At 53.4% G+C, this 427,789-nt stretch overlaps 28 protein-coding genes, 2 long non-coding RNA genes, 2 other non-coding genes and 1 pseudogene across 74 annotated transcripts; 17 read left to right on the top strand and 16 right to left on the bottom strand.

The window, feature by feature from the left end:
- Positions 1 to 5,077: 5,077 nt before the first annotated feature.
- Positions 5,078 to 36,497, top strand: PSKH1 (protein serine kinase H1). Of its 3 annotated transcripts, none has more exons than XM_064670816.1 (4): positions 5,078 to 5,145; positions 6,908 to 7,070; positions 8,148 to 9,173; positions 29,778 to 36,497. In XM_064670816.1, exons 3-4 carry the CDS (start codon positions 8,235 to 8,237, stop codon positions 30,093 to 30,095), a joined length of 1,257 nt encoding a protein of 418 aa, XP_064526886.1. In that variant the 5' UTR covers positions 5,078 to 5,145; positions 6,908 to 7,070; positions 8,148 to 8,234; the 3' UTR covers positions 30,096 to 36,497. The 3 variants fall into 3 exon arrangements, with proteins under 3 accessions (XP_064526886.1, XP_064526888.1, XP_064526887.1); XM_064670818.1 differs by lacking the exon at positions 5,078 to 5,145 and adding an exon at positions 5,206 to 5,415; XM_064670817.1 differs by lacking the exon at positions 5,078 to 5,145 and having other exon boundaries at positions 5,735 to 7,070.
- Positions 36,498 to 38,249: 1,752 nt separating this feature from the next.
- Positions 38,250 to 41,069, bottom strand: CTRL (chymotrypsin like). The gene is made up of 7 exons (XM_064670820.1): positions 40,358 to 41,069; positions 40,123 to 40,226; positions 39,861 to 39,940; positions 39,562 to 39,643; positions 39,289 to 39,469; positions 38,713 to 38,846; positions 38,250 to 38,469 (listed from the first exon to the last, which is right to left on the bottom strand). Exons 1-7 carry the CDS (start codon positions 40,407 to 40,409, stop codon positions 38,314 to 38,316), a joined length of 789 nt encoding a protein of 262 aa, XP_064526890.1. The 5' UTR covers positions 40,410 to 41,069; the 3' UTR covers positions 38,250 to 38,313.
- Positions 41,070 to 41,338: 269 nt separating this feature from the next.
- On the bottom strand, positions 41,339 to 51,390 carry EXOC3L1 (exocyst complex component 3 like 1). Its single transcript, XM_064670808.1, has 13 exons — positions 50,333 to 51,390; positions 49,204 to 49,364; positions 47,765 to 47,984; positions 46,788 to 47,448; positions 46,484 to 46,601; positions 46,183 to 46,308; positions 45,965 to 46,065; positions 45,430 to 45,540; positions 45,165 to 45,294; positions 44,019 to 44,141; positions 43,544 to 43,699; positions 43,019 to 43,143; positions 41,339 to 42,574 (listed from the first exon to the last, which is right to left on the bottom strand). The coding sequence occupies exons 1-13, from the start codon at positions 50,373 to 50,375 to the stop codon at positions 42,388 to 42,390; spliced, it is 2,262 nt and encodes a 753-aa protein (XP_064526878.1). The 5' UTR covers positions 50,376 to 51,390; the 3' UTR covers positions 41,339 to 42,387.
- A 23-nt stretch (positions 51,391 to 51,413) lies between these two features.
- On the top strand, positions 51,414 to 64,171 carry E2F4 (E2F transcription factor 4). Of its 3 annotated transcripts, none has more exons than XM_064670814.1 (10): positions 51,414 to 51,605; positions 53,464 to 53,573; positions 54,064 to 54,227; positions 54,708 to 54,749; positions 57,447 to 57,508; positions 57,645 to 57,930; positions 58,937 to 59,101; positions 60,027 to 60,074; positions 61,604 to 61,648; positions 61,958 to 64,171. In XM_064670814.1, the coding sequence occupies exons 1-10, from the start codon at positions 51,429 to 51,431 to the stop codon at positions 62,071 to 62,073; spliced, it is 1,215 nt and encodes a 404-aa protein (XP_064526884.1). In that variant the 5' UTR covers positions 51,414 to 51,428; the 3' UTR covers positions 62,074 to 64,171. The 3 variants fall into 3 exon arrangements, with proteins under 3 accessions (XP_064526884.1, XP_064526883.1, XP_064526885.1); XM_064670813.1 differs by having other exon boundaries at positions 51,414 to 51,650; XM_064670815.1 differs by lacking the exon at positions 60,027 to 60,074 and having other exon boundaries at positions 51,414 to 51,650.
- Positions 64,172 to 64,482: 311 nt separating this feature from the next.
- ELMO3 (engulfment and cell motility 3) lies at positions 64,483 to 72,573 on the top strand. Of its 3 annotated transcripts, XM_064670810.1 has the most exons (20): positions 64,487 to 64,665; positions 64,755 to 64,795; positions 64,897 to 64,969; positions 65,046 to 65,096; positions 65,583 to 65,752; positions 66,409 to 66,508; positions 66,613 to 66,764; positions 66,849 to 66,927; positions 67,526 to 67,576; positions 67,940 to 68,062; positions 68,228 to 68,359; positions 68,616 to 68,720; positions 69,244 to 69,352; positions 69,568 to 69,704; positions 69,798 to 69,961; positions 70,057 to 70,169; positions 70,428 to 70,532; positions 70,874 to 70,956; positions 71,192 to 71,272; positions 71,421 to 72,573. In XM_064670810.1, exons 1-20 carry the CDS (start codon positions 64,588 to 64,590, stop codon positions 71,631 to 71,633), a joined length of 2,160 nt encoding a protein of 719 aa, XP_064526880.1. In that variant the 5' UTR covers positions 64,487 to 64,587; the 3' UTR covers positions 71,634 to 72,573. The 3 variants fall into 3 exon arrangements, with proteins under 3 accessions (XP_064526879.1, XP_064526880.1, XP_064526881.1); XM_064670809.1 differs by lacking the exon at positions 65,046 to 65,096 and having other exon boundaries at positions 64,483 to 64,665; XM_064670811.1 differs by lacking the exons at positions 64,487 to 64,665; positions 64,755 to 64,795; positions 64,897 to 64,969; ... (6 more) ...; positions 67,940 to 68,062; positions 68,228 to 68,359 and having other exon boundaries at positions 69,612 to 69,704.
- Positions 72,574 to 73,563: 990 nt separating this feature from the next.
- On the top strand, positions 73,564 to 78,748 carry TMEM208 (transmembrane protein 208). Its single transcript, XM_064670819.1, has 6 exons — positions 73,564 to 73,665; positions 73,739 to 73,834; positions 73,923 to 73,982; positions 74,098 to 74,234; positions 77,174 to 77,258; positions 78,299 to 78,748. Exons 1-6 carry the CDS (start codon positions 73,660 to 73,662, stop codon positions 78,434 to 78,436), a joined length of 522 nt encoding a protein of 173 aa, XP_064526889.1. The 5' UTR covers positions 73,564 to 73,659; the 3' UTR covers positions 78,437 to 78,748.
- Positions 78,749 to 79,371: 623 nt separating this feature from the next.
- On the bottom strand, positions 79,372 to 91,060 carry MATCAP1 (microtubule associated tyrosine carboxypeptidase 1). Its single transcript, XM_064670812.1, has 6 exons — positions 90,575 to 91,060; positions 86,330 to 86,473; positions 82,189 to 82,321; positions 81,509 to 81,814; positions 80,694 to 80,791; positions 79,372 to 80,177 (listed from the first exon to the last, which is right to left on the bottom strand). The coding sequence occupies exons 1-6, from the start codon at positions 91,007 to 91,009 to the stop codon at positions 80,013 to 80,015; spliced, it is 1,281 nt and encodes a 426-aa protein (XP_064526882.1). The 5' UTR covers positions 91,010 to 91,060; the 3' UTR covers positions 79,372 to 80,012.
- A 686-nt stretch (positions 91,061 to 91,746) lies between these two features.
- Positions 91,747 to 97,889, bottom strand: LCAT (lecithin-cholesterol acyltransferase). The gene is made up of 6 exons (XM_064670798.1): positions 97,650 to 97,889; positions 94,973 to 95,129; positions 94,392 to 94,507; positions 93,957 to 94,052; positions 93,645 to 93,869; positions 91,747 to 92,882 (listed from the first exon to the last, which is right to left on the bottom strand). The coding sequence occupies exons 1-6, from the start codon at positions 97,795 to 97,797 to the stop codon at positions 92,260 to 92,262; spliced, it is 1,365 nt and encodes a 454-aa protein (XP_064526868.1). The 5' UTR covers positions 97,798 to 97,889; the 3' UTR covers positions 91,747 to 92,259.
- Positions 97,890 to 99,700: 1,811 nt separating this feature from the next.
- Positions 99,701 to 99,773, top strand: TRNAK-UUU (transfer RNA lysine (anticodon UUU)). The gene has a single exon. It is a non-coding gene; the product is annotated as a tRNA-Lys (tRNA).
- A 1,870-nt stretch (positions 99,774 to 101,643) lies between these two features.
- On the bottom strand, positions 101,644 to 101,715 carry TRNAH-GUG (transfer RNA histidin (anticodon GUG)). Its single transcript has one exon. It is a non-coding gene; the product is annotated as a tRNA-His (tRNA).
- Positions 101,716 to 103,103: 1,388 nt separating this feature from the next.
- Positions 103,104 to 105,452, bottom strand: LOC135421930 (C-signal-like). Its single transcript, XM_064670804.1, has 6 exons — positions 105,306 to 105,452; positions 104,896 to 104,947; positions 104,497 to 104,684; positions 104,017 to 104,175; positions 103,592 to 103,714; positions 103,104 to 103,307 (listed from the first exon to the last, which is right to left on the bottom strand). The coding sequence occupies exons 1-6, from the start codon at positions 105,450 to 105,452 to the stop codon at positions 103,194 to 103,196; spliced, it is 783 nt and encodes a 260-aa protein (XP_064526874.1). The 3' UTR covers positions 103,104 to 103,193.
- A 36-nt stretch (positions 105,453 to 105,488) lies between these two features.
- LOC135421929 (C-signal-like) lies at positions 105,489 to 109,229 on the bottom strand. Of its 3 annotated transcripts, none has more exons than XM_064670801.1 (6): positions 108,870 to 109,229; positions 108,460 to 108,511; positions 108,061 to 108,248; positions 107,581 to 107,739; positions 107,347 to 107,466; positions 105,489 to 105,710 (listed from the first exon to the last, which is right to left on the bottom strand). In XM_064670801.1, the coding sequence occupies exons 1-6, from the start codon at positions 109,014 to 109,016 to the stop codon at positions 105,489 to 105,491; spliced, it is 888 nt and encodes a 295-aa protein (XP_064526871.1). In that variant the 5' UTR covers positions 109,017 to 109,229. The 3 variants fall into 3 exon arrangements, with proteins under 3 accessions (XP_064526871.1, XP_064526872.1, XP_064526873.1); XM_064670802.1 differs by lacking the exon at positions 105,489 to 105,710 and adding an exon at positions 106,866 to 107,066 and having other exon boundaries at positions 108,870 to 109,183; XM_064670803.1 differs by lacking the exons at positions 105,489 to 105,710; positions 107,347 to 107,466 and adding an exon at positions 106,866 to 107,066 and having other exon boundaries at positions 108,870 to 109,187.
- Positions 109,230 to 110,487: 1,258 nt separating this feature from the next.
- LOC135421934 (C-signal-like) lies at positions 110,488 to 112,724 on the bottom strand. Its single transcript, XM_064670807.1, has 6 exons — positions 112,504 to 112,724; positions 112,094 to 112,145; positions 111,695 to 111,882; positions 111,202 to 111,360; positions 110,969 to 111,088; positions 110,488 to 110,688 (listed from the first exon to the last, which is right to left on the bottom strand). Exons 1-6 carry the CDS (start codon positions 112,648 to 112,650, stop codon positions 110,575 to 110,577), a joined length of 780 nt encoding a protein of 259 aa, XP_064526877.1. The 5' UTR covers positions 112,651 to 112,724; the 3' UTR covers positions 110,488 to 110,574.
- Positions 112,725 to 114,351: 1,627 nt separating this feature from the next.
- LOC135421932 (C-signal-like) lies at positions 114,352 to 116,574 on the bottom strand. Its single transcript, XM_064670805.1, has 6 exons — positions 116,355 to 116,574; positions 115,946 to 115,997; positions 115,547 to 115,734; positions 115,067 to 115,225; positions 114,833 to 114,952; positions 114,352 to 114,552 (listed from the first exon to the last, which is right to left on the bottom strand). Exons 1-6 carry the CDS (start codon positions 116,499 to 116,501, stop codon positions 114,439 to 114,441), a joined length of 780 nt encoding a protein of 259 aa, XP_064526875.1. The 5' UTR covers positions 116,502 to 116,574; the 3' UTR covers positions 114,352 to 114,438.
- Positions 116,575 to 118,204: 1,630 nt separating this feature from the next.
- LOC135421933 (C-signal-like) lies at positions 118,205 to 120,355 on the bottom strand. Its single transcript, XM_064670806.1, has 6 exons — positions 120,209 to 120,355; positions 119,799 to 119,850; positions 119,399 to 119,586; positions 118,919 to 119,077; positions 118,686 to 118,805; positions 118,205 to 118,405 (listed from the first exon to the last, which is right to left on the bottom strand). Exons 1-6 carry the CDS (start codon positions 120,353 to 120,355, stop codon positions 118,292 to 118,294), a joined length of 780 nt encoding a protein of 259 aa, XP_064526876.1. The 3' UTR covers positions 118,205 to 118,291.
- Positions 120,356 to 120,391: 36 nt separating this feature from the next.
- LOC135421928 (C-signal-like) lies at positions 120,392 to 123,917 on the bottom strand. 2 transcript variants are annotated; one of them, XM_064670799.1, is made up of 6 exons: positions 123,730 to 123,917; positions 123,335 to 123,386; positions 122,984 to 123,171; positions 122,548 to 122,706; positions 122,314 to 122,433; positions 120,392 to 120,613 (listed from the first exon to the last, which is right to left on the bottom strand). In XM_064670799.1, exons 1-6 carry the CDS (start codon positions 123,874 to 123,876, stop codon positions 120,392 to 120,394), a joined length of 888 nt encoding a protein of 295 aa, XP_064526869.1. In that variant the 5' UTR covers positions 123,877 to 123,917. The 2 variants fall into 2 exon arrangements, with proteins under 2 accessions (XP_064526869.1, XP_064526870.1); XM_064670800.1 differs by lacking the exon at positions 120,392 to 120,613 and adding an exon at positions 121,820 to 122,026.
- A 7,167-nt stretch (positions 123,918 to 131,084) lies between these two features.
- Positions 131,085 to 136,753, top strand: LOC135421926 (C-signal-like). The gene is made up of 6 exons (XM_064670797.1): positions 131,085 to 131,324; positions 133,828 to 133,879; positions 134,691 to 134,881; positions 135,220 to 135,378; positions 135,652 to 135,762; positions 136,460 to 136,753. Exons 1-6 carry the CDS (start codon positions 131,184 to 131,186, stop codon positions 136,571 to 136,573), a joined length of 768 nt encoding a protein of 255 aa, XP_064526867.1. The 5' UTR covers positions 131,085 to 131,183; the 3' UTR covers positions 136,574 to 136,753.
- A 2,591-nt stretch (positions 136,754 to 139,344) lies between these two features.
- Positions 139,345 to 171,507, top strand: RIPOR1 (RHO family interacting cell polarization regulator 1). Of its 5 annotated transcripts, XM_064670787.1 has the most exons (24): positions 139,345 to 139,516; positions 140,252 to 140,694; positions 147,094 to 147,204; positions 159,042 to 159,168; positions 161,383 to 161,532; positions 161,872 to 161,950; positions 162,268 to 162,291; positions 162,779 to 162,832; positions 162,941 to 163,093; positions 163,180 to 163,243; positions 163,326 to 163,369; positions 163,572 to 163,697; positions 163,944 to 164,092; positions 164,303 to 164,432; positions 165,522 to 166,331; positions 166,825 to 166,964; positions 167,315 to 167,489; positions 167,641 to 167,776; positions 167,947 to 168,108; positions 168,245 to 168,403; positions 168,757 to 168,953; positions 169,059 to 169,142; positions 169,450 to 169,540; positions 170,563 to 171,507. In XM_064670787.1, exons 4-24 carry the CDS (start codon positions 159,068 to 159,070, stop codon positions 170,658 to 170,660), a joined length of 3,126 nt encoding a protein of 1,041 aa, XP_064526857.1. In that variant the 5' UTR covers positions 139,345 to 139,516; positions 140,252 to 140,694; positions 147,094 to 147,204; positions 159,042 to 159,067; the 3' UTR covers positions 170,661 to 171,507. The 5 variants fall into 5 exon arrangements, with proteins under 5 accessions (XP_064526857.1, XP_064526855.1, XP_064526854.1 ...); XM_064670785.1 differs by lacking the exons at positions 139,345 to 139,516; positions 140,252 to 140,694; positions 147,094 to 147,204 and adding exons at positions 147,920 to 148,274; positions 169,770 to 169,833; XM_064670784.1 differs by lacking the exons at positions 139,345 to 139,516; positions 140,252 to 140,694; positions 147,094 to 147,204 and adding an exon at positions 147,920 to 148,274.
- A 7,430-nt stretch (positions 171,508 to 178,937) lies between these two features.
- CTCF (CCCTC-binding factor) lies at positions 178,938 to 210,809 on the top strand. 8 transcript variants are annotated; one of them, XM_064670789.1, is made up of 12 exons: positions 187,240 to 187,369; positions 190,224 to 190,318; positions 198,554 to 199,346; positions 200,041 to 200,211; positions 201,051 to 201,184; positions 202,479 to 202,599; positions 203,206 to 203,355; positions 204,718 to 204,878; positions 205,302 to 205,484; positions 205,886 to 206,021; positions 207,024 to 207,191; positions 208,178 to 210,809. In XM_064670789.1, the coding sequence occupies exons 2-12, from the start codon at positions 190,265 to 190,267 to the stop codon at positions 208,357 to 208,359; spliced, it is 2,253 nt and encodes a 750-aa protein (XP_064526859.1). In that variant the 5' UTR covers positions 187,240 to 187,369; positions 190,224 to 190,264; the 3' UTR covers positions 208,360 to 210,809. The 8 variants fall into 8 exon arrangements, with proteins under 8 accessions (XP_064526863.1, XP_064526866.1, XP_064526865.1 ...); XM_064670790.1 differs by having other exon boundaries at positions 187,257 to 187,369; positions 198,557 to 199,346; XM_064670793.1 differs by lacking the exons at positions 187,240 to 187,369; positions 190,224 to 190,318 and adding an exon at positions 178,938 to 179,118.
- A 3,324-nt stretch (positions 210,810 to 214,133) lies between these two features.
- On the top strand, positions 214,134 to 237,294 carry CARMIL2 (capping protein regulator and myosin 1 linker 2). 3 transcript variants are annotated; one of them, XM_064670748.1, is made up of 40 exons: positions 214,135 to 214,251; positions 215,446 to 215,537; positions 215,653 to 215,703; positions 215,977 to 216,036; positions 217,321 to 217,442; positions 217,756 to 217,853; positions 218,466 to 218,536; positions 219,255 to 219,328; positions 220,342 to 220,417; positions 220,494 to 220,582; positions 220,925 to 221,019; positions 221,183 to 221,269; positions 221,493 to 221,602; positions 221,979 to 222,056; positions 222,185 to 222,261; positions 222,356 to 222,460; positions 222,692 to 222,761; positions 222,905 to 222,986; positions 223,491 to 223,587; positions 223,875 to 223,932; positions 224,467 to 224,639; positions 225,297 to 225,365; positions 225,974 to 226,067; positions 226,140 to 226,235; positions 226,861 to 226,989; positions 227,967 to 228,080; positions 228,211 to 228,386; positions 228,855 to 228,942; positions 229,388 to 229,504; positions 229,997 to 230,063; positions 231,154 to 231,425; positions 233,140 to 233,243; positions 233,659 to 234,064; positions 234,336 to 234,455; positions 234,775 to 234,811; positions 234,990 to 235,058; positions 235,348 to 235,653; positions 235,835 to 235,942; positions 236,197 to 236,307; positions 236,380 to 237,294. In XM_064670748.1, exons 1-40 carry the CDS (start codon positions 214,212 to 214,214, stop codon positions 236,553 to 236,555), a joined length of 4,464 nt encoding a protein of 1,487 aa, XP_064526818.1. In that variant the 5' UTR covers positions 214,135 to 214,211; the 3' UTR covers positions 236,556 to 237,294. The 3 variants fall into 3 exon arrangements, with proteins under 3 accessions (XP_064526819.1, XP_064526818.1, XP_064526817.1); XM_064670747.1 differs by having other exon boundaries at positions 225,974 to 226,235; XM_064670749.1 differs by lacking the exon at positions 235,348 to 235,653 and having other exon boundaries at positions 214,134 to 214,251; positions 225,974 to 226,235.
- LOC135421908 (splicing factor, arginine/serine-rich 19-like) lies at positions 237,163 to 246,402 on the bottom strand. 5 transcript variants are annotated; one of them, XM_064670760.1, is made up of 14 exons: positions 246,300 to 246,402; positions 245,366 to 245,495; positions 243,748 to 243,872; positions 243,101 to 243,191; positions 242,474 to 242,553; positions 242,231 to 242,275; positions 241,672 to 241,706; positions 241,132 to 241,295; positions 240,850 to 240,937; positions 240,615 to 240,695; positions 239,461 to 239,559; positions 238,456 to 239,171; positions 237,883 to 237,956; positions 237,163 to 237,701 (listed from the first exon to the last, which is right to left on the bottom strand). In XM_064670760.1, the coding sequence occupies exons 1-14, from the start codon at positions 246,383 to 246,385 to the stop codon at positions 237,632 to 237,634; spliced, it is 1,884 nt and encodes a 627-aa protein (XP_064526830.1). In that variant the 5' UTR covers positions 246,386 to 246,402; the 3' UTR covers positions 237,163 to 237,631. The 5 variants fall into 5 exon arrangements, with proteins under 5 accessions (XP_064526830.1, XP_064526831.1, XP_064526832.1 ...); XM_064670761.1 differs by having other exon boundaries at positions 240,850 to 240,934; XM_064670762.1 differs by lacking the exon at positions 240,615 to 240,695.
- A 2,844-nt stretch (positions 246,403 to 249,246) lies between these two features.
- Positions 249,247 to 251,556, top strand: LOC135421917 (C-signal-like). 2 transcript variants are annotated; one of them, XM_064670780.1, is made up of 6 exons: positions 249,247 to 249,537; positions 249,905 to 249,956; positions 250,195 to 250,382; positions 250,660 to 250,818; positions 250,933 to 251,052; positions 251,354 to 251,556. In XM_064670780.1, exons 1-6 carry the CDS (start codon positions 249,391 to 249,393, stop codon positions 251,465 to 251,467), a joined length of 780 nt encoding a protein of 259 aa, XP_064526850.1. In that variant the 5' UTR covers positions 249,247 to 249,390; the 3' UTR covers positions 251,468 to 251,556. The 2 variants fall into 2 exon arrangements, with proteins under 2 accessions (XP_064526850.1, XP_064526851.1); XM_064670781.1 differs by lacking the exon at positions 249,905 to 249,956 and having other exon boundaries at positions 249,326 to 249,537.
- A 455-nt stretch (positions 251,557 to 252,011) lies between these two features.
- LOC135421919 (uncharacterized) lies at positions 252,012 to 258,700 on the bottom strand (annotated as a pseudogene).
- Positions 256,325 to 259,246, top strand: LOC135421922 (uncharacterized). The gene is made up of 2 exons (XR_010434248.1): positions 256,325 to 256,443; positions 258,696 to 259,246. It is a non-coding gene; the product is annotated as an uncharacterized LOC135421922 (long non-coding RNA).
- A 542-nt stretch (positions 259,247 to 259,788) lies between these two features.
- On the top strand, positions 259,789 to 275,540 carry AARS1 (alanyl-tRNA synthetase 1). The gene is made up of 21 exons (XM_064670754.1): positions 259,789 to 259,861; positions 261,220 to 261,428; positions 262,045 to 262,233; positions 262,868 to 263,013; positions 264,183 to 264,374; positions 264,808 to 264,952; positions 265,889 to 266,034; positions 266,568 to 266,676; positions 266,774 to 266,924; positions 267,290 to 267,414; positions 268,019 to 268,163; positions 268,783 to 268,961; positions 269,454 to 269,567; positions 270,287 to 270,493; positions 271,123 to 271,307; positions 271,735 to 271,843; positions 272,550 to 272,663; positions 272,944 to 273,063; positions 273,573 to 273,659; positions 274,867 to 274,980; positions 275,274 to 275,540. Exons 2-21 carry the CDS (start codon positions 261,285 to 261,287, stop codon positions 275,457 to 275,459), a joined length of 2,907 nt encoding a protein of 968 aa, XP_064526824.1. The 5' UTR covers positions 259,789 to 259,861; positions 261,220 to 261,284; the 3' UTR covers positions 275,460 to 275,540.
- A 32-nt stretch (positions 275,541 to 275,572) lies between these two features.
- Positions 275,573 to 277,291, top strand: EXOSC6 (exosome component 6). The gene has a single exon (XM_064670779.1). The coding sequence runs from the start codon at positions 275,692 to 275,694 to the stop codon at positions 276,520 to 276,522; it is 831 nt and encodes a 276-aa protein (XP_064526849.1). The 5' UTR covers positions 275,573 to 275,691; the 3' UTR covers positions 276,523 to 277,291.
- Positions 277,292 to 277,636: 345 nt separating this feature from the next.
- LOC135421918 (RNA-binding Raly-like protein) lies at positions 277,637 to 284,279 on the bottom strand. Its single transcript, XM_064670782.1, has 7 exons — positions 284,177 to 284,279; positions 282,161 to 282,239; positions 280,320 to 280,370; positions 279,840 to 279,988; positions 279,412 to 279,525; positions 278,981 to 279,147; positions 277,637 to 278,598 (listed from the first exon to the last, which is right to left on the bottom strand). The coding sequence occupies exons 1-7, from the start codon at positions 284,211 to 284,213 to the stop codon at positions 278,560 to 278,562; spliced, it is 636 nt and encodes a 211-aa protein (XP_064526852.1). The 5' UTR covers positions 284,214 to 284,279; the 3' UTR covers positions 277,637 to 278,559.
- Positions 284,280 to 285,003: 724 nt separating this feature from the next.
- Positions 285,004 to 289,890, bottom strand: LOC135421910 (C-type lectin domain family 18 member A-like). 4 transcript variants are annotated; one of them, XM_064670770.1, is made up of 12 exons: positions 289,731 to 289,890; positions 288,902 to 288,993; positions 288,086 to 288,310; positions 287,914 to 288,011; positions 287,242 to 287,363; positions 287,051 to 287,158; positions 286,627 to 286,719; positions 286,381 to 286,487; positions 286,112 to 286,241; positions 285,945 to 286,041; positions 285,762 to 285,853; positions 285,004 to 285,599 (listed from the first exon to the last, which is right to left on the bottom strand). In XM_064670770.1, exons 1-12 carry the CDS (start codon positions 289,888 to 289,890, stop codon positions 285,562 to 285,564), a joined length of 1,362 nt encoding a protein of 453 aa, XP_064526840.1. In that variant the 3' UTR covers positions 285,004 to 285,561. The 4 variants fall into 4 exon arrangements, with proteins under 4 accessions (XP_064526840.1, XP_064526841.1, XP_064526842.1 ...); XM_064670771.1 differs by having other exon boundaries at positions 289,791 to 289,890; XM_064670772.1 differs by lacking the exon at positions 286,627 to 286,719.
- A 145-nt stretch (positions 289,891 to 290,035) lies between these two features.
- LOC135421912 (fibulin-7-like) lies at positions 290,036 to 295,267 on the top strand. Its single transcript, XM_064670774.1, has 9 exons — positions 290,036 to 290,124; positions 291,657 to 291,858; positions 292,308 to 292,464; positions 292,628 to 292,798; positions 292,968 to 293,093; positions 293,257 to 293,379; positions 293,475 to 293,612; positions 293,695 to 293,833; positions 294,565 to 295,267. The coding sequence occupies exons 2-9, from the start codon at positions 291,790 to 291,792 to the stop codon at positions 294,923 to 294,925; spliced, it is 1,284 nt and encodes a 427-aa protein (XP_064526844.1). The 5' UTR covers positions 290,036 to 290,124; positions 291,657 to 291,789; the 3' UTR covers positions 294,926 to 295,267.
- A 2,304-nt stretch (positions 295,268 to 297,571) lies between these two features.
- Positions 297,572 to 317,553, top strand: ZDHHC1 (zinc finger DHHC-type containing 1). Of its 4 annotated transcripts, XM_064670767.1 has the most exons (13): positions 297,596 to 297,715; positions 298,597 to 298,691; positions 299,983 to 300,201; positions 301,507 to 301,558; positions 301,877 to 302,003; positions 302,609 to 302,710; positions 303,551 to 303,675; positions 304,014 to 304,172; positions 307,604 to 307,716; positions 313,312 to 313,397; positions 314,007 to 314,100; positions 314,769 to 314,877; positions 315,302 to 317,553. In XM_064670767.1, exons 3-13 carry the CDS (start codon positions 299,983 to 299,985, stop codon positions 315,577 to 315,579), a joined length of 1,464 nt encoding a protein of 487 aa, XP_064526837.1. In that variant the 5' UTR covers positions 297,596 to 297,715; positions 298,597 to 298,691; the 3' UTR covers positions 315,580 to 317,553. The 4 variants fall into 4 exon arrangements, with proteins under 4 accessions (XP_064526836.1, XP_064526839.1, XP_064526838.1 ...); XM_064670766.1 differs by lacking the exon at positions 298,597 to 298,691 and having other exon boundaries at positions 297,572 to 297,715; XM_064670769.1 differs by lacking the exons at positions 298,597 to 298,691; positions 302,609 to 302,710 and having other exon boundaries at positions 297,572 to 297,715.
- A 4,562-nt stretch (positions 317,554 to 322,115) lies between these two features.
- TPPP3 (tubulin polymerization promoting protein family member 3) lies at positions 322,116 to 325,935 on the top strand. Its single transcript, XM_064670778.1, has 4 exons — positions 322,116 to 322,212; positions 323,366 to 323,557; positions 324,627 to 324,780; positions 324,994 to 325,935. Exons 2-4 carry the CDS (start codon positions 323,370 to 323,372, stop codon positions 325,180 to 325,182), a joined length of 531 nt encoding a protein of 176 aa, XP_064526848.1. The 5' UTR covers positions 322,116 to 322,212; positions 323,366 to 323,369; the 3' UTR covers positions 325,183 to 325,935.
- Positions 325,936 to 336,080: 10,145 nt separating this feature from the next.
- PLEKHG4 (pleckstrin homology and RhoGEF domain containing G4) lies at positions 336,081 to 426,142 on the bottom strand. Of its 10 annotated transcripts, XM_064670741.1 has the most exons (24): positions 426,064 to 426,141; positions 405,378 to 405,575; positions 397,735 to 399,808; positions 392,343 to 392,558; positions 389,071 to 389,194; positions 387,734 to 387,827; positions 382,651 to 382,737; positions 380,767 to 380,883; positions 378,467 to 378,565; positions 377,358 to 377,506; positions 364,992 to 365,130; positions 362,563 to 362,685; positions 361,855 to 362,046; positions 346,674 to 347,617; positions 344,744 to 344,993; positions 343,915 to 344,004; positions 343,283 to 343,591; positions 342,298 to 342,468; positions 341,607 to 341,820; positions 340,892 to 341,008; positions 340,539 to 340,805; positions 339,788 to 339,984; positions 339,155 to 339,230; positions 336,081 to 337,940 (listed from the first exon to the last, which is right to left on the bottom strand). In XM_064670741.1, exons 1-23 carry the CDS (start codon positions 426,124 to 426,126, stop codon positions 339,189 to 339,191), a joined length of 6,276 nt encoding a protein of 2,091 aa, XP_064526811.1. In that variant the 5' UTR covers positions 426,127 to 426,141; the 3' UTR covers positions 336,081 to 337,940; positions 339,155 to 339,188. The 10 variants fall into 10 exon arrangements, with proteins under 10 accessions (XP_064526811.1, XP_064526813.1, XP_064526807.1 ...); XM_064670743.1 differs by lacking the exon at positions 339,155 to 339,230; XM_064670737.1 differs by lacking the exon at positions 336,081 to 337,940 and having other exon boundaries at positions 339,155 to 339,984; positions 426,064 to 426,142.
- LOC135421920 (uncharacterized) lies at positions 405,570 to 416,998 on the top strand. Its single transcript, XR_010434246.1, has 2 exons — positions 405,570 to 416,008; positions 416,536 to 416,998. It is a non-coding gene; the product is annotated as an uncharacterized LOC135421920 (long non-coding RNA).
- Positions 426,143 to 427,789: the final 1,647 nt, after the last annotated feature.

The following is a 427,789-nucleotide window of genomic DNA, read 5'->3' as shown; positions in this document are numbered from 1 at the left end:
TGGGACACGGGGCAAGACACCACCCCATCTCTCCTCACCCAGCAGCTGCCACTCCCCGTGTTTAACGCCAGCGCTGGGGGGATAATCCGCCGATTCTTCCCTTCCCTTCCCGACAATCCTGTGTTTAAGGGTGAATTAGTGCCGGATCCCGGCAGGGCGGCTAAGAGGATAAACGCCAGCCGGGAGCCTGCCACGCACCGCGCAGCGCCCGCCGGCACCTCCCTGGGGACGGGAGCGGTGGGATCACTGCTGGGGGGGCTCCCCAGCATCCTGCACTGGGAGGCAGCCGAGGAGATGGAGCACCACCAGTGCGGTGCTGTGACGTGCTGTCACCACAGCGGTGACACTCACGGTCAATAAACTGTGCTGCTTCCATCCCGCTGGGATCAAAGCCCGGGATCAAAGCCGCTGTCACCCACTGAATGCTCCAGGCGCCTCACTCTGCCTGTGGAAAGACACGCCATGCATGTCCCGTGTCCTGGAAGATGTCACACACGGTGTCACACACCCTTAACCATGTCACCGTGTGTCCTGAGCACCAGCGTGTGTCACGTGGCTCACACCCTTGGCACTGCTTCCACACGTGTCCTGCGGCTGGAAGGTGACACCAGAATATGTCACCACACAGTGCCTGCAGGCACTGATGGGTCTGGGGAATTGGAATTAGGATTTGAGGGTGCTGGGCTGGGGTGGGCCTGTTGGTCACCACTGCTTGGTGACACCCCACAGTGCAAGAGTCCTTAGCAAAGCACTGTCCAAACCCCACTGCCACCTGTGACACCTGATCCTCCTTCGAGAAGGTGCCTGCAGGGCTGAGGGTGGCAGTGTGACAGCAAGGATGGGCATGCCAACCATCCGAAAGCTCTTTGGGTGCTCCAGAACTGGGACGATGAGCTGGTGCCTGTCTTTCCATTGGGTCCAAGGGTTTGGGACAGCCCTGCAGCTGTGTCCTGTTGTGGGAAGGGACAACGTCCTCGTTCCTGCCCCCAGAACAAACAACTGGCTCCCTGCACACCGGCAGCATCTTAAGGCAACTGTCCAGGCTGAAACCTGCGGGTCTGGGGGACAGAGACTGGTGGACCCCAGCACTGGGAGCCTCTGGAGCACCTAGTGTGCTGTGAAAACCCCTAGTTCCGGTTATGAAACTCCGGTGACCTACTTTACACTCCCTGCTTTTGTTCCTAATTCCCAGATATGGCCGCTCTCCAGATTTTGCCCATCAAGGCAAATTAATTGGAGTAGATCCTAATTTGCTCTCTGCTATTCTTTGGGCAGAAGATTAAATGCTCTGCAGACATTATCTGCCTCTCTCTTCTCTGAGAGACAAACCTGAATTATTAAAAAAAAGAAAAAAAAAAAAAGGGATAAAGGCTGCCCGACTCCGGCTGAGTTGATGTTCGAATTCACTTTTTGTAATCGCAGAAGGGGCCGGGGAGGTTCCCACGTCCTGGGCAGCTGGAACCAGATGGTGACACTATTCTGGGCGGCTGTGTGAGTGAGATGGCACACGTGGCACAGCGACACGAGGGCCAACCTCCCAGCCACTCCGCCCGACGCCTCCACCACACCATGGCTGAATCCTCAACTCCTTTGCCCAGGGAAACTCCTCCCGGAGAAGGTGCCGGCCAGGGAATGACTCCTTGTCTGTGGGGATGCACTTGGGTTTTCCCAGCTGGAGGGGTCGGTGTGGGGGCCACCAGCAGAAGGGGGTGGCTCCTTGCCCTCCCACAGCCCCCAGTGCCACCGTTCCAGCCTGGTGTCCCCATGGAAGAGCCCACCCAGGCACCAGCAGAGCTGCCTCCTGCATCACCGGCACCCCGGGGGGAGAGGGAGCGTTGGAAGCCGTGAGTAGCTTGGAGGACGCTGTGTCACAGGCCTGGCCACTGCCTGAGCTTGCGTGGGGATTTCTGCTGAGCCAAATGTCCAACTCTCCGTAAGGAAACACCAAAAGTCAACCTCAATCCCTGCGGATCGCAGGCAGTGGGAACAGCTGAGCCGGAGTCACCTCTGCCGTGGGGGCTGTGCTCAGTCCCCCGCCTGGCACCCCATCTGCGCTCAGCTCTGGGGCTTTTTTATTCCCCAGAGAGGCATATGGAAAGTTGGATTTCTTTTTTAAGCAGCTTTAATTGAACATCCTCCCTCTCCGACCTCTGCTCAGCCTTCCCAGGACAACCTTGAGCTCTGGCCTGGCGTGGCCACTGAGGGATGGGATGAAGCAGTGCTGGAGGGAGCCCAGGCACCCAGAGCCCAGAGGGACAAGAGGCTGCAGGGCCTCCTCGGCGCTTGGGGCTTCGCAGCCCACAGCCAGTGTCCCCAAGGAGCAAGGTGCTTATCCTGGCGAGAAAACTCCCTGATGTAGCTTCAGGAATGGCTCTAGATGGATTCACAGGTTTCAGGGGCCAGTAGATGGTGATCTCAAAGCCAAACTGAGTGCCTGACCTGGCAGGCAGTGGATCATGTGGATGAGCAGACAGTTCCCAGCCTCATCCCTGGGTGCTTTGCCAGGCGGATGTCGGCTTTGTGCGGATGTCTGGTGTGATGTTGTCTTGGCTCCAGTGGGTCTCAGAGCACCACCGTGGCATAAATAATACAAGAGTGAGCTGCTCTGATTAAAGTTCTCAGAAGTCCGTGGTTCTGGCCCAAGAGTTGGATACGTGTTGGCTCTTTAACATTTTCCAGTGGTGATGGGCCTGGAAGTGCCTCATTTTGTGTTCTCATGGGGCTGGTCAGGAAACAAAGCTGTGAGGAAGCAGCTAATGGAAGATGCATCCCCTGAGGGAAACGCATCCTTGCAGAGCACTTATCCCTGTGGCCAAGGTGAGGCAGCCCACTGCTCTGCACCCAGCTGTAGCAGCTGGGATGAAGAGGAGAGGCACACGCTGGTGGCACCAAGCTGGGATGACCTTGAGAAACAGCCTAAAATAACAGGATCAACTTAAATAGGGACACATGCAAGGTTTTACAGGACAGACACAGGCTAAGCCACCTCCCGGGGACAGTGCAGAGGACGTGTGGCTGTGGAAACATCTCCAGAATGAAAAGGGGGGGAGTAAGAGGGCTGAAAACACACCAGCAGCACCATTACTGTGTGGGACAACAAGAACTGGGGAATTTTTCTTGCAGGGAATTTTTCTTGCAGGGAACTGTACAACTCACCAGATCTGTCAGGTCCCAAGCAGCCCCTTCTCAACCCTCACACATTTCCACGCCTTATTGGGAATTACGTGGAGAAGAAGCTGATGACAATAGCGTGCATCAGCAGGTACAACTTTTATTACATTATGACTTACTAATCATTTTAAACAGCCGAAGATCCCAGGAGCATTGAAATAAAACCAGCTATTTTTAAAAGCATGGTAGGAGTGTGAAAATAGCCCCACTCCACCCGAACCGCCTCGGGAATGACGTGACAGCCAGGCTGGAAAACAAGCCCGGCAGTGTCGTGTTTGTATCTTCCCCAGAGAAAGGAGAGCCGTCAGCATCCCTGCAAGGTGTCATCCCTCATCCCCCTGCTTTCAGGTCATCCAGGGCCAGGACGTGGAGTGTTTTGTTGGGTATGGGCAAAGGATATGAGGAAGAAAGCCCACAGGCAGTTGCCAAGCAAACTTTGAGGGTTTTGTGGCACTTCGTAGCTGAGGAAAAGAAAGGGGAAAGGAATGTGCCTCGTTATTCTGTTGTGCACAACAGCTAGCCCGCAGGGACCGGGTTTTCCCTGCCAAGGAAAAGGACCTTCCGGGCAATTCTCTTGCAAAGGGAGTGTTTTCTCAGAGCCCCGAAGCCCAGCGGGGAGCCCTCGGAGCTGCTCGGTGGGAGCAGCTCTCCCAGGCGCCCCTGGGCAGCTCTCAGAGCTGGGTTTGGCTCCGGAAAAGGAGGTGAGGAGCCATCCATCCTTGGGTAGTGCATCCCCATGGCCATCTCTCCAAGGCAGGAGCATGGGGAGGGGGAACACCATCCCTGGGGGTCCGTGGGGCTGAGTGGGTCCCAGGCCCTGTGGGGCTGAAGAGAGTCACAGTGTTGCAAAATGCAGAATATACCAAGATTGTCTTAAGTCAGGATGGTTTTTCATGTTTGATTTCCGTATACTTTGAAGCCTAATAAGCATGAAAGGAGACCTAATTGGTGGAAGTAGCAGAAGCCAGCATCCCTTACTCAAGGACATCCTGGATGTAGTAAATCAAGACGTTGACATATGTCTACATAGACATCACTAACTTGGCTAAAGTACTCCAGGTCCATGTATCTTAGGCCTGAACTATCTTCATTGTAATACTAAAAATCACGCCTGCAGCTCAAAAAGACCCTGCCAAGGTGAAGACCTTTCCCCTGAGCATGAGTAGAATTTACCTGGTTTATGTGATTTGTATGGAAATTACCAATCAACCCAACAGAGCGGCTGTGCTTGGGAATTTACTGCCTCTGAACTTTTGTGTGTGAATAATAACACGGCAAGTCCAGTGGGACATGCTGGATTTGTGGAATAGCCTCGAGCACCCGGGCTCAGCAGCTCTGAAATCAATAACCAGCGTCTCTCTCTCCAGTGTGTCAGGACCGGCTCGTTGCACACCGGGGAACACAGTTTTGTGGGTGACAGCAGGGCCAGGGGGGTGAGGGGGCCCCGGGGTCCATGAGGCTGAGGGGTTCCAAGGGCCCCGTGGGGCTGAGCGGTCCTGGGTCCCTGAGGGAGCTGAGGGGTCCCGGAGCCCTGATGGGCCCCAGATGGCACTGAGAGGGGGTCCCAGATCAGACTGGGGGTCCCAGAGCCCTGAGGAGCCCCAGATGGGGCTGAGGGGCCCCAGATGGCACTGAGGGGTCCCGTGTGCAGCTGGGTGTCCCAGACAGGGCTGGCGGGTCCCAGAGCCCTGAGGGTTCCCAGATGGCACTGAGGGGGCCCCAGGTCCTGGATGGGGCTGAGGGGGTCCCAAAGCCCGTGGGGTTGGGGGGTCCCGGAGCCCTGAGAGACCCCCGGGTCCTGTCCCTGCGGCCCCGCCAGGGGGCGGTAGAGCGGCCCCTCCCCGCGCGCCTCGGCCCCACCCCCCTGCGCCTCAGCCAATCGCCGCGCGCGGCGTCCCCGCCCCCTCGGGCGTCCCCGGCGCGCGGTGATGACGTTAAGAGGCGGTGCCGCGGCGCGGGCCGGAGCGGGCCCAGGTGAGTCCGGGCCCGGTGGCACCAGCGCTGGCACCGGCACCGCTCCTCCCTTCTCATCCCCCCTCTCTCCCTCCGCGCCGGCGGCCGTGCGTCCCGGGACGCGCGGTGGGCCCCGGCGCCTCAGCGCTGCCGCTGCCCGGAGCGCTGGGCCGCGGGAACGGGCGGGCCGGGGGGCGAGCCCTGCCTGCCCCTGGAGCGTCCCCGCAGCGCTTCCTGGGCCTGGAGCCGAGCCTGCCGCGGGACGAGCTCCCGCCACCGGCCCGGCCCTGGGTCCGTTTTCCAGGATGTGCGAGAAACGGCCTGGGTCAGGATGAGTGATGGAAAGTGGGAGTTGTGGAAATCTCGGGAAAAGCTGTGAAAACAGTCAAGAGTTCTGGGAATCGCGGTTGGTTTGGCCGAGCCTGGTCCGCCCCTGGCTCTGGCACAGCTGCCTGCGGTGCTGCAGCAGCCTCAGCCCCAGGTTTCCCCTGCAAAACCCACTGGAGGCTCCCGCTGGGAATGCCGCGTCTATGACGGGTTTATGCCAGTTTTGTGCCAAGTTTATGCCAGTTTTGTGTCAGCTTTATGCCAGGTTTGTGTCAGGCAGTAAGAGGCACATTTGTCCTGTGTTACTAAGACGTGGTGCTCTCAGGTGAGGTGGTCTCAGTGCTGCTGTGTTGGCACAGGTGTGGTTTGCAGGTTGCTGTGTTTGAGCTTTGATTAACACAGTTAAGAGCTGCTGTCTTCAGATTTCCAAACTGGCATCTCACAGAACAGCAACGTTAAAGAGCTTCAAGTTGTGATGTATTTACTTGAGGGTGGAAGGTGTGCTTGGCCTTGGGGGATCTAGGCAGGTGACTGACACCCCTTATCCACAGGGACCTCAGCCATTCCTTCCCTGATATTTTCAGTGGGAGGACACTTCTGAGCTGCCAAGAGCTGAGGTGTTTCCCTGCTGAGCTGTGAGGAGTGAGGTGCTGTGTGTCCAAGGGAAGAAGCATAAACCCCTCATTCCTTCCCCCCACTTCCAGCTGCAGCTGGATACAGCTGCACACACTCAAATGTGCTCTCTCCTCTCAGACAGTTTGGCACCTGACAAGTCTGTGATTTCCTGCCTGGAGTGGGCTTGTTATGCCCCATTTCTTTAATTCCTTTCCCCAGACTCGTGGTGATTGTTATACAGAGCGTTTCCACCTGCACCGATGTGGAGTTGGGCATTTTGGTGCTGACTCTGGTGTGCAGCTCTGGGGTTCTGTGGGCTTCCCTGGGACTCTTGGGTGTACACTGGTGTACACTGGAGTTGCTGCCAGATCTCAGTTAATGCCATTAGAGGATTTATATATGATGTTTTCATGTGTTTGGTCCTTCTCTTCAGTTTTATTTAGAGGCCCGACATTTCCCACAACTGCTTCTCTACAGGTTGAATTACTCTGTAATAACCTTGTTTGTGAATGCTCTCCCTCCATTTCTCTGTTAATATGCTTTAAGGCTTAATAATTCTGAGATAAACTGTCCGTGGGAGGAATGATTCAGGACCAGCCACAGCTCTTTATGTTTTGTCATGGTACTTTAATCTGAACAAACCCCCACTTCCAGGGCAGCACTTGGTGAAAGTCAGTTAAGCTTCCTGTGAAGTTGGTTCTTTATTCCTATTGCTTGTACCCTACCACAGGCATGTCTGTGATGACCTCAGGGTGCTGCCAGGAGAGCTTCCCTGAGAAGTTCTTTTGGTGATGTTTGATTTTAAAACTGAATCTTAACTGAAGCCTGGTTTTCTTTCCAGGTTGGATGCAGAGTCTAAGCTTCTTCCGGACGTCCCTTTAAAACATTTCTTGTTTCTCCACCTGATTCTCCTGATGGAAAACCAGCCAGGGTTCCTTTTCTGCTGTTCATGCTGAGGAGTTGGTTGGAGAGGTGGTGCCTGAGAGGAGATTCACCCGGTGATGGTAAGACCTCAGATCACATTTTGAGACTGATGGTTTTCTGTAGCCTCCTGCAAAGGCTCAGGCACCCATTGATGGGCTCTGAGCCAAAAGGTGCGAGTGTAAAACTGCCAGAGCCACAGGCAGCTTCCCCATCTCCTGGCCAGTGATACTGCTTTAATCAGCACATAAAGACTTGCCTACATGCACCTGATTTGGTTTTGTTTGAAATACAGTGTGATGAGCAAGAGCTCCTAGTCTGGAAGAGCTGGTGGAAATTCCACTTACTACACACAGCTCCATATGGAAAGCCAGAAGTGCCACTTGGTGCCTGAAGATATCAAATAAAGCAAAACTGAGTCAGGTTGTTGAAAGATGTCAAAGCCCACCTCGATTTCTCAGGGTTTGGAGAGTGAGGGACTTGCTGACTGAAGGCTGCTCTGGTTAAGTGAACATTTCCCCTTTAGCAGGGGCTGCAACAAGTTCAGTGGTAAAATTCACCTTAAAGCCAGCGTGCCTCTGGCTCCATATTCCCTTCCTGTGCCATTCCATTGATCCCCAGGAGCAAAGCAGTGAGAGGTTTAAGACACTGTACAAGATCAATATAAAGAAAGTCTTAAGCAGATTTGTTAAGTGAACAAGTTGCTGAGGTACTTTGTGGAGCTGCTAGTGAGGCATTTCAAAGCTCTTAAGGTTTGCAGTGGCTGCTGTTTTATGAAGTTGAGCAGTTGAAACAAAACAAAGGAAAGTGCTTGGCTCTTTCCTTAATTTGATTTTTTTATTAAGCAATTGTGGCCAGAAAAAAGACCTCCAGAAGTCTCGACCACTCTGTGAGTACGATTCAGTGCTCAGCTGGGAGCAGAACATGAACTGTGCTTAATAAAAAAAGATACTGTGTGATTTCCATGGACACATCCATGGTTCTGACCATGGCTGTGTTTGTAGGCACTGGCTTGTGATGAAAGCAGCAAAGCACTGTGTTTGGTCAATCCCAAATTCTTAGTTTGTGGTAGCATGGCCTACTTTTTTTTTTTTTTTCCCCATTTGAACCTTTACTACCTCGATTCCAATTTATTTGTTTCTCCTCGTTCTTTTCCTAAGGTTCAAATGTGGGAATTGTCCTGGATGTGGTTGCTGCTGATGCTCCCCTGGGAACATGCCTTGACAGGGAATTAACACCAGTCAGTGATGGGCTGTGGGACAAGCAAAGTGCTTCCCGAGCCCCCCAAAGATGTGCAGCTGGACCTGGTTAAAAAAGTTGAACCCTACACAGGCCACAGTGACATATACAAGCACTTCATCAGGGATGACTGTGGGGCTGTCATCAAGGCTGGCTCCCCCTCGCCTCCTCACCACGCCAACCCGTATCCCGGGAATGCCCTGCCCGCCCACCAGCCCGAGCCCCGCAAGAACAAAGTGGCCAAATACCGCGCCAAGTTCGACCCCAGAGTGACGGCCAAGTACGACATCAAGGCCCTGATCGGGAGGGGCAGCTTCAGCCGCGTGGTGCGGGTGGAGCACAAGGCCACCAAGCAGCCCTACGCCATCAAGATGATTGAGACCAAGTACCGGGAGGGCAGGGAGGTGTGCGAGTCGGAGCTCAGCGTCCTGCGCAGGGTCCGGCACACCAACATCATCCAGCTCATCGAGGTGTTCGAGACCCAGGACCGCGTGTACATGGTCATGGAGCTGGCGACGGGCGGGGAGCTCTTCGACAGGATCATCGCCAAGGGCTCCTTCACCGAGAGGGACGCCACACGTGTGCTGCAGATGGTGCTGGACGGCGTCAGGTACCTGCACACGCTGGGCATCACCCACCGGGACCTCAAGCCGGAGAACCTGCTGTACTACCACCCGGGCACGGACTCCAAAATCATGATCACGGACTTCGGGCTGGCGAGCGCTCGGAAGAAGGGGGACGACTGCCTGATGAAAACCACGTGCGGGACCCCGGAGTACATCGCCCCCGAGATCCTGGTCAGGAAGCCCTACACGAACTCCGTGGACATGTGGGCGCTGGGTGTGATCTCGTACATCCTGCTCAGCGGGACGATGCCCTTCGAGGACGACAACCGCACCCGCCTGTACCGGCAGATCCTGAAGGGGAAGTACAGCTACTCAGGCGAGGTGAGTGCGCTGAGGGGAAGTCAAGAAGTTCTCCCTAGGCTGGGTCTTCGTGATGTCAAGAAGCTGCTTGTCATGTGCAGGCTGGTGACGTTACCCAGGTTAACAAAATCTGTGATTCTGGCTTTTAAAATCCTTCCCCTTTTTCTGTCTGCTTTCCCAAACCGCTCACAGTGCAGCACAGTGAACTCCTTTAAAAAACTGAGTGTTAAGAAAGAGGAGACTCTTCATGCAGAACAGAACTGGGATGCTTGTGGGTGTCTGGCTGGGGGAACGTTGGCTGTGGTAAGCTGCTGTTTGAGGCTTTGCTGTAGAAACTTGTGCCAGGGTGTTTGAAATGTGGCATGTACATACCCAGTCTGATTCCTGATACAAATCCAAGAGGAGTATGAAAAATAGCTTTGCTGAAAGGCAGGGTTCTGGCAGGCAAGGGGCTCCTGGTTCCTCAGTCTGGAGACATGAGCATTTCAGAAATGGATCTGCATTGTCTTCTTGACAATGAGCTTGGTGTGTGATAAATTGAAGGGTCGAAGCATAGTTTTTGTAGATAACCATGCAAAGAGGACCCTTAGGAGATAATTCTTAGGCAGAAGATGGGTGCCCCTGCCCTCCCAGAGTCCCATCACTCCGGAGAACTTCCTTCTGATCATGGTGGGAGAGCTCAGTGACCAGCCAGCTCCTTCACCAGCACTATTATCAAGTGTAGCACAACCTCACTAGGAATCACACCTATAGAAAGTGGGGATCCAAATTTGCAAGTTGTCTTTCTGTTTATATCCATCACTGTATTAAAAATACTAAAAAATTAAGCTTTTATAACTTCTTTCTTTAATAAGTAGGAGAGTGTTGTTTAGATTCCTGAACACCATGACTTTGAGGTGAATCCCACTGGGAGAGTGTTAATGAGAGGCTAAATTTATGATTCTGAAACGACAGTAAAGTAACTGTCAAAAACCCAGAATAAATTAATGATGTTGTATTTTTAAGTGTGACAGGTATGTTGGCATTTTAATGACGGATGGAAGGAATCCAGCATGTTAAGTTTTTAACATATTAAGCTGCTTTAGGATTGTGGTATTAAAAAAAAAAAAATCAGTCACTCTCCAAAGGGTTATCAAAGGTGTCAGTAAGTCTTTTGTACTTTAAAGCTGTCAGGCCAGCTTGTGTTAATAGCTGGAATATCCAAATTAAATGAAGCAGAGGAATACTGGCATTTGCTTAGGAGGCCACCAAGGAGAGCCCAGATTTGACACCTTTGTGGCTCTTGTTAATTCTTTCCATGAGTGCTCCTTGAAGTCCCTGGTACACAGTGGAGACACAAGTGTGATGGATCATAAACTCCCAAATTTGGCAGGTTTTGGACTAATTATTGTATTACTTCCTTCAGAAACTATTCTATCAGCTGCTTCCTTGAACTCCCAATTTCAGCTGACTTTGGCAGCCTTTGCTTGTTTTGTTAATTTGCTGTGTTAATAGGCTTTGTTAACCAGCTGTGGAGTTTAAGCATGCAGTGGGGTTATCCTGATGCAGAAAGAGATGAATTACCAGCTGCACCATGTAACATCTGTGGGTCACACTGAACAGCAAAGTCCTGGTCACCTTGTAACCAGTAGATCTGCCAGATCTCTGTAGAGAGTGGCCCTCTGTGACCCCAAGAGGTTTCCTGAGCTGGTTTGGGCATGTCATGGTGTCTGCATAATTTGGTGTATTCCCTGTAATGTCTCTGCTCCTCAGCGCATGAGCTTGTGTGTAGTGACACTGAATGTTATGACTCACTCAACTTTGTCACTCGCTATTTTTACTTTTTTGCAGGTTTTTAAATTAAGTTTAGCATGTTACCTAACACAGGTTCTGCCTGTTCTTGTGAAATGGGGTAATCCTGGAGTCTTAGAATCTTAGAAGCAAGAGGTGGGATACTCATGTGACACCCAGTAAAATGGTGCTGATAATACTGAGTTGTTGAGGTTAAAAACAAATCTGAGGAAGCAGTGAGGGATCACAAAATAAATTGTCTGATGTTCAGTGTGGACAAACTTGAGCTGGTCCCATGGGAAGACGGGCAGTTTGAATTTTCTGTAAGTGATGGTGGGCCCTGAAGGTGCTTCTTGCTCTTCAGAAAAAACAATTTGAGGTTAAATACTGCTAAATATCATCTTGATACGTATGATCAAAAGCTAGTTGATACTAGGAGTGAGTGTTGCTGTTGCAGGTGTCCTTGCTGTGCCATGCCCTTGAATATGAAGTGCAGTTCTGCATCCTCTGGATAAAAACACAGAACTGAAAAGCATGTGTAGAAGGGCAGTGTGAATAACCAAAGGTATGGGCTGGCTTACATTTGAAGAACGAGTGAACAGACAGGGGCCCTTCCTCCAAAAAAAATCAACGTTTGAGGGGGGTCTCTGACCAAACTCAGTGCAGCCATAGGCAGTCTGGAGAGAGGGAATTGAGAGCAACGGTTTTGAAGGTTCCCTGGTGTCATTTACTTTGATGTCCACTGATCCTTGTACCAGGAGGGACTTATTTTGAGAAATTTTGTGGATTCATTGCAGCTGGGGCCACTGGATGCTCGTAGGTTGGATGTGCAGAGGTAGCACATGTGCCACAGAGAAAGCATTAGACTGTGTGTTGTGTGCCAGTGCACAAGCCTGAGGCATTTTGCTTGTTATCCCACTACAAATTAGACACTTTAGGGGGGTATTACGGATACTATGTGTGACATGAGTGGTTGTTTTGGAAAGCTGTCAGTGTTTTACTGCTTGGAAAGCAAATATGTGTCAGCCAGCAGCCCGTGTCTGCTGCTGGGATGCTTTCTGTTCCTCCTGAGCCAGGGAAAATGGATGCTTTAATTTACCAGTGTAATTAAGCCCATGCCCCTAAATTGCAGACGTAGCCAGGTATTGGCAGGAGATGCAGTAAAAAGGCTGCTCGTTTTGTGAATAAATTCTAGGAGAAAACAAAGTGAGCCAGAGATTTAGAGGTGTCTGGTGTGCTTCCCACAACCTTGCCAGCATTCTTAAAAGCCACCTCCTGGGCTTTTAAATGCTTCCGAATTTCTGGTGTTCACAGAAAATTGCCCTTTTTTTTTGTGTGTGTGTGTTACACAGGAAGATGTCAGAAATGAGGCTGTTGATAAGTTTGTCAGACTAATGGTAATGACAGGAGCCATAAGTCCTGGTTTCTTTGGAGCAGGAGTGGGCAGAATACTTGAGTGCATTGCAGAAAGTGTCTGCCTTGGATAGATGCAGAAGCAGAGGTTTCATGGGAGCCACTGCTTTTGTTGTCTGTAGTCTGAAGTTTGATGATGTGAAATGGAAGAGGAAATGTTAAAAGAAGCCTGTGAACTGCGGTGCCCAGAGCTGACAGCTTGAGTTCCAGGGGGGAAGGAGGAAGGTGTCTTCAAGCTGCACCAGGTCAGGCAGCAGCAGTGCCCTGGGTTTGCAGAGTCTCAGTGCTCAGTCCTGCTTTTTGAAAGGTCTGGCCTCAAAACCTGGTCAGGGAGGACAAAGCTGTATTGAGAGAGGAATAAAAGCCAAGATGCACGCTGACCTGAGAAGTAGCTCCATGTTCTTGGAAAAACAAGTCATCTCACATCCAGCTAATGTAATTGCTTTCTGCCTGGGACCCTCTTACCCCGGGCTCCTGTTCCTGGAGTGTGAGGTCTGTTTGAAGAGGCCATTAGCAGATCAATAGGAGAGGTCTCCCACAATAGGTTATTCAGGTACTGCTGACGTCACTGCACTGATTATCTCTCCTACCTTCTTCTGTACTTTTTGAACTCCTTGGAGTAATGGCTAGGGTGAGGAATGAAGGAAAGCTGGCTTTGTAACTTAGTATGCTTTCTTTTTTCTGAGCATCCCTGAGTAAAGGTTGGGTGGGCTATTGACACTGCATTGGATGTAGCCTGCTGCAAAGTTATTATCTTTCACCTGTTTTGTTAGAACTTACTGAAAAGAAGGCTTGGCAATATTTTAATTGAAATCTTGGGGATAAAACTGATTTCTGGGGGTCTCTTTGTAACTTAAAAAAGTTGATTGAGGAATAAAGCTGGAATAACATTCACAGTTTCCTTTGAAAGTGCAGAAATGAACATCAGACTATCATTATCCTGCTAGGACAGGATTGCTCTACTTCTGTTTCAAAGCTTCTCCTTCTGTTGAATACCAGTACTTTTATGCTGCTTTTTACACACCTGGGAAAATTGCCTGAAGAAGTGGAAGGTAATACATGTTATGGTTAAATTGGGAAGCTGAGCTAGGGTGTATGAATTGTTCTGGTTTTGCTATCTGATCTGGGCAAATCATTTCCCCTCGTGGTCTGTTTTCCTATTTATAGAACAGAATCAGCTTTTTTGTGGTGTGTTCACAGTGGGTGAGGTTGGTGTGGGCTGCTGTGGGAACATCTCTTAATCAAACACCCTAAAAAGCTTGTTCTAAATAATGGTGCTAGTGGATGCATTGGTAAATGGGGTGTAAGGAGAGACATGTTTGATACACGAAGTTGGGCAGTGCAAGTCTGGAGGAGCTCTGCAAGGGACTGAGCAGCCATGCAGAGACAACAGCTGGCCTGGCTTCCTGCAGTAGTGTTCCAGTGCCTACCACTGAACTTAAAACTACAGGAAGATTTAGGCACAAAGGGACCTCAGGAAGTCTCTGGACCAAACCCCTGTTCTGAGAAGGGCTGAATTTTAAGCTAGGTGAGGTTGCTTAGCACCTTATTCACTCCAGCTGCTGTGAGGGTGGAGATGTCACCACCTCTCTGGGCTCTGTCCTGGGGCAGCCCAGTTCTTGTGGGAACTGTGATTTCTCTTTACATCCAGATAGAATTACCCAGTTGCAGCTGGACAGTCACCACTTGCCTTTTCACTGGGCACCTCTGAGACATCTGGTGGGGTGTCCTCCTCCCTAAGTGCCCTGACAGTGCTGGCAGATGCAGTTAGATCCATTTCTCCAGCTAGCTGAGGTCCTTCTGGATGGTGTTCCTGCCCTCCTGCGTATCAGCAGCTCCTCCAAAGCTTTATCAAAAGCAGCCAAGAAACACATACTAAAAAACTTTAATGGTAAAGAGAGATTTGCAGCTCAAATGCCTCGAGAGCAGAGCCAAAGGAGGGGCCTAACGTGCAGATTGTATGTGCATTGCATTTCTTTTCTCTCCTTGAACATTCAGAACCTTAATGATTTTCCACCTTAGCTTGGAGCTGAAAGCACCAGGTTAAATGCAGGTGTTGAGTAAACTCTGCAGGTCCTCCATGGATAGGTTCAGGCTGGAAGAACACCCTTGAATACAGGAAAACCAAGTTGCTCTAGATGGGTAGCTGAGTGGAGTGGTGTGAATGGTGTTCCCACAATAACTGACTCAACCAATGTAGGTAAAGAAGCAAAACACTTTCTCCCCAAGCAGTTTCTCTGCCTGCAGGTGATAGGAGAAGCAGGAAACATGGAGTGCATTAACAAACAAACTGTGCATGTGCTACCTGACAGACAGCAAGATAAAAATAAAGCCATTTCGAGGCAGCTGATGCATGTTTACAGGATGAGTCCTTACCCAAGTACGTGGGCACGTCTGCAGAGCGTTTTCAAAGTATTCTTGTAATTGTCCTCGTTGTGGAGGACTTTTAATCCCTCAAATCCCTTGTGACACATGATGAAGGAGACAGGTGACAGGCTTGTCAAATTTTAATATTAATTTCCTGCTTTTATTCAACTTTTTGAGAGCGAATGGGGTGGAACTTGAGCCCAGACTGCTTCTGACTCAGTTGGGAGCTGGTTGCTGAATCCCCCGTCCAGCTCCAAAGGGACTGATCAGTCATTGTATTATAATAACTGTGGTTGGATTTCCTATCAAATGACAAACTTATTCTAAAAAAGGCACAAGCAATAAAAAGAAACTGCAATTATTCTTGGTAACCTCCCTCCCCTAAAAGTTGCAGATGGAAATGTGAAGTGGCAACTCAACTTTCTATTTTGCATACTTGTATTTTAGTGGAGAAGCTGATTTCCTGTAGGAGAGGGAAAAAATTATACTTGCATATCACAGAAAATCTCTCCATAATCCTTATTGCCTTGCAGGAGAGTTCAGTCAGTGTAGGACAAGTATTCTGAAAGTTTGGATGTGGCTTTTTAAAGAGCAGTAGGTTTTGCATTGATGCTATGACAGGTCTGGCTGGCTGCCAGTCCTGGAATGACTCCTGTGTGCTTGCACTTTGGGTCACTTAAAATTAATTACATATGACTATGTAATTAAAAAAAAAACACAGTCTTTTGTTGTTTTGATGACAAAAGTATAACCACTTTGTAAAAAATACCAGTTTGGAAAAAAATCAAGTGTTCCATAGCATATGAGCTTTATTTTCTATTTTATACTCTGTTTACCCCAGAAATGTGTCCAGGTTTTTTCCTGCAGTACATACTTATATATTACCAAGTTTTGTGTAACGTGTTATCTGCTAATTAAAGTGGTTATAGGGTAGAAACTGCCCTGAATGAGGGAAAACTCTGCTCTGGTTATCTTCTCCTAGTATATCTCCTGTTTAAGATGGGCTGTAAGGCAGCCTGGCTTCTTCAAGTTTGGGCTGGAGTATGTCTTTGGGAAAACACTCAAAGCAGATTTAAAATATAGCCAGTAACAGAGAATCACCAGTGACCTCTAATGCTCCCTTGGTCTTGTATATTTTTTTTTAATACAGGAGAAAAAGTCATGTGTGTGCAAGAGGCCAGGAGAGCTGGTAGGTGCCTCCCATTTATGGAAGATTTGCCTTTGCACGGTGTCCTCTGCTGCCCTTTGCTCTAAGAGGAGCTCATTGCAAAGCCACCTTATTCTTCTGGAAGTTCTCCATGGGGTCAGTGCCTGGGAGGGTCTGGATGCAGCAGAATCCCTCACTCAAGAAGACCCTGACTGGCCACACTGGCTCATGGTGTTGCCCTCCCTGGCTGTGCCAGATGGTCTTCAGACCCATTAGATGTTTTTGCCAGACACAGTCATCACCTTGGCCTCTGATCTCTGTGCCAGAAGAGAGAAGAGACTCCAAACCATCAGGGTGGCCAATTTTCCAGTCTTCCCCCTGAAGTTTTGAGTGTCCCAAGCTGTTGACTACAGTATAACGAGGAAAACAGGGACAGGGCAGCTGAAGGCAAGGTTTTAAACCACATTTGCAGTACTCGTTTGCATGAGCATACAAGTCTCTGGGACCATATTTTAGCCTTCTTGGGGAAAGAAAGAGCTTTTTACATGCAGCAGCTGCTGTTTTTTCCCTGTGAGCCACATTAGGTGGTAGAAGCATTTTACAGTAGTCCTGTTGTTAGACCAATGCAGGCATTTTTATTTTATTTTTTTCTAAAAATTAGAGTTGGGTTTGATTTTTTTTTTTTTTTTTCCCCCCCGTGTAGGGAAGAATTTTATTATTTTTTTTTAATATAAATTGCTGAGGCCTTTGCCTGGGAAAAAAAAAAAAAGTAAGAAAACATCCATTTACAGAGGAATGTGCTTTTGCGTTTCCTACGGCTGTGAGAAAGCGGCGATTTTTAAGTAGCACAACAAGAGTGTTGGCGGAGCTGCAGCCGGGGCTCTGCTGAAAAGGGCACTGTGCTCTGCTTTGAAGAGCTCAGGCACTCCAACAGGATGAAAGCGCCTCTCGGAGCCGGGCAGGGAACACGGAGGCCAGCCCAGTAAATGCACTTCTCTTGGCTTCTGCTCTTCCTTTGCTTTTAACGCGGCGGCTCGGCGGGTGTGAGGGCACAGGTGGGGTTGTGTTGCTCCGTCGCCGGGAGCTGAAGTGTTTGTCCAGCTCTCTCCCGCTGCAGGAGTGTCTTTGGAAACCCAGTGACCGCAGTTAGAAACCTGGAAAACCGTCCGGCTGCCCGCGGGTGTCAGTGACCGTGCTCCTGCAGAACTTCGGCGTGTTGTGTTGGTAAACACTTCGTGTGCACCTAAAGAAACACCTTTTCCCGGTGAAAGGGCTTTGAAACCAGCGAGCGCGTTTAAAAATCAATTCCCCCTCGCTTTGGCTGCTTCTTGAGGTACTTTTTGAAGGTTGTTTCCTCCGATGGAATTGGTGTGTCAGGAGGACCTTTTTCAGTTACTCCATTTTGCCTTTTTACTGTTTACTTCAGCTTATGTTGCAGTGAGGATAACCCCAAATCCTAGGGCAGGATAAGCAAGGGGAAGCAAGGAGAGGGGGGGCATCTTTCTCTTCATGCATCTGTCAGTTCTATACCACTGCAGTCTGCAACACTCAACCTTAGCAGTTTATATTTCACCCTTTCATAAGGGCAGGATGGAAACTGCTGAACTTCAAAGCCCCTAGAAACAAAGCAAGCAAGAAAGGAATCTCCATGGAGAAGAGGAATGTGGGTTTTTTCCCAGTAATTTCCTTCACAGCCCTTTTTCCTTAGGACTGCTGTCCATACCAGTAGCACCTGCAGGGTGAGGGGCAGCAGCTGAGCATTTTGGTTAAGGTTTTTGGGTGAATGACTGGGTTTGGGGAAGTGGTGCACAGTGTATGGCACATAATATAAGGATGGAAGGCAGGAGCCACATCTGAGGGAAAGGGACGTGTAATAGTGCTGGGATTTGACATATATTTTCATTTCTTCATCTGTGGGCCCTATAAAATCCTGTTAATGGTGGAATAGTATTTCTGCAGAATTATGGATGTAGGGATAAAGGGACATTGGGAGGGTAGAAAAAGAATATTAAGCTCCCTCTATACAGAATACACATTATTAACAGAAAGGATTTGAGCTATCAGCTACCATTGGTGCCTTTGACTCCTTTACATTTCCCTAAAAATAACCTAGGCCATTTCCTCTTTTCCCTGTGGCTGGTTTAATCCTAGAGGCACAAGGAGCACTGACAGGCACCTTTAGAACATTTTTAAAGTGAGGTTTCAAGCCGGTGCTGTCAAAGTGTTGCACTCTGGAAAAAAAATACAGTGTCTTCCTAACTCCCCCCAGAGCCCCCAGGCTGAGGCTTTGAGGTTTTGCAGAGCTGGCACCTGGCTGTGGTTCCAGCTGCTGTCCCTGCTGCAGGTTGAAAGCCATTTTATTTAATCAAAGCTGAGCTCTGCAGAGAAGGGCTGTGAACATGCACCTTGCTGCAAATCACTCTGTGGCCTGCAGTTGACCCTGCCTTAGAGTGAAGCTGCTGGACCTGATGTGTTTGGAACAATGTGGTGTTGAAAGATGTCTCAGATTTCCTCTGACTGGAATTTGGGACCTCCCTAGCAGTTGCAGTGTGCCCCTGCCCTGGGATGCGATGAAGGAGGAGTTAAACAGCCCATGTGGCATAGGTAGGAAGTCAAGGTTTTGATTTCAGATAGTCCAAATCTCATTTCAGCTGCAAAAGCTGTTTTGGGGGAATTCTGTTGGTGCTGAGCTGGAGAGCGCAAAAGGTGCTCCCTAAACCTGGAATTTTTCTTGGCAGTCTCTTTACCTAATCCCTGAAATCCCTAAATCTTATGAGATTGCAATTGAGGCATTGAGGCTGCAGGCACAGGGAACTGGGTTTGCTGTTTGGAGCTGGAAGGGGTGGCTCAAACCAGCACTGGTGCATCCAAGTTCTCTGGTTTGGAGCACGAGCTGCTGCTTCTGTCTCCGCTCTCACCACCCTCCTGCTTCGCCCTCCTGCTGCCCCGAGTGAGTGACAAGGTAGAAATCCCAGGCATGCTTTCCAATACCTCTGTTATTTTAAATGGATGTTGTTATGGATTTTCCTGAAAGCTGAGCTTTCACTAATACACTGGATTAGTGCTGATTGGTGGCATGGGAGCCATGTGCACAAGTGGAGGAGAGGCAGAACGTTCTGGTGGTGACTGTTAAGAGATAACCTGCTGTTTGTGCAGGGGACACCTGAGGGCTGGTGTGGACCTGTGCCTGGCTGTGTGTCTGTAGCTTGTGAACTTCCATCAGCACAATACACCCTACACATCCAGTGCACCAGCACTTCAGGCACTTCGAGCGATTAACCAAAGAGTTTCATTTTGTGCCTCACAAAAGGTAGAACTGAGCTTTCTGGTTAAAGTATTTGTGTGCTTCCTACCTTTGCCTGTGTCTGAGGAGTAATTTCTAAGGGATTTTTTCACAGTCTGATCACTTTGAGAATAATTATGTAGCTTAAATGTGAGAAAGGTTTCTTGTTACAGCTGGGATGACTCAAAAGACTTTATCTACTGTTATATCAGCTGCTGATAGGAGTACCTGGGTTACAGTTTCTTACCTCTTTACACTTAATCCTTTATTTTTTTTTTTCACTTGCTTTTAGCTTTACAGGTTTCAGGGATTCTTGGTGACGTTCTAAGCTACTATTTTGCTCCAGAGACTGATATTGCAAAATTAAGGAAAACTAGCTTGAGCCTTGGATGAGAATGTAAAATAATTTAGTGGCAAACTCCTCTTCCAAAGTTCAAAGGAGTTCCCGTACCTCGAACGTTTGGCACAGGGGCTTGGCAAGGATGGATCTGGTATTGGAGGGACCTTTAGTTGTTTCATGAACATGTTCCCTGGTCTCTGAAAACTCCCTGTTTGCAAATGTGCTGTAGCCTGGCTTTGGGAACCTTCTGTGTGCACTGAGGATGTGCCAGGCACATGGAGCTCCTGAGCAGTCAGTATGGGTAAATCTAACGAGCAAGTGGGATCTTAAGATTTGTTCTTAACAAACAGAATCACCCAAGTGAATTACCCAAGTCTGCTGGCAAAGGAGAGGCAGGGTTTGAAGCCTTCCTCATCTTCTGGAAGCAGGGGGCCTTCTCCTCTGCCTGGCTTTGGGCAAGCAGTGTTGCCTCACACGTCCTCTGCATGAGCTGGTGTCTTCTGTGTCAAGAGGTGAGAAGTTCTGTGGGAGAAGGGTTGGCACCAGGAAAGCTGTGCTGCTCCACTTACTGTTACAGATAATTTTGTCCTCATTTGCCCTTCATACCAAGCAAAAATTCTGTTGCCTAGAAGTGAGGAAAATAATGTTCCCAGTCATCCTGGGGACAGAAGCCAGCAGGCAGGTTCTGCTGTGTGGAGCTTTCAAAATCTGCCACAAGGAGAGCGTGGGGACCAAATTTTGTGTTTCCCCAACCCCACTGTGTTAAAATTGTCATTTACTTGCTGGTGGCTCATCAGTAAAGTAGAACACATAGTGATGGTGGTTCTCTAGAAATTGCCAAAGGTCCAGAGGTATTTCAGGGTTTATTGACCAACCCAGGTGAGGGGAGCAGAGGTTTTTTCATTATATTTGCAGATGACATGGAATTGGAAGGGTTGCAAAGTGCATTGAGTTCAAGATAGCCCTAACAAATTTGAGCAGTTCAATAGCAGGTGTATTTAAAAAAAAAAAAAAAAAAGAGCAAGTTAGTACACACAAATAGGTGAAGAGCAGAAGATTAGGAGGTGTTGGATTCTCAGGAAAGGATCTATCTATGAATCACAAACTGTTATGTGAGGGCAGTATCGTACTTGTGGGAAAAGATGAACATACTGAGGTGTATGAGCAGGAAAACAGACAGCGTGTGGTGTGATCCTGCTGCGTTCAGGGGCTGGTTCTGCATGCCAAGCTGAAGCTCTTGACACTTCTGGGCAGCAGACTCCAAAAACACCACGGGCCAAGTGGAGAGACTTGACAGAAGATCAACAAAAACAATCGTGAGTCGAAAAAACCACAGTCTCCGGAAGCCTGAAACATTTTTGGCTGTTTGGCCTGGAGAATGTGTTGTCATAGCAGTTTGCAAATATGCAAAAGGCTGCTTCAAAGGGGAAAAGGAATAATCTCTTTCCCAGATTATGTCAAACCAGAGCCTTAAATGGCACTTAGAAAGATTCACTCTGGACCTTTTACAACACTAGTGTCTCCTGCTCCTAAAAAATGTGTACCCAGGGGGTTGCTGAAGCTGTCTTGCAGAACAAGTGAGGCAGTCATCTGTCAGGAGTGATGCATCTGCAGTGGATCCTTTGGGGACCCTGGGATGGATTGCATGATCCCTGGATGTCTGTTACAGCCCCGTTTTCACCCTGATTTCCCAAGGAAGCAGAGTTTGTGGAACTGTGCTGTCTGTCTTTCAGTTTTCCAGAATTAACTGTTTAAATTCTAAGGTCAGTGTCAGCCCAGTCTGAGCAATGTGGAGGACTCAAAGGCCTGATGTTTCTATGAATTTTATGGAAGTTGGTGGCTCAGTGGGAGAGAGAACTAAAGCACATCCTTTGCTGCAGGAAAGATAATTGAATATCGGTCAAAATTTACCCAGAACTGATCAGCACATGCTTGTTCCTGAACCACTGATGGAACACTTAACCCTGTTAAACATGTGGGATGGAGCCTGGACTGGGATACATGTCAGAAGGAGGGATGTGCTGCTGCCATGAAGGGGAGATGACAGTGCTGGCTGGGGACAGGGTGGAGAAGCACTCGAGTCAAAGAAACCTTGGTTACAAGAGACCTTTGGAGGGCTCTAATCCCATTCAGCTTGAACAGGACTGTTGCCAGTACTGATCATGTTGGCTGTGACTTTGTCTTCCTGAATCTTAAAAGTCTTCAAGGATGGACATCCCCCACCTCTTCAGTGACCTTTTCCAGGGCTGCACTACCCTTCCCTGGTATTTCCTGATACAGACCTTCCAAGGCACAGTTTCTCCATGTTGCCCCTTTTTTGGACCTGCTATATGGTGGCTCTGTAATCCTTGTAACTATTTCTAAGTAAATGTAATATGCTATTAGATTGTCCTTAGACTTCTCTTTGCCAGACTGGGCAAGTCCAGCTCCTTCCAGCCCTTCTTGGAGGCTGTGTGTCAGGGATCCCTGGCTATCTTGGCAGCCCTCACCTGGATTTTCTCTGCAGCCTTTTTTAACCTGGGGGTGGCCAAGCTTGACAATAGTTAGTATGATTTCACATAGCAAACTGAAATATTTTTATGTTGTTTTGGAAAGAAAATTACCCCAACAATGTAGGAAAGAACAGGGGAAAAAAAATCACACTGGTATAAGACTGTAGTTGTAGAATCAGGAATGTGTAAATTAGGGATGTTTGATTTGTTCTTGCTACTTTAGGTTTTCCTTCTTGTGTATATGCAGGTTGGTGCAGTGTCAATGACATACTTTGTTATTCAGCAGGATCTCTGTCTCCATCACTTAATAGTTGGGATGATGAAAGAAATTTGAGAAGAGAATAAGGAGAAATGTGTTGGAATGGGATCCAGAACAGTTGTCCTGCTCTGGATTCTGACAGAAACATCCCAAATAGTGCCGGGAAAGACAACTGTAAACCAGTCACCCAGGACTGAACTGTGGTAAACCAAGCACTGCTTATAGTGTCTCCTGATGTGTGCTTCAAAATGGGTTATATCCACCTTGCCTACCCAAAGCAGTGCTTTCTGGGAGAGAAACAGGAATGGCATTAGACTGGGCCATGCTGGCCTAACTTGGGAAGAACTTAGATACCCTAAACCTGGGCTTTCAGGAAGTGCTCAGATGAAAGAAGGGGCATTTCACCTCTTCTGACCCATACCGGGGTTGGATTATGATTAAAACTGAAAGAGAGACTAAGGAAGAAAGTAGTCTAGCCAGGCAGTGGGGCAACTGGAGCCTGGACACTGCTGATGTTTGAGGCACAGCTTCTCATCTCGATCCTTGTGGGTCCCTTCCAACTCAGGATATTCTGTGATTAACTTGTGTGCTGTGTTTGGGCTCGAGGAGGTTAAAGGAGCTGTCTGGAGCAGCAGAGGAGAGCTGGTGCCTGCCAGAGCACAGTTGAACTGGCAGCTAAGACTGTCTTAGGATTTACTCCCCCTTGTTCATTCCCTTGTAAGCACCCAGGGCTTGTGCACCGACAGCTTGGAGCTTGCAGGACGGGGGGGTGTGTACGTGGGGGGTTGTAAGCTTATCTGTTCATCCTCCCACCACTGCACTGATCAGCGTGATGAAAGATACTCTTCCTCCCTGGGGAAGACTTTTTCCTCCTGTCAGGAGCTACTATTTCTTAATTAAACTGTTACTCTGAATTTGTGCGTGGAAACACGTATTGACTGCAGCTGCAGTTCACAGCCAATACTCGCTTAAGGCAGTGGCTCAGAGTGAGAGAACATCATTCAGCTCAAGTTTGAGTTTTCTGAGAATAAAAGCTCCGAAGATGTCAGGATACCCAGATGTCAGGAACAGTTTGGGAAAGGTATTTCCCAGTTTGGTTACTGAAAATACTGCTGTGAACTGGTGCTACAGCAATACCTTTGGAAATTTCTGACTCCTTCCCTGTTTTGATGGCAATCTCCAGCAGTGTATACTTGGTGATCTCATCTTTTCACCTGCATTCTTCCAAGTCCAGGTCTCTTGACCCTGAGCTTCCTCAATATGCAATTTCTCAGTCAGGGTAGTGGTTAAAGTCCCCTATGTGTGACTGTAACTTGCTGACACATTTTTAAGAGACGTGAAGTGAGCCAAGCTAGAATATGGTATTACCCCATTTTAACAGCTATTCCCTAGGCATTGCACTTAGAAGAGCCACCTTCTAAGTGGAGGTGGGAGAGAAAAGCTTTGTGCTTATTGTTTTTGTAGCTGCTGTAATTTTAGTGCATGGTTCCAGCTGAATACTCAGTGCCTGTACAGGGAGAATGGGCTGGCTATTTCCATTCGAAAAGCTGGGTTATAGAAGTTCACAGCACCAGATGGCTGCGCATACTTATAATGCTCTGGATTATTAAAGGGCTGTTGTATTTTCCTCTTTCATCCTTCCTTTATTCCTCCTCCCCACATCAACAAATTAATGCTGAATGCTCGTGAGTCTGTCCTGCGTGGACTTTGGCACATTACATCTTTTCATTGGAAACTTTTTGTTCCAGCTCTTTTGAACTGCTTGGTTTTGATCACCTCTTTGCAACTGCTCCGGGGCTGAGTGATGCCCGGGAGAGTGCAAGCCTGGTGTTACCAGAGCCCCAGCACAGTCCTAGGCTGGTTTGCCACATCACGTCTCAGTTGCTGTCCCCAAGGCGCTCCTTTGGAGTTGACCCTTCCCGTTTTCTGAAGTCATGTGGGAATCCCCTAGACAAAACTGCTGTGTTAGCATGAATGGGTGAAGGATGCAATGCAAAGAATTTTTGGGGACCTTCACAGAATCATTAGGGTTGAAAAAGACCTCTAAGATCATCCAGTTAGTTTCTTTTTCCTCTTCATGTCATTTGTCTACCACCATGAACGTCAGAATTTTAAAGTGCAGCTACTCTGAAAAGTTATAGAAGCTGGAGAGGTGTGCTCTGCCCCCAGCACCATACCTGTGTGTTAGATTGAGTCATTTTTGGGAGAAGAAAATAAATTGAAAGAAAAAAGCCTTTGCTGTTTGTATTTATGATACAGGCTGAAAGAGCTGGGGCTGTTCAGCCTGAAAGAGGAAAAACTGGGGAAACCTTGGAGCTCCTTCCAGTACCTAAGCAGGCTCCAGGAGAGCTGGACAAGGACTTCTGACAAGGGCCTGGAGTGACAGGGCAAGGGGGAATGGCTTCACACTGACAGAGGACCAAGTTAGATTGGATATGAGCGTATCTGGGGGTATGAGTGGGTATTTGGGGGAAGCTGCATTGCTGAGATATAGAGACTTCCAAATCTGATGTAAAGGAAATACTTAGGGGGGGTGGAACAAAGTAACTTAGAAACCTGAATGTAATAGAAATATTTTGAAGAACTAGTATCTGACAAGACAATGCATCATAAACCTCTGCATCGTGTATTTTCAGGTAAAAACAAGTGAAAGAAAGCCGGCATAAAACACCTGTTGAGTTGTTTGCAGTGCAGGTTTTGGTGACCGCTCAACAGCAGCTCCCGTCGCAGGCAGAGTAAAATTCAGGGGCTCTGCTCTGGTGTCCAAACTCGGCCCTGAGAGCTGCTCTGCCTCCAGAGTGTTGGCTCCCACCCCAGTGTGGTGCAGTTGGCTGAGAAGATCCACGCTGGGTAACTAACGGGGGGCAGCCTTTGGTTTGCGACACGTGTCGGGAGCTCCCTGCGGCGCCGCCGGGCCCGCGCTCGCGTCAGCCACGAGGGGAGAGAGGTGGGTTGGTTGTTCAGACCCGAGAACAACGTGTTGTTTGTTCCCCACACGCCGGCGTGGACGGCACCTCGCCTCAGTAGCTTTTATGCTGATGTGAATAACAAGCAGGGGTGGTGATGGGATTTAATCACAGAGAGCCGAGCGCCGCACGCAATCACACAGCCTAAGTGACACTCATAGGAGGATCTCTTTCTTTTCCTCCTCCTCCAGGCTCCGAGCCCGAGTCTGAATAAAACATAGCACACTTGAGAGCTCTTTAAAGCATTGTAAGGGAGGCTGCTTTCCCCTGAGTTTGTTGTCTAGCAGGGCCGAAGTTGCAGATGGGCGATGCGCCCTGTGTTTTATGGAGCTCAGAAGTTCAGGAGATGCTTTTGTAGGGAATGCTGGTGCACCTCAGAAGCATTAGCTGGCATTCCTGAGGGACCAGAGCTACAGATCACCACTGTGGGAGTTTCTCCCATTGTCATTACGGCTGTAAGACAGGCTTTGGTGGGGGTTTCATGCCTGGTTGAAGTGTTGCTAATCCTGGACTCGGTGCCAGTCGCTCGCTTGGGCTGATGTAGCTGCTTCTGCAGCCGTTTGGTGAGTCATGCCAAGGTATGGCTGGGCTGAAAACCCCAGCTGAAAAATTAACCAGAACGCCCTGATTTGGCTCACTTTGTTTGCACAAACCAAACTGTCCATGCTGGCACAACTGGGAGTGCAGCCTCAAAGTGGGAATGACAACAGAAATGGCACGTTTGTGTTCTGTGGCGTGGAGTGTTGCTGCTGACAGTGATAAGGGCACCATGTGAAGGGAGTTCCCTCTGACCACGTGGGTGTGTTGAGCCCAGTCTATTTGTTAGGCAGGCTCACTCCCACTAAATCTATTTTGTCTTGTAAAGCTTCCAGGTAGCTGTCTGATGGTTTTCTGTTAGGGGAGCCTGGCAGGAACCTGTGTGCTGCTGGAAGGCTTCTCAGCCTCTCAGGTGCTTTGAGGCTTCTCCAACACTCCATCAGACTCATCCCAAGAATCAGTGGGACTGGGATACTGTGTTTTTGGCCTAAGAGCGATTATTTGCAGCTGCGATAACATACTTTGTGCTTCATGTTTTTGTAAAGGCTGACTGGCAAGGGAGATCCAGGCCTTTGCACTTCTGGGTGTCCCTCACCTTCCCCATCTTTAGTGCTCATGTCAGTTCTCCTGAAAACAACACGTAACTTGGGTAGGAAGCAGTAAATCAATATGTATTTTTCCTTCAGTGGGTACTGTCAAGACTAAAAACAAAGCTTGGAAGTCAGATGATTGTTTCTTCCTTTATTTGCACACAACTTGGCTTAGGTCTTGCTAAGTTAAACCTGCTGTTTTGCCAACTGATGCAAGGTTTCTAGAGAGTGGATACATTTCTCCAGGGACTGGGGTTGAAAATTGCTTCTTTAGAATGTAGCCTTACCTATTTTTAAGGAAAAAGCTTCAGTGAAATAAAAAAGATGCATGTGGTGCAGCAAATCAAACCTCTGGCTGCATAAACAGATCAATAAACTGATTTGTGTTTGCTGACCAGAAGAAAAATCTAATTGCAGGTACTCCATATTCAACATTTGTGGTAAACTAGAGTAATTGGAATAATGAGAAATCCAATGTGCTTTTGTTTGGAGTTTATTCTTCTTTAGGATTCATTAAACTGGATGGGCCTCTCAGGGCTCGGGCTGGTTATGTATCACCATTCCTAGCTCTTCAGACTTTATGGGTTTCTTCAGATTCATCATATTCAAATTCATCATATTTGCTGTCTTTTAATAAGACTTGAAAAGATTGAAGCAATGTTGTTCCTGGTGTTTAGAGGCTCGTTTCACTGGCAGGAATGTCAGTTGACTGAAGTTTGAATGCATCTGAATGGCAGAATAGCTCTTGGGTTGCCTCAAATTCCAGGTCTGTGCAATTACTAACACTTGCAAGAGGAAATAATGCTTTCCTACATGTCCTGAAGATGTATTTCCAAGTACTGTTGTGTCAGTCCTCAAGTATTTTTCATGTGAGTGCATCTCTTGCATCTCTTTGCTTTCAGATTAGAAAAGGATGGAGATCCTGGCATTTCTGTGAGGGATGGTATTCAGAAAGGTAAAACCTTTAAGAGAAAGAGGGGAAGAAATACTCCAGGAAGAACAATGAGGTTGGAGTTGTGTGAATGTGTTTTCTCCATCTGAGTGGGACAAAAGCTCTGTCAGGGTATCCTAAGTAGTTTCAATTGCCAGTAACAGAAATGAAGATGGTAGTAAAGAGTTCTTAAGAAGTTACTGCACAGAGAGTAGAATTGTCACCTGTGTCTGCTGTCACTTTGAGTTCAAGTCAGTAAATTGGACAGAGTATCATTAGCTTGGAAGTCTCATTAGGATTGTTTGGAGAGTGGAAAATGAGTCCTCTGTGAAGGAAACAGAACGGGGTGGGCTCTGGCTGCTGGGAGGAGGAGAAGGAAAGAAAGGATTGGAGGTTGATGGGGTGTAACCAGGTAATGATGACTTTGTGATTTTAACTGAATGAATAGCTGAAAATGATCCATTAAAAAAAAAGCTACAGAAATATAGGAGTTTTTGAAGGCAAGCTTGGAAAAGTGGAGGCAAAACCTCTTGCTGCTGGGTTTCATTTGCATCTGTCCATCAAGAACAGAGAGCCCAAAGGTCTGTAACTGGAGATCCCGAGTGTGAAGGGAAGGTGATGTGTTGCCAGTTGACATATGGTACCACCTGGGATTAGCTGAGATTATGCCAATGAAGACTAAACTCTGCGAGTTGATTCCCTTCACTGTTATTTAACAAAATGAAGTACCTTATCCTAAATTTTTTTGTTAACTGATTTAGTTCTTGAAATGTGGAGGGGAGTGGATTTTGGATGTGGTTTCAAAGTGCAGAAGTGGTGTCTGATCTACAGAACAAGGCTGTGCTTCCTTCCTGAACTCTCTGGAGCATTTCCATTTCTATCTTGAATACATTCAGGAACATTTTTAGTTTTTTTTTATTCATGTAGCGGTATTTTCTTTATATCAAGTAGTTCCTATCATTTTCACTCTCTTCTCTTGCATAGTTACTGCCAGTGATCATATATCCCACTTCAGCTGAGTAAGCCAGACTGTTTTAGTCATTGTAAAATAAGACTGTGTGTACCCTGATCCCCCTGGCAGCCGGTTCCTCAGTTAGAGCCCAAGTTCACCTTTCCTGGCCATGGGCTGGGAGCAGTGCTGTAACTCTCAGACCATCCTCCTTTTCATTATAAAATCCTCCCAGGGACCTGCTCTCTTGCTGGTGTCTTTGAGTCTTTTGAAAGCAAAACCTGCTTTCGGTAGCAATGAATTGCAAACCTCAAAAAAATCAGGCTGTACCTTTTTTAGACCAATTGCACAAGAAAAAGGCTTTATATCTGGCTGTGCAGTTGGTGGAACCTGAATTTTAAAATAGCTGGGTGCTTTTCTTACCTCACCCAAGGAAGAGAAGAATGAGAGACACGGTGTTTTCACTCAGTTACATGTATGTGTTTGTACAGGATCACCATCACTGTATCAAAATCTTCATTGCAGGAATCTGCTCAGGCTTTTTCTTAATGCTGCTTGAGATGTCAGCTCCGTGGACTTTAAAAATTCAGGATTGGTGGTTTCGGGAGGGGTGAGACCCACACAACACCCTGTGGTTGCAGAAACCTGCCCTTGCCCAGCTCATTTCACCACTTGGGGGTTTCTGGTGGCCATGCTGCCTCCTCCTCTCCACCCTTACAGTTCATTTTGCCACGTTTTTCTGCCTACCTTTGTCCACAGCCCAGCCTTAACCTCATGCTGAAGGAAATGTTCTCACTTCCCGCCTTAGTGTGAATATAGTATTTTTTTTAGAAATTAAACAATTCCAGCATGTGTGGCTGTAGGTGTTTGACTCATAAGTTGTTGTGGCCATTCTTGGGTGTGCTGGGAGGATATTTATTATATCTAATTAATTATTTTGGGCTTGTTCCTTTAAAACTAGCATTTTGTAAAAAAAAAAAATTCCTTCCTCTTTCTTTGGTAAAAATTCCTGAAAATGTCTTATATCAAACATTTCTATATATTTAGAACATTTTATGGGATTAGTTCCAGCTGGGCTGAAATGCCATTCTAGGGTTGACCAGTAGCAACATCTAAATTTCCATGTGGGAGTGAGACCAAGTTCCACAGCAGAAAATTCTCCCTAGGTTTGGTTCCAGGGATTGGTGCAGAGGTCAGTGCTTGCTCCCTGGATGTGTGCCTTAAGATGGAGACTGAGAAGAGCCCCAGGGGGTTGGTGTCAGGATCCATCCTCTGAGTGATAGGGCTCGTGTTCATGCAGTAATGGCTTTGTCAGGTACAGAGCCCTTGGACTGGGGAGGGTCTTCAATGGGATACAGTTACTGTGCATTTCCCACTAATTCAGCCTCTCCCCCTGACCTGAAGTAATTGTGTCTCATTCTCCTTGGGCAGATACCGTCAGTCACAGATCTGAAGGTCTGAGGAAAAAAGAGAAGAGGAGCAGCAGAATGGCCCAAAGTGCCTTTTGGGCATGGGTGGAATTGATTAATCAGCAAAGCTGTGCCAGGATGTTTCATTCTAATCAGCTCTCTTGTGTTTCAGCCCTGGCCCAGCGTGTCCAACCTGGCCAAGGATTTCATCGACCGCCTGCTTACGGTGGACCCCAGTGACAGGATGACGGCCCTCCAGGCCCTGAAGCACCCGTGGGTGGTCAGCATGGCAGCCTCTTCCTCCATGAAGAACCTCCACCGTTCCATCTCCCAAAACCTGCTCAAGAGGGCGTCTTCCCGCTGCCAGAGCACCAAGTCTGCGCAGTCCACCCGCTCCAGCCGCTCCACCAAATCCAACAAGTCGCGGCGGGTGCGGGAGCGGGAGCTGCGGGAGCTCAACCTGCGCTACCAGCAGCAGTACACGGGCTGAGCCCCGGCTGGCACCCGCCGGGCGCCTTTCCAGATGTCTGCTCTGCCGTGGAGGTGTGCGCACACGCCCTGTGAGGAACGTCCGGGTTCCTCCCTCCCTTCCTCCGAGGTGTTCCCCCCCACCCACGAGGAAGCAGAGGAAAGGGAGCCCTGCGAGCTGTGCCGCGCCAGAAACGGGGCGGGGGGGGAGCCCCTGCGGGCTCAGAGCACCGAGCAATACAAAAATTAAGGAGCCACGTGGGGAGAAGAGCTCTTTCCGTGTCCCGGGAGCTTGGTTTGTTCGTAGTTATTTATTAATTCCAGAACGTTGAGTTTCTCTCGCTTGCGCGCGGGGGGGAAAAAAGCCCCAACCAAATCACTTGTCCTGTACATGCGCATCCGTGTGTGCACATACACGTGTGGGTGTGTGTATGTATCGAAAAATTATATATACACACAGATTTGGAGCTGGTTTAGTCAGACTCCGTGGTGCCTTTGCAGCAAAGCCGGTGTGAGTCATATGCAGTTGGAAGTAGGATAGCTCTGACTCACGGGCTGCCCACCAGCTCCTCGCCAAAGAGATGCCAGACAGCAGTTTTCCATGATGGAAAGCTGGGAAGCTGCGAGGTTTCCCCCAAGGGCTGCCATCCACCTGATGACGTCAAGGGTTTGCTCGTCAAGGGTTTTGCTCGCCCTGGTGACGTCAAGGGTTTACCCCTGGAATCATCCTTCCCCTGTTTGCAGCGAGACCAGTGCCTGCCATGCAGGGTTTGTTGTTCTTGCTGGGCCATGCCTCTGCTATGTCTGTGACCTGTTACACGCTTCAAAAGAAGAAACTGAGAAAGTCGAGTTGTCTGTGCTAAGTGGGGGGGGGGAGCTGGGATGGGCTATAACCACTGTGTTACCAACCATGTCAGTGCACCAGAACTCCAGTGGTTCCAGGCTGCTCCCTGTCTGCAGATTTGACAGGGCTCCCCTGCTCTGTGTGCCTGTGCTGCCCCAGCACTGCCATTCCTGCTTTGGAACAGTGAGGTGGTGGTGGGAGCTGTTGGGACGGCCACAAATCACTCCATGGCATCAGGGTAAGGGCTTGAGAAGTGGAAGACCAGTCTGGGAGTGTCAGCAGTGACAGTTACCCTGGAGACGTTGCACAAATGCCTTAGAGCTATTAGGGGTGACTTAAATTCAGCAGGAAAAAATTGCCTTTCAGGTGTCCTTGTGCTGTGTGGGTGACATGGGGCTCTCCCGTGGAGGTCTCTCAGAGGAGGTGGGGACTGCAGAGCTGAGCTTTGTGCAAGCCTGCTGAGTTATCTTCCCAACTAGTTACAGCAGCAAAGTGAGGCTGATGGCACAGTCCCAGGATGGATTTGGCTTCTTGTGGTAGCAGAGACAAGATCTGCAGTGAAAGAGAATGCTGGGTTTTGAAACTTTTCATATGAAGCCGGTTTGCTTCGTGCTGTGCACTTGGGAAGTGCTTGCTTGGCTCTTGGTGGGAGGTGCAAGCTCAAGGGACTGGTGAGCATGGCCTTTTCCCAGGATTGATGCCTGTGCCACGGTGTTTCAGTGTCAGCAAGGGCTGGAGTGGACTCCAGGGAGCTCCAGGGAGCTCTCACTGTACTGGCCTCTTGGTCAGCAAACAGCAAAGCAGCTTCAGTGGGAGAAGATTGAGTTTTCTGTGCTAAGGGAAGAAAAGGGGAATTTCCTAGGGATGTGCTTCCCACCCCATAGCTGGGATGGGGTGTAACCACAGCAAGCTCAGCCTGGTGTGCCCAAGCATGCAGTGGGTAGTACAGCAGAGGAAACCTGAGGACAGCCACTGTGTGTAGCAGGGGTGAATTCTAAATCCCTTGCATGGTTTTTCATGTTGTTTTGAAAGCTTTGCATCCTTTGCAGGCTCCCCTTTCTCTGAACAACCATCCTACCATGTCACATGCAGTCTTTTTGCCATCAGCATTAACGGATACCGCAGAATTCCCAAAACCTGTTTTTTTCAACTCTGTCTGTGGACTGCAAACAAAAATGTCTTCAGTGTCTTTTACCTCCTCACGTGGTTTTGTTACCGTGAGCTATAAACTAGATGTGATTTCTGACAGAGCAGCCAGCTTGCCACATTTTGCTTCATAAAGGATTCAGTGTCCCTCGTGTTACTGCAAAGCAGCTCTCTGAAAGCAGGAGCCCCTCTGAGACCAGCATCAGCTGCACCAAGGGTGCCCTGCACGTGAGGTGATGGCAGGATGCTGCTCCCTGGGAGCACTTCTGGTTCTGAGCCGTTACTCAAAGAGTCTTTGGTGTGTTTGGAGCATCACACCCAGGCACTGTGATCTCCTTTACCTCCCCAGTGCACTCATGGCCCTCCCTAGATTGTTTTGCCTGTTTATCCCTAAAACAGGTATTTTGCCAGTGTGAGAGGGTCACACTGATGAACTGAGCCAAGATCTCTAGACCCTGAGACGCTTCCTGCTGACCACTAGACCATCAAAATGCACAGGCATCGTGCAGATGTCTGCCCTTACTGTTCCTTCATCCTTCTCTTGTGGGATGAGGGATAAATAGAGATGGGGAGGAAGTCAGGACATTGAGCTCTGGGCTGACCAGGCTTGTTTCTCCACCTTCACAAAGCAGAAAACAGTCTTCTCATCTGAGACACTTTTTGCTCCGTTGCTCTTTTCCGCAACTGGTTTTTCACCAGGAAAAGTTCAGAGCGATGTGATTCGTGGTGACTTTGGGGTGGAATGTGTTGTGGGAAGCGAGATGTTGCTTTGTAGGTTCCTGGCAGTGTCAGGTTTTGGTGGTGATGCTCTGTGACTGGGGGTGAATTGGCACAAGGGAGGATCCATCACATACATGAGCCATGCTGAATCTCTGCCTCTCCATGGTACGGAGGTGTCTGTGGAGCTCGGACACTCTGCTTCTTGGGAATTACAGCAAGAGGACCAAGGCCATCCCATAAGGGGCTTTGGCTTTTCTAGAAAAAGAACTCTTAATTCTCTTCACAATGTTTTCTTGTTTGCATGGAAAAATCAGTGTAAACTTGGGGAAAATTTTATGGGCTTTCCTTCCATTGTTTGATTAGAACACTGTTGGCTCATTCCCTCTTCTTTTTCTAAATTCAGTATTTACAGGAACTCTTGCACCCAGACAAAAACATGTGTGGGCAGAGGAGAGACAAGCAGAGCTCCCTCCAAGTGTCCCTGGAGTCCTCAGTGATCTTTCCTTCAGTCTGTCTGGAAAACTGTGAAGATCCAAGTGCCATGTCAGAAAGTCCAGCTTAAAACCAATTCCTCGGGTGCTTTTATCCTTCCAACTGGGGCATGTTTTCATCTGGGTCAGGTGCAGGGAGGGACAGGCAAAGTGCTGTAATTCTGAGCCATAGTCCAAGTGCCTTCAATCTGTCCTCTAAGAAGCTCTTCACTGTGAATTACCTTGATCATCTGTCTTCATTCCACAGGAGCATCTCCGTGCTCAGTAGGTCTTAAGTCTCAGGAGTTTACACTTTTCAGGAGTGCCTTGTTTGGGGATTTTAGAAGCTAAAGTCTCTCTGAAATGTTTTTTTTCTGCTCTTCAGTTAAATTTTTTAAATCTCCTCCTTTGGCTCTTGATGGTGGTTCTTAATTTGGCTCGCAGGGTTTTTTTGGAAGCCTTCCTTTGGTCCTGTATGCGCTGGGAGAAAATAGGTAACAACTGCACGTTCCAGACCGTCGCTGGGAGCAGTCTTTGTGTTAGCTGGGGTGCAAATCTCTGAGTACGTTTTGTTTTCCTTACTTTGGTTCATGCAGTGAAAATGAAGTTGGAATGACACCTAGTGGCAAACTGTGGTGTTGTCCTTGTCCAAACACTTCTAGCTACATTCCCACTGTTTCTGGGTGAGATGCTCTTACAAAGAGGAATAGGGGGTTGGTTTGCTGGATGATGGTCTTGGGTCTAGTCCTAGATGTTCATTAGCTGCCCTCTGTGGCACCTGATCCTGAGGAACAGCATTTCAGCCTCCACAGGGATGAGCATGAGTCCACAAGCACCCGCTGGAAGGGATGCAAGGCTTCTGCAGTCAACTCCCCCACTGTAGCCAGGAGATGCTCACCAGCACCTTGGGGAGCATCCTCCTTGGGGAGGCATCTTGGGGGACACTGCAGGAAAGCAAAGCCTAAAGATGCCGAGGCTGGAATCAGTACAGAATCCTGGAATGATTTAGGTTGAAAAGAACCTTAAAGCTCATCTCATTCCAACCCCCTGCCATGGGCAGGGACACTGGACCAGGTTGCTCCAAGCCCCATCCAACCTGACCTTGAATGCTTCCAGGGATGGGGCACCCAAAGCTTCTCTGGGCAGTAAGTTTGGGACTTTCTCCCATCTTGAGACACGGTGGAGCAGCTCAGGGTGTTGCTTCCCAGAGTATTCTGTTTCAGGGAAATGCAGTTTTAAGAAGTAAAGGGAATTAGGGTTGTTTGTCTTTTGGAACTTAGCAGTACTGTGTAAAACAATCCCATCCTTTTGTCCTGGGAGTTTGGCTGCTCTCTTTGGGGAGAGAATTACAGCTTCAAAGAATGTTGATTCCTTGATTATTTTTTTTTTTTGAGGGTTATTGGAAAAGAATGTGAAAAGGTCTTCCAGAAATAGTGTTAGGAGCTCTACAGATTCACATCCAGATTTTTGAGTGCACAGTGGATTTTTCTATGCTTTTTGCTAAAACAGCAATTACTGGTCCATGTTTGATTTACTTCTCACCCTTCTCAGGCTTCTAAAAAACTTCACATGTCAACCCAGTGGTTGAAACCCCCCCTTCCTTCAATGCAGAAGAAGTCTGTGCTATTTAACACTGAGATTGTGATAGCATCCAGATGCTTCTGCCTGTTCCTGATCTGCATTGTTCTTGGAAGAGTACAGCCCTGCATGAGGGAAAGCTTTAGAGCCTTGTGAGGAGCTTAAGCCCAGACAACAGGGCTCAGACCTGCTGGCTTCAGTAGCAATGTGGAAACCAGCTGCAGTGCAGGGCCTGTGTTACGTGTTTGTTTTGGATGTGATAAACCCTCAGACTCTTCACTCCTCTGGAATCTGGATATTTTCTTCTTTTAGGTCAGATTTTTCTGTCCTGATAATTTACATTCTTTCTTAGACCCTGCTCTATTTCTCAATCCTGTTTTCTACCCAAGTGTTTGGCTAATAGAGCCAGCTTTTATCCAATGCACAAACTGGAATAGGGATGATGGTTCACTCTGCTACTGGGCAGCAGCTCTGGCTTTGGCTCTGCAGGAGCTGTGGTGAGTCTGGGGCAAGGTAGAAGCATCCATGGGAGAAGGCTCCCTTTGAGGACTTGCAGTGCAGGCTCAACTCAATATGATCTTGTACCACATAGGGCAACTAGTGTGTGGCTGTTACAGGCCTCTTGTGGTGCTGTGTGGGGCCATGTTCTTAGTTTAAGTGATGATACTAAAGATTTGGAAGGTTCGAGGTGGCATAAATTAAAAATCCCAATTGTTTGACTTAATTTATTTTTCTAAATGATGCAGAGCAGCACAGAGATCAGCTTTTTGGGAGGAGGAGTTGCAAACTCTTCTCTGGCAGCAGTGTGAGCCCTGGGACTTTCAGGGAGGGTGGTTTGTCCTGGCCTCTCACCCACTCGGCTTCCTCCTGGAAAATACCACACAGTGCCTGCACCACTCAGTGCCACACACCCAGCTCTGAGTTGCCTTCACCACTCCTGGGAGGGTTATGGTGCTTTCTTTGACCACTCAGTCTCCTCTTTCATCCTGGATTAAGAACGCAGCTCTTGGGTGCCCGCTGTGCCTTACTGTGCAGGAACCTTCCCAAAGGAATAAATGTGAAGCAGCAGGGATGCAATGGCACCCTCGGTGTCCTGAGAGCAGAGGGAGCTCTGCCTGGTGACAGTTGTTCCTTCTCCCCTGTCCTCCCCTGCCTGGTTATGCTGTAGGTCCCTCCTGTGTGACGGGCGAGCGTCTGGCTGCTGTTACAGGTGTCGTTGCACTGTTTGTCTGCTGAATGTGGAAGAGATCCTGGAACAGCTCCACGGCCCCAGCGAGGTGTGTTACAAACCAGCAGCTCCTGCGTGGACGCTCAGATGCCTCAAGTTTTCCTGTTGCCCTTCACTACGGAAAGACACCTCCCGGGAAGCTCTCGGGATCGGAGATCTTCCGGCACTTGATGTTATTTTTGGTTGCCCAGTTTCCGGTGCTGGGTTGGAATTGTTTGGAAGTAACTCCGGTCGTATCCAGTCAGTCTCCTCATGGGACTGTTTTGAGAAGTGTCCCGTTCTGTGCCTTGCCTTTTGAGTCCTGGCTTTACTCTAGGGACTGTCATGTTGGATGAGGTTGGAATCATTGTAATTAGTCCATAATGTTGCAATTAGAGTGTACAGAATTATTTATTTGGTGTACTCAGTCTGCTAAAACATGTCCATGTATTCTGTGTACCCCGTGGCTCTGCTGTCGTTACTTCTGCCTCCTGGATCACCCATGGGCTCACTGCTGGGAATGATGGTCAGTAAACACATGGAAAGCCAGGACCTGCTCACCTCTCCAACATGTTCTTGGGTCACAGCAAGAAGGTAAATAGTTTGCTGATTTGTCACAGCTGCTGCCCAAGGGAGACCTTGTGCAGGGCTGGGATGTCCATGGGATGCTCTGGGTGACAGCCTGCTGCTGGAAGGCAGGGTTGGGAGGCTTAGCAGGCACTTTGGGATATTGTCTTCACTTTTCTTTGGCTGCAGGGTGGTAAACTGGGCCAGAGAAATGCTCTGGTTTGCACACAGCCACTTGTCACTTCTGCAGTTTCACTCTGAGCAAAACCTGTAATATCAAATGATCAGTGCACAACCCTCTTGAGCCACCTCCTCCTGGAAAGGAGGGGATTTTTCAGGGGCAGGGGGCCCTGTCCCCATGGTGGGAGGGCTGACAGTGACCTGAGCACTTGGAGCAGATGACCCATAGTGCTGCAATTGTTCAATTCCTCTTTGAAGCTCCTTGTAGCCACCAGTTTCCTCTGCCCACATGGCCCATTCCCACATCTCTGACATTCACCTGACTTTAAGGTCAGTTGGGAATTCCCTGCAGAGCAGACTACTAAATGAAGCTAAATTTTGTCCTACCAAACTAAAATTTGTCAGCCCTGGGCTTTATTTGAGCAGATCTTTTTTAAATTCAATCATATAGGCCGGGCTATTTGTTTTTGCCCTCCATTGATGCTCCATATCCCTTCCCATGGGTGTGTCCCATGTGATGTGTAGCATCACATTTTCTCTACAACTGCTTGATAGAGTGATTACAACATTTTGGGGGCTGTGATTCACACAGGAAAGGTTTTGTATTGCAGTCACATCACTGCTAAGGAAAAACAAACCCCATGCCTCATGTTGGGACAGTTTGATCCTGCTCCTCTCCGTAGTGTCCCATCACCAGCTCTATTTTGAGCAGCTAGGAACTCGGTTTTAATTCACTGAACATGTGTCTTGTTACTCCCATGTCACACAAGACTTTATTTATTTTTTTTTTGCACCAGCCATTGTCTCAACATCTGGGTGAGAACTTGTTGCCTGACCTTGAATTTTGTTTTCAGCTTCAAATTTTCCATTGGGATGGCCTTCAGTTTCCCACTCTGTTACCTGGCAGATCTGCAGGTGTGAAGCAGCAGGTTCTCCAGCCTCCCCCTTCCACCTTCCCCAAGACCTGGAGCTGCTCTCGGCACTTCTCCCTTTCAGCTCTGTGTTCCCAGGCTGCTGCACAAGTCACGGCTTTAAACTGCATGCAGGGATCTTTTAGGATCCTGTGAACCCACCAGCATCCACCCTCCACTGCAAGCTGAGCTTTCTGGTGCTGAGCCTGCTGAGCTGCAGCTCCACAGTCCCTTCCCTGGTAGCACCTCACATGTGGGTCAGTGGAAGGACCCTTCTCCCCCCTCAGTGCCGTGGTGGTCTCTGGGCTGGTGCCAGGGTGTAGGTACTTGTGCTTGAAGACCCTCTGAGCAGCCCTTGAGGCACAGCCAGCCCTGCTCCCCCTCTGCCCAAGCGTCATGTCCTGGCTTCACACCTCCCCCTGGGTCCCAGGGAAGTTCCAGCTCTGGGAAGTTCGTGGGTTCAGGAGAGGAGCGTGGGGTGGCCCAGGCTCCCCCGTGTGCCTTCCACCCTGGTCTGCACCATGAGGAGAAAGGAGGCAGAGGCAGCGCTTGGCACAAGCCAACTGTGATACTTTATTAATCCCAGTGAAGGGATCACAGTGCCAGCAGCTTCACCCCTAAGCGATGATGGAGTCGATCCAGTTGCGGAACTGGCTGACGCGGGTGTACATGGCCGGAGTGTAGACGTTGCAGTTGGAGGTTCCCCAGGAGACGATGCCGATCAGAATCCAGCCATTGGCACTCTGGTACACCAGAGGTCCACCGGAGTCACCCTGCAGAGAAGACTCGTGCTCAGTGCTCCTGGCACGTGCTCCAGACCGGTCCCTGCCACCCCAGCCACTGCTCCCCTGCGCACAGCCAGGTGCCGGAGCTTAAGTCTCTGGCTCCACAGATGCAAGATGCCACGTATCCCCCTCCTCCCCCTCCCTGTGATGGCAGTGGGAGCTCAGCAAGACTCCACATTTCTTTCTCTTCCTCCACCCACCCTGTGGTGCAGCAGGAGCTCATCTCCTTACCTGGCAGGAGGAGGCACCGGCCCCGCCGGCGCAGATCATGGCACTGGTGATGCGGCTGCCCCAGTACTGCGTGCACTGGGTCTGGGAGATCAGGGGCACGACTACCTGCTGCAGGGACGTTGCCAAGGCTTGATCTAGGGGAAGAAGCACCATTAAATCACCTCAGTGTTGGTGGGTCTCCTGGAAAGCACATGGGTGCCCTGGGCAAGCTCCCGCTGGTGCTCCCGAATACACGGGTGCTGCCATGGAAAAGCGCTTTTCCCCTCTGTGCCAATGTACCCCTTCTTCCTTGAGCAGGAGAGAGTAATCAGACATTGGAATGGGCTGCCCAGGAAGGTGGTGGAGTCACCGTCCCTGGAGGTTTTTTAAGATGAGACTGGATGTGGCATCAGTGCCATGGTCTGGTAACCACGGCAGGGATGGATCAAGGGTTGGACTTGATGACCTCGGAGGTCTTTTCCAATCTGGTCGATTCTGTGATTCTATGTGTCTTCCCCCAGGCAGCCCTGGACCCTCAGAGCCCCCAGGAAGAACAGCAGCCACACACAGCCCTCCCTGGAGCCACAGCACACGTACAGTTGGGGTTGGTGCGTCCCCAGCCGGTGGTGACAGCCTGGGCGTTGTAGGGCAGAACCAGGTTGGCGGGGGCCAGGCAGATGGGGGCCACAGTGGATCCCAGCTGGGCGGGCGTGGAGAGCCTCAGCAGGGTGATGTCGTTGTTCATGGTGTTGGCGTTCCAGCCGGGGTTGGTGATGGCCTGCAGAGAAACACGGTAGCACTTCATCCCTGCCCCGCGGGAGCAGCCGCAGTGCGGAGGTGCAGCCCCGTCCCGGGACCATCCCCGCTCACCCTGGACACAGTCTTCACTTGAACAGCCTCGGCGCTGGAGCTCAGGTCATATTCCCCAAGGACGACGACATGGGCGCTCGGGCTGCGAGAGGTAAGAGAGAGTCAGGGGGACGTGGGGCATCCAGCACCCCAGGGTGGGAACAGGAACCCAAGGGAAGCCACCATGGGGACAACTGGGGGAGGAAGCCCAGGGCTGCTCAGGCGTTTGGGGCTGACCCAAGTGGCACTCAGCAATGCCCAGCATGCTCCAAACCCCTGACAGTGGCACCAGTGTGGGCTGGCCAGGCACAGTTCTTTACTTGAAGTTGCAGTGGGCAGCTGTGACGACCCAGTACTGGTTGATCAAGGAGCCGCCGCAGAAGTGGGATCCTGTGTAGGTCTGGGGAGCAAAGAGGGAGGAGGAGCTGGGGCTGGGCAGGCTGAGCACCCCCAGGCTGGGGACAGTCAGGGCTCCCTTTGTGCCCACCCACCTCCCAGCCACAGCGCCCGGCTTGCTCTGCCGTGCTGTGCCACCGCAGTGCTCAGGGCACTGCCCCTGCCCGGGGGGGGACGGTGCTGTACCTGCAGGGACACCTGCCAGGGCCATGAGCCGGGCACGGCGTTCTGCCCATTGACGATCCTCTCGCTGTAGGCCACTGAGGGACTGACGTCGGGCACCCCACACCCTGCAGGACAGACAGACGGGCACAAGGGTGACCCCAAAAGCTCAGTGCTCGTATCTGGGGGCTGCCTGCGCTGGTATAGGTGGCTCTGTGCACCCCGAGGACCTCCCTGCACCCAGCAGGGCAGCACTTACCAGAGACGGTGCTGGCAAGGGCCAGGCAAGCAACTACCCACAGGAATGCCATCCTGGACAGATTCAGGCTGAGGCCCTGGGGACCACGAGCTTTATAGAAGCCAGGAGGCCACGTGGCTTGTAGCTAGGCTGGTCAAGGTCCCCCTGTGGCCTTGTGTCAGCTGTGGGCAGCAGTGACAGACCAACCCCAGCACACGTCGTGCCCCTTACAAACAGGGATGTGGGAAGGGACTGTCGAAAGGCACCTGGGGTGCTTGGGCTGCTGCTGTAACGAGCTGTGTCAGTTCTCACTGCAGCCTGTGGAGCTGGAGAGGGGAGAGCACCATGGGGCTGTGATGGGGGGCTGCTTACGGGCACACAGCTGGGGTAGCAGTGGGGCTGGACATGCTGGGATGGGCACCAGTGCCTGGGGTGTGGGAGGTCATCCTGTGCCAGATCTGTTTCAGATCTGTTGGCACTAGAGCTTTTTTTCCATGTGGCCATGAAATCCTGGCCTAGGCAAGCGCTGGTCCCAGCTGGATGTTCCCAGGGCTCAGGGCCACCCTTTGAACCACATCCCTGGAACAGGTGAGTGAGTCCCAGAGCCAGTGGGGGCCGGTGAGGAGGGCAGATACCTTCCCAGGCAGGTGGGAGCTGTGGCCAGCTGGGCAAGCACATTGTGAGCCCCAAAGAGGGCAGTGGGCACCTCCCCAAGGTGAGGTTGAGCCCACCACTGAGCATCCCCCCAGCACTACAGCTGCCTGACCCTGACCCCAGGGCTGGGGAGCAGTACAGCCCCCTCCATCCAGGACCTGGGTTATGCAGTGATTCCATCATCCCCTGTGTCACTGAGTGACCTCCCAGGATGGCACTGGGTGCAGGGAGCCAGCCCTGGGGTGATGCTGAACACAAGGATGCTTCTCCCTCCCATGCCACCCACATGCCCTGATCCCTGTCCTGACCCTCTGGGGAGCAGAGCCTGAGGACACTGAAGAGCAAGTGCACAGTTCAGGCCTTTATTTCCAGCAGTGGTGCCACACAAGGACAGCAGGATGCAGCCCACCCCAGGGCAGGAAGCATGGCAGAGTGTGGAGGTCTCCCAGAGTGCTGCAGGGGCTGGGCACAAGGATGTAGGTGGAGACACAGGCTGCTCCTGATCTCCTCATGGCACCTGGGGAGGAGACAGCCAAGGGCCGGGCAGCAGCAGAGGATGGAGGGAGAGCCAGTGCTCAGGGCATTGCTGCACATCACAGAGGAACCTTGGAGCAGGAGGATGCTCGACACAGCAGACACAGCAGGTGGAGAGCCTTGGACTCCAGTCCTGTTTTGGACACTGGCAAACGAGCCAGAGCCAGGAAGTCTGGCAGGTGAGCAGGAACTCGGAGCTGATGGCACTGCCCAGGGCAGGGAGACCACTTTGTGCCCTTCTCCATGCCCGTGAGCCACGATGAGCTGGCTGAGCTGCTCTCCACCAGACATGCAGGGCCCAGGCTGGAGTAGCAACACCTGACCTCAGGGCTGAGCCCAGAGGACCTCCTGTGCCTAAAACCCTCCTGCCAGCCTGCTCCTGGTAAGACTCCAGTCTGCCTGGAAGCTGGGATGGTAGCAGGCTCAATGGCCTGGACCTGCTGCCTCAGGGAGCTGTCTGGAGACTTGGAGAAACCCAAATATCCCTACAGCCCCATGGAGACGTGGATTTGCCACACCTGCAAACTCTTGTCTGCTCTGCAACATCTCTTCCTCCTGCAGGCAAACAGCCAGGCCTGAGCAGCCCTCAGTCACTGTCCCAGCAGGCCAGCAAAACAGCTACAGGCTGGATTTCCCCTGATCCAGGTATCCCAGCACTGGTGCTTGCAGGGGACAGTCTGCTCAGTGAGGCAAGACCAGAGGAGGATGGCACATACCCAGACTGTCCCCAACACAGGACAAGGTGCTGCGTGCAGGGGATGCCACGTGTCACCTCCATTCCCCTCCATGCAGCTGCAGAGATGCCCCCGTGGTCCGTCCCTGTGCCGGGGCAGTGGGCAGGGGGAGCTGGCTGAGGGGCAGTGTCAGGCACACTTGCCCTTGCGAAGGCAGAAGGGCAGCTCTGGCACAGGCACCAGGATGGTGCTGAAGATGGGCCGGTAGCCCTCGGGCAGGACCTGGGGGTGCTGAGCCATCATTTCCAGCACCACGTGCCGCACTTCCTTGGAGACGTCACCCCGGAGGTCCAGCAAGGTGGAGATGTGCTCGTCGCTGGGCAGAGAGCGAGAGGTGAGTCAGGGCGAGCTGCTGGCCCACCCCACCATCCACAGTGCTTGTGTCCCACAAACCTCCCGTGATCCAGAGAAGCCAAGCTGAGGCCAGGGGAGAGCCTGTACTTTGCACCAGGCAAACTTTAAAATTTGCCTGAAAATAACACCCCAAACAACATGAATTTGGTTTTGACATTTCCAATTTGGTGTTTTGTCATTTCTCGCACTTTATTTGGGCACCAGACATGTGACTGCCACAGCAGAACTCCTTTTTCCTTTACCTCTTTGCCCTCAGGGCTTTGCAAGAACACCTCAAATCTGGAGCATGGGAAAAGGCTCAGGTTTCTGCCTGCTCTGCACTGTCATGTCACCTCACAGGGTCCAGCCCCAGACTGGCTTTCCTGGATGGACTCCCACCTTCCCCCTCTCGCAGGAGGTACCTTACCTGGCATCGGGGTACTTGGTGATGAAGCCCAGCACCTCCAGGCTGAGTAGTGCTGGGTCTTTGAGGCAGATCAGCTCCCGCAGAGCAAAGACGGCCTCCAGGCTCTGCTGGCTCTGATCCAGGCCCTGGGAGGGAAAGCAGCCAGGTGTGAGACCCAGGGGAAGTCACCACAGTGGCTGGTGAGACACAGCTGGGTCCCCAGTGCCCACGTGGGGACCTGGTTCTCTGCAGCTCTTTTCTTCCCACTGAGCATGTCCCACCCACCAGGGGCTGCTGTGCAGCCTCACAAATCCCTGCTGGGCAAGGTGATGGTCCCCCAAGTCCCTAATCCAGCCAGTTCCTCCCATCTTGGCCTCACAACCACCCCAGTGTAACAGCCACGTCTTGTTTGTGGGCTGATGTACCCACCCCACTTGCAGGAGGGTGACGGGGGTGAGCTGTGAGCTCCTTTAACCGACCTCGCTGGGTGATTGTGCCCTGCTGTGGCACAGCCCCGGCTCCCCAGCACACCCAGGCCCCTCTCACCAGGCCACAGAAGAGCTCCCGGAGCTGTGTGGTGTCCTGCAGCAGGCGGTCGCAGAGCTGGCCCCGCTCCTCCTCACTCTTGCACACCATCTTCCTCTGCATGAGTGCCCGCAGGTACTGGCTGGCCACCAGCAGCTCGCTCTCCATCAGCAGGAGCTGGGCAGGGGAGAGCTGTCAGTGCTGGCACTGCCTGCGTGTCAGACCCCAGTTCCCCAGGGAAAGGCAAAGAGGAAAAGGGCTGGATACAACACCAAGCCATGGACGACCTGCTGAGAAGACCCTTGGCTGAAGGCACAGAGAAAACAGCCAGACTGGGGGGAAACCCTGAACACCTCTGTGTGGTGGTGCTCTCTGGACTGCTCTGGAGGACACAGGCTCTCTGGCAAACCCAACACACCCTGCACCCCAGCGTGGCACCCAACTGCCCAGCCTCCCTGCCCTACAGACGAGCAGCCGTTCCAAGGACAGGCAGTACCGTGAAGACGGGTTTCCTGACGCGGGAGAAGTGCTTTGCATACTTGTCAATCACTTCACACATGCTGCCGACGAGCTGGGACCCGGAGAGCCACTTGCGGGAGGGCAGCTGCAGGCAGAGGGGCTGAAAGAAGCGGAGGAGCAGTGTCTGTGCCCTGCATTGTCACATCACTCCCGCAGCAGCTGCCAGCTCAGGGCGGCACAACACCCTCAGCTGGTGCCCACCTGCTGCCTGGCAGCACCGCCACTTTGCCTTGCAAAACCCCCAAGCCCCTGCTGCCAGACAAAACTCAGTATAAAAACAGAAGAGTGGTCTAGGTTAAGAAATTATGGAAACCCCCTGGGGCTGTCCCTCCCTGACACCCTAAGAACCGCATTTTGGGGCTTTATCTGGGTCACAGTGCAGCACCTGTGTAGGCAGCAAGCTGCTCCTCACACACTCGCTTTTGGCCTGTCTTGCTGTGATTTTATTTTTAATTTCCACTCTTCCCCACTTCCCTTGTGTAGACATAGCATGTTTTTGGCTGAGGGCTTTGATTTCCAACTCCTGCCCTGCTGTCCTTGCCTGTCTTCCTGCCTGCAGGCACACATTCCCTCTGTCTCTGCTGAGGCCCCGGCCACTGCCGGCAAGCTCTTCACCCTTTGGCTCTTCCTTTGTTTTCATGGCATTCAAGCCCTAAATAGCAATGTTGTTAATTATTCCAGATTTTTGGTCCAGACTCCAGGAAAGCTAAATTTGACTACACTGGCAGGAAACGACTTGGGCAGTTGCACATGGATTTGTATCCTCCACACGGACATCTCCGCTCTCCAGCTGGTTTTCTGCCATGAAACAGCCATAAGAAGAAGCATGAGGCAGCCTGGGGGGGCCCTGGCTCCTGGTCTCTGTCTATTGGTGATTTGGGGGCCACAAACCATCTGCCCCAGTGATATGGGGCAGTGCTGGCTGGTGACAGACATGGGGTGGTTTATCAAGGCCTGGGAGCCAGGCTGGCAGAGATGTCTGCAGGATGATAGCAGGGTATGGAGCACATGGCAGGGATCCCTGGCAGGAATAACTCATGTCTGGGGTGTTGCTGTAGGGCTGTTCTTGCTGGGGACAGGTTTGTTGCAGCCCTGTCAGGCTCAGAGCTGTGGACAAACATACCTGCAGGTCCAGGAGCAGCTCCTCCAGCAGCAGCTGGCAGGCTTTCTTCTGCATCCTGTCTAGAGCAGCCCGGAGGGATGCAGGGACTTCTCTGTGGGCAGTGTTGGGGTGCAGGGAGGAGACAGAGTTGCTACAAGAGAAAGGAGAGGTACAGGTAACCTGGGAACACAGTGGGGACAGTGGTCCTGCAGGAGGACAGGGAGTATGTGGCTTCCCTAGGGGTGGTGGGTTACTACAAAAGCTACACGGTGCTGGTGCAGGTTACCTGAGAGCCAGGTTGTTGTTGAGCATGGCCAGGAGGTAGGAGACATAGTACTTGGGCATGGCCCGGTCCTGCTGGTGCTCCTTCCCGCACTGCACCAGGGCTTCCCGCAGGCTGTGACACAGAGAGGAGACTGTGATGGGCAGAGCAGTCCCGCCACAAAGACATGGAGCTGGGAGGCTCCTGGGGGCACGTGGACCTCCCACAACCCCCCCCCCCAGCTCAGTTGGCTCTTTCCAGATCCTGCCATCAGGCTGGAGAGCGACAGGTTGTTGGGCAGGGTGGGACAGCGGGATCCATTCTGGGCCCCCTTGGGACAGTAGGGCTCAGCAGAGAAGTGTGTGGGGCAGCGAGCCCTGAGAGCTGATGCCCTCAAGGGCTGAGACAGCAGCTCCATGGGCAGACAGGCTGTTGAGCCTTCTGTGACCTGGGTGAGAGTTGGGTGCCCCACGGCAGATCTCCACCACCAGCCCGTGATGCTTGGCCACGGGGCCCGGGGTCTGTGAGGACGGGCAGGGTTGTGAGGGGCTCCACTAACCGGCCCAGAAATGCCTCGAGCTCCTCCAAGGCCATGTTGTAAACCTTCTGCTGCAGAGAGTCATTGATCAAGGAAGCTACCTGGATGTTCTCATTCAGCATCTGCAGCGGGAGAGGAGAGTGGGGGTGAGTCAGGGAGAGCCTGCAGGCCATGGCCCTCTTTTTGGGAGCTCTTAGCATGGCCATGCTCCAGCTGCACCCGTGGTGCTGGGGACCCACCTGCATGACAATGACAGGCAGGGCTGACTGGAAGAATCCCTGGTGGTCTGTCTCGGGTTCCTCTTCCCTGAACCATTCCTTGAACTCCACCTCCAGGGTCCTCTGCATCCACTCTAGCACGCTGGCCTGCGGGATGGACACCCACCACAGGAGGCCCAAGAAGTCAAGAACCAACTCCCTTGAGACCCAACACAGCACAGCAGTGAGTCCTGGGCCTCGTCCCACAGGCTCATGGTCTGGGGCTGCTGTCAGAGCAGATGCTTGGCTCAGTGGTGGTCACTGGGGTCCCTGCTCCACTCACCTTGACTTTCACCACATATCTCCTCTCTGTCTGATCCACAAGCTCAGGGGACATCAAGGGACCCAGAGCAGAAACATCCACTTCTGGGAGAAGGTCAGGGTGACCCATCATCTCTGGGCTGGAAGGCAGAGGTGGATCAGGGCTGGGAAGACCTGTGTTTTCCAGATTTCCTACCTGTCCCTCTGTCCTCCTATTGGTCATCCCCTGGTAGCCAGAGCCACTCTCCCAACCCACCCATGTGCCGGTGAACAACCCAGCTCTCCACAACAACCCCTGCTTTGTTGGTGCCAGGCTTGGTGCTGACCTGTGGTACACATGGAGCGCCCATTCGAGGAGGAGGAAGAGCCCCTGTTTGTCCAGGTCCTCCCGGAGGATCTCCTGGAGGTGGCTGGTGAGGGCCTGGTGGTAGGTGGTAGTGCAGACACTGAGGATGTTGTAGTGAGCTGGGACGCACTGGACCATCAGGTCCTTCACCACACACAGCTCAGACACGATGTCCTTCTGCAGCGCTGCCAGGTGCCTGGCCAGCCCCGGCCCCTCAGCGTCCACGTGAGCAGCACGGAAGCGGGGCCCCGTGATGGTGTCCTGGAGGACATGGTAGAACTTCTGCCTCCAGCCCTTTGGGCGGCCAGGGGGCAGGAAGGTGGCCTCCAGGAGCAGAGTATCATCTATTTTCTCCTCCCGCTCGATGATCCTTACAGCGGTGACAAACAGGACGGGGTCCTCCCGCACCAGCCGCAGGCTGCTGCCCACGATGTCCCACAGCTGCTTGGCCAGGGTCTCGTTGAGCTGCTGCAGGCCGCTGAAGTAGGACAGCACGGTTGTCTGGGCGCTGGAGAGCCCGCGGAGGTGCAGCTGGGAGAGGATGTCATCCCGGAGGTGCTCCACCATCATGAGCTCCGCGTGGGCCTCCAGCAGGCGCTGCCCATGGAGCAGCTGCAGGGTATGGGAAAAAACCTCCTGCACTGTGGGAGAGGGAGGAGAGATGCCAGGACTCAGCGCGGGGGCCGAAGGGGGTTTGCACCAGGGACGTGGGTGCAGCTTATCAGGGAGACAGTGAGGGGAAGGGTCTGAGGTCTGGGGCTCTGGGAACACCGTGCTGGATCAGGCCCTGGGGAGGCAATGAAATCTCCATCTATGGAGACTTTCCAAACCCAACAGGCAAAGCAAGAGCGACCTGCTCAAGCTTTGCTGCCAGCCCTGCACAGAGCCCATGGTTGGACTGAAATTCTCCCCTCTGCCTTCCAGCCCAAATCCAACAGGACTGGGCCAGTGCCTTACCCGAGAAGATCTGTGGCAGCACCTGGACCACGGAGGCCAGCTGGACGTGCTTCTCCACCAGCGCCCTCATCTGCTGCAGGCCCTGGAAGTGGTCAGCGCTGTCCAGCAGGGCCCAGCGTGCAGCCTCCAGGTCCTGGCACACGCTCTGCACCTCCTGCGCCGCCGACCGCAGCTGCTCCAGCCCTGTGCTCACCCCCTCCAGGTAGGACTGGACGGTTGACTGGGGAGCAGAAGAGGATGGAGGGGCAGTGGAGCAGCCCCAGAAGGCAGGAGGACTCCCACACTGTCCTGGCCCTGCACAGTCTGTGTTGCAGGCACCCTCCCAGCCCCACAAGGTCGCACCTGCCCCTGTCATCACAACCTCAGACCATCACATCTCTTGGACCTTCTGTGACAGCCCCACTCCACTGCACACCCAGCTTCTAGGAACCCCCTCCAGCAGCAGGAATGGCTCATAGGGGGTGGGGTGAGGGGCAATGACTGCTGTGCATGAGGTGGGAGAAGGGCATCACTTTGGGGTGACCAAGACCACAGGATAAGCAGTAACTAGATGTCTCCTTTAAAAATACTACTTTGCTGCTGCAAAACAGCAGAAGGCCACAGGGCCCTTGTGTACCCCCCAGGCATATAGATGGCTTGAAGTACCTCAGTGGCTGTAAAAACCCTCCTCCAAAAGGGATTTCCATCATTTCCAGCCCTGCAGGGGCACTGGTACATCTTCACACCCTGTTATCCACCCATTTAATGCCCATCTCCTGGTGCCACTGTCCTTCTACCCAGTATCACCAGAAACAAGTTGCTTTCTCTGAGGCCACATCACTTAAAACAAGTTGCCTCCTGGATAATTCAACCACACTTAAGAGTAGGAGAAACCATCTCCAAAGTAATCAGGAGAAGGCTGCAGTGCTCAGACAGATTGGGTCCCAGGGTCAGTCATTCCTTGGGTCATGTAAAAAGGTCACTCTGAGGAAGGAAGTTGGGCAGGGGGACTGGAACAGCCCTTGCAGATGTGTAGAAATGGAATTTCCCGTGCGGGGACCAGAAGGCAGGGGCAGGTTGGAGCTCTGTGCCTCCTCCCAGCTGTGAGGAAGGGCAGCCTTTGGTGCTGGGATGGGGCAGTGATGGGGAGTGCTGACTCCTGCACGTGGGATGTGCTGAACCCCCTCGGTGTTTTATTTTGAAGGATGGTCAGAAACATGGGAGACTCATTTTAACACTTCAGACACGGCCTGAGAATAGGGCAGCAGGTGGGGGTTACCAGATCTTTTCTCCAAAACAATTGCCATTTCCCCCACAAAGCACCAGCCAAAGGAAAAGATTTTGCCAAAAGTGGACAGAAAGATGATTCAACGCACAAGAGGGCACCCTGGCTGGAATCCCTGCCTGGAGAGGCGGTGAGGCTGCGGGTGTCCACATGCTGGGCTGTGGCAAACACCCACCTTCAGCCGGGACTGGATGGAGCTGTTCCTCTGTGTCTCTCGGCTCCGGTAATGCCCGAGCCCCTCCAGTTTCTCGGGGCGGTAAAACACCCCTGAAGCCCATTTCAGAGCGGCTCCTCTCGCCAGCTTCTCAGCCTTCTCTGCTTCCGGCCACTCCTCATCTGGGGATGAAGCCAGGGGTCAGTGAGCACAACGAAGTGGGGCAGGAAGAGCCCCTGAGGCCGGAGGAGGGAAGCTGCTGCCAGCAGACTTCCAAGCACACCCCGATGTGGGACAGGATGGCATCAAGCGGGTACTTCCAGAAGGGCCCCGCAAGGTGCCACAGCTACAGACCGGTATTGTCACAGTGGCTGTGGCAATGAGAAGGCTGCCCTGGGAAACTGTGACTCAGCCTGCCAGTTGAGTCCTCAGGCTGTCCCCAGGCCGAGCACACATCCCCATTGCTCCCCCAAACACAATGGTGGGTTGTCTGAGTGGGTCTGGTGCCACCTTGGGAAGTCCCCAGCAGGGCTGAGACTCTGGCAATGAGTCAGCAGGAGGGATGGAGAGGTGGCAGCTCTCCCACAAAGGAGAACCAGGCAAAGGTGAGGATGGGAGGCTCCTGAGCTTCCAAAAGCACCCACACTATGGGGGGCCCAGTGTTCCCCTTGGTGCAGGGTCCTAAGCCATGTCAAAGGCCTCCTGGCCAAAGCGGAGGGCTGAGAACCAGCACAGTTATCACACACCAGTCCCTGTCCCCAGCGAGGAGGGGACAGTTTAATCGCTGCCCCCACCCCATCCCCAGCCACTCCCTGCGGCCCCGCAGGGATGTCACCCAGTGCCAAGCCAGGCTCCTGCTCTGCTGGGAAGCCACCGGCAGCCTCAGGTCCGGGGGGCTTCGGAGGAGGACAGCAGCTTTGAGGATAAGATGTGCAGGGAGCAGCGCTGCCCCCGGCGCAGATATCACCATCGGGAAGCACAGCCAGGCTTCCACCCCACCCAAGAACACAAGGCACCAGCTCCCGGCACAGTAAACAGGTCCAGGAGCTGGTGAGGCAGAGGGCAGGAGAGCCCCCAGAATGTGCTGCAAGCAGTAGCATCCCTCCCCTGCCCAGTTCGCCGGCTCCCCGGGGCGCATCACCCCCGTTACCTCTGGGGCTGGCGGCGCGCTCGTCCTCCGCAGACATGCCCATGGTGTCCGGGCTGTGTGGAGCTGCGGGGGCCAGGGCAGGGCTGCGGAGGAAGCCGGCAGCCGTTTCCTCAGCCGGAGCAGCCGCGCTCCTCAGGGCCCCATTGTGTTCCCGCAGCCGCGCTCAGGACGTCAGGAACGGGGGGCGGAGGGGAGGGGGGGACACGGGAAAGCACCGCGACAGCCGCAGGGCTCGGGAGTGGAGACCATAGGATCGTTTAGGTTGGAAAAGCACTCCAAGATCATCGAGTCCAACCGTTAACCCGGCACCGACAAACCCACCACTAAACCAGGTTCCCAAGTGACACATCCACACGCCTTTCGAACACCTCCAGGCACGGTGACTCCACCACTGCCCCGGCCAGCCTGTTCCAGTGCCTGACCACGCTTTCCGTGAAGATATTTTTCCCAATATCCAATCTAACCCACTCCTGAGGGGAGCCTCAACTTGAGGCTATTTGCTCTCGTCCTGGAAGTCACACCCTGCGTGCCCTCCCCTGCAGCCCCGTTCCCCCGGACACACAGCCCCTCTCCGTGCTCCCAGCGCTGGCTCGGGGAGGAAAGCGGGATGCCGGGGTGCCCCTGTCAGACCTCAGCCCATCCGTAGTGGGAAACCCCTAAGGCTGGACCAGCCGGGAAAGGATTCACTGTGCCAGCCTGACCCGAAGGCGAGAGGGCGTGGAGGCGGGGATGGACCCTCCACGGCCGGGGATGGACCTGGAGATATCCCCCTGCCACAAACTGCCTTCCACGAGGCACAGGCTGGAGGATTCCTTCCCAGCGTGGAGGACTCCCGGGTGTGTCGGAGCAGCAAATCGCCCCTGTCACCGGGCGGTGCGAGCCGGGCACAGGGCGGGGGTTTGGCTTTGGTACCGCAGGACGGCGAGGGGATGGGCGCACCCCGCGGCTTCACCCCGGGGGGACCCCCCGCGCCGGGGGGATGCCCGGACCGCCAGGCACCCACCCCTCGCCCCCGGGAGGCGGCGGTGGGGAGTCCCCCGTCCCCGCCCCGTCCCCGCCCCGGAGGTTCCCGGGGAGCCCCGCGGCCCGGAAGCGGATGCGCGGCCCCGGAGCCGGCGGCGGGCAGATGGCGGAGTGCGGGGCGCAGCCCCCCGGGGGTGGCAGCGGGGCTGCGGGCGCGCCCAGCCGGCACGAGAAGAGCCTGGGGCTGCTCACCACCAAGTTCGTGTCGCTGCTGCAGGAGGCCAAGGACGGCGTGCTCGACCTCAAGCTGGTGCGGGGGCTGCCGGCGGGGGGCGAGGGCTCCGCCGCCCCGGGGGTGGGTCCGGGGGGAGCTGCTGCTGGGGGAGCGGGGCTCCGGCGGCACCGGGGCGGGTTTGGAACGGGGAGCCCGGGGCACGGCAGCGCCCCGGTGCAGCAGGTGGTTTAGATTGGGTACTAGGAAAAAACTCTTCGCGGGAAAGGTGGCCGGGCACTGGAACCGGCTGGCCGGGGCAGCGGTGGGGTCACCGCGCCGGGAAGCGTTCAGAAAACGTGTGGATGTGGTGCTTGGGGACAGGTTTAGCGGTGGGGTTGGCGGTGCCGGGCTAATGGTTGGGCTCGATGATCTTGAAGGGCTTTTCCAACCGTAACGGTCCTGTGGTTCCAGGGGCAGGGAAAGCGGGGTCCCCGGGGGTGCGGCAGAGCTGCCAACCGTGCTTACACCTCTCCTGCTCTTCCATACGAGCCCTTCTCCCCACCCCATCGGGCTGTCCCAGCCGCTCTGCCCTCCCCGGAATCTTGCCTGGCGTTGCAGGTGTTTGTGTGCTTCGTTTGGAACCCAGTTTGACTGCCTCGTTCTCTTCTGCGCTCTTGCCCCTCACCAAGGTGCTGCTTGATCAGCGACACCATAATGATCCAGCCCTGTAAAGCCTCCGAGACCTATAGAAACTGTTCCTCCCTGCAGCGCTTAGACCTCCCAGCACACACCAGGAGGGGGAGCGTGGTCACATTCACCTCCCAAAGTTGTCCCCGATGCCTTTAGCCTGTGGAGAAGTGCTCTGTGAATGCGTCTTGCTTCTTTATTTTTTAAGATCTTCACCTAGAGGAAGTAACCAATCCCAGGTTTTTTTCTATAAGTGAAGTTCCTTTGCTGTGGTTTCTACAAGTGCCTCTTACATGGGCATGTGTGCAAGTGCTCTGACCCTTCACAGGCAGCAGACAAGTGCCAGAAAGCCCTGACAGTGCAGGGGCTAGAGGAGTCTCCTGGCTCCTTGCCTGTGCCAAATTGTTGTCTCTTTGGATTTGACAATATTTTCCTGCTTCAGATGTCCATTAAGTGGGCTCATGTTGGTTACTGTGATTTGCTCAGCTGTGCAGTGCAGGGTCTCCAAAGTCCCAGCTCGTTACTGGTGAGTGAGGAGGGATGTGGTTCCTGTGCTGACCCGCTCTGGCTGCTGCCACTGACTTTGCTGGTCCTGGCTGTGCACACGTTAACTCTTGCTGGTGCCAGGTTGCCACGTGGTAGTGAAAACGATGCAGTTCTTTATGTCCCAAAACCTGAGGGGAGGAGAGTTGTGTGAGCAAGGCAGGGAAGCCCCAGGGCAGCTCATGCTTGCTCTCCACCTGGTATCCTATCTTTTAAACAGAGGAAAAATTGTATCTTTTCAAGTGCCTCTTCAAAAAAGTGTTCTCTATCAAGCAACATCAGATCTGATTTAGAAAAGGCCTTTTGAATATTGACTTCACAGAACTGTTGCCAGTCACGCAGACAGCCCTCAGCATTCTCCTTCCCATCCCCATCTCTTTTGCCCTGAAGGAGCACTGAATTTTCAGGCTGCTGAACTAGTGTTTTCTAGCACTGCTTTGCTGCTGGGGAATGGTGATTTTTTGGATCCACTCTGAGCAGGATGGCTGGAACTTGGTTTGTGTTTAGTGGGGAGGTTGCAGGGTAAGAAAAGGGGTGAAGGATGAGTGACTTCTTCCCGTGGTCCCATGACATTGTGACAAGTTACGTCTCTGTAACCTGAAGCGCTGGAACAGCAGAAGTATGAGATGGGGAGTGAAGTACTTGGCCAGGAATTGGTCTGACGGGCAGGAAGGAGCTCAGCATGACTGAGAGTGTGGAGTTAAGTGTCTAACCTTTTTTGCAGGCTGCAGATACCTTGGCTGTGCGACAGAAGCGACGGATCTACGATATCACAAATGTCCTGGAGGGCATCGGGTTGATCGAGAAGAAATCCAAGAACAGTATCCAGTGGAAGTGAGTGGCAGAGATGGTCTAAATCGTTCACAGGTCCCTTCCAGTCCAGGTCTGAGTGACAGCAGGGTCAAAATGCCCTGTGCAGAGGGAGGTTCCTCAGTGGTCCGTGCCTGTGCTTCCCCCAGCTGGGCTGTGCTGACGGCAGCAGTGAGGAAAGCTGAAATATGTACGGCATGTCTCCTGCAGCAGAGCTGTTATTTTGGTACAAACTAAATATTTACAGTGCCTTGGGCTGGAAAAAGACACCTGTCATGGCACTGGAGATGGGGAAGAGCCCTGCTGGTCTGTGGGAAGTAGAAAAATGTATTGTAGAAACACTGATGTTCTGGAAGGTGAGGATCTAGAGCAGGTACAGACGAGGCTTTCCAGGCAACCTGTCCTTGATGTTGTGAGGGGTGGCAGTAAGGGGCTGCAAACATCTCTGAGAGGTTGGGGCTGTTGTGGTTGCCTCCAGAGGCTGATGCATCTCACTCCTTTTTCCTTTGCCCAGAGGGGTGGGTCCTGGCTGCAACACACGGGAAATAGCTCACAAACTGATCGAGCTGAAGGCAGACATAGAGGACCTGGAGCAGCGGGAGCAGGAGCTGGAGCAGCAGAAGATGTGGGTTCAGCAGAGCATCAAAAACGTTACAGAAGACATGCAGAACAGTCGATATCCTTTGTGTGAACTCATGTTCACTTGCTGGGCTGGAAAGCAAGGGCCTGAGGGCTGGGTTGGTGGGGAGCTGTTGCGGCTGGAGAAGCTGCACTGCAAGAGTCAGAAGGCAGTACCTGGCTTTGGAATTAGAGTAACTGTTCAGCCTGGGAAGCTGCTTTCTCTGCAGTGCACAGCTTCTCCCCTGTCTTGTGGAAGCAAAACACACTGTAATGTTTACCATGGTGAGAAAAGTGCTTCTTTTTGAGTCACAGGTGGCACTTTCTTGCGTGCAGAGCTGCTCTTGTGGCTTAACTATCTCAGGATGTCAGCTCTGACGAGCACGTAGCTTGCAGACCTCACCTGCAGACCACTTCAGTGTGGCATGGGGATACCTCTGGGAGTGGCATTCCCTGTGCTCATGAAGGAAAAGTCAGGTGTCCTTTGAGCTCTCTGTCTGTGCAGGAAGCTGCAGCCTTTCTCCTTAACCTTGGAAACATTAGCATATGTGACACACGAAGACATCTGCAAGTGCTTCACAGGTGAGGAATTGGTGCTCCATGATAAAGATGTGACTCTGCACTTCTGTCAGGCTCTCCCAGTTGCTGTCCTTTCCCCAGGGAAGAGGGGGCAGCAGACCACAGGCTGCCCAGCATCAAGTTAAATGTAGTGTGAGCTCTGATGCCATCCTGGTTTGTGTACCACTGAACTGTAGCTTTCTTGTCACCGTCAGAGGGGGCAGGCAGTATTTTAACTTGTGTTTAAAGGAATATAGCTGTTGCTCCTAAGGAAGTCTTTTTGCTGGGGAGTCACTGCGTGGGTGTATGAGTGTTATGTTAGAAATCCTTTATTTTAAGGGCTTGGGTGGGCAATGTTCTTATAATAGAAAACATTTTATTGCATGGTAGAAATTGGGCTGTAAGCAGGGAAGTAGTATAAAAGGTGGTCCCTCAGCTGTGTCATCTTCCCTGCCAACAAGACTGCAAGAAAGAGATAGAGAAGAGCAGGACAGAAGGGAACACAGCACTTGCCCTGCCCTCACTCCCCTGTGTGCTGCTTTCCTAAAGTTGGGGTGGGGACCCGTATCAAAAGTCTCACATTCAGTCTCTTTGGGGCAAGAGTGAAGAAAACCCACCGGAGTCTTTGTTTCTCCTGTTGCCGATTTCAGTGATAGATGTAAGGCCAAAATAACCCTGGTGGTGGCCATTGTGCAGTGGGGCAGCCTGCACTACCCAAACTGTTCTTCTCAGCTGTAGTGGTGCAGAGTCACAGCTCCTTTCTGCTTCGGTGGACACCCGACCTCTCCTGACCTGGCGACCTGCATCTGCTTGCTTGCTGCAGAGATTGAAGCTGTTCATCCTGACCGCCCCCAGCCACGCGTAATCTCACCCATGTCTGACTCTCCTGTCTCCTCCAAGCCCTCTTCTCACCCTGCTCTTCATCAGCCCTTCTGTTTGTCATCGCTTGCCTTTGTGCTTTCCTTGTTCACCAGCTTTTACACTGCTCAGGTCCCCGCTGGTGTAACAACTGCATCACCCCCTCCCTCAGCTGTACTGCTGCTTCTGGTTGAAGCAGCACCTTTGGGGGCAGGGATTGTGTTTTCAGTTTGACAGTGCTTGGGGCCACATCACTCGTAGCAGCCTGGAAGAGTTTACTGGAGGCCAGCAGACAGCTCATTGCTTGGCTGGTTGACTGTTTTGCATTTTATTGCACCTGGTTTTTGTAAACCGGTTTGTGTCTGAGGTCAGACCTCACCAAAATATGCAGAGATTAGATCTTACTGAGGGCAGGTCTGAATTCCCTCTAAAACAGAGGGCTAGTCTGTGTTTTTCCATTGTCTGTCCAGTTCTCCTCTATGAATATGCCTTACATGATGCTTTTTCCTCTCCTGAACATCTGAGTCTTACAGAGATTCTTTGTTGGACCTCTCGTGTTCTTGAACTGTGGTGCAGGCTGAATTTCAGATCCTGGTTTTTCTAATCAATTGCTGTTGATCTTGCTTTCTCCAGGATTTCCATGCTTGGACTCTTGTCAAATACAAATTCATTACTTGGATCAATAAAAAAAAATAAAAAGAGAAGTAAGAATATGTTAGATTTTAGTGACTGGGAAATATAATTTTCCCATCTGTTGCTGTGATGCATTTTGCGCTTGCAGATTCAAAAAGGAAGTGGAAATGCACTGTGAGCTGTTTTGTAAAATTATTTGGGATGTAGCTGTCAAGGCAGATAGAAGCCCAGCACCTGTCTTTGAGACTAACAGGTCTTAAAGCTCGAGCTGGTGTCTCTGAGCTTTACTATCCATTTTTTATGCCTCTTACATTTTTCTTAAGAGTAGATTTGTTAAACAAGTCCCATCTAATTGACAAATCCTATGTTATTTTTAATCCCTTTACCTTTTGCTGATCTGACCTTTGGTTGCCTGCCTGAAATTAAGGGATGTGCTTTTCTGCTCTCCACGCTCTCTCTTGCTCTGGGGATCTTCTGTGTTAATTATCAAGTGAAGCTTAATGCAGAACACTGGTGAACTGTGAATATTAACCACCCTAAAGCTTAAACATTCAAAGTGAAAGCTGCAGGCTGCTTGATCTAAATATGTCAGATGTTCACAGAGCTGGTATTTCTCTGTTCACATTTCTCTAAACCCAGATATGGGCTGGGAGCTGCTCACCTGTGACTTGGGTTATCAGGGCACAGGTCTTAAGGAGCTGCAGGACTTGGAAAGGAAGGATGCTGTCAGCCTGGCTTCCAGCCCCACACATTCTGGGCTCTGTGGTGGGTCCAGCACAACTAACACCAGGCAGCTCTTGCCAGTAGGGACTGGGGAGTGTTGGTTTCAGGTGTTGGTACACCAGCCTGAGGTTGGAAGCCTGGCTCCTGAGCGTGCTTTGACCCCGTCTCTCCACTGGCAGTCCAGCTGTTTTGTTTATAATTCACATACAAAAGCTTGTGACAGCAGAATGAAGGATACTTCCCTTAGGATTCAGATATTCTTAGGAGTGAAGTGAAACCAGCCCTTCCAAGGAAAAGGAATAGTCTTGATAAGGACACTGCTGAAAAACTTTGGGGTTGCATTGGGAGAAACTTTGCAGGTACTTTGTGCCCTGGGCCGTTGGCACACTGGGAGCTGTATGATGTGCTTGGGGTGTAGATGTAATCCTGGAGGACTGCCAGGAGATGAGTGGTTTGGGGAGGGTCTCAGCTTGTGCCCACCGAGCACTGACTGGTCTGTTTTCACAGGAGACACCCTCCTTGTGATTAGAGCCCCATCTGGCACACGTTTGGAGGTGCCCATCCCTGAGGTGAGTGACAAACACATGGGCAGGGGGCAGGTGTGTGTGTGTGTGCACATGTACATCTTGTCTGTGGGAAACTGATGTTCTGTTCGAAAAGGACTTTTAATGTATGTCCGTGTTTTTCGCTTTTGACTTTTCCCAGGGCCTAAACGGGCAGAAGAAATACCAGATCCATCTGAAGAGCACGAGTGGTCCCATTGATGTTCTCTTAGTCAACAAAGATACTTGGAGCTCTCCTCCTGTCGTACTCCCCGTCCCTCCCCCTGAAGACCTCATTCAGTGCCAGGCAGCTGCACCCTCGAAAACACCAATCCCACCGCTCACCCACTTCCAGGAGGCCTCTGTTCCCAGCAGCACCCAGCCCTCCACACCAACACCCACCAGCACTCAGGACCATGGCCCTCCCACACAGAAAAATGCAGGCACAGGTGAGAGGGAGGTAGAGGAGGCAGGAACAGGCTGGTGGCTGGCAAAGGAGGGTTCCTTGTCCCACTTGGGGCTGGCACTGCTGGATGTGCAGCGTTGAGAGCTCCTGGCAGAGGGGCACCTCTGCCTTTGCTGCAGCCCATCCTTTTGCCCTGGTTAGTGGGACTGGTTGTGTTCGGGGAAATGAGGCACTTGGCTTGAGGGGGTAGTGCCAGCCTGTAGGGGAGATCATGCAGGTTCATTGATGAGCAAGAGCTTGCAAAAGGGTCATTTTGAGTCTCAAGTTCAGCTTTCAGTTTGAATAAAGGCTGTCAAAAATGCTAGATTAGGTTGGTTGTGGCTTTGTCCACTAAATTTTGAAAGCCCCCAGTGGTGGAGATCCCCACCTTCCCTGGTGAGCCCTTTCGGGGCTGCAGCACCTTCTCAGTGAATTCCTTTATCCTGAAGTTTGGATCCTTTGAGCTCATATTGTGCCTGTTGTGCATGTTACATTGTTTGACACTACTGAGTTCTTAAATTTGGTAACTGCCATTCAGGTAGCTTCAAGCTGCTGTTAGGTCACCCTTAGACTTCTCTTTGCCTGGCTGATCAAGCCCAGCTCCCTCCACTCTTCCTCGCAGGCCATGTGCCCTAGACCCATGGCTAACTTGGTAGCCCTCAGCTGAATCTTCCACAGCTTTCATGAACTGGACAGTGGCCAGAGCTGGACACAGTATTCCGAGTGCAGCCTCAGCCCCAAGCAGGAGGATAGTAACTTCCCTGGCTGCACTGGCCATGCTTCTCCTGGTGGAGCTGTTCATTGCTGCCAGGCTGTAGAGAGCTCGTGCTTGGCTCGTGTGCAGCCTGGCACCGCCAGGACTGCTCTCCAGCAGAAGTGCAGCAGGGCCTGGAGGGAAGCAGGAAGCTTTCTCCCTGTGCTTGGGCAGCACTGCCAGCGTGGGCTGAGCCTGTGCCACAGCTGCTTTGGGGCTGGTGGGAGATGACATTCCCGTGTGTGGCTCTTTCCAGAGTGTGATGTCCCTGCGGCAGAGTCCAAGGGCAGCGGCGACTCCGACAGCCAGCCAGCTGGGCTGGATGCACAGCTGCTCCAGTCCTCTGCCTCCCTGGACAGCAGCTCCGTCCTGCCCAGCACCTCTACCTCCTTTGAGCCGATCAAGCCAGACCCCACGGGAAGTGAGTATGCCCCCTCGTTTCATGTCTTCCTCCAAAATCGTGCAGTGAGGGAAATCATGGAGTGAGGGAAAGGCTGCTGGGCCTGGAGGAAGGAGCTGAGCTCCGTTCTGCTGTTGCTGTCAGCCAGGCTCTGCCAAGGATGAGTAGGCATTTCCCTGTGAGGGTGCCAGGGAACCTGGTGAGATGTCTTGTCTAGTGTCCTGCTGCTTTCTTTGACATCAATACTAGAAAATCTGTGAGGGACATCCGCATGACACATCTCTACTGGTACATGTAGGGTTATTCCCTCTCAGTCCTTTCTGTAGTGTAAGGTTCTGTTTTGGAGACCACATGAAGCTATAGAATTTCCAGCCATCACTGAGAGCACTTTGTAAGTCATGGAGAGTTTTCCTGTATTAGGATAGCTCTTGTCTCTGTTTTCCTCCTTTACTCAGGAATGCTTCATCTGTCCTTAGATCTTTTGTTCTTAGTGATCTTGCAGTGTATATTTGGGGAGCTCCCTGATGTGCTTGGTGAGGTGAAATGGGCTTTAAAAAAGGACCATTGGAGCTTTATGCCAGGAAATGGCAGGCTGGCCCAGGGAGATAAAAGCATCCTCTTACACGAGGTGAATCGAGGCAGCGTGTGGAAGCTGACACCGTGTGAGGTTTACAGACAGGCAGTTACTGCAGAGCTTCTGGCTGTGATAACATGTTCGTGTCCCTGGGCTCCTACAAATTTATCTTAAAGTAGTAGAGCTTAAGTGTTTTATTGCTTATCATTGCAGCAGAAATTATCTGACAGGGAGTGTGGGAGCAGAATTTCTGGATGGCGTAGGATGATTTGGGTGTGTAAGGAGTGCAGGAGGTTTGTGGATGATTCTGCTGTAAAGCATTTCAGACTCTTCATGTAATGATCCAAACCATCTGGTTTGTTGTGTTTGCAGTACTGGAACTTCCCAAAGAGCTGTCAGAGATGTTTGATCCAATGAGAGGTATGTTCATTCCCTGACCACGGCTTTGCTGTGTGCCCATCTACCCACAGAAGTGGGACAGTTTGTTTGACTCACTCCCTTTTGGATTATTTTGTGGATGTGGTTTTGTAAGGTGCTTGTGGTCCTTGCTGGCTGCTGGCCCTCTACTTGTAGTTAGGCACTTCTGAAATTACTGGTTTCTGGATGTATTTTTCTGTCTCCATGTTTCCAGCAACCTCTGTTAGAGCTTGTCTTGCCATGTGCTGACAGGGCTCTCCTGTCCCCATGCTGACACTACTCTGTCTGTGCTCAGCCTTCCCCTCCTCCTTCAGCTTGTCAGTACTATGGAAAACAAAAATCCCTGTTAAGTCTCATTTCAGCTGTAGCCTGCCTGAGGCTAATCCAAGCAAATATTCTAGGGAGATAGTGTTCTTTCTTTGAAACACCCCTCAGTGGTGTTGGTGGGGCTGGTAATTTTGGAGCAGTAGGAGAGGATGCTCTTACATGTGTTTGGAGTTCTCACTCTGCCCAAGGAATGTCTAGGGGTTGTTGCCTAATGCTGGGAGAGATGCTGGGCTACGGGCAGGAAAGGTTAAGGAATTTGGTCTAACATAAAGCTAAACCAGGAAACTCTTTTTATCAGCACATTTATTTCCCTTCAGTGCTGGTGGAATACTTTGTAGCCCCCGCAGCTCAGCAGAGCTGAGTACACACAGGCACTTTTGTGGTGGTCACAGGAGATGTACAGCTGTCCCTAGTTTTGTGCTCTGTCAGATGCTTTGTGAAGGTGCTGCCTTTGTGTAAAAACCCCACAAGCCCAAACACACACACGTGTGAGCCTCCAATCTGTGTGCTGCGAGCCCTGGGCTCCGCAGTCAGCCTGGAGAAATCCTTCCTCCTTGCCCAGCACCTGCTACTGCAGGTAGTGGATGAAGCCTTGATGATGTCTAAGTACATCTGAAGAGTAAGTTTGAATTCACAGTGTGAGACATAAACTGCTGCAAAGCTCCAGCCATGTAGAAGACCTAGCTTACCCAAAGTAACTGTGCTGTGTGACTATGTGGACTCCATTAAAAAGGAGATGTTTGCTGTCTATGGTAATGTATGTGGCTTTATGGAGTATTCTTCCCAGTTTGGAGTGGGAAGATAAAGATCCAGGAGAGAAGGACAAAATGGAGTCGACAGCTACAGAGGCAAAACTCAGGACTGGAAAAAAACCAGCACTACAGAGCTCAGAGAGACAGTCCTTGCAGCATGCTCCATGCAGCCTCTCATCCCTGTGTGATCCCAGTGATGCTGCCCTGGCACTGGCAGCTGCTTTAAGGCTGTGCAGTTTAAGCTGCAAGAGCTGGAGCTCTCCCATAGTGTTTTGTGTTGGAATTACTTTTATCTCTATTTTAAGCCCAAGCTTCCTTTCACCACTGCCTTTCACTGTGCCTTAGCCAGAGAAGGGATAAGAAGGGTGGGGAGAACCCTGGGAAGGTGGGGAACTACCCAGGAGCAGATCAGGAGAGCAGAGTGTTTTGCTACCATGTTTGTCTCTTCCCCAGAATGTATGAACTCTGAGCTGCTGGAAGAGCTGATGTCATCTGAAGGTGAGTCTTAGAGTCTCCTGCCATGGTGTGGCCTTCCCAGGAGGAAGACCATGCTGTGTGACTTTACCCAGCTGGCAGCCCTGGGACTGCAGACTTGCCCTCATCTTTTCTGGGCTCTGGACACAGACTGTGTTCTCGCTGTCCTGACAGCCCCTGAGAGAGGACTATGAGAGCCAGGAGTCTCTTTAGTACTGCAAGGCTGATTGAAGCAATCTCACAGACTGTTACTGTGACGTGCCCTTTGGCAGCTCTTGGCTCGGGGTGGCAGTGCTGAGTTTTGTAACCAACCCTGGGCTTCTCTTTCCCCAGTGTTTGCTCCCTTGCTCCGCCTCTCCCCTCCACCTGGAGATCACGACTACATCTACAACCTGGATGAGAGCGAAGGCGTCTGCGACCTCTTTGACGTGCCTGTCCTCAACCTCTGACTTCTCAGTGCAGCTGTGAGCCCTGCAAACACAGACTGTTTTGTAACTCTTTGGAAAGTGTCTATTTTTGGATTCCTTTTGTGCTAGAGCTCGATGGCTGAGTAATTCAGAGATGCTCTCATATGGACTCAGAACCAAGAGATGTGGACTTGCAGGCTGGGAGCCTCCCCATAACTTGCTTCTTCCTCTGGTGCTCGTGCAAGGTGCACGTGCAGCTTGGCCCCTGCAGCTCTCCACTGGATCCTGGGCCTCACCTCAAAGGCTCCGTGTTTTGAGTGTTCCCAGTTCACCTGTAGAGTTTGCCCACGTGCCTCTCTGAGCTTCCTCCAATCTGCATGCCTTGGTTTTTCCTGCACTCCCAGAGGCACTTTGTACCTCCTAGGTACCAGCTGCTACAAGGAGCCCTAATACCGTGGTCAGTTCACAAGCCCAGAGGTTGTTAGTTAGATTTCTCCATGTTAGTGGTTCGGATTGAGGTTGTGTTTCTGAAAGGCATCAGGGGGCAGGGGGAATGGCACCAAAGTGTCTATTTCTGCCAGTGATTTCAGACCAAGCTAGTACGTTTTACAAGAAAAAGCACTTTTTTTAGCCAGCTGTGCCTCCTAGTGGGACTCAGGAGCTGAGTGCTCCTAGTAGCACCCAGGAGCTGAGCCTTTCCCTGCTTGTGCTTCAGCAGGAATGCTGATTTTGCTTTCACCAGTCTGCTGATGCACAACCCCGGGGGCTCCAGCTCCTTGTCCAGCAGCTGTGCTGTTTCTACAGGGCTAAAGAAGAGGTGCCAGTATGGTTTGTTTTTTAATTTTTGTTTTTGCCTGAGTGAAGAGATGTCTGAAAGGATAAGACTGCTCTAGCTGGTGCCTGTAAGGTACTCCAGGGACATCAGAGCCTGCTCATATTTGCAAATAGCTGTATTCTCCAACATTGCACTTGAGCCTGCAACTGTCTGAAAGGCGACCAAGCAGTAACAATTCAGTAGTACTTTGCTGTGACAGGTTACGTAGGTGTTGTCCAAATAGTGAGCTTTTCTCCTCTCTGCTTCTCTCAGGATCAGGTTTTCTGTATATTTGAATTTGCTCCTCTAGTGTCCATACCCACGCTCCCAATCCCTGATCCTGTGGCAGGTCTTTACCCAGTGCGATGCTTTCTCTGCACCGTTTTTCCACGAAATTTTCTTCCTTGCTTTGTAATGGAAGGCCTGCTGTTGGGTTCTTTAGGATCATCAGCTGGTACCAGGCTTGGACCCCGTGCAGTTTAGTTGGAGGTAAAAATGCGCTGATGGATTTGTGTCGCATTTTGCAAGTCCCAGCTTTGGGTGTCGGTCAGATCCTGTATTTGAGTGTCTTTAGTTTTGCACATCTTCCTGCCACCACGGTAGTAGCAGCTGTCCTGCCTTCCCTGCTCCGCAAACTGCCGAAGAGAGAGCCAGGCCAGGCCATGGTGGGCTCTTGCAGAGAGGTAGCTTCCAGCCATCCACTTAAACAGCTGATGTTTAATTTCTCCACGTAGCTGCTCACTGCCTGTGACCCACACAACCAGCTGCAGCACCAGCACTAAGGGAGGTAAAGTCAGAAGAGCCTGCAGAGGTGAGAGGAGTATGTGCTTGGGACCTGCGTCCCTGAGGTGGCTCCTCGGGCCATCCTTTTGTACATGGGACTCCTCTGGAAGGACTGTTCCTTGCTGCAGCCCCAAAGCACCAGCAGCCTCTTCGGGAAGAGCACGAAGAACGAGGGAGGAACAATGGGACACTCCACTTGGCAGCAGGGAGCTGCTGCTGGTGAGACAGCCGAGGTGTGGGACCCCTCAGGGGGGTGAACTTCCAGCCTGCATGCAGCCAGTCCCTGAACCTTCCCCTCTCCACATGGAAGCTGACCAGAATCCCTCAGTCCTGCACGTGTATTAGCAAGGCTCCCTGGCTCTGGTGTAGCTCCAGCTCTTTGCATACTGCCTGGCCCTCACCCTCCCTTCCCAGCGTTCACGTTCGCCGCCAAGTTAGCAAGTTAGACGACCTCCAGAAAAGGATAACACCTAGAGGAAAAAAAAAAAAAATTTACAGTTGCAAATGAACTTTTTTGATTCATATATAAAGATTATTTTTATACTTCTCTCTCTTTTTTTCTTTTTTCTTTTTTTTTTTTTTTTTTTTTTTTTTTTTTGGCGAGGAAAGGAAAAAAACCGCCCGCGGTATTTGTACAGAGCGTTCCTCTGACGGGAATAAACGGCAAAAAAAAAATTAAAAAAGAAAACAACAACAAAACAACACAGATTTTCCAGAGTTTGTCGCCCTCGCCCCAAGCATGTGCCTCCTGTGTGGGATGGGGTGCCCTGGGGGAGCGGCGGGAGCGGAGGTGGGTCCCGGCGAACCCGCGTCAGCTCAGGTGAGGGGGCCGGGCCTGCTCGGGGCTGGGTGCTGGTGGCGGAGAGGCCTCGGTGCGGCGGCCGGGCCGGGCCCTGCGGGAGGGGCGGCGGCGGCACCAACCCGGAACTGTGGGGCGGCGCGGAGCCCCGGCGGGAGCCATGCCGCCGCCCAAGGACGTGGTGAAGATCGCCATCCAGATGGTGGGAGCCATCCCGCAGCTCATCGAGCTCCAGCAGGTACCGCCCGGCGCCCCCGCACCCCCTCCCGGGGGTGCCCCCCTCCTCACCTCCCGGCCCCGGCTCACGGCCGCTCTCTCGCCCCGCAGACCAAGCCCCTCGCCGCGGTGCTCAAGGACGTCTGCGACGCGTGAGTACCGCGCCCGGGCCGGGCAGGGACAGGTCGTGGCAGCCCCGACGGCCGCCGGCCGTGGCCGTGCCGGGGCCGTGACCGGCCGCCCGTGCCCGCAGGTGGAGCCTGCCCAACGCCGAGCAGTACGCGCTGCAGTACGCGGACGGGCGGCAGACCTACATCACCGAGTCGGTGAGACAGCCCCCCCCGCCCCTCCCGGCCCCGCCGGCGCGGAGCTCCCGGCTCACCCGTGCCTCTCTCCTTACAGAACCGCAGGGAGATTAAGAACGGGAGCATTTTGCGGCTGACCACCTCCCCGGTACATTCCTCTGCCCCCCCCTCCGTCTCCTCCTGCGCTGTGTGCTCTGGTGGGATGTGTCCCTGCGGTGGGGCAGTGCGGGGCTCCGAGCCCTCTGCCGCTGGCTCCCTCGGTGACTTGAGCTCGTGGTGGCTCCTTCCAGTGCCTCAGACCCAGCAGAAATAACATGGGCAGGAGACATGGCTCAGCCTTCATTTTCCCTCGGTAGAGCTTGGGGGAGTTTGAAGAGAAACTAAATCATCTTGAGATGCTTTGGATGCGTGGGCCAACTCATCAAGGTTTCTTGGTGTCATGCCAACTTGACCTCTGTCCTCAGCTCCTCCTGGTCTCTGCTCTGGTGGCTCTGTCTCTCAGTCCAGGTCCTCACTGGGGCTGCTCTAGCCTGAAACTCTTTCCAAAACTTGCACTTCAGCTCTTCCAGCCTTCTTCAAGCTTCTCACTGTCTTTTGATGAGCCCCTTTGGCTTGATTCTTTCCTTCCTGGTAGGACCAAGAAGCAGAGCGGTTGTACAGCGGGATCCAGAGCAAGAACGTGGATGTGAAGACTGACTCACTGAAGAAGCTTGCAAGCCTCTCCCAGGATGTTACCTTTGCTCAAGAGTTCATCAGCAGGAATGGCTTGAAACAGATTTACTCTATTGTGGAAGAAGGGAACGAGTGAGTATCAGGACACGACCTTCTTTGACTTTTCTTCTGCCTTGTTAATGCTGCGTGTTGGAGTGGACTCTCTTCGTGTTCCTGACTTGTTGGTGCCTGCACTGTGGCTGTGTCCCTGCATGCTGGCAGCCAGGGGAAGGTCCCCAGGGATATGTGGTCCTGACTCCTTGTGAATGTGCCCAGACTTGAACCTCCCATCCCTTTGCTGGCTGGGTCATCTGTAGCCTCAAGGGTTTTGCTACCAGGAAACCTCCTGTGATCATCTTGGCCTCCGCTGCTGCTCATTCCTGCCACCCCGAACAAACCCTCTGTCCTGAGGTTTTAGCTGCCAGAAATTTTCAGGCAGTTCAAGAAAACCCCAGTTGCCAAATACGAGTGTGACTTGTTCAGGATGTGCTGGTGCATCTCCTCTGAGCTCCTGTCACACAGAGAATGCAGAGCCTAAAACCAGGCAGCACAGCATATGTTTCTTAGAACCACAGGGAGGGATATGAGGTAGTTTGTCTGCAGTGATCTTTGTACCGTGGTAATGCAGCTTTCCAACTATTGAACTTCCCCTGCCCTGACTTCCTGGGATGACTAAGTGAGAGTCATTTCTAACCCAACAGTCTCTTTCCTTTCTTCTCCTCACTGCCTTCGTTCATCTGTCCCTCCAGTACAGGGGAGATGCTGGCTCACACTCTGAAAGCCTTCACAGAGCTGATGGAGCATGATTTTGTTTCCTGGGAAAATCTTAGTACAGTCTTCATCAAGAAGGTAAGCACCTTCTGCAGCCTCCACAGCCTGTACTCTTGGTATTCCTCGTTGTCCTTGTCCCCCAGGCTCAGCCTGCCCTCGATGGATGGTTTTGTCTCTCGTAGATAATGAGTTTTGTCAATATGAATGCGGTGGATGCATCCATCCAGCAGCTCTCCTTGTCTATCCTGGAGAACATGGTGCCTACCAGTCGCCTCCTCTTTGAGCTGGTCAAAAAAGAAGTGACGTTGGATCGTCTTCTCACCCACCTGCAGGTGTAAGTGGAGAGAGGCCAGAGCACCGTTCGCCCCCACCTTCGGAGCTGGTGGTTCTCACAGTGTTCCTCCTCTTCCTCCTACAGGACAAATGCCGAGCTGCAGCTGAAGGCCATGGCCCTGCTCATCGCGCTGCTGCTGACGGCGACCGACGCCGAGCGGCGGGTGAGGGGCACCAGGCAGGGTGGTGGCCTTGCAGAGCCAGGCACCCACAGCTCCCCTGTCACTGGGGTGCTCTGCTGAGAGCCCTCAGCTGTCACTAGTTCTGCCTCAAATGGCAGAAGTGTCACAGCTGGTGGTGGCACAGTGGCTGTGATGGCCCAGCCCCAGTGCCTGGCACGTCTGAGCTGTCGTAGTGGGGGCCTCCCCTGGGATGGGACCTTGGGCGTCTGGGTTCTCTGCTGTGGGGTTTGTGTTCTTTGGGATGGCAGGGCTGCAAGAGATGCCCAGACACGTTTAAAGTCAGTGTCCTCATTCTGCCTCTTCTTGACTGACACAACCTGTCCTGGCAGCCTGGTAGGAGGATCTGTTTGAGCCCCATTGGGGTGGGCATGTCCTGGTTCCAGGGCAGTGGAAGCTGGAAGCAGGTCTCCTGCTCGCTGGTGTCACTCTTGAGACTGCCAGGTCCTTTCTATCCCCACCTTGCCTGTGGCCCAATGCTAAACTAAGCAGGGAATCGGGTTGACAGTGGGAACGCCAGCTTTTTTTGGGAGGAGGAAATGGTGGTGTGCTGAGCACATCTCACAGCCTTTTCCCTTCCTAGGACATGATGGACTACCTAAGAGAGAAGAACATCAGGCAGTTTATCCACAAGGTGAGGAGCTGGGACTGTGCAAGGGTCTGCTGAGTGCTTCATTCTCTGTCCTTCCTCCCCAGGCCCTGTCCCCTAAGCCCCAGCCTTTGGTGACTGTGCCTGGCTGGGTTTCCTGTGTGCCCACACCCCTTTCTTGATATCTCCTATGGCTGCTGCTCTGCTGGCACCCTTGTGCCCAGGGTTGCACCCCCATCAGCCTGCAGTTCAGTGCACGCAGCTTTTGCCCAACCCCGAGGGGAGCTTCCCACTTGCCAACGCCCCTTTGAGCAGCAGGACCTACTGAGCTTAGGCTTTTGGGCTCTGGGCTTGGAGGAACTGGGAGCAGCAGCCTTGGGGAACCTTCTTACTTGTGATCTCCTGTAGAACATCATCCACAGCTCTGAGCCACTGGGGGACGAGATGGCCCATTACCTGTATGTGCTGCAGTCTGTCAGCCTCAACCTGTGCGAGCATCGCATGAGGACCTCCATGGATCCCTACTCACAGGTCTGGGAGTGCTCTCCTTACAAGTCTGGTCCTGGTCTCTTCCACCTGTGGAAGCAGCTCGCATTTGGGTGAACCCAGCACATTTGATCTCATTGTGGGTTTGCCCTGGGAGAACCTGCTCGTGTGGGGCTCACAGGCATCCCCTCCTCTCCGCTCTCCCTCCAGGAACAGCGGGAGCTCCTCCAGTCCCTGCGCCAAACTGCCTTTGAGTCGGAGAGCGAGGCACCTGCCGGCAACTTCAGCACCGAGCGCCGGCGATCCCTGTGTGCCAAGGAATTCCGCAAGCTGGGCTTCATGGTGCGTCCCCCCCACATCCCCTCCCCAGCCCCAAGCTGGCTCCTCCACCTTCTGATGGCTCCCCTAAGCCTGGTGTCCCTGTTGATGCTGATGGACCACCATGCAGTACCTCCCTTCTGCTCCCTCGGGAATCTGGAACAGCAAGTGTGTGGGTGTGCCGGGACTCCAAGGAAAACCCTGTGGCTGCATCAGGAGGACGCTGCTGCTCGGAGAAGAAAGTTGCAGCTGCTAAACTGCATCCTTTGTGTCCTCCTAGAACAACAGCAACCCAGCAGAGGACCTCCGCCGTGCCCCACCAGGACTCCTTGCCCTGGACAACATGGTGTATTTCTCCAGGAACACCCCCAATGCCTACAGCAGGGTGCGTGTGCTCTCCCAGGGAGCTCCCTGGTGGAGAGTTACTGGATCTCCACCTGTTTTTCCTTTCCCTGTGACCTGTCCTTGGCCAAACCCAGGCAAGGATGTCCCTTTTGGGCAAATGTCCTACTGTTGCCCTGTTTCAGATGGAGCTGAGTCCTCCCTCTGGGTAGGAGAATCCATTTGAGGCTGGTGGCACTGAAGGGTTCCCATAGTTTTTGGGGTTTTGCCCACAGCTTGGTTTTCAGGCCTTGAGCAAACTGAGGCAGTTTGGGCAAAACCAGCAGGGCATCGGCCATGCTCCTACTTGCAGTGCCTGTGACCAGCTCATGCACTGCCACAGGGGAAGGAGGAGGGTGGGGCTGGATTTTGGGGAGAGTGAATCACTCCTTTTAGGGGTGGCTTTACCTGGGTGGGGACAGCTTGACTAGGAATTCAGGAGGAGTGTGGGACATCTGAGCCCCACTGTTGGGGCAGCCTTCCAAGGTCATGGCCCATGTAATGTGAGGTATGGCCCTCTCCTCCAGTTTGTCCTCGAGAACAGCAGCCGGGAAGACAAACACGAATGTCCCTTCGCTCGAAGCAGCATCCAGCTCACCCTGATCCTCTGTGAGATCCTGCATGTCGGAGAGCCGTGTACGTGTGTGCCCCAGCTTGTCCTTCTCTCTGCCCTGCTGCCTGGGGGGACGAGCTGCCAGGGCAGGGGGCTGCATCCATGGGGCCACCAGGCTCTGGCATGGCCAACAGCAGGGGAGGGGGAGGTAGGGCTGGGAAATGTCCAGGTTCTCCTGGACACTGAAATCCCCTGGAAAAACTGGGAAGTCTGGCATCACCTGTCCTTCTCACCGCAGGCTCGGAGACGGCTCAGGCCTTTTACCCTATGTTCTTCGGGCAGGATCATTTCTTCGAAGAGCTTTTCTGCATCTGCATCCAGCTGGTGAACAAGACCTGGAAGGAGATGCGTGCGACCCAGGAGGACTTTGACAAGGTGCGAGGGGATGCTGCGGCCCTGGACGGGATCACAAATTCAGGGGCTCTGGGGAGCGTTGCCAGACTGGGGTTGACAACCTGGGCCCTGCAGGTGATGCAGGTGGTGCGGGACCAGATCACCAGGACCCTGGCCCTCAAGCCCACCTCCCTGGAGCTGTTCAAGACCAGAGTGAACGCGCTGAACTACAGCGAGATCCTGAAGCTGCGGCAGACGGAGCGGCTGCACCAGGAGGAGACGCTGGCTGTGCCCGTGCTGTGAGTGGGCTGCGGGGGTGACGCCGTGGGGCTGGGGAGGTCAGTGAGCACCTGTTGAGATGGCTGTGCTCCTCTTCTGCTGGTTTTCGTCCCAGGGAACTGCGGGAGAGGCTGAAGCCGGAGCTCCTGGAGCTGATCCGACAGCAGCGCCTGCTGCACCTCTGCGAGGGCACCCTCTTCCGCAAGATCAGCAGCCGCCGCAGGCAGGGTGGGTGCCAGCCCCCTGCTCCTGGGTGGGGGTCCTGGGAGGGGGGCAGAGGCTTGTCCCCATATCCCCTGCCACTGGGGAAATTGCAATTAATCTATGGGAGTAGTGTGCCCAGCTCCCTGGACAGCTGGTGTGGGCTAATCCACGGGGCGAGAGAGAGAAATGGGGAGCGCGGATGGTGGGGGCAGCTCTGTCCCCCCTGGGAAGGGGACCTCAGCGAGGGGAGGCTGAGCATTTCTCATGTCTCTTCTGCTGCAGACAAGCTGTGGTACTGCCGCCTGTCACCCAACCACAAGGTACTGCACTATGGGGACGTGGAGGAGGGGGTGGAGTCTCCCCCCATCGAGAGCTTGACAGAGAAAAGTAGGTGATGAAGAGAAAGGGAGGTTGGGAAGGAGGGAGGGGAGTCCCAGCTGAGACTGCCTTAAGATGGGAATTCCCCCTCTGCCTGGCTGCTGTGCAGCTGGCCCAGTGTCCACTGGTATTGTGGGACTGGGAGCTGTGGGAGTTCAGGCTGGGGCAGGCTGGCTCCCCAAAGGTCACTGCAGAGTGGCTTGAGCCCCCCACCCTGAGTTGTGGATGGCTGTGAGCCCCCTTATTTCATCTGTGTCGGGCTCTGAGTACCAGGGACCTGGAGGAAAAGGAGAGGGAGGGGAAGGGAAGAAGGGGAGAGGAGATGCTCACAGCTCCTCCACTTGCCCCAGTTCCTGTGGCAGACATGAAGATGCTGCTGGTGGGGAAGGAGTGTCCACACACAAAGGAGAAGAGCTCCGGGAAGCAGAACAAGGTCAGCCCCTCACACTCCTCCCTGTCCAGGGGGCCCAGCACACTCCCCTCCCCGGCTGGGGATGGGTTTTGGGGGTGGATGAATGGTGACAGGTTGTGTTGTTTCATGGACGGAGACCTCTTGGGTCTCCTGGGGTGCAGAGGAGGAGGCTGGGAGGCAGCTCCCGCTCTGAACTCCACCGGAGTTGGAAAGAGTCCAGCTGAGAGGCTGACTACACCCTGTGCTGTCCCTGCAGGATGTCCTGGAGCTGGCCTTCTCCATCGTGCATGACGTGGAAGAATACTGCCTCAACTTCGTTGCCCCCACCCGGTACGAGGTGAGTCCAAGGGCCCTCTGAGGAGGCACACAGTGGCCTTTGCAGGCGGGGCAGTGAGTTCTGGGGAGTGGGAACCACAGAGGGGGAGAGGTGGGCTCTCTGGCTGCCCAGGGCTGGTGCCAGAGATGCCCGTGCTCTGCTTCCCCAGTTCTGCCTCTGGACGGATGGGCTGAACGTGCTCCTGGGCAAGGAGATGACGAGTGAGCGAACACAGACAGACCTCGATGTCCTGCTGTCCATGGAGCTCAAGCTGCGGCTCCTGGACCTGGAGAACATCAGCATTCCCGACACCCCCCCTCCCATCCCAAAGCCCCCCAGCAACTTAAACTTCTGCTACGACTTCAGCCATGCAGAGCAGTGAGTTCCTCCCTGTGCCCCGTACCGCCCCCCCATGCCCCTCAAAATCAAACCCCTTCCTCCAGGCCCTGTCCCTCATCTCTGGCCCAAAGGGACAAGCCCAGGTGCTCGCTGGGGGCTTGGGTGGCCCACTCTTTCCTGCCTTCATCCTGCCCTCCTGTGAGAACATGGGAATGAGCTGCCGAGTATCAGGCTCTTGTTCAAGGGGGGGTGAATCAGCTGCTTTGCCCCCTGCCGTGGGCAGGCAAAAGAAAATTCTTCCCAGACAGCCAAACCCCTCTGTGGTGGCACTGACCCTACACGCACTACAGGCAGGTTTTGGGCAGAGAGGGCAAGGATGTGGGCAGGAATAAAGGTACAGGCAGCCCTGGGATAGCTGGAGCTGGGGTAACACTACAAAGGTACAAATCTGCACTTCCTGACTTTTGCCATCAGTGTAGGGGATCCTTTCTGGACAAGAAGGTGGTTGGGAAAAGGATAAAACACACCTTTCCACTAAGTTTGCCAAGGAGACAGCATCTCCCGAGCACGGTGTGCCTCCCAGGTCCCTTCCGCACTGAAATGTGTTTTTGCTGAGCCCTGTCCTGGAAGGGGGGTGTTTAGGGAAATAGCCTCCTTTTCCCAGCACCAGTCAGCTGGGCCTGGTGAGGAGGAGACCCCAGTCTGCCCTTGCTGCCCAGCACTGTGATGTTTTGCCAATCCTGGTGCCTTCCCCCCGCCCTGGGCGGGCACTTGCACACTTCAGCCATGCTGCTGCACTACTGCACCACGACAAGCTACCTCCTCCCGGCCCCCACGGCCCCCACCCCGGTGCCCTGCACCTCCTCGTGCCTGCAGCTTCTCCCAGGGGTGTTGTGGTAACAACCACAGCCGCAGGTCACGGGGATCCAGCTGTGCCTCTGCCTCCTGTGTACAGGACAATAAACACCTGTGGAGAACTCGGAGATGTGTCCTTGCCAAAGATTTGGGGAAGGGCTCAGACTAGCAGGTCAGAAGGGGCCAGAGTGAGTCAGACTGGGACAGAGCTGCACCTGCCAGAAGCTGGGAGGATGATGGGCACAGGTGGGTCAAGGGGCTGTAAGGGGGGGGCTGAAATGGGGAAGGCTGTCACCAGCACCCCAAACCCTGTGGCTGCACAGTGGGGCTGGAGGAAAGCCCTCAGGGTCCTCTGGTGCTGGGAAGTGGAGAAACTCTCTGAGGATCTGTGCGTGTGTGTGGGGCTGTGTATGTGCCCGTGTCCCCAGGCCTGGGGAGGGGATTGGGAGTCTCAGCTCTTCAGTACAAGAGAGACTGGGAGCTCCTGGAGCAGGTTCAGCAGATGGCAAAAAATATGATTAAGAGACTGGAGCATCACTCTTACGAGGAAAGGCTGAGGGAGCTGGGCCTGTTCAGCCTCAAGAAGAGACGACTGACAGGGGAACCTCTATCAGTATCTGAAAGGGAGAGTGTCAGAAGATGGAGCCAGGCTCTGCTTGGTGGTGCCCAGTAATAGGACAAGAGGCAGCGGGCAGAAACTGATGCCCAGGAAGTTCCACCCGAACATGAGGAAGAACTTTACTGTGTGAGTGACTGCACACTGGAACACATCACCCAGAAAAGGTGTGGAGCCTCCCTCACTGGGGCTACTCCAGAACCATGTGGACACAGTCTTGTGCCACTTGCTCTGGGGTGACCCTGCTGGAGCAGGGAGGTTGGACCAGATGACCCACTGGGGTCGCTTCCAAACTGACCCGTCCTGTCATTTTGTGGGATGTCCCCGGCACAGAAGTGTCCCCTCCCGGGACAGGGATGTCCCCGGCACAGGGCTGTCCCCTCCCGGGACAGGGATGTCCCCGGCACAGCGGTGTCTCCTCCCGGCACAGGGCTGTCCCCTCCCGGCACAGGGCTGTCCCCGGCACAGGGCTGTCCCCTCCCGGCACAGGGCTGTCCCCGGCACAGGGCTGTCCCCTCCCTTCCCCTCCCCGGCTCCGCCGCTTCCGGCTCGTCACGTCCGCGGGAAGCGGAGCGCGGAGCGCGGAGCCGGCGCGGCCATGGCGGTGAGTGGGGGCCGGGAGAGCGGGGCCGGGCGGGCTCCGGGGACGCGCCTGACCGCCTCTCTTGGCTCCGCAGCCCAAGGGGAAGGCGGGCACCAAGGGCAAGAAGCAGATCTTCGAGGAGAACCGGGAGACGCTGCGCTTCTACCTCCGCATCATCCTGGGGGCCTCCGTGAGTGCGGCCGGGGGGGCCCCGGCGGGGCGCGGGGCCGGGCCGGGGTGGGCGGCGGGCAGACAGCCGAGCCGTGCTCTCTCCGCAGGCCATCTACGCCCTGGTGAACCTGGTCATCTTCTACCCCGCCGCCTCCGCCTGGACGTGGGTGAGCGCCGGGCACCGTCCCCTGCCCCGGCGGGGGCTCCTGGGCCCGGGCTCCTCCGAGGCCCGCGGGCCCCCGGCCGTGCCCTTTGCCGCTGACCGCCGTGTCCTCCTTGCAGCTCGCGTTCGCCTTCAGCTCGGTGGTCTACGGCACCAGCTACCGGTCCATGAACTCCATGGCAAAGCCGTCTTTCACAGACGATGGCAGCCTTGCCGACGGGGGAATTGACCTGAATATGGAGCAGGGGATGGCAGAGTGAGTGTCCACACCCGCACGAGTCCAGGTGAGCAGGACCTGCTGCCTGAGCGTGCGCGCAGAGCCAGGAGAGGCCCCCGAGGAGAAGGCCAGGCCTCAGCTCCCGCCCCAGATTGCCCATGGTGTGGGCATGAGGGGAGCTGGAAGCCCGTAGCCGTATTTTCTGAGAGTGTACCCTAACTGCCCTGGTTATCTGAACACTTGGCTTGGCGTGCCCCAGTTCAGGAGCTGCCACGTGGGTGTGTCAGCCTGGCACAGTCACTGTTCTTAGGGCTGAGGGGCAGAGGTAAGAGATCACAAACGGTTCAGTGGGAGCAGTTTACGACCATCTTTCAGTGAAGAAACAGCCCTGACACTGTGCATGCTGCCGCAGCACAAAGTGATATATATTTTCTTTTTAAACCAGCACTGCAGGTGGTGCTTGGCAGAGCAGAAGGGCACGTGCTGGCTGCAAACTGGCCATGCCTTGAACTGTCCTACACACTGAAAATTCTCCCCTCTGTCTCAGCCAGCTCCTGTGACTTCCTCAGCCATTTCTATCCCCCGTGCTTGTGCATTCCTCATGTCTGTCTGCAGACAGTGTTTGCCTGTCCAGTGTTCTTGGCGCTGCTGTAACTGGCCTTTCCTTGGTCAAGGGACACGTAACAGTAATTCCTGAGAAGTGCTGTTAGATAAAATAAGGAGACAGCAGTACTGGAACAGCAGAAATACCTCCTAGATTTACTTTTTTTCCACCAGTGAGCCTCAAACTAGTTACAGAAAACTGCCAGGTAGTTGTGGACACATCAGGCTTTGCTCTCTGTCCTCCCTGCCCTCAGCCTCTGTCTGTTGGTCCAGCCTCTGCTGGAGATCTTCAGCACGTGCTTAGCGAGGTACTGGGGTCCTCGGCCCCTTCCCTCCCATATCCTTGGCCTACCATTCCATGTTTACCTCCATCCTTCCCCTGCTGCCAGGCTTTTGAAGCAGCACAGTGGGGCCTTGTTTCCAGCTGAGCCCTCTGTGTCACATGAGGTGTTCTCAGTGCTGGCAGGGCCACATATTGATGTGTGTAGTTTTAACTTTTCCTAGCGTAAGTTTGATTTTTGGCTGGGGATGTTATCAGCAGGCAGACCAACTTGGGGGGCACGGAACCTGCTGTCTGTGCACAGGGTGAGCTCTCATCTTGTGTGTTAGTGGAGTGGCACCTTTTTGTACCTGCAGCAGGAGTGACTCATGTCTGGTGTAAGAGACTCAGCTGAGGGATGAGGTGGCCAGGAGGAGAGGGGGTTATTTCTAGTGTGACCTGTGAGCTGGGTGCTTTACCCTCTCTTCATCCTATAGAGATTTCATTTTCCTGCTGGTCAGCCAGGTGTTTTTCTCCCATTTTCCACTGGTTTGGCTTTCTAGAGTGGAATTGCAAAATATTTTTAATACCTTTGTAGTGAAACAAAACGTGGGACAGTTGAGGAGGGAAAATACAGAAGTTTGATGTTTGTGGTTGTGAGACATGCTCCTGGGAGTTGTGCAAGGCAGAGGGGGTGCCCTAATAACTGTCCCGTGTGTGTGTGATGGTGCTGCCAGGGGAAACGACTGACAGGACCCCATTACCTGCTCTGAAAAGGTGACGAGTGCACTGCTGCAGTCCTGGTTGCAGATGTACTTCCCTTGGTATTGAGGCACTGAGGTTTTTCTGCCTGAGCAATTGGGCTGAGGTTTATGACACATTAAAATGAATTGATGCTTATCTGAGGCAGGGGTTGTGCAAAACACAGAGGAGGCAGAGCTGTAAGAACAAAACCTGCAGAGCTGAAGTTCCCATCCCTACCCTGTATCTCTAAATTACTTCTTTTGGGACCAGGGAACCACTCTAAGCTAGTGGTTACTTCAGAAAGAAGTGGATGTTTCCTGCCTCTCAGCTGAGCATGCTCCTTTGGAGGTGCTCCTGGAATGCTGTGGCTTTGATGGTGTTTCTCTAGTGCTGTCTCTAACTGAAATGGATGCTTTGTATTGCTCTGGGGTTGAGGAAGGCCCACCTTGCTGGTCTCTGGGAGAGCTGGGTTTGGTGGGAGCTCACCCCTCTGTGGCCTCTGGTGATGCCTGAGGTTACTGAACCTCCATGTCTTGTTGTAGAGCTGTTGGTGGTGGATTCTGCAGTGTCTTGAGTCGATGTTGTTTGTGGTCAGTTTGCTTTGCACTTTGCCATTGCCTTTGTTTTGTTGTCTCCAGTCTTGGATGTGACTGGAGAAATTCTTTCTCCAGCAGCTGATTATTTAACCAGAGTGAGAGTTGGTGTTTTTCTAGCCCTTCATGGCACTCCCCGAGGCTTGTGTTGAAAAACTAATACCTGTTTACCTCTCCTGGGTGTCAGATCCCCTGAGGGTGGTGGTTGAGGCGTGGGTAGCTTGTTCCCCTCCACAGCTGCTCCCAGCTCTGCCTCAGGCTGGCATGGAAGATGCTGGAGTCAGATAAACAAGAGGGGAGGAGGAGCCAGTCTGTTGCTGTAGCTCAGCTTGCTGATGTGCTTGTCCTTTGGTGACCCTGAGTGTGTCTGTCAGCCTGTGAAATGGCATGGAGAAGATTCCTGGCTCCCTTCAGCACAGCCAGTCATGAGCAGCTATACTTTATGTCAAGATAGGTGTCAAATCAGCAGGAGCTGGCTGCTGTTTCAGCTGTAGGGCTGGGTGGTGGTTTTGTTGCTGGTTTCCATCCCCTGTCAATTCCTCAGCTTTCTCAATGGCCTTTTTTTCCAGAGGGAGCTCAGCTCTTTAACCCATCAGATTATTTTTTGTTGCTTGTTTACCGCTCAGATTCTTCTAGATAAGTGTGTGTGGCAAAGCAGGGCAGTCCTTGGGTTGGGTGGGGCAGGGTCACTCCCTAGAGGTGGTGCAGACAGGCTGGGTTGGCAGAGGAGCTGGTGTGGGCTGGAATGGAAGCTCAGTGCTTTGCTTTTCTTCCCTCAGGCACCTCAAGGATGTGATCCTGCTGACAGCTATAGTCCAAGTGCTGAGCTGCTTCTCACCCTACGTCTGGTACTTCTGGCTCTTGGTAAGCCCCAGCCACTGCTGTTTTCCTTCTTGCTCTGCACTGTCCGTGTCTTTCCCTGTCTTCAGGACTGAGGACATTATTTATCCATTTCAGTTCAGTGTCCTGTTTCAGGCCCAAGCTATTTTCTGATATGTTTTTTAATCTCCTTGTCAAATCTTGTTAAAAATGAGGCCGTACATGGCAAAGAAGTCCTGATCCCTCTGGGTCAACCCCACAACCCCTTTGCCTTTCCCTCTGGTCCTGTGAAAGGGCAACAAGAAACACGAGGCAGATCAAAGCTGTCTTTGAGCACAGAGCCTTTCTGTGACTGTAACAAACAGTGTTTCCTTTTGTTTGGCTTTCTCAGTCATTCAGCATGGACCAAGGCTGGACACTGTGCCTATTGGTAGATAAAATGCTGTAGGCATTGATTTCCCCTTAACAGACCAAACTCTTTCTACTACTGAAACATTTGTCATGTGCCTCCAGCTAAAGCTGCTTGTGCAGAAGGACAAAAAATCTCCAGTTGGTTAAAAAATCCCACAGTTGCTTTGAGGATATCACACAAAGGTACAGAAGGCAATTGTGGGAGAATGAAAAGTTACCCCATTTCAGTCCTTGATCTCATTTCAGTCCTCACCCACAAATTCCTCTCTAGCTGGCCTGGCAGAGGGCAGCCTAGACTTGGTTGTGCCCTGGAGACCATCTGGATCGCTTTTTTTTTTTCTTTTTTTAAATTCAGAGCAATGTGGGTGTGTTTTCTGGAGGAAGGAGAGACGGAATGTCTGGGCAGTTGGATCCCTCTGGGTAATTCAGACCCGATGCTGGGATTTCCATATATGAAGCCTAAGAGCTGTATACGTATGCGAGTTCCTAAAGGAAATGAAATGAAATCAGGCCGTTTATTTTGGCTGCCCACCACCGCCTCTGATTTCCCTGCATCCTGAGGTGCCTCTGATCCAGCCTGTGGGGATACTCCAGCTCCTTTGTCTCCCTCCCTCAGTAGGACCAGCCGGCGCTGTCCCCAGAGTGACCGAGTTTGTGCCACGTGTGTTTTGCAGGCCCCGGGGCGCGCGCTCTACCTCCTCTGGGTAAACATCCTGGGGCCCTGGCTCACAGCAGAGGCTTCACCCACCGCCCAGGAGCCCAACGAGAAGAAGCAGCGCCGACAAGAACGCCGGCAGATGAAGCGTTTCTAGCCCTGGCCTGGGGATAGATAACGTGATCTCTCATCTCCACGCTGTTGTTTCATCAGGGATGCGACCGAAACCAATCCGAAACCACCGCAGTAGCTCTCGCCCCTCTGCCACTGCTGCCATTCCGCTCGAAAGGCCGCAAGAGACTTCCCTTGGTTGGGTCTTGGTGCCAGCTGAGGCCTTGCTCCTTGGGATGACAAGGGGGGGGGTGATGCTGGGATGTGTGTAAATACCTTTTTAAAGCAGTGCTGTATCGCGTTCGAGGTTGGGGAGTGCAATGTTGGAGGAAATAGTACATTAAAGAGCAGAGTCTAATTGACCGTGCTGGCAGTGCGTTCATGCAGGGGAGCTGTGAAAAATGTCAGCGTATTCCTGGAGATCTGGACCAGAGGGAAGCAGAATCCCCAGGGACAAGTGCTTTCCTCCTTTTCCCAGGCTTGGTCTGTGCTGCCCTGCCTGCCTCAGCCTCTGCACCCTGTGGAGGAACTGCGGTGCCCTGTGGGATCAGGAGTGTGGGGCAGCTGGGGGTGCTGGGCACTGGGCTTGCAGCCAAACTTTATGCTTTTGGGATTGAGCCTGAGCTCTCTGGAGCCATAGACTGGCCTGTGCTACCTCTGCGGGAGCTCAGTGTGATGGAAGACAAGAAGCTGTGGGTTTGGTTTTTTTGTATTTTTTGGGGAGGGTTCTCCCAGGGGAGCCATGACTGCTGCAGAGTTCATGTGTTAGAGACCAGGGCAGTTTTTATGTTTGCCTGCTTTGATTTATTGATGTTGTCCCTGCCCAGTATGTTGTTTTACAGACCCCAGTGACCCCTTCCTGCTCCTGACGCACCAGCTCAGACCAAGCAGCTTTGCCTGTGCCAGTGAGATGCACAGTGGGGGCTCACAGCGGTGCCAGCCTGGTTTTTGATGCTATCCACAACCTTTTGCCCACACGTCTTTTCCATTACATCATCTTTATTACACGCTTTTGACTAACATCAAGCCCAGTCCCCACCCTGAGTCCTCAAAGCCAGGGTGGCTATAGTTGGGGTGCAGAGCTGGGCAGAGATTGGTATTTGGGGGATTAAAGTCCCTCCTGCTGGTGGGGGGCGTGAGGGAAAGGGTAGGGAGCGGCAAAGGCATTCATGGGGAGATCTGTGTGTGCAGGCCAGCCCTTACTCCCTGCCAGGCACAGCCCAGAGCCCCCAGCCCTGGCTGCTGACCCCATGTCGGTGCCCCTGCAGTGCTGGGAGCACTCCCGGGACCCTACGGAACCCCCCCCATTGCAACTCCCCCAGCACAGCCTTCTGCACTCGGGGACCAGCACATCACCCCAGCTCTGCCCTCCCTCCCCCTGAACGCTCTTCTCCAGCTCCCCAAAGCCACGTGGAGCTGCACAGCCGTCCCCAAAATACACAGGGGGGGGGACACATCAACACTAACCACACCGGCCCTCGGCCGCGCTACCCTACACAGCGGTACATGCACAGCGGCCGCCCGGGCGCCCGGCTCGGGCTCTGCCCTCTCCTCCAGCCCCAGTAAATACCCAGTAAATGGCACCAGTTACACCCTTGGGGTGCTGGTTTGGGGGATGCCCCTCAGTCAGGCAGCAGCTGCTCCAGTTCCTCCTCATTCAGGCCATTGGTGGTGACAATGTGATCCAGCTGCTTCATGTACCGCTCCAGGTCCTGCATGAAATGGGGGATACGGGCCTTCTCCAGGACCCCGAATTTCTTCAGCCGATTCACATCTTCATAGGAGACCTGATGGGAACCAGGGAGACAGGGTCAGTCCCCTCCATTCCAAACCCCGGCAGGTGCCAAGGGGGCATCTGGCCCCCTTGCAGACCACCTGGTTCACCCTCTACCCCCCCCCACTGCCCAAATATCCCTCCTGCCTGTGGTGAGGCAGCAGGAAAGCTGCTGGGGATGTGGGATTTGCAGGGATTTGCGGTTTTGGTAATTTTCTGTCACTGCAGGGCCAGGTGACAGCAGGACTGCTGTGGCTGAGGGCCAGCAAAGCTTAACCTGCTGGGTTAAGCCTCTTCCCTGAAAGTCTCCCACAGAGGATTATGGATTGTCCTGTCCTTCCTTGCATCCTACCCGGCACTTGCCTTTCCCTGCTCCACAGAGACCCGTAAGGGCAGGGAAAGGCAAAGAGTGGAAGGGCTGCCAGGCAAGGGCTGGGTTTTGGGAAGCCAGGGGATCAAGAGAGAGCCTGTGTGATCTTAGGAATGGGACTCTGGGATGAGCTGCTCCACCCTCACTCCCAGCCATTACCTTTCCAAGTGCAGCCAGCAGTGGGAAGTCGATGGTCTGCCGATGGCGCAGGATGCGGAGAATCCCATCCAGGTAGACCTGGTCCTTACTGAAACAGCCTGGAAGAGCAGAAGGGGCCTGGGAGAGAGAGGCTGGCTTCCCACCACCCACCACTTCCCTGAAAGTTTACTGACTGCAATAGAAAGAATGAGAGCACTGGACCACAAGTGTGCCAGGGCTCAGGACTGCAGGGTGCCAAGGGATGAGCACTGGGGAGGCAGCTGGGTGCAGCAAGAGCTCCCCAAACCTCACTGGGATGGTCTCACCCTTCTTCCAAAGTAATTTTTTTAATGGTAAAGCAGTGCAAGAATCCAAATGTATCCACAGGAATTCTCATTTTTCCTCTCCTTTGCTGCTTCCCCAGAAGCTTATGCAAGTCACTGCTATAGGACAAGTATAATCCCAGAGGAGAGCAGTGCTGGGGATGGGGAGGGATGTGAGGGAGGGCTGCCATGGCTACGTGTTGGGAGGAAGGGGTTAAAAGCAGAATTGCTCAAGTGACCTTGCACCTGGGAGTAACTCTTGATAAGCCTGTGAACAGCAGGCCAGTGATCCTCTGATCTTGTGTACCCTCTGCTTTGGGGATCCCCTGGTTAGTGAGGTAATGGAAATAAATTTACTCTTTGTGTTCCAGCCGCTGCCTGTGCCACCACTACAGGATCGGTGATGCTCAACCCACCCAGCAGCAGAACACAGCCGCCCGCTGCTTTTCCTTTAACAAAAAATACACAGAACCCCTCCCAAAACCCAGAGGCTCTGCACCCCCCTCGTGGTACCTGGCTGTGAGGTGTCAGTCTGGCCCCGCTTCGCCCGCACGCAGTACTCCCACCGGACACCGGCGTCCTGGACGTACTGCTCCAGGTCCTGGAAGAGGGCGGAGAAGGAGAGGCGGCTGGCCCGCTCGATGGTGTAGTAGAGCAGGGCTGCCCGCCACAGGAAGGGCTGCTTGCGGAAGAGGACGCTGTGCAGGCTGGCCAAGCCTTCCTCCGTGGGGTTGGCGGGTTTCAGGCTGTACTGCTTGCGGCCCTCGGAGCTGTGCCAGGGCTGGCGGGTGTTGTTCACCCCCCGGATGTAGTGGGTGCCTGGGGAGGGGGGGACAGGAGTGAGTGTGGTCACCCACAGCCTCCAAAAAGGCTCAGCTCCCACCCCCCCTGCCCCGAGTCGCTGGGGTTGGGTGTCAGCTCCAGTCTTGGTCGATGATGATGATGCCATGGGGCATCTGCTTGCTCTGGTACCCAGGAGGAGGCCAGGACATGGGTAAACAGGTGGGTGCCCAGCATGCCCTCCCTGCACACAGAGAGGGATGCAGGTGGCCTCAGCCCCTTCCAAAACCTGCCCAGGATGCCTCCTTGCAGGACCTGTAGGTACCACCTTGCCCCAGGCCGTTCCCCCAAAAATGTTCACAGCATCCCCCCTGCTGTGCCCCCCACCCAAAGCCACCTTCCCCCCCACTGACCTATCTCGTGGCGCAGCATCCCCTCCAGCCAGTGCTGCCGGGCTCCAGCCAGGTTGATGGCCAGTGTGGGCCTGCTGTCCTCCACCATCATCACCGCCTGGGACAGGAGGTCATCCGTGAGCTGCACCACCACCTGCAGAAGGAGGAGGAGGCAACTGCCATCAGCAGGGTCTTGGCTCTCAGCAGAGCCTGACATGGTGGCAGATGGTCAGAAAAAAGCCACTGACACCACGGGTGGCACCGTTTGGCTCTGCTGCACCATCACCAGAATGTGCTGCAGCTCCCCAAAGGAACCACAGACAGCAGGAGCCACTGGGGGGGATAATGAGAGGAAAGAGATGATCCCATGCAGGGGATGAAATAGCTCCTTTAATCTCTTTACAGCCAATAAAGCTGAGCAGGCACTGTGGGGGCAGTGGGCAGCTGCTGAGCAGCCTCCTCCAGCATCCCTCTGGCTCCAGCATTACCTCCACAGGCTTGTTCCCATGGGCTCCCCACAATTTTGTGGCCACACATGATAGGCATGCTCTGGAGACTTGCCTGGTCCCCCTTCTGCATCCCCACTGGCAGTGGGGATGGAGCACTAACTTTGGCCACCAAAACAACCCTGCTCTGAACACCCAACAGCACCAACATTGTTATGTGTCCAACCTCTGCACCCCCCAAACAAACATCTCCTCAGGGGCTCAAGGCTCTGGCTCCATTTTCATGGACTCCCCTGCAGATTCTCCCCATTCAAGGCTCCAAAACATGAGCAGTGAGGATGGCTCCATGCCAGCCCACCCTCACAGAAGGAACCGTGTGTGCTGGCCATAATTCACAGCAGGAATGGGCATCACATGTGCAGGACTAGTCAGTATCTTTACACAAAAAAACCAGCTATTTTGGGAAAACTGGCTACTGCAAGCACTGGAGCCAAGAGAGCTGCTCTCCATGAACAGGAGTTAATGTGCAAACCAAGCAGCATTTTTTGACCACCCAACTTCAGACCTGCAGTGACTCAAAGCTGCAGCATGGCTGGAGATGGTCCCTGGGAGCTCTTGCATCCAAGGTTTGGCAGTGGCAATCCTAAGGACAGCAATCAAAACTGTTCCCCTACATACATATTAACTCTACAAACCATCTGTTATTTCACAGCTGACACTTTTCAGGATGAAAACATGTGCATGCATTACTAAGTGACAGTTCTTTCAATTAAAAAAAAAAAAAAAAGAGAGGAGACTGAATTGGTTTGCTTTAAATCAGATTTATTATTAATATTATTATTTATTACGAAAGCCAAAAGAGCAGCTTAACAGACTCCACTGCTGGGCAAACGAACAGCACAAAATACTTACAGCGCAACTGCTTACCTGGATTAAAATACCCCAGTGTGAAAAGGGATCCCTCCAATGCAGAGAAGAGATTTGCCAGTTCACCTCTGACTCCTCACACAGAGCCAGGCACCCAGGAGCACTGGAAAGGGACTTCTGGCATTGCTGGAGAATGCAGCTTCACAAACACTGCCGTTCTGCTGCCTGCTGCAGCCCAGCCCATCCCACTGAGCAGCACCACTTGCCTTACTTTGGGACCCTCCAGCTTTGCTGATGTTGTTATAACCAAAATCCTGCTCCTGCAGCAGCAGCACCAGCCCTCCAGGTCTGTGACCTCTCTTGCTCTGAGCAGCCTCCCCAGTGCATTCTCGTGGCCCAATGAAGCTTCTGCTCAGCTTTCGTGGATTAAATGATGGAGAAAAAGCTCATCCCAAGGAACTGAGGGAAGGCTCCTGGTGGCCCCCACGGCACCGGAGCACAGGGTTCTGCCTCTCCCCAGGACACCAGCACTGCTCAGGACCTCCGACACTGAGAAGGCAGCTCAGAGGTAGGGGGACACCACCGATGGGATTCCAGGAGACACCAGCTAGCGCTGTTTAGGCTGACAACATTCCACAACCCCAGGGATTACCATGCAGAACTTACCAACGGAGCCAGGTGTTTCTCTGCTGCAAGCTGTGAGCTCGCCAAAATCCATACGGAGACCTCCGAGCTCCGGCAGCGTCACCTCCGTCCTGAGGCAGAAGAAAAGCAGAAGAGCTTCAGGATCTGCAGCTTGGACCCCGAAAAAAGCAGCTTTTGAGGGCACAGAGTTTAATTACGGCAGGAATACTTACCCAGGAGCGCGCTGCCTGCGGTGCCAGAAAGCGGGATCCTTCCTGCCTTTGCCGATCGGTGACGGGGACACAGGGCAGCTGCCTGCAGTGGCTGCCACCAGCCTGGCCATGCTGCCTGCCAGGACTGACTGTGGGCAGGGACACACCAGCTGCTCGGTCTCTGGGCCTCATGCTACCACCACATGAGTTTCTCCTTTTTTTTTTTTTAAGCAAGCCATCGTGATTAGTATGCACCAGGGAAGCAAAGGGCACGGCAGAACAGACAGGGCACAGATGGTGAAAGTCAGGAATCAAGAGATACAGGTGCAGGGAGAGAGATACACGCCTGGAACCACCCAGTTCCCCGACAGGGTGTGAAATTATCAGCGACGCAGAAGTTTCAGCAGGTTTTGTTCCTGTGCAGGGAGTGAGCTCTGCCAACATCACTGCGTTGAGAGCAGGTGAAACCCTTCCCTCTTCCCTACCCCAGAGACATTCTAATGGATAGAAAGGAACAAACTAGTGCTTTAATTGTTTTAAAAGCACTTAGCAGAAGTCCCAGATAAAACAGCCACATATCTTGCACACCGATGTGCAAACACAGTGACTGAACCCTGCATTGCCCTGAGTTGGAAGGGACCCACAAGGTTCATCGAGTCCAAGCCCTCATAGCTCTGAGCAAAGGGAGAATTACACAGGGTTGGAAGGAAGCCACTTTACACCAGTATGTAAGAAAAAAAGATGGCTTTCTGCCCAGCCGGAGCCCAGTTAATGGAGAAGAGAATAGTTAAAACTGATCAATTAATAAAGCCAAGACGTAGAGCTCAACTAGCATGTTGTAAGTGCAGGTCTGTAAGACTGGCCAGCTTTCTGTCTGGGTATCGAGACTGGTTCTGGGCACTCAAAGGCAGCTGAATTACAGGAAAAGATCTGCAGAAATCCTTTCTGTCCACAGCAAAGGCTTAGGAGGCCAAGGTGCCAAATTCACATCACAGAGACACCCTCAGGAGGGATCAGGGCAAACCAAGGGTGCTGGAGGAGAAACATCCCCTGAGCAGGTGGGGCCTCAGGGGACCACTCATTCCCACTTTTGCAGGCATGGAATGCTCTGGGAACCACTGGGCAAGGTGATGCTTTGGAGAAATGCTCATCAACAACCCTGTTTGGAGATGGAGGTGAAAAATCAGAGGTAGGAAACACAGTCTGGCCAAGAGGCAGTGGTGAGGAAGCTGCCACGTCAGCCAGCACTGCATGAGCTCTGCCCTGCAGCCAACAGCCCAAGGTAGCCCTGCAAGCCAAACCACACAAAGCCAGGTTCAGAAATCCTTCTTAGCCCTTGAATCCAGGACACTGGAAGTATTTTGCCCACACCTTGCTGGCAGAAGGGGAAAAAAGAATGCCCCTTAACTGCAGCTGTGGGACATCCTGTCCTGGATGCTGCTGGGGGTGCAGAGAAACCAGGTTAAGAGATGCTGAACTCCCTGAGCTCCATCCCTCATGGCTACTGTTGCATCTTAACCACCTATTTCCCAGCCTTAAAACCGGAGCTTGGGGTTTCAAAGCACCATGACCCGGCATGTCTTGCAGGACAGCAGGAAATCTCTGCCCCTGGCTCTGCTTTTGGACACGTGGGCGAAGGCAGCTGTCGGAGACATCTGCCATCCCACCGCCAACAGCAGATGACTTCCCCACAGTAACTGATGCCTCATGCACACAGCAAAAGGCTCCTGGCATGGCCACACAGACAAGTAGCAGCTCCCTCTTCTCTCTCAAGCATAAAAGGGAGATACGTGTGGAAAAAATCACAGGAAATTGGTGGGAAACCAGCACCCATGTCCCAGTGCCAGGGTACAGCGAACACAGCCAAGCCGAAGAGGAAAGGACAGACACCACAGCTCAGAGTGGAAAAATCTCCTCTTCGTAGCCAAAACATTTCTTAATCTGAGTGCTTTTTATCAGAAAATAAATATTTTGCTGTATTTTACGAGCGATAAAGGAGGGATGTGGATTTACCTCTCCCACACAGCCTTCCTTCTGCATGTACTTTCGGATCACGGACCAGATCTGGCACTTGCTCAGCAGCCTCCCGCCCGTGGCGACCTCGAAGCTCTCGTAGGTCCCATACTTCTCCAGGACTGTACGGATGATCCTGATAGCCTGTTGTACACAGAAACAAAACATCAGTGCAAACATCCTCCCTGCTTAAAAACACACCTTGAAATCCCACGTGCGATGAACCCAGAGGAGATAATCCCTGATTAACGCCTCTAAAATGAGAGGTGGTTCTGCGATACCTAAAAAAACAAGGAGACTGACCCGGCTGGAGGTGGCCACCAGGACAGGCAGACACTTCACACAATCAGCACGACCCACAGCATGTTCTTTCTGCTTTTTGTCACCCTTGCAAGCATCTCCTGTGGGAACGGGGCCAAGCAGAAGTGAAACTGCGTCGTCCCAGCGTGGTTAAAGCCGTGATTATTTTCAACCTTTTCTGCTTTCAGTTCTCCTTTCAAACTCCGGTGCTTGCACAAAAGAGCTCCAGTTTCCCTGCTTGCTTTTTCACTCCAAGAGTTTCTCACTACAGCACTGAATTCCAAGCCTGGCACTGAATTCCAAGCCTGGCAGTAAGGTTGTGCATCACCCTCTGCAGCGGTGCTGCTCCAAACAAGGTCTCAGCACCACCAGCCTGCTGCACACCCAACAGCCTTCTAATAACAGCAGCACGTGCTCTGTTATTTGCATTAACATTTATGGAGCACCTATAAAACACGAACATTTATGAGCACGTTTCCTCCCCCAAAAGTGTGTTCTCATTGTAGACATTTTCAAGCAATGACTTTCTCCGGCCATTGGAATATATATTAATATGTATTAATATTAGTATTATAGTAATATATACCCCAAAGCAGATGACAATGGCTTTCAACCAATTCTGGAAGCTTTCCAGCAGTTTTATTGCATCTGCAAACCTGGCTGAGCTGCTGCCAGGCTTCCCAGCCCAGGACCAAGTGCTGCTCTTGAACAGTGGGTGTTTTACCTCCTCCTGCTGAGCAAACCCACTTTGCTCTCATATGGGCTTCAGGCAGCAGCTGGAGCCCCGTGGAGGACATCCCATCCCTTCTCTCCTTCCTAAGGTCACCCAGGATCAGGAGATGGGTGGTCACCACCAGTATTCATCCAACACTCCATAAGACAAGAGGAAATGGCCTCAAGTTTTGCCAGGGGAGGCTTAGGTAGGATATCAGGGAAAATTTCTTCATGGAAACAGTTGTCAAACATTGAGACAGGCTGCCCAGGGAAGTGGTGGAGTCACCATCCCTGGTGGGATTTAAAAGACCTGCAGATGTGGCACTTGGGGACATGGCTTAGTGGTGGGATTGGCAATGTTGGGGTAATGGCTGAACTCGATCTTAAGGGTCTTGTCCCACCAAAACAACTCTATGATCCTAAAAGGAGCTTTGTGATCTGCATCTGGTGAGCAACCTCCTCTGCCCCTGCAGAAGGTACTGATTTTCCTTCCCTGGGCAGTTTTCACAGCTGTTTTTTATTCTCAAGTCACTTACAGTGTTTTCCCAGGAGAAGTTGTGCTCAGGTTTTGTGTTCTGAGTTTTGTTTTGCTTTTTGGGTTAGGGGGTTTTTTTGTATTTTTTTGCTTTGTTTGCTGAATGATCACGCTCATTTTTGCAGCGCCACGAGATAACCTCCCATCGACCCAGGCAGAAAAAGGACCTTTTGTCCTCCCACCTCTGCTCAGCCACTTGCTCTCTCTCCTCCCAGGGGACCCAAAGCACCAAGCCAAGAGAAACCCAGCACAGCTGGTGCCCAGGAGTAAGACAACAAAGAGCACGCTCCTCCCCGAACTTCAGTGCACATCCTGGAGAGCAAAATTCCTGGCATATCAGGTTCAGTGTTCTGAGCATCTCCAAATCAATGCACCCACCATATGCAGTGGGATAACAAATCCTCCAGCCCCAGCTCCGTGCTGGTGCTGCTCACATTCACATGACAAACCAGGGATGTGATCTCCAGGGTGATGAGCCTCCACAGGCTGGAAGAATCCTCCTGGTTCATTTAATTTTTCTACTGAATAACTCCCCCCCAGCACATGCAGAGCAGCTGGTGGAGCAGCTGGAGGCAGGGAGCTGGTGTTGGTTTGTCTGCTCGTGTCCAAGGATGCTGACTTAGCAAAATGTCTCACTTATTTAAGCTCCATGATTAATGAAGGTCTTTGCAAATAAAAACAGTTTATAGCTAATAGTGAGCTGACAAGGAAGAAGGCTTCCCAAAATAAAAGAGACTGGAAGGAGGTCACTGCAGGGAAGAGCAAAGGAACAGTGACATGAATACTGTCCCATCACACAGACACAGGAGAACTCAGAGAAACATTGGCAGAGACACTCAACACTTAATGTCCCTTGCAAAATGTTTTAGGATCCACGATGAGACCACTTACAGTGGTTACAAACTCTTAATTCCATTCATTCAAAGTACTGCCCAGAGAAAAAATGATCTCAATTATTCGTCTTTTACTATGCTGCAAGTCCACTGCACCAAAAGAGAAAGCATGGGGGGAAACAGCTCCGAGCAACTCATTTTACTGCATGACTCAGGGAAAGAAACAGCACTGAAACACAGGAGGGAAATGCAAAAAAGCCAGCGAGGTCTTTGCAGAGTTGGAGCATCTTCCCTGCAACAGCCTTGCTGGCACCAGTTTATCTGGGGCAGAGGTATGGTAGGCACTGGGAATGATGAACTGCTTAGAAAGCTGTTTACAGAAAGGGCCTGAATCATCTGGATAATAATCCAGGCAGAGACACGGGCAGTGATGCAGGAATAAGTAAACATTCAAAAAGCAATAAATAAATCAGCAAAGAAGTTGTTATTTGAACAAATCTCTCCCGACTGAGAGGTGCAAAGAAACAGCTCTGGTGTGCCAGTCAGAATTCAGGATCAGAGGTTTTTATCTGTTCCCTTGTTTGTGTGGCAGAAAGGATGCTCTTCCCAGAGGCAGGATGCTCACCCCTGGGAGCAAACTGGTTTTGGGGTGCCAAGCATAGAGCAGCTCACTCCCTGCATCCTGGAAAGGCTCATTGGTGGGCAGAGCACTCTGAAAGCATGCTCCTGACTCTTTCCTCCTGTTGAATGACCAGGAGCTGTTTCCTCAGTGCTATGCCCACGGCAGAGAGTGAGTTGGGAATATATCAGTAGTGGAAACACGGACACAGTTACACAAAATCATACAGACTCCTTAAGCAGAGTCTACACCAACTAATATCATTAATGACCGTATTTGCTGATGCTTTAAGGATGCTGCCATAACCTTTAGGCCTTCCACAAAACAAGCCAGACTTAACCACCGGGACATTCAGGCTAAGGTCAGCTTCCCACACTGTCACACACGTGCTCCAGATCCTTGGCTGCTATTTCTACAGCAAAAAGTGCAAAAACACACCAGGAAGGTGCCCCTGATGGAGCACAGCTCTTAACGTAAGCAGGAGACAGTTTGATCATAGAATCACAGACTGGTTTGGGTGGAAAGTGACCTTAAAGATTGTCTAGTTCCAACTCCCTATCCATGGGCAGGGACAGCTTCCACTAGACCAGGCTGCTCAAAGCCTCATCCAACTTGGCCAACACTGGCAGCATCACCCAGCACCAGTATGACCAGCACCCACATCACCCACAGAGCAGGTACTGTTCCTGCAGGTAGGTGAGGTAACTAAAAACAGGTTTAAGAAATCACAGGGTGAGTGTGCTGAAGGCAGGATACAAAAGCAGTTGAGGGGAGCAGGATCAGGCAGCAGCTGGGAAGGAAAGCAGGCTGTGAGGTTTCACATGGGCAAGGGGGAATGGCTTTGAATTGACAGAAGAGTGGGTTTAGGCTGGACATTAGGAAGAAATTCTTCGCTGTGAGGGTGGTGAGGCACTGGCACAGGTTTCCCAGAGAAGCTGTGGATGCACCATCCCTGGAAGAGTCCAAGGCCAGGTTGGATGGGACTTGGAGCAACCCGGTCTAGTGCAAGATGTCACTGCCCATGGCTGGAGGTGGGGTCTTTAAGATCCCTTCTGTCCTAAACCATTCCAAGATTCTGTGAGCATGGACCAGCGCCTGGCCGGCCCCACCACGGAGCGGTCCCACCATGATACATCCCGGCGGCACGTGGGTGCCCACACCCTCTCGCGGAAAATGTGGCGAGCCAGAGTCCCCCCGTTCCTTCTCCTCCTCCCCCCCCGGCCGAGCATCCCTCCCCGCCTCACCTGAGTCACGAAGCGGTCGGAGGCGGCCCCGTACTTGTCCAGGACGGCGGCGGGCACCGGCTCCGCGTACTCGAACTGCGGGTCGTACGCGAAGCTGGCGCGGAAGAACCGCTCCCGCTCCGCCTCCACGTTGCGCGGCCGCAGCGCCACGAGCAGGCAGGGGCTGCTGCGGCGCCCGCCGCCCTCCTCGCCGCGGCCCCGCGCGATGTGCGGCAGCGAGGCGGCGGCCCGCAGCCCCCCGCGCCCCGCCGCGCCCTCCCCGCGCCGCGTCCCGGCCCCGGTCTCCGAGAGCCGGCGGGTCCCCCGCGGGCAGCGCGGAGCGGGGCGCGGCGCGGGGGGCGGCGGCGACGGGCAAGGGCAGAGCGGGGCGCCGTGTCCCGGCCCGCCCGCCGCCCCGGAGCCCATCGCCCCGGAGCCCATCGCCCCCGCGCCCATGGCCGCGGCCTCCAGCGCGGCCGCTGCGGGGGCTGAGCCGGCCCCGCGCCCCGCCCCGCCCCGCCCCGGGCACGCACCGCCCGCCGCCAATCGCGGACGGGGACGGAGCGGGGACAAGGCGGACACACGGCGGGGACAGAGCGGGCACATAGCGGGCACGGCGGGTCACCAACCCCGGCAGTATCGCCAAACCCGGCGGCATCGCCAGCCCCGGCAGTATCGCCAACCCCAATGGTATCACCAACCCCGGCGGCGTCGCCAGCCCCGGCTGCACGGCCGATCCCGGTTGCGTTGCCGCCTCGGCAGCGTCGCCAGCCCCAACTGTGTCACGACATTTGTATTGCCAGCCCCGGCTGCATCGCCGCGCTGCTTCAGTCACCAGCCTAAGGGTGCTGCATCGCTAACCCTGGTTGTGTCACCAGCCCTGGCTGCATCGCCAGCCCCGGGTGCATCACCGGTCCCAGTTGCTTTTCCAAGGCCAGTCATGTTTCCATCCCAGTTGCTTTCCTAGCACCAGTTGCATCATCAAGCCCCAGTAACATCACCAACCCCGGTTCTGTCACCAACTCCAGCCACATTGTCACCGGGACCATGTTGCCAGCCCCAGTTGCATCACTGACCATGTGTTTTCTCCCAAACCCCTGGCTCCTGAGGTGCCTGTGGGCAGTGAGAACCTCACTTTTTGCTTATGGCTGGCTTCACTACCCTGCTGTGAAGGACAAGGCAGGCTCAGCATGCAGAAGCAAAGTGTGTTTATTATGTTGTAAATCTGCTGATTTTGAGTTGGTCTTGCCCGAGGAGCCTAGCTCACTGCTCTTGTAAGCCGTACCTGCTGTGCCACCCCTGTGCCACCTCCGTGATCACCCCAGTAAGTCAGAGCCTGCTCTCATTGTCCCAGGTGAGCAGAGGCTCCAGGTGAGCACCGTGGGCTCCACAGCCTCTAAAGTGCCTAAACATGGCTTGCTAGCGAGAAGGGCTTGTGCGTACGCTGGAATTCACGAGTGTGATGTTAATGAGCTGGCAGCATGGTTAATTATCCACCCACTAGTGGGAGGTGACAAGCCTCTGAAATATAATTAGTCACCGTTCCCTAAAGAAAAACCAATCAGTGTGGAAGTGGGTGCCAGCCCATCCACCTGAGCTGTTGGTCTTGCTCACTTTCCTTCCAAACTCAGCTCCGAGTCCTTTGCTCCCCTGCATGGCAGTTTGTGGTGGCCACCATCATGGAGGGAAGCTGGCCCTCACTCCTTTCAGTTCTTTTTAGGCTCCTTAAGGACCTTGTACCCAGGTAAGTTCTTCCCCCCCTTCCCAGCCTCTGGGTTGGATCTCACTTCCCCTGTCTGGCCCTGCTCCTGTTGGCTCCCCAGCAGGATTTCGTTGATGTAACTGAGCGTCAGGTTGCTGAAGACCATGTTAAAGTGGTGGGCACCTCGCAGCTCCTGGACATGCACCTTCTGTTTCTGCTGGTTGCGCCACCGCTTGCACAGCTCCAAGCTGCGTGTGTTGATGCTGTCGTCCCCGTCACCATAAATTATGTCCACGGGGTCCTCGTAAGGGAAACGCTCATCATACACGTAAGTCTCCGCTGTGGGGAAGCCTGTGCCATAGAGGCAGTACGTGTCCACCCCAGGAGGGGGTAAGTCCTTCAGCAAATCCTTCATGTCCTCCCACATGTACCAGCCATCCTCCAGGTTGACGTCGGTGAAGAAGCGTTGGTAGTCCCGGTAGGTGTAGTTGTAGGAGGGTGTGGAGATGAAAACGTGGTTCTCGGGCCAGGCCAGGGTGGTTGGGAACATCCAGGGGTTGGTGGTGGTCATGCGCTGCTCCTCACGCAGCTTGATGTTGGACATGAGTGGGATGCCCTGATTGTCACCTGTGGGACACACAAGGGCTCATCAGAAACAGCAACACAATCCACCCTCGCAGATGGAGCCTTTGGGATCAGCCCCTCCCAACAGTGATACATGACTGTCCCCTGGTCAGATCCAGCTCAGCTCTTCCTCTCCTTACCCCTACTCTGCTCGTGATCATATGTCCTCTCCTCACCCCTCTGGCTACAGCTATCCAGAGCAGCCTTCCAAACTCTTCTCTCCACATCTCAAGCTGTTTGGAGGGGCTGAGCATAGACAAACCTGGACGTGTGATGGCCCAGAACAACCCAGCCCTGAACTTTCCCTGTAACCCCAGCACCTCCCCTCCTACCTGCAGGGACAGGAGTGAGCTGAGCCCGACAGTGGGTGACCAACCTGCATGTCTCCTGCAAGCCTTGGCATTGTGTCTGGAGCCCTAAGACCATGGAATGAACCCAGATGACCTTAAAAATACCTCTGGCTCTTGTGGAAACAGAGAAAAATACAAGCAGGTGACTTAAGGGTGATGCAAGGGGCCAGATGTTCAAACCTCCAAGCACATGATTTTTATTCCCATGCATTTTTGGAGGCTCAGCTTGTGACTTGTGGATATTCTGGGCTGTCGGCATTAGGCAAGTGACTGTGGCTTTCTGGGCTGCAAAGAGGCTAAAGAGGAACTAGGTCCCCCACCTCTTCCACCACTGTGTCTTTTCCCTGCCCATCCTTTCCATTTCTGCAGGAGGGAAAGAAAACAGAGAGGTGGCTGCACGCGAGGAGTCACCCACCGGATGCCAGGATACGGAGGGGCTTCACAGACCCTCCCCAGGGGGCACCGAGGGAGATGAATCCCCCAATGTACTGATCTTTCCAGGCCTGTGTCTGCTGCAGCAGGAAGTAGAGGACATGCAGGTTGCCCATGCTGTGCCCAATGAGGAAGACGCCTCTCTGGTACTCGTCGTGCATCTCCTCGATCAGTGCCTTCAGGTTCTGGAAGTACTCGGGCTGGTCCTCTATGGACAAGAGGGGAGCATGATGGCATGAGGCTTATCCTGCTTCCCTCCCTACACAGAGGGCCTGGCCACAACCCCCAGACTTACGGGGTCCAACCCTCCAGTCGTAGGGGGCTGCCCGAACCGTCTGGTCCCTCACGTAGCCGTTGTTCACCAGGTTCTGAACCAGCGTGTGCAGGTAACCTGCAGACAGAGAGAACAGGTGGGAATTAGGTCTGTGGTCTTCTCTTGTCAACCTTTTTCCATCCTGGTCCTGGTCACAACCAAAATGTTTTCTGGTAAGCCCTGTAGCTTGGTGGCTCCAGCCAGATGTAGTGGCTCTGTGCATCCCATTGTGTACTGGGGTCAAGAACGGGGTGGTCCCTGCTGGGATTCACAGGGAGCGTGTCCCCAAGGCTAATGTCCCTCATTCCCAGAGACCTGGGCTCTCTGCAGAACCAGTCCCTGCTGGAGACATGGGGACACCTCCCCATTTGCAGGGAGCACCTGGGATCCCCAGACACCCCTCGCTTCTCCTCTCACCTGCCAGCTTGCTCTGATCCAGGTATTCCACAGAATAGGTCTTGCCAAACCCAGGCACGCGGATGTGCACCCCCGGGGCGTTGGACATTTTCCGAGAGGTTCGGTTGTACACCACCCTGCAGGGACAGGACAGGAGGCAGCAGAAGAGCCATGTCCCCACGGGGACATGGGGCTGGGGTGGAGATCACTGGCTGGCAGCTGGGACCTCAGGGGCTGTTTCCGAGCCTTGTGTGGATGGGGAGGTGGACTGGTGCCCAGCCAGTGTCCATGTCTCTCGCCTGGCATCCCGGGACAGGAGGCTCTGATGGAGCAGGCTGCAGCAACCCCCTCACCCTGTGGCCCTGGGCGGGGTGGCAGCATCTCCAGTGGGTGCTCAGGACAGTCTGGCTGGGCATGAGCACATGGCAGGAATGTGGCAAAGGGACAGGAGGTTGGAGCCAGATAGTTGTGCTCCCAAACAATCCCATGGTCCTCCCGTGTTATTCCGTGTGTGCTTGATCATGGCCAGGGGGAGGAGAGGGGAGGGAGATCCTTGGTATGTCATTTCCCCAGGGAGCTCCCGGGGTAGGGTTGAATGGTACCTGGTGTTATCAATCCAGCAGTCAACCCCCACTGGCAGGAAGGTGTTGAGGTTGAGCCAGATGGTGAAATAATCCTCTGTTTTGCGGTAGCACATCCAGTTCACCACATCCGGCTTGTCCAGCTTGGCTTCCAGCTGGTTCCCAAGGCACCCGGGCACTGGAGGCACCACAGAGGGAGAGCAGAGCAAGCTACAGGCCCCATCCCACTGGCCCCGTGGTGCTGCCCACGCAGCTCTTGCCCTGGTTCCCCAGGAAAGGTTTCCCTGGGGCTGCCTGGCCTGCAGGAGCTGCATCCCTGGAGAACAGCCCACTCTGCACAGGATCGAGGGTGCTCAGAGCAGAGAGGCAGGGCGAGCACGAAAGCAGTGCTAAAAGTGCATCCTCAGGGACCCTTCAAGCTGCCTGTCCCATGAGGTGACCCCCAGAGCTGCCACCCTTGGCCCAAATGTGCCAGTCCCCACCAGCACAAAGCATTTTGGATTATTCCCCCTGCCTGGCTGGGTTTCCACCCTCCTCTCCTCCCTGCAGCCCAGAGGAAGGAGTCAGTGCTGCTTGGCACTGCCCATCCCTACTGCATTCCTGGAACCTCGTCCTGGGATAGTGGGACAGCTCAGGGATGCAGAGTTCCCAGGGAGATGAAAGTCCCAGCGCTGGCTCCAGAGACCCATGCACTGTTTTCCTGAACTTTAAACCCTCCAAACAGACTGAACAAGGTCTCTGAAATGGTTTGGTGCTGAGCAGGACTGTACTCTGCAGGAATTCAGTGGGAACAGTGTGTGAGGGAAACACGGTGCAGCTTTAAGCAAGTTCACTTGTGTGACCTGGGCTCCCTCAATGGAGGATGACAGTCACCGGGGTGTTTGGTCTGCTCTGGGAGCTTCAGTGTGGCTCCCAGCAGGCATGGGATACCCATCCCAGTGCCACCCTGATTGATATGCCTGAGCTGGGATCAGACACCATGGAGAGCTTTCCCAGCCGGTGTGCAGGAGCCAAGAGCCAGCTCCTGGTGCCAGCACTGACCGTGAGGGTGAGGACAAAAGGTGAAGGGACTGCAGGGGACAGTGAACTTGGTCAGATGGGAACACCAGGTGATTCCATGGACCCAGCAGGTCCAAGGACTTGCCCACAATACACAGCTGGGGTTGGTGTCGATCTTCAATGCCAAGGGCACGGCTGCAGGCTCTGAAAGCCTCGTGCCATGCAAGAGGGGAAGGAGATGTAGCAGTTACCTCCCTCAACCTGCTTCACAGCTCCCATCCTGTGGCATGTCCCCAGGGATATAGGGAGGGTCTAAATACTGTTTTCAAAGCACCTGATTTGAGATCAGGCCATCCAGTGGTCCCTGGTGTAGAGAGAGACCAGGCAGAGGGGATCTTCCTGGTCAGCAAGAGGAGGGGGACCACGAGCTGCTCTGATGGCTCCTAAGGTGCACAGCCAGCACCCCCTCACCCCTGGCACACAGCCCTGAGCTCTGCCTCCCCTTCCAGAGGACATTAGGTAATTATTAAGGGAGTTCCTGTGGGGGCGGAGGGGTTATCGGCGTCCCAAGGGCACTGGGGGCTTCCGGGACGCCCGGCCCCGGGGGATGGGTTACTTGAGGAAGCTGAGCAGCACATGGGGCAGCCAGATCCAGATGGGCATGGGGCAGGCCCTGGGGCTGGCACTGGGGGACAAGAGAAGATGCTCCGACCACCACAGGTAATCCTGAAAAATGGCACCTGGTGACAGCAACCTGGGTCTACTGGGCACCCCAGGAGGAGCAGTCCCAGGACATGGGGGATCCAGACACTGTTCCCTTGCTGCCTGAGGCCTCTGGGAGGGGAGTTTGCAGGGCCAGCCCTTGGCATTGCGGCAGGGAGGGATCTTCTGCTTTTTCTCTTCTCTTTTTTAAGGGGAAACTTGGCATGATTCAAGAAAAAGGAGGAAAAAAAACAACTCTGTGCAGCAGAGGTTTCATGGCAAAACCTGAGTTCAGGTCCCTGGCAATGGCACAGGGGCAAAGGAAGGCAGAACGGTGTAGGAGAGAGGTACCAGCAGGTGGTAGCTGCTCACACCTCCCTGAGGCAATACCCCCACCGCTCCCTTCACCTTCCTGTGCCCCTTTTCCTGCTGGCTTGTCCCCAGGCAGGGTTGGCAATGGGTGGGATGTGAGATGGATGCCCTTTTGCAGCAACAGAGGAGGACTTAGCCATCACCAGGGAACGGGAGAAGAACACAGGATGGGGTGGGCTGCAGGGGAGTGGGAGGTGGTGGATGCACCCACTGCACCAGCAGCAGCCGCTTTGGGAAGCGGCAGAGAAGGGTGTGCTGCAGCCCCTGTCCCCATGCCAGCAAAGTTCCCCCAGACCCAAGCAAACTCTCTGGGACAGATGTGAGATAACAGAGCCCCATTTGCTTTCTGAGGTGCCCAGCCTGTCCCCTCAGCTCCAGAAAGCTCTGTCTGGGTACGGCCAGCCCTGTGTCCCTATCCCGGTGAATGGGAGGGGACTGAGGAGCCGTGTGTCACCCCCCCCTTCCTTGGTGGCTCCAACTCCAGATAGCCAAGAGCCATCACAGCCAAAATCCACCGGGTTACCAGCAGCACAGCACCCCAACCTCACTGTCTGCTCGGGGGGCTGCACAGCACCCACGGTGCCCACCCACACCCCACATGCCACCCGCGCCGGTGTGACCTTACCGAGCACCACGGGAGGTGTGCTGTTGGTCGGGGGAGCTTCTGGGGTGGTGGTGGGTGGAAAGAGGACATTGAAGAGCCAGAACTGGGACGTGGGCTGCAGGAGCAGCAACAGCGTCAGCAGCGCGAGCCCGGCGCCGCTGCTCCCCATGGCAGGCTCGGCCGGGATCCTCCGGACGGCTCCGGGCAAAACAGCCTTTTATAATTTTTACGCAGGTCCAGCCAAGAGGCACCCGGGCTGCAGGGGAGGGGAGAGCTGCAAGGGGCTGGCCGTGAGGAGGAGGAGGGACGGGGAGGGACGAAGGATTGGCCTTATGGACAACCCATGCCCTGCCAAAGCCAGTCCAGTGGTGCCCAGAGGCTCTTCGTGCCCCAGGAGCCCTGCTCGGGGGTACCACGCATTGAGAAACTTCCCAGTGCCTCAGTGTCCCTCTGCCCTGTGCTGGGGTAGTGGCTGCCACATTCCATCCCCTGAATGGTGCTCTGGGGGCAACCCCACAGGGCTGCCCAGGGCTGCTCCCTCCCTGCCTGGGGGAATACAGCCCCTCTCTGCTCCCTCTGCCCTCGGCAGGGAATGCTGGTGGTGCCAACATGGCCAGGTGGACCCCCAGGGAAAAGATAGTGGGGTTGGAACAAGTGAAGACACATCTGAGCAGCCCCTTGTGTCAAATGGCAGCACCACATTCCCCAGTGTCATTCCATGCACCGCCCCTGCCCCGTGACCCCCTGCCCAGGCTGGCCCATCCAGCATCCTCCCAGCATCCCCCCGTAAGCACTTGGTCCTGGAACCCCACAGCTCCTGGCTGCTGCAGGCTCCAGATCCCCACAGGTGCCCACTCAGTGCCAGCCCCAGATGGGGGAGCCCCTGCAGCCCCAACCTCCATGGGCAGGGCTCCAGGTGGCCCTGCCTGCACTGGGGACTGAGGACCCTCAGGAGCCAGTGATGCTCAGGCTGGAAGGGACCTTAAAGTTCATCTCATTCCAAACCTCTGCCACCAGCAGGGCCACCTCTCACTAGACCAGGTTGCTCCAAGCCCCACCCAACCTGGCCTTGAACAGGGATGGGGCAAAATCATACTCTCCTGCTGAGGGGAAATTGTCTTCTTCCTCCCAGGGAAGAGCGAGGTGGGACAGGTCTGCGTAGGGCTGGAGGGCACTCGTGGGTGGGCTGGACTGGCAGGGTGGGTTCCCTGAGGGGCAGAGGGGTCCCATCCTGCATTACAGGCAAGAAGGGCAAGAGAATATGTGGGGCGGCCTTTGGGTGTCCACCCTAGCTCACGCTTCCTCCGAGGGCTCCGTGTCTCCGTAACCCAACTCCTCGCAGCCGCCTCCCTCCCGCCTTCCCCCGCTCCTGCAAAAGCGCTGCTGGCGCTCGGACCCGAACCGAGGTTGCTGCAGCCCCAGAGCACGGACCCCAAACCCCTGTGCGATCCCAGCCCCAGAGCACGGACCCCAAACCCCTGTGCGATCCCAGCCCCAGAGCACGGACCCCAAACCCCTGTGCGATCCCAGCCCCAGAGCACGGACCCCAAACCCCTGTGCGATCCCAGCCCCAGAGCACGGACCCCAAACCCCTGTGCGATCCCAGCCCCAGAGCACGGACCCCAAACCCCTGTGCGATCCCAGCCCCAGAGCACAGCCCCCAAACCCCTGTGCGATCCCAGCCCCGAGCGGGGACCCCCCGGCGCAGAGCACGGCCCCTGTACGGTCACATCCCCTCCCCGCTCCCCTCCCACGGCAGGACCCTCCCGCCTCCCTCTGGGAGCTCCGGGGAGCGGCGGAGGTTTTACAGCCGCTCCCGCATCATCCCGCTCCCCTCCCTGCCAGCGCATCCCTACGGCACCGCATCTTCCCAGGGCGCATCCCCGTGCCGGATCAGTGCCCGCGGGATTCCCAGGAGCCGAGTGTTCAGCCCGGTGTGCGCTGGCAGCCTCGCTGGGGTGCTGTGGGGGTGGGAGAGGTCAAAGCAGGTCCCCACACCGTCCTTCCAAATGCTGCAGCAAAGTGGGGTCCCCCCTGCCTGTCCTGGACATCCCCCCAAAGCCCAGACAGGAGCCTGGATAGCTCAGTTGGGAGAGCATCAGACTTTTAATCTGAGGGTCCAGGGTTCAAGCCCCTGTTCAGGCGGTGGCTTTATCCTTTAGGAGCCCGTGGGCAGGGGCGGCATCTCCTCCTGCTGGGACAGTCCCTCCTAGGGGGCATGAAGTGGGAGACTGTTTCCCCTGCTCCCACTCTCACTGAAGGGTGCTCAGGAGCCCAAACCGACATCTTGAGGCGGTTTCCTCAGTTTGGGCTCCTGTTGGCACCTGCTTTTTCTGCATGACAAGCAGGGACTGGAGCATCTCTCCTGGGAGGGAAGCCAAGCTCTGCTCAGTGGTGCCCAGCGCCAGCACCAGAGGCCATGGACACACACTGGAACACAGGAAGCTCCATCTGAACATCAGGGGACACTTTTAACTATGAGGGTGACTATTTTCCCAGTAGATTCCTACGTTGTTTTAAGGGGAGATGGTTCATATGAGACCAGAGGCTGCACCAACCCATGGGGCCACCACACTGTCTCAGTTGAGCCCTGGACTGCACCGTAGGTGTACAGACACTTCAGGTTATTTTTGCAAAATAGAAAATCCTTTAACAGAAAACCAAAGCAATTTTGAATGAAAAATATCCCCCTTAGGATTTTTGACATTTTTCAACCTGAATATACATCAGTAACTCAGGCACAGTACATTGTTCTTCAGGTAAGTTTAGTGGCCTTACACCCCACATTGACTTTCTGGGGGAAAAAAAAATAAAAGAAAAGAGGAATGGAGAAGTTATGTATTTCCTTGTGTTTCTGCTTCTCAGCTCGGTAAAAGCAGGGCAGGCACTGCTGCTGCTAAAGGAAAACTTCTCTAGATATTTGTCTCTTCCTTACGTATAATCTTGAGAAGGGAAACTGCTTTTTGAGCTTTCCCTGAGTAAGGAAAATATGTTTCCACTAAATGAAGGTTGGAAGAGTGTGAAGTTGTGCAAGTAGTGCCCTACAAACAGTAAATCCTAACGGTAAATGCGCAATGATTTTTTTGTGCAATTAAAAAAATCCTCCCTCTCCCTTTCCCAAGCGCAAGCCCTGCCGACACCTGAGCCCATCTGACTGAATGCTGCAGCCTTCTGCTGCTTTCAGATACCCCCACAGTGGTGAATAAGCCAAGACCCACTGCTTGGGTGGGTGTCTTCTTCACCACCAGCCTGTGCCATACCTTTTGTGATTTCTCTTCTGAAAGCTGCCGTCCAGAATGAGTTCTGCACGGCTGTCAGGAGAGGGCACCAAGTCCAAGCAAACAGGGCGACTCCACGGTCTGAAGGCTCCAGGAGGGTAAAAGCAAAAGTTTAAGAGGCTTCCTCAGGCTGAAGCATCTCCCGGTGCACCCACAGATCTCCTCCTACCTCTTGGCACCCACGAGACCTCCGGTTCCCAGATCTGCAGTGTGCCAGGGGCATCCCTCAGCTCTGGGTGGGTTTTGCCTCTGCTGCGAAAGCATCTCTGGAGCTGCTGCAGCCAAAATCCCCTGGGGCGGGGAGTGCCGGCAGCTGGGCTTTCATCAGGTTAATTTTCCTTCTGCTGTGTCAGGTCGTTCATACCCTGGAGGGCAGGAGGGGCGAGCTGAGCAAGCTGCTGCCTCCCACCTCCTGTCACTCTGCAGGGCAGCCACAGCATTTTCTGGTCCTCTGCCTGCAAAACCGTGAGGAAGGGGAACGTGGGAGGCTGGGTGAATTCTAAATTCTCAAGTTTGCCCGGAAAATGGAGAAGCTGGAGTGCTTTCCCAGAAGTCCCACTGAAGTCTCACTGGAGAGCCCCCGGCCAGTGACTACAGGTCGGGAAATCCTTGTTGGTGTGAGTCTGGTCACTCTTAGCAGAGAGACCACCCAAGCTCGTGGCGCCTTCCCAGGGCGTGGCTTCTTTCCAAACCCAGCTCCTCGCAGCCGCCTCCCTCCCGGCTCTCGGCAAAAGTGTTGCTGTGACTCGGATTCGAACCGAGGTTGCTGCGGCCACAACGCAGAGTACTGACCACTATACGATCACAGCAGAAGGTGTCAGAAGGTGTCCTGCCACACGCCGGGACCGTGGGGAGGGGAGCGCCTGCTCCGACCCCTCCCCTGGCACGGGGAACAAATCCACGGTGTTTTATCAAGGAGACCACAAATGGGCTTGGATGATGCTGTTCAGAGCTCCAGCAGCATGGAATGGGGCCCTGAATTGTGCAGAACACTGGCAATGCTGGAATGGCACCTGGAGAGCGAGGCTGCTGCGAAGGATGGCACTGTTGAGGGGTATCATGCTGTAGGGTCATCACACTACAATGCAGCAAATTCAGGGTCATAATAGCTTCAGCTAAATCTAAGTTGTACAAAAGGTGAAAAATTAACTAATTTTTTAGTATCATATGTGATACAACAAATTTGGGGGAATTCAGTTAAAAATACAATGAACAGCATGAGGATCTCCACGGGGAGCTGAGTGATGCTGTGGGAAGGATCCAGACAGGGAGGTCCAGGTAACCTGGAATGTCCCCAGGACCCCACTACCACCTTGCTGCCTGATCATGATCCCTCTCCATGTTTTCCCACAATTTTATGCCTTGAAAATTGTGCTTTGATGACTCCAGAGCTCCTTTTGCTGTTGCTGGCCCCAGATGTAGGTTGGGCTCAGTGCTGGTGGAGAAGAAAGGACTCAGTGGGGGTGAGAGCTCCCTGCTCCACATGCTGGGTACCATCCCACTGCCACCTCCTCCCCAGCCCTCCATGCACCACAGGATATGCAGCAGGGGATCCCCGGTGCCCCCACGGACCCCAGGGCCCCAGTGTGCCCACTGGCTCCCTCACCCATCTCCATGGTGAGTCCCAGAGAGACTGTGGGCACCTCTGCTCATCATGGAGCCTCCAGTGCCACATATGACCCATGGAAGCCACCCAGAAGACAGGCAGAAACAGGATTTAACAGGAAGACAGAATAGGGTTTCCATCCCTGAGAGGGCTCAGGACTGCACTTACAGACTTCCTGCTTGCTGGTCTTCATGCATGTTTTAAACTACCTTGATCTCTGCTGGAGGAACAACACAGCAGGGCATGAGCAAGCCAGGAGGATCCTGGTGGGTTTGGGTGACAGCTTCCTGACCTGTGTGGCAGAGGAGCTAAGGAGGAGCAGTGCTCTGCTCCAACTTTGAAGAAGTGCTCACTGGGAGGAGTAGCTGAGTCATCGGAATGTGGAGTCATTCCAAGGGAGAGCTGTGGGACGAGCCCAAAGACAAAGCCCTACCAGGATGGTAGCCAGATCCCCAGTTAAAGGAGAACAAATATTCAGGCCAACCCAGCTCAATGACATGCAGAATAACTCTGAGAAGTTCTCTCAAAGCATTACTGAGGACTCTCACAGTGATAGTTATTAGAAGACCAAGAAGGCTCACACAGTTCTACTTATTGTTTACAGACACTAATTTATTAAGGCACAGGCACAACACTGTGCAGCACCAAAGGTCCCCACAGTGAGAATCCTGAACCAGCATCTCACCATGGCAAGATCTTCCCTTCCCAGTCCAGGAAGGTCCCAGTCTCCTTCTCAGAGAGGGAGGAAAGCACCTTCAACATCCCTTGCACGCTGGCATCAACTGTCAGGGGGGGCTGTGGGGAAGAGGGAGAAACATTTGTGTGCCCCAGGTCAGGACAGGGTCTGCCCTGGAGCAGATCAATGCTCAGGGATTGGGGTTCTCTGGCATGAGAGAGGAGAGGCCTGCACCCAGCAAGAAGAGGTCCCAGTCCCTCATCTCCTCCTCTTGCGTGCCTCCAGGGTATCTGCCAAGGAGCTACCACAGAGCTCAGCATGCCTGGCACTGTTCAGTCCCCAGGAAGCTCTGCATTCCTAAATGAAGAGGTTCTTCCAGACCATGGCCAGAAATATCTCTTACCTTAAATGATTCTGAGCTCCCCCCCATTTCAGTTTGCACCCAGCCAGGGTGGAGAGTGACACAGAGGATGCCGTGCTCCCGGTATGCCAGGGACTGGCACTTGGTCAGCATGTTCAGAGCAGCCTGTGGGGAGACAGGGCAGGGATGGTGGTGGGAGGGGAAGGGGGGTGCAAGGGAATGTGTGCAGAACTCACAGCTGGGGCAGGGATACGGCAGTTGGAGCCAGCTCCTGGGGTACATGATGCTGCCTAGTCGAGGTCCTATCCCATCATGTCCCTCTGGGGCAGGACCCGAGGCCAGGCACATGACTGGGCTGTCAGAGTACCCAAAGACTGGGCACGTGGACTGAGGAGGAAGTTGGAAGGAATGCACCATAATTTGGAGGGGAAAAGGTCTGGGGTCCCCCCAGCACATTCTGGCAGTACCTTGCTGCAGCGGTACGAGACAACTTGTCCAAATTCCCATACATAGACATCCTCAATGGAGCCTGCATAGCTGGACATGTTGATGATGGCTGCCTTGCTGCAGCTCAGCCCTGAGCCCGGGCTCCCCTGGGCAGCCTTCTTCAGCAAGGGCAGGAACGCCTGCGAGGAGGAAGAGGAGAAAGGGGAGACATGGATGTGGCCCAGGGGAGAGGACCAGCTCCTTCCCCAGTGGGCAGCACTGGCACCAGCATCAGAACATTCTCCCTTCTCTCCCCACTGCCCCAGCCTGACAGGCTCCAGCTCCTGAGCTCCAGCCCATGGCTCCACAAAATTCTCATCAGTGGACAACCCACTGGGCACCAGAGGGAAGGCAGGATACCCTCCCACCAGCCCTTCACACCCTCTGGGATGTCCAGCTTGGAGAGCCAGGGGTACAGGAAGGGATGCTCCCTGGAGCTGTGCTGCACTGCTGGGACTCACCTGTCCCAACAACAGCGGTCCAATCGTGTTGATGGTGTAAGTCTGGGTCATAGTTTCCAGTGTCTCCTTATCAAGTGAACTTGGCTTTGCAATTCCAGCATTGTTGATGAGGATGTTCAGCCCCGAGCCCCCCAGGAGCTCCTCCACTCTGGCTGCAGCCACCTTGATGCTGGCGGGGTCGGAGACTTCTGCAGAGCCAAGGAAGGGGAGGTTACTGCCCGTGTCCTTATGCTGGCTTGGAGCCCAGTCTGTTCCCCAGAGATGGCTTTGCCCACTGGCCCCACAGGTACCAGCCCATTGGCACAGCTCTCTTCCAGCACGGAACTCTCCAGGTGTGCCCAGTGCCTGGACACTCGCCAGAGGACCTGGGGCAAAGGTTCCGCACCTCGGGGCACCTACCGAGTGGGATGATGACCAGGTTGGGGTGCTTGGAGGCCAAATTCTGTAACTCCTGCAAGAGAGGGCACTGTGTGGGCACAGAGAGGCAGGAGGGGCTGCACAGAGGCTCAGCCCTTCCCAAGCAAAGCCTGTGTCACTCCACGTCTGACTCTCAACCACAGCACGCCCAGCACCCTGACCCGGCTGCCCTGAACCCAACAGATGGGGAGTGCTCCAGGACCAAGTGCCACTGTTCCCTCCACATACGCCATGCACAGCTGCTCCCACAGTGTCCCAGCCCGGCTGCCCTGTGCTGTGGGTGCCCAGCTGCAGCCCCAACCCTTTGCAAACCCCCTCTCACATCCAATTTCCCCCCAGCACCGAGTGCTCCCGTCCCCCAGCACAGCCACTGCCTCCCAGCCCGGCCTCACCTGTGCTCGCTGTCCCTTGGGGTCCCGACAGCCTGCAAACACCCACTGGGGTGGGTTTGGCATCTTCAGGAAGTGCTGGACGAACCCCAGGCCGATGCCCCTGTTGGCCCCAGTCACCAGCACAGAGCGGACACAAAGCTCTCCCATGTTGCTTCTCCCTCTGCTCCAGCTCACACTGTTTGCTCAGCTCCCTAATGGTTCCTTATAATGTTTTCCACGGACACTCCACCCACTCAGGGTTTGGACCAACCCTTGGATCCAGGTACAGCTTCTCCAGACCTTCAAACTCCAGGACACAGATTCTGGCTGGGAGCCCATCCTTGTTACCAAAGGGCAAAAATCACTTGGCGATTTCAGGCAAATTCTGATGGCCTTGGGAAAGCTGGTGCCATATCCCAGGGGAAGCTGCTGGGAGTGAGGAGGGAGGGAGTGGTATAAGGAAGGGATGTGGAAAGCTCCATGACTCAGGTAGGTTTGACATTTCACAAGATAGGCTTTCCAAATCAGGCACACAGTGCACAGGGAAGAGGCTGATCTCACCCCTTTCCCAGGTCCCCTAAGCCAAGTTGTGCCTCAGGTGGCCATGAGCAGACATTCTCTGCCTTGCCCTTGCCTCTTCCAAGCCAATGCCCATTCCCTGATTGTCAAGTCAAAGATCTATGGAGTGGAGGAAAGCCGGTGGATCCAGTCCCTGGGGGAAGGATGGGGACCTGCATGGCCGGCACAGCACCAAGGGCTGGCCCTGCACTCCAGCTGTGCACAAGCTGGGGGCTTGTCAGGCCTGAAGAGAGCATCAGTGTCTTTGCCTCAGGAATTCCTGCTGCTCCTGGAGCAGGCGGCGAAGGGCACAGGGAAGGAGGGGCTGAGCTGTGACAGAGCCGTGGCCAGGAGTGAGACTTCCAGGCAGGTCGTGCTGATGCCTTGCCCAGGGGCCAAGTCCCATTTCCCACCTCCACAGCCATTTTCTGCCTGGGAAATGGGCCCCCTCCTGCCCACCCGCACCCTGGGTCGTGCTGGCAGGGCTGTGCCTCTTCCAGGCTGCCCAGAACATGGTGACAAGGTGCTTGGCTGCGGAGCTCCAAGAAGAGAAGGGCTTGGCAAGCAGCTTCTCTCCCCTTCCCCACCCCACAAATGTCACTGCAGTTCCCCACCTCTGTAAACTTTGGGAGCTGATGTCTCCCAGCTCCGTCTCCACATCCTCAGTCTCAACCCTCCCGTCCCACCTGCAACGTGGCATCCCCCAGCTGAGGGGAGAGGGCAGCTGGTCCCTGTGAGCCCCAGCCCCTCAGGCACCCCAACCTGCAGCTGGGCAGGAGGAAAGCCAGCCCTCCAGGGGCTTGCAAGATCTCTCTCCTCTCAGGAGAGGGGCTCTGCTCTGGATTTTCCGGTGCCTCCCAGAGGGGAGGTCTCCAGAGTGTGGTTATGGTGCCATGGGACCTGTAGGCTGCAACCCATGGGGGTGTCAAGGGCAGCTGTGGGTCGGGTGGCAGCTGTGGGATGAGGAGTGGGACATCTGGGAAGGGGCTGCCCAGCGAGTTGGCAGCACATGGCAGAGCCAGGTGGTCTCACAGAGCTTTATTGAGGATGAGGGGCAGGTGGGAGCAGCAACAAAGGTCCCCACGGCTGCCAGGATCCTGAACTGGCATTTCACCAGGGCACGACCTTCCCTTCCCAGTCCAGGAAGGTGCCAGTGTCCTTCTCGGAGAGGGAGGAGAGCACCTTCAGCATCCCTGTCACGCTGGCATCCACCGTCACGGGGGGCTGTGGGGCAAAGGGGGAGAGGCAGCCTGTGCCCGAGGCCAGGGAGCAGCCAAGGCTGGGGGAAGGAGCTGCTCCAGTGCAAGGGCAAAGCTGAAAACCTGGGACACCCTGGACAGGGGGTCTGAGCAGGGAACCCAGAACCCGGGACCAGGACAGGGGGCCCTGCCTTGGCAGGGATTGGGCAGGGAGGGAAGTCAAGGGCAGGGGATCAGGGCAGTAGTTTCCACCAGTGGAAAATGAACACAGGGCTCTGATGGAGCCACCATGGTGGAATTCCTACCGTGTGTCCACCACCGCTGCCCATGTCAGTTTGCACCCAGCCAGGGTGGAGAGCAGCACAGAAGATGCCGTGCTCCTTGTATGCCAGGGACTGGCACTTGGTCAGCATGTTCAGAGCAGCCTGTGGGGAGAAAGGGCAGGGATGGTGGTGGAAGGGGAGGGGGGGCTGCAAGGGGACCTGTGGCTGTGGCAGAGCAGGGGAAGCAAATCTGTCCCCAGCACGGTGTGACAGTACCTTGCTGCAGCGGTAAGAGCTAGCTTGGATCATCTCCCAAGCAGAAAAAGAAGCAATGGAGCCGCCAATGCTGGATATGTTGACAATGGCTGCCTTGCTGCAGCTCATCCCTGAGCCCGGGCTCCCCTGGGCAGCCTTCTTCAGCAAGGGCAGGAACGCCTGCGAGGAGGAAGAGGAGACAGGAGAAACATGGATGTGGCCCAGGGGAGAGGACCAGCTCCTTCCCCAGTGGGCAGCACTGGCACCAGCATCAGAACATTCTCCCTTCTCTCCCCACTGCCCCAGCCTGACAGGCTCCAGCTCCTGAGCTCCAGCCCATGGCTCCACAAAATTCTCATCAGTGGACAACCCACTGGGCACCAGAGGGAAGGCAGGACACCCTCTCAACAGCCCTTCACACCCTCTGGGATGTCCAGCTTGGAGAGCCAGGGGCACAGGAAGGGAGGCTCCCTGGAGCTATGCTGCACTGCTGGGACTCACCTGTCCCAACAACAGGGGTCCAACTGTGTTGGTGGTGTAAATCTGGGTCATAGTCTCCAGCGTCTCCTTATCAAGTGAAATTGGATTTAGAATTCCAGCATTATTGATGAGGATGTTCAGCCCTGAGCCCCCCAGGAGCTCCTCCACTCTGGCTGCAGCCGCCTTGATGCTGGCGGGGTCGGAGACTTCTGCAGAGCCAAGGAAGGGGAGGTTACTGCCCATGTCCTTATGCTGGCTTGGAGCCCACTCTGTTCCCCAGAGATGGCTTTGCCCACTGGCCCCACAGGTACCAGTCCATTGGCACAGCTCTCTTCCAGCACAGAACTCTCCGGGTGTGCCCAGTGCCTGGACACTCGCCAGAAGACCTGGGGCAAAGGTTCCGCACCTCGGGGCACCTACCGAGAGGGATGATGACCAGGTTGGGGTGCTTGGAGGCCAAATTCTGTAACTCCTGCAAGAGAGGGCACTGTGTGGGCACAGAGAGGCAGGAGGGGCTGCACAGAGGCTCAGCCCTTCCCAAGCAAAGCCTGTGTCACTCCACGTCTGACTCTCAACCACAGCACGCCCAGCACCCTGACCCGGCTGCCCTGAACCCAACAGATGGGGAGTGCTCCAGGACCAAGTGCCACTGTTCCCTCCACATACACCATGCACAGCTGCTCCCACAGTGTCCCAGCCCGGCTGCCCTGTGCTGTGGGTGCCCAGCTGCAGCCCCAACCCTTTGCAAACCCCCTCTCACATCCAATTTCCCCCCAGCACCGAGTGCTCCCATCCCCCAGCACAGCCACTGCCTCCCAGCCTGGCCTCACCTGTGCTCGCTGTCCCTTGGGGTCCCGACAGCCTGCAAAGACCCACTGGGGTGGGTTTGGCATCTTCAGGAAGTGCTGGACGAACCCCAGGCCGATGCCCCTGTTGGCCCCAGTCACCAGCACAGAGCGGACACAAAGCTCTCCCATGTTGCTTCTCCCTCTGCTCCAGCTCACACTGTTTGCTCAGCTCCCTAATGGTTCCTTATAATGTTTTCCATGGACACTCCACCCACTCAGGGCTTGGACCAACCCTTGGATCCAGGTACAGCTTCTCCAGACCTTCAAACTCCAGGATATAGATCCTGGCTGGGAGCCCATCCTTGTTGCCAAAGGGCAAAAGTCACTTGGCGTTTTCAGGCAAATTCTGATGGCCTTGGGAAAGCTGGTGCCATATCCCAGGGGAAGCTTCTGGGAGTGAGGAGGGAGGGAGTGGTATAAGGAAGGGATGTGGAAAGCTCCATGACTCAGGTAGGTTTGACATTTCACAGGATGGGCTTTCCAAATCAGACGCACAGTGCACAGGGAAGAGGCTGATCTCACCCCCTTCCCAGGACCCCTGAGCCAGGTCGTGCCTCAGGTGGCCATGAGCAGACATTCTCTGCCTTGCCCTTGCCTCTTCCAAGGCAATGCCCATTCCCTGATTGTCAAGACAAAGATCTGTGGAGTGGAGGAAAGCCGGTGGATCCAGTCCCCTTGGGGAAGGATGGGGACCTGCATGGCCGGCACAGCACCAAGGGCTGGCCCTGCACTCCAGCTGTGCACAAGCTGGGGGCTTGTCAGGCCTGAAGAGAGCATCGGTGACTTTGCCTCAGGAATTCCTGCCGCTCCTGGAGCAGGCAGTGAAGGGCGCAGGGAAGGAGGGGATGAGCTGTGGCAGGGCCGTGGCCAGGAGTGAGACTTCCAGGCAGGTCGTGCTGATGCTTTGCCCAGGGGCCAAGTCCCATTTCCCACCTCCACAGCCATTTTCTGCCTGGGAAATGGGCCCCCTCCTGCCCACCCGCACCCCGGGTCGTGCTGGCAGGGCTGTGCCTCTTCCAGGCTGCCCAGAACATGGTGACAAGGTGTTTGGCTGTGGAGCTCCAAGAAGAGAAGGGCTTGGCAAGCAGCTTCTCTCCCCTTCCCCACCCCACAAATGTCACTGCAGTTCCCCACCTCTGTAAACTTTGGGAGCTGATGTCTCCCAGCTCCGTCTCCACATCCTCAGTCTCAACCCTCCCGTTCAACCCAGCACACACTCCCTGTGTGCTGCCTGAGCACAGCGTGTCCGTCCGTCTGTCCCACCTGCAACGTGGCATCCCCCAGCTGAGGGGAGAGGGCAGCTGGTCCCTGTGACCCCCTGCCCCTCAGGCACCCCAGCCTGCAGCTGGGCAGGAGGAAAGCCAGCCCTCCAGGGGCTTGCAAGATCTCTCTCCTCTCAGGAGGGGGGCTCTGCTCTGGATTCTCTGGTGCCTCCCAGAGGGGAGGTCTCCAGAGTGTGGTTACTGTGCCATGGGACCTGTAGGCTGCAACCCATGGGGGTGCCAAGGGCAGCTGTGGGTCGGGTGACAGCTGTGGGATGAGGAGTGGGACATCTGGGAAGGGGCTGCCCAGCGAGTTGGCAGCACATGGCAGAGCCAGGTGGTCTCACAGAGCTTTATTGAGGATGAGGGGCAGGTGGGAGCAGGGACAAAGGTCCCCACGGCTGCCAGGATCCTGAACTGGCATTTCACCAGGGCACGACCTTCCCTTCCCAGTCCAGGAAGGTGCCGGTGTCCTTCTCGGAGAGGGAGGAGAGCACCTTCAGCATCCCTTTCACGCTGGTATCCACCGTCAGAGGGGGCTGTGGGGCACAAGGGGAGAGGCAGCCTGTGCCCGAGGCCAGGGAGCAGCCAAGGCTGGGGGAAGGAGCTGCTCCAGTGCAAGGGCAAAGCTGAAAACCTGGGACACCCTGGACAGGGGATCTGAGCAGCAAACCCAGCACCGGGGACCAGGACAGGGGGACCTGCCTTGGCAGGGATTGGGCAGGGAGGGAAGTCAAGGGCAGGGGATCAGGGCAGTAATTTCCACCTGTGGAAAATCAGCACAGGGCTCTGATGGAGCCTCCATGGTGGAATTCCTACCGTGTGTCCATCAAAGCTGCCCATGTCAGTTTGCACCCAGCCAGGGTGGAGAGCGACACAGAGGATCCCGTGCTCCTTGTATGCCAGGGACTGGCACTTGCTCAGCATGTTCAGAGCAGCCTGTGGGGAGACAGGGCACGGATGGTGGTAGGAGGGGAGGGGGGCTGCAAGGGGACCTGCAGCTGTGGCAGAGCAGGGGAAGCAAATCTGTCCCCAGCACAATGTGACAGTACCTTGCTGCAGCGGTACGAGGTAAAATGCATCAATTGCCAACCAGCGGGATTAGTGATGGAGCCACCGTTGCTGGATATATTGACAATGGCTGCCTTGCTGCAGCTCATCCCTGAGCCCGGGCTCCCCTGGGCAGCCTTCTTCAGCAAGGGCAGGAACGCCTGCGAGGAGGAAGAGGAGAAAGGGGAGACGTGGATGTGGCCCAGGGGAGAGGACCAGCTCCTTCCCCAGTGGGCAGCACTGGCACCAGCATCAGAACATTCTCCCTTCTCTCCCCACTGCCCCAGCCTGACAGGCTCCAGCTCCTGAGCTCCAGCCCATGGCTCCACAAGCTTCTCATCAGTGGACAACCCACTGGGCACCAGAGGGAAGGCAGGACACCCTCTCAACAACCCTTCCTACCAACCCTTCACACCCTCTGGGATGTCCAGCTTGGAGAGCCAGGGGCACAGGAAGGGAGGCTCCCTGGAGCTATGCTGCACTGCTGGGACTCACCTGTCCCAACATCAGGGGTCCAATTGTGTTGGTGGTGTAAACCTGGGTCATAGTTTCCAGTGTCTCCTTATCAAGGAAAACTGGCTCTCCAATCGCAGCATTGTTGATGAGAATGTTCAGCCCTGAGCCCCCCAGGAGCTCCTCCACTTTGGCTGCAGCCGCCTTGATGCTGGCGGGGTCAGAGACTTCTGCAGAGGCAAGGAAGGGGAGGTTACTGCCCATGTCCTTATGCTGGCTTGGAGCCCACTCTGTTCCCCAGAGATGGCTTTGCCCACTGGCCCCACAGGTACCAGTCCATTGGCACAGCTCTCTTCCAGCACGGAACTCTCCGGGTGTGCCCAGTGCCTGGACACTCGCCAGAGGACCTGGGACAAAGGTTCCGCACCTCGGGGCACCTACCGAGTGGGATGATGACCAGGTTGGGGTGCTTGGAGGCCAAATTCTGTAACTCCTGCAAGAGAGGGCACTGCGTGGGCACAGAGAGGCAGGAGGGGCTGCACAGAGGCTCAGCCCTTCCCAAGCAAAGCCTGTGTCACTCCACGTCTGACTCTCAACCACAGCACGCCCAGCACCCTGACCCGGCTGCCCTGAACCCAACAGATGGGGAGTGCTCCAGGACCAAGTGCCACTGTTCCCTCCACATTCGCCATGCACAGCTGCTCCCACAGTGTCCCAGCCTGGCTGCCCTGTGCTGTGGGTGCCCAGCTGCAGCCCCAACCCTTTGCAAACCCCATCTCACATCCAATTTTCCCCCAGCACCGAGTGCTCCCGTCCCCCAGCACAGCCACTGCCTCCCAGCCCGGCCTCACCTGTGCTCGCTGTCCCTTGGGGTCCCGACAGCCTGCAAAGACCCACTGGGGTGGGTTTGGCATCTTCAGGAAGTGCTGGACGAACCCCAGGCCGATGCCCCTGTTGGCCCCAGTCACCAGCACAGAGCGGACACAAAGCTCTCCCATGTTGCTTCTCCCTCTGCTCCAGCTCACACTGTTTGCTCAGTTCCCTAATGCTTCCTTATAATGTTTTTCATGGACACTCCACCCACTCAGGGCTTGCACCAACCCTTGGATCCAGGTACAGCTTCTCCAGACCTTCAAACTCCAAGACAGATTCTGGCTGGGAGCCCATCTTCATTGCCAAAGGGCAAAAGTGACTTGGCGTTTTCAGGCAAATTCTGATGGCCTTGGGAAAGCTGGTGCCATATCCCAGGGGAAGCTGTTGGGGGTGAGGAGGGAGGGAGTGGTATAAGGAAGGGATGTGGAAAGCTCCATGACTCAGGTAGGTTTGACATTTCACAGGATGGGCTTTCCAAATCAGACACACAGTGCACAGGGAAGAGGCTGATCTCACCCCTTTCCCAGGTCCCCTGAGCCAGGTCATGCCTTAGATGGCCATGAGCAGACATTCTCTGCCTTGCCCTTGCCTCTTCCAAGGCAATGCCCATTCCCTGATTGTCAAGTCAAAGACCTGAAAAGTGGAGGAAAGCTGGTGGATCCAGTCCCCTTGGGGAAGGATGGGGACCTGCATGGCCGGCACAGCACCAAGGGCTGGCCCTGCACTCCAGCTGTGCACAAGCTGGGGGCTTGTCAGGCCTGAAGAGAGCATCGGTGTCTTTGCCTCAGGAATTCCTGCCGCTCCTGGAGCAGGCGGTGAAGGGCAGAGGGAAGGAGGGGCTGAGCTGTGGCAGGGCCGAAGCCATCAACATCTCCACCAAACTGGCATCCCTCGGGCTGTGCCTCGGGGTGCCGGAGGCCCCCATGTACCCGTACCGTGCCAGCAAGGTGAGGGGCCAGGGGAGGTGCTGGGGACGCTCTGCCGTGCACGGTGCCCGTGGAGGGGGAAAGGCCATGGGGGCACCCCCTGCCCCGCTCACCCACCCCCTGCCTGGTTCTGCCAGGCAGCAGCACAGAGACCGGGACAGCAGCACCCGGCACTGAGCCTTCCAGGCAGGTCGTGCTGATGCTTTGCCCAGGGGCCAAGTCCCATTTCCCACCTCCACAGCCATTTTCTGCCTGGGAAATGGGCCCCCTCCTGCCCACCCGCACCCCGGGTCGTGCTGGCAGGGCTGTGCCTCTTCCAGGCTGCCCAGAACATGGTGACAAGGTGCTTGGCTGCGGAGCTCCAAGAAGAGAAGGGCTTGGCAAGCAGCTTCTCTTCCCTTCCCCACCCCACAAATGTCACTGCAGTTCCCCACCTCTGTAAACTTTGGGAGCTGATGTCTCCCTGCTCTGTCTCCACATCCTCAGTCTCAACCCTCCCGTTCAATCCAGCACACACTCCCTGTGTGCTGCCTGAGCACAGCGTGTCCGTCCATCTGTCCCACCTGCAACGTGGCATCCCCCAGCTGAGGGGAGAGGGCAGCTGGTCCCTGTGACTCCCAGCCCCTCAGGCACCCCAGCCTGCAGCTGGGCAGGAGGAAAGCCAGCCCTCCAGGGGCTTGGAAGATCTCTCTCCTCTCAGGAAAGTGGCTCTGCTCTGGATTCTCTGGTGCCTCCCAGAGGGGAGGTCTCCAGAGGGTGGTTACTGTGCCATGGGACCTGTAGGCTGCAACCCACGGGGGTGCCAAGGGCAGCTGTGGGTCGGGTGACAGCTGTGGGATGAGGAGTGGAACATCTGGGAAGGGGCTGCTCGGCGAGTTGGCAGCACATGGCAGAGCCAGGTGGTCTCACAGAGCTTTATTGAGGATGAGGGGCAGGTGGGAGCAGCGACAAAGGTCCCCACAGTTGCCAGGATCCTGAACTGGCATTTCACCAGGGCACGACCTTCCCTTCCCAGTCCAGGAAGGTGCCGGTGTCCTTCTCAGAGATGGAGGAGAGCACCTTCAGCATCCCTGTCACGCTGGTATCCACCGTCAGAGGGGGCTGTGGGGCAAAGGGGGAGAGGCAGCCTGTGCCCGAGGCCATGGAGCAGCCAAGGCTGGGGGAAGGAGCCGCTCCAGTGCAAGGGCAAAGCTGAAAACCTGGGACACCCTGGACAGGGAGTCTGAGCAGCAAACCCAGCACCGGGGACCAGGACAGGGGGCCCTGCCTTGGCAGGGATTGGGTAGGGAGGGAAGTCAAGGGCAATGGATCAGGGCAGTAATTTCCACCTGTGGAAAATGAAGACAGGGCTCTGATGGAGCCACCATGGCGGAATTCCTACCGTGTGTCCAGCAGAGCTGCCCAGGTCAGTTTGCACCCAGCCAGGATGGAGAGCCAGACAGAGGATCCCGTGCTCCTTGTATGCCAGGGACTGGCACTTGTTCAGCATGTTCAGAGCAGCCTGTGGGGAGACAGTGCAGGGATGGTGGTGGGAGGGGAGGTGGGGCTGCAAGGGGACCTGCAGCTGTGGCAGAGCAGGGGAAGCAAATCTGTCCCCAGCACGGTGTGACAGTACCTTGCTACATTGGTACGACGTAAAAAGCACCTCCTCCCAAGTATAAGGAAAACTGATGGAGCCAGCAATGCTGGACATGTTGATGATGGCTGCCTTGCTGCAGCTCATCCCTGAGCCCGGGCTCCCCTGGGCAGCCTTCTTCAGCAAGGGCAGGAACGCCTGCAAGGAGGAAGAGGAGACAGGGGAGACGTGGATGTGGCCCAGGGGAGTGGACCAGCTCCTTCCCCAGTGGGCAGCACTGGCACCAGCATCAGAACATTCTCCCTTCTCTCCCCACTGCCCCAGCCTGACAGGCTCCAGCTCCTGAGCTCCAGCCCATGGCTCCACAAGCTTCTCATCAGTGGACAACCCACTGGGCACCAGAGGGGAGGCAGGACACCCTCCCACCAGCCCTTCGCACCCTCTGGGATGTCCAGCTTGGAGAGCCAGGGGCACAGGAAGGGAGGCTCCCTGGAGCTCTGCTGCACTGCTGGGACTCACCTGTCCCAACAACAGGGGTCCAACTGTGTTGGTGGTGTAAATCTGGGTCATAGTCTCCAGTGTCTCCTTTTCAAGTGAAATTGGCTTTGCAATTCCAGCATTGTTGATGAGGATGTTCAGCCCTGAGCCCCCCAGGAGCTCCTCCACTCTGGCTGCAGCCGCCTTGATGCTGGCGGGGTCGGAGACTTCTGCAGAGCCAAGGAAGGGGAGGTTACTGCCCATGTCCTTATGCTGGCTTGGAGCCCACTCTGTTCCCCAGAGATGGCTTTGCCCACTGGCCCCACAGGTACCAGTCCATTGGCACAGCTCTCTTCCAGCACAGAACTCTCCAGGTGTGCCCAGTGCCTGGACACTCGCCAGAGGACCTGGGGCAAAGGTTCCGCACCTCGGGGCACCTACCGAGAGGGATGATGACCAGGTTGGGGTGCTTGGAGGCCAAATTCTGTAACTCCTGCAAGAGAGGGCACTGTGTGGGCACAGAGAGGCAGGAGGGGCTGCACAGAGGCTCAGCCCTTCCCAAGCAAAGCCTGTGTCACTCCACGTCTGACTCTCAACCACAGCACGCCCAGCACCCTGACCCGGCTGCCCTGAACCCAACAGATGGGGAGTGCTCCAGGACCAAGTGCCACTGTTCCCTCCACATACGCCATGCACAGCTGCTCCCACAGTGTCCCAGCCCGGCTGCCCTGTGCTGTGGGTGCCCAGCTGCAGCCCCAACCCTTTGCAAACCCCCTCTCACATCCAATTTCCCCCCAGCACCGAGTGCTCCCGTCCCCAGCACAGCCACTGCCTCCCAGCCCGGCCTCACCTGTGCTCGCTGTCCCTTGGGGTCCCGACAGGTTGCAAACACCCACTGCGGAGGTTTTGGCAACCCCAGCAGATGCTGGACGAGCCCCAGGCCGAGGCCCCTGTTGGCCCCAGTCACCAGCACAGAGCGGACACAAAGCTCTCCCATGTTGCTTCTCCCTCTGCTCCAGCTCACACTGTTTGCTCAGCTCCCTAATGGTTCCTTATAATGTTTTCCACGGACACTCCACCCACTCAGGGCTTGCACCAACCCTTGGATCCAGGTGCAGCTTCTCCAGACCTTCAAACTCCAGGATATAGATTCTGGCTGGGAGCCCATCTTTGTTGCCAAAGGGCAACGGTGACTTGGCGTTTTCAGGCAAATTCTGATGGCCTTGGGAAAGCTGGTGCCATATCCCAGGGGAAGCTGTTGGGGGTGAGGAGTGAGGGAGTGGTATAAGGAAGGGATGTGGAAAGCTCCATGACTCAGGTAGGTTTGACATTTCACAGGATGGGCTTTCCAAATCAGACGCACAGTGCACAGGGAAGAGGCTGATCTCACCCCCTTCCCAGGTCCCCTGAGCCAGGTCATGCCTTAGATGGCCATGAGCAGACATTCTCTGCCTTGCCCTTGCCTCTTCCAAGCCAATGCCCATTCCCTGATTGTCAAGTCAAAGATCTGTGGAGTGGAGGAAAGCCAGTGGATCCAGTCCCCTGGGGGAAGGATGGGGACCTGCATGGCCGGCACAGCACCAAGGGCTGGCCCTGCACTCCAGCTGTGCACAAGCTGGGGGCTTGTCAGGCCTGAACAGAGCATCGGTGTCTTTGCCTCAGGAATTCCTGCCACTCCTGGAGCAGGCGGTGAAGGGCAGAGGGAAGGAGGGGCTGAGCTGTGGCAGGGCCGAAGCCATCAACATCTCCACCAAACTGGCATCCCTCGGGCTGTGCCTCGGGGTGCCGGAGGCCCCCATGTACCCGTACCGTGCCAGCAAGGTGAGGGGCCAGGGGAGGTGCTGGGGACGCTCTGCCGTGCACGGTGCCTGTGGAGGGGGAAAGGCCATGGGGGCACCCCCTGCCCCGCTCACCCACCCCCTGCCTGGTTCTGCCAGGCAGCAGCACAGAGACCGGGACAGCAGCACCCGGCACTGAGCCTTCCAGGCAGGTCGTGCTGATGCTTTGCCCAGGGGCCAAGTCCCATTTCCCACCTCCACAGCCATTTTCTGCCTGGGAAATGGGCCCCCTCCTGCCCACCCGCACCCCGGGTCGTGCTGGCAGGGCTGTGCCTCTTCCAGGCTGCCCAGAACATGGTGACAAGGTGCTTGGCTGCGGAGCTCCAAGAAGAGAAGGGCTTGGCAAGCAGCTTCTCTCCCCTTCCCCACCCCACAAATGTCACTGCAGTTCCCCACCTCTGTAAACTTTGGGAGCTGATGTCTCCCTGCTCTGTCTCCCCATCCTCAGTCTCAACCCTCCCGTTCAACCCAGCACACACTCCCTGTGTGCTGCCTGAGCACAGTGTGTCCGTCCGTCTGTCCCACCTGCAACGTGGCATCCCCCAGCTGAGGGGAGAGGGCAGCTGGTCCCTGTGACCCCCTGCCCCTCAGGCACCCCAGCCTGCAGCTGGGCAGGAGGAAAGCCAGCCCTCCAGGGGCTTGCAAGATCTCTCTCCTCTCAGGAGGGGGGCTCTGCTCTGGATTCTCCGGTGCCTCCCAGAGGGGAGGTCTCCAGAGTGTGGTTACTGTGCCATGGGACCTGTAGGCTGCAACCCATGGGGGTGCCAAGGGCAGCTGTGGGTCGGGTGACAGCTGTGGGATGAGGAGTGGGACATCTGGGAAGGGGCTGCCCAGCGAGTTGGCAGCACATGGCAGAGCCAGGTGGTCTCACAGAGCTTTATTGAGGATGTGGGACAGGTGGGAGCAGGGACAAAGGTCCCCACGGCTGCCAGGATCCTGAACTGGCATTTCACCAGGGCACGACCTTCCCTTCCCAGTCCAGGAAGGTGCCGGTGTCCTTCTCGGAGAGGGAGGAGAGCACCTTCAGCATCCCTTTCACGCTGGTATCCACCGTCAGAGGGGGCTGTGGGGCACAAGGGGAGAGGCAGCCTGTGCCCGAGGCCATGGAGCAGCCAAGGCTGGGGGAAGGAGCTGCTCCAGTGCAAGGGCAAAGCTGAAAACCTGGGACACCCTGGACAGGGGGTCTGAGCAGGGAACCCAGAACCGGGGACCAGGACAGGGGGACCTGCCTTGGCAGGGATTGGGCAGGGAGGGAAGTCAAGGGCAATGGATCAGGGCAGTAATTTCCACCTGTGGAAAATGAACACAGGGCTCTGATGGAGCCTCCATGGCGGAATTCCTACCGTGTGTCCATCAAAGCTGCCCATGTCAGTTTGCACCCAGCCAGGATGGAGAGCCAGACAGAGGATCCCGTGCTCCTTGTATGCCAGGGACTGGCACTTGTTCAGCATGTTCAGAGCAGCCTGTGGGGAGACAGTGCAGGGATGGTGGTGGGAGGAGAGGACGGCTGCAAGGGGACCTGCAGCTGTGGCAGAGCAGGGGAAGCAAATCTGTCCCCAGCACGGTGTGACAGTACCTTGCTGCAGCGGTATGAGGTGAATACCACCTCCTTCCAAGGATAAGGAGAACCGATGGAGCCAGCAGTACTGGATATGTTGATTATGGCTGCCTTGCTGCAGCTCATCCCTGAGCCCGGGCTCCCCTGGGCAGCCTTCTTCAGCAAGGGCAGGAACGCCTGCGAGGAGGAAGAGGAGACAGGGGAGACATGGATGTGGCCCAGGGGAGAGGACCAGCTCCTTCCCCAGTGGGCAGCACTGGCACCAGCATCAGAACATTCTCCCTTCTCTCCCCACTGCCCCAGCCTGACAGGCTCCAGCTCCTGAGCTCCAGCCCATGGCTCCACAAGCTTCTCATCAGTGGACAACCCACTGGGCACCAGAGGGGAGGCAGGACACCCTCCCACCAGCCCTTCGCACCCTCTGGGATGTCCAGCTTGGAGAGCCAGGGGCACAGGAAGGGAGGCTCCCTGGAGCTGTGCTGCACTGCTGGGACTCACCTGTCCCAACAACAGGGGTCCAGCCGTGTTGGTGGTGTAAATCTGGGTCATAGTTTCCAGTGTCTCCTTATCAAGTGAAATTGGATTTGCAATTCCAGCATTGTTGATGAGGATGTTCAGCCCTGAGCCCCCCAGGAGCTCCTCCACTTTGGCTGCAGCCGCCTTGATGCTGGCGGGGTCGGAGACTTCTGCAGAGCCAAGGAAGGGGAGGTTACTGCCCATGTCCTTATGCTTGCTTGGAGCCCCCCGTGCTCCCCCAGAGATGGCTTTGCTCACTGGCCCCACAGGTACCAGTCCATTGGCACAGCTCTCTTCCAGCACAGAACTCTCCGCGTGTGCCCAGTGCCTGGACACTCGCCAGAGGACCTGGGGCAAAGGTTCCGCACCTCGGGGCACCTACCGAGAGGGATGATGACCAGGTTGGGGTGCTTGGAGGCCAAATTCTGTAACTCCTGCAAGAGAGGGCACTGTGTGGGCACAGAGAGGCAGGAGGGGCTGCACAGAGGCTCAGCCCTTCCCAAGCAAAGCCTGTGTCACTCCACGTCTGACTCTCAACCACAGCACGCCCAGCACCCTGACCCGGCTGCCCTGAACCCAACAGATGGGGAGTGCTCCAGGACCAAGTGCCACTGTTCCCTCCACATACGCCATGCACAGCTGCTCCCACAGTGTCCCAGCCCGGCTGCCCTGTGCTGTGGGTGCCCAGCTGCAGCCCCAACCCTTTGCAAACCCCCTCTCACATCCAATTTCCCCCCAGCACCGAGTGCTCCCATCCCCCAGCACAGCCACTGCCTCCCAGCCTGGCCTCACCTGTGCTCGCTGTCCCTTGGGGTCCCGACAGGTTGCAAACAACCACTGGGGTGGGTTTGGCAACCCCAGCAGATGCTGGACGAGCCCCAGGCCGATGCCCCTGTTGGCCCCAGTCACCAGCACAGAGCGGACACGAAGCTCTCCCATGTTGCTTCTCCCTCTGCTCCAGCTCACACTGTTTGCTCAGTTCCCTAATGCTTCCTTATAATGTTTTCCATGGACACTCCACCCACTCAGGGCTTGCACCAACCCTTGGATCCAGGTACAGCTTCTCCAGACCTTCAAACTCCAAGACATAGATTCTGGCTGGGAGCCCATCTTTGTTGCCAAAGGGCAAAAGTCACTTGGCGTTTTCAGGCAAATTCTGATGGCCTTGGGAAAGCTGGTGCCATATCCCAGGGGAAGCTTCTGGGAGTGAGGAGGGAGGGAGTGGTATAAGGAAGAGATGTGGAAAGCTCCATGGCTCAGGTAGGTTTGACATTTCACAGGATGGGCTTTCCAAATCAGACGCACAGTGCACAGGGAAGAGGCTGATCTCACCCCTTTCCCAGGTCCCCTAAGCCAGGTTGTGCCTCAGATGGCCATGAGCAGACATTCTCTGCCTTGCCCTTGCCTCTTCCAAGCCAATGCCCATTCCCTGATTGTCAAGTCAAAGATCTGTGGAGTGGAGGAAAGCCGGTGGATCCAGTCCCCTTGGGGAAGGATGGGGACCTGCATGGCCGGCACAGCACCAAGGGCTGGCCCTGCACTCCAGCTGTGCACAAGCTGGGGGCTTGTCAGGCCTGAACAGAGCATCGGTGTCTTTGCCTCAGGAATTCCTGCCGCTCCTGGAGCAGGTGGGAAGGGCGCAGGGAAGGAGGGGATGAGCTGTGGCAGGGCCGTGGCCAGGAGTGAGACTTCCAGGCAGGTCATGCTGATGCTTTGCCCAGGGGCCAAGTCCCATTTCCCACCTCCACAGCCATTTTCTGCCTGGGAAATGGGCCCCCTCCTGCCCACCCGCACCCCGGGTCGTGCTGGCAGGGCTGTGCCTCTTCCAGGCTGCCCAGAACATGGTGACAAGGTGCTTGGCTGTGGAGCTCCAAGAAGAGAAGGGCTTGGCAAGCAGCTTCTCTCCCCTTCCCCACCCCACAAATGTCACTGCAGTTCCCCACCTCTGTAAACTTTGGGAGCTGATGTCTCCCTGCTCTGTCTCCCCATCCTCAGTCTCAACCCTCCCGTTCAACCCAGCACACACTCCCTGTGTGCTGCCTGAGCACAGTGTGTCCGTCCGTCTGTCCCACCTGCAACGTGGCATCCCCCAGCTGAGGGGAGAGGGCAGCTGGTCCCTGTGACCCCCTGCCCCTCAGGCACCCCAGCCTGCAGCTGGGCAGGAGGAAAGCCAGCCCTCCAGGGGCTTGCAAGATCTCTCTCCTCTCAGGAAAGGGGCTCTGCTCTGGATTCTCCGGTGCCTCCCAGAGGGGAGGTCTCCAGAGGATGGTTACAGTGCCATGGGACCTGTAGGCTGCAACCCATGGGGGTGTCAAGGGCAGCTGTGGGTCAGGTGGCAGCTGTGGGATGAGGAGTGGGACATCTGGGAAGGGGCTGCCCGGCGAGTTGGCAGCACATGGCAGAGCCAGGTGGTCTCACAGAGCTTTATTGAGGATGAGGGGCAGGTGGGAGCAGGGACAAAGGTCCCCACGGCTGCCAGGATCCTGAACTGGCACTTCACCAGGGCACAACCTTCCCTTCCCAGTCCAGGAAGGTGCCAGTGTCCTTCTCAGAGATGGAGGTGAGCACCTTCAGCATCCCTTTCACGCTGGCATCCACCGTCACGGGGGGCTGTGGGGCAAAGGGGGAGAGGCAGCCTGTGCCCGAGGCCATGGAGCAGCCAAGGCTGGGGGAAGGAGCTGCTCCAGTGCAAGGGCAAAGCTGAAAACCTGGGACACCCTGAACCAGGGGTCTGAGAAGGAAACTGAGCAGCTGGGGAATCCAGCACCTGAGACCAGGACAGGGGGCCCTGCCTTGGCAGGGATTAGGCAGGGAGGGAAGTCAAGGGCAGGGGATCAGGGCAGTAGTTTCCACCTGTGGAAAATCAACATGGGGCTCTCATGGAATTGAATTCCTACCGTGTGTCCAGCAGAGCTGCCCAGGTCAGTTTGCACCCAGCCAGGGTGGAGAGCCAGACAGAGGATCCCGTGCTCCTTGTATGCCAGGGACTGGCACTTGCTCAGCATGTTCAGAGCAGCCTGTGGGGAGACAGTGCAGGGATGGTGGTGGGAGGGGAGGGGGGGCTTCAAGGGGACTTGCAGCTGTGGCAGGGCAGGGGAAGGAAATCTGTCCCCAGCACGGTGTGACAGTACCTTGCTGCAGCGGTACGAGGTAACTTGCATCTCCTCCCAAGCATAAAGAGAACTGATGGAGCCGCCAATGCTGGATATGTTGACAATGGCTGCCTTGCTGCAGCTCAGCCCTGAGCCCGGGCTCCCCTGGGCAGCCTTCTTCAGCAAGGGCAGGAACGCCTGCGAGGAGGAAGAGGAGACAGGGGAGACATGGATGTGGCCCAGGGGAGAGGACCAGCTCCTTCCCCAGTGGGCAGCACTGGCACCAGCATCAGAACATTCTCCCTTCTCTCTCTATTGCCCCAGCCTGCCAGGCTCCAGCTCCTGAGCTCCAGCCCATGGCTCCACAAGCTTCTCATCAACTGAGAGCCCATCAGGCTCCAGAGTGGAAGCAGGACCCCCTCCCACCAGCCCTTCACGCTCCCCCAGGACAGCCCAGCTTGGGTGAGGGTCTCACCTGGCCCATCAGCAGAGGCCCAACTGCGTTGGTGGTGTAAATCTCAGTCATGTCTTCCAGTGTCTCATTTTCAAGCAAGGTTATCTTGACAATTCCAGCATTGTTGATGAGAAGGTTCAGCCCGGAGCCCCCCAGGTGCTCCCCAACTTTGGCTGCAGCTGCCTTGATGCTGGCAGGGTTGGCAACTTCTGCAGAGCCGACATAGGGAAGGTCAGTGTCCCTGTGGTGACTTGGAGCCCCCTGTGACCCCCCAGGAATGTGCCCCCCACAGCTCCCTCCCATGTGGGGTTCCCAGGGCTGTGATGAGTGCCCAGGCATTTGCCAGAGGAACTGGGGCAAGAGGGAACCTACCAAGAGGGATGATGACCAGGTTGCGATGTTTGGAGGCCAAATTCTGTAATTCCTGCAAGAGAGGTCACAACATTGGCACTGACAGGCTGGAACAGCTCTGCAAAGGCTCTCCCAGCAAAGCCAGTCGAAGCCTGTGCCCAGCACCCTGCTCCAGCTGCCCCAGTCCCAATGGATGGGGAGTGCTCCGTGTCTCCATCACACACCACGTACCTCCGTGCCCTCCACACATCCCATGCACAGCTGCTCCCATGGACACCCCTGCCCAGCTGCCCTGGGCTGCAGCTACCCCGACGTGGCTCTAACCCGTTTCAAACCCCCTCCCAGCTCCAACCTCCACCCTGGCACTGAGCACTCCTGTCCCCCAGCACAGCCACTGCCTCCCAGCCCGGCCTCACCTGTGCTCGCTGTCCCTTGGGGTCCCGACAGGTTGCAAACACCCACTGGGGAGGTTTTGGCAACCCCAGCAGATGCTGGACGAGCCCCAGGCCGAGGCCCCTGTTGGCCCCAGTCACCAGCACAGAGCGGACACAAAGCTCTCCCATGTTGCTTCTCCCTCTGCTCCAGTGTTGTTTCCTCAGCTCTCTAACGTTTCCTGACAGCATATTTCACAGACACACCCCAGTCCCTCAGGGCTTGCACCAATCCTCGGCTCCTCTCCAGGAGGAGCATCATCTCCAGGTCTTTTTGCTCCAGGACACAGATCCTGGCTAGGAGCCTGTCCTAGTTACCTAAAGGCAAAAATCACTTGATGCAAGGGCTGGAGCAGCTCTGCTATGGAGACATGCTGGAAGAGTTGGGGCTGTTGAGCCTGCAGAAGAGGAGCCTCTAGGAAGACTGTAGAGGATCTTCCTGTACCTAAGGGGGCTCCAAGAGAGCTGGAGAGGGACTTTGGACAAGGGCATGGAGTGACAGGACAAGAGGGAACAGCTTCGAAGTAACAGAGGGAAGGGTTAGATTGGGTATGAGGAAGAAATTCTTCCCTGTGGGGGTGGTGAGGCCCTGGCACAGGTTGCCCAGTGAGATTGTAGCTTCCCCATCCCTGGAAGTGTTCAAGGCCAGATTGGACAGGGCTTGGAGCAACCTGGGATAGTGGAAGGTGTCCCCGCCCATGGCAGGGGGGGTGGAATGAGATGAGCTGTAAGGTCCCTTCTAACACAAACCATTCTACAACTGTTTCTATGATTTGCCAAATACCAGTGTGTTAAGGACTTTTTTTGCAAGTAGATACATGCCACAAATCACAACAAATCTCTGATTTGTTTTTGCTGGGCTGTTACCACATAAATTGGCAGTTTCTGCTGTGGTGGTGCTAAGACAACATCACCATTGACCTGTTTGAGAGAAAACTGCATTTTGCGCATCCCATCACAGCATCTCAGCATGGGATAGCAAACCCCTTTGATATTCCTGCATTGCCAGTCGGATCTGGCATGGACATCTCTCTCCAGCTCTACAGGGCTTTGTAAATTCCCTCTGTACCCTGGAACAGGCAGGTTGCTGGCAGCCCCAGCCTTCTCCTCCCATAGCAAGCTTTGCCAGCAGATGTTCATTTCCCCTCACACAGGGAGCAAAACTTACCATTTTGTTTGCTTGGTCCTGGTGATAAAGCCCAGTGCACGTGACAGAAATGCACACCAACACACCGTGCTTTTTGGCATGGCAAATGAGAAATAATCTCTGCTGGCAGGTGGTAACCAATGTTTCCCCTCCAGGAACTTGTGGAAAATGTTCCCTGCTAATGTATTGGCTTATTTGCTCCCCTGTTATTCATAAGACTTTGCATACAGGTACAATATCAGCACATTAAGCACTCACACACCTTTCAGTCACTTGGACAACCTCACGGCCACCAAGGCTGGGGTTTGACCCTTCTCTGTTGTACTGCTTTTCTTTCATGGCAATGTCCCTTTCTGGGGTCCCACAGTCCTGTCTGCACCAGCAGATGCTTTGGCATCGATGGCCATCCAGTGCTGTGCTATCCAGCTTCTGGGTAAAACATTCCTCTGAGGGAACACGACAGCAGCAACCAGCTCCTTCCCTCCTGTGCCTCAACAGCTTGTATGGTGAGCTGGTCACACATCTCCTCTCTGCTCCCTTCCTCAGCCTCTCCTTCAGTTCCATACAACTCACTTTTTTCCCCTGTTTTCTTTCCTGAGGTTAATGAGACCTCAAATTTTCTGCACTGGGTTGAGAGAATCCTTTTGCCTTGTGAATTCCTACCACTTACCAGCAGTACAAAGCTCTGGGATTTTCAGCTTCTGTCTCAGACTGATCTCTCACTGAGGAACCCCCAGATGGCTGGACTGGCATTCAGGCTCCTGTAGATCATTTCAGTCTTTCCTTTTAATGACCACAGACCTCAACTATACTCGACAACAGATGCCATTTGCACCAGAGCTCAACTCCTCCAGATTTCTATGGTTTTCTTCTTCTAGGCAGAGGATGAGGCCATTACCCACAGCCTGTTTGAAAGCTCCACAGTGCCTCAGAACCAGATGGCACCAGAAACCAAACAATTAACCTTTGAAGTCTCCTGGTTTTGCTGTGTCACTACATTTGTGTAGCCATCTAATTGTTTTGGAGTTGTAACTTTATAATGTTGACTTTGCTGTGGGGCCCAACCCTGCATTATAGATTATTAGAGTTTAAACAAGTGCTGCAGGAATCAGAGTCCAACCTGGCAAAAAGAGGCAGAGGGGAAAGCAACCAGCCTCACTGCCTTACAGCCCAGCCTTGTCACAAAGGCTGCTGCTGTCCCCAGGCCTCTGGAAGGGACCTCAGACCAGCCCCTAAGAGGGGATTCCAATTGTTCCTTTGCTCTGAAATGTTCTTGCATGGTCCAAACCTTAAGCTGAGCATTAAAGTCCTTAAAATCATGGGTTGGAAAAGACCTCCAAGCTCAACCAAGAGCCTAACCATTCTGCTAACACTGCCAATTCCACCTCTAAACCAGGTCCCCACGTGCCACACCCACACACTTTTTGAACACTTCCAGGGATGGTGACACCACCACTTTCCTGAGCACCTGCACCAATACTTGAAAACCCTTTTTGTGAAGAATTTTTCCCTAATATCCAATCCGAACATTCCCTGGCACAACCTCAGTCCGTTTCCTCTTGTCACTTGGAAGAGACCAACCCCCACCTGGCTACACCCTTTTTTCAGGGAGTTCTAGAGAGCAATGAGGGGCCCCCTGAGCCTCCTTTCCTCCAGGCTGAGCCCTCACAGCTCCCTCAGCTGCTCCCTAGCAGACTTGTGCTCTAGACCCTTCCCCAGCTCCACTGCCCTTTTCTGGACATGCTCCAGCCCCTCCATGTCCTTCTTGTTGTGAGTGGCCCCAAACTGGACACAGGATTCAAGGTGCAGCCTCTCCAGTGCCAAGCACAGGGGCACTGTGCACTCCTCTCCCATGACCCCCCAGGCAGCTGAAAATTTCTCCTCGGGGTGTTTTCCACATCTCCACACCGAGGAGACCCGGGAGCCAGTTTTCCAGTCACGCCTTGTCCTGCCTCATTTGCTGCAAGCCCAGGTGTGCTCACACTCAGGGAGGTGATTGCACAACGACAGCGCTGCTCACAGAAACACGGGGGAACACGCTTTTCTCTGCCTGCAAGGGGAGGGGGGGTGTGGCACAATTAGCTTTAGCACATTTAATCTACCGCAAATAAGAACAAAATGGCTTCTATTTATCAAGCAGATTTGCTCCAAAAGGCATTCAGATCTGTTTGGGACACGTATTAGTCACTTGCTTAAGAATCAATAGGTGGTGATGAACGAGCCACTGATCAAAGGGTGGGGTGAGACCCAGCACTGAAAGTGAAGCTGGGCAGGCTCCCACCCGCCCTGACTCATTTTCTTTTGGGCTAAAGAGGATTAGTGATCTAGTGGGGGTTGGAACTATGAGATCTGTAAGGGCTCTTCCAGGCAAAGCCATTCTGTGATTTTATGATGTGATTTCCTGACTAGTGACATCCCATTGCAAAAGAATGCAGGGACTAGGGGTGAGAGCCTGAGCCTGACTGCAGCTCCCAGGCAGGGTTTCCCATGGCCCCTTTGTCACAGCTTTGCTGTTTTCCAAGAAGACTGATCCAGGTTACACCTGCATTATACCAGAGCTGGAGAGGGACCTTGGACAAGGGCATGGAGTGACAGAACAAGAGGGAACGGCTTCAAGCTGACAGAAGGCAGTGTAAGATTGGGTAATAGGAAGAAATCCTTCCCTGTGAGGGTGGTGAGGCCCTGGCACAGGTTGCCCAGGGAAGCTGTGGCTGCCCCATCCCTGGAAGTGCTCAAAGCCAGGTTGGACGGGGCTTGGAGTAACCTGGGATAGTGGAAGGTGTCCCTGCCCATGGCAGGGTGGTTGGAACAGGATGGTCTTTAAGCTTCCTTCCAACCCAAACCATTCTGTAATTCTATGACTCTCAGATTTAAAATGACCAGATCTCCACTCAAACTCCCTTGGGCCACAGCACTGGGACCCACTGCCAGCCCAGGGCCTCACACTGAGTTCAGAACCTCTTTTCTGGGGATGTTCAAGCAGTCAAGGTGCCTCAGCTACCTGGGTGCAGCCGTGCTGGCAGCACTGGCAGTTGACCACAGGGACAGAACCGTATTGCCAGGACCCATGGGGACACCAGAGATCCCCACTGACCTTCTTTTCTGCTACCCTCTAAGGATAGAGGGATGGGTTATCCTTCCTGCTTCAGCAGGATTCCACAAAGAAGGACCTCAGAACTACCATGCAAGACAAATTTGCTTTCCCACCATCACATTTGCTAGCAGGGATGGCTGAGCACAGGCTGTTGTGTGTGACAGTTATGCTCCATCTCAGGAACACTAAGGCTTAAATGACCAGCTTGTGACTGGCTTGGTTTGACATCCACGTGTTAAAGTGAGAAAAGGAGGCATGTGTTAGATTAAGAATAAATACAGTAATAATGCAGAAGTTAATTTAGGAATCGAGTTGAAAAAAAATCATTGTCTTATTAAGGAAAAACATTTCATTGTGAAACACTGGATCTTTAACAGTACAATCTTTAAATTAAAAAGCATATAAGGAATTATTGAAAATTCACTTCCTGCAGAGAAGTTAAAAGCTGAGCCCCCTGCTACTCCAAAAATGTCATGACAAGGTCGATGATGTGACCTACTGCCCACAGAGCTGAGCAGAAAAATGCAGTCAGTGAACAGCAAAAATTCATACTGTTCTGTAAGTAGCTGTGGGGACTCCACACTGCTCAGGTAAACCAGGCTGCATTGATGTTTTATCAGCAGAAATTAAAACTTTCCATAGTTGTTCCTTCTGGTTTCAAACTGTATTTGTTAAGAGGGAGGGAAAAAAACTTACTTGCCTTTTTTTTTTTCTAAGATGTTTCCCCCCCTCCCTCTCACTACATTTTTTTTCTAATTCCAGTGACTAAAGCAGCACTTACCATGGATCCATCAGCTCAGTGCAAAGGACATGTGCCCACATGTATTTTGGTTTTTACAGCACAGAAACTTTAATCGAATTACAAGATCAACGAGCTGATAACAGGAATGACTAGTTTACATTTTTAGCTAAGTGAACTCAAATATTTCTTTGTATTCTTACAGAGGTTTAGTGGTACGTGTCATGGCAGAGAGGTGGGAACTAGCTGATCTTTAAGGTGCCTTCCAACCCAAAGCATTCTAGGATTCTATGATTTATACTCTCAAGCACTTAAAATGCATGAATATCTGACTCAGGCTTTATCAGGCAGCAGGAGTTTCCCAATGCACTTGGGTAAGCTTTGGGGTTTTTTTTGTTTTGGTTTGGTTTTTTGTTTGTTTGGCTGGGTGGGTTGTTTTTTTTTTCTTTTTGGTTGCATTTCTTATTATGACCTTCTGGAAGCCTCTCAACTCTTCACTAACAAGGTTTTTCAAAGAATCGATAATCCCCTATTTTATACGGGAACAGAAGCACAAAAGCTGGTCAAGCAATGCCCTCAGCGGGAAGTATTCGGTTACAGGATGCTCAGAGCTGCCTTCCTTTCACGGGTCACATTTGCATTCAGAACAGGCCCCTCCTGCCTTCAGCTGTGGCTGCCCATTAACTGTTTCTGCACAGCAGATCACGGGGGATCCCTGTATCCAAGGCATTTTGAAACAAGCACCTAGGAAGAGCCTGTTAATGCGATTTGCCTGCAGTGTGCAGGATCTGTGTGGAAGAGGTGGCCAGAACCCCATCCCACAGTGTGGTGCACCATGACTGTTTGTACCTCAGTCCTTATTTGCAGAGAATGAGGCAGCAAAAGGAGAATGGGACCTTTAATCCAAATATCTGCCATAAGGAGGGTTTCTTCTTTTTAGTTTATTTATTAGTATAATTGAAGATTTTTATTAAATCCCAACTTCTGTACATATCTACAAAAAAAGGTTCTCAAAGCATTTTAATATCCCAAACTAAACTGGGGAGCAGAGGCTCCACCATGGAGAAGGATAAAGTTAACACAAATCACCTGATGCTACCACTACATTGATATAAGTATTTAGTTTCATTTAGAGATGATTTGTCTAGTGTTTGTCAAGCAAGGATGAAAATAAGCGAAAGAAATAATGATCCTTAGGTGCACCAGGGTTGCTCAGTCATTACTTTGCTGCTGAGCTCCTGATTATGTGCTCACCCTAATGGGATTTTAATGTTGTTTGTGCATCTGGTTGTCCATATAACAGCTGAAAATAAAACACTAACACCCACCCCCAGGCTGGCAGCAGGGCTGGTATATGCAGGCCCCTTCCAGACACTGTCCTCCAGGTGATGTTCATTGTCTCTTTTCTGTATTCCCTTTTCCTCTCAAGCCCTGTTTTCCCACCCCTAGATGCCAGCAAAACTTTTCCTTGCTTTCCTCCTTAACTACACCTTTGGTACAACTGTTGAACCAGGTACCTGACACCAAGCAGCAAAAACAAGAAGAAAACATCTCCCAAAACAGCTGCACCCCCAACTGCAGTCTAAGTCACAGAATAGTTTGGATTGGAAGGGACCTTAAAGAACATATCACTCCAATCCCCTGCCATAGGCAGGGACACCTTCCACTAGCCCAGGTTGCTCCAAGCCCTGTCCAACCTGGCCTTGAACACTTCCAAGGCAGGCACAGCTTCCCTGGGCAACCTGTGCCAGAGCCTCACCACCCTTACAGGGAAGGATTTCTTCCTATTATCCAATCTAACCCTGTCCTCTGTCAGTTGGAAGCCATTCTCTTGTCCTGTCAATTCATGCCCTTATCCAAAGTCCCTCTCCAGCTCACCTGTAGACCCTTTAGGCACTGGAAGGGGCTCCAAGATCTTCCTGGAGCTTTGTCTTACCCAGGTTGAATAACACCATCTCCCTTAGCCCTTCTTGGAGATCCTCCAATCTCTGAAGATCTTTATGGCCCTATTTAGTTACCAAATTTATTGCATCTGATGCTCAGGAAAAGAGCCAAATCAGGTGCATATCTGGGCAGGCAATAAAAACAGCTGTGAAAGGACTGGTATCTTCCGGTGCTAAATAGGTTTATGGTCGTTTTTATTTTTTTACCCTTATCTACGATAAAGGTTACCGTGCTTAAGGTGTTGAAGACACCACCCAAGAACCCCTGCAAGCTCTCTGCCTCGCACAGCACCCTTGGGAAGAGATGGGGGTCCCCTCGGCACCCCCCCACCCGGTGCATCGCTCCTCCCCGCGGGGACGCCAGGGCTGGGATGCGCTTGGTGTGTTTGTACTGAGTATTAGTTGGAAAGGCAAAAACGCAGCCCAGGCGTTGCCCTCCCGCCCCCGGTGGCCGGGGCACCCCGGTCCCGGTCAGCGGGGCCGGGAGGCGGTGCGGGGCGGGCCGGGGAGGCGGCGATGGCGGCGGCGCGGACGGTGCTGCTGACGGGCTCCAACCGCGGCATCGGGCTGGAGCTGGTCAAGCAGCTGCTGGGGTCGCCCAGACCCCCCGCCTGGATCTTCGCGACCTGCCGGGACCCCGAGGGGCCGCGGGCCCAGGTCAGTGCGGGCAGGGGGGGCCGCGGGTGCCGCGAACGGGTCACACGCTCGGGCAGCCAACAGCGAACAGCGAACATTGCTCGCTGCTGCCGCGGGCACCGGGTGTTCGCAGCGCGCCCTGCCCCGGGTGGAAGTCGTTTGAAGTGCTCCGGGTGAAGAATCGGCCGCTGGGCTATTTTAGTCCGTGTCGGAGGTGTCCCGACCCGCCCTCCCGTGCCGAGGGTTCGCCCCGATCCGCCCTCCCGTGCCGAGGGTTCGCCCCGATCCGCCCTCCCGTGCCGAGGGTTCGCCCGTGCGCCGCGGGCGCGGCCGGAGCTGGGCTGAGTCAGTGCCTGCGGCTGGGGGAGGATGTGGGAGCGGCAGCGGTGCTGCTCCGGCTGAACCGTCACACTGCGCTCTGCAAACCCTGGGGATTCAACACCTGGGGATTCAACACCTGGGGATTCAACACCTGGGGATTCAAAACCTGGCATCTGCAAAACTGGTGGCCCGTGGAGCTGTGGGATTCCCCTCCTCCTGCTTCCCGCTTCCCTAAAGTGGGAGAGTGTCGTTGTTGCGACGGTCAGTAATAATACACAGTCTAGTTCCAAGAAACAAGACAGGAGAGGGATAGAACAGGACAGGGTCTTTATTGCAACCGATCTCTGACATTTATACTCCTCGGTGTAACATACATGTTGCCTTATAATTGGTGTTCCTTTATAAACATACCTTAGGATTGGCTGCCCTGTAACAAACTCACCATGACTCAGCATTTGTAGTTGCTCAACCCTGACAGGAGAGACTCACACGTGTTGCTTCTGCAGGGAATCACAAAGCCTTCCCCGTGCTTCCAGCTTCCCTTAGGTCCAGCTTTTCAGTCTTCTGCTTTCTGTGTCCCACTGAAATACAAGCAGGGAGAAGTTTGCTCTCTGATAGATCCTGGCTCCAGCTGATTTGTTTGTTGCATCTTCTTGCATGTGTGGATTACTCCATCTCAGGAGTAATCCTGGCACAGTGAGAATCCACCCTGCCAAGCCAGGGCTGCCCAACTCCGGCTGCTGCTGGTGCCCAAGTTGGCTGGGTCAAAGCTAGGTCAGGTCTCTTATTTTTGCCTTGTTCTTCTCTCCGCCCACAACCTGCAGGACTCAAGCAATGATGAGATCAGGGACTTGCCACAGCGCATCGAGGGTAGAGTGTGACTCCACCAGGCTGGGGCCACATTGTTCCTCCTGCCCCTTTGTGCCTGGATCTGGTGGTGGGGTGGCTGAAGCTCATCCTGAGATGGTGTGAGACTCTTGAGGCCAGCAGCTGGATAAAAAACGAGAGGAGAAACATCTGTTGGCCGCCACAAAGCATTTAGATGGATTTTCCATCATTTCCTGTGCCCAGGGCTAATGTGGGAACATGGGGTCTGGTGGGGAAACCCAGAGATAAGTGAAGGTGGACCACAGCCCGTGCCAGCAGCTCTCCCTCTCCATGTTGGTTGGACAGGTCCTCTCACAAGAAACCACCAGTTTGTGTTTCTCCTGCAGCATTCTCTGTGTGTGTGTCTGGCAGAATTTTTCAGTTCTAAAAGTAATCCATGGTGTTTTGGGTTCTGTTGCCTGGAAGTTGCTGTAGTTGAAGGAGGCTCAGAGCAAAGAGCTTCTAGAGACTGTAAAGTTTCCTTTTTTGTAAGGAGCTTCTGAATCCTCCACTGTGTGAGTAGGCACAGGCAGGCAGCCAGGACGATCCGTGGCTGAAACATAAAGAGTTAATTTATTTCTGTTATCTCACTAACCAGGGGATCCCTGACAACCCTGGGTAGAGTACAGAGGTACAGGAGGTGCAGGCACTGTTAAGATCCATGCTTGCAGATCACTGGCTGCTGTTCACATGGTTTATCAAGGGTTATTCCCAGCTGTAAGGTCACTTGAATGATTTACAATCCTCCTCCACAGTCTTCCGCTTTTAACCCATTCCTCCCAATATCCACATTTGGTGAAAACCATCAATAAAAATGTGCAGAGTGGTTCATTTCACTTGAGTGGGTGGGGTGCAGTGTCCAGAGCAGAGTGGGCCTGGGACTGGACTATTTGGATCCAGATGTAACTTCCCCCAAGGTCAAATCTGATACTGGCACTCTCAGCTGTTCCTCCTCCACCTCACTTCCAGCAGCCTCTGGGAGACACCTCTGGCTGTATCCCCAGACAGTTTGCATAATTTCCTGGGTGAGCTGGTCCTTCAGGGTTTGCTGTCATCCTCTGCTGTGGCTCTGGCTGGGCTGTGCACATACACCCTTTGGGAGAGTGACTGCAGGATCTTGCACTTGAGGCCCCGTTGTGCTCTGTGCACGTGCACGTTGCTTTATGAGGCCCAGGAGAAGCCTGGGGACCAAGGCAGGTCCCCAGCCCAGCTGTTCAGAAGTGCTGAGAAACATCTGGAAGATGTTTCCCTCAGGGTGGGCCATCACTGGTGCCCCAGGATGATGCTTGGCATCGTCTCTGCCTTGTGCTGATTGTTTCCGTGTCTCTTTTTGTAGGAGCTGAGAGACCTGGCAAACAAACACCCAAACCTGGTTCTTGTGAAGCTGGGTAGGTGCGCTCTGTCTCTGAGCTGGTAAATTCATGACTGCTGGCCATGCTTGGCCCATTTCTCCTTCCCTCCCTCCCTCCTTCCCTCCCTCCCTTCTGGTTGTACGTGGAGATCCAGAGCTTCTTCAAGTCCTGCTGCCAAAAGTCCAGACCTATCTCTGCCTCAGTACTCCATTCCCTCAAGCCTTCTTGCTCCATGGCCACAGGACCAGGATGTTCTTGAGACCCATCCCGTGCAGCCTCTGGCTCACCCAGCCAAGTGGCCACATCCTTGCTCTGCCATGCAGCTGAACTGCCTTGATCCCAAGTCCCAGCCAAGACTAAGAGGGCTCTGGGAGAAAAGCAGCTCCTGTGGAAACGCTGCGTGATCAGCCCAGAGCCTGGGCAGCAGCTGTAGGACCTTACAGACCTATCCCACAGCAGGTCCCAGCACAGCTCCCTTGGGGACCTGTCCCCGCCAGGACTGTCCTGGGTTCTCCAGAAGTTGCTCAGGCGTGGACTTCGGAGGTGGTGTCTGCTGGGAACTGAGCCAGCACGGGAGTCACAGCAGCGCTTTGCCCCCATGGTGGGCTTTGCCCAGTGGGCTGCCCCGGGGCAGGACCTTCCGCTGCTGGCGGTGGGGCCGAGGAGGCAGTTTTGGGATGAGCTGGGCTGTGCCGGGGTGCTCAGAGCTGGTTTCACAGCACCATCTGGTGCTCACGGGTGGAAGAGCCGCGCGGGTCGGGATGTGCGGCTGTTTCGGCAGCACCTTCACCTCCCTCTTCCCCCCAGCCCTCCCACGGCTCTCAGACGCCACTCTCTCCCACTACAGATGTCTCAAATCCCTCTGCTATCACCGAGGCGGCGAAGATCGTGGAGGTGAAGCTGAACGGCCTGGGCCTGAACCTGCTGATAAACAACGCCGGCATCTACACCCCCACGGCGTCGCTGGACGTGGTCGATGCTGAGGACATGGTCAGGACCTACAAGACCAATGCAGTGGGGCCAATGCTGATGGCCCAGGTACGGGTGAAGCTCTGGGGATGAAGTTCACCACGGAATTTGGCCCAGCTTGAGGGTATCCCGGGCTGTCCGTGGTCACAACAGATATCTTGGAGGGCTTTGCCAAGTTTCCTGGGCTGCAGGAGGGAGGGGGCAGTGCCAGGGCTGCCCTCCCAGCCCAAGCCCTCTGTAGCCCCCCTGCATTGTGCTGGGCTAACTGGGAGCAGGCAGGGCCACTGCAGCAAAACACCCAGGCTCTCCTGGCTTCCCATCAATCTTCCTCTTCCTCTCTGGGTCGTGGTTGCCATAAATGGGGCTGGCTTGAGGCACAGGTGTCCCACAAGTTTGCTTCTCCCCAGGCATTCCTGCCTCTGCTGAAGAAGGCTGCCCAGGAGAGCAAAGCAAAGGGCCTGAGTTGCAGCAAGGCAGCCATCATCAACATCTCCACTGTCATGGGCTCCATCAAGAGAACGACCGATTCCTTCTCTCCGCCTGTCATCTCCTACCGCTGCAGCAAGGTATGGAGGCTGGCAACCTCCCCTGCTCCTGAGCTTGCTGGGAGGCAGAGCTGCCCCTTGCTAGGCCTGATCTCAGGGAAGCACCTGAGATTGCGAGATGGAGGGACTGATCCACGCTTAGAATTGCCCAAGCTCCTGTGGCATCTCCGTGCCCACCCAGGGGAGACACACAATGTCTCTCGAAGACCTGGCATTGCTTTTTCTCCCTCAGCAACAGGGGAGGGAACCTGGAGCTTTTTGCTGCCTGTGGCTGATGCTTCCTTCCTCCCCCAGGCTGCCCTCAACATGCTCACCATGTGCCAGGCTCTGACCTACGGGGAGGCCGGGATCCTCTGCGTGGCACTGCACCCTGGATGGGTGAAAACGGACATGGGCACCCAGGAGGTGGGTTCTGGCTGAGCAGGTCGAGAGGGGAAACCATGGGTGGGATCCAAGCCTACAAGACTTCACAGGAGGTAGCTCAGGTGGCTCTTGGGAGAAGGCATCCATGTGAAAATGAGCTGCCTCTTGGTTCTCCAAGTTGCCCACACGTGTGGTGGGCCGCTGCAGAACATGTGATGCTGCCTGGGAAATAGCATATTTCCACAGCACGTATCCAGGGTGAGCAGTAAACCTCTTCAGGGGGGAAAGGGGCTTTGGGCAGCCTAGACGTGTGCAGAGAAACTGAATCTGACAGAGCAAGGAGGAGAAGAGCAGCACCATTCCATCCTGTGCCCCCTTCCTCAAGGAGCTGCAGGTGGCCTCCGTGCATCCTGCAGGATCCCTGTTTTGCAGTGGGGGTGGTCCCTGCAGCACTGGAGTTTTGAGAAGCCTGCACATAGCATCCCATTTGCAGTGGGGATCTCCTCTGTGTCTGTTTTGGTTAAACCTGTGGCTGGCTTTCCAGCCTAAGCCACCTCCATCCAAGCTGGCAGTGAGCACACAGATACCCAACCATCCTCCCACATAGCAGGCTTGTCCCAGCTCCTGTGGCTCTCTGCTCACTCTGGGTGGAAGGAGCCTTGCTGCCCATGTTCATAAGCCCCGTGGGTGCTGGTGGATGGCCTGGAATGACAGTGGTGTCTCGTTGTGCCCGTTGCAGGCTGACCTGACAGTGGACACAAGCGTGCGGGGGCTGCTGTCTGTGCTGCCAGTCCTTTCCGAGAAGCACAGCGGGACTCTGCTCAACTGGGAAGGTAAAGCCATCCCCTGGTGACCACTCTCTGTCCCTGTGAGGGACCCCACGGTGCCAGGGCACTCCCTGGGTGCACTGGAGCACCGGGATGCTCAGTCCTCTGTGGTCTGCAAGGAACCTACTTGGGACTTGGTGGGTGTACAGAGTGTGATCCCTGCCTTCACCTTGCTAATAAATAAAGTCAATTAGTACCTTCTCCCAGCTGCAGTGTCCCCACTGAGACTGTCTCTGCTCTGGAGCCGGCCCCTGTGAAAAACAGCCTGGGATTAATGGTTGGACTTGATGATCTTGGAGGTCTTTTTCCAGCCTATGATCCTAGCAGTCTGTCTGCCTTGTCATCAGCTGCTCTGAGCTGAAGGGAGGTCCCAGGGGCCCACAGAGGTGAGTTGTGCCCCAACAAGCTCCAAGAGCAGCCCCTGCAGCCTGGTCAGTCACAGGCACCGGTGAGTTTTCCTTCCTCATCAGCTCTAGTTCCTCCCGAGCCGGTGGCATTTTGGTGGTCGAGACTTTCAGGGCTGGGAAAGGGAAAGCATGGAGTGTTGCCAGGCTGGGCTGGGGGGCAGGGTGCCTGTGCTGGAGGTGGCAGCACTGCCAGAGCTGGGAGCTCAGCCCCCTGGCTCCTTGTACCCCATCCTTGGGGGTCCTGAGCATTCCAGGTGCCCAGCCATGGATAGGAGGAGAGGCAAGATACCCCTGTAAAGTTCATGATGGAGAGGGGAGTTCCTTACTCCACAGGCACTTTCCGTAGTGGATTTGCAAGTCCTTTTGGAGCAGTTGAAGGAGCTGGGACAGCTGGATCCAACCTGGGTCCCACTTCTCTTCTGGAGCTGGTACTCCACTGCCCCATCCCTGGTGTGGGGCTAATGCCAGCCCTGCCTGGCAGTGTGTTCCTTGGGCCCAGGCTGACTTGGAACACAGTGTGTTCCAAGCCCATGCTGTGCTTTCCAAGGCCCTCAGGAGACAGCACTGCCAGCAGCACTGTGGGGAGCTGCTGTATGGATGCTCCCTGGCAGGGAGACACTGGCCTCAGCTTCATCCTCAGGGGAGCTCTGAACCACCTGGGCTCTTCCACCTGATCCAGCCACCTGATTTCCCATGCAAATGCTCACTTGCTCTTTTCCAGCTCACATCTGTGGCCAGAGGAGTCAGTGCCCACCTGGGCACCTCGCTATCAGTGCTGTGATGGCAGCAGGAGGAGGGAAATCCCTTGGGAGGAATGGCTGAGGGACCAGAGCGTGGGTGAAGGGCCTGATCCTGCCTCTGTATGGCTGTGCTCAGCCCGGTGCTGGCTCAGAGACATGGCCAAGCCTCCCCCGAGTGCCCTCCCTGCCCCTTGGCAGAGATTCTCCTGCCCCAGTTACTCCACACAAGCCGGCTGGAGCCCAGCCAGTCACCACGGGCTGGCTCCATGCCCGTCTCTCTCCATGTTTCCCCTTTCTGTCCCATGCCACGTGCTGGATCCTGGGAGATGAGCTATGCCAGGGACCCCACCATGGTTTGCTGACAGCTTGTAGTTGTCCCCCCCCTCCATGAGCATTGCCAGCCCCACGAGACGGATGTAACTGCTCCCTTGGGAACATGGGGAGAAACAGGACTGCTGAAGGCTGGGACAAGCTCCATCAGCTTGGCTGAGGGTCTGCAGAGCAGGTGACACAGGATGGTTGCCCACCTGCTGTGGCAGTGGGGTTTTGGCTGAGCTTGGGAGGCTGGTAGATCCGTGAGGGTGTCTCTCCAGTGAGAGGCCAGATGGGCAGGTCTCCCTGCTCCAGTGCTTGCCAAGTGGTGTCGGCTTTTCCTCTGCACGAGCTCTGCGTGTTTGTGCTCATGGTTATCTCCCCGTTTCCTCCCCTGTCGGATGTTTCCTGCCCCTCTCCCTCCCTTTTGCTGGCTTTGCCCTTTGTGTCAGGCTTATTTCCTGGCTCTGGGCAGTGTCAGACTTCAGTGTTCCCCCTGCCCACTGCGATGGCAACACGCAGTCCTCTCACTGGGTGCAGCACAGTGCCCCAGGGGACACTTGAAATGCTGGCTCTGCCAGCTAGCCATTCCTTGGGAGCACAGGCAAGCTTGGACAGAGTAAGGGTCATTTAGGATCCATCTGCTTTTAGCAGCTGGTCCATCTCTATTCTGCAGCTGCAGGACAGGTGCCAACTGGACCAGTGTGTTGCCACAGGGCACTGTTGGGTCCAGCAGTAGGGGAAGCTGAACAACCACTGGGGACCCTTCCCGGGGCTGCACAAGGGCATGGGAACACGTCTGGGGACTTCCAGGGAACATGAGTGAGGAAGTTGTCACCCAGAGCAGCTCAGATGGCCTCCACCAGCCCCTCTGGAGCCATAGTAGCATCTGGGGGCAAACATCTCTCTGCTCTGGGGAGCCCAGCAGCTCTCCAGGCTCCAGGGATTGACCTCAGTGGTGGGAAAGACCTGTAATTCCCAGGGTCTTCCACCAGCTGCCTTCTTCCAGACCACTGGCAAAGACTTACTGCACCAGGAATTGGAGTCAGGCAGGTACATGGTTTGGGACAGGAGCAGTGAGGACGTGGAGAGTCCTGACCTGACTTGCCAAGGTCAGGGCAAGACCCATTTTGTGAGGGACCCTCCCATGCCCAAGTGGGGCAAATGGCAGCGGGCAGAGCCCCTGTGAAAGGCGAAGCCTGCTACAGGAGGAGAGGGTCGAAAAACGGAAACGGGGAACGGAAAAGGGCTGCTCCTGTGACAGCAGTGCAGCTGTGGAGGTGGAGCAGCAGGCAGAAGGCAGGTCACAAACAGCCAGCACACGAGGAAGTGCTGGGACACCACCCAGTGTGGCCAGGGCGGGCGGCCACAGCAGCTCCAGGTGCAGCAGATCTTCACTGGCCAGGGAAGGACCTGGAGCAGAGGCAACCAGAACTGCAGGGACCTCCACCAGGACCTGGAGATCCCATTGGCAGGAGTCATCTTCCGGCCAAAACTTCCTTCTGCCAAGGTGTGGGCACCGTCTGTGGCGTGGGGGGATGGGGCAGCAGGATGGGGACGTTCCTGTGCTGGGTGGTACAGCGGTCCTGGGGCTCAGAGCCGTGGGTGACCATTCCCAGAGCCATCAGCAGTGGAGAATACTAATGCTGGGAAGGCTGGATTGTCTGGGAGTGCAAGTGCTGGGAGGGTGCTGAGGTCCAGGGCTGCCATCAAAGTACAGGGTCCATAAGAAATGGGGCTCTGGAGGAAGAACGTCCCAGTCCCTGCAGCACCAGAGCTGCTGAGGAAGCCGAGTGGGACCAGCAGATAATGTGCTGAGGCTTCCTCTGGCATGGCTGCAGCTGCAGGGCTGGGGTTGCTCCATCGCTATCGGTCCCTGCAGAGCCCTGTGCATCCCTTCTCCCTCCCTGTGTTATTGTTAGCTGGGAGGAAGCAGCTTCCCAAGTCCCACCTCAAGCTTTTAACCCACTGCTGCCTGGCCTGATGCTCTGCACTCCCATCAGCCAGAGCCAGGAAAGCTCCACATGTGCCTTGGGAGGATGGTTTGAAACTGGGAACTTGCTCCAGGCTTTACTTTCTTGGGGACCAGCAGCACTCCCTGGCTCGTCTTCCCCAAGCCACGTTGTCTCCCACGGGTCTCCCACAACCCCTCTTGCAAAGGATGGACACTGGCATTGTCACCTCTGAGGCCCTGAAAGATTTAGATGCCGATGCTTCCCTCCTTCCTCTCTCTTCCCCCTTTTAGTTGGTCGGATCCTGCCTTGTGCTTCCTCTGGAAGTCCCCCCTGCTCTGCTGGGGGAAGGCACCATGGAGGCAGCAGCTTTACCAGCTTTGCACAGACTTAACCCAAGCACCTGATAAAGGGTTTGGAGGAAATCCCTCTTGAGGAAGAAAACGGCATCACTTCACCCGCTTCGTTTGACGAGCTGTGGTTTAATTGAACCCCGGGATCTCCAGAGGTGCTACCTGCCACTCCTTGAGGAAGTGGATATCAGACAGACATCTCAGCAGCCTCTTCCAGACTGTCATCTTCTCACACAGCTGAACTCTGCCAAATTGCCCCCCACTTCTCTCTGGGCAGGGAGGGGCCCTTAGCGTGCCATCAGCACAGGCTGGACTGTGCCCTCCCTGGTGACAACCACCAAGGGACACCTTTCCTGAGCATCAGTGCCCATGCAGGAGCAGAGGTAGGTCACAGAATCACAGAATCTGTCGGGTTAGAAGGGACCACAGTGGGTCATCTGGCTGGTCACCCAGCTGCTGAGCCTGATGGGGTGATGCAGGGATGCTCCACCTCCCCTGCAAATATATCACAGATGTTGATGTGACCACCACGTGCCCCATGTGCACCCCCAGAATAAACCAGAGGTTTGCCTGCTCCGTGTCTTGGAGCTCTGGCACAGCCATGCACATGGATCTTCAAAAAACCCTGTTTGGGAGCATAGGAGGGTGCACCCTTGGGTCACGGTGAGGTGTTTGTCCTTCCTCCCACAGCTGGGCTCTGCCCACGCCTTTGCCCCCAGCAGTGCCCGGAGTGATCCCTTGGTCCTGCTCTGCAGGGTCCTGCTGGGGGTTTGGAGCAGGTCAGCCTCTCCCTGCCCGTCCCACGGCACCAGCTGGGCCTGAATTTCCAGCTCTTCTAGAACAAGTTCCCGGGTGGCTGCACCTGAAGCTGGCACTGTGCCGAGGTGCCAGTGTGCCTGTCTGTGACCATGCAGGAGGGGGCTGTGGAAATGGCAATGCGGTTCAGCTGCCCAGGGCATGCCATGGGCTGGGGCAGGCTTCCTGCTGCTGCCTGCAGGACAGGAATCACTAGAGGGGTCATCCCCTCGGTCCCCAGCATGTCAGCACGCAAATGCGTCTGTTCAAATGCAGTGAGTGGCACGGGGAATTTGGGATGTCCCTGGAGACCAGCAGGTACCTATCCCATCCCCTCTAGCCACATGGTTTGTGTCCCTGCCTTTGTCAGGGGTGCAGGGTGACATGGCTGCAATGCACAGTTCAGAACCAGACTTGCTCCCCTGGAGCATCTTTCCCCCCTTGTTGTCTCGAGGGAATGGAATTAGACCCTGTGATGGCACAAACAAAGATCCAAGCTCATTCCGATGAGCTCTCTCCTGCATGTCCCTCTCCTCGGAGCCAGGGAAGTGACGCTGGGGAGGAACTTGGCTGCTCTTGTTTGTTATTACAGGATAAAGTTACCCTTTAAAGCAGAGCCAGTGCTGTCAGGGCTGCATACCATCCGGGAACATCGCTCCTTCCCAGCGGCTCCGGGACACTTCTGGTTATTGTGCTCGCAGGGAGCCAGCCCAGCCTCAGGCACAGCGAGGGGGATGCAGGTGGGGGGATCCAAAGAGGAGCCTCGAGGCTTTTTTCACACCCTGGGAAAGTTGGAAGCAAAGGGGAAAGGCCTCTCTCTGGAGAGTGACAGCTCTTCTGACTCTGGGATACGTGGGAAAGAGGAGCAGAAAGCAAGGGCTGGGAGCAGTGGAAAGGCAGGGGGAGCTGGATGTGGTTGGGGGTGTCTGTTGCCTCCTGGGATGTTGATCTCACCCCAGCTCAGCTGGGGACCCTCTGGTGAGGACAGACTGCTGGTTCCCATCGGGGGAAACCGCTGTGCACAGGCTGGGCAGTGGCGTGCAGCTGGCACCCATCTCACCCCCCTGCAAGTCCAGTGCCAGCTCAGCATCTCCAGGCCATGCAGACAGGAAGAGGGCTGGCTTCTCCTTCGAGCTCCAGCCTCTGTCCCTGGGGGTCCCAAATCCAGGGGAGCCCACCCTCCCCGTGGCACCCCAGGAGACACCCCAGCACCCCAAGGCTTTGCAGACATGGGGGTTTCTCAGCAGCACCCTGGCCATCCCACCCAAGCTAGACCCTCAGGAGGGGGCTGGGGGCTTGCTCAGGGCTTGACCCCCCACACACACTGAGCCATGACGTGCCTGTGGGGTGGAGGGGAAGGAAGCTGACCCGGTGGAGCCGAGCCAGGGAGAGCTTCCTGGCAGTGAGCTGCAGCCTCCAGCGCCTTCCCTGCCGCTGCAGATGGCTCTGAGCGGGATGCAAAGCAGGCAGAGAGCTGTGCGAGCCCTTTCCAGCCATTCCCCAGCCTGGCATCCACCCGCTTGTGCCGTGTGGGAGGCGAACGCCAGCTGGGGCCCTGACACCGCCACCTCAGCGGGGTGTCGAGGGAAGCCTGACTCATCCCCAGCAGGAGAATGTGAGACTTGCACATGTAAACAGAGCTGGCCCCAGCGCGCCAGGACACGTGACAGATACAGGAGAGACAGGCTGGAGCCACAGCCTGGGGCTGGTGGCATCCACACGTGTGCTAGAGGCACGACAAAGAGCCAGGATGGGTCCTGCTCGGGGGGCATCACTCGGGTGGGGAGGATGTGGCAGGATCCCTGTTATCAGCGTGTCCCCCCTGCTCTCCTGCCCCTGCCCCACTGGGGGCTTTTAGCAGCTGGTTTTATCCCTGGTCTACCTGTTTGGCTGCATCTGCTTTCCTCCAGGGACACCCTTCACACTGGGGACTAGTTTGGACCAGCAGCTCAAGACAGGCAGAAGAGGTACAGGATGACCAAGGAAGTGGTGGAAAAAACACATGGATGTGGCATGTGGGGACATGGGGGCCTGTTTAGTGGCAGGCTTGGCAGTGTTGGGTTAATGGTTGGACTTGATGATCTTGATGATCTTAGAGGTCTTGTCCAACCCTAATGTTTCCATGATTCTATGAGAGCAAAGCTCCTGAGATGCCATCCCATGGTGCCAGCCTCAGGAGCAGAGTGTGGCTTGTGGTGTCAGGAGGTCTCCCTGCATCTTCTCTTCCACAGGGATGGAGAGAGTATGGTGGCAGTCTGGGAGCTCGGGTGTCTGTTCCCATCCTGGGAGCAGGGATCACTCAGAAACCTCCCGGTTATTCAAGGCACTCTCCAGCACGTGATTTCCCCTTGGGTTGATCTGTGCTGTGCTGTGGGCTTGGGGCTGGGAGAGCTGCAGGCCAGCGGGGAGAGGAGATATTACAGCACTTCCTATCCTTGAAGCTGGTTTCATTTCCTTAATCCCCATCCCAGCGTTTTCTCTGTTGTTTTCTTTGGAAGGGAGGGAGCTTTGCTGAAGGCTGGTGCTCACTGCAGGGAGAACTTTCACGCTCTGGGAGATCAAGGTGGTTGCCCACTGGCTGTTCCCAGATGGATTCACTCTCTGCTCTTGGGTGCAGTGGAGCAGATCTGGGTGTGTGTGGGTTCTGCTGTTCTGCTCAGGCAGGACCATATTCACATGCACCAGCTTTGGGGCAACATATTTGTAGCACAGCCGACTGGATGGGCTGAGCTTTGCTTCACCTGCTGCGACGATGAATCCTCAGGCTGCTGATGCCTGAGCTGTGCTGTGGTCCAGCCATGCCACCCTCCCTGCCACTGGCTACATGTGCTCAGCTGGGCTGGTTTCTGGGCTTGCCCATGACCTCAGCCTTTCTGCTCAGTGTTGGACAGTCCCAGGAGACAGTAGGAATATTGTGAATCATGAATACTTTTTGAGTGATCCCTGGGGCGTGTGCCTGAGATGGTTCCTGCTGTGCTGAGGTGGGCATGGCTGCCTGGTTGCAGGAGGTGGAGTGGCCCCAAGGGATGTTCAGGCCCCCAGGCTGAGCAGGGACAGGGGTTGGAGATGCTGCCTGCCACCTCCCCAGGGTGGAAGAGAGAGTTAAGAGAGGAGACAGCTGGCTGATGGCCAGAGAATCTGGACTAGCACCGTTCTGCAGCTCCCTGCCCTCCTCAGCCTATGCTGGGGCTGAACCTGATGCAGTCCCAGTCTGGATGTCCTGGCTTTGCTGCAAAGCCCTGACTCCTGTTCCTGCTTGCTGGCCAGAGTCTGGGAGAGCTGACCAGCACCCAGTGCTGGCCAACACCGAGCAGGTTTGTGGCCGCTCCGAGGGTGTCCTGTCCTCCCTTCTCCAGGCCCTGCGGGCAGGCACAGTGCTGGGACAGCCAACTCTGCCCCATGGAAAGGGACAGGCTGGGTCAGGGTTGTGCCTCAGCCTGCTGCTGCCGTCAGCTGGCCCCGGGTGCGTCGGGGAAGGTTTTCCAGCAGAGCTCAGAGGACCTGCTGGCACAGCCCTTCCGTGCTGCCGGCCAGTTCCCGAGCATGGCCAGGGCTCCGGTGAGTCAGCTGGAGCGGCAGCTCACATTGCTCATGCTGCATCAGCACCGCCCTGGCTCCATTAGCTTTGTCCCAGGTTGTGTTGCCCAAAAACGCACATCCTTGCAGGATGAGAAGCCCCTTGCTGGGATGCCCTGCTCCAAGGTGGCAGCAGGGATGGTGGCAGGCTCTGTGGAGCAGAGGCACCTTGGCTGCTCGTGGGGACGATGGCCAGGTTCCCACTGTGCTCAGCACACGGGGCTGTCCCGGTGCAAGGCTCTGAGCCCTGGGCTGTGTGTACTGCCTTGCTCCAGCGCTGAGCAGGAATGCTGAGCACGCAGCAGCTCCAGCCTGGAGCCAAGGGCTGGCCTCCAGCCCTCCAGAGAGAGGGGAGAGGAAGACGTGGCTCCAGGCCCAGCCTGCAGTGAGAAGAGCAATTTGGGCAGAGACCTGCGGTGCGGGGCTCCGCCGACGGCTCAGACCTTCCTCTGCACCGCGGCAGGCGGATGCAGGCAGCTGGCATGGCTGGTTGCTGAAGCTGCCAGGGAGAGGGGAATGTGCTTAGAGTGGTCCTGGGTCACCAGGCTCTGGAAAGGTGTAATCCTGTGGTGGGAGGAGCAGGGCAATGCCAGATGGTTCTCAGACAGGGTGCCCTTGTGCTCAGGAACTCCTGCCTGCACCAATATCCAGTTTCCCAGTGCTGGCAGGGACTGCAGGGAAACCTCCTTCAGAGACAAGAGTCCAGGAGTAACCATCTCCATGCTGTGAGGGTTAACACAGGAGTATCCTTATCCATACTGGAAGGGTTAACCCGGGAGTATCCATCCATATCCATGCTGGCAAGATTAACCCAGGAGTATCCATATCCACAATGAAAGGGTTAAACCAAGATTAACTTCATCCATGCTGGGAAGGTTAACTCAGGAGTATCCATCCATATCCATGCTGGCAAGATTAACCCAGGAGTATCCATATCCACAACAAAAGGGTTAAACCAAGATTAACTGCATTCATGCTGGGAAAGTTAACCCAGGAGTATGCAAATCCATGCTGGCAGGGTTAACCTCTGTCAGCTAGCAGGCATCGTGCCTCCATGAAGCCAGGAGGGAGTTTTGGGGGGCAGGCAGGCCAGAGGTGCTGCAGGAACTCGGGCAGGAGCCTGTCCTTGCTTTTGTTTGCCAAGCTGGTCTGTGCTGAGCAAGCTCCCAGAACAGCGGGTGTGTTGCGCCAGCCCCGGCCTTGGCACGGGCAGTGCTTGGCTCCACGACCCAGCCTGGCAGGCATGGGCTGACAGGAGGGTGCTGCAGGCAGCTCTGCTGGCCCCAGCCTGGCCAGGTCCCCTCTCCTGATGTCTGCAGGGATACAGCTGCTCCCCATCCCAGCAGCAGCCAGGAATGGGGCTTTGCCTTGGGATGGTGGTGCATAGGTAAGCGAAATGTGGTGGTGTGGGTCAGTCCACCTCCAGGCACCCCAAGTCTTTACTGAGAAGGTGGTCAAACCCTGGAACAGGCTTCCTGGAGAGGTGGTTGATGGCCCAAGCCTGTCAGTGCTTGTCAGAGGCATTTGGACAATGCCCTTAACAGCATGCTTTGATTTTGGGTCAGACCTGAAGTGCTCAGGAAGTTGGCCCAGATGATCCTTGCAGGTCACTTTCAACTGAAAATTTTCTTTTTCTTTTTCTTTTCTTTTTCTTTTTCTTTTTCTTTTTCTTTTTCTTTTTCTTTTTCTTTTTCTTTTTCTTTTTCTTTTTCTTTTTCTTTTTCTTTTTCTTTTTCTTTTTCTTTTTTTTTCTTTTTCTTCTTTTTTTTTCTTTTCTTTCTTTCTTTTTCTTTTCTTTCCTGTTTTTCCTTTTTCTCCTTCCTTCCTTCCTTCCTTCCTTCCTTCCTTCCTTCCTTCCTTCCTTCTGGTTAGATTGGATACTTGGAAGAAATTATTCCCTGTGAGGCTGGTGAGGGAGGCACTGGCACAGATTGCCCAAAGAAGCTGTGGCTGTCCCATCCCTGGAAGTGTTCAAGGCCAGGTTGGATGGGGCTTGGGGCAACCTGGCCTAGTGGAAGGTGTCCCTGCCCATGGCAGGGGGGTTGGAACAGGATGGTCTTTAAAGTCCCTTTCAACCCAAACCATTCTGTGACTAATCAACCATCTGCCTGGGTGGATCCACCCTTGCTGCCTTTCTTCCTTGGCCCTTTGGTTTGGCTTTTCCCCATTGGCCTCAGGACCTGCTGTCCTCTCTCCCATCTTTGCATCACTTCTCCTTCCCTGTAACCAGGCCAGCCCAGAGGACTGGGACGCCCTGGTTCTCACTGAGCAACCTTTACAGCAGTGCTCTGCTCCTCGGTGTGGCCCCAGGAGAGTGACAGTGGTGCAATGATTTCCTTGTCACTGATATTGCCCTACTCTGCTGAGCTCTGAGACCTGGCAATGGTCTAATTAGTGTTTCTGCCTCACAGGGCTGGCGGGAGCACCGTGCTGTCTCGTCCTTGCGTGGAGGATGTCTCACCGGGGCTGCAGAGGCATCAGTCCCATTTAAAACTGGGTCGACTCAACAGGATCTAGGACAGGTAGGAAAAAGATGGGCTTGGGAGAAAGGAGAGGAGCAGGGAGCATTCCCCCAACAGGTATGGTGGTGGGGAAGTGTGGCTTACTCTTCTCTCCGCCTTCAGGGATGCTCAGAGGTGTCGAGGTTTAGGACCTGCACTGGCAGTTGTGGAAGCAGCACCGTGTAACTGTGGCATCCCTGGGGTGACAGTCTGCATTTGCACTGGGGCCACCTGTCCCTTAGCTGGGGACACTGGGAGCACTCCTCTGCTCCTTCCCAGTGGAGGCTGGAGGCTGGTGGGATGGGGAACGTGGCTCAGCGCCAATACTCTGCTCTCCCAGGGTGGACTTGCTTTGAGCACAGCTCGGCTCAGTCAGGCTCAGAAGGTGCAGGGGGGTGCTGGGTACCGGAGAGCTGGGACCAAGGGTGTTTGGGGGTTCCCTCTGCCACGGACTAACTGTACAGCCTTGGTCACATCACTTCGCTGCCGCGCTGTGCAACATGCTCGGGGGCTGTCAGGGAGCGCTGAAGCTTGGGAGGCTGTGGTGGCCCTCGTGGAGGGAGAGAGGGGCTGAGGGAGGAGAGGGGGGCTCCAGCCATTGCTGCTCTGGCAGGGAGGGCTGTGGGCACTGTGTGCGCGCAGGACGGCAAAGAGCCCAGGGCCAAGCAAGCCGGGCTGATCCCGCACCCCTCGCGCCGGGGGAGGTGGGATCCTGCTCCGACTCTTGGTGGGGCTGGCGGACCCTCGGGGGATGCTGGTGGTCCGGGAGGGCCGGGACCCCCGCAGGGCCGCGGCGGCCGTGGCAGGGGCGGTGTTGGTGGTGTCAGTGGCGATGGTGGCGGTGGTGGCTGCGGTCTCCTCGGGGAGGGAGGCGCTCCCGGCCATGCAGCCGCCAATGGCGCTGGCTGGGCCGTGGTTTCCTGCCGAAATCACATGGCTCCCGCGTTTCCATGGAGAGAGCCGGGGTGGGCGCTGCCAAGAGCCTGCACGAACTCCCCGCTTGCTCCCGTCCATGGGAGTGGAACAAAGGGGATGCACCGAGCCAGGCCCGCTCTCGCCCCGCGCCTCGCCCCCCGCCTCTCCTGGGACATGTGAGTGCCACCCGCAGCTCCGCACCCCGCGGTCGCGGGGGGGTCGGGGGGAGCGGGGTTGGTGGCTTTAGCAGGGCTACACCCTTGGGGGGGCCACGTCGCCGCAAGCCACCGCCCGCCCGCCCGAGCCGCCGCTGCCCCCGCCCCGGTGGGCGCCCCGGGGCAGGGGGTGTCCGGGCACGGCGGGAGGGGGCACGGGCACACGGACACGGGGACACGGACACGGGGACACGGGCATGGGGACACGGACACGGGGATCCGCTCCGCCGCCCCACTGCGGGCTTGGGGCAGCTCCGCACCCCGCGGCAGGGCCGGCACCGTGGCCGGAGAAGGAGCCGACTGACAGTGGGATATCGGGTCCAGCACCCCCCAGTGTCACCCAGTGCCCCCCAGACCCGGTCCGGGGTGTATCAGCTCCTCCAGCCGCTCTTTCCCTCCCGGTTTGGGATGACGCTGGTGGTATGAGCCGTGTCCTGCCCCGAATCCCCTGGGACTCCAGGCAGGAGTATGGGCAGGGGTACGGCGGGCGGAGGGGAAGCTGCCCGTGCCCATATAGGGCCGTGCCCGAGCGCCTGCGGGACGCCAGAGCCATGGATCCCGTGGGAGAGGCTGCACCCATCTCCCCCCATGCCACCCCTGCGCCCAGGCGGGACCCGGGGGGGCTCCGGAGGGACCTGGGTGCACCATGTCAGCTGGGTGCTGCCTCCTCCTCCAGGGTGACGGAGGGAGGAATGCTCGGAGGAATTAATGAGACAGATCTCGCTTTGTTGCTGGCCCGATCCTCCTGTCTCCCAGCCCTTCCCAGCCTGCCAAGAAGTGCTTGGGAAGGCCTCGCACCATTAACCCTTTCCCTGCTGCGCCTCCGGCCATCCCAGGGCGCGCAAACAGCGTCAGAGGGTTTTACCCTTGCCACATTCCCAGAGGAGACTCCCAAGGGCACTGGGAAGTCCCGGCCATCTTATAAACCCCATATTGGCCAAGGACCTGTCTCCTGGCTGGTGGCCTCGCTGCGTCCCCTGGGCAGGGCTGGGACATGAGTCTGTGACGCTGTGCAAAATCCGGCAGTGCAGGGCTTGTCACCAGTCTGTCACCAGCGGCGTTGCCTGCTCTCGGCTTGTGGGGGTCTCTGATGCATCGCTGTGGTCCCCTGGGTGGAGAGCAGCCGTGGTGGCATGGTGGTATCCCTGGCGTGGTGGTGGCTGAGCCCCCATGGAGGACATGGCATGATGGGTTTGAGCGTGGGAACAGGGCCAGTGGTGAGAGGTGTCAGGGTGGGCAGCTGAGAGGTGCTGGGGTGCAACTGTTGATCTGCAGTGAGCACAGTGGTGGGGACAGGAGTATCTCTTCCCAAGCCTTGCCTGAGGCTCCTGGCCTCCTGCTTTGCCCAGGAATCCACAGCCTGGGTTGCAGCAGGGTGCCTGAGGTGGACATTGTCCACTGGGCGTGAGGAGCTGGATAAGCATAGGGATGCCCCGCAGAGATGTCATCAGGCTGGGCTCCAGCTTGTGCCCGTAGCTGAGGCTCAGCGGGTGCATTGGAGCTCCTGCCATGGCACAGACCTAAAGGACAGGACCCTGGCAGACCCACGGCATGCAGGGAGCTGGCATTTGGGATCCCCAGGGCACAGCGAAGGCGGCCCAAGCCTTGGCTTTGCGTGGGCTGAGGCCAGTGCTGGGCTGGGACGAGCTCCCCGCCGCGTGCTTTGGGGTTATTTATAGGGCTGCCATTTATATCGCTTCTATTTCTGCTGCCGTGTGGGGACCGAGTGAGGAAGCGAGGGGGGAGGGCTCGAGTCTGCTGCCGCCCCAATGCCCGGATGTGGGGTGCCCGGCCCCTCCGGCAAGGGGTGCTGCCGGCGGCACTGGTGCCAGCCTGGCTGTGGGTAGAGCCTGGAGCGGCGCGAGGGCTGGTTCCTCTCCAGCCCTCGGGGCATCTACCCTGTGGAAAAAACCTCTGCATTGGGCTCCCAAGATTTTTTGGAGCTGACTTCTCCAGTTTTAGCAAGAAGTAAAGTCCAAGGGGTTGGCTGTAGCACTGTGGTGGGGGTGACCACCTGCAGCTGTAGGACCAGCTGTCCCAGCCCAGGACAAGCCACTTGGTCACTTGCCATGGTTCTCCTTCAAGCCATGATGGTGGGTCTTCTTGCCAGAATTGTCACCTCCTGCCCGCTCCTAGGTCTCCCTCATGGCCAGGAGCTCTTTGTCCCCTCACCAGGCTGGTGCCGACACACGCTAGCACTCATCTCCCTGAACGTTTTTGGCCAGCCATGACTTGTGCCACCTGCTGAAGCTGGCCTGTGCCCTCTCCTGTCATGTTCCCAGGCACTCAAGGGTGTCTGTGGCAGGGGAGTACTTGTCCAGAACAGCCTGAAACAGTTTCTTCATCACTTGGCCTATGGTGCTGGTGCCATCTGTGCAGTGTGATCCTGGGGCTGGTGGCTTCTCCAGGGCTGGGCAGGCTCAGCCTCAGTGCTGCTGGTCCCAGGGCCAGCACGGAAAAGCTGAGTCCCCTAGGACTCAGTGCTAGCAGGACATGGGGTCTCTGGGAAGCTGGTCCTGTATCCCAAGGCAGGCAGGGAAGTGGGAATGTCCTCCTGGAGTGTCTGAATTTTTCCTTTGCCTGCACACAGACTGGCTGTGGCTGTACATGTGTCCAAGCACAGCTGCTCACGGAGCGTTTTGTTTGCATGCTCAGCTGTTGTGGTTGGGGTGGGGATGCCCAGGGCAGCTCCCCAGGCCTGGCAAGAGGAGGGCATAGAGAGACACCCCCAAAAAGGGTGCACCTGGAGCATTACACCCACATCCCTGCTGCTGCAGAGGGATGGAGGAAGCTGCCCTGGCTGGCTGAGCTGAGCCAGGGTGGTGAGTATCGAGGGAAGTCCCCTGAGCTGGGGGGTCACCAGCACCCTGTGTGGCCATGGGGATGTCCCCTTCTTTGCATCCCCACCCTATCCACTGCCAGGCCAGGGCCAGGGATTCATTTAACTCAATTACCACCCAGGCCCTGGTGCTGCTGGCGCCACTTGTGCCCTTCCTCTGCCCTCCCTTGGCAAGGTGTCCCTGGACTGTCAAGCCCTGCTGAATGCCTTGCAGGGTGCTGTGAGGTGCCCAGAGGGAATGGCTGATGTCACATGTCCTCCTCTGGCATCCTCTTGCCACCTTTGGAATGCCTGACGCCACCTCCTGCCTGCTCCTGCTGGTCTCGCCAGGGGTGATGCCCGGGATGGTGCCATGCCAGGCAGCTCACCCGCGTGTCAGCTACCACAGGGATCCCCCGGCAGTGTGGGCAGGGCTGCGGAGAGGCCGAGCAGCAAGCGGCACAGCCCGGCTGTCACCCCTCTGTGAGGGAAGCCTGGATGTCCCCTCTCTCTGCGTGGCACCCGGGAACGCCTCTCCCGCGGCTCGGGCGGCTTTAGCGTGGCTTTCTCATTAACCTTTAATGAGAACAAACAAGCTGGCATGGGCCGTGGCCGCGGGCGCGCTGCCTGGCCGTGTGCCGGGCACTGGCTCCGCGTGGCTGCCAGCGCGGCGCGGGCTTTGCGGAGGGATGGCCGGGGACGGGGCGGTGCCGGCAGTGATGCCATTCCCTGGGGAGAAGCAGCACGGGGTGAAAAGCCGCGTGGTAGCCCCCTGCCCACGTCAGCCGCCGGGATGGGACCGTGCCCCTCCCTCAGTGGGGAGAGCCGGGGGGATGCGTCCTGTCCGTGCGAGGCACGAGACGTGGCCTTCACGCAAGTTCTCGAAGGCTGGGGTGGCGATGGGCTTTGCGGCGTGCTGGGCTGCTGGCTCCCTCCGTGCCCATGGCACTGGCACAGAGGCTGCAGGCAGGTGGGCAATCTGGGATGGTTTTTCCTCGGATGCTGCTCAGAGCCAGCCCAGCCTCACCAGCTCTTCTCCCAGCTGCTCTCCCAGTGGGGCTGGTGCTGTGTACCCACCTGGGCACCAGGACCTGAGGGTGCCCTGGGTCACAGCGCTCTTTGGTGACACTGCTGCACGTCCCAGCTCTCCAAGCCTGGCTGTGGCTGGCTCCAGAGCCATGTGTGGGTGACCACGGTGGGGCAGCCAAGCCACCCTACGAGAAAGCCCCAGATGTTTCTTGTTGCCTGCAGGACCTGAAGGGAGGGGACCAGCTCTGGGCTGGGGAAGCAGCCCCACAACAGGCTGACCCTCTAGGGAAGGGGTTAACTGTCTGGGAGGACCCCATCTCTTCAAGCACCCCCCAAGACTCCAGTGCTTTTCCTCCTGAACCTGGCCTGACCTCGCTCTAAAATCAGCAGCAAACAGGAAAGGAGCCTGGGAGGAGGTGTTTCTTCCTGCCCCAGTGACGTGGTGATGGCAGCTGGTCCCAGCCTGGCTGGAGCTGGCTGCTCCAGCCTCTGTCAGAGCTGGAAGGGGGTGCCAGGCCTGGGTGTCCCAGGACCAGGACCTGTATAGAGACCTACAGCACTGGAGTGGGGTGACAACTGTGCCACAGAGTCCCCTGGTTGTTTAGGGCATCCCTGTGCCCTAAACAGGGAGCTGTGAGGCTGGGAGGTGCTTCTGGCATTGGCATGGAGGGCAGGTGGGCCTGCCACACTGCCCTGTGGGACCTGGAACCCCATGGGGAGCAGGAGATCCTTCTTTCCCACATGAGAATGGCACCCAGCATCTTTGGAGAGCCCTGCGAGGAAGCCCTGGCTGAAGCCAGCCTCTCCAAAGCTTTGGAGAGTCAGAGGATAAAAAGTGGGGACTTATGAGCAAGGAAACCCTTTTCCCAGTGGCTCTTGGGTGTTGCATGGTGCCCACAGGCATGCCACGGGAATGGTGGGAATGTGGGAAGCCTGCAGCAAAGCCACGGCGATTTTATATACCTATATATAAATATATTTGCATATATTTATATATATATTTAAAACCAAGCAATGCAGGAGCAGGCAGCAGTGGTGAGCGTCGGCTGCCCACGGCTTTGTGCCTGCCCACAGCAGAGCCGGCAGGGATGGGGGTGAGGGGCTGTGCATCCCCCCCGCCCCATCCTGGGGGCGGGAGCAGCTCAGGGGCAGTGATGTGCTGGGCAGGGCGGTGTGTGCTCCCTGTCTCATTGCCAGCCCTGGGTGCCAGAGGGAAGGGGGTCTCGAAGGGAAGAGACCCGGAGAGGGGCTGTGAGGGGAGTTTGCACTGCAGTGCCCTGCAGTGTGTTCCCCTCCCTTCCACCCGTGCCTCAGTTTCCCGAGGGTGGGAAGGATGAGGACTGAGCTGTGCTGTGCTCCGGGAGTAGCCGGTGCTGGTGGGGCCCTTTCCCTCCAAGGTGGTCAGGAATCCTCCCGTGTCCTCCCATCCTCCGTCCTCCGTCCCCCTTGAGTCACGCCGGGGCTGCTGCGGCGCTGGGCAGTGATGTCAGCCCTCGGGCAGGGGAAGCGTGGGAGGAGACTGCTGCCCGGGGGGAGCCCTCCGGCCACGGCCCCCACACTCTGACAGACAGACAGACGGACGGACGGCATGAGAGAGCAACAGCCACCGTGGACGGTGACCCCAGCCCGAGGGGGATGTGCTGCGGCGGCGCGCCATGAATGGCAAACAGAAAGGTACTGAGCACCGGCAGCACCGGGGCTCCCCAGCAAACGGCGTTAATTTGGGGACGCCCCGCTCTTTGAGGCTCCCGGGTGACGTGGCTGGGCTCCTGCGGGGTTTTTTGGGGTGAGGGGTTTCCTCGGGAGGAGAGCTCTCCCTGACCGGGGCACCAAAGACACACAGGCACCCGCCACCTGCAAGGGACACGGTTGTCACTGCGGTTTGCAGCGATGGGGTGTCAGATCAGCGTGTCCATGCAGGATAGGACCCACTGGCTGCCCAGCATTGCTGGTGCCCCCACTGAGATCCAGACTCTGTGTCTCAAGGCAGGAGGGGGGGCCACAGCTGCCTGCTGCTCCCAGGTGATGCACCCCTGATGCCACAGCAGCCCCTGATGCCACGGTGGTGCAGCTTTCCTTGGCAAACTGGTTTTCTCCCCCTCATGCCCTCGCATCTAATGAGGGCAAACAGAGCCTGACTCTATGTCGAACATCCCTGGCACGGTGGTCCCAGGGGAACTGGGCAGAACAGAGGGTCCTGGGACTACTCTTGTGCACTCAGACCAAGTTGCCCGGGCAGGATTTGTGGGGGAAGCTACTGATACCCAACAGAGCACCCTGGAGATGTGCAGGTCAGGGGTAAGGTCATGGGACCTCTGCAAGGCTATGCCAATCCCAGAAGGATCCTTCTGGAGGATCCCAGCACCCCTGAGAGGGATCACAGCCCACTCAGGAGCGGGGTCTGGTGCCTCTGGCCAGGCTGCAGTCCCATCTCACAGGGCATGGGAGTGAGCAGTGTCCTGGATCCTGGATCCTGGACTGGGTGCTCGATCTGTGCCTTTGGTGGTGGGGGATCATGGTGGTCCTGGGCTGGTTTTCAGGAGCCACTTTGGGCTCGAGCTCTGACAGGCCCTGAGGAAACCCCTGTCCCAATGGTGGCCACTTCCCTGGGTCACAGTTTGGGGCTTGCATCCCCCTCTGGCTGGAAACAGGGAGGCCGTGGGATGGGTGCTGGGGTGGGAGGCTGTGAGCCCCCCGAGGGACTGGCTGTGAGTGTCTGCCTGTGCTGTGCCCTGCCCTTCCGCAGGGATACTCCACGGGGTAAATAAGCACTTCCTCCAATTCTTCCCATTCGCAGCTCCTTCCCTTTCCTGCTGCCCTCCCACTTGGCCCAAGGAGCCAGCGGCCTCCCACGGCCGCAGGAGCGGATATCACCACCGTGCCCCTACTGCCACAAGGCCAAGAGCACCCAGCACCCATCCAACCCAAACAGCTGAGAGCACCCAGCACCCCTCCAACCAAACCAGCACCCCCTGCTCCAGTGGGGGCTGTAGGGCTGTGACCTTATGACTGGGAATTTCTCTCCCGGCTGAGTCACAGGGAGCCGGGATCCATTCACTGACTCATCTGACTCCCAAAACCCCCCAGTCCCCCTCCTCGCCCAGCAGGAGGGGGAGCTGGGGGGGTGTCCTGCCTTCCTGGAGGAGAGGCAGAGCATGGAGGAGGTCAGGGAAGAGGCGGCTCCCAGGCTCCCTGTGACCAAGGCGGGATGGTGTCAGTCCCCGGATGCTCCCATCCTCTGTGGCAGGGAGGGATGAGGAGTGATGGGAGGGAAGAGCTGCTCCAGCCCACGCTGGGAGCCGGCCAAGGGCTGTCCCGGGGCCGGAAGGGGCCGGCGGGGGCCGGGGTACGTGCCGGGGTTAGGGCAGCGGGGCCACAGCTGTGCAAACACGGATGCAGCGGCTGCTCCGAAGGGAGCTGTGCCAGCGGGCGGAGTTCACAAGCTCCCGAGGTCACCCCCCCCCCGTGTGCCCGAGTTTCACCCAAGGGTGCTGGGGCAGGGGCTGGCAGGACCCCCTGCTTGCCTCAGACACCACGGGCAGGATGGATGGTCCTGTGGCCACCATGGCCTCCCCACTGCAGGGGGACACTGGTGTCCCGCTGTGCCCCTCAGTGCCATCAGTTTGGGGACCACAGCCCAGCCCCTCCTGGGGAAGCCCCTTGGCCCCCAGGGGCACGTTTATCGGTGCTCTGTGGGTGCTGCTGGCTGGTTGTGGGTGCCCCCCCCCGAGGTCAGGGGTGCTGCAGGGTGCTGGTTTGGCCACCCTGGGCATTGGTGACCATCAGTGAGTAACATCCCTGGAGATGCTGATCAGAGCACCCCCAGCTCCCAGGGCTGCAGGCTGGGGATTCAGGGGGGAGCCAGTTTGGGGCGTCTCCGACCAGGGCAGTGTTGATAAACCCGCTGGAGCGACCTGAGGCTGGTGTCTGAGTGTCGGAAACAGAAACCAGCTGGGACCAACCCAGCCGGTCGGACTGCCCCCTCCACTGCTCAGACCAGCATTCTTGGGATCCCAATCATCTCCAGAGCACCGGGCGTCGAGAGAGGAGCTGGCGGCCGGGCTGGAGAGCCCTGGGGTGGGCTCCAGCACCCCACGCTGTGCCGCCTGTCCAGCTGCTCGCTGCTCTTTTGGCCTCTGCCTATGGGCAGTGCTGGCTGAAGACGGACAGACGGACAGACTCCCAGGATTGTGTTTCCTACGCCGGGGGAGCTGGAGGCAGTCTGTGGCACAGAAAAGGTGAAAACCTTGGTTGGGAGGCAGGTTTGTTAGCACCGAAGCCCTAATTAAGGGCAGGGGGCAGTGGGGCTTGCTGGGACTGAACCTTTGGGGCAGGACCTCTGCGTCTGCTTCTCAGGAAAAGGAGGGATGTGCTTGGGGCAGGGACATGGCAGGGACACGTGTGTCAGTGCTCTGTTGGTGACAGCCTCCTGGTAAGGCTGGTGCGGGGCTCACCAGCCTGGGTGAAAATGCGGTGGCCCTTCCAAGGGTGCCCTGGGTTCTGCTCCCTGCAGGGGCTGCCTGTGCTGCTGGTACCAGGTACCTCTTATCTCGGTAATGTCAGGAATGCACTATGCTGGGTTTTTTCCTCCTCTGTGAGCCAAGCCCAGTTGTACCAGGAGCAGAGACCCCACACCCTGCCTGCCCTGCTGCACACAGGCAGTGCTGCCCTTTGGCACCCGGCTGGCTGCCCGCTGGTGCCGGGCTCAGCAGGGGCATGGTGTCCCCATCCTCAGAGAGGATTTGGGGTCCTGTCCCAGGATCTGTGTTGCAGGGTGCCAGGGGTGGGGATGCAGGGTGCCATGGTGTGTTGTGGTGGTTGTCTGGGGGAGAGCTGGGTCCCAGGGCTGGAGCAGAGGGATATGGTCCCGTCAGCATCCACCGCTCATGGCACTGCTTCCTGTGCCAGTGCAGGAGCCTTCGGTGCTTTGAAGCATGACCCAACACGGCACAAGAGGCTGCTGGAGTCTCTGAGGTGCTGGGGCAAGTGGCTGGGGATTGCTCTGACTCTGCTGGGGAGTTGTGCTGTGGCATCAGTCCCCTGCAGCACCCCCGGCATCCTTCCCTCCCACAACACCCCCAGTGTCCTTCTTTCCCTGCGACATCCTCAGCATCCTTGTGCTGTGATACCTCCAGGGTTCTTCTTCTCCTCTTGCGATGCCCCCAGCATCCTCCTCCCCTGTGATGCTCTCAGGGTGGGCTCCTGCCTGAGAAAACCTCTTTAGAGCTCCCCCTGAGCCCCTAGATGGCAGCATGGGCTGGAGAAGAATTGGCTGGCAGGACCATGCGCGCCCAAAGGAGCTGTGACCCACCCCACACATGGAGAGCCTCGTCCTAGGGGTGGTGGGTGCTGTCCCTATGATGAGCTGCTGTAGTGCCCAGCTGAGGAGCAAGCATGGGAGCCACAGGCCTGGCTCGCTCAGTGGGGAGCAGATTAAAGAGCCCTGCAGAGGGTAATCTGCCCAGGCCTGCAGGTCAGCCGGGCTGCCAGGGATTACAGCTCCTTCTAATGAGCTTAATTGGGACAGTGTTGTCCTGGAAAATGGAGGGACTGGCACCCAGATAGCACCGAGGCCGTGGGACCCGCCGAGCAGCTCCAAGGTCCTGGGCTGGGACCCGAGTGCCGAGGGGGAACCAGATGGACCTGCTGCCTCCCAGCTCCACTGGGATAGAGGTGAGCGGCGGTAGCTGTCTTTGACTCCGAACGGCTCTGGCTCATCCCAAGCACTGTAAATCCCTGGCTTCAGCCTGGCGTGTGGGGTGGTGAGGGGCACAGTGCTGGGGGAATGCCCACTGGTGGTTGAGTGGGTGTGAGCCACATAGGGCCAGGTTGGGCCAGTGTCCTGGGTTTGTTGTGCTGGGGAAGGAGTGGGAATGGTGGTGGCAGCCCCAGCAGAGCCTGTGTCCCTGTGGTGTCCACTGGCTGTCAGCCATGCTGGAGGCAGGAGTGAGCCCCTTGGGATATGGGGAGGTGGCTCTGGCCTAGTTTGCCAGCCAGGGAAGCTGTGCATCCCTAGGGCCCTGCCTGGCCTTTCCTGGCAGGGTGTGTGACTGCTGGATGCCGTGTGGGCTGCTCTTCGTGAGCTCCAGCCAGGGCTGCAGGGATGCTTCTGCTCCAAGACTCAGAAATCTGCATCGTCCTGATTGGCATCCACTGCACCGGACGTGGTGGGGACAGGCAGGTACCGGCACCAGTTTCGGGTCTCCTGGCACTGTCACTGCAGGGGTGCAGCAGCTGTGAGGCTGGACATGTGCTGCCCGCATGGACTTTCCAGGGTCTGGCAGGGAATGGCTCAGCCTTTTCTTCCCCAACACAGAGCTCCTGGCAAAGCCAGGAACTTTCCAAAGTGCTTTGTTGTCCTTGGGTTTCCCCCCTGGTTGCTGGAGCGAGCGGAAGTGAATGAGGAGACAGTAAAGGGCTGGGCGTCTGGGTCCAGCCCCACACCCTTCCTGCCCCTGCAGCAGGGTGGCACGGGTGATGGCAGGATGTGGGACAAAGTGGGGTTCAGGAGGAGGTGTCCAGCCTGGGACACAGCTTAGGGTTTGTCGTGGTCATGTCTGGGAAGGGCCATGGCAGGCACTGGACATCAGCCCCCTCCTGTGGCTCCCATGGGGCCAAGCTCGGACACATCTGTCTGTCTGTCCCCACTGAGTGCTCACAGTGTCCAGGGCCCTGCTTCACCCAGGGCAGGCCACTGGCAGCATCCCTGGGGGCAGAATGGGCCCTGTGTCCCGGTGCCACCAGGAGTGTTCTTGGACTGAGAGGCTGGGAAGGCTCGCAGTTCATGGTCCATGGGTGCCACTCTCAGTCCCAGCGGCACCTCTGTCTGCGTGTGTGTCCCCACCCGGCTGCTGGTGACCCTGCTGTGTCATTGTCCCCAGGGAGGCCCTCCAGGTCACACTCAACGATGTCACTGTCTGTGCGCCCGCAGCGCCGAGTCCTCGTCACCAAGATCAATAGGAGCCAGTCCTTTGCCGGAGTGAACTCATCGGCCGACCGGCCCTTCAGGTAGGAGATGGCTGCTCGTCCTGGGGACAGGGACAGGCTTGGGCGTTGTGGTGGGACCTGCTGCACATCCTGAGGCTCCTTCCTATTCAGCCGTCCCATCATCTCCCTCAGGGACCTTTGTCCCCCTAGCCAGGGGACACTGCACAGGGGTCTGCAGGGAGCACTGAGGCCATGTGGGAGACAGAACCCATCACCCCAACCCTCTGCTGTGCTGTACCCCAGGCAGGGTGAGGACCCTGCAGCCACCAGAGCATGGAGGGGACAGGTGTAGCTCACCTCATTCTTCAGCCCGCTCTTAAGAGCTTCCCTGTGACCATCTCATCGTGTTTATTGGGTGCGGTGGAGCTGGGGTGGCTTCGAAGTGTCTTGATGGCCTTGACATCCTGCAGCGGCCAGTTTTGGGGTTGTGAGTGCTGGTGTGAATCAGGGTTTCCTCGAGGTCACCTCAAACCTGTGACTGAAGGTTTTACTGGCCTCCTGTCAACTGTGGTGCGAGGAGCAGCCATTCCCTACTCATCCTCTCCATCCACTGGTGATGTTATGGTCCCATCATCCCCTTCATCCTCCTCCTCTCTGCTGAGCCTCCTGTCAGTGACAACCACCCCACGCACTGCTTGTCCCCACCACCCCCCTCCCCACCATTCCTAGCTCCCAGATACCCTCTCACAGGTGGTTCTCGGGAATGCCACAGGTTGGGCTGTGGGACTAAAGCAATTTAGTGCTTTTAATCCCCTTTCCTAGTGCTCACCCAAGCTTCTAACTTTCCAGTGCCCCTACCTGTGCTAGGGGAAGATGTCTCTCAGCCAAATGGCCAAGGAAAGTAGTGCTAAGCTGCCTGGCCATGCTGGGGGCATCTTCTTTGGGTGGGCACAAGCCCAGGAAAAGCCTCCCTGTGCCCAGAAATCCTCCAGACCTGCTCAGCTCTTGTCCCCAAGTCCTGTCCTCTGGACCAAGTAACACTTTGTAGATCACCAGCTCATTTGATCTGGGGGTGTAAAGGGGGTTGCTTAGGGACAGGGAATAGGGAGGATTTTTAGATGCCTGCAGCCAAGTGGCTGGTGGGGAGATGCTTGTGGGAGATGCCTCCAGGGACTCTGGAGGACGGGAATGAGGAGGAATGGTGGAAATTAGGCGCTTACCCATCGCTCCAGTTTGGTTGGAGGCCAAGACATTCATTTCCCCCACGGATGATTCGGGGAAGTGTTTTGGTCACTTCTGCGAAGAGCGGGACAGGATGGGAGGTACAGCCTAAGGCTGGGAACTGAGGAGCCCCTGGTGTCTCCTGGGCACTGGTGGCATGATGATGCTTTGAAAGGAGGAAGGGAAGAGCCGGTCTGAGCGAGGCGTTGCTGGCGGGGCTGGGGAGTGACTCCATTGCACAAGGCAGGAAGGGAGGTGTTCAGGTCCCGGGCGCTGGGTCGGCACGCTGTGGGTCGGCTGGGGGAGGCAGCTCCATCCAGCAGGTTTGGTGACATCTGGAGAGGCACAGCATCAGTGAGGATGTCCTTGTCCCATGTGGCTGCACTGGGTGATGGGGTGACAGGGCTGCTGGTCCCCAGGGTTCTCCCATGCTGCCATGTGTTGGGATCTCTGCCTGATCCTGGGAGCAGGTGACAGGCTGTCAAGCCAAAGGTGGCATATGTCACCCTGCCACAGTGCCCAGAGAGCATTTCTAAGCCCCTGGCAGCCTGGGGTGCTGGGGATGGAGCAGAGCATGGCCCCTTCAGAGGGGCACCAGCGCTGGAGATGTCCCCACAGGCACTCCAGGAACACAGCTTGGCTCCAGCTGGTGCCATCTCCATTTACCTTTGCTCCCCCTGACCAGCACCTGGGACCTCCCCACCTTCACAGAGGCTGTACCACAGCCAAACTCTTGGACCCCGCTAGGATGGGGTTACCTCCCTGATCCTCTCCAGCTCTACCTTTGTGGGTTTCTCTTTGTCTTTCCCATGGTTTTGGAGCAGCCAAATGCATTGCAGGGGGCTGCAGGCATGTGGTGCAGGCAGTGCTGCCCAGCTTTATGGCTCTGTGTCTTCCAGCTGGTTGGTTAGACTGACTGCTGGGGAGTCCAGAGAGAAGCAGGGGGACCTGGCCTCCATCCCAGAGCTCCTCCTTGTCTTGAGACAGGGTGCCCAGCAGGCTGAGGCATCCAGGAGGACCTTGGTGCTGTGTGCTGACCGCGGCCATCCTGGCTTTGCCTGCCTCTCTCCCCAGGAACCTCTCGCCCTTCACCCCCACCGTTTCCCGCAAGACTGGCTCCAGGGTCAGTAGGATGTTCTCAATGTCCCACAAATCCCCACCACCCAAGGTGCCTCAGCCCAACCGCCTGGACGAGGTGTATGAAGCTCTCAAGAAAGGCCTGACGTAAGTGCTGGGGCTCCCTGTGGCCGAGTGGGGGGAGGCAGGGAGCCCCTGAGGGGCACAGGGACAGCTTGTGACGTGGGTTGGGGTTGGCAGCTCTCTGCTCTCACCAGGCAGGGACATGCCAGGTCTCCTGGGCACGGTGCCCTGGGGTCCCGGAGCTGTGTGGGGTCCTGCATCCCACCACAGCCCATGTAGAGGCATGAATGGGTTCCCACGCCTGGGTGCTGGAACAGGGAGTGGGGATGCAGTGCCAGGTGTGCAGGGTTGGCGTGGGCTGTGGGTGGCAGGAGCCTGGAATACAGCATCCCAGCCTGACCCCCATGGTGTGTTTTCCCTCAGAGCCTACCTTGAGGTGCACCAGCTGGAACTGGAGAAGCTCAGCACCCAGATCCGTGAGTCCAAGAGGAATTCACGCCTGGTGAGTGCTGCCTGGGAAGAGCCTTACAGGGAGTGGTGCCTTGGGCAGACAGCCAGGGTTGTGGCACAGCTGGGGCAGCTCGTGGTCCATCTGTGTCCTGGGGCAGAGCCTGTTTCTGTGGGGATGTGGGGGGCCAGCCCAGGCTCTGGTGTTGGGCTTCACAGGGCTCCTGTCCCTTTGTCATGCACTCTCCAGCCCCGGCTGGGTGCTGCATGTCCCACTGCCGTGCTATGGGTGGTGGGTGCAATGTGCTGGGTCTCCTTGGGTGGACAGAGCGGGCTTTGTGCTGCATCTTATCCCTCTCCTCTCTCCTCCAGGGCTTTCTCTACGATCTGGATAAGGTAAGCGGGATCAGTGCCCCATTCCCCTTGTATCTCCCTTCCAAGTGCCTGGGATGTTCTACTGCCAGCCCTGCTCTGCTAGCACTGCCCTGCTGCCTGTCCCCTGGGATCAGGGTGGGGGAGGGATTGGGGCTCTGCAGGCAGGGTGGCTCTGGGCAGGGGATGAAGCAGAGATGTGCTTGTAACCTGCTTCTTGAAAACAAAAGCTGTTTTTAGCAAGTGCTGGGCCCAGGTTGTCTCTAAGGCTGGGCAAAAAAGCACCCTGGAGCCTGGCTTGGGTCTTGGAGGACCCTCAAGAGCAGGAAAGCCTGGAGGAGGCTGCAGCACGAGGGTGCTCCCTGGTGGCTGCCACCCTGCAGCTCCCAGGCAGGGCTGGTGTCCAGGACGTGTCCCAGCCATGGCATGGGGGACGCAGAGGGCACATCCTGACCTGCATCTCTGCAGAGCGGCTGCGCTGCCGCTCACACCATCTCCTCTGCTTTTCCAGCAAGTCAAGTCCATCGAGCGCTTCCTGCGTCGCCTGGAGTTTCATGCCAGCAAGGTGAGAGCTGGGGACTGGGGTCACCTTGGGGTAACCTTGGTGCCACACCAGGGTGCCTGTGCTGTCCCCAGCCCTGCCCCTCACCACAGCTCGGGCCTGTCCTTGCAGATAGATGAGCTGTATGAGGCTTATTGCATCCAGCGACGGCTCCGGGATGGAGCCCACAACATGGTCAAGGCTTACAGCACGGGCTCGCCGGGCAGCCGGGAGGCACGGGAGAGCCTGGCCGAGGCCAGCAAGGGCTACAAGGAGTACACGGAGGTCAGGCAGCTGGCAGGGGTGGGATGGCAGGGTGCTGGGTCCCATGAGCGTCTGCTGATGGATCTTGTCCATCCATGTGTTCCCAGAACATGTGTCTATTGGAAAATGATCTGGAGAGCCAGCTGGGCGAGTTCCATGTCCGGATGAAAGGTACCATGTCCTGCTCCATCCCTATCCCTCTGCCTGCCTGGCTGCCTGCTGCCTGCTGACGCCCCTCTGCCTTCTCTTGCAGGACTGGCAGGCTTTGCCCGGCTTTGTGCTGGTGACCAGTATGAGGTTGGTGGGACCAAATGGGATGGGTTCTGCTCTTCTCCTCCCCTGTGGTCCTTGGGCTGTCTCGGGGGTGTAGGTGGGCGCTGGCGCGGAGGGCATGTTGCAGGGTGGTGGTGGGTGGCATGGGTCCGTGGCCATGCCTGGGGACACACAGAGAGCACCCTGGTGCCCTGTCTCCCCCATACCCACACCTCTGCATCCCCAGATCTTCATGAAGTATGGACGGCAGCGGTGGAAGCTGCGGGGGCGCATCGAGGTGAACAGCAAGCAGGTGTGGGACAGCGAGGAAATGGTTTTCTTGCCCCTCATCACCGAGTTCCTCTCCATCAAGGTACAGTGCAGAAGAGGGCAGGGATGGTGTGGGCCAGCTACCCCCCTGTATCAGAGTCATTTAGGTTGGAAAAGACCACTATGATCACTGAGTCCAGCCCCACCCTTAAACCACATCCCAAGTGCCACATCCACACATTTTTTGAACATTTTCAGGGATGGTGATTCCACCACTTTCCTGAGCCTCTCTTCAGCACCTCACTCTCACTGGCCCATGGCTTCATCTCCTCCTCTCCTCCTTCTCCAGGTGACAGAGCTAAAGAGCCTGGCCAACCATGTGGTGGTGGGCAACGTGTCCTGCGAGACCAAGGACCTCTTTGCAGCTCTGCCCCAGGTAGTGGCTGTGGATATCAATGACCTGGGCACCCTCAAACTCAGCCTGGAGGTGACCTGGAAGTGAGTACCTCAGCAGGCATTGCTGGTGGCACATGGTAGTGCTGGGGATACCCAGTATGGCATGGCAAGAGGTGACCTGCCCAGGCTCTCCCATCCCAAAACTGGGCTGTAATTATGGAAAACCAGAGCTGGAATGGAGGGGGTCCTGGTGTCCTGAGACTTCCCCCCCAAGCTGGCACACATCCCTCACCTCCCTGCTGTCCTCCCCAGCCCCTTCGACAAGGATGACCAGCCCTCAGCAGCCAGCACCGTCAACAAGGCGCCCACAGTGAACAAGAGGTTCTCTACCTACAACCAGAGTCCACCTGACACGCCGTCCCTTCGGGAACAGGCGTTCTATGTAAGTGTGCACCAGGCAGGGCTGCTCAGGAGAGGTGGGCGCTGGTGGGGTCCACACGGGGATGTGCCCATGCTGCATCTCAGAGGGTGGCACAGCTCAGGGACAGGGGTGGGCAGCTCCTCTCCAGCCATCCAGCCACGACTCCCCGGTACCGGTGCCTGCTCCTCCCTCCCGCGTTCACAGCTCCTCTTCTCTCTGCCCAAGAGCCCGGAGCGGGCGGCCGACAAGCGCGGTTGGTCCTTGCTGGACATCTTTCGGGAGACACTCTTCGAGAAGCTCTCTCAGAGCTGCTCCTGCGGCGATGTCTCCTCGGCCGAGCTCGGGAGATGGCCGCAGCAGGGCTGCGTAAGTGCGGGGCTGGAGCAGGCCGGTAGCTTAGCCCAGCAGTGTGGCCATCCCGCAGTAGCCGTAGCCGCTCCTTGTCTCCTACTCACCATCCCTCACTGATGCCCAAAGGCCTGATCCTGCCAGGCTGGGGTCTGGCTGGTCCTGCAGAGCTAGTCCCCAACCTAGGGGAGCCTGGGTTCACCCCTGTGCAAGAACCGGGCACTAGTGAGTAGAAAGCTTCTCTGTGTCCCCGTGCTGGTGGCATTGGTGTGCTGTGCCGTGGCATTGGCATGGTGCTGGTGACGGTGCTGGTGTGATGGTGTCATGGTGCTGGTTTGACTCTTAACATGATGTTGACGTGGCACCAGTTCAGTGACATTGAACCACGACGTTGGTGTAATGGCTGGTGCCGTCCACATGAGCTGATGCTGGACCTGTTTCAGTCCTTGCAGCCATGGCGGGTGGTGTCCTTGGCTCTAGGTGTTGCATCCCACTGTGCTGGGGAGCAGCTGGCACCCCAGGGCTCCAAGGGCTGGGCACGGGGAGGTGGACTGCCTGCTGGCATGGGGTGAGATCCAGGGCTGGAATAGGCAGCCGTGGTCTGCTGAGACCTCGCTGCCCATCCTGCTGTGCCAGCAGAGCTTTGGCAGCCTCAGTGCCCTCCAGCTCAGCTGGACCCTGCCCCTGGTTGACAGGAAGAAAGCCAGAGGAGCGGGGGCAGCAGGAGGAGGGTCTTGGCTGACACCGCTCTCCACTCTGCAGAACATGCTGCGGCGCCAGGAGGAGCTGGAGAACGGCACAGCCTGGTCCATCTCATCCGAGTCCTCAGATGACTCCTCCAGCCCCCAGCTGTCCGGCAGCGCCCGCCACACCACCCACAAGCCCATCGTGCAGCCCGAGGTGCAGGCCTCCGCCCCAGCCATTGAGATTTCCTTCTCCCAGCAACCAGACGAGGCCGAGACTGGCCTTGGGACTAGTGGCAGCAGCATTTCCCCTTCCGGGAGCCAGCCAGAGGAGTCGGGCAGCCGTAAGAAGGATACAGTGGCCAACGGGCATGTGCCCTACTCCCGGACTCTGAGCCACATCAGCGAGGCCAGCGTGGACGCCACGATGGAGGCCAAGGCTGTGGAGAGCCCCTGGGAGCCCATGCCCAGCCCAGAGGACACAGGGACGGGCGAGCAAGATGCAGACTCTCTCCCCGGTGCCGCAGTGGCAGCGGCTGTGGCAGGGCAGGACAGGGACACTGAGGCCAAGCCCCGAGCCTCTGCAGCATGGGCCACCTCCTGCGAGGATGCTGGCAGGGCCGAGCCAGTGCAGAACCAGGCACCAGCACAGGGTGGCTGTGACACCGAGGTCCCTGCAGCACTGGCACAAGCCTCTGTGGAGGAGAGGCCCGTCCCCACCCCACCACTGCCTGCCAGTGCCCCCGAGGTGCCACGGGGGAAGGTGGTGGATTCAGGGCTGGAGGAGGCAATCAGCCTTCTGGGCTCAGCCCTGGAGGACTATCGGGGGCAGTTCCCAGAGCTGCAGCCCCTTGAACGGGAGCTCAAGCGTCTGGAGGAGATGCTGCTGGTGAGGAGCTCTCAGTGGTGTTCAGGGGCGATGGGGACAGGGCATTTGTAGCTGGCAATGTGTCTGGGGACAATGGGGACAGGGCCAGCCCTGCTGACAGTGCTCAAGGACAACGGGGACAGGACCATCCCTGCTGGCAGTGCCCAGGGATTATGGGGACAGGGCTATCCCTTCCGGCAGTGTCCAGAGACAAGGGGGATGGGTCCATCCAAGCTGACAGTGCCAGTGGACAAGGATAGAGCCATCCGTGCTGGCAGTGCCCACGGATGATGGGAATGGTGATCATCTCTGGTGGCAGTGCTTAGAGATGATGGGGGTAGAGTCACCCCGGTTGGAAGTCTCCAGGGATGATGGGGACAGGGTTCACCCCTGATGGCAGTGCCCAGGGATGATGGAGATGGGGCCACCCCTGATAGCATAGCTGGGAATATGTGTGGCAGGGCTGTCTTGGCTAGTGAACCAGGATTCAACCCCACCATGTCTTCCTCCACAGCAGAAACAGGGCGTCTTCCTCAGCCGGGCTTCCAGCATCAGCCTGACAGTGGAGCACGCGCTGGAGAGCTTCAGCTTCCTCAACACCTCTGACATGGAGGATTCAGAGGGCTCTGAGGAGGAGCCTCTCCAAGATGAGAGGTGCACAGCAGGGCTCATGGGATGGGGCACAGGGCAGGAGGCACCCCTACAGTAAGGGATGGGGGATGGCCACCTCTGCCAGGGTGCCCAAACAAGTTTAGACTGGCCCATCACAGCTCAGAGAAGGGCCAGGCCAAGAAACAGCAGTATCTGGTCCTTCTGGTGGCACAGTGTCACCCTGCATCCCTCCATGGGGCTGGGCTGGAGGCATCCCCTGTGCCTCTGGGACCTGCTCCTTTGCCCAGCTGTGATGCTATAGGTCCTACAGAAACTCTGCCCTGTGGGTGGGGAAGGGCCAGATCCAGGTTTCCTGCGCTGATCCAGTGCCTTGATCTCTCCCTGTCTTGCAGGAAGGCTGGCAGACCCCTGCGCAGCACCCGGGCCCCCAGCGCCGGCGAGATGGGGGCAGATGACACTGGAATGTGCAGCGGCTCTGAGGCCAGCACTGACCCCATGAGCACCGGCAACGAGTTCCTGGATAAAGCTCTGGTGCTTCACCTCAACAACTGCAACTGCCTGCTGCTGGTGAGGACCAGGGATGGGGTACAGCAGCCCGAGACACCCTGGGGTGGGCTGTAGGTCCCCCCTCAGGGGGTGCCTTGCCGTGGCACGGAGGCACTGTGGCGTGGGCGGTGAGCTCTGTCCCTGAGGTGTCTGGTTTGGCTGTGCCTTGCAGAAGCTGGGCACCTTCGGTCCCCTGCGGTGCCAGGAGATGTACGCCCTGGACAGGCTGCTGCGGGAGTCGCAGGTGCTGGAGATCGTGTGCCAGCTGACGGAAGAGCGCGCGGGAGCGGCCAGCTCGGCCGCCGACGGTAAGGACACGCGGCCGAGGGGACCCTCTGTGCCACCCTGGAGGCTGTGTGAAGCCTAGTGTCCCCTCACGGGCACGGCTGGGCAGCAAAGGGGCCATGCCAGGTGGAGGGCAGGAGTCACCTGCCTGCTGCCATGGCTTCAGGAGGTTTGACAACCCCTGTCCCTGCAGTGGTGCAGTTCTCCACGCGGAAGGAGGGCGTGCTGCCTCTCTGGGACCTTTGTGTGGAGGTGCCCAACGTCTACACCTGCTCCGTGGAGCGGTTCCTGCAGGTGCTCAGTGCCCAGTATGCAGCGCCCATCAGTGAGCAGCACCCTGGTTTGGCTGATGCTGGTGAGTGGGTGCCAAGGGTATGCTGGGAGTTGGCAGCCTCACTCGGTGACCATGAGTGGGAGTATGTGGGGGCCAAGAGCCCCTCAGAGGGGTGACCACAGCTGCTGCACACTGTGATTCTGGCTCTTTCCCACAGTATGTGTGAAACTGGTGGAGGACGTGCTGAACCGGCGGCTGCCCCGGCGGCCTGGCAGTGCCCAGAGCGAGCAGGTCACCATCTTCCAGTACTGGAGCCACTTTGAGTCGCTCGGCGCCCTGGTGCTTGACACCTACGTGATGGAGCTGGCAGAGGAAGGTGGGTGCCCTACCATCCTCCTTAGGCCCTGGGATGAGGTGTCAGAGCATGACCATAGTCATTGATCACCCTGCAGCACTGCCATGACTGGGCATCACCCAGAGGCTCAGCCATGCTCAGGCTGGGCAAGTCAGTCTGATCCAGAGCGCAGTCCACTCCCATGCTGCCTTCCCATGTCCTTGATGTAGGTCCCCACATCTTGGGGGACATCTCTATGTATGAGCACCCTGTGTGGGGCCACCTCTGCCCAGCATGGATGCAGGGTGCCCAGGGATGGGTTCCCTGTGGTGATGGGTGCAGGGGCAGTGCCACATGGCTCCCCGCACCTTGGCTGAGCCTTTGGCTTCCTGCAGCACTGCTGGCACAGAACCTCAACTCGGACGACCAGGATGTGGTGCTGCGTGCCCTGAAGCGTGTGCCCGAGGCCCGCCTGAAGAAGGAGGGACTAAAGGCGCTGAGCCTGCTCCTCGTGGAGGGCAACAGCAAGGTGGTGAGCGCCGTGTCAGCCCAGCTCCGCAGCCTGGCAGAAAACCCTCGCTTCCGCCAACGGGTACATACTGGGCAAACCAGGGATGAGATGGGCTGGGGCCACAGCCCCTGAGCGGCTGCCCCCAGCTCTGCTGCAGGTGGTGGCACTGACTCCCATCTCCCCCAGGCCCTCGTGTGCTTCCTGGAGCAGCTGGAGGATGAGGAGGTGCAGACACGCGTGGCGGGGTGTGCGGCACTGGGCTGCCTGAAGGTGAGAGGGGTGGGGGAAGGAGGCAGCAGAGCTGCATGTTCCAAAGGAAGAGGAAATGCCTGTGGCCGGTGACTCCGGACACACCTGCACAGCCCCCTGCTGCCGGGGGAGAGGAGCTGGGGGTGCCCCAAATGTGCTGGAGCAGCAGGCAGGGGCAGGGCAGGAAAGGAAATGGGGAGAAAAGGGACAGGATGTGCAGCTTCCTTGCACCGTGGGGCTGCAATGCCCTGTGCTGCCTTCCCCTGTGGGCTGTGTCCCTGCTCCCACCGTGCTAGCCACACTCAGTCCCTTGTCCCTTCTTCTGCAGGCCAAGGAGAGTATTGAGCAGCTGGTTTACCTGTGCCAAACCGACAAAGAGCCCGTGCGGGAGGCAGCCAAGCAGAGCCTGATGCTGTGTGGTGAGTGTTCCGCTATTTCTCTGCTCCCTCTCCACCCACAGCATCCCAAGAGGCATCTCCTGGTGCCAGCAGTGCCCACAGACGACAGGGCTGGTCCCTGCCTACCCCACACACTCTGGCTCATCGTGCCCCAAGCTCTGCTGGGCAAGAGCAAGCTGGCAGCGGGCAGCGAGGGCCAGGCATCCTGTGGCCACAGCACTAAGCCTGGTTGTTATTTATTATTTGCTAGATGGCCCTGAGAGAACCATCTGAGTGGGTTTCTAGGCCTCCAGATCGCGGCAGCTGCTGCACAGGTTGGGACACGTGAGCCGTCCTCGTCCCCCTTGTCCCCGCTCCTGCCGCTTTGCTCACGAATGTCTCCGTCCTAGAGCCTGTCAGCCATGTCACGTTTCGGAGTCTGTGTGTCTTGGTTGTTGATAGTGCCCATCCCTGTGGCACCCCAGCACATGTAGACGCCTTGTGTCCTATGTCCCAGCAGATTGTCCATGTCACCACCTCTTGCTGGGGATGGCCGCTGTGGGCAGATTTGCATGTGAGGGTGCCGGGCAAAGAGCTCAGAGTGAGCCTGTAGCATGGGTGTGTGCATCCCTGTGTGTGCTCGGGGGTCCTGGGGGAGCCCTCGGGACCCCCGTGCCAGTGCATGCAGATGTGCACAGCTGTTGGAGCTGCCAGAGCTGGCACAGCCCTGAGCACTGGTCCCTTGGCCTAGAGTGAGGCTCTCCACAAGCCAACACTCCTGCAGCCAAAACACGGGTGATCCCTGCCCCGCGTGGGCAGCTGAGGAACAGGATTTGCAACCTCTGAATCAGGAGCTCTGGGGAGTTTTTGAGCCGGATCCCAGCTGGGACCTGCCCAAGGGTGTGCTAAGGAGGACAAGAGAGGTCTCCATGCTGTGGCCGTAGCACGCAGGCTCTGCCAGGCATTAGGCATGTTTCCCTGTAAGGGCCGGGAAAGGTGGCCAGGGATGAGCAGGGGGCAGAACTCCTGCAGTTCGGATCACTGACCACGGTGTGTACTTGCAGGGGAAGATGGTAAATCAGCTCACCGGCGGCTGGAGGAGACCCTGGACAGCCTCCCACGGATCTTTGCACCAGCCAGCATGGCCAGTACAGCTTTCTGAGACCCACGCACGCCCACCTGCCATCCCTGAGGGCACAGGCACCGCCGGGCCGCCCGGGCTTGCACGGACTGGGGACCCGGCAGCTCCCGCTCTCGGCACCACACCGCAGTATTACCCCCGCCGGCAGCTCGCCACGGCCGCACACTGCCTTACGGAGCACCGCTTCCCCGCCCCGGCCCCGCGGGGGCCACCTCCGCACCGCTGGGCAGGGGGGCTCGCTGCACATCCCACCCTCTGATCGCTATTTAAAATACCCGCGGAGCCCACCCTTCCTGCCCCCCGGGGCGGCGGGGAGAGGTACCGGATTTCTCTGCTCCTCTTGCCTTCCTCTTGCTCGAGGGCGCGCGCCCTGTCCCGGAAGGACCTGCACTTTGGAAACTTTGCTGTTTCTTTCCAGGAGTTGCCTGGGCCATGGGGACTGCTGCCCTCTGCCACCTGGAGTCCCCAGGACTTAAATAAAATGAAATATAAGATATTAATATATTCTGCTGGCGTTTCTTCTTTCCAGCTCCACATGCTCCTGTCGCTCCCCGGCTGTGGCTGTAGGGAGAGTAGTGAGGTGTGGCCCCAGCCCAGAGCCTTTCCTGGTCTGTTGGGAAGTGCCGTGGAGGGCAGGGGCAGGAGGAGCAATAGAGGGACGGACAGACGGACAGACAGAAGCTGCCACCTTTTTTTTTTGTTGTTTGTTCTGTTTTATTTTATTTTTTATTTACAGATTTTTGCAGAAAAACAAAAGCAAAAAATTCTTTTCTATAATGTCTCTATAAATCTATATATAATGTAATTACAGAGAATGACTAATTTTGATTTTAAACCAGAAATAAAACCAAACGTTTAATGACTGTCAGTGTCGCTGTGAGGGTGTTTCTTTGGCCCCAGTGCCCTGGGACAGGGCAGGCTGAGGGTCAGCTTAGACAGCTGGAGGGTGATGGGGTGTTGTGGGAAATTATTGTGATTTCTGGCACTGCCTGCACCTCAGCTAAATGTTGCCAAAATTTGGCTGCTGGGCATGGGAAGCATCACCCAAGGTGGTATGAGGTGGCCACACAGGATGGGAGCCACTGGAACCAGGGCTGGCTCTGGAACAGTGACAGCCCTGTGCGTGTGCATGCAAATCCACACATTCCCCATCTCCAGCTGCTGCCATGTGGAAATGGTTATCCAGGCCCTGACCTCCAGTTTGGACCAGTAAGGACCCATGTCCAGCACTGGGAGCAAATAGCAGCAGCTGCGGTGGCCATAGCTGCGTCCCCAGACGCCCTCGCACCGGATGGGTGTGACAGGGAATGCTAAACCACCCTAAGCTGCTGTGCCTCATCCCAGGATATCCGCTGTCCCCACCTCGCTGTGTGGTACTGGGCTGGGAGAAGGGACTGCTCCCTGTGTCCCCTCTTGCTGCTTTTCCCTCACCACCTTCCCCTGGGGCTGGAGGTTTTGTGCCCCTCCTGTGCAGCTTGCCTGGCACCTATGAGCTGCTGGATTGCTGGGAAGCTTGCTGGGAAGGAAGTTTATTGGAAGCTTACTGGGAAGGAAGTGCTGTTTCCTCTGGCTCTCCCAGGAAGGAACTTTGACCTCTTGGTGGCTCTGATGGGGGCAACGTGATGGGGGCCACCTCCCTGACACTCACAACACAAACACTTCTCACTGCTTTGATTTTTTTTCCCGAGTTCAGTAGCTTTGGCAGCGTGTGGCTGGTTGACACGGAGCCTTCCTCCCCATCAAGGAGGAGGTGGCATTGGGCCACAAAGTGCATGGCAGAGCACTGGGTCTTGTGCCACCTCCCCATGGGCTGGGCAGAAAGAGGGGGAACACTGGAGATTTGTGCCTGCACCACGGAGTGGGGCTGCCTGCTTGCTCCTGCGTGGTGTCACCGTGGGGCTGGGGGACCCCAGAACTGCTCCCCCTGTCCCTGTGATGTGCCTCTGCGGTTTCAATGGAGGGGGGTTTTTTTAAGCTTTATCTCTTTTGCCTTCCTCTTCTCCAAACCCTGTCCATCACCTCCTGCTGGTCCTTGCAGGTCCCTGAGCAACCCCAGTACAGGCTGGGGGCTGACCTGCTGGAGAGCAGCTCTGCAGAGAAGGACCAGGGGGTCCTGGTGGACAACAAGCTGTCCATGAGCCAGCAGTGTGCCCTTGTGGCCAAGAAGGCAAATGGTATCCTGGGATGCATTAGGAAGAGCACTGCCAGCAGGTCGAGGGAGGTGATCCTGTCCCTCTATGCAGCCCAAGTGAGGCCACATCTGGAGTGCTGTGTCCAGTTCTGGACTCCTCAGGACAAGAGAGATATGGAGCTCCTGGACCAGCTTCCAGCAGAGGCCAGAGATGATTAAGGGACTGCAGCATCTCTCTTACAAGGACAGGCTGAGGGAGCTGGGCCTGTTCAGCTTCCAGAAGAGATGACTGAGAGCGGACCTTTATCAGTATCTGAAAGGGAGAGTGTCAGAGGATGGAGCCAGGCTCTGCTTGGTGGTGCCCAGCAATAGGACAAGAGGCAACGGGCAGAAACTGATGCCCAGGAAGTTCCGCCCGAACATGAGGAAGAATTTCTTTACTGTGCAGTGAGTGCAGACTGAACAGATTGCCCAGGGAGGGTGTGGAGTCTCCCTCACTGGAGATATTCAGAAACCATCTGGACACAATCCTGTGCCATGTGCTCAGGGATGACCCTGCTTGAGCAGGGAGGTTGGACCAGATGACCCACTGTGGTCCCTTCCAACCTTACTATTCTGTGATTCCGTGATTCTCTAACCCCCACCAGGTATTAATAAGACATGGACAAGAATCCCCTTCTCAAGCCTTTGTTTTTCCAAGCTAAAGAGTCCCAGCTCTCATGACAGCTGCTCCAATCCCTTAATCATCTTAGTGGCCTTTACGGTCCTGGGAGGGGAGTAGGTTAGAGCAGCAAAGATGTCCCCAAAAAGCAGCAGAGGCAGGGACCTCCCCTCCAGTACTGCCCCACAGCGCTGCCAGTCACCCATGCCAGAGCAGAGGCACTGCCAGCACCAGTGGAGCTGGGGATTTATGGCCCCCAGGCCAAGCAGTGTCCTTCCATCCATGCTTTCTGGTGTTTCTAAGCAAGCTCCAGGAGGTTACAGCCTCCACTTCCCTCTTCCTCACTGTAGCAGAGCTTTTTGGGGCTGGCTCAGGCACAGTGTAGCACGTCATGGTGTATGGGATCCCATCTGGGATACTGCCTCAGTGTAACTTTTGGGTATAGTTTTATCTGCAGATGGGATTGTGGGCAGGGGGAAACCAGGGGGGACACTGTTGCATCACTGCTGCCTCAGCCTTCTTCTACCTGTTTTGGAGACTGCACAAGCCCCAGGAGGAAAGCACAGTGCTTCTCCCAAAGCACTGCATCCCACTGTCAGCTGTAGGCAGCAAGAGGTGAGGGATGTGGGTCCCAGTTGACAAATGCAACTGTGGACAAGAGCACCAGAGAGGTGGAAACTGGCCCAGCCCTCTTACACGTTTGGTTTCATTTCTTTACCCCCCTGAATAACTGCTGGAAATAAAACCAGCCCAGTGTCCCAGTAGCCAAAGCCACAGATTCGATTCATTCACCAACCTGGGTGTTCTCCTTGCCCTGCCAAGACCTAGTCCCCTCCCTGCAGCACAATTCCACCTTCCAAGATAAGCTACACCTTGACTGTAGAGATCAGAGCAGGAAAGAAGACTTCTGTCAGGGGAGGCAGGGAGCTGCAGGCCAGGACAAAATGACTCTGCTCCCAGAATTGCAAGATAATTATTTATGCGGCTTTAAGAACATTGGGGGAAAACAACCCAAATAGATTAATTCAGGAATCTATTGCCCAGCCCCTTGCTCCGAATGGGTGTATGCCAGGATTGCCAAAGACCTATGCCCCATGGACATGACCAGGTCGCCTGGAATTGCAGGATTGACATTTTAACGGGAATAAACTTCAAAAAAAATGGTCTTGCTTTTCGGACCACCCCACCCCACTGGGTGAACTCCCTGGGAGCCACTCTCGCAGCACCCGGGGACAGACACAGCACCACAGAGCACGTTCTGCGGCAGCATTTGTTATTTCAAAGGAGACAGTGTGCCAGCACCGTGTTTGTCAGCCAAATCTGTGTCAGCACTTAAAACATCCCCCTCCTGTATGGACGTGCTTGTGCTCAGCAGCTACTTGCTTTTCTTGTAGGAGCTGCAGCCCGTGGGAGGGTGTCTGTGTCACAGTTACATTATCCATGTGCTCTGGCTTTGGAAAGATGTTCCTTTTCCCCATTTACTGCTGGTTTTTCTTTTAATTAAAGGGGTGCATATGGATTCTGGAGCACTTAGTGGTATTGGTTTTTACCTGCTGGTCTCAGGGAAGTGTCCTGAGGAGACCCTGCAGACCATTAGCACAACGTTCCCTCCTCTTTGACAGCTGCCCAGGGTTGACACCAAGAACACCCAACAGTCAGAATGACCCCAAGCAGACTCTGCCACTTTGGAGGACCACAAGCTCCAGTCAGCTCTTCTGTAAGAAATTACTTAAATCTTGAGGCCAAGTCATTTTTAGGGGGTTGTGGTTTGGGAATCTCCGGTTTGAGCAACCTCAGAGTTGGACCTCTCACCTTATCCCAGGCCTGTGGGAAATTATGTTTCCAAAGCACTCCCTAGGGCACTCAGAGATGATTTGAACATCTGAGCTGAACCACAGCAAAGGAACAACCTCCTCGGGAGCACTGACATGTTCCTTGCAGGGCTGACGGGCACATACACACGGGCTTGTTCTCCAAGCGCCACTCCTGGGGTGACAGCAGGGGCCTCATTTCATACAGAGACCAAAGGGTGCTCCAGGCACCCTCCAAAACTTAATTTAGTGCTCTCAAGCTCAACTGCTGTCTTCCTCAGAGCTGAGAGAGGAGTGGTGACTCCTGAGGGCTTGTGAGTGTGATGGAAGCATGGAGCTGGAAGGAGGAGGGTGAGCTCACCCAGTGCCTCGGCAAGGTGGTCAGGAGCTCCTCACCTTCAGTTCTTGCCATTCTGCTCATGGGCGTGTTCGGGGAAAGCCTCGCTCAGGCAGCTTTCCTAGAAGGAGCTTCTGCCTCTGGGTGTCTAATTTGGACAGGCTCGGAGGCCGATTTTCAGGAGCACTCACAATTCGAACTGAAGCTGGGGATTTGGTTTCCCTGCAAGTCAGCTCAAAAGCGCCTCCAAGTGAGGAAACCCAGGATCAGTAGGGCAGACCCCCAGCACTCGCTGGTTGATGGTCAGGGACACTTCCAGCGGAATTCCAAGTATAGGTGTTTGCCAAAACAACTTTTGCTTCCCAAGCAGCGACATTCCTACTACGAAAGATGCAAACGTTTGCCATAGCATGGCTACAAACAAAAGGCACAGGGATCATTAGCATCCATCTACTCCCTGCCCTGGGTGAGTATTTAAAGCAGCTGCAAGAAGCAGTTTAACACACACCCAGTGCTCCTCTCCATTTTGATTCGTGCCTGAACTAAATTTTAAGCTTAAAGCAGGATTCAAGGCTACAGATGAGAGATACGCCATCCTCCTAAAAATTACAGCACGAGAATTGATGGGTTGACAGCTTAGCATGTAAATGACTTTTAAAAAATTCACACTACAGAAACGTTCTGAGCAGATTCTTCGTGCTGTGCTGACTTAATTTCCTTCTATACCAACTCATCTAGTGGCCAAAGGGAAGACCATCGATGTGGGTTTTCTGGATTTTGAAAAAGTGTTTGATTGCCCATCACTGGACTCAAAGATCCTTCTGAGTTCCTTCAAACACAGGATTTTCTGTTTCGATGATTCAAATTTCTCATGTAAGGAAGACCCCGGAGCTCATGGTTGTGGGCTACACCCTTGTCATAATTAATGGCCACTTTTTGCCATTGCTTTATGATTTTTTTCTCCTTCAGCCAGAGCTGCATCGTTGTGACTCCACACAGCTTGCGCTCTCTGGCCTCTGGGTAAGCTGCCCTGGCCCCACTGGAAGGAGCTAATGGACTCATCCAGGTGTCATGATCCTCAAAAGGAAACTTGTTCTGGGTTGTCAACAGCCCCGAAAGGAGTATCGGTGCTCAAAACCAGCCCAGGGTGCTCTGCTGCTTTGCAAGGACTGGGAGAGCTTAGATTTAGGCAGGAGAAACCTGTAAAGCCGGGTCAGGGCCTGATCTCACTCTCAGCTCAGCTCCCCACTCACAGGCCTGGCAGACCCTCTCAGTGCAGCTCAACAAGTCATCACAGCATTATTCAGACCAGGATTTAAGGGCAGCTTACACATGCTAATGTATGCTAATGTTTTTCTGACGGGTTTGTCACTTGCTAAGCAGGTTGTGGTAAAGCTGAGGCTGTTGAACAGCTTTTACCCCAACCTGCAGTGACATCTCAAGAGGCACAAATTTGATGCAAGGTTTTTAATGTCCATTTCAACTGTAACAGCCTAACAATTCTTTGGTCCTACCAGCACGGGCTTGTGTTGAGGTTTCTTTACATTTTAGATTTCTCTCTGCATTCCAGGCCTTCTTGTCCTCCAGGGATTGACAGAGGAGTAAAAGGAGAGAAAAGCAGCTTCCTTCCAATGCATTTGATTTTTGAACTATTAATATTTTAATCCATTACTCTTGCTCCATTTCACATGGGTTTATGGTAGGAAAATACCAAGAGGATGCAGCATGAGCTCATAGAATTCTCCCCTCCTTAGCTTGCCTGTCAATCAGCTCTGGGTCTGCTACAGCACTGCTGGAGATGAGAAAGTATGTTAAACCCAAAAGATTCAGCAACCCAGGGAACTGCAGGAAATGAAAGACAGGCAGGCCCTGGTGCATTCTCACATAAATTCATGCATCTCACCGTGGATGCCGCGGCTCTTTCCACCTTTTGGGGAAAATTTGTGGACAGAAAACACCGTGGTGTCTAACTTCTGATGGAAGTCAACCTTGCTGACTTCCCCAGAAGCTCACTACTAAACACTGGCAGCATATCCACCATTCCTGCAGTGCTGAAGCTAACTGGAGCGGTTTCTCCCACCCAGTTACGAGCTTGGCAAGCCCAAGGTCTTCTGAAACCACCAGGCAAACACCATCTTAAATCACAGAATTGTAGAATGACAGAACCTCCTGAGATGGAAGGGACCCACAAGGATCATCAAATCTAACTCCAGGCCCTGCACAGGACAACCCCAAGAATCCCACCACATGCCTGAGAGCGTTGTCCAAACGCTTCTTGAGCTCTGTCAGGGTTGGTGCTGTGACTTCCCTGGGGAGCCTGTTCAGTGCCCGACCACCCTTTGGGTGGAGAACCTTTTCCCAATATTCAAAAACCTAACCCTCTCCTGGAATAGCTCCAGATGTTCCCTCGGGTCCTGTCAGTGGTCACAGAGAGCAGAGGTCGGTGCTGCCCCTCCAGTGCCACTCATGAGAAGCTGCAGCCCACAATGAGCTGTGCCCTCAGTCTCCTCTCCAGGCTGAACAAGTGCCCTCAGACACTCCTCGTACGACTTCCCCTCTTAGACCCTAATTCCAGTCACTTGTTGGTATTCACAAAACTGCCCTATGACTTTCCTGGTGATTAATTCATGACCGTATTGACTCCTCTTCCAGCTTAAGGAAAGCTTCGGTCTTTCAGCAGAAGGGTAAATCCCCTCTTCAGCATGGAAGATGAGACTTTCACTGTGGCCTTATCGTCCTCAGGAGCTCCTTCTCGTGGAGCTGAGGCACAGCCTCCTGCCCTGGAATTTTCGCTTAGACGAAGGGGGCAGTTTTAGATTAGGAGGCAGTTTTGGGTTGGGGGGGCAGTTTTAGGTTGGGGGACAATTTTGACTCTGAAGGGGACAGCTTTAGCTGAGGTGAAGGGTGCGGTTGTGGCTGAGGACCCCGCGTGCAAAGCAGGGGCAGGGGTGCCTGGGGCTCGGGGCAGTACTAACACATCCCGCGGGCGGCCGAAACCTCCCCTCACGCAACCCCTCCGGACGCGCTCCCCTGAGGGGCTGTGAGGGGAGGGGGGGGCGGTGCCTCGCCCCCGCCCCGCCCGCCCCGGGCGGCACGTGACGCGCTGACGCAGGCACGCACAGGCGTTTGAAGTTGGCGCGCGATCCGCGCGCTCGCTTCCCCCCCGCCCCCGCCCCGCTCCCCTCCTCTCCTTCCCCGCCCCTCGCCCCGCCCGCCGCTCCCAGCGTGCCCCGCGCGGCCGCTTCCCCGCGCGCGCCGGCCCCCCCCGCCTACCCCCCCCCCGCCCGCTCGGGCCCGGCGGCCGCGGCAGAGCCGCGCTGGGTGGCGCGTGCGCACTGCGCCCCGCCCGCCGCCATTTTGTGTCCGAAAGCGACTGTGGAGCGATTAAACCGCGGGGCTGGTGCCGGGGCGCTTAAAGCGGCGGCGGCCGCGGCGGGGCGTGCGGGGCGCGGCGGCTCCTCCGCGGGGGGCCCGCGGGCGGCGCGGGGCGGCGGCGGGGCCCGGCGGCCGGAGGGAGCTCGGCGGGGCGCGGGGCGCAGGTAAGCGGCGGCGGCGGGGGGTTTGCAGTCGCGTTCTCCGGCCTCTAGGTGTCACGATGGGGCTCCGGCGCGGCTGGGGCCCCGCAGCGGCCGCCGCCGGGGCAGCAAGGGGGGCTTTGTCTCCCTCTACCGTCCCCGCGCCGCCGCCGCCACCGCCGCCATTCCCCCACAGCGCGGCGCTGGGCTGCGGCACCGCCCGGGCCGCCCGCCCGCCCTCCCTCCTTCCCTGCGCGGCCGCCGCCACCCGCCGGCCCCGACTCCATTTTCTTTTCCTTTGTCTCCTCCGCCGCGCCACCGGCGCTGATTAACCGCCCCATTACCGCCCCCTCCCCGCCGCGCCTGCCGCCCCCCTCCTTCCCTTCCCGTCCCGCACGTCCCTTCCTTCCCCCGCCCCGCCGCGCCGGGCCCGCTCCCCTCCCGCCCCGCCGCCTCTGCTTCCCCCCCCACCCTCGCACCTCCGCGGGGCTCGGCCCGGCGCCCCGCGCCCTCCGCCCGCGTCCTGGCGCGGTGTCCGGCCGGGCGCTGCCCGCGGGGCCGCCTGCGTGCCCCGCTCCCGCCGGCCGCCGCCTCGCTGCGCTGGCGTGTGCGGCGGAGTGAGAGGCGCTGCGAGGCGCAGAGCGGGACTCGAGCTCCCTCTGCAAGGCAGGCTGAGCAGCGCCATGCAGCAGCACCGGGGCGGGCACGGCTGGGGGGCGCCCGCTCTCGCCGCGGTGACCGGCCGGCGGCCCCCCCGCGCCCCCCGCGCCGCTCCCGAGGAGCGGCGGCACCGCCGTTCTGTGCCTTCTCCCCCCCCGCCCCGACTCGGCCGGTCGCCACCACCCCACCCCGGGGACCCCACGGGGCTTCAGGCTGCGATCGGGAGCACTCGGGCTGCCACCGAGCAGCTGTGTCACTTGCTGGGACCTGGCCCGGCTGCCCGACTCCCCGGGCACCTCCCCGGGAACCTCCCGGGCCTCCGCAGCCGGGCGCTTGCCCAGGGATGGAGCCCGAAATCCCATGGCCAGAGCATGGCGTTATTCCCTCCCTTCCATGGGTCTGTGCTGCTTGGGGGGGGCGGTGGGGGGGAAGCACAAAACCCGATTCTTTTTGTGATGCAGAGGAGAAAACCGCACATGCTCTGTGTCCAAACACTCGGCTTTTTGTTCTCTACATCAACTTTAGATTTCTTCAGAATATGTATTTATATGGTATCGGGTTTGGCCTTGCCATAGCTTTGTGAAATGACTTCGATGGAAGGGTTTTGTCGTGTTATGTAGATCCTTCTCCGTTCAGTGTAATCCTTAGCACTTGCCTGTTGGTAAGAATGAGCTCGCTTTCCTGTTTGTGACTTCCTATTTTTTTACTCAGCCTTCCCCCACTTAAATACATGCATGGCTGTTCCTCATCTCCTGCCAGTTACTGAATTCTGGTAATAAACTCCAGAGGTGTCATTAGAAGCATCTAAAATACTGTTTACCACTTCCAGTGTATCTGGTCTTTGTTTCAGTGCAGGAAGTGTGTAAATATTGTCTTAAGTTCACCAGTTTATTCACCTTCTGCAGAGCCTGTTGAATTTGCAGGAGTCCATTGGGTATAAGAAATAACTCCCATGCTGTTTTCAAGCTGTTCTTACTTAAATAGTCCGTAACATGTTACCTGAGTACAGAAAACATCAGTAGAACCGAAGGAAGAAGCAATTTTAGCATAAGGGCAAAGCAGTGCTTGCTTGATTTTTTTTTTTTTTTTTTTTAGGTTGATGGGGTTTTACTTCCATTTTGTTTTTCTTCTGGATGTATAGAGCTAGCTCAGTTTTAATGTCATCTGCTATACATGAGAGGTTATTAGGATGCAGAGAATGGCTTCATAAAAATTCACAAAACTTTGTGGGATATTTTTGAGGACTAATATCCGAGCAAAAGGTGTAAAACTCGAGTTCCTGTAGCCTCCAGTGGCCTTACAGGTGAAAATAATACAGCGAGTCTTTCCCAGTTCGGGCAGAGCTTGGGGAACTGTCACTACAGCATTAAATTTGCTGGTGCCTCGTGCCTGCAGCGTTACTGAGGGAAAGAGCTATTTCAAGAGCTGCTTTTCGTGTGAGCAGGCTGGATCTTGACTATGATCTGTAGCTAATTTGTGTGCATCCTCACCAGCTCTTGTGGCTGCAGGTTGATACCCGCCTGCTGCGCTCCCAGTGCTGTGTCTTGAGAATGCCAGAAGCCGACCTGTGTTATTCTTGTCTTTATTCAGCATTTATATGAAAAATCTAATTATATGTCATTACTGACTTGCTTAGGAATTTTTGTATAGAGCCTACTCCAGAATTTAATTTCTTCTCCTCCCCTTAGGACTTCATGTCCAGGAACTTCTGCTTTTCTAATGAAGGTTTTTGGAAGTTGGATATTGAGCTTTATTAGGCTTATCTGCTCTTGGAGCAGAGCCAGCCTATTCCTTGATATCCCTTGTGCTTCAACAGGTTCTGCATCACTTGTAACACAAAGCTGTGCAGAGCTCTGACCTCTGGATAGCTCTTCCTGCTCTGTCTGAACAGTTTGTTGTACGTTAGCTGTTTCAGATATATTACACGTAGTGATTATATTTGCATAAAAACTCCCTATTTTTCCTGTCCTGGCAACTCTCCCTTCTCTTACCTGTTCTTTACCAGAGAGGGAAAGCTCAAGGGAGTAGCAGAGCATTAGGATCGCCAGTGCTGCTCCCTCCTGCTCATACGTGCCCTAGAAATACATGTAGTAAGAGCAGCCACCACTTTTCCTGCACACACGAGGACACTGACTGGAGCTGAAAGAAACCAAAGCTTTGACTGGTGGTTGTTTTGTTTGTGTTCACTTACTGAACTGTACTGATTTGTTTGCTTAACTGTAAACCCCTGTTCATCCATTTGGCTCTAGTTCAGATGCCCAGTTCAGTCTTTGTTGTACTAAACCTTGAAATGTCAATACAGTATCAGGCTCTGCTGCTCTGTAACACTGCGTGGTCTTAGAGACACACACAGATCCAGGAAATTCCATTTTTATTTGTTATATTTAGAGTTCATAAAAATGGTTCAGAACATACATGGCTCTTGTTCTTTTAGGGTTTTTTTACCGAAACTTAGAAAGTATCTCTGTCCTTTCCTGACTGTAACTGAAGATGTTGCTTTTTTTGTGCTGAAGGATATTTGAATTTCCTTTAAAACACTGTCCTGAAGCTCCTCCCACTTCTCTTCAGTAATCCATCATTCTTTAGGAATTGAGATGTACTTATCCTAGACATATTTAATATGAAAACTAAATAGTTGCCGCTGAGCTGAGTGATCTGTTTTTTCTGATTAACAAGAACAACCTTGAAAAGAAGAGTAGAATAAACATAAGGTATGTAGGGAGTTTTGTGTTTCAGGTCGTGGTAACATTCAGGTAACTGTAGACTGAACAGCTCAGTTTGGGTGTCTAATGTAAATTAAAGCCAAAGTGAAGTTTTCCTCAGTATTATAAAAACTTGGAAACTGTAAAATCTAATTGCTTTTCAATGTGGTTCTTAACAGGTGAAAACAGAAGTAGTGCAGAGGCAGCTCATGAGAATGGTGCAGATAACGTGCGTTGGCTTAGGGGACATCTGTGATAGAATGGACTCACGAAGAATTATTCTCTGACTATCCCCACAGGTGAAGTTTTGAGTCATTAGATACTTAGAGTTGCATTTCTTATGTAAAGGTTTGGTTTTAGAGACACCCCCCTCCTCAGTTGGAGCCCTCGCATGGTTTGCTGTCAGCTGCCTGGGTTTCAGTGTGCTGTGTGGGGTTCATACTAAGAGGTGAGGCCAGGGATGTCTGAAAGCATTTACAAGCCCAAGTGCAGTGGCCAGTTAGGACGTGCTGACCAGTGACACCAGCCAGGGCTGCTGCTGGGATGGTGCAAGCTGTGCTCTAGGGTGCTTTTTTACACCCTGCAGTACAAGTAGTATGCCCAAATACATATTGTTGTGTCAGTCAGCTATCAGCACCATCTTATTTTTCTCCCATAGCTGCAAACTTACGAAATTTCTAAAGCTTTATAGGTTTTACTGAAAAACTTCACTCAAATGTAAAGACACTGTTAAATAAGTTCAGCTTATACTGAAAATTTTGTTTTACCTTTTTTCTCCCTGTAATGTAAAAAAAAAATTGTTGACATCATTGAATTTGTCAAATTCCAGCAAAACAGAAGGCAAATCACAGATTGTTTGGAGTGTGACATACACATCTGTCTGTATTAATATGCATCATCATTAGAAACCTGTATGTCTCTCAAACATCATCAGGTAAAGTAGCTGTCTTTAAAGTAGAGGAGAGAATAGCTTGGTCCTATTATATAAAGAAATTTATTTGCCTTAATTGGGATGTCAGAGTAACCCTTGTGCTCTCCTTCAGGTATTTAGAATTAAATTGCTCTTCTGAAATTTCTCTGTGGTGTTTGTTTGTTTTTAAAAAGCAAACAAAAAACCAAGCACGAACCAAAACTTAACACAAAAGCCATCTAAACACCCTCCCCACCAGAATACACTGGGAGGTGAGAGAGACTTTTGCCTTGGCCAGTATATTTTTTGACCACTGGAATATCCCTAGCTGTAATATTGAAAGGAATATATTTTAGTCAATGCACTTTGGAACATTAGGGAAACTCCAGGAGGTTAGAGAAGCACTGATATGTCAGATCTGAAAGGAGATGGAGTGGATGAACATGGCAGGTAGTGACATGGTGCTGTGCAGAGGGCTGGCAGGTGCCCACCTTACCTTGGGTATTTGGGTAGCTCTCTGTGTGTTAATACATATGTAGTTCACATTATTACCAGCTCTCCCATTTATTTTTTAGTACAGAGTTCAGTTAACAAGGAGAGAAAAGTATTAATCCTAGTAAATAAAGCTTTAAGAAAACAAGAGCTTGTTAAATTTATTACTTGACTTTGTTGAAGGACTTGATGTTGAGGACCTTACTGAATTTTAATATTAGTACTGAATACCAATAAATGCCATTTAGTTCAGGATTAGTCTGAATTCAGGGGTTTACAAGAGTGAACAGTTTCCATGGATATTCAGCAAAACCAAGTAATTGCTTGTCACAATTTGTTTAGTGATTTTTGTGGGTGCAAAATGTCTCTAAAAACTTTTGCACGATAAACTTGTGGTACTGTGACTGTCAGGTGAAGTAGGTCCAGTCAGGTATGCGTGTCCTAAGGCTGCTGCATGTGAAGCTCTGCACCTGGGAATAAGGCATTCCAGCTGCATTTAAATCAAGACACTGGATAAACAGCACAAACATGAGTTTCCAAGGTGATGCTGTGACAGTGAACCTAATGTAGTTCTAAAATGCATTAGTGGAGGGATATGTTCTTGCCTGTGTGGGGTGGGATGAAGTCATTCCCAAAATACTGTGTATCATTCTGGCCTCAGCACACACACACACAAGAAAACCCCCAACCAACTAACCAAAAAAAAAAATTAGTCTGCAAGGGGGATTCATCCCCAGTTTGACAGAAAACTGAGCTGTAGTGCCATGCAGTGAAATGTTAAGAATTTACTGTGCAGGGTCTCAGCAAAACTAAGAGGTGACTTGAGAAGAGTCCTCAGATACGTCCCTGACAAGATAATACTGGATATTAGTCAGCTTGTTTTAATCTTGCTGACAAACACAACAAGAATTTGTAGCCTGATAAGTTCAAATTAAAAGATTTATGTTTTTCGCAGGGAAGGTGATTAACTGTTGGATTATGATATGAAGAGCAGTCCTGTGTTTCTTAATCTCTTAACATCTTTGAATCAAGATCGTGGAAAAAAAAATCTGAAAATTGCTTCAGCCTGCTGCAAGGTGCTGAATCTTTTTTGTTTCATAGAATTGTCACTCAGAAGTGGTCGGGCTTGGTGATCAAATGACAGCTGCTAAAGAAAAAGGATGAGTAGCACCTCATCTTCGTGAACCAGCTTCTCTCTTTGAACAGAAATAGGTTTAGGACTTTTCCTTATCAATCCAGAACATGATCAAGCCAGTAAAATCTTCTGAGCAGGAGAAAGTAAGCAGATACTGATGTATGCTGGAGATGTGTCTAATAATGTCTGGGGAGCTGTTGGAAGGATAAATGTTACTTCCCTGCTGCCCGGGCCTGCTGCTGGCTCACATCCAGCTACTGGAAAGAACCTTGGCACGAGCACTGCTGCCCAGCCAGCCAGTCCCAAACCTGCATCTCCCAAGGAGTTCTTCCTTCCCAGTTCAAAGCATGGAAAATGCTCAGAAGGTGAAGCAAGGTGATTTTTATGGAATGCACTAAAGAAAATATAGCTCCATAAAATTGTATTCCATAAAGTTATTTATTGACTCATGCTTTATATATCGCATTTATATGTATTGTGTGGAGTTGTTTTATCTGCAGTGATCCTCGTTTTAAATTGGATGCTGAGTAAAATACTGACTTAATCAGGAATGAAATTAGGGAGCATAAAGCTGTGGAAGAAGGAGTAAACAACACAATAATTTTGAGTTATGGTAATGTATCATGTGTGGAGGCTTGACACAAGCGTTTGACACTTTCTAAGCTCTCTAGAATGTTACAGTGAATAAATAGGCTGATGGTGGACTAAGCATGTCTAGGTGGAGATTGCTGGAAGCTAAAGTATTTTTCATGTGTTACCCATGTTAAAAAGGTGGAAAGGGGATAAGTAAGCTTGAGAATTCTGAGCAACAGAATTTGCATATAATCCATGTGCTCCTCTGGGTGGTAGTTTCAATTTAAGCACCCAATGCTTGAGTTTGGCAGTTCTGGTTTCTCCTGGCTGTTTGTAAAAAGGTGAGTGGTGTGGCTCTGCTGCTGCCACTTGAGCTCTTGGCAGAACTCTGTCTGTGCCCAGTCTGGGGTTGCTGTTCTGTGGTTCCCAGTGCTCACACAAGGCCAATTGCTTGGGTAGATGCTGTGAGTTTTGTGGTGAGCCTGTAGCTTGTAGGAGGAAGAAATGGGGTAAATACACCACAACTGATGGAAAACCTATTGTGGTAAGAGACTGTGGAGACACTGTCAGTTCAGCAAGGGATCAGCAGGTCCAGAGGCAAAGATCCCTAATCCCATGGCTGGGTGTTGGAATAAGGGTGGTAAACCACAGACATTACTGATTGCTCTCCCTACACAGCACTGCCTGCTTGAGCTTTTGGAGTCAGACTGCTGGACTAAAGGGACACTGATCTGTCCTTGTAGAGCTTTTTTATGTTCATGTTGGACAAAGGGAATTTTCTTCCTTTTTTCTCAGCCTACCAATAAAATCTGTGCAAGTGAATTTACAGGTTATGCCATGTTGTGAATAACACCAAAGCATTTAGGGAGGTGAAAGTCATGGCTTCCCTGGAAAATTAAGTTGGCTTGCATCAGGATTATTGTGACCCCATCTCCTTCCAAGTGTGTGCTGGCAGTTGAGTCGCCAGGCGATGAACTGGTCAGCTGAATTTGCTTCGTGGGGGCAACCAGATGTAAGTGGATGTGGAAAAAATGCAGCTCTAAGTTCGATTTGAGCCTTTGTGGAACCATGCCCCAAAATATTTTGGGGGTAAGTAAAGGCTTTCTGCAAAGGAGGCTGAGACCACAAGTAGTGATGGCGGGATATTTGCAAACATTTTTTACTCTTTTGAAATGGAGCAGTAAACTTTGCTGTATGTTTAAAATCGCTGTCCAGGGAATTGAATTCTCCCATTGTTTAACGTTGAAAGAGACATCGTGGCTCTGGACTGGCTCCTGGAAGAGCCTTTCACTGCAGTAGAAACAGTGGTGATTTTTGGCCAATTGCTTCAGCTTCTTGTATAGTTTTTCTGTCTCCTCGTGTTCGATTTGCAAAACTCTTCCATTGAAAACGCTTCTACCATCCAAAGATTTAAAATGAAAGCAGGAAATGCTACTGAATTGAAAATGCCCTCTTGTTTGTGGCTGTATGATTCTATGACATAAGTTAACACTATTACATTTTCAACAGTAGCCTTCTCCTGTGTACTAAACTGTTTGCACTGGAGGTGCAATCTAAACTGCAGTTTTGCTTTCCCCTTAGAGGCGCTTCAGGAGTTCCCAGATTACAGGTTGGAAAAAAGAAGGCTAGTAGTTTCAGTCAAAGCTTATCAGATTATTAAAACCTTTCTTCTTTTCTTTTCTTTTTGGAGGATGGAAGAAGTTAGTGTTATCCAGCATTCCTGCTGAGTATATCACTTACTGCCACTTCTGATCTTTGAAGAGAGATTTATCGCTTCCTGTGGCAATACTGAATACTCAAAAGGTACTCATTGATTACTTGATCCTTGCCTACCTTCCATATTAATGCTCTCCTCTCCTTCCTGCTGAGGATGGCTGCTGTTCACTCCTGCCTACTCTGAGCTACTTGGAGCATTATATAAGCCCAGAGTATTTTATGCTTTGCTCCTGTAGTGTTCTGTCCTGTTGAAGCAGCTGCATCCTCTCCCTGTTCTACCAGTGTTTTGACCTACATGAAGAAGAATTTGTCAGCTTCCATGACGGTATGATGGAACAGACTATCAAATATTTAGATGTCTTACTTGCCTGACATGACATCTGTAATGTTTTTGGAGACATTTGCTTTGAGTGGCTTGTGCAAAAAAATCCTTAGGGATGTTTTCTCCAGCTCCATCAGATTCAAAAAAGGGAGATAGCACTTAATGTTTGTCCTGCTATGTTATCAGTCTGGCTCTTCTTGGTTAGAAGAGCTTGATCCAGTGCACTTGTTGGTCAGTATGAAGTGTTATGTCCCAGAGCTTCCTCTTCAAATAGGCTGTTCTGTGCTGGCATTCAGGGAGACTTTTCAGCCACCTTCTGGCACTCAAGATACAACTTCTTGTTAAGATTCTGGAGAAATAAAGTACATAGTAGCCCTTACTTCTTCAAGGACAGATTTTTCTTTTTTTCTCAGTTTAGATATACTCATTGTGGTCCTGGGTTTCCTACTGCAAATTAAAAACAAGTAGGGAGGTCCCTTGTCACTGCTGCTTCCCCCTTTTCTATCTGAAGTTCCTGTAGGAGCCTTGTCTGATGTGAGTCTCTGTACTTCATAGCACATGTGGTTCTGTCTCCTAAACACTCTGCCTGTGCTCTTCTAATGCTGTACTCTTAAATACTGGGTGGCTTTGGGTATCCACCACTCTGAAAGTGCAGGTCAGTGGTAGATTGCTAGGAGTTACTGTACTTCTGCACATTTGCCAAAAACTGACTGGTGTTTGAGAGCTTGCAGAGGTGTTCAGGGCCTCTAGAACTTGTGTGGAAGTGAATGCTGAGACCAGTAAATCTCAGTCCTAAGAGCATCATAGTTAGAAGTACATAGATAGAAAAAAGCCTCACTGTGTTGTTTGAAGTTTAAGTGTATCCTTCATTTTATATAGTGCCAGAGAATGGTAAAATAATTTGGGTTGGAAGGGAGTTCTTGTGGTACCCTTGTTCAACCCCTGGCTCAGTGCAGGGGCAGCATTGATGTTAGATGAGGTTGTTTAGGGTTATATTTAGTAAATATTTTCATTCCCACAGCATCTCTGTGAACTGTTCTGAATTTGTGTTTAGTGTAGGAAAGAAAGATCTGCAATTATTGGTTTATTTCTCTTTCCCCCTACTAAGAGTTTGGGTACAATCTTATTCAAAACAGATCTCTCCACTGTTAAGTCAAGCAGAACACTAGGCTTGAAAAATAGAAGAAACTGTTTCTTGATTCAAAATTTCAGAAAAAAACCAAAGTTAGGGTAAAAGAATAGCAGTAGATTAAAAGATGCTTCCATTCAATTCACTGTGCTCTGTTATGCTGGTGTGTGACAAAACTTCTGAGATGATAGAATTCCACACGGGAGGTGTTCATTTTGTATCAAATGTCTTCTGAATTAAGAGGTCCTTCACCCTTAAGGTTTTTCTGTGTTAATTGACAGGTTTGTAAATTTGAGGAAATGGTAGTCTTCTCCAGGGTTGCACAGCACAGAACCTGGCAAGGATGCAGCTTGCATCAGCAGTCTTAATATGCCCTTGGCAGTGGAGCACACCCTGTGTATTCCTGGTCAGGGGTTGTGTGTAGCATTTGTGATTTTTACAGTGTAAGTGTTAAATAAAAATAGATCTATTTCAAATGTTTTTTAAAAGCTTGCTATCACTGAGCACCCACAGGTCCAACAAACCTCTTATCAGTCGTGCTCTTTGAAGCTGATAAACAATTAAAAATAGACTTGCCAAGTAAAAAATTCAGCCAGGACCCAGACTTGAGTGCCCTGTACTAAATAAATGACAGAAGAACCTGGGGAGGGAAGTACTTAAATTCAAAGGGTATAGGAGTGGTATGAAATCCAGCACTGCTTCGATCACGTCACTGAGTGCAGCAAGAAGATGTGCCCCACTTAACAATTACTCTTGTGGACTCTCTTATCATTCCAGGGATTTTAGCATGTGTGCATACTGAGGATTACAGGATGAGAAATAATGTGCTGTCTTATAAATATTGTAGTTCTGTGAATGTGAAAATTTGAAGCTCTTAATTGGTAACGAAGTTCGCTTCAGTGAGCAGAGGCTGCTCTTCCTCAGGGTAGCAAGGTTAGAATTGTTAAAGCTGATTTTGTCTATTGATAGGGTTTCTTGCTGCATTGACAGTATGTAAGGAGTTATATTTGCTCTAATTTACACCTCTTTAACAATAAAAGCTCCTTTGGTGTGTGATTTGCTATTCCACAGCACAGGAGAAAAAGGCCATCTGAAGTAGGCACAGTCAGCTCTAAAATGTCATATTACCCTCTTAATCTGATGTGAGGCATCCAGAGCTTTAGGTTGTAAGAACTGTAAATGCTGAATTCAGAGTTTGAGAACAGGTATAGAGAGGAGCTTGTAAAATGAGTTCAATCATGCTGGTGAAAAGTAATAAAGCTGACTAAGATGCTCTTTTGGTTTTATTTATGGCTTTTTTTTTTTTTTTTTTGGTAAGTGAAGGGGTCCTCAAGCAGTTATCAATGCTGCTGCTATTAGAGGTGTGGGGCTACACATTTGCTGTTAAACAAGCATTAAACATTCAAACAGTCCTTTTACTACCCCCCCTTCCCTTCTTCCCTTTCTCTTTTATGTAGTTTCACTGGTACGACTCATCTGTTCTGTTCCAGAGGGTGTTCTGACCTCAAGAGCTGCATGAAGAATAGCCAGCATGAAGAGAACAAATCAGTCCAGGCAGAAGTGCAGAAGCAACAAGAACATAAATGTAAATTAAGGGGTTTTTAAGTGTGGTATGTGTTCCATGCTGAGGCAGTAGTTTCCTGAACGTAAAGCTTAACAGTGTGCTGGAAGAAACCCTCTTGTCATGCTTCTCTTTTGGCTGGCCTGAGTGTTTGGGCGCAGCAGAGACCTGGTCTGGATGGAAATAAGTATCTTTTTGGCTGGGTGAGTTCTGGCCTGGATTAGTTTCCTGACCAGTGGCTGCAGTCTTAAAAGTGCTTGTGCTGACATGAGGAATAGTTGGGTGATGGGAGGGAATGAATGGGCAGTTTAAAGGCAGGGATGGCTTCTCTGACAGTGTATCTGAAAATGAGGCCTTGCTCCTTCCTACTACAAAGGTTCCTCCAAGGTTGAGAGCCTTTGTGGGGTATTGTTTGTTTTTTTTTTCCTTCATCTGCTTTGAAAGTTGATTGTAATGGCACTTTTAGGGCTGAGTGTATGAGAATATTTGGAATATGAGTATATATGAATATACCTGTGTGTATAAGATAAATGAAACTACTTAGAATTTCAGCATGAGGATCACTTTAAAGGGTTCACCTGGGTTTGATTCTATTTGTCTCATCCAGCGCTTATGAATTCAGATTAACTCTTCTGTGATCTGTGACTCAAAAGCAAGGATGTTTTAATTTAGTCTCTGGGAGTTTGTCTTGTCCACCACCCTTCTGCCACAGGTGCTTTCAAAACTCCTGGAATTTCCTGTCCCTGCTGCAACAGCAGTAAACTGCACCCCTCTGTGTTTGACAGCCTGACATTAAATTAACTAGCACTGACTTCAGGTTTCCTTGTGTGCATCAGGGTGTGATTTGTGAGGTGACTAATAGTCACTCTGTTGTTCATAGCATAGGACCCACGTTACCATTCCAGGGATAAGCACTTCCTGCTCCTCCAATTTGAAGCCTGAATTCACTTGTCCAGGCAGAGTATCACTACTTAATGGATACTTGTGCAAAGATAAAAGAAATAGCTGTCCCCCAAAAGTTTAGTCTTGGATACTTGTTAATCCAGACGAAGCCTTAGAGGAAAACAAAATCCAAATACTTATTATGAAGTCTCCAGAATGCCATGAAACTTGTTGCACTGGTCTTTTTTCAGGTGTGGGAGTGGCTGGTGTTGCCACTTTGATATCATGCAAGGCTGTATCAGATGGCCAAAGAATCCTGCTCTGCTCTCACTGATTTTGAAGAAGCAACTGTTTTGCTGTGAGCAGTTTGCTAATAGCCTAAATGAAAGCCTAACTTAGTGTGTGATGGCAGAAGTGGCCACAAATACTTGTTGACAAAACTAATAATATTTTCCAGTATCTACCTACAGTATTAGACTTTTTGTGGCAAGGGATTTTACAGGCTCTTCTAACCTGAAGTAATTTTCTGTTCTCAATTTAATACCTTCAAGTATTCTGGTGGTCTTTCATGAGCTCCTTTATCACTTTTATGTTATGAAGAGCTGTAGAAGGGAAGGAGTGATTACTTTTATGATCTAACATCAGCTAAAAGGGAATTCCTCTGTGACTGCTACTTTTAAAGTGTAAATCTTTCTGTATTTTACACCTGATTAAATTGCATGTTTGTCCTTCTGAAAAGAGCTGTCACGGTGTTAGCAAAACGTGATACCTTCCTTAATATATTAAAAAGGGAAACTTTTTTTTTTTAAAGATTGATATAAAAATATTTCATTCACATTTCCCAGCTTTCAGTAAAGGATTCTCAGAATGACTGAAGGCCTAGCAGTTATTGCAAGAAAGAGTGAAAAATGAAAGCTAAAATTTAAAAGAATATTACATAGGAACGGAAAGAGAAATTAAGGAAGAATGAACAAGGCCTAAGAACAAGACTATTTACTGTTTTTTGTAGGGATCCACTTAAAAGCTTTGAATCTCTCTGTGGAAGAATGTGCTGTTCTCATTGCCCTATTTAGAGAGACCAACCTGCCAGCACAGACACTTTGGTTAGGTAATCTCCACCTGCACTTCCAAAGCTGGCTGTCTTCTCCCTTTGCAGGGTCAGTACTTAAGGAAACCTTTCCTCTGCAACTCTGCATTTGCAATTGCAGCTGTCATTTGTGTAGCTGTTTTATGTATTTCTTGGGGCTTCTTTCCCTTGACAGGCCCCTTTTCTTACACAGAAAAAGCACAGGCATTTATTAACTGGTGGTGAAGTTCACTCTTCTCCTGGGTTTCTTGCTTGTCCTTTTCCTTACTCCCTCCGAGATGCTGAAATATTTTTCAGAGTAATTGCTTAATAGTAGATTAATGAGACTGCCCTTTTTAATTTAAAACTGTAATAAATGTTTGAAGCAGTACATTTGACTTTTTTTGTTTGTTTTCAGTGCCAGTGTTGTAAGTGGCAAGGAGGAAATGAGAAAACAGCTGGAGCTGGGCGTGGCAGTCATAACTAGTGGATATGAAATCAAATGCAGTAGGCAAATGAAAGCTTTAAGTTTTTAGTGTGAGCAAGTTACTTAGAAGAAACTCATCCCAGCTTTTTGGTTTCCCCTGTTGGTAGTAAATCTTTGATGCTTTGTGTGTGATATGCACAGTTGGTCTGTTTGGATCCAACTGCCTCTTGTCTTGAGTGTAGAACTGCTGAACTACTCCTAGAAACACCTCGAGTTCAAAAGCTTTACAGCTGTTTGTGGGGTGCTGAGACCAAGCTACCAAACTCTGCCTGGGGTGCCTGGCCCTGCACAGAGCTCTTCAAGCATCTTCCTGCCTCTTTCCAAACTGTGTCAGGATTTTTTGCTTCTAGTGCCACACTGTGTGGAGAACAAGAATTGGTGTCCTTTTAAACCCAGAGGGGAGCTGTGAGAAGCAGTTGCACATACACCTACTCTGTATTCTGGATTTGTTGCCTGTCTAGGGGTACCACTGATATGCTGAGGAGATCAGGAGCAGTTGTGGTGAATAGTAAGAAAGAGCATCTCTAGGAAAGGCAATACTTAATCCTTTGTGTTTTATGTATATCATGTCTGCTTTAGAATAAGTTACATTTGTGCCGTGTTCATGTGTTATCAGGGAAGCTCTGCTGGAGGAAATGGCCTACTTGTTAAACTGCCTTATCTTTGGCTGTGCTTGGCTGGGAGCCTTTTCAGGGAAAAGATACGGCTGTTTCATGATGGGAAGGAGAATGGCCAAGCACTCCTGTGGTTATGCTGCATCTGCTAATGCCCTTAAATACTTACACAGACACGTGTGAACTGCAAGCAGGGGAAAAAAAAAGGAAAAAAATGTCCATTGTCTGTAAACCCTGTTGAATATATTTTATTTTTTTTGAATCTTGCTTTAAATGGCAGACACGCTGCACAACCGCAGACTCAGAGTTGAAGTTTTTGCTTATTCCTCTATTCAGCTTTCAAAGGTTCACAGGGTATGCAGGAGCAAAATAAATCTCCCATGTTTTAACTTAAGGCTTTATTTCCACTCCCATAACATTTGTAATAAGTACCTAATCCATAAGTGTCAAAGCCATGTCAGTTTTTAAGTGGTACTGTGTGTGGATTGACTAGAATTCAAGGTCTGAATACGTTGAAAGGTAGTAGGGTTTTTTGTTTGCAATAATGCAAAGATATTTTTTCAATGTTTTATGAATGCCAAAAAATTATTGACAGCATTTGACTTCATTGTTTCTGTTGACATTTGTTGGTTTTTTTCCCTCAAGTGAAGAATATATTACAGCACTAAATCTACTTTTCAATTGCTGTAGTGTCCCAACAGTTTTTATTGACACTGTGCCTTGTTTGGCAAAAATATTTATGTTTCTGTTATTTGGTACATGAAACTTGATGCAGTTCAGGATTTGTTAATTCTAACATTGGGTGAGAGGCAGAGCCTCTTTGGTAGTAGCTTTATTATAAACAACACAGCTAGATAAACAGGCAGTGGCACTAACCATCCCTGTCTCTGGGTTTGTACTCTCTGCATTGACACCTACAGAAGTTGTTTTTAATGCTCTTACAGTACCTTCCAGTACCTAAAGGAGCTCCAAGAGAGCTGGAGAGGGACTTTGGACAAGGGCATGGAGTGGCAGGACAAGGGAGAACGACTTCCTGCTGGCACAGGGCAGGGTTAGATTGTATATTAAGAAGAAATTCTTTGCTGTGAGTGTAGCTGGGCTGGGACTCCTGTGCTGCAGTTATAGGACAGTTGGCACTAAATTATTTTACCTCAAGCAACCTTTTGATTCCCTTTCGTTGGAACGAAGTGTCGGTTGTGTCAAATGCACAGCCCTTCTGCTTTCTGCTTGTTTCAGATCAGCTGCCCATGGGTTCTCTGAAGAAGCTTAGGTCTGTTGTTGGGACGTCACAGCTTTTTACCTGGTTAATTGGATTGTGACAGTGCCCTGAGCTGTTCAGTGGTGTGGTGTCTCTCGATAGAGCCCGTTGAGTGAGTGTGTTTGTAAAGACTGGCTTGAGCTGTTACGTGGGAATTGTGTTCATTTCAGATGTTCTTTGGTTGCTCTCCTTATTGTGGAAGCTCTTCTTTTTCACTTTTTTTTTTCAGTCTTGATTTACTGCATCACCTGTTAACCTGGTGCTTTGTTTTCCTTTTTCGATTCAGTCATTCTGGAACTGAGCTGTTGATGTAAGGTAGCAGTAACTGGTAGGAAGAGAGCTGGTGACAAAAGCCAGAAATAAAAAGTTGGGTTAAGTGTATACAAAACTCAGCAGTTTTTATTCCTAGTCTTCTGCTGTAGTGGTCTTAGCTCTAGCAAATGACACATCCTCCAATAAATATAAAACTTGCCTGTAAAACTTACTTTGTGAAAAAGGCAGATTAGGTTTAAAAAAAAAAAAAGGTAAGTAAAAGTAGCAAATAGTTCAAGACAGAGTAATTGAGAAGTGACATGGACAGGCAGTGCAAAGCTGAGATGGAGTCTTTCCAGAAAGCTTATTTAATAGGAAAGAGTCAGTACATTTTCCCCTCTTAAGTTAGGGTCCACCCTGGGTGCCCCCTGGTTGGAGAAACTGGAAATTTGTAAATCCATGCTTTCTTCAGAAGAAATCTTGGCAGTGTGGCAAGATTTTTGAGCTGGCCAAGACATCAAATGAGACTCCTCCTGTATATTTGTGTATTTTTGTATGTTGTTATGTTGTTACAATATTCTAAAGGTTATAGTAACATTTTCCCTGTGGCAAGAGTTTGATTTCAAACTAGGCATTTTCAGATGCCTTTACTTTTCACTGAGAGGAACCTGCTCATATGTGTGCTGAGTGTTGGAGTCCAGGGGATCTGGGTCAGGAGGCAGTGATAGACTGGAACAGTGGAGGTGAGGAGGTCAGGATGCAGTGGAGGGCAGGCACAGGGAGGTGGCAGGGTCAGAATACAGTGGAGGGCAGGCATGGGGAGGTGACAGCAGAGCTGGCAGGGTCAGGATGCAGTGGAGGGCAGGCACAGGGAGGTGGCAGGGTCGGGATGCAGTGGAGGGCAGGCACAGGGAGGTGCCAGGGTCGGGATGCAGTAGAAGGCAGGGGCAGGGAGGTGCCAGGGTCGGGATGCAGTGGAGGGCAGGCACAGGGAGGTGGCAGGGTCAGGATGCAGTGGAGGGCAGGCACAGGGAGGTGGCAGGGTCGGGATGCAGTGGAGGGCAGGGGCAGGGAGGTGGCAGGGTCAGGATGCAGTGGAGGGCAGGGGCAGGGAGGTGGCAGGGTCGGGATGCAGTGACGGAGGGACAGGGAGGTGGCAGCGGAGGTGGCAGGCCCGGTGCCGGTGCAGTGCCGTGTCTCGCCACGGCGGGGCAGCCGTGCCCCACTGTGCAACCCCCGCCCCGATGAGTGCAGGGAACGGGGGTGAGAGATGGGAGAGGGAGGGATAGCGGGGTCTGAGTTTCTTTACTGGACGGTTATGAGAATCCATCCGTTCATTTCACACCCGTACACACCTCACTGTGAGCATCTTTAACACGAGTTGTGCCTGCCCGCTTTTCCTTGTCCTCCCTGTACCTCTGCATTCCTAGGCTGGCAGACTTTTCCTGACAGCATGAGCCATGTGTCGAAGTGTTCAGGTGTGCGAGTGAGTGACCTGTTTCTCGGTGGACTTAGGATTTTCTGCTGTACAAGTCTGAAATGATGCCTTCCTACAACTCCACGGGAAATCATGCTTCTGTAGGATCATAGAGGACACTGGCCAATTCTGGCTTGCTTTTGGGTGACTTAGCAGCCTTGTTACCAACTCTGATATTAGCAGTGAATGTGAAGGTCCTTATGAGAGCCTCACCTCTTCTCAGAGCTGCCTGTGCTTGTGTCAAGGTTGCAGATCTCTCCTCTATTCCTCTGCAAGGCACCAAAATTGCATTAGCTTTGCAGATGGGCATTTGCCATTTTGTCCCTTCATCTTAAATATTTCGTTGTTACCCACCGTGACCATTTATTTTGTTTAACTATGTCCTTCCTTTTCTTGTTCAGAGATTTTTGGTCACCTCAAAAGGCTTCTCTTCTGTCTCTCTCTGCAAATGCTTAAGGTAATTGTAAAACAGTTTCACAGTTGCTGTAGGCCAAAGACCAGCTCTGTTCTGATTGCCTGCTGTCTAGTGTTAAGTACTTACATCATCTCATGTACTTCAGCTGTTTCTCCATATGGATTTGCTCCAACTTGAGAAGCTGATGGGTGGTAAAGGAAAGGCGAGGCCGGATCCCTGCAGGGAGTGCTCACGAAGCCATATGTCGGTATTCCTGGGTATCTGGTGCCCTCTGGAGACTGTGGCTGCCCACGACATAACGAATATCAAGACAGCACATTAATAGATGTCCCCAGTCCGAGCAGGCTGAGGAACAATATGAGCTTTATTGTTCTCGCAGCGGAGGTGGAGGATGCTAGGAAAGACAGTAGACTAAAAGCAAGAACTCTCTAAAAATAATAGCAATTACATGTCTTGTAATTCTTAAAGCAGACTGACAGCTGTGTTTCGTATTTATGTCTGTAAGCTTTTGTATTTCAAAATTCAGTATGCAAGATTAAATGTAGATATTTGAAAATAGTTTGGTGATTTTTAAAGTGTTGGGGTAACAAGGGAGATTTAATATTTATGGTAATTAAATTCAGTTAGCTGGTCTGAGAGGCCAGTCAATCTAATGGGAAAATACAGAAGTCTCATCAAATCTGGAACTGGCATCAGGACTTAATCACAGGCTTATTAAGGAAACTGGCTCTTTTATTACTTACTTCAGCAGTACAGTTGATCTTGGTACCTTTTTAACACTTATGCAAGGGATATAAGAAATGATATCCTGATGCAGGGAATATGTTTGGCATGGTTGGGGAACCTGCTTTCATTTCTACAAAATAAATCACCTGAAACAGAGGTAGACTTGGGAAATACTTCTTTACTGTGATCTTACTCTTTTCATTTGGGGAAGAAGACAGCTGCAAAATGATAATTTTTTCTGGCTCTTACTACTCTTGAAGGAACCTTCCTGCAGAATGAAAATACAGGAATTTCATATTGTTCCCTGACTGCAGAGAAGAACACTGGATGGTCTGAGGAGGAAGAAAATCTCAGTGTTATGCTTGTGTGCAGCTATTTTCAGAGTTAAAGTTAAGGCCCACCAAAATGCTGAGCTTCAGTATTGTTGTTTGTTTATGACTGTATAGGTGGATTTAACCCAGGCATCATCAGAATCCACCAGTTCTGACTCCACATCATTTATGTTGAAATAAGGTTTTACCTGAGCCTGTCTCCTGCTGTGGCTCATTCAGCTGAAGAGGGAGGGCACAGTGCATCGTCCTCTGCTCTGCTCAGGGCCTGGCAGTGCCAGAGGTGGGAGTAGGAAATACTTTCTTTAAGGTTGGCTTTTTGCTTTTGAACAGTACAGTATTTTTGTACCTTTAAAATTTATAGCCAAAGACTGCCTCTGGTCCTGCTGAGCTGTGTGAAGTGATTAAACAAGTGATTATTATTCCTCAATGAGGAATAATAATGCTGTTCATCTTGCTGGTGGGATTTGTGGTCTTTGAGAAATGGGAACGTGCTTATCGCTTTATCTCTCTTCCTTTCTTTCCTTTCCAAGAAGCTGGTACAGTTGTCTCCCTGCAGGCAGCATTCTGTGATTGCCTTGGTTTGCAGTGATGATGGGCTCATGGAGACCTACAGCTCTCAGCTCCTGTTTTCTGATTCGTGGCTGCTGTTAAATTGGGTGTTTCCAGTTGGGCGACTTATTCTTCTGTGGGGTTTGTGCAGTTGTTAAGTACATCAGATGGTGTGTGGCATTCATTCTCTTGTTTTTACAGCAGGAAGGTGAAATGGAAGGTGAGGCAGTCGAAGCTATTGTGGAGGAATCAGAAACTTTCATTAAGGGAAAAGAGAGGAAAACCTATCAAAGACGCCGTGAAGGCGGGCAAGAGGATGATGCTTGTCATCTACCGCCAAACCAAGCAGATGGAGGTGAAGTAGTGCAGGACGTCAGCAGTGGGGTGCAGATGGTGATGATGGATCAGCTGGATCCAACTCTTCTTCAAATGAAGACTGAAGTAATGGAAGGTGCAGTGCCTCAAGAAACTGAGGCTACAGTGGATGACACACAGATCATAACACTTCAGGTTGTTAATATGGAAGAGCAGCCTATAAACCTTGGTGAGCTTCAGCTGGTCCAAGTACCTGTACCAGTGACTGTACCTGTTGCCACCACGTCTGTGGAAGAACTGCAGGGAGCTTATGAAAATGAGGTTTCCAAAGCAGGCCTGCAAGAGGGGGAGCCCATGATCTGTCACACCCTCCCTTTACCAGAAGGCTTCCAAGTAGTGAAAGTGGGTGCAAATGGTGAGGTGGAGACACTGGAACAAGGTGATCTTCAGCCACAGGAAGATCCCAATTGGCAAAAAGATCCAGACTATCAGCCACCAGCCAAAAAAACAAAGAAAAACAAAAAGAGTAAGCTTCGCTACACTGAGGAAGGCAAAGATGTGGATGTGTCTGTGTATGACTTTGAAGAGGAGCAGCAGGAGGGTTTGTTGTCCGAGGTTAATGCAGAAAAGGTGGTGGGCAATATGAAGCCACCTAAACCAACAAAAATTAAAAAGAAAGGTAAGCCCCCCGTCTGCAAGTGGATTTTGAAAATGCATTTGTTCTGGTGGGACCTTGCAATGTGATATGACTGAATAGAGGCAAGTTGGGAGGAAAGCAGACATGCCCAGTGGTTCTTGCTCTTTATATAATAGAGCTCGACTCCAGTGTTTCTTGGGAAACCTCCCGTCTCTTCCATTTAGGCTGAGGGAACTCATTTTCCTCAAGTATAATGCTGTGGCATTAATATTCCCATATAGCTATGATTGAAAAGATTGTTCTCTTTGCTGTAATACACATGTAACAGTTTGTGTTCATGTGGTTTACACCAGGAACCAATGCTATAATTAGTTCTGTGGGGCTTTTTCTAACCAATTGCTGGGTAAGGTAGATGATGCAAAATACAGTAATAGATATGTTTGATTTTTTTTGTTGTTGTTGTTTTTTGGGGGTTTTTTTGTTTGGTTGGGTTTTTTTTGTTAAAACTGTAAGTTGAGGAACCCTTTTTAGAGTGGAGAAGGAACACTGAGTGCTGGCATACTAATGAAAATCGAAGCCAAATCAGCCCCAGGCAATGCAGTTGGATTTAGTGCTGCATGGTGCTCCTTGCAGTAGTTAAACCTCCAAGAATCTTTTCTTTTCCCTGCTGATCTCTGATGTTACACGGTAGACCACAGTGCTGTCAAAGGCTAAAGGTGGTTTCTTTCCTGACTAGGTGTAAAGAAGACATTCCAGTGTGAACTGTGCAGTTACACTTGTCCGCGTCGTTCCAACCTGGACCGCCACATGAAAAGCCACACCGATGAAAGACCACACAAGTGCCATCTCTGTGGCAGGGCTTTCCGGACAGTCACGTTGCTGAGGAACCACCTCAACACTCACACAGGTACTCTGGGTTTTGCACACATTGTTTTTGTAGGACCTGCTCTGTCATTAGAACAAATAGGTTTAAGAAGGTCTCTGCTGTTTTTCTAATTCCTATTACGGAACAGGCTAAAAGGAGGAAACGATGCAGTTGTTTTCTGCCTGGCCAGGTCAGCTGCAGAGCTTGTCCTGTTCACAGGTATAAAACTGGTCCTGGGCTTGATCTCAAATTACCTGAAGTTACAGAAATGTTCTCTTTGCCTTGAGCAGTAGTACTTGTGTTCTCAGATATGTATTGTCTCTGCTGCGTGGAGAAAAGTACAATGAAAATGAGGCTGGAGTTAAACATGAGGGAATTAAAAATAACCAAAAATACCTAACCCCAAAGAATAAATTATAAACTGGGTGAATGAAATTTATAGCTAGAAATTGTAACACATTTGTCTTGTTCTTTACCAGAGTTTCTGGTATGAAACTACAGGTAATTAAACTGTGAATATACTTAAGCTTGTGCCTTTCTGCCAAAAAAAACTCCACATATCCCTCATTTTCTCTGTGTACTTACACTATGTCTGATTTTGTGGTTTCAAATTTGTAAATAACCAAGTGATACAAAAAAGAGTCTGTTTCCTCACTGAAAGCATGTTAGTTCTCCAAGATCTTCAATCCATTTGTTATTTATACAAACCCTCTGACTTTTGTGTAAATTATTTGCTACTCCAATCTAATCTTTCAGAACACGAAAGCAGTGTTGCTAATTCACTAGAAAAACAGAAACAAACCCAACCAAAACTGTCCCATATTTTCTTTTGTCACTAAATCTGCATGTCATTGCCTCCCTGTTTTGCTGCACACCATTAGGTACTCGCCCTCACAAGTGCCCAGACTGCGACATGGCCTTTGTGACCAGTGGAGAGTTGGTTCGGCATCGCCGCTACAAACATACCCACGAGAAACCCTTCAAGTGTTCCATGTGTGACTATGCCAGTGTGGAGGTATGTTAGTTACTTGTTACAGTGCTGAGTGCTTCCTTGTGCACTTCAAAGATTGTTCACCATCTGTTATAAACTCTGTTCTCAGGCATTTCCTTCCTCTTTGGCCATTTGGTTAAAAGGCTCTGAGCAAAAGATGTTATAAATCAGAGCTGCTCTTCGAAGCAAATGGTGGGGTTTCCTCAGTGAATCAGAAAGCAGTTTGAGATCACTTATGCACAGAAATCCTAGGTGATACCCATTTCCTCTTTATAGACAATAGTTGTCATTGTTTCTTAAATTATTTGGCCTTTAATATGATTGCAGGAATTGTAGCATGCTCCATGTAGAAGGAGACAGACGTTTCCTCCTGCAGTGGGGTGTCATTTCCGATCAGAGTTGCCCTCCCAGTTTAGAAACATGCATTCTCCAAATTATCTGTTTATGCCATGAAGGTGTCTGTAGCTAAAATTAATGAGCCTTTGCCTCAATATTGGTGAAGAGCAGCTTTGCTAATATTGAGTGATTGTCTAATTTGCTCAGGCACATTAAGCTTCCTTGAATGCTTCCCTTCCATGCAGTATTACCTATTTTACAGAACAGCTTTTATATTGTGATAGGAAATTGGAGCTAGATGATGAGCAGCTGGAATTTCTGCAGTGGAAGAAGGTTACAGTTGGGAGAGCTTGAGCAGGGGCTTCGATTTTTTTTTTTTTTTTATTTTATTTTATTTTATTTTTTCCTACCCACACGGTGCCTGCCGTGCTGTAATTCCAGTCCCTGTGGGTTTGAGTGCTGAATAAATTGTGTTGCAGGGGTTTTCATAGTATGAATTAGGAAAGAACAACCAAGTTGGTCCTTACATGAGGTCATGCTGCTTTTTGTAGGCAAAGGTGGGTGATTAAGCAGCGTGGTCAGGCTGGAGTAGAACATGCAGTACCATTGGTGTTCTTGCTGACCTTTGAGCTGGGTTTGTACCTTCTCAATAAAAGCAGGAAAGGATCTCCAGGATACTTTGAAATTTTAGGGTGTCTTCAGCTGCTGAGATGGTCGATAACAGTAAGTTGAGCACAGGAGTCTAAATCAGGCTGCAGTGAGTGTGGGAACAAGCATCAGGCAAGGCTGGGAGTGAGGTTGGGAGGTGAAGTGAACAGGAGTTAGTGGCTGTGCACAGTGTGAGAATGGCATTGAAACACGCTTGTTTGGTTTTGTAACAAAATAAAAATAGACGACCTTAAACTCTTCACTGATTCCTTGTACCTTTGGCAGTCTGAGCTGCTCATCTGTGCTGACTTTCAGTCTTGCTCTTGACTTCCAGGTTAGCAAATTGAAACGCCACATTCGTTCTCACACTGGAGAGCGCCCGTTCCAGTGCAGCTTGTGCAGCTATGCCAGCAGGGACACCTACAAACTGAAGAGGCACATGAGGACCCACTCCGGTACTGATGCCATGTTTCCTTAGTGTCAGAGTGCTGAGGCTGTGTACAGTGTGTGCTGACACTTAAACAGCAAAAGAAATAGGGTTTTGTAGTTTTGTCTTAAACCTTTATGAAGTCTCTAGCTGAAGAGAATGCACCGTGATTGATAAGCACTGGTAAATCCATAACCTAATAGAATTACTGCACTGAGAAATGAGCTTGGAGGATTCTGATTTCCAGTTTGACTGTGAGGTGATAAAATACAGGCACTTGTAGTATGAACAGAAGAAACTTCTTCTGTTTTCAGTGTTCCACTTCCAGTTAAAGATTAGAGCCATTTACAGTTTTATGCTTTAGTGTAATTTTAAAAGCTTCTCATGCATGTTAGTCTTGCCTGAATTTCTCAGAGTAAGAATAATGTAACTTGCTAAAAGATTGAACTCGAGTTTCCTTGTAGAAAGATGCTTATTGGAGCTAAAACTTGTAGAGAAAGAGAAATTGAGCTCTTTGTAGAGTTCCTGTTGTCTAGATGCCTGGTGCAAGTTTCTGGGAGGTCATTTGGGGCTTCTTGGTAAGATTTCTTTTTAACAAAAGTACTTGTGCTATTTTTTCCTCTTGCTCCTGAAGGAGAGAAGCCATATGAATGCTACATCTGCCACGCTCGCTTCACTCAGAGCGGTACCATGAAGATGCACATTTTGCAGAAGCACACGGAGAATGTGGCCAAATTCCACTGTCCTCACTGTGATACTGTCATAGCGAGAAAGAGTGACTTGGGTACGTATCCCCCAAACGTGGCTGTTTGCTGAAGGTGGTGCAAAACTCTTCCCCAGCATTAGAGTGCTCTTAACCCAATGCATCTGGTGACTGCACAGCATGAAGCACAGCTTCACATGTGGGGCTGGTAATGCACACTTTTAGCTTACCATAGCTGCTGCAAATTAGAACAGTTTTTAGTTTCTTCCCGTTATTTGAAGAAGTAATTTTTTTCCCCAAGCATACAATACTGTTTTCAGGCTCATAGATGCAAGGCATTTATTGAACTTGGACTGAGATTCCAACAGCATAAGGACTGGGGTCTGAAAAGCCAGAAGATCACTTGGCTTGACCTCCTGCACATTAAGTGTCACGCAGAGATATTTTCATCAAGTTAAAAGGTTTGAATTAGACCAAATGTTTTAATTTTCCAGGCTGTGGAGCTGTGTGCCACAGACAGGGTAGGGGGGGAGTGTGTACTCACAAAAGCCCTGAGTCCTTGCAGTAGGACAGTCTGGATCTAGTGAGCAGTACCCAGTGTGATTCCAGCAGGCAAGCTCTTATGTTCTAGAAGAAGGTGACAAACAATATCGTGCCCAGAGCAGCTGAGGAGAAGGAAAGAGCCACGATTTGGCAGAACTTTCTGTCTATAAACAGAATTATCACCCAAGTAATGGGAAGGCAGGCTCCCTTCCAGTGAAGACAAGTGTAAAGTGCTACAGTGAGAAGCAGTTTGAGAGGATGGCAGTCAGATGATGTCAGGAGCAAACAAGCTGATTTAACAAGAGAGGAAAACTGATGTTAGCTATGAAGAATTTTTCTTCTAATAATGCTTTAATCTACCCTAAGCTACCTCGTGCAGCTGTGGTATGCTCTTAGTTGGAGGATTTTAAAGAAGTGACTAAAACCTCTGTCAGGATTATCTGCTGGTATCCCTGTTGCCTTCTAGCTCCGTCACACTCACTTCTAATCCTGCAGAAAATCCTGTTTTCCCCCCAGTGAATTACCTGGCTTCTGTCTCTGTCCAGGCAATTTGGGTTAATCTTAAACATAACAGTCCACAAGACACTTCATTTTGCCAATCATATGTTATCAAACGTGAGTGTCCTGAATCGGCACAGATCGCAACTAATAACCAAATCTGGAGTCCTGTGGAAAAACTCAGTGGGGTTTTTCTGCAAGCTGTTTCCATCTAGAAATTGTTCTAGTTGGTTTAACTTACGAGTCTTTTAGGTTTTCAGTTGAATCATAAATTAACCATTTCACTGATTTTTTTTTTGGCTGAGCTCAGGAGTGAAGATCACCAAAGGGCTGTTAGGCTTGGCTTTTCCTGCTTGGGGAGAGCCGTGGTGCTGAAAGCCTCTCCGATCTTTTCGTTCCTAGGTGTCCACTTGCGGAAGCAGCATTCCTACATCGAGCAGGGCAAGAAGTGTCGCTACTGCGACGCCGTGTTCCACGAGCGGTATGCCCTCATCCAGCACCAGAAGTCCCACAAGAACGAGAAGCGCTTCAAGTGTGACCAGTGTGATTATGCGTGCAGACAGGTGAGCTGGTGGGACTGGCACCCCCCGTGAGCCAGTTAGGACAGGAGCTAAAAATACGAGGTGGAAATCATAGCTGTTAAGTTTTTGACCAGCTGTCAAGATCAAGTTAGTTGTCTTAAGTCTTTTGAAGGGTGCGAAGGAAAGTACGAGTGGCCTTTTCTTGGTGTGATGCTGCCCTGTAGAAAACCTTCTGTTTCACAACCTTGATGTACCTGTTGACCAAGGGATAAGAGTCCATATAGGATGGAAGTAGCTAGGACTGAATATGCCATCAGTCCAGATGTTCTCACGTCCCTGCAGAATCATCCTTTTCTTGATGTTAAGCGTAAAGTTTTGGCTTCCTTGTAGCTGAAAATTCGCTCTTCTGATTCCATTTGCCTGAGTTCTCAAGTTATTTTTCCCTGTCTTGCCTGTCGGTGCCAGGAGCGACACATGGTCATGCACAAACGGACCCACACTGGAGAAAAGCCTTATGCCTGTAGCCATTGTGACAAAACCTTCCGCCAGAAGCAGCTCCTCGACATGCACTTCAAACGATACCACGATCCCACCTTCGTCCCTGCTGCCTTTGTCTGTTCCAAGTGCGGCAAAACGTTCACTCGCAGGGTGAGGGAATTGCACTGCTTTGAGCTGGGGGGATGTTGGGGTGGAATGAGGTTTTTAGCCAAGGGGAGGGGGGTGTTTACCCAGCAGAAAGGCTGGGTGAGGTACAAGGTGCAATCCTGGTCTTTTAAATAGAGCCCTTCTGTCTGAGAGGAAAAGAGAGGGGAGAGACCTGGTGTAATTCAGGATTAATACCAACACATTAGCATTGACATCATGAACAGTGTGGAAATGCAACTTCATTAATAAAGTTAATGTACTCATTTCCCCTAAACAATCTTGCTTAAGAAAAAAAAAGACTTAAGTTACCAGAAATGCATTTAAAAATACAGACCCAGAACGTCTGATGTTGAATTCTACATGTGTTTTAATTTTTGTTCTGTTTTTAATCTTCCACTGAGTAGAACACAATGGCCAGACATGCTGATAACTGCTCTGGCCTAGATGGTGGGGAAGGAGAGAATGGAGGAGAGACAAAGAAGGGCAAACGTGGCCGAAAGAGAAAGATGCGATCTAAGAAAGAAGATTCCTCTGATAGTGGTAAGAACAGCTCAGTGCCTTCTGAGAATTACAGGCCTATGATTCACTGCATGTGTTAGCTGTTGGTTTGCCAGTTCTGCAGGTTTGTTCTGGCACTTGAAAGAGTCTTGTCTGGTTGGCAAACAAAAAATGATAGTACGTGGCCAAGTACAGGGGGATATATACTGCCTGTGAGGGATAATATGGATCCTGCTGTCCCAGGCCTGCTCCAGAGCACTATGGTTTAAAAAGCAGTTTGACACCCCTTGTGTCAGCTGTGCCATTCCTGTCCTGCCTGTGTGGCAAATTGGTAATTTTTTAAGAGTCCTGAAAGAAACTGTGTGGTTCTGTGGCACAGTGCTGTGAAATGGTACTTGATCTTGCTTGTGATATATCCAGACAACTGCACCACTGATTAGCTTGGCAACTTCTGTGGGGGAAGGCTGGCAGCATCCAAGGGAGATGCTGGTGGAGATATGCTGTTTGTGAAGGAAAAACTCATAGTCCTCTCTCCTGGTAGAGACTCATCGGGGTGGGTTTCACACCTGGACACTGGGACTGGTGGCTCTCCTGGCAGTGGCCTGGACAAGATGTTTGTTCATCAGAAGTCGTGGATTTGGGTTCCCACCTTCCATTTTGCAACCCTGTGCCCCTGTGGGTGGTGCAGGTGGGACTTGGAGGGACTGGTGGCTCCTCTGATGGGCCTGGGAGTAGCCCAGCAGTGTACTTAGTTCCTCTCCTACTGTTGTCTCTGAGCTCCTTTGTGGATGTGCAGAGTAGCTTTTATCACATAATCTAACATAATTATGTTTCCTTTTGCTTTCTGAAGGACAACTTGTTCCCTCTAAGGTGGGAGTAACAGGTTAACAGTCTGTGCCACCAGCCTCTCAACAAAGGCCTTGTTTCCCTTCTTTCTTATCAGAGTTGTCTCCTTTTGGATGAGGATTTGATGGTGCTTTGCTGTAGATGGATGTGTTTCATTCTTGTTTAAACCGAAGACTTACCTGAGATCATTTCTTACAGAGGAAAATGCTGAACCAGATTTGGATGATAATGAAGATGAGGAGGAGACCGCAGTAGAAATTGAGGCTGAACCAGAAGTTGAGCAAGAGGCTCCTGCACCACCTCCCAGTAAGAAACGAAGAGGAAGACCACCAGGCAAAGCTGCCACCCAACCAAAACAATCCCAGCGTAAGTCACTAATTGCAGCCTACCTTACACTGCTGGCTTGAGCACCTTTTCCTTTGGATTTGGCAGTTCTTGTAGGAGATCTAATCCCTTCAGTTGAGCTCATTTAAAAAGTTGATAACTGTGCTTGTCTCTGTATTGCCAAAAACCTTGAAATTTGTTGCAAGGGTTTCCCGGTCATGAGGGAACCTGGCCACTTGAGACCATGCCAAAAAGAAAGAACATTATTTTTTCTTCAGTATTATTTCATTTCATAGACCTACAAACTGTTCACTGCTTCTGGAACCAGTTGTGGTGTCTCTGCTGATGTGCAGTTCCTGATTAAGCAGCTGTCAGTACAGTCACTTTGGTGTTCCTATCTGTGTAGGCTTTTGCAGGTATTGCCAGAAATGAAGTTGCTCCAGGCCTTTAGTTCTGAGCACGGGGCCAGTGCAGGTGTTGTTTCAACTCTGTAGAGTTTTCTCTGTGATAATAGACATCGTAACTGTGCAAAGTCTAAGTAAATAAATTAAAGGAACAAAGCAGGAAGGGTAAATTTATTCCTTTAAGGAGGTGGTGGCTTCCTCAGTGGCTTGGCTGTCTGCTCAGTGCTGTGAGGGTGTCCTTTCTAGAATTAGTCTGTGGAAGTATTTCATGCTGAATTTGTCACTAGTATCACTAGAATTGAAAGATTTGCCTTAGGCCCATACATTGATACGGAGGGGGGTTTGTTGATTACTCTGCAAAATCTATTGGTTTAATAATGTCTTAATATCCAAATGCACACTGGAACTGTGGTACTGGGAGCACATCTTCATACAGGGGCAGAGAAATAGATGCTTGATGCTTGGGTGAGTGAGGTGGGTTGAATTGCTCCCCACTAATGTGGGAATGTGTGTTCCCTTTCCATGGAAGTGACTAAGTCTACCAAAAAGCTGTTTGAGGCCAGCTCTGGAACTAGTAAAATAATCTGGTTTACCCCCTTCCCCCCCCCTTTTCTGCCCTTATAGCTGCAGCAATCATTCAGGTTGAAGACCAGCACACTGGTGAAATTGAAAATATTATAGTTGAAGTGAAGAAAGAACCTGATGCAGAAACAGCAGAGGAAGAGGAGGAAGCTCAGCCTCCTGTAGTGGAAGCTCCCAATGGAGACCTCACCCCTGAGATGATTCTCAGCATGATGGACCGGTGATGGAGGAAGACCACGCTGGCTGACTGAACTGGCCTGGGCTGTGTTTAAGCGGCTCAAATCTATTTTTCCTTTTATCTTTTTTCTTGGCTTTGGGAAATGCATCATTTTAGACCATTTTACCAAACATACTGGGAAAAAAAAAAAAACGATGTTAGAATGTGATTTAACTAGAACTTGCTGTTTTATGTTAGCATTACAGGATCATGGAACATTAGGAAATATTTTGGAGTCCTTGAGGGTTTCCTGTGAGATGCTTGATTTTAGTTTTGCTCTGAACTTGCATTGTAAAGCTGGTCCAAGGGCCGTGTTTACATGCACCAAGTTTTAATATACAAAAGCGGAAGCCTTGACTAGAGTATGTGGAAAACCACTCCGGACTTGCCCTTCCAGTTCCCAGAGTCCTTGAGCCTCTTCTCTCAGTAGTGTTTTTAACTGTAAATGCAGACTTGGGAGGGTTCTAGACTTTTGAAATGTTTTTTGGGTTATTTTTTTTTGGTTTTTTTTTGTTTTTTGCTTTTTCCCACTGACTAGCTCTGGTTCTCCAAGTCAGCTGCACACGGTAGTTTTGGCATGCTCCAACTGGTTTCTGTCCTTAATATGCTTTGCTTTCTGCAAAGCATTTCTGTAATGGTCAAGCTTGTAAATAACTTTTTTTTTTTTTTTTTACATTTTAATCTTTTTCCATTAATTAAGAGGTATGCAAAAATGCAGTTTAAAGAGACCCCAGTATTTTAATTCCTTTCAAACTAAGCAAGAAGAGAATTGATAGAGTGTAAATGTTGGAAAAACTGTTGATAACGTAGAGAAGAGATGTATCCAGATTATTGCTTGCAGAACAAGAGAGACCCACACATGAAATCTGGTTTTGAAGCACAAAAACTTGGTATTTCCTAGAATCATAGACTGGCTTGGGTTGGAAGGGATGTTAAAGTCCATCTAGTTCTACCCCCCATGCCCTGGGCAGGGACACCTTCCACTATCCCCAGTTCCTCCAAGCCCTGTCCAACCTGGCTTTGAATGCTTCCAGGGATGGGGCAGCCACAGCTTCTTTGGGCAGCCTGTGGCAGTGCCTCACCACCTCACAGGGAGGAATTCTTTCCTAATATCAAGTCTAATCCTTCCCTCTGGCAGTTTGAAGCCATTGCCCCTTGTCCTGTCACCCATGCTCTCCAGCTCTCTTGTGGGCTCCCTGCAGGTACTGGAAGACCACAAATTAGGTCAGCCCAGAGCCTTCCCTTCTCCAGGCTGAACAACCCCAACTCTCTCAGCCTTCCCTCATAGGAAAGGTGCTCCAGCCCTCTAATCATGTTTGTGGCCTCCCCTGGACTCGCTCCAACAGGTCCATGTCCCTCCTGTGCTGGGGTCCCAGAGCTGCACACAGCGCTGCAGATGGGGTCTCAGAGCAGAGGGGCAGAATCCTCTCCCTTTCCCTGCTGCCCACGCTGCCTTTGGTCCAGCCCAGGACATGGTTGGCTTTTTGGGCTGTGAGTGCACGTGGCTGGGCTGTGTCCAGCCTCTCACCCAGCAGCACCCCCAGGTCCTTCCCAGCAGGGCTGCTCTTGATCTGTCACCCCCAGCCTGCATTGATATGGGGGGTTGACCTGACCCAGATGCAGCACCTGGCACTTGGTCTTGTTAAGCCTCATGAGATTCCCGTGTGCCCACTTCTCAGGCTTGTCCAGGTCCCTCTGGATGGCATCCCATCCTTCAGGAGTGTCAACAGCACCACTCAGCTTGGTGTCACCTGCAGACTTGCTGAGGGTGCACTCGATCCCTTCATCTATGTAATTAATGGAGATACTAAATAACACTGGTCCCAGTATGGACCCCTGAGGGGACACCACTTGTCACTGATGTCCATCAGGACTCTGAGCCGTTGACCACTGCCCTCTGGATGTGACCATCCAACCAATTTGAAACATTTATAATTAACCTTCTTTTTGAGTTATAATTTCACGACTACATTTTCTTTGCTCTATCTTGTAGTTGTATTTTGTGTTTATGAATCCTATGTTAAGACAGAAGTGGTGATTTATAAGTGGGTCACTGCAGCCCTCAAAACCTGGGCCAGGAAATTTTATTAATAGGTCAGTAATTCTACAATTTTTGAATCTCTGATAAAGACAAAAAAAGGAATAATGTGAAATACAAATGATGCCTGTATATGAAAATGTCACATGTTAAAATATGTAAGCTTTTTATAGAGCCTCAGTCTTGCTGATTTCAAACAAATTTTTCTTCTATGTATCGCTTTTAAGAGAGCTATCAGTTTAGCTATCAGACTCTAGGTTGATGCATTTTTGTACTTAGCTGTACTGTGTGATATTTTTCATTATTTTAGGAAGCCAACATGGGGAAAAAAAAATACTGTTATAAAATATGTAATGGGGTTTGAAAGCTGGGAAGGAGAATATACTGCTGTACAGCTAATAAATAATAATGGATTAACACGTGTGCTCCCTGGCTGCTTTCTTTGTGTGCATCAACGGTGTGACCTGGCAGCCAGCTCCAGATGGAAAAGCCGCTCTTCCCAGAAGGATGCTGCAGGGACTGGCTCCTCTCTGGCTGCAGGTGTTCCCTCTGCTCCGTGCTGAACACAAGGTACCTGTCCATGCCCTTGAATTGGGGGGGTGATTCCCTGTGTGTAGTGGAGGGAGGATGTGAAGTGTGAACATCAGTGTTTACAACTGAGCTCGGAGTAACTCGGGAGTAGATGTTGCTTCTGTTTGTTTTGACTGTGAGTTTAAATGCTGATGGTTTAGTTGAGAGGAATGTCATTTCCATTGCATTCTGGAAAACTGGACTGGCACTTGGGTGGAGTGTCTGTGGTGTATTTTTTTTAGTTGTCTGTGACAGCAGCTTAGGGAGCCAGCTGTAGGCAGTCAGGAAGCTGCACGCTGCAGGTTTAGGATAATACCTGGTACTGTTGGTACAGGAGTCGCTGCAAATGACATTACTTAGAAAATTGTAACCAGCACGAGAGCTGCTAGATTAGTTTTCACGAGGTGCTCGGTGACCAGTTATCTCTGGTCCTGAAAGGTAGTCCTTTAGTTTGCTGGGAAAAGCTGCTTGGAGGTGGAACTCTGGAGTTCTGGGCAGGTTGGAGGCTTCTTGTGCTCTAGCAGAGACCTCCCTTGGTCTGTGTGAGTGCTCCATGTGCAGCAGGTCGTGCTGTCGTACCCAGGTCTGGGTGACCCCAAGGCAGGGGGGCTGCAGCTCTCCTGGAGTTGAGAGGAGATGGCTGTGTGTGAACAGCGTGATGGTGGGCTGAGAGGAAGAGAGCCAAGAGGTGTATTTGTCCAGAGACTACAGGTGGTTGGTCCCAAGTAGTCTTTGATCTGCTGGTGGTGTGTTGAATTCCCTGGCACAGCCCATGGCTGCAGCAGGCCTGGGGAGGTGAGACCAGCGGCTTCTCCTGTGCTTATCTGAGGAAATAACATCTGAGGAATGATCCCTAAGTAACTTTTTGATTGTGGACTGCTTTTTGAACTTTCCTCAGAGACCTCAGCAAGGGTTTATTGAGGATGGGAGCTGTCACCCTGTGGTCATTCTCCTTTCTTCCCCAGCCTGGCATGTTACCTTGTGATCTGCTCAGTTGACCTGGTTTCTCTGTGCTTGCTCAGTCAATAGCCCTGTTACACAGACTGGGTTTTATTTGATTTGAGCTGTGGCTCCTGCCTTGGGCAGGGATCTCTGCTTGTGTGCCTCTTGCAAGGCTTCTGGAGCTGTTCTGGAGAGATGTAGAGCAACATCCCAGCCTGCTCCTGAGGAAACATCCAGGGCAGCACCCAAAGCCCAAATGTGGACAGAACACTTCTGGCTCAACCCCAGAGCTCTTATCAGTGCTGGAAAAGCTGTGTCCTGGGCTGTGAGTGAAAAGCCAGAACTGGTATGGAGCCAAGGAACATCACTGCCTCTGCCAGTTGCTTGGCCTGGCTGCCATCCCTGGCGCCTGGGCTGCTGTCCTGGGAGCACGCTGGAGAACAGCGTCAGGATGGAGAGGGCTGAGACCAGCTCTGTGACTGCTGCAGCCTGCCAAAGGCTTGGTTGGCTTCCAGAGGTTGAGAGCTCTGCCAGGTTAGAGGGACTAAATCCTCTTACGTTACAAAGCAGAGTCCACAGCCGGACACAGGGGATGGGTTTCTCTGTGGGTTGCTCTGGACATCCTGATGTGCCTGGGCTTTCACAGAGGCAGGGAACACTTGTGCACATGGATGTCTTCCTCTGCCCCACTCCTGAGGTAGATATTCTGATGCTCAGAATGTCCCAGCTTGTGGGATCCAGTATTTTGGGGAATTAGCTTGGAATGCAGCTTGCCAGGAGCTCCTTTGTGCTTCTAAGCTTTGATAGGGGCCATTCTGGTGGGTGCAATGGGACAGCTCTCTCTGTGTCCTTAATATCCTGGCACGGCAAAACTGGGATGTGGTGCCCTTTCTGAGAAGTTCAGATACCAGTAGCTTGGCCTCTTCCCATCCTGGAAAAAACATGGAACCAGACAGGACTGTTCCTGGTGGCTGCTGTCTCCACTGGGTGGTGAACACCATTTGCCCTTCCTGATGTTCATCCATCTGCTGACATAGCTCGGGAGGCTTGAGGAGGTGCCCCAGCTGGCAGAGGTTGGTCCTTGCCCTGAGCCACGTTCTCCCCAGCCACGTCCTTGAGAAGAGCTGCCTTGTGTTGTGGTTGGGCTCTGTGAAGACGCCATCCCTGCAGGGAGATGACTTCCTGCCTTCTCACAGAAGGTGGTTTCAGAAGTGCTGTGGCCCCAGGTGCACGTGGCAGGAGGGCAACGTCACCCAGCCCTTCCAGGGACCACCTTCTCCTGAGTTATTCCACCCCTGGGAAAACTCAGTGAGTCCCTGGTTGGCAGATTGCAGCCTGGAGCTTGGACATTTGTCAAAAGGGGCAATTTAGGGGGAGAAGGCAGCTGGCACCCTCCATCCCTGTGGATGCTGGTCACAGGGCTGCCGGCTGAGAGCAGCTCAGCCTGCTCCCTCAGAACCTTGTCCTGAGTCTCTGGTGGGGCCAAGCTGCACCAACAGCAGGAAATACTGAGTCTGGAGAAGTCCTGCAGCACAGCACGGGACAGCTTTCTGCTCTGTCCTGGAGTGCTTTTGGCTTTTTGCTGGTCCAGAGCCTTCCTGGGAGAGTGGAGTGGTTGATGCACTGAGTCCTGTTGCTCCAAGGCAGTCACCTGGCTTCTGCTTCTTGTCCTTGCTCTGGGACAGCAATTTAGTCACTTTGGCAGGGTGCCTGGGGTGTTTCTGCTCTGGAAAAGCCCTGCCTTCAGCCATGGGCACTGACACCCATCTCTATTAACTCCCCTTGCAGATTCCCAATGCAAGGTGATGGGGCTGGGCTGACCACCCAGTGCTGTGAAGGGTAGAGCTGCCCTCTCCCCACTCACCAGCGATCTTCAGGCAGAAATATATCCCCATGAAGCACCTCAGGGGGCTGCGGGATTGGGACAGGCCGTGGATCCTCAACCCTGGAAGGCTGGAACTATGGGAGGAGATGCTACTGCTTCAGGCTGGGAGGCTCTGGCCGGGTGTCCTGCTCAGCCAGGGGATGCCATGCAGGGGGAGAAGGGCGCTGGGTAGTGACGCCCCCTCCTCCCGGCGGGGCCGGTGGGCCGTGGGCACCGTCGCTTTCATTTCGCTTCTCTTGCTCAGGCGGTAAATCTCGCCTGACGGGGCAGGAAGAGGCACCGGGAGGGGGAGGAGGCACCGAGGCTGCGGCGCTGCCGGTTGGTAACCTCAGCGCTTCCTCCCAGCGGGGCGCCTTTCCCGCGGCGCCCAAGGATGCTGCCCTGACACCGGCATCCCCCGGCAGGTGACCCCGCGGTCCCGACCATGGCTGCGTCCCCCGGAGGGATCCCTGCCGAGCTGCAAGGTAAGCATCGCCCGCCGCCGCGCTGCCGGGGCATCGCTGCCACATGGAAGGCGCCCGTACGGGGCCTGCTCAGCCCCAGTTTGCCGTGCTGGGGTTGGCAGAGCCACTTTCAGGTTCCTCAGCAGCAGCAGCTGAGATTCAGGGGGGTCCAAGAGGTGTCTGGGGGCTGCTCTTGTCCCCAAAACTCATATGCCTGAGGATTCAGTTTGGACCAAAAGCATCCCCAGATAACCCGTCTCCTCAAGGATGGGGTTCTGCATGGCTCAGGCTGCCTAGTTTGTGGGTACAGCTTGGTGCTCCTCACTCCCATGGGCTTGGATTCTCCCAGCCAGTTGGGGGTCCCTGGCAGCTCCCCAGGGAGGCACAGCCTGCAGCCCACCACAGGGGGTGTGTGAAGTGCCACTGCTCCCACACTTCTCTCATCTGATTGAAAAGCAAAAGACAACAGAGATCTTGGGGTCCTTCAGCCTCATCAGCCCCACTGAGGCTTGAAGTGGGGTGGGAAGGAGCTGGGTCACAGCGTCCCTGCAGCCTCAGGTCCCGGCTCTACCAGGGTGGGGCTGTGGGGGCTCAAGCCACTGCACCACAGGGCTTGGTGGTGTTGTGGAAGCTTGGTTTGCTTCACATGGCAATGGGCAACTGTGGTTCTGGTCCTGTTTCTCCCCATGGGAGGCAGGAATCAGGACAGGTGGGGAGGTGACACTCAAGGCAGGAGCAACGCCCACACTGGTCCAGTGACCGTGGGAGAGACTGATCTGTGGACATGGGGAGGTTGGTACATGTGACCACCCTGCCTGCTCCATGGGGAGGAAGGAATTGGGTGCCCATTTGCTCCCCAGTGGTAAATCTGGGAAGGAAATGAGAGAAATCAGGGCCCTCTTGTCACTCAGTGCCAGCTCCCAGTGAGCGAGGCAGCACGGGCAGGGTGAACCAACAACCCCAAAGCCTCATGCTCAGCCAAGGCTGTGGCAGGTGATGGGGAAGTGGGTGCATCATTCGAGTAGCAAATGAGACCCACAGCTGGTGAAGTGTGTGGTTTAGATGAGAGCAACCAGTGTGACTTTCTGGCGTGGATGGAGAGGAGTATATTCGGGTGGGTATGCAGGGACAGTGTCCCCAGGGGCAGCAGGGCGTGTAGAAGAGAACCAAGGTGACTTCAGCCACCTCATTTCACGTGGATGTTGGTCTTTTCAGAGGGCATCACCACCTTCCTGGGGACAAAGAAGGTGCTCCTGGTGCTGAGTGTCCAGCTGCAGGTGAAGTCCAAGTATGACGACTTCATCTTGGTATGTGCGGAGTCTGGACTGGTTCCTACTTTCCTGGTTTCATGGCTGCAGTGAGGGACAGGGGTGGCTCCCGGGTCACCACTGTCCCTTGTCACACCAGTGTCCCCCTGCCTAGGTGCTGACGCCCTGGCGAGCGTATGTGCTGCCGGTGATGCTGCCGGTGAGGGTGAGTGTGGGGACCCTGTGCCTGGTACAGCCCTGAGGTGCCTGGGGGGGCTTGGGGCACTGGGGTGGGTCACCTCTGGGTCACCTAGGCTGCTGGGCCTGGGAAACCCTCAGGAGCAGGATGAGGAGAGGGTGAAGGGGAGGGGTCTGGTTCAGGGACTGGGGACATGGCCAGGCACTATTTGAGGCGTGGGGAAGGGTGGGAGCTGGGGGGCACCCTTGGGTCCCCCTTCTCCATCAGCGCTGGGGCTGATCCTGCTCTTCTCACCCACAGGTTCACAGCAGCTTCAGCTTCCTGGAGGTGAGGGAGATGACAGTCCAAGAGCCCAGTGTGGTGAGTGGCCCCAACACCCAGGGCAAAACCAGCCCAGGCACTCCCCCAAGCTTGTGCCCTCCTTCCCCCATGGGAAACTCTGATCTCAAGCCCACCACAGGGTCTGGGGGCCTTCTGGTTCCTTGTTGTGTGTTGAGGGTAACCAGTGATGATCCCTGAGAGCTCCACAGGTTATTTATCTCTTTTCCACCTGAAAATAAATCCTCTTATGGCCTCACCGGGGGACTCGCCCTTGGGGTTGGAGGTGCAGGGAGGCACCCAGGGGTACTGGGTAGGTGCCTGCACCTCTTCTCCTCCAGCAGCTGCAGACAGCACCTGGCCATGCTCAGCAGGGACAAGGTGACAAATGGCTGCTGGCTTACCAAGGTGAAGACAAATTTAGCAGGACGGTGTTTTAAACCCAGTTAATCCTCTTAGAGAGAGGCAGGCACAGAGGGCAGATGCGGCAGTGGGAACCATGGAAGAGAGGAATGGGATGCCTTGGCTTGGATGTTTTGGCTGAGACAGGGCTGTGGTCCTTGTTAACCTCCTGTCTGGTCCTTGTTAACCTCCTGCCTGGCTTCTGCTTGTTAAAGCATCACCAGTGACAGTGGGCTCAGCCTCTAAACAGGGTTTCTGCAGCTCGGGAGGCTGTGAGGCTGAGCCCCAGGAGAGAACTAAAGGACCTGGGCAGAGACTGAGGGGTGCTGGGGGTTGAAACCTCAGGGTGGAGGGGGGTGAGACATCTGACTGTGTTATGGAGAGCCCAGAGGTTGTTAATGTGCAGGCAGACCCACGCTCTCCTGCCTCCACAGCCCCGGGCACCGGCGGAAGCGCCGTCCTCGCCCGATGCCGGTGGATAATTGTCATCTCGCTCCCACGCCTCAATCAGCGTGTAATTAAATCAGGGAGAGTGTTGCCATGGGATTTTTTCTTTTTCCTGGTAGGAACCAAAAGCTAAAAAAGCCTCAAAACCCGATTAGATAAATTCAGGGAGGAAACCTCCATCCTTCAGCTGCGGCTGCTGCAGGCAGAGGCAAGGCTGTTCTCACCCCACTGCCTTGGGCTGCCTCTGCATCAGCTTAGCGTGAATTCTGGCGAGGTTTATGCCTTATTCTTGCACGTTACAGTCTGTTGAATGTATTTTATCCTGAATTCCTGGTGCTCGCAGCCTTCCCTGTGCTCATGGTGCTCTGGCTGGGTTGGCACCGAGGAGCTGATGGCTGTCACCGTGGTGTCTGGGGGCTTGGGGACGCTCTGTGCTGCCAGCTTGCTCAGGCATCTCTCATCCTTTGGACCCCGCAGGTTGTCATAGAAACAGATGCAGCATCTTACGCCTTCCGGTTCATGTCCTTGGATGATTTGGAGCAAGTTGTTATCCATGTCACCATGTCACTTAAGAAGGTCTTTCCAGACTCATCCCTTGGGTAAGGGTCTTCTGCTCCTCAGGGGTGGCTCAGAAAAGTCCCAGATCATAGAATTCTGGTATGGTCGGGGTTGGAAGATCATCTCGTTCCAACCCTGCTGCCATGGGCAGGGACACCTTCAACTAGAAGGTCCCAAACGTAGGATGGGTGCACAATAGTGTGTTTTAGCAGGAGCAACATGGAAAAAGGCCAGACCCTGCTTCCTGGCTGAATATTTCTGGCTACCCTATGCACAAGGTTACAGCTAAGCATAAAGTGGTGGAGACCCTCTTCTCCTGGCCCACCACCACACATCCCTCTGATCCTTCCCCAGGACACTGCTCAAGAATTCCCCCCCCAGCCTGTATGAGAGGATCCAGCAGATCCTGGACTCTCTGGAGGAAATGCTGCAGAGCAGCCCTGGGCCCTGTGGTAAGTCCTGCTGTAACCTCCTCCAGGCAGGACCAGGAGGGTTGGAGCAGCCTGGGGACCATTCCAGCCCTGCATCCATCAACAGCAGCTCTGCTGACAGCCCCCACCTCTGCTGGCAGGGCACCATGGTGCCTTCAGACAGATGGAGCCCTGCTAGTGGGGTCTGCTCTCCACCAGCCCACCCCATCCCCTGGGGCAGGAGCAGGTTTGACAGGATGTAGTTCCCCCAGAAGCAGCAGGACAGCTGTGAGGAAAGGATGTTCAGTATCCACCTGTGAGGACCTGCAGCTGTGGATGCTTCCTCTCACTTTACACAGCATCACTGCAGAGTTTTTCCTGTAGCCTGGTTTGGAGCAGGATACCTCTGTTATCACCATAGCAATGTGCCTTGCCTGGTATCCTCATGGATCAAGCAAAGCAAGCCACAGCCCCCCGAGCTGGGCGATCGCTTTTGGGCTGACAGGAGATCTCTGGCCCCTTTGAGGAGGGAGGGGGGAGCCCTCACCATCCTTCTGAGTCCCTGCCATCCCTCTCTTGTTTCCTGCCCTCCCCAAAGGTCTCCTCCGTGTTCCCATGGGAAGGCCTGCCCCCAAGACTGCCTTCTCTTTGCAGGGGGGTTTTCGGAGACCTACGCTGCTCTGTGTGACTACAACGGCTTTGCCTTCCGTGAGGAGATCCAGTGGGTGAGCTGGTCCATCCCGGGGCTGGAGGCAGTGGCAGTGTCACCTGGTGGGCAGGGAAGCAGGATGTTTGTGGGTGCCTCCACTCCAGACAGCGGCCTCGTGGGGCTGCTGGGGCTGGGACGTGCCGGAGCTGGGAACCACAGCTTTGCCTGGCTTGGATGTGGGGCTGGGACATCCCAGGGACCAGAGACATCCCAGGGGTATCCGAGATGGGAACTGCAGCTTTGCCTGGCTTGAGTGCCCCCTGCTCCTTGGTGGGCTGGAATCAAAGTGCAGGTGGGGGTCAGATGCCTTGGACCAGGTTGTTTCCCAGACTAAAGAGATCTAAAGAGAATCCCCGAAAATCTGGGACCTTGCTGAATGTCTGTAGTAGAGGAGCTCCCTGCTGGGAGCCAGCTATAACAGGACCCCTCTCTCTCTGGAACACTGATCCCCTCCCACCTCTTCCCACACCCTCACTCCCACCAGCCCAGGGTGCATTCCTTCTTCTGGACAATCCCTGCAAAATTGCTCCAGGGCCCACCAATCTGTCCCACCAAGGTGGGACATGTTCCCTGCCACCCAGAGCACCAGGAGAGGTTCTGGGCTTGGAGTTTAGGCAAGGGGCTCCCCAGAAGAGGGTTCCCAAGGGCTCAGCTCCCTCCAGCAGCGCTGGGCACCTGAGCCATCCCCAGGATCAGGTGCTGAGCCTCATCCATGTGTCCGTCTTTCTGGGAAGGACGTGGACAACATTTACCACAGCCAGGACTGCCGGGAGTTCAACCTGCTGGACTTCAGCCACCTGGAGAGCCGGTGAGTCCCCCAGCCGTGCTGCCTGTGGTGCCCTGTGCCACACCAGCCCTCATCCTCATCCTCCCTGTCACTGTCAGGGGTGCCCCAACATGCTCCTCTGCCCGTGTTAGATGCATTTGTCGCTTTACACCCTCCAGGGACGCCACATCTGCAGCCTGATGCGCCCCCACACCAAACACCACGAGCTCTGTCCCACAGGGCAACAACCCAGAGCCCAGGCAGCCTCTCTGTTCATTTTTAACTCTTAAATCAGCCTGTGTGAGCTGCTTACAGGGGTGGAAACCCAACGTCACAGTGGCTTCTGGCAGCTCGTGGCTGTCAGGTGTTTCCCTATGCAAAGCAGCTGGTGCCACTTGCCTCCCCGAAACTTGGCACTGCTCCCTACCAGCCACCCCAAACTTCTGTTATAACCTTATTGTCACCTTATTGTCACCTTATAATAACCTGATATGGGCCATGAGCTCAGGCTGTGCCTGGAGTTGTTCCTGTAGGGCTCAGCCCTGTCTCCATCCCAAGAAAGATGGAACAAGGGCTCTGCTCTGGGGTGAGGCTGCAGCAAATCAGAGTTCTGGGCTGAGTGTTTTGGGGAACAGAGGATCTGTGTTCAGCTGGCCAAAAAGGAGACATTTTTAGAGATTTCTCTGGATGGGGAAGTAAAAAAGAAACTTGTTTCCACTTGAGCAAAACCTGTGGTGTCTTCACATGAGAGCCCAGAACTAAAAAGAATTTGAAACCCAGGGGTTTAGATAGAAGCATGCAAATAGTTTGAGTAATTTTATTTTGCCCAGGGGAATAATCTGGGAAAGATAAACTGTGTTTGTGGGTTGCTTTAAACTCATGGACCAATCCTGCTCTGTTGAACGCTGTGTTGGGGCACCTTGAGTTTGGGTGTCTTGGGGCATCCCAGGGTTGGGTGTCCTGGGGAACCTCATGGTTGGGTGCTTTGGGGCACCCATTTGGGACCACCCTTGTCTCATCCCGGCCCTGACTCCCTCATCCCTGTCACCCTGCAGAGATGTGGCGCTGAGCGTCGCTGCCTTGTCCTTCAACCTGTGGTTCACCAAGCTCTCCTGCAAGGACTTCAAGCTGGTGAGTGCTGGTGCTGCAGTGCTGGGAGCAGCAGAGGTGGCCAGGTTTCCAGAGAGGCTTTCTTCTCCCCTGCCAGAATCAGGAGATTTCAGAGCAGCTGCTCTACATGCTCAGCAAATCGGTGACGCTGGAGGAGCTGGTGCTGGAGAACAGCGGGTTGAAAGCGTAAGTGAAGGGGTTGCAAGGCAGTGATGAGCAGGGTCTTGGCAGCCTGGTGGTGCTTCCCTCAGGGCATGGAGCAGGGGGGTCTGTGGGGCCATGTGCCAGGGGGGTGTTGGTGGCTCCCTGCCCTCCACAGTGTGAAGCACACTGGGAGCAGAGGCCCCCACAGCCTGGAAGGCCAGTGAACTCCACCCGCCCTCGGAGATGTTCTTGGCTTCTCAGATGGAGCCAGCCCTGCCACACAGGCAGGACCTGGTGGCTTGTCCCCATAAGGCTATGGGGTTGGTGGCTGTGTCTCCTGAAGTGTCCAAACCTTGCTCAGATGGGTGACCCTTCTCCCCACAGTGACTTTGTGCAGAGGATGGCCCAGGCACTCAGCAGCCATCCTGACTCTGTCCTGCACACCATCAACCTCTCTGGCAACCAGCTGGAAGACAGAGGTACCCAAATTCTGGGCTGGGATGAGTTTTCACCCATGAAAACTGATGTTCAGCTCCAGATCCCACCAGCAGCTGCCCCTTGTCCTGGGGACTGTGGCTCAGGGTGAGATGGACACCCTTCTGTGCTGGCACAGCGATTCAGGGCTCTCTGCTCTTTCATCAGGAATTGCTGCCTTCAGCCGGCACCTGGAGAAGAGTTCCAAGGGTCTGCAGAGTCTCAGCTTGGCCAGGACAATGCTCACAGCCAAAGGTACAGCCCAGGTGCCCTTGGGAGGCTGAGCACGGCAGCTCTCAGGCCAACCCAGCAAAAAAGGGGTGGCTGGAGGGGCCACATGGACACCCTGGAAAGGGCATCTTCATGGATGTGATGTCCTGCTGCCCCAGCTGGAGGGTAATGCCCCTTCCTCTGCTCCACGGCTCTCCCCAGTGCAGGGAACCTGTGGCCATCCATCTCTCCCCCTCTATTCGAGCAGGGATGAGCACACTGTGCAAGGCCCTTGCAGATAACAAAGCCATTGGATTCTCCCTCCGGCACCTGGACCTTTCTGGAAACCCCAGCACCCTGGCTGGGGATGACATCAGTGTGAGTACCCACTATGTGATGGGGTGACACTGCCTGGGATCCGTCCTCAGCATGGTTTGGATGGCTTTGGTATCCTGGGGTCTGTGCCCAGCCTTCCAGCACCCCAGAGATGGGAATGTCATGGCTGAGACAGCCCCCTGACTGCCCAGGAGCAGCTGGGGAAGCCCTGGGGACATCCCTCTGCATCTCCCTGTGGGAAGGTGGGAGATGCCACCTGGAGCAAGGATGTATCCCATGAGCGAGTGGGTCCCTCTGTGCAGGACTCACCCTTGGGCTCAGCAGGAGGGAGGAGACAGGCTGGAGCTGGGATTTCAGGGCTGCTGAGTGGGGGGGTTCAGGGTCCTGGGCAGAGCTGCTGAGCCCCCTCTTCCCACAGAACCTGCAGAGCCTCCTCCGCCAGTGCCACTCTCTGTCCCACCTCAGCCTGGCTGGCACGGACTGCCCTTTGGATGCTGTGAGTACCCACCGAGGGGTTCCTGGCAGTGAGACCCTACCCTCAGTCCCCCTCCATCCCTGGGCCGTGTGAGGGGCTGCAGCACCTCTGGGTCCTCCTCCACACAACCTGCCTCCCCACCCTGGCAGCTCTTTGGAGCCCTGGTCCACGGGTGCCACAACAGCCTCATCCACCTGGATCTCTCCAAAAACGTGTACTCCCACAGGTAAGGCCCCGGGATGGTGTGAGGGGAGAGTGGTGCCCGGGCAGGTGGCTGGTGCTGGGTGACAGATGATGCCCATGATACCCATCCTTTTCAGGAGGGTGAAAACCATCTCCCCTGACGTCAAGGAGTTTTTCAACCAGGCCTGTGCCCTCAGGCACGTCTCCCTGGCAGGTACCAAGCTGCCTGCAGATGTCGTGAGGTGAGGTTGGGCTGTGAATCCACCCAGGGATTTGGGATGAGCATAATCCAGGGGGGACCTCACTGAGGGCTGGTGGGGAGGATGGGTGGATGAGGCTGTGGGAGGCAGAGCTCTGGGAAGGATGTTTTCTCCAGCATCCCACTCCCACTGCCTGGACCCTTGGGGGTGCCCCACAGCATGTGCTGCTGCCCCCATTTCTTGCACCCATGGGGGCTTGGGTGACTTTTCCAGGGCGTTGCTGCAAGGGCTGGCAGACAACAGCCACATCAGTGATCTGCACCTGGATCTTAGCAGCTGTGAGGTGAGGGGCCAGCAGCCCAGCCAGAGGGTCCCATTGCAACAGTCAGGGGAGGTCTGTGCCCTGTCTGACCTTCCCCATGGGAGGATCCCATTTGGGGGGCTTAGTGCCTCCCCTTGTACTGATGTCTTGCTGTTTCTTCCAAGCTGAGATCAGCAGGGGCCCAGGTTATCCAGGATCTCATCCCTGATGCCAGCTCCATCAGCAGCCTGGACTTGTCTGACAATGGTAGGTTGCTTTTTCCCAGCCTGGGAGAAGATCTCCTCCATCTCCTGGATCTCACCAGATTTCCCTGGGGATGGTGCATCTATGAGGATGGGAGTGCAGGCAGCTGCCTGCAAGGTGTGAGAACTCCCACCATGCTGCCCAGGGTGGTGGGTGGGTGATGGAGGGCACATCTCTGGGCAATGGCAGAAAGTAAGTGCCACCTACAGCTCCATGAGTGCTCCCATGGCTTAGAACAGCGCTGGCACCCCAAATAGCAGGAGTGCCCAGAGAGGGTGCTCCTTCCCTGGGGATCCTCACTCCTCAGGGACTCTGGCTGTGCACAGGTCTTCAGTCTCCTTGAGGGAGCCAGGAAGGGAGAAAGGTGCTCAGGAGCTCCCTGAGCATCTCTCCACCATCCCATGGTGGAAGCCTGGTGGCTCAGCAGGTCTCCTGTGAGGGACCACCTTGATGGCACCTCTGTGGACTGCTTGGAGCATCCTGGTGGGCGTCTCCCATCTCTTGCAGGCTTTGACCCTGACATGGTGACACTGGTGCTCTCCATTGGCAGAAGCAAGTCCGTTAGGCACGTCTCTCTGGGGAAGAACTTCAACATCAAATCCAAGTAGGTGAAAAGCTGCAGCACTCAGGCTGGGAGCCATCCTGGCACCATGCACCCCCTCCAATCTGTCTCCCCATCGAAAGCCCAGGGGCTGGTAGGAATTGCCTGCCCATCCTGGCTGCTCCAGCCCAACATGGAGCCAGGGGCTGTGGGGGGACAATTGCCAGCAACTGGTGCAGTCCCAGGGATGGACTGTAGTGTCAGGCAAGAGTGGGAGGGAGGACGGAGCTCTGCCAGCTGCCTCTGTGGCCCTGGGGATGCACATGTAACCCCCCCTGCCTCTGCTACAGGGAAGGACTGTTGGATGTCCTGCACCGCATCGTCCAGCTCACCCAGGAGGAGGACTGTGTAAGTCCAGCTTGCCTTCAGCCACCCCAACCATCCCATCTGTGCTCCTGGTCACCCTCTGCCACCACTGTGCAGCCTCCATGCCAGGGTGCCATCCAGATCCCTCCTGGCACAGGCTGGGAGCAAACCTTCCTCCCTCCCACTGCCATTCAAACCTTTCTGCTTTTATTTTCCTCGGTCTGAAGCAGATGCTCAGACAGAGAAGTGGGAGCTGTTCCTGTTCATCTGGGAAAGCTGGAGCCTGAGTCTGGCTAAAGGCATGGAGGAGACACTTGGTGTAACCTGGATGCAGCCCAGCATTCCAAAAAAAATCCCTCTTTTCTCCCCACTGCCTGGCAGGCATCTGAGCTAAATCCAGACTGTTGCCTAAGCACCCATTGCCCTCCTGTTTCTTGGGGTGCAGCATCACTTGGTGTCTCCAAAACCAGCCCCAGCCCCGAGGCTTCTGGACAGGGATGGAGGCTGTGTCTGTGAGGGTGACGTGTGCCCTGACACGTGCCCTGGCCACCTCTCCCCTCCTTGTCCCCTTTCTAGCCTCTCCAGTCTCTGTCCGTGGCTGAATCGCGCCTCAAACTGGGAACCAACGTGCTGCTGAGCGCCCTGGGCAGCAACACCAGCCTCACCGCTCTGGACATCAGCGGCAACGCCATGGGGGACACGGGGGCCAAGATGCTCGCCAAGGCCCTGCAGATCAACACCAAGCTCAGGTAGCAGCAGGTCTATGTCACCCTGTGGCTGCCCTGTGCCAGGCAGTCCTGGGCAGGATGCTGGTGCCATCAGAGGAGGCTTGTTGTGGTTCCTGGTGACCATGGATGTGGTCCTGGACAATTCCTGGCGCACTGTCAGATGCTGTGGCCATATGTTTTGCTTGTGGCAGCCACTAGAACTGCTGGCAGGGAACATGTGAGGGCCAAGAGAGCAGCTCAGTCCCTGCCCCAGCGCTTGCCAGCTCTTTGCCAGGCTCCTGCACAGCCCAGTGTGCTGCAGACAGACCTTTGCAGTCACTGCCCTCCCACATACTCTGCTATTGGTTCCTAAAACGCCATTTTTTGACCACATTGTGCCCACAAAACCAAGGCAGGGGTGTCTGCAGGGGACAGGGAAGGGTGTCATGGCCAGAGCTGTTCCTCTGGGAGATATCTGCCCCTGCCAGCAGGATGGCACCTGACTGTGTCCTCCCAGCCTTTCACTCCCTCCTGCCTAATTTACAGCTCCTTGCAAGGTCCCACTTTGGATTTTGAAAGTTTAAGTTCAGATTTTTAACCCCGCTTTCAGGTTTTCTGAGCCTTGGGCTCACTGTTGCTGGCACCCACCTCAGGGCTGTGTGGGTACAGCAGGGCTCACCCATGTCCTTCTCTGTGCAGGACTGTGGTTTGGGACAGGAACAACACAACTGCCCATGGGCTCCTGGAGGTGGCTCAAGCTTTGGAGAGGTAAGGAAGGAGCTTCTTGGTCCTCCTGGCTTGCTACTGCCATGCAAAAGAGCCCCTGTCACCAGGATATCACTGTCCCCAGGGCCTCTTGTCCCCTTGGAGCTGTAATCACACAGTTGCATACATGTCCCAAGGGAGTTGGTCCACAGCTCTGGCCTTACAGCCAGCAAACCAACCTGCCACTGTTTCGTGATGGCACCTTCAACCTCAGGGTCTCCCTGAGCAACCAGCACAGCCTCGTGTCACCCACGGAGCCCCCAGCGAGGGCAGGGGGATCTGCTGGTGGTGCTGATGTGATGCCCCTCTCCTCCTGCTGAGGACACCTGCTGAGCACACCCACCTTCGGGTCTGGTGCTTGGCTGTGCAGGTTCCCTGGAGGTCTGAAGAAAGAGGGGTGCATGGAGAGCCTGGGCAGGCGGTCGCTGCCTCCCCGTCAGGGTTTGCTGACGGCCAGAGTTTGGCCATCCCTATCTCCAGGGCTGGACCTTGGGACAATGTCCAGGCTGCCATTGGGTGGGCTCTGGACCTGTGTCATGTCTGTGGGGACATGAAGGGTGGGGATGAGTGCTGGGTCCAGCAGCACCTGCTCTCTCCACGCTGCCTCACAGGAACTACACCCTCAAGTCGATGCCGCTGCCGATGAGCGACGTGGCTCAGGCGTATCGCAGCAACCCTGAGAGGACGGAGCAGGCCGTGCACAAGGTGAGGGGATGTGGGCTGAGGGGTGCAGGGCTGGGTGCCACCCACACTGCTCATGGCCCCTTGCCTCTGCAGCTCCAGTCCTGCCTGACCAGGAACCAGCTGCGGCAGACGCTGCCGGCCCAGACCTTCCGGCTGCAGCAGGGCATCCTCACCACCTCTTCTGAACAGGTTTGATGGCCCAGTTGCTGCATGGGGCTGCTCTCCCCTGCCCCAAATGGCCCTGGCTTGCTAGTGAGCTCTTGCAAGCAGCATGACCCCCTTTTCACCTTTCCTGAGTGGAGGGCAGAGCAGATTGGAGGGATGGAACAGGTTGCCCAGAGGGGTGGGAGATGCCCCATCCCTGGAAGTGTTTAAGGCCAGGCTGGATGGGGCTTGGAGCAACCTGGCCTAGTGGAAGGTGTCCCTGTCCACGGCAGGGGGGTTGGAACTAAATGGCCTTTAAGATCCCTTCCAACCCAAATCATTCCACAGTTCTATGATGGGAATGGGGCTGGGCAGAAAGCAGATCTCCAAGGAACCCTCCTGGTTGCATCCATGCATTTCATGCATATGCAATGCTGAGATAACTTGCTGCCACACTACCCCATACAGCGTGTTCCCAGCAATCTGTGCACTCTTGCAAGCAAGTCCCTGCCATGTGGCATCCCTGATTATTAGGCAGGGTTGCTCTGGGGGGCTGTAGCCTGCCTGTGCCCCCACTGAGCAGCCTTTTCTCCGGGAGCACCACGGCAGGGAAGGGAACTGGCAGTGCTGCTCTGGCGCCGGCACATGACGCAGCCTCTCTGTGTTCCAGATGGTGAATGAGATCTGCCTGAGTGTGCAGAAGCACGTCGACATCCTCAGCACCTGCCCGGGCAGGGAGGTGCAGGCGGACGTCCTCTGTGCGGAGGAGGCCATCAGGAATGCCAACCTCTCCGTCAGCGTGAGTGCCCCGCGCGGGAAACCCCCTCGGCTCCCCCGGCACCAGCTCGGGATCGAAGCGGGGCATTGATCAGTTAATGACACCATTAACCAGCAGTCAGGGAACGCCAGAATGTCGATGCAACAGATGCACGTCACCGAGCATCTGCAGACGTTAGAAAACAGCTGAGGATTTCTGAATTCCCTTCTACAGCAAGGGTCAAAATGCTCTCAGTCCCCTCGCCCCAAAGGCACACAGTTGTGTGCACCCCCCAGGGGAAGCAGAGGTTACAAGTGCACCCTCTCTTTTGCATGCCATGCTCGCACACCCCTCCTTTGGAGAGGTGACTGCTCCAGCTTTGGGCATGCCCTGCAACCCAGAGATGCCCACACTGGTGAGAAACCTCCCTGCATCCCTGAGGGGTTGTCTTTCCTGGGACACCCTCATCCCACCCTAGTGATGAGAGTGCTCCATCAGCCCACGATGAAATCCACCACGCTGGCTGGGCAGCTCCTGGCACTGTCAGATCTGGTTTGATTCTCTTGGTCCTGTTTCTCTCTCCCCATTGCACTTTTTCCTCCTCCTCTACTTCTCTTCAAACCATCTCTTTTCCCTTTTTCCCAACTCTCTCAGCACCCCCTTAGGTACTTAATCTGGTGGACATAGAACTTAAGAGGACAGTGCTGTTGTTGGAAAGGTGGTGAAAGGGATGAGACACCATCTCTGCTGATGCAGGCAGCAGTGCAGTGGTGTGCAGGAGGGGAGGGAGGATCAGTGGGGGGTGGGAAGCAGTTGAGGGTCCATCTGGGGGGGACAGGGGCTCTGAGGGACTAGGATGGCCCACCCTGGCCCAGCAAAGCCAAGTCTCTAGGTCTGCCCAGCTGATGCAGGTCATGCTCTTCCATGGCACAGTCACAGCTGCTGGCTGAGCATGGAAGGATGGGAAGCAAAGATGAAGAGGCGTGGGATGATCCATACCATCTCTCTTCCCATGGCAGATCCTACCCCTCCTGTATGAGGCAGGAAACACCCCATACCAGAATGGCAAGCTGCAGCACAAGCTGGAGTGTCTCACGGAGGAAGCATCGCAGACTTGCAGCTGGGAAATCCAGGTGGGCATCCATGGGCAGCATGGGATATTCATCAGCCTTGGCCCAAGGATAAGGGAGATGGTGCCTCCTGGAAACCACGTGAATGGAGACAGAAAGGCACCAAAACTCACCTTTGTCCCCCAAACTGCAGGCGATCATGCAGGCGGTGCTGGACACGGCGCACAGCCTGTGCCCAGACGTGGTGCAGAAGAGCGGGGTCAGGGATCAGCTGGTCAATGCCATGTCAGAGCGGATCTGCCTCCAGGACCACCTCAGCCTCAGTGCCGTCCTGGACCAGATGGTCACCGATGTCTTCAGCAAGCTGAAGTGGGTGATGTGCCGTTCTTCCTCCTGGCTCAACAGCTGTCACTCACTCACGGGGCCAGAGGAGGATTTTGGGGGTTGCCTACCAAATTCCCCTCTCCCTACCTTGTGGTGGTGATGTGCTGGGTCCTGTTGCTGTGTTTTCCCAGCTGTGGCTTTGCTTCCTGCTTGGGTCTAGTTTGGATGTGTCCCTGGGAAGCTGGGGGGCTCCATGGGATGATGTGCCTGCAGGCACACCCCTGTGGCTGGCAGAGGGGAGCCCAAACCATCAATGTGGGAGCGTGGGAACCCAAACCAACCAGCCCCTGTTGCCATTCCTGCTCTGGCAGCACAAACCCAGTGAGCCTCAGCGCATATCCTGGGTGCCACAGCCAAGCATCCATCTCCTCAGCAGGCTTTCCCTGGGGGGGGCTGGCTCCATGGCCTGCAGGGGGTGGGTGCTGGCCCTGACACCACTCTTTCTGCTCCCAGTGAAATCAAGCTGTCCATCACAGCTGCTGCGGCCGACTGCATCGTGGATGCTGTGCTGGGAGACCTGACCATCGCCCAGTGCAAACTGGTGAGTGCCAGGGGCACCAGCACCTGGGGGATAGGGATGTGGTGCTGGGATGTGGGATAGGGGTACCCCAGCATTGCCCGGGCACCAGCCAACGCTATCACCACAGATTTGCAGTCTGAGAAGCAGGACAATTTCCAGCCAGGCTGGTTTTCCTGCCAGGTAATCCTCTCCTGGTGTGGTCACAGCAACATTAACACCCTGAGCAAAGTCCTGGAGCTGCTGCCGTGTGGTGTGGTGGGGGGTGCTGGGGTGAAGCCGGGCGCTGGCCACTCGTGCACTGGGGCAGGCGCGGGGCAGCTGTGCTGGGGCTGGCAGCCGGCTAATCAGGCCTAAATCCGCTCACAAATCCCAGCCGTGGGTAGGGAGCGGAGCAGCACGGAGCACACAGGGCAGCCGGGCGCGCTTCAGCCCCCGGGATAATTTAAGCGCTTCCTAATGGTTTTAGGCAGAGAGCCTCTCCAAGCAGGGGCTCGACCTCCTGGTGCTGCTGCCGGAGTCGGCTGAGGACGATGCCACCGCGCTGGCGAGGGGCAAGAATCCTCTGGACCTCGCCGCAGAGGAGGTAGGGTCCAAACCCAGTGCTGCCGCGTGATGCCCGCGCTATAACCACCTTTTATCCGCCTTACCGGATGATGCTGGGCTTAGCACCGGAGCCTCTCCGGGTTCAGGCACCCCCCGGCACCCCCCCAGGCCAGTGCTAAGGCAATTAGTGCTGGGAAATGGGACCATTAGCCTGCCAGGCCATGCTGCTGGCACTGGGAGTTTGTTCTTGTGGTGGCCCAGCTGATCCTGGCTGTTTTCACCCTCTCCCACTGTTGTTGCTCTGGGATCCAGTGTGCTGCAGGGTCCTGGATGGGGAAGTATTCAATCCAGCATCATGGGGGGTTTTGGAGCTGGGACAGGATCAGGGGGTGCAGTGCTGCGGGTCTGGGGGTGATGGGGGGATTTCACCCGTCACCTGGCAAAGCCTGGCTGGCTCCAGCTGCCAGAGGATGCCACTCAGCACAGCCAGCTTGTCCACGCCGAAGCCGCCACCATCCCTGTCTCCCTGCAGTACAAGATGGCCCTGCGGAGGAAAAACAAACACTTCAGGAGCATTCGGCCCACGTCAAGTGTGAGAAGTAAGGTCACTGTGGAGCTGTCCCCCTGCTGCGGCTCAGCTGGGGCACGGCAGGGGCGGGGGGCTCGCAGCAGCTGTTTGGGGGGCTGGTGGGCAGAGCCCTCCATGGTGATGCCACAGGCTGTGGGCAGCAGGAGCTGGACCCTTTGGAGAGCCTCTCCCAGTGCTGTGGTAGGGGTCTGTGGGGAAAGCTCACCCTGACCTTGCTCTTATGCTGGTTTGGGGAGGTCAGCTGGCTCAGTGCCCTTGGGCAGTGGGGTAAATGCCCTGAGCTCTCTCCTCACGTAGCCAGGCAGGGGTGGGAGGTTTGTCTGTGACTGTGGAAGCCATGGCATCTCCCACAGCCATCCCAGGGACCACCCTGGGCATGGGCATCACCCACCCATCCACTCACCCAACAAACCTGGGGAGAAGACATTGTCCACGGGTTCTCCTTGCTGCTGGTGTTGCCCCTAGAGCCCTGCGTGCCTAGGAAAGGGAGGAGGGCACAGGAGGGGCACAGGCACAGGCAATGAGCAGCTGATGGGCAACTTCTGCTTTTCAGTGCCTTGGCTAAAGCAGAGCTTGTGCCAGACTCCAGTGCCCAGCACCTTGGTGTCCCCAGGTGACTCCTGGTGTCCCTGAGCCCCACAGCATCCTGACCCCCAACCTAGGGAACACATGGGGGGGTGGTGAGGAGCTGCCTGCAGGGCAAAACGGGTGTGTCTGTGGGTGCTGCTCCTCGGGCCAGGGCTGGCAGAGCTCGTTCCGCATCACTGCTGCCTGCCGCAGGTTTCGGCTGCGGGGCTCCGCTCCGTCCCTGCCCGAGCATCTCCCCACATCCCCCCCAGCATTCCCTGCACGCCAACCTCCAGCGACGGTGGCAGGATCCATCCCGGGCTGCGCCTCAAAGCCGCCACGCGCGCTCCCGGCGGGCACGGCCACGCTCCCCTCCCCGCGGCGGAGCCAGCGCCCCGCTGACCCTCCGCGCGTGGGCGAAGGTGACGGCGTCGGTGATGATGATGATGATGATGATGATGATGATGATGGTGATGATGATGGGGAGGCCTGCCGAGGCCGGGCGTCAACAAGGACCCTCTCGCTTCTCGTAGGTGTGTCGGAGCTGGAGCCGGCGGCGGGTCGAGACGCCAGCGGGCTCCGAGCTCACCGGGCGCCGCCGTCACTCAGCCCCGCCGCGCCGCCGGCACGCCCTGCCTCCACAAAGGATGCTGAGCCTGCGAGCGGCTCGCTCCCCGCCACGCAGCCCGCCACCGCCACCGGATTCCTTATGGACCTGCCGACCGTCGGCGAGAAGCTGGAGCATTGCACCAAAGCCAGGCCCCGGCCCAACCGCCGGCACAAGCAGCCGCCCAGCAAGCCCAATGTAAGGGGGGGGCGCGGCTGGCAAGGGGGGTGGTGGTGTGTGTTTGGTGTGTTTTTCCCGGTTTTTTTCCCGCTTGGGTGAATTATTGCGGTCAGTATTTGTTGCAAGGCAGGAAAATGAGATGCGAGGAGGCGCGGTGGGTTTATTATTCTGCATTTCAGCTGCTGCCGGAGCCTCCTCCTCGGAGGGGGGCTGCCCCAAAGGATGGGCAAGGGGGCTGGGGGGGGGGCGAGGGGGATCATCCATCCCCTTTCCTGCTGAGCGGTGGGAGCCGGCAAGGAGGCAGGGAGGAATGAAAAAACCCGCAGAGTTTGGGTGCAGAGGGCCGGCGATGCTTTCGGCAATGGCTCCGGCTGCCTCCCTCCTCCTGCGCTCAGTTTGCTCCCTCTCATCCAAAACCCATCGTCCCTGAAGCACCGGTGGCCGCCACGGCTCCCAGTGATGCTGGTGGGGCTCTGCCAGCTGTGGCGGGGTGGGTTTTGCTTTGCCCCCCATCCAACAGGCGAGTGGATGGGGATCCTGCCTTTGCACCCCCTTTCCCAAAGGAAAAGTAACTTTTGGGTGCAGTCGGTGGTAAGTCCAGCCCCGTCACTGTCCCTGGGGCTGGACCCTGCTGGCATCACCTTGTCCCCACGCCACCGTGATGCAGCTGGATCCTTTCACCTGCCAGAAAGCCCCAGCTTGCATGGCCACAGTGATGCTTGCCCTTGGATCGCAGTGGGATCAGCGCTGGCGCGGGGCCGGAGGAGAGGCAGGAGCTGTGTCCCACAGGCAGGGTGGGTGCTGGAGGCTGGCAGGGCCGGGCATGGCTGGGGGACCATCACCCTGCAGTGGGACAGGCACGCCTGGCACCCAGGGTGGGCCAAGGCTTGAGCAAGGACAGGCTTTGATGGATGTGATGTGACAGGGAGAGCAGATCTCAGATGGCTGGAACGGCTCCTGAACGGCATCAATCCAGCCGTAATGAAAAGTCGTTATGGATTGAAATGTCACCGGTGGGGAAGCGCCTCCCTCTCATCAATAGGAAGCCACTGATGCGGTGCCACATGCCAGGGAGAGGAAGGTGCCATGGAGGAAGGCTTGGCCATGGCGTGGACCATTTGGCCATGGGGATGGACTGAGTGGCCTTCATGCGGGCTGTGGTGACACTCCAAGGCTGTAGTTGAAGCATCTGAAGGATACAGATGTGGGGCCCCTGCAGGTCACCTGCTCCATCACCCACCGGCCATGTGGGGTCCCCTCCTTGGAGCTCAAACGGAGGAAGCATCTCTGCTAAAGGCTTCTCCCACAGAGCCAGCAGGGTCAGAGGCCTGGCCCAGCTCTAGGAGGGCTTTGGCAGGATTTGCCATTGTGTGTTAACCAGGAGGGTCAGAACCACCTGACCTGGGTGTAACACAAGTGTGCCTGAGCAAGTCTGGGTGCCATACCCAGCCACTGTGCTGAGGAGCCCCACATGTGGCACCCAGGGGGGTGAGGGGCTGGCAGGAGCCCGGGACTGGCTGGAGCCTCCCGATGCTCAAGGGATGCAGCAGGATTAGAGCTGGGATGCAGCTGATAACACTGTGGTCTGGCTTTCATGCTGAGTACGAGATGGAGGGTGCCAGTACCTGTCCTGTGTGGGCACCCACTTGTTTGTGCACAGGCATGGGTGACACCTCTTTGTGCCTGGGGAACCTTTGCCCCACGCTGGGCTCACAGCCGTGGTTGCTCACAGGTGCAGCCCGTGGCCTGTGAGAACAGCGAGGACAGGAGCATCACCCGCGTGGACGAGGGGCTGGAGGACTTCTTTGCCAAGAGGCTCATCACAGAAGCACTGCCGTAAGCCTAGGGGGATCCCAGGGCCCCTCACCTGCCCAGCACCCTGGCATGCACCCATCCCTGGGATTTCAGCAGCTGCCCCTGCAAACGCTGCTGGTCCCAGTGCCAAGGGATGCTGGGGAAAGCAGCACACCCAGGGGCATTGCCCAGGGCAAGGCTGGGGGAGGAGGACTGGGATAGCAGCCACAGGGTGCAGGATGTGGCCATGGGGTCTGTCCTGCACTGGGGAGGCAATGAGGCAGCACCCATGGGAGCCCTCACTGGGAATGGGTGCCCTTGGCAGGATACTGTCATCTCAGGTGGGATGTCCAGGGTCTCTGGATCTGTCCTGTTGAGGTGTGGGGGGGTAAAAAGCTGATCCCTTGTCCCTCAGCAGCCTGGAGCTCACCTTTTCCAATGCTTCATCTCTCCCTAGCCCTGCAGCTCCAGAGACCTGCCCAGGATCAGCCCCTCTGGCTCCCTCCGGCTCCCGCACCCTCAAGAAGAAAATCGGGAATTTTTTTGCCTTCAAGAAACCCAAATCCAGGCAGGGCTCGAGGTGTGAGAAGGAGCCCGAGGGTGGTCCCGCTGCCCCCAGGAGCAGGCGCTCAATGCTCAGTGACATTTTACGAGCCCCCAGCAAGGCGGGCGAGGCGGGGAAGCCACTGAGTAAATCGGAGGAGGGGGGACTCGCTGCTGAGCCCCAGGGAGAGCCTGAGCACTGCCAGACCCCCGACTCTGCCCGAAGGATCCGGCCCAAGTACTCTCGGGAGGGCAAATCCCAGTCACTCATCTTGCTGTCCGGGGAGGACGAGGATGCGCTGGGGGTCAGGCATGACAAGGTAAGCGCTGTCACGGTCACTGAGCCACCACTGCTGTTTGGCTCTCCCAGTGTGTGCTGCTCCCAGCCATGGATGCTGGTGATGGGGTCACCAGGGAATGGAGGGACACCGGAGCAATGGCTGGGGATGTCCCCACTAGATCATGTCCGTGTCACCATCTCCCGGTGGCACACTTGGGGTTGGGGACCTGGGTGCTCCCCAGGCAGGCAGGTGGGTGCTGTAGGTGCTGTGGCGAGTCCATGTCCCTAGCAGGGCTGTGTCTCTCCTGCAGAAGAGGCACCTGGAGAAGAGCGAGGGGGAGCTGTCCAGCTCCTTCGAGCAGCGTGTGCAGGTCATGCTCCACCGCATCGGCGTCACCAAGGGCCCGGCTGCTGAGAGCAAGAAGCTGCAGGTGGGGAGTGGCTCCATTTTCAGGATGGATCCTGCACCCCCAGGGTGGGTGGAGATGGTGGTCCATGGGATGAGGGGGGTGGCAGCTCTGTGCTGCCGCTGCTCATGGCCTCTGCCCTGTCACCTAACCCTCTGCAAGGGGACTGTTACGTGGGTTCCTATGCACTGTGTGGTATCTGTCTGTCTGTCTCCTTCTCTGGCATGCACTCACCCCTTGCAGCCACCCCAGAGCCTGGCAGCACCCTGCCCTCTGCCAACCATCAGCCCTGTGGGTGCTGCCACCCTGACATCCCCCTTACAAGGTTTCTTTCCCCTTGCAGAACAAAGACAGCGAGATCAAGAAAGCCGGCTCAGATGGTGAGGGGCTGCACCCTCCCCACCCTGACCCCCACCCAGCTGGGCACCCACGGGTGGGCATGGGCTGGCCCTCTTGGGCTCCCAGCTGCGGGTCCCACTACATCCTGCCCTTGCTGGGTGCTGGTGGCATAGGGCAGGCCCCAGCTCACTGATACTCACTGGTGGCTTGTGCTTGCAGGGGATATTGTGGACAGCTCTGCGGACTCCCCCCCATCTCTGAAGGCCCGCACACACTCTGTGTCCACAGGTGGGTTACCAGTGGGTGCCAGGGGGGTCTCACCATCCCCCAGGGCAGAAGGCTTTTTTATCTCTCCTAGCACCAAGCATGGAGATTGGAGCCAAGAGGGACTGGTGGGCACAGGCACCTGGGCAGGGTGCTACCCTCCAGAGGGTGCCCTGCACCCATGGGTGTCCATCCCTGGTGATGGTGGATGGACACCCAGCCCATTGCCCAGCCCCTGGACTGGCTGCAGGCTGGTTCCCAGCACCAGCCTACACTTCTGGACACTCACAGCTCCCTCCTGCCTGCCCCACAGACGCACCCTTCCGCAGCCCGGCCGCTGTGATGGAGCCCAGTGCCGAGCCCCGGCCAGCCTGGAAAGCCCTGGGGAGGCAGCTGCCTGCTGAGCCACTGGGCACCAGCTCCGACCAGCCCCGGCGCTCCTTCATCCTGTCTGAGCCCAGTGGGCTGCTGGAGCCCGGGGGCCGGGAGGGCTGGAGCAGCAGCCTCCCACGGCTGGGCAGGAACGTGCCGGCGGCGCTGCCGCGGAGGGTCAGCCATGGTGGGGAGGTGGGTGCTGGCAGCCCCCTGCCCACCCCGCCCGCACCGCCCGACACCGAAGGTAGGGATGGATGCATGAGCTGCCCACGGGGGTTCCCCATCCCACTGCTGGCCTGTTCTTGGAGCCCTTGGGAAGCGAGGGCAGCGGGGAGCCAAGCAACCAGTACTGGGTGCTGATGGGGGCTGTGAGGAAGCCGGGGTGCTGCAGGCTCCCCCACAATGGCATCTCTCCCCTTTTCCAGACAACCGGCTGATGGCACGGCTGGCAGCGCCACGGGGGACCGGCCGCCGAGCTCTGTCCGTCCATGAGGAGCAGCTCAGGGAGCCCGAGTGCCCAGCAGAGCTGGGAAGTAAGTTGGGGCTGTAGTGGGACCTCAAAACCCCCCTTGCATCCAACGCCAACAGAGGTGGGTGGTGGCATTCCACAGGGGGGGTGGTGCTCCCTGTCCCGGCTGATGGGTGGCAGCTTGTGGTGCCAGGGTGATAGACAATGGCACGGCCACACTGGGAAGTGCCCAAGGGGAACTTGGCAATGAGATCAGTTCTGGCAGGAGCCAGGCTGCTGCACCCCACTGCAACATGGGGCTGGGTTGTGTTTCCCCAGTGGGCACCGTTCCCCTGCGCCTGCGGCGGTCGCCTGTGCTCAGGCACAGGACCAAGCACGAGTCCCTCTCAGAGATGGAGGGTGAGCCCGGACCGTCCTTGGATGCTGAAGGTGAGACACGATGCTAAAGCAGGCGCTGGGGTACGGAGGGTCCCGCCACGCTCACAGCTGTGACCTCTCCAGGTGCCACGCCGCAGGACTGGCCCCGTGCCGGGCTGGAGGAGCCGCAGACTGGCACAGGCACTGATGGCGAGCGGCCGCAAGCCCTGGCACAAACTGTTGGGAATGCACAAGACTCAGCTGCCGTAGACCAAAGACGCCCGGTGCCGGGCCGGGAGGAGCCGGCCCTGGGACAGTGAAGCCCCTGCATGTCACCACACTGTTCCCAATAAAACCCTGCAAGCAAGTGCACGGTGCCAGGGTGCTTGGCAGCTGGGGTGCGGAGAGACGGGGCACCAGGCTGGCGTGGATGTGCCAACGATGGCATCGCCCAACTTGTGCCACGGGGACAAGCCAGGCCACCAGCATCGCCCAGGATGCCCAGGGACCGTGCCAGAGCCTGCAGGACGCATCGAGCGGTGTCGCGGTGCCCGCTGTGGGCTGCAGGGGGGAGAGCCGGTGATTTTTCGGCAGCCAGCTATTTTTAGGAAGTGTTCCCAAGGCGCTTTCACCACTCCAGCTCCTCGCCCCATGGGGTGCCGCTCTCTCCAGCCCCCGCAAGACGCAGGCTTCCATCGGCAGGACCACGACCCCCAGCATTCCAGCACGCAGCTCCAGCCCCGCAGATCCCTGACGGCACCAGCGCGATCCCAACACCCCAGTGGCTTTCTCCTGTGTTGCCCTTCGCTCCGGACCAAACGCGTTCCTTACACAGATGTTTACGACAAAGCAAGATGCTTGTTTTGGTTTGGTTTTATTTCTTCTTCTTCTTTTTTTTTTTTTTTTTTTTTTAATACAAGAGCTGTGTATTTAAAAAATATACAATTTTTATTTTTAATTTCTACAGCATAACCCTGCGGGATATTTTTTGTAACAAACGGTGCAGGACCCTACCCAAACTAATCAATAAAACATCCAAACTCCTGGGGCACCTTCGGAGAGGGGATCAGGTTGTCAGGCCTCTGCCATTGCTGCTACAGTGGCACTGGGTCACCCCTTGTCCCCAGATGCCAAGGCATTTGGAAAGGATGGCAAGGTGGGAGAGGGATGCCAGCTCACACCCAGGCATTCCTGCATGGATGCTTTTTTTCCCCTCTTGGCACCGAGGGTGCTGGCTTTCAACAGGTCATATCCCAGCATCCCTGGGCCAGGGTCTTTGCAGCCAGTGGTCCTCTTGGGCACAGGGGTCCTGGTGTCCCTACATCCCCCCCGACTGCTCTTCCCAGTGTTTTGGAGGATACGGTGAAAGAAGGACAGAATGAAGAACGGGCTAGGCTCAGGAATCCTCCTCCTCCTCCTCCTCTGTCAGTATCCAGCACGCCCACTTCAGCATTGCCTTGGAGATCCTGTGAAAACAGACAGGAGGAGCTGAGGTGAGAGGGAACCCGGCTGCAGACATGGCACAGGGGCAGCTGGAGACAAGGGGTAAGGCAGAGGTTGGGAACTTGCTGTAGGGATGCAAGCAGTGATGCTCACATCCCACAGCAGGGACAAGGGACAGCCACACAAGTCCATGGCTGCACTGACCTGATAGACTGTATCTGCTGGCAGAGCTCGGGGCTTGGTGCCTCATACTTGTACTGGGCTGGTTTCCTCACGTACTGCAAAAGCAAAGGGGAGGGTGAGATGGGTCTGCCCCAGACGCACAGCCCTGAAAGCCCAGTACCCCTAGGAAAACTCTGGAGTGTCTCTCTCAATTGTTTCCTGCTCTTTTGATCTTATTTTACCCAGATATCTTGGAAGATGCCCCAGAAATTGATAGTTCCCACACAGCTCGGGCTCAACCACATCTTCACCATCCCTGGAAGGATTTAAAGGCATGTGGATGTAGCACTTGAGGCCACGGTTCAGTGGTGGGCGTGGCAGTGCTGAGGGAACAGTTAGACTCAGTCTCACAAGGTCTTTTCCAGCCTAAATGATTACAATTCCCACGGTGTTCCCAGATCCTTCACCATCTACACTGACACCTACTTTCAACTTCCCATCCCCACAGGACAATGAGGAAAGATGCTGGGAATGGACGTGAGGGGTGTGGGCACAGAGAACCTCCCCAGAGACCCCCCCAGGCCCCAAGGACCCCCCCAGCTGCTTCATATCTACCGGCTCCAGAGTTCTGCGCTGCTCCGGCCTGGAGCTGGGGCCGCTCGCAGAGGATGACGCTTGCTCTTCTTCCTCCTCCTCCTCCTCCTCTTCCTCCTCAAGCTCCTTTCCATCTCGCAGCCCCGTCTCCTTTCTGCTCTTCTTTGCACCCCGTGGGCTCCTGAGCTCTGATCTCCTGCCCGTGCCTATCCCCCTGCCCCTTGGGGTGCCCTGGGGATGCTGCTGCCCGCCGGGGGCCAGCAGTGCCTGGTCATCTCCCACCATCAGCTTCCTCTTGGCACCCGCAGCAGCTCGGTTCCGTGTCCTGGCAGGAGCTGGACAAGGCTTCAACGCATCTGGAGGAAAAGCTGTGCCACTGGAGCATGCCTGCTCCCCGTGAGGCATCCTGTTGGGCATGGATTGCAAGCTGGTGCTGGGCAAGACAGGGAAATCTGGAGAAAGAGTTGGCAGGGTGGTCTGAGAGCCCCTTGATCCCTGCGGGCCTTGAGCAGCGCAGGGGGCACCACAGGCTGATGCTGCCTGGCTGGTGCTGGTCTTCAGTGGACTGGTATTGCTGTAGGAGCAGAGCAGGGAGGGAGAGAAAGTCTCTACTGGCTCTCCCTGTGGCAATCTCTTGGGAGAGTCCTGGCTACACAGGTCTAGCAGGTCGGGGGTGTTGCTGTCAGCAGACACATCTTTCTGGGTCTTCAGGGAAGCATCAGGTTGAAAGGTTTTCTCTGGTAAGAGGAAACACATCATCAGTTTGGGCAGGGGGCTGGTGGTGGGACCTGCCCCAGCATGTCAGTGTGGGCTGGAATGTCAGAGCTGGAATGATGCAGGCACAGGGCAATGGGAACAAAGCCAGGCTAGAGTTGGGGCACATGCAGCTCTTGGTTGCAGATCAAGCACTAATTTTTGGCCAGGGAAAATCAAGCCAGCATCCAGGATGAGCTACACCCAATGAGAAGAGAGGAGTTGTCTCCTGCCAGCAAGGCAGGCTGGATGCCCTGGGACATGGGGACTCACCATCTGAAGAGCTCGGGGTCAAAGACAATGGGGGGATCCTGTTCCAGGGGTTGTCCAGGGATCCCTCCAAGCTATCTGACAAGGCCAGTGACTCAGCATCTGCAAGGAAGAGGCTGGAGGGTTGACTCTGGCAAAGAAAGCAGCTGCCCACTTCCAACCCTGTGCACAAGGTCTCAGACAGAGACAGCTCTCAAGAGGAGTTCTGAAACCCTTCCCAGCCCAAAATGGGGTGTATTCCAAGCCAGCAGGCAGTGGAGAGGCAGACACTGCCCAAAGAGCAGGCAGTGAGAGGAAGACCTTCTCCTACATCCTGCACTATCCAGGACAGCATCTCCCTTCACCTCCTTCTCTACACGGAGCTTCTGCAGGTACTTGTGCAGCAAAGCTTTGTGACACCAAGCTCAGTGAGGTGACACAAACCCATCCTGGTGCTGAACCAGAGTCAGTAAGGAGCCTACACTTGGGCAGGAGACTCGGGCTCTGTGCTGGCATCAAAGGGACAAAATGACTTGTGTTCCCAGCATAATGAACTAAAGCTGCTCAGCTTCAGGAGGCTGCAGGAACAGAACCACTCCCTGCCTGCTCAAGGTCTCCCAAAGACCTGGCCATGCTGGTACCTCCTCTGCTCAGTCCAAGGAGGTGGGTTGAGCCAACTGCACAGGAAACTAATAAGAGGCTGGATGGGATCTGGAGCAAGTCCAGAGGAGGCCACGAGGATGATCCAAGGGTTGGAGCACCTCTGCTATGAAGACAGGCTAAGAAAGTTGGAGTTATTCAGCCTAGAGCATAGAAGGCTACAGGCAGAATTCAGAGCACCTTCCAGTACCTAAAGATGCTCCAAGAGGGATGGAGAAGAACTTCTGACAAAGGCATGGATTTACAGGACAAGAGGGAATGGCTTCAAACTGACAGAGGACAGGGTTAGATTAGATTTAAGGAAGAAATTCTTCCCTGTGAGGGTGGGGAAGCCTTGGCATAGGCTGCCCAGAGAAGCTGTGGCTGCCCCATTCCTGGAAGTGTTCAAGATCAGGTTGGACAGGGTTTGGAGCAATCTGGTCTAGTGTCCCTACCCATGGCAGGGGACTGGAACTAGACAGTCTTTAACATCCCTTCCAACAAAAACCATTCTGGGATCTGGAGGACCCACTACTCACGGCTGGCTTGGGATACAACACTTGGGTCCCCTGGCACTGTCCTGTCACCACTACTCTTCCCAGGAGTTGTTTTGTTTGTATCTGCAATGAAAGGGGCACTGTTGGTCGCATCCCAGCACGTGGCACAGCCAGAGCAAAGGAACTGTCCTCCCCACTCCAGGGAGCCCCTCATTTCGTATGGCTGGGCGCTGCACTGCCCATCTGGGTACCCTGCAGATGCAGACACTGCACTGACCTGTCTTGGAAGAATCACAAGCAACTTCCTCCTCCTCAGGAGGGATCACCAGGGTGTTGACTGGGACCATGAAAACATCCTGACCCTGCTGAAATGAGACATGTTATGTGGTTTTCCCTCTCCGGGTGCAGGAGCCCACCTGTACCTGCCAGCCGAGCACCATCTCCCTCCCCAGCCAATCTCCAGCTCTGCCCACTGCCCTTCCCCTTCCTTCTCCCACCCCACCAGAGCACCGTGAGCTGTCGCAGCCCCGCCTCAGCTGCTCCCAGAAGCCAGACTGACCTCTTTCTTGCGCTCTGCCTCCCACTCGGTGACAGGAACCTCGTCCGTCACCGTCACCGTCTCCTCCTTGGGCATCCGTAAATCCAAGCATTCCTCAGCATTTTCCTTCAAAATCTCCAGCTGGTTCTGTCCTATGGCATCGATCAGCTGAGAGATGGAGGGGTCTGAAGCAAGAACACAGAGACACGTGTGGAGCAGACAGCTGAACTCTGGCAAGCCCCACTTGCAAATGCTTTTACTTGGCTGCATGACTGTTGTGTGCACTGAAATCTGTGGAAATATCCAAAATTCTGCACTTCCTTTGCTTCTAGAAACTCTCTTTCCTTTGTCCACACTTCCTGGGCCAGCAGCATGAACACAGCATGCCATGTCCCATACTGCTTCAGCTATCAGCACTGCCTCTTCCTGCTTTGGGTTTAGCAGCATACCCTTGAGATCTGGCCATACTTGTGCTACCTCTGCCTAACACACACCAAGCTGAGGAAACCCAGCAACTCTACGAGGCAGCCAGAGCATCGTGTGTCCCCCACAACTCTTTACCTGAGCTGGAAGCATTCTTCACAGCAGGATTCCTCCTGTAATGACCAAAGAGAAGACAAAGCCAGGTTAGGGATGGGTCACATGTAGCTCTCGGTCATAGATCAAGCACCCTGGCTTGGCAGAAGAGGCTTGTGAAAGTTGTGGATCCCCCACTGGGTGCTGGGATCCCAGGGATAGACATTAGGGAGCCTCACTCCTGGAGATGGGCTGATGGAGGGCCCCAAGTATCTCCAGAGTTGGGTCTCCAAGGGTGGAGGGAGGAATGAGCTGTGCAGGGCTCACCCACCCAGCTGTGCTGCCCACCACTGGCAGGAACCAGCTCCCCATGGGTGTTTCCTCCCAGCTCAGAGGAAGGGGCTGGGGATGAAGAGCCCTCTGTGTCACCAGGATCTCATTTTTCATGGTCTACTCAGCTCTGTCACAATTTGGGGCAGGGAGTCACAGGTGAATCAGGAGCTGCCACCACACTACCGGCCCTTGCCAGCCTGCCCTAACCCCAAGCCCAAGCCTGTATGCTCTCATCAGGGTGTCTGGATACACCTCTCAGCCCCACACTTACAGCCACAGCTCCTTTATCTTCTTCACCACAGAAGGCTCCTGGTTCCTGCAGCAAGAGAGAAGCCAGTTACTGATTCTCTCCAAATCCCCATCTTCCATTTCCCTTGCCATGGAGACAATCCCTCTTTCAAAAGGTCCCCACCACAACCAGGTCACACCATGACCCTGGAGTCAGTGCTGCTCTGGGAAGATGAGGCAGCTCCCCTGAGCAGAGCCCCCTACCCACCCACCCCACAGGCCTTACCCATCGGATGATTCTATCCTCTGCCTCTGGATGGGCAGCACGATGAACTGCTGGGCTGTGAGGTAGAACTCGCAGTCCTCCTGTGGGGAGAAGAGACCCTGCAAGGCACCTCTGCAGTCCCACCTCTGCCCTCGCCTCCCTCAGGGCCAGCCAGCACCCACATACCCACCCCAGCTCTGCCACCAACCCCCCAGCCTAAGTGAGGGTCCCCTCACACAGGACAACCCCCCTTAAACGGGGGGTTTGTACCCTCCTGTGTCAGCTGATGGCTCCTCAGCCAGCCCAGGGGAGGCTGTGGGGACACCTCTGAACCCCTGAGGGGACAGCAGGCAGCTCTGCCACCAGCCCACACAGGTCTTCTGCAGCTGCCCAACAGTGACAGCCAGGCTGCCCCGGGGGGAGATACACCCCATCCCCAGGCAGGGCTCACCCCCACCCCAGAGCCCAGGCCAGCTGCCACACACCTCCCAGGAGCTGCAGATGAAGATGAAAGGCCACCCACCCATCATCTGCCCATCATCTTCACCCATCATCTGCGTTCAGCTCCTGGCAGCAGCTGGAAGCAGGCAAGTGTGCAGGCACAGCAAGGTAAAGGAACAGGCTGCTTCCACTCCTCAGAGCACTTACCAGTCTGGCCTCCTCCTGAAAACACACTCTGTACTTCTGCAGGACGACAATTCTGCAGGTGAGGCCGGCAAGCTGGACATGCGTGTGGGTACTGGAAAAGGAGGAGAGCAGAAACACCTTGGAGAGATGAAGAATGGAGCTGGACCCCCCCAGACACACAGTGGGGCTCCCCCAACAGCTCTGCCAACCACACTAGGGCATGCTGGAACATGTCTAGGCATGAGCAGCAGGGACTAAGGGTTCCTTATTCCTTAATAATTCCTGCCTAAAAGCAACTTCTTCCTGCTGCTTATCCTTGGCTCTGCTACCTGCACCCCACCAGTTTAAGGGTGTCCAAATGGGGAAACGGAGGAAAGCACTGAAGGAGCAGCCCATGGTTAATGCTCTGGCTCCTTTCACAAAACCCACAGGCTCTTCAATCCTTTCTAATGGTATCACAGCTTCTGCCACGGCCCCCTGCCCATCCCAGCCAGCCGAGACCGGAGCACAGCATTCCAGCTTGCTTCTCTTAGCAGCTCTTTCACACCGACTTCCCACCCTGAGATTGCTTTAGCTTAACACAACCTGAAACAAGACCAGGCAGGAGCCCCACTAGCAGCTGTGGAGAACCGCTGTCCCAGCCACAGGTGAGTCATGGTGGAACCCACTTTTCCTCTGCCTGCAGAGCTTCAGGTGCAACGACCACGCGGATGTAGTGGGATCCATCGGTGACCTGCAGAGAAACACTCTGGAGGACCCCAGGCCGGCCAGGGGCATCTGAGTCACTCAAGACCTGTCAAGAGATTGGGGAGAATGAAAAAAGAAATCTCGTTTATAGACCTGGAAAAGGCTTCCCAGGAAAGCTGTCACGGCACCAAGCCTGCCGGAGCTCGAGAAGCGTTTGGACAATGGTCTCAGACACGTGGTGTGATTCTCACTATGGGCAAGTCCTGGTGGGCAGCAGAGGGGGAGTGGGCTCAGCCCACGCTTCAGGACAGCACCAGTACCAGCAGTGGGCAGGGCTGCTTTCAGGACTGGGTAAAAAAAACTGAAGAAGAGGGTAGATTTGGGAGCTATAGTTTTGAAACAGAGGATGGAAGGCACAGCTGGAGCCCAGGGCCCAACTGTCATCCATGGTGTGGGTACAGGCTGGAGAGTGGTCACACCAAGGGAACTCTCCCCATTAACCCCTGAGACCTTGGGTGAGAGGGGATTCCCTTATTCACTGGTGACTTCATCAGCCCAGGCACAAGAGATCTCCTGCTTGGGAGAGGGGACTTGGAAGAGGGAAACAGTGATTTCACGACCTCCATGTCTTCAGATGGGATGAGGAACAGGACCACAGAGTTGGCTTTCTCTGACTGTTGCTTATTTCTCCCCATCTCATCTCTCCTCCTATTTAAATCACAATTCCCATCCTTTTCCTTCCTGCCCCTGTTAGCGAGGAGACATGTGAGCATCCTCAAACATCTCCTTCCCCAAAAGAAGTCAGGAGATGGCCAACAATAATGTCCATGGTGAGATGCTGCTACAGCACCCAAAGGCTGTGGGGGAACCACAAACCAGAGCACTAGAGCTGGGTTCCCTCAGCAGACATCAGTAACTCATCACAAGGCCCACCCAACATTTGCTTGTGCATCCACTTGTCTCACAGCATCTTCATTCAAACCGTCCAAGCCCACACCAGCACTGACTCCACTCAGTTGTGTTCCTCCTGCTTCCTTCCTCCTTCTAATCAAGCCTCAGACATCCCAGAGTCCCCTGACTAAAGCCTTCAGGAGCAGGTTTTGTGCCTTAGATCTCCATGTCCTGAACCACTAAGAAAGAGGCTCTCCCAGGAGAGGAGAACGAGCTCGTGGTCCCACCAGGGCTCACCATCAGGCAGGATGAGACTCCAGACACCTCAGCAGGTCCTGTTTCTGCCTCATGCTACTGTCAGGACCCTCCATCATCAACTGGCATGTTACAAGGAAGGGATGCAAAGAGGACAAGGAGGAAGACAAGGCAGCCTGCAAGTGTAAGCCTAGGAGAGATGACCTCTGAGACTCACAAACATCTCGGGCAAGAGCAGGGCACACCTACCATAGGTGAAAAGTCAGTCAAAGCTGCCAGAAATGGGCAAAGCAAAGCTCCTCCTCCTCAAAAAAAAAAAAATTAAAATCAGGGACATTGAGGAGGAACGGTCACACATCCACAGCCACCAAGTGGGGAACCACAGAGCACTTGCATGAATTTAGATTTCAAGGGCTGTTGGAGCACTTTGGGACAGTCCCTCTCAGTACTCACCCGCACCACCTGCCCAGCCAGGAAATTCTCATGGTCACCCAGCTGGTCATCCTTCTCCAAGAGGCTGACGATCCATGGCTGTAGGACGTAGATTTTGGTAAAAGACACATTCTTGTGTACAAACATAGACCTGCGAGAGAAGAGACACCAAGCCATAAGCAATGCACCAACATCCCGGGAAGGGTTTTGAATCCCAAACACAGCCACAAACCCAGGAGATTGCTGAAATCCAGCCCAAATCCCACCACTTCTCCACAAGGACCCAACCTGAGGGCGCTGTGCTGAGGAAGCCACTGCTGAGGGCACGCAGGTTCTGCTGCATCCCTCTTGGGCAGTGGAGGGAGGACACCAGCAGCTCTGGAGTGTGTCCGGCCTCCTGTGAGTCTCCCACGTGGTTCAGGACCTGTATTTCTACCTCCTCCTTTATTGTTTATTATCCCCCCAATAATTATTTTCCTTTGACCAGGTATTATAAGTCTCTGAACTGTCAAGGGGAGAAGGATCGGTGACAGGCAGGGCTGGGGACAGGGAGGGTTGAGACAGGCAGGAGCCAGACAGGCAGCGGCTGGGGACAGTAGGGATGGGACCGGCAGGGTTGGGACAGGTCAGGGTTGGGGACAGGCAGGGGTGGGGACAGGCAAGGGCTGGAGACAGGGAGGGTTGGGACAGGCAGGGGCTGGGGACAGGAGGGATGGGACAAGCAGGAGTGGGGACAGGCAGGAGCCAGACAGGCCGGGGTTGGGGACAGGCAGGGTTGGGGGACAGGCACGAGTGGGGGACAGGCAAGGGCTGGAGACAGGCAGTGGCTGGGGACAGCAGGGATGGGACCAGCAGGGTTGGGACAAGCCGGAGTTGGGGACAGGCAGGAGTGGGGACACGCAGGGCTGGGACAGGCAGGGCTGCCCCCCTCCCCGGTTCCCCGGTCCCCCCTCACTTCTCGGCCGCCTCCAGCCCCGGCTGGTCCCGCCGGTCCCGCTCCGTGTCCCCGCCGGGAGCAGCAGCCGCCGCCGCCGCCGCCATGGCCGCGACCCCGGAACGGGAAAGGGGCCCGGCAGGGGCGCATCCGGGGCGGGCCCGGCTCCAGCCCTTCCACATCCCTTTCCCGCTCCCTTTCCTTTCCCTGCCCTCGGCGCTCTTCCTCGGCGTTCATGTGCCCTTGTAGAAGAGAAGGATCCGTGGATACCATGGAGCACCTTCCGGTACCTAAAAGGCCCGCAAGAGAGCTGGAGAGGGACTTTGGACAAGGGCATGGAGTGACAGGACGAAGGGGAATGTCGTGAAACTGCCAGGGGGCAGAATTAGATTGCATATTAGGAAGAAATCCTTCCCTGTGAGGGTGGGGAGGCCCTGGCACAGGCTGTCCAGAGAAGCTGTGGCTGCCCCATCCCTGGAAGTGTCCAAGGCCGGGTTGGACGGGGCTTGGAGCAACCTGGGATAGTGGAAAGTGTCTCTGCCTCTGGCAGGGGGGTGAACAGGGTGAGCTTTAAGGTCCCTTCCAATGCAAACCTTTCCAGGATTAACCATTTTCTCGCCGACTTTCTGGTACCATTTCCCATCCAGTGGTGCACATGTAATGCCAAACCATCCCTGGAACCTTGCCTTGTTTTCATGCTCTTTCCTTCGGTTTTGACTCCAAGGAGTCAAGGAGTCCAAGGAGCTCCAAGGAGTCGCAGGGTCTCACCAGGTGGTTGCCGAGGGGGAGAAGCATCCTTCCACAACAGGCTTGCACATCCTTTACCTCCTCTTAAGGCATTAAAGCCCCTTACCTGATAAAATCTGCCAAGCAAACTGGAAAATGTTCGGGCTGAAGGGGTGGCAGATTCTTCCTCTAGTCCAGTTCAGTTGTGGCTCGATGTGGTTGGTGCCTTTTCATCCCCGTGCCAGAGGCTGGGGCTGCATCAATGGGTTGGTGTGAGTGCGGTGAAATGGCACAACAGGACGGATCAGTGCCACACTGTGTGGGGTTTGCATGGACAGGTTTTGGCAGCGGGGGGGCTACAGGGGTGGCTTCTGTGAGAAGGTGCTGGCTGGGCCAATCAGGAATGATAGTGACGCCTCTGGGACAACATATTTAGGAAGAAAAATCCCAGTGTTACTGCAGAGGTGTAATTGCAGCCAGAGGAGAGCAGGGTGAGAATATGTGAGAGGAACAACAGTGCAGACACCAAGGTCAGTGCAGAAGGAGGGGGAGGAGGTGCTCCAGGCGCCGCAGTGGAGATTCCTCTGCAGCCTGTGGTGCAGACCATGGTGGGGCAGCTCTGCCCCTGCAGCCCATGGAGGTCAGTGGGGGTGCAGAGACCCCCCCTACAGCCCATGGAGGAGCCCACACCAGAGCAGGTGGATGCTCAAAAGGGGTTTGTGAACCTGTGGGAAACCCATGCTAGAGCAGGATCCTGGCAGGGACCTGAAGACCTATGGAGAGAGGAGCCCATGCTGGAGCAGGTTTCCTGGACTTGTGACCCAGTGGAGGGACCCACACTGGAGCAGCCAGTGCCTGAAGGAGTGCACCCTTTGGAAGAGTGACCCATGTCGCAGCAGTTCGTGGAGAACTGTTGCCCGTGGGATGGACTCACGCTGGGGAAGTTCATGGAGGACTGTCTCCCATGGGAGGGACCCCATGCTGGAGCAAGGGAAGGACCCTTCTCCCTGAGCAGCATCAGGAACATGTGATGGCCAGACCGTAGCCCCCATTCCCTGTCTCCCTGTGCCGCTGGAGGGGAGGAGGTAGAGCTGGGAAGGAGGGAGGGGTGGGGGGAAGGTGTTTTTAAGATTTATTTTACATCCCATTATCCTGCTCTGATTTTGTTAGTAATAAATTCAGTTAATATCCCCAATTCAAGTCTGTTTTGCCCGCGATGGTATTCAGTGAGTGATCTCTCCCGCCCCTTATCTTAACTCATGAACCTTTGTTATATTTTTTCTCTCCCCTGTCCAGTTGCGGAGGGGAGTGATAGAGCGGCTTTGGTGGATGCCTGGCATCCAGCCAGGGTCAACCCACCACACACACACAAGAGTAGGGAGCAGGGTTTGCTCTTGCAGACAAAAGCTAATTTATTGGGATGGTTGTGTGAGGCAGCACACGGGTGGAGGATCAGATCTTCTGAACGCGACGGCTGGTCACTGTCTAGTTGCAAAGGTCCTCGTAGCAGCATCTTCAGCTGGAGCAGGAGAGACTCCCCCAGCTTACACCCTCCAGTCCTGCCCAACCAGCTCCTGGATCTGTGGTTATTGATAATCTTAAATGACCTACACAACATCTCCCAACCATCTTAAATATACATATTCTGCTGTTGCAAACTGTGCAGTTTGGGTGATGCTGCAGCAGGAACCAGCTGGGGAGGCCATGGGATCATAGAATCAGAGAATCATTTAGGTTGGAAAAGACCACTGAGTCCAATCCAGCCATCATCCATCAGATGCTCTGTCCCTCCCTGCAGGGGAGGTTTGGGTTGCCCTGGAGGGTTTCCAAGTGGTCCGGGGGGGTTTCTAGGTTTCTCAGCCTGTTGTTATGGTAAAGGGACACTTGCCTGTCCGGACTGCTCCATTCCCAACGCTGGCTTTGGCATTGCACAAATTAAGGCCAAAAAACTGTGCTGTGCAGGGTCAGGAAATCCAGCCTTGCCTGTCTGACCTTGGGCAAGGGGAGGGACAGAGGCTGGGATCCCAAGAGGGAGGGTGGTGGTGGGAGAGAGCATCTCAGTGCAGGGACAGGAGTAGTGCTGGCCCTGAAAACTGAGCAGCTCCGGTTTGGAGGAGCAGGGAAGGTACAGAAAGCAGCACTCTAGATATCTAGCCCAGGGCATTCCCTGCCTGGGCAGGACACTTGGCTCCCTTTGCGTCATTCCTCAGCCACCGGGAAAAGTGGATCATGGGTATGGACCACAGCCAAGAGATTGAGGTTCAGGCAGAGAATTTCCGAGAGCCACGGGCTGGTGCAAGTCCTCATGGGAACCTGTGAGATAACCAAGTAGCAAAAGGCACCCGCAGAGTCCGGGTGAGAGCAGTGCAGCCAAGGACAGAGCAGCATGGCAGGGCTCCGTGTGCGCTCCCTTCTGGTGACTGGGGCCAACAGGGGCATCGGCCTGGGGCTCGTCCAGCACTTCCTGAAGATGCCAAACCCACCCCAGTGGGTCTTTGCAGGCTGTCGGGACCCCAAGGGACAGCGAGCAAAGGTGAGACTGGGCTGGGAGGCAGTGGCTGTGCTGGGGGACGGGAGCACTCGGTGCCATGGTGGAGACTGGAGCGAGGAGGGGGTTTGTGAGGGGCTGGAGCTGCGGCTGGGCACCCACAGCACAGGGCAGGTGGGCTGGGACACCGTGGGAGCAGCTGTGCATGGGATGTTTGACAGGAACAGTGGCACATGACATGTGCAGGAGGCACAGAACCCCATGTGATGGGAGCAGGGCAGCTGGAGCAGGGTGTTGGGCACAAAGCAGTGCAGGGATGGAGCCAGAACAACATGGGCTTTGCCTGAGAAAAGCTGAGCCTCTGCGCAACCCCTCCTGCCTCTCCCTGCCCACACAGTGCCCTCTCTTGCAGGAGTTACAGAATTTGGCCTCCAAGCACCCCAACCTGGTCATAGTCCCGCTCGGTAGGTGCCCCGAGGTGCGGAACTTGTGCCCCAGTTCCTCTGCGAGTGCCCAAGCACTGGGCACACCCTGGCAGTCCCTGTGCTGGGAGGGAGCCATGCCAATGGGCTGGTGCTTGTGGGGCCATCGGACGCTGCCAAAGCTCCTGCCTATGACCAGCCCTGAAGCATGTCCCTGGGGGAAAACAGGACACCCCAAGCCACCACAGGGACACTGACCTCCCCTATATCGGCTCTGCAGAAGTTGCCAGCCCTGTCAGCATCAAGGTGGCTGCAACCACGGTCAGGGAGCACGTGGGGGGCTCTGGGCTGAACCTTCTCATCAACAATGCTGGAATTGCCAAGATAACCTTGCTTGAAAATGAGACACCAGAGGACATGACCGAGACTTACACCACCAACACAGTTGGGCCTCTGCTGATGGGCCAGGTGAGACCCTCACCCAAGCTGGGCTGTCCTGGGGGAGCATGAAGGGCTGGTGGGAGGGGTTCTTGCTTCCACTCTGGAGCCTGATGGGATCTCAGTTGATGAGAAGCTCGTGGAGCCATGGGCTGGAGCTCAGGAGCTGGAGCCTGGCAGGCTGGGGCAGTGGGGAGAGAAGGGAGAATGTTCTGATGCTGATGCCAGTGCTGCCCACTGGGGAAGGAGCTGGTCCTCTCCCCTGGCCCACATCCATGTCTCCCCTGTCTCCTCTTCCTCCTCGCAGGCGTTCCTGCCCTTGCTGAAGAAGGCTGCCCAGGGGAGCCCGGGCTCAGGGTTGAGCTGCAGCAAGGCAGCCATTGTCAACATGTCCAGCATTGGCGGCTCCATCACTAATCCCTATGCTTGGGAGATGATCCAAGCTAGCTCATACCGCTGCAGCAAGGTACTGTCACACCATGCTGGGGACAGATTTGCTTCCCCTGCTCTGCCACAGCCGCAGGTCCCCTTGCAGCCCCCCCTCCCCTCCCACCACCATCCCTGCCCTGTCTCCCCACAGGCTGCTCTGAACATGCTGAGCAAGTGCCAGTCCCTGGCATACAAGGAGCACGGGGTCCTCTGTGTCGCTCTCCACCCTGGCTGGGTGCAAACTGACATGGGCAGCTCTGCTGGACACACGGTAGGAATTCCACCATGGTGGCTCCATCAGAGCCCATGTGCTGACTTTCCATGGGTGGAAGTTACTGCCATGATTCCCTGCACACAAATTCCCCTTCTACCCGATCTCTGCCAGGACAGCTCTCCCTATCCTGGTCCCGGGTGCTGGGTGCCCCCATCCCCTCGGTTCCCTGCTCAGCCCCTCTGCCTGGGGTTGTCTGTTTTCCCCTTGCCTTGGGGTGGGTCCTTCCCCTGGCTCCAGCTGCTCCAGGGCCCTCAGCCAGGCCTTGGGCATAGGCTGCCTCTCCCCCTTTGCCCCACAGCCCCCCGTGACAGTGGACGACAGCGTGACAGGGATGCTGAAGGTGCTCTCCTCCCTCTCCGAGAAGGACACCGGCACCTTCCTGGACTGGGAAGGGAAGGTCGTGCCCTGGTGAGACACCAGTTCAGGATCCTGGCAGCGGGACCCTTTGCTGCTGCTCCCATCTGCCCCACATCCTCAATAAACCCCTGTCAAGAGCCCTCAGCTCTGCTGTGCATTGCCAGCTCATGGGGTGGCCCCTTCCTGGTTGCCCCACTCCTCAATCCCACAACTGCCACCGGATCCATGGCTGTCTTTGCACCCCCATGAGTGACAACATACAGGTCCCATGGCACTGTAACAACACTCTGGAGACCTCTCCTCCAGGAGGCACTGGAGGAGCCGGGGCAGAGGCCCTTCCATGGAGTCAAAAGATCTGAACACCTGCAGGGCTGGCTTTCCCCCTCTCCAGCTGCAGGGCACCCCAGGGCTGTGCTCAGCCTGGGCTGCCCAAGGGGCTGGGGGTCACGGGGACCAGCTGCCCTCTCCCCTCAGCTGGGGGATGCCTGGTCACAGGTGGGACAGACAGACACACAGCACTTGGGAAGTGCACAGCGAGCGTGTGCCGGGCTCGGGTGGGGAGTTTGAGGCTCGGTGTGTGGAGACAGAGCAGAGAGACATTAGCTCACAGACTTTACTGAGGTGGGGGGTACAGAGAGACTACAGGGTCATGCAGAGGATGGGGAAGGGGAGAGACCCTGCTTCCCAATCCCTTCCCCTCTCCCTGACAGTCCAGGGTGGGCTGAGGGCAAGCAGGGTGACCACTCAGAGGGGTGAGTCAGCAAGCAGGAGGCTGCGGTGTGGGCAAGAGAAACCATCCATCTGTCCATCACCAGGGCAGGCAGTTTCCTTCCCAGTCGAGGAAGGCTCCGGAGGCATCCTGTGAGAGGCTGGCCAGCACAGTCAGGATGCCCCGCACGCTCTGCTCCACCGTCAGTGGTGCCTGCAGGAGGGGACAAGGCACAGCCTCACTGCCATGGGCTGTGATCAGCACAGAGAGCAGCTCTTGGGCAGAGGAGAGGGTGTGCAGCCTGGGAGCAGCACCCACAGTGCTCATGGGGATATTTTTCCTTACTGCCACCCCTCTGTTCTCCAGGCTGGGAGGAGGGGAGACACAGCTGGCTGTGTTGCTTGCTGCCTGCTCCCTGCTTGCTCCAACCCAGGAGATGGTCCTGGCAGCCCACACAACATCCCCCAAGTGCCCCTGCCCTCCCCAAGACATGGGAACACAGGGGGGGTTCTGCTGTCCCTCCCCTGTACAGCCCAGTACCTTCTCCGTCCCCATGTCAGTCTTCACCCAGCCAGGATGGATGGCCACACACAAGATCCCCTTGTCCTGGAGCTCCGCAGCCAAGCACCTTGTCACCATGTTCTGGGCAGCCTGGAAGAGGCACAGCCCTGCCAGCACGACCCGGGGTGCGGGTGGGCAGGAGGGGGCCCATTTCCCAGGCAGAAAATGGCTGTGGAGGTGGGAAATGGGACTTGGCCCCTGGGCAAAGCATCAGCACGACCTGCCTGGAAGGCTCAGTGCCGGGTGCTGCTGTCCCGGTCTCTGTGCTGCTGCCTGGCAGAACCAGGCAGGGGGTGGGTGAGCGGGGCAGGGGGTGCCCCCATGGCCTTTCCCCCTCCACGGGCACTGTGCACGGCAGAGCGTCCCCAGCACCTCCCCTGGCCCCTCACCTTGCTGGCACGGTACGGGTACATGGGGGCCTCCGGCACCCCGAGGCACAGCCCGAGGGATGCCAGTTTGGTGGAGATGTTGATGGCCGCGGCCCTGCCGCAGCTCAACCCCTCCTTCCCTGCGCCCTTCGCCGCCTGCTCCAGGAGCGGCAGGAATTCCTGAGGCAAAGACACCAACGCTCTGCTCAGGCCTGACAAGCTCCCAGCTTGGGGACTGCCCTGGAGGGCTCTGTCACACGCCACGGATGAGCAGCTGGACAGACACCCTGGCAGAAGGGCAGGGGATGGGGAGGCTGCCCCAAGGAGTGGCCAGGCTCCAGCCTTTCCCCTCCCCAGGGAAGGAGCGAGCTGGCACAGCCAGCCTGGGGCAGGCAGGAGCTCCAGCTGGGGAGGAACAAAGCGAGGGAGGTGTCGGGGCTGGGCTGCGCTGCCGAGCTCCCCTGGGTGGGCAGGGGAGACCCATGGAGGTGGCCTTATTCCCATCAGGGAACATCTCCCCAAGCAGGAGAAACCCAAAAGGTCCACATGTACCTTGGTAACCTGCAGTGGCCCAACCACGTTGGTGGCAAACACGGCGAGCATCTCCTGGGGATCCACGGAGCGCAGCGTGGCGTGGGAGCTGACACCTGCGTTGTTGATGAGCAGGTTCAAGCCCTGGTCCTTCAGATGAGACCCCACAGCCCCCACGGCCCCTCGGATGCTGGGCAGGTTCACTGTGTCTGCCAGGGCAAAAAGCAAAGTGGAGCAGAGCTCCTGCAGGTCACACAGCACCCACTGGAGATTGTGCTGTGGCTGGAATGGCTCTCTCTAAACCAGCATTATCCAGAAAGGACACAGCAGGTTTAGCAGGTCAGGTTATTAAGCACATTGAAATGATCAGCAGCTTGTCCTCACCTCTTGGTTTCGCAGCCTCAGACAAATTAAACCTCAATTCAACCCATTTTGGCTGTATGGGGGCTACTGGTAGGAAAAACTTGCTGTATTTGCTTGCTGTACTCAAGGAATTTATGATTGCAGAAGGGATGCTTGGTCCTTGCACACTGAGACTCAAAAATTTATTTCTACTGGAAGCCACCATAGATGGGCACATTTTAAGGACAGACACCATCTTTGGGGAAACAACCAAACTATGCTCTTCGAGCCCTTCTGTACTTCACAGCAGCTATAGGGGCTGTTAACATAGAGGGGATTATTAGATTGGATGAAAATCCTTTTTTTTATACCACTCTGACCAATCATTTTTAGTTACCTTTGCCTTTTTAAACAATTTGTGGTTAAATTGATCTTCCACAGAGCAACTTCCCATAGTTTTGCAGCCATTGGTATGCAAAAATCCATCTTTTTTCCTATCATTTTCTTCTGTTTAGATTTTTATTTGCTTCCTGTTGTTACTCACAAGGATTTGGAGCTCACATATGAGCTAATGTGAGTACAAGTAATAAAAGATTTGGGATGTAACCTGCAGTATTTGGTTGCAGGCTCTGAGTCTGAACTTCCCCATCCCTACTGGCCAAGTTGTGGGGACAACCCCTCTCAAGCAACCAGAAACAACTGAAATTGGGCTAACAGGGATAAGCATCCCCAATGCCTTCCTCTTTGCTTAAATACTGGTTTTGAGATTCTGCCATGCTTTTATTGCAGGATTTTTTGGCTAAGGCAATAAAAATGGTATTTTTTTTAACTTTATGTTCAGCTTTTGGGGTTGCTTGCTGGGATTTGTGTCCCCTGCCAGGTGCTCACCCACTGAAGTGGCTGTTGTTTGTTTAAAAGGGTCATCTAAACACCTTTAGGATCTGCAATGGGCGGGTTAGGCAACATTAAACATTATATATTGCCTTTTAATATCTCAGCTGATCCCCTAAGAACCATGAATATTCAAGCATATGGGCATGTTGGAGTGTGCCCTTGCTCCCCTTGCACATTTCTGTGCCCATTTTTTGCAGATGCCAATCTGATGAGCCTGCTGGGAGGGGGCAACCGCAGGGCTTGATTCCTCTTTTTTGCAACACTTTGGCCCCTGAGCTGAGTTTCTGTTCTCATGCTTAGACAAGAGTGACTTAGCAGAGGTTTCCAAGGCTGAAGACTCCCTTCTTGGAGTATTTCATGCACTGACGAGCAGCAGAACCACCCTTTTTCCGGGCATTTTTAACTAGCCTGGTGTCTTTATGGTGGTAAGCAGGTATGTGAATGGCATGGGACTTGTGTCCACCTTGCCTTGTGCAGCACACACCTTTGTAGAGGTGTCCTGAAAACATTTGAGGGGAATGTGAGGGGCTGGAGCCTTGGAATTCAAGAGGGCATGGCCAGCTGCAGGACAGAGAGCTTTGGAATGACTTCTCTTTGGATAAATCGGATGAAGTTCAAGGCTCTCCACCACAGTGAGGGATCTTTGGATCACTTGGTGAATGATTAACTGCTCTGTTTGGATTAGCTGAGTCATTGCTCTGAGGGGTACACGAGTGGGACCAGCACGCTTCTAGTTCTAAGTCACCAAATTTGCTTAAGGAGTAAACTTTTGTCTCCTTAGAGGAAATGAGATAAGGATAAGAAAGAAAGAGAGAACAAAAAGAAGTGACAGATCATACACAATTTGGAGTTACTTTTTAACTCCTTTCTGAAAAGTCCATTCCTGTTGCTGGTTTGGAGACAACCTTTCCTTAAGATGGAGCAAGACAGCCTGAAGCAGCTTCTCTTTTAAAAAAATACTTTGTTGCTGTTGATTCTTCGGGGTTTTTTAGCTTATTTTGGGACTTAATTGATAGTCTGGGGTTTGGGCGTATGTCTTTTAGTAGAGGTTGTTTATGTAGTGGTCAGTCCTTTGAGATGTCCCTTTTTATGTTGGCCATGCTTTAGTGAGCTTACTTCCCATCATGTACTGCCAGTTGGGGCTCACAGCTCATTTATTTTTTATTACAGAGAAGGTGTTTTACTTTAATAATCTACTTAATAGCGAGAGAGAGATTTGCTGCCTCTTTGTAGTGAAAGCCTGACTTCAGGAATGTCTTATTTGCTAAGAAATGCTAAAAAACCTGAACTTTGAAAACCCGAACTTTTCAGGTGTTTTCAAACAAATAAATAGGTAGGTAGGTAGATACTGATACAGTCTTTGCATGGCCTTTATTCAGTTTTCTTATCACTGACTACAGTGAAATACTCAGAAATATTTAGAAGCTCTGGCTGCTCCCCACCTCTCTTATTACAGCAATGGTAATTCTGGTGCAAGCACTTTCCCAAAACACTTCTTTTGGATTTCCCATATGCAGCCTTTTAACCTATTTTTTTCCTCCCTTTTTTACCTGCAGTGAAAGAAATGCCGACTGTGGCCACCTCCAAGCAGATCCCAAACCAACTCTCCTACTTAGGAACCATCCAGTAGGTTTGCTTGCTGTGCCCTGCCTTCCTCTGCTTTGTGACCCATGTGTCCCAGCCCAAAACTTGGCCACTGTATTTAGCATCTTTGGGAAGAGATGCCTTTCCCATGAAACTTGCTCAGCTGAGGTGTCTGGACCCACCTCTGCCTCCTCTGAATCCAGTTCGACTGCCCCAACCAGAGGACAGCTTCACTTGAAGTGAATGGATCCCTCCCCATGGATCCCTCCCCACCTGGCAGGGCTAGAGCTTCCTGGCCAAGCTGCCCCTACTCCCATCCCCAAAGCCAGCAGACGACTGGAAGCAATGCTGGATGAAAGGAGAAAGATTGCTCCATACCTAGCTGGACCAGTTTGATGCTGGCGTGCTGGGCAGCTAATTCTTTCAGGGCCTGGAAAAATGATGGAGCAGGCAGGAGGTTAGAAGTCACTGGCAGCACAAACAGGTGTCCCACCCCTGCTCCCAGGTCACCGAGCCAGGATGGCTTTGCTTTCTTTGGGGAAAGTGTGGGGCCATTCCCAGTGGATGGGGTAGGGCAGCATCCCCACAGCCAGCAGGAGAATGGTGCTGCTGGACTTAGGCACTGCCCCCCATCCTGAGCGATCCCAGCATGGAGAAGGGATTGTCTGGCCATTGGCACAGCCAGGAGTGAGCGTTGAAGATATGTCTGCCTCTCCAGCCTCATCCCACCCGGCTACATCAGGCCCTGCTTATCCAGGGTACTTGGGGGTTATGAAACCCCCCCAGAACACTTCTGCCCCCACTGCTGGGCGACCCAGCCAGGTCCAGAGCCAGCGGGGAGCTGTCAGGGCTGTGGGGACCGTGGATTCCCTCTGCCCACCTGGCTCAGGACCATCCCCGTGCCCTGTGCCCACACTGACCTTCCCTCTCGGACCCTCAGGGTCACGGCAGGTGGCAAAGATGTGCTGGGGGGGCCGGGGGCTGGCGGCGAGTTGCCGCACGAGCTCGAGCCCGATGCCCCGGTTGGACCCCGTCACCAGGACGCTCCGAGCCAGCACAGCCATCCCCGCAGCCTCCACGCCGGGTGGTGACACATGGCAGGATTGCTGCCTGCTCGGCGTGAAGAGGAGCCAGGCACAGCCCAGGGTGTGGCTCCGGGCGCCCACGGGGACGGGGACAGTGCCAGCACCAGCCCTGGCCCCTCGCCTGCCCCAAACAGAGCCAAGGTCCCAGGAGGATCAAGAGGTCTCCAACGTTTTGGCACGTGGGGCTGCATGTCTCCTGCATTACCCAGATTCCCATCACTTCACCCCTCTAAAGCCCCAGCTCCCAGAGCCTCTGTAACAGCAGAAGGGTCCATCTCTTCCACAGGTTTGGAAGAACACCACCAGGAAGAGGAAAACAGGTTAAAATCTGACTGTGGCCAGCGATCTCCCAGTTTGGGGAGTGAGTTTGGGATGGTTGAACCCTGGTATACTAATCCAAAGTCCAGCCTAGGAAACACAGGGAAGGAATTTTGAACACTTTCCCCCTGAGCACCCCACCCAGGAGCCAGCAGGGAAGGACCCCCAGCTTCCTGCTGACCCAACCACCTGCTGCTGGGACTCCAACCTCATGGCCATCACCTTCCTCCTTGCTGGAGGAGAATGCTGGATGCCTATCAGCCCAAGAGGTGCCTGTAAAGCCAAGGCTCCTGCAGCCCAAACCAGCCTAGGGGCATGGATTTCTAGGATGCAGAAGTGCTAAAAGAAGCAAAGAGCTGCCATGTAAAGAGCCTCAGTTGAAACAGAAGAATTGGGGCAACCCGAACGTAAGGAGGGAAAGGGAACAAGAAGAGGAAAGTTGTGGAGATGGGTCCTTCCCATCTGGATGTGCCCAGTGGGATATATCTGTTGCTCAGCCTGGCAGAGGGGACAGAACTGCCTATTGCCTGGGTATTGAGTGCTTCCACATTTGGTGATCACCAAAGAAATATATGGAAGGTAGTGAAGGGGCCCCAGGTTTGCAAGATGAGGTTTCAGGTGACACAGAGCTTGGAGGGGAGAAAGCAAATGATGTTTCTTTCCATCGTAGTGGCCAGACTATGGTCCCCATGAGAAGTAAGCGTGCTGGGTGTGGATTTGGGTGGTGTTGGAGTCGGACCTGCTGTAGCAGACGTTCTTGAGGGTGTAATCACCTGTGCAAGCAATTGCACCGCACAGACTTGCCTGCTCCTGCTGCTATCTGCCAGCAGCATCCAGAGCAGAGCTCCCATTAGGAACCAATAAGACTGGAGTTTCCTCTTTTCCTTCCAGGCTCCTCGGGAAGGAGACAACAGAAACAAGTGAAGAAGGCTGCAGGACCAGGAATGGTGGGAATGGCTGCAGGCCAGCGCTGAGCAGGGGAGGCAAGCACCAAGCGACCTTTGGAAAGGGCTGACCGACAGTGGCCAAGGACAGCAGCACAGGCATGCTGATGGCTCGGGAATCACAGCCCAGGGGCAGAAAGGATCCACTGGGGAAGAGATGCTCTCCATGGGAACAGCCAAGGCTTCAGGCAGGGAGCGGGGCTGTGTTGGGTGGCCAAAGCTCTTGGGCCGGCACCGCACCGTCATTGTTGCAAAATGTGGAATGTGTCTCTAGATTATCTCAAGTCAGGATGTTCTTTGATGTTAGATTTTTGTATACTTTCAAGCCTAATCAGCAAGAAAGGAGGGCTAATCAGTGGAACAGGCAGCAAACAGCATCCCTTACTCAAGGACATTCTGGAACTAATAAGCTTTAGGGATGACATTGCTAACTTGGCAAAATACTCAAGGTCCATGTGTCCTAGACCTGAACTATCTTTATTATAATACTAAAAATCACACCTACAGGTTGAAAGGACCGTGCCCAAGTGAAGACCCTTGCCCTGAGCATGCGCAGAATTTATCTGGGGTTGTGTGATTTGTATGGGAATTACTAATCAATCCTAATAGAGCAGACTGAAAAGTTACTGTAACGCTTGCAAAGTCACTAACTCAGAATTTGCGTGCAAATAATGACGCAGAAAGTCCAGTGGGGCGTGCTGGGCTTGTGGAACACCACCGAGCGCCCAGGCTCAGGCAGCTCCAAAACCAGGAATCAGTATCTCTCTCTCGTGTCTCAATGTCTCTCTCTCTCTCTCGTGTGTCATTATTGGCTCGTTGCACACGGGGGAAAACAAGCCCAATTTTTGAGGGTGACCCCACTGCGCCCACAGGGCGGGCACCCCTAAAATGGCGGCGCCCAGAGCGGCCTCAGCCCGGCCGCGTCACGTGGCCGCCGCGTTCCCGCCATTGCATCAGCCGGCGGCGGGCCCGCCCCGGCGGCGGCGGGGCGGGGCTTGCGCGGAGCGACAGCGCCGGCAGCCAATGGGAGCCGTCCCGGCGGCGGAGGGGCGGGGCGGGGCGCACGCTGCGGCGGCCGGCGGTGAGGGGCGAGGGGCGGCGGCGGCCGCGCAGGTATGGCCGGGGCGGACACGGGGGGTCTGCACTCCGGGTTTGGCCGCCACGGCCCACCCGGGACCCCCAGGCCCAGGGGAGAAGGGCAGGAGGGAGGATAATGGGGGAGGGGGGAGGGTGGTGGTGGCGGTGCCGCTGGTCGCGCCCCAGCCGGGCCCGCGGGGGGGATGGCGGGCCCAGCGCTTCCCCCGCCCCTCCTCGGGCACTGGAGAGCGGGCGGTGTCCGGGCAGGGCCTCTGGTAGGCCCTGTGCGCGGTCCTTCCCTCCTCGGGTCATTCCCTCCTCCAGCGTCGAGGTTGAACTCGATGATCCCAAAGGAGTTTTCCAGGCTCATTGATTCTGTGATTCAATGAACTGCTCCCAGGCCCTGCTCCTGTGGGAGATTCCCGTCCCTCGGCGCCGCAGCACGCTGCTGGGAGCTCGCCCCCCCCTCCGTGTATCTGCATTGCGCTCCGCTGACAGGGACAGCTCTGTGCACCCGTGGGACACTCGGGCGGTGTTGCCCTGCAGGCTGTCACTGCCTCTGGGGTGCCTCTGAGGGCATGTGGGTCCTCCCAGGGAAGGCTTCCAGGCATCCCTGGAGCTGTCTCTGCTTCGAGCAGGGAGGGCGGACAAAGTGATATTCAGGGGTCATTTCTGAACTTGGCTCTTCTGTGGTTTAATTATAGAATCACAGAATGGTTTGGGTTGGAACAGACCTTAAAGCTCATCAAGTTCCACCTCCCTGACATGGGCAGAGATACCTTCCACTAGACCAGGTTGCTCCAAGCCCCATCCAGCCTGACCTTGGACACTTCCAGGGATGGGGCAGCCACAGCTTCTCTGGGCAACCTGTGCCAGGGCCTCCCCACCCTCACCAAGAAGAATCTAACCTAAATCTCTCCTTATTTGGTTCAAAACTGTTCTCCCTTGTCCTATCACTATCTGCCCATGTAAAAAGTCACTCTCCCTCTCTTTTATAAGCTCCCTTCAGATACTGGAAGGCTGCAATGAGGTCTCCCCACTCCTGCATTTATTCACCTTGAGTGCTTTGACGGCTTGGCAGTTCCCCCCTCCATCCATGTCCCCAGCAACACAAATGCGACATATTAAGTTCAGTATCCATGTGAATTTGCAATTTTAAAACCACATGTTTTCAAAGAACAGGTAACTTGATGTAGAGCCCCGAAATCAGGGAGGTTGGGGGAGAGGAAGTTTGGGGTTGGGCCAGCACTCTTTGGGGCAGACCGATGGTTGAACTGAGGAGCCAGTGAGTACTTAATGTGGGGGGGGACCCTTTCAGGAGATGGAGACAATGATCCTCATGTTCAGCTTGAGCTAACAACACGTCAGAGCCTTGTTTGTCGTTGTTTCTTCAGACTGCACCGAGGCCTTGCCGCTTCCCCGCCACTTGCTTTGGACAGCGGTGACTGGCAGCCTCAGGATGGAGGCCACGCTCACCGCCAGCCAGATCCGGCAGCGGTTCATCGACTTCTTCAAGGAAAACAAGCACACCTACGTGCACTCATCTTCTACCATCCCCCTGGATGACCCCACGCTGCTCTTTGCCAATGCTGGTATGAATCAGGTAGGTTTCCCACCCTGGCACTGCGGTCCTTACGAACATATCCTGTTGAAACCCTTGAGGCTGTTTGCAGAATTTTTTGTGTGGAAAATTATTATTTTCTCCGTCTTCCGTCCGGTCACAATGAGGTGGTTGGTGTGTCCTGCTGGAATCCTCTGTGCCCTCACAGAATTGACAGGAGCACTGGAAGAGAGGTCCCTGTGATGGGAGTTCTGCCAGTCTCCCTTCCTTGACCCTTTGTGCCACAGCCAGTCCTGGCACAAATGACTAATGGCATCTTTAAAGAGCAGTTGGGACTGACCTGCTGCAAGGGCTGTGCTGCAGATCAGCACCCAGTTTTTATTTTTTGGCAGCTGAGAATCTGACAGCTTCCAGTCCCTTTGGAGGTTCCAGGGTTTAGTGGGCTCCAGAAACATGTGTGTGTGAGTGCTGAGTTCTAGGCAGTGCTGCAGCTTTGCCACAGGCAGGAGGAGTAGGTTTGTTTCTGAAGGGTGCCTTGGATACGTCCAGGCCAGTGATATTGTCACACAGATGACACACACTGCCTTGCTGTTGCTTGCAACATTTGGAAACAGGCTCTGAGTGCTGGTCTGAGTTGCCCTTTTTTCTCTTCTCTCAGTTCAAACCCATCTTCCTCAACACTATCGACCCCTCACACCCGCTCGCTAAACTGAGCAGAGCCACCAACACTCAGAAGTGCATCCGAGCAGGGGGCAAACACAACGACCTGGACGACGTGGGGAAAGATGTGTACCACCACACCTTCTTTGAGATGCTGGGGTCCTGGTCCTTTGGGGATTACTTCAAGGTAAAGCAGGCTGGGTGCAGCTCTGAATCTCTGGCACAAATTTATCTCTGTGAACTCAGCAGAGCGGTTGCCAAGAGGAAAGAGAATATGTTGGCACAGAGGTCCTTGTGGCTCCTTTGGGATAAATGAGGTTGGAAGCTGCCCCGACCCTGCAGAATGATTTGAGATTAATTACTTAAGGTTTACAAAGCTGATTAAATTAACTCTGCTAGTTTGGAGTCTTCAGGCAGAGGTTTTAGGGGTTGTCCTGGAGCTGTGGGGAATTGCTTGTGCTGTGCAGCTATGGTGGACCTTCAAACAGGAGTGATCATACAATGATGATGTCCTTTCCCAAGCTTCTTGATAGTGTAGTGCTCAAAGTCAGAAGGAGGATGTTAGGAATACAAAACAACAGCAGAATTAAAAGGCTTTTTGGGGGCAGTAAACATGCCTAGGAGTTAACTTGGCTGCATCAGGAAAGTCATTTGAGACGTTTCTTGTGCTCTGTTCACTGCATATATTAATTTGCCTCTTATGTCAAAGGTTGGAAAGTTTTTGGCAGTTTACCTGCTGGTACCTGCAGTGGCCAGTACTTTGGATGTTGAAGAGAAGCTGTCTTTGCACTCACTTGCTGACCTCATCTTTCCTTCTGCAGGAACTCGCTTGTAAACTGGCACTGGAACTTCTCACCAAGGAGTTTGGCATTCCTGCTGAAAGACTCTATGTCACTTACTTTGGTGGAAATGAGGCTGCAGGGCTGCAGCCAGACCTGGAGTGCAAGCAGATCTGGTTGGATTTGGGGTAAGGCCTTTCACTGAGGAAGGTGCATGTTTTGATGAGCAATAGTAATTTGTTTGGCTTGGCTATGAGGAAAAATTCTTCACAGAGACGGAACAGAAGAGGCTGCCTGGGGAAGTGGGGGAGTCACCATCCCTGGAGGGACTCAAAAGCTGTGTAGCTGTGGCACTTGGGACATTATTTAGTGGTGGGCTTGGCAGTGCTGGAGTAATAGTTGGACTTGATGATCTGAAAGGTCTTTTCCAACCTAAATGTTTCTATGACTCTATGATGGCATGTGTTATATGGCAGAACATAACATGTGGCAGGATGTTTTAGCAAAATTGAAGTGTCACAAATAATGTTTGCAGGGTGGTGGAGCTTTGAAACTAAAGGGAAGTACTGGTATTAGAAGATACTGGGAGCTCTGGTTTCAAAATCTCTTGTGAAAGCTTAACAGGTGCCCCACTGGGTCAGATGGATGGGCTGTCCTGCCCAGTGTGCTGCTGCTGACAGCATTTGAGAAGATCATGGAATCCTAGAACTGTGGAATGGTTAGGTTTGGAAGGGACCTTACAGCTCGTCCTGTTCCAACCCCCTTGCCGTGGGCAGGAACACCTTCCACTATCCCAGGTTGCTCCAAGCCCCGTCCAGCCTGGCCTTGGACACTTCCAGGGATGGGGCAGCCACAGCTTCTCTGGGCAACCTGTGCCAGGGCCTTACCACCCTCACAGGGAACAATTTCTTACCAATGTGTAATCTAAATGTGTCCTCTCTCAGTTTAAAGCCCTTTTCCTTTCACTACATGACCTTCTAAAGCTGGAGTTCCTCTCCAGATTTCTTGTGTTCCCCTTTAGGTACTGAAAGGTTTCAACAAGGTAATCCCAGAGCCTTCTTTTCAGGCTGAACAATCCCAGTTCTCTCAGCCTTTCCTCATAGGTGACATGCTCCATCCCATCCCTGTCTCCTTGCTGGTGGCCTCGCTGAGGTGTTGTGTAAGCCTCTGCCTCCAGCTGGGACAGGTGCCAGTGTTCACTTGATCCCCCTCAGCGGGGATCCTGAGGCTCAGGCTCTAAGAATTCATCGTCTCGTCCAGGGAATTAGTGAGCTGAGGTTTCTCTGGTCTAGCCCTTAGTTTGGGGAATTCTTGCCTTGCTCTTAGTCTCTGTTGTTCAGTAAGTTTCTTGTTACAGGCTGGCTGAGGGCAGGATTCTGCCTGGCAATATGAAGGATAACTTCTGGGAAATGGGAGACACAGGCCCCTGTGGCCCTTGCAGTGAGATCCACTACGACCGGATCGGGGACAGAGATGCTTCACACCTGGTCAATCAGGATGACCCCAACGTCCTGGAGATCTGGAACCTGGTGTTCATACAGTTCAACAGGTGAGCCAGACCTGCTTCCAGGTGAGACAGGTCGCTCCAGCTCCATGTGGGAGGCTCTTTGGGCTGCGTGCTTTTCTAACTGCCCCTGGCTTGCTCACCATTCCCAGTGGTCCAGGAGCTGAGCACGTTGTGATGCTCTGTCCCCTGACCCTCTTGTACAGAAGGGATCAGTCATGCTGCTTTTGGGGACAAACTGGAAGTATTTTCTCCCATTTATCTGCCAGGAATTCAGTAGGGAATAAGTGCCATCCTGCTCTGGGTCTGAGTTGTCACTGATGGTCTTGTTAATTATATTTTATCACAGTTGTCCTTTGTATGGCTTTTATGGGCCCGTGTCATAAATCTGATGGAACCAAATTTCATGGAGATGAGGAGAGAGATTGGGTTCCCCCTGCAGAGCCCCCATCCATAACAGCTCATCTTTCTTTGGCAGGGAAGCTGATGGGACACTGAAACCCCTTCCTAAGAAAAGTATTGATACTGGGATGGGTCTGGAGAGGCTGGTCTCTGTCCTGCAGAACAAGATGTCCAACTATGACACTGACCTTTTCCTTCCTTACTTTGAAGCCATACAAAAGGTAGGAACTGGGGTCTGATCCAGCTGTATCCATTCCCTGAATCCCTGGGGAGATGCTTGGGGCTGGTCAGAGAGGGCGGTCTCTGCTTTCCCAGCTGCTCTGAGCCCCACAGGTTTGTGCTTTGCTGAGGGTAGGAATGCAGGCTGGCACAGTAATTGCTGTCTTTGGACATATCTCTAGGGGAAAACACAGGACGATGAGTGGTGCAGCTTTCCCAGCTGAACTGTCCTGATGGCTCAGTCCTTGGTCCTCTCCTGGTGGGAGATGCTCTGCAGTCCCTTTTGCCATGTGGTAGAGAGCACGTGGTGCTGCTAACCCAGAATCAGTTTGTCCTTCAATCTCCCACCTGGAACACGCTGATCTGTAGAAAATTCCCTGAGACAGGAGTGCTTTGCCATGAACTGTGACAACCACTTACAGAACCAGTGTGCTGTTGCTGCACTGTCTGATGTGGAGACCACCTTACCCGTGCTGTTACAGCAGTATCTTTCCCTTGGATGTGGATAAAAGCACCCCAAAAGAGGGAAGCTGGGACCATCTCCTGTGTGACAGAATTTGAAAGGTTTCTTGGCTGGGCAGGTTATGCCAGGCTGCAGTACTTGGGCCAGTGTGCAAAACACATGATTTCCCTGTACTCTGTCCTTTTCCTTCTCTCTTGAGGTCTTAATGTAGGGATATATTGGCTTTTCTTCCGTCTGGTCTGGAGAGCCTTTGGCCATGGAAATTCAGGTTGTAATGCCATGCAGAGAGCCCACAGCTTCCCACCTTCCCTGGCTTCACTGAGACACCTCTTTCCAGAGGAGTGTTCCTCCTCTGTGGCTGCCGGGGGTGGGGTGGGCTTGGCTTCTGGGGTTCTTCCCTGTTATTCTGCCATGGTGCTGGCTCCCACTGTCTGTAATCTCCCCCTTTGCTCACTGCCTTCCCCTCTCTGCTCAGGGCACGGGTGCCAGGCCGTACCAGGGGCAGGTGGGGGCCGAGGATGCCGATGGAATAGACATGGCCTACCGCGTGCTGGCCGACCACGCACGGACCATCACCCTGGCCCTCTCGGATGGGGGCAGGCCTGACAACACTGGCAGAGGGTAAGAAGGAGCTGCTGCAGTGCTGCCATTCCCATTCTGTTCAGCACAGCTTCCTTGAGGGCTCTGGGATCTCCTGTGTCTCTGGCATTAAAGCAGTGGATAGCAGAGTGTTTGCTCAGGATATTTGATGCTTGAATCCCTGTAGTAAGGTCCACCCAAAAGGCCACAACACAAAGGTCTGAGGGTTCTTGTGCACAGTGCTGCTGTGCCAGCCCCTGGAAAGGATCACTGTGGGCAGATAGGCACAAAACCCTGCTTGGTGCAGTGTTGCTGTTAAAAAGCAAGGAAGTTTGGGCTGGGGGGGCTGTGCTGCAGGTGCCACTGGACTCACAGCAAGCACACAGTGAGTCTGGATCAGAGAGCTGGGGCCTGGCACCTCGCCTGTGTCTTGCTGCTGCTGTGAGCAGCTGCTGTGGGAAAAGAACCCTGTGCTCTTGGTCCTGGGAGAGGGTGCCAGTAGGTGGATGCTGGTGGAGCCCCTGAGAACAACTCAGAGGTGTAACATTTGCATGGGGGGCTCTGCTGTTCCCTAGGTATGTGCTGAGGCGGATTCTCCGACGGGCCGTGCGCTACTCCCACGAGAAGCTCAATGCCCCCAAGGGTTTCTTTGCTACTCTGGTTGATGTGGTGGTGCAGTCACTGGTAAGTTCTTCTCCTGCTCCACTGTATCTGCTGAAGACTTCCTCTGCTGGGGTGTGTGGATCTCCATGCTGAAGGGCTCATCCTCTTGGGTCTGCAGGGAGATGCCTTTCCTGAGCTGAAGAAAGACCCAGATATGGTGAAGGACATTATCAATGAAGAAGAGGATCAGTTCCTGAAAACACTGAGCAGAGGGCGTCGCATCCTGGACAGGAAGATCCAGAGCCTGGGGGACAGTAAAATCATCCCTGGTAAGGCTGTGACTTCTGTCTGGATGCAGCAAAAGGCATTCATTTTTTGGGATCATGTCAGTTCCCACCGGGCTGGGAACTTAGAGGTGGTGGAAGGTGTGGGACAGAGTTGGAGTCAAAAGACATCTCTCAGAGCTGAGCCACACATCTCTCCTCTGGCCTGTGTTCACTTGCTCAGGTTTCAAAGCTGCCCAGATCCCTGTGCTGTCAGGGAGGAGCCTTTTGGATGTTCACATTCTCCAGATCTGTTTGCTATCGTGCCGTAATGCAGAGCCAGTTGGGTGGGACAGAGCCAGTGGGAGAGCAGGGAAGGGAGCAGTGTATTGTGGAACATGAGAGCCGACTGCTCTGCCCTCTCTCTGCAGGTGACACTGCCTGGCTGCTCTATGACACCTACGGTTTTCCTGCGGATCTCACCGGGCTGATTGCAGAGGAGAAGGGCCTTGTTGTGGACATGGAGGGCTTTGAGGAAGAGCGGAAAAATGCGCAGGTAGGTAACAGCTCCAGAGGAAGCTGGGCTGTGAGCGGACAGGGAGGTTTCCCTTCTGTGCAGTTTGCAGTCACGACTTGCTCCTTTCTTACTGAGTCTGCTCACACCCCATGTGCCCCAGTGTCCCTTGGGAAACACCAGGACAACAGCAGTTATTGTGGGACATGTCTTTTCTGTACAGTTAGGGTTGGTTTTTCTCACTAGCAGAGCATGGGGTCTTGAGCTCAGCCTTCAGACAGAGATAGTAGAGTGCTCAGAGCACTTAACTGCTGGAAGTTACTCCCTGTCTGAGGAGCAGTGTCCAGGCAGGTCTGCAGCCTGAGTGCCTCTCACAGCACCTTTGCTGCAGCAGCGGGGAGTGGCATTGACCAGCTGGGTACTTGCCTTGCCCTTGCTGGGCTCAGGCTCACTTGGTCTGCATGCTGGAACTACGTTATGAAGCCAGAAAAGACAGGAGCACTCCAGCTGCTGGCACACAGCTTCCCAGGGCAGAGTTCTAAACCAAAGAGCTCTCAGGGATGTGAGTGAGATGTGCAGCTACACTGGCATGCGTTGGCTGAAGCTGAGGTGGGTTTTCTCAAACATTAGTGCTTGTCATTGGCAGCTCAAATCCCAGGGCAAGGGAGCTGGAGGGGAGGACCTCCTCATGCTGGACATCTATGCCATTGAAGAGCTAAGGGCCCGAGGGCTGGAGGTGACCGATGACTCGCCAAAATACAGCTATGCTTCGGATCCCAGTGGCACCTATGGTATGAAAAACCTTCTCAGAATCATCTGCTGCTGCTAAACCTTCCCTGGCATGCACCTCAAAGAGATCCCCTCTGGGCTCACCTGTCCTGGGACATGGAGGTGGGAGTGGAAAGGTGTGCAGGCTTGCTTGTTACAAAGCAGGGAAAGGGAAGGACAGACTGGGAGGCCCATTTTTGCCAAGTGAAGGGTATTCCTGGTCCCTGCAGCTTTGTGTCTCCACACTCCTATGTTTGTGTTTCTCAGCTGCTGCTTTGCCACTGCTGCAGGAGACTGCAGTTTCTGCTTGGCCTGTTAGGGGGCTCTTGGCTCGTTTGCTGTGGCTCTTCCTGCTAATTCTTTGATTTGGTGGAGATTGAGGAGGCTGCATGCTCACAGCCATGTGTGCTGCTGACTTTTACTGCATAGGCATGGAAGGCAGTGACAGCCCCTGCCTTGGAGGGCACTGGATGGAATTCCCAGCTAACTGCTGCCTTACTCCTTTCTCCTTACCCTCTGCAAATGTAGTAGCTGCCATGATCTCCTGCAATAGCTGGGAGATGCTGCTATGAAGTTCCACTCCCATGTGGTGTCTACAAGGTTTTCCTATTTTACTGACACTGCCTGTCATCCTGGTGACAGATTTCGGGAGCCTCGTGGCCACAGTGAAAGCCATCCGCAGGGAGAAGAAGTTTGTGGAGGAGGTATCCACTGGCCAGGAGTGTGGGATAGTGCTGGACCGGACCTGCTTCTACGCTGAGCAGGGTGGGCAGATCTATGACCAGGGCTACATGGTCAAGGATGACGACAGCAGGGAGGATGTGAGTGGGCCTGAGAGCCTTTTGCGAGATTCAGTCTGACCCCAGGGCCTGGGCAGAGGGGGAGGAGGGGCCAAGCAAGCTCCAGCAATTTCCCATCCACGTCAGGTGTCAGGCGTTGCACGGGTTTCATTTCGGGGGGTGCAGCACGGCATGGATGTGCTGGAGTTTTGTTCCCCTTGCTTCTCAGGGAAGTGGAGACTCTACTGCTGTTGCCTGTGGTGGTGGTGCTGAGATTGCCCAAGGGCAGTGCTCTCAAGCCGTGATGGGGAGCTGAGGTGGGGAGCTCTTTCTGTGACCCTCAGCTGTGTCACCTTCATTCACTTCTCTGCTTTGCTGTGTGCTGTGCCTGGGGACACTTGTCTTTCTCCAGCACACACCCTCTCTCACTCTCAACTGGGACCTTTCCAGTTGCAGCTCAGACCTCTGGATAGATGGTTTGTCTCCCCTTGGCCTCTTGCTCTGCTTACATGGGGCATTTCCCTCTTTATACAGAAAACAGAATTCACTGTGAAGAATGTTCAGGTCCGAGGAGGCTACGTGCTCCACATAGGAACTCTGTATGGGAGCTTGAAAGTGGGAGATCAGGTCCACCTGTCTATTGATGAGGTGAGTTAAAACATGGTGTAACACGTGGGCTCATCTCTTTTGCCTGGATTTTGTCTCCTTCCTTTTCATCAGTACCGCTCTGGGGGCCTGATGTTTGAGGCCTGCCCTCCCTGCAGCACATGATCAAGCAATGCCTGGCTGACTCCAGGCCTCTCCTGCTTGGCGCCTGGCTTTCTCCTACCAGGAGGCAGATAATGCCCAGCTGGCTCAGAGCCACACTCTCTGGGTTTCCTCATCAGCAGCAGAAACATGTTTTGGGTCATGACTGGAAGGTAGAACTTGTATGGTGCCCCACTGCATGGGGACAGCAGGAGGGAGCCTGGGCTGCCTGCCCCACTCCAGACATGGCTCCTGTGGGCTCAGCCTGCTGAGTGAGTCCTGGGTTGAGCCTAGTCTGCAAAATGTGTTTCCCTTCTCTATAGAGGCATCATCTTTGGAGGAAGAGGGGAGGCTTCCATCTCGCAGTGCTTTTCCCTGCTGAGGAGCAGATCAGTGTCTGTGACCTGGTCTGTCCTTGTCCTCCCACCAGACAGGAAACCATGCACAAATTTGGTGGGGAACACCCTGCTCCCTTAGCTGAAGCTCTAGGGCAGCAAGTGTGGCCGGTTGTTTCTGGTCTCCTGAGCTAGTTTAGGGTTCTGTCGGAGGGCAGCAGCCTCCCCTTCACCTGCTGGAGGCCACAGTGCAGGGCCCCGTCTAACAGAGGCTTCCTCCCTCAGGCCAGGCGGAGGCCGGTCATGAGCAACCACACGGCCACCCACATCCTCAACTTCGCCCTGCGCTCCGTGCTGGGCGAGGCCGACCAGAGGGGCTCCCTGGTGGCACCGGACAGGCTGCGCTTCGACTTCACGGCCAAGGGAGCCTTGTCCACCCAGGAAGTGAAGAAAGTCGAAGGGATTGCCAACCAGATGATCGAGGAGTCAAAGGTGGGTGCGGCTGACAGGTTGTATGCCTGGAGTCCAGCTTTTGGATGATCTGGGATGCTGGGGGTTTGGCATGCAGGAGTCTTCTGTGCACAGATTGGCATCACCTCAGAGGGTTTTGAGCAGGAAAACGCCATGTGGGTTGCTCTGTTCATTGGTCCCAGGCCCTCTCTAGGGTTGGCGTGTTCCCATGCCTGCTGTAGTGTCTCACATTAGCTAGAAGAGTCAGGAAGTCAAGCAGAGAAGTTTTGCAGGCCTGGCTGGATTTACATACACCCAGACAAGCCAGTGATGTGTCACCAAGGGCAAGAGAGTTGCTCTGTCTGGTGCCAGGCCTGTGTCAGAGCAGACCCTGGAGAACCCTGTGCTCTGCTCAGGAGTCTGTGTTTGGAACCATTTGCATGTACAGTAGCACACAGGGAGTCTGAACAGGTGGTACTGGGAGTTTTGAACATGGGACATCTGCCAATACCTTTGGAATTCTTGCAGCTCAGCAAACCCCAGCTTGGGTGAGGCACAAGGCTTCACTTTTAGCATCTTTCAGAGAAAGTCATAGTTCCCAGGGAATGTGAGTCCTCAGTCAGAGCTGATAGGACCTGCTCTTACCCACATCCCTTTCCTGTCCTCTGCAGACCGTGTATGCCAAGGACTGTCCTCTCGCAGCAGCCAAAGCTATCCAAGGACTGCGGGCAGTTTTTGACGAGACCTACCCCGATCCTGTCCGTGTGGTCTCGATTGGCATCCCTGTGGAGGAGCTGCTGGCTGACCCCTCTGGTCCTGGGGGCTCCATCACCTCAATTGAGTTCTGTGGAGGCACGTGAGTATCTGGAGAGGCAGGGAAGGCAGCAGGGAAGGCGGCAGGGTGGCTGAAAAGGAGTTCCTGTGGAGCCCGGTCTCTGCTGGGAGTGCTGTGGGTACATGCAGGGCAGAGCTGGAGGCGGTGGTGATGTACCTTTGCATTCCCACTCCTCAGGCAATCCGTGTTTAAAATCAAGACTTTGCAAGCAGGGAACTGCTCGTATTGCCCTGCCCACACGCAGGGTCTCTGGCAGTGCTGGGAGCACAGCCCTTCCCACCCTTTCCTTGCTCTTTTGCTTTTAGCAGCTTGGTTGGGTTTTCTGCCTGTCCCACACTTGCTGCATCTCCCTGGCAGAGTGGTTGTCTTGTTTCTGTGCTGATTCCTGCTGAGATGAGAGGTGGACTGCTAACTGTCTCTTGTGGGTCTGTCTGGGTTCTTTCCAAAGGCACTTGCAGAACTCCAGCCACGCTGGCCCCTTTGTGATTGTTTCAGAAGAAGCCATTGCTAAAGGCATTCGGAGGATAGTTGCAGTCACCGGAGCTGAAGCTCGGAAGGTAAGGGGAGGCAGGAGAGATCCTCTGTGAAATTCCACGTATTAACCCTATGCCAGAGTTCCTTCTGTTTGAATTTGTACAATATCCCTGTCAGCACCAGGGAGAATGAACAAGGCATGATGCTCTCCTTGGGAATAGCAGGGACTCAGGGAAAAGGGTGCTGCTGTTGGCAGAGGCTGGGCTGGAGGCCCCGGCTGTGCTACAGTCAGAAAGAGCAGGGGAGAAGGGGAGAAGTCCCGGCTTCTCAGTGTTGTGTCAGGGGGCAGAGGGGCCCGGGGTGGTCTGTGGATGGCTCTGGGAATAGCTCAGGTTGCTTAGCAGAATGGGCTGCAGATGTAGAGCTCTCAGCAGCTGTCAAGGCTGGCAGGAGAGTGGTGAAGTCTGAGAACACAGTCCTCTGCTGCTGGGCTAGCAGATCCTGGGCTAGCTTGGGCTGATGCTTCCTAGAGTGGGAGAAAGGGGTTCATGGGGGAGATGGTTTCTGTTTTTGAGGATCTTTCTTTTGCTTCTGGCAAAGAAAGAGTCATGGGGCCTGTCTGCCAGCATCATACCCTTGTTCTAGTCAAGTGCTTGTTGCTTTGGCTCTCTGTCTTCTAGAGGAGTTACTAAGCTCCATGCTGGGGCATTCCCTTCTTACCCCGGGGTGGTCAAGAGCCCAGCCTGCTCAATCTTCCTGCCTGATTTAACCTGGATTGTTTTCTGCTAGGCCCTCAGGAAAGTTGACAGCCTCAGGAAACTGCTGTCAGCCCTGGAGGCCAAGGTGAAGGTCCAGACAGCTCCCAACAAGGATGTGCAGAAGGAGATCGCAGATCTCGGTGAGGTGAGGATGGTAGCAGTGCTCTGCCTCCCCAGAGTGAATGGGACCTTGATTGCCAGCACTGGGTTGCATTAATGAGGCCCATGTTCACCTTCCTGCTCCTGTCTGACAGCCTTGTATCCCATGGGTGCTGCAGCTGGCTCGTCCTGACCGGGTTGTTGGCACTGGGAGAGGAGTGGGGCTTACTGGGCTCTGCCAGTTGAGGCACTGAGGTTCATGAGGTGCAGCATCTCCTGGTTGTGGTCGCTAGTACCTCTAACCCTCTCCACCTGCTCTTTTGCAGACTCTGGCCACTGCTGTTATCCCACAGTGGCAGAAAGATGAGCTGAGAGAGGCTGTTAAAGCGCTGAAGAAAGTTATGGATGACCTGGACCGTGCAAGTAAAGCCGACATCCAGAAACGGGTGAGCCCTGGGCTGGAATAAAGGATTAGCGTGGGAGGGCTGCAGGGCACTCCCTTGGGAGCTCTGCTTGTGTCCATCGTGGAAGGGAGCTGAGCTGTGGGGACACCCCTCACACTGTTCAGTCTTCCAGACTCTCCTGCTCCCTCCCAGAGCACAGCTACCTCCGTGCCTGCTCCCTGCGTTGAAGCATGGCATGTGTCTTGGAAGTAGGGGTGCTCCTACCCTACTGGTGCCCCTGGGTGCAGGCTTCTTCTCCTGGATCCCACTGGAGTTTTCTGGAGGAGGATTTAACACATAACATTGCTGCTGCCTTGCAGGCCACACACCCACCTGCCAAAATATTTTACTCCTTGCTCCACAGTGTGAGGCTGCTCCAGGCTGGGCTGTGGGTGTGTTTGGGCACCTTGGGGACCTCGGTACCTGCAGGGGAAGCTCTACCTGTGTGGTTCTTGTGTCCATACACATTGTGGGTGCTCTAGTGTTTGTTTTCTGACCACTGTTATCCTCAGGTGCTAGAGAAGACCAAGCAAGTCATTGAGAGTCACCCTAATCAGCCATGGGTCATTATGGAAATGGAAAATGGAGCCTCAGCGAAGGTATGGGAAGGCCTGGTTTCTCCTCAGCAACCTTCCTTGTGCCTTGAGGAGCAGCTGGGTGGTCTCTGCTCCCTCGGGGAGGCAGTGCAGTGCTACAGAGCTGTCCTTCTTCACACCTGCTGTCCCTGAGGAGGAGGAGGGACTGCTGGGGCAGTGGAAGTCATGATGTTTGTGGCCCCTGCAGATCAGTTCCAGGAGCGTTGTCCTGGGCTGGCTGTGTGGACAGGGCCGGGCAGAGAGCTGCCCCCCAGCTCTTGGGCACTGTCAGCCACAGCTGGGTTCAGGTTCTTCCACAGCCAGGGCTGAATCTGCTCCTTCCCTCCTCCACACACAAGTTTCTTTCCAAGCGATATCTGTTGGAATAACAGCTCCCTTTTGTGCACTGTGCCACAGTGCTGAGCCCAGCAAGAGCCAGGCAGCAGGGACTGATCGTGCCTGGGGTTGGAGCGCTCTGGTTTTAATGCCCTGTTTAAATTTCCACTCTGGGAGTCTTGGAGCTGATCCTGCTCGCTCTCTGTGGCCCTCCCTGTCACCATGACACCCACGCTCGCAGTGGGTGCCATCTCAGTGTTCTCCCTGGCAGAAGGGTGCATCCCAGGGGATGGCAGTGCTGGCAGCCCGGGGAGCTGCGTGTTCCCAATCCACCCAGAGCAGCGCTGCTTTGCTTGCCAGAGGACCTGCTCCTGGAGCTTCTGTGCTGCATCGTGCTGTCTGTGTAAACAAGGGATGATGCTCTCCTTGGGAATAGCAGGATGCATGGCAATCTCCCTGGTTCTTCCTGTGTGCCTGCTGTGTCTGTTAACCCTTGCAGCCTCTTCATGCTGTTTTTGAGTTCTCCTGAGTCACTTTGGAACAGCTGTTCCCTCCTGCTGGGGGGAGCTTTTTTCCCTCCAGCCAGTAACTCAGGCTAAGGTTCACTCTGGGGCAAATTCTGCCAGTTCCTGGATAACTGAAGGTGGAGAAATAAAGGCAATTTCTCCTTCCTGCCTCAGGGGACACACACAGGGCTTGTGTCACCTGCCAAGGCTTCTACACTGCAAGGGATGTGAATATGGCTTGTGTTGGGGAGGAGGAGCACAGCAGGGTGATGCTGGCTGGTTTAATGCAAGTCCAGATCCCTGAGGTCTCTGTGGGTGCCATGGGGGCTGGAGGTGAGCTGGGTGTGAGTGCAGGGAAGATGTGCTGCAATAATTTTCTTCTCTTACAGGCCCTGAATGAATCTCTGAAGCTCTTCAAGACTAACTCCCCCCAGACTGCTGCCATGCTTTTTGCTGTGGATAATGAAGCTGGCAGGATCACCTGCCTGTGTCAGGTACCCCAGGTAATGCTGAGACACTCTGTATCTGCCTCTCCCTGAACCTTCCTGGGGGAGATGCAGCTTCCAGGCAGGAACTATCCAACGCTCCGTGGCCGGGATTGATTTGGGTTTGGCCAGAGCCACAACCCTCATGCTTTGGTGTATCATCGGTCTACAGAAGCGTGGGAAAAAGGTTGTGCTGTGCAAATGGGGAAGAAGAGTCAGAACGTAACATGGTGGTAGGCATGGGTCAGGGAGACAGCTGTTTGTCCCTCGGTGCTGACCAATGATTTTTTTTTTTCCCTTTTCCTGCCCAGGAGACTGCAAATAAGGGCCTGAAGGCCAGCCAGTGGGTGCAGGAGGTTTCTGGCTTGATGGACGGCAAAGGCGGTGGGAAGGACGTCTCTGCACAGGCAACGGGCAAGAACGTGGGCTGCCTGCAGGAAGCCTTGAAACTGGCCACGGACTTTGCTAGGCTCCGGCTGGGGGAGCTGAAGAACTGACTGAGGGGTGGTCCCTGGCCCCCTTTTCCTACTGTTTCCCCTGCGCGGATTTCCTGTCAATAAAGGTTCCCTGCCCTGCTCGCTGCGGCCCTGCTCTATTGGGGGAGCAAGATAGGAGGGGAGGGGATGGGATGGGATCCTCCTCCTGCCTGTCACAGCCTGTGCCTGTCCCCTCCTCCTGCCCGTCCCCGCCTCCTCCCTGTCCCCGCCCGCTGCCGCCGTCCCGCCGACCATGCCGCTGGATCACCGCCGCCTGTGCGGCCCGGAGGAGTCGCAGCCGCCCTCTCTGTGGGCAGCGCTCGCGGCCGAGGATGAGGACGAGGAGGGCGCGGGGGCCGCGCCGCGGGACCCCTGCTCCCTGCGGCCGCTGTTCGCGCGGGCCGGGCTGCTGAGCCAGGCTCAGGGCTCGGCCTACGTGGAGCTGGGCAGCGGCACCAAGGTGCTCTGCGCCGCCTGGGGCCCGCGGGAGGCGGCCGAGCCCGGGCCGGGCCGGCTGCTGTGCGAGTTCCGCCGGGCGCCCTTCGCGGGCCGCGGGGCTCGGGGCCGGCCGGGCGGGCTGGCGGAGCGGGAGGCGGAGCGGGAGGCGGCGGCGGCGCTGCGGGAGGCGCTGGAGCCGGCGGTGCGGCTGGGCCGGTACCCGCGGGCCCGCCTGGCCGTCAGCGCGCTGCTGCTGCAGGACGGCGGCTCGGCCCTGGCCGCCGCCGTCAGCGCCGCCGCCCTGGCGCTGGCGGACGCCGGCGTGGAGATGTACGACCTGGCCGTGGGCTGCGCGCTCTGCCGCCCGCCCGCCGCCACAGCCGCCGCCTGGATGCTGCAGCCCGCGGAGCCCGAGGAGCGCCGCGCCGCCGCCCGCCTCACGCTCGCCCTGCTGCCCGCCCTCAACCAGGTGTCGGCCGTGCTGGGCGGCGGCCAGGGCGGCCCCCCCGAGGACTGGGCGCAGGCCCTGCGGCTCGGCCTCGACGGCTGCCACCGGCAGTACCCGGTGCTGCGGCAGAGCCTCCTGCGGGCCGCCCAGCGCCGCGATGCCGCCGCTGCCGCCGCCGCCGCTGCCTCTGTGGCCTGAGCGCCCGCGGGACCCGGGTGCCCCGGTCTGGGGATGGGATCGTCTCCCAGAGCCCGTCCAAGCTGCCTTCGGTGCTGCCAGAGACCCCTGGAGCCTGCCTGATCCGCGCCTCGCTGTTGGGGATTGAAATAAGTTTGCTTTTAGAACATTAGAAGTTTATTAAGTTTAATTCTAACTACTGGAGACCACCACGGACCCAGCTTGTTCCACACCTCATGCTGCCAGAGACCACGGACCCAGCCTGTTCCATGCCTCGTGCTGCTGGAGACCCCATGAGCCAACCCTCGTGCTGCTGGAGACCCCCTGCTCTCACACAGCTGAAGGCCCAAGAACTCTGGTGAAGGACACTGGTGTCTACACCCCCCACACCACTGGAGAGCCCCCCAAAAGCATATTGCTGTGTGGCAGACATTCCTAACTGGCACCACAGGGCCCAAACAGCCTGGCGTGCTGCTGGAGCCCCCAAAAACAGCCTCCATACTGTCTCAGCAGCCAGAGCCTGCCTGAGACTTCCCTTCAAGCAGCTGCTGGCACTGCAGGACCCCCATGTCTCACCATGGGGTGGCCCCGGCACCAGGCTGAGACCCTCACACCGAGCTCCCCACCACAACCATCTGTGCAGGCAGGGTTCAGTCACCCCTGGGCAGGAACCACACCGTGGCATGGACTGCACATCCCTTGGGCCTCCTGCCCAGGCAGTGCTTCAGGGCAGCAGAGTTGTGTTTTGTTGGCTTTTTTTCATAGTAATAAATCATTTGTTTTCTGGTGAGTCTTCTGCCTGCACAGCTCTGCTGGGGCCTCTGCTAGTCCCTCCCTTCCATGATTGGGGTCACTCCCCCTCTATTCCCTCTGTCCTTCCTTGAGGGGTGCAGGTAGACCTGGGTGCTGCCTTGGGTCTGGTTGTTCCTGGGGATGGAGCAGAGCATCCAGTCCTGTGTGCCCAGCTGCACCGTCGTGGGCTGGTAGGGAATATTCTGGGTATTTTCCACTGGGAAACAGGGCAGAGCTGCAGGAAAGGCAGCATCCAAGAAAGCCAGGGACTGTGTCCGGCAGCACACAGAATTAGGTACAAAAATTAAATGAGCACTTCAGACAGTTACAAACTGCACCAGAGTTAAATAACCAGAGAAAATAAATACAAATTATTTTTCTTTCCAGCACAATACACTCTTTTTACCAGAGCAAATTAGAAATACAGAACGAGTTCCTACCAGTGAGAGAAGGACAACCAAGAAATGAGGGACACGGAACCGAAATGTGATGCTGGGGAGCACGGGGGAACCAGGACTCCTCGGGTGCAGGTGAGGGGCCCTGGTGAAGCTCTCACAGGAGCCCCACTGACTGCAAACGCAATGCCTGGACAAGAACAGCCCGTGGAAAACCAGTAAGGAAAATACATTTGGGAGCAGGGGCAAATGGGAGCGATTGGGTTGGCATTGCCCCACTGCTGGTCACACAGCTCGCATCAGAGCTAGGCTTGGCACCATCCCAAAATCCCACGAAAACCTCCTGGAGATGGGTTAGGGTGGTTCCTCCTTCCTATGGTGGGTCAGAAAGCTGCCACGGGCTGTACCTGTGCCTGCTGCACCAATTCCCAGCAGGGTCTGACAGTTGAGATGTGACTGTGTCTGACTGTGCCATAGGGGTGGGAACCCTGGGCTGCTCTCTCTGTGCCCCACAGCACCCTGTGGGTGAGGAGGTGCTGCCAGCAAGGCAAATGGGATTTGGGTTGCTCCTTCGGGACATGGTCCTTTTTCTTTTGTTTCTGCTCCTCCCCTCCCTCCCCTGGCCACCTCTGCTTATCCCTAGGTCTGAAAACAGGAGGAAAAAGAAAATGAGCGCATTGGAACACAAAAACTTCTCTCACCCCAGCCGGCCGGCAGCTGCCGGGGTGGGACACGGGGCTGCCGGTGGCTGGGGATGGCTGTGCCAGGAGCAGGCACCTCGCGTTGTGCCTGGCTGGAAGCCTCAAAAGAAATAATGAACGCAAGCTGGGAAGGACTGGCCACACAGGAAGGCCGCAGCATCCCAGTCCGGCTACTGGCTCCCCTCGGGATCCGACATGTGGGTTTTCACCTGTGAGGAGAAACACGCGGCATGGCCGTCCTCCGTGCTGGCAGCAGGATCAAACCCAGTGCCCTGCCCGGCACGGGGATCCTCGGGATCCCACATCCAGCTGGGGGATGTGGGTGAGGGAGCAGCACCTTTGATAAAAGGTATTTCTGCTCCGAGGGATTTTTTGCAGCCTTAGTGCAGCCTTGATTCACACCCAGGGGTTTGCTGCGGGGTGCTCGGGTCTGTCCCAGAGGCACCGGCGGTTTTAGCCCTGGCACCCAGCTGGAATGGCTTGGGGAACCCTGGTGGAGCACCTCATCTACTCCAGGAATCCCTCACCAGCAAGCAGGTGTGGATTTTAGGGAAGCAGAGAGCCCAGCAGAGGATCTGGCCCTCCTCTTACCGTCTCCTCAGTGTCTGTGCTCTCCTCGGCGCTGTCGATGTTGCGCAGGTCACTGTGCCCGTCAGCTCCCATCCCCTCCTTCCCTCGCGACTCCCGGGACCCCCCTCCTGCTGGGGACGGCGACTCTGTCCCTGGCTCTGCCCTCTTCTTCTCACTCTCCTTGGACCCTGCAAAGCCAGAGACAGCAGAAATTTGGGGTAGCTGTGCAAACATCAGCCCTGTCCTCGCTGCGTTCCCTTGTGCCAAAGGGCTGGGTTTTTTTTACTTGGCAGGGAAGGAGAAGGAGGTAAGGAACCTGCCAGCCAGCTCTGGATGTCCTGGGCACACAGGGAGGGACCCTTACAGCCAGCTCAGGGTCCAGGCTCACATGTGCCCTCAGGTTGCCCAGCACAGACACCCCAGCGTTGGAGGGTCTGGGCCCGTCCCCTCACCCGTGAGACGCTCTCTCCTCTGGTCCATGCGGTCCAGGCTCTCCAGCAGACTGTCCACCTGTGCCTTGATCTGGCTCAGCTCCCCCTTGATGGAGTGCAGCTCTTCGGCTCGCACTGCAGGGAGAGGAGTTGTGAGGAACCCACCCAGAGCAAGGAGGACATGCCATCCTGGGCAGCCACCTCTGAAGCATCCCACTCTCTGGAGCATTCCCCCCTCTGGAACATTCTCCTTCACAAAACATCTTCCTCTATGAAATATACTCCCCACCAGATATCCTTGAGGAACAGGAACGGGCCCAGGGGACAGTCACCAGCCCAGTGCAGCCCAGGCTGCATCTGCTGGAGCTGGGGACTCACAGCAGCAGGGTCAGCACACACTGAGACGTGAGGGCTGAGCCTCTTCTTTCTCCTAGCCCTGTCACACTTACACTTTGTCCGTCCTGCCGTGGAGCTGGTGCTGCTCCTCGTCCCGGGCTGGGGACTCAGGCTGCTCTTGCCTCCTGCTCCCAGGTGAGTCCGTCTGGTCTTGACCGGGATGCGGTTAATGAGGGGGGGGATCTTCTGGTACTCATAGACCCTGCAAGGGCACAAGAGCACAGTGGCATGAGCACAACCTTAGAGGTTGTACCCCTTGCCAGCCAAGAGAGCATCTCTTTGGGTCCCTGTGTGGTGAAAGGACCCACAGTGCACTGGACCCACAGGGCACTGCCCTGCCCGCATGGTGCCCCTGCCCCTTGTGCCCCTTCCCCAGGCCCCCAGCCTGTGGAAGCTGTGGCTCCTCAAAGTGGGGAAACACCACTGAGCCTCTCTTGGAGGCAGGGGGACAGATGCCCAGGGACACCCTGCTTTTCCATGATCACACACCAAACCCACACATGCTCATCCCGCTCCTGGGATGCTGCACTCACCGGTATGGGAAGTCATCCCTGTAGAGGTCGTAGTCCAGGTCACAGTTACTGCTGCAGGAGGGGGAGAGAGGAGAACATGTCACCTGCTCTGTGGATCACCATGGAGCAGTCACTGCTGGGCACAGGAGGGCAGAGACACCCACCCAGCCTCCAACCCCCCGGAACAGGAGGCATTCCGGAGGATCCCACACAAGCTGCCTGGGCTGCAGCATGCCCTGGGAGGTGTCTGTGCCCTGGCAGGGATCTTTCTCGAGGCAAACAAGAGTGTTGGGAGGGATGGTGAGAGCCCCTGGGGCAGCACCAGCAGGGTCTGTCCTCAGGAAGCTGCATTTAGAGTGCCCTGGTGTTAAACTCCACAGTCCCTGGCTCCAGGTGTGCTGTCAGCTCACTCGGCACCTCCTGTCCTGCTGCCACCCTACCTTCTTCAGGAATCCTCTGCACAAGGCAGAGCCCACAAGCATCAGCCCTCCTGGTAGGGGCAAGCTGGCAGCCCTGGTGACCTGCCTGCTCCTGTGCTTTGCATGTGGGGTTCAATCCTTGGGGTCTATTTTGGGAGCTTTTGGTCCAGACTTGCTGCCTTCCAAGTTTCTGTTGCTGTGACAGGGATGGTGTGTCCTTTGCATCCCCAACTCCTGCCTGTCACCCGGGGGGGAGGGTCACAACCTGTCCTGGGAAAACAGGGAATGGGCAGACAGAGAGGTGTCCCAACCCACACACGGGGCACAGGGAAGGTGCCTGCCCCAGTGGCTGTTGCTGCATGGAGCCCACACTGAAAGGTTTGGGGATGCCACAGGACACCCTGTGCCGTGGGAGAACTGGTGGCACTGCAGGATACCCAGTCTTGGGGTCTAGCACCCAGCTAGGGACACAGCAAGGGGTTTCCTGGCTCAGCTCTTTGCTCAGAGAATCCCCTGGGAAGAGCAAAGGCAGTGGCTGCCACGCTCCAGCGCCCAAGGGGGCCAAGCAGTCCCGGCCCTCCAGTGCTGCCTCTCTTCAGCTCCATGGCAACAGGCAGAGCAATTAGTTCAATCAGGGCGTTTGCAAAAAAGCTCTTATGAGACAGAGGAGCCCAGCTCCAATCCCCTCCTCATCACACATTCACCGAGACGGGGAGACAAAAGTGTGCAGGGATGGGGACCTGCTCTTCTGCCACCATCAGTGCCATCACCATCACCATGTCCTACCGCCATCCTCAGGGCCATCACCACCCCCGTGTGTCCCTGCAGGGGTGTCTGTCCCTGAGGAACAGCATTTAAAAGCCACAATTGCAACTGATATAGACACAGAATTGTAGAATCCTGGAATGGTTTGGGTTGGAAGGGTCCTTAAAGCTCATCTCATTCCAAACCCCTCTGCAATGGGCAGGGACACCTTCCACTAGACCGGGAAGCCCCATCCAACCTGGTCTTATGCACTTCCAGGGATGGGGCAGCCACAGCTTCTCTGGGCAGCCTGTGCCAGGGCCTCACCAGCAGGAAGAATTTCTTTCTTATGTCCAACCTAAACCTGCCCTCTGTCCGTTTGAAGCCATTACTGAAGGAGGACAACATCTGTAACAGGCATGGAGACCACAGGGCTTCTCTGACTGCCTTCGGGTGGGGAGGGCAGGTCCCCACACCCCACTGGTGACACACACAAGGAGGGGCCCGGCGAGGACTCCAGCCAGCACCTGTGTGGCCAAGAGCCCTGTCGGGATGGAGCAGGGACATCCCACAGACTTACACCTCCCAGCTGGAACAGTCAGAGGTGTGAGTGATGGAGAGCAGGGGAGGAAGAGGAGCTGGGTGTGGGACAGTGCCCAGCCCCCCCGTGCAGCCCCCACCCCACACAAAGGCACTCACTGGTACAGGCTGCTGCTGTGCTGCCGCTTCTGGCCCAGCCTGGCCCGGCTCGGCTTGGGCTCCCTGGCCATGTCCAGATCTGTGGGGAGAGAGAGGAGGAGAATGAACCCACATAGACACATCTCTAGCACCAGCTTCCTTTGGTCCCAGCCACACTCCTGTCCCAGCTGGAGATGTCCCACCTCAGAAAATCTGCAGGACAAGCAGGAGGCTGGCAGCTGTCTGGATTTAAGCTTTTGCGAAGGACAGGAGCAGTCCAAGGTTGTGCCAGGACATGGAGTGGGTCAAGTTATCCCTTCCCATGGGTGCCCTGTCCCAAGGAGCCAAAGCTGGGCAAGCTCCAATTAGGGTGGCAGAAAGCACCTCTGATGATGAGGGTAGTTATTCCTCAGAGACATTTCCCACCACAGCGGTGAATCCACCTCTGCTATCACTCCTGTTGGGTGGATGGGCTGTATTTTGGGGAGGTCTGGGACAGCGGGACACCATGCCAGGGATGGAGGAAGCCCCACATCCTGCTGCTCTGCCCTCTCAAAGGCTGCTGAGACATGTGCAATGCCGAGGTGTGGGGCAGAGATGCCTCCGAACGCGCAGCTCAGCGATGTCACATCACAGCTCCCCGGCAGTGCCCTTCACCCCTTTGTGAGGATTTCACAGCCAACATCCACATAAAAGCCAGCTTGAATCTCCTTTCTGTGTATACATTTGAGAGGCATGTGGTTTAAATCTCCATAGATTTAATTTTAAATCTCCATAGATTTAATTTTGTGATTTTGGGGGACTCCAAAACCTCTCTGGCCCCTGGGGTAGGAGGTGGTGGGTGAGATGTTGAGGGGTCCGTCTTGTATACTTCCCCTCAGACACAGTAAGTGTGACCAGCTGTCCCACAGGTGACATTGTGGATGCCACTGCACCAGGGCACACCAAGCTGAAGCTTCCTGAGTGCTCTGTCCCAGCAGAGAGGTTTAGACCTCCCCAGAAGCGTGGACACTGGCCACGGGTCCCTCCAGCCCAGCATCTGTAAGATGAAGTTCCCCCCATCCCTACAGGGAAGAGGGTTTCTGAGAAAGATCCAAAAGGAAGGAAACTGGCACTTTGCTTTCCAGGCTGCCACCTTGTGTGGTGAAGTCTGTGGGCTGGCTCTGATCTCAGGGTGAGCTGGGGAAAGTGCTCTGTGCATGCCAGGTAATGCTGGCACCAGTTTTTCATGGGTGCAGCCAGATTCCCAGGGACTGCTCAGGGCCAGAGCCCGCTGTTGACATCCCTCTCTCCAGCCCATCACACCCGCCCAGCAGAGACACTCACTCCACTCCCTGACAGCAGGACAGAGACCTCAGCACCCCAGCCAGGGACCCTGTCACAGGCCACCTGTACCGAGGGGACTGTCCTGCTGGGGCAGGGGACAGAGGCAGCAGAGCTCCATCACCCAGGGTCATTGGCCCTGTGTCTGGGCTCCCCTCCGTGTAATGGAAGGGTTCTGAGAGAGCATCCCTGTCCTTGAGGAGTAATGGTATGGGGGAATAATGTATGGGGGAGCATTCCAGCACCGGGAGGACATCCCTGACCTAGAGGTAATCCCAGTACTAAAAGGACATCCCTGAGATAGGAGGGAATTGCACGGGGGGCATCCCAGTACTGTGAGGATATATTCCTGTCCTGGAGGTAACGGTAGCGAGGGGTAATGGCATGGGGGCATCCCAGTACTGGGAGTGCATCCTTTCCCGGGGGTCACGGCATGGGGAGAACCAGGCATCCCGGTATCGGGAGGCCATCCCAGCCCTGGGGAGGGACTGGTACCGCTGTGGAGGGTACCTGGGAGGCGGCCCCACCCGGGGTGGCGGCGTTAGGGGCACCAGAAGGCTGCAGGGGGACACCCCCGCCTCGGGTAGGGCTGCCAGTGCCGGGCGAGCATCCCGGTGCCGGAGCATCTCCCGGGGGAAGGGTGCGGGAGGAGGGCCGATCCCGCGGGAGGGATACCCGGGGGGAGGATGAGGGCCCGATCCGGCCGGTACTCACATCTCCAGCCCGCGTCCCCGCTGCCGAAGAGCGTCATGGCCCCGCACCGGCCCCGCACCGGCCCCGCACCGGACCGAGCGCTGCCACCGGGCGCTACCACCGCCGGGCGGGGGGGCCGGGCCGCACCACCGCGGCGCGGGGGGACACCACGCCCCGCACGGTGGTCCGTGGCAGCCCCGCCGCCTGTCCCTGCCCGCACCGCTGCGGGCACCGCGCTCACGCTGCCCCCGGGATCTCCATCCTCACCCTCATCCTCCCCGGGCTCCTTCCAGCTCCCGCCCCTCGCACCTGCTGGATCCTGCCCTCCTGGTCGCCGGCTCGGTGGCTGTCCGGGTTTGCCCAGCTCGCCCGGAGCTCCGAGCCCAGCCTTGCTGGCAGCGATGTGGATCGCGCCTTCCCGCCACGGAGCTGGGGACACAACCAACTGGCACGCAGCGCCCTGGCTGGGGACGTTTTAATTCCCAGCCCAGCCCAGCGTTGGAGAGGGCTGTTCGGACAGGAGGAGGGCAGAGGCATGTCCCATTCAAAAGCACCCACTGGCACCCACCAGCGCTGGAGTCACAGGTTTTCACTCAGCACGTGGAGAGCCCTGACTTGGGGCTGTCCTGGGGCTGGAAGAAGTACCTCTTGGCTAATGCCACCCTTCCAAAACCCCTCCAGGTGCTGGAGACAAGAGTTCAGCCAGAGGCTGGACTGGTCCTGGCTCCTCCAACCCCAGAACTCGCTCCAGGGATGGAGATGGAGGTACCACCTAGTGCAGGCAGGATGTGGGATGTGGTTAGGGAGAGTCTGATGGGCTTGGGAGAGCAAAGGGAGACAAACTGCTCTTCCCACGGGGGAGAGGGTCTTTATTAACTGCTGGGCAGATGGTGGTGGTGAGGAACTGGGTGATGACGAAGGGTCAGGTGATCATGAGGAACCCAGCAGGCTGGGAGGTTCCCACACAGGTCGGGACTATGGCTCAGAGCTGAGCCTGGTCCTCACCCCCATCTGTGCTGAGATCTGCACCTCCCAGGAGCCCCCCTTGGCCCCTTGTCACTTCAAGACCACAGTCCAGACATGGCCCAACTGCCAATTTCAGAGAAGGATGCTGCTGTACCAGGCTGTTGCAGGGGCATCTCCTGCCCAGGAGGTGTCACAGTGTGATGGTGAGAGAGGAAGGTGAGGGGCAGAAGAAGATGCTGTTTTGGGGATGCTGACATAAAGCACACCCCTTCTCACCAGGTCCCAGTGCCATGGGGCCCCTCAATCCCCCATCCTCTGTGCAGGTGAGCCATGGGGGGATCCTTCTGAGCCATGGTCCGGGCTTGGCACAGCATCAGGGTCTTCCTGAGCCACAGGCTTGGTACAGCAGCCAGCACTGGCCAGTTCCCAGGGCTGCTGGCTCAGGGGTCCCGCTGCCACAGGGCGATGTGTTCCTGGGCTGCGATGCAAGGCAGACAGTCAGTGCCCCCCACGCCAGGAAGCACCCAGAGTTCTGGGCAGGGCTGGGAACAAGGGACAGACCCAGCAGAGCTGGAGACTGGCACCCCCAGGGCTTGGCAGCCCTGGGGACACACGGGAGGGCCCCCAGCCCCTCACTCACCAAACTGGCAGATGTACCGGTTCCGGGTCTTGCAGCGCTGGTCGTTCCAGTTGAAGGCGGCCGACGCCTGCATCTCCACACAGTTCCCAAACCTGTGTCCCGGCGGGAGGGTGGTGAAGCCAGGCAGTGCAGTGGCACAGCGGTGACACCACGCAGGGCTCAGTGTCCTCTAGACCCACTTACCCCTGGTTGTCCGGCTGCCCAAAAGCAAAGCTGGTGAAAGAGGATGGCTCGCCCACGTCCCAGCGGAAGGAAGCCTTGGATGTCTTGTAGGTGAGACCTGGGGGAGTGGGAGGTGGGTTGGCATGTCTGCTGCCACCCCGGGCACCCTGCCCACTGCTGTCACTCACCGATCCAGAAGTTCCCAGTCTCAAAATCAGTGTCTGTCACCCTGTTACCCATCTCCAAGCGGCTGAGGTAGAAAGCCAGGATGTCCTGGACCTTCTGGGTTCTGATCTGGGCCAGCATCGCCCCTTTCTCCTGCAGGGAAGGGAGTGAGTCTGCCCCAAACGTGTGGCCCAGCCCTGCGCCAGGCAGAGGAGAGATGCCCAGGAGGGCTGTAAGCATGGGTGGCACTTTTCAGCTGCACAAGGATGCCCAGAGCATCCCAGGAGCTCACCTGGCACTTAATTTTGGCTCCATAGTAGGTGTCGGCCTCGGGGGACACCATGAAGCAGTCGCTGTCTATCCGCACGTCGCAAGCGTGGAAAGGGAACTGGATCTTCGCTGGGGGCACAGGCAGGAGCAGGTGGGTCCCTGTGCTGGCCAAGCTGGGCCCACAGAGGACCCTTCACCCCACTCTGGGGGTCCTTGCCCATGGGTTCCCACTGCCACCCTGCAGCAGCACAGGTGGGCACAGACTCACTGCCGCACTCGGCTCCACCGTAGCCCGCGTCGCAGAGGCAGGAGCACTCCTCCTTCCTGAACCTTCCGTGGAGGCACTGCCCGCTGCACCTCACTGTGGGCACGGTGCTGCTTTAGCTGGGGGGGCTCGGCGGCCCCCTGCCTGCCCCACGCTGCACCCAGGCACTGTCCATGCTGCCCATGCTGCACCAGCCATACCCACACATGCACTGAGTTGTGCTGGTGCCCCTGGTGCTGCACCACTGTGGGCACACGGGTACTGAGCAGGCTGTGAGTGCTGCACTGGCCATGCCCAAGCACGCCCTGCACCAGCTCTGTACCTGCACCCTCTGCACCCACCCTGCACACGCATGGCCTGCACCCACAGCAGCCACGCACGTGCCTCGAGAGGGGAGGAGAGGCAGGGCTGTGTGGTGCCCTCTCACCTTGGCAGTACCTTCCTGTGTAGCCGGGGGGACAGGCGCACTGGCAGCTGCTCATGTCGAGGCGCCCGCTGTTCCTGCAGCTCATGCGACAGGGGTTCCTGGGCACCTCTGGGCACAGCAGGAGGGGGCGTCAGGGCCGGCAGTGGCACTGCCGGGGCCACACAGGGGCCGGAGGGACTGCAGGGACTCACCACAGAGCCCGCCGCGGTGATCCCAGGACTTGAAGCAGCCAGAGAGGCCGGCGGTGCAGAGGGAGCACCAGGGTCCCTGCTTGTAGGGCAGGACGGGCATCCCGGCCACCTCCCAGTTGCCCCTGGCCCCGCAGGCAGCTGGAGGAGGATGCCCCGCCCACCCGGGCAAGCCACACCCCTTTCTGGGCAGGGCCTCGCCCATCTGGGCAAGCCACACCCTTTTCTGGGCAGAGCCCCGCCCTCTTCCAGTGCACAACACCACCTAGACTTCACAGCCCTGCCCACTTCTGCACATAGCCCCACCCACCACACTCAGTCCCACCCATTTTAACACATAGCCCCTCCCATGGCACCAAGTCCCCGCCCACTCCCCAAACATAGCACCGCCCACATTTCCCACCCGTCCATTTCAATGCATGACCCCGCCCACACCATTCAGCCACGCCCACTCCCACCACCCAGCCCCGCCTACCAGCATGGTATGGCTCCACCCCCACTCCTCACTGTGCATCCCCATAGGTCAATCCACCGGGACACACCCAGCACAGACCCCGCCCACCCCATAAGCCACACCCACTTACCCCAGCCCCACCTCCATCCCACATGGCCCTGCCCCTCCCGGCGTGTCCTCCCCCCCATCCCCTCCCCTGTCCCTCTCCCCCCAGCCCTTACCCCGGGTTGTAGGCGCAGGCGAAGGCCTCGCTGGGGCCGTGGGGGCCGGGGCAGCGGTGTCGGCCGCAGCCCAGCCGCCCTGCCGTGGCCCACACCAGCTGAAGGAGGACACGTGTCACCCCGTGCCCCGGACCCCCACGGCCCCCCAGTGCCACCCCTGCCCCGTGCCCACCTGGGTGTAATGGTGGCAGGTGGCATTGCTGGCGCAGTGCCCCGTCCCATAGTTGTAGCCACGTCCCTCGGCGAACCAGCGCTCCAGCACGGATACGAAGCCCCCTGTGCCCACCGGCAGCAGGGCCTCGTTCCAGCCCAGCTGTGGGGCTGGTGGGGGAGTGGGGCCCTCCAGGCAGCTGGCTGCCCGTGCCCCTGCCAGCTGCCCCAGCTCCTCGCTCCACTCCTGCGGGGATGGGCGTGAGCCGCTCAGGGGGAATTTGGGGGCTGACAAGGGGCTCAGTCCAGGGGATGACTGGGGGATGTCATGGGGGATGCTGCAAGGGACCCCTAGGGACCAGTCCTGCCCTTGGTGTGCTCAGGTGTGGAGTGGTTGGGGGTACACCAAGGGCCATCATGGGGAATGGGGGACCCCATGGAAGACCCCTGGGGACCAGCCCTGTCCTTGGTCTGCATAGGTATGGGGTGGTTGGGGAATATCCAGGATCATCACAGGACATGAGGGACTCCGCAGAGGACCCCAAAGGACCAGCCCTGCCCTTGGTATGTGCAGGCGTGGGGTGATCAGGGGACATCAGAAGGACATGGCAGACCCCAAAAAAGACCTCAAAGGACCAGCCCTGTCTTTGGCTTACCCTCGATCTGTCAGTGCTGGTGGCACGTCCTTCCCTTGAGGCCCCACACCAGGTCTTCTGGTTCGTTAGCTTGTTAACAAACTACTGCATAGCACCCACGGGCTACCCCCCTCCCTGGGCATGGAGTGGTAGGTGGATGTGACATCGAAGGTGGGGGACATGGGACCTGTGAGGGGGCTCACCAGCTTCTGCATGTTGGCAGCGGGGGGCTGCACTTTGCTCCTCAGCTTGTTGTGCAGAGAAAGCACCAGGAAGGTCTCCTTCATGCTGAGAGCTGGGGGGACAGCAGGGGATAGGGATGGGGCCAAGGGGGCCAGGGGTTGAAAGTGCCTTCCCCATATCCCTGGCTGTGGTCAGACCCTTCGGGAAGCCGTGGGAACTCTCCCTGAAGGGCCCGACCGCAGCCGGGGATACGGGGAAGGCACCCAGGTCTCCATGGAGACTTGAGGGGAGAGAAGAAAGCGCTTTTGGGCTGGGAGCACAAAAGGGGCAAGGGGCCGGGGGGGGCGGCCAGCCCGCTGAGCCCCTGTCTCGCACGGGTGGGCTGAGACTGCCAGGAATGCACCCGCTCCCCCCCCCAACCCCCTACCTCTGTCCTGCCAGCACCCAGACCCTTCCGGGCTGGACCCGTCACTAGTCCCCATCACCAGCTGCAGGACCCCCCAGCCCCATTCTGTCACCAGCTCTGTCCCATCACCAGCACCAGAGCCCCCCCAGGTTCCATCACATCACCAGCCCCAGACTGGCCCCAGGTCCATTATATCACTAGCCCCAGAGTTCTCCAGCCCCATCCCATCACCAGTTCCATCCCATCATCAGCCCCAGAGCCCCCCCAGCTCCATCCCATCACCAGCTCCATCCCATCACCAAATCTATGCCCCCCTCCCAGCCCCATCCCATCCCCAGCCCCCACCACCCATCGAGATCCTCGTTGCCGTCCCTGGATACCCATCACCCACCCAGTCCCCTGCCCACCTGGTCTGTCCCAGCGGGTGCTCAGGGTGCACTCACCCCCTAAACCAGCTGCCTCCCAGCCCTGCTGCCGGAGGAGCAGCCCCTCTTCCCAGTTACCTCCCGGCGCCAGCGGGGACAACTTTTCTGGAGCATCCGACCTCGTCTCACCCACCCTCCACACCAGGAGGTTGCAAAGCAGCAGGACCAAGAGCTCCATGGTGGTCCTGGGATGGGGGGGACCAGAGGCTCCGGGGGGAGGGCTGTGGAGAGCAGAACCACCCCGCAGCAGCCCCGGCTTTGGGGCGAGCTCGGCTGCGCGCTCCTGCGCGCTCCCGTGTGCGTGTGTGTGTGTGTGTGTGTGTGTGTGTGTGTGTGTGTCTGGTCGCAGGATTTGATCCTATTCAGGACTCCAGACAGGCACCGCTGGGCAGCGCGAACAAAAGCTTGACGGGTGAGTAATAGCTCTGTCAAAACAGTTGCTCGCTGGAGCGAATGTGGCAGACAAGTCCCGGGGCCCTGGGCTGCAGCCCCGCCGGGATGTCCCGCAGCGGGGTCAGCCCCCCGTGCTCTGCCCCAGCCCCGCCGCCGGGCCGGGGTCGGGGTGTAGAGGCAGCAGGAGCCGGGGTCGCAATCGGAACCCAGTTTGGGACCCTGGGAGACTGGATACCGAGGGGCTGGGGCAGTCAGGGGGGCCCCTGCTGCCAGCCTTCCTCCTGCCCCATGAATTAAACATACTGGGGAGGTAACACACACCGCTGCAGGCAGGAAGCCAAATACCCGCTCCGGAGAGCTGGGCAGTGCGGTTACAGGGTGGGAGGATGTGAGGGCTGGGGGGCCGGTGCCGGGAGAGATGCCGAGCTCAAGGAGAGGGATGTCTCAGCAGGCACTCGGGGTCAGGCAGTGGGGCCGGAGCCCAGGCTGCTCGGGGGGCTCAGTAGCACCCTGAAGGCTTTGCCCCAGCACAGGGCTCCCAGCAACCATGGCAGCTGCTCCACTGGCACAGGGCAGAAGTGCGGGCTTCAGACATCCCTGCTGGGGGTGGCCAGGGGGCAGGCACATGTGGCCGTGCCCTTTCCTCTGGGCTGCCACAGGCAGGAGGGAGCCGGAGCATCCTGCCTGCCAGCTGTCAGGTCTGAGCTGGGTGTCAGCATAAACCCAGCTCTAAATGCTTCAGTTCCCTCACCCCGAGCCTAACCCTGGCCTTGAACCCTGGCCTAATGCTAATGCCAACCCCAACTCTCATCCAAACCTTCCTGCTAATATGGACCTGAACCCTTTGATCTGGTCCTAATGCTAACTCTAATCCTAAGAAAAAACCTGACCTTAGTCCTAATCATGAGTTTAATGCTAACCTGAGCTTTAAACTCCAGACCTAACCCTAATGTTAACCCTGACCCTAATCCTAACCCCAACCTAACCCAAATGTTAATCCTAATCCCAACTCTAACCACAACTCTAATCCTAACCTCATCCCTAGCCCTAATGCTGACTCTAACATTAACCCTGACCCTAATGTTAATGCTGACTGTAACACCAACCTGCATCCCAACTCCAGGCTGCATCAGATCCCTGGGATTCCACTCTAAACTCCAGCCATGGCTGAGCTCACAGCAAAGCTGTGCTGAGTCCAGTGAGTCCACAGCATTCCTGGGCTGCCCTTCCCCACGGCCCCAGCCCCTCCAGAGAGCTGAACCCCAGCACAGACCCCAAAGCCATCTTTTCTCACAGCAGACTTTCCCAGGCTTAGCGAACGCGCAGGATTAGCCTCATCCTGCATCCCTGCGTGCTGGGAAGCCCCAGAGCCGGGGCCGGCCATGGGGTGAGCCTGGTACTGCTGTAAACGCCGTGACAGCCACCGCCTGGCCCCGGCATCTGCTGGCCCTGGGACATGAAAGGCCCCAAAGCCTCTGATGTGCAGAGAGGGAAAGGAACGGAAGGGAAGGGAGAGGCTGGCGCCAGTGCCAAGGGGAAACTTTCCTACAGCTCGGCCTCGGCCAGGAGAAAAACCAACAAACACACAGGCACACACTGCGGATAAATCCCAGCGAGTGCAGGAGCGCGGCTGTGAGCAGAACCGGACCGTCGGCGTCTTGTCCCTGCAGCCAGCCCCGGCGTGATGCTCCTCATCCCACTGCCAGCCTGGCTGGCCCTGGGCATCCTGCAGCTGCCTCTTGGCAGCACCCAGGTAAGGACCCTCATGCCTCCCTCCCTCCAGCCCCATAGCAGACCCCCCATTGTGGGCTGATCAGCACCCCCCTCTCACACCCCAGCGCCCCGTCACCAGCCCGGCATGGTGGGTACAGCACAGCCATGACACCCGTGGGGCTGCCCAGGGCCAAGGGGGTGATCATAGGACTTTTCCACTGCAGCAGTGAGACGATGTTAAACCCACCTGGGACATCCAAGCTGCTCCTCGGCATCCAAGTGCCCGGGCAGGGCTGGGTGGGGAGGGCTGAGGCTGGAGCAGACATGGAGCCAGGGGCGGACCCCAATTAGAATGGGAAGGGGCTCTGCCCAAGGCAGGATGTTCAAACCAACTCCAAAGATGCTGCCTGCTTGGAAGGGTCCCCCTGGGCTGCAGCAGGGTGGCAGAGGAGCCCAGCGGGTGACAGGGATGTCCACGTGTCCCCCCAGGAGTGCCTGAGCCGGCAGCAGGCGCTCAGTGCGGTGCAGCAGATGCAGAAGCTGCTGGCGGCGCAGGAGGCTGCTCACCTGCGGGGCACGCGCGGGCTCCGGAACCAGCTTTCCATCCTTCAGAGCCACCTCCAGAGACAGCCCACCAAACGCAATGGTACCCCCGGCCAGTCACCACCACCGGTGACATCCCCACAGGGCCTCCTCTGACACCTGGACCCCCACAGACAGCCTGGGCAAGGCACCCCCAGCTCCTCGCCGGGTTGAGGCCGGCTCCAGCCTGGTGGTGTCCATCCTCACCCGTGTCTGTCTGTCCACAGACACCTGTCCGCAGCTGGCGGTGCCCCTGAACGGGCGGATGCTGGGCCGGAGTGTGCGGGTGGGCCACGACGTTCACTTCGTCTGCGACAGCGGCTTCCGGCTGGTGGGCTCGGAGACGCGCAGCTGCCGGCACAACCGCACGTGGAGCGGCACCCAGCCCTTCTGCAGAAGTGAAGTGGAGTGGGGTTGGGGTGCCATGGGCTCAGCCCAGCCCGTGGGCTCCTCCCTCACCCTGAGCCACGGGGTTCCATCGCTCTGCCCAGAGGCTGCAGCCACGGGCACGGGGATGAAGTGAGGATGTGCTTCTCCAGCTGGTGCTCACGAGCTGCTTCTCCCTAGGTATGGATGACTGCTCCAGCAACCCGTGTGCCAACAGCGGGACCTGCGTGGATGGTGACCAGAGCTACACGTGCCTCTGCCCCCCAGGCTGGTCAGGCCCCAGCTGCCAGAGCCCCATCTACTCCTGTAGGTACCTGGGTTTGGACCGTGGAGGATGGGGATGCTCATGGGGACAGCACCTGGCTGTGCTGCACCATCTCCCACTTCCCTGGCAGCCCCCCCAGGGACCTCAGCCTCCACCCATCTCCCCATGCCCCACCCAGCATGTGACACCCACTGTCCCCCACAGACTGGGTGACACTGAGCAACGCCTCCTTCAGCCGCCAGCCCCGCTGTGCCGAGGGCCGCTCAGGCTCCCGGCGCTGCAGCTGCGACACCGGCTTCCAGCTGAGAGCCGGTGGCGTGTGCCAAGGTAAAAGAGGGCTGAAGATGGCAGGGAGGGGGGGGGAACCAAGGCTTGGTGGCAACGGGCCCCCTGGCCATTCCCCACTTTTGTCCCCCCCCCAGACGTGGATGAGTGCCTGCTCTACCAGTCCAGCCCCCAGACCCGGATTTGCCTCCACGACTGCCTCAACCTCCCTGGCTCCTACCGCTGCCTCTGTCCCCCCGGCTACCTGCTCCATGCCGACCGCAACGCCTGCGAGGGTGAGAGTGGCAGGGCAGGGAGCATCCCGTGGGAAGAGGGTGCAGTGGGGGCAGCCCCTCTCACCCCGTGTCACCACCGCAGATGTGAATGAGTGCGCCGGGAAGCAGCACAACTGCACCCAGGGTGACCTCTGCATCAACACCTTCGGGGGCCACCGCTGTGTGCGCCCCAAGTGTCCCCCACCACGCCACAACACCAGCTACGTGAAGACCTCTGCCTTGTGAGTACTGTACTGCAGGTAGCTCGGGCTGTGTTGTGCCCTCTCCCAGACTGATGGGTCCTGCTGTGCCCTGGGGACTGTAGTGTGTCACCCAGGGGCAGCAGGGCTAGTGCCAGCCAGCACTGGTAGCAAATTGCCACATGGGGTGTCCAGGTGTGCTTGGCATGCTCCTGGATGGTCTGGGGATGCTGGAGGTGCAGGCAGGAGCACCCCGATATATGGTGGCTTTATCCAGAATCCTGCCTCCCCCCAGAGCCCCATACTGTGGGGAAAGACACTATTTCCCCTCTGCTGTGCATCCATGTGTTGCCATCAGCTGCCTTCCAGCAGTGGCCATCGCACTCTTGAGACCAAACCGCTTTGTGGCTGAGCAAAAACACCCAAGCAGAGGAGCATCCCTGATCTTGACATGTTCCTCTTCAGGAGGCACGTCTGCCTCCATCCCTGGCCTCCAGCTGGGACAGGCTACCCCCAGTCCCAGCCTTAGAGCATCACCCAGAGCTGTGTCCCTGCAAGGCATGGTGTTTGCCTGGCAGAAGCAGGGACCAGGTAGAGATCCAATGCTGGGCACGCTCAGATGTGACTGTCTTGGGTTGCTCTGCCACAGGACCAACAGTGGGGCTGGAGATGCTGCTTGTGGCGTGGGCTGGGCTTGTTTGCAAGGATGAGGGCAGCTTCCTGAGAGAACCAAACCACAGCTCTGAGCGGTGGCACCCCTTCTCTCCCGGCAGCCAGTGCGAGAGGAACCCCTGCCCCATGGAGAGCCGGGCCTGCCTCCTGGCTGCCACCTCCATCTCCTTCCACTACCTGCCGCTCCAGGCCAACCGCACCGTGCCCCGTGTCCTCTTCAAGATGTCCACCACCCGCTTCGTGGGCGACAGCCTGCGCTTCGCCATCACGGGCGGACGGGGCCAGGGCGTCTTCTCCGTGCGGCGCTCCGACCGGCAGACGGGAGAGCTGCTGCTCACCAGCCCCGTGGCGGGGCCAGCCACGCTGGAGGTGGAGCTGGAGATGAGCGAGTTCTCCCGCAAAGTCCTCCTGGGCAAGCACATCTTCAAGGTCACGGTCTTTGTGTCCCCGTATGTGTTTTGATCCCCTTTGGAGGCAGGTGTGGGGCCGAGTCGGGGTCTCCCCTGGGGAGCAATGGAGCACGTTCAGCTCAGTGGTCCCAGTTCTTGTCCCATTGGAGACAGCTCTCTCCCATAATGCTTGCTCATGGCTGTCAGGGCAAAGGCACCACAGCAAAAACGGTGTCCCTGCAGGAAAAACCCTACAGGCAATGGGGGGACCAGCCTGAGTGTCTATCTCTGCCAGCCCCCCTCCTCTCTGCCTGCAGAGCACACAGAGGAGAAAGACAGAGTGAGCCAACAGCACTTGGCATGCAGGTCCAGCTTCTTGTATCTTGTAATCTCTAATAAAAGAAAAGTGGCTATAGGAAGGGTGTCCTCCTTGCTCTGTACCCCACGCTCCTGGGGCAAGCTTCCTGGGGGCTGGGGGCTGTGCTCATGGCAGATTTGCAGAGCTTGGGGTGCCAGTAGAACTGCCAAGCCCACCCAGGGTCATGCATTGTCAACATCCCTTCCAGCACCACTGTTGCTGGGGGCTGTGCTGAAGGAACCCTCCAGCACAGGACTGGGAGATGGGTTAAACATAGAATCACAGAATGGTTTGAATTGGGAGGGATCATCTCATTCCAACACCGCTGCCATGGGCAAGGACACCTTCCTACAAGCTGCCCTGCACATCCTGCCCAACCAAGGCTGTCCTCAGCCCCTTTGGCAGTGCCTGGAACATACTCTGGTGAGCAGGGGATGGTGATGGGGCCGTGCTTCCTTGCGTCCAGGAGGCTTCCCTCTGCAACAGCTCTGACAAGAGCCAACCACACGGCTGATCAGAGCTCCACAGCTCGCCAAGCACTCCAGCTGTTCCCCTGCACCCAACTCGAGGAGGGTGGGCTGAGAGAACAAGAGAGGTGCAGCCCCCAAGGCTCCTTGGGCACCCCCTGCCACCGCCGGCACGGCCAGACCCCTGCGCAGGGAGAGCCGCCGGCAGCCGGAGGTTGAAAAGGTGACGAGGGCCTTTGGGGACAGCGAGGGAAGGACATGCCGCCTCCAGGACACCCTTCCCTCGGCACACAGAAGCCTTCTCAGGTGAGTGTCCGGCCAGCACAAAGCAGCCGCTGTGCGCAGACGGCGGGCGGCTCATAAAGAGCTCCTTGTGCGCCGGGCAGCGGCTCCCGGGGCTCCGCGGGGCTGGGAGGACAGGGAAAAGCCTCCCCGGGGGCAGCGGAGCTGCGGGCAGGGCTGGCAGGGCCGGCCCTGCTGCGTCACCAAAATCCGCAGCTGGCCCGTGCCCACTGCGGAGAGAGGCTGGGATGCAAAGTGGGGAATTACAGGGGTAAATATTTATCCCTGCGCACGAGGTGTCCCGGCCAAACCGGGCACCACAAACGGGGTTTGGGGCTGGTTTCTTCTGCCCTTCAGGGACAACACGACTTGATTAATCACTTACACCCACGTTACTGACTGCTAATGACAGTAAAACTTCTCAAAATTCACTGCAGGCAGGATGTGGAGCAGCTGGAGCGTGTCCAGAGAAGTGCAATGGATCTGGGGAAGGGTCTGGAGCACAGGTCTGATGAGGGGTGACTGAGGGACCTGGCGGGGCTCAGCCTGGAGAAAAGGAGTGGCCATATCACTCTCTACAACTCCCTGAAAGGAGGCTGTAGCCAGGTGGGGATCAGCCTCTTCTCCCAGGTAACATGTAACAGGATGAGAGGAAACAGCCTCAAGTTGTGCCTGGAGGGGTTTGGATTGGATATCAGAGAAAATTTCTGCACAGAAGGGGTGGTCAGGGACTGTAAAAGGCTGCCCAGGGCAGCAGTGGAATTCCTGGAAGTGTTCAAAGGGTGTGTGGATGTGTCGTTTGGGCATCTGGTTTAGTGGTGAACATAGTGGTGCAGGGTTAACAATTGGACTCGATAATCTTAGAGGGCTTTTCAAACCTTAATAATTTCATGATTCTTGCTGCTTGTTTATTGATTAAGTGAAGTGGTCACAGCACCAAACCTGACAGAGTTCAGGAAGCATTTGGACAACACATGGTGTGATTCTTGGGGTTGTCCTGTGCAGGGCCAGGAGTCAGACTCTTTGTGGATCCCTTCCAACTCATGATAATCTGTGATTCCATAATCCAGGCATCCCTGGGGTCCATCTTGGTGGAATTACTGACACCAGATGATGCTGGGAGAATTTCAAAGCAATGTCAAATGCTGCATTATCCCAGTAGCCCAGGGGATCCTTTATCTTTCCTAGACAACTCTATGCTTCCTAGAAGCAATCCATACTTCCATGTCCTTTAATTTGCTTTACCTAAACACAAACCACTCCAGTAAAATTCTGCGATCTCATTTACATCTCAGTGTAAATCTGAATATATATATTAACAAAAATAATATGCTTCCATGTGATAAAGACTACTTGACATAATAGGGAAGGGAATTTTCCAGGAGCAGAGTGGCTTTGGCTCACAACCAGTCTCCACTGTTGGCTCCTAGGGCATCGCTAGGCATATGAAATGTCACCTCCTGGGAGGGTGGGGCGTGTCGTAGCCGGGATTTCCCCGGGCGTGGGTCTCAGTGAGGACCCCACACCGGGACTGACGCGGGACGGAGCCTCGCTCCTTCCTCCCGTGTCCCCGCGGAACGATCGCGCCCGGCGCCGTTTGGGCCCCGCGCGCCGCCGTAGCCGTTGCCATGGCGACGGGCCCAGCGGCCGGAGGAGGCGCCGGGAGCGGCCGTGGAGGCCTCGGCCGCGGGCCCCGCGCCCTGCCCGGGCATGAGGCGGGGGCGGGGCCGCTGCCAACCGCTTCTGCGGGGAGAAGGTGAGGCAAGGGAGGTGCTGGAGGTGCGGGAGGGGTTTACGCCGCTCTTACCAGAGCGGCTGCTCGGGAACCCGCTCGCCCGGCTCGGCCCCTGGTGCCTGCTCTGGTGACTGCCCCTGCGTACCGGTGCTTCTCTCTCTGTCTGCCCTGAGCACCCTGACAGTGACTTCATGCCTTGTTTTTTGTATTCAGCGTTTTCTGGAGCTGGGTAGAAAGGAGTGCTAGGCATACCCACAGCATAAAGGCACCCCATCGGGAGGGGGAGGCGGAGTGTCTGGACAAGGGGGAATGGCTTTGCACTGACAGAGGGCAGGGTCAGATTGGATAGTAGGAGGAAATTCTTGGCTGTGAGGGTGGTGAGGCCCTGGCACAGGTTGCCCAGAGAAGCTGTGGCTGCCCCATCCCTGGAAGTGTCCAAGGCCAGGTTGGACGGTGCTTGGAGCAACCTGGGATAGTGGAAGGTGTCCCTGCCCATGGCAAGGGGTGGAACAAGATGAGCTTTGAGGTCCCTTCCAACCCAAACCATTCTGTGATTCTCTGCTGCGTCCTCTTGGCACAGAGCTTTGTTTTTCATCAGTGCATCAACTACAAGCCATTGAGTTGTCAGGGAAAGGCAAGAGGAACTTTGCTCCTGAAATGGGACAAGCAAAGCCTTGCACATGGCTTTCTTCCTTCCTGAGAGCCTGTTACAGCCAGACTCTGCTCTGGGATGGCTGCAGCCATAGTGACAGCCCGGCCAGGAAGAAGCTTCAGTCATAGAGTTTGACAGAATTCTGTCCAATTGTACCAAAGTTTTGGGCATTAAATACCATAGTGTTAAAACCATCCATTGTCACAAAACAGCAAAATCTTGCAGCAGAACCTCCTCCTTTTTTTTTCAGGATCTCTGTGGGCCTGTTTCCCTAGCCAAGGTCTGATTAGGAGAAAGGAAAAACCTGGGGATTTCTTCAAATGATCTGAGCAGGTTTTGTATCAGGTAGCTCAAAGCGATGCACAAGAAAGTTTTCAACAACCTAATGAGAAAAAGATGGCATGATTGGAAACTGTTTCTCCTCAGCGATGAGGCAGTTGCCATGTAGCAATTTAAGCTATGAATGCAGGCAGACGCTGCTAATTACCTCAAAGGCTGCTTGTTGACAGGACTGTGCTGAGGAATATAAATTATGTTCTTTTCTATTCTTACTCACTCCTCTACCAGTTGACCCCAAAAGACGTTTCCAGCCCTTTGCCTGGGGCTGAAGGACTGTTGGCATACCAAGACTGGAATTGTCCTGCTCACTCTCAGCACGTTGCCATACTTGCTCTGTTCCAGCCCTGTGGCATTGCTCTGGCGTTAGAACCATTATCAGAAACACCACAAGTGAGCCAGAGTCCTCCTCCTTTTCTTTCAATGCTCTCACATGCAAGTTAATCAGACTAATTGAAGTTGTTTATCGTGTGAGTTGTTAATTCCACATCCTCTTTAGTTACTAAGGAAGGGTGGGAGCGGTGCAGAGGTACCACAAGTCGGCCCAGGTCAAGCAGAGCTTCTCAGTGCTGGTTTTGTGGTGCTGCCCCAGACCTGCTGCCTGCTTTGCTCTCCCTGGTATCTCTTGCACCTGAGTTTTCTGTGAAGCAGAGCAGCCCAACTCTCTCTTGTTAGAAACTCCTCCCAGCTCTGTGGCAAGTGAAAAGCAGCAACTAATAATCCAACACAAACCAAAAAAAAAAGGAGAAAGTGCCTCTGAGCTCAGAGCTGTTGTGCAGTCAAAAATTGTAAGCATCTGGAACTTTCCAGGTTATGGTTCATAACTCATCTTTGCACCTGTCTGCACGACCTGGCAGGGAGACCTGGCATCTCTGAGACAGGTGAAAGTGTTTGTTCTGACATCCTCCAGGCATCATCTGACAGGAACACATCCCCAGGCCACAACATATCATACTGTCCCTCCAGGCTGCCTCCAAAATACCCTCTTTGCTCTTTTTACTCCATTTAGGTCTGGAGCCATTCAAAGACTGGCAAAACCTGCGAGTTTCCCTTAGCTGCAAATTTGGGATATGGTGGTTTCACGCAGACAGCAGCACTTGCTTTTAGCCTGTGAAATTGTTTTTACCCTTTTGTTCCTAGTGATCACAAATCCACCATGCAGAGAGAAGTCTCTCCTCAGATGTGTCATCATTTTAGTCTCTCTAACTTGGTCCACCTTGTAGCATGTGGCCAGCACCAAGGCTGGGGCACAATATGTTTGTATCACGTCCTTTTTGCTTTCCATTTTTGATTTCTGTAGATGAATATCTGCAACAAACCTCATAATAAGATAGCTCCAGAGGATTTGGGTGAAGCTGTCCCCGAGGTGCAGGTCCAACGTGCTCGAAGAAATGGCTGGAGCTGGCCACTGCACCTGTTCCAGATCATTGCCTGGCTGCTGTACCTCTTCTTTGCTCTGGTTGGCTTTGGAATCCTGGTTCCTCTCCTGCCCCGCCACTGGCTGCCCGCTGGCTATATCGTATCCTTTGGTCAAGAGGAGAACAAGGGCTGTAATAAACTGTCAGTGGGGGTTTTTTAACAGCAGTTAGCATAGGAAGCACAGGAGAAAGCAGCTGGACCAGAATCTTCTTCTGAACGATAACCATCACCTTGTTCTTGTCCTGTCTATAAAAAACAGTTATTTTGAAATCCTCACTTTAGGTCACCGGTATTCTGAGGTTTGAATTTAGTACTTAACAGCCTGGTGAGGGTTTATAATTTGTGAGCAAGTGTTGGCTTTTCTCATCTTTCTGGCAGCATCTTCCTGGTGAAAATAAAATTGACTAAGTGGCTCAGTGACACTTTGTGCTTGCTTAGCCAGAACCAGATAACCAAGAAATATTACTGAGAGAATCCTAGGAAAAGTTCTGAAGAGATGGGATGTGCATCTTACATCATTTATACATCTGATTTCTGTTGGTCTATGAGTCTTTGATATGTTTGGGATGATTTTACTTATCATTGTTTTAGTTATATCTGTGTGATTTAGGCATTAATGTCATTAGCTCACAATGGTCTTACATGTACTTAGCTTACCCAAATCCTTGGTACTATCACAGCTCAAACCTCATGAATTTGTCTACCAAATATCTTCATAATGCAATCTAAAGTCATTCTAATTCAACAGATTAATGTATCCCAAAGTTTTACTTCCAGTTAATAAAGCACTAATGTCTCTTTTGTGTCAAAGGCAAATCCCTTCCCATTCTGCTACACCAGCCATCAGAGCTCCAGTCAGCTGGACCTCTCAAAGACCTCAATTTTTTTCCTTACTACATTGCTCTGTTTTCCATAGGCCTTGATATGATCAGTGGTGTGCACATCTGGGTGTAACCAGAAGGTTTATTTTTGCACACATGCTTATTTAGCTGCAGTGTATTGAAAAGCAAACCCTTGAGCACAGGGGTACTCCAGGCATGCAGGGTTGCTGCTTTGCATTTGCATATTCATATGTATTTGTATGTTCTTTCCCAATATCAGCAGCTACTTCAGGTGTCTGATCAAAATAAGCCTAAAACATATTTGTTCTGACTTGGTACTGCATTTTGAAACAAGAATCCAAACATGTAATGTTTCAAGGAGCAATGACAAATCCTGAATCCTGGCTGTAAATTGTGTAGGAGCCTACTCTAAAGGGGTGCTCCTCTTTCTTGGAATTCTGGCTAAGAAAAAGGGAAGCAAGGTGATCAATACTAGTTCCTTGATGTGACTTTTGTTTTTTCCTTCTTGGAATTTGGTCTTGTGAAGGGGCATGTGCACAACCTTAACCACTCTCCTTTCCAAGGGGTCTGTACAGACTAAGAAATGTGGACCTGTGTCAGCAGGGTCAGATTCTGGTAAGTAAAGGTAACTCTTAAAAACTCCCTGTGCTGGGAATTCTATGAGGCAGCATAGTACACAATAAGGAAGATTGTTCCTGTAGATTTAGTTATCTTTTTCTGGAGGATATTTATTACAGTGCAAACATCTTTGTTAATAAACTGCTGCAATCACTTATATAGTGGTTTCCAATTCTAAGTCATTCCTCATCTATGTGGGCTTTGTGTATTAAGGATTAAAAGATAAATTTAAAAACATTAAATCCTTAACTGTGTACTTACTTCAGTGTCCAGGAGTGTGTTTTATCTACCATTTAGTTGTCCATCTTACTGCAGTCTCCATTGATCCTGCGGATGCAAATGTGCGAGAAAAAAACTATCTGGGGCCTCTGGCCACCTTCAATCGTAACCAGCATGCCCATGTCATTGAAAACCATCACTGCCATGTCTGTGACGTGGATGTGTAAGTATCTTTTCTTCCTATTTCTCTGTCTTCTTTGCCTTTGCACTTCACCATTAGTCTGTAATGTCAGACTGAACGGTTGAAACGGAGCCCCTGCAGCGCGAGCTCAGCTTCATCCCGTGGCAGGGGTCAGGTGGTTGGGTAGGCACCTACTGTCGACTGTGTGCAGGGTTCTGTGTTTTATTTCATTGCTCACGTGTTGTGTGGAGAGGGCTGTTGTGTTCTGTGTTACCTGGGTGTTGGTGTTTGACCTAACAGTGTGTAACAGTGTGTGTGTGTGTGCTTGTATCTGGCTGTATGCTAATAAGGTATCAGGAAATGCTTGAAGGGCAGGCATTAAGATCAAGCTTTGTAGAACTGCTGAAGGGATTCAAATCAGAAATCAACAATTTCCAGTTTAGAAATCATGCAGTGCACTGCAAGGCAAATTTGGTAGTGTTTGGGATTGTGGTCCGGTGAGTTTGGGAGCTGAAGTGCTCTTGATGCAGAAGGATTTCACACTATTACCAGGATCTCTGCTGCTGTATCTCCCCTGTGTTTGTGTCACTGGAAAGTCATGGTAATGAGCTGGTGCTGCCATGCTAATGCCACCCTTTCTTTGGCAGGAGTGCCAAGTCAAAGCACTGTGGAACTTGCAACAAGTGTGTATGTGGCTTTGATCATCACTGCAAATGGCTCAACAACTGTGTGGGAGAGAGGAATTACTGGTAGGAGCCTGGCGTTGTGACAGGAGCAAAACACTGCATCAGTAATGTCACTCCTTCTCTTCCCAAGCTTCTCCTGCATCTCAGTCCAGTCTGTACTCAGCCACACAGAACCACTTTTCTTTCAGTTTCTGGCTGAGTAAAATCAGTCATGAGAAAATTAGGTGGAAAATACAAGCATGATTATGATATTCAAATAACCAGGGATAAAATCCCAACCATTAGAATTTTGTAACTGAACATCTATGAGTAAAAACAGAGGACATACTCTTATTCTTTGCTATTAGAAAAAGCTTACAGGATGTTAATTGGGTGTCCTTAATGTTTCTGAGAGCTGGAGTGGGAACAGAACCATGATCATGCTGTTCCAATCTGAAACCACCTGCATCCAGATTGTGTGCTTTCCCTACAAGACCTGCCAGCTGGCAGGATTCACAGCAGCATATAGACACCTCTAATCCATGCCAGGTTTCAGATAAGAATAAGCAGACTATCACTGATGCTTCTCAGTTTACTTTCCCGCCCTAAAACCCTGTGGAGAGCAAAGTGTTGCTGCTGCTGGGTGCCACGTTTCACTGCCTTCAGATTTTGTGCAGGGAGCTCTTTGTCTGTCCTAGATATACTTGAGTGTTTTGTAACCACAGCTGCTCTAAAGGGTCACAGTTTAGTCCCTCAGGGTAACAAAAAATAAGTCAGACTGTTCACCAGTATCTATCATAAGTGTAAGAAAGCGTGACAGTAATTTGAGACAGCTGTCTTTATCTCCATCTTTATTAGAGTCTGGGATATTGAATTGTATGTGTGATGTTATTGAAGCCACTGAGACCTCTCCCCTTCTTGCAGGCTTTTTTTGAATAGTGTTCTGTCTGCCATCCTGGGCCTGGGGCTTCTGCTGCTCGTTGCTTTCTACGTCTTTGTGGAGTTCTTCGTCGACCCCACGATGCTCCGCTCCGACCACCACTTTGATGGTACTGCAGGGCTTCAGTTGAGCATCCTGTGAACCAGCCAGCATATCTCCATATGGGTTTGGGTTCTGTGGGCTCTTCCACTCAGGAGGAACTCCATTCCTACTCTGTCTATTTTATGTTTCTGTTAGAGTATCTCTGCTCAGCTGGATGGAGTGTCTTTCCTTACAGAGCTAACTGCTCTTCCTAAATTCCCCACAGGCACCAGATTTCTTAGGCCTCCAGTGCACAGTGGGTCTGCAGCTACTTTTGAGTTAACGAGATTTCCAGCTGTAAAGTTTAGTTAAAGATATTTCCTACCTGGACAATCCATTTAACCTCCAATTCCCTTTGTTTTACAGCTCTAAGGAACCACATGGACCGCTGGCTTGTGTTTCTTCCTGCATCTCCTGTTGAGACCAAGGCACCTGCCATTTTGGTCACAGCTGGGATTTTTATTCTTCTGAGCCTGGTGACCGTGATCCTGCTGGGCCACCTCTTGACCTTTCACATTTATCTCTGTAGGTGTTATGTTCCTGTCATCTGCATCCCTATTTTGTTTTCATTTTATTAGCTTCTACTCATCCTGCATTCATTCTGTGTTCACCCCTGTCACAAATAGACACACATTGTGCAAGATTGCCATTGGAAAGGTAGAAAATTGGGGGTTAACATCATACTTCTGAGTTCAGTACCAGGTAGGCTTATCAGTGCATATGTAAGGTGAGGCTTGCATTGGGCCTTTGCATTCATCTTTGAGCTGTGTTGTCTTGGAACTGAAGCACGTGGGAGAGGATTGGAGAGACCGGGTGGGATGAAGTGGTCAATCCTGGCATGGTCCCAGCAATGGCAGATTCAGATTGACTCTGCATATGGGCTCTGTGATTCTCCTCACTGTACCTTGGGTGTGTGAGAGAGCCTGTTTCTCCCTTATCCCAGAGAAATGTGGATGTTCTGAGCTGAATTTCTAATAGGAGCCCTGACATCCAGGCCAAGGTCGCTTTATGGAACTTGTACCATATTGACACAAGACTTGTGGAATTCAGGGGAAGAGGCTTTCAGAAAGGCTTCTCTTTAGATCTCCTGGTTGTTGCTCTGTCAAGAAGGGGTATTTATATTTGTTTATGTACAGATGGGCATCAAAAACCTTTTTTCAGTCACCGTCTAAAATGAAGCCAATGCTTTTTGGCTGCTGACGAAAGTCGTGATGGGAAAAGATCTTACGCTTGTATTAGATGGTGGTGCCAAAACTAGGGAAGGAGGGATGTGGTGGAAGAGAAGTGAAGGACGGCAGTTACAGAGGATCCTTGGATGGATTTTCAGGGTCTCAGTTAACATCTGTGCAGGTGCCAACACAAACTAGGTCAGCACAAACCAGCGCGGCTCCAGAAGCAAACCAGCTGCAGTGCTGAAGTGCAGCATTCGATGGGTGAGTGCTCCTCAGCTGGCACGGATGTTACAGTCAGTGAGGACACCATCCTTTTCCTTCTAGAGCCTCTCTGAGCTTGATTTAAATTTGGTCATGCTGCAATTTTGCTTTCTTGGTGGAATTGACTGTTGGCTTTGCTGGGCTAGTGGCGATACCCGGGGATTCAAAAGGTTGATCTCTAGAACCGTGGAAAGACAAAAAGCATATCAAAGCTGGGACCACTCCAGTGAGGTTTCTTCTGGATGAAAAAGGATTATTCGGTTTAGTTCTGAGCAGTATTTGTCCTGTCCTTGTGCACAGCTTCCACCAGAGGGTGCTCCGTGCCTGGGATAGAGACCTGCTTTCTCTGCCAGAAACCTGCGTGCGCGCCACGCGCAGCTCTGCTCCGGGTTTCAGGGGATTTTTGGTTTCTCTTGTCTTGGGGTGATTCTTTATCCTCTTTCAGAATCAATTTTGAGCCAAATTAACTTTTACTTTTGGCCCAATTTAAAATTAATTAATTAATTAAATTATTGTTAATTTTTGGTAATGTTTTGTTACGTTAAAATCTGCTGCTCTAATGAAACCGGTTCCAGCTGTGCAGAATGTAGTAAGTCCTTGCTTTGAAGGAGGAGTGTTACTATACTGAAACCTATATTTTGTGCTACATTTGAGTATGCATTGCACTTACAACTGCATTTAACTTAAAACCTGGATTTCAGGGAGATAGACAAAGTATGTCTGGTTTAATTCCTCTTATTTCACATCTGTAGTTGTCAATAGTCTCCTCTGAATGCTTTAAGGTAGACAGTGTTTTAATGAACTGTCTACCCTCTTTTGGGACTAGAAGTACAGTTTACCAATTGAAATTTAATTACTTTTCATAAGTATTTTTTCATAAGCCTTTTTGGTTTTAAATAATTTAATTACAGAAAGAAAATAGCATCCCTGTGAGTGGTAATGCCCTTAGGCTTTGCATAAAAAAAACTGGCTGAAGTCAGGTATGACTTTGAAAATTTAGAATCTAGTTTTGTTACAAGCACAGCGGAAATTTCAGAGTTACTGTCCTGATTTTAATTACTCACGGTGATCACTCCAAAGGAAGCATGTAGTTTATTCTCCAGATAGTAGGTCCATGTGTATTAAAAATTACTAGTCTTGATTCAGACTCAGTTCTAAAGGCATTCAGTGAAGCACAGCACTTCACAAACTTGGAGGGAGAATATATTTTTTCTTCAATACTAAGAGGCCAGTAGTCAGCAGAATAAAAAGAAAAAGTAGTAGGGAATATAGGAAGGGAATATAGGAAAGAATATGTGGCTTTTCACAGGCTGTGATTATATGTTGTGTGTTATGTGCTGCAATCTTATCTGACCAAGAAGTGCAGTATTTTAACTAAAAAGTTACACAGTAAGTACTCAGAAACCAACGAACTCTAAATTAAAAATGGTTTATAGCCCTTTGCTTGTGAAGCAATATTCTGTTTCTCAAAAAAAGCAAACGGTGCCATTCTAGGAGCACTTGCCAGCACTCTGCACTGTCCCCATCAAGTGCATTTGCTAATCACTTGGCTGCAGACTCACATTCATCTCTCTGTGCTCTGTCTTCCTGGCCAAATGGATCCTGAATTTTTATTTCTTCATAAGGTGATTGCTTTAGCAGAGGGGCACCTTCTCCTCTGCTCTCCCCCATTTTCCTGTGAAGTAGTCCTCTGCTCCTCTGGCTTTGAGGGATAAGATATTACTGATATCTTCAGTGTCTTCAGGCAGAGGAAGGATTTTAGTCCGGATGTCCCACATCCCATGGATTTGCCTTAACTGCTGTGCTTCTGTGAAAAGGAGGAATAACTATCAGGCTGTGCAGTAAAAATCTTGAGCATCCATTTCTGGATTTTGTTCTCTAAAAATACTTACCACAGCAGGGTCATTATGGTAGGAATGTCTGAGTTTTGGACCCTGATAAGATTTTGGGTCTCACGAAGAAACCAAGCTGCTCAGAAATGTCACGTGCTTTTGGTCATTTGTGGAAGCAGATGTGTTTGTGTGGGGGACCTTAAGAGCACATAAACTCCGGGACATGTGAGCTCTGGGCACATCTGTTTGGCACGAGGCAGGCTGTGCATTGGATGCTCACTGGTTTGCACATTAAGTGCCTCAATCTCTACAGGACACAGTAACCTGAGCAATTTCTTTCCCCCATTTAGCATCACATACCTTCTGATTGCTCACCAAGCTATTCATACCTGTTGGGTATGAATAATGGATTTGCTCTGAAATGAGCTGAACAAATTACTGCAGTCTAGAAGGCTGTACCATCATGTGGTGAAGAGCAGTGGGACTGTGAGGAAGCATTGTGATGATGACAGTAAAGGATATAGTAAGACGCATAAAAGATATAATACAGCACACAGGTACTTTTGGCTTAGAGTATCCATCCTCTTGTGTTTATAGTTACCATTGGATTGTGTGGTTATTCAGGCTGTTTGTGTAAGTGCAATGAGGAGTGGCCTTTCCTGTGCTGACAGATTTCTTTCTTTCCTCCCAGTGTGGCACAAGCTGACGACGTATGAGTACATCCTGCAGCAGCGGCCACAGCAAGAGGCAGAAAAAGTGGACAAGCAACAGGAGCCTTGTTCCTCCCAAGTGAGGCCCAGTCAGGTACTCATCCTGCTTTCAGTCCATTTCTCAAAACCAGCCTCACTTGTCCTCAGTGTAAAGGTTGCTTCACTTTTCTGAGCTCCAGATTTTAAAGGCAGTTGCCAGAGATAAGACTTTAGAGGTACTTTGATGGGGTTGAGTAGGATGTGAGAGAGTGTAAGGCCTGTAATTCGATGAACACTTTAGGCATAAGCAAGCACTTCTTTCAAAGGAATCAATCCCACCCACTCTCTTCCTCCACCACTTGTTTTGGGCCCTACAGTGTCTCATCTCCTCTGCCAGCACAGCTGTTCGTTAGAACAGGGTGGGGAAACTCATCTGAGTAACAGTAAAGTTATTAAAAAAATAGTTGAGCTGGCCCAGCTCCCTCCCATTTGGTTCACCAAGCAGTCACATAAATGCCTGGCTCAGCACGAAGGAGGGTGACTGAAGAGTGGGAAGAATCCTTTCCCTGAAAAGGACAGGACCAGCTGTTTAGGTGGCAGAGCACATCTTGGTTGCCTGTGGGAACAGTATCCCAGGTCATGGCTGCAAGTGAGACCAGCTCTAAGGCTGGAGAAACTAATCATGGAGCAGCTGATCAGCCCAATAATTTAACCATCTTCAAAGTGAAAAGGACACCAGTCATTCAGAAATGACCCAGATATCTGCTTTTCTTTGAATTGAGACTACATAGTGATAAGGGTCCTTGTGATTACCATGATGTTGATCTGTATCTCTGTAAAAAGAGTTCTACAAGCTCTTTAATGCTGCTGCACTCTGCAGAGGCAGATATACCCTGCTCTGAATTGGGAGGTTCAGTACAATTTATTTTGCTACAAGGCAAAATAAATTATTGGATTAGCTCAAATTTTGACCAGACAAACTATGTACTGGCTTTATCAGGGAGTTGAATTAGAAAATTCCAGAAATTCTTCTTAGTCTAAATTATTCTGTGATTCTCAGTCCTGTGTAACTTTTCACTTTATGCAAGTTACCTACTATACAACCAGTTTTACATTTCATAAGAAATTAATTAAATCCAAGCTTCATCCATGTATCATGGGTAGAAATACTGGGATCTCTCTAGACTCATCCATGGTTTCTCCCTATCAAAGCAAAGGGGAAAGTCAGCTAATTCAGTTTTGTATAATATGGAGTCCCTAGCTTTTCATATATATTTTTTTTTAGTTGTTTTGGAAAAGTTGAACTTTCAGTTTAAACAGAGGTTTCCATAACAACAAAAATATTTGGCACTTTGTTTCATAGAGCTTTGCTTACTATGAAAATTAAAACAATAATAAAGCATTAGCTCTAATCATCTAGTTACTGAATATTAATCAATACCAAAAATGTGTTTGAACAGGGGTGAACTTCACGTGTGTGTGCACATTTGGGATGCAACCTTTCAGTGGTGTTCTCCTGTTTGCACTGGTGCTTCTCTAGATATGTGTGAATATGGTTAATTTGGAGCAGCAAGCCTGGAAGGAGCAGGGTGAAAAGGAGTTCGGTGTTTCAGGGCTGCAGTCCTTGGGGAACAAGAAAGACTGGATGATGCCCAGTAACATTGTTAAAAAAAATGTTAACCCACCAGATTTTCCTTGTTTCTTACATAGCAACCAGAGATAAACACAAACAAATAGAGTGGAGTAGGAGGACACCAAGTGACTTGCCTTTTGTAAGCTATGTTGAATGCAGCCTTCTTTAGCTTGAACACAGCAGCCCTTTGTAATTGATCCAACGTGTTGTGAGCATAAAATGGAAATCATCCTCTTCCCGCTTTTGTCTGAACTGCTCATTCATTTTAGGGACTAAGAAGAAACATGCATTTCCCCTTTAATCCCTGTTTTTGAGCCTTATTCCAGCTTTGGTGTTGGTTTTGGCTTCAGTTTTCCATGTTGGTCTGTAGTTAAGTCTTTGGCTATGTTCAGGTTAGAGGATTCTTGTTCAGGTTAAAGGATTCTTATGTACTTGTAGAATCCTTCTCAGAACATGCACAAAGCCAAAGCCCTAATTTTGCACACTTAAGGGGTTCAGGTGTCACAGAAAATGCAAACCAGTTGGACACATTGAGCCTTCCTCTGTTACTGTACCCAAAGCAGGATGTGCAAGTAACGATTTTTTCTGTAGGCTGTTGCATAGCATTCCAAAAAAAATACAAAGTAAACCAAAACTGATGCTTTAATGCACAATTGCATTCATGCCAGGGAGCTGGCTTTCATGAGGCCAGCTGGGATGTGATTCTTCTCACATTCCTAAAGCTTTGAACTTGCTTTGGACACTGACTCAGGCTGGTGAGGGTTGATTTTTAAATAATAGACGCAGATTTTACTCAGCTTCCCTCAAATTTTCAGCATTGTTTCTTTCTTCCAGTGTTGCCTTAAGATGAACCTTGTCTTCACTCTCATCCTCAGAGATCCACTTTCCCTGGGACAAGAGCGATTTTTTTCCAGTTCAATTCTGCCTCCCCTCCAGGCAGACAGCACTTCAGGGCATTTGCTGTCACTGAAGTGGTTGATAAGGGCAGCTGCAGCAGGCAAGGGAGCTGAATTCATCATGAGCTTGTAACCATGGTCCTGGGGGTGGACACAGCTGGTGTTTGGTGAGCAGGGCCAGGGTTTGCCCGGTGGTCTGTCCATCCCGCAGTCTGTTTCCAGCAGGACTAACAGCTGAATCCGAACAACCCAGCTGCAAAGAGTGGCTTGTCTTGGTGCTGCAGTGGAAGGATTCTGGCTGTCCTGCTGATGCCTGAGAGCAGAAGGAGGCTTGGACTCTGCTGTGGCTGTAGTTTCTGTCACACTGAGAGAACACTGTATTTTCTACTGAGCGAATCTGCTTCCATTTGTTTCCACTACTCAGCTTTAGTGGGGTACTTTCATTTATGTGGCTGCTTTGGTGATATATTATTTATAGAAGGCTAAAATGAACAAAATGGATTTTAAAAAGGCTCTTTCATTCCCTGCTTGGAAAGAAATTGTTCATGTTATTCTCGAGATGAATCATTTATTAATCTCCCTCACAGTGCTGGTCCTGCAGTCCTGTTTGTGCACTGTGGACATTGAGCCCTGATTGTTTTCAGTTACTCTGCACACTGGGATGTCTCCTGCTACAGCTCCCTTCAACCACGACCTGCTTCCCTCTGAAAACACCTGTGCAATCACAGAGACACAAGACTGTGTCTGGTCTCCTTCACTTGTGACTCAGGTGCATGAGGCCTGAATGTAAATCGTGATTGTAAATGCCCCCAAGGAGCTTTGAGGAGACATTTGTGCACATTTGGTGTTCAGTCAATGGTCAGCAATGATCTGACTTGAGTTACAAGTTCTATGTGAAATACATGTAGTAAATTTTTGAGGATTATTAATCTTGCACTTGCAGAAAATCCTACCTGTAATAGATCTAAATAGCATAATTCTCAAATCAGAAACTCCTAATAGTTGCAATTGCTAAACCAGTTCCCTTCAAATTTTATGTTGCCATCTATAAAACAGCTGCAAACTCCTCTCCACCTCTTTCTTTTTTCTTTCCAAGACCAGTCAAACACAGAGCATGTTAACAAAATGCAGCAATTCTGAAGTCTTTCCAGTTTGGCAACTCTCTTATCTAACAATTGCACGAGTACAGAGACTCCAGACGTTGATGCCAAGATGTTTGAAAGGAACTAGTGGTTTTGGAAGTGTCTCTGCTGCATGGGGAGAAGGCTGGCCAAAGGGGATCAGACCAGTGTGCTGGCTCTGACACTGGCCAGCTCTGACTGCTGAGACAGAGTATTCTCTCCCAGCACTCAGCAGGGTGTGTTAGGGGCTTCTGGAGCACAGAGCTTCAAACAGCTTTGTATCTGCTGGTTTCTCACATGAACCTTTCTCACTTCTTGAGTCCATGTCACATTTAGCACCTGCAGCACCCTATGGCAGTGAGTGCTGCAGCTTATTTCCACGCTGTGTCAGAAATGCAGCCTTTCTTCTGTTTCTTTTGAAACTACTACCTGATTTTTTTTCATTTGATGCTCTCTAAGTGCTGTGTTAGAGAGCTGCTAAACAATTGTTCCCCATAGGCTTTCTCCACTGATATCTGCCCTGAGTATTCCCTCTTCTGACTGAAGAAGCCTGGTCCATCAGCTGTTTCTTGTACAGAAACTGCTCAGTCCCTCTCATTGTCACTGTTCTCTGTACCTTCTTCCTGGTCTTCTGTGGTGAAAGATGCTGGAACACTATAAAGAATCCAGTGTCCAGGCTTTCGATGAATTTATCCAGTAACATGAAGCTATTTTCTATTTCTCCTTTTATTTGCCTTTCCTTTTTATCCCTAACATCTGAAATGATTTCTTGGCTGCCACTGAACGTGCAGCTTCAGGGATTGTTTTCTATTTCAGAGACTGTGGCTCTGTCCATAAAATTTGCCCTGCTTTCCCCACGTGCATCACTTTCCATCTTTACCTCTAGCAACATTGATTTTTGTGTGCCATTTTCTCACCCTGTAATTCAGGGTTACAAGGTTCTTCCGCAGCTCTTTGCGGCTGACTTTCATTTTTAATGCCTTACATCAGGCAGTGTCATCACCAGGCTTCTCACTGCTCTGCTCTTTTGTTGGTTGTTTATGAATTTGGTGAAGTGCAGAGGCCCTGGATCTCTCAGGAACCCATTTGGGGGATGTCCAACTCTGACTTCATTTTCTCAAATTTGCTGATCAGGCTGTTCAGAAAAATAGGTCTTCATGAGCTTGTTCAAGCTATTTTTGAAGCTAATGCCTGTCACATTTTAAATCCCTCCCTCTTTACCACCTGAAAGTTACCTTAAAATGAGTGCTTTATAATAACTGGATGCTAAAATGCTTAAGAGGAAATTGTCCTGCTGGTTATTCAAGTTTAAGAGGAGCTGATAAGTAGTGTCAGGGTTCTTCTGAGCATGGTTTATCCTTTTTGATAACAGGGCTTCGTGGCCTGCATCCCTTGGTACTCTGACCATCTCAACTGGGTCCTTTTGAGGGAGAATTGGAGTCCTTTTCTGTAATGCAAACACTTGGATTTAGGAGGCTCATTTACTGAATCTTCTTATACGTATCTGAAAATATGCAATTTTCATGTTCATTGTGGCATTACTTTGAGTTCAGCTGTACCTGAGGCAAATATTCAGTGTATCACATGCTTTTTTTAAAAAACAGCAGTTATCAGTCATACAGGATCATACAAGAAACAGCAAATCTTTGTTTTTCCTGTATGTTTCATGCTTTCATCTTCCTCACCATTTTACATTTAAAAGATGTTTTTTGCATTCACTGAGTAGTTCCTCGGATTGAACTGTGTAACTAATGGAGGCTTTAAGTGGTATTTTGAATGTGGTCCCAAGAAATGACTAAGCTGATCTCTCTAAGTGTGATTTGGTTTTGAGTCACACAAAATACTGCCTGGACTAAATGAACGAATCAGGGACTTCTAATTGTGTCGGTCTTGGTTTTCCATCTTCTTAAGCAGCAGAGTCCTGCTGAGTTTCAGCTGTGCTACCTGTAAGGGTGGCAGAAAATGTATGTCATGAGGAGAAAGGAGACATCTAGTGAAAATCCCTCTTCTCCATTCTGTGTCCATATTAGTCTGAAAATGTTAATTTTTTTTTTTTCCAGGAAGCAGACTTATTGTCTGGTAACCCTGGCTATACAGACCCTGGAATTCAAGCAGTGGAATTCTCAACAGTAACTTCAGGAAAAGGGTGAGAAGAGTCTCCCAGCAGTGTGTATGATGAATGGGAAATTGTCATCAAGGTCACTGATGGACCCTAAGACAAAAATACTTAGGAGGATAGGGAGCCACCAGTATTTTGACCAAGACACAGTGAAATCTTTGAGTTCCAAGAGGGGGTAAATACTTGCTTTCCTTTCCCTGGGAAAATATCATTCCTAGAATACTCTATTAATGTTGTTTTACAGTAAATATTTTATATCAAAGTGGTTTCTATTAATTGTTTTATGTTAAAATTACTTTGAAGCTGCCTGATTTGTCCTGTAACTCCTGTATGTGCTCATTATAGTTACATGATTTCAGGTTGTCAAGAGATGCAAAGTTTATAACACAGGCAAGCACTCATGGGAAAAGGAGATCTTTGTCTCTTAATTAATCCTTGCCTGTTAACTTGTGTCCCTGGGAATTTCCTTCATATTTGGCACAGCTGTGGAGGAAAAGCTCCCCTGCAGTTTTGCTGGGAATGCTGTGCAAGGCAGGGGAGGCTTCAGTCAGGCTGATGTCTACATGCAAGCAACGAGGGAATCAGAGTTAAGTCCTGTCTTAGGGACTCACCTGGTGTGTCTGCTGTGTGTTTTAGCTTTCCAAAGCTCTACGTCCACAGCAAAGAAGGTGACCCTGAGCAGAGCTCCTCCCCAGACCCCCCAGCTCTTCGCTTTGCAGTCCCTTCTCAGGTAAGCAGGACCTGCTACACCCCAAACCTCTGCTGCTGACAATCCACCGAGGTGCAGGGGCAGACACTCACTCCAGTGCAGGCTGTCCTTACCCCCTGCTCACACAGGGCATGAAGCTTGAGCCTATGAAACAGCTGTCCAAAGTCCTTGGACTGTGCTCCTGATATTCATGTATCTGCATCCAGATGCTCTCCCCTCTTGCTCAAATGGCAGATGGTGGTGCTCTTCCCCTTTCCTCCAAGCTTATTGTCAAAATCTTGTCATCTACATGATAAGAAAAACTGCTTTGCATCTGTACTTGTATTTTGGACAAGAACTGTCCCTCTCTTGGGATGTCCTGTGCTATGTGAGTTTTGGCCCCCTCTTCTAGTTTGGCTTTACCAATACAAGTGATCAGTGTCTGATAAACCCTCCAGCTGTATGAGACAACACACAGAGAATCACTGTATGCAGATAATGTGTGTGTTCATTCAATACCTGTTCTCTATCACTGCTTTATAGCAACTCAGTCTTAAACTATAAAATATTCTTGGACTTTGGTTATACCTAGTGCTCATTATTCAAAGTAGGAGGAATTAAAAAGAGGTAGTAAAGTAAAAAAACTGTCTGTCTCATTACTTTGGGCTGGTAAACTGACTTCTCCTCTCTTGGGCCTCTTGCTTTCACAGCAACAGAAGAAAAGAAGAAAGAAGATGCACAGAGCTTCTTCCTCAGCAGTGGACAGTGGATCTAAAGAACATGCTACACATCAGCCCTCCTTCCCAGATCCCCAGTCAGGTGAGAGTGCCCCACTCAGTTTCTCTGCTGAATTTTGTATAAATAGAGGCATGATTTTCTTTAACACTGGTGGATCAGCCACAGCAGAGTTCCTGGATTTGTTGATGTCTTTGTGCAGCTGAGAGATCTCTCTCAAGCTTTCTGCTCCCTTTATTTCCATCTGCAGAGTTCCCAGCCACAGCTGCTGCCACCTCACCTTGCCACAGCCTTCACCTCTTAGTGCCAGCTTCTCCTCTGAGAGCTGTTGTGCCCTCCAGCCTCATCAGCCTCATCCAGGCAGCAGGACCCCCAGCTGACTATCACTCAGAGTCTGCTGAGTCCATGGATGAGATTCCTGTGGCTCAGACTCGCCTTGGGAGCACAGCCCTTCAAGGGCCTCCTAAGAATAACTCAAGCAACTCTCAACATTATCCCTTGTCCACAGACAATCCCAGAGGTGACAGGAAGAAGAACCTGTATTCTGAGCACAAGGTAAAAAGGAGAGGCTGCCAGCAGGACAGACGCTTGGAACAAGACCTGGAACTTTTTCCTAAGGTTCCCGATGTGTTTGTAAGTAAGAGCAGTGGAGAACCTCTTGTCCCCCAGCTCCAGCCCAGGGAGAGCACAACCGAGCCTGACCACAGAAAATGCACCAGCAAGCAACGTGTGAGCAGACATGATCCATGCTCAAAGGACATAAGGACAAACACCACAGCGGCCTAGGGATCAGCATTCCAAAGCCACAGCCTTTGGGAACAGTGTTAGTATTGTGTAGAGGCCTAAGGGACTCATCCCTCACTGTGCATGTGCTGTCAGGCTGCAGTGGGACATTTCTCACCCTCAGCCAAAGGCAAGAGACAGCAAAAGGTGGCAAACCTGAGGCAGACCTGTTGCTCGAGAGAGTTCCAGTGCTTTCCTTAGGAAAGGTCCAACCCCTCCTGGCCCTCTGCACACTGGTACTGCAGGGACTTCCCAGGAGAGTGTGTGGGGAAGAACCAGGCTCCATCTCTGCTCTTCCCTGCACCCTGAAATCTGTGTTTCCCATCTGCCTAAACCCTGTCAGTCTTTGAATCATGCGCGGGGGCTTCAGCAGGTGGTCAGGGAGTAACCTCAGGATTGTCCCTTCCCTATACCGCTTTCCACTGTGCCCCCTCAAGCCAAGTCCACCACCAGCATGTTCTCTGGAAGGCAATGTAGTTTGACCTGCTCCCCCTTCCCAGCAGCCTGGGTTGCCCCACAGCGCAGCCTTCTCATATCAGAAGCTTTGGGATACAGCAAGTTCTGAAACCTTTCCATTTCCTGGGCTGCCAGATCTGCATTAGTGCCCAGTCAAGCCTGGAGTGTGTGTGGTGCAGAAGGATCCCACAGCAGACACTGGGGCACACAGCCAGTGCCTCGAGTCACAGCAGCCTGTGCTGGGGGTGAGAAGCAGGGATCTGTCTGGGCTGCTGTCCTGCAGCACCTCAGCTTTCCCTGCCCTCTTGGCTTCCCCAGGCAGCGTGCCCCGTTCCAAATTCCTGGCTGAGCACTGAGGCTGGGGCTTCCAGCAATCCCATATCTGCCTAGTATCCATCTAACCTCAGAGCCTGGGAGAGCAGTTATGCACAGATCCCAACAGGCCTTGCCACGGGCATGGGAGTGCCTGACATGATTTGTCACTTGGCAGCCGTGGCACGTGCACAGCCCTGGCACGGCCGGTGCCCTGAGTGGCAGTGGCTGATGTGACCAGTTGCACCATTTCCAGACAGGCCCCTGGTGCTGGTGAACAAACAGGGAAGAAATAGGAAAGAAAAGGAAGCCGGGGGAGTCTTCATCACCCTACCAAATCTTTGATGCATGGACAGCACAACTGACCCTTTGTCCAGACTACGGTGGGTGCAGGTGAGGGAAGGACAGGGCAGAGCAGGTTTGCTGTGTGAGGCAAGTGAAGGTGCTCTCCCCTCACCTGTCTCAATCTGCAAACACTTATCTGAAATGGTTCAGAGCAGGACAGGATGTCTGAGGACAAAGGCTCTTTGGGCACAGCCAACATGGGACAGGCAGGCTGGACTCCCAGCCTTGATGGGAGAGACCAGCCCCAGGGAGAAAGACTTGGGGGTGTTTTAAAGGGCTGCCTTACCACTGTTCTCTGTTGTCTGATTTTTGTCTCCTGAAAGAACTGGGATGAAGAGCCTTGACTCCTCATCGAATTACATGATCCATTGATCAGCAAAAGTGAAGTCTCATGTAGCTGTTGAAGTAATTTTGTGTCAGTTTGCAGGAAGGGCTGGCCTGTGGTCACCTTCCTTGCAGCTTCCCTTGCTGCTGTGGCTAGCAGTATCCACTGGCAGCGTGACCCTTTGGAAAAGCAGGTGAGTGTGGGTCCGGCCTTTGTGGACCAGCACATGTGGCACTGGGTGTCTGCAGAGACCAGGGCATCTGCTCACCAATGGGTCCTGGTTAGACAAAGTCCTTCCTCTTGTTTTTCCTCATGTCCACTGTCATCCAAGGAAACTCTGCAGCAACACTGGGCTCAGGGTTTTCCAAGGCCAGCTGTCCCTCCACCAGAAGGCATTGGTAATTCCTCTGCAGCAGGTGCCCCTGAGCAGACCTTGTGTGTTTTCTTAATCTCTGTCCATGCAGAACCAGTCCCAAAATCATGTACAGAGCTCTTTAGTAGCTCTGGCCACAATAAAATTTTCTATACTCTTTGCTAAACAGTTTCCTCATTTTTGCAGCCACTCCTGGATCTGCCCAGTCGATGTTCCCAACTGTTGGTTCACTTCTCCCTGAGCCCCTGATGTCCCAGCAGGGCTCAGCACCGTAACCAGTGTGGGGGTGACAGCAGTCCCCTCTCCTTAGGGCCCTGTGGATGTTACATAGGACTGCCTTCCCTGAGGGGTAAGGATCAGGGATCACCTTTTCCCAGAGGTGTGTAACCAGCCTGGTTTCTGTGCTGGAGCAGGGTGAGCACCAGGGGGAGGAGGCCCAACCAGCTCTGCATCGGGGTGCAGAAAGGTTGCTGTGCCCTTTGGGCTGAGGGGAGCTGGGTTTCCTGGTCTGTCAGATGTCCAGGGGAAGAAACCTCTGGCATGTTCTGAGGTGCCAGGTTTTGGGCTCAGTCTGGGAGGGAAGGGGATGTCCTACAGTTTGCTGGAACATGACCCTGTCCAGGAGCATGGGACTTACCCTGAGGTTCCCATTTAGTCCTCCCCTTCCCAGGCTCTGCTGCCCACTGCCCTACTGAGAACAGCACCAAATTCCTCTGTCACACACAGAGAGACCTGAGGAGGCTCTCTGCCCCCAGAGCCCCCAGCAAGCAGTGCAGAGCCCCATAAGCTCTGGGCTGTCCTGGTTCTGCCCAGCCTTGCAGGCTTTGTGAGGTGCAGGAGCCAAACACCTTTTTTTGGAGGCCAGTGGGATCCTGGGCAGGGAAGCCATCCTTCTGCTGCCTTCAGCTGGAACATTTTCTCTGCTCTACTGAATAACTCGAGGCTGCCAAACATTGCTGTGTCCATGTGTTGGAGCAGCTGGGTGCTTTGCCAAGAGCCAGGCTCCAGCAGGACGGGCTCTCAGCACTGCCAGCGTTGGACTCTGATCTCCTGAACCTCACAGGCAGCAGGCAGGACTGTGTGTGCCACATGGTGGTTTGAATTGGGCTGGGGTTTGTGTTTTTGCCACAACCACATCAAAGGAGGACTGTTGAAGATGCATAATGGGCACTCAAGAGTGAAGATGGTGAGGCTGAGATGGTTTTAGCTCCTGAGAGAATTGCACTCTCCTTCCCAACCTTGCTTCTGTTCTCTTGGGACTCTAATGCTGATAACCCCACAGGTTCAGATGCCAATGGTATTTCTGCTTTCCTGGATGAGGAAGGTCCACAGCAGACCTGTGGCAGCAAGCAGAAGGATAGAATCACATTAGGGTGCTGCTGCAGAGTCCAGCATGTGGGCAGAGTGGTCCTGGTCTCGACACCAGAGGATTGCAATGACTGCAAGGTACAGCCCCAGACCATTAGAGAGCTGGGTTAAGGTGAGAGCTTTAACTCCCCCTCACTGCAGAAACATTGAGGTCTGACATCCCCAAGCACCTCCTCCAGCACTAAATAAAAGGTTTTTGCCAGGGCATGAACTCTCCCATCAGCAGGAGGCAGCGCCCTGGACCAGCTGTTTCCACCACGAGACACTGTGGCTTTTTATTAGGAAGAAGCAATGATTTGCAGGATGACAGCTTTGCACAATCCTCTAAAATCCGAAGTTGTGGTCCCTGGCCACCCTCTGGCAGCTGTGTCAGGCCTTGCAGTGCCTGCTGTGAGCCTCCTGCCTTGGCATGGGATGAACGTCCTGCTTGCTTTCATCTTCGGGCCTGGCTCAAGTTTCTTTGTCTACCCTTTGAAGTCAAGGGGACCTTCCTTTGGGAAATGATTTTGTGTGAGTCCGTTCCTGCCCTTGCTTTTGACACGTCCCGAGAGCATCTCAATGAGCTGCCTTGAATTGCGGGGGGCGGGGGAAAGGAAGTTCCTGCCAGAGGATGGAGCTTTGCCCCCCTCCTGTGTGCCCGGTGCCGGTGGCACAGCCGGCACACGCAGAGAACACAGAGCACACACAGAGCACACACAGAGCACACAGAGCACACACAGCACACAGAGCACACACAGCACCCCGCGATCGCGCTGCTGGCAGCCGCAGCTAAGCCCTGCTGATGCCTTGTGGACACGCTGTTGCCGCGGTGACCGTACACAGATTGCACAACCTCCGAAACACTTCCCTCTGTTTTGTAGCAACTCGCGCTGGAGAAGCAGCGTTCCCGCATAACCTCATCCCACCCCAGACGCGGCCGAGCCAGCGACTCATTCCTGAAACGAGATGACTCCCGGGAGCCTGGAGTGCCCAGCCCCGGGGGAGGTGAGGGGCAAAGAGGATGAGGGTGAGCACAGAGGGTGCTCCGAGGTTGTGCTGTGCTCTCGTGCAAGCTCTGAGCTGTGCCTTGAGCAGTCGCAGCACTCGGGGGCTCCGTGTGAAGGCAGGGAGAGGGACACAGTCCTAGCAGGGACCATTCCAGCAGCCGAAGCTGCACCTCGGGGACACTGAGCTGTGTGTGAGCCTCGGTGTGTCAGGAGCAAGCACTGGAGTCTTCTGCTCATTAAGGTCCCTGGGGCAGGAGACAGCCTGGGAAAATCCTGACCTTGATTAGAAGGGAAATGTCCCTGGAGAGCTGAGCCCTGAGCCATGTACATGCTCCTCCACTGCAGCACAGGACCTGTGCAACCTCCCTCTCAACTCCTGCCCGTCCTGTGGGCTCTGGATCAAGCCCCAGCCTCCTCCTGGGCTTCCTTTTCCGGGCTGCATGAGGAACAGCAGGAGCCAGCCAAGGACCACGCTCCATCCCAACATGGTGACAACAAATGCACAACAAACCCCAGCCCTTAGGAACAGAAACCTGACCTGCTCAGCCCGACCCTGTGGGGCAACTCGCCAGCTGTGGCTCAGTGCTCCCCCTTGCCCAGCTCTCCCCATGTGCCATCTCTTGGCTCTTTGGGCTCTGCAGCCCCAGGACCAGCTGGAGCTCCTACAGAAGAGCTGTCAATGTGCCCAGCTCCTGCCTGCTGCTGACTGGAACTACTGTGCGGTCAAGCCCTGCAGAGCTGCTGCAGCCTGGATGCTCCAGCCCACGTTACCTGGGCTCCTCTCCGGAGCTGACACTGAGCCAGAGACACCTGTTCCAGTGGGGAGTTGCAGGGCAAGTTAAGGACAAGACTGTACCTTCAGCAAGACTTATCCACCCTCCTTGATGTGGCAGTCTCAGTTATTCCCCTCTCCTTTAATCAGAGAGAAGGCAAAAGCTCTTCCCCATCTTCTGCAGTGTCAGATGAACCTCCACACCAATCCTGCCCATGCTGGACTATCCTCTGCAGGATGTCCTTGCCACCCTGCCTCTGGCTGGGCCGGGAAACAGCAGCTCCTGCAGAGACCTTGATGGAGACGTCACCAGGATGGTTGGGGGATGTAACACAGTGGCTGTAACATGTGGCTGTGACCAGCTGGGGCTACCAAAGCAGCCAGGTGCTGTGACACGCCTGCAGCCTCTGGCACCAGCCCCAGCACTCACCTCTGAAGTGGGAGGTAAACTTAATGATCCCAAACTCCCAGAGCTGGCTGGTGGTCACCTCTGGAGGTCTCCAGTCCCTGCTCCAAGCCAGGATCAGTGTGAACAGGTTGCTCACAGCTTTGTCCAATCAAAAACTATGTCAACTATGTCCCAGCAGAGAACGTGTGCCCCTCAGCCAAGAGGAGGAGGTTGTCACTGAGGCTCTACCCCACAGCAAAGGGCTCTGGGTGCACGAGCAGAACTGACACCCCTGGGGCAGCCCAGCCGTGGGGACAGCCCTGTCCTGGGGCTCCTCTGCACAGGGACCAGGGCAGACACAGACCACAGGCTGCCAAATGCTGTGTTGTTCGAGTCACTTCCCAGCTCCCCAAGCTGCTGATTTGCCCACAGGACCCCCATGGCAGCAGCAAACCACACTCTGCACCCCCTGTCTGTGCACAGTTCCCGATGGTGCTGTGGCTGGTCACCCACGATGGCCTGAGCCCAGGGAGTGCCAGCAGAGCACTGGGACAGGAACGGGCTCTGGGCAAACAGCTGAGGTGGGGCCATGAGTAAGTGATGTGGGCTGTGTTGGGGCTCCATGACAACCACAATATTTGGGCACTGCCTCAGCTCGCAGCACCCACTGGGAGCCCTGTGTGTGGTCATGCTCTGGGCTGCCAGGATGGGCAGGCTGGCATGTGGCTGCTCCAAGGATGTCCCACTGGGCCATGCAGAGGGGACAGGTGCTTGTACAGCAAGACAGTTGGCATTTGTCCCCACAGCCTGGGCAGTGGCCTTTGGTCCATGGTGTCACCACCAAGAGGGGACAGTTCCTCAGTGCAGGGGCACGGTGGCTGTGTGGGGCAGGGGACAGGGCTGCAGGGCAGAGCACAGCAGGGCTGCCAGGGGGAGTCTGGGGGGAAAGGGAGGTGGAGAGACCTCTTGGGGTGATGGTGTGGTCTCGTGGGGTCTTTGTGGGGCAATGTTGGGGCTTTGTGGGGTGATGGAGAGACCTCGTGGGGTGGAGGAAAGACCTTGTGGAGCTCCGGTAAGGTCTTGGGGAAAATCAGAGGGGCTTCACGGGCTGGTGGAGGGGTATCCCAGAGGCGATGCAGCTCCGCCCGGGCTCCGTCTCCCCGCCCCGAGGGCGCTCCCGGCCGAGCCGCGGCCCGGGGGAGGCGGGAGGGGGCGGCTGGAGGGCGCGGCCCGCGGCCCCTCCCGTCGCTATGGCGGCGCCTTAAACCGGCGGCGGGGCCGCCCCCCCGCCTCAGAGCGCGGCTCCGCGAGGTGAGTGACCGGGCGAGCGCGGCCGCGCCGCGGACGGGACCCCCCGCACCCCCGAATCCCCGAACCCCCCGCGCCCCCCGCGCCCCGCTGCCCGGTCTGGGGCCGCTGCGCGGGGAAGGGGGTACGGAGTGGGGGCGGCGGGGGCGGTCGCTGCCCCGGCACCCCCCAAAGCGCCGGCGGTGACCCCCCCCAGCCGGGAGGGGACAGCCCCTGCTCCGCGCTGCGGGGCCGTGCGGGGCGTTGCGGGGCCCGGGTGCTGGGAGCCCGCGGGATCGCGGGGCCGGGCGGCGACCGGCGGCATCCCCGCCCCGCCGCACCTCCTTAGCGACGGTCGCCAGGCAACGCCCATCCTCCCTAACGACGGTCCTAGGGACCACTCCCCGGCCCTCGCCGAGCCTCCGGGACCCCGCCGGGCATCCACCGGGCGACGTGCCCGCTCTGCACCTCGGTGCACCCGGGCCCCCCTGGGCACTGGAGCTTTCCCGGGTACCACCACGCCCTTGCCGAGACTCTGTGGGTGCTCGGCGCGTGGTGAGGGATGCTGAGCCGGCAGGGTGAGGCTGGCGAGGCGACGGCAGGCGGGGAGCAGGGATGGGGAGCGGCCGCGGTGCTGTGACGAGGCGCAGGGGCCCACTGGCAACTTGGCAGCCTGAGAGGCACCACGCTTGGCCCAGCTCTAGGGAGCAGGGCACAGGGACTGGGGTGCTGCAGCTCCGTGCAGGGGGGATGCAGGCAGGGCAGAGGTGGGGCTGGAGGCAGGCAGCGGTGCCGGTTCTCCTGATCTGCGAGCGGGAGAAAGGCGGCCGCATTGCGTCATTCCCGGAGCGTGCTCCCGAGGGGACAGGCTGATGTGCTCACTCCTTGCCGGCCCCCAGAGCTGACAGCCTGGCTGCTGACAGCTCTCGACCAGGAGCCTCTGTTCCCCAAGGCACATTCTTGGCTGTTGGCCTCGGGGCTCATCCGAGGTTGCCACCAGCCCTCACCCCACGCCCACAGGCACTGACAACACCTCGACCCTGCTGCAGCGCCTCCACCCTCGCCAGCCCTTCTCCTCCTCCTCCTCCTCCTGCCCTCAAGGACCCAGGAGCAGCCAGCTGAGCTCTGCCAGCCAGAGCCTGGGCAGTGACGGGCCCCTCTGCCCCCTGTCCTGCAGCCCCATGGCTGGGAACGCTGAGATGGCATCCCTGGAGGAAAGCTTCCGCAAATTCGCCATCTACGGCGACACCAAGGCAACAGGGCAGGAGATGAACGGGAAGAACTGGGCCAAGCTGTGCAAGGACTGCAAAGTCACCGATGGCAAAAGCGTCACCAGCACCGATGTGGACATTGTCTTCACCAAGGTGAAGTAAGTGAATGGGATTTTTGGGGCCTCCAGCTGCCCAGAGGGTGAGGATGCCCTTGCAGTGTTGGCAGGGTGGCGGTGCCTGGGTGTGGGGTCCCTGCAGAGCTGTGATACCCCGGCTGTGCATCCAGGCTGTCCATCCCATGGCATGGAGCTGCAGGTGCTGCCCTGCAGTGTCCTTCCTTCAGGGAGGGTGTGTGGCTGCTTCTGCAAGGCCTAATGATAAATTAACCCAAATGTGGGGATGGAAGGCTCAGATTTTGTCCAGACACTGTACCCCTGCTCCCACTCCTGCCATTGGGATGGGCCTGCCTGGCTCCCCTCTGAAAAGAAGGTGCCCTGTGATGTTAAGGGGTGTCCTGTGTGATGTGGGCCATCCCTGGGCCTGGCCAGCCAACGCCAGAGCTTGAGGAGGACTCTGGTCCATGGAGGTCACAGAGGCAGCTTGAAGGGCTAAAAGGCACCTGGAACTTTTTTGGGGTCCCTGGGGACACAGTGACACCTGATACTCTGCACCAGGGTGCAGGAGCAAGGATGGGTGGAGAACCTGCTCCATCCTCATGCTCTGTCCAGGCATCACCTCGTTCCTGGGTGGGGTCAGGAGGGGCTGAGCACTGGGCAGTTTTTGGGGCACAGGAGGGCAGGTTGCTGTGCTGAGATGATGACCAGGAGCTCATGGGAGAGATGCTCTGTGCACATCCTTATGAATTCGACCAGAGGATTGATGCCTGCCAGGGGAGAGAGGGTGCTGGGCATCCCAGGCGGGCTGGGAGCAGTGGAAATGGATGCACGTCCCTGCCTGACCAGCACCCAAGTCCCAGAGCACTTCCATGCGCCCTGGCTTTTGGCACCAGGGACTTCAACAGCATGTGGCTGAAAAGCTCCTGGAGCTCAGCACCAGCTGTGCCCAGCCCAACCCACTCAGCTGGGATTGCTGTGGTGGAATTTCAGAGATGAGTGAGGGGCCCAAGGCTGGTGGAGAACAAAGGAAGGGTCTCCCTGATGCAGCTCATCCCATTTGGAGGCACAAACTGAAGAGGTGCTGATGGCAGCCTGGGTTTTGTGCTTGCAGAGGGAAGACAGCCCGTGTCATCAACTACGAGGAGTTCAAGAAGGCACTGGAGGAGTTGGCCCCCAAGAGGTTTAAGGACAAGAGCAAAGAGGAGGCGTACGAAGCCATCTGCCAGCTGGTGGCAGGGAAGGAGCCCATTAACGTGGGTGTCACGGTGAGTGAGGAGCCCCTCGGCTGCTGGGAGTAGGAGGGATGGTCAGGAGGGGAAGATAGAGCTCTGCCCGCAGTGCTTCCCAGGAGACCCCATGGCCCTGGGGGTTGCACAGGGCACAGGGGGCTGTGTAGGGCACTTTGGTGGGTGTCAGGAGCAAAGGGTGAAGGGGACAGGGCACGTTCTTGACTCCCGTGTCCCATCTCCCCACTGCAGAAAGCCAAGACAGTGGGGGCCGTGGAGAGGCTGACGGACACCTCCAAGTACACGGGGTCCCACAAGGAGCGCTTCGACGAGAGCGGCAAGGGCAAGGGCAAGAGCGGGCGGGAGAACATCGTGGACACCAGCGGCTACGTCAGTGCCTACAAGAACGCGGGCACCTACGATGCCAAAGTGAAAAAGTAGGGAGGGGTGCCCGCGGCGCCCACCGCCCCGGTCCCTGCTCGCCCGCCGTGGGGTGGGCGCTCACGTCAGCCCTGGGACGTGCCCGTGTGAGGTGGGGCCCGGGAGGCTGCGCTGGGGCCAGCCCCAGGCTGGCGGGATGTCGGCCGCCCAGCGCTGATGTGATTGGGAAAGTCTCCGGGCCGTGTGCTCTGCCCCAGCGCTGCGTCTGTCTCACCCTGTGCTGTGATCTCCCCATCCCGTCCCGTGTCCCCCGCGCTGTCACCCCCAGTCCCACACCGCTGGCAGCGTCCACCGTACTAACAGCACTGCTCCTCAGGGCTCCCCCGCCCCGCTGGCACCCAGACCTTCCCTACCTCAGCCCCGGCTTTCGGGGCACCCTCCCCCGTCCCACCGGGGACCGCAGCCTGTCCTCCCTGCAGACCTCACGGGGACCTACCTTAACCCTGCACCAATTACACCACAGCCACCTCCTCCTTCCCCACCGGTGCCCTCACCACGGGGCTGCCTGGCTTTGCCACTCGCCCAGCACCACGGAAGGCTCAGACCCTGCGGTGCCGTCAGTGCCGGAGCTGCCGGGATGCTCCTGGCCCAGCCCCAGGAAGCATCCCGGGACAGCTTGGTGTCGCCTGGCCACTGGCAAAGGTCTCCGACCTGAACCCCTGCGGCCTCCCGCTGCCTTCGTGAAGCCCAGACCAAAGGATGCTGCAGACCCACGCTGTAACCCGGCTCTGCAATAAAGCCCCTCCGCACTGACGCTCCGCTCTGGTTGTGTTCGCGGGACCGCGCAGGGACAGCCCCTGTGGCCGCTCCCCCGCCCGGCAGAGGGGGCTCGGCCGGTCACGCCGCCCCAGGAGAAGCCGTGCCGGGGGCTCGGCCCTGGCCACCGATGATTTTGGCAGCTCCTGGCTGGCCCCGAGTTGCCTGAGCAACCACAGGCACACAAACACGAACGCCTGGCTCCCACTCCTGCTCTGTTTGCAACCAAACACACAAGCTCCTGGTAACGATCCCTGGGAACAGGCTGGGCTCCAGGATGGGACGGCAGCTCCGGGATGGGATGGTCACTCTGGCGGGTGTGTGAGGCTGGCTGTAGGTGTTGCCACCCCGATCCCAGGCATGGCCTGAGCCTGCTGAGGTGTTGCCAGGATGACTGTGCCAGGCTTTCCAGCTAGGTGCCTTCCTCCAGGATCATTCGTTCAGAGCCAGGCTTCCTAAATAACCCACAGGAGCTATTTCCAGGTGCCTGAGCTGTGGCACTGGCACTGCCCAGGCCGTGAGGGATGTTACCAAAGGCACACACGTGGCCTGGGCAGGCTCACTCCCTGCCAAAGCACAGCACTGCACCTCTGCATCCCACCTGCAGAGACACCTGCTTTGGAAAACACAGGAGAAGGAAGAGGTTGTCTTATTCTGGCCTGGATTCATCCCCATCCCCAGTGAGGGCCTAGCAGTAAGTGTCTACCAGTGGTAGGCTGGGGTGAGGACTGGGGGATCTTAGTCCTTCTTTGAGCAGGTCAGAGGGATTCGTGGCTCTCTATCCCCCTCTCTCTGAGCATCCAGTGTTCATCCTGCAAACACCTGTTGCTGCAGGGGGAGGGACTTTTTCCCAGCTCCACAAACGAGGTACAGAATTCCCAGGGCCAGGTTGCCCTGCGTGCCTCGAGGTCCATGGAGGTGATTCAACCCTGTCCTTGTGCAGCCTGGAGAAAGAAAAAAGTTTTGGGCAGAGGTGAGCAGGTCAGGCCCCATGGGACTCGTCCCCTGCCTGTATGCAGCCCCTGTCAGGACCTGGCTGTGGATCACAGGGAGGTGTCAGGGCAGTTCTGAAGGGCAGTTTTGGGTACTGACATGTTTTTGATATTGGGAAATCAGGACTGGGAATCATGCAAGTCTGGAATGGTTTGGGTGGGAAAGGACCTTAAAGAACCACCTCATTCCAATCCTCCTGGCATGGGCAGGGACACCTTCCACTATTGCAGTTGCTCCAAGCCCTGTCCAACCTGTCCTTGGACACTTCCAGGGATGGGGCAACCACAGCTTCTCTGGGCAACCTGTGCCAGTCTCTCACCACCCTACTGAGCCACTGTTGCTGAACAGAAGCAGCTTCTTTGCAGCCTGTGAAACCACTGCCAGAGAATTAGACCAACAGGGTCTAACGGCTGCAAAGTGCCTCAGATCAACCTGCAAAGAAGTCACATCCTCTGAAGTGACTGGAACAGCTTTCTGGGAACAATGAGATGTCGATTTGGGTCACCAAAAATGGCAAACATCACACAGCCACTTGGCACGGTTGAAGCCAGATGGAGACACAGCCTCAGGGGCAGGTAAGTGCAAGGAACATGGCCTTTAAACACCAGTCTTTATGAGTGGGCAGGAAAGCAGAGGCCTCTGGGGTGGTTGGCACTGGAGCACAGGACAGACGAGGAGAGGCCAAGCTGGGGTGCTCAGCCCTCGGGAAGACCCCAACCTGAAGGAACTCCCACAGGACCAGCAGGTCCAGCTGTTTCCCCAGCGAAGCTTGCAGTGGTGCCACAGGCTGCTGAGGCAGAGGAGACCTCCAGATGTCAGCCGCAGATCTGCTTTGTGTGATGAAAAGTGACGCTGCCCAAACAGAAGGGCCTGCAGCCACTTCCCTGGGTAACGAGCTTGCTCTGGCCCGGCGCTCGCTCTCGGCTTGGCTCCACACCAGCCCCAGGAAGACACTTTGCAGCCAGCCTGCAATTCCCTGGCAGCGGAGGAGCCAGAGGGCGGAAGGTGTCTCAGCCAGTATTTATGTTGTTTGCATTGATCCAAGCCCCAGACATGAAGCTTTTTTTTTCTCCTTCCCACTTGTCTCTTCCCCTTGGCTGCTCTCCGGTCGTGCTCCCGCAGCGGAGGGACGGGCCAGACCTCCCCCCAGCCCTGCCTCAGACACCCACCTCCTCCACCCTTCCAGGCAAACCCAGAACCTCTCATGGGCTGATGTCCCACCTTGCCAGCAAGACGTGCAGCCCAGAGGGCTCAGATGGGTGGTTACAATTAATTTAGCTGTAAAATGTGTTCTCTGCCCCCAGGGTCACTTCCCTGGAGTGTTTCTAAAATCATCTGGGGTCATGGCTGATGTGCTTCATGCTTTGACAGCACTGATGTGCCTGGGATAAGGGATCTGACTCCTCCAAGAGATCATTTTTCTCTGGGATGACCAGAGATTTGACCAGAGATACTGATGAGGATGGATTACTCTGCTCCTCAAGGACACAGATTTGTTCCTAGAAGAAGGAGGCAGTGGATGCCAATATGCCCAGGGAGGTTTTAGCTTTTCTGTGCCTGTGCAGGATCACCAGGAAGAGCTCACATGGCTGTTGTTCCAAACATCTGCTCCCCCAGGGATCATCCCTCCTCGGAGGGCACTGTGCTGGTGCAGAGCAGGTCCTTGATCTGGGGCCAGGCAAAACAGCTTCCCTACAGAGCTGTACCTGCACTGCTCCCTCGGTACTTTTCCATTTCCCTGCTAGCCTGATGGACAGCGCTCTCCAAAACACACAGGCAAGGCTGTAAATCCTGTTCAGACAAGATTCAGAGCACGGTTTGTATCACCTAAACCTGGGACTCAAACTTCAAACTCCTCCTGTCAGTGCCCTGAGATATTGGTTTGACCACGAGTGTTCCAGGCAATGCTTCACTGCCAGCTGTGTGTTCCAGCACCGTGCTGGAATATTGATTTAGTATCATTTTAGAGGGAATTCAATTAACTAAATTACCATCTTCCCAGCATGGCATGGTTCCAGATAAAATGTTATTATCCAGAACTCATGCCCACATTTTGTTAATGTAATAACTGCGGCAGGGTTGTAAGAACACAGGGGCAGATGGAAGCAGGAAGACGCAGAGAAGGAAAGCAAAAAGCAAATTATTTGATTCACAAGATTTAAGTACAGCACGAGATTTCATACAAGGTCGAACTGAGCACAGTCCATGGTTAATGTCTATTTTGTTCCCTCTAGAAAACACAACTGTACAGTTGCTCTGAGCTGCAGAACTGCCCAGAGCCGGGTGCTGAGGCACTGATGAGCATCTCCCCAGAGAGGGTGATGGTGTGTTCCTCATGACTGATGCATTTCTCAGCTGGGAGAGGCGTTTTGGGATCGGTGGGGCTGCCCTCTTCAGTCAGCTGCTGCAGCAGGACAGTTTGTGGCCACCTCGGCAAGGCTGTTGCAGAAAAAAAATTAAAGGGTGAGCAGGCACTGGGGAGGGGGCACCTGTTATAGGGATATTTTCCCCAAACTGATACACTGATTTCATCATGGAACCATAGAATGGTTCGGGTTGGAACAGATCTTAAAGACCCTGTCATTCCAAAGCCCCTGCCATGGGCAGGGACACCTTCAACTGGACCAGACTGCTCAAAGTCTCATTGTGGTGCTGCATCCTCCCCCCTCCCCCTTCATTTGTGACCAATCCAGCCTGGCTTTGGATACTTCCAGGGATGGGGCAGCCAGAGCTTCTCTGGACAACCTGTGCCAGGCCTCACCAACCTCACGGGGAGGAATTTCTTCCCAAAATCTATTCTAACCCTGCCCTCTGTCAGTTTGATGCCATTCCCCTTTATCCTGTCACTCCATGCCCTTGTCCAAAGCCCCTCTCCAGCTCTGAAAGATCCTTCAGTTTTTCTTTACTGCATGTGGGTGTTTAATTCCTGGAGATGCAGTAGCTGGAAGCAGCAGCCTGATCCATCTCTTGTAAGGTGGAATCTGATACAAGGCTCTCCTCCAGCCCTTCGTCCAGCTGCTGAATCAGATAATCCCTTTGGGATGAGACAAGATATAAGAAAATAAACCCAAAATCCCCAGAATCACAAAGGGTCATAAATGTTACAAGAAATGAATCACTTTTCTACAGTTTTCCCCGTGTCTGGTAAGTCCCTTGGAGCCTTCCCAGTGGTGCTGCTGAGCCCTCGGAAGCGATAAATGTCCGTGAGTGAAACATGGTGTGAGTTTAAGCAAACCCTTATGTCACTGCTTTGAAGTGCTTGTCTGAAACACACTTCTAAAAGAAAAAAAAAAAAAAGACATTTTCAAAGCATTCCTGCATAGGTGTGCAAAAAAAAAAAAAAAAAAAATCCTGAGCAAACAGTAAAATCTGAAAGGCACCGAGATATTCCGGCGTTTTGGCAGCGAGCTCAGGTGATGTCAGGAAACAAATCTAAACAGAAATGTTTCTATGGAATTTTTTTTCTCTTTTTTTTTTTTTTTTTTGGAGACCTAATTGGAAACAGATTTTTTGCTTTGGATTTAAACATTTCCCTGCAGCATCTGAAGTGCTATTCCCTGCCTTGTGCATGTTGGGGTCGAGGAGCATGAGGAGGGAAAAGCTGAGCATCCTCCTGCTCACGTTGTTGCTGCAGGTTTAGACAGTGGGCTCGGGAAAGTCGTGCAACATCATTTTCCTGGGATTTTTACCTAGTAGGCCTCAAGGTAAATTACAAAATGAATCCAGCAAGGATTTCTTGCACCACTGGGAGGGAGCTCTGAGAAGAGTGAGGAGCTCAGGGTGGGTTAATATCCCGACTGGATGAGCTTGGACTCTCCTGCAGGTGGACTCTGCTGGGAAGGGGTTGTCACTGCCTGACTCAGTGCATCAGAGTTAAGACCCACCAAGTTTAAAAAAGCCAAGTTTTGTGCTGGATGCAGAGCCTGATGTGATGTGCAGCCCCCACAGCCGGGGCAGGGCAGGGGACCAGCAGTGTGGTCATACCAGTAACACCTAAACCAGCCCAAATACACCCACACCACCCGGGAAATGAGGACACTGGAACAGCCACGGCACTCCCTGATGTCCCTGCAGACCATCCAGAGGGTGGGAAGGGCTGCTGGAAATCTTGCTGTGGAGAATCCGGACCCGGATCCTTCCAGGGCTGGACAGTGAGGATGAAGATGGTGGTGGAGGCAGGCAGGGGAGTGTTTGCTCTCCGGGAATCAGGAGGGGCCGCCTGACAGCTGACCAGCTCCTCTGTGTGGCAGCGGCTGGGCCAGCACGGCTGGGACACAGGGGATGTCAAAGAGAGCTGAATATGGATTGAAAGACTCCACAGGCACCGTCTAAAAACGGGATCTGTCCGATAGCAAAGCTTGGAACTGTCAACTGGTTCACACTGCACAGGCTGGAGAGGACAACAGTGACCAGGCATTTGTTTACACAGTGTTTATTTATTGAAAATGAAAATATCCTTATTTAATGTTTTATTTTTCAGAAAATAAATAATTATTTTTCTACCTTATCCCAAAACACCATCTGGCCGCCCTTCTTCCACCCTCCCTGTAAGATCTGTCGTCTAAAAGCATCCACCAGGGCTTTGACACCCCTGTAAGTTTTTAATTGCAGAGAAGTCAACCCAGAGAGAAAGCCAGAGAGACTGACAGCTCCAAAATTATAAACCTGACACAAAACCCAGCCTCCAAACCACCGTCTGGGATGCTTATTAACAAAGAAATTAAATAAATCAGCTCCATGTCAGCTGAGACTTCCAGGAATAACACACAGAATGATAATGGGTGACCCTAAGGGAATGTTAAAGACATACAAACTCATCAGTGAGCTGTGGCATAGCTTTGGAATGCAGTTATTATTGTACAGATTTATTTATATATTAACTTTTAATGTAGAAATTATTGATATAGATATTAAGGTGTGGAGTTAGCCTGCATTCATATTGACATTCCTTTTTTTTTTTTTTAATGCTGACCTTGTCCCCAGAGAGAGCTTAAAAATATTATTTTGAAAGAGATTTAAAATATTTAAGAATTAATAAAATATTAATATTTATAAAATATTGATTAAAATATTTTATAAATTATAATTTATATTTTATATATAATTTATATATAATTATATATATTATATTATATCTATAATTATATAAATATAAATATTATATATATTTAATATATTATATATATTTAATAAAATATTAAAAATATTAAAATATTTATGACCACTCCTATATCTTTATCTAAAGCCCTTTAAATTTTTTTTTTTTAAAAAAACAAAAATCTTGCCTGATAAAACTGATTAGTTAATTTATGAGCTGTCATATTCCAGGTTTCCTCGGCTTTTTTTATTCCTTGGATCTTGCTTCTCACCTGTTTCTCATTCTAAGACAAATGACACAAACAGCATCTAATTAAAGAGATCTGTCATGTAGCATTGTGTTAATTATTGGCTTTTAAGATAAATTGCAGCCCTGCCCCTTCCTCCAGGCCTTTGGGAGGGTTCAGCCTGATGGGATGGGATTAATTTCCTTAGAGCAATGGCAGGGAGAGGGGGTTTTGGTGGGGCTGTCCCTCTTCCAATGTGCCCCAAAATTCAGAAATATCAAGATTTTAGTGTCTGGTTGTTTTTCTCTTAAAATTTTTCATCTTTCTTGCCTGAAAGGTTGTTTCATTGTTTTTTTTTTTCCTGTGTTACATTTAAATATTTAATTTGCTTTGAAATTGTTGGGCAGTATCAGCAACAAGTTGATCATATGTATGAAAAACTCTCAGCTAAGCAAACTGTGAGGGCAACTTAACTGTGCTTCTGCACTGTGAGTTTTGATCATCAGTGCTGTCTAGAGCTACAAACTGTCTCTAAAAGCAAGTAAGTTCAATTCTTAGATGCATTTAGAGTGGGGTTTCCCCCCCATCCTTTTCCAGACATGCTCTTGACTCCCTGTTTGTGGCCACTTGCATGAGAAATAGCCTAAAAACATTCCAAGCATCAGGTGTCATCCTCCCCCACGGTTTTTTCTGCTGTAGGAATTGTGTTGTCCACTGTCAGTACAACCTCTGGCTCCTTGGCTGTGGTTGCTGTGCTGCAGGAAGGCTTTTTTTCAGGCTTGAACTGAACTTCTTCTGTCTGTTTTTAGCGGACAACAGATTAAACCACGTCCACCATAGAATTAGTCTTCAAAAAAATTATTATTTATTATTAATAAATAATAAAATTATTATAAAATATATATTATAAATTAAAGTAAATAATAAAATAAAATAAATAATAAAATTATTATTATTAATAATAATTCTAAAAAATTATTATTTTTTAGAGGAAAAACCCTCTAAAATCACTGAGTCCAACAATTCCCCCAGCACTGCCAAGCCCACCACTAAACCATGTCCCCAGATGCCACATCAAATGGCTTTTAAATCCCTCCAGGGATGCTGACTCCACCACTGTCCTGGGCAACCTGTTCCAATGCCTGACCACCCTTTTGGTGAAGAAATTTCCCCAAATATCCAAATTATCCAATTATTTTTTCTTGCCAAGAGGACTGTGACTGACATAGCAATAAATATCTGCACCTCAAAATCCTAACTAACTATGGAATGGCATGTCCAGGGGTGTGGGGGAATTTATGTGGTGCTTATTTTCATTTTACTGCCATTGTTTGAACATTTTAAGAGTACACTGGCCATGTTTCTGTTCGCTGCTCTGTGTAACAACCCCAGGGTAGCTGTGAACTGGGTTGTTCCAAGGGATTACACCATTAAAACCCTCACAATTTGCTGATTGCCAAGACCCACAGCCACACAGACACACGGGAATGGAAGGTAATGCTCCAGGTCATTTGCCCCATGCTTTTATTTTTCACCACGGAATGGAAAATAAAACGCAAAACCCAATGGGGTTCTAAAATAAAATGTCACGTTGTTTCAGAATTTACAGGTCTGTTCTTGCCTCTTGACACGTTTTCCTCTTTGGTGTGAAGGAACCAGGGAGTGTCACGGGATCTGCAGAAGAGGTAACTCATTTTTATGTCAGTCACTGGTATTTCTCAAGCCTCAAAGTCAAGTCGCTCCATTTCCTGGATCTCTGTTGTGGAAAGAAGCTCCTGTTCAGGATCACTCTGATAATTACAGACTATTTATTGACCAAGATGATTTTGTGTTTAGGCACCTTCATTTTTACATACAGAGCTCAAAAGTTAGATTTTCTCAGCTCTGCTGAATTGCATTTATTGTATTAGCATTAATTTTGCAGCCACAGCCTTTCTTGGCTGTGGGCAAAGTGGGACTTTCTATGTGGCTTCCCTAGACTTTTTTTTCATTCTTAGATAATATTGTCTGTAGAAGGATGTCAAAGAGTTTGTGTATATAACTCTGGCAAGGTTTGTCACAGGTATCCAAACAAATAATTGTCACATTCAACTCATCTGCCCTGGTCAGTGAGCACAGAAAATGTTCCAAATTTCACGCCTGACCTTTCTGTAAGAGCTCATTCAATGGTCACCACTTGGGTTTTGGTTTTAATTAACTAGTTAAAAAGAGCAGCTGCTGTGCTTGAGGACAATTTTATGCTGCCTGATCTTATTGAATATGAATATTTTTATCTGGAAAAGGTGGGATTGCCCTTTCTGTTGCTCCCTGAGAAGGTTCAGTTTGCCTGCAAAGAAATTCCTCCTAGTGGGACACCACTGAATTTACTGTCATGTGAAATGGGGAAGTGACAGTTCTTCCTCTTCTCCTATTCTGTGTCTGCATAAATGGAAATATTAAATGGACATCTGAAACAAAGATTTAATCTGCTATTTAGCTACAAGTGTTTTTTATTGTAATTACAGCATAGTTTTGCCTTGTGCCAGTGAAGGGCGAGTCCATACAGGCTGGATGCATGAAATGTGTATTTTCATCCATTAATAGTTGAATTTCCTTTATCCAAACTCTGAGGTTTCTTCTGGTTTCTAAGCCTTTTTTTTCTTTTTTTATTTTTTTTAATGGAATTGTCTCAAAAATGGTTTGGTCCACTGTCTGCACATCTTTAGCAAAAAGGAAAACTGCCCTTCTCTTCAGATTTTTGTGGGGTTTTTTTTACAGCAGGACCAGCAAAGTCAGATTAGTCCAGCTGAAAAACACCCCACCTGCCCCCTCTGCTGGTATCTCTGCTCCGAGGCTGAACAAGGTTTTCCAAAGCTGCAGTGGTGTGGAGGAACACGGGGGATGCTGAGGGAGGGCCCTCTCCCTCCACAGGCAGATCGATCTATCACATCTGTGGAATCCATCAATCACCAGAAATCGAGAGGGCTCAAAACTCCCCTGTCCTGGGAATACCCCGCATTCCACCCAACCAGCCTTCTTGCATTCCCCATCCCTGGAAGTGTTGGATGGGGCTTTGGAGCAACCTGGTCTAGTGGAAGGTGTCCCTGCCCACAGCAGGGGGTTGGAATGAGATGGTCTTTAAGGTCCCTCCCATTCCAAACCATTCCAGGATTTTATGGCTCTAACACCTGAATGGCCAGCCTGGGAACTGGGGTATAAACTGGGTAGGGCCAAGCACAATGCCATAACTTACTAGCAGAGAGTTGTGTTCCTGGGCAGGGGGGATTTCCCAGCAGTCCATTGAGCCTCTCAAGCTTATTTAGGGAAAATGCCATGATGGGCTGTCCACAGGAGGTGTCACAGAGCAGTGTGGGATCCCAGCTTTTCACTGTCAGATTTTATCAGTACCCATGGTTAATCATGGGGGGTGGGAGAAGGGACAGAGACTGTCACTTAACTTGTAGAAGGGCAATAAGTATTGAAAAATATCCATTTTGAGAAAGATTTTAAGGGGTGCTGCTGAACACCTCTGGATTAGGAGCTCATTTATTGTGGTTGCACCTTTTCAAAAATGCATCATCTAATCTGGGATTCCTGACACACGGTCCAGACTCTGTGGAAGTCAAGGAAGGCAAGGGGAAAAGTTCTATTTATGTCAATAAAACAAAACTTTTTTCATTTAATTGGGTGCCAGATACGAAAAGGGGAGGAAAAAAAAAATTTATGTACTTTTCGGTATTAAAATGAGAGGCAGCTCCAGCCTCACCCCAAAGGGTGAGAAACATTGCTTCACTCTGCCCCCAGTATTCTGCTGCTGAAACCATGACACAATGCAAACAAGAGCCATACAAAGAAAATAACCTTTATTAAATCAATCCAACCCTGAAAAAACAGTATCAGGTAAACAACTTTCCAGCAATGCAGAAACCTTAGAAACTGAGAAATTCAGGAAATTTCATGTCCCTCTTGTTGCATCAGTAAATTCTCTCCCTCTCACAACATCAGCTATTGCTGTCTTGACAGCTCCAAAAACCTTGCATTAACCCAGCAATTATCTCAAAACAGTAATTTGTAAAATATTCCCTGTGTAACTGTTTCACACCCAATTTTGTGCAAAGGTGTCCAACTGTGTTCTCTTCGCTGTTTGAAAAAAGAACAAGGTTTTAAAAAAACATCCAGCTTATTAAAAATAAACAAGTGTTTTATATACAGTACAGGAATTTCCAAACCTGAAGGCACACTGTCTCCAGGGCAGCTGTGGGGTGTGACACCCCAGACTGCAGTGCTGCACTGCCAAGGGGAGAAAACTGCAGTTTATTGAATAAAGTACTGCTCCATCTTCCTCCTGAGGCCAAATGTGACACTCCTCTCACACCTGGGGGAGCCTGATTTATAGCCCTGCATAAACCAGGAGTAAACAGGAGCTTGGCAGCAAATAACTACTGTTTCCAAAAATGCTAATTTTCATTTCCTCCAAGGACAGGGAGGGTGTCCCGGCCTCGCAGTGAGTTGGGTGTTACTCGTGACTAAGCCACCCTGGAACACAGGGCACGTTTTTCCTCCAGTTATGCTGCATTACTTCAAACAACATGCACTTAAGGTTCAGCATTATAATCAACACTTTCCACTCAAAACCTGTTGGTCTCGGATGCCAGCACCATCCAAAGCTCCTCAAACAAGCCACGACCGTGCGACTGAAGTACCAGGAGAGGGGCTGAGTCAGAAGTGAAGCAAGCAGCCAGTCACCCCAAAACCAGGGGCTCAGCCAGGACAAGGCACAACAGAGCCTGAACGGAGCCTCTGGGACCTGGCCCAGCAGGGAGAGAGAGACTTGCACTGGGACAGCAGCTACAAGGGCTAAGTGGCTTAAATCAGAGCCAGGAACTTTGGTGGCCTGTGCCTCCAGACCTCCACCAGAACCTCTTCCCCTGCTGGCTGCTCCAAACTCCTCAGCCTGCCTTGGCCTCCCACTGGCATCAGGGGAGTCTCTACCTGGGAAATCTTCCCGTTTTCTGGCAGATGTGCTGAGGATTTCGAGGTTCAGCTGGCAGTTGGTTAGTGCAGAGATGGCACAGGGAGAGTGGCAGAGCTGTGAGATGGTTATGACAGAGATTAGCTCAGCACTGAGGCACTGGAAGAACCATCTGAAGAAACAATTCACTACAACAATGAAACTGCTTTTATTAAAACAGAAGTGTTAAGCCAAGAAAATAAATTATTGCTATAATAGACATATTTAGAACATAAGGAAGGACGTTACATCTTGAGTCCAGGTCAATATAACCCTGAAATAGAAAGTTACACTGCTTTTCTTAAATACCTCAGTTTCATTTCATGCCCTTCCAAAAACTTTATAAAATGTGCAGCTTACACAACAAATAGTAACAGAGTCACTTGTAACAAAAATCTGTACAGCTCTTATCTTTAAAAATAATACATTTTTTTTTTATCCAAACTGTTATGTTACTTATTACTCATAAATATAGGGGCAACAAGTTTTGAATGCCCAAGGTCCCATTCAACACCATAGCTATTAAGTGTAGTTGACAGAAACCTTCTTGGGACTTCCCCCCAGGCAGAGGTCAGGTTTTGGGCTGTTTGAAAGAGCCTGAGTACGGGCCAAAAAAAATCTTCATGGGTGAAGACTGTCTCCTTCTGCTGGTCAGAGGCCTGGGGTCTTCAGGGAGTTTGAAATGGCAATCAAACCTGGAACACAGCACCGTGCAATGGGTTAGACCGGCTGCACTCCCGTGACGTGGCAGGAGCCCACAGGTCCCTCTGTCCTGGCCAGCAGTGACTTTGCAAAACACTTGAAAACCACCATTTGTCCAAGCTCAGTTTTGGTGGGGAAAGAATGTTTTACTGGAAGAGCCTTGCAGGAGAAACACGGCTCTTCCCCCACATGGAGATCTGTCTCTGTGCCTCGGGACTCGCCCAAAGCCTACACAGGCCAGCAAACCTGTGGCTTCTGTGGCCACTCCAAAAGTCTTGTCTGTGACTCCCCAGAAGGGGCTCTGGATGTTAAATTTGCACCTTGGCTAGTTCTGTTCAGCTGATTATGAACACCTGCAGATCACAAGCCACGGGCCTGTGTGTGTGTAACACCCCACGATGCCAAACCTACAAGCCATCTGCCACCCCCTGCCTCCATCACTCAAGCCCTAATCCTGCCCCTGGCGTTCGTACCCCTCTGCTCCCTGTGGAAAGGGAGGCTCAGCCCTAAGGACAGAGAGGAGAGCTGAGCCAGGAGCAGGCTAGTTTGTGTGGCCCCTGATGTGACATTCCAAGGGCTGCCACCCACATGACAGAAGCCCTGCTTGGCTTCAAGTCCTGTCAGGGTTCACCCTTCCTCAGATCAACAGTGATTTCCTCACAGACAAGGCATGCTCCCAAAATCACTAATACAGGAGCAACATCTGGCAGCTCCCTCAGGACATCCTGACCATAGCCTAGCAGGTTCCTCTGCCTGACGTGCAGTTTCCTTTGGAGGTTCAAAGGGAACTGTGGGATAAATCCAGCTTGGGGAGAACACTGTGGACTCCCCAGGGCAGTTCAGAGGGACTAGGAGCAGGATTTTGGCAAACAGCCACCAGAAACAGATTAGTGGTTAGACAGGAGGGCAGCATTCAGAGGAAAGCAGCTCATCTGAACACTGGTGACTAGGTGGTGCTCAAGCCTCTACTACCTGAAAGAGATTTTGGTTGTTCTGTTTCTGCAAGGCAGATGGATCAGACTGGTTGTTCCAAGTGTTGGCTCCACAGGAGCTGGTCTTCTCATGGATCAGAGCCTCAGAGACCAGTCAGGAATGCATGGGGAAAACTCACCAAGAAGCAGAGGGTAAGGTTCCCCTGACTCAGAGCTACTGACAAACCTGACCAGCCCTCAGAGCTGCTGGAAAATCCCCTTCAGGGGCTACTTACAACAACTCCACTTCCTGAGGCGGGGCCGAGGGGCTCACACTATTCTCGAGTGACTTTTGGTGACCTGGCCTGCTTTCTGCAGAGGAGAGAAGCCAGCATTAGTACAGGGTTAGAGGACAACAGCATCAGGATACGATCTAGTGGGAAGGCAAGCAGCTGAGAACTCTCAGGAACGTAAGAGGAGACACACTGACATCTCAGAGCAACAGGCTCCTGCTCCTCCATCTCATTGCTCCCCAAAAAAGGCCCAAACCTCCCAGGAAAGGAGCTTGGCAGCATCTGCAGCAGAGCTCCAGCCATCCCAGGAGGTAACATATGTACCCCAGCCCATGACAGCGTTATAGTTCCTGTTTGTGCAGCATCCCCTCCTTGTGCAGCCTCCAGCACTGCAGGTCCTTTCCAGCTCATCTCCTCGGGGATCTTGGCCACCACAGGGGTGGCTCCCGCACCAGAGGGGCTCTTGCCTGCCCCAGAGGAGCCAAGTCTCTGCAAGGGGAAATGTCACTTCCCCACAGTGACCCCGAGCCCAAAAGCAGCATCTTCGGTGCCCCCGTGAGAGGCAGTGGCTGGAACCGGGGAGGCAGTTGCAGGAACAGGCAAACTGAAGACAGTGTTTTGGCTGCTTGCACTTACTGCAGAAATGTACTGGCTGTTTGTGAACCTGGGTCTTCCCTCCACTGCAGAGCTGTGCTGTGGGCCTATGGGCACGTAGGGGGGCGAGCCCATGTCTTCACAAAAGCTTTCTTGTGGGACGTTGGAGACACAGCCGCTGTCGGAGCCGCTGGAGCCAGTGGCTGACATGCAGTGCGATGACTCTGAGCTCTCTGTTGCTGGGGAAAGAGGGGAAGGTCACTCTGATAACCATGAATTTAGCCTGCATATGACCTGTTTGCAGAGGCACTGGCCACACAAAGCCCACAGATCAGCCACACTCCTGTCTTGGACTCTTTAAAGCCCCAGGCAACAAAACAACACAAGGAAATTGAGTCATAATGATGCTGGAGATTGGCATGGGCTGGCCAGGGAAGTTCACACAAGGGAAGCCAAGGGGTCACTGGACCAGGCTGAAGAGGGCAAGGGACAGAGTGCTTCATACCAGAGGGGCAGAGACATGAGTCCCCAAGGCCACAGCAGCACCAGTACTCAGCACCAAGGCTGCCACGGGTACGGCTGCAGCTCAGCTGGTACCTTATAATCCCTGTGTCTGAGCTAACTCTCCCTGTGGAAGCTGAAACAGAGCTGGCATGGAAGGGCAGGGCCCTTGTGCCCCTGTCTGGGGCACTGCTGTGACCCCAAAAGCCTGGTCTGACTGCACAGTGCAGAGCAAGGTGAGGGGACGAGCCCACCCCTCCCGGGTGCCGCAGAGCAGCGGGACCGCACGTACTCAGGGACGGTTGGCTGCTCGTCTCGTGCTCCAGCTCATCCTCCTCAATGCAGGTGCCGATGTCAAAGGGGCATCTGGGGGGCAGGACTTCTGGCAGCAGAGCCTGGTTCACATACATGTGGAGGTTGAGGGGGCCCAGCAGGGAAGAGGAGGAGGAAGGGTTGTATGCAGTGTGGGTGGTGCCAGCGGAGAGCTGTGCTTGCGTCCTCTTGAATGGGTTGGAATGGTCAAACTGAGACACTGCGATCGATGCTCTGGTCCTGGCACCTGCCAGAAAATATTTAAAAAAAGCCCTGAGAACCAGTCCTGTCTGGCTCACACAAAGCAAGGTGGAAGGCACAGCTGGCACCTACCTCTGCCTTTCATGATGTAATCGATAGCACGGTCATTGATAGCTGCCTCGCTGGGTTTGATGTCCAGGAATGGTTTGTTACCCACACCCATGGAGACCATCTCTTGCATACGGATTTCTGGAGAGGAAGAGACCCACAGCCACATTATGAGGTTGACTTGACCCTCCCCAAGGCATTACACAGCTCCAGGATAGAGCACTCCTGAGCTTGGCTGCTCCTGAACTGCTGAGATTGGATCTGTTCTCCCCTTGCTCCCCAGCCCTACAGAGTCTCCAGGAACAAGCAATCATGCCCTGCTCTGGCCAAGTAGCTCAGTGCCATGCCACCTAGTAGAGTCCTGCCAAGCGGGAAGCCTGGGGGGGGGAGAGGAGGGACTCAGCCAGCCTGATTCAGGCAGCTCCCACTCCAGTAGTGGCCTAGATCACAGGGAGAGCAGCGAGTCTTTCAGGGGCACAGCCCGTGCTCACTGGGCAGAGAACCCTGAGCTCCTATCTCCCGTTTCTCTCATGGAGTCCAGGTGTGTGTCTACAGTCACACAGAGCTTGGACTAGTTGAGCTCCCTGGGGATGAGGGGCAGGGAAGGGACATGCCCAGCCAAGCCCAGCACATGCTCCTGAGGCTGCATGCCAGCACACAGCTGCTTGCTGCACAGAGCTGCCTGGGAACAGGCTCCAAACCTACTCAGGACAGCACGAGCTGAACAGGGCTCCCGCACCTTTTGCGGCACAGACGCCCCAGGGAGGAATCACACCTTTATTGCGGGCTGCCTGCTGCCACAGGATCTTGGCAATGTCACTGGTCCAGGCCTGCTTAGTCTCAGCTGAGCTGGCCTGGAGGATGTAGGTGTCGCTGGACTTCCGCCTCCGGAACCAGATCTCAAAGCGCAGGCCGCTGTCTCCAGAGTTCTCCGTCAGACCAATGTCTGCAGTCTGTGAGGAAGAGGAAAAGCAAAGCATCAACCATGCTGCACCAGGAGCAGAAAGGGTAAACTCTGCCTGAACCCTGTGCCAGAGCTACCTCCAGCTTGGCACACCAACGGGAAAGAGCCTGAGTCCTGTCAGGAACAGATATGACCTGGACACAGCTGAGCACACATAGCTCAGGCAATTCCCAGTGCTTCATCCAGAGTTAGCACCACTTCCCTGCCACACACACACTGCCTTTCCCTCACACTCCCTGGCCCTCAGAAAATGCTGGCCCCGCATCTCACAGCACAGAGAGGGCCTAGGCATTAATGTGTGAAGTATTCTCTTCTAGATTCACGGCATGGCTTGGAGAAGGCTTAGAAGTGGTGGGAGCAGCTCCTCTGCTGAAGGTGCTCCTGCTTCCCATTTCAGAGGCAAGTCCATGGGGAAACCAGTCATGGACACCTCCCACACGAGAGGGTGTGGCAGAGCTGCCCTTACCTTGAAGGAGCACTTGTAGATATACACATCAAAGCCACCCTGGATCTTCTTGGGCTTGCTGAAGAGGATCAGATCCTCAAAGAGGAAGACGTGTCGCTGGCACTTCCTACGGCCCAGCCAGATGGTGAACTCGTCCTGACGCACCAGCTGCCCCTGCTCCTTCAGGTTTACCTGGACACAGAGGACATCCTAGTGAGACTCCAGCAGGATGATCCAGGCAGCCCTACACCTTGACTTGGAGAACAGGGTCCCATACGGCTGTGGCCCAGGTGGTAAAGAAGTGGCAGCTACCTGGTATCTTAGGACTCTTGAAGAGGTAGGGCTGCAAGGCATTGCTAGAACCACATCAGGCTGAAACAACTGGCTCCAAGCTCAGGGGAGAGCTGCACCTTTCTGCCAGGCATAACCCACAGATGACCCTCTTCTGTCACCCTGTGCAGATCTGTGACAAACCTCAGGGGTGGCAACTGCAGGCAGCAGCCAGAGCTTTCCCTTGGGGAGGAAATGAATCCCATCAACAGCCAGGAGCACATCTGGGTCAGAAGGCCAGTTCCTCAGTTCCTCCTGCCCCAGACTGATCGTCCTCCACCCTGAACCCTGGGGTTTCTGCACTTTGCATGACTCTCCTTCAAGTCCCACCTAGACAATTTTGCCCTACCCCTGGCATCAGCATCAGCTTGAATTCCTTCTTGCAAACTGCCTGACCCTCTTTTCACCAGCTCAGAAGAGATGAAAGGCCCAAAGCAGCTTGCAGGACAGCATGTGCAAGGGCTGCCAGGCTGCCTCCCATCACTGGTGAGCACCTGGCAGTGTGTTTATGACAAGCAGTTCACCCCACTCAGGTAACAGCACCCCAGCCGTCTGTCCTGACAGATCAAGGAGACCTCCAAGCCCCACTGTTCCCCTGCCCCACGCCTCAGTGTCCTGCTAGGCTGTACTGGCACACAGCACCCTGAGCACTGTGGGAATCTGAGGGGAGGCTCACCATACAATCCAAAGACCCCAAGCCTAGAGAAGGGGAAGAAGTGTGGCTCTGCCCCCCTGGGCAGGGGAGGACACCGGAACGTACGTCACAGTCACGGATGGCATCCATGGCCAGCAGGTCATTTCCATGCCGGAGCTGAAACTTCACCATCTCCTCAGCTGCACGGAGATAGCCCAGCTCCTGCTCCTGAGCCTCGCTGCACTCCTTGATCAGGTCCTTCAGGAGCAGGGCGTATTTGCTCATCCGCTGGATGGGTTTCAGCAGGTAGGAGGCCAAGTCCATCTTATCCCCCAGCTGCACCTGCTTCAACTGAGAAATGCAGCAGAGTGAAGGCAGCAGCTTCCCTGTGCCTCCAGGCAGGCACTGACACCCACAGCTCTCCTGACTGGGGTACTCGGAGAAAACGAGTGCTCTCGGGGAAATGCAAGGCCACAGGACCAACACTGCTGTTTGCTCCTTTCCAAAGCCCTCACTGCCCTTCTGCCCTGTTCCCCCCATACTCCTGTGCAGACATGCCAGGGAAGCAGAGGGAGCACTGAGCCCACCTCAGGGAGGAAAGCTGAGTTTGTTTAAACAGATTGGTTTAGGACCCAACCACCCTGAGCAATCATGATGCAGGCAGAGGAACTTACCTTGAAGAAGGTATTCCCATGGCTGGCCAGCAGCGAGTCTGACTTCGGCTTGTTCTTACTATACAATGCATACATTCCAAACTGGTCCTTCTGCAGAAGAGATCCATCCCCGGGTGAGACCCACACACCCAGGACACAGTGACAGCCATGCCCCTGGCAGGTTATTGTAGGACTACTTCTGCCTCTCCCAGGCTGCACCAGAGCCTCCTATGATATTGGGAATGACTTTGCTCCAAGCTCATTAAGAGCCAGGGAATGTACTTGTCTTCCTACTCCTACAGTAGGCAGGACTCTTTAATCCACTCTCCTGTCATCCCTTGCCCCTTCCATACCCAATAGTAACCTGGTATCATTCATCCCTGGTAGCAGCAAACATGCATGGGGCAGCTGACCTTAAGACCTGTGCCCTACGCTTCTGTCCAGCAGCCCTTTTCACCCAGAGCAGCAGGTCTGTACCTCTCTGGTCACTGAAGTCATTCCCCCCTTACACCACAGACAGAAGATGGGTATGGGATGCCCCTGCAGAAGCACGTGGGCTTCACAGAGCAGACATTTTGCTTCCCTGGAAGTGCCTCTTAGTAGCAAAGAGCAACAAGAAAGTCAAAGAACATCTGCTGCCACCTGGGCTCAGCCTCACACAGCCATCCCAGTCCAACCTAGCATTTGAGCTGGAAGGGGACAAACCAACCCAGCACAAGGCAGTCCTCCCCCTCCCAAAAAGGGCCACAGCCCACTAACATACCAAATATACGGGCACTGCTGGGCTCTGGAGCCAAGCACGTGCCTGGGGGAACCCGACCCCGGGGGGAAGGTGCTGATGATGCCTTACGTGTCGCAGGAAGCAGTGGCTGACCCGCAGGGGGTGGTTACAGCAGCTCTCCAGCTCCCGCAGGAAGTATTGGCTGTGGAAGTCATAGAGTTTCTCCAGGTTGCCAAAGATGACGCTGCGCTTCCCGCGCAGGTCCTGGGGGAGGTCGAGGCGCTCCATCTCTGGGAAGTAGCTGTCGATGATGTAGCGGAGCGACCTCACGTATTCCCGCTCCGTGGTCACCATCTCGTCGATGATGTGCCGCAGTTTGCTGCAACAGCACACACACAGCCTTGGAGGGACCCAGGCTGCTGCAGGGCCACGGCAGCCAGAGTGCCTGCAGAGCACTGCACTACCTCTACAGAGACCCAGCACGGAGATGAGATGACCCCTTAGCACAGTCCAAGCTCATATTAACAACTATCTGTGATAGCTCTGACCCTGAGCACTGACGGGACCCAAGGGAACGGCAGGAAGCTGTGTCAGGAGAGGTTTAGGCTGGATATTAGGAAAAGGTTCTTCACCCAGAGGGTGGTCGGGCAGTGGAACAGGCTCCCCAGGGAAGCATTCACGGCACTAAGCCTGACAGAGTTCAAGAAGCACTCGGACAACACTCTCAGGCACATGGGGGGATTCTTGGAGTTGTTCAGTGCAGAGTCAGGAGTTTGACTCAATTATCCCTGTGGGTCCCTTCCAACTTGGGATATTCTGTGATTCTAAGAAACCCTGTCAGTTTTCCCATTCAGGGAGAGTGAGCCTCAGGCTGCCTGTGATCCTGATCCAAGCTCAGCAGGGCAGACATCCCTTGTCCTCATAAAAGCAAGAGCAGGAAACAAACCGTGTAACACCTCATCAGCAAACAGCAGTTCCTAGCATGGGCTGCTCCACGCATCTAATGATGCCTCTTAGGTACTCGAGGTTGCCACTGAGAGGCAGTGTAGCACCAAACATAACTCCTCCAACGTGTCCCTGCCTCCCCTGCCTCTCAGCTTTCCCCCAAGCCAACTCCTCTGGTTGTTCAGAGGACAGCACAGCAGGACTGCCTCAGCACCCACCGGATGGGGAGGCTGCTGCTGCTCATTCCCTGCCATAAGCTTCCCTGGATATCCCTAGGATATTGGAGCCCCCTTCCAGAAGATTTCACTGTCCCAGCCATCTCACTCAGAGCAGTAACAGTGGTCCCCTTGCATCCAGCACTCATCTCTCATCTCTGCCATTAATTTTTAGTTTTATTTTAATCTTTTCCAATGACAGCAGCTGAAAGACCTGCCTGGAGACCCCCTATCAAGAACAGCTCACATCCCTGGCCTCTCCACAGCTTAAGCACATTGAAGTATGACAACAAATTTGAGACCATCAAGGACAGAGAAGGAAAAGAAGAGCACAAAAGTCAGCTGTTGGACATCCAGAAATTTCAACCCCAAAGAACAAACACAAAGACTCTCTTACCTGTGCAGCTACTGTTACAAGGTGCTGGAAATGCCTCCCTGCCAGTCTCAGTCCAGCACTGCCCAAAAGTATGTGGGACAATGCACTATGTTTCTGCTCCCCCACTGCACCTGTACCCCTGCTTTGTTAGGTCCCTCAATAGTGTTTCTGCAACCCCTCATCCTCCAACGCCAGCAAGGTTGAGAGACTCTCCCTCCTGGGTCTCCTGCCTGGGAACTGCTCCTTCCCCTCTGAGAGGAATCACACTGTGAGGGAAGAGTAACAGATCCCATTTCTCTGCCTCCCCATCGAGAAAGGTGTCAGGCTATGTGGGGACATCCCTGTGTGCTTGCTCAGCACCACACACGTGTGCAGGAACCATAGAGACACAGCTCTAGCCACCCACCTCTAGCCACCCACCCCGTACCCAGTGCTCAAGTAACCAGCTCTACAGAGCTCCCCACATCTCTGCTGGCTGCCTTTTCACCACCCTGAGAGAGCACCAAACGTCCCAGCCGCTTACCTGCCCCAGCTCTTGGCTTCCGAGGCGGAGAGGCAGCCCCTGTGCCCCTCGAGCAGGCAGTCTGCAGCCCAGCTGTGAGCCGCCGGCTGCCGCAGCGCGAACGTCCTGTCCACCAGCTCGGTGCTGCTCACCTCCAGCCCCTTGATGAAGACGCCGGTGTTGCCGTACCTGACCGGCTCGCTCCTCTGGCAGCTCGACCACAGGCTCTCCCCGCAAGGGAAGTCAAAGCTTTGGGCCTTCCGGAGCACCCTCCTGGGAGGCAGCTTCCCAGGGACTGGCGTGGATGCAGAGGGTGGCTTCACCTCCGAGGTTTCTAATATGCTCTCGAGGTTTGGCTGTTCTTCAGGCAGCTTTGGAGACTTACAGGCCCCGCTGGCAAAAAAACCTCTGCTTGAGTGAGGGCCAGGGCTGAGGGCAGTTTGGCTGGCAACTTCTTCCCCAGCACCAACATCACCGGGGCAGCTCAGGGAGGGCGAGGGAACTTTCTCCTTAGTCCACTCCAGAGAGCAGTTGGACTTGCTGTAACAGTGGGATGCACTGTAAGTCCTGTCCCAGGGGGACCTGGAGGTGGCTCCCTCGGAGTGCCTCCAGTGGAACAGACTGCCAGCCTCACTGCCAGCCTGGGGCTGCTCCCCGGCAGCTGGGCTGCGGTCTGACAGCAGAGACTTCCTTGTTCTCAAGGCTGCTTCGAGTTTCTTTTCAAAAACCAGCTTGGTCTCCTGACATTTAGACCATGCAAATTTCCACTGCTTGAGCCCCTTGTCACTCTTCAGCTCACAGGCCAAGTCCTTCATCTCCTGGAAGCGGGCAGTGCTGATGTCGGGGTGCTGCCCCTTGTAACTCTCCAGGCACTTGATCACATCTGCACAGTGCTCGGGGGAGCTGCAGTCCTCCATGCTGACACAGGCAAGGTGTCGCATCCCTTCCAAGGCCCACTCGTACGCCTGCAGAGTGAGAACAAAAAGCAGCAGCCGGTCAGAGGGACTCAGTGAAGAATAACCCTAATTCCAGTGCCTGAAGACAAGAGAAAGGATCAGTGTGTGGCCATCACAGTTCCAGTGTGAGGGGGGGGCTGCTATTGTCAATGGGGCTTAACAATTCAGCAAAACAAACAGCCCCTTATGCAAAGGGCTTCAGCTGTGCTGGCTGCTCTGCCACGGCCCCACCTCCCCACCAGGTCCCAGTGGCGCTGGCACCCACACTGCTGGGCACGTTTGTCCTCTCTGGGCAGGGGGGCCCAGGGGAAGCTGCTGCTAAGACTGTAGGAATTCACACCTCGGTGTGACTCTGCTCAGTATGAAACCTGGAGCTCTCCCTCCCCCTTTGCCCAGCCACTCTTACCACTGCCATGCAGGACAAGGTCAAGGGGGCACCAGTAAGCTGCAGGGAATGGGACTGCTGCTCCCCACCCTATTTCCCTGGAGCTGACAGCACAGAAGCCTGGAGCTGCACCAGATTTGGGGGCTGTGGATCACCCCAAGTGCTCTGACCCATCCTTGCAGCAAGGAGAGTGAGACTGTGCAGCTTGAGCATTTTCTATGCCTGCTGGCACCCACGTGGTGAGCTGTGCCCTGCCTACCTGCCTGGCTCTGCTTGCCACTGCACTACATGCTTGTGCTGGTTAGTTGAATACTGAGCTCAGCAGTTTATTTCTAATATTCCAGGAATGCTGGAAGCAGCTTCGTGGGGCTTAACTCCAGCAGTGGTGCATAAAACAGTGCCTTGCTGAAACAGCTCTGCCACATCAGTCAACCAAGAGGAGTGTGATAAAACATGGTCCAATGGGACAGACAGACAGGAAGAGTGAGTGCCTTAACCATGGCAGGAGAGGGGCTAATGAAGCATCGAGCACCAAGTCCTGTCTGTCATTGATCAAAATCAGAAGACAAGCAAACATCTGACAGGCTCATCAGCCATCTCTCCATAAAGCAGGGGTGATGACAAGGTTTAATGATAGAGTAAGATGTGACCAGTTGCCACAGGCCTGGTCAGGGAACTTTACTATTCATCAGTGAACACACAGAGTTATTTGTTAAGATCAGATGCACAAGGCAAGGAAAACACCCAGGATAGGGCTGCCTGACATCTTCCACCAACTGCCCACACTAGGGCACTTGACCTGTCAAGGCCTTGTGTACCTGCAGAAAAACAACACATGTTTTAGTGCCAGGAACAAAGTGACCAGCTTTTACATTTTCCGCTTCCTGAGCAGTCTTACTGTGATAATCTTTACTCAGAGAGCTAAAGCACTCTGAGTGTCTCACTCAAGACACCAAGAAAATCCACCCAAGCTTTATGCAAGCAGACAATGCATCCCTATCAGGCGCATGGTTGTCAAACAGAGCAGGAACCAGGCTCACTCTGTTGGAGACAGAGGGAGGTAGGGCAGAAGGTATTTCATTCACATGCTGCCCAGTCCCTGGATAAGGATGGCTATGAGAGCCTCCTCGTAGTTGCTGTTTGTACAAGAGCTAAATGCCAGCACAGCCTGTAGCCTGCAGACCGAGCAGAGTCACTCCAGGGGCAGATTCCACTGGAGTTCCCAGAGCCATCCACATTGCTCTTTTGAGCTGCAGCTGCACGGCGTGCGTGCAGCCAGACCCATTACTCACACGGAGCTCCTTCAGAAACACCAGCAGCTGCTCAGGGAAAAGGCTTCTCAGCCCCACACAGTCACAGCACAGAGACATTGGAAAGAGCAGCAACCCCCTCTCCTGCCATCGCCCTGCCTTGCAAAGCAACAGAGCCCTGACCCGCCTCTCTCTTGATCCATGCACAGTGAAGCTGAAATCTTCCCAACCATGTCTGGAACCAGGCAGGAAGGAACCTGTACCTTGGCTTTTGATCTTTATAGGAAAGTCGTTACTGAAACTCTCAATTAAAGGATTAAAGACAAACGTGCTTCCTGCATACGCAGGGCTGACCCATCCTGCAACAGGCTGGTCCTGCCAGGCTGCCCAGGAGAGGCAGGGGCTCTTGGGGACGTGCCATGCTGTAAGGAAGAGGCAGGGACTTCACTGGAGCATGGTGCAACCCTCAAGCCCATCACCTTGTGCTGGTCCCTGATCATTTCACCATGGACAAGGCTTGCAGCACATCAAGGACAGAAGCTCCTGGAGTCTGTTGGATTTGGCATCACTGCAGTGCCATCTGCAAATATCGGCCAAGAGAAGCTGCTCAGCCCTGGCTCAGGGCATGTTGCCAGCAGTGCACAGAAAGCCTTCCAGGGGTCCTGGATCCTCACCTGAGCCACCACTCAGATATTACGTCTTCCCAACTCAAACTTATTACAAACCCACCAGATTCCTTTCCTACTCATGGTTCAGTGATCTCTAAGACACCTTCTGGGTAGTCAAAACAGGGGACAGACACTGTGCATCTCAGACATGCCAGAAGGGGCAATTTCAGGAGGGTGACTAACTCTGCTGTGAGAAAGTTTCTTCCTGAATCTGAAGTGACTGCACAGGGGAGCTGAGACAGGGGTGATGAAAAGTCAAGACTGATCCTGATGGGAGCAATAATCCTGCTGGGGTATGATGACTGAAGCACAGCAACAAGGCAGACCAAGTCCTCCACCCTTCTCAGCAATGTCCTGGGACTGCAAGCCCCCCATCTCCCTTGCTTTCTACAACTCAGAGCAGAGAAAGCAGCACAACAGCAGGGACCACTGCCAAGGATAGCAAGAAAGAAACCAACACAATCCAACGAGCCTTGATCCAGTCTGTGTGCAGCTCCTGCAGGCAGGCTGTGCTCCACTCTGCTGTTGGTCACTGAGACACAACTGGTCACTGGTCTTTGTGGCAAGAAACAACCACACAGCTCCCCATTTAATCACACCTCCTCTTACCACCACTCTGTTCACTCTCAGTGCCCTTAACTTCAGCTGTGAGCTTGAAGAGCAAAATGAGGTTGGTTTGCAGCAAAGGAGGCAAAACTGTTGCAGCCAAAAGAGGTCAAAGCATCCCAGGTCCTGTTTTGAACTAAACCAAGCACTTCCCTGCTTTAGGTTGTTTTGAGAAGTGACTCCTGCTCACAACACTGATGTGTCCCCTGCCACAGGCTGCTGCACACACACAGTTATCAGGGACCTGTGGTGGAGACTGCCTTGTATGCTGACAGTTCAGAAAGCCCACAGTTAAAAAATCCTTTTTACATCGAAATATACTGAAAGCAAAATTACCCAGGCTAAAACCTTACTGTTGTAAGAACTGTCAGCTGGCAAACAGTGACAAGCCTGTTTCTCTGCTAACTCAGAGACCAAGTAGTTACAGCAGAAAGTGGTTGGCTCACCACTCATTTGGATTGCTTTGGGCTTTCCTCAGGCTCCCACCCACTGATTCTAACAGCACCCCTAAAGAAAGAAGCAGGGAAAGAGCAAGACTTCAGGATCTCCAGATGTCCCCTTGGCAAGTCTATTAATTGGTTAAAAACAGATCTCATTGTACCTTCCCATCTGTCCAGAGGGGGTCCATACCCTGGCTGTGCCCAGATCTGTGCTGTACATTTTCAGGCCCTACAGCCAGACTTGAGGCAGGGACACTGCTTCAGTGCATCATCTCAGCTATTCAGAAGCAAATACTGCAAATCTAAATACCAGATTGGGGATCCCTGGTAACCAGAGACAAGGCAGAGGGGGAAGGGGTCACGCTTCACATGAGAACTACTGAAGTGTGCAGAGAACACCCCGACTAGGCACAGGCCAGATTCCCTTTCTTTCACAGTGCAAAACACAGGGAGAGAAAACATCCCAACTGATCCCAAATTCGAGCAAAATGCAAAGCAAGCTGCTACCTGACACACAGGAGCTATGGAGAAAACAGCCATCCCTCCTAGACATTGTGATGCTTTTTCCACATCTCACTTCTAAGCAAGGTCTGTGGCTCCAGGAGCAGGCAGAAACGTTGGACACACAAGAAACCATGTAATTGCAGAGGACAAGCACTTCAGCAAAGCCACCAAGTTAGAAGTAACCCCCTCTCTATGCAGAGATTCGCTGTTGCTCTCTTCCCCACCCTGTAGTACTCGACTTTTCCAAACTGCATTTGAAGCCCTGCCTGGGATTCATTAGCAGCAGAAACCAAACTAATCAGAACTGTGTCCTGATGTAGCTGGTAAAAGCTCAGCTTTAAAGATGAAAGGAAGTGTGCTCTTGAAATGAAAAGCTAAACCATTTCTGAGTTGCTGTGTAGCTCACAGGGCCTCCCCTCCTCTCTCCAAGGGAGGACAGACTACTGAAATCATCAGTTTGCCTAAAATTAGCTGCTAAGGGAAACAACCTTTAATTCCTGTATTTGCATTTCTGCCAGTTACCAAGTGCCAGCTGTTGTACAAACATCACGGGAGGGCAGAGGATGAGAGACCAGCACAAAGTACAAACTCCTTGGATTTAAGGATAAGAAAGGAGAAAAAGCAGTAACCACAGCTGGGCAGGAGAGAAGAACAAGGGGTCAGGGAAGCAGCACCTGTCAGGGTTAGTCTGGGCACGCCACAGCCCAAGCACCATCAAAGGCTGCTCATTAGAGCAACTTGCTTGGACATCCATTTGCAGCAGCACTCAGGACGAACATGAACAGAGCTCAAAAATCCCTTCATTTGCCCTCTGGGCAGTCAGGCATGACAAGTCCAGGAGAGCCTAATTACAGGAGAAGATAATTGGATAAAGTAGGATTGCACATGATTTCTGCTCTGTTGACGACAGCACGAGGACCCGTAGGGCAGACGTGGCTCGTTGTGCCGGTGCCGTGCAGGACGCTCGCCCCTCTTTAACTGCTGCCCTGCCAGGTGACACCGAGGGCTGCCCCTCAGGGACAGGGTGACTCACCTGCTGAATCACAAGCAGCGACAGTAACCCCTCCTTCAGTGCAACTCAGAGCTTCCACAGGGCACCCTGTGCCAGCCTCGCTACATCTCTGTGCACAGACACACATGTACACATATATGACACATGTGTGGATATTTATAAGTGTGTGTATGTATAAAATGACTCCCTGGGTAGCTGGGCAGCAAGTGCCAGATTTGTCCTCCTCAGAGCTTCCCTGGCTACACAGTTGCAGAAAATCTCCCAACTGCCAACAATGTGCAGTTTTCCCTCAGTGCTCCCTTTTTGCTCCTTGGGTAGACTCTGTACTGATTTTTCTCCCCCTGTTTTTCTGTCTCACCACAGGGATTTTCTCAACATTTAAAAGCTTCCAAGTCCAGAAGACATGGGGCCAAGTTTGCTCCCAGTAAAATCAGAAACTTTAATGTTTGCCTTTGCTTCAAACCAGCCTTCTCACATTTGAGGCACTGCCCATTTTTCAGCAGCTTTGTGCACCCATAGCAAAGCTTTTCTGACAAGGAAATTCTGCTCACAACCCCTTCTCGCAGAACAAGGGCAGATGCTGTCTCACTGCCTCGGTATTATCCTCTCTCCTTTCTGGTGCTTCATCATTTATAAACCCAACTGCATGCTGAAATCTGCTTTGGCAGACTGCTGTCCTCCTCTTCAGCTGCCCCCAACAGCTCAAATCTGGTGCCTGGTCCTTCCTTTGGCTACGCCAGTCACTGCAGAGTCATGAAACCAAGTGAAGACTGACTTGAAAGAAGCTGCATGTGTTGAGCTGAGCAAGCAGAAGGTCTGAAGGAGTGAGCGTGTGTGTTTGTGGATGTACAACTGCTGCCTAGGGGAGGAAAAGGACAGCACATTTTCAGGCTTCTTTTAGTGAAGGGGATAAATCCCCTCCTTTGGAGAGGGCCAGGAGCCTCATGTTTACCAGCGAGATCAAGTCACAGTGAGATGTGTGAGTCACCCAAGCTGGCAACTCGCACAACAGCAACAAATTACCCCGTTCAGAGACTAATGTCACCTCCAGAGGTTTTTTGCATGCTTTGCTTTTGCATCTGTCCCGACAGTCGCATCATCACGCCGCACAAACACCCCTCTGTAATAGCACTCCGCAGGCCAGCGAGGACAGACTGGACTGTGGTGGGTGTCTCCCCTCTGCCCTGCACTGGCTCCCTTTTAATGAGGTTCTCTGTGCTCAGCTGGGGATTGCAAAATCTCCAAAATGCCCTTGGGCCTGGATAGGGAAGTGCAGATGCTTTCTCTGTAGCCTTCAATTCACATCCTTTCCCTTGTGACAAGCTGAGCCAAACTCTGCTTAACTACTCCGAGATGCATTGGGACCTCTCTGCACTGCACTGTAGGTGCCTTGGGGGATGTGGAGCTGAAACTGAACCCAGACACCCAGCACATCTGCTGGGCCCCCCCTTCTCCAGAGGAGCTGACAAGACTGGAAACTGCTCCCCAGTTTAGGAGCACACCAAGATGAACTCAGAGGTGAAAAGCCCCGCAGAGCTGCCAGAGGAGCCAGGTCAGAGGCAGCGGGTGCCTGGGAGAACCCTGTCCATATGTCCAGGGCTTTGATATGCAGATGGAGCCATTGTGAGCTTCAGTCCCATCTGTACACTGAGGGGAGCTTCATGTCCAGATTGCCTGAACAGATCTATTTAACTCCCGTGACTAAAGGGAATTGCAGTCTCCAGGAGGATCCCAGCATCCAAACGGATGCCAGCACACAAACATTCAGAAAATCTCTCACCCTGTGCCACTTCTATCCCATGATCAGAGGGGAAAAAAGCACCAAACCCAACATTCTGCACACAAGGCTGGGCCCAGCTGAGGGAAGATCTCTGCTGGCATCAGATCTCACACCTCAAGCACTACACCCTCCCCTCACAGCTTAGCTGCAACTCGAGCAGGGAAATTCTTAAACCTGCTGGGAGGAAATGCTGTTTCCCTGCCATGACTGACTGACTGGCTCCCAGTGTTGTGATCCTGCAGGAGATCTGAACCCACCTGACAGGAGTGCCAGACTTTCAGAAAACTGTCAGCTTACGCTCATGGCAGCCAAAGACACTGAGGACTTTTTACACAGAGGTGCTCTGGCAATCAAGGCTAAGGTGGTTTCACCATGTCAAGCACTGCCCCCTGCACACATCCAGTGGCAGAACATGCTGGCACTCCTGGGATTGGGGAAGGCACATGAGGAGCAAGCACCCTACATCCCAAAAGATGCTCCACACCGGCTGGCTCCCTCAGACTGCTTCCTGCTGTGACCTCCACCAAAGAGGAGGATTCAGCCAGCACAGAAGGAGGGAGAAGGACCCCAGACAGACAGAGCAAGGCTTTGTCCCCCTGCACAGGCCACAGACAGACCACACAGACCTCATATGGCACTAAAGAGATTCTGAGGTGCTCGGACAGGCGCTCAAAAGCTTCTCAAACCAAGAACTTCTCGATTTCAAATTGTGCTTGGATTTAGCATGTGAAAAAAACCTAATTAATTCACTGCTGCTGCCCTGTAACACTGAGAGACAAAGGAGTCTCACACCTGTGTTGTGCAACCAGAAAGTAGCACTGAGTGCTGGTGCCAACTACTATTTAGCTTTTACCTCCTGCCACAGAGCTTGCCAGAGCTACGGGCACTGCTGTGCTGCCCATTTGGCAACACAGTTATTGGAGAAACACAGGAGAAAATAGCCTGGGCACCAGTAGAGCTAGCAGTGAATTACTAGAGAATTTGTAAGACAGAACGGTTTCCAAATCACTAATTTTGCAAGACAGAAAAATACAGGGGAGCTGTAGCAGATCAGATGTAAATGCTCAGGACTTTTTGTTTGTGCAAGAGGGCTATCTCTAACTCCAAGGCAGAGCACAAACTTTCTAATACATGAATATACTCTGATAGGAAAGTAAACACGAGAAGCTTATTAACCTTGCAAGAAGATTTCTCCAGCAAATACATGGCAGGAAGGAGAAGGGAGAGATTTCACGCATTAACCTTGCATGAACTCTGCCAGAGGATCCATTTTCCACCCCCAGGGCTCATTCCCCCAACTGCTTCAGGCTGTGCATGAAAAAGGACACCTCTGAAACGGGAGAGCAAATCAGACTAGATGTCTGTCTAGGGGCACGACTTTACAGGCATAACTGAGGAAGGAGAGAGAGAGGACAGAAGGAGATGAGACAGCTGCTGTCAGACAATGCTGAAGCCAGACAACAGTGGCTTCCCCTAAAAAAGTTTTACAGCATCAGGAAGGCACCGTAAATATTCCTCTCTTGGATCTCCCTTCATCATCCTAAGAACTTGTACCAGTAACCAGATGAAAACTGTTATTTGGGAATGTTGTGCAGCCCTTCCCCAAAAAAGCAAAACCCATCTCTACACAGAGGTAGAGAGAGAATAGCACGTGTTAAGCCTCTTCCAGAGACTTCATTATAAACCACAGCAAAGCCTCATTTGCTCTGAGGTGCTGGGGGGCAAAGCCATGTTCTGACCTGTGCAGGACTGCTGGTGAGGGACCAGCATTGTGGCACAGCGACCTGTGTCTCTGTTTACAACAAGTATGCTACAGTAAAGACATGTCAAATGCCTCTTTTTCCACTTTAGTGCTAAGTTCTACTCTGCACTTCCCCAAGCACATCCCCAGAGCAGGGAATCCTAGCACCCTTTCAGTAAAATTACCTCTCAAATTGTGCCAAATAGCTTGCTATAGAAAAATCACACTTTTAGTTTGCAGCCACCAGGATCTTTTCTGGCTTCCCAAGGACCAGCATTCACAACCCAAAGCTAAGCAAAAAGAAACATAAAGGATTTATCATCTGGAGGGGACTTGATTTGGTTTTATCCTCAAAATTATCATCTGTGACATTATATCTGGTACACCATTGGAAGTGAAACAGCAGAAAACAAGGTAATCAGCAGGTCTCTGTTCTGAAACTTCTGGGGAGAAGTGAGAGGTAAGAACATCTGTGGAAGGCAGCTTATTTATCATGCTCTGGATTTCTGCTGTCACAGCTCAGATCAGATCCAGCTCTGGTAGCTGGGAACGCTGTGCCAGCAGGTCTCAATCACTCGGGGGGCAGCAACCCAGCAAACCTTGGAGCAGTTCAGGAGAGCAGCCCCCTCCTGTGCTGTCCACAACATCTGATAGAAGTCCAGGCAGGCTGAGAGGTACCACCTGCCCTGCACGTACATCCCGCTCGCCTGCAGCCCCCACAGCAACTTCCAGCTGCAGGTAAATTATGCCCACCAAAATGATCGTGCAAGAGCCTCTAATAAAGAGAAAGAGGGACAGCACTGCTGTCCTACAGACAGCACAACCCTGGGTTTCAGAGGGACCGTGCAAAGATGCCCACAGCCCACAGGGCTCTGTCTGAGCGCACGAAAGCCGCACACAAAGCAATCTGATTCATGCTGGATGCATACAGACACGCACAGGCAACCCAGTGAAAAGCCTTCTCTACATTGTTTCCAAACAATCCCAATCCAGCTCACACGTCAGCCGGGGCACCAGACACTTGGTACTTACAAGGGGGTTTGCTGTGTCCGTCTGCTGCCGGAGCCAGGACGGGGTGGATGCGGCTCGGAGGGAAGGTGCATGGAGATGTGCAGAGAGGCTCTCCTGCAGCGGGGTGAGAGGGATGGGAAGAAGGGCCCCAGCCCCTCTTTGGGCCCCAGAGCAGCAGCACTTGTTCACGGGATGGAGCGCAAAAAGGCTGGCATTCCTACAGCAGCAAGGACAATGGGGAGGGATGAGGAGGCACTGCCATAATCAAATGCAGGCCAGCTGGCCCTCCCCCAGGAAGGGCAGGCACCTCCTTCACTTGCCAAGGGCTTTGTTTTCTAAGCCACAAAGAACAAAGTGACTGAGGAGGAGAGCCAGAGGAGGAGGAGAGCAGAGGAGAACCCGCTGTGGGGGCAGAACCACACGTGAGCACAGGTAACCCACTCCCAGAGAGATGAAAACACAGAAGGGAGAGAGGTCGGGTAACAGTCTGCCCACTCCAAGCAGAGCTCAGAAGCAACAGCTCCCTTCGTGCAGCAGAGAAAAGCCAAAGATGACCAAGGAACAAGAATCAGCACAGGCTGATGGTCAGGGGTCCTTTGGGGGAAGAGATCCAAGGGTGTCAGACAGAGAACACCACTGAAGGAATGGCTTGTGGAACAGAACCCAAAGAAATCCCACCATGGGCCACCCTACCACTTCTGAACCAGCCTCACTCCACCAATCCTGAGCAGTGGGACTCTGAACAGCTTCATTCAGAAAGCAAATACAAATCAAGGGCTCAAGCTGCAAGAGGCTCCCAGGCTATGGCAGGGCAATGACCACACGTCCCCTGAGCACCAACGAAGCACCATCTTGCACAACATCCTGACAAGCAGGAAAAAGCCCCTGGAGCTGCCTCAGGCCCTCCTGTAATGATACAGGCAGTTCAGCTCTGGGCACCACATCACCACAGGGTATGCAGGTGCTGAGCCAGTGTGATGGGACGCTGCCCTTTCTGGTTGGGTCAGTGCTTTCTTCCAGAGTGACTTCTGCCAGCAAGGATCGTGCACCTTTGCTCCCAACCTTCTGCAGGACTTGTTGTCATCCCAAGGCTGGCAGAGACCATGCTCTGTGCTCTGGCTCACTGGACAGTTCAAGTAGGGTGCTGCAGTCCCAACAGGGCACACGGCTCTCACACGGGCCATTTCAAACCTGCCGTCCAGGTAACCTGCACTTTGCTTATGGTAAAGGCAAGAGTGTGGGATACAGGAGTGATCTGAGAAATAATTTCACCCAAAGAAAGCTTGAGAAAGGAAAAAATATGAAGATTAATGAGACATCAAGGAGAGGGAAACCTGCTGTGGCTGCTCCTGGTCTTGATGGTGTACCTATGGCAGTGTTACTGTGAAGCCAGGATAGACAGCAGGAGAGAAGGGTACTGGGGACTGTCCTTGCAGGCACCCCAGAACAAAACACAAATCAGTGCTTTTGGTACATCATACACACCCTTGCTTGCTCAGCTTCCCAGTTCTACCCCAAAGCACTGTGTGGTGCCAGATCCCAGTGCAGTCTTGGAATTGAGTAAACAAGGGACAGCAGCCAGACCAGGCTTGAAGCCACAGGAAGATGGCAGGTCCCCGAATATGCCCACACTGAGTTTGTGGTACTGAAAAACAATCCTCCAGCCCACAGTCAGAGGTGGGGAAGGCACCTTCCTTCTCCGCTCCTCCTGCCTCAGCCCAGCCATCACCCAGCCCCTGTCAGGCACCAAGGGCTCCTCCGCAAAGGAAGCGAGGACAAATGGAAACATCCAGCTTGGCACCAGCCATGGCTCCGGGGAGGGAACCCTGCCAGCCCATGTGTAAGCTCCATGTGGTCTGGCCCAGCTCAGCCTGCCTCCTTGCAGGGAGCTCTGACAGGCCTTCAGGAACTGCCAAGCAGTGAAAAAACACAGTAGAGCGTCTTGACAGCCCATATGGGGTTGTGTTGTCCTGTTCCATGGTCTGTCCTGCAGCCACAGGCAGCGTCCCACAAAACGCTCACCCACCACACGCAGAAGGAGCAGCACAACAGAGCCTCCCATTCCCAGGAGGCAGGGAGGTACGTGAGGGATGAATGCCACAATCCCTGTGGTGGGAGCTCCACTCCCTTGGTGCATGCTGAGATGTTTGGAGAGCTGAGCTTGCCAGCTCATTACCATAGTGTACATTGCTTACGCATCCTCGGGCTTCTTCCCCAAATCCTGGGGTTTGGCACACTGCAGGCTCCTTACAAGAAGGAAAATCGAGGACATTGGTTATTGTAGACTCCTGCTGTTGATATCCCCTCAGATATTAGGGAAGAGAGAAGGGAGCTAGGCACACACTGACAAGATCACTGCAGGAAGGTCAAAGCAGCTCAGCATCAGGAGAGAGGGAAATCAGTTTAGATAAAATCTGCTTACACCCCCCACCTCCCAGACCACACCACTGACTTTCCTTTGGGAAGGCAGAAAGTGTTCTGGAGATCAAAATCATACTGAAAGAACTTTCATACTGCACAGCAATTCCTGCCCTGGTCCTACAGGCTGCAGGATGTATCCCCCTGCACTCCTGGTTTCGGTTGGCCACTGGTTCACAAGACACACATGGTATATTTATACCACCAGCATTGTTTATAGTTCTACTGAAACCAGTGAGATCAAAATCCTCCTTCCTCCCTAAGCCAGGTGCTCTTCCTCCACACCAAAGCAGTGTGCAAACACACCATGCCACCATCATTCCATTTTCACTGGGGCAGTGCAGCATGAAAGGCACAACCAAGAGGGATGCTGCTGCTGCCAAGCATTGCATCCCACAGTTTTTATCCATCAAAAAGAAGTTGTCATGCTCTCAGAAAAGAAATGGGCCACTGCTGGGGTCTGTGTAGCATTTGTGCCCCTAGGAATGGCCCAGGCTTTTTGAAAGGCTTTGAAGCTGTAGAGGAACACACTGCTGTTGAGGTATGTCCAACTACCCTGGCAGCCCAAGAGCTACCACCCTGATGTAGATACCATGCCTGAACAGTGCATGGAGCAGCCTGGAGAAGAGAAGGCTCCTGAGAGACCTTAGAGCACCTTCCAGCACCTGAAGGGGCTACAAGAGAGTTGGAACGGAACTTCTGACAAAGGCACGGAGTGACAGGGGAAGGGGAATGACTTCAAACTGCCAGAGGACAGGGTTAGGTTGGATATTAGGAAGAAATTCTTCCCTGTGAGGGTGCTGAGGCCCTGGCACAGGTTGCCCAGAGAAGCTGTGGCTGCCCCATCCCTGGAAGAGTTCAAGGCCAGGTTGGATGAGGCCCTGAGCAACCTGGTCTAGTGGGTGGCATCCCTGCCTATGGCAGGGGAGTTAGAACCAGATGATTCCTTTAAGGTCCCTTCCAGCCCAAACCATTCTATGGTTCTATGATCATGTGCTACAGTCCACATATGTGCTCCAGAGACTTCCAGCTTTGGCTGGGTGGGTTCTTACAGGACTAATGTTTGGCTCGATCACAGAACTGCCAATATGCCAAGCAAGGCTTGTTGCTTTGTGTGTCTCAGCTTCTCAGAAGAAACAGGATAAACCCCACCCTTCTCAGGATCCTTCCCAGGATCTCCTGTGATGGCAAGGTGTGTTCAGGGACCAGAGCAGCCCCTGAATGCCTGTGTTCAGTGAGGAGGCAGAGCACAGGTTCTTGCCATTCTCCTGTGGCACAGGAAGCACTTTTCTTTCCATTTAGGGGGGGAAAAATTACACATTCTCACAGTAAGATGGTCTCCCACCTGCACAGCAAACTGCAGAGATGAGCCAGAGCAGACCTGCAGAGCATCACCAAACAAACTCAATTCTCACATGCCCTGACAGCAATGTTCCAGGCTGCCTTCTCCACTTTCCTGCCTGACACAGGATGCTTCTCCATGTTTTCATGTTTAGCTGAATTTCCTCCCCCCTCCCCTGAGCACTTCTGGCTGCCAAGGCAGCTCAGAGACAGCAACTAAGTGGCACCTACATCTGGTACAGCTTAACTTTTAGTGTCTATTCTTTATGGAATTCGAGAACTTCAATACCCAATGTTTGTACAAGTGTGGAATAAATGAAGCACAGGCTCCCTGGCCTTCTGTGCTTGCCAAAGCTGTATTTTAAAATGCACTTAGAAAATCCTACTGCTTATTCATCTGCAACTATAGAAATTAAAGAACATCAAACCCAACTGCAGGTCTGCTGAAGGTTTGCATTAAACCAAGCTGGTGAAGTCAGGCACTCAGTCACCACACGCATTCTCTCCTCCTGCCTCCCAGATGCCTGGGATGATCCAGTCCCCTTGTTCCCTCAACCACACTTCCCAGCACCCCATTCTGGTACTCCAGCTCCTCAAGCAGGCCTCCACAGGGGAGGAGTTGGGCTGTATTCAGGACTGAAGAGCAGGGTGCTAATCCTGGTGGGCCAACAGGCTGAATTTTCCTGTGTGTAAGGATACAGCATGAACAAATGCAAGCAGCCCACCCTGGTATGGTGGCCAAGACTGGACGTGACCAACCAGTCTTTTGGCCCTTGTCATCACTGCCATGATCCTTCTGTCCACTGGGGCCATGAAAGGGGTTTAAAAGCTCCAGCTCAGACAGCAGCAAACCTCTGTGTTTAACAGATGTGGACATTTTCTGAAATACACCCCCTCGCCTTCTTCCACACACTGACTTGAAAAAAATCACTGCTGACACATGAGCGTGAGGGAACTTTTGCAGGTTATAGATCCAGCTCCCTATTGGAGCAAACACTCCATTTCACACCCTTCATACAAAACCCAGCTCTGGACTGAGTCCAAGCAGGCTTTTTACACCCTCCTCTGTGCAGCAGATGCCTTGTCTTACCTTGTCAAAGAATTCGTACAGCCTGACCGTTTCACAGATTCGGTGCCTGGTTTCATCCAGCTCAGTGCAGAACTCCTCCAGCTGATCTCTGTAGGTCTGCAGCTTTACCCTGTAAGAATGCACATCCACAGAGGAAAAGTCTTCCCATCGATCCATCTTCTTTAATGCTTCCTGTCCCCTTTTGCAATATTCCTGAAAACGAAATCGGATTGCATGTGAGGACTGAGACCAGACATGGACAGCAGGTAGTCTTCAAGGTCATTAACAACTAGGGCTAATTAGATGGGGTTTTAGGGTTCAAATCACATGAGCAGGGGTGTCTTTGTTTACAGTAGAATTCTGGAGCCCTGATCTCTTATGAGTTACACCAGTCACAGAGCAGCTTGTAAAGGCCTACACAGCAAGGGTCACGGGTCAATTAGGATCAAAAAAGGCTGTGTTACAAGCACATCAAAGGAGTAACCAAAAAATCCATCTTCCATCCCACTAGTTATTTTCCCCAAGACTGCCAAATGCCATCTACTAAGGTGCTGAGCTGGTGGCTTTTCCTCCAAGAGGAGAGCAAGGATGCTGAGCAGTGTGAAGAAATGACACACACCTTGGTGATGAGCCCTCTTAGCATCGTGGGTTTGGCTGAGCACGTACAAGACACACATGTTACCAACTCAGACACTGGAGAATATATTTTTCCAATCAGACAACACTTACACTGGCAACAAGATCAAACTCCTTGAACTGCTTTTGCGCTTGAAGCAGCATCTCCAAAGAATCATCCAGGTTGACAGTTTCCTTTAGCCCTTTTCTGCCAACATTCTCAATCCAACTGCTGACCTAGGAGAAAAGGGATAAGCCCCATTAGTCACCCTGTGCTACTTACCAGTGTAGGCCTTTATGTGGAAAGAGCAAGGAACTGCTCTCATAACACTGGTCATCTCATTACTGGAAAGAATGTGTGTGTAGACTGCCCCCCCCATCCAAGCCTTTCAGTCTGAGCCTCCTGCTAGGAGTTTTTCCACTTCAGGTTACAGAGTAATTGCAAAGCTCTGCTGTTGCTCACTAGCCTCAGGCATAAACAGGGCAAGCAGCTGCTTGGGCTCTGTTTCGGGTGAGCCATGGTCTAATGTGAGCTCTGAACCTGCAGACTGGCCCGACATTCCTATTATTGTTACCCCCAACTGGGATCAAATCTCCCTGCTGCCAGATTTCCTACATCACTTCCTTTTTCTGACTGGCAGCACATGAACTACGTCACTGTGGGGATACTGATGGATTCTCCCCATCTGCAGTGTTCCACAGTTCTCTGGGGCTCTCAGATACTGGTTTTTTGAAGGCAGCTCTCCACAAATCCCAGCAGCAACTGCAGGTTCCTCAATGGAGGGTGGCCACTGCTGCACGTATCAGCCTATATCCTCAAACAGGGGTAGAGGACTGACTAACGAGACCCTCCTAAAAGCAAAGCAGTCCCAGGAGGCCAGGCAGGATAACACAGCATCTCCATCATCAGTGGGTTTTAAAAACAGGCTGGTAAACTTGTCTGCAATGCTCCAGGCATAGCTGCACCTGGGGGAAGGGACAGACTAAGTGTTTCCTAACGCCCACTAAGTGTTTCCTAACGCCCAAGCATCCTGTTCTCCTGTATCATCTAAATCCATACCCCAACTCAACTGCACAGCCCAGGACAAACTCCTAGTCTTGCACCCACAGAACAAGCCCACTGGGGTGGGTTCTCAGCACTGCAGAGAGACACACTGCTGCTGCCTAGAGCTCCTAGGTAGGCTTAAAAGTGGGAGCAGCTGCTGCCATCATTAGTGATCTGCAAGAAACGTAAGCTGGGAACAGTGTTACTCAACTGAATAAAAAAAAGAAGTTCAACTTAAAGCAGGGACAGGTTGCAGAGCCTGCCTTTGTGCCTTTTTTACATTTCTGCCTGGTATTTAGGAACCTATATGTTTCCAAGAGAGTCTCTACCAGGTTCTTGCATCACACTTCTTGTCCTGAGCACACACTGCATGGCGCCCGAGTGTCTACCTCCAAATGGGAAGTCATTAAAACTCCTGGATCCACCTCAGCCTGTGAAAACAACAGGTAGGCTACAGGCTCCTTTGCAAATCCAGTTCCCTCCAGAGGAGAGGAGCCCAGAATCCCAGAAGAGCAATGGTGAAATGGGTCCTAATACTGATTTTTAAGGACACATGAACCTTCTCAATGTTGATGAGCTGCAGCACAGGAAATGGTGTGACTCCATAATCTCATGGTTGATTTCAGGCTTAAGGATCTGCAACACTGAAAGACTGATTAGCTCTTGTAGGACACTCAGACCTGGGCTACTCTATGACTTTTTAAGGTTCTCTACCTACATGGTTTCAAAGGTCTTTCTGAAAGCCAGTGCCTGTTTGCTTCAGTTATGCCATGGCTGTAAAGAGCTTCAACAAGCACCATATGAAGGGAAGTCGAAGGTCTCACAGCAGTGCAGGGGGGGTTGAGTACGGCTCCTGGGCTAAGGACAAGAGGCTGTTTCCTGCCTGGAGACTGTACACAGGGCTGCACCCAAAGGCAAACCAATCTGCCTGCGGCTGCACCCAGAGGGGAAGGAGTGTGCCTGGGCTTATCAGGTATCAGGGACCCAAGCACAGAACAGGAATCTAAACAACAGAGTGCACTGCAGGGATGGGCAGCTAGTGTGGGGCACGCTCATTCAGCAAACCCTGCAGGACATATGGCCCAGAGGGGACACACAGGCTGAGCATCAGCTTGTCATCGCTCTGCTGCTTCTCAAGGTGAAGCATGAAGAATGGCTCACCAACAGTCTTGCTGGGAGGGTCAAAAAAAGACACCCACCAGTATGTGGTGCTTACTTATGAGCCACCTCACAGATGCTTATGGGGTTTGACTGGTCCGCACCTAGAGATAAGCCAGGAGACTTTTACCTGGCATCAGGAGATAACAGGCAAAACAGTGGGTTCGTTCTCAGCATGTCTGAAAACTCTATCCCAAATTCTTATGTTCAGTTGTTCTTTTTAAGCATCTCCAGGCACCACTGTACACCTCCACACAAGGGAGGTCCCCAGTTCCTGCTGTGGGACACAGTGTTGCAGGGCAGCAGCGGGCAGCCACTGGAACTGACAGGCAGGCCTTACCTCCTTAAAACACTCTTCCACTTTCTCAAACTCCATCACCAGCTCCAGTTCCTGGATGCGCTTGTTTGACAACATCACCAGTCGGTGAACGCCCTCATCAACTCGATTATAGAGCACGCTGGCAGCATCCAGGGCATCTCTGGAAGGGGACACAAGTCTGGTCAGGGGTTTTGCATTAGGTCCTTCCCCCAGCACTTCATGCAAACATGATCTGGCTAACAGCAGTGCTGCACTCATCCTCCCCATGGGACCCACAGTGGCCATCTCCATATGGAGAACAGAGGAGAATATTGCTGCTCCTTGCACATTGCTGTGATTCAACACTCTGATCCCAATGCAGACAACCTGGCAGGAAGGACAAGAGCATCTCCTCCCAGACGGGCTCCTTGCAAAATTTACCATACTTGCCACACTTTTCAGCTTTTCATAAACACAGATCATTTGCATCAATGGGCTTTCACAAAACACAAGGTCAGGCAGTCTCAGCGTCTAAAACCACCATTTGGATTTAATTAAAATAAGTAAATTAACAATCACTAGTAAGCAAATCTTTCCCGAGTGACAACAACAACATAAAGCTCCCAATGCCCCACTCACTCTCAGGATTTCCACCAGCCAAACAAAAAGGCAAAGCGTCCAACAGCCCAGCACCAAGTGAAATGGGATTTGACGATGTTGTGGTGGAGAGATTCACAGCCTGAGCTCCCTTCTTCCCCAGGCAGCTGTGCTGACCAAAGCCCAGCAGGCAACAGCAGGCGGCACTGTCCCTGCTGGGCTTCCCACAGCAGGGTTCACCCCCTCCGTGCAGAGCACAGGTAGGGATGGAGGGGTTTGGGAAGAGCCCAGTGCCCTCAGATGCTGGAGCCAGGGAGCTGGCACACCCTGGTTAGCTGATGAATGTTAGCAAGTTCCACTTACATGTGTGCAACACCTCTCCAGCACAGGCTTGGGTGCATTACAGATGGGATCCAGGAGACAGAAGAGCATTCAAGCTGATTCTTCTGCTTCAAGATTTTCGCCCCTTTTACAATTATGGACTCAACAAAACACTACAGCCTCCTTCAGCTGTGCTCTACACCAGCAGGTTCAGCTGCCTGCTCATCTCCTGCACTTACCCTAAGCTTTCATTCTGCAATTGCCTTCCAACCTTCTGACTTATGAGAGCACAGCTTTTTTATCATATTATTAAAATTATCTAAAGCCCTTGCAATACTGGTAGCTAATACTGCTAATGGAAATTAATTCAAAGCAATTCACCATACATATTTATTTCTGTCTTGGGTTACAGGCAATCTTGAACCTATGAAAGGCAACTGAATACGAGCATTTAGTGGCAGACATCCTGTAGTTTTTATTTGTAGTATTTAATTGACACGAGGTAGCGCAATAGGTCTGGACAACTAGCTCTGCATAGCAGAAATCCACACTTTTTCCATTCAGAATTCCACCCAGTGTGCAACAGCCAAATTCTCAAACCTCAGGCTCCTGGATACTTTTGTTTTTCCTCTTTGAAATGCCATTAGACTGAATGAATTCCTCCAAAGTGCAGCCAAAAATACCCGAATTGTTTCTGGACTAAGATCAGTGCTACTGCAGTGCAGAGCAGACAGGTTCTCTACAGAGAATCCACAGGCTTCAATGGAAAGATCCTCTCTGTAACGCTGCTCCCACATTTCCTGAAACCACCATAAACAAACAGTGATGATATGAGCCTTCTGTTTCGTAATCCTTTCCTAGGGATGGACCCAGATCCAACCCAGGGGACTCACAGCAGCAGAGCCACAACCATTGTCCAAGCTGAGCTCTGGAAAGTGTGTTTACAGAGCAGGTTGTGGAGGCCAGTTCCCGTCAGCAGCAGTGACACAGCTGGGACAGCTAATGAGAAACAGCTTGGGAGATGGCTGGAAGTTAAATTTGGCAACACCATTAACACTGCTGGGTTTCGTGCAGCAGAGCGTAGCTGTCAGGTCCCAGTTTCTGAGTAAGGCTCCAGCACTCTGACGGCCAGACAGGCAGACACCCTTCGGCCTTACTCCCACGAGGCTGAATTCCCTGTTGGCATGAATGCTCTCATCCACTCAGGAAAATACATGGATACAGCAAATGCTCTTCCTCCCATAGGCACAGACAAGCAAGCACCTATAACTTTAGGCATTCTGGGCTGTTACATGCAAACATTTACAATTATCCTCTCACGAGGCAAAGTGTTTTTCAAACCTTTCTCTGAGCTTCCACGGGAATCACTTTGGTGTTGATGGTACTTCTTTGATGTCGCTCATCAGCAAACTAGATTGACCTGCTAGACCTTTCTGTAATGGGAGTCCTTCTGTCCACCCAAGCCCATGACCAAACAAGGACGTGTGGCTTCAGCACTCAGCGAGGTATCGCCGGATGGTAACTTATGGTGCAGGGACTTGAGACAAGAGTTCCAGCTCTAACATTGGCTGATCTAGCACAGAGCATGATCTGATACAGGGGAAGGGAGCCAGGGACTCCCACTCCACTCCTTTCCATGTCTAATGGAGGAAACAAACCCCCAGCTGCCTCAAATATGAGTAGTTTTCCTTGACAGCAGTCAGTCACAACCTCAGCTCCAAGGCCCTAACAAATACTACAGATTCTCACATAGCAGAGAGTATGTTTCCTAAAGTCACAAAACATCAGCTTTCCTGAAGACAACTCTATAACTATGGGGAAAAAGAATCATCCTCAAGGTAGAGGGATAGGAAGTGATTATATTAAAAAAAAAAAAAACACAACACATTTCAAGTATTTTTTTTTATAAACAGATATAGGCCTGCCACAAGGTCACTGTGTAAAGAGGCGAATTTACTGTGCCATTGTGGACAAGATTGGTCCCTTGGAACACACTTGAGATCAGTATTGGCCTTATGTCCAGCAAACCCCTCCAGGGAAAGTCAGGTTCAAAACTGCAGCAATAAAATATTCCCACTGGCCCACCCACCAAGTACTTCAGGAGAAGGGTCTAGAGAGAACTTCTCAGTGCTGAGCTGAATGACTGAGAAAAATCCAAAGAGCACTCTTCTGGCCCCACACATGCCTTCCACAGAAGGAATTATCCCATATTACTGGAAACACAGGAAAAATAAAGAGCCAGACCCTGAAGATCTCAGTACGACCAAGTCTTCTGTGCACTTGCAGCAGAGGGGAGGGAGCTCCAGTTCAGAAGTGAGCACTCAGCCCTCTGCCCCATGGGATGTAATCCCTGTCTTGGCAAATACTGCAGCAGTGACAGATCTACAGTCTACACACACTCAGTCATCTGCCCTCTAGCTCAGCTGATTCAATGGTACCAACAGTGACATCCTGATGCAGAACACACACACAGAAAACCTTTCCTTTACTAATCCACAGGCATCTCAAACTTACCTGGAGTCAGTCTAGGATGCATTTGGGAGTTTATACCGTAAGCAGGGACTGGGCAGAGAATTCATTTCAGAAGAGGGCTGGAAATTAGCTCTTGCTTTTATCTGTAAGTTGGGCTGTTTAGGAATATGCATAATCAAAATCCCTTTCTCTTGTCAATTAACTGATTTTGTTCTCTGTTCTCTCACAGTAGGCTATTGATACCCTTATCAGGCACAACTTTAAAGGCTGCCCCTTTTCATGGGCCTGCCAATGGTTTCCTGAGCGACTGCACACAAGACACACAGAAATAAATGTTTCCAAACAACTCCTCTGGGCTCAGAGCCCCAGAGGAACTTCAGGTGTGGCCTTACACCACTCCTCCTCCTCTTTGAGTTCCTTCAGCATCCCAGCACCTCAGTCCTTTGTTTCAAGGACCAGCCACGCTGTTTTCACACGTTCTGCCTCGCTTGGCAGGCATTCATTAAAACCTCAATGTCTAGTTGTTGGTCTTCTGTTGCATCTCCAAGGTAACTGCATTCATATGTTGTCAGTCCCCTGACAGTTCACTTTTACCAGCCCAACAGGCTCTCTGAGTAACATCCATCTTTTACTCTCTTACACAGAGGAAAATATAAGCCTTTCCACCCTGTAGTATAAAGTAGGTAGGCAAACTGAGCCAAACAAAGAAGTCACTCACAGTCCATGGGAAAGCTTGTTTTTTCGATTCACTTGGGCACTTCCAGTGCTCACAGACAGTATCCATTGGGCATTAAGCATGTTCTCCCAAACCTCTCCACATCTGTTTATCCATTTGCTGATCGAGATCCTAAAAACTTCCTAAATGATTTCCAGTATACTACTAAACTCCACATCCAGTATACTAGTAAACTCCTGCAACAGGGAGTTTCATGGGAAAAAATGACACTTTGCACAAATACCTGTTTCTTTTTCAGAGTCAGACTCGGGAGTTTTTCATTCCTGTCCATCACTGCCTTCAAGGCAGCTTGGAGTAAACAAACCAAATATTGAAAATTTGGTTGAAGAAGAAAAAAGTGACTTCCATCCTGCCACACAAAGGAAACACCTGGTTGTTAAGAACCTTAAAGATATTTTAATAGTGGCCTGTGCAACTCTGAGGACAAAAGGCAGAGCTGTTTGAAGTCAGTGGAAAGTCTCGTCTAAGCTCAGATTTGAGTGGAAGTATTGCAATTTCCCTGCACATGGGAGTGTGGTAATAAGAGTCTTTCGCTACATTCTTCCATGGTCAAATCATCAAAAGTAATTTTGCAATAGTGCAGAGTCAATATAATTTATAGCAAAAAGGAGTAGCTTGATGTCAGTTTATGTTTCCCCAAATCCTGTTTTCATTGGGCAATTATCGTTTCAGTGGAAAAGGTTCCAAATGTCTTCAGTTTTCTGGAGAAGTGCCAAGCTGTTGTATAATGGTAGGGTAATTTTAAACCTATAATTTAGAAAGGCCATTTCTGTCTGAATCCATTCTTCAAAGAGGCCAGCCTTGGAGAGTTACACTTTATTTTTCAAAGCAAAATACCTGTTTTGTTTTCAAAAAATAGATGCCACAAAAGAGTCACAAAAGCAGGTGCTGCATGAGCCACGTGTGCCGATGCCAGAGACACACAAACAGGAGATGGCAGGGAGGGGAGCAGCAGAGCCATTACTGTTCTGCACTTTCCACCCCTGGAAGAACTGCCCTAACCAACAGCAAGAACTACAGATCTAACAAGAGGGGTCATCCTCTGACCAGCCCTGGTCAATTTTAGAATTGTAAAAATTCACGGATGGAAGGAAATGCTACATTTCAGTATTGTATTTGATGGGGTTTAGGCAAGTACAGAGCAGCTAACCTGCCCTGGAAAATCATAAATCCCTAATCATTCTGTAATTTAGAAGCAGCACAATCAGATGTTACATCAGCTTCATCTAGTCTTCCACTCCTGGTGCTGAACTTCCCTTGTGGATGTCTGTACAGGTGTTAGCAGAAAATCAACAGGACCTGACAACTAGGAGGTTTAAAGGATGAATTAGTCCAAAGACATCACCCAGATCACACGTGCTGATACCTTGGCTACAAACCACTTAAACATCCTGAGCAATCCTTCAGGAAGAAATCCTTCCAGCTTTTGCAGGGACAGTCCTGTGTGCCTGAGGGCTGTTTTGCAGGAAGAGAAATGCATTAGAACCATTCTTGGTCATTAATTCCTTTTGGTAGCAACCTACACAAGTGCCGTGTTTGTAACAATCCCATAAAAAAGAGGTCAACCTCAAATGCACAATCCTGCTCTTCAAGCTGAGACCTTCACGTGCAGCTGAGGTTAAAATTCAAACTGGCCATGGTGAAGCTAAAGCAGATATTGATAAATAAACTAATTATCCTCTGCAGCACACAAATAACCATGGTGGTTTCAATTACCAAATAAAAGTATTTGAGAAACTGGGTACAGTTTTCAGAACCCTAACGTGTCCTTAGAAAGGCACAGGGGTCAAACATCAAGTTTGGGGTTGCCTGTGGGATTCCTGTTCCCTTTGAGGATGGGAATGGTGGATCTAGCTGAGACCACAGACCTGGCTGAATCCCTCCTCACTAGGTTACCTGACAAGCACATGCACTGGGAGCAACTCATCCAATTAATACCATGCACCACAGACCATAATTGCTGAGAGAATTCTCTTTTGTTTGTTTAAACATGTTTTTAGCAGAAATATACTGAGAAATCCCTTTAAAAGCCAAGGGATCAATGCACACAGTTAAACAAGTGTCCAAGTGTGGTCCCAAGCTGTGACCTTTGATTCTTTTTGCAGCCTGGCTTGCATTCAGTTACAATAAAACCGTGTTCAGATTCTGGTTGATTTTAAATCCCAGTAAGATCCATAAAACTGACTGGAAAAAAAAAACATTGTAAGAAATCTCAAACCAACAAGTAGCCTGGGTAGGGGGAAAGCTCACTCTGCAGTGGAGTCTGAGATAAGATGTGCAAACACCATCCTGGGAGCACCAAGCTTAAAGCTGAGGTTTTCTATCAGCTGTAAACAGTTTCTACCTCCAAACCTTCTTTCATGTACATTAACCTATTCCTGTTTATATTTTATATCGAGGTTCAACAAAAGTCTAATGGCTGTGAGCCTGGGAGTTGGGGCTCCCAGGCTTTCAGGGCGTCCAGCTCAAACATACACACACTGTCATTTAAAAACCACATACCTATTTCCCTGATACATCCTCATTTTTCCCACTTCCCATGTTATAATAGCAGGGACTGTGCTATTAACCACCTCCAGCAACCAAAGCATCTATCCCAATGTAGCCATATAAAAAATGGTACTTGTGGGATGGTCTGGGCTGAGGCAGGAATGTCAGGCGGTTCAGCTAACATCCTATACTGGAAAGTTTTTGCAAGTTTTTCCATAACATTTTTAAACAGATAAAACAGTGTGTCATTAATTACCTAATGCCCTGTTGGCATGACAAATATTGCAAACAAAACCAAGCAAAAGTGGAGTCTTCTGGGTAAATTTTCACTGAATCCAAGATGATTTAGGACATAAAACAGCAGAAAATAAACAACAGAAAGGGAGCTGAGGGGAATCATCTCATAAAAAGCCTAAAAGAACAATGAAAACTTACCTAGATAGAATTCTGCAATCTTTTACCTTTCTGCAAATGCCACAACTGATTCCACACAGCACTTCATGCACTCAGGAGGACAACAGCTCCAGCTCCACACTCCTTTATGTGTGGAGCAACGAGGTTTGTTTAATGCGAGGGTAAGTGCTTTTTACCAGGCTAAAACCACCGGGCAAACAGAGGGAACAGGTTAGACCATAACCAGAATGAATACCAAGCAGCACGGTATGTGTTTGGGTCGAAATGTCGCCCTGTGCTCCTCCCTCCACCTGACACAAACAAATAAAGCCGTGGACAAGCACTGCCACCCCTGTTCGGCCAAGGGTTAGTGCTCGTCAGCACCTTCTGTGTCACCAGCAACAGCGCAGAGGCGTCTCGGGGCAGAGAGCTGCCAACCTCTGAGGCCTGAATTTAAGCACGGGTTTTTTTCATCTCACTTCAAAGGTACACTGAGAGATTGTCCCACGATGAAGGTTTCAGGATTAGGTCCACGGGAGGAACATGTGAAGGACCTACCCGTGCCAGGTGCCTCTCGCAGACCACGTCAGGAGTGGCAGCATGAGAGGCTCCCAAAGCTCCCACAGAGGCTGAAGATGAGCAAGTACTGCTTAAGGGAACCAAGAAACTGGCATCAGTGAGAATGACACAAGCACTACCATCTCCTGAAGCACACAGAGACACAGCAGACACACATCTCTGAAGAAGAAAAGGGATGGCAGAAGACAATGATGCCTCCAGGGAGGATTTCCCAGCGTAAGCTGCCTGGCTGTGACCACCAGCCTATGGTACCAGCTGCCAGCTTGGAGGTGCACACATTGGACCTTCCAAACCAAGAATCCCAGTCTGCCCAGACCAGGACTCACACACCGGACACCTCTAACTTTGCTCCCAACTTGTCCCATATTTTGGATGATCAGCTTAGTCTCTTCTTTCTCTACCCCAGGCAGACAGAGCTTCAGATGGTGCTGTGCAGTTCCTTGGCAAGGGGCAGAGAGCCTGCACATTATCCAGGTTTACTTCCACCAAAGGGAGCTCGTACACCACTCTGCAGAGCAGTATGTGCCAGCCTTGTAGCATCCAAGGAGTTGCTACTAGCAGGAGTCTTGCTGAAGACCCACAAACATGAGCTGTGCAACATCACACAGCTATAACCCACTGCATCAAAAACTGGTCACGGCTTCAAGCACACTCAGTGTCTCAACAGTGTCTGTGGAAGACAGGCACAAGAACTGTGCTGTAAGATCATCCTCTTTGTTGCTGTTATTGAGTCAGGTCCAGCATCAGGAACCTGGCAGCTGCTGCTCAGGAAGTCTGCTCTGTGCTGTCCATTACCTCTGCTCAGATCCCCACCCAGGGCTTCCAACCAGATCACCAAGCCACACTAAAAATAGCCAGCTCACAAAACCAGCTCTTGCCTCTCACCACTCCACCCTCAAAGTACAGACACTAACTATACTGCAAACAAAGGAGAATTCACTCCTCCATCTATTTATAAGCTGCTTATTCACAGCTTGCAAGCACAGATTCTTTTCAGATGAGGAGCTTGGGGGAAGAGGTTATGCTTTTTCTGGTTCCATGTTGCACAGAGCCAAGCACTCAACGTGGTCATTCCTTCACCAGCTGAGGTTTTTCTCTTTCTTTTAGCTCTCACCTCCAGCCTTGGGGATATCTTGTCCATCACCATGCAGAGCATGATGCAATCCCACTCCCATGCCACAGTGAGAACGTGGGTTCTCTGGGAGAGCCAGGCATGTGGCAGGTGTATCCTGGTTTAACTAGCATAAACCATCTTTGCATTAATATAAAATGTTTATTCCTTCTTTACTCCACCTGTGACTCACAGCATATCTGCAGGACGAAAGGCACCACTGGACAGTTTGTCTGGGCACACATTCCCAGCTCTTGGCTACGCTGGAAGATCAGCAATAATGAGAACAACAGTGGAAAATGTCTGGCTAAAGACCAGGTCAAAAGTCTCCTTGCCTTGCTGCCCAGCCCCACACAGCTGACTCACTTTAGCAAGAGCTCCCATGGCTGTTGCCTGACTTCTGGCAGCTTCTCTGATACTTCCATCATAAGACATAAGTCTTCTAAATCCACCACAAAAGCAGCAGTGTATTAGTCCACCTTCCACAGTTGGGTCAGTGAGTTGCCTGTAAGCTACAAGTTAGTTGATCACTACACTAGACAGCCAGAAGCCAAAGCTACACCTGCTAACCAACTCTATGTTCCTTATTAAAGACAGTGGTAGTTAAAAATTTCCTGTTTGCAAGTGCAAAAAGAAGTATTAACAGCACTGAAGTGATGGAGGTCTCCATGGCGTTTGTCCACACTCACCAACAGAACTTCAGCTGGGCTAACAGCTCTGCACTGCAATCCCCAGAGGGACTGGGGCAGCAAAACCTCTACGGGTTCAGCCAACAGACCTGGAGGAGCCTTCAGCACAGCAGATGGTGTGAAGGTAAATGTGCTGGCTCTGAATCCAACCAGCTCCACCAATAGTGAAGAAGTGGCAATGCCACCTCCAAGGTGGCCAGCCCCTGCTGAAGCTGTTACTGCAGCACTTAAAGAGGCACCACAAAGACATTGGCTCATCAGTGCCACACCCACACCAACTCCAGGCCAAACTCCCACTCCTGGAGGCGGGAGAGCAGAGAGGGACCATCTGAGCACACCACGTCCCCTGAGCCAACTATCTGCTACCAGCTGCCTGCAGGATGTGTATTCTGGTGACTGAGCTCCTCCTTGCTAAGCTGGGAAAAGGCAGAGATCCAGAAAAACTGCTTGGAGAAGTCTGTCTTTCCCTTTGTGGATAAGCAGCTGGATGGGCAAGGCTGTATTTTACAGTGGTACTTGGCGGAGAAAGAAGTAAGAAGACTTGCATTGTGAGATGACCAAGAGTTGAGGAACTTGTCAAAGCCACTGCTCTGGTGCTACAATTTTACCTTTAGTTCTCAACTTCTGGATGGCCTATTTTAATTAAGTGGAGGCAAGAGTCCAGAAAATTGCTCTTAAAATTGTTTCCTCTATTTATATGTAATTCTCTCACATTTGGACAGTTACCTGTTCACAGCTGGCCTCAGCTTAGGACTAAGAAGTCCTGGCAGTCATGACTCCCTGTTGTATCAGACTTTTGCACCACAAGAGAGAATAAAGAACAATGGGACACGTGACAGAAACAAGAGCCAAAAGGTGGCTCAGAAGACTAAAGCCATTTGACTTGCTTCCGTAAATAATTTGATTTCAAGTATTGGGAGAGTGGGTGTGGAATTAAGCTTTAAGAACTGGTCAAGATTTTACAATTCAAAGTTCAGAAGAGCAGTACCACAGGCCCTGCTGAGTGCACACACAAAGTCCTGTTCCATTTTCACACACCACCAGTTAGAAATCGAACACTGGACCCACATACACACCAGTATCTTCTCCATGCCAGCTCAGTAGTCCAACTACAGTATTTTGTCCCTACCCTGCTTTGATCATATCTGTTACAGAAGCCTTTGAAAATCAAAACTAAAGGAGCCTTTACAGGGTTAGCAGAGCTCAGAACCTTTAGCATCTGCATGCCAGATTGGAAAGAAGGAGCAAGTGCAGAGCCACAGAAGCCCCAAAACCAAAAGTGCCTTATACAGAGTTCTCTAGCCAAGTGATAGAGCTTTTTTCCCCATTTGAAAGTATCCTGGAACAAGGAAGAGTGGATTTATTTAGTCCTCTGTCCTGAGTTGGATGAAAAGCAGGCATTTCCTCAATAAAGATACTGTATGGATTTTAATTTCTACAACTACTCCACAGGCTAGAAGAGGACTAACTTTCTCCTGCTGTATTCATTTATGCTCCTCAGGCTGGAGAGAGCCACATATATTTGAGCCATGGCATGCAGTCTCCTCTCACACAGGCAGGCAATGAATATTTCTTGAATGAAGCAGAGAACATGGTACACAGCCTCGGCATGCACTCCAACACTGTACAATCAAAGAATTCTGTGTGTATCCCCCGCCCCTGCCCTTGCTAAGGTAATCAAAGCAGTAAATTATCCTTAGGGGCTCTGCCAGATCAGGTTTCAAAGTTGATCATTTCCCTGCACAAGAACACAGGCTTAGCTTAAAACCAAAACAAAACATAAAACCCATGCATGTTCTCCCTAGTCTCCTAGGACTCTAAAGTTGCTGTGTGTTGCTTAAAATAAAATAAATAAAAAAACCTAAACAGAACACAAAAACTCTCATTATTGTGCTTCTCATGTCATGTGAGAATGAAAAGACTGTACTGTACTAATTCAATCCAAAATTGCATCAAGATTACTTCACCAGTTCAGCAAGACAACTGTCTGCACAGCCTGCCAGAGCTGCTGACAGCAGTCACAGCAAGGAGGGAACAGAAATAGTTACACAGCCTGTCCCCACAGTCCCCTCTCAGCACCAAAATGTCAGCCCCCTTCTCCCAGTGACAGGTACCAATTTGCACTGTCACTCGCTGAATTTTCAAAGAGAGGGGTTTTTCTCTTCCCAGTGTTTGGGTGATAATACTCCATAACTATTTTGTTATCTTCTCTCCATTCCCTCCCTTCAAACCTCCCAGCTTGTGATGGCAACAGGGAGTTTGAGCAGAGCAGGGCTGCGGATGCAGGGAGCCATTCCACACCAGCCCGCCATCCTCATCTGCACCCACATGCCAGGGCTTATCTCACACTGGGGCTGGAAGCTCCTGGGAGCAAAGGCTGCCTTTCTACCTTGTTGTTTGCACAGCACATAGCACAGAGGCCTTCACAGGCTGATAGGCTTCAGGTGTTTTAGCAGTACAAACAGGAGTTGTGCAATGCCCCGGGGATGTCAAACAGCTGGGCTCTCTCAGCCCCTGCTTCTCATACCAACCCTGCAAATGGGCAGCGACTATTTGTTTGTGCAAACCAGTACCAATGTGTGAGGAGATCAGAGCCTGCTGCAGCCAGAAAGCATTCCTCACAGTTAAGGTCCTTGGAAATCCCCTTGCATAAGGAGTGCCTTGGGAAATCACACAGTGATAATGCCCTGGACCTAAACATTCATCACTGGCATCACCAATTAAGGCTTGTGTTTCAGAGGTGCACAGAATATCCAGCTCTCTCTCCACTACAGAAGATAAGTCTGATTTGGCTTGAAAAAGTTTAACCATCTAAGTGAATCCACCTAGACTAGTTTTTGAACTAGGGATGAAACAGTCAGGATAAAAGTAAACCTACATTTTTCACCTTTGCTGTTTTCAACATAATTCCTCACTACACAAAGCTGCTCTCTAGCCTCCAGCAATGAAGGGGCATCTCGGGGAGATTCACAGTGCCTGCTTTTTGCTCATCTCCATCTCCTCCCACTCTGGGGGCTCACCTGTAGTCATGGGTGAGGGTGACACAAGACTCCTCCTTCCTCAGCCTGGCCAGGAGTGCTCCACCCTCCAGCTGCAGCCTGACCAGCCGTGTGTCTTCAAGAACATTCTTCATCAACTGCCTGTAGGTCCTCAGCAGCACAGCTGCATCCTGGGGGGATCACAAGAGTGAGATGAGTAGTTACTGCAACCTACGGGCAATGAGGGAACAGGCAAAAACCAGCACCCAACCCAAAACACACCCAAACCACATCTCACCTGGGCCCACCCTAGCAAAGGGGGAGGCTGGTTCCCACAGCTGTGTCTCTCAAGCCTGCCAAGTCCCAAGTGATAAACAGCTCTCCTTATTGTGACCCAATTCCCATCACTGTTGTTCCATTCATTTGCTGGGCACAGAAGGAATTCAGCCTCATCTTCCACTCACAGCTAGCTCCTACTGTTCTGAGAGCCTAGACCTGCATGGCCTCAAGCCTTGGGACAAGATGGATGTAGTATGATATCTTCCCTTGATTTACTACTGGGAACCTCAGTGCAGAGCTGGCAGCAATGTCCTACCACGTCAGGGGTACAGCAGCTTCTCAAGAGGGGGAAGAGAATGTTTGTGACAACACAGGCTTGGTGCTTGTACCTTCCCCCTCTTCCAGCCCACTTCCAGACTTCTGTTCTGGAAGCAGCAAAGCTGGAACCACACACAGAACTGTGCTGTCACCTCACTTTATTCCAGGCCATTTGAACTGACCTGGTGTGGCACAGCCCGAGGCAGCTGCTCTGCCCTGGGCACACCAAAGCTCGTGGCAGCTACAGAGCTGTGGAGCTGCTGAAAATGCACTCCAGTGCTGGAGCCAGCACCCATCAGCAACAAGCCCAGCTGGAGAGATCTCCTGGGTGACACTGAAGGATCAATGAGCCACTGAAGCTTCTACCACTTCATTTGGATCAGCCTCTACTACTCCCGCTGTCCTACCAGCTCCTCAGTGACACGCAGCACTTGGAACATCCTGCTACTACAGCTTGCAAATTCAAAGCTACAGCTTTTCTGCAGCTTTTCTGAGCTATCCTGCTCTCTTCTCTCTCAGGCCCACCTCTGATGACAGGTGAGGGACAGGCTTACCTCAGCTTTTTCTGGTAATTTTCCAGATTCCACTTTATGAATAGCTCCCTGAAGGAAGGCACAAGCACCTTGGCATCCTTGTAGCAAGTGTTCCAGCTTCTATGAGAAGAAAGGACCAAGGCAGAGATTATTGTCTCATGGCTGACAGGAAAAGTGTGTTTTGAGCTTGCAGAGGGTTAAAAGTACAAAAACCAAGAGAGAATCAAACACATTAACCCAAGGGTTCAATTATACCATCTGGTGAGGCTCAACCAGCAGAGAGAGGCCCATCACACTACCCCCAAGGCCTCTATGCAGACTTTATAAACTTGCATACTCGTGCTTGTATGGGCCATGCTTTACAGAAATCAGTCCACTTGTGTCCCACATTCTTCTATTATTAGCATTTCTTGTAACTTCCCATGAAGATGAATCACTATGCACGAATTTTAGAGAAACAAAACATAAAACAAGTACTTGGAATTTTTCTACTTTAAATCATTCCTCTTCATGTTAAAAGTAGTGTAAATTAAAGAACAGGAAACTGGAAAGCTTCCAAAATTAAGCACCTTAAGCTATGGACAAATCTGAAATCCTTCCTTTCTTCGGAGTAGGGGGGAAGGGGAGAGAAAAACAAACAAACAAAAAAACCACCAAACTTTTCATAAGAGTTCATGAGACATTATTTTTTAGAAAAGTCAGAGACATGAAGCCTAAGTATTGTCAGATGCCACCCTTTAGTCACTGGAATCAGAGCAGGGAGAAACAGCTATTCCAAAATAACCATGCTCAAAACAAAACAAAAAGGCAGCTGTTTGAATCCGTACTGAACTGAACTCCCTCCTCCCCGGAGTGCTGGAACAGCCCCAGCAGTGACAGATTAGCAGGCAGGATGCAGGTGAGATCACTGAGACAGGAAATAAATGCTATTTGCCACATAGCTGCAGAGCTAAAGGAGCTGAGCACGTGGGTCATTATCACACACAGTACAGACAGGCAATCCATACAAACCAACTCCCATATTAACTCCCTTTGGTAACATTTTACATGTTAAGATGTAAGACACAAAGGAGTAGTCTGATATCATGCTCCTTCCCTCAAGAATTACCCTCCTGCACACACAGAGCACCTCAGCTCTTGAGGTATTCTCAACTCTGCCCAGAAAAATTAACCCATAACCTCTTGCAAAGTTCCTCTGCTTCCTCACTGCCAAATAAACTTCAGCATCTCGAATTCAATCCCAGGTACCAAGATTAGGCTTCTGTACCTCTGTATCAGCATGGGTCCATCCTAGTATTTTTAGATGAAAGTTTCAAAACTGGGCTCTAAAATAAGTTGGAAAAGATAAGTTAACATTTGCCACATGCTAAGGCTAACTGCTGAAGCCTCCTACCAGTGCCACAGTGGTTTTATCAATGACATCTTAATCTGTTTCTGCACTGTGCCATGCAGCACTCCGGGCAGCGGGGTCGGAGCCAAAAGACCACTGGATCCTCTGGAAGCTGAGGTGACAATTCTGTCATCCACCAGGGTGAGCAAGTCAAACTCACTGTGAAGACAGCCAGCTTGTGTGCAGATTTACAGAGATTTAATCCTGTCTAGTCTCAGCATGCCAAATAACTCCTAACTCTCAATACAGCTTTTAAAGATTCAAACAGCACGAGTCCACAGCACTCAGGCTCCCTCCACAGCACAAGCACACACAGAGCTGGGCATTGGTGCCACAGATGCAGATTTCTGGCAGTCTGCACGTACCCTGCTGCATGGAAGTGAAAGATATTCCTAGAAGAATTCTGAACTGATTGTCAGGAACTTTAGGTCTCACTCCTGCAAGGACTGCAGTTTTCCTATGGGGCTCTTAGCTCGATCTGGGGAACTTGCTCCAAAACCAAAAAGACTTAACTATTTTTATTATGCTCAAATTCTTGACTGTTAGTTCAATGGAAACACGACACCAACACGTTCTCCTGAGATTAGTTTAAGAAATGTATGTTCTCAATCCTCTAACTGAAGAGCCACTCTGTATAAAACAAAACAGGATTCCATTTCAGATGTGACCATATCTTGAAGGGAAGGAAGAATTAATGCAGTTCAAGCAGATGAGGTGAAAACTAAAATTTTACTTCCTGCAGTCATGCACCCATTTTATGAAGACAGCATTAGCATTCTTTTGATAACAGAGATTCATTTGAAAACATAACTGTTGCAGGAACATTGTCTTTTAATGCTCGTAGGCTCAGCTGTTGACAGGTTCCTCTTGCTTGCACTCTGTTCCTGTGCCACTGCTCCTTCAGATGCCAAAGCACACACAGCCCACTCACCATGCGGAAGCTCAGCCAGTCCCGGTGGCAGTAGGGGAAGGTCCCATCCAGTTCCAGAGGCAGCTGTGAGCTCTCTATGTGCTTATGGAGGGATTTCATGGAGGTGAGGAGTTCAAACTGCACAGGAATAGAAGGGGAAAAAAAAAGCACGCTTGCTTTAGAGTGTATTGGAGGAGGAGGGGAAGGTTAACAAAAGACAGAATCCTTCATTTCTTTATCTATCTTGCACAGAAACACGACACACAGTGTATATCTACAATATCACTACAATATGAAGGAGAAAAAAAAATCAATTCAATCTCAGAGCAGCTTGTTGAACAGCTCAGTGGGCGAACCCTGAAGGAATGCAGGCCACAACACGCTGTTCCACCAGGCAGAACATCTGTGATGGAAGTCTGGCAGCAGCCAGCCTTCTCCAGAGCCAGTACCTCCTGGTGTAAGCACAGCAACTCCCTCACATGTTCCCACATTGTGCTCCAATTTGCATTTGTTTGGAGAGTCTGGGAGGTTAAATCCAGCCCCCAGCTTCCCAGTCTCACTTCCTGGAAAAACAGTCTAACAGAGCAGTCTCTGCCCTGCCCTCAACTCTCCACTCAGCAGCTATTTGCTACAGGAGTTTCATGGATCTTGACACAGATAACTTGCCTTCTGCAAGTCTGTAGGACCTCAGAGGATTTTTATACTCACTAAAGCAACAAGTGCTCCTGCAGGTACATGGAAGCCAGCCCAGACACAAACTCAGGTGCAGACATTTAATTCCCCCACACACACTGAAGTTTCCACCTCCTTACAAAATAGTGATGATGCTCCCAATTCCTCCTGCATGCCCAGGTCTTTATTAGCCTTTCCTCTGTTCCCTCCTACGTTCTTTGTATTTGTTCAGGGTGTTCAATGTCTTCTGTAGCTCTCCCTGCATGCACATGCCTGCAGTCAGTCCATTCTGACTTCAAATTCTTCCACGAGGGGCAAGGAGGAAATGGACTAATAGCATTTGTTATTCTTTAGCCTTTGGGACACTACACCACACACACAGCAAACCTGATGCCTATCACAACCTCTTCATCCACAGGAGCCAAAAGGGAGGTACTGGCCTGCTCTGAAGCCTTCAGGGTTTCAGCAGGCACAGAATTTCAGTCCAATCTTGTCTCTTGCAAGAGTCTTAAGAGTAGAGGGAGGACCAAGATGCAGTCTGATATCTATTCACTCACCACAGGATGGCTGGGAGCCTACATTTCTTATACAGCTATGGCATACCAAGGCAGTTTTACTACTAGTGGGGGGAATTCACTGATGTTGTGATAACTTTCCCTCCTGTTAGTCTTCTCAGACATTTCAGCAAAGGGAACTTCAAACAAATGCCCATCTCCTCTTCCCCTTCTTGCAGAATCTCTCAGCCACTGACAGCATGTATGAGGAGAGGAAACAGGAGATATGCAAAATCCAGGAAAGCACCAAGAACCTTCAAAGGGGGAGTTCAGGATTCAGCCTAATGTGATCTCTTCCTAACCAAGGATTTCCCCCCTTGTTACTGGCATGAAAAGCATTACTAGTGCTGTTAATTGTGCAGGGCTCCTCCACACAGCTATTCCTGTTCCCAGCAAACCCCCTGGTCCTGAGGGCCCCAGCAGACTGACACAATTATGGTACAAATGTCACTGATGGACTCGGCAATAAACAGAGCATGAGAGAGATCTGTTCAGCCCCCATAAACATTACAGCCCCATAAATACCACACCTGCAAGAGACCACAACCATAAAACACAGAGAACAGCTACAGAGATTTCATGTGAGAATAAACATGATACCAACCACAGAGAACTCACTGTTTGGAGAGTTAAATGAAGGATATCATGGGCTGCCCAGCAAGCCCCCAGGTTCCATTACCTGTCTCGCTGGTGGCTTCTCCATCCGAAAAGTCAGATCTCTTTCAACCAGAAGCAGTACCCCATGAATGCAAGGAGGATCCATGTCCTACAACAGAGCAGAGCACAAATCCATTACTGATCTGTCTGGGATACTAAGGAGGATGTACCATACCAAGTTCCTACACCAGATTGCAATTTATCCTTCAAAGGCATCTAGGAAGCCCAGAAGGCAGTCAGCAGGAATTAGGGACGGCCAGTCTACAGAGCACCAAGGTGATGTCCTTAAGGTAGTTTGTTTCAGATCAACTAGTCCTGTAATATTTAAGGAAGCAATGGAAGAGTTCAGGTCTTGGCTGTACTAAAAAAACTCTGCCTTCTACACAAGGAAGTGTGTCAGGGTTAAAATAGACAAAATGAAAAAAAAAGCAAAACCAAAAACCGTGTTCAGTGTCCAAGTTTTTTCTCAGTAACTTTCCTGGTCACCTCACCTAACCGAAAGGAAGCTGGTTTTTTTTTAAACCCCACAGTGCCAAAGAGGTCAACTTCTCTTTACTTACTGCCAATTTACAATCAAGTACTTGCATCCTGTTTCTACTGTTAAACAGACAGAAATCCCAAATACAAGGGATGTCTGGCAGCTGCAGTTCAAACTCAGTGATCCAGGAGCAGCCCTGCAATTATAGAAACGCTCTACACGGAAGTGAGAAACGGCCACAGGGAGCGACAGCAGGAAGAGGGAAACGTGGCAGAAAGATCCAGACCATGGAGAGAGGGCTCACCACATATGTGATGCCTGGGCCAGGAAAGCAAAGAGAAGAAGCTGTTATTCCACATGGTTAAACAAAAGCCATCCCATTTGGATGTCTCCTACACGGTCTTCGTGTCTGCAAGGATCTCAGGAACTTTGAATCTTGTCAAGCAACAAATCCTTTGTAGTACTGCCCAAGCTGCAAGGGAACTGCCACAGAGCAGCCCATGACAGCAAAGGGAATCTGTTTAAATAAACAGCTCCAGCCGTGGGTAGGCTCAAATATCTGCCAGGAACAGCAGAGCCAGAGTAGAGAGGCAAGTGGACCAGCAGAGACTGAGCCATCTAACATGACACTGGGCCCTGTTCAGCAATTAAGAAACAATGCCAACACAAGGAGCCCCAGTTCTGCAAGAGAAAACAGCAGCAGAGATTCCAGAACAGAGGGAAAAGACCTTTCTCTCATCCAGTCCCAAACCATGATCCTTTCAAACAGAGAGGAAAAAATCCCAGCTGAAACATCTTCCAAAACTGTGAGAGGTTTCTAATTCTTCTCAAACCCCTTTCACCAAAGGTACTTATTTACACTTTCACTGTTATTCGAACACTGATCAAAAGGCCAGAAAAAGGATTTATTGTATAATAAGGCTGCATTAGGTAAATACTGAAGGTCATCTGAAGAGAGGATGGGGAGATATTACAGCTGTATCAGTAGCTCTGAATTTATCTGCTAGAAAGTACTGAGGGATGAAGACTAGACACAGCTTCAAGACAGATGATGGTACTAAACACATTTATTCTTACACAATCCCTCTTCTACTCCAACAGTCATGAGATGAGGATAAAGGTAGAGATGGTGTAACAAGAGGTTACCAAAACAGCCAAAACACTCACTTGTTTGTTTGTTCTGAAATAGAAACTGAAAAACCATTCATAAATAAAGCTGTCAAGGGAGAAGTTCACAGTTTTCCAATCCAAGAAGAAGCTGCATTTCCAAAGAAATCAAGTATTTTTCACCATATTTTTTTTAATTTAAGCAGCTGAGGGAAGACGAACAGCACTGATGGAGCAATCCAAAGACTGAAACAGTTACAGAAGTGCCTCAGGAGACAGGCAGAGCTGGAAACAGCAGGATGCTACCTGAGGAAGCTTTCTTGCAGCTTTCTGCACAATCTCTTACCACTTTTGCTAACAAAGCCAGTTATTTGGCAGCAAAGAAACAGAGTTCCCCACATATAAGTGAACTCCTCACCTCCCAAAACAGGTACCAATGTGGACAGGCTAGAATAGAGGGGTATTATCAACAGGAGCTCAGAAAGCACCAGCATAAACAGCCATCCCTTTATTATCACTCTTTAGAAAGAGAATTAGGTACTATCTTCAACGTTTCCTAGACTGAAGTTTCAGTTTTCTGGCTTCCTGCTCCAAGTGGAAGCCCATAGCCAGATTTAACTGGCAGAGTCTGAAGCCAGGGCTGACAGGAATGTCTGTGCAGAGGGGAGAGTGTCCAGACACCCCCCAGTCAATCTCAGTGACCACTCTACAGAAGTCCTCTGTACTTCTACAGTGAGTGGGAATTCGAATGGAAATAACTCTTGAACAGAAAGGTTTGCACAGAGCTTCTGTTTTTAAATGCTAAACAGACTCTTCCCAACCCAACACACTGATACAGCACATTACAGGACTAAGCATTCGCCCTGATTTGTGAAATTCAAAACAACCTCCCTCTACTAAGACTCAGGCAGAGGGAAATCCCACAGATACCTGCTCACTGAAGGCCAGTGCACACGCTCCACTGTCCATGCCCTGCCTGCTCACTGAGCAAGGGTTCAGCCCAGCACTGCTGAGCAGCAGAGCTCCTCTGATCAGGCCCCCCAGCACAGAGCTTACTGGTGACAATGTGTGACCAAACATCACGGCAGTCACCTCTGCAAAATTCCTTGCTCCAAAGCATCATGACACAGTTTCCCACAGGAACAAGCAGGATCTATTCTTGCAGCATGGCCACACTGCATTTCCCTTCACCTCCATACAGAGCTGCCAGAGTTCCTCCAGCTTCTTCCTGAGTTAGCTCTGCAGCAGCTCTTTATTCAGCCCCTGCTCCCTCTGCTCCCACTGCTGTCTGGGACAGAAAGATTTCCCAGCTACCCAGTACTCTGAAAAGGAAGAGGGGGGGGGGGAAAGTCCTGCAGAATGTAACTGCAAGGCAGAGGACAAGCTTCCACCAGTTTACCAGGTGGGTCCAGGCAGAGCAATGGACACGTTCCCAGTGCTGGAGGGAAAACTAACCTGAAAGCACCAAAAGCTGTCCTTTAGCACTTAATTCCAGTCGTGCATTCATTCTGCATAGATGGTAAAGTGGAAGAAGGATTTCCTCAGACTGACAGATCCCAACCCAGGAACCTCTGCTCCCCAGGATCAGTCTTCACTCCCCAGGAGCCTCTCTAGGTTTAACAGATTCGGATCCTGCACTGCAGCAGGAAAGGATTCTGCATTAGGGCATCTGATCTGTGCTTAACCACTGTGAAGCAGTGCTTCCAGCTGCTGGGTCAAGAGGAAAACAACCCTTGGGAATTTAACAAGCAACACTGGACTTCAGCATTTAACAGATTCTATCACATTATCAAACAGGCTCCACAAAAACCATGTAAGTAAAATCCTGTTTCAGTAGAGTGCAGGACAGCAGAAAAATGAGCTCCAGACAGTCTGCCACAGGTAAGAGACACTGAGATGTGTCAGGGATTTCAGAAAGGACCTCAAGGAGATGACCTGCTCTGTCACCTTAGAAGCATAACATACAGTCTGTGGTTCTGCAGCCACTGGCCAGCAAACCCTGCTGCACCCTGGAACACTTAGCCTGCCTCACTGCAGTTACACTCAGTTTTCTGTATTACTCTATCCTTGTTTCAGAGCAGAGGAGAATATTGCCATGGGATCACGGAGCAAATGCTGAAGATCTCCAAAAGGCTCAGAGGAGCCAGGGATTACTCCTTGCCATAATCAGATAATAAGTTCCCCAAAGGGGTCTCCTTTAAGGAGTCTTCAGAAGAGTCAGCATAAGATTCAAAAAACCATAAGCAGAGTAATCAGCCTCTGTCAGTCACTGTTACCTGAAGCACACACTGAGGTCCAGCAATCTGTCTTGCAGCGCATTAATCTCTGTTAACTAACTATTGCACCACCCTGATAAGGAGGTGCTCAGAGCCAAACAGCCATCACAGCAGGATATTTCAGAGGCACTGCAAAAAGCTTCCCCCCTCCCTCATTTTAGGGAGGAAACTTCAGGTTAAAATGGCATTATTACCATGCTTCTATGAGAGTGGGGACAGCCAGAATATGTTGCTGATTTCCAAATCATCCCACTAAGACCACCATGCAATTTACATGGGCAATGAAACCCTGAAAAGCTTTAAGCAAGCCCACTGCCATGTGGGCACAGCATAAAAGAGAACATACTTGTTTGTTACCTCTGCAGAACTGAGCAGGGCACCAGATTACTCCTTCACCACAGAGAATGAGGACGCTGATAGAGCTCACAGCTCCACCCAGCCCAGGAAGCAGGAGGACAGACCTCTGACTCAGACCCAACTCTCAGATGTGGCACTGAAGCACATAAACCACAGACATCAGCTTCATTACAACATTGCCCTGTTCCAGTTTGCAGAGTTTGAGTCCTAAGAGACCTAAGCTCTGATTTAAGAGGAACACCTGCTTAAACAAGATTAGTCATCACTACAACCCAGCAGCTCCCTGGCTTTCCAACAGAGCAGACAGTTTCTATCTGGGAGCGGGGGCAACACAACCCACTGGCTTTCCAAGTGACTGATATGAAAGCCTTTGACCTGAAGCAATATAGAGTTACAGCACGTCCGATTCCAATCAATCACCGACAGCTACATCAACAGCTGCATGTGCTTTTCCACCTGGCATGGCAAGCAGTGTCCTTTCCTTCCCAAGGCAGCAGGCAGAGCCCTCTCTTCCTCCCTTCTCCATGGTGGGCAAAAATCCCTGCACATCTCACACAGCCCCTCAGTGCAGGGGACATCTCCAAGCAGGATAATTCCTCACAGCATTTAGACTTGGGTACAGGCTCTTCTCAGCACCGAGATGAAAGCAAATTTTCAGGGATGGGGAGAAGTGTTCTCCCCTAACTCAGACTTGCTTTGGGTTTTTTCGCTTTGTCTGCAGCCTGGTAAGGCCAGGTCATCCTCCTAAAGCAGGGCTGGGCATGTAACTCCACCTCCCAAAGCCAACTGGAAGCCAGGTGCCAGATGGAGACAAAAGCAGCAGATGGAGATGTCCCATCCAAGCACACAAGCCAGCCAGTGTTGCTGTGCCCAAGCTCAAGGCTCACCTGCAATATGCTGAATGCCTTGAAGAGAGCAGGAACCGGGGAACAGCGACGAGCATCCACAAGAACAGTTAGACCCAAAGCCTGACACTCTGGTCTGCAAGGACAAACATAAAAAGGTCACCTTTGTCACCAATGAAAATCAACAAGATTATGGAAGCAGAACACATTGTCATGGCAGGGTGAAAAAAACCAGTACATTATGGCTTTGTGAGGACAGGGAACTAACTGGCCACCTTCTCCTAACCAGTATATATATGGAAACCACCACTGGATTGCTCAGTTCTTACCTCTGCTACAGGATTCTGTGATTTCCACCCAACTTCCCATTTCTCCAATTCCTAGAATACATGTCACTGATAGCAAAGGTGTCGATACCCACTCTGGATAATCCACACAGGAAAACCAGTCCTTCCTAATTGTGTTCAGGGACAAGCTTTGTTTTAGCCTCACTGCTTCACAAGAGCAGCCAGTCTGGAACTGACCCAAAGCCTGTCTTGCCCAGAATCAGATTTGAAGGGAGAAGCATAAGAAACAAAAGCATGAGTAGCAGAAGCTTTCTCGTGGGTTAAGCCTGTTCCCTTTACCAATGGTTTAAAGCCTTCAAAAAAAAATCATTATCAGAGAGTTAGCTTTGCCTCTTACTATTTAATCATCTAAAAGGGAAACAAAGTGATGAGCAGTGGAGGAAGAGTCTGTCAGAGTAAAAGTAAGAGCAGCTGCAGCAAACTCCAGCCTGCAGACTCCAAAATAAATTTTCAGACAGACATCAAGGCAGATTTTCTCAACCCTTGCAGATCCTCCCTCCCTCTCAGCTTGGAGGCCTGGCCCTAAAATATCGTGTCACAACACTACCACGGAGCTGCTGCATGACTGCCCCATCATAGCTCCCAAATCCCATCCTCTGAGCTAATGAAGGATAGCAAGAATGGCTTGGATTCACAGCAACACATGAAAACATTCAGTACATAACCAGTTCTATCACACCATGTGCACAAGGCACATATAGAATAGGCAGAGTGCTTGCTGAACACAAGCCTGTTCACCCTAGCAGGAGATCCCCACCTGTTCTGGGACTGTCTGGACCAGGTTCCTAAGCTAATAAAGTCACAGAATCACAGAATATTCTGAGTTGGAAGGGACACTCAGGGATCATCGAGTCCAGCTCTTAAGGGAATGGCCCATAAGGGGATCAAACCCACAACCTTGGTGTTATTAGCACCATGGTCTAACCAATCAAGCTAATCTCAAGTCAACCCCTTCCACTGGCTGCTCCAATTCCCAGCTCCCCAAAAGGCAAAGCAGGGAGGGCAGCAGCTGTGCCCCCCAGGGTCACACACCTGGGGATGCTGTGCAGGTACAGGAGCAGGCGCACGAGCTCAGTGGTGTTGCAGTGGGGGTTCAGCCAGGCCGTGTTCCTCGTCGTTATTATGGCCACTGCACGCCCCGATTTATCTCTCGTACCTGTAAGGGAAAGTCACACAAGGAATTCAACAGAGCCTGGCTGCAGTTGTGTGTGCCTCATATTCTCCTACCAGCACCCCAGCACCTGCCTGGCAACCCTCCACAGAACTCAATACAGTTTATGTTGCAGATGGCAGGAGGCTATAAACACACTTCCAAAGTACCCAACTGCTGCCCCAGAGTGAAGCAGCTGAGCTCTGCTTGTCTTTGTCTCATGGCAGTGTTAAATTTGGACTGCTCTCTTCTACCCAAGCACACACTCTTCATCAATATGGCTGAAGTTGGCTAACGATAACCCAATTTTGTGAGAAAAGAAGAACCTCATGAACTCAAGAGAAAAGAATCTCACCTTCCCATTGTGTCAGATAAGAGAACACACACTACATAACGAGAGTGGGCACACAGGCTGAGCCCAGCACATAACCAGACATCTCCTCCTGGGAGCAAGGCCCTGGAGCAGGAGCCCAGAGCTCCTCCTCGGAGGTGGCAGAGTAGCCAGCCCAGGAGCACACCCCTGCCTGCCTACAGCTCTGGCAAGGGCACAGTCAGTGCCAGGCTTTCATTAGTTTCAGAGCTTGCTCAGAGAATAGATAAGGCACAGAATGGGCAACACAGCTGAGTTGTGATATGCTGGGGAGAGAGAAACTCCTCTGCTTCAGTCAGCCAGGAAGCACAATGCCTCTCTGGCCCCCATTGTACAAAAGCCCAGAGACACAGCTCATCACAGGAGGAGAAGGACATACCAGTGCTGGTTCTGGAATTACATCCAGCCTCCTCTCCAGATGCAGAGGTAAAGAGTAGGTGGGCCACTTTGGAGACCCAGAGCTGCCTCTGCCACTCAAAAGCAGGCAGTGTCTCCGGAGTGAGGCTGCTCAAGTGACAGCACTCACACAGGTCAGGGGCAAGGTAAGTGATTTGGAGACCAGCAGGGACAACATGTCTATTGTGTGAAAAGTAATTCATAGGAACAGGAGCCATTTCCTGTCATACAAATTGTATGAGAAAGAGTCAGGAGGGAAAATCCCAAGCACAAGAGAAAACCAGAGGCTTAGAGAAAGCTGTGTCTTTCTGTCTCTCCTGAACTATATTGCTACCACAGGAGATACTGTCCTGCACCACCTCTCTCCCCATCCCAGGGACAAGCATGAGAGCTGACAGGTAAAACAGACACAGATGGACAGACCCACACATGGAAAACTGCCCTGGAGTGATCTCAGTCTGTCACTAGGATGTGATTTGAGTAAGGGCCACAGACACAGATGGGTATCATTTCAAAGCAGGGCCTTCTCCCTCCCAGGGACCAAAACAGTGACACAGGCTTTCTCCTGCTAACAAAAATCTTTCATCATCTGTGTGATTCAGGAGAACTTTTATTATTCTGAAATACTGTGGCCTGGACCCTGCATACTCAAAGAGATGGAAAGAAATTAGAAAAAGCTTATTAATATACCTTGTTTCATAAGATAAGGGGATCATCACAAAATAAAATTTAAAAAAGCAAAGCACTCAATTACTGGAAAAATGGCTCAATAACCAGTCTCAGTAAAAACTTTTTAACTCTGAAGAAACATCTTTTGTCCATCAGGGAGGCTGGGCCTCACCAGAACTAGACTAAACCTTGAATTTCCATATAGTAGTCTGGGAATTGCCTGACCAGGTCAAAAAAGCAACCACAGCCACCAGGGCTAGGTCTCCAACAGTGGCACAATCAAGGTCATTCAAGAGCAGAATGCAGAATTGAAACCATCCTGAAAGTTTCAGCTAACTCCATCAGCTACTAGTTTATTAATTAGCTCTTGTTCACTATTCATTATAAAAGTTACTCTTTCTGATGTAATTATTGTATCATTACCAATGACTAACATAAAACATTAAACTGAGTGGTGAGTGTGTTCCCTTAGGTGTGAGGATTGCCCACAGCAGCAGAGATGACTATTTGAGAGGCATCTCAAGTACACAGAGCTAAAAATCTCTCTCTTAATCTGTTTAGTCATCCCCTTCCCTTTACACATCTGAGGTCAAAATTGGTCTTGCAGCCCTAGCACCGAGTGGGAGATCCCTGTGCTGCCTTTCTGCTCTCCTTCCCAACTCCTTCACCTTGTACAGGTCTGCCTGACCTCTGCTCTGCTCTGCCCAACTCGCACGTGGCTCCTGAGCTGATCACATGCAAGTATCCTCCTGCTCCACAGTGGACAACCCTCTCGCTGGCTATGGAAGGACAAAAGCCCACAGGGGCTCCTTACACATATGCTGCCAAATGCTGTTTCTCACTGGAGAGGTAGATCTCACTCCCTCTGCTTTACTTCATGTTTGGTTGAACACAAAGACGTCTTGTGTGGGCCCTGCCCACCAAGTGATCCTGGCTGCTCTGTCCAACAGCCTCAGCTTTGTTCACCCCTCTGTCAATATTTGTCCCATGCAGAAGTTTTATCTGCAGCCATTTGATACTTGCTGCTGTAACAGATGCAAACACTGAATAATGTTTGACCTACAACTTGATCTTGGCAGAACAATTCTGGGGAGTCCTCCCTCGGTAGCTACTTTTGTCATCTGCTATTTAGCTACACTATAGTTCATCCCACACACTGCTCACCCACACTTCACTGGGATATTCCTTTCAACACTGTGTGTCATGAAAACAAATGTTTTCTAAAAATCTATTATATCCAGGTAGCTACATTTAATCAACCAAACTTCTAATTACCAAGAATAAAACTGGTTTTCAAGAGCCCTGTCACACAGCATCTTCTACACACTTATCCTTTAATTATCTACCAAGAGAATCAAGTCCCTATTGTTCTGACCAGGTCTGATGTCAGGCCCACCAGCCCATTATTAGGTGCACCCTCACTCTTCTCTTTTTGAACTCCTGGTATGAGCCCACAGATTTGGCATTTCTGACTCATATGTGCTTGGTTAACATTTTGAGACTCCTGGGAGCAAATTAACATTACTTTCATGGGAAGGAAGTTCCACTTCCTGTCCTGCCCATTCTGAACCTTTAGAGGATTCAAGAAGTGTTGCTTCTGGAGAAGTTTGGGGTGAAAGAAATGGAACTGGCACCACGTCTCCAGTGCTGCAAACGGAGGCTTCTCTCCCTTACCCTCCTACAAGCCACATTTCCCAGGATTCTGGCCCAGCTACTCACCAGGCAGGTAGGCAACTCCACTCCTGAGCACTTCTGGGTTCACATCCTTGACTATGGTAGGTGCAAAGTGACCACCCCAGGCAGTTCCAGAAGTTGGGGATGTCGGGGGAGTAATTGGTGTCGAAGTTTCCTCCGGGGCACTGACTTTACTCGCTGGTTTCAACACATCTGTGCCAGCTGCTTCTTTTCCCAGCTCTGTCCCTTCTGACACCATCCCTGTAAGACAAGCAGCAAACAGAAGCTCAAGCAGAGTTCCACCCAAAAGGTCCCATGAAAGTTTGAGATGGGGGAGGGAGGTGCCTCCAGCCCCAGCACTCTGCAGCTCCTTCAGTCCTCCTGCCAGCCGCAGGCGTGTTCCAGAACTGGTTATAGCATCAATACTGCTGTCATTCTAACAAAATAAACCAAGTTATTGTGAAGTTTGCGAAGTACAAAAGCTCGATTCAGATCAGGATTACTGTAGTCAAAGCCATTTTTAAAGGTAACATATCAAGCAGTACATGTCTGCTCACAGCCTGGAAGTCTGGCACGGTGCAAGTCCCTGGCTGAGCTCCAGCAGCCTGAGCCTGCTGAAGTGATAAACCAGCTTCTGACAGGGAGGGCAACTCCATCACAGCACAATTACTCCCCCAACACCACTTTCAGATTAGTTCCTGAAAATATGAAGTCAACCTGAGGCTGACAAATCAGCTGGAAATTAGCCAAAGAGACCTTGTTCTGCTCGTCCAGACTTTTTTAATTAACAGTTAATGTGAAAGTCAGAAACCTATTTTAAAGTACTGAAGAACAGGATGATTACACCAATCAGCTCCTGCTCAAGAACTACAGAGAATGCTTCCTTTGTCTGAGACCTCAGCTCTAAAGTACAAGTTATCAGAATAGGTTAATTCTAAAATTAAATATTCTGGCCACTACATGGAAACTAAGGCTGGTTTTATCACGTTTTAATTTTCATGCAAAATTATCTGGATAGAAGAAAAAAGTATCTACCCTCTGTGTAAGAAGTATTATTCCCCATTTCTGAACACCACAAGAATTAGAAGCCAACAGTATGCCTTCAATAATACATCTTTAGCATCCTAAGTACCCAGGTTGGCTATCCCAGTGTTTGCAGAAAGCTGTAATAAAGAAAAGGCTATATATACTGCACTGATACTTCAGTATCTACTAACACAAATATCAACCTTTCTTCAGGAAAATAAGAGTGGAGTATTTATTTGCTTGCTATGAAGTCAGACATTTTAATTGCTACTTAAAATTGACTTCAACCATCCTACCTTCCTGCTGCATCAACAATGCTGCCACTTGACTCAGTTTATTTACTAACAGATTCCAATACTTCATTAAAGAGCAGGACCAGGAACAAAGCAGTCCTTGAAGTGGCTTTCAATACAAGTTTTAGCAGTGAAGGAGATTTACAGGTTGAGGCTTAGCCTGAACTGCTTTCAAAATTGCTGGAGTGGGTGAGAGAAGTGCCCTGAGCAGCATGGCTCATCCACCCCACAGTGGGGGGAACTGGGAGGGGCTCAGGGCTCTGCCCCATCAAGGCCATGATGGAGTAGCTGCTTGTTCCTCTTTGTAACACCCCTCTAGAGGAGCATCCCTGGCACTGAGTTTGGCATCTGCTGCATTTGGCCACTAAGCTGCTAGGATGGCCTCAGGGCTCTGCCCAGTTCTGGGCCACACCAGAGCTCCACTGTGTCCCTAGGGCTACCTCAGCCTCCACTTCCCACTGGTGCAAGAGGTCACTCACTTGAGACAACACTGCAGATCTTCCTGAAGCAGCATTTTGGAGGGGCACTGATCTCCCACAGACAAGGTTTCTTGAGCATCACAGAGTCATGTAAGTCATGCCCAAAGCTTTCACATTATGGGCTGACAGATTTTCTAGGACAACATAGAATCACCTTAGCAAGGAGCTGTAAGGCCTGGCAATAAGCAGAACCACACAGCTTGTAGTAAAAGAATCTGTATTAAATGACAAAAGCCTGCAAAGAGGATCAAAAGGTGGCATTTAAAGAGGACAAGAAAGGGAATATAGATAGCAATGTTCCACATATATATCCATGTATATTCTACAAATGTACATGACAACCCTGCCTTGGATATCTCTTCAGAATGAGGCAGCAGCTCCCAAAAGCTAGAAGAGAAAAGCATTTTGCTCAGCCCACCATGCACAGTCCTGGTACTGGGACAGCCCTAGGGAAACCTCACTGGAGCTGTGCAGCCTCCAAACTGTGTCCATCTTGCCCAGCTGAATCTCTTCCCTAAGCTGCTGGGGCCCAGCTCAGATCTGCAGACGCCACCTCTTTGGAAGAGGCCTCAGCACACTGTTTGTTATTTGCAAGCCGGGGCGGAGGCACTCACTGAAGCGGAAATTGGAGAAGGCGGAGGATTACATCTAAAAGCAAATTGAGAACAGGGACAGCTGAATTTGCCGTGTTTGCAGGTTCCACCTCTCCCCGAGGTTAAGGAAGTGGCAGAGGAGGATTTGCTTGTGTGCATTTCAAAGAGACATTAGCATTTTTCCTGCAAACTGCCCGGGCACCAGAATCATCTGTGCTAACATCACACAGGAACTGGGAGCAGGAACGGAACGCCCAAACAGGTGCTGCTGAATATGCCCCACTGTGGCTTTTCAGCCTCTTTCTTGAATATCAAGATACTTTCCACCCACGAAATAGAGGAATTCTTTCCAGAGCTGCAAAGTTTCAAAATTCGCTTTCACTTAGATGTTAGTCATTAGGAAAAAAACAGCAGTCACATTATCTGTGAATGGAACCAGTGTAAATTTAAAGCCACCAACTCAAAACAGTTCACATTTGACTCTCAGTTAGACTTCATTTTATTTATATCTAAGCCTTTCTACATAAGACTATATTTGTGCAGAAAACAAGCCCACTGGGAGTGGAATGAAAGGGAGAGAGTTAAGGGACAAGGAAAACAGCAGACACAGCAAACTCGGATGCCCTAGTTCTGCATGGGTACTTTGACATAATCTACAATATCTGCTGTAAGAAGCAAGATCCTCCACCTCACACAGAGCAAACTGTGCCTCTGCCCACTGCTGCCGAGGTGTGAACTGCAGATCTGAATTGACCCAGTACAGCTTAAGCTTTGTTGTTATTTATAGTTTAGGCAAGATATCCACAGTTTCCAATCATAGTAGCAAAATGACCCCAACAAGACACAGTTACAGAGAATTTAACTCATCTACACACTAACTGGCTGGAAAAGTCCATTTGTAGGACATTTGTTTCACATTGTAATTTTATCTCTGAATTATCTTATTAGCATATCTCTGAGGGTTTAATGGGGCTAGATAAGGGGATGGCTTGTTTGGATCTCAAAGCAATCAAAGGTAATTGAATGGATTAAGCTTTTTATAGTGCCAGCTACAGTGTTTAACATACTCCCAGCATTAACAGATATTTGAGCTCCCCTTTGCCTTAAAGAGTTTGTTTCTTTAGTTTGGTTGGTTTTCCTGGTGATTTAAGTTTCCTTTTGCCTTACAAAACACTGAGATAACAGGGCAGGTTTTTTTCTAAACTGCAATGCCCAAGTTTAACACCAACAGACTTGAGCCATGAATGTCACCTATTTCAGCCAAATCCCCAGAATCGTTTATATTGTCTTTCATTAAAAACAAACTCCACATGCACCCCAGAGGGGTCCAACATAGCTGAAATCTCCAGCACCAGCCAAGACTCACTCTCTGAAGCAGTGAGAACATCACACTTATCTCCTAACGAGCTGGACCTGGCTAATTTTAGACAGAAGAGATGGGAACAATGAACAAGCAGCCACTGGAATCATGAGCAAAGTGTCCACCCAGCACTCAACACAGACTAGGTTTTCCGAGGCTCAGTCCTGAGCAAACATGAAGTCAAGCCAGGTTCAGCTTGGTCAGGAATGGATACCCACAGCACGGTTATTTCCTGGCATACATCCCCCAAGAGCCTCAGATAGGCAGAAAGGGATCTCTTTTTTTTTTCTGGTCCTGGTGGTAGATGCTCAGAGACGTACACTCCAGAAATAGCAACTTTTGAGCTGACCCCTCCATTTCACAGAAGAGAAATGCTTGTCACTCCAAAAGTATCAGAAATGCCTGGCAACCATGGGCTTGCCTAACTACGGGATTATTTTGGTGCAGATGTTAATGAAATTTTATTTTAATCAATGGACACTAATCTAGCTCCATTAGGAGGTTGCTAAGACATCAGGTAAAATGTGACTTTTGGACACTTGAGAAAGCAGTTGTGTGTGCAGCCAAATGGAGCTGTGCTGCAGCACTGAGGGAGGCTCTTGGCCACACAATTTGGGAACAGTGCAAGCATTACCCTGGCAGCACATCCCAAGACAACCAGCTCTGGATCTGTTGGCCCACAGGGTCAGACACGGTCTAGCAGCGTGGGTCTGTACCACCAACCGTTTCAAGAGTCCTCAATCCAACATTTCAAGCTGGATGATTTTCCTAGCCAGGGGTCTCAGGGAATGAGAGCTGTGGAACTGGAATGGCACGTTTCACCCGCCCCCGCCACACACACGCTCCTGGGGTGATCTGCATATCTCACTGCAGCTTTCCAGACTCAGCAGAGCCGGGCAAAGCCCACACCGTGTCCGTGCGGTTACACACTGCCTGCTACAGTCTGGTGCAAAAGGCAGGCACCTGGATTGCCCCCTCAACTCCTTCTGAAGGAGCACAGGCATCAGGAAATCTGGGAAAATACCTGCTTGAACATTTGGTCTGAGCTGAAGTTAGATGCTTAATTTCTCTCTGATCTCCCACTCCAGTTAAACAGCTCTTACTTGAAACACAATCAAGCTGAAGAAAGCATGCCGGAGGGGAAGGGAGGGAAGAAGGGGGGAATCCCTCAACTCTGCAGTTTGCTGCCTGAATCAGTTACCAGCACACAAATTAGTTGATCTTCAGGTCATATTACACAGCTGGTATTTTACTGAGGCATCCACTGCTGCTTCCTCTTGCCACAATCATCTTTCTAAAGCCAGTTTTCAACTACGAAAGACTTATGCAGTGAGACATTCTCACCTCACACACTGCTATTGTGTGCATCCTTAATGTGCACATCGTGAATGTAACAGGCAGAGGTCACCAGCAATCAGATCAACTGAAATTAAAAGTCTCTTACACTGGAACTTTGTAAATTTGCAAAGAATTATTAGACAAAGTACCACAATAAACCCACCTGTAAAGAGAAAGCTAAATTTCCCACCACAAACATGACAATTTAATCACTTCCCTGTGCTATTACCCCAAAGCCTCCCAGCAGACATACTTATCAAATCCTGCTTGGTAAGTAGTACTCAAGCAGTACTCCTTGAGGACTTTGCTATCAATCCATGTTATCAAACAAACATCCAATAATTGTACCTTTAGGAGATGATGTCCCAGAAGCTGCCTCTGGGTGGGACTGCAGAGCACTGGGCTCTGTATGTCCCTCAGCAGGTCCTGAGGACAGTGGTCCAACCTCCAGTTCCTCTTCAATGGACTCCAGTGTTTTTGAGGCTACGGTCTTTGACTTTTCCCCATAAGAAAAACTTCCCTGGTTCTCCTCCCTTCCCGGCGAGTCCTGCACTGCAACACACTCTGTGTTCAGCACAGAGCTCTCTTCACTTTCACAGCCCTGGTTTTCCACCAGACTTTGTGGTTCCTCAGACTTCTCTCCAGAACTCTGGGTTTTGAATTGACTTGAGTCTTCTGTTTGTGGATCAGGGCCCAAAGAGTCACTGTTATTTAATTGTTCTGTCATCTGACCCCCCTCTGACAGAGCAGTTTGAAGTAGTATGGATTCTTCAGCCTCCTTATGCTCTTGCTTTTCACCATCTGACAGAGGTTCATCTGTAGAAGCTTTGACAGAACAGTGACTATGACTAGTTTGGTTTTCATTTGCTGTCAAAACCTCTTTAATCTCTCTGACTTCTTCTCGGCTATCCCTTCTTCCCTCCTCAAATTCACCTGCTTCTCTTTGCTTCTTTTCTGGAGAATTTAATGGAGAATTGAGATTTGCTTCTGTATTGCTGCAGCAAGAACCTACATCTGCCACATTCTCCGAAGGAGAGGCTCTCCCCACACATACATCTGAACTCTCTGGCAATGCAGTGGCCTGAACTGGCACAACACTTTCACTGACATTCTGGCACGAGACATCAGAACCTTCTCTCAGTGTGCAGTGTGGTCCCAAAGGCCCTGGGACAGACAGAGGAGAGGCGTCCACCTCTGTTGGTTCACTTTGACCCTCTTCAGCAGCAGTGGCATTCAGAATTGTTTCTGGGCTCTGCTCAGATGTTTCAACAGCAGCATTTCTGCCGGGTCCATCACTTTCTCCCTCTGTGTTTCCCGGAGCACCAGGTGTTTGTGCTTTGCAGCTGACACCATCTCCAGCACACGCGTCGCTGTAGCTGCACAGTGCGTAGTGCCAATCCAGCGAGTGTTCACTGCCCGGCTCCTGCTCTGCAGATGAGCCTTCTGTGCTGCAAGCACGAGACTCAGACACAGGAAAATTACTCCCCATGTTTCCAGGACCAACTGATATCAGCTGACCTTCTGGAGACAGTTCTCCATGTGCCATCATTTTGCTGCTTTCTAACGGAATGACATTTTTGAGAACTTCTCTAGGAGTGCTCAGAGTGTCCATTTGACAGTGCTCCTTCTGCATAAGTGCTGACTGAATTAAGTTCTTGGAGTAGGTGCTGTCTTGTATGACAAGAAACCTGTGCTTGCCTTTAGACTCATTCACTCGTGCTCTGGGCTGAGTTAGATAATTTAAAGCCAACGACTGGGTTAAAGAGCCTGTTTGTGACCCAAACCTGGGCAGCGAAACTTCTGCCAGCTCAACGTACTCCCCTTCAAGGTCACTTGTCAAGTTCTCTTGAGGCACAGGACTGGTACAGACACCATTGACAAGAGCCCCACTTAACTGTGGAGCTGTGCTGCTAATGACCAGGTTGTCTCGGTTTGTATGTTGTTCCTGCAGATACTGAGAGCCCAGGTCTGGTGAACTGTGCTCAGTGGGGAGGCACAAAATGGAACGCTCCTCTGTTATTTCTGGAGAGATGATACTGTTTTCAATTATTTTTGGTTTGTTTATAAACTCAGGATTAACCACTTTATCCCAGGGGATACGAAATATTTTATCATCAGTGGTTAGTAAACAATTTTCCAGTGCTATACCCATCCGCTCTCCATTGAACGTACTCAGCCATTCCAGAGTAAAAATAGAGGTATATGAAACTTCTGGAATCACCACTTCCTCTACATTATGCTTGTCTTTTGCCAAACATTTCAATACAATTCGTGGAGACTTCTTCTCATGGGGGACCACCTGCAGGTAGAAGTCACCAGGCTCCAAGACTCGCCAGTCAATGGAAGCCAGCTGGATTACAATCTTCTCGTGGATACACAGGGGCCAGCCCGCGTGGCGGAACAGCAACCCGCAGTACTGAGCCTAGGGAGACAAGAGAAAGTGTTTTCAGCATCAGGAACAAAGCTCAGCTCAAGCTTTTCAATCAGAGATCAATAAAACAGTTGAATTTAGGGTCTCTGGTTATTGGTGTAGGGGAGTTTTTCATACCGAGGCCTTCTCTTCAAAAAGCAGAAACAAGAAGAGCTACCGACACAAACCATGTAAGCAAGACAGGGGGGACAAGTTACATTGGGAGGCTGCAACCTTCCAGGAATTGGAAGGAGACACTGCAATGACAAAGCAGGAGAAAGGAGGCAGCAAATGAGGAAAGCACAGCAGAGCCACACAGAAAGAAGGCAACAAGTCCCATCAGCAAGCTGTGAGGAACTACATTTAACATACAAGCAACTTCCTCATTCCCACAACACAGCAGCGCTCAGGCCAGTCCCCAGACAAATCCCAATCAAGCAAAAGAACTGAAGTTTCACGGTTGAACTGACTTGACTCAATTATTTACAGCTTTATCACAACTTCAAAAAATAATTTCAGTGCTTTGAACTTGATTCTGTTTGGGTAAGATTTAAATTAAGCCATGATAGAAGCTATCAGTTCTACAATTAATTTCATCTTTCTCTGTACGACAAGGGTTTAGATTCAATTAATTAAACTACTTTGCCACAGAGAAACCACAGAACCGGAAGGAACTTCCTGGATCCTCTCACACCTTGAAACAAGAGGTACTGGCATAAAAGCATTACCTTCAGCCCAGCCAGGTTTCTAATTCTCACTGCACCTGATGCAAAGTTGCTCAGAGTCTTGGAAGCCCAAATCGTCCTTCAGATTCAACAATTCCTCCTCCTCAACCCTGGAGCTTATTTTCTGGATGCATTCCCATTGCTTAGACTCACTAAGCCGTGTCACATCACCTCAGCACATCCACCTCAATCATCTCCTGGGCCTGCCTGAAGCGTCTCTCCTGTGATGCCTTTTTTTCTTAAAAACACCTTTCTTTGTTCCACTCGTTCGTTGTGCAAAGCATTGCAAAACACCGTCTGTAACGGCACCAGCACCACCCAACTGTGCTAGAAGCATCTCTTACAGCTAAGTTCCCACTTGCCATGCCCCTGCACCAACCCAGTCACCCGTTAGTTTTCAAGCTGATGAACCCCGTTTCACAACAGCAGTTCTGCCTGTGGAGGCACATGCCTGCCCTCCCAGTCTACCGCTACAAAATTTTAAGCACAAAGTTCTAGAGCTCATCTTGTGCAACGCATTTCTCACCCTCCTCTTCCCAGGTTATTGTTTGGTGGCTCCCAGGCTGGTTTCACCACAAACATGTCACATACATACTCTTACTTTTTTATGCCAAGGTCGTGGATGAGAAGCCATGAGTGTGTCATGACTCCTGCCTCCAACTCAGTTTTCCCTGCAGTACAAACACCCTCCCCTGCACCAGTTTGTTCCCCATCTCGCAATACTTGCCTAAACCTCGATCCCTTTGACACAGTAATTATGACTCCATAATAAATCCTTTATGCAAGAGATTAGACAATGAAATTTATCTCTCTACAGAGAGAGGGCTTATGAAAAAGGCTGGTACCTGGCATGGAGCAAACCACATGAAAACGTTACCCAGTTTTTAATGGGTCAGTTAATTCAGTCCTTGCTCAGTGCATGTTGTTGTACACTCAGCTTGTTCTCTGTATTTTGTTACTAGCCCTGACTTAACAGATTCAATAAAATCCCTGTTACCAAACATTCGGCATCACATGGTAACTTCTTCCACATTCCAGGATGGAGACCAGCCAGTCCTATTTCTTTGACACAGTCAAGTCCATATCATTTCAGCTATGGCAGTTTTATTTCTGTTCACTCAGTGCAACTGCCCTACTGTTGTACCTACACACTGTATCACTACAAAACTGAACCTTCCTTTAGTTCCCATTTACTTGACTCACACAGAACCTCAGCCAGTAAAGCACAGAAGTGCCCAGGCCAAGAATTTTGTACATAAGTTTTTAAACGAAGAGAAATATGCAGTTTTCCATACAAGACTATGAAATTGCACCCTACACCACACCAACCCCTCTTCTGCCATTGAAATATCTCCCAGTATGTATATTAAGGCCATCTGTATTGAAGGTCTTTCAGGGGAACAAGTGGCAGACAAAAATATCAGCTCCCAAACTATTATAAATAATCTGTAGGACTGAAAAGTGAAAGACAGAATCAGCAGTAGCATTAACATAAAGCTGAATTCCATCTGCACCTACCTGACACAGGCATTCTGTTAAATTCTGGATGCAGAGTAACCTCTTTGTGGGCTACTCATACATTAAGAAATCCAAAAACCCAACCTCATTGCTTAGATAATTTGTTTGACTACTGACTGACAAGGAGAAAAAAACTCAGCAATAGAATCACCAAAACCAAAATGTAGAATGCACTGGCATTTCTGAAAAACCCTACAAAGCCACAGTCTAAACTGCAGCAAGAGCCAGAGCAACATCCAAACAGGAATGCAAGTCCCTCAACAGCCTAAACATTACAGAGCTTTAGAACTTCAGAAGCGGAGCATCCTCATGCTGCTCCTGCTCCAAAACGCACCTTCAAAGGGAAGATTACATGAAGAGGCTTATTACAGTCCTTTCAACATTTCATTTTGAGGCTCAAGTATTTGCTTTTCTCATGTCCAAACACTACTGAGCCAAAGCAGGCTCATCAGAGGAGTGCCAGGAACACCCTCTACGCCCAGCAGCTGCAGCCAGGAATAAAGCTGCCTCTGAGGACAGAGCTGGGCTCCAACGACTAAGATGGCACGAAGCTGGAATCCCCCAGAGCTGCAGGGATGGTTAGGGTGGAACAGACCATTTAGCTCAGGATGGCATCGGAAGGCCAGGGGCAAAACCTGGTTTTTAACTTTGTGCTAAGCAGAAACAGATCCCTTGGAATACCCCTTCCAGCACCTGAGGAATCACATACAGGCTGCTGATTTTAACCCACCCAGCTGAAGCACACAAACTCGTCTACCTTCATGAAGCCACTTACACTTTTGTCACTGCAGAGGTTGACAGAAGATCTAGTGCTCTCAAGATTTCCTACAGCAGTCATTCAGACAGGAATTAAGTCTTTTCCCTTTAGTGTGTTTAGGAAAAGCTCACGTGGAGCAGCAGAACTACAAACTAAGGAGGAAGCATTGCAGGCAAAACTTTTAAAAAACGAGTAGCAAGAAATAGTCCTCTGTGATTTTAAAGAAAGGAAGGGGCACACAGTGGAGGTTTGGGAAAGAGTCCACAAATAAATTTCATCAATAGAAAAAAAAATATCAAACAATCACACTTCTAAATAAAATATGGAATCACCTGGGACAACCTCTAAAGAGAGTACAAGGCACCTAGAGCTTCCCTTGATCTCCCCGTATTGCCACTTGGGAAGTACAAAGCCATGAGTCAAGGCCAGAAAGGGTCACAAGCAAGGAGGAAAGGCTCTTGCTGCTCACTCTCCCAGACATTTCACACCTCAGCAAAAGCCCCCGATACCTAATGCTGAGCCCTGGGCAGCCCTCACTGCAGGTGGCTGCCCCACCAGCCCCACAATTCGTGGCCACTGGGCAGGCCAGGGAGTGCCAGGCAGGCCTCCCAGCACAGCTCGTGCCCCTGTACCACCTCCCCGAACTGTGCTGCACGGGTGGGACAGACCCACCGTCCTGGCTTCCCCCTCCCACAGCACACCTCAGACACCACCAGCCCCCCTTTGCCTCCATGTCACCCGAGCCCACGCTCCAGGCCAGCCTGGGGGGCCACCAGCACCCTGAGCTTGTCCCGTGCCCACTGCCCTCACCTCTCCCAGCTCAGGGACCCTCCCAGTGCCCACCGCCCTCCCCTCTCCCAGCTCAGGGACCCTCCCGGTGCCCACTGCCCTCCCCTCTCCCAGCTCAGGGACCCTCCCGGTGCCCACTGCCCTCCCCTCTCCCAGCTCAGGGACCCTCCCGGTGCCCACCGCCCTCACCTCTCCCACCTCACCGCCCCCAGCACGCGCCGCCCTCGCGCCTCTCCTGCCTCGTGCTGCAACAGCCCTTCAACAGCTCGGCTGAGCCCGCCCTGCCCGTCAAGGCAGCCCCGCGCTCCCATTGGCTGCCGCAGCCCCAGCTGTCCTGCCATTGGCTGCCGGGCAGCACAAGGCCCGCCCCGCTGCCACGCCCGCATCCCGTCCGTCCTGCCCCGAGGGCAGCGCGGGGCCCACCCTGTCCGTGTCCCTGTCCGTGTCCCTGTCCTTGTCCCTGTCCCTGTCCTTATCCCTGTCCCAGCACTGCCCAGCACACCCCTCCTGCCCCCAACACCTCCCTGTTGGGACAGCAGCACTGTGGGTTCAGCTCCCTGCCGCTTTCCCTCCCTCAGCCCTCCACCATCTCACCTGCCCAAGGCCCCGCTGGAAGCTGCCGGGATCTCAGGGAGTGGGGACATTGCTACCTTGGCAAGGCCAAGATGTTTTGGGGAAAGCTGTGAAGTGTCTTGCCATAATGAGTAGTTCACACAAACGAAAAGCCTTTTGTTTCTTTAGAGGGGAAAAACGTGATGCACCATTGAATTAAAAACTGCAGCTACAGACAGTGATGGAATAATTCCTATTCCAGTGTTCATGAAAGAGAGCAGCTCCCCAAAATCCTGATGTACAACCTTGGATCCTCCTGGGCTCACAGACACACAGCTGGCACCAAGCTGGAGGCTGGCTGACAACACAGTGGGACAAACACTGCACCAAAGCACTTACTTGCAAGATGCGCAGCTTTACATGGATCCATCCTATGTGATGGGTCTTTCCCCACAGCATTTCACCTCCTTGAGACAAATGAGTAACTGATTGTTTCGGCTTCTATTTAATATTTTTGCTCCTCCTAGAAGTCCCTTGCCCTCCACCATGAGGACTTCTATTGACAGCCTGGCCACATACCCGTTCCACATTCAGAGATAAGAGGGCTACACTGAACCCAAGTTTTAGGTTGTTGGGGCTGGTTGTTTGGATTTTTTTTCATCTTTCAGACTTTGAGCCAAGTTTGTGATGGAGGCATTTGACTCATCGTTTCTAACATTTTAGACTCCCAACAGTAACGCACGTTAATCTGGCAGTAAACGTAACGTGACTCCTCGGGGCTACTGAGCCTTGCGACTGTTCCAGCAACCATCAAAGGGGAGCTGGAGTTCTGGGAAAAACACCGACTGGCAGCATTTCGCCCCGCACGTCCTCCTGCCAGTGGCGGGAGCCCGACAGCTTCATCCACAAGGCCAGGGAACGGCTGGGGTCAGAGGCCACCTGAGTCAGCCATATCCAGCAAGCGCTTTGCTAAACCTCTTCCTGTGAGTCCCTTAACACCTTCTGTTCAGTGTTGCTGGTTATGGAAGGCGAGGGCACCGCTCCACACCTGATCTCTGCACGGGTTAGGCTTCAACAACGATTTCTCAACTGTTTCCCAATTGTCTGCCTGCCCTGTGGGTCATCACACCTCCCACCTAGGCTGCTGCACATACTTTCTGCCAGCCGTTATACATACAAGAGGCAGAAAGAAAACTCCAAGAGGAGCCTCCACAGGCCTTAGAGAGCATGATGTACTCACACAGGCATCCTGCTGAATGCACTGCAGGATGTGCTTGGCTGGAATCAGGAAGTCTATGAGGTAGCGCAGTCCATCCCCACGGTACGTCTTCTCCACCACATCAAAAACTTGGCACAGAACAGTGGCTGCGGTAGCCTCAAACGGAGGGTAGAGTGTTGATAACGTGCTCTGAATGCAGCCGTCCAGCGACTCCGAGTCCTGCCGAGAGACAAAGCGTTAGTGGTACCACGGCACAGTCCGCGCCGGCGCCCCGACGAGCCCTCCGCCCAGGAGAGCAGCCATCTCCAAACGCAGGAGGAGCGGAGATCAAAGGAGCAAAGCGCTGTCCTTTCCAGCTCCTCTTGGCACCAGGGATTCCAGGTAAACACTGGAAAGCTCTCCCAAAACGGGAGTGGAGTGCTCGCAGAGCGTGCTGTGCACAGCAGCGAGAATTCCCAGCTTTTGCTTACGCAGCAAGTCCTTCTCCTGCCTGCGCGGGGTGGGGCGGCTGTTAGACCACACCGCGGCACGTGAGCGCGTGCGGGCGAGCCAGTCATGGGGTGGGCGCATCGGCGGGACCAGAGTCCTGGGTACCCGGGGCTGGAGATGCTGCCCAGCACTTGGGTACGTTACATCCCAGAGTTACAGCTCCCCGCTGGGCTGAGCGGAGCTGCAGGGACAACAGGATGGGCAGAAGCTCCTGAGCCGGCCGCGCTCTGGAGTCCCAGCACAGGGTGAGTTCGGAGCACTTGGTCCCGAGGAAAGTTGCTCACCAGGGAGATTCCTCATTATCCAAAGCTGTTTGCCTCTCATGAAAGGCTCCACTCCAGGAGCCAGGAATTTTCTGCACTGAGAGATGCCTCCCAACAGGATTCACAGACTGCACATGAACAGTGGTCCCTGAGCACACACATCAATACGTGGGATGCCCATTTCCAGCTCATAGATCAGAGGCAATGGCTTCCCTGAATCCACCTTCATTTGGAAGAACCTGCCAGCCAGAGCCTGCCCATGGTGTCAGGACCAATTCCAGTGCCAGAGGCCAAAATCTGAGTTATTGCATGGGTGTAAATCAAGAGGCCTTGCCAAAAAGTAACAATAAAAAAAATAAAGCTGTACATATCTGGAGAGAGGATCAGGATCCCTCCTTTGCTTTCTATTTCAGAGGGGATCCCTTGGGCTAACTTACAGCCAGTGGGAGTAAGTTTTGCTACAAAACCAAATGAAAGTTTACTCAGGTGTCTGGCCAGGTCTTCATCTGATCTAAATCCACCTCCTTTCACTAGAGACAAGAAAACCATTTCAGCCACTTGGCCCTACAGCCTCCTGCAGAACAGGAACAGCTGCATGGACATGCCTGAAAACATACCTCAGTCCCACAGCAAGATGGGGAGAGAAAGTTAAACAAAGCAGTGCCACAACAGCTTACACCACCACCGGGGAGCAGCAGGGCGAGGGGATCAGGAGGAAACAAAACTGTTTTGCTTCTTCCACTCCACGGCAGCACAGGTTCATCACTCCAGATACCTCCACTGGCCTGAGAAAATGCAACAGTCTCAGAGAAAGCCTGAACCGACCTGCAGCCCGAGCAGAGACGATGCTCCTCACACGAGCCTTCCCACCTCTCACAGCTCAACAATCTCCAAGTTCTTCCTTTAGAGGCTTGGATGTTTTAAGCTTAATATAAAACTGTCCTCTGTTGTAGGACAGCCTGTGGGACTGCACAGGAGAGGTGGGGACACCCAGGAGATGCCTCCACAATTCCTGCCTGCACCGAGCTGGCAGAACACGTGTGACAAGCAAACCACACGCTGCCTGTGGCACAGCACTGCTTCCTTACCTCTTCTGCTGTTTCTCCTGGTGGCAGCAACAAGCAAGGCTAGATGGCAGCAGGCTCCTAAAGTGTTCACACCTTTTCTGAGAAACCAGCTGCCTCCTGCAGTACTCCTCAAGGCCAATGCAACCAGATGAACAGAGGTTAAGGAGCTATTTTTCATATTCACAGAATCACAGATTGTCCTTAGTTGGAATTCTTAACCCAATATTCTTAACCCAAGGACTCCAAAAGCAGGAGCCCTACATGCACACTTCCAAACACTGAGTGCTAGGGTGAGCATTTAACCCCAGTCCTAAATGGGAGGAGAAGGCTGTTTTAGACAAGTTTCTTCCCACTCAGAAAAATAATAACCTCTGTTGACATCAACCTGTCCCAGCAAGTGCCTTTGGCCTTGTGAGACAAAACTGGCCTTCACACAGGTGCTCTCCCACCCAGCACCAGCTGCCTGCTTGGGCACTATCACAGTAGCACTGCTGCTGGTAGCATTTGACAACAATCTCCCTCTGACCCTCCACAGCCCACAGGTTCCAAAGTACCAGTCAAAACCAGCTGGGGTTGGTTCTGTGCCATCCTCTGTCCCCATGTCCTGCTTGAGCAAAATTCTTTCAGATATCAATCCCTCCCCAAAAGACATTTGTTAAGTTTACTATTGCAAATAAAACAAAGAAGTCAAAATATTTGCACATGAGTCAGTGCATCGCTCTAAGGTTCTCACACCATTCCTGCTGCCTTAGCAAAGCCTTCACAAAACAATTATTAACACTGGCACCGGATCAAAAATCTTTTATATGGTTAAAATAAACCAGGTCGTACATTATCCTTCCTTTAGTAAAATACAGAATAACCATAGCCTGTAGCCATTGCAGAGGGTAGTGCTAACAGTGCACTCCAAAGCACAGAGGCTTTATCTCCCTCTGGTTAGACTATACCATGAAGCCATGAGAACTGTGCAGGCTTCCAAGGGATAGAGAGAAGGCTTCAACCCCTACCATTTGGTAGAAAGAAATGTTTGCCCCAGTCTCTGCTAATTCCACATCAAAAGCCCCAAATAGGGAGTAAATTCCCACATCCCACCACGCTGCATGTGACTGCAGCACCAGCATCCCTGGGCAGCTGCAGAACAAGAATGGATGCAGCCTCTATGTGCAACAGGCAATTGTGGAGGTGACACCACTTCTCAGTGCTCCCACCCACCCAGGGTGGTCACCAGGGTTATGTCCTGCTGGGGTAGAGGGTGCAACATGGCAATGCCTCAGAAGTCACCTTGAAAACACAGAGGGTGGAACACGGCAGAGTTTGGAGCCTGCAACAGCAGCAGATTCACCTCTAATCAGGGACTCATTAACCCAACTCGCAATCCAAGGGATGGAATTGCTTATTTGTATTAATTAACTTCTCAGATTGCAGAGGGGCCAGAGGAAAGGGCCTCAGCAGGGGCTGTAAGAGGCTGTTGAATGCCAGAGCACAGCTGGGCAGCCTCACACATCCAGCCTGCAGGCAGGGCCTGCTGCCACACACGTGGAAAAGACGTGGTTTGGAGGCACAGGGAACTCACACAAACAAGAGAAGGAGATAGCGCCCTGCAGTCCAGAGGCTGATAAACCTGAAGTCCAGAGCCTGTCCTACCTACAAACCACATCACAGAACTGTAGAATGTGTAAGGTTGGAAGGCACCACTGGAGGTCATCTAGTCCAACCTCTCTGTTCCAGCAGGGTCCCCTAGACCATATTAGGGGTCCCCCAGACCACTGAAGGGTTTCCTAGAGCATGTTAGGGTCCCCTAGAGCACATTACTCCAGCTGGCTTTTGAGTATCTCCAAAGAAGGAGACTCCACAATCTCTCTGGGCAACCTATTCCAGAGTTTCCATCCAGGCAACGCAACCTCCAGCAGGCATGAGGAGAAACCTCCATGACCCAGGATGAGTGGACAGCACCTGGAGAGGAGGAGAGCAAGTTAACCCAGCAAGGATCCAAGGGGAGAGAACTCCTACCCCAGGACACTTCCACTTCAGCCAGCCCACAGTGGCCCCCAAGAGCTGGCAGAGCCCAGCACAGGAGCCTCCTGCAGAAAAGCAGCCTCCTTCAGGGACTGGAAATTTCTAGCTTCCCTGCCTCCAACACTGTTGCCACATCCCTTTCACAGAAAAGGTCCTGGACACTTATTCCTTTTCAGCCACTTGGCACAGACACTAGCCAGGGCGCTTTCCAAGCAAGCCAGAGAGCATCTCCCCAAGCAAAAGATGTCTTGGAACTCAAATGCTTCTTTGTCAATAGCACAGGAGGACCTGTGAACTCCAGCTCACTGCCACCACTCCACCACACCTCCCAAAAGAGAAACATGCTTTTAAAATAACTCCTCTATAAATCAAGGCGCTAAATAAAGCCCAGGTTAAGGTCATGTCCGGCCAAACCGGCTTTCACTGCTGCTCAGCTGGGAGCCACTGCAGGGGCTGGAGCACAGCGAGGGAAGAGGAAAGCAGCACATGGGGATGGGATGGGCTCCGTGGGCTGAGCCCTGTGACAGGAACAACCCAGCATGGTCCCACCCGGGGGGAAGGGGAGCAGGGAGAACCCAGGAGGACTTCATAGCTGGCAGAGGGCTTAGGTCTGAACAGGGCCAGCAATGAGTGGGGTGGGTGGGCTGCCCTCCCTCCCCTGCATATCATCAGAGCCACAGATGCTGTGAAACAAATAAAGCAATAAAGCTGTGGCAAAGCTCTGTTGCTCAGCCCTAAGAGCCCTTCTCCATCACAAACTGCAGCAATACCAGGAGTCAAACACAAATGAGGTTACCAGTGCCTGGGCAGAAGCCCCAAACCTGGACTAACAAGCAGGCAGCAAGAAGAGCAGACCAGGATCTGTTACAACCCTGCTCAGGAGACACATCTACCTTTCCTCATTCAAGCAGCTGCTGCAGGATGTGAGACGAGCCTATCAGGAGGCATCTGGAGTAATCAGGAGCTTCTTGGGCTTTTCTAGGTGCACAGATTGAATTTTCTGCCTACCTTTGTGGGCATGGAGAGAACGACATAGCAGCTCCAGCCACTGGGAACTCCTGTCATGCTACATTTCTTTCTGACTCAGGACTCAACTTTTTCCTCTTTGGGACCTGCTGCTCACCAATTAAGTCTGAACTCTGGAGAACCTCCTACAAATTTGGAGAACAAGAAGTCAGCCTGCCTGGGGAGCAGAGAGATCATCCCCAGGGCTACACACACACACACTTTGCACAGCCTCAGAATACTTTGTGCTCTTCAAGCAAGAGACAGCAACCCAAAAGGCTCAGGATAATGCAAGTTGGTGCAGGGAAGGGCTGCAATGCTACTGGACCCATCTGGGCCCACGAAGCCTTGGCAGCATTTTCCCTACAACTCACCCAAGCACTTTGCTAATTTTGCCTAGAAAATGCTGAGTCTTCCCTGCTGACAGCCCCGATGCTGTCTGTAGATTCCTAAAAAACATTGTTATGGTGAGACCAGACTAACTGTTTGACTGACCCATGACTTATGGCGGACAACACTCCTTTCCAGCAGGCTGGTCTGGCCCAAGTTACACACCGAGGATTCATCCCGCAGCAGGAATTTAAGCTAAAGAACCTGCAGCTCTGCTCTCAGAAACCTAGACCCCCAATCCGAGCTGCCCAAGAATGAGAACTACATGTCCCAGAGTGCCCTGGCTAAATGCAGAGCTTGGCAGAGCAGGGAGCATGGCTGGGCAGTGGAGCAGAGCCCGGCAAGGCTTCGAGCACAGCGAGAACACCCAGCTCTGAGTCACCGAGTGCCTCGGCTCCCGCTCAGCAGGGAGGCTGTGCCAGGAGCTCCCACAACTTTGCCCTCCTTCTGCTGGCTGCCCGGAGCTTGGCCACGTCCTGCACGCACCCACTGTCTCCCCTCTTGCCCAGGTACCAACAGACAGTGTGAAGGCAGGAGAGAAAAGACCAGAGTCCGCAAAGGTGAGGGGAAGAGATGACCCAGGCCTCCCACGCCCCAGACTGCAAAGTAGAAATAACAGCAAAACTGGGAAGAGGCAGAGCTCCAAGCAGCACAACACAGAGCCTGCCCGTGGCCCCCAGCCAGCTTTGGGACTGGGGGAAAAGGAGCTCACAGCAGGCGCTGAGCAGGGCCGGGTTAGCTGGTCCCTCCGCCAGCAAAGGCTGCCGTGCTGCGCTGCTTGGCTGGGGCTGCTCAGCTCTCAGCTGACGTGAGAAACCTCATTTCCAGTAAAAACAGACCTCTGGGCTTTCCATGAAGCCTTTCCACTTTCTGACACAAAGCTGAAAGCCAGGCCGCTTTGCCTTTAAAAAACGAGACGTTTCTCTGTTCAAAAAGGTCTTTGGCTAAAAGCAAGGCTTGTTTTTCTGACAAAATTTGAGATTTCCCACTCCGTTGCTGCAGGGAGGAGAACCCTCCCAGCCCCATTTCCTGAGCCGTTCTAATCACAGCGGCAATGAGTTCAAGAGAGAAAAATCTTCCCAGAGCAAGTGCCAGCTCCCCCCTCTGCTGCTTGCTCTGAGGCTCACGGGGAGGTTGAGAGGAGGGCGCCTGCCTTCAGTACCCTGCCTGCCTCTGGACAAAATAATGCACTCTTAAGTGGTGCAGTTGAAGAGGTAGGCATTCCCACTCCTGTACTTACACCACCTTCCTGTGAGATAACCAGGAAAGGCTCTACCTGCTCTTTGGCCTGTTGTTTTAGGCTTTTCAGGGAGAAAAGCAAAGCGCCCAGTTCCACTTGGGAGGCAAGTGTTTGCAGCCTCACCCAGGCCAGCTTTGCTCAAGGGCTGTACCTCCAAAAGCAAGCTGCCTTCTGCATGCCACCATGGCATCCCTGGCAGAGGGCACGGCTGTAGCCTGGCTCGGCTCCCCTGCCGCTGGGGCAGGCAGGACGGCTCCGCAGCCTGTGGATAAACCAGCTCCTACAGCCTTGCAGGGAGTGGTGCTCAGCAGACAGAGCTGGGAGAATCATTTCCAGATGCCTCCCTCTGTTCTCCCAGCCCTTCTCCGTGTTGACGCGGCTGCGGCAGCCAAAGCAGCTCCTACTGGGCAGCACACGGGATTATCATTCCAGGCACTGCAGGAAAACAAGCGCTTGGAAGCGATTAACTCATGATCTCTCATTTAATTAAACAAAGGGAAAAATGATGTATTTGCTTTTCAGCTCCGAGGTCCCTCTTCTGCGCATGCTGTAGGTCTGGGCTTGCGCAGCCGGTGAAAGGCAGGCCCAGAGCTGGGCGACCTCCCTGCCAGCCCAGGCTTGGTTTGTTTTCACTCAAGGGGGACATCCCAGATTGCTCTGGAAGTGAAGCATGACCTCCTGCGAGCTTCGAGCTTTGGAGCTGGTGCACAGCTACCCCTGTGCTGTCCTTATGCTGGAGCAAAAGGCAGGGAATAGCAGATGGCAAGGGCAGCCTGGTCCAGGTACATCCCTGGCTCTGTGCCGTGCTGCAGGTGGCCTAACACAGACTTTATCACATGACCTGAGTCACCTGAGCCTGCCCTCCAGCCCAAGACCCCTGTTTATGTGGGCCTAATACAGCACCTTCCTCCTTACTCACCTTACTCCTCTCTACCCTTTCCTTTAGGTTTTCGTACTCCAGCTTCTCTGGAGCAGACCCTGTGTACTTTCTCCTTTGCCTGTGCAACACCCAGAACATCAGAAAAGCTGCTGACAACTCCTGAACAGATTAAAGAGGCCAAAGTGGGGATGACCCACAATCCAAGAAAGTTTAGCCAGAGAGGGGCAGACCTGGGAAATGGAGATAAGCCTTTCCGCACGGGGATGTGTCCCGCTCACAAATGAGCTCTCAATGAACTGAGCAGGAGGTAAGTCTTACCCAGACCAACAAATGAGCCTGCTGCCAAAGACCTGTTACTTTCTATTACCAATAGATCAAGGATATGATATAGGTGTTTAAAGGGCAGCTGAGAGAACGGATCAAAGCCCTGTCCTTAAAGAGACATCTTCCAGCTGAAATGAGGGCCCAGAAGATGAGAAGAGCTGTGTATAAAACACCATCCTACAGCTGGACACCAGCTTATTTTGGTTTAGTTTAATCAAGGGATTAAGTCCTTAATCTGAAATAACTGTCTAAGCACAGGTTTTTTCAAAATATCACTGGCATAGATCTAACCATGCAATTAATTAACAAAGTGGTACTCTGCGTGATGCAAAGCTTCAGGTACTTTAGAACACCCTTCCCAGCAACAGACTGAAAGAGCATGAGCACGTGGCAGCCCTGGTTTCACTGCCCTCATGTGCCCACCTCCCTGAGACCCCCCAGAGTTCTCCTCTTCACTCCTGCTGCCAGACTGCAGGGGCTGCCCTGGCATGGGCACCGACAGTCTGGCCATGGCACCATACGCCACGGTCCAGCCAGGGACCTCCACATTCAAAGTGTCATGTTCCTACAACAGGCTCGGACAAAGCTTGCTAAATCCTGTTAGGTATCACAGACAGAGCCAAGAATTTCCCAGGTCACTTCTATACAAGACATTGCAGCAGACTCCCTTTCTTTACAGAGCTCTTCTTGCAAATGCACCTTTCTCTCTGCTACCCAACAAAAGAAACTGCTTGAGCTCAGTCATCTTATTATTAGCGACAGCATTTGCTCTGCTCTCAACTTCAGGCATTGGCAAACCAACCCGAGCAGTAGCCTAATGTGTACCAAGTGACAGGGCACTCCAGGCAGATGAAAGATTTGCTTATACCAGCCAGCCATAAAATACCCTGTGTCAGTTCTTCACCAAACAGGTCAGCTCATTTTAACACCTTTTAGTCAGAGGCATTAGGCCATAGCCTACCCCTTGTGTTCAGACACCCATCTGGGGGCATCTTACAACAGATGGGCAGCCGCCTGTGCTCAAAAAAAAAATGATAATCCTTCAGCAGACCAGCTGACGAGTGCCAAAAACGATCTCCATGGGGTCACTATTTAGATTATTAGTTCTGTGCCAGCATTGCACACGTTCTGGGCTCACATTCACATCTCACCCCTTCCTTTGCAAGGTGCATGAGCTGCTGGACAGACTCCCATGGATTCTCCACATCTTGTCATCTTCATAATCGACGGTGGATGCCATGGAGAAACGATCCTCTTTTAGTTAAAGAGCTCCCAGACTGAATGTGGGAGCTAGGTAACAGTCTATCCCTTAACAGATGAGCCGTAGTTCCTTTTGGCCTTAAACACACTGCATTACCATGAGCTAACGAAATACAAGTCCTGCTATGTCAAAGGGGAACAGAAACTGCTCTGAAGTGGAGCTGCAATTCCAGGAGGGGCCAGCAAGAGAAGACAGTCAGTGCAGAAGGACCTTCCTTGGAGGAGAACATCCCTGCACACCTCTGATACGAGAAAGGAGCCGGCAGCAGCAACTAGATGCCACATCTGAGGAAGAAGCTGTAAGGAAGGATGAGCCAGAAGGACAGAGCAGGCAGCCCAGAGATGTCCATGCCTATGCCAGTTCAGTCATGGGCCACCCCAAGAAGCATCAGTCTGTGCCCTGCAGGGAGAAGTGCTCCTGGTTAGAGGGACCCAGATTTACTCCAAGACTCTCCAAGCTCACTGGGTACAGAAACACATGTGCTCAAGCTCTCCTGCCCCTGAGCAGCCAAGCCTGGGGCAGAGTCAGATGAAACCATTTCCTCTATATTTGGATACAGCACTAAATGCATGCCTCCTGGAAAGCTAAGTAAATCAGTCAGAAATTCATTGCTTTTACTAAACTCCTGAGTTAGAAAGGGGTGAACACAGGCTTTTAAAGCTACTCCCTTTATAGCTTTTTTCCCCCAAACAGAAAACAGTCTCACGTGTCCCATTATTTCCATACATATCAAAGGAGGGTGGAGATTTAACTAGCAATTTCTAAAAGATCTTTGTGCACAGAAGGGATGTATGCCAAAACGTGGGTGGTTATAAGCCCAAACACAAAGGAGAATACATCCACAGGCATTTTTCCCCTTGATCCATTAACGGGTCTGCATACCAGCCTCCTGAGCATATGAGAGGGACCTTGTTCAAAAGGTAAATGTATTCAGCAAGATGACAACAGACAGCAAACAACCCACATCCTTTAACCATGTTGGAGGCTCAGCAGCGCCGGGTTTTTGTTGGGAGGCACTGAGATCTGACAGGCAGCCTCGGGGAAGGGATCCTCCTGAAGGAACCTGCTCAGGAAGCCTCTGCCACGCCCAAGGCAGGCTGCAAAGCTCAAGGCGGACACCTAGCTCAGGTCACCAGAACTCCAGCAGCTTTCCTCCTCTGCACCACACAAACCATGGTGGGGCCACAGCACCACGTCCCACTGGGGGTGACCAGAAGGCCCCATGGAGGCTCCCCTCTACCACATCCACCAGTGTCCAGGAGGAGCACGTGGGAGTCCTCACCTGGTCCCCACTTCTTTTCAGCTGAGCCATTTGATCCTGTTCAAAAAAATGTCTGGTTGCACCAGCTGGAGCAAGGGTTCATCCAGGGCTTCCCAGCCTGATGGCAGAATGGTAAATTTGAGCAGACAGAAAGACTTTCAGATTCATTCTGTGCTGCTTTGATCTTGGAAGTTTCAGCTTGGTGTCCAATGATGCAAAAAATGGGATACGTACGAAACCAGCCAGGAGCACTTACCACAAGAAAGGCCCCATTTTTTTGTTAATTTTTTAATGAAAGACTAGGCCAGCCAACAGAGATGAGGCACTCGGTGTGGCAGAGAGGTATTAGCATGGTCAAACCTTCAGAGTCAATAAGGGCACGTCCACTCACTTCTCTGAGCTGCAACCCAGGTACCAGGAGTGGTGCAGAAAGTACGGAGCATCCCATGGCCAGAGGTGAGCAGCTTACCCCAGCAGCCTCTCCTTGCTTTACATTGCTGTTCAGTCAGCAACACATCTGATCCTGGTGCTGCTACTCCCTTTTTCAGGCCTTGGATCCATTGAACTCTGCAGGACTGGAACGGGGGTTCCCTCATGGGTAGGGAGCCAGGAATATGAACAAAAGGTGCTCTTATATGAGTGCCCACGGGTGGGTTCAGTTTATAGTTTCCACAGAAGACACCACTGTTTTAACAGAGATTTTTTTCCAGCACTTGGGTGCTAAAAGGGCCCGTAGCCCCTGAGATGTGACTTCCACCCACATTCGGCACCAATGCTCAGGTTTAGGCACACAGCCTGTAGGATGGTTCAGGTTTTGAACAGATCAGTTGCAGACAGGGTTATGTTTGAGATGAAACTAGAAAATGAGGCTCCACGAGCTGAGTGGCTGTGCCTGTGCTCTAGTATTTAGAGGCAGACATGCTGGCTGTCATGTCTGAAGTGACCAGTTGCAAGATGCTGACAAGGCTCTCTTCTGCTAGCAGGGTGTGCCCTCAGGCCAACTGCCCATGGGGGAAGATGGCAGCAGCATGGCCAGAGGGGGTTAAGCTACAGGATGCTGGTTTGCTGAAGATAAGTGCTGACACCCAGCACAGAGTCCTCCTTGGATGCCTGCAGCACCTCACCATAAGCACTTGCTGTCTGGCATTCCCACGTGGTGCTAGAATACATTTGGTGATTCCTGGGTGGAGATACTTGGATGCAGCTGGTCTGTCACCCACATTTACCCACTATTTTTATTGCTACAATGAGCAGCATGTTCACCTGCCCAGTGCTTTTGGAAAGACTCTGGGCAAAATTCAAGTTGTCATCCCTGTTACCCCAGAGGAGGTGCTTTCAAACCGCTTCCATGTGCTCAGGATTATGTGTCTGGACTTTGTCTGCTTTCCAACATCTTACTCATGGCTTTGGCACAGAAATAAAGAAAGAAGATCCCCAATGCTTAAAGCTCTTTGTGATTCCCAGACTCATTTCCTCCCCACCCTGGGAGAAGACATAACCAGGGGATAAAAGAAAGACCCTATTTTCTGCTGAAACCCATCCTCTCTCCTGCCAGCATAGAGGTGCCACCTGAACTTCTCTGCAGGAAGCACCAAGGGTGGTGAAGCCCATTCTCTCTCCCATTCCATACCAGGGAATGAGGGCAGATCCCCAGTCACAAAAGCCATGATGGGACGAGCAAGGTAGACAGAGCCCAGCCAGGCTCCTGCTTTGCTCATGCCATGGGGTTTCCACAGCTGCAAAAGTCACTTCTAGTGGAAGTGGGCTACTTTGGCCCAAGGTACCTCACCCCATTTGGTGCTTTAGGCATCCCCCAGCTGCCACAACCCTGTGCACACACACCACACCAGCCCTAACACTGCAGCCCCATGAAGAGGAGTCACCTGCCTCACGCAGAGCAGGGCAGCCAGCAGCTGTCCCTTGCCAGACCTCCATCAGGAGCCAAGCCTCCAAGTGTCCTGCAGGCTGCTGGAGGCAATGGGGAAGTCTCTTGCAGGCCAGCAGACTGACACACATTCACTGAGATCCATATTTTTTGCCTGCGGGGTTTGTTTGATTCACCGGGACATCAAAAACTCCAACAGAACAGCTTGGAGCTGCAGTCACAACTTGGTTGCTCACAGAAATGTGTCTCCCAAAATGCAGACGGGTCTACACAGCACTGAGAAGAAACATCTGCCATGGACCACAAGTGTCTGCAGTGTGGTCAGCACCCACTGCTGGGCCTGTGGCAGCTTGACCTCTGGTTCCTGCTCCTTCCAGCTGCACTGAGCACCTGAGAGGCACATGGTCCCTGCACACCCACAACCCACCATGTCACCTGGACTGGCTGTGGCACTGCTCTACACAAAGGACTCTGCTTCAGACAGCGTTTGCATCACACGTTAGGACAACGTGAAGGAGGACCTGAACTGGGGATGAAGCACTTGGGAATCAGAAAGTCACCTCCAGCTTGCAGGAGCAGAGTAGCAGCAGCTGGTCTCTGCCTCAGGCCTCCCAGAGCAGAGTTTCACAAGTGCTGTTCCAGCCCTTATGGCAAAATACAGCCCACGGGACTGCAAGGGATGGCCTCCACCCTGCACAGCCCCAAACAGTGCTTTCCTTTGATTTCAACTTCACACACTAACCAGCTTAGACCAAAAATTGCCAGGAACACACAAGGCGTGGGGGGAGGGAAATAAGTCTCCTGATTGGGATGGAGAAGTGGAAGAAGTGAGATGCCTGCAGGCCTTCATAGCAGGATGGGAGAAGAGAGCACACCATGGCTCTGACACTGGCATGTGAGGGTACAGAGCACCACAGAATCCTCTGCAGAGTAGCTGGAGGGTGGCAAAAGGAAAAGACATGAGTCTAAGGTTAGCTCAGGTTGCACAAGCTAGAAGTTGGTCAACTCATCCTTCAAGGAAAGCCAAACTTCTCTAGGCTCAGAAGGTGAACTTTTAGGAAAGAGCAAGTCACTGCCAGGCACAGCAGCAATGCAAGCTGCTTGTGCCCCTCACGGACTTTGTTCCCTCTGCTGTGGGGAAGCAGCCCATGACAACAGCAGGTCACCTCCAGGACATCTAGGGCTGCAGGGCACACGGATCCCAACCTGAGCCCAGGAGCAAACCATCATCAGAAGCCAGGTTGGTGCTCAGTGGGATCTCACCACAGGGCCAGCAATCCCTCCAGCCTCTGCCAGCCCAGGGCTGGACACCTCTGCAGGGCAGCACCAGCGTGGCTGGGCAGGGGACAGCCCTGCAGCCACTCCCAGGGAGACTGAGTACTCTGCTGCCTGCTGGGCTCACCAGCCTCACCCCTCCCCAAACAAGGATCTCCACGTGCAGAACTTGGCACTGGAAGGGAAGAGTCCCTGCCAGGCTGCAGGGATTCTCTGATCCCCCAGATGCCCACCCTGGGCAGGAGAAGCCGATGCTCTCCTCTTCTCCAGGGCTCTGCAATGGGGCAGTGCCCACAGCCCCAAAGCAGGACCGGCAAAGAGCGAGGGCAGGAGGCGAGCCCAGCATCCAGGCAGCCCGAAAGACAGGGCCCTGCCTGACCTGCCCCATCCCAGCTCCTCGCTCCAGCGCTGCACCCTGACAGGCAGGCACCTCGCAGGGGGTCAGTGCCAGCAAGAGCTCCGTGTCCCTGCTGCCACCGTTCGGGACTGGCACCAAGGGGAACCACCCGAGTAACGGGAAGCCCCAGAGGAGCCGTTTCCCGCTCCCGGTATTAGCGCCGTGCCCTGGCTCCAGGGAGGCTGCCCCGGGAGCAGCTCCATCCCGCTCAGCCCTGCTCGTGTCCAGGGCAAGAGCCCTTCGCAGAGATTTCCTTACCATGTTCCCGGCCTCCTTTATTGCCCCTCACTTCCAGAGACGGCGTTTTTTCTCTTTTTCCTCCATGTGTGCGACGGGGCGTCTCCTCTCCCCTCCGACGTGAACCACCGAAGCACTTTGAGTTCTGGACTGTAATCCAAGCCCTCACCGCCCCCAGCACAGCTCCAACTAATCTAACTCATGACACTACCGGGGCTGAGCAGGGGACCTCGAAGGTTTCTCTGACAGCCAACTCCAGCGCTAGACGGCAGAGGGGCATGGCGAGAGCAGGGTGCCGCGTCCCCCAGCCCTGCGGGGACCTTGGGGACACGGGCAGAGCCAGAGGCGCTCCCGGGCTGCTCCTTACGGCATCGCTGATATCCACGGCCCTCGGGCCGCCGCACAGACCCGCTTAATGCAGGCGCGTCGTGGCAGGGAGCTGCCTTCGCCCGGGAAGATCTGAATAGCTGCGAGAGGAGAACAAGCCCACGGCAGGCATCCCGAGAAGGTCTCCAGCTTCCCAAAGAGGTTTCCAGCAAAATACTCCCGCCCCCCCCTACCCCCGCCGCCTCCTCTTGGCTTGTTTTTCTCTAAGTCCAGAGAAGTTTCTCCACTCCGCGAGATCCTGAGGCAGAGCTGCAGGTTAAGCAAAATGACGAGGAACACGGAGAGAGCGCTCTGAAATACTGTTTTTCTAACTTCTAGAAGGAAAACAGAGAGCAGTGACCGCTTCAGGCAACAGCAACAAACTGCATTGGGATCGGGAGCGAGATGTGGAGACCTCACCCCCTCCCAAAGGAGGAAGTAATTTAACACGGCAAGTTTCTCCACCCCTCCATTAATTGTTTAAGATGGCCAGGGGCCAAAAGCAGTGCCCGAGCACAAGGGAAGGTCACCAAACAGGCAGGCAGCAGCCTACAGAAGTGACAACGGGAAAGGGCAGAGCCACAGAGGCGGAGAGAGAGGAGAGAGGCAGGTGCCGCGGGGCATCCCAGGATCTGCTGACAAACAAAGGCTTTGTGTAACGGGAAGCAGGGCGGGAAGTGACACACAGGCAGAACCTTGGAGCCCTGGGCACGAGATGCAGGGCCTGGGACCAGAAACTGCTTCCCCAGACCAAGCAGTGCATGGTTTTGGCAGCCTCAGGGGGGACTGACCCTCTATCGAGGAATCCACTGTAGTGGTACTTGGCTGTCCCCACTTCTGGGAGGGGTTACACAAACCAATCCATCCTAAGAGGAAAGGTTACTCATGTCTACAGCAGGAGGGAAGAACCTCCTGCATGGACAAGCTCAGCAGAGCAGCACAGGGTACTTGCCTGACGAAGCTGGAGCGACTGCTACCAACACCTCTGCTGCCTTGGCTCAGGGGGCAGATTCCCACAGCCTTCCCAAGCCCTGTCCCACAGGGCCAGCAGCAGGGCCCATGCAGGCTGGTCCAGCTCAAGACCACCTTCAGATGCTCCCTTCTCAGGGAGGACTGACAACACTTGGCCCTAAAACCTCCTTGCACATGATGGCCTCACAGCATGTTTCCAGACCTAACCAGCAACTGAGGGTCTGAGCAGCCCCAAAGCCAACCCTTCAATCCACCAGCTGCTTGGTGTGCTGCTGCGTTTCCTGAGGGCAGCAAGGACAGTCCCTGCAGGGTTGCCGTTTGCCCTCCTTAAGGAAAAAGCAGTGCCCTCCTAAAAGGGGCTGTGACACTGGCAGTGCCCAGAGCTGAGCAGCTGCCTCACTGTCAGCACTTGGCCTGCAAACACCCTGTGCTTGCAGAGGCTCTCCCGTGGCCTAGAACAGCCAGTCACCTCCCCACACCGGCAGAGCACTCCCTCTGCAGGCAGTGCCCATGTCAGGTGACAGCAACTGCAAATCCCAAACCGGGTGAAGGACAGCATCCCTGCCACTGCAACAGGGGTTAACAACCCAGCACAGGCACCACCTAGTTGTTGTCATCTGTAACAACTCACTTGAGATCTTAGATCTTGTCTGGATACAGGAGAGACTTTCTTTCTCTGTCATAGTAGGAGGATGAGGAACCTGCCTCCCAGAGCCTCTGACCACAGCTTTCACCATCTGCACAAGGCTACATTGGCACCATGGAAGTATATCCCATTTTCCATGACAACTGAAAGCTCTCCACAAGCTCCCAAGGCTACACCACTCAGGAGAATGCAGGAAGTTGGTGCTGTAGGTATACATTTATAGAGGCAGAGGGGGAAGGGGCTGTTGAACACAGGAGTGGCCTAGAGCCCAACCTCCCACCTCCTCCCATTCCTACACTGCACTCAAAGCTCAGGAGCACCTTCCCCCATATGGATTTCCAGGCTGAGGAGCCCGAGTTCAGCTCACCCCCATCGCAGTCGGAGGCAGTGACGTGATTTCCTGTGCCGTGGCACCGCTCTAAGGGGAACATCTCACTGCTGTTTACTCGTGGCTGGATCCTAAGAGACTTTCTTTTTTTTTTTATTTATTGCAAAGTGGCCTTTCCCTCTTCTCCTGCATTGTAGATCCATTTCCCACACAAGCACATGGGGGACAGCTGTAGCCAGCACTCCAGTGGGTGTTAGAAAGCCCCTCTTGACTGAGGCTGACAACAATGCTGTGCTTGTTCCCCAGCACAGTCTCACACTGTCTCCTCGCCCTTGTGCGAGGCCTGTGCTTTCCTCAGGGTGGGTTTAATTGCTGAAACCACTGCAAAAGGCTGCTGTCATCCATGCTGGCAGAGATCTGGGTGCTCCAGCTTCCCATCCAGCAGACCCAGGTCTTTTGTATGGACTGGGGGGCAATCTTACACTTAGGGAACCTCTTTGGTACCCACCTTCGGCAGCTGCTGAGTATTGCTGAGCACAATCTGCCCCAGAGGTGAAATACAGCACAAGGCAGCAGACCCTGACATCAGGAGGGATGGGGAGCCAAACTTTGAAGGCTGTGGGGCCTCCCCAGAGTTGAAAGAGAAGGAGGTGGGAGAGGGGTCAGTACAAAAACTATTCTGAAAACTTCAGACCCTCATCTCTTTCCCCCCTTTTCTTGATCTGGTTTCTGATGCTGCAGTATTTCTCAAGTGCCTGAAGAAGTACCACAATCCAGAGCCCCACAAAAGCTGGGAAAGAGTGCAGACAGAGGTAGGAGGCAGAGAAAGGACCTCTGCCTTTGAGTCAACACTAGCAGAGCTCTGCTTATTTTCAGTTCTGCAAATCAGGAAATGCTTAATTCTTTTATGAATAGGATTCAGCTATGCTGGAAGAAACACAGGACAGATGTTTTAGATGCCAGATAAGGACATCTCCCGACCTAGGGGAAGTTGTGCAATATGCATGTTAGCAGGATGATTACACTACAGTGGCCAACAGCTCTTAGGAAAATACCACCATGAGCTCCACGTTAATTTAGCATGATCACTGGTGCAGTTCTCAGCACAGGGAACTTCCTACAGCCACAGAGACTTCCAAGGGAAAGGAGAGCCTGGGAACAGGCTGTGGCAAAGCAGTACTCCAGGACCTACAGTTCCTGCTAACCCACTGATCAGTGGATGCCTCTGAATCTACTTCCAGGCATCTCATCACCAGACTGGGGTTCTCTGCCAGCTCCCATGTCCACAGACATGGCAATGCAGATATCCCATGGATTAAGCTGTACCTTGAAAGTACAGTTTCAAGGAAGGTACATTACAATCCCACCAAGATATCCACCATGAACCCTCACAGAATATCCTGACTTGGAAGGGACCCACAAGGATCACCAAATCCAACCCTATTCCCCTTCCAGTGGCAGCCTACAAAAGCATGGGAAGCCACCAAGAAGCAGCTCTAGACCCAAACACAAGCAGGTGCCTTAAAACCAGTGATAGGTTTTGCTCAAAACACATTTTATGAAAGAAAAGCAACAAGTGCTGCAGCAAGTAGAGCTGCAAGGAGCCCTTTGCACCAACAACGTTTCAGGAAAGAAATGGCTCTCTCCCCATTAGGGAGACAAGAGCCAGTTGTATGCAGTTTAATAACATTTAAACCTTTATTTCAGATCACAAGTAAAGCAGGTCTCGGCTTCACAAAAGCACATCTTGGTTTAACTAATTAATTTGATAATCCGCTATTTGCAATCCTCAGGAGACATTCAGCTTCTAAAGCAAGTAATTACCACTAAGTGGCAACCTCTTTGTGAGGCCCAGTCTGATTAGGGAAAAAAGTTTCTTAAGCCAGAAATATAATCACGGTGTGATTTCCCAGAAGGACTGGAGGAGAGACTACATAACAACAGCTGGTCACGCTCCCCATCTGAAGGAACAGGAGCAACTCAATTACTGGGTCTCCAGCTACAATTCAAGATGTTGTTCGGAGCCACGTGCAACCTCGGCGTGCAGTTAACCATCAGGAGGCTTTACAGGAAGTGTTTTATAGGGATAGAAGTGAGGAAGGTCCCACTTGGGGGTCTCAAATACCCAGGTGTGCCACAAGGGAAGGGGGCTGGGGGGAAATAAAAATTTAAAAAAAAAAAAAATTCACGCATCAGAGCCGCTGCAGCACATGTTGAGGGAGGTGATTCTCCCTCTCTGCCCTCACGAGACCCCACCTGGAGTACTGCACCCAGGTCTGGGGTCCTCAGCACAGGAATGACATGGACCTGTTAGAGCAGAACCGGAGGAGGCCACGGAGATGATCCAAGGGCTGGACCACCTCTGCTATGGAGGTAGGCTGAGAGAGTTGGGACTGTTCAGCCTGAAGCAGAGAAGGCTTTGGGGAGACCTTGGAGCAGCCTAAAGGAGGCTTACAGAAAAAGAGAGAGAAAGCTTTTATGCAGGCAGAGAGTGGTAGGACAAGGGGGTGTGGGTTTAAACTAAAAGAGGAGAGATTTAGGTTAGATGCTAGGAAGAAATTTTTTACTCAGAGGGTGGTGAGGCACTGACACAGACTACCCAGAGAAACTGTGGATGCTCCATCCCTGGAAGTGTTCAAGGCCAGGCTGGATAGGGCTTGGAGCAATCTGATCTAGTCAGTGGCATCCCTGCCCTTGGCAGGAGTTGGAACTTTGAGGTCCCTTCTAGTCCAAACCATTCTGTGATTCTATGTGCAACTCAGAGTGTGCAGTCCCACAGGGAAGCAATCCAAGCAAGGGAATGCCAGCCTCAGAGCCTCTCTGCCCAGATATTAAGGCACACTTTGATGACACACAGTACCCTCCCAGACAAGCCAGCTGGACTCCATACATGCAGAGCACTTGCTAGTTAGACTAGCCCCAGGCATCCCCAAGAGCAACAGCCCAGCTCTGGCATCAATCACTGCCAGAGCCCACAGGACAGAGCCCTGCTTCTGCACACACCCAGGACACCCATCTCAGGCTGAGCAGTTTTGGGCTCCTTTAACTTTGTGCTGGGGGGGGGGGGGACACAGGTGCCCCCAGGCCTTGTGAAGAGGCCTCTCCAGAGACTTCTCCTTGAAGTCATGAACACGGCCAGCAAGGGTAGGAGTAGGACTTGGATGGAAACCAGGGCTCCTGCCCCAATCAGGCACCCTCCCAGTAGGCAGGTTTTCTCTATGGCACTCACACCCCAAGGTGTTTCCCCTCTGCAGTGGACTCCACTCTTGGGGGCTGGGTCCCAGCATCCCGGTGCTCTGAGCATTTGGCAGCTGCACTGGTTGGCAGGACATGACCATACTGGAGAGAGGATCCCTACCCCCCCAGGAGCCTGGAATAGAGACCTGTAGGACACAGAGCCAGGCAGAGGCACACCTCTGTGGATGTGGGCCCAGTCAAGAGAGCTTAAGTGCTTTAAGAGAAGCTGCTTGTCTGTCTTCGTGGAGTTTAGGCACTGCCAGCCTTTGCTGAGAACAAAATGCTCTTGGCTTAGAAATCCAGCTCTGCTTTCAGACCTGCTGCTTCAAAACTCACCACTGTCTCACCACTCAAAGAAAAGATCAGCTTTCTCTGAAGAGCAGCCTAAAACTGACCTGTCTCTCTCCAGATCCCACGTATTTAATGGCACAAGACAGTCATCTGTTTACCTTCCCTGCTGGCAGTGATGTTGCATGCTATTTAGTCCCCACAGCACATGTTTACTCTACTCTCTGAGACAGCACGCTCAGCTCCGAGCTAGACGTGCCAGCGGGCACCCACACCCTTCCTGCCCCAGCCCCTGTCCCACGGACACGGGAGACAGAGCACAGGGTCACACACTACTGCAAATGCCATCCTCAGTCACAGCTGCCAGGGCCTGCTCCCCTCTCCAGGTCTGCTTGACAGAACAAGGGCTGTGATAACAGACACCCCCCTCCATGGCTCCACACCACCAAGAGCCCCCCAGCTTCTGTCCCTGCTCTGTGCCCAGCTCACACCTCAGCAACCAGCACTCACCAAGAGAAGAAGGTATGTCCCTTGGAGGTGCCACTAAGCACCAGACAAGGGTTGGGACACACTTCTGAGCTGGAGACCCATCCCTTCTCTTTCCAAAACCAACCTAAATCCAGCTATGCCCTTCTAGGAGGGAGGGCTGACTGCTCTAACCAGGGGAGTGGGGACCACCCCTCTGACCACTGGCTGCAGTCCCTGCCCCACAGTTTGCAGAGCCAGGGCTGGCACCCAGGTCCTACCTGGAGTGACAGTCAGGGACTCTGATCCAGGAGCTGTGAGCCCCAGAACTGCTATTCCCCCTGGGTGCATGCTCTGCCAAGCCCCCATCCAGGCCCCCCCCCCCCCCCCAGTCCCTCACAAACCCCACACTTACAGCCAGCACTTGCAGAGCCTGTGCCCAGCAGATCCCAGCTGATCCTGCAAACCATTCTCCCATGGCAGTCTCTCCAGAGAGAAGGAAAGCTCTCACCTGCCTGCAGTTTGCTACTCCAGACCAAGCAGGCAGAGGAGCAGCTGGGTTAGCTCAGCACTCCCTGGGGCAGAGCCATAGCCCCAAGGTGCAGCTCCAGCTGCAGCCAGTGCCTTATAGAGCCACGTGGGCGGTCCCTGGCACCAGCTCTCATGGTGCCTGTCACAGCTGGGCTGTGTTGCCCACTGAACTCTAGCAGTCCCACTGTGGGTCCGCCAGGTGCTTCTCATACTACCCTTAATCCAGCTGGTATTTCCAACAGGGGAATGGCAGCCTGCTCAGAGCAGAGTGGCAGTGTCCTCTGGTACCAGAGAGACCTGCTTTGTCCCACTCCAGCCTTGCCCAGCTTGTAGCAAAGGGGAAAGATCTCAGTCCTCCATCTCTGTCTCAACAGAGCAGCTCCGCAAGGCTCCAGGCTGTTCAAGTCACTCTGCCACAGACAAACAGCAGTTTGGAGTCAGGGTCTTCTCCCCAGGGGAGTCCGGAGCCAACTCTGCTGTCTGCAGACCCAGAGCACAGGAGGTGATGGGAAGGCTCCTCAGATGCCACTGGGAAGGGCTGGTTTGACAGGGATAGGAGCAGTCTTCCATGGAACATCCATAGCTGGCAATTAGAGGAGTGCACCCCAGGGAATGCCTACAGCAAGCATGCCAAGCAGGAACACAGAGCAGATGGGACACAGGGCACAGTGGGTTCCCGAAGGAGGTGGTGTGATGTGGTTCACAGCTCCTACACTACAGAACCTTCATTCCCAGTATGGGCTGGAAGGAGAGGACCCTGCACCGGGAAGGAGCACATGACGTGGTGCCAGCTGGGGTGGGCACCTCCCCTCCACGGCACCAGGGCTGGAGAGCACGGGCAGGAAACGGTGTGATTCAGTGCCATTAGCAGTAATAACAGTGTGTCTCCTGAAGGACATGAGCAGCTTCCCCTTCAGACAGGCAGGGCGGAGGTCTCCTGTCTCCTGTCATCCTCTCACTTGCCTTTCCTCCATCACCGCTGCCACTGTGATGATCCCTCCTTACAGAAGGATCTCTGCTCCCAAATTGAGTCAGGGTAAAGTAACGACAGAGCAGCCATGGGGGGACCGGGAGGCTTAGACCCCTCTAGGATTCATACAGAACTGTTAGATGGGGGCCATGAGCCTCCAGGGGCTTCCTTCCTACCACAGATCCATACACGTAAAAGTGTGTGTTCTCTGCTGCTTTTTTCTTCTTCATAGAATCATAGGACCTTAAAGGGGTTGGTTGGAATGGACCTTACAGATCACCTAGTGCCAAACCCTGTGCCATGGGCAGGGACACCTCCCACTAGACCAGGTGGCTCAAAGCTTTATCCAACGGATGGGGCATCCACAACCTCCCCGGGCAACCTGTGCCAGTGTCTTCCCACCCTCTCAGTAAAAAAAAAAAAAAAAAAAAAAAAAAAAAAAAAAAAAGCTTTGGTTTTGGGGTCATATTTTACAGCCCCTGCCTGGTGGGCCAGATGAAGGTGTCCGAGGAAGAGCACAAGCCGTGGGTCCAGTAGGCAGCTGCCTGCACATCGTAGACCGCGCTGCACACCAAAGGAGAGCAGAAACCACCGCATATTTAATGCTGCTTTCCCTCAAGATCGCCGTTTAATGGGGTGG

This window comes from Pseudopipra pipra, chromosome 14, assembly GCF_036250125.1.
Source record: "Pseudopipra pipra isolate bDixPip1 chromosome 14, bDixPip1.hap1, whole genome shotgun sequence".
NCBI classification, from domain to species: Eukaryota; Metazoa; Chordata; class Aves; order Passeriformes; family Pipridae; genus Pseudopipra; species Pseudopipra pipra.
The sequence above is the reverse complement of the archived record's forward strand: the minus strand, read 5'-3'. Positions and strand labels throughout refer to the sequence as shown.

Coding starts and splice junctions, on each gene's coding strand:
- PLEKHG4 (XM_064670737.1), bottom strand. CDS start 426,126: ATGGGAGAATGGTTTGCAGGATCAGCTGGGATCTGCTGGGCACAGGCT. Junction 382,738..387,733: donor AGGCATTCAGCATATTGCAG/GTGAGCCTTGAG, acceptor GCTCTGTTGTAG/GACATGGATCCTCCTTGCAT. Junction 362,047..362,562: donor AGTTTGATCTTGTTGCCAGT/GTAAGTGTTGTC, acceptor TTTCGTTTTCAG/GAATATTGCAAAAGGGGACA.
- LOC135421934 (XM_064670807.1), bottom strand. CDS start 112,650: ATGGGAGAGCTTTGTGTCCGCTCTGTGCTGGTGACTGGGGCCAACAGG. Junction 111,089..111,201: donor CCTCGTACCGCTGCAGCAAG/GTACTGTCACAT, acceptor GTCTCCCCACAG/GCTGCTCTGAACATGCTGAG. Junction 110,689..110,968: donor GCAGCTTTGATGGACACACG/GTAGGAATTCCA, acceptor TGTGCCCCACAG/CCCCCTCTGACGGTGGATAC.
- LOC135421912 (XM_064670774.1), top strand. CDS start 291,790: ATGCTCCTCATCCCACTGCCAGCCTGGCTGGCCCTGGGCATCCTGCAG. Junction 292,799..292,967: donor CACCCAGCCCTTCTGCAGAA/GTGAAGTGGAGT, acceptor GCTTCTCCCTAG/GTATGGATGACTGCTCCAGC. Junction 293,834..294,564: donor TACGTGAAGACCTCTGCCTT/GTGAGTACTGTA, acceptor CTCTCCCGGCAG/CCAGTGCGAGAGGAACCCCT.
- LCAT (XM_064670798.1), bottom strand. CDS start 97,797: ATGGGGAGCAGCGGCGCCGGGCTCGCGCTGCTGACGCTGTTGCTGCTC. Junction 95,130..97,649: donor CACACCTCCCGTGGTGCTCG/GTAAGGTCACAC, acceptor TGGTGCCTCCAG/TGCCCGGGTGCCTTGGGAAC. Junction 94,053..94,391: donor GGATCAGAGCAAGCTGGCAG/GTGAGAGGAGAA, acceptor CTCTGTCTGCAG/GTTACCTGCACACGCTGGTT.
- LOC135421926 (XM_064670797.1), top strand. CDS start 131,184: ATGGCGGCGGCGCGGACGGTGCTGCTGACGGGCTCCAACCGCGGCATC. Junction 135,379..135,651: donor TCTCCTACCGCTGCAGCAAG/GTATGGAGGCTG, acceptor TTCCTCCCCCAG/GCTGCCCTCAACATGCTCAC. Junction 135,763..136,459: donor CGGACATGGGCACCCAGGAG/GTGGGTTCTGGC, acceptor TGCCCGTTGCAG/GCTGACCTGACAGTGGACAC.
- LOC135421933 (XM_064670806.1), bottom strand. CDS start 120,355: ATGGGAGAGCTTCGTGTCCGCTCTGTGCTGGTGACTGGGGCCAACAGG. Junction 119,587..119,798: donor CCTGGTCATCATCCCTCTCG/GTAGGTGCCCCG, acceptor TTGGCTCTGCAG/AAGTCTCCGACCCCGCCAGC. Junction 118,806..118,918: donor CCTCATACCGCTGCAGCAAG/GTACTGTCACAC, acceptor GTCTCCCCACAG/GCTGCTCTGAACATGCTGAA.
- TPPP3 (XM_064670778.1), top strand. CDS start 323,370: ATGGCTGGGAACGCTGAGATGGCATCCCTGGAGGAAAGCTTCCGCAAA. Junction 323,558..324,626: donor ATTGTCTTCACCAAGGTGAA/GTAAGTGAATGG, acceptor TTGTGCTTGCAG/AGGGAAGACAGCCCGTGTCA. Junction 324,781..324,993: donor CCATTAACGTGGGTGTCACG/GTGAGTGAGGAG, acceptor TCCCCACTGCAG/AAAGCCAAGACAGTGGGGGC.
- LOC135421917 (XM_064670780.1), top strand. CDS start 249,391: ATGGCAGGGCTCCGTGTGCGCTCCCTTCTGGTGACTGGGGCCAACAGG. Junction 249,538..249,904: donor CCAAGGGACAGCGAGCAAAG/GTGAGACTGGGC, acceptor CCTCTCTTGCAG/GAGTTACAGAATTTGGCCTC. Junction 249,957..250,194: donor CCTGGTCATAGTCCCGCTCG/GTAGGTGCCCCG, acceptor TCGGCTCTGCAG/AAGTTGCCAGCCCTGTCAGC.
- PSKH1 (XM_064670816.1), top strand. CDS start 8,235: ATGGGCTGTGGGACAAGCAAAGTGCTTCCCGAGCCCCCCAAAGATGTG. Junction 9,174..29,777: donor AGTACAGCTACTCAGGCGAG/GTGAGTGCGCTG, acceptor CTTGTGTTTCAG/CCCTGGCCCAGCGTGTCCAA.
- AARS1 (XM_064670754.1), top strand. CDS start 261,285: ATGGAGGCCACGCTCACCGCCAGCCAGATCCGGCAGCGGTTCATCGAC. Junction 264,953..265,888: donor ACTTTGAAGCCATACAAAAG/GTAGGAACTGGG, acceptor CTCTCTGCTCAG/GGCACGGGTGCCAGGCCGTA. Junction 270,494..271,122: donor AGATGATCGAGGAGTCAAAG/GTGGGTGCGGCT, acceptor TGTCCTCTGCAG/ACCGTGTATGCCAAGGACTG.
- LOC135421908 (XM_064670760.1), bottom strand. CDS start 246,385: ATGGCGGCGGCGGCGGCGGCTGCTGCTCCCGGCGGGGACACGGAGCGG. Junction 243,873..245,365: donor TGGCTGGGCAGGTGGTGCGG/GTGAGTACTGAG, acceptor ATCTCTTGACAG/GTCTTGAGTGACTCAGATGC. Junction 243,192..243,747: donor GCTCTGCAGGCAGAGGAAAA/GTGGGTTCCACC, acceptor CTCCTTTTCCAG/TACCCACACGCATGTCCAGC.
- LOC135421910 (XM_064670770.1), bottom strand. CDS start 289,890: ATGGAGCTCTTGGTCCTGCTGCTTTGCAACCTCCTGGTGTGGAGGGTG. Junction 287,159..287,241: donor TCACCGCGGCGGGCTCTGTG/GTGAGTCCCTGC, acceptor TGCTGTGCCCAG/AGGTGCCCAGGAACCCCTGT. Junction 286,720..287,050: donor CACAGGAAGGTACTGCCAAG/GTGAGAGGGCAC, acceptor CCGTGCCCACAG/TGAGGTGCAGCGGGCAGTGC.
- CTCF (XM_064670789.1), top strand. CDS start 190,265: ATGAAGAGAACAAATCAGTCCAGGCAGAAGTGCAGAAGCAACAAGAAC. Junction 200,212..201,050: donor CCACCTCAACACTCACACAG/GTACTCTGGGTT, acceptor GCACACCATTAG/GTACTCGCCCTCACAAGTGC. Junction 203,356..204,717: donor AGCGAGAAAGAGTGACTTGG/GTACGTATCCCC, acceptor TTTCGTTCCTAG/GTGTCCACTTGCGGAAGCAG.
- TMEM208 (XM_064670819.1), top strand. Junction 74,235..77,173: donor ATGGAGCAGGGGATGGCAGA/GTGAGTGTCCAC, acceptor TTCTTCCCTCAG/GCACCTCAAGGATGTGATCC. Junction 77,259..78,298: donor TCTGGTACTTCTGGCTCTTG/GTAAGCCCCAGC, acceptor TGTGTTTTGCAG/GCCCCGGGGCGCGCGCTCTA.
- ELMO3 (XM_064670810.1), top strand. CDS start 64,588: ATGCCGCCGCCCAAGGACGTGGTGAAGATCGCCATCCAGATGGTGGGA. Junction 70,533..70,873: donor CGAGAGCTTGACAGAGAAAA/GTAGGTGATGAA, acceptor CACTTGCCCCAG/TTCCTGTGGCAGACATGAAG. Junction 70,957..71,191: donor GCTCCGGGAAGCAGAACAAG/GTCAGCCCCTCA, acceptor CTGTCCCTGCAG/GATGTCCTGGAGCTGGCCTT.
- ZDHHC1 (XM_064670766.1), top strand. CDS start 299,983: ATGAATATCTGCAACAAACCTCATAATAAGATAGCTCCAGAGGATTTG. Junction 303,676..304,013: donor CTCCGACCACCACTTTGATG/GTACTGCAGGGC, acceptor TTTGTTTTACAG/CTCTAAGGAACCACATGGAC. Junction 314,878..315,301: donor CTTCCCAGATCCCCAGTCAG/GTGAGAGTGCCC, acceptor CCTTGTCCACAG/ACAATCCCAGAGGTGACAGG.
- MATCAP1 (XM_064670812.1), bottom strand. CDS start 91,009: ATGGGCGCGGGGGCGATGGGCTCCGGGGCGATGGGCTCCGGGGCGGCG. Junction 86,474..90,574: donor CCGACCGCTTCGTGACTCAG/GTGAGGCGGGGA, acceptor TGTGTACAACAG/GCTATCAGGATCATCCGTAC. Junction 82,322..86,329: donor AGGAAGGCTGTGTGGGAGAG/GTAAATCCACAT, acceptor CTCCTTCTGCAG/GTGGTGGTGCAGCTCACGGA.
- LOC135421932 (XM_064670805.1), bottom strand. CDS start 116,501: ATGGGAGAGCTTTGTGTCCGCTCTGTGCTGGTGACTGGGGCCAACAGG. Junction 115,735..115,945: donor CCTGGTCATCATCCCTCTCG/GTAGGTGCCCCG, acceptor TTGGCTCTGCAG/AAGTCTCCGACCCCGCCAGC. Junction 115,226..115,546: donor GACCCCTGTTGTTGGGACAG/GTGAGTCCCAGC, acceptor TCCTCCTTGCAG/GCGTTCCTGCCCTTGCTGAA.
- LOC135421918 (XM_064670782.1), bottom strand. CDS start 284,213: ATGACGCTCTTCGGCAGCGGGGACGCGGGCTGGAGAT. Junction 282,240..284,176: donor CGGGGACGCGGGCTGGAGAT/GTGAGTACCGGC, acceptor CTCTCCCCACAG/ATCTGGACATGGCCAGGGAG. Junction 279,148..279,411: donor GAGGAGAGAGCGTCTCACGG/GTGAGGGGACGG, acceptor CTGGCTTTGCAG/GGTCCAAGGAGAGTGAGAAG.
- EXOSC6 (XM_064670779.1), top strand. CDS start 275,692: ATGCCGCTGGATCACCGCCGCCTGTGCGGCCCGGAGGAGTCGCAGCCG.
- RIPOR1 (XM_064670784.1), top strand. CDS start 147,935: ATGCTGGTGGTCCGGGAGGGCCGGGACCCCCGCAGGGCCGCGGCGGCC. Junction 166,332..166,824: donor GTCTGGAGGAGATGCTGCTG/GTGAGGAGCTCT, acceptor CTTCCTCCACAG/CAGAAACAGGGCGTCTTCCT. Junction 167,777..167,946: donor GGCCAGCTCGGCCGCCGACG/GTAAGGACACGC, acceptor CTGTCCCTGCAG/TGGTGCAGTTCTCCACGCGG.
- LOC135421928 (XM_064670799.1), bottom strand. CDS start 123,876: ATGGGAGAGCTTTGTGTCCGCTCTGTGCTGGTGACTGGGGCCAACAGG. Junction 123,387..123,729: donor CCAAGGGACAGCGAGCACAG/GTGAGGCCGGGC, acceptor CCTCTCTTGCAG/GAATTACAGAATTTGGCCTC. Junction 122,707..122,983: donor GGCCTCTGCTGATGGGCCAG/GTGAGACCCTCA, acceptor TCCTCCTCGCAG/GCGTTCCTGCCCTTGCTGAA.
- CARMIL2 (XM_064670747.1), top strand. CDS start 214,212: ATGGCTGCGTCCCCCGGAGGGATCCCTGCCGAGCTGCAAG. Junction 225,366..225,973: donor GTGGCTCAAGCTTTGGAGAG/GTAAGGAAGGAG, acceptor GCTGCCTCACAG/GAACTACACCCTCAAGTCGA. Junction 234,065..234,335: donor TGGGGGTCAGGCATGACAAG/GTAAGCGCTGTC, acceptor TCTCTCCTGCAG/AAGAGGCACCTGGAGAAGAG.
- EXOC3L1 (XM_064670808.1), bottom strand. CDS start 50,375: ATGGGCATGTCTGCGGAGGACGAGCGCGCCGCCAGCCCCAGAG. Junction 46,309..46,483: donor GATATGTGGTGAAAGTCAAG/GTGAGTGGAGCA, acceptor TCCATCCCGCAG/GCCAGCGTGCTAGAGTGGAT. Junction 42,575..43,018: donor ACCAAGTACCCCGATGCCAG/GTAAGGTACCTC, acceptor CTCTCTGCCCAG/CGACGAGCACATCTCCACCT.
- LOC135421929 (XM_064670801.1), bottom strand. CDS start 109,016: ATGGGAGAGCTTTGTGTCCGCTCTGTGCTGGTGACTGGGGCCAACAGG. Junction 107,740..108,060: donor GACCCCTGTTGTTGGGACAG/GTGAGTCCCAGC, acceptor TCCTCCTCGCAG/GCGTTCCTGCCCTTGCTGAA. Junction 107,467..107,580: donor GCTCTTACCGCTGCAGCAAG/GTACTGTCACAC, acceptor TTCTCCCCACAG/GCTGCTCTGAACATGCTGAC.
- LOC135421930 (XM_064670804.1), bottom strand. CDS start 105,452: ATGGGAGAGCTTTGTGTCCGCTCTGTGCTGGTGACTGGGGCCAACAGG. Junction 104,948..105,305: donor CCAAGGGACAGCGAGCACAG/GTGAGGCCGGGC, acceptor CCTCTCTTGCAG/GAGTTACAGAATTTGGCCTC. Junction 103,308..103,591: donor GGAGCTCAGAATCATTTAAG/GTAAGAGATATT, acceptor TCTTCCCCACAG/CCCCCCCTGACAGTTGATGC.
- CTRL (XM_064670820.1), bottom strand. CDS start 40,409: ATGGCATTCCTGTGGGTAGTTGCTTGCCTGGCCCTTGCCAGCACCGTC. Junction 39,644..39,860: donor GCTGCCCACTGCAACTTCAA/GTAAAGAACTGT, acceptor TACCTCTCGCAG/CCCGAGCGCCCATGTCGTCG. Junction 39,470..39,561: donor AAGTGAAGACTGTGTCCAGG/GTGAGCGGGGAT, acceptor GTTTCTCTGCAG/GCCATCACCAACCCCGGCTG.
- E2F4 (XM_064670813.1), top strand. CDS start 51,429: ATGCGCGGCCCCGGAGCCGGCGGCGGGCAGATGGCGGAGTGCGGGGCG. Junction 53,574..54,063: donor AAGAACAGTATCCAGTGGAA/GTGAGTGGCAGA, acceptor TCCTTTGCCCAG/AGGGGTGGGTCCTGGCTGCA. Junction 57,509..57,644: donor TGGAGGTGCCCATCCCTGAG/GTGAGTGACAAA, acceptor GACTTTTCCCAG/GGCCTAAACGGGCAGAAGAA.